Source organism: Neovison vison, chromosome 8, assembly GCF_020171115.1.
Source record: "Neovison vison isolate M4711 chromosome 8, ASM_NN_V1, whole genome shotgun sequence".
Classification (NCBI taxonomy): Eukaryota; Metazoa; Chordata; class Mammalia; order Carnivora; family Mustelidae; genus Neogale; species Neogale vison.
In genome coordinates this window covers 80,849,718-81,426,433 of record NC_058098.1, presented here as the reverse complement: position 1 = coordinate 81,426,433, position 576,716 = coordinate 80,849,718, and the positions used below count along the sequence as shown (strand labels likewise).

The following is a 576,716-nucleotide window of genomic DNA, read 5'->3' as shown; positions in this document are numbered from 1 at the left end:
TTTCTATGATAAATATCAGGAGTGCCAAAGCCGCACTGTTGCTCTGGGCAATTTCTATGAGCTTCTCTTGGGGCACAGGTGCTGAGGGAGGTTCTGAAGTCACAGGAGGTCTCAGCGTGCCCGAAGAAGGGGATGGCGGTGTGTGCTCCAGCCCTCTCAAGCTCCGGCTGCCAACACGCAGTTCCCTGAGCACTCCATCCTCTCTGCATTGCTCATTCTTTGAGATGTGGTCTCACGGAACCCTTTCAGACCTTCTTCATCCTGGTGTGCTAAGAATTTTGAGTTAGACTGTATAAAGAATGGTCGCACATCATTCACGTTAGATATTCAGCGTTACGCTATATGTTATTAAATTTGAATCAGTTTTTAGCCACACACCTTCACATGAGGAATAGAATGTGTAAAAATAATTTGATGTTTATGTTGATTCCTTCTGAGAAATGGACACATGGACATGCCACGGGTGTAAGTGAAATGGACATCCCCGTGGCTAAGGGGGAGCCCATCCAGGTTGGCCTAATGGAAGAATGGAGAAGACAGCTTCTGGGTCATGGAGTTCTGTCGGGAATTCAGAATATTCGCATCCTGCTGCTGACACCCTTCACTGGCCTCTGTGGTGTCTCCGAGGCCAGCAGCCTTGCTGCTATGAGTTGACACATCATCTCCAGGATGGCCCAGATTGAAGGCAAACAGACTACTAGGCAGGGCTCACACACGAAATCAATAACGCTATTCCCTATTATGCAATCAGCTAATAACTTCCAGAGAGAGGGTCGGGGTGAGGGGAACTGCAGGATCTTTTCTGTTATTTATTTTAAAGAGATGTGACATAGATTGAATAGGAATGTGAACTGCAAAGGACTGTTCTAGGAAAGGTCTCTCCAGACCGAGCTGACCAGGAAGGCTCGGGGGTCCTGAGAATGGAGGATGCCCAATCAAACCCACGCACATCTTTCACATACCTCCTAGATGTTCTGGGATCCACTGCATAACGCACAAGCATGGCAGGAGCAGATGTTCGAGGGTCACAGATAAAAATGGCTTAGAAGGAGAGATCTCACTATTCTTGGACCACTTATCATTGTTTTTACTTATTATCAGGATTCTTCTTAAGAACTGTGATTTTTTTTACTCTGTGGCAGAAGAAGAGAACCACAGCTAGCATTTCCCCATTTATATCGCTTTAAGAGCTTTGCCACATTTCTGAGAACTCAACATCTTCCCCCACATGGGTGCTTTCGAGACCACATTTTACCTGTGAAATCTCCACACACACACCCTCCCCAATGCTCTGCTTACAGGCACAGTCTTTGCCCTTGAGGTGCTTCTGGTTTCAAGGAAGAGGAGGCAAGTGGCTAAAATCCCTCCCCATAGCACATGCTACACACAATTCGGGGAGAAGAGCAAACAGATGGCTCACCATTGAGGGAGGATTCTGGGCCCCAGATGGGAGAGACCCAGCCACCAGAGCCACGAGCCATCAATAGGCATCACATGTGTGTCCTGAGGTGGCTCAGGGCTAGTCCTGGGCTTCCCTTCTGAGTGGAGACTACATCTCCTCCCCGGAAGAAGGTCTCCTTTGGTGGGAACACAGACATCAGTCTGGGACCATTGTATGTGGCCACTTGGATCACTGGTGTCCTCTTTTCCAGGCTGGCCCTTTAAAACTTAGGTTCATGATGGCGGGGGGTATGGGGGCGCAGACCCTGGTACAGGGAAACAAAAACAGCTATTGATGTTTAGTTTCAAGGCATTTCTGTACTTTGGCTTTTCTTGTCTTCCTCTCTCCCTATGTTCCCTTTTCCTCTGATGCCCACTTGCAGCCTCCCTGAGGTCTCCCTGGATTTGATCTACTGACCTGGGTGCTGAGGCTGGATTTGAAATCTTCTGAAGGGTCCTTAACATGCCAGAGTTAACAGGCCTGCCTGGGCCAGCTGCTGTCTCCGAGCTGCCACAAACTCCAAGGATTGTTTGGCAATAAAAATCAGCTATAAAAGTGTGAAAAATACCAGAGACCCAAATGCAAGAGGGAGGCAAAGGGGGGAGGGGCGAGGCATGGCTCTTACACCCTTTTAGTGGACATCTGATTTATTTTTTAAGTGGAAAAGCCACTTTTATAGCTACTGTAGTTCAATTATCTCTAATTTTACACATTTTATGCAAATTCTTCCATCTTAATTGCAAATGAGAAGGAAACTTATTTTTTTAAAGCAGAAAAACAAGGTATAGTTTTGTATTTCCTTTTCAATTTTTAATTCCTATTCGTGGTTCAGCACCATTAAACTTTTAAAACTCTTTTTACACAGTTGTTTAAAATTATGTGTAATTTAAAGCACACTCGCATGTTCACAAACACGCATAGCCTTAAACAAGTAGCTAATTTTATTCCCAGACCTCACTCTCCCTCTCCCAGAAGATACTTTGATGTTCTCCTCCCTGTAGTTTCAAAAGACTGAAAAAGGATATATTTTTTTAAAAGGTTTCACAAAGAAATTTAGTGTTGTACAAACCAAGCCCATTGGAACATATTCTAAGTATCAGGAAACCTGGATGCAGGTTTTTTTGCTGAGTTGTCCAGATTTCTACTCTCTCCGGAGGTAACTAACCAAATCTCTCTGATTGGCTGGGGGTGGTCGACAATTTCCATGGTGTAAACACTGCTGTCATGGCCAATTTCAAGCTACTGACGTCAAGTCAATGAACCTGGAGGTGGGAAGAGACGTCTCCACTGGCCCCGCTCCAGGTCAAGACACAGAGTATACCACTGCCTCCAGTACCTCCCACATACCTGGGGGTTTTCAACCGGCTTTACTGGGATTTGGCACCTCCAGAGACCAAAAGCCAGCAAGAAACAAGATTTCCACATTGGAGAGGTATTTGAAAGATGTTACAAATTTCACAGATTGTAACATCTTAGCGTGAGGTTTACCAATCTAGAGTCAGGAGTTTCCTGTCAAGAGTCAGGCAATGAGCAGACACCTAACCTGTGCCCAGTCTTTGCCCCGGAGACCGTCTCCTCATGTCTACACAGAGAATGAAGTTTGCTCTGCTGTAGGCTTATCTTCTTATAGCAGAAGAGCGAGTAGTTGTAGAATCACTTGGTGAATTGAAAGGGATGTGCAAATAAAAGCTAAATACTGTCAGGGTTTATTTGACAATTATTAGTTTAGTAGCCAACCGCATCCCAATGTCACCACGGGAAGCACAGAGACGTGCTCGACAGAGTGCACAGAATTACTCTTCGATAGTTTGTGATTTAGGGTTTTCATGAGGAAATTGCATCCCAGGCATTTGCGGGAAACTTAAATATTTTTCGGAGCCCCAAATCTGGAGAAAAATCAGTCGAGGCATCAGAAAAAGAGGGGAAAAAATCTACTATGACTCTTGGAAAGGATTAAAGCTTAATTTTGATCTGCGCTGGACTTCTCCTTTGGAAAGGACAAAGGGTATGCCGAGGAGGCTAGGGCTGACAGTCTCCTACAGGAATGAGGGTCGTCTACCCAAGGCTTCAGAGATGGTGGTGGCATTCAGGGGGCTCTGAGCCCGGATGGCCTCCCTCCCTGGCTACACACAGTATTGCACTGGAACCTTCCTCCGGTGCCCACATAAATAACTCATGGCCAAGACCCATCCCGGCCAGGTCCTCTCTTCCCTTACCGATCCTATTTCTTCCAGCCTATGGAGCAGAGGGGACACAATCGTTCCCCTCCAACAAAAATCCAGGCCCCCCGAAACCAGAAGCACAGCAGAGGAGACAGGAGGGGGGCGTGCATCTCATTCATTAGACGCTCTGCCTGGTGGCAATCAGGCTCCCTCGGCAACGGCGGGCTCCCGGCAGCTGGGCCCACACTTATTTCTGTGAAGGCAAACGAGGAGCACACACGAGTCCCTGACTTTTACCTCTTCTCTTTTCTCAGTTCCCTTTGTGACTTCATGCTGGTTTGCAATTTCTGTTTCCAACACTGTAGTTAATTCTAAGACACAGTCGATCAACTCATAACCTCCTTAGTAATGGGAATGCGTCTAAATAAAATTGCGTGAAACTCCACACTTCGATGGAGAGGACCCTAACAGCCTGTCCGTCTTGTACTTAGATGGCTACCCTTCGCTGAAGTTACATTTATAGCATAATTAATAAATAAGCTTGTCTTCGGACTTGCCTAAATAGCTATGCCAGGTTGACTTGGAGATTCTCTGCTCATAGAGGAGCCCTGCTACCTGGATGGGCCGAGACCTTCCTACATCACCCCGAGCAGCCAAAATAGTCCACCTTGAGCATGTGACTGAGCTCTGACAGGCTGAAAAATACACAGGCCTCATAATGCATGTCAACAATTTTACTATCTGGTACAAATGGAAACTTGCTGAATTTATTCCCTAAAATGCTTTTTATGCTTTTCTTGGTTCTGGCTTAGTGGTAATGTATTTAAATGTCTGGGAGAAATATTCAAAAGAATGAAACACATAACTTCACTTGAGATGCCTACATTTCAAACCAAATACTGGCAGATCAGTGAGTATCTAGGTTAATACTATCCTTATTTGATTAGGATAATTCACAGAGACACTGGCTCATTCCTTCAGATCCTGCCTTTTAACCAATCAATATTTTTAGGGTTATGGTTTTCAGAAGGCAGGTGATAATTTTGGAGCTAGCATCGCAAGGTGCTGCTGACACTGAGATGCATATTTAATATGTTCTTGGAGTGACAGAGCACAGCGATGTTGCAATCCCGCCCCCCTCAGAAATACACCCCCCTCCCCATGGTGCCATAAACTTTTAAAGTTTTGAAGTTCTAAAATAGATTTAGCAATGGGGCTCTTACTAATGTCCATGAAAATTTGGAAAATTTGAGGGTTGGGCGGTGCAACCTTTTCCTCCGATATGCTTGCTGTCTTTTCAGTGTCCCAGAATCCCTGAGAAGGAGAGAGAAGAAGCAGTCTCCACGTGAAGATCAATAGCGGGGACGAGAAGGAGGAGCTGTAGCCGTGGGCCTGTACTTCACCTAAATGAGCACATGTCACTACCTACATGAGTAGGGGATTACATGAGAACACAGTAAGGGAGGGGAAAATAAAGGGAAAAAAAATAAACTTGGATTTTTTTTTAGAATGTCATTAAAAAATATCTATTTTAATTTCACGTGACTAAAATTATCTGCTTGCTTTGTATTAATTTTGCCTTGACTGAAATTAGTTGTCAGACCTCTGTTTATAGCCTAATTACCTTTTCCCTGAAAAAAAGGAGGTAAAAGAAATAACAATAAATTCGTAATGCAAAAGCTACAAGTTTGTAGTATTAGCACAGATTAGGGATGGTTCCGGGAACAGGGACTGAAAATAATTTAAATGAATCTGGAGGAGGCTTGTATTTCTCAGAAGACTGTTTTGCCCATACTCTCCTCATTGTTCAGGGCCACGGTTATGGCTCGTGGCCACAAACACTTGAGACTGAGCCGTGCCCAGGGGGTGGCTAGTTTAGTGCCATCTATCTTACTTGGCTCTCTTACCAAGCCGGCTAGATCCTCGAGCGTTCACTCAAGATCATGTTTGGCAAACTGTCCTGTCAAGGGCCAAAGCACAAATATTTCAGTCTTTATGGGCCATCCAGTGTCTATCCCCATTACTCAGCGCTCCTGTTGTAGTGCAGAAACAGCCGTGGACAATAGGCGAGCAAGTGAGTGTGACTGTGTTCCAATAAAATTTTATTTACAAAAAGAGGCAGCGGGCCAGACTTGGCTCCCTGGCCGTCATTTGCCAAGGCCTGCTCCGGACAATTCAGCCAATGGAACACGAGGAGAAGCTAATGTGCACATAGCAGGGCAGAGAACAAGTGCTCGACAAGTGTATTTTAAACAAACGGGAGTACCAGTGAAACAAACAAAAATGTACTCAATAGCAGAAATGCAGAATTACCGCCAAGTCAGAATTCATGGGTTCAAAAAAAAAAAAAATCACTGCTTCAGTAACTTGTTGTAATTAATGAAAATAAGTAGCTGATGATTCTGATGGCAACATGGGGAAGAGGTAACCAAGAGCACCCTGTCTACCGCAGCTTTGTGAGAGGAAGTCTACGTTGGATCAGGCCATAGAGAGACACACCATTGTGGTGCCACATCTGGCTGAGGTCTATGACAGGCCTCTCTGCTACTGAATTGGCTGACTCAGGGTGCTGTGAAATGTATTGTTAAAAAAAAAAATAGGCATCAAAATGAGCAGCGTTCAAAAAGTCATCTCCCTTGAAAGGGTGAGTTACAGTAGTCCCATAGATAAGCACTGTATTTGGGAAGGAAAGTTACGGGTCTCCATCTCAACCTGCTTCTCGCCTTGTGGCCAGTTTCCTCATCGGTATTATGACATTGGACCGGATGATCAGTGGTATTCAAACTGTGACTCTAAGTCCCTAGGATGGCAATGCTACTTCAATTATTTGCTTTTTAAGGAGAGGATCCCTAACTCATTCTGCTATGCCTCTTACCTAAGCGTGCTATGTTGAACTGGCTTTTCCTGCACACACACACCTCCCCCCCCTTCCATTCCCTCCCCCATCCCTCCCCAAAGCCCTCACAGGGGAGAGTCTCGTCTGAAATGTGAAGACAGCCCATCTCCCAACAGATAGCCAGGGACCCAGGGCGGTCAGGATGGCAGCTGAAGGACCCTCTCCAGGCCCAGCCTGCAGTCATCTTGGGCACCCTGAGTCTCTCTCAGCTGGAGGGGCTTTCCCCACTCAGTGCCTGGACCATTGCCAAGAAGATCTGTCCAGCTGTAAGCCTGATTTTATATAGTTATTTTCACTTATTTTTTATTTTGCAAGATGTAAACGAATCTGTTTAACTAGGAAATCACGTCCCTTGAAAGTGATTATAACCTAATTTGACATGCAGTATTTGTACACTTATTCTAGTGTTATGATGCATTCACCATGTTTACATAAATAGAGATTTCTGTATAATTACTACAAGATAATGTAAAGAGTTAATCACATGAAATCCCCCAAAATCTCATTTGAGTAAATTTTTTTTTTTTAATTTGAAAGTAAAATTTCCTTTGGAAACAAAGTGGGCCCATTTCCAAAATGTTCTATAAATCATCTTTGAGAGCCTTTCAAAAACATCTACTTTCTTCATCCATTGTTTGCTCATTAATTGATACCGTCAGATAATTTACTATGTACCTAATATGTGCCAGGTACCAACAGAGATAAAATCGACATGTTTCTTGCCTTCAAGAGCATTACATCTAAAGAAGTCTGGAAGCACTTCATGGAGAAAGCGGGAGCTCTGCCTCGATCTGTTGTGCTTATCTTTGATTCTCCACTATGTTTTCTTCATGAAAAATACATTGGAAGAAATATATAAGAATGATTTGCATAGAAAGAAATACCAAGAGGAGAGAGAGAGGCAAAATTAGCATGAAATTCTAGAGGAAGAGCTGCAAATATCTGAAGTGTTCTCTTTTTATATCTTATTAACTAAGAAAGGTATTTTCCCCAAACTGAAGTAGTTTACTAAAATTAAGAAGAAACAATTACATAAAAAATGGTCCGAGAGTTCTACACCACTTTAAGAAAAGCCCATTTGTCTCTCTTCCTGAGGTTAAACACATGCTTCTCTTTGCACTCAGTTGCTTCCATTCATTCTGTTTGTACCATAGGTGTAATTTCATGTTAGCATCTTCAAGGGTTAAAAAGTAGGAAAAAGTCCTGCCAAAGGAGACCGCGCTGTGTGAAGAGCGCAAAGACGGCTTGAAAAACAACTACAGCGGCCTCGGTGTTGGAAAGCTGGAAAGTTGGAAAGGATGTCACTGCGCGTGTACATTTCACAAACACCGTCCTCTCTTGTCACCTTTGCTGGACGCCGCACATTCAGGTGAACCAGGGATGAGAAAGCCCTTTCCTTTCCCCTAGGAGAGCTATTCTTCCGTCATCACATTCCAAGCCTTCTCACAAATCTCTCTTCTTTTTACTGTGTTTTCTAGAAGACAAATGACATTTAGACATAGTTATAAAGTAGTATCTTCAGTGAAATAGGACAATTTTATTATTATTATTAGGTTGAGTTCCACAGACTTCCCATCCAAAAATTATCAGGATCAGAGATGGAGATTGAAGAATGGAGTGTCCCAACACTTCAATGAGATGTTATTCAAATTAATGTCCATGGGTGGGGAGAAGTACCAAGTATGCCTTATTGCTCGTGAGTTCAATTAGGTTACTTCAGAAAGAAAGAATCCAAAGTGTACATCGTTTGGCCACAAGGTCCTACAGAACTAAAACATGCTGTGTATTAGAATGAGCATAGTGTTATACCATTATTTGTTCAACTACATATTCCTCAACTATTTCCAGAACTGACTTATTTCTAAGTCATCAATTAGGCAACCCTTAAAAAATAATACCCTACAGGTTAGCTAATTAATCATGTTCAACCTGTTGGCTATGTAAGTTTTCCATCCAGGTCTGGGTTCCATATTTGTCCTCCCGTTACAGATGCAGCATAGAGTGATCTTTGTGAAGAAGCATAAGAATGTTCTTTGGATCCTACTGCTGTTATTGGTCCCATGGTCCCAGGAGCAAGCTACGCAACCTGCCGGTGCTTTGTTCCACTTTCTGTAAAATGGAAATAACAAATCCCATTGTTGTGGGGATTTAAGAAACTGATCACAGAGGGGACTTAGAGCTTTGGCTCGCACACTGTGAGGGGACAGTAAATGTGTGCTAATTACAGTGGAGTCCGCAGTAATCACACTGGCCTGGGATGGCATTCGGACACACTCGCCGCTATAGTGTCCCTGTCCCTTTTTATTCAGCCTACTCCCTAAATTCTGAGCCCTTGTGAAACATTATTAATGCCAACAGGAGCCTAAGGTAATGAAAAATAATCTATCTGAGTGTATGTATTCTCTCTACTTCTCCAAATCCCCAAGGTATTTTTGCCTTCCATCGATGTGGCTAATTGTGAAGCGACTACATTCATGACCACTTTTTTATTTGCATATTTGATGTTTCTAGTGGAAACACTAGATACTAACAATGACACTATCAGTAATATGGGAGACTTTCTGATTTAAAAACAAAAGTTCCTTTTTATTGTCTGCCTCTCATTTTGGCCTACTTTCCTTTCTGAGTGACCCTACTCACCCAAGCCAGACTACAGAAGATGAACACGCAGGACGTGCACAATTTCCAAGTCTCACCTTCCCTCTCCTTCCACCAATCAGTGCTTATTAAACTCCTCAGGTAAGTTTACTTATTTTTGACAGTTCTTCATTGGCGGTAATCATCTTAGGAAAAGAAACGCTCTCTCCCTCGCATCTGTAGCTTTCTTAGAGAGCCACATCCAAGGAAGTTGATGCAGTCTCGAGGGAATGACAGCAAGTTTCTGAGGAGAATCTTTGTAAGAGCACCACATGCCCCAATTTTGAGGCGAATGCCCCAGTTTTAACATGCTGTCTCCCCTGCGTTCCCAAGAGCAGATCTAATGTTCTCTTCCTCCAGGTCTCTGCTGATTGCCTGAACTGTGATAGTGCTGCTTGAAATGGCGAGGGAATGGGGTAGATTGGAGTTATCCAAATCAAAAACATGTCGGATGAGACTCACAATCCAATAATAGACACTCTGTGAGGCCTCCCTGAGGGTTGTCGGGTTTTTAGCAGAATATTAGCTGGCTACTTAACACAGTCTATTGTCTTCACTTAAAGGCTCTAAATTCAGAAGCTTTGTTTAGTTTTACTAAATAAGCTACCTAGCAAATGGAATCCCTTTTACTCTCAACTGGTAGGATGAGGGGGAAGCATTGCACTGTCTCACTGTTCTTTACATACTGTTAGAAAATGCACTACTGCTAAGATCTGCATCTGGTCTGTTTATTAAAGAATCATTTACTGTAGCTACCCTTCCTTTCATGCTTTTCAATGGAGGGACACGAGAAATAGGGTTTTTGTTTTTAATTTCCTCTAAGCTCAAAAATGCAACATTTTGGATTTAAGAAACCCAAATAATGGACAAAGAGTATCAGCAGTGTATTGTTAAATGTTATATTGGTTTCTAAATAAGCTTAGGAGAGAGCTTTAGCCAAAACAGGATTACGATTTCTCCGGCTCACCTTCTGCAAACATAACTCGCTTCCGCTGTGGCACACCCAAAGGGGGGAAAATGTTAGATGTGAGATTTATAAAATGTGACACAGACAGAAAGAAAAAAACAATGCTTCTAATAAATAATATATTATTATAAGAGAAACAAAGTGATTGAGTAATGTCGCAATAATGACTTCTCTCCAACGGCTGGAACACCTGCTCCAGCATTGTTTTTGTTCAGGTTTGTTTTCTTTGCTTGGTAGAACTACATTCTGGAAGAATAACCTCCATGAAGTCATTTACCAAGGTGACTGAACTACCTCCTGTTAGGATGTCAAACTGTCCCAAATTGGGAGACCGAGTTATAATCGGGATGTTGCAGTGAGCATATACTGTGAAACACCGATGGTTATTCTCGTCCTAACTGCTCACGTGGACCTCAGACTGCCTTTGAGAATCTCACCAAGGCCCAGGGACCACTTTGCTCACTGCCTTTCTAAATTTTACAGTGAAGACAACCCAAACTGGAATGAACCAACGTGTGTAAAGGACTGCGAGGCAGTGCTTGTCTCTCCCTAGATCTCAATGATTGTTACAGAGGTGAATGTTCCGGTCATTCTTCCAGCTCCAAATTGTCACTTGATCTATGGTAAATGTCATCAGTTCCTGGGGTCCTACTTGTTTCTATTATATGGGGGGGGGGAATCCACCTTATTTATCAGAGGGATCAAATATAGGCAAGCGGTATAAATGGGGCTGAAAATTTACAAGTGTCCCGAGATCGATATTAATAACAATTTTTGGTATTATTTGGTTAGAAAAATCATTATTACTAAGTATCTAAGAACAAGCTTGGCTGTTGTAAACACATTTCTTATACAAGATTCCTGATTTATCCACTTGTTATTTATTCTATAGGCCACAAGATATATAGTTATCTTGATGCCATACACCCTCAACGTACTGACATCCGCTATTCTAGAAAAGGCCATTTCACATAGTTTTCTATTATAATAGTTGAACTTGTCTCTTAATGGTATTCAAAGGGGTTTCTAGAGTAGAGGGAAAAATAACAATCACTTTCATTTTTCTATGTCCTCAAAGCTAAGATTTAACAACAATTTCACATTTTTCCCAAAGGAATAGGATCTGAATCGTGTTGTAATAATCAATTGTAATAATCAGTTGTAATAATCTTGCAATGATCTTCTTGAACCTCAGGTCTTTTATGAAGACTATTTAGCATTGGCCTGTATTTATTAAGCAGACCTGAAAAAAACCACAAATTTATTTTCTCGCAATTCTAGAGGCTAGAAGTCCAATATCATATTGTTAGAAGGGTTAGCCACTTCTGAGCCACGAGGAAAGGGTCTGTTCCAGGCCTTTCACTTCAGCTTATAGATGGTCAACTTCGGCGAATAGATGGTCAACTTCTCCCAGTGTCAAAAAAAGTTCTTCCCTCTGTAAGTATCCTAATCTGTTCTTTTAAGAACAAAGTCATATTGGATTAGGGTCCAACCTAGTGATCTCATTTTAACTTTGTCTGTTTAAAGGCTCTATCTCCAAATACAATTACATTCTGAGATGCTGAGAGTTAGGAGTTCAACAAATGAATTTTGGGAGGATACAATTCAACCCATAACAGTAAGGGATATACAAGTCATCCAGCCAATACATGGTAACAAAACCCATTCTGTCTACTTCCCCTTAGTTCCAGTCTTGGGTTAGTGATAATTGCATGGGCTATACGAGTCACACTTTTTCACAAATTAACATCGTTGGGCTTTAACTACCCAATACCACATGCTTGGGAACATAGAGCATATGCATGAGTGTAGAGGAGCATATATCAGTGGACAGAACCCTGGATTGAATAACACTCTTATGATGTCACTTACTTTTTATGGACTGTAGAGCATTGAGCTCTGATGCCCAAGGATCATTCTGGACCTACTACTGTTTTAAACAGTAAAACAGCAACAAACAGGAATGAAAGTAATTTGTCTGAATTGCAAATAAATTAATGTAGTGATTGTTCAGCATCTAACTAGACAACTGCATATGAGAATGTTCATCAAATCTAACTGTATGGTGGGAACCTCCTAACACGAAGGGCAAATCTTCAAATGTGTTCTGTGACATGTTTTCAGAGAAATCAGTGGTGTACTATGACTGACTTGGGACGGATAACTTGGAAACGTTGCACATGTGCAGTTCATTTTAGGCAAAGCACACTTAGCAAGTCGATCAGCAGTCCTGGGCTTTTCAATCAATTGTACTTCATTTCAGGGCCACGGATCACATCAGTGAAGGGTTCTAAGTCCATGCAAATCACTTGGAAAGAAAAATACCCCAAAAGCTTTGGAATGTCTGCTTTATGCTGAGCACTGGTGGGTCTGAGGTGCCTGCCTTCAAGGCTTAGGGACAGGTCAGACACCTACCTGATTCATGATAAGACAATGTGCTGCTGGAGAGAGAGACGCGTTGGCAGGGCCACGATCTGGAGAGGCTGAGAAACGCTTAAATGAGAGCGTAACATTTGACCAGGCTTTAAAACAATGAGATCAACATGTTGGAAAATGGGAAAAGCCATAGACATTGGAAAGTGCATGGCATATTCATTGACCAGCAGCAAGTGGTCATGTGGCTGTGTGAGGTCAGTGAGAGAGAAATGGAAGCTAAGGTTTGAAAGCAGGATAGGGACACTGTGTAAGGGCCTTATATACATAACAAAATGTCCAGACACTGTCTTTCAGACCACAAAGACCAGTATTGAATTTTTTGTATTTATTTTTGATAACTTTATTGAGATGTAATTGAAATTTAACATTGTGTAAGTTTGTTTTACAATGTGTTGATTTGATACATTTAAAAATTATAAAATAATTACCACCATAGCATTAGTCACTCCCTCCATCATGTCCCACAATTTGCATTTTCTTTTGATGGTGAGGACATTTAAGATCTACTCTCTTTGTAACATTCAAGTATATGAGACAGTACTACTAGCTCTACTCACCATGCTGTACATTAGATCCCCAGCCTTAACCTTATAACTCAAAGTTATGACCTATGACTTATATGTCCCCATTTTCCCCAACCCCGGTAACTACTACTCTACTCTTGTTTTTCTGAGTTTGGCTCCTTTATAGTTCACATATAAGTGATATCATAAAGTGTTTGTCTTTCTCTTACCTCACTCAGCTAAATGCCCTTAAGGTCCACCCAAATTGTTGCAAACAGCAGAATTCCCTCTTTCTCGTGGCTGAATAATAGTCCCTTGTATCTCTATACCACATCTTCTGGAGTACCTGAATCTGGCTCCATCATCATTCTAAAGTAAATACTTCTACCATTAATGTGGCAGAAAACCAAGAGGGACACCCTGGAACTACTTGGAGCTTGGAGAGCTATGACAAAGAGCTTGACAAGGGCAATGTCAGCAGACAGAGTGGATGACAAAGTGGACAGAGTTATAGGATGCAGAATGAGCAATGGGTGGTGAGGAGTTGGAGGCAGGGTCTGAAAGAGAGAGAGCAGTTTTCCTTCCTTACCCTGAATTCATGTAGCTTTACTGGTGTCGCAGCACAAGACTTTGCTGAGACTGTTGTGCTACCTCATATATATATTTAAAAAAAAAAAAAAAAGGCAACCAAAACCATGGCTATAAAGATTGCCTATAGATAGAAATACACCACTCTCTTGCCATTGAAAAAATGGCACACCTGTTTATTTGATCTCTGACTTAATAACCTTTTTACATTGGCAAGTTCGACGAAAGTACCATTGCAGAGAGGAGCGCTGGAACTTTCCTCCATCAATGATATTGGCAACTTCTCTGCTGATTAGATAATCGTCTTGAATGTTTTCTCAACTTTTTATGCTGCTCACAGTGTAACAGCTACAAACCCAAGATACCTTTAATCTGTGTTATGGACATTTCCCCCACCGTTTTCATAAGTTTTCAAATCAACAATTTACCAAGCTCTGATGAGCAGTATGTACTCATTTTCAAGGTACAAATGCTCCCACCATGGCTGACTTCAGGCTCCCAACCTGATGCCACTGAGTAGAGAGTGGAAGGGAGATGCCCAGTATCACACTGTCCTGTAGGATTCTGGCACATGATACAACTGACCTAAACACTCAAGAGTACAGTACAGAAAATCCACGAGTTGGATTTTCCTTAAAATCCATTTTCTTGAATTTGGTTAAAAGATTGAAGTTTACGGGGTGCCTGGGTGGCTCAATGGGTTAAGCCTCTGCCTTCGGCTCAGGTCATGATCTCAGGGTCCTGGGATAGAGCCCCGAGTCGGGCTTTCTGTGCAGTGGGGAGCCTGCTTCCCCATCTCTCTCTCTCTCTCTCTCTCTCTCTGCCTGCCTCTCTGCCTGCTTGTGATCCCTCTCTGTCAAATAAATGAATAAAATCTTTTAAAAAAAAAGATTGCAATTTATGACAAGGCTGGTATATGTTTTCTTCCTCATGCTCAGGAATTGGAAATACTGAGTCTACATCATTGTCTCCAAAGACAATGGAGGTGGCCAGAAGGGGTGGGGCATCTGCCATTGGTTGCCATCTGTCTGCTGGGCAAGTGTCAATACTGCCACAGTCACCGTACCACACAGGAAACCAAAGATCTTCTTGTCCAGGCATGCCTGGCTCAGTTGGTAGGGTGTCTGATTCTTGATTTTGGTTCAGGTCATGATCTCAGGGTCATAAGGTCAAACCCCACATTGGGCTCCGTGCTCAGTGAAGAATCTTCTGGAAATTTTCTCTCTCCCTCTCCCTCTGCCCCTCACCATGCCCTCTAAATAAATAAATAAATAAATAAATAAATAAAATCTTAAAAAAAAATCTTCCTGTCCAAACCTGTTCTTTTCATAGTCTTTCTCATCAGTAAATAGAACCACATACAGTCATTCATGTCTGCATCTGGGGACATTTGTTCCTCTAACACTTCAAATCCAATAATCTGACCACTCTTCCTCCAAAACATGACCTGATTCTTCTATTTCTTTCCATCTGCACTTGGAGGACTCTGCTCCAGAGCCATGTCATCTCTCTCCAGGACTACCGGAAGAGCCCCCAATTCCACGACTCTCTTCTTTTCCATCCTTCCTCACTTCAACCTATTTTCCACAGGGCAGCCAGAATAATTTTTAAAATGTCAATCAGATTATGTCATTACACTGCTTAAGTTTATTTCCTATTAAACTTAAAATAAAATCCAAATTTCTTATCTTGCCTGATATAGCCCTATAGACTTTGATCTTGTCTCTTTCTCCAACCACATCCTGTTCCATTTCCCCTTTTGAAGTATTTATGTCACACAAGTGTTTTTGAGCTCCATGGACATATCAGGTCTTGGCCTACACCATCCTACCTGCAGTGCTCCCATTGCTGTCTTCGAGTTCTCAGCTCAAATGTGTCTTCCCTGAAAGATCTTCCTTGATTACCTAACCTAAAAAAAGTCCTCCATAGAGCTTTCTCATAGAACCCACAGTACTGATCACAACTTACTTAAGTTTCTATTTAAATTCCAGTTAGTTAATATACAGTGCTGTATTAGTTTCAGGTGTACAACATATGATTCAACACTTTCGTACATCACCTGGTGCGCACCACAAGTCCACTCCTTAACTCCTATTGCCTTTTCAATCCATCCGCCTGCCCACCACCCTTCTGGTAACCATTTGTTCTCTAAAAAATGTGGAATGCTTCATGAATTTGCCTGTCATCCTTGCACAGGGGCCATGCTTACCTCTGTATCATTCCAATTTTAGTATATGGGCTGCCAAAGTGAGCAGAGAACTGACCACGACTTAAGTTGTGAGTCTGTGTATGTACATGTTCAATGTCCATCTCCCCTACTAGAATGGCAGTTCATGAAAGCAGTATGTTCCATTTGTTCACTGTCATATACCCAGTGCCCATACCCAGTACTACCTGGCATGTAATAAGTCCTCTTGGAGGCCAGGAGGAAACAAGAGAAAGAAATCAATAAAGAAAGAAGGAGAAAAACAGAGAGCAAAGGAGAGAAGGGAGGGAGGAAGGAAAAGAAAAAGATAGTCAAGCTGGTATATTTTTATTTTTACTCTTTTTTTTTTTCACTAATAAGTGTGACCTTAAGTAAAGTCACATAACTGTCTATGTCATTATTCTTGCCTATAAATGTTTGAGCTTCATCATAGACGGGATGTCCTCAATAGTAAAGACACTTGTCTGGATTTGTGGAGGAGGGTGAGGAGGGAAGTTGGAGTAGAAGGGAGGAAGATCTAGTAACAGGTCGGTCCTACTATGGGGTTGGGTCTCTGGGGGTGGGGAGAAGCCAGGGGGACAGAACCTCAGATACCTTTGTTTTCTGAAAGCAAGGAAGACCCAGTCAGGGATATAGCAACTCTGTTAAAAAGATAGTACTGCATGGTCCTTCCAGGCTTATGGGCTGGTGAATCTCCCCACCCCCAGCATGGCACAAGCACCATGATTCTATAGCAGAGGAGGAGAGCATGGCAGCTGGGAGGCCCTGAATGCAGCTTGCCTCAGAGCTGATCTGTGTGGTACGGTGACTGTGGCAGTATTGACACTTGCCCAGCAGACAGATGGCAACCAATGGCAGATGCCCCACCCCTTCTGGCCACCTCCATCATCTTGGTACTATGGAAGGCGCTGGAAACGAGAGACGACCTCAGGGATTTGATGGGAGGAAGTTGGAGAGACTGGGTTGACATGACTGCCTCCTGCAAAACAGGGTCTTGAAATAGAAGGAGGAAAATTCACATAAAAGTGGCTATATTTACTTGCACACCTGAGTCTGTGATTTGAACTCCCACCTGCCACATAATAATTTTGATTAATCTCCTTTGTCTTCCACCTCATTGACCATGTGCTCTTTGTTCCTCTCATCCCTCACTGTTGTCTGATTCTCTGTCTCCCTCTATCTTCTCCCGATTTCTTCCTTTCATTCTTCTCTTCCTCCAGTATCCTCCTCTAGACATCTCCTTTTGTACCTCACACTACCTTCTGGCCTATAGAATCTAGGGCAAGAGGACTCGAACCCCGAAATGGAGGCTCTGTCTGGTCTCTGCCTCCATCGTGGGCCCTCCAAGCTCCACTGCCTGCCGTGTTCTCTGACATTTTCACATGTCTCTCATCTCACCTGCTCCCCCCGTGATTGTCTGCAGTCTCCCTTTTTCTTTCCATGTTGGTCCTTAGGACTCTTACTGTGATTTCATGAATAAAAACTTTTCCATTGGGGCGCCTGGGTGGCTCAGTGGGTTAAGCCACTGCCTTCGGCTCAGGTCATGATCTCAGCGTCCTGGGATCGAGTCCCACATCGGGCTCTCTGCTCAGCAGGGAGCCTGCTTCCCTCTCTCTCTCTCTCTGCCTGCCTCTCTGTCTACTGGTGATCTCTGTCTGTCAAATAAACAAATAAAATCTTTAAAAAAAAAAAAAAAACTTTTCCATTAACCAAAACACCTTAAAAAAGAAAAAGAAAAAGAAAAAGAAAAATCTCTCTGCCTGTGAGATAATGGCCAAAATCCTGCACCTGACTTTCCATACTTCTTCAAAATGGAAGACTCTGCACTCACTGCTCCCACTAGTCTCTTACAGAAACCCTTTCTCCAGATGGACCTGGATCATTACTAAATTCACACACGTCTTAATCTTATCCAATTCACTGATTTTGCACATATTCTTCCCTTACCCAGGTGACCTCCCTCATCCTCTCCACCTGTGTTAATATTATCACATGTCAAGGAACAGCCAGCGGCCTGCTGGGACCCTTCGGGTCCACACTAGTCATGTAACCACTCCCCCACACTCCCAACCCTTGTAGCCTTTATACTTCTCTTGGATTCTTATTATCACTGTCATGTACAGTTATTTATCTTTTTACCATATACATTTTCCCTCCTGGATGGGAGTATTGGCCCTTCACCATTGGGGTCTTACCTTTTCACTCTTATTATTGTTATTTGTTATTATTATTATTAACAATAAACACAGTGTTACATATGTAGCAGGTTCCTCCTTAAAGATGCATCAAATAACACTTACTGAATGAATCAATCACATCAACTTAATATATGTTTATTGCCATGAGACATGGTAAGTACAAAGTAAGATCGTACTGAACAAGTGAAAGCCTGCAATGAAGCCAACAGACTGCCCAGATGTTCTCGCCCATGGGGAGAGTTCCACAGCTCCAAGTCACAGTTGGATGATATTTACAAGGCTTAATACCATCTTTACTGACTAATCTCGAGTTTTCACTGATATCAGAAATAAATGTTTTTGTCATGCAGCCTAATTTAAAATTCTTGGCATATATGAGCATTTTATTCATAATGTGACTATTTATAATCATTGGTTTTAATACAATTAATACAATTTAACTCAGAGTTACTATATAGAGACCATTATACTTTTTTTGATGGCCCAGTAAAGCCAAAGATATTTTAGAAGCAAATCTGGGCCAGAGGCCATTATTTTAGAGATGAGGACATGGGGTACAGAGAGGTTAAATTCTATGTCCCCAAAACACATAGCTAACTGGTGAAAAATCTGGTCTGGAATCCAGATCTCCCAAGTCCCCACGTCGTATTGTTTCCTACATCTTGGTGCCTCCATCAGTAAAGAATGAAAGGACAGTGTGCAGTCTGGACATTCCCACCCCACCCCATGCTTAAACACTATAAAAGATGACAGCATAACATTTACTGTGCTGTGAGCAGGAGATGAAGAATTTCCAGCACGCTGAGCAAGTCTCTGTGGCAGTTCCACTCAACTGGGGCTGGACTGAGACAGGTACACGCATGTGATCCAGGCTCAGACATGCGTGAGATACCCAGACAAGCTGAAGCTAGAGCTGAGACTCAACCATGGAGTGCAGGGGTGGCCAAGAGGAAATGCACCACCCCTGCCCCATGCGTGTGTGGCACTTAGGATCGTCAAGGGCTTCTGCTTACTCCATCCAACTCACCATGACTCGTCGGACTTCAGACTTGACTCAGCTCTGTGTTAGGAGGAGGCCCAATGTACTGGTCCTCCCATGTCCCACTCGTACCTGTTAACAGTGGCCTGTTGGTCACTAGCACAGGTAGGTGATACAGGGGAAAAAACCAAACCAAACCAAACAACTTGGCCAATTAGCCAAGAGACTGGGTTGCAGAGATAACCCTGCTGCTGTCTAACTGTGTGGATTTGAGATGAGCCGCCATTCAGTCTACACACTTGTATCCAAAGGGGGCTGGGGTAGAAAAATGCGTTGCATACTGGATTCAGATGGTTTCACAGAGGTGCAGCAGGGTCTCCTAGGAGGGTCTCTGTGGCTTTATCAGTGGCATCACCACACTGGGCATCCACACCTCCCAACCTGACTGCAACCAGAGCTGTTCTGTCTTCATCTGTGTCAGTATCTTGCATAATGCTTAATGGGAAAAAAATAAATTCTGCCTTAAAAACAATTGGAATAAAAATAAAATTACTTTGGAAATCCACTGGAGTACCTAATCTCTAAGGTGCCTACAAGCTCCTTTTATCTATGAGACATCAGGGGCAGGCAGAGGCTAGGGTGCTATTCAAATCATCCCAAGTCGGTTTGATCCGGCCTGGGATCAGGGTGAGTGTTTAAAGATTCACCACAGAGAATCTTCAAGAAGTACCCCTTCCCCTCAAGGATCCTCCAGTCCATAAGCAATCCGGGATTCTAGCTCAAATTAGGTCATGGATGAGGTAAATTTCTTGCATTTTTTCCCCGGGGCTTAGACCCACTGTGAAGATTTAACACGTTTAATTGAATTCATTTCCCTGAACATCAATTATATGTTATGCATTCGCTTGGTACTGTTATGCTCTGGGGCTGATATTTGTCATTTTATTTTTGTTGTTGTTTATTTTTTTGTTTGTTTTTCCATAGTTAACACAGAAACTGTAACTCCAACCTCTTCATAGAGTAGGAAAACATTTCCCTTACATATTTCCCTTGAATTCTTCCAACCTCTGCTTAACACCAAATGGGTGTCCATTACCAAATGAAGTACAGGGATAAATAGAAGAAAAGTTTAAAGTTTAAAGAACAGGGCTTCTGTCTTCAAGGATTTAGAGTGTGTCTAAGAGAAAGTCATCTGACCAGTAATACCAGCAGGTGACAAAGGCAGAGTGCTAAACCAGCTATCGTCACCTACCAATGGTGAACACTAGATTTGCTCGGCAGAACAGAAATGGTGAGATTGGGGCACGCTAGGGTTTTTAGAGGTTTGACCTGTTTGTTGACAGGCTGATTGGGTTTGGACACAAAGAACGATACTTCTGGGAATGGGGAGAAAGTGGAAGAGAAGCCGCAAGGAGCACTAAGGAGGCTGGCCCTCTTCTGAGCCAAAGCTGGCTGTGTGGGAGCCCAGACATGCAGTCTCTGTCATGCCTCTGTGCAGGTGGCCCCCCAAGTGACTGACCTGCTCCAGATCTCAACCCCTCAGTCCCTCCATGGACATCAGCTCCTGGTCTCTTATTTATCTCAAAGATGCATCTCCATTTCAATGCGTTTAATGCGTGCCACGTGCTTAGAGCTCACTACCTGTGAGAGAGGCATGCATTATTATTACCATAATCATCGTTTACCACCTGCCTGCCCCACTTGAACCCATTACTCATGCCATGCCTCTCCCAGGAGGGGACTTTCGCCATCTCCCAGGGCCATATCCCAGGGTCCTGTCACCTGTTCTTTGGGGGATGCATTTACTAACTGCTAAATTTTAAAGCGGCTACTTCCCAATGCTCGGGGGGGGAACTCGAAAGGGAAAATGGTATTCTATTTGGGTTCCTCCATAAATAAGCTTATTTTTTTCAGAAGCTGAGCGTGGGTCAGTGTCTCTCCAAGGCAGGAAGAGAAAACAGCCTATGTAGTGACAGAGGGAAGATAAGAGCCAAGATCTGGTCCAAAGGAGGGCTCTTTCCACACATGCACCATCTTCCCGCATGATCTCGGTCTCCTAAGCCAGTAATGATAATCTGTGAATAAATTCACATTTTCTAGGGGAGAAATATTGCCAAGCCTGTTAATCTCATGCAGATGTGATGTTACTTTTACTATGTTGTAATATGGCTTCTTAAAAAACAAGTCGGAGGGGGGGGATGCCCACCAAAAAAAACAACAAATATTCGCCAACCCATATGGTCAGTAATTGCTGTTTAATAGTCCTCCTATTACAAACCTGAGAGGCAGCAGTCTGAATTACCAGTAGAGTATTAATAAACAGGAATGAGTTAATAGTGCATAAAGACCTTCTAGTGGAACAGTGGGGGAGTTGAATATTCTTTTCTTCAGTCAGCTGTAAGTAATTACTGCATGGTGTGCTTCTGACTATTACCATAACAGAGCAATTGGACGTGAAGAATGGATAATAGTACAGACATGGAGGTATTTTTAGAATATCAGCAGTGAAGCAGGTAACTGGCCTACTCCAGTAGAAACCTTTAAATAAGTTTAGAAGACTTTTTTTTTTTTTTTCTATCTCTCTCTCTCTCCTTATGACATTTAGCCAGGGTAGAATTTTAAAAAGATCAATCTAATAAATTATTTAAAATAACTTTACAAAGAGGATGCCTGTGATATGTAAATAAGAAGGCAAGAAGGGAGGCAGGAAAAGTCTAAAAAGCCCAGGCGGACGGGAGGCATGGAGCCGACGTTCCTGTAACTACATCATCACAGGTTCCTTCCTGCTCCTTTGAGAGCACAGCCTCGACGCAAGTCTGCTTGGCTGGCTCCCACTGGCTGCTCAGGTGAAAGTGAAAATATTCAAATCAGAGCTGTAACTAGGATTGCTGGAGTTGTGGGTTTTCTAAAATTGAGTTAGTCATCCTCGGTGATTTAATGATGCATATCATTTATTTTAAAATATTATTACAGGGGCATTGGCTGAGCTGCAGCCTTCTTCGCGGGACTGTCCATTACGCGATGCGGTGGGGTATGTCATGGGCGGCGGATGAGATATTGTCTCACGGCACAACATATGTTCTCAGACGAAAACAGCTTGAGACTCTGATTCGGAAAGCGGCAATTTTGCAAATGCACACAAATATCATTTAAGGAATATTTTGAATTTTTTTTTTCCAGGGTATAGGTCCTTCTCCTGCCTCCTGGCTGCACAGGCCGATGCTGATTTTTCAATTTGCAGGTTTGTTAAGCATCATGGAATGTTTTGGTTCTCAATCAAGAATATTCTTCCCAAGTGGTTCCGAAGTCCTCCGCTTGAAAATAAACGTGTGTCCTCTTTGTCTCCTAGCAGCATGTGTTCCAACGTACAATAGCGGTGCAGGACAGAGGAAGGCAATGCCTTTGATTGAACCATCCTATAGGCTTTTAACCTGCCTCTCTCCTGGGCTGGGAGCTTTCTTCAGGCCGGGCGGCATGCTCTCTTCTTTGGGCGGTGCTGGCAGCTGGAGTCCACCGGGGATGCTTAGGAGCCAGGACCCACGTCCTCCTCCTGGCGGGATTCCTGTCCTATCTTGTAGCACAGGAGCTGAACAGAGGACAGGCTGCCTCAGTGCTAACGACCTCAGAGACCCACCTGAAAATGAGGTGCAACCTATGGGACAGGTGGCGAGGCTTCACTGATCTCTGCCCGGTGCTCTGAAGTCTGACAAACAAATGCATGTGAAATAAACACTGTTGCGTTTATTTCTCCTGAAAAACCATGTTATTGTGTCTGAGCTCTGCCAGCCAACATATTCTGATTCATCTACACACGGCCCCTTTCTTGCTAAAAGATGCCGTGGTGAAAATTTACAGCTGTGTATTTCACCTGTTTAGCTGGCCATTCTTAATGGAAGTCAAGGGCACACCTGTGGAGGTGCCATTATAACCCAGGGACAGCGGTAGCTTCTCCCTGTCGCTGGTTTTCATTTACTTTTTTTCATGTATTTGGAAAGAGAATAGTTCTCTTTTCCTCAAGTCTATAGAAAGATGAAGACAAAAGAAAATCTGGTAATTAAACACCAGTTTTTTTAAAAAGATTTTATTTATTTGTCAGAGAGAGAGGGAGAGAGAGCGAGCACAGGCAGACAGAGAGGCAGGCAGAGGCAGAGGGAGAAGCAGGCTCCCTGCCGAGCAAGGAGCCCGATGCGGGACTCGATCCTAGGACGCCAGGATCATGACCTGAGCCGAAGGCAGCTGCTTAACCAACTGAGCCACCCAGGCGTCCCTAAACACCAATTTTTAACAAAAGTCTTCTCACAGCACAAAGACCAACGGATCATTTCTAGAAAGTACTCAAGACCTCATGATTTTGGGCATTTGAAAGTTTAGCATATTCGAGGTTTCATTTAGTGACATTCTGAGATACTTATAACCAACTGGGCACTTAACCCTGCTCTCTGTGGTTGTGAGTATGCCCCCACTGAAGGTCATTCTTTACCCTGATCACTCAGGAACTTCTCAAGGGCATGTGCTGCACCTCCAGGGTTTACATCCCAGATGACCACCCCATCCCGAGTGCCAGCATGTCAATTCCCCAGGTGGAGATGTCCCCAGCAATGGAAGTTGTTGTTATTTTAGATCTAGAAGATCCTCTGGGGAGGAACAGGATAAGAGGTCTTTCCCAAGAGCGAGAGTAAGGGGAAAAAGGAGGCTCCAATGCCTTTATACCTCCATTTAGCGCTAAGAAGCTCAGTGGGGAATAAGTACCTGCAGTGTTAAGAATCCAAGCATGTTCAGAGGCCTCCATTTTCTCTAAGTGTTTTAGCAGGCCCCTCCATGGTCAGGAATCCTTTGTATCTTTAGGGATTCTGATTGAAAAAACTTAGGAGGCTGACACTTTTGTAGCTTATAAAGAACCAGTAAAAGGGCAAATTATTTGGAAGTGATTATACAATTCAATTTGTATAAGAACATCCAGAATGGTTGAACTCATGGGTTATCATGACAACCAGGAAAACTCACAGTTATTTTTCCGCATTTGGTAAATAATCCTCTGAAATGTCCAGAATGATATTGCATGTAACAGTAATTTTAACAGAGGTCTAGATAACCTGGCCTTTACCTGCTTCGTTGATTTCATCACCTACCATCCTCCCCGTGGTCTTATTTCAGTTTCCCCATCACCCTCGGCTCATCCCCGCATCCGGGTCTTTACACCATCTATTGCCTCAGGCTGGAAGACATTCAGCCTCAGTGTAAATGTCATCTCCAAGAACTATTCTTCACAGTTTTCTGGGCATTCTCTAAACATGACTCTGCTTTGTTTTCTTAACAGCCTTTATACTAGTTGATATTTTCTTGTTGGCATGTGTGCTAGACTGAACTGTTCTCAATTCTTGATTCCCATCCTGCTGTGATACACATGCCATGTAACTACAGATAGAAAATGACCCCCACCCAACTGACATTAGGATTAGCCATGTGACTAACTTGCACTGGTTAATTAAATGTTGGCAGACTTGATAAGAACAGAGAGTTTAAACATGTTGTCTGTCTTGCTGGTGTCCTGGTGCTCTTACTATTCCCTAAAAGAAAAGTATGTCATAAGTAGTTATTTTTTGAAGAAGAATGAAGACACTGTTAGAACAAAACTGAATCTACTCAGAAGTTTAGAATCAAACCCCCATGACCTGAAGTAGTGCTATTTCAGTCAACCCATGGGACCATTAACAAGAAAATAAACACTTGTTTGAGCCTCTGATATTTGGGTTTGAGTATGAGGCTTATCATTCATCATTAATGTGGCAGTTGCTAATTAACATAAAAATTATACCAGAAATTGGGTGCCTGGGTGGCTCAGTGGGTTAAGCTTCTGCCTTCGACTCAGGTCATGATCTCAGGGTCCTGGGATCGAGTCCTGAATCAGGCTCTCTGCTTGGCAGGGAGCCTGCTTCCTCCTCTCTCTCTCTCTGCCTACTTGTGATCTCTCTCTGTCAAATAAATAAATAAAATCTTTAAAAAAAAAAAACGGTAAATATTAAAAAAAAAGAAAGAAAGAAAGAAATTATACCAGAAATGGCCTTCTCTGCTGTCAAAAATCTTTTAAAATATGCATCATTTGGTTTGGGATCATGTAGTAAGTAGAGAAGTAATGATAAAAAACTATAAGAAGAAGCTGGGAAAAAAATGACCATCCGTATTGTAATAGTAACAAAACACTTGACAAAACCATTGGCTGCAATAATTTAGTGGGAGTGGTGCTCTGGATGGGGTGGTCATCTGGGATGTAAATCCTGGAGGTGTAGCCCATGCCCTTAAGAAGTTCCTGAGCCATCAGGGTGAAGAATGACCTTCAGTGGGGGCATGCTCACAACCATAGGGAGTGGGGTTATGTGCCAAGTTGGTTATAAGTATCTCAGAATTTCACCAAACAAAACCTCGAAGATGCTAAACAGATTCCCTGCTTAGCGGGGGGTTCGATCCCAGGACCCTGAGATCATGACCTGAGCCAAAGGCAGATGCTTAACCGAATGCGCCACCCAGGGGCCCCAAGAAACTACCAATTTAACACTAACTATTGGAACCCGAGTAGGCTATCTCATTTACTGAAAACTTAAGGTGAAATTGGCAGTGGGCAGAGAAGAATGGTGTACTTATAGGAAAAGAAGCCATTTGGAGTTCTGCACAAGAAAGGACTAGAGATCTCCTCCAGTGGTGTTATGAACATCTGACATAGAGACAGCTGTAGTGATGAGAATAGCTAATTTGGTTGAGAAAAGGGAATTATTATGAGACAATGTCCCAGTTGTCTTTATATCCTCAGTTGTAGCACAAACTGGGCTCCCAATACCTGTATGTTAAAAAGAACCAACTTTCAGAGCTCAGAGAAGCTTCTTATAGTCTGCTTAGTTATGGAAGACGTTAAGATGACATCAGCGAATAATGCAGGCCTGTGCTTAGTTCTTCACTCTGCTGGAAACTCTAACTTGGGAGGAGCTAGATTATGCCTGTGCATCAAGCAAAGTACTTTCTCCTCTTGCCACCAATGAAAAGTGAAGAACTCTGCAGATATGAACAGAACTTGGTTTTTAGCTTTTTATAATCTCCAAATCAACTCATATTACTTTCTTACTCTTCCTTAGCAATCCTTTGCCTTAGCCCAAATATCCCACCCTTCAGTTCATGCCGTAATTCTACTGAACAGTTTAGTTTCCATCTATTGTCATCCAGCCTCTACCATGGACGACATCCTATGCTAAGTCTTGGGGATATATAAGTTAGACACAGTTCTTGCCACCGAGGTGTCTACTGGAGAAGGAAGGCAAATAGTTGGATGATGTTGTTTTAGAGTAAATGCTGCAACTGAACAATATATCATAAGAACACAAAAGTAGGGCATCTCAGTGATACTTAGGGACCAACAGAGAGTGGGACTTGAAACAGAAGAGGAGATACAGCAGGGAGATAATGATGTGAAAGAAATGATCCCAAACATGTTTTTGTTTATGCTTATAGGAAGGGTGGTCCCATATAAGAAAGTAAATACCAGTATACCCCTGAAGGAAAATTATGGGATGACCAGATATACACTTTAGTACTAATGGAAGAGGGGGGAAAAAAAGTTTGCAGAGTCCTAGAAGACTCTCTCCTGGTATATACCATAAATACTTTACCACAATTTCAAGGAACATGAAAAAATGGCAAAGAAACAAAAAAATGGCAAGGAAACAAAAAACAGCAATTATTCTGGGAGAGAGAATAGCAAAAATCTATTGATCGAAGCAGTTTTGTTTACTTGTTGAAAGTGCCTTTATTTATTTATTTTTTCTTGGAATGGCACTGGGAATCTGTAAAGAGAGATTAAAAAGTAAACGAAGAAAGTCTAGAATGTAAAAAGAGGACCAAATTGTATAAAAAAGGAGAAACCAGGATGGAATTTGGTCTGCCAAGATGAGGGTGGGAAGGGACCAGGGATCATCAGAGTCTGGAACACTTCATAGAAACTCAAAAACAATTCTTGTGGGTTGATTGATTAGACAAGATAAGGCGCCCTGAGGCCAAGGGGTCAAGAGTTTATGTAGTCAATTTAAAAGTTTTCTGACTTAGCAGAGGGCATTTTGAAGAGAGCTGGAAAACGTTTGGTTAATTGAATTTGTGAAGTAAATGTATATCCCCCAAAATGTTCGTTTCATGTTTGCTTTCTATTTTTTCATGTTTTATATTTCTCAGAATGAAATTGTGCCAATGACATGGAAGAGTTAGTCTTTTATGATATTTACCTTTCCTTCTCTCTCTGTATTACTCTGCTCTAACTTCTACTCCGACCATCCTGGAAGGCTACACAGATTTATTGTTCTAACAGCAAATCTTATTCTAATACTTTCTGAAAAAAAAAATTGTTTCTCATGTATGTCTATGTCTTTTTCAAAGAAGATATTTTAGTAGGAGAGCATATCCCCCAGAGAGCATGTAATTTCCGAGACAAATTTTCTTTCGAGGGATAACATTAATAGGAAGGAGTTCGACCACATTTCTTTATTAATTGTGATACAAATCAGGGGAAATCCTAGATAATTCCCTCCCAACCACAAATTCTAATGCACAAACTATAAATAATTTTATTATTCTTCTGACAGAAACCAAAGGCAAATCAAAAAATGGTGCAAGCAGGCAGAAGTCATTCTATCCTTTCTTCTTTTTAGTTTTTTATAATCATCAACACATGTCAGAAATTGTTATTTTCCATTGTCTTCCTTTACATATTTTTATCAACATTGCAAAGATACAAAAACTTAACAACATAGAGAGGGGAAAATACCTTGAAAAGAATTTGCCTGGTTGAAAATAGTTTATGTATTTACATGCCTGGTTATATTTGAGCTTCATAACCAATGTGGTAGGAGAGTGTAGGGAAAGGAGGTAGTGCATCAAAGTAGCTAAGAAAATGGTCTTTTAGTCATTAATGCCTAGACACAATCCCACTCATTAGCTATAGGATGTAGGGCAGGTTAGTTAATGTCTCTGAGGCCCAGTTGCCATTGTCTATAAAACAGGTATAATAAAACCTACCTCATAGGTTTGTCGAGAAGATTAAATGAGGGAAAATAAAGGCCATGGTAATAGGATTAAATAAGTAATACTGATTTATAAAGTAAATAAATAAATAAAAGTACCATCGAGGATCAGTATGCCAAAGGTACCATTGTTTTTTCTATCTGACGTACGTGTCCGGAAGTGTGCCTAACCACACTGCTGACCCCATTGAAGGAAAATTTTCACTTCTAGCTTTTAATATTCAGAGGTGACCTGTCCATGTTTAACACTTCTAACAACAACAGCAACAAGAACAAAAACTATTAGGAAAATATGTACTGATGTCATTTTAATGAAGTTATTGAATATCTTTCTAATGAATGTGTCTATCTAGTTAACAATCATTCAAAAATGCAGCAAGTCACCATCTGAGCACTGACAGAGCCCTGAAAAGATCAGGCTCAATCTACAGGGTGGCCCACGGCAGTCTCTCCCCCCATTGCTAGCCAACCCTCATGTTAATGACATAATTAAACGGCTATAAAGTTCCATAATTCTTTCTCCTTTAATTAACCAGAAGAAAACCTCTTATCTTTTCAATGTTGAAGATTCTGCTGTTTCGTTCTGCATAAGTTTCAAAAGGCTACTGTTCAAATTTCATAACAATTACAAAAAGCACTAATTGTTTTTAAAAAGAAAGAAGTGAGAATTTGAGAGGAAATGCAAACTTTCGGCTAAAATTGGTTCTGTATAGAATGCTGTGAGTTTTCACCAAAAGCTGTTCTAGATGACAAACATAAACTTAGCAGAAGCCAAAAACACTGAAGCAGATGATTCCCTTGAAAATGCTTCTGGACTCAGGAGGTGCAGCACTCACACTTCCACAGAGGTTCAAGTTCTTCGGGGGAAAATGGATGAACTTGGGATGAGACACAGAATACACATTGTAAATTTGTCAGAAGTTTCTTAAAACCTCTCCCTTTATTCCTCTCACCTTCCATTAATTTAACAGTTCTAATTCAGGTAGAAGCTGAAATGATCTCAATTAGATGCACAATGTTGATTAGATTAGATGACCACAGCAAAGGAATCCAGTGGTATTGCCTAGGTAGGAGGAGGAAGGCAGAGAATTTACATTCTATAAGCTGTTCCCACTTCCCATGTAGCATGGACAAGACCCAGAAGATTGTTAATATTCTTCAGAGAGAGGACTCAGAGCAGCTTTGTTGAGCACTGTGGGCTGAGCCTCCAGCTCCCTGTGTTGGGGGAGTCTGGTGCCTTCCCAGCAGACACTGGGAGAGGACGTTCCAGGACAGAGGCTGGCTACAGTATATAGCATAGACTCCAAAAGCATCAACCAAAACTGGGGCTCTCCGGGGGTCATCTGGGAGTACTGACCTTCAAACCTGCTATAGACACCCGCAGGGCAAAGAGCAGCCAGTCTGAGGAGAGACCTCGCCATGGAGAGCTGCAGAACCAGACACAGGACAAGGACTCAAGCACCGCTTTCCTCTGCCTCTAATCAAGCCCCTCAGCAGGCATGTACCTGAGGGTCGGGAAAGCTGTGCAGAAACGTGTGCTTCAAAGGTGTCGCCTTGATTGGCAAGCCATGCGCCCTGGGCTGGAGTCAGGAGCTTTTCTGATATCAGTCATCTCAGAAGGGTGGCCTTCTCTGCCTTTTCGTATTTCATTCTAAGCTGAAGACTGTGTTAGCTTTAGCCTTGTTTCTCAGACACCAGGACATCATCTTGAGGAACAGAGGGAGGGGGCAGTCAGAGGAGAATCTGAAAGACTGAGCATTTTCCTCCAGAGACTAAGTCTTTCAAAGAACACTCTATATAAACCATCATAACTTTGAATGGATTGAATGTTAAAATGAAAGGAGACCTACACACCAGAAGTGACTGAAATATTGCTAATGGATAATAAGTTGTTTTTACCATGCAGTGAAGTGGAATTACATGGACCAGATCAGAGTTTTTAGAAATTAAAGAGCGGCCTTTATTTTCTACATATCTGAGCGTAGCATGAAGATGAAGAAAATCCCAACTCCATTGTGTGTGTGTGTGTGTGTGTGTGTGTAATATAAAACTAGAGGATTGTACTCTAAACATAATCATTTTTTATACATAATGAGATTATGATGTTTATATTTTTGATTTTTCACTTTCACATCCTTCAAGTTTTCTGTCATGAGCATGAATTAGCTGTTTAAAATCAAAGATGGATAAATGCTATTTTTAAATAATTTGTTTACATCTTCTAGTTGTTTTTGTCTAAACCGAACTGTTAAAAAAAAAACAAAAACCCAAAAACGTAAAGTGTTTGGTCAGTCTGTTTTATATATCTATATCTATACATAGATGTAGATATATATATTTCTTTCTATATAAATTCTATATAAATTAAATATATATATTTCTTTCTATATAAAATTCTTTCTAACTTTAATTTTGCTCTGTTGTAATCCCTTTATTTCAAAGATCATGTTGTATGTTCTTTTTTCTCTTAAAGTTTCAACATGGCCTTTGGCCAAATGCAATAAAATTTTGCCCTGACCTGACATAAAGAATGGAGTATGTATATGAAAGCACTTTGAAAACTTTAAAGGACTTTAAACATGTATGGTGGTATTGGTGGTGGGAAGCAGGGGAGTCCGGGGGAGGGGGGAGGAGGCACAAGTGGAACTAAGTTGTATCTTTGCGTAAAATAAATTTCAAAGGTCCTTCCTGAATTAGTTTTCAAGCAGAAGTAAATGGAGTCACTGTGTGGCATTCTTGAATGCTCACAATTTCTACAAGTTAATCCCACACCTGTGATAACACGGTACACACCTTCAAACTGGTGTTTTTCTGTCTCATTTGCCGCTAAGAGCAATGGACCTCCTTCAGCAGAGTCCAAAGTATTGGTCTCAGAGCTATTGATCTCCTCATGTGAATCCTGAGGCCATCTATATTGTTAAGAGTGGTCCTAGAACGGAGTCCTGACTCGGACAACTTTGAATCTGGAAACTGTCTCTTGAATTTGGGGTTTTTTATTTAAGAGGGAGGACCTATAGATCCCAGAAAACAAATTCTAAGAATATTCCCCAAATTTGGATGTCCTTAGTTTCCCTCTCTCCCAGATGAAAAGAGGAATAATTTGTTGACGTAGAGTCTATCTTCCCTGTCCAGGTTTTCTGGAGCAAGCATAGGGTGGAGTAAGTATGCTTTCGTGGTGAAGAGGATACGATGCAGAGTCAGACAGCCTCATTCACATCCCAGCTCGGCCACTTGTTAGTTCTACAACCTTGGAGAAATCATTCAAGCTCTTTGCCTTAAACTCCTCATCATACGTGGGGATTATAATAGGACCAGGTTCATAGGGTTCTTGAGAGATTTAAATGCACTGATATATGGGAAGCTGATGTGAACAGCATCTGGCCTTACTAAGGACTCTGTAGGTGTGAACCATTGTTATTAAGAAGGGAATCCTCATGTGTATCCAGACCACCACAAGCCTCTGAGGTCTACAACGTATGCCCCCTCAAGGAAGGTGATCCTGAGATGGTCTGGTGATTCTGAGAAAGAAATACTTCTCATAGTTCTTCACAGCGCAAGCATGTGTGGTGGTGACCAGTGTGCGTGTGAGCAGACGTGGAGGGAGCCTCCTGAGTTCACTTAGGCAGCAGCAGGCCTAGGTTTGTAGTGAGTTGGCCATACTTTCTGGCTTGGTTGTCTCTGGGATGGCTTCAGGGCCCAGGGTGTAGTTTTGTGACCTATGCATCTGGGACAGGATTCAATATACTGGTCTCACCACTCATAGAAAGCAGGCAATGGAAATTTTATAACACAAAAATAATGTTGAGTTCATGGATTTACTATTTGGTCACCAGCCTCTCTGAATACTAACGGCTCTCAAACAGGCTTTGGAATGAATATTATTGAACCTTATAAAAAACCTAGAAAACATGAGGCACAAAGTTGTGCTTTTACCTGGAGAGTCCTTCTTTTTCTTCCCTTTTTTGACAAAAGGAGAAATTATAACTAGAGATATATAACTACATATAACTTGTAGTATATGTTGACATTTTTTAGGAATAAGAGCATTGTTTCTAGAGCACCCTCACCGTACCCTAGAAATGTGACTCGTACATGACTCCTGGTTTTATGGGCTTCAGCCAGCTCTTTAGCAGTCTTAGGTAAATCAATACTCACTAAAATTTTCAATACACACATGAAAATTTTCTGGGTGGTATTAAAAATTGACCAGTGGGCTTACTACCACACCTCATGAGCCTGACCAGAGGGTAAGTCCGTGTCATCAAAACACAGCTGGGAAAAATGCTTTAGTCAGTCCTAAGCCACCCCTGCTCCATTTAAATTCATTCATCAGACAAGTAGTTCCTGGTATCATCCCCTCTGCCCATTCCCTTCTATCCCCGGATCTTCTATTCCCTTTGTTTTCTCCCACGCTGTCAGATTATTAAATATATATATACTTTAATAGGCCCATAGAAAATAAAACCACATCAGATTTGTTTTGGGCAGGAGGGGTCAGCCTGAATTTCAGAGCAGGGCTCAGTCCTCTACCACACACTTCCTCCCACTCCAGGGATTGCATTTCATCTTCTATCCACCCAGCTAAGGAGAACAGAGGCTAATTTAGGAGCCTCTTTATGCCTGTACATATTCAGCCAGAGGGGTCACTGTTGATTGATGCAAGACACTCTGTCCTCCAAGAGCTTGCCAAGTCCCTGCTGGTCCAGAGAGGAGCAACCAACAGTAACTCACCCTTTAGTGCCTCTGCGTTTCTGTGCCTCTAGCTAGAAACCGTCAATAAAAACCAGAGGCAACTTCTGTTGCCTTAGATCACTAATAAACGCCTCACACCACCACCTCAGAGCCCTTTCACAAAAAATGTATTTCTCTACAGATAGATGCCAAGCCCCAGCAGCCAATTACTACAGAAATGCCTCAAAGGCTTGAAGGAGGAGGCAGGGAGAGAGAAGGGGCTCTTTTCAAAGATAAGAGTTATATGCTTCCTCCTAATAAAAATTGCTCCCTTTTGTGGAAGGCTTCCACTGAGCCAGCCACTGGGAGATGGTTTAACCTACATTATTTCATTCATTTCCTACAATTTGGGGACTCCAAAAGCTCCAGCCCATTTTACAGATGAGGACATGAAGGCTCGTGGGGTTTAAGCAGCTTCTGCTTTCTGTTTCTCCACTTCCTTCCCCACCTAGGTAGGCTTGTGGGTGTGTGTTAAAAGCAGCTGGGGAATGCCCAGATGCCAGGCAATTCTGGTTGAGGTCCGGGCTTCAGAACACGGCCACTCCTTCCCTTACAAAGGAAAAAGGCTCAATGGTTCATTTAGTCCACAGACTGCCAGAAACAGACTCCATTGTATTCTGTCCATCATCTAGATGTTGTCAACACTTCCAGGGCCTTCCACTTTATTGGTGAGTGTGGAACATTCCGGTGAATTTCTCTGGTACCACAAAGCACTGGGCACCCACTCTGTATGTGACACTATGATAGGTTCTGCATAGGTTTAAGGGAGTGGAGTGTTAAGGTGTGTGTGTGGGGGGGGGGCCGGCATGGTCACAGTCTCCTACAACTATTTTCAATCACGAAACATAAAAACAAAAACACAAAACAAAAAAACAGCCCCCGGGTTAAATGCTAGGGACGAAGGGAACAAATACGCCTGGACCATAGATTTTATCATTTCTTTTCATCCTTCCTTTGTTCTATCTCTGCTTTCTAAAGGGTTTCACTGTCTCTCTTTATACATACAAGTCTTAGGCAGATTACGTGACAGGATGAAGTACCTGCTTTGACCAAAAATCCAGAAAAGTTAAAGTAGCCACATCCTGGAGAGATCATGCAGCTGGACACAGGTTCTGGCCTGATAGGTTAGAGCTGTCCATGTCTCACGTCATCATGCTTCTCTCCTGCTGGAACTGAACCACAGGCTGTCATGAACTTTTGACTTTTTCTCAACCCTCCCCAAAAACCCACAACACATGAACATTAAATACCCGAGATAATTGCTTATCTGTAATATCTGTGGCATGAAGGACCCGGGGGATGCTGCCTTCCATCCCTCCTAACTGAGCTGTTCTGCAACGTTTCTGTGAAGGGAAGGGGCAGACATAAGCTGTCTCCTCTTTGCAAGAGAGCAGAAGAGCCTCTGCATATGGTAGATCCAGGCCTGATTTTGGGATGAGGATCATCACCCGCTCCTGGCATGGAGAAAAATGACCTACTATTTTGAAGGTAATACTGCTAAGGAGGGTAATATCTTGTACTTCTGCAGTGCTTCCCCATTTCTCAAGCACGCGCACAGCATGGTTTCCTTGGCTCTACGCACCAAACTTCGCATTGCTATAAACATTTCAGTATTTTTCACAATGATAATACACCCCTGTATTTCACTTGATTACCACAATCAGGAAGAGAAATATTGCTGTGCCCAGTTTACTAAAAAAGAAACTGAGGCTTATAAAGCTAGAATTTAAGCCCACATCATTCTTGGCAAAGTCTAGCTCTTCGATAGTCTTCATTCGGTGCATGGGGAAACTGAGGTTTTTCATTAGGGAATCACGGGAGAACGAGATCACATGTGCCTAATCAGCCACGTGCCCCGACCTCACGGACAGGAGTCACAGTGTCAAGTATGGGCCACTGCCAACGAAACCTTGCCCAGAGCCTTTGTGCAGACTGCAAATCCAGTCTACTTCCAAAATCCAGGCTCTAAGAGAGGGGTTTCTGTTGACACTTTCTCTGTATGTTTTGTTATGCTTGTTTTTGTTGGCCTAGAGAACCAGCAGCCAGGGACAGCAGGATGACTTTGAGCCAAGGGGCGGTCTGTTCACACCCTAGGGACAGGAGTGTTTCGCTAAGTTGCTGCTGCTTGAAAGGACAGCCGCCACGCCGTCTTGCTCTCTCCCGGTTTTGTTATCCCTGAGATAATAAATAAAGGCTCATTCTGTTGTGTCCAAAAGACCCTTTTCAGGAGATCTGCTCTTGCTGGAAGTCTCCCGAGCCTCCTCACCTGATTACAGTCAGATGCTGGGCATTTCAAATTAAATTAGAACAAATAACAAAAATGAAAGGAGAGTGGGAAGGAGGAGGCACAAACCAACAAAACTGTATTCATGTAAAGTAGCCAAAGAGGAAAATGGAGCCTGGAAAACTCAACCGATATCGGCAGAGATTGACGTCTGCTGGCTCATCTGAGGCTAAAAAGAGCCACAAGTGAGAATTGTAGGGATGGCAACCCCAGATCAGTTTGTACAGAATATTCTGATGTAGATATGGGCAGGAGAAACAGGAAGATGTTTTAAATCTAGACCTGAATTTCTATGGCTCTCAGAATATGATATGATCTCTATTTGCTTACACGATGATGTACGCAACATACAAGGTACCCATCTTGGAAGGTGGTAAGAATATTTGTTCCATTGTGCCTCTCTTTCCTCTACCAAGTCCTGCCAAGGATGAAGTGTCATTTGAGCTCAAAATTCTGCTCAAGAGGTGCCTAGAGAGACCCACTAGACTGTGGATGGACGGGAAGGCAGATGAATTAGTGTAGTGCCTGCTCCCAATATGCTCCAATGTCGGTAAGATAGTTTAAAATCACATGGGGGCGCCTGGATGCCTCAGTCAGTTAAGCGACTGCCTTGGGCTCAGGTCATGATCTCAGGGTCCTAAGATGGAGTCCCATGTCAGGCTCCTTCCTCAGCAGGGAGCCCGCGTATCACTCTCCCTCTGCCTGCTGCTCCCCCTGCTTGTGCTCACTCTTTCTCTCTCAAATAAATAAGATCCTTAAAAAAAAAAAAAAAAGTTCTTTAAAATCACATGGAAGGATTCAGAGACCAAGAGTACAGTGTGTCCATTACCAGAGTGATTTAAAACAGAATCCTTATAGTTCCATTAAAAACAACTCGGAACCAAGGAGGCTAACGAAGCCTCGGAGGCACTTTGGCCTCCTTGATACCACTTCACCTAAGCTACACCTTCATCACGGTCGCCTGATTTGTGGCTGTCACCTATTTCAGCTCCCCTAAATATTGCTGGATCCTAGAACAGCATCAAGACATTTGATAAGACAATCTAACTTCACCGTCCAGATGCTGAAAGGACATTTACATTTAATGTGCTTTTTCAATCCTATTAGCCCAAGTAATATATTGTACAGTAAAATATATTGTCTTATTCCAGTACTTTCATCATGAAGAAACAATGAGCACCCAGAAACATAATTCATATTATATTGTCTGTCACTAAAGGAGGGCTCTTCAACAAACTCAAACCCAGTTTGGGTAAAATAAGCTATCTGATGCTAGAGAGTTCACTTATCTTATGCCAAAACTAGTTGCATCCACATATGAAAGGCCATTATTAACTAGGCAAAGGGGTTCAAGAGAACAGAACAGATGAGCACCTTCTAAGAGACATTCGTGCACATAGCATTAAAACATGGTCTGGTCATGACTTGCGGCTGTCCCCACAAGTCACTCTTCACTTCGGTTTCCACTAGCCAGGCAGAAGCAAAACTTCTAAGTCTCTGAAGGAGCTGGTGCTACTGGGAGTTACCTCAAAAGTGTGACAATTCCTTATTAAAAAAAAAACAACAACAACAATAGGCATTCGGGGGTGATCAGTGAAAATGTCTCTTAAGGCCATTTATTTTTAGCTGAGCGTTGTTGTGACTGTTTCCATGGTTAAACCATGAACATGTTTTCTGCACAAGCCCGGTCAGCTAGTGGCCTTAATTAACTTCCAAATGGAGAATGCTGTGGTTTACCACTTATTAAATATCCACCACACCAAGTTACAATTTCACCCTTCCACACCTCACTTAGTCAAGACACCTCAGAAAACCCATGCTGAATAACGGGTGATTTAAAAATAGGTACCACGTGTAATTATCAGACTGAACACGCAGGCTGCGAGGAAAGTTTACTAAAAGTTGGGCAGCTTTCATTTCCAGACTGAATGATACAATTTGTAAATGGAGGCAACAGGGTAAGTCACTCAGAAAGAATAGAACAAGCTGTTCTTACTCACCCAAAGGACTTTACCACATATTTATGAAGGGTTTGTTCTGCATTCCAGATAGTGAATGTTTTCTCAGATTCCTCATGTCTATGAAGAGCAGGAGGTGGTAAATGGAGTCCAGGATATGGTGAAGAAGGAAGAGGACACTCTTGGCATCACAATTTTGAAATGCCCCCTAGAGAAGGAAGAGTGCGAAATTACTCATTGAGCTAATCTACTCTTAATACAACATCCAAGTAGACTCACCAGGCTCATTTCACCAACCATTTTATTCATGAGGGAGATGATGCAGTTTGAGATTCAATCGAGATAGAATTAGTTTTTGTGATTAGCTAGGTGAGTGGTTAAAGTATAATAATAATGATATCATTATTCCTTCTCTCCTCTCTCTCATAGAATATTCTGAGACACATCCATACACACAGATGCACACACGCACACACCCAGACACACACACGCGCGCACACGCGCACGCACGAGCCCAGATCTGTTTGGATTTGGCTTGTGAATCTTCAACTAGTGTTGTCTGCATTTCAAGTTGTGTACTCCCAGGGAAAAAAAAAGTGAATTCACCTCTCGTTGAAATTCCACTGTGTATAAAATGGACTTGGAATTTGAAGGAAGGGGAAAAAAAAATCCTTCTACAAAGAGAACATGTGAAAAGGCCAAGGGAGAGCATAACTGAAAAAATATATAAAAATGCAAATTTTCCTAAACTCCAGCTTTGGATGGACTGAAGCATAAGTGAGAACTTCAACAAAGCAATAGAAAAAGATGACAGCTCAGAGTTTCAGAAATTTAAGACAGCAGCAGGATTAGACACTTTGGGTTGTCTTCGCACACATTTCTTATGGGAGTTAATTCCATTTGACATGCAAGACCAAAGCAAGATTACAGAGGCATAGCCCCATGGCGAGGTGTATGCTGTAGCTAAAAGCTGGGATTTGAATAATTGTGCAGGCTTACTCCAAGAATCAGGCGAGAACAGAATGAATGGATTATTACAAGGAACTTTGTACATTTTTAACTGCTGGACTTAATATGTGAGACTAATGTTATGGTCGTCTGCACTCTAGCTGAAGTTTATGGTAGGATCCATCAAAAATGAAGAAAAACAGAAGCTGTTTAAAAAAAAAAAAAAAGAAAGAAAGAAAAGAAAAGAATCTGTAATGAATGACTAGGCTGGGTTGTGCCGGCATGATTTACAGAGGAACAACACGTTTGGAAAACTTGAGATCAACACATTTAAGCCCACACCCCCCAACCCTCAAAGGTAGAGGGAATTCATTTCCTGTGCAAAGAAAGTTGGAGGAAAAGTGGAGAGTAGAGTTCAGGGAAAGTGGGCCACAAAAGGTGGATTTTAACTTCCCTATTTCAGCTCGTTAGGGAGGTCATTTGTTACCGAGAAAAATTACTAACCCACACATCATTTTATATATGTGTATAAATGTGACCTCTTTCGTTGGAATCTGTGGAAGCACTTGTCTGTAAAAGGCAGAAAGAGTAACAGTTCTAAAGACTTCTCACTGCTTAATTAACTGTCCAGTGCGAATTATTAAAATTCTCTATATAATTCTTATTTAGCTCTCATTAAAGTGAAAGATACAAATGCCGGACAATGCAAGGTTCAGAGAAGCTTTAAGAAAGGGGAGTTCGTCTTCTAAGAGCGGAGAATTACGAAAAGCTGCCCATTAGCAGTAGCCAACTAGACCTTTCATTTTAAAAGTCACTGATTCAGATCGGAAATGATTCTATTTGATTCTCTCCCTTACATGAGTCTTCATCACCTCTCTTCGGGAAGCCCACTTCTGACCCTCCAGGAGCCGTTCCCAGCCCAGTGGGGAGAGAAGTCAACCCCAGGAGAGGAGGGACTGCTCTGGGGCCGCCGCACTGGGGCAGTGCGCCCTCTGCTGGGAAGCCGGTCTGCAGTCCCGCTTGGGAAAATCCCCCAAAGAGCCTGTCCCCTGGAAAGCAGAAGAGATGCTTATCTCCAGAAGGGACCCCTCGAAGACGAGCGGCGTCTCTTTCTCATCTCTGCAAGAGAAGATGAGAGAAGGGACAGAAGAGGGGCTGAGTGCTCGATTTAACCAGAACTCCAATGCGGCTCTCCTCACAAAACCTGTCTGCCTACTTCCACCTGCTATACAAAATGGCAGCAGGAATGATGAACACATCACAAATTTGTAGAGCCTAAAATTAAACTCCACCTCATTTATTTCATATTTCAGCATGCTGGGGATGGATGGCATTACAGGCACACATCTTTCCTGATAAGCTCTGCGGTTTCCTTCTTGGCAAAGGGATTTGTGCTCCGTGTGGATGCACTCGGTCTTCTCGAAGCCCCAGTTCTGTGTCGTATATACAGCTAGGAAAGAGGAAGCATGCTACAGCGATCTGCAGAAGAAAGTTGTCGAGAATCGTAGCCCTGGGAGGAAAGCAAATGGATATGTTCCCAAAGGAAGATAAAGAGCTCGTCTCTCCTCCTTTGTCTCTGTGCATCATTTAGATCCTTGCTACTAAGAGTGGTTCATGGACCAGCAGCTTCAGCATCACCTGGGAGCCTGTTGGAAAGGCAGGGGTCCAGGTCCCACCTGGACCTACTGACTCAGAGTCTGCACTTTAACAAGATTCAACAGAAATTAATAATTCGCAGTGATTCAGAAGTACACTGAACTTTGTGACGCACACTGTAAACAGTGGAAGAGCTAAGTCACAAGCAAAACTAGAGCACTGATCTTTATAAGTGGAAGGGAAACCTAGATTCCACTTGCCTCCTTGGATAAGGAAACCAAGGCTCAGAGAAGAACACAGTTCCTCACATATCTGGGAAGGAAGCTTTATATATGTCTGAATCTGGTCTGCTAGGAAAAGCTGGAACACATGAGCTATCACAGGCTTTGGCCGTAGGTCTCATCACACACTATAAAACCAACAGAACGTGGCACCAGCACCACAGTGCTACAGGGGTTCATTCTCATGTGGGAGGGAACTTGCTTCTTCTAATCAGCTCTGCACTACTGAAATGACTTGTCGAAATTCTTCAAGAATTGACATAGAAATGAGATTCTGATATTCCTTCTATTCACATAATGATTGATGAAACACATGGGAAAATAAATTGAATTATGTTATAATCTCCTAGGGAAACATAATTAAGTTGTAAAGCATTCCCATGGAATCCTAAAAGCCTTCTATCATGTAGACAGTGACTTCTACTACATGATCAATAATTATATTAATTAAAGATAATTATTTGATAGGATGGTGTGACTTTGGGGCTCCACTTATTCTTGATCTGATGTATTGATCAAATAGTGAAGACTTGGTCGGAACCAGAGCTAGATATAGAGAATTCTTTGGGGGCTCCAAAAAGCTCTATATTTATGCTAAATTGTACTAATTTGAAATTCCTGACCAGTAATTTGATGCTTATTCATGTAATCCAATAGATAATATGGGCACAAGACCAACAGAACATTCTATTCACTATTCTTAATTCTATACGAACTAAAAGCAAGTGATCATCAACTGGTAACAGATAACATATGAAACGCAAAATCCACTATTCCTCAAACTTTCAGAATTCCAGAACATCCAAAGCATTCTTTGTCTGTGTGTCTGTAAGACTCTTGAGTATGTTCATGGCAACTCTGGGGCAGTGAGCTAAAAGAACTTGAGCTCAAGTTAACAATGCTCAGAAAGTTGCTGTGAGCATGGACCCTTAGACATTCACTAACTTGGGGCACTTGGGTGGCTCAGTGGGTTGGAGCCTCTGCCTTTGGCTCAGGTCATGATCCTGAGGTCCTGGGATTGAGCGCCACATTGGGCTCTCTGCTCAGCAGGGAGCCTGCTTCCTCCTCTCTCTCTGCCTGCCTCTCTGCCTACTTGTGATTGCTTCCCTTCCTCTCTCTCTCTCTCTGCATGCCTCTCTGCCTACTTGTGATCTCTATCAAATGGATAAATAAAATCTTTAAAAAAAAATTTACTAACTTTCTCTGCAAACATCTCATTGTGGAGATCAGCCCTGGAATGCATATCTGGTAGTACACACTTTAAGCACAGGCAGAAACTGGGGCTTCTAGTTGATTCTCTGAGCTTTCCAGACATACCCTTGATGGCTAGGTACCTACTCACCTTCATAAAAGAATCAGGGATCATCCACAAAGTCAAGTGAGACAGAAATGTAAATTCTAAGTAACAGTATAAAGAATCATATCAAAAACACTTCAGATTTGGAAATTTTTTCAAAGGCAACCACCATTATATGTTATTAGCTTCCCAGACTTTTCTACATTATTCAAGATAGAGTGTTGGGTTGTTTAAATATTAAGGGATAATGTAGTTGAAAGTATCACAATTAAGGTATTAGGAATAAAATCAATAACATTACACATTATTTCATCAGAATTTCCTTAAATTATTTGTGAAAGATCTTGCTGATGGGATGCTCACTGTATGAGAAGCTGTAGATTTTTCTCTCAATGAGGTAGAAAATTCAGTATTCAAGAATCAAGACTCAGGAGCCAATGCCACCTGGTTTGAATCTTGGATCTGCCACTTACACCACTGGTGGCTTCAACAAGTAAAACTTCTGTCTATGGCTCAGTTTCTACATCCAGAAGATAGGGATAGTAGTAATACATACTTAAAGGAGTTGAAAAAAATTAGTGACTTAATAAGCTTAAGGCAAGTGCAAAATTCGCAAGATGTACTAAGCACTCAATTTATAGTGGCTATTATCAGCATTGCCTTGATAATTGTGTAGGTTAACTTATTCATGGTCATCATACAATTTATTAAAAAACGTTCTTTAAACCCCTCCCTTTCAAAGTATCTGAAAGCCAACTTTTAGTTTCTAGCTTAAAATCTACTTTTTTTTTTTTTTTAAAGATTATTTATTTATTTATTTGACAGAGAGAGATCCCAAGTAGGCAGAGAGGCAGGCAGAGAGAGAGAGGAGGAAGCAGGCTCCCTGCTGAGCAGAGAGCCCGATGTGGGACTCGATCCCAGGACCCTGAGACCATGACCTGAGCCGAAGGCAGTGGCTTAACCCACTGAGCCACCCAGGTGCCCTAAAATCTACTTTCTTAATAATTATTTTTTTAAAAAGAAGGTATTCATGGGGACTTGAAAACACAAACTTATTTATGTTACAATATGACCACAACTCATGTGTGTGTGTGTGTGTGTGTGTGCGCACACACACAGACATAGAACAGTAACACCTCACAGCCCAATGCCAGAAGTTCCCCCACAGGGGATTTGCTATAAAGGAAGCTAAATGTGATCCAATATTCTAGGGAGAGATCTTACCATTCAGAGCAGAATAACCTGAGAACAAAATAATGCAGAAAGCAGCTCTGAGATTCCTTTGTCTTTCCTCCGGTAAAATCAATTCTGTTATTATCCACAGTTGGGTACAGAAGGGCATACGAACAGCGTGGCTTCAGCCAGCAGTACCTCTCAGAGAGTGGGTTGCATCGGTAATATTCCACACCTTGATTTACTAAGCATTATCAAGAGAGAAAAGGGGAGATCCATCTTAGGTAGGAAAATTTATTCTAAGGAAGCATTAAGACACGAGGAAAGACAAGAGAGAAGAAAAACCAGAGCAAACTCATATAGAATCAAATATGCTCAGCCTCAAACATAGAGTCCAATGGGCAATATTGCCAAGATGAGTATCTTCCTCTCTGCTCTTTTAGAGGGAGACGGTTTAGCCGTATTTCCTGTTCGTGGGAGGGAAATGGACCATGTACATAATGTTGCACGTCAGAGCGAAATAGAAAAAGCTTTCTGAAGAAAGTAAGCAGACATGAGAATGTGGCATTGTGGGCCCCATAAAATAGACCAGCAATGACTGGAAGCAAGAAAATGACTTGGTCTTTCTTAAAACTATAACAATTAGGCAATTAAGCTAACTAATAGGGTCTGAGAAGATATAAATAAAGTTTTGGGGTTTTTTTATTACCAAAGGGAGTGAGGAGACAAATTTCAGCCTGAATGAAAGAAGGTAAATGATTCCTCCCCAAAGGCAGAGTCAAGATTTTTCAAATGCGCTTCCTTTTAAAAGAGATAGAAGTAAAATATATGAAGCAAGATGACATAATGTGCTGTTGCCTAAATGTAGGCAATGATGGTATCCTATTCTACCGACCAAGTTGTGAGTAATTGAATGCAAGATAAAGCAAAAATATAGAAAGGGCCACTCAGTAACAGAAGCATAAAAATGCAGTGTGTGTAACAGTACCGAGAAGGGTACGGTTGTGTAGAACTGATTAATACAGAGAGCGGTGAACAGAACAGAGTGGATTTGCAGAGATTAGGATGTAGCAAGCTTTGTCCAGAAGACTGTATAAAGTTCTTATTGCTCTTGAATCTGAAATAAGGTAAAAAACCTACCTCCCATCACAAAAGACCCCCTGTGAGCTTTTGGTATATCTTAGTCAAGCAACTTATCTTTTCCCATAAGCCATTTAAAAGATATAATTTAAAATCATATTTGTATTCTCCTAGGCAAATCATTCCCTGTAGCCTCCCTCCTTTTGGGAGGGCGTAGGGGGAGGAAGCACATGGTACTGTATTTTTGGTGTTACAACATGACAGAGACCTTAAAGAGAATAAAGCAATTTCATCCATAACAGCTGAACTCTGGGAAAACACAGAGCTTCGTAAAGCCTAAAGGACAGCTTTCAAGCTGAGCAAGAACAAGAGTCAGAGATGTGAAATTGCCAGGTGGGCAGCAAGGACTTCGGCATTTGTGTCTCCAAACTCTGAGGACTCCATCCCAGAGGTTATTCCACTGTCAAGGGCACTGCCGCTTCTCCAGGTTCCAGGCAACAGAAGGTAAGTTTTTGAAGAAGTGAAAGAAAAAAAAAAAAAAAAAATCCAGCCTACAGAGTCCTGAAGAATCCCAAACCAAACGTTTTGAGAAACACTGCAGTCCAGGCGACAATTGCCCATCACGCATGCGTGGGCGCAAGAGAGCACTTCAATCTGTGGGCTCCTCTCGGGCAACAGCGAGGTACCACCACAGACCATTATTGAAGAGGCAATGACAGGTGTAGCCCTTTGAGGCCCTGAGAGCTACGCAGCTGAGGGCCGGTGGTCCCTCCTTTGTTTTAACCGGAGAGTTCTGAGCCCACTTGTCTTGGAAGTGCTCGAACTCTTTCTGTGGACACTCTGAAGCTCTTGATGTCAGGGGAGGTGTTTGTGTCTCTAGTGACGAACAGGAGGGGGAAAAAATAGTTCTTTGACCTTTACCAAGGTAGACATCTATGCGGGGATTCGGAAACAGAAGGTACAGGGGCAGAAAGAAGCCAAAGGCCTCCTGCAGCTGTGTTCATAGATCACTCTCACCCGGTACTCCTGGAAGCAAATGATGACTAATAAGGCGGGAACGGGAGAAAAAATAAATAAAAGACAGAGGAGCTGGTATTTTTAGGAATGCAAATGCAACTCAGAATCAGGCAACCTTAGCCAACGACCATTCTCAAACCTCTCACTTGTTGCAAAAGGGAAGAAGGAAAGATTTGCAAGCAATGCTCCATCCGGCATCGGCTCGGAAGCCGAGGGAGTTGCTGGGGCCTGTGGGAAAAATCACCACGTACCTCTGGGAGCCACAGGCCTGTCTGCTGCTTTCTTTCATTTTGACTTCCTTGGTGCGCTTTTCCCCGTGGCTTTTAGGGAAATTTATAAAAGAAGAAGAAGAAGGAGAAGAAAAAAATACACACAGATACTGACATACACACACGTGTGCATGTTTATTATGTTCTTTTCTATAAATGGAAATAGAGACAAAAGGAGGAAAGTCTATTTTGCAGTTCAGTTTTCCGGCCTCGGTTCTGGCTCACCAATGAATCTTCTTATATACAAAGCTGACTGGAGGGAGGGGGGGATTGAATAACAAATTTATGTGATACAATCACATCATTTACAATCACATAATGGACCATATCCCAATTTTCAAAAGGCATAAAGTATCCTCATTAATACGATAAGTGCAGCAGTCAAATCAGCACTGTGATTTTATCAGGGTTTTTGACTGTACATGAATTAGAATGTAAAATGCATACAGAATTTTTAATGGGAAGGCTTTAACATTCCCTGAATGTATTTCTTACTGTCATTTGCATCACATTAAAGTGAAATTCTACATAAAAGGATAAAGAGAATATGTCCTAAATTACAGTTTTTCCATAGTTGTCATGTCCACACATAGAAAAATCTGATTCATAAGCTTCAACATGATCCTAAATCTGAAAAGGCTGCACCAAGTCCCTATTTGTTTGCGGGTTTTATGCAGCTGTCGGGACTGGGTAGAGCTCTGTAAGGTCAGATTGTCAGGACAAAGCTAATAAAGACCATGGGGGTTGGGGGTGGGGGGAGGCGGGCAGAGAGAGGATGATCGTATTCACTGTCTCTTACTCTAGTATGTTACTAATACGGTGACTGCGTTTGTCATTCCATTCCAGGCCACCTACAAAGTCACTCATGTTCCTTAGAAGTATTTTGTTGCATCACAGAAAGTCTCTGTCTTCCGTCTGATTCCCCTGAATAGAGTTTATGGACCTAGATGGAACGCAGTGTAGGTGCGACTTTGCATATTCCGCCCCGAGTGAGTTATGTCTATACCGCTTATGTATATACACGGCATATAACATGAACGCTAGTTTCATACGAAACCTGGGCGTGTCTGCTTGTGCTGAAATATGACCCAGATGCCAGAAGTTAGTCTCAAGCTAATGGCAGTTGGGAGAGTGTGCTCAGTGGCTTCTACACATGGAGGCAAAGAAAAGAAGAAAAAAGAAAAGAAAAAAGCAACCTGTCATTTCTTATTAACCTCACGTCACACACAGAGAAGTCAACGATTGGTACATAACAATTGATGCATAATCTTAGGAACCTGAGAAAGAGTGTTTGAATTCCTCGAAGAGGCCAAGTTATCACCTGCCCAGCTAGGACAACAGACTAGGACAGGTGAGTACCTGCTGCCAGCATCCTGACCACCTGCTGGGGGCAGGCACACCTGTTCCACGTGTAGGTGTAGGAATTCACACTTGCAATGACAGCTCTGCTACCATTATAGAGTCTGAGGACAGGATGCTACCGGTCACCCAACAAAAAGACATGCAGGGAACTTGAGGTGAAATAGTTGGAACTCACAACAAATCCCGCAAGTGCTTTTTGCTCCTAGCAAAAAAGCATTTTATGCATGCACGGCGCTCCAGCCCACATGGAACAAATGGCTTTCAGGATGGCCAATCTACCCATTTTAATTGTTTTATCTTTAATATTTTGTTCAATCGCTTTATCTTTGATTAAGATCGATGGCTGCATAGAATAGTGTTTGGCACTGATGACCCCATGTTGCAGTTAATTCCGGTTCCTCCTCCTTCAATATATATAGATTATAGATTTTATATACATCATATACTATTGTTAGCAAAATGAAGCAATGTCTTTCCATATCTAAAAACAGTTTTTTGGGTTTTTTGTTGTTTGTTTAAAGATTTTTATTTATTTGCCAGAGAGAAAAAGTACGGACACAAGCAGGGGGAGCAGCAGGCAGAGGGAGAAGCAGGCTCCTCCCTGAGCAAGGAGTCTGATGTGGGACTCGATTCCAGGACTCTGGGATCATGCCCTGAGGCAAAGGTAGACACTTAACCAACTGAGCCGCCCAGGTATCCATTGAAACAGTTTTTAAAACATTTATAATGATGACAAATATTACCTAGGCCCTCTTTTTCTTTTCTCTTTCTTCTTTCTCCCTCCCTCACTTCCCTCCCATCTACCCATCTACCCATCCATCCATCCATCCATCCATCATACTCCTTGCATTAACATGGGAATTAGAGTTTGGACCCCCAAGAGAGATATATTCAGGTATCTTGACCACTTTGAGCCATGATAAAATTATTCTTTGTGATACCTAAAATACTTCAAATGACAAGAAACCTGTGGAGGTGCCATTTACGTATTTATGGATCTTAAGACTTGAAGAAATTTCCTGGTAATACTATTATTCAATGCGATGATTTCTGTCCCCAAATGCATGCAAATTACCATCCTAGACTTCATAATGCCCTTTCAGTGGGCCGTTTACCTGTTGGAATCCTGGTCCTGGCTGTTCACTGGCTGGGAGAATATTAACAAGTCTCTTACCCTCTCTGAGGAATAGTTCACTCATTTATAAAGTGGGATCAATGATAATAATTTACAGGCTCGTGGCTATGTGATAGGATGATGTACACCAGGTACCTAAAGTAGCTCCGGGCATGATGGAAAGAGTTCATACCGTCTGATCTACCACATGTTTTACCTTATTTTTGCCAAAAGCTAGGGCACCCACACCTATTTTAAGGATCAAATTAATGCTATGAAACCTGATTACTATCCAGGATGACTGTATAAATTCAATAAAATTTTCTTTTCTTCAATAAAATTAGGATAAGTATCTTTAACTTTGAGTCCTTACTGACTCCCTTGGAGATATTAGTAAAATTCAGAAATTGAGAGAAGTATATTAGAGCAAAGAGAGACTATGTTCCTTTTTTAGTGTTTGATCTGGTTTAATGCAAGATGTGTATATTTAAGGTGTATAACATAATGATTTGATATGAAATTTGATAGTGAAGTGATGACTATAGTCAAGCTAATTAACATATATCTTCTCCACACATAGTTGTTTTTTGTGTGTGAGAGTAGCCAATTGTACTCTCTTAGCTTATTTCTTGTATTCAATTTTTTATTTCAATTAAGGTCATCATGCTGTACATTAAGCACTATGTTCTTTATTACATATCGGGAATCAGAAAACAAAATCTATTTTAACATCTTCTATCACATCTTTTGTTTGTGTCATGATTTCATCTAAAACACGGTAACAAGTCTGTTTGACCTGGTATTTCTCTGAATTATAAAAAAGCAAGACATAAAGTTTTCTAGTTCTAACCCATCTTCGAACACACCTTTAGCAAAATACAAACACATTTTTTACCTAATATATACTATATATATAATGTATAATATAGATATAAATATAAAGAATATATATATTCTTTCTGTAACCACAGGATGTGTAAATAGTAGCAAAGTGGATTACCATTTCCTCAAACTTGACATTTGTTGTATAACAGAAGGTTATGTCCAAGGCATTGTTTCCTACTTCCAGGTAAAACCAAACTTACAAAAATCTTACAAAAAACTTACAAAAAAAACCTTAAAAATCAAACTTATGCCACTGCCTTTTCCTTCCTTTAAAATGCACGCTATTTGTTTTTACTTTGTTACCCATGCTTCATTCTTTTCACATTACCTGTTCATAAGAATGATTCTAGTATTTTACAGTAGACAGATGTGTTAAAATTATTGGCAAATAATTTTTAAAACTACCTGAACTTTTTACTTTGCATCCTCTTCTTTCCTCCTGCCAGCCCATATGTAGGTATAAACATTCAGTAAACTTACAGGTCAGATGCACTACAGCCTCAAAGATTTTGTCTCAAAAAATGCCCGATTCCATTTAAATCACTGAGACATGATAGTTCAACTTACACTACTCATCATCTTTGTTTCACCTCTTGCTTTATTGGAAAGAATTGCTAAAGTGTAGTATTTGTAATAACTCTAACTAAATCTGCCAAATAAAGTGTCACTAATACTGCTTTCACTTTTCTTTTTTTTTTTTAAGATTTTTAAAAAAAATTATTTGACAGACAGAAATCACAAGTAGGCAGAGAGGCAGGTAGAGAGAGAGGGAGAAGGCAGGCTCCCTGCTGAGCAGAGAGACCGATACAGGGCATGATGGGGGGCTCGATCCCAGGACCCTGAGATCATGACCTGAGCTAAAGGCAGAGGCTTTATCCCACTGAGCCACTCAGGTGCCTCTGCTTTCACTTTTCGTTGAGGCTTTGTCTACAAAAGATGAAGCAAGGAGGCTGATCTAATTTAACTAAACTTGGTTTGTATTTACTCCTTATAATTTAGGTGTTTCCTCGTATTTATATAAGGAGAGAAAGTCATAGGTTTGATCTTGATAGACATGAGGACTTACAGATTTCTGCTAAAGAACTTTAAAACAGAACAGAAACGTTAAAAACAAAAATAGCACAGTCGTTTCATTTATGTATAGCTTTATTTCAATCTCATTGTTTATAGAACATATTTGCATAATGATAAATAATTTGAGCCTCACCGGGTTCATCTATTCTCAGAACTTTGATTTCTCTGACCATGTTTTTAAAAATCGTCTGGGGGTACCTGGGTGGCTCAGTTGGTCAGGTGTCTGCCTTCAGCTCAGGTCATGATCCCAGGATCCTTGGATTGAGCCCCATGTGGGGCTCTCTGCTCGGTGGGGAGCCTGTTTCTCTCTCTCCCTCTGTTGCTCCCATGTTTGTGCTTATGTGCTTTCTCTCTCTCCATCAAATAAATAAATAATCTTTAAAAAAATAAAATAAAAATTATCTGAACATTCTCTAAAAAGCTTTCTAAATATATGTATCCACCTTTCTTTTCCAGGTGATAACTTTTTTTTTTCATTCTCTCCATCTACCAATCTATTAATCTTGACCTACTTTCCTTGGTTTACTATAATGCTTCAGTTGCCCTTTGAGAAATTATTTTTCAGAAGAGGACTTTTTACCCCACACATTGCATTGTCTTTCTTCCCTTACACATCTGGTCTATTCTCCTTCTCCATCCTTTGATACTTGACAGTCTATGCATTATGATAGTAATTGGGCCCATCTATGATATGTCCATCAAAGACTAGGGAGCTAATACAGCCAGGGATGTTCTCTGAAGATTTATGAGCAAAGGTCGATTGTGGCTCACCCCCTGCCAGAAGGCTGGACCCACAACCTTTCCTCACCCAGCACATTCCAGAGGTACTCTGGGATGCCCCCAGGAGCAGGAAGCAAGAAATCAGGCTACATTCATTGCATTTATATAACCGTTTTTTTTTTTTTTTCCCAAACTGCTCACATAATGTTTGCAGATGCTTTAATCGTTAAGAATTTATAGAAACCTTTGCAGATTTCACATGCCCTCCAAGCCCCACACTCCATTCTACAGATGTGGAAATTTCCCCAAAGTATCCAAGCAACCTAGCGTTAAAGAGCTGAATTTAAGCAAAATCTCAAGTTTTCCTATTGTTCTACAACTTCCGTCTTTCTAGACTTTGCTGAAACCCTAGAGCAATAAACTTCTACAGCCTGCTTATTCTGTCCACCAGTCCCCATTTCCAAATGTGAAAAAAGCCAGGGAAATTTGTCCTCTTTTGAATTCTCAGCTTCTCGGGTCATGAAACTGTCTTTCCCCTTATTGTAAGTGGATTTATGTTTTACTCAATTCCGTATCTTACCATCTATCTCATAGTTAAGGTACACCAGGAGGTACAATACCTTGAATGTATTTAAGTGAAAGTGCAGTGTTTTCTTTCTTCCCTGCCCACAAGGGGATATATAGAAGGAAACTATTGTTGTTACTTATTTTTATTCCTCCTACTTCCATCCAAGGACTTTCCCCACAGTCAAGTTGAAACATACATCAGGGCAAAACCGCTACATATTACCTTCTTCCCCCCAGTCCCTTCTTTGATCCCAGGCCCAGTGCACTGACACTGACAGGTGGATGGTCTCCTGGTGAGAATTCTCCTATCACGTTCATTTACATCCTCTTAATTGCGGTTGCTATTGTTTAGTCCGGTAACCTCCAGCGAGGGTGCGATTCACATGAATGCCAGGGAAGCACAACCATTCGATTAGTTCTGCAAAGTAGATTAAAATCTGCTGGCTAATTGGAGACTGTCCATACTGCTGCCTCCCTTTCAGCTCTCCGTGGAACAAATGTCAGGTCTTCAAAGGAGGGCTCTTAGTTGGAACACAGAAAGGTTGACCGGACCCAATAGCATTCTTGGAGCACACCCGTGTCCAGGACACTGTCTGGGCACTGTGCCAACAAGTATGGCCAGTCTGGTCTCTGCCTGCAACCCACAACTAGCCTTTTGATCGGCAGCTTGCCTTCTTCCTCTTCATAAGAAGCACATGCACACTGGAGAAACTCCAACTTGGTATGTGGCTAGGTCATTAGTATCCCAAATTGGTAGAAATTTCATTTTGAAATATAAGCACTAAGAAAACTCCTTATGAAACAAGTTTGTCTAGTTTGGGGAGAAATGAGAATTAAGAATATGATAGTCTCACTTGATCCAAAGCATTATGTTTGACATAGCTATTTTGTGTGTTGGTGTGCTGGCAAACACGCTTTGATAACACTCACCTCTTGCATGGTTGCAAGCAATGAAGTCCCGAAGTTTTCCTTGTCAACACATCACCACCTTGTATACATTAAACTGAAATATTTTAAGATATTTGTGGGGTTTTTTTTTCTTTTCTTTTCTTTTCCTTCTTTTTTTTTTTTTTTTTTGAAGATTTCTTTATTTGACAGACTGAGACAGATCAAGAGAGGGAACACAAGCAGGGGGAGCGGGAGAGGGAGAAGCAAGCTTCGTACTGAGCAGGGAGGGCATTGTGGGGCTTAATCCCAGGACCCTGGGATCATGACCTGAGACGAAGGCAGACACATAATGACTAAGCCACCCAGACGCCCCTTAATTGTGTTTTATCTAAAGAAGATAGGATGATTTCATATCTACTCCAGTAATTCTAAGAAACTGCAGTAGGTCAAGTTTCTTCACCTAATCTAAAATGCCGGTCCCATCACAGTTTCAGTCTACCTCTTCTACACATTTTCTGAATGTACCCTAAACTCCTACCACTAAAAAACAGGAACCCTTCCCAGATTCATTATACTTTTTTTAATGGACTGGGGTCTTGATGTTGCTATTCTGGGGTTTGTTATACGAATTATGAATGCACATAGGAAGAAGTGCTTAGGTTGACCTGAGCAATCAACATTCGGGAGCTGATCTAAACACCTGCTGGTTGCTTTACATCATCCCAACAGACTTGTGGGAAGGATCCTCATATACCTGTTTATAGACAGGTTGGGGCTCTGGAAGTTTGAGTGAACTGTGTGAGGTGACATGGTCAGGAAGTAACAAAGCATTGAATCAAAATCCAGTTCTATATGACTCCAAGTCTACTTCTTCCCTACTTCATCAGAGAGGTGTTCCCTAAGAAGACAGAAATCCTGAGCTGCAACTTAAAGAAGATGAAAGGCTTACAAGATAGAAGCATCATTTCTGGGGAGGAACCCCCCACCAGATGTGGGGTGGTGGGTACATCAAATGTAGCCAACAGCACTGGGAAGTTGATAGAGGAGGATGAGGGAAAAGGGGGATAGACCTTAAGACCACATGATGTCTCTGAGGGACAAATCACAAACTGGCACCTCTGCACCAGCTGGAGAATCTCAAGTAGCTTGTGGAGACAACAAGGAAGACACTAAGACTGACTAGGAATCCAGGGGTTCTGGGACTTTAAGATCATACTGCTGACTGTCTCCTCTGAAGATGCCAAAGAAGAAAGCATTCCGTTGTCTGTGAAGGCTGCAGATGTGGTAATTACCCAGCAAATCATGAAGTACACACCTCAGGACAGAAGGGTTTGGCTGACTCATCAGTGTTAATCTCTCTGACCTCTATTTCATCTTTCCATTGTACATGAAGAAAAGCAACCCGGAGAAAGAAAAACCTATTCAGGATAAAGTCACAAAGTAAGAACGACCCCTAACATTTGAAGGGCCTGGAGGAAGAGCTCAAAGAGAGGTCCTCCCATACTACAATGTTAAAATATCTTAACATTAGAATTCAAGTTAGGAAACTACTGACTAAAATAGATTCTATCTTCTTGTCTTGATTAATATAACAATGTAATGACAATCTGGAAGTCCAGGTGTCAATTCAGAATCTTTGGGCACCTTGGAGTTCTATATTGGAATTGGCAAAAGAGGGAAACCTTCCCCAGCCCATTCTCTCCAACCCTGCACTGTGACATCCACATATGTGTACACATATCTTCCTACATTTCCATGTTCAGTCCACACTCAGCTCTTGGGAGGGTAGAGGCTATTGATAAGGTCTACCTCTAAGAGAAGGGACCAAGGTGAAAGGCCCTAGTGGGCCCTAAAAGTGTGTATGGGGCCATTTGGGTCAGGAATTTTGGGGTCTATTTCACCCAGAGCATGACCTAGATGGGAGCAATGTTCAAGATCCAGTTGGAAAAAGTTTCTGGGTATTCTGGACAAATGACCCATTAGTGAAAACTAAAATGGGACAAAGAAATGAACCCAGGAAGGCACAGGGATCAAGGCAGGGGTAGCTTCTGCCTATATCTAGAACCAGTATTGCAGAGAGAAGTATAAAAAATGTCCTACAACCCATATATCCTGTTTTGGCACCAAAGTTCCTCTTCGTTGTTTCACCATGCTCACAACGTTACACAGCTTCAGGTAGCCCCAATCCCATTGGAGCACATGGAAGCCTTGCATTTGGCATAGTCAGGTTTTCAGTAAGAGTCTTTAAAAAGTGGTTGTGGTTTTGATGCTAATTATTTTAATTTTTCAATCAGCTAAACATCTTGCAAACTCTCATGCAGTCCACATTGTCTGTCCCTACCAGCTCACACATGAAAATTCAATCTGTCGTAAAACAAAGAAAAAATTTTGAGATTCCACTTAATTTCTCCACTGACAACACACACACACACACACACACACACACACACACAGACACACACACACACACAGTTTAATTAGCTATTTAATATTGTCCTAATTAAAAGTTGTATTCGCCAGCAAATTGAGCCTAAGTTCCACCTCTGCCGTAGCCTACTCATTTGGCTACAGAGCTTGCACAACCAGAAAACCCTCAATCAGTTCAAAATGGAGAGCTTCCCTCTGCAAACTCACTCTACAAACTGCATTAGGCTCCACATCACATCTCCCCTCCTTCAGCCCTAGTGGATAGAACAAGTTTCTCTGAGAGGATCATTTCTGTTGACCGAACTTTAAGTTCTTTTCCCAGATCCCTAACATGAGTTGACTGAATTTCTCGAAGCTTTTGTGTGTAAAGGTTGCAGAATGTCAATTCTCCAGTGATGGGATTTGGAAAAAAGAATGAAACCCAGAGCTTTTATTCATAGTTTGTGAGGAACCTCCTTTTATTACTAAGCATTTCATACAATGATATTAGGGCTATTTGCCATGTTTCTTTTATCCAAGGGTTTGATACAATTTCTCTTTGTTCTGAGGACTTGGTCCTAAAGTTATATTAGTAATACTCAGTAGCATTTATTGAGAATCTATGATGTTCTAGACATTGCGCTTGGTATTTTTCATGAGTTGTCTTCTAACCTTCTACCAACCTTATGACATGATTATGGTTCCGATTATTTTTATTATTATCGCTCCTGTTGTTATTATTGATATTAAAATTATAAAGATGAGAAAGATGAGGCTTGGAGAAGCTAAGTAACTTGTCCAAAATCACATAGCTAGTAAGCTACAGAAATGTGCATTAAAACCAGACATTATGACGGACTCCAGAGGCCTTCTACTGCGTGACACAAATGCCTAGTAACATTTGTAAAGCAAATTTCTGGGAGACACAAAGAAGAGGCAGATATTCTTTTGCCTCTTAATTCCTTAATCTGGAGGGAATTTTTTTTTTTAAGATTTTTTTTACTTGAGAGAGAGTGAGTGAATGAGAGAGAGAAAGGAGGAGGAGCAGCAGCAGCAGAGGGAAAAGGAGAAGCAGACTCCCCGCTGAGCAGGAGCTTGACACGGCTCGATCCCAGGACTCCAGGATCATGACCTGAGCCAAAGGCAGAAGCTCAACTGACTGAGCCACCCAAGCACCCCACTCCTTTTTAATAGTTTTACATTTATTAATCTGGAGGAAATTTAAAGGAGCCAGTAACAAGGTGGAGTAACCAGGGCCATATTTACCCTCCCACCGGAAACAGCTGAAAATAAAGAAGAATTTATGAATCTATATATAAAGTTTTCAAGATGCTAGACATTAAGCAACTAATGTGAGTGATATCTGAGAGATGGGAAGCAAATGAAGCAAGTCCCAAAATCGCTCCACCTTACTCTCCTGAGTGAGTTCTTGGGTTATACAATGAGTAAAAACCATTCTACTCCTAGGGATTTACTCAAGAAACATAAAAATGTATGTCCACACAAAGACTTGCACATGATGTTTATAGCAACAGCTGCATTTGTAAGCGCCCCAAACTGGAAACAACACAAATGTGTAAATAAAATTTGATGTATCTCTTCAATGGACTAGCACTCAGTATAAAAAGGAATAACTCTTGTTATAAGCAACAAAGAGATAAATCTCAAAATAATGACACTGAGTAAAAAAAACTAGACAAGGGAACATACCATATGCTTATAATTTATATAAAATTCTATAAAATGCAAATGAATCTAAAGTGACAGAAAAACAAATCAGTGGTTGCTTGAGTGTGGGAAAGGACTGTGATGGTAGATAAAGAAACTATGGGGTGAGGGATATGTTAATTATCTTGACTATAGTGATGGTTTCATAGGTGCATATACACGCCAAAACAGCAACTTTTACAGTTCAAATATGTGCAGGTTATTGTAGATCAAATATGCCTTCATAAAGCCTTTAAAATAAACAGAATAGTTTAAATTAACAAGATGAAAGGTTTCTTTCTTCTTGCTGTATTTGTTTTGGTTTGTTATCATAGACTATACGTGCCATAAGAGCGGATACATAGTTTATCTTACTCATTTTGGATCTCTAGTGGTTACAATTAGGTGTGTTCCAATGATTGCTTCTGAGTATGAAATTACTCCCAAAATCTAGTGGCATAAAATGGCCATGTCATGCTCATGGATTCTGTGCATCAGGAATTAGGGAAGTGGTGATGGCTTCTCTCTGCTCCATGATGTATGGACTCCCAACAGGACTGCTGGGGACTGAGAACACTGAGGGTCTTTTTAATCACCGTGCAGTCCCTTCCTGTGATCTCCTAAGCAGGGAGGCTTTAGGGCAGCAAGACTCCCATCAGTTCTGGGCTCTCAAGGTGTGGCTCCTAGGATAGGGATCCAAAAGAATCTGGACCTAGCTCCAGAAGTCAGGAAGAGTCCCTTCCACCACATGTGGAACACCACCAAGGTTTTTAGTTGAGGCATTTATAAAGATCTGCCCAAGTTTAAGGCAAGAGAACAAAGAGCCCACTTCTTAATGGGGGAATTCTCAACATATTTGTCAACATTTTAAGGAGAGAGTATAAGATGGAATATATATTGGTTCAACTACCTTTGAAAATAAATTAGTCTGCTACACAGCGTTTGTGTCATTAAATGAATACATAAAAAGGGTTAGTCATTTCAACTTTGCTTGCAGTGTTCCATGCTACATAAAATTCAGGCATTCTACAAACAGCTAGGATGCATTTTTCATATTATGTGGATTCAAAGAAGAGTGCTATAAACTATATCTTGGATGAAAAATCTTATATTTTAATAAGATAGATATATGCAAAAAGATAAAGAGAAAAATGGGAATAATGGCAATTTGTCAGAAGGGTTACTAGGTCTCGGGTAATGCATGTAGGACTCTCAGCATTTTCAGAAGGCAGTGGCTCCCAGTAGCTGAAGAAATTAGGAAATCCTACATGAGATGTGTGCTAGAAGTAGGACTCTAAAGATGGGTAAGATTTCTATAGAAAATGCTGGGAGATGTTGGGAGTAAGGAAATAAGCAGAAAAGTTTGATTCAAGTATTTGTCCAAACCTAGCACATTATCTGAAACTCCAAGAACGCTCTTAATGTGACAGATCCCAAACCCCATCTCCAAGATGTTCCAATTTACTAAATGCCTCCCCCGCCCCCAAAATTTGATGACCAGTCAGATTTTGGAACCAATGATAGGTTTACATTGATGCAAATAGAAGTATCTATTTTAAAAGGCTGGCAACAAATCATGGGGGGGCTCCAAATATGAGTCAATTGGTCTGCAAAAGATTATTATTCCACCTGCAGTAATTTATCTCAGTACCACACTCTCCAGCTAAACCCTGAACGGTGGTGACAAATCAACTCAGGAATTAGTAAAACACAAATGACAATCAATAGTAGCATTAAATACTTGAGGAAGCGTAGACAAGCCTATAGCGTAACTTGAAATTATAGTGTTTTAAACATGGAATTTCAGATCCAGGAGAAAGCTTGGCAATCTGTTAAGTCATTTACCTAAGGTCACAGACCTATTTATTTCTTCCTTAAAAGTATATATGAGTTACTGATAGGCACCCTCATATTCTCTGTGGAGGAGACTGTGAAAGCTGGTTTCACAGGGACAGTTTTACTGGAGAAATATTTTGTGATATGGAATGAAAGGTGCCTTATACACATAAGATGTTATGCCTATCATATTGCTGTCATATTATTTATAAAGCATAGGCTCTTTGTATCACTTTTATGCACTAGTAGATTTTGGCAGTTCTGTGGTTTTTTTCTGGTACATGATTTATTGTGTCAACTAATCCTGAGACAAAAAAATCCACAGTAAATAAGTAGATAAACTGAATTTTGTCCAGCAAGATGGTACAGTATGGAATCTATATTTCTTTGCAGAAAATGAAAGCTATATGAGAAATGCAACCGTTGTTTGGCAGTTATGAATAGCTAAGTCTGTCCTTTGCCAAAATTTCTAATTTCTAATTAGGATTATAGGTAATATTTCTGTCTCTTTCTCTGTTTCTCAGAATGACATCTGTGGGTCTCTTTTGATAATGAATACGCCAAGGGACCCAGAGTTAAGTCTAGGTCTCAGAACGAGGAACATTTCCATCAAAGATGTTTTGTTAATAATAAAGTAAGGAGGAAAAAAGCTATTTGCTTCTTTTGTGGCTCTGACCCTCCCTTGGTCCCGCCAGGCCTGCCTGAGCATCAGCAGAGTTCAGTGGTAATTAAAGCAACAGTGTTGTGAAAAAAGTGTGAATTACTTTTACGGGAAGACTTGGATGTTGCTAGTGACTGACAAAGCACAGCGGGGGGCTCTGCTGGATATTAAAGAGTGACGGTAGTCCCTGTGTTGTAAGGTGGCTTTTCAGCACAATACAAAATTGTGACTTTTCACAAGTTGATATCTCTGGAACCATTCGAGTTATCAGCTTAAAATTTAGGTTTTTCTTTCTCTCTTTCTTTCTTTGTTTTTTTTCCCCCCTTCCTTTGGCAAGGTTGTAGAGCAAAACTATGTCACATTTCATGAAATGTGGTAGGGTAGTTGGAATGATGGAGAGCTAAAGTATATTTTCTTTCTTTTCTTCCCCTGGATTTTTGACTCTATTATGGAATTATTTCAACCTTGAAGATTGTTGAAAATAGTGAGGAAAAAAAAGCTATAAAGGATCATATGTTCAACCCTCTCTTGGCAAGTTATTTCAATGTCAACTATCTAAGCTTTCTGTTCTGTCATTTTTAAAGTAGAAAGAAGTACAGACCAGCACTCTGTTGACAATGCCAAGGAATGCCAATTCTGCACTCTCGACAGTGGGGTATAAATATCCGCATGGATGGTGAGCTCATTCCACCAACCCAGCCAGGAAAAGTTCTGATCTTGCTCTTTATCGCTGCAAATCTTGTTAAGCCAACTCCCACACAGGTATGATATAACGTTGATTCTGCTCCTTATCCAGTGAGAAAAAATGTCTTTAGCTAAATCCAATAAACTACATTCTGCAGACTTGAAGCAGGAGAATAAAACAGCTCAATCGGCTATTAATCATTTTTCATTTTATAAGTTATCAGACACATTATCACTATCCCTGAATCAGGTTCCTAGAGCACATATGTGAAATTCTATGTAACAGCATTACCAACAGACTGGGCATCCTGCCTTGGCACAAAATTGGAAAAGATGTAACTGAAAGGCAGTGGGGAATACGTATGTAATGTGAACCTGTATTTGTGGCATATTCCTGGTATAAGTAAGCAAGGAATCATATATGGGGATATATATATGCTCTTTATCGTTTATCACATCCTCTTTAAAGCAGATAGATTGAGATGATAAGCAATACTCCTGCTCTTGGCATATTTTCAGTAACCCGGGCCACACGTGACATCAGGGGACCCTCTAGGGATCAATGACACGGCAGAGCAGAAAAGCACCATAGTATGGTGGGTAACAACACAGACACTGGAGTCCTAATGTCCTCACAGACTGTACAACTACAAGTTCCTCATGTGTAAAAAGGGTTTAATAACCATTCCCACATTACTTTGAAGATGAAGTGAGTTAAAATTTAAAGATTGTTTAGCAAAATGCCACAGGCATGGCATACAGGAAGCAATTGATAAAAGCTGTTACTATCATCATCACCGTCATCATCATCACCATCATCATCATCACCATCACCCTCAAACTCAGTGGTACTATGAAGCAAGGTGAATCTGGGAATTCCCTTTGCTTTTAGATACACGGATTCTGTTTGATTTGCCAGTCAGTGGGGGTAATAGTTTTAAAGTAGAGCAAGGTTATAAAATGGCATTTAGGGGATGAGGCTGTGACATGGCAAACAATAGACTTCTTAAATAGACAACAATGATATAAACAGAATAACTGAGGTGCTCCAAATGACATTCTTTCACCCCACTAGTGCAAAGTTTAATTAGTATGTAAATAGCATACTCATTTACAATTGACACAATGCCACCTCTTTTCATGCCAAGCTGTCAGGGCCTATGAAACTGCAAAATTCCTGACATTAAACATTTGTTGTAAACTGATCCTTCCAAAAGTAACTTAACTAAAGCAGAAAAGGTGGGGAAAGTGATAATTGCTTTAAAAAGCCACTCTTCCACTCTTGCTTTCAAAGAAAGGGGTCCAAGCTGCTTTTGGGGAGAGGTACAGCACATTGTATTAGGCGGAGGGTAGATTCTGTAAAAGAAAAAAAAAAAAAACTAGGAACTACCAAACCCAGAGTGATGAAAAGCAAAACGGTTAAGAAAAAAAAAATACCCTCAATTGACATAGCTATTTTCATCACATCAAATCAGCCATCTGTTCTTGACATAGTTTATTATCATTAGGAAGATTTTCTCAATTCAGACATGGTGATGAGGAAAGATGAAGAATTAACCAGATAAATAGCCAATTTGGAAAATTCAGGCTGAAACCCTTTTCCTCAATTTCCACTCCCTCTTTTCTCTCTGCTCTATCATCACACTCCAATTATTCCAAGAAAAGCTTCAATGACATGATTAGACATGTTTATAGTGTTGTTTTCTCCCACTTGCATTTGGCATAACAAACTGAACACGCTAGGTATCAAATGACACAAAGGTGATCAACATTGTATGAAAAAAATAATAATTTTCTATTGTTAAAAATTACTGCATAAACTTAGAATGACAGGTGGCCACAGTTAAGGGTGAGGGAATTAAATACTCTGAATTGGAGTATAAAATGCTGATGCTTTCCTCCTGGAATTTATTCATTAGAAATCCATCAATTTACCTTGGGGTAAGAGTATTTAGAGAAGAAAATTTTCTTTGAAATCATTGTGGAGCAATTTCAATAGTTCTACGTAGGATAATATAGAAGGAGTAAGTAGATGTTGGAAACATAATAAAATGAAAATATTTAAATTTAATGTTTAATCTCAACTTCATAAAATGAAGTTGGAAATTCATAAAAGTTAGCCTCATAAATTTAGGGGAAAATAGCTAAAAGAAAAATTCTTGACAAATATCAACACAACTACTTGAAAAAATTAGTCAAGCTGGTTGTTTTATCTACATAACGTCAAAAAACAAATTTGACTGATTCTCCCTCAAAGCAGTTCACAAAATCATGATGTTAGATTTATAAAAACCAAATCCACAGATTTGGCACTATAATTAAAATAATATTTTTGACTGAAAACTTAAAAATGGGAAGAGCAGTAACTACTGAAGTTAAACCATGTGAATTCCTTCATAAAATTACTTCCATTCTACCACCCAGGTTATTTTGCATGGAGAGATCCTTTCTTTGATACCATTCTTGTGATCTTTTATTCTTACCATATATACTTCAATATCTGACTTGTTTTACTTGCCAAAAAAAAAAAAAAAAAGTTTTAACAAGAAACTAGATTTCTTCAAAACCTATCAGTCAGTGTTGCTAGTCTTTCCCTTTCGGCACACTCTTTTCTTCATTTTGTCTGGGTCACACAATCTTGACTGTTCTCACGACAATTAGAATTCTCTTGGTTTACTCTGTTGCCGCAACACAGCTAAATATAGATGCACTTTATTCAACACAGCATTCATCAATTCAACAAATATCTTTTGAGAACCTTCAGTAAGCCAGGTGCTGTGCTAGGCACTGTCCATATAGTCATAGGCCAAGTAGACGTGGTCCTTGCCATTACGGAGCTTAAGTCTCTAAACCAGAGGTCAGCCAACTATAAAGTCTGTGGGCCAAATCCAGCCACTCACCTGTTTCTGTAATAGCTTTTGATTGGAACAGAGCCAGGCCAATTTATTTACATATTGCTCCACAATGACATAGTTAAGTAGTTGCAACAGAGGCCTTTGGCCCACAAAGCTTAGAATATTTACTCTCTGGCCCTTTACAGAAAAAGCTGACTGACCATGGTAGACTCTAGATCCACTGTCAACTGTTCTGGCTCTGCATTCTTTCTCTTAGAGTGCATTTTTTGTCTCTTATGGTTTCAGTTACTTCTACAGAAATAACTCCATAATCTCTATCCACAGTTATGACCTGTCCTTTAAACTTCAATCACATACTTCTAACTGCTTGCTTAGCAATCCCCACCTACCCACCCAACAAATATACCACTATTATTTCAAGATAACATAGCTAGGACTGATTTCATCTTTTCCCCAAAGAGGATGGCTTACTACCAACAACGTCCCAATCACTGGGATTTGAAAAGTTGGAGCCTCTCACCTTCGTTCAACATCCAACTAGCAAAAAATAAAAAACAAACATACAGACTCTTTATATCTATCAACTAAGTTGTTTCTATCACTATTACATAGACCTGGATCCTAAAGACTTATACTTAGAATAATGTAATCATAAATCAATCTCCCTAGAGTCAGTCTCTTATTTCTCCAGTGATCTTTCAGTTTCCTTAATATATCTTTATATAGGTCTTCATGATCCTCAGTAGCTCCCTTTAACATGAGTAGGGGTTCTTGACCCGTGGTTGACACTCTCCCTTGGGGGGACGCTGCGCAATGATTTCAAGGGGTCCTCAAATCCCATTGAACACACTAGGAATTGCCTGAGTCTCCCAAATGGATACGCCACTATTTCTATTTTTCAAGTATGCATAGAGGTTGTTCTGATAATTAAAATACAAATTTGCTTATTTTACTTACTTTAAGTTATTTATTTAGTTACTTGTTTAAGTAACTTATTTTAAGTTACTAGTTTCATCTTAAATTTTTTTCATTCTTTATTTTACCAAGTAATTGATTCTAAAAGTGCAATCACCTTAATGTATTTTGTAATAAAAGGGTCTTGCTGGCCATTATGTGCCTACTCTACCCTTAGGGAGAGTCTATTATGGACTCACAGGGACACACAGGAGCCTAGGACCTCAGCTCTTGGAAGGCCAAGTGGAAGGGTAAAAATGTCTGCTGTATCTTTCTCGTCTCCTCCCCTCTCTCCAAAAACTACAGACTTGGAGGACTTCATGCATTACAGAAAGGCCTTTAAAAAGCAGAAGACCACTCAGTCCTAACTCAGTTCTAGACTTCAGGGGAAAGGAATGCAAGGGTCCTGGGTATTTCCACACTATCTGGTTTTGCTGATCAGAGAGTGCGAGCAGATCTGGACAGCATTTAATAAACAGACACATGCTTAGTAAGTGATGCACATGTGGTAGCTTTGTCTTCCCACATTCCTGGGAACATAAAAAAGTGGCAGAAAAGTGGACATGAGTATAGATGGAAGGCAGCAGCAGGAAACCACTAAAAACAAGGTCTACGCTCTTAGCCTTCTAGTATCAGTTGTTTTCAGCCTGGTCCTTGCGCCTGTTTCCAGCTTTGCCTCCCACCCTCTTCCTATGGACCATCTATGGTGGTTCTCCTTCCGCCCTGGGATATTATGTGACTGTTTCTCTGACACCTAGTACAGCGCTATCAACCAGCAAGCCAAGAAGAAGTACAAAACTATTTGTGTTGACAATATCCACTGGCTGCTAAGTAACCCTAAAGCTCTACTTTTTGTTTATATGTTGATTAGTTTGTTGTAGTGAACACTCTGGCTGATTTATGGAAATAATACCTCAAAAACTCTGACATCACAAAACTTAGAGGGAGGTAGACTGGTAAAGTGGGAAGAGATTTGGAGACAGAATTATCATTAAGTAGCTGTGTAATTCTGAGCTGGTTAATTTCTCAGGAATTCAGTCCCCTCTGTAGTTAACTTGGATAACAATTGCTCCTTCATTTTAGTTATAAAGATTAAAGGAGATGAAGTATGTAAGGGTCCATCACAGTCCCTCACACGTGTTGATACCTAACAGGTGTTCCTGGAAGAGAGGAGATGAGGATTTGGGACTAAAACAAAGCCCATTATACATATTCCACGTGGTTTAGTATAGGCTTGAATCATGTTTAGCCTGGGGTTGTATTTCAAGAATAGCCACAGTTAGGCAGGTTGTTCTCATCTAGTCAAAAGAGAATTCTTGGATCTTAGCGTAATGAACCAGGAGCGAATTAACATTTATTAAGTTCCTATGGCACAATCAGCTAGGTTAGCTGGGTGTTTTGAATGTTCTATTTCACATTGACAACTATTCTCTGATATAGATAGTGTTACTTTTCCTGTTTATGACCTTAACAAAAATATGGCCACAATAGGTCCACTAAATTGCTTGTACTCATTCAGTTATTAAACAGCAGAGAGAGGACTTGTAACCAGGTCTAGGCGATTCTAGGGTATCTGTACTCTTTCTAAAGCACCAAGCTCTCTCTCCTGAGGACTCTCCATGAAGGCAGTTTTCATGAAGACTTCCAACTTCCTCGTATATCATTATCCCTTTCTGCATCCCAATAGATTCCTTCATTTCATTCATAAAAGACAGCAAATAGTCACAAAACTCAGGTCTATACATTTGAAATGATAATAATGGAAATTTCCCAAAAAACCAGAGACACCCTGAGAATAAGGGCAATGACTTCCTATAGAGACACTTTGATAGTCTCCTAACTACCTAGAATTAACACTACATGGCTCATGATGGAAGCCATGACTGTGTATAGCTGCCTTTGGTCTGGTTCTTTGAGTCTTTCTAAAAGATAACTTTGATTTCTGGAAAGTCAAATTCCCTTTCCTCACTTGCTGCAGCAAGGAGTTGATGGAAACTGTTTACAGCCAGAACTTGCAAGATGCAGCTCAAAAATGGGCTCATATATAAGTAAATAGTAAGTAAAATAAGGATAAAATGATGACATTGTTCAAGAAACAGCTTTAGGTCCTTGAAAATTATTATTTCTGTTTGCCTGCAACTGTAAAAATGAGTTTCAGGTAATAGCTTTTCTTTTATATGGTAAATGATGAATGACCATTTAAACATTGACTCATCCACCAACCAAGATATAAAAAAACATAAAAACTTACTGGGCTAAAAGGGAATTTGAAGTCTGAAGTCACCTGATTTTTCAACCCGTTGATTACACCATGGGGACATTCATTTATCTTTACTTCAACTCTGGGATTGCATAAAATATATTTTGCCAGCCAAAAAAAATCAAGCCCTTTAGCTCCTACACATTATACTTTTTCCTAACCCTGTATATATGTTTTTCATCCAAGTTAGTATATTCTCTTAGACTTTGAAAACTGTGGTGTCAAGTCAAATTACCCATTAAAGCACCCAGGGAAAGTGAAAATATCCATCTTTGAATGCTTATTTTGCCAAAAGAATATACAAAAATTTTACTCTCTCTCTCTCTCTCTTTTTTAAGATTTTATTTATTTATTTGACAGAGAGAGGGATCACAAGTAGGCAGAGAGGAAGGCAGGGGGTTGGAGGAAGCAGGCTCCCTGCTGAGCAGAGAGCCCGATGCAGGGCTCAATCCCAGGACCCTGGGATCATGACCTGAGCCGAAGGCAGAGGCTCAACCCACTGAGCCAACCAGGTGCCCCCAAATTTTTACTCTCTTATAAGGGTCAGGCTTGGTAGAGCCTTGGCTGGGAAATCACAGTCCATACAGAAAGTAAATAAGAAGAAGAAAAACAAAGCAAAAGAAACACAAGCTCAAGAAGAGATGATATTTTTATAAGCACTTACTGATATTTTCTACCTTTTTCAAAAATAATTTCACAAATATAAAAATCCTATGTTTAGTTTCCAGTTAAACCCAACCACAATAGCAATATAATGCCTTATAGTGAAATGTTTAGAAGAGAGAAAAGGAAAGAGTGAAAATGGGGGAAGGAGAGAATGTATATAATTTTTCTGGAATCAAGGGAAAAGGAGACTCTGACTTTGAAATTTTCAATAAGTACTTGTTTGGCAGATGACAAAATTCTCAAAATTCACCAATTCAGTGTCTTCCTTTGGGAAGAAAATCCTATGGGACAACCATTAGCTTTGGATAAGTGTTAACTATCTCCACCCACCCCCCAGTAACCTCCCATTCCCCCACCCCCTCTAGCCAGAGAAGTATACATACTTCGTCAAATTCATTATTGTCTCCCATGAGTCTAAGCTTTTAAAATGGATTTCCAAAGCATGAAGTAAATGGTATTGGGGAATTAATGCCAACTCCTACTGTTACTCCCTGTTGATTCTACTTCTTCCCTAAGAGTGCAAATATATACTGCCATCTGACTGTTAAAAGATGGTAGAGTTATAAACCCTCAATATCACTCCCAAAGAAAAACTACTTATTTCCCCTTTTAGGTGCATCTTTAACTGTAATAGGACAACATGTGTATGTAAACTTGCAATACAAATTTAAATACAGATTGAAATACATATTGGTTTCCTATTGCTGCTATAACGAACTACCACAAACTCAGTGGCTTAAAGTAGCATAAATGCATTAACTTATAGTTCTATAGAAGTCTCATGAGACCAAAGTCAAGGTGTCAGCCACCTTCCTGTTGTCTCCAGAGAAGAATCCATTTCTTTGCCTATTCCAGCTTCTAGATCCTTGGCTTGTGGCTCCCTTTTTCCATCTTTAAAGCCAGCAAGGGCTAGTTGAGACCTTCTCAGATTGTATTACTCTGATCTTCTGCCTTCCTCTTCCATTTTTAAGGACCTTTGTGATTACAGTAGGCCTGACTAGATAGTCCAAGATAATCTTTCTAATTTATGGTCAACTGATCAGCAGTAACCATAATTCTATCTGCAAACTTGCGTGTATAAAAACATATGTATAGGTCCTGGGGATAAGGACTTAGACATCCATTACTCTGACTACAGAAAATACACACACACACACATAACTTAACTATATGAATTCTAAAAATTATTCTTTATATCACTACTTTTTAAAAATACAGGCTTTTAAACTTAAAAGAAAATGTTACAAAACTACTAGCTATATTTAAATAAAATCAGTAGTCATTATCAATCATTTTTCCATTCTTGAGTTATTTATTTTAATTCTTCTCTTTGTTGTCTGATATTCACCTTATTATGTTTCTTTATTTCAGAATAGGCTCACAGATGTACTTCTTTAGTCCCTGTGCTTAAAAATTTTTATAGTTTTTATATCTAGATGATGAGCATCTTGGGTCATACTTCTTTAACAGCAGGAGATTGTAGACATTTTTCTTTGGTTTTCTGCAACTGAATGTTGCTTGGAGAAGTCTGAGGTTAGCATGATTTTTCTGTATTACAACTTACTTTCTTTTTGTTTGTTTTTTTGTTTTTTTTTTGGTTTTTTTTTTTTTTTTTTTTTTTTGCCTGGATGACTAAAAATATCTTTTTAAGTGATTCAGGGAAGATAGCAGAGTAGGAGAATCCTAATCTCACCTCATCCCATGGTAAAAAGAGAACACCCACATCAGTGTAAATAACCTAGGAAAGAACCTGAAGACTGGCAGAACAGATTCTCTACAGCTAAATATAGAGAAGAGGCCACATCAAAGACAGTAGGAAAGGTGGGAATGGAGTCAGGAGCCAAACAGGACCATCTGTGGGCATGGAGGGGGAAAAGACCAGACTCCACACCAGACACCCAAGGCATAGGAGGACCAACATGGGGAAGATGAATCCCAATAACATATCGCTTTGAAGAACAGAAGGGTCTAACAACCAGTGGAGCTTAACACCTAGAACTTTAAAAATCATCTACTACACTCTACTGTAGGAGAACAGGGAGGGCAGAATCTCCACCCTTACAGCACAACAGATAGCCCTGCTTGGATACAGCACAGAAGTATCAGCTTGAAAAATATCTGAAGCATATGAAAAGGAGACTTATTTACTAATCTCAGAGCATGTGCTGGAGGGGTAGAGATCTTTAGGGAAATTCTCCAAGAACAAAAAACCTGGTGGGAGCCATTTCTCTTCTCCATCCCCCAGTCTGGATACAGGGACACCTATGGGAACTATCATAGTGCCAATACTCACTACCTAACTTACTAACAATACCCTACATTCTCCTGTGGGCCAGGCCTCTCTAGTATGCCTTTGGCCTAGCCCATTCAAAGTGTGTCATAAGTCTGGTAGTGTGCAAGTAGCCCCAACAGGGGTGAGCTCCACTCCAAAGTGACTCTTGCCCCAAGGAGAGGGGAAGATAACCACACATAATAGAGTGACTGTGGCCCCAGCAGTGGGCTGGGCAGACATCTGGTCTGACTACAGGCCCTTACCATCAACTAAAGCTTCTTCTCAGAGGACAACACAGGAAGAGTGCCCTATAGTTCAGTGCAACTGCAGCTCTGGCGCTCACTTGGTCTGACCCAGCTCAAGTTGGGGGCAGCCTCAAACAGGCCCGTTAACAACACAGGAACCAAATCCTGCCCAAAACAGGCAAAGAGAGCCATTGCAGACAACTGGACTGAAGGCAAAAGCAGCTTGGCCACAATAGAAGGGCACACACAACACAAATAAGAGACACCCCTAAAGCACCAGATTCTTATGAACAGGGGACATTGCACTGCTGGGCACTAAGGACTTTTTCTTCATAAAAAAGCAGGAGATGTAGCTGACTTCCCCAACACAGAAATAGACACAGAGAGTTAGACCAAATGAGGAGACAGAGGAATATGTCCCAAATGAAACAATACGACAAAAATCACAGCAAGAGACCTAAACAAAGTGGAGAGAAGCAATACACCTGATAGAAAATTTAAAATAATGATCATAAAGATACTCAGAAAACAGTGGAGGAGCTCAGTGAGACCCTTACAAGAGACAGAAAACATAAAAAAGAAACAATCAGAGATAATGAACTCAATAACTCAAACACTAGATGGAATAAATATTGTACTAGAGGAAGCACAAGAATGGATCAGTGACCTGGAGGACAGTAATGGAAAGCAATCAAGCTGAACAGGGGAGATAAAAAAAAATTAAAAAGGAAGATAGGTTTAAGGAACTCAGATACAACATCAAACATAGTAACATTCACATTATAGGAATCCCAGAAGGAGAAAAGAAAGAAAAAGGGTCAGAACATTTATTTGAAGAAGTAATAGCTGAAACTTCCCAAATATGGGAAAGGAAAAAGAAATCTAGATCCAGGAAGCACAGAGAGCCCCCAAGAAAATCAACTTGAGAAGTTCCACAGCAAGACACATAGTAATTAAAATGACAAAAAGCAGTGCTAAAGAGAATTTTTAAAGCAACAAGAGAAAAGAAAACAGTTATATACAAGGGCAACCCATTAAGCCTATCAGCTGAATTTTTAGCAGAAACTTTGCAGTCTAGAAGAGGATGGCATGACAGATTCAAAATGCCAAAAGAAAAAAAAAAACCTGTGACCAAGAATACTCTAGTAAATAAGGCTATAACTCAGGATAGAATGAGAGACAAAGAATTTTCCAGACAAACAAAAATTAGAAGAATTCATGGCAACTCCAGGACTACAAGAAATGTTAAAAGAGACTCTGCATGGAAAGAAAGGACCATAAGTAAAAGGAAGAAAAGTAGGAAGAAGAAAGGAGTGAAATTAACTATATCTATAAAAATCAGTCAAGGGATTCACAAATATAAAAAAATGTAAAGCATGAAACAATATTCTTTAAATGTAGTGGGGGGAGAAGAGTAAAGAATGGGTTCAAACTTAGGCAACCATTAACAATATAGACTGCTATATGCATAAGATGTTTTTTATAAACCTAATGGTAGCCATAAATTAAAAACCTGTAAAATATATGCAAAAAATAAGGAGAAGGGAATCCAAATATATCTTGAAAGAAAGCAAACCTTGAGAAGAGACAGCAACAGAAGAAAAGAACAGAAGAATTACAAAACCAATCATGAAGCAAGTAACAAACGGCAATAAGTATGTACCTATTAGTAATTACTTTGAATGTAAATGGACTAACTGCCCCAGTGAAGAGATATAGGGTGGTAGAATGGATAAAAAATAAGACTCGTGCATATGCTGCCTTCAAGAGACTCATTTCAGAACTAAAGACACATGCATATTGCAAGTGAAGGGATAGAATAGCATTTTTCTTCAGAGAGGTGAAAAGAAGGCCAAGGTAGCAATACTTATATCAGACACAATAGACTTTTTAAAAGAAAGATTGTAAAAAGAAACAAATGGGGACACTACATAATCATAAAGAGAGTGATCTAACAAAAAGATATAATAATTGTAAATATTTATGCACCTAACTTGGGAGCACCCAAGTACATAAAACAGCTAATAACAAATATAACAGAAGTGATCAATAATAATATTAGTAGGGGACTTTAACACATCACTTAATCATGGATCATACAAACAGAAAATCAATAAGGAGACAGTGGTTTTGAGTGATACATTGAACCAGATGGATCTAACAGATATATTCAGAATATTCCATCCTAAAACAGAAGAAACCACATTCTTTTCAAGTTCCCATGGAACATTCTCCAGAAGAGATCACATGTTAGAACATAAGCCAACACTCAAAAAATTCAAGAAGTTTGAAGTCATACTATGCATATTATTGGACAAGACAGGACTATGAAACTAGAAATCAATCACAAGAAAAAGTCTAGAAAGAACACAAATAGAGAGAGGTTAAATAACATGTTACTAAAGATGAATGGGTCAACCAAGAAATTCAAGGAGGAAATATAAAATACATAGAGACAAATGAAAATGAAAACATAATGGTCCAAAATTGTTGGGATATAGCAAAAGTTGTTCTAAGATGAAAGCTTATAGCAATATAGGCCTACCTCAACAAGGAAGAAAAATCTCAAATAAACACCCTAACTGTACACCTAAAGAAGGTATAAATAGAAGAACAAAACCCAAAACCAGTAGAAGGAAGGAAATCATAAAGATTAGAGCAGAAATAAGTGAAATAGAAACTAAAAAGACTCAATAGAATACATCAAAGAAACCAGGATCTTGTTCTTTGAAAAGGTCAATAAAATTGATAAACTTTTGGCTAGTCTCATCAAAAGAGAAAGAGGGAGAGAGAGAGAGAGAGAACTCAAATAAAATTAGATATGAAAGAGAGGAAATAACTGACACCACATAAATGCAAAGATTAAAAGAAAATATTATGAAAAATTATATGTCAACAAAATGGACAACCTAGAAGAAATGGATAAGTTCCTAGAAACATATAACCTCCCAAAACTGAATCAAGAATAAATAGAAAATTTGAACAAACCAATTATCATCAATGAAATTGAATCAGTAATTTTAAAAACTCCCAACAAACCAAAGTCCAGGCCCAGGTGGCTTCATAGGTAAAATTCTACCAAACATTGAAAGAAAAGTTATTAACTATTCTTCTCCAACTATTCCAAGAATTAGAAGTAGAAGGAAAGCTTCCAAACTCATTCTATGAATCCAGCATTAGCCTTATACCAAAACCAGATAAGGACACTACAAAAAAAGAGAAATACAGACCAATATTTCTGATGAATTTAGATGCCAAAATCCTCAACAAAATATTGGGAAATCAAATACAACAATCCCACCAAAATTGAGTGGGATTTATTCCTGAGATTCAAGGTAGCTCAATATTTGCAAATCAGTCAAAGTGATACATCAAATGACAAGAAAAAGAATAAAAAACATAAATGCAGAAAAAGCATTTGACAAAGTACATGTATAAAGTACATTAAAAACCCTCAAAAAATAGGTTTAGAGGGAACATACCTCAACATAATTAAGGCCATACATGAAAAGCCCACAGCTGATATCATACTTGATGGTGGAAAACTGAGAGCTTTTCCCTTAAAATCAGAAACAAGACAAGGATGTCCACTCTTGCCACTTTTATTCAATGCAGTATGGAAGTCCTAGCTACAGCAATCAGACAAGAAAAAGAAATAAAAGACATCCAAATCAGCAAGGAAGAAGTAAAACTTTCAGTCTCTCAGATTACATGATACTATATCCTAAATACTCCACCAAAAAACTAAAACAAAAGCAAACAAACAAAAAACCACACACAAAAAAAACGAACCAGTAAGACCAATAAATGAATTCAGTAAGTTTTGCAGGACACAAAAATCAATATACAGAAATCTGTTGCATTTTTTTATCATTAATAATGAAGTAGCAGAAAGAAAAATTAAGAAAACAATTTCATTTACAATCGCACCAAAAATAATAAAACACCTAGAAAATGAAAAGCCTGTACCTGAAAACTATGAAACATTGACTGGAGAAAGATGATACAAATGGAAGTATACTTGATGCTCACAGAGTGGGAAAACCAATACTGTTAAAATGTCCATACTTTCCAAAGCAACATACAAATTTAATGCAATCCTTGTCAAAATACCAACAGCATTTTTACAGAACTAGAACAAATAATCTTTAAACTTGTATGGAACCACAAAAGACCTCAACTAGCCAAAGCAATCTTGAAAAAGAACAAAACAGCAAGTATCACAATCCCGATTTCAAGATATACTACAAAGCTGTAGTAATCAAAACAGTACCATACTGGTAAAAAATAGACATATTTAAATCAATGGGACAGAACAGAGAACCCAGAAATGAACCCATGATTATTTGGCCAATTAATTTTTGACAAAGGAGGCAAGAATATGCAACAGGAAAAAAAAGGCAATCTCTTCAATAAATAGCGTTGGGAAAACCGGACAGCTACATGCAAAGACTGAAACTGGACCACTTTCTTACACCACACACAAAAACAAACTCAAAAGGGATTATATGTAAATTTAAGACCCGAAACAATAAAAAAATCCTAGAAGAGAGCAGAGGCAATAATTTCTCTGACATCAACCATAGCAACATTTTTCTAGATATGGCTCCTGAGGCAAGGGAAGGAAAAGCAAAACTAAACTACTGGGATGGCATCAAAATAAAAATCTTTTACACGATAAGGGAAATAACCAACAATCTACTGCATGGAACTGTATTTTCAAATGATAATACAATAAAGGGTTAGTAACCAAAATATGGAAATAACTTACACAATTCAACAACAACAAAAATCCCAAATAATCCAATTAAAAATGGAAAGAAGACATGAATAGACATTTCTCCAAAGAAGACCTGCAGATGGTCAACAGACACATGAAAAGATGCTCAAAATTACTAATCATCAGGGAAATGGAAATCAAAACCACAATGAGATATCATCCCATGCCTGTCAGACTAGTTAGAATAAAAAATACAAGAAACAAGTGTTGGTGAGGATGCAGAGAAAGAGGGGCCCTTATGCACTCTTGGTGAGACTGCGAACTGGTGCAATCACTGTCGAAACAGTATGGAGCCTTCTCAAAAAATTAAAAATAGAATTACCATATGATCCAATAATGGTACCATTGGGTATTTACCCATAGGGTACAAAAACAATAATTTGAAAGGATACATGCACTCTTATATTTACTGCAGCTTTATTTATAAAAGTCAAATTGTGGAAGTAATCTAAGTATCCACTGATAGATGAATGGATAAAGAGGTGATGTGTGTGTGTGTGTGTGTGTATGTGTGTGTGTGTGTACACGCACTATATACATACACATTTGTATGTATATATATACACTGCGATATTAGTCAGCCACAAAAAATAATGAAATCTTGTCATTTGCAACAACACGGGTGGATCTAGAGGGTATAACACTAACTGAAATTAAGTCAGAGAAAGACAAATGCCATATGATTTCACTCGCATGTGGAATTTAAGAAACAAAACAAAGAAAAAATAGACACGTAGGTGAAATAGGTGAATTAAATGTCAACTTATCACTGAGTAATATATAGAATTGTTGAAGCACTATATTGTACACCTGACACTAATATAGCACTGCATGGTAATTATACTGGAATTAAAATTTTTAAAAATTACTTGAGGCTTAATATTTTAGCCAGCCTAAATTTTTATCATTTTTTCCTGAAACATAGTATCTTTAAATGTACTTAATCAGGTCCTCCTTCAATTTCAGGGAAATCTTCTACATTTACATGTGGAATTTTATATACCTTTTTAGGTTTTCTGTTCTAGATGGACATTATAAGTCACATTAAATCATCTTTGTCTTCACTCCTTTATAACACTTTATTTCTAATTGCTTTATTTCTTTTTTCTCCCCCTCTGCACTTACTGTGAATATCTTGACTTCTCTATATCAGGACTTGTAGTACACTTGTGCTTACAAGTCTGCAGGATGGGTTTCTGGAAATGGGGAGGCTAAACTAAGGTGACTGATGATACATGGTAGTTATGGCATAGGACCTGTGAAGTTGTGTTCCCACATCAATGTTGACCATCTAAACTATGTTTAGTTCCTTATAGCTTAAAGAGCAATTTCAGGTATATCATCTCATTTAACCTTTACAGAGTTCTAAGAGGCAGACAGGGAAATATTATTTCCTCATCTAAGATGCGTGTAAATAATCAATTGAATCACTCTCCTATAGTTAGAATATTAATGTCAATATAACATTGTTATTTAGCTGACACAAACTTTTTCTCTGTTGCCCATCTCCACTATAAAGAAAAATACTCATTTTCCCACCTGTCCTTGCAGCTTGGCATGGCCATGTGACATATTTCTGACTGATAAGATGAAAGAAATTCTGCTGCAGGAGCATACTGGGGGAAAGCTTTTACTTTTCTGATAAAGCAACGGATAGTGCTGACATTTCAGTTTCCCTGATTCCTTCTTCCCTTGACAGGAACACAATGCCAAGAGATGGGGCAGTCGTGAGACAATGTACAGGAACAATCCATTTGATATTAGCTCCAATATGGTTAAATCATGGAACCAATGTCATCAGCTGTCTGCCTATCTCTAAACTCCTTATTCCGGGAAAAAAAAAAATCCTCCTTTTACTCTCCCATATTATTTTATATATATAACTTGTGACCAAAGTATTCCTGATACTGTTAACTGGTAATAATGTAAATGCACGAAGGTTATTTAGGCTCAATATCATATACATATTTGCCTTAAACTTAAATAAAAGTTTAAGTCTTATAACCATCTTTGTTTTTGGTCTGATAATTATTAAGATTATGTTATCTCCCATAGGGAACTGGAACCACACCTGGGAAGAAAAATATAGTATTTTAACTCATTGGGCAAGTATTCAAAATAATTGTTCCAAGAAGCAAAGTTAATTTATGCCATTTGACTAGAAAATATTAGTTTAATTCATTGTGTTTCCAAGTAAACCAGAACATTAAGAATGAGTAAGATTCTTTGTGTATAAATCTGAATATTTTTCCTGATTGCCCAAGAGTCTGCTAGACACTGAATGATTATTTTCATTTGCATAGGATAAGCAATCACTTTCTCATACATCTTAAAAGTCTACCTACACAAGAGATAAGAATTATGTTGTTTTATATTAAAATTGATACAATTTCATGAATCATTTTCATTGAGTGATGGTTTATAAACTATTCCCCCTTCTGGAAAACCTTATTATTTTTTTGAAGCCTCTACTACTCTCCAAAAAACATCCCAACTTAATAAGTATCCTACCATGTTGTGCCAATTTACAAGTTATGGGTAATCTGGGCAAATCTTTTAATTGGTTTTGAATTGTGCAGTTTGTCTCAGAACTACATAAACATTAAATAATTCAGAGACTAAATGAAACCTTATAATGTAGCACACTAAAGTTGTTTAAACAAGTTTTTTTTTGATAATCAGATAATTATACATAACTAGTCATCATTACTTCAAACAAATTATGTTTTGTTGAAGCATGAAAGAGGTTTCCTGGCACTCTTTTGAGTTCAACTAATCTTATTGACAATAGGTGTCTGTCAGCAAAACCTGTTTATTGGTGTTATGGCTTGGTTATACAGCATGTGTGGTTGCTGCTCTGTAGTAAGCTTCTCTTAATTATATCATTTTTCAAATAAATATTTGTATCTTTTATTTTGAAAAATCACAGGTTCGGTAAACTTGGCAAATGTGTGTATATTTTGAATACAGAAGGCTTTGTCTTTTATTCACTGTAGATTATCTGTAATAATACACCGCTTCATGAGACAGCGCTAGAGAAGAAAAAAAGGCAAGCACTTGTTTGCTGTGCATTTAAGTACTCAAACGGAGTCACTCTGCTTTCAGACATTCTTGCTTGACTAATTCACTGGAGTCAAATGGTTTAGAGTGCTGTGTCATGCCAATCATGAACATTTGCATCATTTGTGCAGTGGAAAAGCTTGTGTTGAAGGGAGGAGGGATTCTTTGGCTCTGTCTACGCAGATTAAACAAAATGGAAAACTAAGGCATTTATCCAACTAATTCTGACAAAAAGAAAAAAAGTGGGGTCAATTATTCAAGTGGTTATAGATGTAATGGAGTTCATTGGATAAGTACTTCACTATTTTTCCTTTTTTTGTTTTTTTACAACTGGAATTGTTTTTGTGTTTCTGTAGGATGCGGGGCACACTAGGAATAACCTCATGGAGCATCACTTAGGGGACTGTCAAAGATAAAGGGACAGAAAATTCTTTGATCATTGCTTAAAGGATTTAGCACATATGGATAGGATGATGATAAACTACTTCCACATAATAGAGTGTATACCTCGAGGACCGGCATCCTTAAGCCACGTAACTTTCTAAGAATGATAGTTTGAATTTATAAGGTAATTATTGTGACTTTGAATATACTAAGTTATTAGACAATTACTTTTGATTGTAATAAAATTGAGATAAGCTCTACTTAAACCACAGGGACAATAGATGATGCTCCCTTTCTTTGAGTATTAAGAAGTTTTTACTTTCAGGTTTAAAATATTTCAATAACTATATATACTTTCAAAAGTTAAAAAAAATCTATGCCACCAGGGAAAACATATAACAGCAAATTTAACAAATTTAATATAACATATAACAATATGACAAATTTAAAGAAAATATAACGTATTTTAACATATAACATATAACAAATTTAAATAAAATGTAATATATAATGAATAAAACATATAACAAATTTAAAGAAAATGTCATAAGAGAATTATGTACTAATATTAATCATCCAACAAATATTTACTGGACAACTTAGGGCAAAAATTTTCTCTTACTTCATCTTCTAAATTATCTTTCTTTCTAAAAAGAGAAAAGAATTTGAAACATGTACATAGGTCTATTAGATAAAGCTTGAAAACTGTCTTCTGAATAGATATTCTGGTTTTTCTCAGTTAAAGATAAGTATAGTTAAATTGTTCCGATATAATGAATTAATTTACACTTGTCTTAATTTTTGCTTTATGTATTTTTTAAAGATTTTGTTTTATATGTTGTAAGTGACCAGTATTTTAAAATTTTGTATTTTCCATTGCACTGAATCATTCATCATTACCTAGTTATCTCTTTTAATCTCAGGAATTCTTTTCAGCTTAATGTCTAATTTTGTCTGATGATAATCAAACTGCAATAGTCTCCTTTTTCCTTTTAGGTTTTGGATTTTGGTGGTATACATTTTCCTATTCTTGTCAATTCAAGTTATTGGTATTTTTTAAAAACAATTTGCATTTTTATGTGTTACATATGTCTATTTGTTTTTTGTTGGACCATTTAACTCAGATTTATTATATATACTGATTATTTAAGCTTAACTCTATCTTATTTTGAGATAGAAATTTATCTCTCCTTTTCTAGATTCATTTTTGGCGCTTTATTTTCTTCTTTTGAATGTACAGAGTATGGTTTCCCATATTTTTTTCTTTTTACTTAACACCGTGTTTCATTTCTTCTAGTAATAACTAGGAATTATATGTTATTTTTTTAAGGATTATTTATTCATTTATTTATTTATTTGACAGACAGAGATCACAAGTAGGCAGAGAGAGAGGAAGGGAAGCAGGCTCCCTGCCAAGCAGAGAGCCCAATGCGGGGCTTGATCCCAGGACCCTGGGATCATGACCTGAGCCAAAAGTAGAGGCTTTAACTCACTGAGTCACCCAGGCGCCCCAATAACTAGGAATTTTAACATGCACACCAACTTCCCAAATTCTGAAGTTAATCATCAATTCATGCTCCTTTCAAACAAATGTTAGGATACTATTACTCTGACAACTTCTTCCCTTTTCTTTTAGTATTGCTACATGGATTTTTATTTTACCTATTTTTCTCTTTTATAAACACAAAAGTGGTATTGTTTTATATAGTCAGTTTGTTTAGCCTTACCAACATATTAATTACTTTCTTTGATCATCATCCCTCATTCATGTCAGACCTTTCATATGCAAATATCTTTATTTCACCCTCACTCTTGAGATACATTTGTTAAATATGGAATTCTAGGTTCACATTAATTTTTTCGTAGTGCACTAAAGATATTCTATTGTCTCTGGCTTCCATTGTTACTGATGAGAATGCAAATGTTAACTGAATCATTATATTTACTTAGACAATTTATCTTTTTCATTTGATTTTAAGATCATTTCTTTGTCCTCAGTAATATTCAATTTTAGCACTATATGTCTCTCTATATATATCTCTGTATATCTATTTATACATATAGATATAAATATGGATAAATGTGGATTTTTAAAAATTTTTCCTTGGGATTTTGTGAATCTAAGGATGAGTGTTTTTCATTGGTTCTGAAAAACTATTAGTCATTTTATCTTTAAATGTTGCTTCTTTCCATTCTTAATAAAACACTAAATGTTTTATCAGAGTTTTCACTCTATCCTCCATGTCTATTAATAACTCAGTCATGTTTTCTATCTCTTCATTTTATTTTACTACAATCCTGATAATTTCTTCAGATACATCTTCCAGTTTATAAATTCTCTTTTTATCTGTGTCTAATCTAATTTTAGAGGTAAGTGTTGAGTTTTTAACTTCATTTATCACATTTTTCTTTCATTGATCTCTTTGGTTAATTTTATATCTGCTTGGTCATTTTTTTTTTGATAGACTTTGTTCTCTTCATTATTTTTATCCCCTATTTTAATTTATTAAACATGCTGAACGTGCTTAGTCTCTATTATTTTTTAATATATATTTTCAATATATGAAAATTTGGGGTCAGATTCTTTTGGTCATGTTTTCTGCTGATTTCTGTGTTTTGTAATTTTGAAACTGAGTTCACATTCTCTGAAATTTGTTTATGCACATCTGTTGAGGTTTGTATTAAAACAGGCTCCTTTAGAGACAATTTGCTTTTGTTCCTCCTAGGTACTTGGGGTACTTAATCAAGCAACACTCTAATGAAGGTGTGGGTTTGATTTTATTTGCCCATATCCAGGTGCCATGGATCCTGTTTGTAAACCTCACTGGTAAAGATTGGTTTGTGGTATGAATTCCCAAAGAAGAGGTTTTTCCTTTAGTCAAAGTTTAAGACGAGCAATTTCTGTTGCTGATCCCTTGGGAGAAGGTAATGTTTCTACTTATACTGAGACTGTGGCTCTTTGGGGTCCCAACTTTATAAAGAGAGTCACATTTTAGACACCATATCCTTCCCTTGTGAGCAATGCAATCTGTGAAGATGCAAAAAGGACACTTAGTTTCACCTAGGTTGATCAGTGTCCTAACGACACAAATTATAGTAACTGTTTTACTTGCCTCTTGGGTTCTAACTTTCACATAGTTTTTGACCTCTGAGAACTATTTAACTTTCTTGTCATATTACTGGTATACCTACAAATATGTCTTCATATTTAAGTCAGTATTTTTAATTGTTAGCGTGGGAGACTTAACCTCTGCCAAACTGCTAGAAAAACAGTGTCAAGAACTCCCTTATCACCTGTGTCTGAGTTAATAAAACAAATAACTGGAAGAAATATCTCAAAAGTAGAGAATCATGTACCTGGGTTTGTGCTAACCACATTACTCATGACTGGCAGGATGCCAGACAGCCACAGTTGTTCCAGTGGTCAGGGCAAGTTAAGTGTAAACACTCACAATGTTCTCTGAAGGCTCACATGAAACTGAACCAATACCGTATTATCCTGAAAGAAGGCACTACAACTCACCAGGTAGTTCTGAGTATCCTAATCTAAATGGCAACAGTGGTGACTGCAACAATGAAGTTGTTTGGCTGACTCAGTGATGAGAATGGGAGATTGGAGGTTGATGTGAAGTCAGATGCAGTGGGATACAGTTCTGGATTGACTGTTCACAGTTGTGTCCTCTAAACTCACCTCTGCCACCTACAGGGCTGTGTGAGGTTGGGCAAGTTGCCTCTCCTCCCTGGGCTTTGTTCTACTTATCTGTCAAGTGAAGAAGCTGTTGAGCTGTGAGACAAAAACCTGTGGCCTCTTCATCTCTGGGGCCACCATATTTCTTCTGGTAAGATGCCCATTTCTTCAAATGCTTAAAGAGTCTTTAATGAATGATTCTAAAATGTTTCATAAAGTAATGAAATTAAGAGTCAGATAACTCAGATTTTACTGGAATAAAGGAAAAAAGAAACACAGGTTACCCCCATACAAGTGTTGTTTATGAATAGTGGCAGTCAAAAGAGATCTAGGTATAAGATACATCATAAATTATAATCTTTATGACAAACTATTTACCTGTGCTCAAATTCCAGGTAATTTTTTTTTTATTGTTGTAGTTGTTCTAGGATATTCTGTTAGTCCATTATTGGCTACATTATGAAAGTAATGAACCTCAACTTTTAGGGTCCCTCATTTGTACATGCCTCTTCCGAAGAACTCTTTCCTCTATTTTTAAGTAATACTTATTAAATTAAATAACATTCCTCTCAATGAAATAGCATTAACTTTTCTACTTTCTAATTTTTATTTGTAATTTTATCCATTTTTCAAAGCCATGTCACCCAAACTATATAAATTTCAAGGCCCATAAAACCTGAATCTGCCTTATTTATCCCTTTGTTGAATAAAGAATACTTATTTCCTCCTTGTTTTCTTTGACTTACACTTCCTTCAACTTCCACTAAAGAAAACAAACTAACAAACAAGGGATTTTGATTCAGTACATGTTTTAGTATGGCTCAGATCTGTTAAAACCAGAGAGCAATTTTATCATTATACAAAAACTTTTTGATGATTCATTGCCCTCCAAAGCTCAAACTTTCTCTTTTTTTAAGCCCATGTCCTTAGAAGAAATAACCGGTCACTATAGTGTCTGTAACAAATTGTTAAAGTGCTAGTGAGGATAAACATTTTTAACTCATTGTGCAATTTCCAATCCTACCACCATCACAAAGTATCTTATAGTTTCAGAAGCATTTGTGTGCTGTTGAATCGGTAAAGGGAGATTTTTTCAATTGGTTCATGTAGTTTGAAAACTATGATAACATGAGCAATTGTTAACTTCAAAATATTCTATTCTGTTTGTATTGTTTTAACATTAAAATTATACTCTCACATATATACATATTGACTATGGCTGGCCATTTCTAGGAATTTGGGTATTTTTGTTAAAGACAAGCAGCCTATTTTGAGATTTTATTTTACATATTTTATTTTTATTTTGAGGGGAATCCAAATATCTACACCATGAACTTAAATTCCTATAGCTGCCAGAACTGACAGAGAATTAGCAAGGCAGAGCCAAGTTCACGCAAGACTGTCTACGGCGCTCTTATAGCTAAAGACAAACCAAAATATTGACTAGTTCTTCTCAAAACAGCATGTATAAGTTGTGGCTGAAATAAGCCTGATGTAAGAAAGAATACAGATGGCAGTATAATCATAGGCTGGGTCTACATGATGCCAAACAACCCATTCAAAAGTGAAAAACTCAGTCGATCAGTTGGTGGTTTTGTCTACGTGCCACCAAGCAACAGGCTTGACTGATTTCTTCACAAAATTGACTGAGCTTTTGACTAGACTTGAGCAGATGTTTTATCACTATGTATGTTCAGTCTTAGTTGTCAAATCTATAACTCAAATAAGTTCCTCTATGAATGATGAATTTCTTTCCTATATCAAAACAACCTGAAAGTGTTAAGCAAAGATCATCTGCATTTTTTTAATTCATCTTAGAGCCTAGTTTAATTCATGTGCTTGGCTTGCTTTAAAGTATGCCTGATAAGAAATAGGGTCTCCCCACTTACACACTCATCTTTAGTATTTCACTAATTCATTTGGTATCATTGCAACTCAAATACACATTAATAAGTAATCAAAGTTTATTTTACTTTCTTTTCTTTTTTACTCAACAATTTCCCTGGTATATATATAAGCTGTTTGCCATGAACATATCAAATAACTACCAGGATTTACAATGATTGCTTTTGATATTTTTTCCAATTCTTTAAAAAAAAAAAAAAAAGTCCTCTTACTAAAGGATGGATCCCCAAATACTTCAAATATTTCATGATTAAAAATGAAAATCAAAACAGACACTTCTAAAAATAAATTCTGTGTGAGCAGAGATCTCGTGCTTTGGTGTCTGTTGGGCCCCCAGTACCTATTACAGTTTGGGCCTTGATAAATATTTATTCAGTGAGTGATTCAGTGGATTATACTATACTGCTTTTGTAGCCATTGACAACTTGTGGCCTGGTAAGAAAGGAGTGGGAGAATAAATTCTTCTACTTACTCCCCTCTGTTCTATTTTACTCCCCTCTGTTCTGTTTTAGTCAACAGAACAGAAGCCCATGCTTCTGTTGACTAAACCCAACTGGAAACCAGAAGTCAAGGGAATTGTTGAAGACAACTGGGTAGAAAAGGGTGGGCAGTGGACCTAGAACAAGGCAAATATAATATCTGCTATCTGCAAACTGCTGTCCTCTACACAATCACTGGTGATAAAGAGGTTGGCATACATTGTAGTTCTTATCATTTTCATACATACAAACAGGAAAATTATATATATGTGTATGTTACATATTTACATGTAAGTATGTAAATAGATAGACAGATAGATGGGTGAAAAGGCTCAAAACCTGGAGTCAGACTAGTTGATTTCCTCCTAAATCCCTTGAAGATTTAGTACCAAATAATCTTGAAGTTTCTTTCCAACTATATTATTCTCTGACATGGACTAAGGCAAATGTCTTGAAAGACCATTTACTTTTAAAAAACTAAAACCTCTACTTAATTAAAAATGCAAAACTTTTTTAGAGAAGCTAGAAAATATAGAAAATGGAGAGTGAGAAGCACACAAGTTCATAACTGATGCTTCTAAGAATTAGTTTTTCCTTCACCTCCACAAGGCAGTTGTCAGGGAAGAGGATGGTTTTCTGGGTCCATCTCTAATCACTTCCCTTCTTTCTGATTTCTGTCCATCTTCTATTCACTGTTTTTTGTTTTTTGTTTTTTTTTATATGCTGTCAGTTCTCTTCTTTTCAAGCTCAAAGAACAGGCAGGAGGATGAATGGGGAAAAAGCAAAGGACTCCACTCTGGGAAAGCTTCTCTGGAAATGTTTACTGCATCAGCATTAATATCTGCCAAAGAAAAGAGCACCTGCCTGTCTTCTGAGACTGCAGAAGCAACTGCCTGTATTTCAAGTTACCTGGGACATGCTCTGGGGTACATTCTTTACGTGCTTAATGCACAGGTCCTTTACAACGTTAACAGGGGGCTGATGGGGGAAACTATAGTTTTAGCTTTATAAATTTCTGTATTTGATTATGTTTTCAGCTAAGCATTGGATGAAGACTGACTTAATCCAAGGACCTCTTTTATGGAGGGTTTTTTTTTCATTTTTTTTTTTTTAACCTTTACTTTAAAACAAAAGCAAAAACAAAAAAAAAAAGAAAGAAACTTTCTAAACTTCCTCAAAGAATGTGGAAACTTATTTCTCAAAGCTCTGAATTTCCTGAGCTTGACTGTTAAATAAAACCCACCCAAACAGGAGGAATTGAAAGGATTGGGGGCAGGGGTAGAGGTGGTTCTAAAGCATTTGTTTTCAGGTTGGCTAAGAAATTCTATTTGGTTAAACAGAAGCAAATTTCCTATAGCCATTCCCCATGCCCATAGCCCTTTCATTCTGGAAGCATGAATGTTTGCCCTATTAAAAAAAAATTAAATACTCTTTCTATAAGATGTAGATCCTTCTTTTATGTATTATGTTAATAATATACACAGGTCAGGGCTACAAATAAAGAGAACACTCTTACAACTTTCCTGAAATCATTCATTTGAATATCATACTAAAAACAAAATACCATAGGTCTAGAGGAAGAAAATGTTAGGTTCCATTACAACTATCTTATTTATCTACTTATTCAAACTCATCTCATTTAAAAAAAAATTTAAAGCATAGAGTGCAGGGATCCTGCAATCTATCTTCTTTGCTTAATGTGGTAAGGGCCAAATAGAGCTGCTTTAAAATTAAACAGGGGCAATTCTTTCTTTTACTTTCCTAGGACTTTTATTTCCTCAGAGTAAGTTGTTAATAGATACAGAATGCTTCTATTGATTAATTCAGTATGCCAGCTATGATATGATTCACAGAAGGCAAAAGAAATGCCAATGCTTTCATGACACAAGGACACATTATCGAGAATACTGTCTATGGCTCTCTCACAACCGCTAGGCAGTTTTTACAGAAAAAAGAAAAGCCTTTACACCCGAAGTGGAGCTAATGGATAACTTAAGAGAGCTGTAATTGACATATTCCTAACTCTTTTTTTCTGTTCATGTTAGGTAGGATCTTATTTAGTAATACTTCACTACTTGAGAAACTAGGTGAAGATTTTGTGTCAACCAAAGAATTTACTGAGGGACAAACGATTTTAAGTTGGGACAAGAAAATCGTTTATGTTGTACCATGTGTCATGAATATTTTAGCAATATTAATACCGATAAACAAATGGAAACTTGAAGTAATTAGCCTCAAAAGTCAAGAAAATAAAAAGTAAAATGTCCTAATATCCGTTACAGGAATGTTGATGGTTTGTTTGCTTTTATTGGTACATTTGTTTTGTATTTTATTAGTCTCCTTTATTTGAATAATTGCCTTGATTCACTCTTTACCGCTGAGGCAGATAATTAGTCAATAAACTTATAGTAAGCACCTACTCTGTGTCAGGCTTGGAATTATTTGAGTATAGATCCTACTTCTCTTGCAGATCTACAAAGGTGCCAAATAATGAGATTTTAACTGGAAGAGAACAGGTATCACTAAAAATATTTGACAGTCATAGCACTTATAAAGGTTTTATTTTTTAAAATTAAAATTCAAACTCTTGTCTTGTGGGAGAATCACCCGTGATCCAAACGCGGAGTGCACTGAAGAAGTGCGTAACTGGGTCAGGTTTTCGTCCACCTGGAAACTTTGTGAGCCATTTGAAAATTGTGGGTGTGCACCTCGGTAACTTCTTTGTGGTTCCAGGTCTGCAGGCATTCGATGCAGATTCCTTGAGGACTGGGCACCAAGAACCTGGCACAGAGAGCCATCCTAGATTCCTCATTTTCTGTGACTTGCAGAATCCCGTTGACTTCTTCCAAATTCTTCTTTATTTATAATTAATTTTTCCAGCATCAGAAGGAAGTGAGCGTCAAAGGAAGAAACCCAGAAGATGAAGTTGATCATGACTGGGCAGGAAGAGATGCATGCTTGGCCCAGGGGTTTATTCAACTGGCTTTTCTCCTTCTAAGGGAAATGCTGTGTCATAAATAATAAAGGAAAAACAATCTCTGGTCCCTGACAGTAGGAGTAGTATCACATGAACTCAGTTTCTCCAATACTAGCCCATATTTTCCTCAGTTTTCACTACTTTGGATGCCATCTGTATCAAAGTATAATAAGAAGGCAATTCAAGGGAACTATCAGTTTAAAGGGAGAAAAAAAAGTAAGAGGGGAAAAAAAAAAAAAAAAAAAAACCAGGCCTGGAGAGGGGGCACTGCTTGGCATCAGGTCACTGAGTGTATTCATTATTTGTTCCCATTACCATGTTATGTCTTAATTACTCTGGTTTGGCTTCCCACCCGGGGTCACTATGTCACAGCTGGTTTTCTGCCCATCCCTAATTAATAAAGCCTCATTTAGTATCCAAGTTTATTGTAATAAACCTCTGCCGAGGGATGGAGCAGAAATAAAGAGACAAAAAACAAACCAGAAATTATCAGAGTTGCTCTAACAGTAACCTTCTACCATAAAGGGCCTTGGTTCAGGCTTCTCTGGATTACTTTGAACCTGCAAAAGTCGTCCATTTGATTTCATTTGGAATTTCTGGCATAATTGGTCAGTGATCAGATTTTGCCCATAGGAAAAAAGTGACAAAGGTTCTAAACACTGTACATCATTTGGGACTTATTAAAATGGTTATTCGCTCACACTTCCAATGTTTAAATTAAGATTATTTTGCAAAACAAAAAGAAAAACTTCATGTTTTCAAACGGCAATATAAAAAGTAACAGGCAGTCATCAAGTGCCCTTCTTTTGTTTCTGTGGCATTGTTTCCTTTAGATTTTGATACTTCAAGTAAAGACAAATTAAATGAGAGCCTTTTCTAATTTGTTAAATATAATTCCAGCCAACAAAATTTTACAAATTAAAAAAAAAACCTTCAAAATTATCTTTACTACTATGTATGGCTCGTCTCTTTCTGTCTCTGCCCCTCTTTCTTCTCTCTCTCTCTCTCTCTCTCTCCCACACAGACACACCACACACACACACACACACACACACACACACACTATCCAATTCTATTTACTAGAAGCCACACAGCTCTTGAGCAGATAGTTCATCTGCATTTTATCAGGTGTCTCTATAATTAAAGCTTATTGTAAAGTGAGATATTATTGGTGTATTTTATTACTTGTCTATGAGAGGCTGAACAAAGTAAGAGGCATAAATGAATTCAGTTTTACAGTACTTTGTTTTAAACAAATGTCACTACCTACACACACATACCTAATTATCAGTTCTTACACATTCTGCCAAATATCAAACCTATAGTTCATAAGCCACACTCACGACAGGCAGTAAATATATTCCTCCTAATTTAAAATTTTATTGCAAAATATCCTCTGCACTATGTTAACCTACACTAAATCACACCGTACACCCTCAGCTTTACTGGTGTTTACCTACTTCTGATTCAAAAAGGAAAAAAGCACTAACTCCTATTTCTGGAGATCTACAATAATAAAAATGAAACAAGCAGAAAAAAAGAGAGAGAGAGAGAGCGACTATGTAAGGAAGAGATTCAAAACAATGGTACAAGAGGATTGACTTCAAGTGCAGCAAGGAACACATTAAGCCAAGACACTTTGCGTTTTGGTTTGGTTTCTGAAGGTTCTGTGTTCTGAATGTCAGAGTTGCTGTGTGTAGTTTTGTACGTTACAAAGGCTCTCACAGCAGCCACACGAAAAATTAACATAAAGATTAAGGCTCTCGCAGATGAACTGGGCAGTTGGTTTGAATGCATGTAGGCTACTGAAGCGCTATATACGATTTTTCTATTCAAGCACACGGAAGTGAAAACCAGCCCACCCTTTTCACAATGGGGAAATTCACTCCCGGGGAGAACTCCCGAGAGGAGAGGTCGCTTGTGGGGCCTCCTTCTCCTATCTACAGGCAACTGCTTTGCTGTCAACCTAAAGGAACAAGTTCTCAGAGCTCAGCCCCAACAGAGGCTCCATTCCACTTAACCCACGATTCTTCACAGGTGCTTTGTTGTCTTCCAGCAGATATCATTTATTATCATGGCAGACAATGGGATGTGGTGAGGATGGACGCGGCGGTCATGTTCCATTTGCCAGCGTGAATTATCTCCTGATCCTGTCCTCTAGTCCTGGTGGGCTCTGAGTGCCCCATTTTAGAAAAAGAGTCTGAAGCCATTAGAACAAAAAGCACTGGAAGGGCTTGGGCTGTTAAAGGCTACATCTGGGCTCAGCAACATGCATACTAATAACATCATTACGGCCGAGTGGTTTGGAGAGCGTGTTTACTTTGTTGTGGTTGCTGTCACCTTCTAGAGCTGAATTGTTAATATGTGGTTTTAAATTCAAATAGCACACAGGGCTAATTTTCTTGTATTTGCCCAAAAAATTAGGTTACATAGTTCATCTAATTCTCCCTCCACTTTTTCATGTGTGGGTGGTACTCCTTGTAGAGAGTACTTCTTTTCCATGACATTGAACTTGAACCTGACTGACCTTTCTATAATGAGTGAATTGAAAACATCTCCCTTTGGAATGTGGCTTGTAGATACTGGCTACGCCAGTTTTTCTGCATTTGATGAATTAAAGGGGCAGAGTCCTTTTCATAGACCTAGACCAGAAGAGTTATTTAACGGGATAAAAAAGAAAAAGAGAGAAAAGAAAGGAAGAAAAGAAGGAAGGAAGGGAAGGAGAAAAAGAAAAGAAAAGGAAAGGAAAGAAAGAAAGAGAGAAAGAGAAAGAAAAAGGGTTTAAAAGCCTTTTGCAGAGGCACTCTGCTTAATTAGAAACCCTCCATTAATTTAACAAAAAGTGACTAGGTGAAAGCTTGGGTTGCCTTGAATGTGTTGGGTTTCCGCTAGTAGTGGTAATAGTGCCTTTTCTTTCTTTTTCTTTTTTTTCCCACTTAAATATGTAAGGTCTCTGCCACTTTAAAGTTTTATGTCTTTTAACAAATACTTAAATAACAGATTCAGATATTTGTCTCTCTCAATGCAAATATTCTGTCCCTCCTGTTCATTGTTCCTTCTCAAATCAAATCTCCCCCCCCCCAATCAAAGTTAAATGGAGAGACACTCGAGATCAGACCTACTGAATAATCAGCTAGTAGATTTCTTCTCTTATGTGTTCATAGTCCATGGATTCATGCTTCTTCATTTTTCTAAGGGGGGAGATGCAGAATTGATGGAAGACAGCTGAAAACAGTCAGCTGCGTGGAGTCCGGCACTACCAGCATCTGATCTTAATCATAATATATCCTCTGTCTGGTTTGTCAAAATCTATCACTCAAGAACACCTTCAATGGACAGTAATTTGAGGTGTGGCTTATTAGATCACACGATCTTATGAATAATAAAAAGTTATGGAAAATTGCATCCAGGCCTGCTATCCAATTTTCAGTGGTGTCACCCACTTTATAGTAAGGCAGCATGTTTATGCATGATTTCTGTTTCATATGTATTGACTAGATCATTTTCTCTGTTGTCCTGAGAATTGATGACACACACTGTATTAAGAATGATGACCTCCACAAGGGGGATAACACTTCCTCTAGATTACACTATTGTCAAAACATATTGAAATTTTCTTTACACATGTTACTGCTGTATTTTTCTGCCTGAAAGACCCTGTTAAAGTGAAATCTTGTTGTATTTTTTTTTTTTTTGCTAAATAAGATCTGAGGGACAGGTGTCGAATTTTTCTTCCCTCCTAATACTTTTGTGGAATGACCAATGAAAAATAATAGCATCATCCTTCAAAACAATCCCTGTCAGGACTATGTCAACCCTTCGGGGCAATTTTGATAACCTTTTTGGAGGAATTTGCAAGATACCACTTCCTTTTGCACACTTAAAGATAATACCGTGTAGAAGCCAAGAAAGCCCATTATGTGTGGATTCTAATATTTGGATGGATAATAGGCAGCTGAAGGAAATTCGAATAGCAAAAAGCTTCAATGAAGATTGTTTTCTCTCCCAGTTTCCCTGACAGCATCTCACTGAGGGGGACGTTATTATTCCTCACAGCCACCAACCCCCCAAACCCCCCACGCATGCATCTCCTTTTTAGGAATCTACACGGAGCTCAACTTGCAGTGATGTAACACCACTGCTGATTCCACGGGTATGTGAAAATAGTGTGCAATATTACTTTCTCCCTTGCACCGGATCAAAATGGGAATCCAGCTTCTGTGAGAGAATGACCTCTCTGTGGCCAGTGACACCGCACAGCACAGGCTGGAAAGTCTTCGGAGAAAAATAACAAAACAAAACAAAACAACAACAACAACCAAAAAAAAAAAGGAAAAGAATCGTGGGCGGGCCCAAAGAAACTAAGGTTACCGATCCTGGAAAAAATTTCCATATTGTTTTTTCAAACACCCAAAGTCAGGCAATCACAAAAGACTGCAAAACGGAACGGGGCAATTCTGAAACCAAGTAATAAACAGACATTGGGCGAAACCTTTCATGTATAAGTGAACTCCCCTTCCCTCCCTGATCACCTTCCCAAAGGTTCTTGGTGAATTAATTGTCCCATGATGCTGCACGATGCAACATAAAGGGGAAAAGACTGATAGGAAATCAACATCTGAAGTATATACGTTGCGCAGGAAAAAAAAAAAAATAAGTAGCCATATCAAAGACTAAATGTCAAGAGACATTAAGAATAGAAAACAGAGATATGGGAGAGGGAATTTTATGTTTTAATTTAATTTAATATACGTGACTTTTGTATCGGAGCCCACTGAACTGACAGGAAATGAAGATAGTGCCTATCCGGCCTGAGATATGTGAGGCTTGTAATTGAAATTAATTATATGTGCTTTACATTTTCCATTTTCCTTTTAAAGTTGGCCAGGTGGGAATGCTTTAGCTCTTAAGTTACAGAGTCGGGTTCAAGCTCTGTAAATCCTTTACAGTCAACCCTCAGGCTTCCAGAGAGCCCCTCCAGCTCCCCCAGCCAGCTCTGGCCTGCAACATTCCTTCCCAACCTCACCCTGCTTAAAATCAACTGGCCCCATCCCCAGGTCACTCTGGCTGGCTGCCCATCCACACATTTATGTCTGCCTTTTGAGTGTTTTCAGAAGCCCATTAAATTGTGCCTTGGCAGGCCAGACACCTTCACCTTGCCCTGAGACCTAAAGAGAGTGGGTTATCAAATTCCCTCATCAGACAGTCAGAGCCTGAGTTTTTGAGCCCTGCAAAGCAGCTCTGCAGTTGCACAGAGTAAGATGTTAGGACTTGTAAACATGTCATCCAATATTATAATATGCCTGTGGGGTACGGTTAAGTACAAAGGTTGGGCGGGCCAGGGGATACAAAGGCTGGCCTTTCTATGGAGCTGTCTTAATGCACAATATTTTTTGGAGACAGCACAATATTGTATTTACTTGTTAAAAGAACTGACTCTCATTCTTAAAGCAGCTGGCCCCACAGTACTCTTTGAGATGGCTAGAAAGTCAAAAAGGGATGCATAACACCCTCATCTTCTACAGGGAAAAAAGACGGAAGGCTTTGCTCCCACCCACGGAACAGCTCGAACGCTCTCACTTCCACCCCAGTTCTAACACCCTGACACTCTGAGTACATTCAAAAGCCAAAATAATTTGGGTAAAGGACCAAAAGCCTGTCTTGACGTAGCCTCCAAATCTTTAGGCAACCTGAAATAGATCTACCCCAAATTACCGCCTAAATTTTGCTCTGAAGACAACTGAATAGTTCTGTGATTTTGGACAATTATGTCCAGCACTGACCTACTGTTTAAGGTGGAATTAAGATGAAGTAATGGGTTGAGTGGTAAATGCACTTGCATCCACCTTATTTCTCGTCTCAGAGATGAGACGGAAATTGCTGAATTGGAAGACGTAGATTCTATACTGGGGAGAGGCCAAGATTTTGCCTCACAAAACTAAATGCCTCCTCCTCCTTCCTTCCTTCCTTCCTGTGTTCTCCCTCCTTCTCCCTCTTTTCCTTCCTCCCTTCCTTCCTTCCTTCCTTCCTTCTTATTCATCACAGTACGATTTACCTACTACAAGAAATCTGATGGAATTTAATCTATAACATGGTTCTAGACCGGAAGTACAGCTGCACAGCAGAAAGGGGGCAGTGGGGGAGGGGGGCTGATATTTTATAAGCCACAAAACAGTCAGGCCTGCTCTGGACAGAGGATAATGCAAACTAGCTTTGCTGGAAATGAGCTGCAAAATACCTTCATTTTCTACTACAGTGAAACCCTGATAAAATCACAACTGTTAAGGTCATACAGTATATCAGGTGGAATCACAGTCTTTAGAACTCCATTATTAATGCAGACAACCTCACAATCAAAGAGGATGAGAGCACAGTTTCCAGATGCCAATGATTTGATCCTATCTTATTTGGCTGTTTACATTTAAATAATGTGACTGTATAAATTTAAATAATATGAACCACCAACAGATGGATTCCAGTGAAAAACTGCGCCTTCTCTGAGACCCTGAATGTACACTATACAGTGCTTTACAATTTATTTGAGCTGAGCTCATATTAAAAAAAAAAAAAAAAAAATGGGGTGGGGGATAAAAAGAGAGAGAAAGAGAGAGACTCATTTCTTCTTCCATTATGGAAATAAAAGGACTAGCGCTTTAGTTGGTGGCTGACTGTGCCAAGGAAACATGCAGTCCTCTAACCTCCGGTACAATGTACCCATAAGGTACCAAGCATCAAAGCATATTAAAAGATATTAACTGCATATTTGCTTATGAACAAGATAAAAAGCTGTAGGGCCTCCAGGTTCTCAAGCTGTGAGTGGAACAGCTTTGCAATTTGCCTGCAAAACTGCATTTTGATCTTAATGAATATAAAATGGCTGCCATTAAAAGTAAAACAGATTATTTCGGGTCTTCCAGGGCCTATAGCTCTTTGCCGGCCTTGGAGGGCCACTATGATCTTTCATTAAAATCTCACAGCAGGGCTCCCTCACCAGCAAATCAAGCCTTGCAGTCTAGGAGATTGGCTACATTTAAAAGTAATTTTCAGAAATCTACACAGATTTTCAATTTGGTAATGAAAGCCATAAGAGAATGCAGGCGGCATTTTGTCGAATATTGTTACTGATCCAGCGCTCACATCCGTTAGAAATTAAACTGCCCCGTAACTATCACACTGATGGCAGCTTGCCATTTCGGCTGCTCTAATCTCCGTTTGTTAATGAGTAGCATGTGCTAATTGTTGTCATCCTTACCTCGGAGCAGTCCTTCCCTAACAAACATATTTTACCTGCTCAGAGGTGGAACCTTTCACTTCGTCGCCGACCAAGTTGGAACCGAGCACTGGAGCTGAGGCTGCTTTGTAAAGAGAGAGAGGAGAGGCCGGCTGAGCGGCGTTAGAAGACACGAGCGGGAATACAATCTGAAATGGGGTGCCTTGATTTTATCTGGCTTCGTTCGCTTCGTTTTTTTTTTTTTTTTTGGTCTAGCCTGTTTTCTGAAATCCTAGGGGAGGGAAAATGTTCATACTTCCATGTTACCCCCGGGAATGTCTGGGCAAACTCACAAAGTCTGGGGATGACTGTGGTCAAGTCAGTGATAGCAGAAAATGACGGAGCGCATTGTGGTAAGGCGGGGTGGAAGTTGTGCGAAGCGGAAAGGCTCTTGCTTGCTATCCAAAGCCAGAGCGCGCCTACAACCTGAAGTAAAGGCCACTCTGCTACTGGCTTTCCAAAGGAAATTTGAACCTTTACCTTTATTCCTAGGTTCTAAAGTCTGGGAGGTGGGGGCTGTGTTACCCCAAGTGAGCCATAGTAGGGGAAGTATCCATTGGGCCCTAAATAATGCAGCTCCTGGGGAGGGAGAGAGCTGGAGAGGGGGAAAAACTAACAAATCAGCCATCTAGAGGTGTGATGCAGGCAGACGTATAAATCGAGAGAAGCACAGAAAATAATTATAATTGAAAACATGATTAAATAGAAAAAAGTTATATAAAAGGATTCTAAGACTAGTAGGTATTTTTACATTTGCATTTCTTTGTACTAGAACTGAGAAAAGTTAAAAAAAATCGAGACAAGTTATTTTTCTGAGATTCTTAAAAAATATATCAGATTATTCTTCCCTTTTGGAAACACATTCCGTAAATTTTCTTTATTTGCCAATTCTCTCTTCCTGGCACCTTTAGGACAGAGCACCTCCCTGCACTAAAATGTGACGGACACCAAAGTTTGCTCTCCACCTCCTCGCTGGCCGGGCATCAGTTCTTCCTGTCGATAGAGAAAGAGTCTCCCTTTAAAACAGCAAGTCTCCCTGGAAGAGCAGTGGGAGCTGCAGAGCATATATGCATAAGACGAGTTTCTTTCCAGGGGGTGAGAGCAGGCATCTTGTGGTTCAGCGTAAGCAGGCCTGCAGCGCCTCTGAGCATACACCGTGTGCCTTGGAGCACCTGGGCTGGGCTCCCTTGGTTTCCATAGGGTACAATTTTAATTGGGTGTCAGGTCTGTGATTTTAAGGGAGTGACATGGGGCGCCTAATAAGGTGCCACTGCTAAGGTAAAATGCAGGCCATTTCCTTGTGTCTGTGGCCTCAGGAGCCTCATGGGAAGTAGATACAAACGACCTGGTTAGCAGTTTTGAATCTGTTCCACCTGTAGTTGCTACTCTAACTGCAGGAAGCACTTATGTAATATGTTAGGGTTTTAAACTCCCAAGTGACACTATAGGAAACTCTGCTGAATCCTCCTGAACTCAGAAGTCTGAGAGTTCCTTTATTTCACCTGTTGTCAGTTCTTCTAATATTCCTCTAGAGCTTCCAGATACATTTTGACAACTGTATACCGTAAGGTCTCTCTTACCATCATTTTGGCTGTGCTAAATTGTGGGTAGAGTGATGGTGCGTTACCAATTCCAACTCGCAAGTATTAAAACATTACTGATATTAGTATCCCTCTAATTACTGGAATAGGGGGAAAACTGTGCTTTAAGTCATAGAAGTTACTATAATTAGTCTTCACATAATCAAGTTAAATTTTACTGGTTGTAATAAAGTATAATTATTTATTTGCTTTGTTCCAGAAACAATTCTATGGAACAAGTATTGGCCTTGTTTTGTCACTTTGACCGTATTAATTCTGTTGGAGAATACATATCCAAACACACACATGCATTAGGTGGGATTTTATTTAAAAAAATCAAATGAAAGCTAAAGCATCTAAAGCCTTTTTAAGGGGCATCATAAATTTTTTCAAATAATATTTTTATTGCATTATGAACATCCCCCCCACCCCTAAGTTGAAAAATTGCAGACATGGCATTTTCAATTTTCTATTGCAATTAAATTTTAAGCTAAATGTTAAAGCTAAAGCAAAATATTTTTGGAAAGAGAAGCATATTGTTTCAAATAAGTGATCGCTTGAAAGTACCATCTACTATAATCACACTTCTCTTAAAATTTCATTCTTAAGAATAGAGGTCTAAATCAAGGTCTACATAAAGATATATTTTTTAGCTTTTAAAAAATTTTTAGAATTTTACAGATTCTGTGTTGATCAAGTCAAGCTTTTAAATTTTTTTTTGCTTTGACAACATAATACAAATATGTCTTATACTAGATCTAACAACCAGCTTAAAATACAGCATTCTCGTACACACATATACTTTTGTATGTATTTACTCAAATGGACCTTACAGAGTCAGCTTCCAAGTGACAAATGTGTTTAATTCCCAAAGCTAATTGGTAAATAGCTTTAGAATTCGTAATTAATTTTTCCACAGAAACAATACTTAAGTAATAGTTTGGTTCCAAGCCTATCCACAGAAAACAAATTTGTCATCATGTAGCTGAGTTGAAACACAAACTGCCTTGGCCTGTCCTTTGGTTCTAGGAAACAGAAAAGCATAAGATACAAAATGAGGAAAGGATGAGATGAGTTTATAGGGGAAGATGTGGAGAGAGCATTATTTCCTGTTTCCTGTTCAGAGCTTGAGTTGTCCCTCTATAGGCAAAGGACCCTAGACCCAGGCCTAGACCCAGATTATCTACGGCCTTGTACTGTCCCAGACTCTGTACCTCCTGAGCCAAGGCTGTACAAATTCACAGCCTTCACGACTCTAAGACCAATGACCTCTCATTCATCCTCCCAGTGTTCTCATCACATTCCAAAGACTTTTAGCCGAAAGGAAAGAGGAGCAAAGGCAAGAGGGAACCAGTAAAGAATTCACATTTCCAGGTGGGTTCTTCTCCTTCGGGTTTGAACAAGGATGCTCAGTGATGTTGTATTCTATGCAACATGCATCTCGAACCCATGGGGCACCCTGGTTAGTGGCAGCATTACTCAGTACCCCATTTCACCGCCACCACCGCCACATATAATCCTGTAGTAGAAGCCTCACTGTCATGAGGAATAAAAAACAGATGTTTTCTAAGGGGACCTATGACAGGAAGCAATGTGTGTTGATGCCTGGGAATTAGGACCACAGGGGCTCCTGCTGGATACTTCTTTGTTTTTCCTCTGTCCCAAGCCCTCAGTAGTATGCATTCTGTAAGGTAGCATGGACTTCTGTTGTGAAGAATGCCAGCCTATGGTTCCAGCTTATTAAAGAAGATAAAGGTTCTAGAAATATCTTTTAAATGAAATAGAATCCAACAAGAAAGAAGAAAAAAATATTTCTGAGGCATCAGGAAAATCTGAATCTGGTGTGAAGAGGGTAAAAAGAAGAAAGTTTGGACTGGTGGGGTTTCTTAATATATATGGAGCTACTTCCCTGGATAATGAGTGTAGAGTGCTGACTCCCTCCCCTTACACACAGAATGAGGAGAATTCTCAGGACAGCTCCACTGGAAGAGTTTATCAACTTCTCCAAGAGGCAGAGGTGCAGGGGCGGGGAGAGAGCAGTTAGCTCTCTATAAAAGAGTTCAGGAGCTCATGTTTGGACCACATGTGACAAGAATTATTTTCCTGGGTTGTAAATGCAAAAATGTATGTAAAGATCCCACTCTGCTCTGTGATTACATGTGATAATCAGTGCTGTCTCTAAGAGCTATGGTCACTGTTCATCTATGGTTGTGAAGATGTAAGCAAGAAGTTGGAGGACATGGGGACATGGGTATACAGGTGATAGAGGCATCTGTCTCCAATTTTAGTTGAGAACCTCAAGGGATTTGGAGAAATTACTAAGTGGTCCAAAGGAGGATTTCTTTTTCCTATATTTCCTGATGGTAAAAAGAGGGTCTTCTGTACAAGAAGTAGTCCTTTGAGATTGGAGCAATACAATATCATGGCCAAGAAAACTGTGCTAAAATTTGAATCCAAAAGGGCCAAAACTAAATAAAGCTTTAAAACTTTGTATTAAGCTAAATCAAGAGATGTGATTTAAAGACATTAAGTTGTACGTGAGTCCATCAGGATTTTTCAGAAGAAAGCAATAGCAAAGTTGGGCAGATACAATGTATTTGTTCTGTGTATTCATATAAAACAAGAGACTAAGAATATGACACTGAATGTGTAACTTTAATACAAAAAGCTAGGTACGACCCTAGATCTACATCATGTCTTTGTGAGATGTGGGCCTCATGCTTAGGAGGGGCTCCCAGATCATCTAAGGGCCTTCACCAGCTTCTTTCTTTCTAACCTGTTCTAAATCAATACAGTTGTAGAATGCAATAAAAATCAATTACTAGAAAAAGAAAAATTTTAAAAAGACATACAAAATTCAAGCCTTGATTTTTATTAAATTCAACATACATAAAGTTATTTTTGTTAAAATTACTTTAAAAGTTTCAACAGAATTACTTTCCATTCTGTACTTATCTTTTTGCAAACCAATAATAAACAGTTCACAGACTGGCACTGCTTTATGAGCCACATTCTGAATCGGTATAATTGGCCCCCAAAAGAGAGTATGTAACGTGGATGTGCCTTCAGTATTTTCTATTGGGGAAGAATGACCATGAATGGTCTAATGAGGAACAATGATAGAATACATTTCAGTGAGATTAAAAGAAGGGGAAACTCAGAGTCTTTATGATGTCAGAAGTAAATTGACAGTCCCATACCTTCCTAACACAGATTACAAAACTAATACAGAGGTAAGTTAAATTAATGATGGGAAACTTTTCTCCCACAGAGTTGCCAGAAAATTCTTCTAAATGAAGACCTTCTGGTAAGTTTTTGGTTTGCCTTCTGTCAATTGCATCCCTGAGAAAGATGAGAGATCAATCTGGAGAATTTTTATTTTGAATTTATTTTGACCAAGGGAGAAGTTTCATTTGATGAGCTAAAAGTGATGGGGAACTTAGAGGGAAGTAACATGTCAACTTAGAGTCATGGAGCCACGTTCATAGAAAAATATTTCTGGACATAGGTATTTATCTTAGAATTTAGGAAAACAGGGATCAAAATAGAGAAAATGTAGACCTAATTCTATGGCTGCAGCATTTTAAAGGGAAAATAAACCTATTTTCAAAATTCTGACAAAATAATCACTATTATTCCAAAGATTATCCCAAGATAATATAACATGAAAAGAGCATTGTTTTCCCCTCCTTAAAGCTACTGAATGCAGGATATAAAGGGACACAGACCCCAAACGGAAGGCTAAAAACATGAGGAGGAGGCAATAGAAAAAGTACCTTAAGAATGTTGTCAGGAGGGCTAACGCTTGGCTATAGGTTGAAAAACTGCCAAGGACAACAGAAAGCTATTTTCAGCTCTGTTTGTAAAGAAGAACAAAGGGATAGGTACATTGATTGGGGCACACAGCAAAATGTTAACAGATGTCACAGGGAAAACGGAACTATTCAACTCCTATTTTGATTTTGTTGTCTCTATCACGAAGAATGATCTTCAAACTGGAGAGGGCAGAGCAAACAGTTAAGAGTGAACTGGGACGCAAGATAAGTCAAGACACACTAAAATATAGCCTGGTTGCTTCAAATGAGTTCAAGGCTCCAGGCCAGACAAATTATCTCCCAGGTTACTAAAAGAATCTAAAAAAGGGTCCAGATGTGATTAGGAAAACCCAATCACTGGGGGTTTTTTGTTGTTGTTGTTGTTTTTGTTTTAGAATCATGGTCTAATCATAGATGACCAGGCATTAGTGTGGCCGAAATAAGGAAAAACCTAATTAGCAAAAACAGAAAAATGTCCAGAACATATCTCTAGCAAAATTCTAGAACAGATTGTCACAGGCATGAGTTGTTTATGCTTAGAGAAAGAAGTAGCAATAACCTTAAATTGGCAGAAATTCACTCCAGATCACATGAATGTCTTTCTCCCTCCCTCCCTCCCCACCTTCCTCCCTCATCCTTATCAACCTCACTCCCTTTTTTCCTTTCCCTAGTTTTTTTTTTGGGGGGGGGGGTTTCTTTTATGTTTTATAGAATGATTAACCAAATAGATTGGGGGGAATAGCCCTCAGTTTTATCAAGACATTTAACACATTACTGCATAACATATTAGACTGAAAAAAAAAAAAAAGTCCGTGTAATTAGGGTGACTCAAAACTGGTGCAACAAATGTTCTCAAAGAATACTTGCTAATTAATTGGGGGCAACCTGGAGAGTTCTCTAGTGATATGTGCCCTCTGGACTTTATTTTACCCCTTTGTTCTTTCTCTTCTCTTTGTGCATAGCTTTTCTCTAGGACCTGCCATATTCTATGAATATATACGCTATTGTGTTTGTCTCAATTAGATTCCATAAATACATGTTTGGTGCCCATTTTGTATGAATCAGGTGGGCTCTGGCAACATGAGCTGGGTAAGGTCCAATACTTTCCTTTAAGTAGCTTGTAGTTTAATGGGGAAACAGAGGAGTAAGTCAGCAGTTATAATGCAGTGTGATATAGAAAAAAGGATACCCCATCTTTTTTCTAGGCTCTATGCTAATGGCTTTACATTTCATCAAATCTCCTCAGAAATGATATGAGGTAGCTTTGATTTTCCCAGGAATATTGATGAACAAGGCCAAAACCCAGAGAGATCAGTCAACAAGCTCCAAGTCAAACCTCAAGTCACATATGGAGCCAGAATTCAAAGTTGGGTCCACTGGATTCCAAAGCCTGTGCTCTGTTACACCCCACAACAAAAACCATCTAAGTCAAGAAGGTAGGCCCATGTCCAACAAAGGGTAGGTTTCCTGAGTGTTCTAGAGATGAAATGCCATTCAGAAAATCTTCCAGTGAAGGGGAAGCCTAGCCTAAGAGAGAGATACAGATGTTAGCCACAGAGGTTGCCAGACTGTTGAGGGCAAAATCTTAGGCAGGAAGGACATGCAAAATCAATGGGGTTTAGGTGCATGTGCCAAAGTCTGCAGAACTTGGGAGGAGTCAGTTCACAGCGAAATGGAAAGCCAAACACAGAGGTGATAGCAGGCTCCAATTCTCTCTCTCTTGCTCTCTCTCTCTCTCTCTCACACATACACACACACACAGATACCACAATAGGCACAGAATAGGAACTTTATGAATGTGTATTATTAACAAGTCCTAATTACAAAATACGAAGTTTCAGTACCTCATGTTCCCTTACTGCTTTATTTTTCTTATGTGTTCTTATCTGACTTATTCCTAACTTTTAATGTTCTCCTCTTTTCTACTCCAATTTTTCCTCTATACATTCAACAGATGTGCTTCAATTTATGCATGAAATGAGTTCTTGCAAAGTTGTGTGGGTTTTTTTCAGTAAATGAAATATTACATTAAAGATATGAGGGAACTTCCCTTAAAAAGGAACCTTATGCCAAATAGCTTTGTAAAGCAAATAATGACCCTATAACCAATCTTTCTCTAAGTCTAGATTTCCATAGATCAGATTTTACTAAAAAGAGATACATCTGTACTTTATTTTTATATCTATCTGCTAGCAGTACTGTAACATAATAGTATGCCAATTTGAAATACCGTAATTTTTATACTTTTTCAGTTCTCACAATGCAATCTTAGAAAATGTATTATTTTCTATATCATACTCACACGTGCTTTCTTTTCCTTAGTGGAACAGTAGAATTTTCTTCCCCTTGATATCGGGGAGGTTGTCAGTAAACTGCAGAGTTAATCATCACGTATAGGGCAATTATGATATTCTGCACCTAGTACAGAACTACTCTGTATGCATTTTTACGACAGATTTCTAAAATATGAATCATTGCCTTGACCACTTTACAAGTCAACAAACTGAGGCTCAGAAAAGTTGAAGAACTTCTACTGGGGTCCAAGCTGTGCTCTGATCCAAGTTGGCTTGACCTTATAGCCACAAAATAACTATTATTGTATATATCTTCTTATTATTAGAATAATAAATATTAAGAATTATTTTGTTCCTATAGATGGTGACAGCTTTTGCTGATGCTGATGGGGGGGGAACCCAACACAACAGTTTTACAAGAGTTAAAATAAATTCTAGCAATTTCTCTGCTGTCAATTTTGTCTGGTCAAGGCATCTGCTTGTCTGGACAAGGCATTTACTCTTTCAAGCCCCAGTTTTCCCATCTGTGAAATGAAACACCTAAACTCTTCTCTGTCAAGGACATTCCTCTACTATCCTGCTACTAGGAGACAATGCAACACCACACGCATTCCTTCTGTTTTCCATTTGTTTTGCTAGAAAGTGAGTTCAGATGAACATATATATCACAAGGAAACACTTCCATTGGCTGACTAAAAATTCAACAATTTTAAAGAAGGCAATGGAAAGAAAAATGAATTCCTCCTTTTTGGCTGCTGTGGGTCAGGATACTAACAACCCCAGCCACAGCGATCTCAAACCGAAAATCTTTCGTAGCTGAGAAAAATTGAATACATGGTTATAAACTTGATCTAAGAGGGAAGATCTAGATATTTTCTGATTCGGCTACACCACAGCGTTTGAAAAAGCATGAAGAGTTTCCAGATGAAGGTCCCAAGCCTGATCCTGGCTGTTAACTCAGTCACAGGCAGCTCCAGCCTGGCCACACGTACTTGGTCCCCCAGACCTCACAGGCCTTCGCAACTTTGCTATTCAGCAAGAGAAAGAAACTGAGCCTCTTATTACCTTTCTTTTGCCTCTTTTTCTTTATGATCAAGGTGACTTATAAACAGCTGCAATAAAAATGATTTTTTTTTCATAAGCGTCTTCTCAATAATATCTCCGTGAAAGCAGGGAGGCTAAAAGATACGTGACATTCACAGATTTTGCCCCTGAAGCCACAAAATACACACGAGCAATTTCTTCATTTGACCAAAATGAATGGTCATCACAAAAACAAATGTAACTTTGGTATCCCTGATTTGGCTGAGACAGCTTAAGGGCTCAAACTTAATAGACTTCTTCTGACCGATTAGGATCAGCGCGGGTTGCATCATCCTGCTGGAGCCCACAGCCAAGTCCAAACCACAGGCACAGAGCTGCCCTTGATCCATGACCTTAGCATACAAAACAGCGGGCTGGAGAATGTCACAGGACTCCCAGGGAAGGAACTTTGAAGACACTGTTCATTTTGCTTGGTGGTCTTTCACAAAAGACAATTAAGCATTAAGAATAGATTGATGCTTAAATAAAATGCCTGACAGTAAAAGCACATTTCTATATTCCAAAGGCCCGAGAAAAGCTGTGCCTAAGAAGGGATTAGCTACTATCAGATGATATTACGACTGGATTAATGATGTTTCACATTCACTATATTTATAAAAAAAGAGAAGAAAAAAAGAATAGGAATCTTTTAAGGAGCAGATAAGTGATTTCTATAAACCTTAAAAGCTAAAAGAAAATTCATTTTTAAAAGGACAGTAGTTACAATAGTACAGTATTTATTTATAAATCCTTAATTGGGAGTATTTTTTTTTCTGGGAAAAAAAAACAGCCATACATTTCAGGTAGATTGCTGTTAATATAGTCTGTGGACTATAAGGAACGTGTGTGTGTGTGTGTGTGTGAGAGAGAGAGAGAGAGAGAGAGAAAGAGAGAGAAAGAGAGAGGGTCAGAGACAGAGAGACAGAGAGAGACAGAGAGGGAAGGTGGGGGGAGAGAGAGAGAAAGTCTCCTGTATGGATGCTTTATATTCCACCAGGCATTTTAAACCACTCTTATTTTAGGCAATTGTTTTTGTAATAGATACACTAAAGGTGATCATTTTATTTTATTGCTAGTCATTGCTGACTGAAATATTTTGCCAGATGAAAGTAATTACTATGACTATATTACTTCTCTAACCTGTTCTGTGTATTGGATCTCTGGTACTCATAGTATGAAATTCCGTTACCTTGTTTTAAAAAAATGTCATCTGTTGATGTGCTCTGACCTTACTTATATAAAGACATACTAGTTATTCTGGTTTTTTGCTTTCTTTTGTTTTGTTTTACTCTTTGTATCTTTACATCTCCAGAGGTTGCAGGAAAACTCTAACCTTGTGTAGAAATAGAAAGACAAGAAAAATTGAACAATGCAATGGCTAATGCTGGTATTACAAGCAAGGAAACACAACAAATCACTTTAGGTTAATGATAATAAATATAAGAGATCCATACCATAACCAAGAAAGGGAAGAAGGATAGAAGGAAGGAAGGAAGATAAAAGAAAGGAAAGTAGAAAAGAAGGGGAGAAGGAAGAAATGGAGGAAGGCAGGAGAGAGGGAGGGAGGGATCAGCAAAGCAGAGCTGATATCAACAAATTCAATCCCACTAATAAATTGTTGGCCAGCATTACATATAGCTAATATTTACATATTTGAAATCATGTGCTACCTGTCTCCTTTACTCTAGAAATCGGTCATGCAGACAGAACTACACTGAACTTAGGAGCTTTTCTTTGGAAACCTGGTCAAAAGAAAACAGTACCGAAAAAAAAATAATGTCTGTTAGTTTTCTATTCTGACCAACTAGCTAATCATTTAGCAAATTCCATTGGAAGCTTCACGTCCTACTGCTGCAGCCAGCCAGAGTAGCAGCATTAGATCCGGAAGTGCTGATTACAGCAGTAGGCCACGTGAAGTGGTGGCAGTTGAGCTCCCAAAAATGAGCAGAGGAGATAGATCTTCCTGCTCCCTTGATTTTCCTCCACAAACATAATCCTCCCATCCTCCCTCGACACCTGCCACCCCCTAATCCTACCCTGGGTCCATGAGTTTTCCTGGAGAAAGCCATTCGGCTCTCCATGGGGACTTGGTATTGATCCCAGAAGAAGGTTGGAGTCAACTCATTTCAGCTGCCAAGTTCAGAGAAAAGCCATGCTTTCAATGACACATATTAGACATCTGTGGTCCTGACTTGAACTTTTTTTTTGCAGTGATGAAAGACAGCACTAGACAAGGTTATCATCTCTCAGGAGACAGGTGGAACACTGCCACAAAATTTCGTGGGTGTGATGCCACCTGAGAGTCATGATGTGTTGTGATTTTTATGCTCCATTTTTTTTTTTCACTTTTTGATTTTTTTTTTTTTCTTAATTGAAAGCATAGACCATGTTGGCCTGGGTCAAAGTCCTCAAAAACGGCTGGCTTATTGGAGTCCTGCCAACATTACTGCCAAGAGTTCTAAGAGCTGTAATTTGCTGCCAGAGAAAAGGAATATATTAATCCACAAAGCAACTAATAGACACGTCAGCTCAGTCATTCAAAAAGTCCTTAGTGCTGTCAGGGTCCCCTACCTTGCCACACCTCCACGTCCTCAAACCACGCCTGCAAGTGGTAGATGGGAATGGAAGGCTCCTTCCCAACCCCCACAGCCATGAGAAACCATGTTTAGTAGAGGGTTCTAGCACAAGGCTCCGCCATTTCACCACGTCTGCTTCTTTCTACACCAAAGTCACATAAAATGAACAACTTCACAATTGCTTCAGTCTGCAGGAATTAAGATCCTAATTCACCTGCCTCTAAAATAAAGCTTCCTCAAATCTGGTCACTCTGACAGCTACAGTAGCTCCTGTTCACTGAGAGCTCTGCACAGCTGCAGCCAGAATGGTGTTTGTTTATGTTCTTATGAGGGATTGGGGTTGGAGGCTTGAAAGGGAGATGTGGGCGGCGTAAGTAGCAGCGAGGCTATCTTTGAAGCTGCGAGAATGGACACAGCCTCTGAAGGCACCAGGGGGGGAAGAGAGAAGAGCCAGGGGCTCAGGCTGAGCCTGTGGAGCGTTGTCTCCAGCAAGGAGAAGAAGGAAGGGGAACACAAAGCGGGAGTGGGCGGTGACTGGCAGCTCGCTGTGTCAGAGGCCAAGGGTTGCCCACTGCAGACAGTCAAAGGATCACTGGCCACTGTAGACTAACAGATCGGTGTCAGCGGTGTGGCACGCGCAGAAGCGTGAGTGCACGGAGGTTAAGGACAAACCGGATGTGAAAGCATAGGAGTGGCACATCACCTGGTTGAGATGTTGGAAGCGGAAGGAGAAAAGTATAAGGTTACCCAGAAGAGGCAGCAGGGCCAACAGAGGTCAATAATTTAAAGTGCAAATTATTTGCACAGGAAAACATTTAAAAAAAAAAAACACCATATTTCTAACCAGTGTGAGCTTAATTCAAAGTGAAAAATAGTTGCAGAACTATACATTATATATTTTAAATACTCCTAAATGAGAAATATGAAGCCTATGATGGGTAAATTTGGTAAAAGAAGCATAATAAGCAACATTTTTAGCAGGTGCTCTTGAGTTTACATAGTTCTTTCCTATATCCTCTGGAAGTCCAATGAGGCAGATCTTTCTGTTATTCCTAGCTTACAGAAACCAATCTGCCCTGGAATACAATTAGTTAGTTAGTGGTGGAGGTGGGACTTGTATCTTCTGGTGCCCCCCTCTCCCTTTTTTCCTTCCATACCAAATCAATTCTTCAATAGAAGAAAGAATGACTAAAAGGTACTTTTTTTTTTTATGAGACTTTTAATAAGTACAGATTTTTTTTTACATAAACAGATCTTCCTGAAGATAAATCCCACAATCATACACCTCCACTCTATCTCAAGAGTGTTGAACTAGCAGCAATTAGCTTAGACTTACCTTTCTTTATTCCCACAATTCCAGCTGCAAAATTTGTGTCATTCCCTATCTATCTATAGCAATGACAGAGAGAAGAAAGGGCTGCTAATGTATAAACACTGGGTGCCCATCCCAGTACTGCTCTCCCATGTGACATACATAAAGACAATTAATTCTCAAAGATATTTCTCGTCTCTACGCATCTACACATCAAGCTTGACATATGCATTGCTGGTCTGCTGGAATAATCATATCAACTTTTTTAACACCAAAAAAAAAATCTAAAGTAAGATTTTTATAAAGGATAATTAAGCAAGCTAATACAGTAATAAGTGGAACGCACAATAAGAATATGTACTAAAATATCTGCCTTGTGCAATGCAGAACGGGTGTTTTAGGAGATTAACAATTATGATCGCCAGTCCTCTTCTGATTCTATAATACTCCACACAATCTTTTTTAAATTACTTTATTAACCTTTCCTCCTAGCACAGAAGTGCCCGATTATAGATAATATTTCAAAATCATCTGAGGTGTAAGTGTGTTTGATTTGCTCGGTAATTATTTGTCTACTTTATTACATTGGCCGAGCACACAAGCTCCTTGACCAGCTTTATTTCAAGTCCAGTTAAGAATAGGGTCATATCATTTGGTGGCTCACTCCCTTTGGGCCCCGACGTCCATGAAATTTTCATACTGGTGATGGGGACGGTGCATGGAAACAGTACATTTTAAACCTGGAGAAATCATTTTCCCTGCCCTGTCATTAAAGGTTTCGGGCCCTGGGCTTAATGGAAAGAATGTTGTTCACAAGCGAAAGGAAGTTGTTTATTCCCTGCCTGATTAGGACGCAGTGCGTTGAGGGCTGAGCATGCAAATGCCCCTTGATGAAGTCTAAAAGCATATCACTCTCATCCCTCCGGTGGCCTTACCCGGGGTCTTTATAATCTGTCCCTTGTCATTCATGGCACCTAGAACAACACTTCTATTTTGATCTGAATCATGAATGCATTTCCAGCATGTATTTTGACCCACTCAAGGCAGAAAGGAATGAGCGGGGGGCAACCACGAGGGTAGATGGCAAACATTCTCCTTTTAACAGGGGTCCGGAGGAAAGAGTACTGCCTGAAAACCACACGGGGGTTTTGCAGAAGGAAAGTTTGCCTGCTCCAACGTTACAACTCAGGGGCCAGTGAAACTGATACTCACATGTTCTTAAAGATGAAAATGCACTGGGATGAAAGAGGGCTGGTCGGTTTATTCTTGAGGGCCACCACCAGGATAAAAGCACAAAAGCCAGCCGGAGGACTCTGTTTATTGTCCACAATCAACAAATTCTGAAATTTCCATATGGAGCAGGATTCCGGGGCGCTGTCAGCAACACAGGATACGGCTGGTCAGCTCAGTCACCCATGGAATTACAGTGTAGGGTATGGATGCCAGTATTTTAGACCCAAACCGAGCATAAAAAACACAAAGTAAAATTCAGTGTCAGCACAAAGTTGACAGCGAATGATTATAACAGCTTCGAAGCTTGAAAAAGAGTGTAAATAACTAGGATCCCCTGCGGGCTCACTCAGCCTGCATACATAACAACCATGATGGACAGCCTCTGTGGTAAAGTCGGGAAACGAGGCACTGGGAAGATGCAAAAACTCCGCCAGCAAAGAGCCTTAACTGTCACCTTTCTGACTAAATCAGCTACTTTCATACAGGGAGAGAAACAGAGCAGTAGGCTATGCCTTTGGAAGACCAATTGCCCTTTCGCCTAGGAAGCAGGGATGTTAATTATCGGCTCTTCGGTGGTTATCAAGGCACCGCAATCCCCAGCTTTTGCACCGTCGCGAACACTCTTCTCCCTGATCTTTAATCCTTGGCGCTTTTAGTCCACAAAAGATTGTTATTCAGAACAACTCTGCCATTTATAGAATGCAAAAATAAAGGCAGAAAAGAACTGTCGGCCGTCCCAACTCAACTGTTAAGTCACTGGAGCAATTTGGAAATTTAATTTTCATTTCTTTTTGTAAGCTTAGGCAGGCCAACGTGCGCACACAGATACCGGCGTTCCACCAGGAGTGGTTTTCACGTCCTGACAAACGGCAAGCGCATCAGGGCACGCGGCCTCCAGACTGGTGTGACAGATGCCAGCTTTGTGTGTACAGAGCCTCGCCATCACAGGGACTCATCAACTCAAAGGAGAAAAGCAAGCAGCGGGGTCTTCTGCACACACCTAGCTAGCACTCCACAGGTTTGTAATTCATTTACAAGATAATTAATCAATTAGCAAATGATCCCTTTCCCTTTTGTTATTTATGCTGCGTAAGAATTGCATCTCCAAATGAAATGGCAGGCCACTTGTATTGAAACTTTGCCCTTCAAACACATTGGTCTTATTTATCTGAATTGAGCAGATGCTTTGCAACGCTAGCCCATTGTAACTGGACTGTTTGCTATTAGAACCCGAGCAAGATTTAAGCTAAACAGAAGAGCATAAATATGACATCCTATAGACATTCATGATGATCAACTGTGCTGTATCATCACCAGCCATTGCTACTTATTCATATAGGAAAAGAGGGAGAAAATACACTTGACATTGCTAAGAGGGGAACTACAGTCACCGCAAGGAAAGGTGAAGTTGGAATTTACACGGTTATTGGCTCCAGAGTACAACCCTGGGGTCTTCAAAGGCAATTAAATTACTACAGTGTATACATTCTGATTACAGTCTCAACAATTCCCATTTCTTTCTGAGCTTCAGATTACACCCAGGACCTCTTTGGGAAGCAAAGATACCAGGCAGCTTTTGCTTCGGGACTGGGTGTTTTCCAACCGATCTCCCAGATAACCATCACCGAGGAGAAGGTTGAGACAACAACAGTATGACGGTAATTGCACCAGATCCTGCTCTGATCTGAGACTGGTCAAAAGACAGACCTCCCATACAACCTCTTCACCTCTTAGGGTGTCAGGCGCCTCCACTGTAGAAGAAGCAGGTTGAACTATGTGATTTCTTTTTCTTGTTGTTGTTGCTTCTTGCACAGCTACTGTATTAGAATCTCTGCATCCTTCCATATTAACCCTGCCGCCAGGTGGGAAAATAGAAAACACCTTCCCTCTCTAGCCAGGGTAAGGGTCTAAAAATATTTTAAAAGCAAAGAGTCCGCAGAATCATACAAACATTTCAGCAGCCAAATGAGCAGAAAGTCTGTTTCTGTTGCTGTGTTTTTAAGTCAACAATTATGTATTAAATTACTCCTGTACACACAGAACAACAAAGGCATTTTGGGTTCATTTGTACAGGTGAGAAAATGGGTCAGCTATGTAACACTGAACCCCAGGTGTGCACATGGCAGAAAAATTCTGTCATCTATTGCTTTCATGGAGGACTTCTGGGGCAGACTCAGAGCCCCACGTAGTCACTTGCCAAGGCTTTAATAATAGAACAGCTACAAGGAAAACTTCCCTAACCCTTTGCTCCGTTGAGAAAGGACTTAAGAATAAAAAGCATTTGAATGTTTTAAAAGGAACTGTGAAACTTAGTAAATGAAAAAATTAGAGAAGGTCTTTATAATATGAATGAATACCCTTAAAAACAAACAAACTAACTGCAACCTTACTGTTCTTTTTATCTTTCTCAAAAAAAGAATGGTCAAATGCATACAGAAGCAAACTCTACTTGTTAGCCATGCTGAGCAAAGCTGGATTTGTTCACTCACAGGAATAAAAAGCACAACAGTGAATCTTGGAGGCATTATTTCTTAGCAAAATTAGCATAACCCAGCACATCAGACTATTAAAATTTAAAAAGGATTTCAAACTGTCCTCGTATCATCAGCAGAGTCTTGTCACAGATTTTTTTTTATTGGTTCGGCAAGCTAGGTGTAATTGTATCAATATTTTAATGCTTGATGCATATTGCCTGTAATACATTGCTTGCATAAATAAAAAGCACCAATATTCAATTGCCAATGAAATAATCACACACTCTAGATCTTTATTATATCATGCATTATTTAATTACAATAATCAGAGTCCTTTTGAAGGTAAAACAAGATTAAAAAGGTTTTGTTTTATTGGATCTATATATTTGATTTAAACTTTACATGTTAGCTTTACATTAAGAATTTATAAGGCATCGGTTCAAATGGTGCTATTATAAGAGTTTATTTCTTTTATAATTAGTACAGTACTCTTAAAGTACTCCGACTACAAGAGATAATATTTCAGTATTTTAATGAGCTTTTTAAGTGTAATTGATGTAACAATCATTGAATTACACATTTCTACCTGAAGAATAATGAAGGAAACATTTTAATGAGAAATTTAATCATTATTAGCAAATGATCTACTAAACTGCCATTTGCTGACATTTAAAAGCTTAATAGCAGAAAACTGTATTTTCCCACATCTGCATCAACATCAATGGCGATTACTTTTCTGTTACTCTGATTTCCCAGGTTAACTTTCCACCGTCACTAATTTATTTATAAATTTGAGAAAACTTTCTTTAACCCACAGTTGTCAGACCCTTCCAGAAAGTGTGGGGCTTGACACTTAGAGGGATAATTTAAATAAATTAGCCCCTTTTCCAGCTTTCAGCAGTTTTCAGCATAAAAGGGCTCTTTCTTGTGAGTATTCATGCTTGCATCAGCTTGATTTTGATGAATGCCCTGCGAATTCCCTGATAGTACCTCAGACAGAGAGATCTTAGACCGATGTCAACAAGGGGTTTTAAAGCTCCCTCACTTCAAGAACACATCAGCATTCAGAGGGGGGCAGACCTGAGTAAGAGGAGCCTACTATGCAGCTTTGCCAACTTCTGGGGTTGGGATTTACTGCTGAGTTTACAGAACTCCCGGTGCCTCGGGAAGAGAGATTTAGAATGAAGACATCACAGAGGAGTCCGTAACCACGCGTTTAGGGGGCATAAAAAAGGACCACGAGATAATACTAGGTAGGCAGGATTTCTGTCACCTATTGTAGGTTAAGAGAGTTAGAAGAAAAGCTCAGCCTTCCAACTGAAGTGTTGGAGAGGCTCACGACTTTCCGATCTTTACCAGGCGTCCCTGTGCCTTGCTGGTTTCGCAAGGGCCAGTCATTTCCAGGACTCCTCAGTGGAGTGCCTGCTTCTCTCACTGTGTGATTTGTATGATGTGAACAGTCAATCTAGTGGACAGAAAGGAGTTGAGGTAGACACACACTATCCAATGTATCCAATGTATCCAATGCCGAGTGAGATTTCTTTCTTTCTTTTCCTTCCTTCCTTCCTTCCTTCCTTCCTTTCTTTTCTTTTCTTTTCTTTCTAAGTTTCTTTCTTTTAAAGTTTGAGCTCTGATACAGAATCCTGACCATGAGTGGGAAAAAGGGAGGAAGGAGAAAATGTTAGCGTTTGACTCACACCAGTGTCCTGGTGATCACTGAAGTCCCTTTCAGCCCAGGCATGCCAGGTTTCACCCAGCGACTAGCTTTTCCTAACTCGGAATTCCCATAGCATTCAATTTTTTTTTTCCCTGTCTCCTTAAGGAACTTGTTCTTTTTTTTTTTTTTTTTCCTACCTCGTATGCTGTTATGGACTGAATATTTGTGTCCCTCCTCCCTAAATTCATATGTTGAAATCCTACCCCCAAATGTGATGAAATACGGAGCTGGGGCTTTGGGGAGCCCATTTGGTCATGAGGATGGAGTCCTTAAGAATGGAATTTATACCCCTTCTCTAGAAGGCCCCGGAGAGCATAGCCCTTTCTGCCCTGTGAGGACACAATGCAAAAAAGGAAGTCTGCAACCTGGAAGACAGCTCTTTCCAGAACCTGACCAGACTGGCACCCTGATCTGAGATTTCTAGCCTCTGGAACTGTGAGAAATAAATTTCTTTTGTTTATAAGCTCCAAAACCTATGGTAATGTGTTATAGGAGCCCAAACTGACTAGCACACATGCTCTCAAAAGAAATCATTAGAATTTAAAAAAATCATTTTTTATTTCCCTCATAACTGAGGGAGCTAAATTCTATGGCTGACTCTCTAGTGCTTACTGCCAAAGGCTTGGTGAAAGCTCCAGCCCTGACGGTTTGTGCTGGGCACCACACCTGGTCATCCAACATTGGGTCTCTCCACTGCTTATAAATGAGCAGATAATAATAGTGTTAGTAAATGGCCTACAGGGATCAGAGCACTCAAGAAACTATGTATAGAGTATCTTTCAAGTAAAGAGCAGAACTGAGAAACAATATCCCAGCTCTTTTTTTTGTTTGGGTAATCATGATGCAGCAGGTGATTGTCGATATTATTTATTATGGGAGATGTCATTGCCAAAACTCCAAAAGACAAGACTGACGTACTGTATTGGATGACAATTTTGAAGTTTATTCCCATATCAATTCTGATCCTGCAGTGAGAAAACAAAATTACAAAGGACTACTAATAAAGCAGATCTCTTCTGCTAATTACTTTATGATTATAAATCCTAAATATAGTTGCCTATAAAGGTGGTCCATGTGTTATGTCTAGAAAGGATATAGGATAGCATTGACATTTATTTTTTATTAAAAATATTTAACATTTATTTTTTTAAGATTTGGATATCATTTGTTCATAACTAGAATTTGTGTTTTTAGAAATAAATGACAACTTTCACATTATAATTTAGATTTAAATTATAAGCATTTTTTTCCAGATCTCCTATATTAGAGGGAAATAAAAATACAACGTCAAAGAAAACATAAGTGGATGTCTGGCTGGTATTTTCAGAGAAACTGGGTCAGGATTAGTTATTAGAAATTTTTGCCAAAATAATACTAGGATGGTATTATTTAGCTGTGATATCATATACTGAGGCAGCCTGAAACATTCCCATATGAGCTACCAAATTTTTATTAACATATAATTTTTTTTTGTTTACAATCAAATTATAGTGTTATCTATCCAATGGAGCAATTTTAGTCAGCTAGTCTCAGGAAAAGAAAAGTATAACTTGTTCCAAGGTAGTAAGACAGAAAGGAGGGAGGGCAGAGGGAGGAAGTGTAGAATGGAAAGAAGGAAGGAAAGAAGAGCAAGGGAGAGAGAGAAAGAGAAAGAAATGGCACTCAAAAGAGTGCCATTAATGAAAAAGGACCTATAGATGTAAATGGGAGAAAGTGAGAACAAAAATTAATTCAAATGAAAAGTAGTTTTTGAACAATAGCATCAGTATTCTTAAAAGCATTTAATGATTCTTTACCCTAATCACCTCAGTTTTATCACTGTAATGGAACCCCAAAGACTCTAACTCATCCAGTTAGCAAACCAGATATAAACAAATGCTACTTTCTAAGATGCATTTCCCAAAGGATTCCTCCAAAGATTGGGGAACATGAGATGAAAGCCATAAAGAAGGTTAATGATGCCCTCTCAGAGCAGCCTTACGTTGCTGCAACAAAGGTGGTCAGTGACAGTTCTCCCAACAGCTGCTAGGGCCTGCTCCCAATTCAGGAGATTCTACCAATTATGTAAAAGCTTATCAAAGAGGTCAGAAAGCATGTTCAATCAAATGAGCTTCCCCTTCTTTTGCTATCATTTAAGGATTTTTTTTCCTCCTCAAATTATGTAAACCCTCTGTGTAATCCCAAGTAAACATGAGTCCAGTTCAGGCTCTGGATCTACTTCATTGGTACATCGTTCCCAGCTTTGATAAAATATTTGAAATGCATGCATATACATCTACACTTCTCTCTCTCTCTCTCTCTCTCACACACACACACACACACACATACACACACACTCTCTCTCTCTTTCTCTCTCTCACACCCTAGACGCCTATTGATTTGCTTGAGATACATATAACCAATTCTTTTTTTGGGTGAACTCCTGTGTCCATTTATAAGAAAGAAGAATCACAACTCAGACTTTCCTCAGTTTTAGCTTAAATTTTCTTTTCCTCATTATCTGAATTATTATTTCCTCCCTACTCCATCTCTGCCTTCCCATAGCTTTTTTTTTTTTTTTCCTTCAAGTCAAGCCCAGATCCCTGGCTCTCTGAAGGATTGTGGTCATCCACAACTGGAAAGGAACCTCCCTTCTTTAGAAATACCATAGTACATGTTGTCTGAATTGTTCATACATATCACACACAATGTATCATTTATTGTCTTGCATCAATCATTATTTTATAAAGTTAGAAACAACTAGACTATAAACTCCTGAAGGTGAGAGTTATGGCATATATTGCAGCTTTTAAGAGAAAGGAACCCACTGACTCTACTATTGTGTGCCCTGAGTAAATGCCGTGACCTCAGTTTTCTTCTCTGTGCCTGGGAATAATAAAAGTTGTCTCATCAAGTTGTTCTGAGAAATAAGCTAATGCATGTGGCACAATGCCTTGCACATACAAAGATGTTCAACAAGAGTTAGCGGTGATCATTGTTGTTGTTAGTTCTGTCTCTTGGCTCCTCGGTGCCATGCTTTGCACTTTGCACACCACATGCATTCAGTGCTCAGATTTTTGATTGCCTGATGAGAAGGTATCTATGGTTTTGGCCATGCAATATCTAATTTCTCTCTGCCATTCCTCACTCACTAGCTTTTCCTCCATACAGTCTTACCTCATGCAGACTTCATGTGGCCTAGTGGAAGCCCATCATTCCACCAGGGAGAGGAAGTTATGTGATGCCAGGGGTTTGTCTAACAACCAACCTTTCTTTCAAATGTTCTCATCCAGGAGTCATTCTGAGAAACCATTTAAGCATATAAAGCAATCACAGGCCTTTTCTAGACTTGGCAAACCCTAGGTACTAAGAGAATACCCCACTGCCATCCCAGAAGCCCTCATCTCTATGAAAGCTCAGAAATCCTAAGAACTTGTCCAGTGGCCCTCCTATTTGTTGGCTGCACCATTTCACTATTACCAGAAACTCATCAGTTAATCATTCCAAGAGGATGCCTAGTAAATGTTGTGTGAAGAGTAGTAGGAGCTACATTTGAACTTAGCATGTGCAGGTATGTTTAAGAAATAGTGGTACAAGTTTCTTTCCAGTATATTTATTTACCTGAAGAATCAGGTCCTCCTGGGAAAGCACAGAGGTGGCTAGGGCAGTGAGCCCCATCAAAAGAGGGGCTCCTCCACAGAAACGAATGACTGAACCCCAGTACTTTGTGGCTACTGTATCCTACATGGGCTCCAGTCCCATGGGTTTTTATTTTTGTAGTTCCGTGAATTTATCCTGCTTTCTTCTATTTGTCCTCCATGGATTAGCTCTAATGTTACTTCCTTTGAATCCTGGGGTGGGATAACCGGAACAGGAGGGGAGATGAGAACAAAGAATGCTACACAGAACCTCACTGAGTTACTGAGGGTTCAAGAATCAGCAGCAGTGATAACAACAGTCCTTATCCTGAACGACACTCGCCTGGGCAAAGGGTATGGGGAATCCTGGCACAGGTATTGTTTGACATCAGGTCTCCTGGTGGGAGGGAATGCTACAAGAGGTCAGGCCATCCTGCATCATGTCAGGCATGGGGAGGGTGGATACCTTCATCAGTGGTCATGAGAACGGCTCTCTTTACAGGTGCCAGTGAACTGTCATCCTTTCAGTGGTGGCAGGAGGCATAATCATGGGAAACGAGTGGAGGAGAGCAAAACGAAGACATCTTACCCTCAGAGAACTAGTGCGAGAAGCAAAAGATAAGGTGCTCCCTGGAAATTCCTGGCACCAGACTTGGGAGGAAGCCTGAAATGATCATAGAGCATAGAGGGAAGGAATCCAAGAAAACAGTCTTTGGTGATGGTTGCTGTGATTCTGATCTTCCCTTGGATAGTCAAGGCCTATGAGCCTGGAGTGACACAAGTCTGAAAAGAGCAACATGTGGGGTAATGTGGGGAGACATGGCTCTGCTGGCCTGGAAGTGAAAACATTAATTTTGAATTAAAAAAGAAGTGCTCTCTCTCTCTCTTTTTTTTTCCCCCCTTTTTCAAAGCTGACATCCATTTCAATGTTAACAACCTAAAGCTTTTCAAAACATGGTCTGAGGACTTAATGCTGTCTTTTGTAACTGCTGCAACTTTTATTGAAAACGTTTGGTCCTAAGCCTTGAAGATCAGTCATACAAAAGTGAACGACACATTTAAAAGGCAAATGATCCTGTGAAATGTCAGGCCCACAAACAATTTTGGAGCCACAGTTGGTAAAAACTGACAAAAATAAGTACTGCATATAAGCAGTAAGACTTCCCACCAAGTCCTCAAAACTTTAATGATTTCTGGAGCCTCAGATTTATTTGTTTGTCCCCCAGATCAAAGCCATGGGTCTGTTAAGAAAAACCCATGTCTATTTTTAGGGCATGACTTTGGTTTACAGGAGCAGAGTATAGAAATAGTCTATATACAGCTTTGGTCCTAAATGCTATAGAGAATAGCTGGGGTCTGTGGGGGGTTACTGCCATCAGGATAGACTCTCCAGCAGCTTTTCTTGCACACCTCATTTCGGCCAAGGACTACCAACTGCTTATTCCTAGCAAATACACACAGGTCACTGAGGTTGAGAGAGCTTCTGGCCTATCAGTGTTCATAGTTCAAAATAGAAAATTCAGACTCTGGGTCCTGGATCTTTGTCCCCAACAAGAAATGTTAACCTGTCATTGCTTCTGACCAAGATGAAGTAAAAATGACCACATTTAAACTCTGCCTGAAAGCCTAAACAGGCCAGATAATAATAATAGTTTTCTAGATGGTAGATATCAAGGAATGGGCAATGATCCCTAAGCAATGGGAGCAAAGGAGGTGAGCCCCACAATAGCCATTAACATAGGTTTTGACAGAGTATCCAGGCTGTGGTAGAGGGAGGGGGCACCTAGACAGAGCCCTGCCAAATCCCAAGCTGAGGAGACTGAGCTGGGTATGGGGAGACACAGGCAGCAAGAGCTCCTGAGAGTTCACTCCAGACAAGAGAAGGCTGCCAGAGGAAGACTTGGAGATCTGCAGAGAGGCTCTTAAGTATGTAGCAGAGTATTTACCAGCATAGGCCTGAACTGAGGCCAGGGGAAGAAGCAACCAAAAGGATTAGAGAAAACACTGTCTGGTGCCCACACCGAGCTGAGAGAGTGCCTGCTCCCACCAATACCAAAAACCTCATAATTCACAGACCCTTGTGAAGAGTGCACCGAAGTTCCTTGCCTCACTAGTGAGAAATAAGCAGCTCTAGTCGAAGCACTGCTCTAGACTCATTTAAAAATCGTAGAAGTAAGACCTTCCAAAATTCCAATTTCCAGGTAATTCAGCTGCGTCCCAGAACAAAAGATATAAATGTTTATGGGAGCACAAAAATAACTAGCACCCAACAGGATGAAAGATTACCAGATATGCAAAGAATCAGGAAAATGTTACCTTAATGCACAATGAAATCAATAAATTGAAACTAACCAAAAATAGACACAGATGTTAGTATCAAAAGACAAGGACATCAAACAATTATTATGACTGTATTCTATACATTCACAGAGTAAAGAAGAGACATAGTGAGTAAAAAGACCAAAGACTCCTAGAGATGAAACAAATCTAGATGGGATTAATAGCATATTAGTCATTGCAGAAGAAAAGATTAGTGAATTTGAAGACATGGCAATAGAAACCACTGGGAAAAAAAAAAAAAACCAGAGAAAAATAAAATTTTAAAGAATCAGTAAGCTGAGGGACAACTTGAAGTCAAGTTGCCTAGCATACATGTAATTGGAATCCCATAAGGAAAAAAGAGGGATGGGGCAAAAAACTACTCCAAAGCACATCACAACCAAACTTGTCAAAACCAATGATAAAAATACAATATTAAAAGCAGCCAGAAGAAAAAGCCACTTTTCATACAGGGGAACAAAGATGAGAACCCTATCAGATTTCTCTTCAGAAACAAAGGAGAAACCAGTGGAGCAAAGTCTTTAAAGTACTAAAAGGAAAACTGCCCCATAAGCCCAGAATTCTATACCTAGGGAAAATAATTCTCAAAAATGAAGGTGAAATAAATATTTTTTTCAGATGTAAAAATGCTGAAAAATTCAGGACTTGCAGTTCAACATTATAAGAAATGTTGAAGGAAAGCCCATTGGGAAAAAGGAAAATAATATCAGATAAAAAAATTAAAAAGTTGTCTACCAAAGGAACAGAAAGCACTGGAAATGGCAACAAATGAGTAAATACTTGAGAGAGTTTTCTTATTAATTAAATCTTTTTTAAAAGATAACTGACTGCTTCAATAAAAGTAATAGCAATGTAGTGTGGGTCGTATAACACACGTACACGAAGTAAATATGATATCAGTGTCATAAAGACTGAGCCAGAACTGAAAGTCTACTCTTGGAAGATCTGCATATCCTACAGGAAGTGCTATAGTAGCACTTTGTGTTGAATGTGATCACTTAACGCATGTGTACCAGAAACTCTGAAGAAAGCACACACATACAAGAGTTAGCACTATTAAGTCAGCCAAAGAGATAGAAGTGAAACCATAAATAGTAATTAACCTAGAAGAAAGCAAAAGAGGGAGAAAAAGTGAACAAAGAACAGATGAGGCGAACAGAAAACAAACAGAAAGATGACAGACTTAACTCTAACTATATCAACAATCACATTGACTTGAAAATGGTTTGAACACTCCAATTAAAAGGCACAGATTGTCAAATTTAATTAAAAAAAAAAGCATGGCCTATATGTCATTTACAAGAAACACAATTTAAATATAAAGAAACAAATACTTTAAAAGTAAAAGGATGGAAAAAGATATCCTATTCTAATGCTAATTAAAAGAAAGCTGGAGTGACTATATTAATATCAAACAAAGCAGATGCCAGGGTAAGGAATATATTAGCAAGGGTAAAGAATGTCATATCATAATGATAAAAGACTCAGTTCATGAAGAGGACATAAAAATCCTAAATGTTCGTGCACCTAATAACAGAACTTCAAAATACATGAAGCAAAAACTGAGGATTCCTCGGAGAAACAAATACATAAGTATAATCTATGATTTCAATATCCCTCTCTCAATAATTGATAGAACAAGCAGACAGAAAATCAGTAAGGACATAGAGACCTTACAATAGTATCAACCAAATTGACCTTATTGAGATATATATGTATACACGCTCCACCCTATAAACATCAGAATACATATTCTTCAGATACATACCAAGATAAACCATATTCTGGGCCATAAAACATGTCTCAATATATGTAAAAGGATTCAAGTCTTGCAAAATATGTTTTCTAACCACGAGAAAATTAAACAGGAAATCAAAACAAAAAGATTTCTGAAATCAAAACAAAAAGACTTCTTACATTTGGAAATTTAAGCACACTTTCAAATAAACCAAAGATCAAAGAGGAAATCAAAAGAAAAACTAGAAAGTAATCTGAACATATTGAAAATGAAAATACAACATATCATTAATTTGTAGGGTCCAGTAAAGCAGTACTGGGGGCTTGAGAAGGATTAATAACATGAAATGTCTGTATTAGAAAAGAAGAAAAATCTTAAATTAATAAACTCACTTTCCACTATGAGAAATAAAAACACCACCCACACACATAAAAATAGAATAAATTAAACAAAATAAGCAAAAGAAAAGAAATAATAAATATTAGAGAAGATATCAATGAAATGGAAAGCAGAAAAACAGGAGAGAAAAATCAATAAAATCAAAAGCAGGTCCTTAGAAAAAAGTGAAACTGGTAAACTTCCAGCCAGACTAATTACTAAAAAAGAGGGATAGAAGACCAATTTTACCAATTTTAGGAAAGGGAGAAGTTTGAAAGTTTCTGTATGTTAAAAGGATACAGGAATGTCATACCAATTTTATGTTAATAAATTCAAAAACTTAGATAAAACGGGAAATTTCCTTAAAGAAACAAATTACCAGAACTCATCCAAGAAGCAAAAGATAATCTGAATAACCTATGCATTTTTTAAAGATAATAATTTTAACTTTAAACTTTTCCTACAAAGAAATCTCCAAGACAAGATGACTTCACTGTTGAATTCTTCCAAACATGTAAGAATATAGTATCAATTTCATACAAATTCATCCACAACATTGAAAAGGAGGAATCACTTCCCATCTCATTTTATGAAGCCACCATTACCCCAATAACAGAACCAAAAATAGATATTACAAGAAAACTATGGATCAATATTCCTCGTGAACATGATGGAATTTTTTAAATTAGCAAATGGAATTTGCTGGAAAGATTTTGCTAGAGGAACCAAATACATCAAAGCTAGTAAGACCACGCAGAGTAAGGTCTATGATCCTATCGTGTTGTTAACTCCTCCAGCAAAATAAAATTTTATATAACCAAGTTTCTCATTTCCATAGTCTCAAGTCAAAAAAGCGGTGATTCTCTTCATTCACCAAAGTGACTATGGTTTGGATATTGAGGAGGTATGAAGTGGTGTTCAGAGCACAGATTCTGAAGTCAGACTGCCTGGGATTACATTTCAGCTCCACCTCCTACTACCTTTATAACTTGGCAAACATTGCTTAACTTCTCTGTGCATCGAATTCAACAGTCTTAAAATGGAGATGACACTATCTCTTTCTCACAGGGATGTTGTGAGAAAGAAATGACTTAATCCTTATAAAATGTAGGGAACAGTGGAATGAGGCATGGGGAACACAGTAAGGCTTACAAAGTCTAGCAAGGAGCAGTGGTGGAAGATAGGAGTGACTATGTCATGTGCATAGACATGAAAGACACCCACTGAACTGAGTTCTGAAGAATTTTATGCTTGATGTTAACATCAGGAAGAAAGTGAGGGACAAAGACACCACTAACAGGCATCGATGTAAACAAGCATTTAGTACCCAAAAGGTTATCAGTATTTTCTAGAAACTGTGATTAAGATAATGCGGTTGAGTGTAGCATATATCCTAGGGATGTGTAGGGATGGGGAAAAAGAGGAAGTGGTAAGCAATATAAGAGTAAGAGCTGGAAATTGAGATCAGATAATGAGGAGCCTTGTGTTCCATGAGAAAGCAGTACAATGTGATTCTGGTGAAGATAGAAAACCATCAAAGAACTGAATACAGGAGTGTCATAGCCAGATGAAATAGGGTCAAGAGAAGGAAAGAGAAGTTAGGAAAATTTGCTAAGAAGCTGGATTAGTTTCCTTTTGCTGTTTGTAACAAATCACTACAAGTTTAATGAGTTAAGAACATAAATTTTTATCTTTCAGTTCTTGTGTTAGAAGTCTAGCACTGGTCTCACTGGCTGAAATCAAGGGGTTGGCGGGATTTCCTTCCTTCTGGAGGCTCTGGAGTGAATTTACTTCCTGACTCTTCTAGCTCCCAAAGGTCACCTGCTTTCCTTAGTTTGTGGCCCCTTCCTCTGTCTTCAAAGCCAGCAGTGGTGAGCTGAGTCCCTCTCATCACAAATCACTCCGGCCTTTTATGCTCTTTCTTCCACTTTTAAAGATCCCAGAGGTTAAAATGGACTCACTCCTTTAATATAAGATGATCTGCCTATTTTAAGCCTACCTGATTAGCAACCTTAATTCTCGCTTGCCATGTAATGTAGCATAATCACAGGGTCTGGGGGCTGGGGTATGGACACCCTTGGTGGGTGGCAGGAACATTGTTTCTCCTCCTACAGAAGTTCAGAAGCTATTATAAAATCTCAGGTAAGACATGATAAGGTCCTGAACTTAGGTGGTGGTAATAGAAATAGACAGGAGGGAATATATTAAAGAGTACCTTTAGATGCATAATTAAAAGAATCTGGAGGATACAGAAGACATGAGGGAGAAGGGGAAATTAAGGCTATCTCCTAGTTTATTAAGTTTAAAAATTCTGGTGAAAGATGATGTCATTAATTATTGCAAATTTGGTTCCTAATATGTGATTACAAAGTTCTCACTGAATATTAAGAGTGAGATGCCACAAGTTTGCTGGGAACTGGGTCTATAATTCAGGAAAACAGTAATAGAGATGACCAAGATCTGAGCATTGGCATACAATATTTAAAGTTTTAGAGTAGGTGCTGTAAATTACTAAGCATCCTAAAGACAAACACACACACACATACACCCTCACACTCAATATTTAGCAGCTTTCATTCATACTAGCTATTATTTAACATGACACAGTTAAGATCTAAAGAACAAAAAGTAAATGATCTACTATATGTGCAACTGAGTCTATGGCTTATTAACATAATGGTGAACCCTTACAGAAGTGGCATTCCCAAGCCTCCCAAATGTGGAAATGCTAGTAAGGATATGTTCTACTCAAAGAAGCAAAGAATTGTGACACTGGCTGCAGCTAGTGACAGTCCAGAATGTTCTCTTGTTTCATCTCTCGGAGGAATACCTAGGAGGTATTTCTCCCACTGCAAACCATGTTTCTACTTGAGATGTCAGCATTTCCCCATTTTGTGAGAGGCCTCAGCTATACATATCTTTAAAAGACAGTGTTGTATACAGGAAATTTCTGCACCTTCCCTTCAATTTTGCTGTGTACCTAAAGCTGCTCTATGAGGCTCCTGGGCGGCTCAGTCATTAGGCGTCTGCCTTCGGTGCAGGTCATGTTCCTGGGGTCTTGGGATGGAGCCCCACATTGGGCTGCTTGCTTGGCGGGGGGCCTGCTTCTCCTTCTCCCACTCCCCCTGCTAATTAATAAATTAATATCATTAATTATTTTAATTATTAATTTATTAATTAATGATATTAATTTTAATAAATAAGAAACACATTTTAAATAAATAAATAAATAGAACTGCTTTTTTAAAAAAAAAGTCTTGGGGGCACCTGGGTGGCTTAGTCAGTTAAGTGTCTGCCTTCAGCTCAGGTCATGATTCCAGAGTCCTGGGATGGAGCCCCACAATGGGTTCTCTGCTCTCCCTCTCCCTACTGCTCCCCCTGCTTTTACTATCTCTATCTCTCTCTGTCAAATAAATAAATGAAATCTTTAAAAAATAAAGTCTTAAAAAAGTTAGTATCTGAAGCATGATTATATCCCACTTCAGGATATTGCTCCCAATGCCTTGTGATTTTTAACATAACCAATTTCTTTTATAAAAAAAAAAAAAAAAAAAGAAAATACAAGTGGTATGATAATATTAATATATCAACAAGTAAGGGTGATCTTTTAGAATCCTCTCTTATAGAAGAGACCTGAACTATTATACAGATCTGTTAATTCATTGCAATGCAAACAGTGCACAGAACCAACCACGAGTAATAAAACAAAAACTTAAGAGTTCCATATAAATGGCTGGGGGGTGGCTGGGAAGGCAGGGTGGAAATGTCCATTTAAACACAGGACCTTGATTAATTTTCTTCTATAGTGGAATCATAATAACCAAAAATAAGCTCACTGATGTAGCTGTAGTGACATACGAGTTGGAACGCATGGCATGTACAAAGGTGAGTAATAAAAGTGAAGCAAACGAGCAAAAATATATCAAAAATGACTAAAATTATGTGTTTTCATTGTTAAGAAATGTAGTGAAATTCTCATCTGGTGAATTCCAATTCAGCATTTCCTTGATATATCTTTTATAATTTTCACTCTAATTATAATGAAAATCATTTTTCAATGTAATTTTGTAATAAAAATGTTTCTTTATTTCTCATTACATAAGAACATGATCTCGTACAGTTACTGAGCAGGCTTACAATATGCACACTGTATCTTCCCTTTCTTACCATTTAATCTCTTCATAGTCTACAGATGTCAAGAGGTTCAGATTAAGCTTGTTAAAGATCTGCTTCACTCGAACTCACTGATGATTATTTATTTAGCAGTTTTATGTAACCCTGTCATTGATAAGCACTCTATTAATTTGCCGAGGGACAAATCAACACTAGTTATTTTTCTACCGGCTATTAGACTCAGTGCTGCTGTTTGTTACAAACCACTTGCCAGTTAATTATAAATTATGGGTCCTCTTTGCCTATATTAATTGATATCTCCTCTGCCTTTGTAATACTAGACAAATAAATTGAAGGCAAGATTTATTAAGCAGTGTATGTCTTGTGTCTCTTGATTAGTATTCTTTACTTTTTTAACATTTATACTTGTTTATACAGATTTGACAGACCAATGCATTAGAGAAATGATCTTTGAGGTGTTTTGTAGTAAAGAAAGAAAAAAGATTTAATGGGCTTCCCATAAATTTATTTCAAATGACCTACCATTCATTGTATGCAATTCCTAAAATGCCTTTTGACTTTGTGCTATAGACTAGTGATAGCAGCTTCCCAATTATGCAAAAGCTAATATCCAAATAGTTTTAAGTCTACGCATCTATTTGCTATAAGGTAAACAATAGGAAGTGTATATAACTTAAAATCTGTATCACTTTACACATTCAATATGCAATGTCTCTTTCCTTCGCTTTATTGCAGATGTGCATTCTATTACATATGCTTTTGCATACATGTGGAACCCTTTTAAATTTTTCTCATTTAAACAATCTGTAGGTGTAATACATAGTGACAAGACAATAAACTATAGCCATTTTTAATTTTCCGAAGCATGAATTATGGATGGCACTTGCCATAGGACATGCACCTTCCCATTTGCAGCTCACCGAGGAGCTGGAGTCAGAATTTAGGCCAGGTAGGAAGAAAAAAAAAAAAAAAAAAAACATTATACAAAAGAAACTCTTAATTCGTTTGCTCCCTGGACAGTATCAAACATTGAAGAACTGCAAATTTAATGGGAAGGATTACCCCAGAGGGTCATTGGACTATATTCTGATTTCAAAGGGCTTCAGAACCTAGCTATCTGCCAAAAGATTTGGGTCTCTGAAATCCTAATTTTATATATAATTTTTCCACTTAATTGACAATTTTGACCCAAGTTACATTTGTAATACCTTGAATTCCTAATAATTCCCCATCTGATATAAATCTGGCAAATGGACAGTTAGCCCACTGGGGTAGGTGGGTTGTTTTTTCCATTAGTTCTCATGGGAAAGGAGAGATATATTGGTCAAGCAGATCTGTTCCTATTTTCAACTCACACATAATTGAATCCCTTCTCCATCATATTCATGTTTGAAGATTTAAAGACTCCCCAATTAGAATTTAGAGGAAGCCTTTAGAGTAAAATTAGCTAGCTCATTCAGAAAACATGCACTCTGCTAATGTGCTGTGAAACTGACCTTGAGCCACTTTTTAATAATGAGATTTCAAGAATCATCTTCTCCTATATACCATGCTACCTTTTGTTAGCTGTTTCTGGGCACACCTCCCAATGGATGTTATGAGTGATAGAATTTCCTGATAGCCTTGATTCATTTGATTATGCAGAAAATATGCTATTAATCATCCCTCAACAATTTATTATTTTGTCTGTATATCCTCCATGTTACCCTTCCTAGCATTTACCATCTCACTGCTCAAAATCTCTGTCCCCCACAGTCAAACAAGATCTGAGAGAATTAGATTTAAGTTATTAGTTACAACTTGAAATTACTTTGATTAGCAGCGGATTGGGGTTGACACTAACCTCTCAAATAAATCATTTTTGATTATTCACATTTCACATATTCACATCACTTTTGAACCCAATTACATGGTTAATCCATTGTTTGCCGAACTACACTGCACTTTTTTTCTTTTTTAATGCTTTATACTATAGACCCTAACCTAGTGGCTCTCAACTGGAGCAAATTTATTCCCCCATGAACATTTGCAATGTCTGGAGACACCTACGGGTGTCACATACGGAGGAAGGAAAGGGACTGCTACTGGCCTCTAGTGGGTAGAGGACAGAGATAATGCCAAACATCCTCTAATGCAAGAAAAGCCTCCAAAACAAAGCATTACTGGTCTCAAATGCCCACAGTGATGAAGCTAAGAAAACCTACTCTAATCCTTTAAGATAAACCCTAACTGTCTCTCTTGATGGAGCATTATGAACAAGTAGAGCAAGGGTTTTGGAGGAGAAAGTTTAAAAACCTAATATGAACTACATTTTCTTATTTTAGGTGACTCATAGAGGTTGTCTAATTTGGTCATGGATAGGGAGGCAGGTCTGAGGTGCTCAGATGACTCTGGGTTTAAAATGTGCACACTTGGGAATGGAAATAAATCTTCTGTGAAGCTGGCTGTGTGCTACCTCATGAAAATATTATCAGAAATGCATTTGAGGGAAATATTCATATCTACTCAACTCAAGTAGTTGAATTAGGAGCTTTGAATTGGTCAGTGGGAAGAGAGGAAGGACATCCTCTTATATAGATCACTGATGCAATCATTGGGGCAACACGCAGAAGAGGAAGCACATGGATAAAAGGGCATGAAGTGGCTTTAGTGCACTTGGGAAAACAGGAAGATCGACTAACCTGAGATGTGAATGTTTTCATTCAAAAATTATTTACTGACATCCAGTGGGAATAAACTACCATTTACTATAAAGAGTGGTCTTCAAACATTGATTTCTTCACCCCAGAATTATTTTTAGCATCTAAATAAGTAAAATGATATATATGCACAAAATAGGCAAATTCAAATGTTCAATATTAGTAAAACCCAATTTCTCACTTAAAACTAAAAATAGATGCTGTATTATCTAATGTTCTAATATCAAATATGATCTTTCCACAGCCTCAACATGCACACCTCATTTTGAAGACTGCCACACTAGGAGATACAACTTGAATTCTTTGTATTCTAGTGTAAAGAACTCTAGTGCCCCACTAGATGACGATCTTCTTGAGGTTGGTGCTTGTATCTCTTTATTCCGTTGTGCTGCGAGTGCTCACAACAAAACAAAGACTCAGTCCCTGTTTTATTTAAAGACTAAATGCAGTTGGCCTATAAAGAACTGATCCAGCAGGATGCAATATGTTGGGTACACACATAATTATACTATAAGGCAGAATTGTAATGTAGTAGTGACTAGGAAAAAAGCAGATTTGCCTCTGTTGTAGATTTTTCCAAGATATACTTTGAAGGTTGGGCAGGGAACCCACAAATTTTCCTTTGACTATTATTTCTCTTTCTTAGGCAGTCCTTGGGTTATGACCACATTTTCTCGTAGATAAGAAAGCTCGAGAAAGCTTTGTAAGGTCCAGTTAAGCGAATTCCCTATCACATGTATATTTAGTGTGGGACCCCTGGATTCCTAGATTCCCCCCGTATTAAAAAGTAACCATCCAGTGAGGAACCGTATAAACCTGCCTCTTTCCAAAATGAGCTTAATTATTCAAGTCATGCAGGATTCTTTGTCTTCTTTCTTTTTAAACTAGTAACTATTCTAGTCAATCAGTAACCATGCTTGAAGTATCACAGGGCACATTTATTTATTTATTTATTTCTTAAAGATTTTATTTATTTATTTGACAGAGAGAGCGATCACAAGTGGGCAGAGAGGCAGACAGAAAGAGGAGGAAGCAGGCTCCCTGCTGAGCAGAGAGCCCCGTGTGGAGCTCCATCCCAGGACCCAGAGATCATGACCTGAGCTGAAGGCAAAGGTTTTACCCCGCTGAGCCACCCAGGCACCCCATCACAGGGTACATTTATTATGCCAAAATTTTGGGTATCATTTGAAGCTCTCTGGAAAAACTGTGTGTGTCCTTTGGCACTGTTTTGCTGGTTGGAGTTCATAAACAAGTACACCAGGCTGGAAGGTGAGCATGATCCCACTGTGCATGAGCGGGGGATTTTCTGCACAGTGATCAAACAGTCATTACCATTCAACTTCTGCAACAAAATAATTTTACTGACTTATTCTTTGATTTAGCTTTCAAGTACGTTTGTAATATGGAACCTCCATATTTAATATCAATACTCAAGGGAACCTGAGTAATTCTTGAATAATTAGTTCTCTATTCACTGGAAATCAGTTGGAGAAATAATCTTTTACTAATAGAGGCTTTAGCTTTCTCTTACCTTAGAGGACCAAATCTATTATATGCCACATTCCTTCTTTCCCATATTTCCTTTACACTTTTGTGACATTCACTGAGCAATCACTATGTTCTTTAAGTTGAGATTCCATAGATAGATTCTGCCAACCCTGAAGAAAAACACTGCTTTCTAAAGTTGTCTGAACCCACAAGTATTATCCAGCCAACGGCCTTCAGGGAAAGTCTCTCCCTTTGTATAATTTGCTGGCTATGACTATCAATGACAGAATTCTGAAATTGCAGGACAAAAATTAGTTGAGCAAGATCTGCTTATTTACTTATCAACGTTAATGTGGGTTGAATGTCTGGCACACAGCAAACTCTATATAGAAACCCTCTGTGAGAGATACTATTAGTATCTCCATCTTAAAGGCAAAAATACTGAGGAAGGAGAGATTAATTTTCTTGCCAAGAGGCAGAATCTACATTTATTTAGAGGTAAATATAATGCTAAATTCATTATTACATGAAAAACAGGTCCACTTAGAAGCCACTGTGTGTCTGATGGGCCTTTAGAGTTTGATTGCAGAATTTTCTGCAAGGGGGTTGTTTGGGATGTAATTAACATGACAAACAAGGGAAAGACACAAGTTTAGCAAAAAGCTCACTTTGAGTGGATAAATTTCTCTTTTCCCTTTTTTTAAATGAGAAAGCCTGGATAAAAGGCACATGAAATAACTGCTGACTGAGTGGAGCTCTTGAGCTAAGGACTTGTGCTGTGAAAATCCTACTTTGTCTAGCAAACACCATCAGACGGGAACCTTGAAAGAGAAACATTCATTTTTCTCATTCTCTAAACAACAACAACAACATCATCGACCCCAGCTCTGACCCTGTGACCTCTCTGACCATGGTGAAAGCTGCATAGGGTGGGGAGGAATGCAAAAGCAAGGCTTCCCCTCCTTGACTGGGCTCCTTCTCACTCCCAGTGGCAGAGCCTGACTAGGAAAGCTGAAGGGATGCACGGAACATCACTTACTAAGGCACCTTTGGGCGGTAGGTTCAAATGAGTGACCCAAATCCTCGCACATCAATCAATTCCAAACTCCGCCTATGGTGAAGACAGGAATTTCATGTCAATCTCTTGACACCAAGCCAGAGAGAATACATGACTGTATACCAATTCCATCATCTCCCAATCACAGTCACATTCAAGAAATAAAATCAAACACAATGACCAGTACTAATACGATTTGGAGGGAGTTGCAGTTGCTTCAAAGGGGCTATAGCATAGTGACCGAAACACCATGGGCTCTGGAGTACAACAGAACCTTCTTCAAATGGTAGCTGCAATCTACTAGCTGTGTAAGACTGGGTAATTTTCCCTCTCAGAGCAACTGTTTTTCCTCTCGTAAAATAAATGTAATTCTTATCTCTTGGGATTTGAAAAGATTAAATGAGACAACAAGGTAGCACATTAATTTGCATACAGAGAATGATTTTTTAAAAATGTGAATTTTATTATTGCCTTAGTCCAGATCCTCCAAGAAACAGATGCTAAGATTGGATTCAACATATAAGAAATTTATTAGAGGAAATGCCTGTGAAGGAAAATGGGGAGGGAGGCAGGAGAGTCTGGGAGAGCTTTTAGGCCATGATGTGAGTGACCCCAGGTGAAGGAGAGAAGGAAGATTGAGTGGAAGAATCTTAAAGTGTCATGCATTTATTTCTATGGAAAGTCTGGCAAAGTCATCATGCAGTCCTTGAGCCAGATTTGCCCATCGGAGGATCCTGAATCTCCTAGGAATGAGCCTGCCTCCATAACAATCCTGGGCTTCCTCATAGGCTACACCCCCCCACCCCAGGGGAGGCACAGACTCCAAGGGTGATGGATCACCAACACAGCTGTTGGGGCCCTGGGTCAGTTACGTTCCTTGTAGTCACACAGACATGTTCTCATGGTCACCACAAGTATTATTCAATGCAGATCCTTGGGCAAACCATGTTATTCAGAAAAGGCAAAAGGGGGAAAAAAAAGTAGAACAATATTACACACAGAGTAGTTATACCTCAGCACATCTTTAAAGTTTTAAAAATGGGACTGAAGTTGCAGGTATGCAAAAGGGTGCAATTTCAAATTCTAAAATGATTCTTATTGGTATTACAAGCAAGTTATGAAAACAAACAACATTTAAAAACTGATTTCAATCAATCCTTTTCTACTTAGAGCTGACTTTCATGAACCAGAGTGTGGATTTCCTTAAATGTATTATTTTCATTCTTTCCTTTTCCTGTCTTCCTTTTTTTCACTTCAGAGGACATTGGTAAGTGGTTTTTTTTAGCTTCTTTCTGGTCTTACACCCTTTTGAGAATCTGAAGAAAGCCAGTGATCTTCTTTAGCACCCCCAAAATGCACACACATCTGTGTAAAACAAAGGGTACAATTCCAGAGGGTTTGTGGGTCCTGTAACACCTATCAATGACTGGCAGATGCAAGACTTAACTGCACTTAAACAGTGCTTAAATGTATAAAGTTATTAACCTATATGATTTTAAAGATTTTATTTATTTATTTGACAGAGAGAGATTACAAGTAGGCAGAGAGGCAGGCAGAGAGAGAGGAGGAAGCAGGCTCCCCGCTGAGCAGAGAGCCCAATGTGGGACTCAATCCCAGGACCCTGAGATCATGACCGGAGCCGAAGGCAGCGGCTTAACCCACTGAGCCACCCAGGCGCCCCAACCTATATGATTTTAAACTACCTTATAATTCTTGGACTACCTAGTTCTTTGGGTTAAGATAATCCAACCAGGTTTTTTGTCTGTTTTGTTTTGTTGATGATACATTATTTTCTGAGTTCAAAATCTCAATGCACATGAAGGCATTTTTCAACCAAGCTAGACTGAATGGGCACACCCTGTGTGGATATACGTTTAAATATATAAACAAAGTGCTTGACTGAGTGAGGAGTTTTTTCTTACTCCTTTGTTTCTCCACACATGTGTCCAAACTGGGTCGGTCCACGTGCTAGGTAAATTCAACCATGTTTTAAGTTTGTTCATTTTATATATTTTAATTTAGTGTGTCACTACAATTCTAGGTTTGGCATTGTAAGCGTCTGTTACCACATATTTGGCTTTCTTATCCTTAGTTAAATGTTTATGGTGTAGGCCTTCCTCCTCGTCTTTATAGGTGAACTTGTTCCCTCTCGCTTTCCTGTGGCTCATCAGTGCATCAGCCTTTCCAGAAGTAATTATAAATTAGATGGACAAAATGGGGGAAAAGTGGGGGAAGACTAATGAAAATTCAGTCACCACTCTGAATATATGAGAGCCTAGATTCTCAGACAGACGCTGTGTGAAATATAATACTCGTCACATAACTGGTGTTGGACCCACACAATACCTGTGTGTGAGGGGGTGAATTAATTATTTCGTGAGAAACCAACTATTTTTCTAACAGTGGATGCCTCCAATTACTCAGTCTCCAAAGGGCCTGCCCAGCCTTGCCACCTTAACTCTTCATTTTCTTTCTTTTGGGGGTTAGAGCCAACACTTCAACCTGGCTTTTTTTTTTTTTTTTTTTTTTTTTTTCAGCTAAAGAACACAGTAAATGACAGAGGTCTGGAAGAATATATTTCCTCCAAAGCTGGTGACCAATTAGTTGCTTGCCACTGACTGTCATTTCACTGCTATGAGTACTGTGTTCTTGTAGCTTGGTGATAGACACACTGTTTATTTTCCACTTTACAGTCTTTGCCAATACTCCGAGTCCCACACAGCTGCCTTTAATGCTGCTCTTCTAGATAGCTTGTGACAGGGGAAAAGATAAAAGGTATGTGTGAGTGGCAAAATGGCAACTCTGAGCAAACTTATCTAGGGTGTAAAGTAAAGAGAATAGTTATTTTACTACCTCACCTTTTATTTTAATGCTTCTAAATGAAATCGTGGAAAACAGCAAGTCCACGAGGTTAACGCTCAAAGACATAAGCAGTGTGGCTAAAGACTTTGTAGGGTTATTAAGCTGTTGACAATATGAGAATCCGACATATTCGCCACTGGTTCCGTAATTGTCTTTCATCTAGGAGCAACTTCCCCTCTCCCCCCCGACCCAACTTTTTATGATTCATCATATTTATTTTTTGTTTCCTCAAGCAACATCTTTTATTAGTTGCACACCCACTGCAGAAATTTAATTTCTGCAAGAGAACAACAAAGCAGTTGATTATTATTATTGAGAATCTGGTACAACATCGAGTGAAATAAAATCTATAAGGCATTAAAATGACAGATTAGGCAAGAGCTGTATTCATTTACAAGTGTTAGAACATCATGCTAATGCCTCACAAGCACAACATAAAATGAAAATCAACTCTTTCATGCTGCTTTACGAACAACACTGCGAAGCGCCTAGGAACAGAAGCCAGAGTCTCTGTTAAAGAGGCACTGTCCTTTTGTAGTGTGCTCAAAGGTTCATCCTTGACAAAACACAAATAAAAACACTCCTCTCATATGCACAGCCAGAAGCACTCCATGGTTATCCTGTGGTCATCCCAAACTAAACACTGCTAATCCTGGTGAGATTTAAAGCATTCATATGCACCTCATTGTTTTTTAATGGAGAGTAACACTTCACTTATTAGGCAACCTCCATTTTTTATATCCCACCTGGAAACCAAAGAGACAGCAGAGAAAAGTGGCTCCTGGAATCAGCAATTCAGGGTTATTACTCCACACAAAAAAGCTCTGATAATTCATATATTCTCTAATCACTCAGAGCCTATTAACTCTGATTTTAGACATAATATTTATGTTTTTATATCACAGGTTGTAGCTCAAGACGGATAAGAAGCAAATTACAAGGATGCTAGAGAATATTAGGCTGAAATTTCTAAAAACTAGAGTAGTTCTCCTGATAACAGAAGAGACTCAGAAAGATAACAGAATGTCTCAAATAATCTCCAAGGCCACCATATGTGAGGGGATCTTTACAAAAGTACAAAACAAATAAATTCTGTTGGTAATATTGACACAAATCATCCAAAGACAACTAAATGAGTTTCACTCCTTATACTTCCTGAAAGGGAAGGATCTAAAACATCTCATAGTAAATTCCATCAAAATATTTAAATTCTAAAAAGGTAAGTGTTTAAGGAAGCTGAAATTTCACAGATGTAGAATTTATTTTATAACAATATTGAATAAAAAACATGTGGCATATCTATATTACACACATGAATGTGTATATTTGAGAATGAATGTATAATATGCAATGCACTTATTAAAATATGACAGATAACATACTATATTATATATTGTTCATTATATATGTAAACATAGCTATGCCAGATAAACAAATAACACAGTTTTCATAAATGAACTCTTTAGAGATTTATTTCAGATTGATTTAGTAGTTAATTCTAAGAAGGTAACATCTATATCAGAGCTTCCTTTCCTTGAACCACAGATGAAAAATATTGAAAAGTCTGATTTCTTGGATTCTGTCATGAGTGACATTTAAAGGATGAGAATCACTAAGTTGACCCTGTTAAAATATCTCCTCTTAATACAGTGGGCAGCACTAACTAACACAACAGAGGTCTCTCAAACTCTTATCCACAAAATCTCAAACACTGCATGCTACACCCTTTCCCCTGGTTGCACCCATGAGATACTCTGAGGCTCATGTGTCACACACAACTCCCAGTGCCCACGTGATATTTCTACCCCTTCTCCTCTATTCACAAAAGCATACTCGAGGATAAATTCAAGAGAATGGAAATCTGACCTGCAATAATTTATAAAAACATAGAAAGGTAAGTCATGGACAGACTTTATTACTTTTGTTATTAATAACAAATTCCTCATGACACACCTTGGGCATCAAGGTGAAGAACAGCTGACTGGAAGGAGAATGTGGCTAGTGGCAGGAGACTTTCGGTCCTAGCTGTCTGATCTTTCACCTCTGGGGATCGTAGGATCCTGCAAAGGAGGGACTGTGATAGAGTTCTAGGCTTAGACACCTCACAAGGTATTGTGAGAGCTAATCAGGATCATGGGATATAAGAAGGGTTTCATATAAAAGTAAAGCAGTATTAATGTCAAATAATGAACCATGATTTCCCATAGTCCTCATATCAAATTTCTTCCCTTATAGCCTATGATTCCCAGAACTCCAACAACCTGCCCTCACTTTGAAGAAAAGAATAAAATAGAGAATGCTTTGCACTTGTGCATAGGCATACTTGGAAGTAATGATGCAATATACCCTGCCTGATAAGGCAAAGAATGAACTGGCCAAGAATCATTAAATCATTGATTTTAGAGCCTGAATACACATCTGACAAACATGGGCTAAATAAAAAGGCTGGAAATGTGAAGGAACATCAACATGGAAGGTACAAAGAGATCTCAGACTCATGGTTGCACATAAAGATTTAATAAAGAAGCAGCCGTCCCCTGAGGTGGGTGGGAGAAAAGGAAGGAAGAAAGGAAGGAAGGAAGGAAGGAAGGAAGGAAGGGAGGGAGGGAAAGGAAGGATGGATGGAAGGGAGGGAGGGAGGAAGGGATGGGAAGGAAGGAAGGAAAAGAAAGGAAGGAAGGGAGGGAGGGAGGAGGGAAAGGAAGAAAGAAAGAAAAGAAAGAAAGAAAGAAAAAGAAAGAAAGAAAGAAAGAAAGAAAGAAAGAAAAAAAGAGAGAAAGGGAGAGAGAAAGAAAGAACACACATGAATTTGAATGAATTTGAGCTCTGGCCTTCTCCCCACTGACTGGCTGCTAATTTCTTGAACTTCACCCAGGCTGTGTGTCCAACAGACCACATGGTGATTGCTAAATTGCTCAATGACCACAAGCTACAACCATGGGGAAAATATTCATGAAAATTAACATCCCATTTAATACTTACCACATTTCCAGCCAACGCTTTGTGTACCAGAAAGTCCTCGAACTGGCTCCAAAACTTTTCAATTCCTGACAAATGCACTGGCCCCTCTCCAAGGAGCTGGGCAGCAATCTGTGCTTTATGCTGGTGCGTGGTGGCGGCAGCACTGCTGGTGGGAGAGCCAGCGGGTGGAGGCGTTCTTCTCAAGGAAGAAAAATCACAAGAGCAGTGGTCTTGGGGACTCACGGAGGCCCCAAGAACTCTCACTCTTCCTGGCATGGCAAGGGCATGTGACAGGGGCAGGGTCCTGAATGCTTTCACTTTTTTTTGAAGTACATTTTGCAAAATGGATGGCATATAATAAAAAGCTGGGACTTTAAAATAGTAACAAATACCTGATTATGTTTTTCATTAGAGAAGAAGATTCATGTCTGTCTTTATAATACGAGGACATCGTTGGGAGCGACGTTTCTAAAATATGAAACCTTGAGGGTTTTCTTTAACAAATGACCACATTAATAAAATTAGCCTTGTCTTCCTTTAATGAGTTTCTTCATATCCTCTTATTTACTGACCTTTCCTATATTCCTCCTCCCACATATCCTTTCATCACAACTCTATGCCAAGAGCTTCAAACATCCGTCTTTCCCTATTGAAGTTACAACTGGTGTGACCCGTACTTTAGACTGTATGTCCACCTCTCCCTCCCATTCACACGTGCTTACTTCTCTTAGCTATGCTAAGAAAACAGATTGATTTGCATTTCTCAAGGATTTTCAGAATTCCTTTATACACACGTTCTCATGAAAAAGTTGGTTTTCAGGGAAGGCTGAACACATTCAAGATCTATTTGACTCAAGGCCTGATTTTCTTTAGGCTGCATTATGTTCTCTAAAATATGAGGTTTGCATAATGATTCTTCTCAATGGCATGACCACAGAGTAATCTACAGGCTGGCATCTTAAAGTCTTGACATCTTCTCCTGCACCTAGTCAGGGCATTTGCACATACAGCGTATTCACGCCCCATATTTGATGATTATGATGATTTAACAGCCTGTACCATAAAGCCTACCTATGCAGGCTTAGCGGTGTATCTATTTGGAAAGAGAATAGTGTAAGAAGTATCAGAGGTAGAATATTCCAGTCTCCCACCCTCGTTTCCCCTCAAAAGAGGAAATGCAGCATGACATCACCACAGGAAGACTCAGCTGGAAGCAGGAGAACTCTGTTTCACTGTTGCTTCTGGAATTAGCAATGTGACTAAGACTGCCCAAGTCATAGCCTCCCAGGCTCTGACCCAGTAAAGAAGTACTGGGACTCGATAATTTCAAGGTCGCTCTCATCACCACACTCCTGGCTTAAGGTAATCTTTTTATCATCTCAAAGGGAAAAAAAAAAAAAAAATCTCCAGAATGTGTAGGTCACAGCATACCATTTGAGCCACTGGCCAAGCAAGTACTATGGCCTTGTTCATTCGATACTGACATTGAAAATATCTAGATGTTGAATGTTATAGCATTTGGATGATTGAGTTTTCCACTTAAACTTTTTTTTTTTTTTGGATTGTTGGCATTTAGATTGATTCCGAGAATGCCGCCAAGAGTTTCTCAGTCCCTTTAGATTCTTGTACCTTTTTAGAGATATTAAGGGGAAAAAAAGACTTTGAGTGTCCTTGGTGTCATCTCACAGTACCTGCAAACCCAGGAGCAGGAAGTCCTATGGGAGCCTGCAAGCAGCTGCTCACCCTCAAATGTGGGTCTCCAGCACCATGCACCAGGGCCTCAGAAGGCTTCCTGCCAGCAGAACACCATTTTTAAAGAAGGCACATAAGAGAACCATGCTGTTCAGGTAAGTACACCTCCAACATTCTGAGTGTGTAAGATAAGCAACAGAGAGAGTACCTAATCATTGTTAACGTCCTCCTTGAGAAGCACCATAAAATCTACTCTAAACTCCCACCACTGGTTGTTTTAGACATTACCCAAACGTTGGTTTGATATACGTTAGAAAAAATGGATTCATCTGGTGATCAGGCTCTAAGACATGCTGTAAGAAATGGCCAGAGATACAAAAGGGAAATGAATAAGCAATAGATTGTTATCAGATGTTCCGATGAAACTATCAAGTGAATATAAGAGGCTGTCCCAGGAGCAAATAATTAAGTCAAAGATAAATTTAGCTCCGGTCAAGGAGAATGCTAGAATCTGTGGCACCTTTCTTTCCCTTTAATTGGCTTTAATGTACTCTAGACTTTCCATTAATGACCTAAAGCCAGGGAGCCCACTGGCTCAGAGTATATGTGAAGACCTGTGTAGAGAGCTATGCAGAATGGTTAAGAACTTGTACTTTAGAGACAAAAAGGCTCAAGTTCTAATCCTGCCTCCTATTTCTATAACCCTGGGCAACTCATGGAACTCTTCAGTTTTTTCACCTGTAAAAGTTTAAATGATATAAACTTTATTAGACATGGCACTAGGCAGGTAGAAAATGCTTACTAAGTGGTAGTCATTGACATGATTAATAGATAGATAGGCTTCATCTTATAGTTGTCTTTCAGATTAGTGAAGGCCCTGTGGATGGCAGATTTACAAGAGGATGGGGAAAAATTCCTCCCGGAAACATGGCAGATTTAGGTGTGAATGGAAAGAGGTAACTTAGACTTGTGTGTCTGTGGCATTTGTTATCACACGGTAGCTGAGAACATCAAGACAGAGGCCTAGCACTTTGATTCAAAAACTAGCTTTGTCCTGAGAGGGAGTCATCATTTCAAGGATCCCCAGACCTGGTTTCTTTCTTTTTTTATTTGAGTATAGACGATACACAATGGTACATTGGTTTCAGGTACATAAGATAGTGATTCAACCAATCTATATGTCATGCTGTGCTCAGCACAAGTGTGGCCGCCATCTGTCACCATATAACGCTGTTATAAAACCACTGACTGGATTCCCTACGCGGCGCCTTTTATCCCCATGACTTACTCATTCCATACCGGAAGCTCTATCTCCCACTCCCCTTCTCCCATTTGCCCATCCCCCACTCTGGCAGCCATCAGTTTGTTCTCTGTATTTGTAGGTCGGAGTCTGCTTTTTGTTTTTTGTTTATTCATTTGTTTCGTTTTTTAGATTGTACGTATCAGTGAAATAGTGAGGCATTTGTCATTCTCAATCTGATTTATTTCACTGAGGATAACACCCTCTAGGTCCACCCATGTTGTCTCAAATGGCAAGATCGCATCCTATTTTATGGCTGCAAAATATCCGTGTGTGTGTGTGTATGTGTGTGCATCACATCTTTATTCATTCATCTCTCAATGGACACTTGGGTTGCTACCATATCTTGGTTATTGTAAATAATGATAAACATAGGGGTGCATGTATCTTTTTAAGTCTGGTTTCTCAAGTGTAGAAACTACCAACCAAGTGTGTGAGGGAAGCAGAGAAAGGGGAGGGCATGCAACTAGCTGAACTCTGGCACATGGTCAAACCCAGTTCAGACCAGTGGGCATAACACGTCAGTAGGAGGAGCAAAATGTTATTTACAAAAATAAGATGACTGGAACACTTTACAAAAATAAGATGACTTTCTCCTTTCTGGGAAAGCTTGAAATCATCCCATTGGTAGATGGTTCTTTGTTTAACATAGCCATTTAGTGGACCTTTTATTTATGGGAAAGCAGGTATCCACGCAAGGGAGAGAACTGGAAGAAGGGGTGCTCAGTCACTCAGCAGAACAGCTTTACAGGAATTTTCAACACTCCTCAGGGGCTAGGGGAACAAGCAAGGGGGGAGGTTGAAAATCTGAAGGGGAGAAGAGAGGCAGTGAAAGGATTACAGTAGGAAGAACAAACCCCACTTCATGGCCCAAGGCTGAGTCCTAGGGAAGGCCAGGTGGACATGTCTTGCACTAGGATGTTTAAGGCCCTATAAGAACAGAGAAATCACACAGTCAATTTAAAGTTGTTTTCTGTTCCATGCTGTAATCCCTCTTTACTATTGGAAACCATCAATAAATGCATATTATGTGCAGTAACTCATTTTTTGTGGTGCTTGAGGGAACGAAAACAGTGCTCGTAAGTGCAGTTGAGTGTTGCAGAGGGAGTTCAGAGAAAGCAAGAATTCAGAGTTAGAGGTGCCCGGGAAAGCACAGCATTTCCTGCTCCCTTTCAGGTCTCCAGAAACCTTGGGATCATGGGGGTTGGAGCCACTTTGTTTTTATCTCAATGACAAGAGTGAGATAGGAATGCTGGGAGACATTTGTAGATCTCCAAGTTGTCTGTTAGGATGAGGGCAGGAAGAAGTGTACAATTTACTGGGTAGGGTGACTTGATGTGAGGAGACATGGGATCAAGGATAAGAACCCTCAAAAAGGTTCAAGTCCTTAGGAAAGAATGCAGAGAGAGAGAGAGAGAGAGAGAGAGAGAGAAAAAAGAAGAATAAGAGAAGAAAGAGAAAGAAAGAAAAAAAAAAAAAAAAGATCCCCATGATTTCCAAAACAAGCCTGGGGCAGATACATAACAGACCTCATTTTAATATGAATGAGTATCTCAACCATTTCCTGATCACAAATGCATTCCTTTTGCTGAACGTTTGGATCCCTCTAACGTATTTTGAGAAACGGCCCCTTCAAAAGTTAAGTAAAAGAGTGGAGAGGGCATGGGGTTTCAGAGGTGGAGACCTAGATGTGGGTCCTAGCTCTGTCACTTGCTGGCTGCGTAAACTTGGGCTCTCTGGGCTTCAGTTTGCCTACATGTAAAATGGGAAGACAATCTCTATAATGCAGTAATGCACGGTCCAGTTAGATCTGACACAAGGCTTGTGCTAAATGAACATGGTAGCTGGAATGATTTTTCCACAAATGCCATTCCAGCCTTGTCAGTGCACACAGAACTAGCTGCTGAAGAGATGGTCCAAATAAGACATATGCCCCTGGCCTTCAGTCAAGCTTGAGTTAGGGAGCGATCAAAACCCTAGGGTCTTAGAGGGATAAAATCCACCATATTCCCCCGTTTAACAGCTTCTTTTTACTTTGATTTGGATTTCCTATTCTTTTCTAGAGTCCTTTCTAATTCCAGCAAAAGGTAGCCAACAGCACTGTTTGCTATATAATTTTTAAAAATACACCAAAATATTTATCATATCTATCATATAAAAAAAGCTATGAACTTTCATCTGGAAAAACAAGCGAAGTGCAAGGGGAATAAAGCAGTTAAGGGCACACAACATTTAAAAATAAAACTTTAGAAATGACAGCGTAGGAGGGCTTTTTTAAAACGTCATTTTATTTAGTAATTCCTTGAGAAAATTAATGATCCCAACTAGTAGAAATGTTAGCACTTTTTTTGACACTTTCCCATACACGCTCAGAGAATGTGCGCTGTCAAAGCTGGATATTACAACAAGAACATGCTGTGAGAAATAATGCGCCAAATGTGCCTGCTGGAGAGAAGCATGGCCCCTCAGTGTCCTGGACCACTCCGCACACACAGGTGAGGGGCCCCCAAACCGCCTTTGAGAGGGTGAGGGTCAGCGGGGAAGGAGTCACCTTTGCCCCTTGTGGTACAATTACAGACGATGATACTCGTCAGCTCAGGAGAGGACGACAGAGAGCAGAGTGCCTGGTCTCATTTCCCCTGGCTCACCGCCCCCAAATTACTCTTCCCAGTGTAGCCCTGGCAGTTTATTAGAACCAGAGTGAGGGGCTGGGGCTTTTTAGGAAAATGAGCTGCTGTGGCACAATGAGAATCCTGTTGGCCACAGACTCAGAGAGCAGGCCCCAGGGGACCTTGGGAAATGCCAGCCTGCAGGGCTCTGAGAATATGCGCGGACCCCTGAGCAGAGAAGCAAGGCCTGGGATGGCCACGTAAACACCGTGGAGTAACACATACATGAGAGGACATGGGGACTGTGGTTTCAGTAACCGTTGGAGCAACTATCACATTCCATGTGGCTAATGGGGCCCGATTTTGCCTGATGGTTTTTGGAGAATTTTTATGTTAAAGTATAATAAGCTGAAGCAGGAGCCTTTCAGACTGAAACATGGCTCGGATGATGTTGTCAAACACCATTACTGCACTGATGTGCTCATTATCTCCACCGTGGCATATGAGGCATTAGGCTGGACCATATGAAATTGCCATTTCTATAGATCTCGTATGGCCAAATTTCATAGGGCCCATTTCATATTTTTTGGTTTGCTAATGTCTCTCTCCCACCTTAGAATTCCAAGCGCTGAGCGATCAGCGGCTTTGCTATGTTCGCTGCTGTGTTCCTGGACCTTAGAGCAGTGCTGACACATAGTAGGCACTCAAAACCACTGACTGAATGAAGAAGTACATTCTACTGATAGTTAATGAAAATCTATTACATGCCAGGCACCGTGCTAAGAATGAGACATATAGCGATGAAAAAGACAATCTTAAAGAGCTTTGTGTCCTCTTGGGAGAAAGACATTGACATCAGCAGTCGCCAGATAGCAGCTAAACGTGTGATAAAGGGGAATGCAGGACACAAGCAGTAACGGGGTAGCAGCCCAGATCCAGTCAGTAAGGGAGGAAATAAAAGAGGGCTGAGGTTTGGGTTCCCAGTGGAAAATACCAACGTTGACATCCGAAGAGTCAATAAGAATTAGGCAGATGAAAAGAGAATTAGTAAAAGTTGGGAGAACCTAGCTGGATTTCTGACTTCAGACATGTTCACATATGGCTTCACCAATTCCAGGAAAACAGGTATTAGCCATCTATCCGTGAAGGTGACTGTGTATACCAAAGGAAGACTTCTAGTCGTTGCTCTGGGCAGATCATGTAGACCTTCAATCTCGGCAAAACCAGAATAAACCAAAGGCCTGCTTAAGAGAAAAGATTAATTGGGTAAATAGGCAACATAATGGCCTAAATAAATAAAATAAATGCCAAAAAAGGCTGGCGTGTCTTCCTGGAAAGAAGTGTGCTCTCTTTTTTGACCTCTTGTTTACCTTGCACCTGCGTATAACAGGAACTAGTGTTGGACCTGCTGTACATCTATTTGCTGTCTTTACATTTAATAACTCTTCTTGGCTGATTTCTCTTATTCCAAACGCTTTAGGGATATGGAGATTTTCAGGGTTCAATGATAAAATCATCATCGCTACTGAGAGCATTTGTTCTACCAAATGCATTAAACAGGTAGACCCCACCTCTGAGTAGGAGGGGTGTTTACAATCTACTCTGGATCACATAGCTGACACAGTTGAGAAGTATAAGGTAGGAGAAGTCGAGGCTCCAACACTGTAAAGAGAGCACAACCTTATAGGTCCCAAGGTTGCACAAACAGGGCTCTCTAGAATGTGAAACAAAAAAGAGAACGTCACGGAAGAATGAAACGCTTTGCCAAATACAGACTATTTCTCCCCAGACTTCAGGTTTTGCTTGTCTTCCCTTCCCTCCCCTCTTCCAGGCAGATGGGGCAGTGGGGTGGGGGCGGGGGACATATCGTCTCTGGTTTCAAATCCCGAAACTATCTCCTCATCATGGCTCTCCCAGCCTGGCAAGGAAAAGAGCTACTGTCCTCACAACCTTGCGCTGCTTCCAAGCTGGTCCTTCCCTGGAATGGCATCCAACAGTATAAAAAGCAGCTTCTTCACAGAACAGCTTCAGCCCCGACTGAGCCTCTGGGAATGGAATGCTACAAATTGTGGTGCTTCTATTGTATGAGCAATTCAATGGGCATTTCATTTCCAGTCAAAATCCAAACTAGTTAAAGTCAGCCTGTACAAGCTGCCTTGCTGAGAAACAGCAGCTTGCATTAAAATTACAATTATATTGTTTTGCCATGTCAGAAGCAAAGGTTAAAATCATATCTTGGCCGGACATTGTTTCTATAATATTGGCCCTCTGCAAAGCTGCCGTGCAGATGAGCCCAGAAATGATGTGAAATATTTCTAATACAAATTTTATTTTTATGTGAAACTATTCAAATGCTGCTGTACAACATGAACTACCTGAACCAAATCAAATCCTCAGGTCAATTCCTTCTTCCGAGTGCTCCTTAGATAACAAAGTCTTGTTCTGCGAATCTGTTCAATATATTAAAGTTGATTCACTCGGACAGTGTGTAAGATATAATACATTAATCTGGGCCATTTCAATTTCTGAGGCTGGGACTATAAAACTGGTGTGCTGCATATCTAATTTTTTTTGAATACCTGATTTATGCATTCCTCTGATGCCGAGTGTCGATGGTATGGTGGATGCGGCTGCTACATTAACAACGGGCTGCATCAGCACTCAAATCTTATCTTGTTAAATCAGACAAATGTAGCTCAATGAAAAGGAAGGAATAAATGCCTGGGATGGTTGAAAGGAGTGAATTTTAATCCTGTTTGTTAGGGGACTTTCATGGTGTGCACTGGATGACTAAGGTGGGGGGGACCCCCTGAGACTTTGGGTACCATGATTTATATTTATATGTGATGTATATAATGGACACGGAGCACACGTATGAAAATATACACTTTATGCAAATTGGCACACACCCTTACAGCAGACACAGTGCTGCAAGATGCAGTCTCTATATTTTACAGATGCTGTAAAATCTCTATTAGATAGACAATTTGTAAAAATGGGTCCCTTTTTAATATTTCCATTACAAATATAAAAACTGCTCCTTTGTGCATAATTCTCTATATTTTTTCATCAAAAAGAAGTTACCATGAAGGCTAAATACCAGGAGGATGGAACAGCTTATCACAATCATTATAAATATAATGTTTTCAGGAAGTTTTGTGGCACGCTGAATACTGCCAGCATTCTACAGACAGACAGTATTAATTCTCATTGAGGGGAAATGTCCCTGTGTTTGCACAATCAACACCTTTAGAAATTATCCTTGTGCCGTGCAAGAAAAAAGTTTCATCCATGCATTTAGCACAAATGGCCAAGACATTTAATAATAAGTGAAATACACTTTAGAAATAAGTTCTTGTACTACTAAACCCTAATCTAAATCTCCTTCTCTTAAAACGTCCACGTAGTTCAGCTTTAGAAAACAGAAGTCAATCAAAATCCTTTATTTACCCAAGAAAACATGTTTGGAAGCACAAGAGCACCATGGTACAATTGTAAAAATGCATCGCCATTAAAATGCAAGCATCACCAAACAGAAAAATTACAGAAGAGGCCAAGTTGGAGCTAGAATTATTTAATTGGCTCAAAGATGAACTTGCCTGCTTGGTGTCACTTTGGGAACATATTATTTAAACATAAATCAGTTGTGCTTTCATTGGCTTCTCCCCTTCCTTAGTGTTTAATTATAGAAGGCGTATGCATGGAAAGTGGGAGAGGGAGGAAGTCTTGTAAACAATAGATACACTTGCACCCCTCTATCCCTTGCATGTGTTAGAATTCCAAGGTCTCGGTCCCCTGTCTGCAACATTACTATCAGCTACAGTGTTCAGAGGTATAACGCACAAACATTAAGGTCTGCAGTTGATTAGTACCTGTAACCAAATGGACTGCGGCAAAGCTTTCACACCGGTTTTAGAAATACAAAATGCTATTGCTAGGAGGGACCACAGACAGCCTCTTGCCAAATCTGGTCATTTTGCAGATAAAGACTTCAAGGCCAAGAATGAAGAGAGCCTTAGCCAAGTTCAAAGCCAGGACTAGACCCAAGTCATCTCATATTCAGTCCATTGCTTCTTGATTGCACCATACCGCCAAAGCTTTCCACACCTCATGCAGCCCCCAGCCCCCAACAATAGCCTAAAGCCAGAGCCCCTCCCTCTTACACAAATCAATATTCCCTAGACTTCTCATTAGCACTAAAATTTGGAATAGATGTTTCTGAAAATGTCATGAAATCTCAGCTCATGTGAGTTTTATCTTAATAGTAGTAAATTGTGAGTCATGTTTGGGCAAGATTTGGAGAATAAAAACTTGAAACTATTCAGCTCTAAATAGAATGAAGTATCTTCATTATCCTCATTAAAGGACTCCAAACTCAGCTTTAATATGATACGGTGTAGACAGTTTCTTTAAAGGGATCAGTGGAGAGTTCAGTAGCAGGTAATGTCGGTGGAACGGGGTCCAGAAGCGTGAGTGACGGCTCCCAGTTCTGAGAGAGAACAGCTTAAAGACGGAAAACACGAGCCAGAGGTAACATACGGTGCCGCTCCGGCTGAGTGTCAACCAACCTCTCATGTGCACCGAACACGTGATCAAGTGTGTAGAACAAATGGGAACGTGACTTTCAGGCTAGAAAATGAAAATAGCCTCCCAGCTGGTCATTCGAGTTATTTCACCGAAGGGCCCTGCCCAGATCCCCAAGTTGCTGAAAATGAAAAGAAGATGCCAGCATTGCAGACAGACATGTCACCCAGCAAGGACAGCACCAGACCCTGTGAGAGCCGCACTCGGTGGACAGTTGGTGGCACAGTGGGGCGATGCCTTGGCTCTAAGTATAGTCTGGAGCTATGAGAGACCACAGTCATTCCCCAAGCATTGTCCTTTCTGAGAGAAATTTCATGTTCTAGAAATGGACAATGCTTGAGGAAAACGGGGATGGGGAGGAGGCCAAGGGGACACATCAGCTGGGTCATTCTGATCACTAGAAGGATGAAGAGACCTGAAGCTTGAATTAAGCCTTCATTAGCACACGTGGGATGCTCCAGAGGTATTAAGAGCAAATAATGTGAGATCCAGGCCTCACCAGATTCTTGAATTTATGTCAAAGTAGCTCCATTACATATGTGTCCCCCAGGGTCAGACTACATTAGCTGGTTTCCTCATTCCTCATTCCATACGTGGTGAACTAAAGAGTCAATGGAGTGTACTTCAGAAATGTCTCTATAAAACACGTTTTTAGTGTCCACAGAACTTAGGTTCGGTTTAAGTGTGTATTTATGTGTGCACGTTGCACGTGTGTGTGTGTGCCTGTGTGTGACAAGGAGGGGGGAGTAACACATGAAATGTCTCTAAGGTCACAGAACACTGACCTCATTGGCGGGGCTAATTTGATTGTGCGGGAACAATAGCACCGCGCTCCTCTGCCGGCGAAGTGCATGCTAATTATGCGATTTGCCCTTGATAAGACCTTGGTGGGTCATTCAGCAGTTGTGATCTGTCACTGACTTCTAATCATGTATTATCGTCTGGGTGAGGCAGAATGGGACCCTAAGCTTTCTGTCTTTACAGCAATGTGGCACTCTAATTACCTTATGCCAAGTGGATATGCAGCCACTGAATTAAGTGATCAGTGCGATTGCCTTCAAAATCTTCCCTTTCTCCTTTGTGTTGCTTCACGGCAATTTACATTTTAAGATGCCGCAAAGCTTTTGGTGTGACTGAAAATGCCACTCTAAAAAAATAATTATTTTATTTTTAATTTAAGAAGGATAATATTAAATTCAAGCCACACTTGCACCTTACCTCCTTTCTGTGTCAGAAAACCCCCCTGATGCTACAATAAGGCTCCTGTGAGCAAACTTGTTGAAAGCCATCATATTGGGAGCCTGGCTTTTGCTTTAAAAAAATAAACATAATAGAAAGAGGGTGGGAGTCCTTTGGGGTATGAAGAGACTCTGGAGAGTAGAGGACTTTCCAAGCTCCTTAAGTTTTTACTGGATTAATAATTCGCACTTAATAAGCAGACCTTAACATTAACCATTATTTTCTGCTTTTAAACGGTGCTTGGGGTCCACCGAAGGGATATGTACACTATAGAAAAAAAATTAAAACCCCGAGAATAAAATCTTACCACAAAATGTTCATTAGCTAGGGTAATGATAAACTGACCTTGTAAGTGTTTTAAGGTCAGTAACAAATACCTTACATATTGATTAACCTGTTCCATGACAGTGTGAAGGATCAGTGTGATCCTAATTATGGTAATATAGCTTGCATTATTTTCTTGATACTTTAAAATGTTATGAGAAGTAGCATATAATTCCCTATTGTTGCATAGCAACTCTCGAAAACTACAAAGCAATCTGTTATGCTAAACCAGTTGTATCAACATCTGTATTTGCCTAGAGAATGATCTAATGCCTTTTGTAAAGAAAATGCACTGCAACGTTTATAAAATTTGAGAAGATACACTGATGTGGATGATCCTTGAAAATATGAACTCTGAAGTGCTTCTTGAAAGTTGTCATAAAACAGACCAAAAGGGAAAAAAAAAAAAAAAAAAAAACCCCAACCATCACCACAACAACATCATAGAGCAAAAGTTACTGTGCTACTAACAGGAAACAGAAAAGGATTTTCAAAGCATTTCTGCCTTGTGTGTCAACATTGCTGCAGAACTCTTTTATAGTAACTGAAAAATCAAAACCAAAGAGGACAATTGAGAGAAAAATTGCAAGCCTTATTTTCCTTGAATCACATGATGTGGAAGGAACATTATTTGTTGAATCCTTGGTTTGTTTGGGTGGGAGAAGGGAGAGGGAGAGGGGGCGAGATGGTGAAAGAAATGGGGTGGAGGGAGAAGGAGGGGGATTGAGAGAGCCCAGAGGGAGGGAGGGAGGGAGGGAGGGAGGGAAGAAAGAGAAGAAGAGTCGAGAAAGAGAGAAACCTAGACTCAGAATATTCTGCATTCCCTGGGTGGCAAAACAAAAGAGCCCAAGGGGGGGGGGACTGTGGAAAGTTGACACAGTCAAGAATAATGGCTAAATCTATCAAGTTTGATCAGGTCTACTATAATGAAGTGAGGCTTCATATTCCAAGCAGGGACAATGAAGACAGGAGTCAGGCTCTAGAAATGCGCTGCTCACTTTGTGCTTGGAATATGCAGCAGCCAGCAGGGAGCCACCAGATAATTACACAGTATTTGTGCGGTTCCAGGAAGCTTCCTGCGCAGGTTGAATGCCCGTGCTATATTAAAAGGCAGCACAGTGAAATGTTTTTAATGAATATTTTTGTCAGAGAAAGAAAAGGCATTTGAATGATTGTGCGTGAGAGAGAGAGAGAGAGTGTGTGTGTGCACGCGTGTTTACGCTTGCGCATGGGAAAACCAGAGGTGGAATATCACTGTCAAAATACAGGTACCTTTATTTATTTTTATTCCATTATTTACCGTTTCAGGCATCTGACATTCTTTCAGTAATACGAATCACAACATTCGGTTAATGTTATTTAGGGCTAATTGTACATATAATCCCTTAACTAATATTTGCTAATAATATCTTTCAGTAGAATAGTGCCTCAAACAGAGGCTTAAAACAACTTTAAAAAAAATTCCAGTAGTAAATGAAATGTTTAGACACATTGAATCAGGAAATCTAAAGAAGAAGTAACACAGATGTTGATACTTACTAGTCAGTAGCCTTTGGCAGTGATAGCTCTAAAACATAAGAATACATTATTCAGCTCTCTTTAATTCTCACCTAACAGATGTGAATAATCCACTGAATTTTAAACCCACACATCCTATTTACAATGTCCCTTTAAGTTCATTTTTCAGGGCAGGAAAGCCACTGCAGTAAGAGAATTCACTGTAAAAGGTTGTAGGGTTTTTTTTGTTTTGTTTTGTTTTGGTTTTTGTTTTTAAGTCTACTCCCACTCACCTAATGCCACATATATTAGATTTTTTAAAAATGTATTTGATGAGAAAGTATATAATTTCCTTAAATACATTTTCAAGTGTCAGTACTACATACACAGAGGCAGGTTTTTTTAAAAAGCTAAATGACACTCAACAGTTAGCAGTAGACATCACACAATAACTTCTCTACCCAAATTAAATAAATACTGCATTCCGAACTCTTTGGATAACAAAAGCATCTCACAGATATTTTCCACTCGAATCAAAGGTTTTCAGATAATGTAATGACTTATGTACCAAGGTATTAATTTAGCCCCCGAACCTCCCCATTTTAAGAGAGGATATTGTATTTCATATGGCTAAGTACGGATTGTGAACCATTATCACTTTTAACAAGTACATCCTGATGAGGTAACATGGATCTTTATTTGAAGGGAGAGTTCCTGCCACATCGCATGACACAGATGGTAGGGGTTAACAATTAAGAACAGTGAGAGTCACAGGATTTGTTGGTTGAAAGATGGGTCTGATGAGGCAATTTTCTCCTTTTTTCTCCTCCCAAAGAGTAATTTCAAGTAGATTTCTCAGCCAAGAGGCCTGCCACTCCCTGTAGCAACCCACTAAAATTTAATAGCTCTGACCCTCAAAAAAGGAAAAAAACAAAACAACAAAAACCCCAAAACAAAACAAAACTACCACATTCAACAAAAGTAGAGACTGGCCCTAGACTATTGTAAGAGAAAGCAATATCCATTCCAAATTCTCAAGGATTCGTTTCAAGGTTCCTGTCATTGAAATATTTCCTTTTGTATGCTGTATTATTAATAATTGCAAATACCTAAATGGAATCGTTTAAATGAAAACTGGTTTCTTTTATCACAGTGGGGGGAAAAACTGTTTTAATAAATAGATTCCAAATGAGTACATATGAAATACTGAAAAGGGAATTTCAGTAGGCATGTATGGCCAGGTGTATTTAAGGGGAAAGAGAGGTGATTACCTTGGCATGTTTAAATCTGATAATCAATCTGTCCTCGAAGACTTTCAATTCTAAAACATGAACAATGGTCAGATATGTTTCCTTCATTTGAATGATAGCTGCTTACATATAACGCTCTATTGTCATACTATGGAGTAAAAACATAAATAACCCAAGATGCTTTTTTAATCATCCTCTCTACTTTTAGCTTTTAATAAATATATGCTGCTACTTTATTAAGCAGTTTATACTTGTCATAAAATGTATAAAACATATAGGTCAAATGGTCTATCTTTTTAGAAGTGTCTATAAACATAAATTCATTTTAATATCATTTGACCAGAGAGACAGGAAGCTTGGGAGAGTAAAGAATGGGCTTTTCTTCCTTTCCTGGAATTGCTGGAAATACATACACAGGGACAATATTCAATCACAGGCAGAAACAAAGGACTCATGAGAGGTCATCCTTCCATTTTGTTCCTAACATAATTAGTAAACATTCTCTAATCTTGGACCAAAACAGAGAATAATCACATTTAAGTTTTGTTCTATACCTTCTTCCCCTCTCGCTACAGTGAAAATATAAATCTACACATAGTACCATTTTTTAAATGATTTCTTCTACAGATTTTTTCCCGTTTAGGCTCCATCTTTGTTGTCAGTTGTCCTTGCGAATCTTCCCAAATGGGGATTCGGGGACTAGACTTTGATTGATCGGAAGGGGCCAGGCCAAACGCTGGCGTGGGGCAAGGTACAGGGAGAGTTTGGAGGGAAGCAATCTTGGCCTAGGATACCTGCAGTAACACTGCCAAAACTCGCGGTGCCACTTTCCCGGGGCCTGCTCTGCTGTGGCAGCCACCTAGAACTAAACTGGAGCTGCCTCATTTTACATCATTTGCATCGAACCTCCGCACCTGAAGTCTCAGATTTCAAAAGTCTCTTCTGTGAAATGAACAGTGAGGTTTTCATTAATTCCCTTAGCCTGGGTACAGTTGTAAAACATTAATCTGTAAAAATAGATGAAAAGCCAATAATCCTTCCCCAGTAGCATATAAAGCTACTATTCCTCCACCCTAGAAGCCCACAGGTTGTTTCACCTCCACAGACACAGATGCTGGCAGAGTCATAAACAGTATCTTCATATTAAAGGAAGGTTACCCCCAAGCTTAAGTGGTCCTTGGAAATGCCAACGGCTGCTTTCCAGCCCCTCTGCGTGCAAAGAGCTTTGTGCCATAGAAAAAGGTTCCTCTCTACCTTCTAAGCTTCATTTTATTCAATCGGCTCTTTTTCACATTGTTATAGCCAGTGAATGTAGCAAAGTTGGATTCAGAAGAGAACCTTAAGCATTATCATAACGCTTAGAAGAAATGGCTTCACACTGTATAATCTATCAAAGGTGTCAGATTTACAAAATGCAGATTTTCTGTCACATTTGGGCACTCTAAGCACTGTATCTTTTCACTAAGGTGCTGACTGCTGTTTTAATGAGGCCCTTTGGTGGCTGTAAAAAACTGGAAGAAGAGGATTAGAGGGGTTACCCTAGATATTGTCTATTTGTCTTACAAATTTCACACTAACTACCAATTACATCGCCATAAACCTTTTGGCTACTTCAAGCTGTATGCCATATAATACATAAAAAATAGGCTATGTTAACCTCTCCTATATTATACGCATAACTACAGCTACTGATGCAAGTAACATATCTAATGAAGCCAATAATGAGGCTCTTTAAAAGTAGTCTTGTTATAGAAATAATATTAGAGCAGTTCAGTTAGAGGCTAAGGTCCATTATGGAATACTTCCCATATACTCTGGTCCCAGGTCTGGAAAGATGCTGACACACTAATTCAAGCTCAAGAAGGGCATTAATCTTGCAACCTTCTACTTGTCATGCTTAATGGGACATCCTGCCTAGGTGAAATGAACCTGATATATTCAGGTAAACATAATTTAATAGGAAAGATAAAAAGAAATAGACTTTTGGCATGACCCTAGGGAGATGAAAATCTCTGCCATTTCATTTGAGAACCCAACTCACAAGAAGAATCTACATGGTGCTTGGTTGATACAGGGTTGTACATAGTAGGCATGCAAAAACAGGTACTGCATTAAAGAGTAAATTCAAAAATCACGGTTAAAGTTTGGAGATATTGTTGTTTCCCCCCCCCACCCCCAATTTCCTGCAATCTGTATTGTTGGCAGGGAATGATAATACCAGGCATGGAAGGCAATTGCGTTCATCTTGGGGAAGGAGACACATATTAATGTAGGGTTAAGCATCTGAGTGTGAAATCAAGATCTGCAACAATACAGCACGATATTTAAAAAGCAGGCATGAATGTCAGTGAGTAACCGTGCATCCTCTTCCATTTGTAATCACTCTTAAGTCTAATGAGCTTCCAAAAATTGTGTCAGGGTCTCAGATAAGCTTATAAAAGGCAGATGCTGGAGAAAGTAGAAGTCCATCCTACCAAATCAAGCATTACATCAGTGTCTCACACACACACACACACACACACACACACACACGTGTGTGCACCCCGTGCACGCATGCACGCACACACATGTGCACACACACAAGAGGTATGGTGGGGCTCTTTCTCCCTCATTCCATGCCTGGTCTTCTGCTGCTTTGAGAGAGACAAATCTAAAATGGCCCCAGAGAACATTGATTGGCCTTAACATTTAAAGCAGCTCAGTAACATAAAAAAATCGAAATAGTTAATATTCTGGGTGATGAATCAATGCTTCAAGTCACTGAATAGAGTTTGTTATTAGGAAATCTGCCAAGTTCTCTTTGATTCAAGGATAAAATGAACATGGCATTTTTGGTCAAGGTTTAAAAATTAGACAAGTAGGAACTGTGATTCAAAAATTTCTAAAAACACCTGAAAATTGTATCTTCCAACCCTTCTTCCAGCTACTTTCAGATAGGTTAAAATATGGTTAAATGGATGATTTGGATGATAATGTGGTTAAATCCATTGTTGTGAATTTGGATTTATCACATTTCTATATTTAGCTAGCCAGGCACTTGTAAATCTACAAGGTTCATTTTTATGGAATAATCAATGCATTTATCCCCCTTGAATAATATATGTTACTTGGGAAAGTGAGTCTTTTACCTACAATTTATTTCTAACAGGGACAGAGAGAAATGTATGTGAACACTCAACAAATGAGTTAAAAGGATGAAAACCCTTACCAATAAAAAATCTGTTTGGATAGTTCTGAGATGATAGGTCTTCTTCCTCAGCTCTCTACCTCAGTTGTTGGAATATCTGCAGTATGTTAAGCCATTTCTCCTTATCACCAGTACTCGTTTCCTAGATGGGAATGAGTATCCTTAATTCCACTAGACATTATTATCCAAGATGGTAAGAAAGCTGACCATGCCAGAGGAACCTATTTGGCCCGTACTGATTATCAGAAAAGATGTCAAAGAATAATACCAACAGAAGATAAGTCACTCTTTTGGTACAACTGAGTAGACTGGGAATATGCAGAAAATCAGGCATTTGGAGCACCACAGCTAACTTTTTATTCATATTGTTATTTTTGTCCAAATCTCTTAAGTGTCTCATCTGCAAAGTGTTGAGAAGAGTTACTTATTCATTAAGCACTTTGCATAATCTTTATAAGTAGCACCATGGAAACCAAAAGTACTGTACTACTTTGGTCTTCTCCCTGGTTGAACTCAGAGAAAGGAGTTCCTATTCCATAGTGAATAAAGGAGAAAGAAATGAACACAAGAAAGGCGGTTATTATAAATGTTTTCTTAATGATTACAGCCTTGGATTTATACCTATCCATCTCCGATTCTTAAATCAGAGTGGGGATTCGCAAACTCAGTCTTAGAAGTAACCACAAGGACCTTGCTAAATATTCAAGACACACCCACTAACTCACTGCTTAGCGGTTGCCTATATACATCAATGTAGAAGTAGAACTTTTTCGTGGGGTTTTTGCTTTGCTTGTTCGTGATCTTGAACACCAGGCCCTTATTCCTGCCCTTAGATGACAAATAATCCTATCTAGGTAGGTAAGGTGCAAAAGAAAAAAATCTGCCAGTAGTGTACACTAGCGACATTTGGAATCTATGGGCCTGATTCCCAGAAATCTGTATTAAAATAAGATTTGAAAAAAGAAAAAAAAAACTGTTGATGTTTCTAATCATTCTAATAAAGTTATCTACCTTCTGCTGGATCATTTTTTTCCTACCAGGAGCTGTACTCTATTCTATATGGAATAGTCTACGCTAAGCTGGGTAAAAAATGTCACCTTAGGCACCTGAATTAATAGTTCAGTTATGTACTCGGTTAAGTCTTTACTATAGATCAGCATAAGTGTGCTAGACAGACAATTCTTTAGAGCTAACATTTTAAAAAGGTGCCAAAGCCCCTTTGAGATCTGTGTGAATTATCCAGATTCAGGGGGAAAAAAAAAGTTAAATATACAGTGCTTTTTTACCCCCCCTTTCTTAGTTGCACTGAATAAGTAAAATTGCAGCAAAGTTGGCAAGAATAAATACTTCCTCGGTTTTTATAAAGCTGCAATTAATGATAATGAAGCTATACCTTATATGGCAAGAAATACAGTACAAATTGGATAAGTAAGAAAAATGATCAGCCATTGTGCGCCTCCGATATAGTACATCAAGGTATCACCACTGTGAGGCTATCTTTATTTTAAACCATTAAACAAAACAATATAAATCTGCAGGCAGGTGTTTCTTGTTGCAGAAGTATTGAAAGTTGTAATGCAAACAATCTAATTTTAGCATCTATGTAGAGTGTGAAGTAAATTTACTGATCATTGATGCATTGAGCATGGGAAGAAATAGTCAGCAGGAGCTTTCAGCGAGATTATCCTATTAAAGCAGGAAGACTTCATGTGGTTGTTAAGGAAGTAGTCAAAAGCAGGTGATGGAAGTGGGGGTTTGACGACTCGTCAGTGGGCCCAGTGTACATGTTAAGTTGTTGTTTTCTGCTCAGCTAAGCAGCAGAGAATTGATATGTTAGCAATGAAGTGCAATGACAATTAAATTGTAACTGACCTACATGTTACCGTCATTACGCGTTCTCTTTTTTACTGCTTTCCCTCTTATTTAATCACACAGTATGGGGTTTTTATTAGGCTGTAATGTTAAAATCTTCATCCATTTAGCCATAAATGTGTGACTGGATATCTATCAGACTTCCTTGCACTATACAAACAAAGCCATTTTGCTGAATCACTGTTGACTTGTTTGTGGCCTAATTTAATGAGTGTAATAACTTACATTACTATCCAGTTAACATTTAGGAGCCCAGAAAAGACCTGCTAGCACACAGTAAGCTACTGTATACATTCTCTATTCATATCACTCCCCTTTGCAGTAAATTTTATACAATAATATGCACTGCTTACAACACAAGCTCAGCTTCCATCAGCCGAGGGGAGCATTCCAGGAAGTTCACTAAGCTTAGGCTGAAATGCTTCTTACACACAAGAATCAGCCAGTATGCTTTCCTTTTTCTGGATGCCACAGCAGTTGTATCTTAACCCCTCAAAAAACAATAAACACAGGTTACAACCTGCAGACGGAGATAGCTCAGTCCTTCGTATTTTCTTACTGATGTTTTAAGCCTCTTCCCAGCCCTCCTACCCCTCCGCCAAAACTCAGGAATGAAAAATAGTGACTCAAGGAGAGAGAAAGAAAAATCACTGTTTGTTAAACAAAATAAAGTTACAGGATCAAATATAAAAGCAAGAAGGCAACAAATAAAATGAGTAGTCTCTATTTATATTTATGTGATTAAGCTGTCTGTGATCTTGAATTATGTACCATTTTATACTTCCCTATAAGAAAGCTTCCCATCTTCCCCCTCAACCCACACATATCTGTATGTTGTCTTGTTAAATGATTCCTTTACACAAACATACTGTAATTTATTTGTGTTTCCATTACATTACTTAAAATTTTTTTAAAAAAAATATTTGTCACCTCATCTGCCTTAGCTATATAACTAGCATCTGAAAATTCAGTGGATCAATTAAGTCACCAAAAAGTCTCATTATTTTCATACAAATGTTATGCATAAATGACAAAAGTAAAGCTCTTCACTCGCTTGGAATAACCATTACTGAAAAAGCAGCATACACTCACACACACACATATATATGGACTTCACAATTTATAAACAAGTATTTTCACATTGAGAGATTCAGAGCAGATGGATTTCATTTTTTCTTTACCCTTTCAGAGCAATATCTCTGCATTGTTTGTGTCAAGATTGAAGTCTTTAATTACTATCCATTAGGCAATACCTTAGATTGACATTACAATCTTAGAAGTCTCTAACACTGTGGGAAGAAAATCACAGATGGAAGACATACTTTTAAATTTTATTTCTTTCAATGAAATTGACAAAAGCAACCTTCAGACCTCTTATCCCAAGGGAAAATGTATTGCTCTGGACAATTGGGAAATTACTCTGGTTTTAATAAATGATGGGCCAAGTGGAATTTTTGAGTATGCTAATTAGAGCTTCCGTGTCTGGAGTTGTATCTTAACTACCAAAAGAAAAAGCATTTTATTGACAAATTTATGTAAAATAATCCTGGAAATTAGGGCAGAAAAGCAATAATAATATAACTTCCTTTTTCAAATTGACCTCCTACTAAATTTTAGGTGCTGGGAAAAGCCTATTAAAACAAAGAACAGAATCTTTGTTCTCATAGGGCATATATTCTGGTGTTGGGGGGGGTGAACAAAATAACAAGTAAGTAGCATGTTAAAGGGTAATAAATAATGAGGAGATGTAGAAATAAAGTAGGAAAGGATGAGAAGGTGTGATATGAGGAAAGTGGATTTTATTCTGAGTGATTATGATAGACTGAGAAAGTATGTTTGAGCGAAAGACTTCAAGGAGACAATGCAGATACTTATATTAATGTATAATCCAAATACATATTATATGTAAAATTAACATAAAATCTAAATACAAACTATATATAAATTATATGTAAAAAATTAATCTAAATACATTTTATATGTAAAATTAATATAAAATTATACATCCCATGGTATATTAATAGTGTCATGATGAATTAGATTTCAACCAAAGAAAAGTTTAAAATATAAATATATCTGGGATATAAAAATATCCAAAAAATATAAACCATAGGTGGTGTGGAGTCAGGCCACCCAGAAGACTGGCCCTTGCATCCCCTCACAACTTCCCCGTTTTGAATCCATAATCCATTACTTGTCCCTGGAGTAAACCTGTCTTGTCAGAGATCTGGAGTAACAGCAGTTCTAAGCCAGGCTGGGTGAAAGATGTACCCATGTTATCTTGACTACTTCTAGTAGTCATGATAGCACATGGATAATCAGATAACCAAGACCACTTTTTGGCACTTATTTCCAGTCCAGGCACTAACCATTAAACACCCTTGTGAAGCAGGTTATCACTACGCACAAGTCAAAGCTAAAGAGAGTGAGGGTTCTGAGAAAGTAACAAACATGGCAATGTTCAGCCAACTACTAGGTAGAAAAGTGAATTCTCTGACCCCTGTAGCACAGCTCTTTCTATTCTCGTTAGGACAAAATAAAAGCAAACACAAAACCAAGCAAAACAACCTCAAATCAAGAACATCAAATGCATGGGAAGGTTAACAACAACCTGGAGTAGAGGTGGAAAGCACCATTAAATTTGAAGTGAAATGCTACCATTTATGCAAATTATGTAAACAACTGTTACAGTGGTGCTTCTTGATCTAAACTGTGGAGACTAAATCAAACTTTTGATGAGAACTGCCAATTTATTGATGCTTCCTTCTTTCCTGAGGGTGGCTTCTGCTAACCCATATGGCACTTTTGTATGGGTAGAAAAATGGATCCTTTCCTCCAGATGGAGACAGCTCAGTGTTGGGACTAGGCAAGTCAACTGCTAGTAAGATTTTTGTCCTCATCGGGTGTCATTGTGCAAGCACGACCAGCACCAGCAATTCTTGGCCGCCCTACTTTCTAAACTTAAACAGTGGCAACCAAACTAGCGAAAGAAGTTAGAGAAGCTCCATCCTTATTTGAAGTGGTCATTTTCTTCATGCTCTTGTAAGACTCCATCTTATAACATCGACTTTCTTGACTAACATTAAAAAAAAAATTCATGGTGGCAATGGTAATTATTGGGAATTCTAATACAAATCTGTAAGAAAAAAGAAATTAATTTTGGTAATAGGGCAATCTTGGACGAGCATGTCTGAAGCTGCTGAGCACTTTCTGTCCACCTTCTTTGTGTTCATTTCCTTTCCAATCTCTGGAACTAAGCTACCTAAGCAACAACAAGTTGGTATAAAACAAACGTGGTTTTTGAGCAAAAAAAAAAAGTAATTTTGGCTAAATTCCTTCATCTTTCTATGTGAACTTGGTTCTTATTGGCTTAAATGAAATGGGATCATTGCTTTACTTTTTAAGATTGTTTAGGAAAACTATTTACCTAGACTTGTTTCTCCCTTCACTCTGCTGCCTGATATCTAGAGGAAAAGATCCATGTTTCTTGCTCCAAGAACCTCTTTAGTGTCATTGGAGTTCTATCTTTATAATGTCATCTTCAGTTGCTACCATCTTCCATCCCCCCACATGACACATTCCAGTTTTGTTTTGTTTTGTTTCATTTTAAGATTTATTTATTTTAGAGAAAGAGAGAGGGCAAGCATACCTGTGCACACAAGTCAGGGGGAGGGGTAGAGGGAGAGAATCTCAAGCAGACTACCTGCTGAGCTCAGAGCCTGACATGGGGTATGATCTCATGACCCTAAAGATCATGACCTGAGCCCAAATCGAGAGTTGGATGTTCAACCAACTGAGCCACCCAGTTGCCCCTGACATACTCCATTTCTGTAGTGTACTTTATGCTTTCATAATACCAAAATGATTTTAATTCCCACAATCACACCATAATATTTCATGCCTCTATACCTCCCATACTATTCCCTCTGCTTGAAATAGCCACATCTCCCCACAGTCTCTTCGGAAAATTTGGAGTTTATTTGGAAAAATAAACTCCTGACTTGGCTTTCACAAAATTAAATGAAAGAATACATGGTAAGTGCTCAGTTCAGTGACTGGCACATAGGAAGAACTCAGTAAATGTCAGCTTCCTCTTTCCTATGAAAACTCCTTCCATACAATTAAACATACTTCCTACTCTGTGTACCATATGTAGTCTTTTCATACATCCCACTTTTTTGAGGACTGGCAATATGGATGGCATAGTGAAGAAAGCATTGGATTGGTATCATTCTGTCTCCATTCTGATCCCAGCTCTGCCACTTCACTAACTCTGAGCTTTATAAACAGATCGTTTAAGCTCCATGGCTTGTACATCAGGGATAACATTATTTACTTTCATTGATGGTTGTAAGAGCTAGAATTAATGGCTTCATGGTACATAGCCAATGAAAATCAGTTACTATTAGTATTGCTCTACAGTAACACCCATCCACGTCACTCTGCAAGGAGTCCAAAAAATTTAACCTTAAATTATTATGCAGTCAATTCTGAATATAGGTGAGTTTGAAGCCAGTAATGAAGTCCAGTATTCAATCATGTAATATCTGAATTTGTTTTGTTGCAGAATGCATTACTATGGGATTATTTTCATCATTACCATGTATTTCTTTCATGCCTACCTTATTCATTAGACTACTGTTCTTAAACTACAGACCATACATTCTTCCACATAGTGCAGGATTCAGATTAAGAGCTGGACCGCTTGGGTGCCAACCCCAGCTATCACCTAATTCTATGACTCTGGGGATACTATTTAAACTCCCTAAATCTTGGTTTCCTTCTTGTAAAATGGGGACGATGATGATGATACCTGTATTATGGAAGATTGTGAGGAGTAAGATGGTGAGGGCTGATGGACGTAACAGAATCTGGCACTTATTCAGTGCTCCTATCAAAGGCTAGTGATTATCATCATCCCCTTGTTCTTACCATTGTTGTGGTCATTCCTATTATTGACCATAGCACCTCCTGAAGAGCCTGTTCATGTATAAGGCACTCAGTAAGTCTTAGTTGAAAATTCTATTAGATCCTCTTAAAATTTGGAAGTTATCATTGAGGAGAATCAGTCCCCTTGCAGGCATCTCCAGATGGCTGAGTGTGAAAGGATCACTCTCTAATTGGCCCGAATTCCCCCAAGTTAGCCATTTTCTCAGCACCATACTGAGGGCCCGAGGCCCTCTCACCCAGCTACCTCTCCATCCTCCACCTCCTTCCACCAGAACTGGCCAGCCTCGGGGCAGTTGGCTTCTGTCTGCCTCTCCCACCAGCCACTGCCAAGGATGCTAGCCAGTCTTTTATTGGAGCCAGGTGGAGCTGGCAAAGCCAGCTGTTGTCCGCCTTGTGTTGCCTGGACTTGTGGATGCCAATCTTCCTCCTCCCTGGCTCAGGATAAATCTCTGGCATCTTTGCTCTTTTCTGCAAACCCCAGGCATAGGGTCCCAATACTCGAGGTTTTCCTTGTGGGAATAGCACCATTATGAAAGTGGTAATCCTATCATTCGTTTACCTACGTTCACTTGTTTGTTTTACTGAGAGTAGATCAATGTAAATGAGACATGGCATGCTCTGCCCTCTAGAATTCAAAGAAAATAAATATGCAGATTCAATAAAAAGGGGAGGGGGGATACCCAAAATATCTAAACAAACAACTTCTGAATCTAGGTGCCTTACACTGAATCCTCCAACTCTGGGCATCTCTTCTAGGAAGTTTCCATTTGTAATTATGCTGAGCCACAAGCTGATTGATCTCTCTTTAGAGGGGAAGTGGAAAAACAGAACTTAAGTGTTTTCAGCATTCAGCTCTCCTAACTGCTACAGCCACGGCAGGCTTATCTGGTGGGAGCTAGCAGGAAGCCTATAACCGCTTCATCCTCACTCCCCAAACGCTGGCAACAATTAAATGAATTCTTAAGAAGAGAATCAAAAAAGCAGGAGGCAAAATGAATGGCTTATCCAAGTGCTGAGGAAGGAGAGGCTGTGTATTCAAGATGGAAAGAATATAAATACACACACACACATGCATATTATGTTACATAGCTATAAAAATGTGAAATGTTATTTATTTTGAGAATACCCAGTCATTTCCATCTGTAGTAAGAATCCATAATAACATTCTCTGTTTATATAACTCTTTTCACCTCAAGAGATCCCGAATGCATTTCAGACAGCTCTATATACAAACAGAGGCCAGGAGCTCCGCCATCTCTGGAACGGGCGGTGGGAGCCAGGCAGAAAAACGTGTGTGTGGCTGCATGTATCTTGGTGACCGCTGACGAAAGGGGGGCAAGTTGGTCAAGGACAGTGGGGCGACCCCCACATTCTTAAGACAGGTCACAGGGGCCTTCAAAGTCTTGGTGACACCTCAAATTTTGATAGCTAATTAAGAAAAAAAAGGCGGGGGGAAGAGAACTCCATTTATTTACTTCGGAAGGATGAAGGATGATGTGGGGCAGAGCAAGGTTAGCAAAGCAGTGACTCCAGGGAGTAGAAATAAATCTGAGGCATAGATCACAAAGTCTTCCTCTCTAGCTTATATATTCTTATTACACCAAATATACTTAAGATGGGAGTGCACATAAAAGGGTAATATCTGTTGATTCATTTATACCCCCCGTTTTCTGCTTTCCCAGAAAGGATTGACTGGATTACCTGAAACCCTCCTTCTTTTTCCTTTACCAGTTCAGTCCACAACATAGCTGGTCTGCTTCAGAATAATTCTCATTTTTTTGAATGAGAAATCAGAAGGCAGCGATAATTTACAAGCGCTCCCACCTCAGAAATCTAATCTTGGCAGAAAAGTGTATTTCTACATGGCCCTAAGAGTGGATTCCCTAAGCTACTTAAAAGCAACACACTAGAAGCTTCTAAGAATCCAGAATATAAACTGGAAAAGGGCCACTCCCTGTTAAAGAAAATATGACTGACCAAATGTCCAGTTATCAGAATTGTTCTTGGGATCCTTAAATCATGCTTGTCTGATGAAAAACAAAACAAAACAAAATAAAACTTATTCCTGGGTGGGAAGTTGTGATGAAATGATACATCCTACTATGAAGAGAGGTGAGAAGAGATTCTGGTGAAGTGGCCTACTGGTGGCTCTTCAAAACCTTCCTTCCCTGCAGCACTCTTGGGTCCTTTCAGTAACCCCTCTAGCACCTTGGTGTCATGGTCCTTCCACTGAGGTACACCATGCCAAAAAAGTCCAATGCCTGAGCTCAGCCCAATATAATATAGTCCCTAAATACAATATCGTCTCTCCATCTCAGACATTAGTTTTTCTAAGATCTGTGACCTCAGGGACTTCCCACATAAACTCAGCAAAAAAAACAAACAAAAACAAAAACAGAAACAAAAAACCCAGGGAGGGACACAGAGATACTGAATTCCTGTGGGGTTCATTTTGAAGCAGGGAGAGCAGTGACGATTACCTGGTACAGGAAACAAGCTTCACTATCACTCACTGGGGTTATGTCCTGTAAAGGGCTATGGAGGAGGAAATCGCAGGGGTAGAAGGACAACTGGGGCCACTCAAAATATTTCTGGGAAACGTACCCCTTCCTATAAAACATGTCTCTACTTGCCATGCAGCCTGGAAGAACAGTAATAAAAACAACTTAGCACATTCAAAAGGGATATTCCCATACTGAATCTGACCCTCACATTATGTCAGTGAAGATGGTAGAGTGAGAGATTTACAAACCAGGAAAGTGAGGCTTGGACAAATGGCTTTGTCACCTTCAGAGCTAGAGCTAGAAAGTTCTTATTGCAGAATTTCAAGTTCCTTCTATTGTACTTTGCCCAAGTTGGTGGGACATCCATGATTAGCCAGTGCTTTACTTTGACCTTTAGAACCTTCAGCCTTTCTCTCTCCATTAGACTGGATAAAGGCTAGGGAGACAGGAGAGCCTGTCAGTTTTACAGGGAAAAGCAACAGGGATTTTATTTCTACTTTGTATTTCCCATTTAGTTGCTCCTTGTCACTCTATAGACCACCCGAACAAAAATTCAGGCAGAAACAGAAAAGGAGACATTAACTTTGACAAGAAGACATATGCATGTGAATTTATTTTAAAACTACAATATACTAAATATTATTTCAATTTTCATGAATTATTGAAAATGTGTAAAAATTGTTACAAACGGAAAAGACAGCCTTTTGTTGGTAGGACCAGGGAATCAAAGGTTATTCAGTTCAAGCCAGAAAAATGATTAGAGCACTAGAACCAGAGATTATCTCCAGAATTTTGGAAGATGTTATTCAGCACTAACAAAGGGATTATGAACCTGTTTATAAATTAGTCAGTAAACCTTAGAGCTCACTCCCCCCAAGTAAGTCTAGGCTTAGAGATAAAAGTGAAACACTCCAGCAAATCCAAGGAGAATTTGGATACATTCAAGCATGGCAGGAACTCAATGGAAGGTTTGAAGACTACCCATACTTTTCCCCAGCCTTGGATGGCAACTGTGCTCTCCAAGATGTTTCTTGGTACTCCTATCAGAAAAAAAACTCATGGCTATACAACAGATAAAATATCAAACAGGCCCAATGTGACATTATCTTAAATAAAGAGTGGGTCACATTGTCCTTTTCCTGGTCTCAAGGCAGAGTTCACTCTGTTCTGTAGTGTTCTGCAGCTGTTGGCAGAATTGACCACAGGAATGATTAAGAGAGATTTTCTTACAGTTGAGTTGGAAGGGATCTTGTCATATATTTAGAGAACATAAAAGTATGTACTAAATGGAATTTTATCCCAGGAAACAAAAAATGAAGACAAAAGAATGATCTTCAAATGTGAGAACTGCCAAGTGGAAGCAGGGGCACATCAGTCAAGAACTTCAAGGGTTTGGAGGAAGTAAAATTCTGCCACATCCAGAAGGAGAACAAGAAATATCAGTGAACAATTCTAAGAACTTCTAGCAGGATATGTGTTTACTTGACATCATATGCTGAGCCAATATTGCCACGTGCAAAGTACAAGGGGCAGGTACCAGCTTAAGATAAGGAAGAGCTTCCATGTAGTAGAATGAATTGGCCAAAGGAGCAGCAAAGTCTTTTTCACTGGCTATGTTTTGAAAAATGAATAAATAAATAAAGACCAAAAAAAAAAAAATCTACAGAAATCAAGACTGACTATAGGAGCCAGGTAGGTAGCATAATGTGTGAATCATCCAAGAAAAAAATATACATCAAACATATGGAAATAATCTATGGTTCCAGAAAGGCATTTGCTTTTTCTCCCATGTCTTCAGAAATGGAGACTTTCCCATCAACTTTTAAAAGGGACATAAGAATAAGGGGACATTCATTTAATTCAACACAAAACAAAACCATGTAAGAGTAATGCTAGATAGGTAGCTCACACCTGGCCTCAGCCCAGGAGCCAACAGAGTGGAAGGGACAAAGGAAAGTTGGAGAGTATGCCCTGCAGAAAAGGGATACAATGCTAGCTGATTACTGCCATGTAGGAAGGCCGGCCCAATGTGGACAGCTTTTCCATTTTTATTTTTTAAGAAAGGCCAGAAATCTTGATGTGGATATGCAATCGCCCATTTTTAAATGTTTGTGCCATTATTTCCAAAAGATACTCTGTGGGCCAAACAAAACATGATGTAGGCTGAATCTGGCCAAGTGTCCACCAGTTCATGGCTTCTGCTGGATAGAACAATTTTATTATATGTACGGGTAAGGAGGGAAATGGGGAATTGTATGGCCAATAAGATCCTGTTGCAAGCCCAATAAATAGCACCCTTTTCCTGAATTCTGAACCAAGGGAAAAATGAAGATAAAAGAGTGACCCATGGCGGGGCCAGTGCAAATTACAACTTTCCTACTGAATAAAGCAAAGTTGGGGAATATAAGCAAGAGAGCTTCCTAGAGTTGGAGACACTAGACTGCACCAGGTCTTTTTTCCCCTCTCCCCGTCACCTCCACCCCCCCCATGCTATGTGTGTTCTCTGCAGGCAGCCGATTCCCTAAAAAGACGTCAAGCTGAATGGGGGCAGAGTTACCCAGGCTTCGAATCTCTTTCTAGATGCCCCTGTTGGATAAGTCACTCCTTCTCCCACAGTAGAGCTGGGAAAAAAGGGCTTGAGTGAAAGGACTATTAGAACCCAGGAGAGTTTCAGATACACAATAGCCCTAGAGAAGATGAGATCCCCCTCAACAGTTATTTCCAGCCACGGCCACCTTTAGCACACAGTGCATCTTTGTGAGAGTTACAAAAAGGCACTCCACCCTGGCAGATGAATTGCAGAAGGGCCCTTTCCTCCCGGCTGATGCAGCCCCAGGCTGGGGCACACGGCTTGGCAAGCGGTACCAGGGCTAGATTCCAGCCCACACTTGCCTATTCGGCCTAGTGCCAAAGTACAAAAACCCACAACTGCCCATAGCAGTCCTGCCTCAGACTCTAATAATCCTATCAGTTTGATTCCAGATTCTTCAGTCTCCAAAGTAACCACAATGTGAGTAGCACCCACTCTCTGTCCACCTCAGACTGTTGGAATTAATACTGGTCCAGGCTGTGTCAAGCTCGTGAATGGGATGAAGCAGGGGAAAGGCTGGCTTCCTGGCATACTCTCTGCCTTTTTACTATTATTATTATTCTCTCAATTTCCCAATCACTAAGTTGGTACAAATTTCCAAAGAATGAAGAGGCATTTTTTTTTTTTTAGCATGTCAGAATTTAGTGAGGCTATAATCATTTCTTCACAATGTTTTTTAGTAAAGAATATATTAAGGGAGACATTGTTTTAAAAGTTTCCATGTACAACTGTGGCTTGTCCCAAATTCTTTGTATTCAGATGTCAGACTATAATTGTTGGTTAGCAGCAAGGTTACCAGATGGGTTATAAAATGCATCTCAAATGAATATCAAAAGGACTTAAGGAAAATACAATTAACAGCTGGTGTAGTTGAGGCAGGCTACAGTTTCACTGTAAAAAACCACGGAAAAATTAACACCATCCTCATTAGGGCTGAGCACATTTCTGCATCCATGATATAACATCTTAACTTCTAAAGTTCAACCCAACAAAAAAGAAAAACATAGGCTCTAAGTAAATAAAACCCAAAAAGGAATGGAAATGTCTACCTTTCAGAGGTAAGAGACATGCCCAAGAAGGGGAAAGCAACATGAAAAACAAAGAATATTTAGTTCAAGCTGATCTCTAACATATCATAACCAGGGAAATGCAATCAGCACTGTCTCCAGGGAGACCCACATGGCTTATAGACTTCTACATTCTTTCATATTTCTACTCAAGCCAGGTGCTTCAGGAAAAAAAAAAAAAATTAAATGTCTGATACTACTTAGCTGGAAGTGAGTTCTGTCCTCTATCACACTGCCAAAAAACTGAATTCCCATTTTTGCCAGCCTATTTCCAGGTCACTGATGTGTTTTAAGAAAAGAAAGCAGACATGGTAGACTGGAAAATCTACAAAAACCATTCTTTCACTCGACTTACTTGAGACTCACCCATTCATTCACTCTTTTTTTCATTCAACTAATACTTCCCAAGGATCTCTAAGCAGGCATGGTATGACTGCTTCTGCAGCACCTTTTCTTTCCCCTATGAGCATGAACCACACAGCCAAAGTTGTTTTTATGTACAGTTTAAAATCCATGTACTCTTTTCTCCTTGAGATGAGCAAGTGATATGTTTACCCTTTGATAAGTATTTGAAGAAGAAACAAGCAAACAAACCCACTCCATTCTACATGTAATTTCATGTGTGTAAAAAGAAGGGAGAACATATTTTGATTGTGGAGGACATGTATTTGGTATTATCATGGTCACCTTAAGGCACAGAGGGATGTCCAAACTTTGGAGAGCGGTTGAGGTGGGGGACGATGGGGGAAGCAAAAGCAAACACCCCGCCTGTTGGCAGCCTTGGTTGCTCTAATCTCAGGGCAGAAGGCTGTGTCTGAGCCCTCTGCTGTGTGTGCACATGGTTTTCTTCATTTATCTTTCGAACTCCCTCCACCTGAAGACTTGAAAGGTGAAAAGTAGGTCTGCAGATAAATATCCCTAACGTAAGATGCCCATGATGATGAGCTTGCTTTCTCTTCTTCTCTCTTCCCTCAGAAAGATAACAAACAGAGGAGGAAGCATGGCACATGGGGAAGTGGAGTTAAAATGTACTGCACGTTACTAATCCTAACATAACATTGGCAGCTTGCACCATCCCCCTGCCAAACCCAAATTAACACACTGCCTTACTGGAAGGCAAAGGCTGCAGCTATATTTATAGCTCAATTAACAAGTTTCATAACTAAACCTCCAGAAGTCCTAGGCAAACCTGACAAATGCTATGCATCTTAACACCATGGTGACCCTGCCAGAATGCCACCATCTTCTAACAGGGAACAACTCCTGCTATCACCTTGCAAGAACAATGATGATTGGCACTGGCCCATCTGATAAAGGGAAGCTGGCTGGGCAACTCGGCTCTTGTCAGGGGTATGTCTCTTAACAACTCCCAACCAACACACATACGGTTGATTCAAGCAGGCGGCTAATTCTTCTTCCTTTTGCAGATGGATGGAAATGCCTGCTCCTCGGGAGCCAATGGCTGCAGAGAATGACTGCCATCTTATGACTCAGGGGCCTTGGTCCTTTCGGGAACAGTGTCACAGACACACAAGGTACATCACTTGGCAAGAGTTGTAACTTTGAAAGAAGCAGAGAATCTCTTCATAAGCTCTTCTAAGCAGGTTAATTTTACTCGAGGGGGAAAGATTCTTCAGAGGATTATTAGTACAAAGGCAGCATTGTTAGGATGACTAGGGAAGGTGCAATAGTATTTTTAATATAGCACTTGACTTGGGGCAAACTGCCTTCAGCACCCAGGTAGGCTTTCCCTTTATTCAGGAACAACATACATGTTCCCATGGCACAGAGCACTGTGATGATTTGTCTGCACATCTGGCTCCTCTGTGTGAGCCCAAAGAAGGAGGAGGGTTCTACCACATTGTGTCCTCCACAGCACATAGCTCAGAAGTAAGTAATAGTAAGGCTTTAGCACTTCCGAGTGAATGAATGAATGAATGAATGAATAATTTAATAGATAAATTGGATGAATAAATAATTTAACAGATAAACAGTACTATTCTCCCACACACCCTGAGAACTTATAATTCTGCGAACCTCTTGCTTTAATTTTCTGCCTAGAGTACAACACATTTCATGCACCATCCTCACATCTTCTATCAACTATAATCCATCTCTGGCTACCTCTATCACAGACCTCTTCCTCATTAAGAGCTAGCCATTTAGATCACAGAAATTTGGAAAAACACCTACAGTTTACTGGTCAGAGCCTTCAATCTATCTCTACTGTTTGAAATCCTTGGCTGCTAACATGGGGCTGAAGTAGATGGTCAACTGTTCACTCTATTTTAATATATCCCAGGTGTACAACTTTGGGTAAATTACTAATTCCTGAGCTTCAGTTTCCCTGTCTGCAAAAGGAAAGGGTTAATTTAGAGATACCTTAAAATGCCTTTCAACTTTAAAATATTACGAAGTTTATTCTTCTGCCATCCAGTCATACCCATACATACTAATGGCACAATTCTTTATTCTCCTATCCCCCAAAAAGAATGTCTGCAGAAGTTGCTTTTAATACACCTAAGCTTCTGAATCTGGTATGAGGGAGCCCATGCTCTTTTTGCCCCTTGGTGCTCTCACTGCTGGGCTTCTGATCTCCAAGTACAAGAGTATTCTTCCCAAGGAATGCAAGTGGACTATTTGCTCAGGATAACTTTGTGGCTGTTGAAAAAAAAAAAAAAATTAAGCCATAAGCATAGGATAAAGAGGCTAAGAAAAAGTGAGGGGTTGTTATTAAGGTAGATTGGAGTCAAACTAATAAGGATATTCTGCCAGTATTCAAGGATCTACTGCCTCTCCCTGCTTTTTCAAGGAACAAGATCTGGAACAAAGATGCCTCTGCAACACGGAGCACAAAGGGGTAGGCTATGGGCTAAATCTGGCTCCCAAATACATTCAGTGGCTGGGCCATGCATAGCTGCTGTTATAGATGTTTTAATGTGATCTTAAGTAAATTCCCTTGGGTGGGTCATAGGATGCTCAGTTTGTCAATGGCCCTTTCCATTCCTTATGTCTTGTATTTCTTTCTTACCTCTTTCATTCATTCATGATACTGACTCTTTGCCAAACACACTGTTTCTGTCTTCTCCCACTAAAATAGAATGTTATGTCCCATGAGTGTAAGATATTCTTCTGTTTGTTCACTATGTCCAGTGCCTAGAAGAATGCTCGGCTCATAATGTGTATTTTGTACATAACTGTTTAATGAATGAAAGAATAAAAGCCCCTTCTAGTTGCTCCATCTTAGAGCTCCCATTATACTCTGTTCACTCCATCACAATAGCCTTAATGCAACAAACATTGGTTAAGTACTGGACACTGTGCCAGGTACGGTACTAGAGATATTGAGGTAAATGGGACAAAGTTCCTTGTCTCAAAAGCTCAAATTTAAGAGAAGGGAACAGGCACAATGACAAACAAATATACCAAGACAGTACAATAGTTTTGATGTGTTATGAAATGTGCCTCCGTGGTAGTAGAAGTTCATTACCTGGACAAGGGAGAGAGGGCCTTCTACACCGAGAGAATCGACTATACAAAGTCACCAAGTGGTGGAGGTACACATGCTCAGGGTCCAGACTACTCCAGTCTAGGTAGAAGAGAGCACTGGGGTGGGGAGGTGAGAGGTGGCACTGGGAAGGAGCATGTTTGCAGGATTGTGAAGACCTACCTTTACAGCAGAGCTGAGGATGCTATTCTGCAGGGAAGAGATACTATTAAAGTATTTCAAATATGGAGTGCCAGGGAGACAATAGTGTTTCAGAAAACTACTCTGACTTTAACTGTAAGGTATAGGTTGACATGAGAATAAGCTTGGAGGATTCTACGGTAGTCTAGAGAAGAGATGATGGAGACTAAATTAAGGTTGGACAAGTTGTTTCTCTCAGGAGAAACTTATGCAATAAAAATTTTGGAGGTAGAATGATAAAATTGATGAGTGAGAGGAGAAGTGGGGTGAGAGACAAGTAAAGGTTGAGGTTCCTGGCCTGGGTCAAATGGATAGTTGATGTTGCTATGGAGAGGAGGACAAAAGAAGTAGTCAGCAGGGGTATAGTTCCTGAATTGTCAATACCATGGTCAATGGTGACGTTTTTCAAGGCGATTTCAGAAAAATGAGGGGAATAAAAATTAGTGCAGTGGATCAAAGAAGGAGTATGATGTGAAGAAATAAGAGGCTGTTGTGTATTTATTTTTTCAAAACACTTGGTGAAGGGAGTCAGAGGGATGGACAGACAGAGCACAGGAGACTTTTGGGGCAGCGTAACTATTCTGTGTGATATTACAACAGTAGATACCCGTCATTCTATGTTTGCCCAAACACAGAATGTACAACACCAAATGTGCCCTGATGCAAACTGTGGACTTTGTGTGATAATGATGTGTCAATACAGGCTCACTGATTGTAGCAAATGTACCACTATGGTGGAGGGATATGGACAGTGAGAGAGATTGTATATGTGTGGGGACAGGGATATATGGGAGCTTTGTACTTTCTGCTCAATTGTCTTATGAACTTAAAAAAGATCTAAAGAATAATGTTTATTAGTGGAAAAAAATTTGGTGAAGTTTTTAAAGGGAAATAAGATAATATCTTGGGAGGAAAGCAAAATCAGAAAAGATAGTGGTTTTCTTTTTCTCTCTCTTACAGAATGAGAGAGACTTATGTAAGTGTAGTGGTATGTAAGTATTTATAGGTCATGAAGTGGCCTGTGAGGAAAATATTTGAAAGAAAAAACACAGCTATGTAAATAAAAGTTCTTGGGAAGGACTCAGAACAGTGCCTAGTACATAGTAGTTGCTCAATAAAATGTTCAATTGTTACCACTATCATAATATCCATTACGTTCTTCTTTATTGTATAGTAATTTAAATCAGTTCACTATTGACACCCTTAGCTCATATAGAAAAAGGTTATGACTCCTTGGAGTTTCTGTTCCTGATAAACACTTATAATTCCTTGAACAGAACCTCCATTCATCAACTGATTCATTCAAAATAGTTACTGATAAATGGTAGAACTGGAATCTTCTCAGGTGGTCATTTTGGCTTTTGCCTTTATTCTGAGTATATTTTACACATTTTTATCCTTACCTTCGAATACATACCAGATGGTATGTATTAACAAATGGCCCTGGCCCTCTCAGATTACAATGATAAACTTGTCTATGTCAGTTATGAGACCCTCAACCACATGCAACATAATTACAAGTCTAGGAGACTGAGGCTGTAGCTGGGGTAGGATCAGAGATTCCACAATAACGTCGAGAATTGGATTCTATTTTTCTGCTATGTTGGTCTCAGTGTTGGCTTCATTTAAAGGCTGGCTTCCCTCAATGTCACAAGATGCCCACAGTAGTTATAGGTGTCATATATAGATAGAACAACATCCAGAGAACAAGAGACCATTTCTTTCTGGGTACCATTCTTGTAAGAGGGAACCTTTCCAAAAGATCTTCAACAGACTCCTCTTACATCTCAATGCCAGAACTGTATCACAAGAACTTCAAGCCATCTTTAGGTAGTTTTGGGGTACAGGAGAACTAGGATTGCCTTAGACTGATCAGGAGCCACCCCCTTGGGAAGAGAAGCACACAGTACTGCAGAGGAAAGGTGACCCTGGAATGAACTGGATTCTGTTTGGAAGGATAAACTGTGGGGTGGCAAAGAGAGATAGATGTTGGATAGGTAGTCAACAGGGTTTGTTAGACTTGAATCAAAACTATTACAGCATAAGCCAAAAATGACATAAAATGGCTACTCTCCTAACTTGTGCACATAAAGTTTGTTTCTGGAAAGCTCTATGAGCAAACAGATGATGTGACAGTGAAATGATAAACAGGTAAATAGCTACTGAAAGTTTCAACTAGGTGATATGAGAAGGGCCTTATCAAAGTGCTTGGAGACTCACCACATACATCGCATTGCTGTCTCTGTGTAGTTCCCATGATGTACCGACAGAAATTCTTCATTCACTCCACGAGCATTTCAGGGTCTGATACACATCAGACCTAATACCAAAACCTAAAAATAAATATTAATAAAATCAGTTTTCCTCCACTAAATATATATATCCACTACTACTCAATAAATAATTTTAACATGTGTCTTTAGGTCCATGATGAGTATACAAGGCTCAGACTAGCACAAAATGCACAGTGATCAATTTTACTTTGGGGTAGAAGGATTGAATAAAGGAATGTGATGCTTGAACTGGGTCTTAAAAAAATAATTCACTGTTTGTGAGATGAAAAGGGGACTGGGAAAGACATTTTTAAAAAAGAACATATAGCCAAAGGTGTACAAGTGTAAATTAGTATTCTGCCCCTGTGAAACTCCAAGTGGATCTAAGTGGCTAGAGAATAGAGTTCAAGAAGAAAGGCAGATGGGGGTAAGCCTGGAGACTTGGGCAGGAACCAGATGACGGAGGGAGAGCCTTTTTTATCTCATGTATATAAATTGGGATTTTATGTAATAAGTAACACTGAAGACTTGAGAAAGTGAATAGACATCTTAAAATATCTGACAAGCTGGGTCATGGGGAGATTGTGGTGAGAGTAAGTCTAGAGGTGGGGTGTTCAGTAGTTTGAATAGTTGTTGTTGCAGTTGTTTTATTAGTTTAGGAAAATCATGACATTGCTTGAGCCAAGGCAATAACAAGAGGTCAGAAGAAGAGGAAGGGATGAAATATTTGATGGAACTCCGTGAAAATCTGAATGTTGAAAAAGAACTGGGGAAATCTAGAATGACTGAGGAGGTGAAAGTATGGTTAATGAGAAGAGAGGAGGCAAGAGGAAAAAGTAAAAGTAGGGTGATCAGTTTATCTGGGTTTGCCTGGGCTTTCCCAGTTTTAGTGCTAAGAGAGCTACATTCTGGGAAGCCCCTCAGTCCCAGGCATACCAGGGTAATTGGTTATCACATAAGGAAAAGTACATTTAGAGGGAAGTGTGGTAACTTTAATTTGGTAGGTAATGAACTCCAAACCTATCGGACAACAGAACATTCAACTAGCATCTACTTAACCCCCAAACAGCTGGCCAGTTCAGTGAAAATTCAACCAACTAGTGTTCACTAACTATGTATCCCTCTAAAGGATGATTTTCAAATAGTTTCCACATTTCCACTTCACTTGGAAATACCACCCAGCTTTCACAGTTAAGGAAGCAGGCCCTGGCAGAGTAGTTAGATGGTCTTTCTCCACCAGGGTTGGTGGGCTACAGATACAAGGATGAATGATGAGCACCTTCTGAGCCCTTCACGCAGATCACTTAAAAAAATTATCCTTGGGGTGCCTGGGTGGCTCGGCCGGTTAAGCGCTCTGACTCTTGATTTCAGCTCAGGTCATGATCTCTGGGTTTTGAGATCCAGCCTGCTTAGAATTCTCTATCCTACCCCCTCTGCCCCTACCCCTCCTGCTTCTGCGTGATACACATTCTCTTTCTAAAAAAAAAAAAAAAAAAAAAAAAATAGAATCCTTAAAAGAAGTATGTCCTATGGTAACCTATAATCATTTCTATCAAGGGGACTACCCATCTGCTTATTACAAAATTATTATTAATCAGAAAACAGTGTGTTTCTGTCCCTTATCAATCTTTATATCACAGACATACCTGTATTGTACATATATAAGCATTCAATAATTTGTTGCAAGAGTAATTCTTTGAAGCCCATAAAAATTACGTGTTATGCTTATTACATATTCAATTAAAATAGCTATAATCTCTAAATTCCTTTATCCTTTTTTTAAACAAATAAGAATTTGAAAACCAGAAAGTTTTAGGTTTGTATGATAGCTCTGAGATGATTCTAAACATCTAGTTTAGCTCAGTAAAAGCCTAGAAATATCATGGCAAGAAGGTAGTTCCATTTGATACATTTATTTGTACTCGAGACCAATGTTGTTCTACCAATAGCATGCTCTATAAACTGACCCAGTGCTCTGAGAGTCCCCAAATGCCTTATTTAAAACAATGGGGCAGACACTAAGGATGGTGTTCAACTCTTAACTTAGCAATTCCCACTACTGATTTAAACCAGACCTTCAGTGTTATTTTAACATAGGTTTTGGATTTAATTATCTTAAATGTCTAAAAGAATGCATACAATTCCCAAACTGTTTATCTCTTTTATGGTAAAAATCTCTTCCCCTATCCCTGGAAATCTGTTTTAATTATTTAATCAGTTTGGCTGAAACTCACAAAGCATTAAATTGTTAGTTGTTACTTAACATTCCTTATAAATTGCATTTATTAATTTCTGGATAGAGACTTGTCCATTGCTACAGTAATTTAAATTAGTACCACATGGTTACAGACCGCTGCTGAATGATGATTAAATCTTTGGGGCAAATTCAGTCTTTTAAGATTTAAATGGCACTAGAGATAAGCTAACCAAATTTGGGTCCAAGAAGTTACAATTTATCAAAAATGTAATAAACCATGGCCAGAATATTCATCGTAAGCAGCACATAATGTGGTCCATGAAATGACATTTTAGCATCTCTCTCACTGTGGTCACAGGGAAGTGCTGACGGTGCAGACACAGCAATGCTCCATTGATATTTAACAGTTCCCATCTACAAGGTACTTTGCAATATTGTGGCTTTTTATACACTCAAGTCCCCCTGACACTCTATCAGTCATTTTGTTATTCTACACAGTGGCATATTCCTTTCGTGGTGCTTTAATTTCACAGGCACAAACAATCAACATGACACACAACCCTTTGGACTCTCAGCAAGAGGAGGAGGAACTGTGGGACTGTGTGGCATTTCAGAATGATGAATCGTTAGGGGCAAGAGTTCTATAGGGACTACTGACCCTAGCCTACTTAGGTACAGGTGATGAGAAGGAGGGTCTGGAAAAGTTAAGAGATGTCTCCCAGGTCACAAAGGTGAAGAGAAGCTCTAGAATTCCATGCCTTCACTTGCCATCCAAAAACTGCTCCTTCAACACCTACTACCATCACGGACTCCATTCAACGGATACGGCCCTGGATCTCAACATTTACTCAGATTGCTGAAAGGATCTAATCATTTTTTCCCAGGGAACTGACTGGGGAAATCCAGTGATTAAAGGAATGAATCTTCCCATTGCTTCTGAATACTTAAAAAATAATAATAATTTAAGAAGAGGGTAACAGGCAGGGCATAGAGGGAGACCGTAAGTGTCTCCCACCGTAAAGACTGACTGAAACACTCAGGTAAAATAACAAAATCAACTCATAAAATAATAGATTCATCTTCCTGCTGCTAAAGATAAATATTAAATAATCCTAGGTGCTGCTGGCTGAAAATTAATTTCTGTAAGGCAAACAGTATAGTATGTATATGTGTTTCAATTTCTGTTTGGCAAGGTGCCTATTTTGAGCATCCTACACAGACCTTTGAAGTATTTGGGCTTCTCTGATAACGCAGATGCTTAAACAAGAATTGCTTCCTTGGGGCTCCCAAGCACAGTAAAAAGTCTGTTTTGGATTGTCAGGCTCCCAACTAATTCCAGGTATTCAGTCTAAAAACACAACATTTTTTTAATGCATTAATGATACATCGCAAGCGTTCTGAATTGAATTGCGCCGGAAGATGGGAGTGACATTAACTTATTAGAGGAGTCACAAAGTGCTGAACCACTGCAATTTGTGTTCCCCAAATTACAGTCAGGTGCAGCTGCCCGCATGGGGCAGGCTGAAACAGGATACACAGTGAGAAAAAAAAAAGTGTTTCAGACAGAACCCTCTAATGATTAATTTACAATAGAAAAAAGGATAGAGGGCAAATAGAACATTGTATTCTAAATCATGAAACTATTATAGACGTCCCACCTGTCTACTCTTCGACCATCTGAGAGCTAAGCCATTTTATCTCCCAGCCCTAGTCGTTCTGACTGTGCTTCTTTAATATTGGTGTTTGACAAATCACATAAAATGTCCCCAGGAAGCCAAGCACACTCAGGACCACTTCTGTAGAAACCTCAGAAATGTTAAAATGAAAACAACAACCAAAACAGTAAGAAAAATCCGCAATCAGAACTTCCCCAGAAATTCCCTAAAAGCCATAACTTTTTTTTTTTTTAATCACCAACACTTATCCCTGAAAGAATCTTCTGTTAGCAGCAAGGGAGTTAAAGGATGTGGTTTCCTGGACCAAGCAGACGCCATGAGGCAAGGTGAGCTCTTGGTGGTCATGGGAAGAAAAAAATCACTAGGGAGTCAATACATGGAGTAACCCTTACTTCCAAGTTTACTCAAGTTCTTTCTACAGAAGGATTTAGCAGAACATTGGCTCTATAAATGGAACCAGAGAGTGGGATCCCTCACTTTGATATTCTACTAACACTCCATGCCTCTTTCCAGAAGGGACATGCTACCCAGCACAGTGACCAAATTCTAACTTGCGTCACTGCATTCTGTCTCCTCTGAATACCTCCTGGAACTTCATCTGGTCTTCATTCCATGTTGTAAACCAATATGAGCTGTTGGAAAATTGCCCTTGAGGTGGCTGTACTTCAGCACTGGGCAACATGACTCATGAATATTTTTAACAGTCAAGGCCATATGTTCCTCTCCATGGAGGAGAGGAGCCAAATGGAGCTTCTTAAATAACACACAGTGTGGCAGCTACTGCCAGGCACACAAGGCAGAGGCTCAGAGTTGGACGTGTTCTCACAGTCAGAGATGGGAAAGGTCCGTGACTCTGAGACAGAATACCAGCTGACTCAGAGCTAAGAAAATATTGGGAGAATAGAAGAGTTGTTTTCCGTGCTCTGTTTTCAACTTTGTTTCTATGCCTGATTCACTTTACAAATCAGTTAAGGGAAATGCTTCTCAGTCTTCTAGTTAACCCAAGTCCTCCACCCTGCCCCACTCTCTCCCAGCGTGCCATCAGGATTCCAGAGTGCCCAGGAGATGCTGCCCAGAAGCCCACCAACACCCACAACTGTAGCTGAGGGAAAGAAAACTTCCCTTTCTTTATGATATAACAAGGTTTCAAAATGCACAGACACCCATGGACTAGGGTTAAGTGGAGGCAGCTTTTGAAGAGCAGCTTTTGGAGGGGATGGAGCTTTGTGGCAAAGGAGAGGAACGGAAGGGATGAGAATAATAGGAACAGGGTTGCTTGAAAGAGGACAGAGACTGAGAGGGACCAGAATGGAAAAGGAGAAAGGGCACAGAAAGGAGAAACCAGGAAATGCCCGAGGTTCATTTTATTCTTGACAGGCCTGCCAGATCTCCACTTTCTAATGACAACTCTGTAAATTTCCAACATCGTTTTGTTTTTGAATGAGATCTATTTAGAATTATCCAGCTTTCGTTGACCAACTGAATTCATTTTGCAACGCTTCTAGGTGAACTTAATAACCTGATAAATGTTTAAGAGCCCAGCATTGTCAGCCACTGTGTTAGGGACCAGAGATTGGCCACAAATAGGACTGACATGGTCCCTGCCCTTCCAGATCTTAGGGCATGCTACTAGCATTTGATAAGCATTAAGGGAACAGTTCTGTGGGGTTAGGGAAGGGTCCCTGGAGGAAGTAAGAACTAAGCTGAGACTCTCAAGAAATAGTGAAATAAGTCTGATCACCATTGTCAGTCTAACTCACCACTTGAAATATTAGGAGTCTCCTCCCTGCCACTAGTGGGCTCACTGCCCCAGGAGACACCTGAAGGAAACACGGTTGTACATGTGGGGATAAGCAGAGCTTGCTGAAGAGCAGAAAATGTGTTGTGTCACCAATCCTTGGAGGCCAGAAAGATGCCAGTGGAGGGATTCAGCGTTGACTTTGAGTTTCTAAAACGTCACATGAAAAATACATAGCTGTGCCTTCCAGCCCCAAACTACTCCTGCCACCACCTCCCCCTGCCCCTGATTAAATGCCTTCAAAGTAAGCAGATATAAATGGCACGTAATACATTTGATTTTCTCTTGCCCCTTGCTTACTCTGGCATCTTCCTTACCCTGTGTCTTGTTCTATCTGGCGATAAGGTTCCTGCGGCCCTGGTTCTATTACCACGTCCCCATAAGTGGCACCTCGGCACAAGACAAGGTGTGTCAGGACTAAAAGGACTTCAAAAACAAATGCCACCAAACTCTTTACAAATCTGACATTTGTAGTTTAGGATAAACCAACCACCCAACTCTACATGGGTGGGTAAGCTTGCTACAAAACATGCCTGGAATAGCAGGGGACTAATTTGACCTCACACCCTCAGTAAGAGTTATTATTTTTTACTATCTTTGACCGTATTCCCAGGATGCAGAATAGTTTGAAGTGTAAAAAATGCAATCACTCAAGTGCTTAGACTATCCCACACCAAGTATCTGTATGGTTAGAAAAAAATGAGTATTTGCCGTCACGTAGAAAATATCTGGGGGAGAGACTGTTCATTTTTTGTTTAGATAGGTTGCTGTCTGTTATACATGGGTTTAATTATTTCCCCATTTGCTTTCATATGCACTTTCACTCCTGTTGTGACAGGGTTTACTATTATTATTGTTATTATTAATCCCAGAAAAAAAGGAAAAAGATTTAACATGGAGAAGAGGACAAATGCCATAAAATCTACGATAATAACGTGTTCAGTAGGAACCATGGTCATTGCAGGGTAGAGTTGCACACCTACTCATTCTTTTGTGATGATCATGTTTTTACTATTTCAAATTTAATACTTTTTCTAATATATTATATGTTACCTCCCATGTATTTAAGCTGTACTTAAAAGCATGCTAAGAACTGGTAATTCTTTAATGGTTGTTCACTTACAAGCGATTGTGGGTCATTACACAATCATTTAAAGGGCATTAATGAGAACCATTTAATGGTTTTAGTAGAATATCATTGTAAGGGACAGGGGAAAAGTTACTGGCTGTAAATTTTTATGACCATTTCTTACAAAACGTATTACTTTAAAGATTTATGTATGTAACAATGAGTACAATAAAAGCCATGCTAAAAATAATTTGAAATCAAAGTAATGCATATAGATAAGTCTTTGCTCTGCTGCAATTGGGTGGGCACCTTAAAAAAAAATCTTCCTTTGTGCCTTTCCTCCTCCCTTCCCCCTCTCTCTCTCTCTCTGCCTTTCATTCTTCCTTACTTTCTTCTCTGCCTTCTCCCCTACCTTCCACCCTTATCCACAACTTGCAGTTTCTTTCTTAAAAGAGATTTTTAGTACCATTAAAGATTTGGGTTTTAATGAAAACCATTACAGACAGAATCTTAACCAATGTGTTTTTGGTTGGTGAGGGTGGAGAACAGAGGGGTAAATATAGCAGGACAATATTGCACAGACATGCCCCAAATGTAGTGGATCTTTGTTTACAGAACTTTCCCTCATATATCATTATTTTAAACTATTTCCTCTTATATACTATAGGACTAAAATAGAAAATCCAATACTTTCTAGGACATCACTGTCTAAGACAGGACAGGGGACTAAAAAGGGAGAGGAACTAGTCTGGTAGTACACCCACGGAAATCTGTAAAATACATGCAGAAAGGAACCTCACTCATACCCAGAGGAACATGGAGCAACTTGCTCCATGCAGCTTACCTCTTGCAAAAGAAATGGGTATTTGAGAAGTTCACTCTACTGAGGGAGTAACCTTATTAAAGTGCTTTAATAACACAACAGCCATTGTATTATGCCTGGTTTTGTCCACTTGTGATTCTCATGGAATACATAATGAATAAGACAATGCCCCTTTCCCAGGATTCTTGCATAAGCAGGAGGGTATTTCTAATTAAAAAGGCAGAGTTAGCGCAGCACATGAAATGAACAGAACCATATCTCTGGAAATGCCGAGATTTTACTGTTTGCATTAAGTAACGCTTGTATTTCTCTCTGAATCTAGCCCAATACCCATTACCAATAAGATGAAGATTTAAGATAACTTGGTCAAAAGATGGTGAATTACAACTTTTAATTAAAATGTAGAAAATAGTTGCTTTAAAATAAACATGATAATACTTTCATGATCATTAATTTTTTATGGAGAGAACAACAAAAGCAACCTGAATATTTTAGAATGTGACATTATAAAGTCAGGCAAAGGGGATTTTTAGAAAATTATGCATGTCCCAGAGAGAAGATTGCATAGTTGCTACTCTTCATTTCTAGTCCCCATGGAAACCCCGGTAGAATGCAAACCCCACACATCTCGATCCACAGGGATTCCTCTACTTGACCTATTCAGGTAAAGCAAGCAATGACCAAGATGGTGAGAGGGTTAGGCAAGCACTAGCGTTTACAGCTTACAGACACCCAACGGCAATCCAATGAATGATCTCAGGGAAAAGAAGAGAGATGATTTCCCTATGTAGCCTAGATACCTTGATATGAAATTTAAAAAAATAAATTTAATGTGGAGTTAAAATATTATTGGTTCTATGTTTCAGATCCAATGTAGCACAACTGGTGAGAGAGAAAGTGAGAGTGTGTGTGTGCGCGTGCACACGCACGTGTGCACATGCACACTATGGTTCCCTCACCAGAATTAGTTCATAGTGATGCAAACCTAGCTTCATGCCTCTTTCTAACATTATCTCCAACTCCACCTCTGAGTAAATGTCCTGTTAACTCTTCAGCCTTTCCTGGTTTAGTGTGTGTGCACAGTATTCTCTCTGTCACAACATCGTGCTGATTTCTGCCAGGGATCACCTAGACTTCTCTCCACCCACATGCTCTCTGTCATGACCACTCCAGGTCCACCTCCTGAGAGAAGCCTTCCCTGACCTAATGTCTGGTTTCAAAAATCTAAATCTACCACCAAATACCTAGGTAAACCATGGTGAGAGTTATAGGGAAGACAGAACTATGCACCCTCTGATAGGGCTTTTTATTTTTTATTTCTTGGATCAACTGGCTTCTTCATCATTAAAATGAGGAAACAGTCATGTCTGCTTTATAAGGCAGTTGTGATAATTTCATCAAAAACACATTGAAAAAGCATCTGGAACAGCACAGTTTTAAAATAAATGTTCGTCCTTCTATTTCTCCTTGCCTTCCTTCCAATTCAGAGAAATCTGTGTCTAAGCCATTTGGGTGTAACAATTTGTTATACTTACTTTCTTGTGACTTTCGATTTTTTTTTTTTTTTTTTTTTTTGGTGAGTCTTCATTCTCCATCATCTCTCCCCATTAGTTTATACTCCCCCAAAGGAAGGGATCCTTAGTTCTCTATAATCATATTCCCCTCCTCATCTGGCATAGTTCTATACGCACAGTGAGGATCAATAAAATTTTATTAGAAGAGCAAATATTAATTACTTTCTCTAATATTTGGTAAAAAATTAATTTCCATGAAATAAAAGCCATGAATTAGCAATACTGTACTCTATCTTTGAAGCCCTAGTATGTTGTATATGACTGAATTTACGTACAGGGGGAAGGGAGCATCAAACAGTCTGATTTCCGGTTGTTTCCTATCACCTGAGCTGGACAGCTCTGTAAGATAATAGGTGGTTACTAATGAAGGGAGATCATGCATTTAAACCAAATATGGTTATGTTTACTTTATAGAGAGGACTCTGCTGTGCCTTGACACTGTATCTGTGTATTTTCAAGCGAGTGTTAAAAATAAAAATAAAGAATGTTGGGGCACCTGGGTGGCTCAGTGGGTTAAAGCCTCTGCCTTTGACTCAGGTCATGATCCCATGGTCCTGGGATGGAGCCCCACATCGGGCTCTCTGCTCAGCAGGGAGCCTGCTTCCCCCTCTCTTTCTCTGCCTACTTGTGATCTCTGTCTGTCAAACAAATAAATAAAATCTTAAAAAAAAAAAAAAAAAAAAAAGAATGTTCCTGGCCCCAAGGTGGTCTTAGAAAATGAGCAGTGAGGATCAGTGCAAACAAAGGAAAACAAAAATCAAAGCTCATGTACCACTTGTGATGGAAAGATGGCCTTGAGGTCTTGGTAGTCAAGAGATGGTAACATGTTAGCTAACAAATGCTAACATGTTAGCATTTAACATTGAAGGTATTAGCTTCTTCCACTGGTGAAAAGAGAGGTGGTACATGAAGACAGCAGAGAGAGCGTTATGAGTCTGGCCTCTGGTGCCAGATGGTCTGACTGATCTGTCACCTCGTCAAGTTATATAGTCATCCTCTGCCTCAGTTTCCCAACACGTAAAATAGGAGAATAACATTTCCTGCCTCTAGCACAGTCTTGAAGCCTAAAGTGGTAACACGAACACATATAAAGAAAGCCCCTATAACAGGGCCTGGTACAGAGTGAGGGCATGTAACGATTAGGCATTAACCTGGCTAGATCTGCAAAGCCTCTCACTGATTCCGTACATGTGTTTGTTTCTTCAGCTCAGACTCCTGTGCCTTCGTTATTAAGGAGCGGACCCCAAACAGCATGGCAGGAATGCTGAGACTCGCTCCCTGGGTGTTCCTTCCACTCAGTGGAGGAGTAGGAGATGTGTGACAGCAGAAGCACCATGGGCAGTGGATCCCCAAGTCCCATTTGTAACTGCTGATCAACAAACATGTGGGCCCCTTTTCAGTGATGCCCTGTGTTTTGAGGATCTTGGGGCTGGTGCCCTTAAGCAGCACATCAGATACAGAAATACCCAACTACAGACACAAAATAAAGAAACAGCTTTCCAAAGGCAACTTAGCAGATAAAGGAGAAAGGGGGGCACACCACCTACGTACCTTCCTCCCAGAGATCACAATAAAGCAAGAGCCACGAAATGCACGATGATATCCACATCAACAACTTCTAACACAGCTGAGCTCTCAGAACCTAAGGAAAATGTTGGTGGTGCCTTCAGATATTATTCGTCTGACCAGCAGTGGGAAAGTAATGGTTTTTGTGAATTCTGCTAGGAAGCTGCTATAGCCCTAAAGATACGCAGTAGGATGTGTCATCTGATTCTGATGTGATTTCTAGAAAGAGAAAGGTAAGTTAAAAATAGGGATTCTGTTTTAATATGTGTTTACTCCTGCCTTTGTCTGGAGTCCAAAAATGACAACATGCTCTTCCCGTTGACTAGAGTAGCATTATTTTTATGTAAAGTTGGAAACCACGTGCACTGCCGAAGCACCCCTCTGAGAAGGTAAGCCTGATATTCCTATCTACCATGTACCCTTCGGACTCTTTTTTAACTTAAGGGCTTGTGATTTCAGTGGGGAGGAAGATCTACCAAATACCAGCCATGTGGAATTTTATTCCTTCACGCTGTTCGTGACAAACTTCAGGGGACATATTTAACATTCAACAAAACTCGAAATTTCTGGGGCCACCCCAGCAGGAGGATAATACCACAGCTCTTAGAGCAGCACTGAGTTTAAGGACAGGGCCAGGCCGTCCAGGCACAGAATGTGACAATGTATATGATTCCTAGGGGGAGGGGGTGGGAGCTGGGAGGAGGGGAGCTCTGCAACCTTCTTAACCACTTGCTATGAATCTACAGCCCATCTCCCACATTCTTATTATTATCATGATGACAATGATGGCATCATTGTTGTTATTGTTTTTTGTCTTCTTAGGAACTGCCTCTTTGGGGAAGACAGAATCTTCACCTTCTGGCAGGGCAGTCATTCTTTTGGATCACAGAGTATTATTCTGCCAGCTTCTTGGGGTTGCTAAATTGCTGAGAAAACCATGGGGGTTTTGGGCTGCATGCCTAGAAGAGGCACAGCTGGAGATGAGCTGTGGGTGCATGCCTCCACCCTGCTCCTCTGTCCCTTTGGCCCCACTCCCTACAACTGTAAGAAGGAGAAAAGTTGCCAGACCCAGCTCTTTTTTCGAATTCACTTCAACCATCATTTCTAAGGACCAAATCAGACCCAGGTCTGTGCATGGGACTGTCAGAGATAAGGGATTACAAGTTTTGGGGAAAAGTTAAGGTTGAGATACATTAAATTCATACACACACACACACACACACACACACACACTCATGCACACACACACATACACACCATCAGGCCTTAAAGAGCATAGGGTAGAAATATTCTCAAGCTCTCCTGTCCTTAGAAATGAGTTAGAACATCCCTAGCAAAGCCCTAGGGAAAGTGCATTTGCTGGGACATTAACCAAGATATTTGGAGATCTCACTTTTCTGCTGGAAGTAGGAGAGCAAAGACAATGTTAATTGCAAGAAAATGAGCAAAGAAGCAGGTTTTAACTTTCATGCTCTAACAGGGCCAGAGAGGGAGATTACAAGGAAAGCACAAAGGCAAATGCATGAGGCGGTCTCCTGCCTCCCCAGGGAGGGAGATGAGCATCACAGGATTTGCTGTAGAGGCCCACGGCCAGCACAATCTATTAAATAGCTCAAGTTAGTCAATGTGGAAGAAATTTTTAGACACACATGCCCAACCATATGTGCATGGCCAAGATTTAAAATAGAAAAGTGAGAGACTGTTGGATGACTGAGGATTTTTCCCTTGCCAGGAAGTCCTCCTTAAGGATTTCATAGCTTGCAAAAGAGAACTGCTTGCCAGACAAGCCAAGAAAAAGACACAGAAGATTGGGACCTGCTTCCTTAATGATGAAATGTCATACTGCTATGTAAATCAACCCAAAGAAAAGAGGCAGGCATGATTAAGATGGCTTTGCAGAAACAACGGAGGTTTCTTGACATCTCTTCCCTAAACTACTGCAATTCCTCAAACCTCAGGGCTAGAGGCACACACACACACACACACACACACACACACAATGGAACCTTATTGGTGGTGGCACTGGGCAATAAGGGAACCCCTGTGTCATAGGAATTCCATGGCACAGTGAAAAATTACACTGTACGGTCCCCATTCATGAGGGCAAATTCTCTGTTGTCAGGTTGGTGGCAGATCAGCAAGCTACCCTACTAGGTTTCAGTGTTCGTTTGTTTGTTTTGATGTATGTGGAATGACGTGATAAGAACATAGGATGGATCTCATTAGCCAGGAAAGAATCAGCTTTATTAATTTTCAATCATACCAAATAGAGATTTTTTCGTGCTGTTTTACTAGCAAACCCCCATCTCAACAAGCCTACACCTCAGTTCCTCTCTCTCTGCTTCCCCTCAAATTTCTCTTCTCCTTCTCTTCTTCCTGAGACGGCCTGCCATTCTGTAGCATGGTGTAAGAAGCCCTGAGATCCTCTGTGATGGTCAATGTTTTGTTATGTCATCACTCAATAAGTACGGTTGAAAATATTCTTGTCATGTCTGGGGAAAGAGTGGATCGGGTATAGTATAAAAATAAAGCTAGTCTCTCATACCTTGGAAGCTTTGATACTTCAGGGCTCTGACTCTTGGGTCATTTACTGTAATTTATGTGTTCCAGAAGAACTGCAATCACATCTTCTAGAAGTTCCATATCCCAGGAAGCTTCCTCCTAAATTGTACCATCAATTTTCAATTCACTTAGATTCCTGTAATTTTATGACTAGAGGGGGCTTTAGAATTGATTTAATCAAATTCTGTCATTTCACAGAAAAGAAAGGTGAGGCCCTGAAATGTTAAGTGAGTTGTTATATTACAAAAGTACTTGCTAGGTAGGTCAGTGTGAGTTTCGTGGTCCTTTGCCTCCTAGTGTAGTAGTCTTAACAGTACACTCAACTTCAGTGTCATGCTATATAATTAACTCTTCCATGTTCCCAGGAATAATATGGAGCTCCCTACCAAAAATCAGCCTTTATGTTTAAAATTCAGCCTACTGAAGGCAAAAGTGATCTCTGATGAGTGACTGGGGGAAAAAAAAAAAAGAAAGAATTCCTTCCAGAAAAAAATGGGAAATTGCCCTGGAAGGATCTTTCCTTTCAGAAAAAAATGGGAAGATTGCTGCTAATAACAAATCAAACTGGGATTGTCTGAGTTACATTAAATACCAAAGCACATTATTATTCATGCTAGGAACAGTCCTGTATTAGGAAGAAAATATTAATATGATGAAAGACTAGCCCACGAACCACCAGGAGAATATCTGTCAACCGTAAGTGTTCCCACACAGTAGCAGGAATCACTGCCTCATAGGCAGTAGTGTGGCTGCCATGTTCTTCCAGTGGGACCCACCCAAATGATCACCTCCACCACCATCAATAGCTAACTTTGGTGTGTCTTCTCTAGAAAGCAACAAATAAGTGCCAGGAATTGACAGTCTTCATTTATATCCCAGCTATAAAGGCAGCAGAAAGGAGCCCATCTCCATCCACTCTCTTTCCAGAGAGACAGGGGAACAACTTCAAGGAGTATGACTTTACACTAGATGATGATGCCATGGCTCTCGAGGGAAACTCATCCTACAGTCGTCTAATCATGTCATCAATACCTCTAACTTCATCTTTCTTGTCAAAGTCAATTATTCTTTTAGGTTGTGCTTGGGGAAGGCTTCCAGACTCCTAACAAAACGGGGGTTCTATCATTCTTGGGGCATCTCATAATCAAGCCCAACAACATGCTTTTCTATTCCTTTTTAAAAAAATATTCTATTCTGCCTTTCCCAAGTAGTAAAGGGCAATAGAAAAAGGATTAAACTGGAAATCCAGAGACTTGAATTCCAGTTCTGACATCTGAATTAAGTACACAACTTTGAGAGAGCCACGTGATCTCCCAGGCCTTGGTTTCCTCATCTACAAAATGAAAGAACTGAAGAAGTGAATGCAAACGTTGCTGGCAGTTTCAGCATCCTGGGAACTTCTTATAGCACAGGACTATTGCCAGAGAGAGAATGTCAGATTATAAAGCCCCTGGAAGATACAGCTTAAAATTCTCTTAATTACAGTGTCTAACAAATTCTGAGCCCCGAACAAATAATCAAGTGTCAAGGGAAAGAATCCCAGCATTATTTATTACCCCGCAAGTTGCTATGAAATACTAATGTCAAGTACTAGTGATGGTACTTGAATTACTGTATGTACTCAGATAATTACTGTATGTAATTTGCAAATATGCAACAGCATGTACATTGTAATGATAAGGATAACAATACAGTTGATAACAACTTAGGCTTGCATAAGATTATTTTACTTAGAGTTTCAAAGTGTTTCATAAACATTGGCTCGTCTATTTTCTGAATACCAATAATGCAAGGTACAGCTGGGGACAGAGAAGGGGAGGGAGTGAAGTGTATATACACACTTTGGAGATGGGCAATCAGGGCCCTGACAAAAGTACTGATTTCCCCTGGGTGACACAAAACCAGAAACAGACCTGGAAACCTGCACCCAGCTTCCGGGTATGCAGCCTGCTGCTCAGAACACAAGCCCACCCCAGCTCTCCAATTTATAGCACAAAGTTTATGACATGGCATTACCCAGGCACTTTAGGGTGTCAATTTCCTTTACAATTTTATAAAATATCATTTGGAAGGAGGAAGAAATTTATGCTTGTGCACTAAGAGCTCTCCTGTCTGCCCGCCCTCTTGGGATAAGAGTTGGTTTCACCTGAACAGAGCTGCAAATAGGAGGCACACACTCAATGCTGGGAAAGCCATGGGGTTTGTTTTTAATTTAAAGAACGTCTCTGATTTGGCTACACATTTTAAGCAGGCACTGTATAATACAAATCCACTGAATTCACTCAGACAGGAACAAGTTATGCCATCCTAATACTGCCTAGAAACCAGATGTATAGTTACTGTTTTCTTTTTTCTTTTCTTATTTTTTTTTTCTCTTGCTGCACAAAATTAGTTCCTGGGATACCTAGATTCTAGAGGCTCATTGTCTTGCAAAATATTCAGGTGCTTCACGATGATCTACAATAATAAACCTCCAGTGCTATGGCAAAACACAGATAAAAATGTGAAAAAAAAATATATGCATGTATACATAAAATGAAATATAGATGTGGTATGAGTGAATCACAACACAAAGAGAAAGCAGTAGGGCGGGAGGAAGATAGCTTCCCTTCCAATCATGTGAATTGGGAAATAGAATGGATGCTCATTAAAGTAGTTTACCAGGACTCCAATTTGTTCTGTGATTAAGAGGTATTGGTTGGACGAGATTGGTGAGGGAGATCGATATACTTGTCTTCATTCTTAATTCTTTCTTAATGTCTCTGTCTTCGTGGAGCAGCTCAATCAGAGATGTAGAGTCAATCTTTATCCACCAGGGGCTGCACTTCAGAACCCAAAACCCCCAAAACAAAAAGCTAAGTTTGGGCCTATAGCAAGTAAATTAAGTTGACACTCAGCTCCCTCTGTCCCAAATGCCCAACTTCTGTTTAAGTATTATCATGTCTTTCTGTCCAATAGATGTGACAGGGGTGAGACACGGAGGATGGAAGGAGTCATGGAAAAAAGCTACTCATTGATCCTAAAATGAGATGATGGTATAAAGCACCTAACACAGTCTTTTACACTGAAGCACCCCACTGATATTATTCTTCTACATCCTCATCTTTCTCTACAACTCAGGCTAAGGTGGCAGGGGTGGTGGTGAGGGGTAGGGTGAGGGTTCTTACCTAAAGCTCCATGGTGCCATAGTCTGAGACCCACACAGTACCAAGATCCACCTTCCTCTCTCTAGGTCTCCCAGGCTCAACCTCTCTGAAAATGGTTCTTAGTGAGGGGTAATTTTGCCCACCAGAGCACATATACAATGAAGACACTTTTGATTGTCAAAGCTAGGGAGAGGAGAACTATTGGGATATAGTGGATAGAAGCCAGGAATTCTGTTAAACATCTTAAGGTGTGTGGGACAGCCTCCAATAGCAAATAAAGGTGAAGTAACTAACTACCCAGCTCAAAATGCGATTGGTGCGGAGACCCACAAACCCCGCTCTTTGGTGACAGGGATACCTTGATGACATAACTCATTGGACTATGGATCCTTGATCCAGAATTATTTTAACAATCTGAAATGTAGAATTCCTCCTGCTTCACAATGTGTATGTTGCATAGAGCTAAGTGTAGGGTCATTTTCACTGTCACATCTTGTCAAAATGATGAGTCAATTCAAAGGACTGGGAAGGGACTAGGATGGTGGAAAGAAATTATTGTTGTTATAACACTTCTGTGCCTATAAGTTTTTATTTATATGCCACAGGCTGTTATGTGATCATTAAAACCTGTTCCCTTCACTTCCTGGACATGTGGACTATATTTCCCAGGCTCCTTTGCAGTTGAATGGCCACGTGACTGAGTCCTAGCGAATGGGGTGTGAGAGGAAGTACTAGAAGCATTTCTAAGCCAGGCTTATAAAATGTTATTGCACAATCCTTTACCCTCACTCTTTCCTTGACTCCTGTCCATATGCAGAGTTCCAGTAAAAGAATCCAAGGCTGAAAGGGAGAGCAGTCCCACCAGAGAGAAAAAAACCTTGGTTCTTGAAGGATCATACTGAAGACCACTTGTTAACCAGCAGTGTTTCATAAACATTTGCATTGGACTTTATGTGAATAAGAAATAAAATAAGCCTCTAGGAGTTGGGCATTGTTACAACAACTAGCATTTCTTAGACTAAATTAATACAATATGCATGTATTATTTTAACAATTATAATTTAAATATAATTAAAAGATGGTTTTCAAAAGTCTGTTAAAAGCATATTGCTGTGAAGTTTGTTTTAGACTTTCCAAAATGCCACAGAAATTTCTTTTTCTAATGTAAATTGACCCATATCACTTTCTACCTTAAAGCACTTCAGTGGCTTCCTGTTGCACTTCGTATAATATTTTAAAACTCTTTTCACAATTTGCATAGCCCTTCACAATTGCAAAAGAATAGAATGCTTGAGGTATAATAACAGGGGCGAGTTGATGAAAGGATGAGTTTTGTCTCCCACTACAGCTATGAAGAGTTCAGTTACCCCTTTCCACACCTAACATTCCTACTCAAGGTTTTAAATCTTAAGGAAGTAAAACAAAGATACAAGGATAGTTGAGAAATAATTCAGGGTAAAAGTCTTGAGAATGGGACTACATTAGCACCAAATGTCTAAGGCATTAGTGGCAGTGGCATGCATCATTACCCAGACTATTCCTGCAGAACTTTGTGTTGCCCTGCTGCCTAGCCTCACTGAGATCTTGCCCATTTCTGAACGTGAACTTCCTATTGATTCTGTGAATAATTGTGTGTGTGTGTGCGCACGCGCGCACACGCGCTTTAATTAACCAATTTTAAAATGGACTGCTTGCAAGCAAAACCCTTAAGTGATAGACAATCTGCCCTAACCCCAGGAATGTAAGCTCCATGAGGGCAGGAAATGTGTCTGTTTTGTTCAAAACAGCTACCTAGTAGGATCCTGCTACCTAGTAGGATCTAGCACATCATAGAAGCTGATTAAATATTTTTGAACGAAGGAAGATAGCAGAATATCAAGCAAAATGTACACATCAGCATCAGTTCCACCCTTCCACTTCAAAAATCAAGAAGAATAATAAATCAAGAAGAATAAAAAATCAAGAGTAATAAAGTGGGAGGTTAGGAGGGGTTGAAGTGGGGGGAAATTAACACCTGAGTAATGAGAGTAAGTTACCGAGGGAAGGTAATGCTCCCTGAAAACTACGTGGAAACTGGAAAGCCAACTTTAACTCTATTGCCTCCTGCTGGCCAGTAAGAGTAGTGCAATAACCACAGCTCCCACTTAACTGTGGCAATTCGGTTTTCCAGCAAGTAACTGCTTTCCAAAAGATGAAAACTTGTTAGTGTAGACTCATGTTCCCATCCTGAAAAGTGATTCCACCTTTCTAACTCTCAACATCCTGGATCCAACTGCTTCAACTACTTGGCAGATTGGTTTTGAGGATCCAACAAAACAATGTATTTTATAATGCTTTATAAATTAATAGAGCATTATATGAATGTATGGAAAGATCATTACGTGCAAAATTCACCCTAGGAATAGCAACAAAAATTTCAAAGGAACTCCTCTGTTACTCAGGAAAGCTGCATGTCTTTCTACAACATAGGCTGGATTAGCTTACATTCTAATGATACTTTTTCTTCCACAGGTAGAAAAGTAGCCATTCTTATCAGAACTGCTATCCAGGAGTGGAGATATGACGTTTCATGAAGATATCATGAAGGAAATGAGGGTTTGTGTAGAATCGATGCAGAAAGAAATTCAATTTAAAGAAATGAGATTTAAATGGTGGAAAACTTTGTGGAAACCTCAGAGGTTTGCATATACTTGGTGCAATGTGGTATGGCGGAGATGACTGCAGGTTTTCTGGAGGACTTCATGCTCTCTCATGCTCTTTCAGGAGCCCTGAATCTCCTCGTGAGGCACAATAACCACTGCAGACAGAAGCTACTTCTGATTTAAGTTCTCATGGAATATAGGCACTTCAACTAGGTAGCAAATGCTTGTGATGCTTGCTGCAGAAAAGCAGAGGAAGCACCAGGGATGCCTCCACTCAGGGACAAAGCAAGTGGACCCCTATACTTCGAAATTTCAATTTCTGGGAGGATCTTAAAGCTGCCACTGCACCTATGAGCACACAAACTCTCCATCTGATGGCTTATACTTAAGGCTCATTTATAGGGTTTGATAAGTTTTATCAAACATGAAATTAAAGTTTGACTCCCCAAAATTATTTGTGTAGGGTGATATAAAAAGTTTTGTGTAGGTGATATAAAAATACACAGGAAGATGACTCTAGGAAATTTGTTTGTTGTTGTTGTTGTTTTTGTTTTGTTGTTGGGTTTTTTTGTTTTGTTTTTATTTTATTTTATTTTTTTAGGGAACCTGGTTTTTAATGTTGTCTCTGTCAAGAACCTAACTTGGTCAAGGATTATAACCACCCCGGAAGTCATTTCCCTCATTTATAAAATGAGTGTTGGAACAGAACGGGTGAATTTCAAAGACATCCTAGCAGTATACTTCTTTCCTTAATTCAACCTTTAACTCCTCATAAGTGTTCAGTAGATAAAAATGTATAAAAATGGAAGCAATGCTCTGCTAGGAGTGCAGGGCAGGGACTGGGAGGCAGGAAAAGGTTCCATGGAGAGAACTGTGGAAAGCAGAGGACAAGCTAAGCTTTGCACTGAAGTTCACAAAGCTCTAAAATTGAGCACTCGTTTTTTAAAATTTTTAATTGAAGCATAGTTGACATACAATGTTATATTAGCTTCAGGTGTATAACACAGAGAGTCAGCATTTATATACATCACAAAATGCCTACCAACCTAAGTACAGTTGCCATCTGTCACCATACAAAGTTATTAAAATATTATCGACTATATGAACTTGTTTTGTTTGCAGAGTAAGGTGGGTCTGAAGGTAGATGGGATGGAGTACAGCAGAGAGCAAAAGAGGACCAAGGAAAAGTTTGGAAAGTCCTGCTTTGTCTAGTTCACAACTGTACCTAATGGGGTGACTAGCTGTCACTTAAGCAAATGGTGGTCTGGAAACCTGGTCACTCAAGATGGACAAATGATGGCCCATCAGCAAGGACAGAGCAGAAGAGCATCCTGCTTACCGCCTGTAGCTGGCTGAGCAATCGAATAAGAGATTTCTATAACATTTTCAGAGACTCCTAAGTCTCTGTGAGTAATGCACTGCCCACTTTAACCTAACCTTCTGAACTGGCAGCAGGTGCCCACTGGCTGCAGATCAGTGGCTCAGCCAGCTGAGAGTTAATCCTTACGCTCTGCAGACAGAATGGCAGGGAGGGGAGGGGGCAAGGCAGGGAGAATCAAGTTGGATGCAAAGAGCCAGACACTGCCTCTTGCCATAGTCCTACATAAATCCCTCTCAAGGAGCTTCTCTCCCTCCAAAAGATGAGCATACTTATCAAACCATCAATAAAGGGAGAAAAGAAAAAAAAATTAAAGGAAAATCTCCCTTCCTGAAATGTGTGGTAGGTTTGGGAACCCAGATTTAAAACGCTATCTCTGGACTAAGTTCAAATCCAGCCAAACATGATGTTCCCATTCAAAAGTTTCAACCTGCTGTAGAAAGAAGTTCTCACTTCAGAAACTCAAATGCACTGATTAAAAGTGAGCGCCACAAACACACACTCCAATATCATCCAGAGCGAGTCGGAACCCACACCAGAGTTAACAGGAAACTCGGTGGAGGAGAGTCAGAGTCGCCACTGAAACAAAAGCCCTGGCTCTGAATGCCAGCTCAGCAGGCAGCGCTCGCCTTTTCAATGGGACTCGCTCTTTGATGTGTGTTTTTTACCAGCAACTTTCATGTGGTGATGGAAGAAGCTAAGAGCAAGGTGGTAGCATTATGTGAAGACCAATGCTTTCAAATGCCCTTTGCCCTTCAACAGCACCAGGCAGACAAAGAAGAACCACATAGCCCAGAGAAGCCTACCTGTTTTTTAAAGAATATCTGTGCTAGCAGAATCTAAAAGGGTGAGAAGGAGCACGCTCTTCAATGGCAGAAAAAAATTTGGTGGGGTCACTTAGAGAGAGAGATTTGGCTTAAAATAGGAGTTCACTTACAGCTTCACTTGGATCATAACCCAAATTAAAATTATTTGTGTCCAATTAGCTTAAAATAAAATATCCCGGCGTGTGGCAAGTCTTTCACACGTTTATTTTCAGTAGCGGAGGAACGAAGCAGCAGTAGAAGTAACAGGACCCTGAGCCTTGGGAAACTATACAGGTGGGTCTTGTTTTACATAATACATACATCCCTGGGAAAGCTAGGTAGAAATGGAACAATATTTTTATATATAAGGTACATGCTATTTTAAAAGCATGTCACTGAAAACTCGATATTTTGACAGATTAACAGAGTTTTTCATATTCTGGGTTGGTCTAATGAGGCTGATTTACACCAAGGATCTGAGCCCACTGTTTGGGGCCTCCTCACAGCAGCAAGTTCCCACAGGGACCTTTAAAGGCCATTCTCGGTCAGCTTATCAGAAAGGCCACATGAGGAAGGAGCCAGAAATGTACCTAACATCATTAGGTAGGAAAAGCCAACTAGGAACTATTAGCTGCTCCACGGAACGACGTATTACAGGACATTTTCTAGAACTGGGATGGGGGCCGGCTGTTCTCAGGAGCAGTGAGAGAGACAGAAACGGGTAGATACTGGGTCCATACAACAGGATGGGACACTATTCCAACTCCGGTCTGCATAGAGCCCATGTTCCAGTGAAAGCCAAGGGTTCAGAAGGTGATGGTCAAATGTGGTTGCCCTGGCTGGTGTGAGGGAAGCACAGACAGAGCAAAGAGCTTCTCACACCCTCGGGGGACACCAAGGCTAGAAACCATTTGTTCAGGGCTTGGTTGAGAGGAAGATGACGAAGTAGGAAGAAAAGATGAGGAAGAAGAAAAGGAAGAACGAAAGGGGGAGATAAAGAAGCAGGACTCTTCATCATCATATGTAATGATAAAGGCTAAAGGGGAACATGATGAAATTCAAGATTTTTTAAAGGATTGGTTGAATATGAAATCATAACAAAGTCCAGGATGGTATTATCAAGTGTCAGGTCACATACCCCAAACTACACCCCATTCCTTGAAGCTTAATGAATACATTTTCAGATTACATTCATAATACATTTCAGGAAAGAAATGCTACTTTTTACAGAAAGCAGCAAACTGAGCCACCAAGAGGTGGCTAACTGAAAGTTGAAAAATATATTTTTAATATTTTCCCATTTTTAAAAATCATTTCCATTAAGCCATTCTGACATTGGGGCTTTAAGAGACACTCAGCCCACGTCCATTTGTCTGGGGACGACAGCATAATGCTGTCTGAGGCCCTAGGATGGCAGCCATCCCACTGTATTATAGCAGTTTTTACAGTTCTCCCTTGTAGAGTATTGAAGCTGGCTCTTGCCCACCTTCCAGGCCCCTCCTGAGCCCACCAGCTACCCAGAAGGACTGACTAGATGTTCCCCATTCTGTGATGCCCTCTAACTCAGACACCAGCTGCTTTTCACCTCCCTTCAGTCTCTAGGTGACTCTGATGAGCTCCCAGTTCAGCTTTTACCTTCCCCAGGTTACCTTCCCATACTCCCCCTTATAAAGGGCTCTCTCCTGTAATTCCTCAGCACCCAGAATTTATTCTCACCTAGCATCCACCATGAGAATTTGCAAGTGCCTGTTGAGCTGTCCATCCACAGCCAGTCTGTAAGCACTGTGAGGGGAGGGAATGGCCCTTTCTCTATGTGGTTCCAACAGTTGTCACAGTGCCAGGCAGATGCGCACTCACGGCTGCCCAAAACATGCTGCCACCGAGAAGCCAGCAGGTGCTGCTCCACGCGTCCCCTGTTGCCTTATTATCATAGGCACTGTCTGACCCACCCCGGAGGGCTTTTTGGTCTAAAAGCATTAAGACCATGGCAGGACAGGTTTTTTCTGTCTTTGCACATGTTTAATGGGCTGTACCCTAAAGAAGGAAGCCCTGTCATAGAAAACTAGCCACTGTCCACATAAATGAGATGTTGTCATGAGCTTTATATTAAGTGGTGTTACAGACAGCCAGAGAAAGAGTTTGTTGTGGTTTCCATAAGGACAACCAGGGAGAGCTTCATTTTATGTTGAGGACATTTATGTGGAATACTTATTTGGGTTCTCCAAGAAGTAGATGTCAAAATGGAATAGCGCGTGAGAGTTTAGTAGAGGAAATGGTGCAGAAGAAGAAGGGTGGGGAGCTGGAGAAGGCAGGGAGAGCCTTCAGAGCACAGTACAGGTCTGACCTTGGGAAGGGGAAGCGAAGTGGGAAGAGCGAAGACCAAGTAGAAAGTTGCCACTGCAGCACAGTTCCAAGAAAGGCTCATTCAGGCTCATGAGAAGTCTGTCTCTCTCCCTCTACCCTTCCTCTTCTCTTAGTTTGAATCTGCATGTAGAATTTCAGATTGTTTCTGACTTCAGGGAAAGGTGCTTTTATTAAAGCCGTAGAGAAGTACAAACCACCCTGTTTCATGAGTCATCACAAAGGGAATAAATACCCCAATCTACCACAAGCCTCATTCTTGAATCTTAACAGGAACTCACAGAAGATTGACTGAACCACTAACATTTATTGAGTGATTATAGGTGCCATGTTCTCTCCTAAGCCCTGTGGGAACTGATTCATTCAATCCTCACAATAATCCCACAAGTTAAGTATTAAAGTATCTCCATTTAAAGACAAAGAACCTGAACCCCAAGGGCTGTTTAGTTACTTACTCATCACCATAAAACTAGTAAGTGGCAGAAGAAAATTCAAACTTAGCCCATGCTCGTACCAGCCGCATTCAATGGTAGCCCCAGTAACCGGGCCCAAAGTGCTGTGTGTTGCAGACACAAACACTAAAATGTTCTCCTTCTGGTGCTCCTCCACACTCTGGAGCTGCTGCTGGGATGTGGCTTTCTCGGCCACCCTGCCCCTCACATGGCTTGATGAGTAGTATCTGTTACTACTTCAGACTGAGAGGTGATGTGTGCCATTTCTGGACCAGTGCCTTTAAGAAGAGAGTACAGATTCCCCATGTCTCCTTCCTTCTCGAGACTGGATGCCTTGTGACCCTGGAAACCATGTGCTGCCGATAGCAAAGCTGCCATCAGCTGAGGTCTTTGAATGCCTTTGTGGGACACCTGCTACTGACTAGAAACCAACTCAGATTTTTTACCTTACTGTGTTTCAGTCATTGTTATAATCACTTAATAAGGAAAACTAAATGTTATAGCAGTTATCCTTCCTGGTCTAAGAAGATGAGGAGTTATCTGCCTGGAAGGGCATGATGTCATTGGCTTAAAGTCGCAGAGATTGTGACAGCAGAGGTAGGAATCAAATGCAGACGAGGCACTCAGTGAGAAGAGGAGAGCCAACAGAGAAGGGAGACTCAGAAGTCTTGGCAGAGGCCCCCTCAGTTCAACTGTTGTCTCTGGGGAGCTACTGTAGAAGGTAGGACCCAGCAATCCTAGTGTTAAAAGACTCAGAATCAAGTGTTGATGCCGGAACCAGGTACCACTGCAAACGTAAGGCCTGGGATAAAACAGGACGGCATGAACCACTGTGTGGCAGAATGGATTGTTGGGGTCCTCCTAAGTGGGATGGTCTTCTACCCCAGAGAAGTAGGAGAAAAACAGGATTCAAAGGAAGAGGCTGTACAGATTGGGCATTTTTGATTGGCATGAGGAAAAGGGCCACAGTTTGATAATATGCAGTGATCAACTTGTGCTCTGTCAGTCCCCAAACTCACGTCAAGCCCATACGGAAAAGCTACCAAGAAAAAAACGCAGATATTCTCTCTGTTCAATGACCGTCATCTGTCTAAAGGGCACTAAAATGGTGAAAGCCATTGCATTAGCCTGAGGTAGTCAACGCCTTGTGGATAACAAATCTTTAAAATACTGGGCACCTCTGAACATACGTCTCCCTCAGGCCTCTAAGCCTTTTATCCACATCTTTTATGCATGGTCCCAAGGAAACTCTCCATGAAGCATGGAGAATGATCTTTAAGCACTTGGAAATGATAAGGCCTTTCTGTCCTAAGTGTTCAGGGGTCTAAACCTGTCCCTGTCATGGTTCCTATTCCGACACAGCAACTCCATGGAATCACAGGGTAGGTTAAGACAACACAGTATGTTTTTCAGAGGACAAAGGGTGTTAACTATCCAAAAGTACACTGCCTACTCAGGGTACATTGTGCATTCTAAAAACATATAAGTGCTCTTCTGTCTTCACGAAGAAGGTAAAAGCAAGAAAGTGGATTAAATGGACAAACAACAGCCTACTTCAGATCTGGATATTACATTGTCTTCAGTGAAGTGTTTCTAATGTTCTTGAAGCTTGCAAATAATGAAAAGGGTATCCCGCCCACTGAAATCCAAGTAAATATGCTGTAATTGGTTTAGAGTGCCTTTAATACTAGTGTTCTCATGTTTTAAAACTCTTTTTTCCAAGTTTCAATAACATGTTCTTGAAAGATACACTCTCTAAGTAATTCTTTGTCCTCAGGAAGACACTCAAATCACTTTTCTAAACTGATGGTCTGGCATCCTTCCAGAACTGATTTAGAAGTTATGGCTCACACCCCATGTCTGAGTCTTCTAACCTTGGCACATTCCTAAGTCCCATGAATAGGGTTGGCAGTTGGGAAGGATGGCTATAAAAAGAGAGAGAGAGCTGCATGCATCTAACTCTGTTTAGCAAATTTTGCTTTCACGAAAATCCTAGAGAGTCAAGAAGACATTGCCAAGATACCTACAAGATCTCAGAAACCTGTTGGACCATTCCATATGCCATATCACACTAAAAATAACTTCAATTTCTATAGAGCTTTGTAGTTTGCAAACACTTTTATATGCATTATCTCAGTTGATCAATATAATAATCATGGAAAATAGGCAGAGCAAATACTATCCCCATTTGACAGATAACGATACTGAGGCACAGGGGGAGTTGTGTTCAAGGTTACTCAGCTATTATTCCCTTGGCTAAGAAAGAAACTCGGTCTTTAGGCAGGAGCTCTGGTTCCCTTTCCACTACACCACTCCGCCTCCTCAGAAGCCAATCTGAATTTGGGTGTTACAGAACAAGTTTCTAATCTGCTTCTGACAATGGCTCGGCTGCTCTCAGCACTGGTCGTACCAGGCCAAAGAGGAGAGATCGTGGTCACTGGGAGGAATGTGACCTCCACACAGAATTCCAGTAGGCATTGGTGGGGGTATCAATAGAGGAAAAAGCCCCTTGACACACAGCTTCTTAAAACTTCAGCACAAGCACGCATCATTCTCACTAATGTGCAATTTCTCTCGAAGCTCTTTGGAATTAGGGGTTTGCTTTGCCTACTGTGAGAAAGGCATCCACCAAGCTAAATTGGGCCCTCAGGCACGCACCCAGCTTTCTCAGAAGCCAATACTATTTAGATGGAGTTCTTCCATGCACATCTCCCAGGACGGTTTTAGACAGCCTATGAGTATACTTTATTTCCTTTAAAACAAGTAACCTAGAAAATGAAATAACACATATTAGATTAAGCTCTGTCCCATTTGGCTAATTCAGAAGTTAATGGAAGGTCTCTTTCGGTCATTGGTATTGGCAGAGACACATTTAGTGAAACTCTCGTGGGAACCTCACACAGGTACAGTAGCAGCTCTTACCCATAAATTAAGAATGGCACTTAAAGGCAGCTTTTTCCTCTCTAAGAGGGTGCCATTCGGGTTTCTTTTGACAAAGGCCCCTCTTACCAAACTCCCCCCAAAATACAAAGAATCAGAGACATAGGGATGGGGGGGGGAGAGAGAGAGTGAGACAGAGAAGGGGACAGAGAGGGAGGGAAGAAGATGGATCTAGACCTTAGAAATGGGTATGATACAGTGGAAAGAGAAGGAACCAGATCACTAACAAATACAATGAAGGTGCCCACTTCACACGGTGTTTATGGCAATTAAAAATTTCTTTCACCTCTTTGAACCACACACAGTGCCTACCAAATGAACAGTTTATTTTGGAGATTTAATACAGAACACTGATTTATAATTTTTCAGTGAAGTAAATGCTATCTTTGAAAATAGAAGTAATAAAAAATAAAGCTTAATAAAGCTTGACTGTTCCATGACTTTAACCCCAGTCCCTATATTGAAGCAAATATATCCAGAATCAAATCACTTCCTGAAGACACATTCTGTCTCATTGTTTCTGTGATCTTCAATTCTGTCACAGAGTTGATGAAGCTACTCCACCTACCTGCCACTTTCCCAAGACTAAGTCCTCTTCTGATAAAAATAAAAAAAATGAAACGACCTCCTTACCTCCTTCTCAAATGCACACTGAGCCTATCCACCATGATAAGAAGACCACATTCATATTATGACCTGTTGAATTATTTTATGTCATACTTAAGTCATTTTTTATAACTACTTAAGTGGAGGAGATCTGGAGATGCTTTTTATTGTATTATATTTCTATCTTTCTCTATTTTTGGTTCCAGAGTAAAGCTACCATAGTAAAATCAGGTCGTTTTTTATGTTTTCCTATACTTAGGAATAATTTAAAATGAATTGGCTTTTGAAGTTCCCAGGATTTGTTTTAGTATTAATACTTTCAAGACATTAATCACTGAGATTATATTTAGCTGGTTAGTTATTTATTTCATTTTGTCTACTGCCTTAATTATTTCTTTTCAATTATTCTTACATATTTTTGGTAATTTACATTCTTTCAAAATACTTCCATTCCACTGAGGTTTTCAAACTTATTGGACCATAACTTTGCACCACTCTCGTGATTTTTATTGTCCTTGAATCCATTCTAAAGTTCATGCTCCCATTTCTAATTCTGTTTGTGGTTCTGCCCCTTTATTAAAACTGACAAGGTTTTATCAATTAATAAAATCATGCACAAAATAAATTAATAAGTAATATACTGTAATATATAAATATATATGAATTTATAATAAATATAAACATATTTTTCTATAAATAAAATAGTTTTTGCTAATATGTACAGATGATTAATCACTTCTATCATCTTTAAATTTCTGATTCTTTCACTATTTTATCTTTATTACTTACTTCATCATAATTTTATATTTGTTTAATTTCTAGAGTTTTACTTTTAATTCATTTATAATTATCCTTTATTTCCCCAATTTATCCTTTATTTCAAGGCTATTACTTCACCTCTGAGTATAGCTTTGGCCAACTACTACAAGTTTCAGTCTGCAGCATTTCTCATATTTATTGCTTACTGAATCATACGCAATTTTATTTTTTTATGTCCTTTGAGCCATAAGTTCGATTGCCTGAAATATGGAAGTAACCTTTAAAATATACTGTATAATAGCCAGTTGAGAAAATAACTATTTATTTCTAAAAACACTGATTGTAAGTGAAGAATACTTTTTACCATTATCTGTTACTTATTAGCAGCACCTCAGTTTTTAGTCAGGTAGTTTTCAGTTCTTTTTAAATGTACATTGCCACATTAAACTACTGTGATTTTCTGGTAGTTTAGGACTAAGTTCTAGAGTACAGAAAGTTCTAGCATATATGGTTCTAGAGCTCCATGAGGGCAGGGACTATGTTTTGTTGTTACTGTTGTAGTTTTGTAGGTAGCCAAAGGCCTAGCACACGGTAGGTACTTAGTAAATGTTTGCTTCATGTTTATATGATTTAATATCTACCTCATTCCAGAAATTCATAGTGGTCATAAATATTTACTGAATAAATTAATATACCATGCATTTTTAAAAAAGTGTTTCACATAGAATTTTCTATGTATAATGACTTTATTAAAATTACCAATGAAAAGAACAAAAAAATGGACCAAAAATTTTCACCTATTCTTGCAATAGAGAAGGGCGAGGTTGTTGTAAATAGAGGAATGTAGAGAAGAACAACAGAAAAAATTGAAAAATGAAATAAAGGTCTCTTTTACCCCATGGGCAATTTTGTCCAAGGGCTTTAGCATAGCTTCAAAATGAGTTCTTTAAAAATGTGATTTCCTATGTGTTTTTCTTTATTAGTTTCTGCCTCCTTCCTTCCTTTCACTTTCTATCTTCCTTCCTTTTCCTTCCTCTGCCCCTTCCTCCCTTCTTCACTAGTGCTCAGAAACCACTTTCAGTCATGAAGGCTTACATCCTTTACTGGATTTGGGGTCTGATTTATGTAGAAGAATCAGCTATGTCCACCCACATTGCACTCACAATATGCCACTATTCTAGTCATCAGAAATAGAGTCTCCATCATTCTGGATGGAATGGAATATTCCCTTTACTCAGTATAAATTCTCTGTCTTAACTTCACAATCACAATCCAATGGGGAAGCAGGTTATCTCCCTTCCACCTGACTTAGGAATGACTGTAATAAAATATTAAAAGTTAATAGAAAACATTGATACTGCTTAAAAATCTTAGAAGTAATATGAAACCATAAATTAGCAAAAGGAAATGTCTTAATTGCACTATGCCAGGAGTCAGATGCCTCTTAGGTACAAAATAACTGTTGAGGATCAGAACTCCAGTGAAAGCAAAGCAGAAGGTAGGGTGAAAAACAGGAAACTGATCACACCCCATGACTCTTCTACTGGCTGGCACCCAGGAGGGCAGCCTTGCAGGAGAGTAATGAACCCATTTTATAAATGGAGACTATGACCATTAAAGAGATAAAATGACTTTTCCAAAAGTCAGAGCAGTGATTTGTGTTCAGCTCTTCAGATTACAAACAGCCCTGCCACATCACAGATGCACCTGCTGCCTTTTAAGAATCTAACCAGAAAAGATCTATTTCCCAGCCCCTTGTGAGATGGACTTCTCTATCTAGACCTTTGTTCTAACTGCTGCAGTCCCTGGAGTTTTCTCTTTCCCCACTTTGTGCCATGTATCTAAATTCATGTATTCTTCAGGGAGGAGGTCAAGTCTCATCTCTGCCACATTCCCTTGCATATGACTTCAGACTCCTCTACATTTCCTCATTGTGGCGGTGACTTGTCAATGAACCATGCATTTGACTTATGACTATAAGCAGCTTGAAAGCAGGTGCTGTAGAGTTCTTACAGTGTGGATACAGTGATCAATGGAATGGTACAGCACAAATCCCAGATTTTAGTTACTGAAGAAGAGTGAAAAGAGGACACTGAAAATGAGAGAAACCAAGAAGCCAATGACTACGATCTGTCAATAAGAGAGCCCATCATGTAGGTATGCCAGTAAAACTGTTCAGAGGCAAATATTCCAAGATATTATTCCCTTAAGAATGCATATCCATGGGGCACCTGGCTGGCCCGGTTAGCAGAGCATGTGACTCTTGATCTCAGGATTGTGAATTCAAGCCCCACACTAGGTGTAGAGATTACTTAAAAATAAAACTTAAAAAAGTGAATGTACTTCCAATAAATAACTCTCTCTTTAAAACTCCAATACGAACACAAAATGATTACCTAATGTCAACAAAAACTTCCCTAAATGATTATTCCCAAGTATCTCACAGCTTCCTATGAATTAGTTGGATTTTGAAGATTTAACCTTGAAAATTTTATTAGAATATGAAACTTTCTTTCATAAGTTTTTCTTTCCAATGCACTTCAAATTTTCCAATTTCATGTACATATTTAATCAACCTTTTAATATATAATGTTTTAGGAATTGCATCATTTTTCCAACTTTCTCCTATGGGGCAATAACAGTATCTCTTGTACATAATACACAGTAGTTAACATGGGTTATTGAGTTTGCTTCTTTTCTTGTTAAATAAAAGAGAAAAAATTTCCCCAAATTTTTTAAAAAACTGCAATTGCCACATAGGTAAACCAAGTATGTCAAACATCTATACAAAACTAAGAAAGCCTATCCCGTGTTTGCTTCCCCCAGCCAGCCCCACAATTATTCTATTGTTATATGAAACACATTTGTTTTGAGGAATTTCTGACATCTTTTTAGCTTGTATTGTTCTTCTTCCATATCTGTGCCTAGTTAGTAGGCAGGAAATCTAATTCCCTGAGAAGCATATTATCCGAAACCTACGATCTGTATATGCCACAATGTTTAATTTTTTTTTTCTAAATTTCCCCTCATCCTCTTTGTCGATACCTATTTTTAAAAGTCATCATTGCCTTCCAGCTCTCCAAATTTTCTTCTCATTCTTCTCTTAAAAACTGACTTAAAGCAGGAGGTCAGTATCTCAGCCATCATTAATTTTACACCCTCCTCTTCTCATTTATTCACTGGTCTTTTTTCTCTTGAGGATCACTTTTTTCCTTGATACATTTATAAAAGACCTCCTTACTCCATTTAACCTCTTTTACTAGCAATATCTCATTTCCCACTTTTGTGCTTATCTTTCTTTGCTAACTTTAAGTTGTTCTGTCTATTTTTATATAGTTCCTGCCTTCTCCACTCCCAGGGCAATTGTCCTGTTATACACGGATCTCGAGCAGCCATTGGGGATGACAAACTGTATTTTTACTAGAATTCTAGAGGCAGAGGGTACCTGTAGCTCTGTGCTCCATTCAGTTTTCTCGCTGCTACAGTACAACGGATGTTTGTTTTTGTTTTTGCACTTAGACTATACTGTCTTAGGCTACTTCACGCCTATTTACAATTATGAGTTTTAATAACCTCATTGAATCATACATATTAGATTTCCTCCCAATGTGTTACCCAACTAGGAATCATAGCTTGTGGTGTTGTTATCAATGATCACATTTCTAAATAGGCAGTGGAGAGAATGGAAATGATTAAGTCTAGAAGGGTGAGGTCATTTGCATACTGTTAAGTGATTTGCATGCTGGCACAGCCTGGAACTGGTTCAGAGGCTTCCCCACATTTCTCCCTTCATAACAAGGTGTAGCTTATTTTCCTCACTAAAAACCTGTCTTTTATTTTCCTCTCCCATGCCATTCTCTTCCACTAGAGAATAATGTACACAAACACAAGCAAGACATTGCCAGGTAGTCTCTGTCTTCTGAGCTAATGTTCTCCTTGGCATCATTCATCAATCCCTCTGATTTTTCAGGGCTGGTGACAATGGTGACTCCCCTAATATCTGAATGAAGTCCTTCATAAATATTTTGCTGAGTGATTGATATCTCATCTAGTTATTTTCCTCACACCTCTTCCCCTCCATATATAACAGATGGGATTCCATCATCAGAAGCAGATGTTGTGGAGACAGAATCAGGAGCCCAGAAGCCCTCATTCTAGCCCCAGCTCTCCCATTAACTACCTCTGCAGTCTCCGCGAGTCACTTAACCTCTCTGGGCCACCATTTCCATGTCTGTAAATTGAAGTTGAAAATGTCTTCTTCAGAGGTTTAACAAGGTGATCAGAAAAGATGTATATAAATATACCAAAGCTCTTGATACTGGGATTCCTGACCCCTCAGCTAAATCAGGTTAGCTTTTCAAAATCAGATGGAATACAGATTAATTTCTGTTTCACCCATCCCCCTTATTAGCGTCTCATAATAATAAGCACAAATACTTCTAGGAAGATCCGTTACATTTTGAGAAATTACTAATGGTGAACTGTGAGATAATGAACAAAGGATAATTTTAACCCCTCCCACCTCCATCCCCATCCAGGTATCATTAGCAATCGCATTCTCCACCTTTATTTGTGTAACTTAGGAGGGACCCTGCAGGGAGAAGCAAGGCTCTTGTTTGATTTTTGACTGAGCCTCATTCATTGAAGTAAGGTGTCAGGGCTGCCTGTGGATCTGGAAAGCATTTTGGAAGTAAGAAGCAGACAAATGTAAATCTTTTAAACCCCTATGATAAGCAAACTCTCCTCAGTTCAACATATAAATATAAACATTAAATCAAATCAGATGCTTATACATTTTTTAAACCCATCATAAAACATTTTGTTTTGACAGCTTGGTAATGTAAAGTAAAAACACCGACAGCCAAAAGAATCAGCATCTTTGCCTGCCTACTACCTGAAAGTCTTTCCTGTATATAAATAGTAAAAAAGAGAGAGAGAGAGAGAAGTATGTTTATGTAAAGAGAAACACTGATTTACTAGAACTGATTGCTTCATAGTCTAATTACTTTTCAACTGGCTGTTCCAAATTAAGATGTCATTGATGGCTTTTGGTGATATATTTCATTTTAAGCAAATTTATTCTATAATAGAGTACATCATAATGGAAAGCAGAGTTCCTACTCTTCCCTCCTCTTTGTAGCCTGATATCTTGACAAGTAAATTAAATTTAGCAGTTAAAATGCTTCCATTAGTAATTTTATTAAGTTAATTAAAGAATCTCTCTTTCTGAATTTTAACTACCTTCCTTTCAGAACAATGTTGATTTCTTTTTTTCTTTTTTTTAATTTCATGTGTTTAGGGACTGTGATATATTCTAGGACCAATCAACAAGTCTATCAAGATTACATTTCTGTGGGCAAGATCCTACCAAGAAAATCAAGTAAAAAAAAAAAAAAAAAAAAAACAGCTCAGAAGTCTTTGAAAGAGATAGTCTGTTTCATATCACAGAAGAACTAGGGTTTTAATATCTTTTAAAAAGGGAAGAAGAGAGGAGAGGAGAAAAAAAAGTAAACCGAAAACACACTTTTTGGGAAAGGCAAAACTCCTATGAGTGTCCCCAAACTTCAAGCAGAGTGTAGTCTATAGACAGAAAGAGAAGAAGTACTGCTCTTTTCTTCTTATTCAGTAAGTGTGCAAGCAGTACTAAACAAGATCCTGAAGCTGGTAAAGCCCACGTTAAGTGAAATTTTGGGCGCTCTCAAGGATGTGGCATTTTAAACAGAGTCACAAACATTTCTAAGAGATTTAGGGCGAAAGAGTTGTCTCATTGACCATTAGCTGTTTTTTTTGTGGTTGTTGTTCTTAACTGAGGAATTACAGAAATGATTTCTAGAACTGGAAAGGAGCATTTAGAAAATTCTATCTTATCCTCCCATGTTAAAGATGAGGAAACCAAAGACTAGGGATTAGTTACCCTGCCACCCTGATAATAATAATAAGAACTCTAACAATAGTGACTGAAACTGATTGAACTCATCATTGTGAAGCTTCACTACATTCTCTCATTAAAAAGGCCAATGAGGGAGATTCTTCTAATGCCCCAACATTATAAATATGAGAAATAATGTTTAATGAAGATGAAGTAACTTGTGCAAAATCTGTATGACTCCAAAGTCCTATGTTCATAATTAGTGCACACTGTTATGTAGAATGAATGACTAGAGTCCATTCATCTAGTTAGTAGTTCCACCAGGGCTAAAGCTCAGGACACCTGCTTCTCACATTTGCTCTTTACAAACTTGGCCATATTAAGAGAATGGGAAATCTGGTAGTTAAGCTGAGGTTTGGGCACTCAGAAGACGCTATCATTTATTCAAAGAGAAATCCCACTGCCGAAGTGCCCAGTGGAATATTTGCTTTATGAATGAAATGAAAGTTGCAGCCCTTTGTTCAGACCCAAAGTGACAATTTGTCTAAAATTAGGGGATACCCCCCTTTACTCATTCATTAAGGAAACAGAGATCCAAGAATACAGCCCATAGCCATTTCTATTAACATCTCATGCCTTCTCTCTTTTTCTAATACCCTAACCCTCTGGGAGCTCACATGCTCGTTGTTCAATCCCTATCATTCCTCTCAAAATTACTTCCACCACCTCCTCAAATCCTCATGTTACACCCTTGCTCAGTACAGTCCTTCACATGTCCACCTCAGGCCTCCACCCCAACTGTTGCCCCTTTTCTGTGGAGAACTGAATGCCTTTCATAGCTTTGTCCCAAGCTCACCACTTTCCCCATGAGAATAGGGCACCATGGCTTTTTCCCCTTCCATCCTTGCCACATTCTTCAGATTCTGTTTCAAAATAAAAGCCCAAGAAAGAAATCCACCAACTTATAGATGTTTCCTGGCAGGACAGAATAGATGATGCCATTAAACTATTTAATAGGCCAGATGAGAGAAAAAACCAAGACCACATCACACACACACACACACACACACACATACACACACACACATTATCTGTCTATAAACCTATCTATAGCTATATGTTCCTTCACTTTTTCACACCTGGAAAAAATTAAAATGGCAGATGGCAGAGGCCTTCCCTAGATGATTTTTGTATATTCTTGAGAGCCCACTGCACTTTTTCTCCTTTCTTTTTTCCTTCCTTTCTTTTATTTTCTTTCTTTTTTTTTTCTTTCTCCCAACATCAAGGTAAACAAGGTTTAAGAGCTTTATTGCCCTTTGCCCCTAATTTGATCCCTTGTCATCCTGGAGAGAAGTTTTCAAGATGGTGCTCCCCAATTTCCGAAGCACAAGAAATTGGTAAACGTCTTTGGGAGTATTTTTTGTGGAGGACGGTCCCTTTACTAAGCATACTGCTCCTCTAAAATGATGTCCTTAGAAAGAATCTAGCATTATATAATATTTCTATAATTAATAGCTAGATGGGCAGACTCAGAGAAAAAAGAAAATGGATCATCTGGTATTTTTTTTTTTTTAAAGATTTTATTTATTTATTTGACAGAGAGAGCACAAGCAGGCAGAGAGGCAGGCAGAGAGAGAGGAGGAAGCAGGCTCCCTGCTGAGCAGAGAGCCTGATGCGGGGCTCGATCCCAGGACCCTGAGATCATGACCTGAGCCGAAGGCAGCAGCTTAACCACTGAGCCACCCAGGCGCCCTTGTTTTTTTTTTTTTTAATTAGAAATGATCCTCCCTGCCCTGACCCTTAACTGAGAATGCTACCTTCAGCTTAGAAACATAATTTGTATATACCTGACCACATAACAAACATGTTTTTGTTAAAAATTTGCCACTTACCTCCTTGATATCTTGCCATTCACATTCCATCTATTCTTTGGTGAGGACCTTTTTCAATTATTTTGAAGATCTTGTTTTTTATATGGCATTCAAGTCCAGTAATGAAATCTGTTTTGTATTTGTAATCGGTTTTCAGCTCTGGAAGAAGCCCAAATTGGTAAGTCCCTGTGAGTGAAAAAGAAAAAAATACCAGAATTTAGTTATGCAACCTGAGCTTATAAAAGAGGAGGGAAGATAACTCAAAGGAGAAGGACTTGCAAAACCTCCTCTCCTTTAACCTCGGTCATTTTGGCCCAGCTTTTAACCTGGGGAGTGACCAATTAAATGTGCAAAACCAAAAAAGAGCCATTGGGATTGTGAAACTTGTGGCAAAATCCTCATTATTAGTCACATAAAAGGAAGAATGTATGGTTTTAAAATAAAATACCAGAGAAAGATGTAACAAGTTTGCTGCAATAGGTATAGTTGGCCCCAGTTGTAAAAGATTTGATAAGCTTCTTCTTACTTGTCCTTCACCCTGGAGGCTTCTGAAGAGGCCTGAATATCTGGCTTAAAGTGAGTGATGCTACTTGAAATGAAAAGCAAGGAGATTGCAAATCACTCTTCTGCACAAGCTTGGAATAAGCTATGGCATGGCTGATGGACAGATTCAGGTATTTAAGTGAGTGTGATTTCTAAGCAACAATTTCTAAACCCTACATTGTCGTTGACCTCCATCACGCGATTGGACATGTTTACGAAGGCACATGCAGTGGAATGAAATGCACTGGGAAAAATGCTGAAGTCATTTTCCACCGCCACAGCCGTATTACTGCAAAATGAAGCCACATTATCCTGATCAGCAATAGACACCAGCTTCACACCCTTAATAGTCTGAGTCCATTCCAGCAGAGAACTTGTCTTCTTCAGGAGTCCCTCTATGGGTTTGGTTGGAGGAAGGTAATGTAACGTATATGCTTACATAAGGCTAGGAAGGAAAAAAGGATATGAAGAAATGGGATAAGACTATACTTTTGTCTTTTCTATTTCTCCTCTCTTTCCTTCTTAAAGGCAAAGATATTATGAAGATAAAAACTGCCCCCAAAACAAGTTTTTTTTTCCTCTGTGCTTTGATTGATCAAAAAGCAAAAGCAAAGTACCCAAACAGCAGCCTTTTAAACACAATTAACTGTACCTTGAAATATATGGTCTACAATTGTATATTCACAGCTTGCATGGAGCACTGGGTGTGGTGAAAAAATAATGAATACTGTTTTTCTGAAAATAAATAAATTGGAAAAAAAAAAAAAGAAAGGATGAATACCCAACTTTTGTAGCAACATGGACGGGACTGGAAGAGATTATGCTGTATATTCAATTAAATAGCTAAAAGCAATTTGTAAAGGTTGAAAACCTCAATTGCACACTGAAGTTACATAGGTCTGTTCAGATTTCCTGCTTCTTCACAAAGGCCCAAGATAAGTTACTTCTTCAAACATTAAAAGCAGAAATTTTCATTGTCTAGTAGATACTCCTAAAAAGCTTTATTGTCAATTAAATCAAATATTTGCACTAGCCCTTTTCTTGAACCTTGTCAGAGAGAAAAACAAAACACCAGTAAAAAACAAACTGTTCTTCTTGACCACCAGAGCACTGGCTGTCTCTGATACAGCCCCACTTTGTCTCTATTGCCCATTGGAATCATTTTTGTGGACTCCACTTCATCCGTTTCTAAGTTATATTCTGTGACACAGTTCATACATGTAGCAATTTTACCTAGGCTGGTTGAGGCTGTTTCCATTTCAACCAGAGTGTTGATAACAGCCAGAGCACAGCAATCTACAATTATAGCCATTGGAATTGCTTGCAACCTAGTGGTGAAATTTTTCACATTCCACTTATACGTATCTATTAGACTGTAGATACTCCAAGGCAGAGACCATCTTATTCATCTTTAAATCATTACAACATCTGCTATAATATTGGGTATATTGATCTCAAATGGTGAAATAACAGAATGAATGAGTGAATTAATGAATGAAAGAAGCAGGGAATTAATATTTAAATACAGGCAATGATTATTTGTGTTATAGTTGCACTATACTGAGAACTGTCTGGAAGAGTTTTCAGAGTGCGACAGAAAAAGCTTGGCTGACTATTCTTGGAGAACACGTTGACTGTTTGTTGGATGGAGACAGTTCACCAAGAAAGCAGATTTTGACCCTTCAAGAACTTGAATGTGATGATGAGTTTATGACAGTTCTAAAAGCCAACATACGGTCGGTGGCCAGATTGTGGTTCTGGACTGAGAGGCTTCCATTTGGAAGGCAGACAAGCATTTGAATTATGGGTCTAATGAAAGTGTCAATAGCAATCCTGTTACTGGAGGAGCTGTAAAACCCTGCTTAATGAACTAGGCAGGGACACAAAAACACAATGGTCTAAAATGTACTGTATGAGAAAATGATAATTAGCCCAGATTTCATGTACAAGATAAAATGCATAGGGATGATATTACCACTGAGCAATATTATAGCCCTTCAGGGGACTGTTTTGTTAACAGGGTTTGGCTCAGCCTTTTCAATCCTCCTTATATGAGTGGAGATGTACGACACACAATCATGAGCTGTGAGTTGGGGAAAGAATGTCAGATGGTAAAATTCCTATCATAGCTGCTGACAAACGTTAATGACAATAAAAAGGGTTCTGGCCTCATTAAGGGTTCATTGTTATTTAGGAGGCTTATGCGATATGGGACAATCTGCCAAATGGCCTCCTGCACAAGAAAAATCAGGGTGAAAGAGAAAGTCATTCCCCAATCTTGAAGTTTACTTTTCTAGACCAGCAAACATCAACCCGGGAAGTAAGGCAAGATGAGGCCAGACCTATAGGGAACAAGTGGGCAATAAATAGCCTCTTATTTTCAGTGTTAAGAGTGAGAGAGCCACTGAAGCAGCCCTGAGTACAAGAGAACTCTGAACTTGGAACCAGGAGGCTGGGATTCTAGTCTTAGACTATACTAACTCAGTTTGAACTATCTCATCTCTTTAAAAAAAAAAAAAGTGGAAGTGGCTTAGAGTGGCACTTCAAGAACTCTGAATGGCTTAACAAATTACCTAAGGATTCTGTATATGTATATATATATATTCTGATTTTGTTGGTCTGGAGTAGGTCTGAGATTTTGCATTCTTAACAAGCTCCCAAGTTCTGTTGAGGCTACTAGCCTACAGACTACAATATGAGGAATAGGCAACTAGATAACTATTTCTCAAATTGCAAATTCTATGAGTCTACCGAAGTCAGTGATAATCCACTGGCTATTTGTTACTGCACATGGAGAGATGGACCACTACTGTGGCTTTGGTATCATCAGTGCAGTCTTTTTGTGTTGTTTTTTGTTTATCCCCCTCATCTTTTAAGTCTAAATAAGCTGCTCTGACCTAGTTAAAAATTACATGAATATTCTATCTTTTAAAAAAATAAACTGGTCAGGAATCTTTGGTAGTGGATTATTAATATTGTTAAGCTAGCCAACTATTGCTTTTGAATCAATTGTTTTATAACCAAATGGACTGCATGCGGAACTGTGAAAACAGAAAACTGCAACTTATGCGTTAAAATTCTGAATCCACACATAATAAAATAAGAGCAAAGAGGTTCAAAAGATAACAAGTAAGGTATAGTGACTATTGATAAAAATAAGCACAGTAGCCATAGGATCATATGCATGGTATGGCTTATACCTTACACGAACAGCATCCTAGATGTTTAGCCTGTTGAAAGTGACCTAGAAAGCTATAATCCACTGGGCTGTCTCCATACATACTTTCTTCCCTCCTTCCCCAAGCTTAATTTTTAAGAGAGCATATGTATATGGGGGAAGGAGGGAGGAGTACCATATGAATCCATGGCTTTAAAAAGTATTTCACTAATCTGAAGACAGGGATTTTGTATTTAACATTTTCTTGATTGCACTAAGAACAATATCAGACACATATTAGGAGCTTAACTAATGTTTGTTAAAAGGAATGAACTGAAACCAATGAACATTTGATAAAGCTGTAAAACTGAAATTAGGTAGAAGTTCACAGGATCTTCAACAGTTTAAAGCTTCAAGAGTTCGGTGGGGGGCAGTAAGTTGGGGAAATGTATCTTTGGTTATAAAAGAAAAAAGAGTTCTTTCTCTTCCTCCTCTCAAAGAGGAAGATTTGTCCAGAGAAGAATCAATGAATTAATCCTTGAATAAGATTTAATGAGCTCATATTATGTGCTTTATGCTTCATAAAAGCTCCTTTTTTACCTCTTCCAACAACCCTGTGAAGTAATTATTATTATCATCCCCAAGCTGCGCCAGGTGCCACAACTCATAAATGGCAGAACTAGGGGTTCATCCAAGTGCATCAGACTTAGCAGCCTACATTCGTCACTTAACTTGTAATAGAGTTGGGGTGGGGAGGAGGAAGAACGAGATATTTTTAAAACAAGGAAAAAAGAATATATTTCCTGAAATGACAAATTATGGAGACTGTAAGCTGTTGTAAAGAAATCAAGAGAAGAGGGAACTCACTCTGGACTTGGGTCAAGGTTGGTTTCATGGAGAAGGGATGGCAATGGGCCCAGAGTTCATTCATTCACAACATATCTGTATGGCCCATGTAGTTGGAGAGATAGTAGACAGATGAGGTGAAAAGATGAAGGGTCTTGGAGACCGATGCCAGTGATGAGCATTTGTTTTTAAGAATTAAAGGGTCAGAAAGACTTTGTAATGCAGGCCAGGAGAAAGCAACATATGGAAACTGTTTTTTGTTTTTGTTTTTCATTTTTAGCATATACTGAGCACCCAAAATACATACTGCCGACAGGGTTGGGGGAAAGGGAGCGTGTGTTGCTAAGATAACCTAAAGGCAAACTGTGAATAACCTAAAACCTCCAGTTAGACAAAAGCCTATTTGTAAATTACTCCACTTAATTTCCCAGGTCATGATTGCCTCTCTCTGCAAAGCGGTTTATGACATTCTCAATTAAGAGTTTGCTATAAAAATGAATGAATGAAGTATTTCAAAACTGCTATGAGATATTAAAGATGAGTCCCTTTTAAAAAGTGGTTTTGTTTCCTGTGTTCTGGATAATGCATTTGAGAATGTAGTTTCCAGCCTCACCCATCACCCCATTGTGAAATCAAATTGAATGACTCTCTGCTCTTAGAATGATCGCTCATTCAAATGCATTCAATAAATAAAGCCCAAACACAATGAGGCACTTTTCACAGAGCATCCCAGAGAGCTAGGGCCTGGTCTCTCTCACTGTATGAAGCTGAGATTGAAGTAAATAAAGCATTTACCCACACTGACTACATAATACATAGTGACTTATTGTTTACTAAGCTCTTACATATACATTATCTCATTTGATCCTCACAACAACCCTATCATAAAGATGCTGTTGGTTTATCATCCCCATTGAACAGGTATAGAATCTAGAGCTCAGAGTGGTCAGTGATTTCCTCAAAGTCACACAGCAATCCAAGAGGTAATTTAAATCTCATCCCCTCCTCCCACCTCCAAAAGAAAACTTGTCATAAGTACAAAATGATATAATTAATAGAACCACTACAGAGACCAGGAAGAATATTTAAATCATTTGGATGTGCCTCCAGTGATTTTTGTAAATACTGAGGAACTCATTTTCTACCTTCTGCAATTCTGTGAATTTTACCCTGGACTAAAGGTCATCCAGATATGATCCTTGCTCAGAGATATGAAAATGTATGCAGTCTAAAATAAAATGGGCCAAATGCAGAGTAAAAATATCAGTGTAACTCCCAGTGTCATTTACTCTTGCTACCTCAAATCCTTTTTGAAATTAGGCAGACTATAAATCATATAAAATATAAAAACGTAAACCCTTGCCCTAAATTCAATTATCATATATCAGGGGGGTCATGAGTGCAGTAGGTTGGGTAGCTAGTAAAACAAGACTGAAATAGGTATGTATGGTGGGCAAGCCAAAGAATAATAGAAGGGTTTTTTTTTTTGGAAAAGCTTTTCAATTTACATCTACAGAACATACTGAAAAATTATCTAAAAGGCAATATAAAAGACAATTTTCCCCAAATCAACATCTTTTCAGCCTCTATCCCTAGCGAGAGTAATCAGGAGGCAGCTGATTGACCCCTCTTAAGAGCCAATCTGCAGTCAGAGCTGTGCAGAAGAGCACCTTTAGAAGCCTTGTCCTCACGGAGGCAGGGGTTACCATACCGGAATTAGGGATAGCTTCATTTCATCACATTGCCTTGCAAACGCCATTTCTAAAGCAATCAGGGATAGCTCTCTCCTTCTTCATTTAGGCTCTCCTTTGCTTTTATCTTCATTTTGGTTATGGAATCATCTACATAGCACAGACAGGTCTAGAAGCTACAGATCTACCATACTGGCTGGGCTCCCACATTCACCCACATCCATAGTTGAGAGAACTTCTTGGTTCTAAGGGCCTTTTTCCTCAAAATTTCTAATTCATTTCTTGCCAAAGTTATGATGTTTCTATTAGCCTGTATGTAACTGTGAATAGCTACAGTGGTTCTGAAAAAACAAAGTTTCTTTATTGTAGAGGCTTCTGTTTTGTGAGTCATGGAATTGAGGGAACCATAATTGTATCAGTTTGTACAACTGTATCAACTGTACTATTTGAGGCATTACCTTCTTGCATGTGCTTCCAATAACTAGTCCATATTATCAAATCATCCAAAGACACAGAAGGGTCTTTATCCTTCTTCATCACAAACAAGAGATATAAGTCATGATTTCAAAGTTTATTCTTCAAAAGGTAAGTGACTTAGAACCAAGGTTCAATTACCTGGTGTTTTTAAAGTATCGGGAAATACAGTTCCATCAATATTTGTCCACACCTTTGAACCTGATTTAAAAAGCAAAAACAAAAATAATATTGTTCATGACCCAGGCTTTATATTTACTTTGCACTGAAAGCCGTGTTGAGATCTTTAAGCTATTTTAAGTGTTATGACCAGTGGCTTCAGGAATGAGGTTTTATTTAGATAACACAAGACCTTTGTTGTTGATTGAAATCTGGCTTTATGCCTCTATACATATAAATAATTAGAAAAAATACATTTAAATGAGAAGCAGATGCTGTTTCCAGATTTCTATTTTCACTGTACAAAATAAATAGAAGCTTTCATCTCTGCATTTACTCTTCAAATATGCTGCATACCACATAAATCATTATTTAAAACATAGGGCATTCCTTATACAAAGGTGAAGGAAATGGGGGTCTTCTGGAGTACTCGTTCCTTCAAAACACTTTCAGATCCAAGAAAACTAATCAGGATTATTCATTCTCCATTATTCCTTCCTATGCCACCATGCCTGGTACTAAGCCAGTAGATCCAAATAGAATGGGGGAAGGCTGGTGCTGAATGCAAGAATGGCAGGCCCTGCTGGTGATCTGTGGCTTGTAACTGGTAACAGATGACAAACATACTGCAAATGCTCAATGTTCATCTTATCAGATGCAAAACCAATTAAGAAGAAACTATACCCAGGCAAAGAAAAATAAAGAACAGGACGTCACGGGTACCTTTGAGAATGGAGAGTAGTTTTCTTGAGCTTCTTTATCTGTTGCTATGTCAACACTCCAGCAGGTAGAGTATATTTTTGGTTTCTCTTCTCAGCTAGGAAGTTACACACTAGGTTCCTGATCCAATTTTAAATGCTCGAGATGTTTGGATGGAGGAGCTATGTAAACATAGGGCAAGGGCCTGCACAACATCAAAGTAAAGCATGTGTACATGGAACCCACAGATTCCAAACTGGTGGTCTTCTGAGCTGATAGCTACAATAAGACAAGCCAAATTGGCTTATAGGCAATGAAACTGTCATGTAATTTACTGAGATCACTTGTTTACTTGTTCCTTTTCACCATGCCTCATGCCCTATCATTCATTCTTTAAGGCTATTTCACTTGCTTACTATTTCCCTCCAGGTCTAGCAGTGTCTGATACATATAAGTTATCAATTAATCAATATTTGTGGATGGGCACTACGAACAGATATAATTTAAATGTTTATTCAATGCCCTGAAATACATAGCATAGTTTACGAGTTGCATGAATACACACAATAAAAATGGTAGTTGCCACTTACGAATCACTAACATGCAACAAGCATTGTGCTAAGAGCTTTACTTGCATCATATTAATTTTAACACTCAAAGTGATCACAGAAAGGAAGTTCTATTCTCTCCATTTTAAAAATGAGAAACCAGAAGGTCAGACAGGTAAACTGACTTATCTCATGCAAAAGTGAGTGGCAAAACTTTGTAGTCCATCTTATTCCATAGCCCATACTTCTTCCTCACTGCATTATGCCTACCACTGGGTTTCAAAGGTTTTGAAAGCTTGTTCTAATACAATGTGCTATAAATTTAGATTTAACACAGAAAGAAAAAGTAAAAAAGTTCTACCAATTAATTAGCCCTTGGAATATCAGAATCAGGTTGTCCCGGCATATGCAGTGAAGAATCTGTTCTTAGAGGGTAACCAGTGATCCAAATGAACAGTATGATCCTTCAACACAGAGAAGGATCTGAAGGGTTCACCATGTGAATTGTGCTGCTGTGAAATAAGTCAAGGTGAAAAATTGATCCAGAACTTTTGATCTGAACAGACACTGAAGCAATTCTGTCCCATGTATGCACATACAGATCCAGAAGAAAATAATACAATGCTAGAAATGAAGAATATACATATTATCAATAAGGCAGCTGCTGTTGCTGCTACCATTATTAATGATAATGGTTATTACTTGTTATTATTATTAAATTTAAGATACATTGGAGCTTGCTATATAGTCTACTCCAAGCTTTGCGATAAGTGTTTTACAAACATTTTTTTCATTTAATCTTCAAACAACTCCCCAAGGTTAACATAATTAGTATCCCCATTTTCCACATGAAAAATTTGAAGTTAACAAGTAAATAATATGGCCATGGCCAAAGAGCTAGTAGTGGTGGAACCAGGCACAAAACCAGGTGTGTCTGGGCCCAAACAATGATCTTACCAAATACTACATTGTGTTTCAGTGATTCCTATACAATTATTATGACTGAGACCTTAGATTTATAATTTTGTAAAAGCTTTACATGTACCACATATTGGTTCTGCTCCCAACATGAGCTTGGGGATGGTTGAGTATATACTATAGGGTGATCATGGAAAGATAAACAAGTATTAAAATTCAAAGGGTTACCCCCCCCCAATGAGATGTGTTTTCTTTTCTCAAATTAGGAATATTGTGGTTATTTCTTTTTTTCAAAAGTATAGTACAGGGATGAAGATCTTGCTATGAAAACACGTACTAGTATTTGCCAATCCTATGGGCTCATCCTAGACAAATTCAGCATATAGACCATGTTCTCCATTCACTAACTGGTAGTGGTCATGCTTTAGAAAAATTCTGGTATATTTTCTAGATTTATCCTTCTATCAAGACTCTGACTGAATAAAATGGAATGGGGGGGCAGCACTTTGAACCCTTAGCTACTGCATCTGGTTGAAACCTGAAAATACAAGGGATTTCCATTCATGGAAAATGAGATGAAGGATAAAGCTAAGTGACCTTTTGAGAACACTTTAAAATTATATTCTGTTTATTGAGTTCATGTCTTGGTCCAAGGTTCAGAATGATATTCATTTTATATGAATAGGTTTTCTTCTTAAATCATTGTGAAGAAAATTATTAGTATATGAAAGTACTGTATAAAAGGAAAAGATTCATTTGGATGTTTAGGGACTACATGTGCATTTAGGAACAAGGAGATACAATTCTCCCTTCGGATAGCTGTAAGAATTGAGGAAGTCATTTAAATTCTCTGAGCCTCAGTTTTCTTATCATAAAATGTAGGGCTGGATCTAGCTTGTCTCAAAATTACTATGGAATTAGAAATCTATGATTCTTTCAATCTACCTTAGATTGAGCACTTCCGTGTGCATTTACACTGCAAATGATCACATAAGAACTGCAGAGAGCCTCTCAATAAATTCCTAGGAAATAATTTAACAGTGTGACCAAATTATAAATAGCTCTCACACATATAAGAAGGTAACAAGATTTTTCAAGTTGGTGCAGCAGTGATGATTATCTCAGCCTTTTTAGGTTTTTCTCATTGTCCTGAAACAGGTATCAAGGAAATGGGAAGTAGAAATTCTGCGTATTTACTCCTGATGCTGATAACATCTATATTTGACATTCTAGAATAACAACATCTCCAGCAGCAACTAAGATATGCATGTTTCAGAACTGAGAAACTTTTAAAATCCCCCTATAAGCAATGCAGCCACAGAAGACTCTTAATAATTGATTATAATTGATTTTAACCTTGTCCTAACCTGGGCAAAATGGCAAAGCCAATCATCTTTGTCCAGATGGGGTATGAAAAAGAGCCCCCAGTCCACATCTTTAAAAGCTCCAGACATGAGCAGAAGATAAAATATTTAGTCTGCCAAAGCCGTGACCTCCCAATTCCAGCCAGTTTTGAACTTGAATTGATTTCCGACAAGGCATCTGGGAGATGATTACAACAAAATGCACTAAAGCTGGGCAGCCTTTATTTTAACATCCCAGCAGCTTAACCTGTTAATAACAGCAATTGTTTTATATACAATACCAATTGCTGTAACCGACGCAAGAAATGGATAACAGCAGCACAGTCTCCCAGGCAGTGCAACAACAACAACAAAAAAACATAGCCAGTCACAGGAGGTGCTGGCAGTATTTTTCAAAGAAATCTCAGTTTCCAGGGACCCAGGTATCATCAGAGACCCATTTCTACAGTCTTAAAAAAAAAAAAAAAAAAGATTCTTAGCTAAAGAAGCTTGCATGTTGAGAGAGAAATCACTATAAGCTAGGCAATCTGGAATTATATCTGTGTCCCACTGATGAAAGCTGAGATATCCTGGACAAGTCACTTCATGTCTATATGCCTAATTTGCTTTGTTTGAAACAGTGCTGCCCAATAAAGACATAATGTGAACCACAAATGTGAACCCATATGTAATTTTAAATTGTCTAGTAGTCACATTAAAAAAAAAAAGGTTTTAAAATGGAAAATTCATTTTAATATCTTTTAAAAAACGTTTTTTAAAGAGATTTTATTTTGGGGGGGGGCCCTAGTTAGCTCAGTGGGTTAAGGCCTCTGCCTTCAGCTCAGGTCATGATCTCAGGGTCTGGGATCAAGCCCTGCATCGGGCTCTCTTCTCAGCAGGGAGCCTGCTTCCTCCCTGCCTCTCTGCCTACTTTGATCTCTCTCTCTCTCTCTGCAAATAAATAAACAAAATATTAAAAAAAAAAAAGATTTTATTTTTAATCAATCTCTATACCCAGGATGGGGCTCAAACTTACAACTATGAGACCAAGAGTCACGCACTCCATCAACTGAGCCAGCCAGGCTCCCCTTTTAATACCTGTTTAAATAGAATATATAAAATATAATTATTCAATGTGTAATCAATTTAAAATTATTTACATAATATTTTAAATTTATTTTTGTACTAAGTCCTCAAAATCTAGTATATATTTTATACTTATGGTATATTTCAATTCAGATTAGTCACATTCCAATTACTCCGTAGTCACACATAGTGAGTGGCTACCATAACAGCACAAGTTTGAAAAATGAGCAGGTTGGACTAATCATCTCTAGGGTTTTCTCTGTAACATTTCATGATGATTCTAAATGCTGCTTCTGCTACTCTTTATCTTAAATAAGCTACAGGTTGGAAGTGTAGATGTGGCCTGTGGGTGGATGTTAGAGTGACAGCAACTATGGCAATGAGTTTGAGCTTAGCCATCTGTAAGGTCTGTGCTGATGTGTATACATGGCCTTAACTTTATCCCTGATTAGTTGTCTTAGTCCAGCTAGTCATAGTAGTATAGAGCTGGTAGACAGAGTGGGTGGTTGACAATTTTCATGACATAGCCCAGCAGGTTCTGTTAAATGAAATGATAAACAGCATTCTAATCACTCATTGACCACTATTTATGTACCATTCATGTTGCATATACAAAATCATTTAATCATCTCACCATTCCTTGAAGTGGGAATTATTAACTTTATTTTGCATGTGGTGGACTGAGCCTCAAAGACACTAATTAGTCTGCCCAATGTCAGACTCCTAGAAAGCATGGGGTGAGGATTTGAACCTAGATTTTCCAGACCTCGAGACTAGGCTCTTGACTGCCATGATATACTGCTTCATAAACAAATAACAGTTTGGTCTCCTATCTCACTCCTATGAAGGTTCCCCAGTTTATGGAGATAAGAAGAAGCTTAGTAACTGAGAATGTCAGAAACAGTACCGAATAAGATTCTAATAAACATATACTCCTCTCTTCCAGTCAAGCATACCTATAAAATGGGAGAAACAAGGGAGGAAAGATGGAAGAAACAAAGTAAGGAAGAAGGAGGGGAGGGAAGGAGAGAGGGAAAAAGGAAAGGTTCACCAAGCACTGTGATATTTCAGTAGAATCTCAAGGCTCTGGTCAGAGAATCAGGGCAACATTTTTCCTCTTTTACACATATCCATGATTCAAACTCAGACCACAATATACAAATTATGCCTTTTGGCAAATAAATACATCATATCTGGTGAAATGTGGAGGAAGCCTTCTTCACATACCGAGAATGCCTATGCTCACAGACTCATGCTCAAATATAGACTCTACAGTCACCCTGCCACCAAACTGTAATGTTAAGAGGCAAAAAATTAAATACCTCGATTTTCATATATTTTGAAGAATTCTATATACCATATTAATCATTTGACAGTACTTTCTATACTACAGAAATGGTTAGGCATGGGAAATAGGACTGTATGGAGGTATTTCTATTACATTATGTGCTATTTTTCTTTTCAGATTTCTGAGGGTATAGAGACAGGTCAAAGTGGTAACTTGGGAGTAACAGTTTCTTGTGAAAACGTCATGCAGCCTTCAGTGTTAACTTGATTTAAAACTACCTTCCCTATATAGACATTTGGAAAGGGCCCGGTGGCCAGTCTGCAGACAGCTCTCTGCAGCTGGGCCACTATAAGCCCATCATTTGTGAACTAATATAGAATCACAAAGTTTTAACCATTTCTGTTTATTGTGTTTTACTTCATGAGTCACTTATATCATGGCTACAGGGAGATGTTTCCTTAACTTGACCATTCACATGCTAATATTTTATGTACACAAGACGATAACAGTTCATATTTATTGCCTGCTTACTCTATACCAAGCCCCATTTTGAGTACTTTATGTGGATTAGTCCTTGTCAGAAGGTATCCTTTCAATGCCCAGTTTACAGAAGAGGAAAGTGAAGTACCTAAAGCTTATAAACAGTGATAGATAATATGGTTTCCTTTTTTTTTTTTTTTAATCCTGACCTTCTACTACATTTCTCATAGTCTCCTTAGCAACTTCCAACCAGCCATAACCTTGGCTTAATTTATGCCTTAGTTTGTCTATCATTCTCAATCCCACTCATAAAGTTCTGTGTTTATTGGTGGTAGGAGAAGGTTTTATGTACTCTATTATCAGTTATTTGTTACTGCATAACAAACCACTTCAGAAAGTTGTGGTTTAAAATTAAAAACAATTTCATGTGCACTTTGTCACAATTTTAAAAATCAAAAAAGGAAATTTAAGTCAAAATAAAAAAGAAAAAAATTTTGCTTCCTTAGGATGACTCTGTGAGTCAGTAAGTTAGACTGAATTCTGTTAGACAGCTTTTCTGCTAGTCTTACCAGGGGTCATACACATAAGTATAGTCATTTGGTAGCTCAAGGAGGGCTGTATGATCTAAGATAGCCTCAGTCACATGTCTAGGGGCTGATGTCTGTCAGCTCAGCCATGTCTCAAGCAGGCTAGCCACTACTTCTTATTGTGGCAATTATGTTCCAAGTCTCAGTCTTCAAGTAATTTTAAAGCCTCTGCTTGCATCACATTTGCTGCTATTCCCTGGGCCAGAGCAAGTCTCATGGTCAAGCCCAGGATCCAAGTTGGAAAAAATTACACAAGGGTAGGGGTCCATCACATAATAAACCCCTTACATACACTTCTCTTTCAAAATGGCCAAAACAACTCAAGCTTAAGCACAAGACTAAATCAGAGAAGGAAATCCACATGTCCTACTAAGCCACGAATATATCAGATTCTAAATTTGGCCTTAAGTTTGAGCCTCAGATGTAAATGAATACCAAGTCCCATATTTCCATAAAATATATTTCTTTTCATAACATATTTTGGAAAGATGGCCACCAGTTTTGTATTTAAATGAAATACAATATTTCATTTGAGGGCAAAACAACATTAAATATTTTTAACAAGACCCCACTGGATGAGGATAATGGTTAATGCTGTATTTTTGCCATGGGAACTTTTGTTTTACTGAACCACTAAAATTACAATCACATGCACTCATCTTCTGTTGAAGTAATGAACAATGGTATGTCTGAGAGAGATATTCAAAGTGCATCATTTATCTTATCCTATTTTCAATTAGGCCGAATAAAGTATAAAGTTGGTTCCAAACTACATCACAGAAACAGGGTGAGTAAATTTATTATACCACTAGAGTGCTAATCTTAGCAGATGGTAGAAAAAATATTTTTAGCATGAAATATGCTAAAGCAATAAATCTGAACAAGGTGGATCTTATCAACTAATATCTCCCCAGTGTGAGGTAAAACTCCTGTGTGACAACTCAGCATTCTTATGAAGGCTGGTGGATATGGGTAGATATGGTTCTCAGTGAGGGGGGGAAGCATATTGAGGAACAAATAAGACAACAAACGATACACCCCGAGCACTGCATTGAATTTAAAAGAGTGGAATGAAGTGACTGCAATGTTTTAACTGCTATTGCATTTTATTTCTGAAATTATGCCTACCCCAGACTCTTGTCAGTTCTCCGTTCAGAAGTCTCTATTAGGTTAGTTTTGGTGATCACACACAGGTAGACTTTCTTGTTAATAATCACCACTAGCCAAGGCAAGCACCCAATAAGAGAGCCCAGAGTAGGGCTCTTAGAAACTGGGCTCTGGCTCAGTGTACCTGAATGAGAATTCCCAGTTTCATGGATGTCTTTGATTCATGGTTCATCAGTATCCAGCTATGAAGCGTAAGCAGATGGAGTCAGTTGCTCCCCAGAATATGCAGCATGTCATACTCAAGAGTTCTATAAATATGTACCAAGTGGAACAGTAAGAAGTAATAGGGTTAAAGCCATGATGTGTTTGAGAACTCTGTCTGAGAGGTAGTTGAGCTACCTTTTTTAGGGTGACCAAAAACCATGTGCTTTACAGCCACCTTATATCTGATTAATGTTAATGTCCCAAAGAAAAGCTATTTTAGAGTACATCAGAGTGGTGATGTGTCTGGGGTCAGAAAACAATGAATTCATGTTTAAATATGCTGTTAATTTTCCATGTGACCTTGAACTTGTTACATGATTTTTATTTTTTCTGGCCTTTAAATTAATTATCTACAAAATAAGGGACTTGAACTCTGGTGTCATTACATAAAGAATGAGTGTGAGGAAGAAGGAATGAGTCAGAATCATTAGAACAAGTTGCACTCTAGGTGAGCAACAATAAGCAGGACCCAGTGACTCTGGAATCTAGCTATTTCTTTTAATTAATCCTGGCAATATGTCAAATAATTTGAATTATGCCTTGCTCATTCACTTGAATTGAAAACAAAGCTAAAATCATTAAGATGTTGAAGAAGTTTAGTATGGGCAAATTACGGGATGTCATCTTAAGTCCATGGTCTATATTTTTCACAGTAATAGAGGTAGATGTTAGAAATTAAGGATGGAAAGAGTTCAGAATAAACTTTTCTGGTTGGTGATAGTGTGAGGTTGAGGGTAGGAAGGGGAGTGGGTATACAACTACATAGGCTTTTTCTCCAGTGTTACTCCTTTTCAGACTCTCTCACTTGAATCTTTACTGCCTCAGAGTCAGCACAACATTTATAGATATTAATAAACCTCTCGTGGGAATGTGGAATGAGGGTGGACATAAAACATGTGTGTTGCTGTCCATGGTTCTGATCATCCTACTGCTGGTTTTGGCTGTTTTCCCCAACAATGGGAAAGCACTGGTGACCCTTCTCCAGTTTATCCAAAATGGAATAAGAATTTCTGTATCAATTGTGGAAGAGACTAGATCAAAATATGTGAATAAAGGAGAAGATAGAAACAGACAGAAGGAGAGATGCAGGCTCTAAGAGATTATAAGGGAGAAACAAAAATATGTTGATGTTATTTTCAAATAACCGCAGGTATCATAAATAGAACCAAAAATTACCATTGTCAAAATTTGGACTACTGATAGAGGCAGCATTTGTGCTTAAAGCTACATAATCATGGAAAATCTTGATATAAACAAACACATTTAGGCGAAGGGTGAAGAACTTCAATCTGGTTCACTAAACTCATTTGTTGAATTACACCAAAGAGCTTACAGCTTTCTTTGACTTAGTATTTTCCCCTCTTGATGACATTTAGCAATTTTACATTGTTAAAGAACAAATACAATGGTTACTTATTTTGTATTTCATGCAGCTAACTCCATGTATGTTTGGCATTATACCATGTTCTTCAAAGTATTCCTTGGAGATGTAAGGGGTAGGGATTCCCTATATCCCTTCAGCTGTATTCATTTGTCTAAATCAGGGAACTCTCTTGTGAAAGAATGCTATTTATACACTGATATCTGTTCTCCCATTTTTCCATAATAGAATATTAAGCCAGGATCCCACAGAATTAAGATTAAATTTCACAGTCACTCAGCAATAACAAGAGGTCAACTGATGAAGTACCAGTCATTAGACTAAAAGTGGTAATGTCTCTTAAAGAGTCCTGTCTTGAGAGAACTTCTCTCCTTTGTTCTCTTCTACATCCATCCTCCACCTTGCTGCCTGCATTGCCAATGACCCAGGAGACCAAGGGGCTGAGGATTCTAGTCTAGAGGTGGCAGAGTGGGGAACTGAAAGACCCAGGAGGAACAAAGCTTCTATTCAGCCTTGGACTTCATTCCTCCCTGAGCATCTTGTCAGAGAGAAATAAGCAAATGTTTTTTGCCCCTAAACCACTGTCATTTTTTTTTTCTGTTACTAGCAGCTAAACCTAGTCCTAATTAATACACTATTCATCAACATTGGTGAATGTAAAGCAAATACTGACTCATGTACTCAAATCAAAAAAAGGAATCTAGGGGTGCATGGATGGCTCAGTGGGTTAAGCCTCTGCCTTCAGCTCAGGTCATGATCTCAAGGTCCTGGGATCAAGTCCCACATCAGGCTCTCTGCTCGGCAGGAAGCCTTACCCTCTCTGACTGCCTTTCTGACTACCTGTGGTCTATCTCTCTCTGTGTCAAATAAATCAATAAAATCTTAGAAAAATAAAGAAATCTGGGACACCTGGTGGCTCAGTTGGTTGGACGACTGCCTTCGGCTCAGGTCGTGATCCTGGAGTCCCGGGATCGAGTCCCACATCAGGCTCCCAGCTCCATGGGGAGTCTGCTTCGCTCTCTGACCTTCTCCTCGCTCATGCTCTCTCTCACTCTCTCTCTCTCTCAAATAAATAAACAAAATCTTTAAAAAAAAAAAAAGAAATCTAAAGAAAAATAACAAACCAAAGAGCCAAAGAGTTCCATGAGGACCTTTATTTTTTTATTTTTATTTTTGTTAAATATTTTGTTTATTTATTTGACAGATCACAAGTAGGCAGGGAGGCAGGCAGAGAGAGAGAGGAGGAAGCGGGGTCCCTGCCAAGCAGAGAGCCCGATGTGGGACTCTATCCCAGGACCCTGAGATCATGACCTGAGCAGAAGGCAGAGGCTTAACCCACTGAGTGACCCAGGCTCCCATGAGGTCCTTTAAATAGTACATGAAGCAGGAATCCCTAAATATCTCCACTGATGCATTGAAACTAGAGTTCCTTTTCATCAAAATAAATAAATTAAATAGCCTTTCTAAAATAATGTATTTATAACATGATATTTTTTAAGAAACAATTTTTTTTCTCCAAGCACTCTCTTTACTCTCACCCCTTACCCAGGAGAAATACTGTGAGCTTCACAATAAACCTTTTAAGTGGATGATAACAAGAAACTTGAAGCCACCATCCACTGAAAATGAGTTAGCCATCTTAGATTTCTAGGCTCCCCAAAGAGATCAGGACTCTCTTTTTCTGGTGATATAGGTGTGCACTTTAAAATGATTTTTGCACAAAACTTAAGTATTTTCATGCAGCATTAGGAGTGGCCAGAATCCCATTAACTCTGCCTCTTATGGAAATTGCTGTGACCCTTATTTCCAGCATTTGGACCAACTGTCAATTGTCTTTGAATGCGAAAAATGGTGGTGGTCTCTTTGTATGCAGGCAGCCTGCATTTCAAAATGGACAACCAGTTGAGAATACTTTATAGAAAGAACCAGAATTCCTCTTCAGAGCCCCCTCCCTTCCCTCTTCTTATTGCCTGGGAAATGCCAGGAAAGTTTAAAATTAATGGCGACCAATTGAAAAAGAAAAGGAAATCAAAGAAACATTTATTTCCTGAGATTCAGCCCTATTTCTTTCACCTTTACATAAGAGCACAACAGTTTCTGTCAGGTCCTGTTTTTGTGGAGGGAATGGGGTAAAGAAAAGCTCATATGCAAGATAGAAAACATGTTTTTAAGCACCAGCAGAAATGTTCATGGCTTTAAATGGGATAGGAATACAATACAAAGCAGGGCCATAAACTTTTCTTGGATTCTGTTAATGTTACAGACTTTAAACCTGCGTTCTTTAGAATTAAAATCAACACAAAAGACATAAGTGGTAGTATCTTATGCACCAACAACAAAGGATTTGTAATTCTCCATTATGAGGCTATAAATACTTCAATTCCCTCTACCTGGACACAAAACTAGTATTAGTAGCCAAAGGGACTGTAGTCACTGGAAGAGGCAGCCATAAGAGGATCAAGGTGCTTAGTGAGTCCACTAAGACTCAGAACACTAGCCTAATGAGGCTAAGGTATTTATGCTTCAGTCCCCATAAAGCCACTTAATTGATCTATAACTATTGCTCTCCACAATTGGTTATATTTAGCTGAGATTTGATATTGGCTACAATGGGAACTGAGTGAGCATGTGTGGATGATTCAGGGCAAAGAGACTCCCATTTTTAGAAAGATAGGGCACAGCACATGCCCTGCTTATTATAGTAACTTTGTCATCTTCATTCACAAAGGAATCAGAGACAACTTGTTAGTCAGATGACTTTGCTATCTGAGCGGTTTGAGTCCAACCCAACCAGAAAAGAAGAGATGAGAATTCTTCCATTGGCAACATTCTCTTCTTCCAAAAGAGATTATTTTTCTTGATGGGTTAGAAACAGCAAAGTGATGGGAAGGAAGAAGGGAAATGACTCTACCAATGTGGCACAGGGTAAATGCATGCAGTAGAGCTCAAGATCGATATTTTGCTTTTTCAGGATGCCTCTCCACCCCTGTCATGTCTCCCTTCTCCCTCTTGACAATGTTGGATATTAATCTTACTTTGGATCTCCACAGAGGAACAGAGTGAAACACAAATTTACTAAGAAATCTGAGAAATGCTGTGTCAATTCCCTTTCCTCTGGTTTTTTCCCCCTCACTACAGGAGGCTGAAAACTTGGCTGAAAAATATGTGCAGTGACCAGGATTCTGTCACTTCCACTACCAGTGTCTTTAAGTAGTCAGACAATCCTTGTCCCTTACCCAATCTGCATATAGGGAAATGTTAACATTCTCATAATTAAAGTTCCACTTTCAATCCCCAGGCAATGTTACACTATATCATCCATTTAACTTTATTGTGATTGATCTATGTCAACTTTAACTATACTCACAAGGAAGTCAATAAATAAAGATCAATAGTTTTTTATTTCTTCAGCTTTTTTATTAGAAAGAATAGATGGGTTAAATAGCACCAGCAACAGCAGTGGCAAAGAGCCTCCCTCAGTGCTTTCCTTGGTAAAAACTATATTAAAACAAATCAGATTTAAATTCACAAATGGGTTTGCATCATCATCTGATATGTCATTAAGTTGCCTTCAGCAGTTTTAAATGCAAATATTGAAACAAACAGGGCTTGAATGTATCTCTTCTCTTTGAGATGAATTCTCTTCACAATATGCCTAGTCAACCTCTTATTCTTTAAAATTCCTAGCTTTTGCAGTTCTGGTTTAATGTATTAATGATGTGTCAAGACTGAGTGTTACTCTATGGATAAAGAAGGCTCACATTCACATGGACAAATGAGTAATTCCTTATTCTATTTAAGGAATGGACCATGCTTTGTGTGGATCCAAAGGTGTTATGGGCAAGCATCTGGAGATGACCCAGTTGAGTCTCCACCCCCAGCCCCACCCAGAGGTAATAGGGTCCCAGAGGCCTCTACCTTGTCAGGGTTAACACTTTAGTGGCCAGATCCTGAGAAAGTCTGGAAGGATTAGGTTGAGAAGGGAAGGGGCTGGTGGAGAGGAAAGAGGTTCTAAGAGAACGGTTAAAGCTGCCATAGTGGTGGCAAGAGAGCATTTATAGAATAGGGAGTAGAAACAATCTAATATCCAACAGAAAAGGGTTTCAATATTTTGACAACTAGAATGACTGTACATGTATAGGTCAGCTGAATGTCAACTAACTCTACAGAGTACCGAGAATAATATTCACATACCCATATACATACACAACAGACTGGAAGTGTGATCATCACCAATTTGCCTTACATGAGAAAATATGGCTTACAAAATCTGTGATACCTGTAACAAATAATGGGAGGTCAAAAACTTTTGGCCAATGTCCTACCAGTTAATTCCATTTTAGATAGTGTTCCCACATAGAAAATAACTATTTCTCCTATTACCCATGTGTTAACTCATTCCAATTTCAAAATAAAAGCATAGAAATAAATTTAGGAAAGTCTATATCTGTATTCCCAGTTCCAAATTTCTCTAAAGTCAGAATTGCATGCAGCTATCTCCCTGTTATACACTGCCACCCAGATGTCCTGATGATGCCTAAAATAGGTCCTCTCCACACTATGTTCTCCTCCTGTTCCTGATAGAGAAAGGAACCCCCATGCTCCCAGTAACTCAGGTGTGAAATATACTCCTTATTTTTTAATGCTTCTTCTCCTTTGATTCCTACTTACTGAATACATTGTGACAACTCTTTTATTGATCCCTTTAATTCAATTTGATAAAAAAATATTTAAGTATCGATATTAAAAGTACTAATGAAGAGACAAATCACCTATCTTTAAAATATTACTAGGGTCAATAAGCAGGTATATTAAGAACTATGCATGATACAATGCATTACACAGAAGTACCACAGGACAGATACAAATAAAACATGACGACAGCTCAAGAGTGGAGAAGAACACAGTTGAGGGACTCAGGGAAACCAAGGGAAAATGAAGAGCTTGAAGAACAGAGAAAATTTTGTCAGGAAGAGAAAAATGGTGTAATGGAAGAAAAGTCCAAATCCAAATAGTCTTGAGAAAACATTAAGGAATAAGAAAAGACAAATTTGATTTGAGAAACAATGCAATGACTTTTGCTAATGTGAAGAGTTTCTATAGGACATAATATCTATAGGACAGTAATGAGGGAAAATACCTAAATGTTACACTGAATTCATATTATGGAGATTCCTGAATGCCAGGCTGAGGCATTCTATACATAACTGAAAGGGTAAGAAAGTGCCTCAGTGCGTGGTGCCTCTATGGATGTAGGGTATTATACACTGCTGGTGAAAAATGGATTGGTAAGCTTTTGGGGATGATACTCTGTCAGTATAAATTAAAGATAAGCTGACTCTTTATCTCAGGAATTGTTCTTCTGGTCATCTGTCCTGCAGAAACATCAGTCCATAAGGACATAAAGTACAAGCAAATTTTTTTGATAATTGTTTTAAACTGCTAAAAATAATTAAATCAGATATAATCTGAATGCCCTTCAGGGGGCAAAAAACTGAATGACACCATGACATAGAATGTAATTCATAATATCCAGGTCCTAATGACCTGAAGGATACCTATGATAGATTGTTACAGGGCACATTTAGTATATATATGAAATGATATATCACAAACACACACACATACACACACACATATCCATCATACATATCACCCAGGTATTCATATATATACATATATATATTCATATATATATATATATACATGTATGTACATACATATATCCTATTTAATGTAAAAAAAAACACTAATATGATTAAATAAAATGTGCATAGTCAGACAAGTGAAAAGTGACCCATTAGCTATTAAACTTCTGTAGAGGATAGGGGAAAAAAAAAAGGCATGTTCATCACAGATCCTCCAATTCTCCTTATTATAGAAAATTTTGGAAAAAGTAAAATGTTTAGTATTAAGTAATGTTAGTGTTAAAAATTGTTCATGATGTATATTATCAGGAAAAAAAAGATCGGATTGCAAAATAAGTGTAAGCCCATCTGTGTGTGTGTGTGTGTGTGTATGCATATATATATAATTCCATGTACATAGAAAACAGTCCAAGTGGACATATACCAACATTAAAGGTATATATGTGTGCATTTCTTTCTTATTTTACTTCCTTTTTTTTATTCATTTATTCTCTTACTCATTTAATATATTTTTTGGAAGATCAATAGGCTAACATACAGTGTCCTGTCTCCTTTCTTGTTTTGAGTTACTGTTTGAGTTCAAGTCCACTGAATGGTATGATACCTGAGGGCAAATGGCTCTGTTTTCTCATATTCATATTGATCATTGTGGCAAATACATGTTTCAAATGTGATAGGAAATCAATAAATAGCCACTGATTAATTTAATAAATGTATAAATGAACATAAACAACTTGCTCAAGGCTACTCAGCTAATACTGGACTAAACTTGTCCAGTATTTTATAGAGAAGCCCTTCCATTAGGCTATATAACCCCAAAAACTCTGAGAGGATTATTGTGATGCCTTGTCCCCTCAAAAGTGAGCACAGGTGCTGAGGAAATTAAAATCAAATGTCTATAACTAAAATGTCAGGATAATCATTTACCAAGGTATTATGTGTTCTGAGTAATGTGAATCTTCTTTTCTGTTGTTGACTGTCTCTCTTACCTGAGTTTTTAGTTCCCACATATAAATGAAACATCTTCCTGAAAGAGCTTGGATCTATTTGCCAATGGGTTTATGATTCATGTTTATATAGGTTATAAATCCTTTTCAGGAATCACAAAGATACCTTGCTTTGCTTTTCCTAAGCTGTTTGTTTTTGCTATTACTTTACATATTGTTCTGTGTGTCCAAGATAGCAGAGACCTGAACATTTGGCTCAGCAAATGTCCCCTCTACCTTTTCTATATTAATGTTGAATACCAGGGTTCATAAATTGTAACAAAAACCAACATTCCAGTCCATGTGGGTTTTCTCACCAACTAAGAGTTAAGTACTTAACCCTTAACAAATATCCAAAAACTTCCTTGCATACGGTGAAGTACAACCTATTGAAAGATGGGATTTCTGGATACCTAAATTTGGAAAAATAAAATTTTCACAATTCTCTACTATTTAACAGAGTGACAGGAGAGTCAAATGAGTAAGAGACAAAACTGTTTTGTAAAGTTTCAAGCACTGTGCACATACAATGGAGTATTAATTTGATTAGTGTTCTTTGTTTTGGTCTGTTTTCCCATAAATGACAGCTGAAATGAAAGTGATACATACTGGCATCTTTGGGATATGAGTTCATTTAAATGGAGTTCAGATGGTAACAGACATATAATCTGACTGTCCCAGGCCCTCCCATTTTCTGGGGTAGCACCCTCCTTTAAATTTCCTAATGAAATGACTCAGGCCCAGTCCCACAAACACATGGGGAGTATAGTGGAGTTTCAAATACATCTGAGAGTTCCCAGGAAGGGAAGATGTCCTACTTCCCTGTCACCCCACTGATTCCTCTTTACATATGGTCCTGCCTCCTCACACAGCTCCTCTTTCCTTGGTCACTTTACCCATGTACATCATCTCCTCTGTCCTCTTTGCTTCCCCCAAGCACCACCAGTACAAAGCTATCACATATGACGAAGTATAGTTTGGGTAGAATAGAAGAGATCATGGCACAACACAAAATAGGAACAACCTAAGACTGAAAAGCAAATATCATTAATCTTAAAGTCATTTGGCCATCCTTGTCCCACAAAATTTCTCCCCAGTCATTTCTTTTCCTTAAACATCCACAAAAGTCCCCTACCCCTCTCTTTTATTAACTGCCACGGTAAAACTCAAATTTTACGTTTTTTAATTATGCAAAACTATATGACTATTTTCTCTTATTTCTTTCCAGTGATAGATCCAAAGAAGTTTGTCTTTTTCAAGAAAGAGGGCTCCTCAAAGTATTTTCCTGCAAAAAAGTGTCATAAGACTCTACATCTCACCATTCCTAGCATGTTTTTTTATTTTTTGGTAAACTTTCCAAAGTTCAAATTCTTAGGCAGCATGGTAGTGCTGGTGATGGTGTCAAAGGATTCCTAAGAGTCATTTGGGAAGTTTTCAGAGCTTCAGTAAGTCCTGTCATCCGTAAAAGAAACTCAGCAAGAAGGTAAGAGGTGGCAGAGGTATAAGGCTCCTGTGTGGGCCCCTAACACTTCTCACAGATCCTAAATTACATCAAGGAATCACAATACCTGAGGCTGCTCTTAGAATCAGCCTCTTCACTGCAATGTCGACTCACCAAGATACTATGGGTTATGGTCTTCTGAAATTGCACGGTTCTACAGATGGAATATGCAGTGATATAATGAAACCACCTGCCCAGTACAAAAGCCTACGCTTGAAAGTAGCAAAGAGTGTCATTTTAATTTCCATTGATTTGCTTATAATAATGACAGTTGAAATTATTATTTTTTATTTTTTTTAAGATTTTATTTTTATTTATTTGACAGAGAGAGCACAAGTAGACAGAGAGGCAGGCAGAGAGAGAGGGGAAACAGGCTCCCCACCAAGCAGAGAGCCTGATGCAGGGCTCGATCCCAGGACCCTGAGATCACGACCTGAGCCGAAGGCAGAGGTCCAACCCACCGAGCCACACAGGCGCCCCAACAGCTGAAATTTTTGAGTGCATACCACACATGAGACTTTGGACACAGTTTACTTGTAGTCTCTCTGATCCTAAAAGCTGTGCAAGTTACATATTACATATTATCCTTGACTTCAGACACTTGCCTTTTCCCAAGGCCACCGAGCTGGAAAGTGGTAGGATTCCAAAGCTCATTCTCTCCCCTTTCATTATTCTGCTCTTGGTGTGCTTGCTTCTGGGCTGGGACTAGACTGACCACCCATGCCTGTGCTCCCTTCAACTCTGAGTCCTGTTGCTCAAACAGTTCTAAGTAGCAAGGCCCAAGAAGGTACGACTATCCTTCCTGACATCCACCTTAAAGGTTGACTGCATCCCACTTTTTTTTAAAACCATTTATGAATCTGTCATTCATAAATTTGTCCAAACCCTTTTAAAATCCATTTATATTTCCTGCCAGTATCACCTTTTAGGATAATGAGGTCCCTTGTTTTATTACCCACCATGTGAATTAGTGTTATCGTTCAGTTGTCCTTAACTGACCTTCATCAAGTTTCAGAGGGCATCACCTCCTCATTTGCCCCAGGCTAATGGACCCTTAACTATCCTTAGACCGTCCATCTAAGATGTCAGAACATTTAGAAAAGAACATGATTGCATCCAGGAATGACAGCATTCCTTGGCAACAGAATGGTAAATGTTGGGTGGTGTTGGGATAGTCAAAGATGCTTCCTTCCACCGGAAATAAGGTACAGTGTGTCTTAGGAGAATGCTGATCAAACAGCAATGCCCTCAGTAGTCCTGTGCTCGCACATCTCCTAAACCAACCAGCTTTAGAGGCTTTCCACATGAATCTCAACAAACCCCTAAACTGTTGGAATCAGGTTAAACAAAACTCAGGTAAGGGGTAGGGGATCAGACCTCTATTGAGAGTAAAATAGGAAGATGATTGTAAAAGCATTCTGTTGTAGAAAACCGTAATGAGAATGGATTCAGACCCAGGGAAAGGTGACAGCCCATCCCTGGAAACTGGGCACACAGCAGACACATGACTAGGAGGAACCTCCCTACTAGAAGTAGAGCACAAAGTCAAGCAAAACTGATCTCCAGGCAAGGGACTTTTCTTACACTCGCGAGATAATCAATATGTATGTTGGCCTGAAGAAAATATTCTCTGATTGCAGGGAAGGAGAGCAGTAGTCTTCTCATTTTACATGCACTGAATTTATTGGGGAGTTGCTACTCATTACGGTATAAACAAGAAACAGTACAACTTTTTCTAGCACCGGCCTCCACTCTAAGATATTAAGCCCCCTCTCCCCCTGATAAATGGTCCTCTTTATAGCTTGCTCTTTCATAACTCTTCGATCTCTTTTAGTATAGATCTGTCTCATTTAGACTCACTCCTACTTATTTAAAAATTTCAACCTCCAATATGATTCAAAGTTCTCTCCCCAACCCGGACTAGAGCTATCTGTGGCCTCTAACACCTTGAAGTAAGGATAAGGAAACTGACGTAAGAGCATCTTCACATTATATAGCTTCTCTACTCCAGGGCCACTTCACACTGCCAAGCTGGCTGAGCATTGCATGATTCAAGTGATGCCACTTGCAAAGACCAAAAGGTAGGCATCACCCTCTCCACCAAAAATATTCCAACAAAGAGCCCTGTTACTTTAGTGATATTTTTGAAAGTTAAGCAGTGCACAATATATACACCTGTTCATGGTCAACCTGCCAGCTCCCTCAGTTTGTTGGAACAGGGGAGGAAAGACAAGCTAATGGGTCAGTACCTTTTGAATTTACCATGAAATGTTTCAGTTGATTGCTCTGCTTTTCTGGTCTTCTTTGTCTTTTGAGTGTGGAGAGACCATACATGCACCTCCCTCTCCTTCTCTCCTTTTCTCTCATAGGGTATTCATGTGGGCCCTGTGGGGACTGGAGTCAGGAATACATAGAGCATGGTTCTCTACCAGAGACTTAGCTCAGGCTCCACTATTACAACCCTTCCAACCTCAACTTTAGCTTCCTCCAAAAAGTTCCAATCAAGAGTGGGGTCAATATAACAACATTCCTATTTCTTACATCTCTACAGAGCCTTCCCACATACACACACCTCCACCACTACCAAAAAAATAAAAAATAAAAAAGGTTTTGAGTACAGACATTCATATTCTCAATAGATTAAAAAACATAACTTTCAATTTTCCTTGAAAATCATCAGATCCGTCTTCTTACTTTTATTCAGCATTAGACACTCTGCAGTTTATCAACTTAAGATTGAAAAAAAAAAGTGAAGATGAAGTTGTATCCATTTATGTAGGTTGGTAGAAATGCATATTTTGCAAGCATCCGATCAGATGCTTGGTTTCCTTCTCTTGCTATCTGTAATGACATACATAGAGCTATGCTCAAGGTTATAAATCTTTTTCACACGGACTTACTAGAAGTGACTAAAAACTAACTTAACCTGTATTAGATATAGTTCCGGAACTGCAGACACATTTAAGCTCTTTTTAAGCAACAAATTGAAGCCATCACTCTACCTAGAAGTCAAATCTGTTCATTGTCCTCACTGATTAAAATTTAGAAAAATCTGCCTAAAATAAATCATTCATGTAAATTAACCCTCAAGAGGTGCTTTCTTTGAGTCTGGGCACTATTTACATACAGAACAGTTTGCCACAGCCGCCAGTGACATCGAGCAGCATTGAGGATGAACAAGTGCTGAGTCACTTTAAAACTAACAAAGTAATACAGGCAGTTATCACCCAAATGCATTATTTATCACAGGGGCCTCCTGACGCCTGTGCTTACCGAGGAACCCTCCTGTGATATTGAAGGCCAAGGCATCTCCTCTCCTTAACAACAGTGTTGTATCTTTGGCAACTCGAGCAGGAACTCAGAAAATCAATACCACTTCATGAGCCAGGTCTTGGTCTTCTCCTTTTACGAGGATTCTGTCAATGCAAGGGGCCATTACTGTACTTTAAAGGCATGATATAAAATTGCTTCGACAAGATATAAGACACACCGTTTGCAAGAACCTGGTGAGAGTATTTTAGTCCAAGTTAAATAGTTTCATCACGTAATTACTTCAATTGGCAAAGCTCCAGCTGAATGCGCTCTCGGAGGGGCTGTGCCTTCTATTATGGGTGGGGTATTGTGAGGGAGGCCTGTCGATTGGATTCAGGTTGTTCTAAACAAGGTCAAACTGCTGAAATGGAGGCAGAGCCCAGCATCAATGCCATTGGCAATGACACTGCAACAACAGGGTTGACAAGTTGCTCTCCCCCCTTTTTCCCCCCTCCAACTAAGTGGTCTGAAAGTAGGTTTAGTTTTATGGCTATAAAATATTTCATCCTGATTTGCAGTCTGGTAATTCATTTTCTAAGGACTGTTTAGAATTTATTCAGGGGGAAAAGGAAACTCTGTTGGTTTCTCTAACCGATTCCCATTATATGACAAAATTTAACTTTTGTATTTTATGAGGTTTTATGTGTTCCACTAAAACCATTAGCTGGTTGTCTCCTCATGATAAAATTTAATCACTTATATAATACCTTAAAAGCCAATGACAGTTTTGCATGTATTTATGTTTTCTCTCATTTAAAATATGTAGGTGTCATAAAGATAGCTGTTATTGGAGGAAAAAAGGGGCTGGCACTAAAAAACAGAAAATCTGAAGTACTAAGCCATTATGTATCACATAATAAGAATGAAGCACTGTAACCTACAAACTGCATGAAATCTGAGAAAAAGTAAATGCTAATCCATGACCACCATTCATATTTCAATGATTACCTGAGTGCACTGAAGCTCCACATTTAGCATTATTTCCCTATAATGCTACTTGACTGTTATGAAATTTGGCAATTTAACAAAAATTTTAATAATAACAATGACAAACAGACTCAAAGGACATTCATGTACACCTTGCAAATAAGTCTCATAGAAACTAATCACATTAGCTTGCCCTTCATAATCAGAGATGCTCTCACAATTCCACTTCCAAGTAACACTTCCCAAATTTGGATGGTTAACAAGGATAGAAGAAAAGTGATTTTCTCTCCCCCTCATGCCACTTCCACCTACAGAGTTCCAATTATGGCATCACTTAATCACCACACATATTTATTTTAGAGTTATTCAAATGCATTATGAATTTATATGTCTATTATTAGATTTATTGGTGCTAATGATTTGGATTTAAATAGCACTTTTCTTCCTGAGGCTATAACAGTTTTTCCTGAATGACCTAATTCATTCTCTCTGCATGCCTCAAATGGGACAGAGGAGAGGGGCAAAGGTCAATCAACTCATTTCGCTCAGGACAATCTTAACCCACAGATCAGAAAGAATTAAGTTAGGTTCCATATATTCCAGTAGTAATGGATCAAGGAATTGGCTGGATTTTTAACTGCAAGGAATGCAGTCACCATAAAAGTATTGTTGATCATGTCATCTCCAGCAACTAGAGTAGTGTCAGACATAAGGAATATTTGTTTAATAAGTGAATAAATGAATAGATGGATCCATTGAACAACCAGTAACCACTGAGAATTTCTGATGGAAATCTGCAAACTCTCAAAGCTAAGAAGTAAAAGTTGGGGTGTTTGGCAAACTATCCACGCCAACTGCAAGGTGTGTATGATTCTTTTTCGAAAGACACAAATGGCATCACTGGGCTGATGCACAGGTGTGGACTTGTGGGATGCCACCACAGCAGTGGTTTCAGAAGAGGGATCTTCACCAGCCCCCTTCAAAATCGTTCCTACCTTTATAGGAATGAACAAATTTGCATATAAGGGAACAAAGCTTTTCCTTCCATGATGAAACAGAAGGCCTGAGATGGAAACGTTCCTAAGAAATTATATCAGAGTAGGCTGTGCTGTGGGAAGAGGCAGGTTTACTGTGAAGCTAGCAAGCCTTAAGTATCAGGGTCTCTATCTATACAGACCCCAGCAGGGCCCTGGAAGGACCATAGCAATGAGTCTTCATGGTCATATGTCTTGTGAACTTATGAAAGTAAATTATTTTTGTGTTCTGTTTTTATAAAAATACCTATCCTTCAAATCATTTAAGTTTCATATCCCACGAATCCTAGATTTTCCCATGGCTGTGGGGACAAATTTATTCTAAAAGCTCAGTGGTACACTACAAAAAAGTTTTATTGTAGGTTCCTGCTTCATCTTCCACAGGAGCCAGCAGCAGTAGCTCTGCTCCATATGGTCATTCAGGTATCCAGTTGAGAAAGGTTCTCACCATCTCTTGACACTGCTCTCTCAATTGAGGCCTACCAGTACTGCGGGGACAGGGGGGAAAATATGGACAGCTTGTACCACTGCAAGGTATTTTAATCAGAAATGACACTTACTTGCTTATCTTCAAAACCCACTGGACTTAACTAGTATGGGGATCAAAGTGGGTTCCAAGGGAAGCTGGGAAAACTTCCTGTGTGCTAAGGGAGGACAGGATAACTGACTGTGGTGAGCATTATTAATCCCTATCCCCAAAAGTAACCCTCTCTTTTGTTTTACATGAAAGTTATTTAATGTGAATATGTAAGGCACAAGAGCATTAAGACATTTAGCTCCTAAAGAGTGGGAAAGCAGAACTCATCTTCATGCCAATCTCAGAAAAAAAAAGTTATTATTTCAAGCACTCCAAAACTTATCTGGTGTTGCTAGGGCTCATCCACTGCTCAGGATTCCAAGGTATTTGGATACAGTAGTTCCACACAAAATACCCATATTTCTTGTGATGAAATAGCTCGGAATTCCTCCATGTTCTTCCCTTGCCTAAAGCACAGACAAGCTCAGCATTTCCTCTATCTACTTTTTGAATGCACATACTATCCTCCACATTAAATGGGTAGATACCTTTCTCTTATACATCTAATGAACTTGTTATTCAAATGGAAGTTCAAATATCATCTCCCATTGGAAGCATGCCTTCCTCACAGGTCCTAGCTAAGAGATGAAAGTCCAACCATTGTGTTTTATTTCTCTTTGATTTTATTTCAGTTACATCATATATCTTCTTGTTTATAGACATAATCTCTTTCCAGTTAGACCATCAACCTCATCCATGGGGGAGACCAGAGCTTCATTCCAGCACTCAGTTTAAGCCCTTGGCAGATGGTCAGAATTTAATAAATTATTGTTGCATGACTAAGTGAATGAATGATGAAGGAGGGAGCATAGTGACTAAATGAAATCTTAGGATTGTCAATGAGGCTGATACAGGTGATCCCAAAGTTAGAAAGGGGGCAAGAATGACCCTTGTTTTGCTAGGGCAGATACTGCTCACTCAGGGACATGTATCCACATGTCTATGCAGGACCAAGCACTGTAATTTTCAAAGTGCTATTTAGTGCAGGTGTTTCCATAATTGGATGAAGTGAAAAAATTCCATGCTCAGTGGCCCTAAAATTCACCCTTCCACCTGGGTAATGCAATGGTCCAAGCTTTAAAAGACGTATGAATTGCTTTTCCCCAAATGGACCCGAGCAGAGAGGGGATGTACTTTCTAAAACTGCACAGTCATTGACTTTCCACTGTGGAAAATCTGCAAATGTCAAAGCAATGAGTGTTTCGAAAGAGAAAGTTACTGTTTAAAAACAGATGTTTAAAATATAGGACCTTGAGAGCTGCCCTCTCTCAAAACAAGCTTGCTAACAATACTGAGAAAGAAGTACAGACTACAAACATGTATCATCTCCCCCTTTCCTCTCCAAGACTAAATACTGGATGGGTTTTTGCCTTTGTTTACCCAACTTAAAGACTGAAGAGTGAATTCCTAAAATCAAGATGAATCCTGGGACAAGAAAGGGTTAAATGGTACCATGACACTGTGTGTGTGTGTGTCTGTGTGTCTGTGTGTGTGTCTCTGTGTGTGTGCGTGTGCGTGCGTGCATGTGCATGTGCGTATGTGTGTGTGCACGTGTGTGCGTAATAATGCCACGGGCTTATGTAGTGCCTCTGACTCTGCAAAGATCCTCCTCATCACTCTCATTCAGTCCTTAACTAATGTTGGCAGGTCTAAGAGCTGTTTGGATTAGACCTATTTGGCAAGTGGAGAAGTCCACCACCAAGAAGGTTGTGACATTCCAAAATATTGGCAAAAATGGAGGGGTTCTCCCAAAGGTAGAAGAGAAGGAGAAATAACTAGATTGTTCATTTTATTTTGAGGGCATCACATCAGTGGAACTATTACCAAGTTACTACTCTGGGTGCATGAATGATGTGAGGGAGGCTTTACTCATCCAAGAGTGTATCTCTGAATTATTTATTCATTCAACAAACAACTTTGAATATGACTCACATATTAGCATTGTCTAAGGATAGGATCTACAGAAATAAGTAATGGCCCAGCTTTGAGTAAGCCTGTGGAAACAGCCAAGTGATTAGAAAATGATGGGGATGTTCAGGGATGCTGAGGTGGCAAAGAATGTGGAAACGCAAAGGCTCAACCGTACATTCTTGAGGGAAGCTGGGAAGGCCTCCTGGAGGAAGCAGTACTTGAATAGGAATGCAGAGAAATTAATCATGTGAATAGGAGAAGAACACATTTTCTAGGCAAAAGAGACCCATGAACAAAGGTGCAGAACAAGAAATAAAATATGTGGGGCACCTGGGTGGCTCAGTGGGTTGAGCCGCTGCCTTCGGCTCAGGTCATGATCTCAGGGTCCTGGGATTGAGTCCCGCATCGGGCTCTCTGCTCAGCGGGGAGCCTGCTTCCTCCTCTCTCTCTCTCTGCCTGCCTGTCTGCCTGCTTGTGATCTCTCTCTGTCAAATAAATAAATAAAATCTTAAAAAAAAAAAAAAGAAATAAAATATGTGTGCAACGCAAATCATTTGGGTGGGTAGACTGTAGAGGCAGGAAGTGTAGAGAAATGATGGACATAAAGAAATCTTGCAACCCAGGTGTTCCCTCAAGAAATAAAAGTTTCCTCAGAGGCCTGTGGGAGGACTGATGACTGGTTTGGTTGAAAACAAACATTGAGACGTATGTGAAACTGACTCTTCTCCTTCAACCGGTAACTGTCAAAAACGATTTTACACATTGGGGCAAAGGCCTCAGGCCCAGCATAAAAGGCCATAGCAAGAAATTGCTGAAACAAGTCAGGAGGAGTTCTTTCTTCTTGTCTGAGTGCACTCTGGCAGAGGGAGATTCCCACAGAGGGACGGCCTCACACTAGGACAAAGAAGGGGGGATTTCCCTGCTCCTATGGCAAAATGAACTCTCCTGCTTCTGATATGACAAATGTATTTCACAGAGGAAGAGATTTTTTTCATCCCATAATGAGAGGCAGCCATTAAGATGCAAATGCCTTCTGAAGAGGAAACAAGTGAATAAGGGGTAAATGGCTAATAGCAGAGCCACTTCTGAGAGCAGACTGCAAAAGAAGGAGAGGGGCAGGTGTGGGAGGGCTGTGACAGGGAGGGCATGGCTGGCTGTTCTACTGCCCAGAGCTCACCACATCCACACCTCATACCTCCGTCAGGTTTGATAACAGAATTAGGAGGACCACCTTAGGGCAGGAGTCAGACAACTTTTTCTGTGAAGGGCTAGGCAATCAATCTTCTAGGCTTTACTCACCTCTGCCACTGCAGTTTGAAAGTAACCATAGGCATATGTAAATGATGAGCATGGCTGTGTTCCCTTATTTACAAAATTAGTGGGCAACCCTGCTAATAGGCAGAGTTTGCTGACCTCTGTCTTAGAGCAGCAGTTTTCAAAATGTGGTCTCTGGAACAGTGGCATCAGCACCACCAGGGAATTTATTAGAAATGTCAGTTCTCAACCCCACCCCAGACCTTCTGAATCTGAAACTCGGGGTCTAGAGTCCAGTGGTCTGTGTTTTATTTACAGTGTAAGAATCAACCTCACTCCAGGTGGTAGCTTTTGAAGTTAATAGTTTGTTAAAAGACAAGGTATCCAGCCACAACATGGGCATTAACAATCAGAAGGAAATCTTTGTTGTTAAAGAGTGTCATTTTGACTAAATAGAAAGTAAGGTGTGAGAGCATGTGTTATAAAAGCCAAAAGATCCTCTGCAAGCGTCCTCATTCATCTGACAGGCAACTTTCGTAACCCTCAGCAAAAACCAATATGGCAGCAATACATCCTGCCTGGGTTTGAATTGATCATAGAAAGAATTCCAGAAAACACTAAGAGCAGTTCTGGTTAAGGAGAAATTTGTAGATGATGGTCTTGGTTTCCTTAATGGAAAACCAACATGGCTTTCTTCAGCGAACGGTGAACTAAGTATTAAAAAGGCATTAAGCTGCCTCCTTTGTGATGTCAAGCATGCATTCAAATCCAAGACAGCATTTAAAATATTAAAACATCTAGCAATTTTATTACTGGCTCATTTAAAATGGCGACCATGAAAAATTTAATTTAAGCTACCCAATAATGGCTCATGAGACACTTAAAAATACACACACAGATAACTGAATTTTTAAAGTAAGTTCCTTATTAACTTCTTTCCCCTCATCTATTACCATTGCTATTTTCCAGCTGTATAAACAGTCTGGAGAGTATGCCCTGAATGAATTCACCGTTCAGAAAACAACATAATTACAGCCATTCCAGCAAACCGAGTGCCAAAAAAGTTACAAATTAATTGAAGGTTAGCATTGAAAATTAACTCCTAGTCAGCTTGAAGTCATCTTTTAGGCTACTTTCTATAGAATTAAATAGAGAACACACTCCACATCACTCTGGTTGACAGAGTTTTAAAGATCAGGTGGACAAATGGCCTCTTACCCAGCTACCACTTTCCTGTGATCTGATATTGCTAATCCCAAGTGACGCCTGCCAATGGTACCTTCGAACACACTTATGATTTATGCACAAGGCAGAACCACTTCCTCTTCTCCTATAAATACCCAGGCTTAGAAAAATACCAATTTATCTTGCCCCATTCTATTTTGTTAGAAACCACATCATCAAAAAACACTTTTCCCCTTTTCTTTTTATCATTTTATTTTTTTCATACATACAAACCCTTTGCAAAAACAGTACAAAGTACTCCCTATAAACCTCATCCAGACTTCTCAAATGTTAACATAGTTACAATGTTAATTAATGTTAATAGCCGCAGTTCAATTATCAAAATCAGGAAATTAACATAAAGATTCAAAACCATTATCTAATTGGCAGACCTTCAGATGTTACCTATTGTCCCCCTAATGCCCTTTTACTGGTGCAAGATCCAATCCAGGATCACTTGTGGTATTTATTTGTCACGCTTCCTTAATTTTCTTTAATTTGATTATCAGTAAATTTTAAATCCAACAAGCATCCACGGAGTGCCTAAGGTATGCCAAAGTCATGGTAAATTCTGAGGATTCAAAGATGGTTCTGGCCTTTGAAACACTTAACACTTTATTGTGAAAATCAAAATAAAATCAAAGGCTAAATGTGGAAGAATGTACTACAGTATTGCTTCTTTTAGGAAAAAAAATTAAAGGAACACTATTTAGATTTGAGGGGGGGAAAATGAATATCATTAACAAACACCTTGACCCAAAAGGTTCTTGGTCTTTGCTTCCAAAAAATAATCATTCATGGATTAAAGAACATCCAGATAAAATGTATGCAACTGTGAGCTACGAGACTGTCTTTGTGGTCAATGTTTTCATTCTTTGCACCTAAACAAGGCTAGGCAGACAGAAAGTCTCAGTAAAAGTCAAATAACGTGGGGATCTGGGGTCATCTGGGAAACTACCAGAAGATTTGAAACATACAAGTTATCTCTACGTGTCAGCCTAAAAGCCCCTCTTGATAGTGGAGAAATTCATTCAAACTCCAAATTAAATAAAAGTTCAGGGGTTAATTACCATCTGAGGGCCTTTTTCTTTTTGTACTGCTTTGAAACAGGGTGTGTGGAAACATACTGTAAAACACTTGGCAAAAAAAACCCAAAAAACAAAAAACAGATTTTGGCTCAAGTTTTTTTTGCATGCATGCCAACTGGTCTCTCCATTTACTTCATTTCTTTAATATCAAATTTGATCTCTCCATGGCTCATATAAAGCTGTATTTGGGGAGATTTCTAGAATCTTGGGAGTTGAGAGGATATAGAGATTGCTAGTCTAGCACCTTAGGTGATTCATAAGTCCTTTATCATATCTATTATAACACTTGCATCATCTCTGTACTCATTTAGCCCAAGTAGCTTTAGGAGTCTCTTCCTGTTATTGCTACAAAGCCACCATACTCTGTAACACTCACCTCCTTGGTACTGACACTATATAAACGTCCATGAATCACATAGCTTTTCTAGTAGCTGCATCACAGTGTTGACACATGATGGGTTTTCAGAATCAAGTAAGCATCATGTCTTTACAAAAAGTGCTACTACTGTCCAGCTTTGTTTTTCTTTCTTTGTTTTTGCATTATGTACTAAAGCAGAGGGACTTGGAGGCCCTACATATATATTACATTCATCTCTTATGGGTTCCAACTCATATTTAACCCATGGTTGTACCCTTTGAGACCTTGTTGATCATGAAGCAAATGAAAGAGTTACTCTGCCTTTTTTCTGTCAATCAGACAAGTAAACCATCTATGTTATCATCGAAGTCATTGTTAAAAGAATATAACAAAACAGAGGCACACACCTAGTTAACTCCCTAAACATAAACTTTGTTTCTTTAAGTATCACTCTTTGGCGTGTGATTAAATGGTTACAGATGTACTCATCTCTTATCCTACCCATATTTTACCACCTTTGTTTGCAAAAATAAACAAGATTTTACCAAATATGTCACTGAAACCCAAGTTTACTAGATCTTGCCCTGGTCTATCACAAAATGTAAATGACTTAGCCTGATGAGACTTGGTGGCAAGACACGAAGTGAAACGTAAATTAAGTTGGGAATGTTTCACATGCTCTCCTCCGAGATGAATGAAAACTGCATGATAATTAGGTGGCTGACTTCCACCATCACCAAAGATGAGTGCTTTCTTATCCAGCTATGTTACCTATAATTGAAATGCAGCATCCATGTTCTCTTACTAAAAATACTATTTTTATTTCTCTCTCTCTTTTCTTTTTTTTTTTTTTTTTAACTTTTAACAGAACAGCTTATACCATCATTTTCACTGATTTCTTAGAACATTCTCTTGGCATTGTGTCTCCCTTTCTCATGTAATGTATCTTTTCAAACACTGAAATAGCTTTCCCTTACCAGGAACATGTATCATGAATTTTACTCCACTAAGTCTGAGGAATTATGTAAACCTCCTCAATTTAAAATCTCACACTGTCTTTAAAATGTTTTTCATACTCAACTTAATAACACACTAGCATGTATATGAAGCCACACACGTGATTTCTTATGTCCTGCCCAGGTATTTTCTTCTTCAACATAGCGAATATCTATTTCATGTTTCTTTTTTCTATCTTGCAACTCGGTCTACTTTAGTATAACATTTTATATTTTCCGGTGAAACCAAAGTTAGAAGACAAAGTGGTTATGGTGCAAATGCAGATTCTTTGGAAACACAGTGTAACCATTTTTATAAGCCACACAAAGGACAAAAATAAGAAATGCTTTTGCTAATTAACATATGAGGCTGAATTGAACCAAGAATCTGAGGTTATTTCTGCTAATATTGGTAAGATGCTTTTAGATTTTTAACTTAAAAGCACTTTGCCAATGAAAGTATAAGGATTACAAATTTCCTAAGCCATCTGATCCCCTTCATAAAATAATGATTTCAGGAAGTTTAGATAGATGAATGGATATAGATAAATAAGGAATTTATACCTCTGTCTACTATTCATAAAGAAAAATTTCTCTCTTCACAGAGGCCCATTTAAATAGATGTTGTTCCATTTGCAGTTCAGATTGTGGCAAATGAAAAGTACAACCAAATAGCATATACAAATACATAACCTACACTATTTAAAATGTTCACAATGATAAGTTCTGGAAATCTAATGTTTAGCATAGTGATTATACTTAATAATATTGTATTATATGCTTGCAAGTTGCTAAGAGACTAGATCTTAAATATTCTCACCACAAAAAAGGAATGATAATTATGTTACAAAATGAAAGTGTTACCTATGGTGGTAATCATTTTGCAGTATATACATCTATGAAATCAACATCTTGTACCTCTTAAATTTATACAATGTAATATGTCAATTATATCTCAATAGAGCTGGAACAAATATACATATTCACAATCAAAGCTGAGCTGGGGGCTATCTCCTAAAAGAATTCAAGAGCAGGATTTGTCATAGTAATGCCTTCTATTTATTTATTATTTCTTACAGCCAAGTCCATTACATTTATTAACATCTTTAATTTTCAGAACAGTCAGATAAGGCAGGTGTTAGTATCAAATCCCATTTTATAAACATGGAAACTGAGGTTTCCAGAAGTTAAATCTCACCTGATACTTCCAATATCATGACCATAATCCAGGATTGATACCCAGCAGCCCTATTTCATATGTTTTGCTTTCTACCCCTACACCACAGAATGAAAGTTGGCGGGAAATGTAGTGAAATTCGGAAAATGTCTCAAAGAGGAGATATGCAAAATATATTCAATACTGTCGTTGCATTATCCCATTTAACCCTTTCAACCTTCCTATGTGGATAACAATATTATCACCCTCACTTTGCAGACAAGGATGAAAGCAATCAGTAAGAGACGTGTACACATGTTCTGAGATTGAGGAAACTACCTATTGTTAGGCTATCTGTCATCATTGTATCATACAACATTTTACTTAGTTGTTTTATTTAAATTAAAAAAAATGAGTCATGGTTCTCTGTGGGGAAAAAAAAAAAGATTAAACATTAATCACAGAATATCTAATTCCTCTACTTTCTGTGCTCCTCTTTACAGAGGAGAGAATGTAGTTCTCCAGCTACCCTCAAGCAAATCATTTTAAAAAGCGGAAAAGGGGGCGCCTGGGTGGCTCAGTTGGTTAAGCATTCCTATTATTGATTTCAAGTTACATCATGATCTCAGAGTCCTGAGCTCAAGCCCTTTGCCTGGCTCCATGCTCGGCACGGAGTCAGCTTGGGATTCTCTCTCTCCTCTCCCTCTCCTCGCCCCCTCCCTCAGGTGGCTCTCTCTAAAACAAACAAATAATTAAAATCTTTAAAATAATAAAGAAGGAGGGGCGCCTGGGTGGCTCAGTGGGTTAAGCCGCTGCCTTCGGCTCAGGTCAATGATCTCAGAGTCCTGGAATCGAGTCCCGCATCGGGCTCTCTGCTCAGCAGGGAGCCTGCTTCCTCCTCTCTCTCTCTGCCTGCCTCTCTGCCTGCTTGTGATCTCTCTCTGTCAAATAAATAAATAAAATCTTTAAAAAAAATAATAATAATAATAAAGGAGAAGCAGAAGAAGGGGAGGAAGAAGAAGAAGAAATTAGCCCAAACTTTTTTTTTTTTTAAGATTTTATTTATTTATTTGACAGAGAGAGATCACAAGCAGGCAGAGAGGCAGGCAGAGAGAGAGAGGAGGAAGCAGGCTCCCTGCTGAGCAGAGAGCCCGATGCGGGACTCGATTCCAGGACTCTGAGATCATTGACCTGAGCCGAAGGCAGCGGCTTAACCCACTGAGCCACCCAGGCGCCCAGCCCAAACTTTTATAATAGCCAAGAAGTCCATGGAAATCAGCGAAAGAAAATCCATCCCTCAGAGCATTTGTGGGTTGCAGGGAAGCAGGTAGAAGAGAAGACAAAGGATACTCTCCCCAACTCCATTTTAAGCAAATTCTCTTATCTGACATGATTAAATCACAGATCTCACTAAAGGAGTGTTTTCTGACCTTCTTTATCATCCTCTCAGACCCTAATGGTTAAGAAATTCTCTGAACATCTGAGAGGTATCACTCTCCTTAACTGGTACCCTTCCTTTGTTTAGGGAGGAAAAATGCTGTAGAAGTGACAGTAATTCAGTTCTCCAGTGACTTTGCTCCCTGCTGACTGACCTCATAGGTAGGGGACCACAGTATCTCTCACCTCAGATGCTTCCTATTTAATGTAGCATTGGCTCTGCCCTTGGCCTTCAGTAGTTTAAGCAAAGAGCCTCAGGACAGGAGATAGGAGCTTGAGGAGGCAAAAAACATAGTCCACAAAGGGTGGGCCCTTTCTGAATTATCACCAATTCTTCCCCAGCATGGTCCCTGGGTTTTTTGTGTTTTTTTTGGTTTTGTTTTGTTTTTGTGGGTTTTTTTGAAAACATGAAGGATGTGTAAAGGACACATAAAACTTTAGTCAATAGGTCCATTATTATGATTGGCTGAAAACCATAAAATGCATCCATCAAGCCATTGTGTTGCATCTTGTGTTAAATTATGGTGATAAATAGTCCTTTATCTGTGACGTCACCTACTAATCTATTCCAAAAACTATTCACCACTGCCATTATGCATCACTCATGCTCCTGCCAGCTTGCTGAAAAAAAATCTTCTACATGATAAAGCCACACACAATATTGTGCTTGATTCTGCAGATGCAAATATTATCTGTTATTTTCATGTCATACTGTGAAACAATTGCTTCTTCAGTTCCCAAAGTTATCTCAAGTGTGCAGTAATGTCCTCAGCTCTCAGCTCCAGGCATTGTAACTCTTGTACTTTTAATTGTTTATAATTTACATCAGAACTGGACGGAGTCCATTTGCACCCATCTTGCTTTGTAACAATGGGATGACATATTTTTGCCACCTTGCTCTGGATTGAATTTATCCAACCGACAAGCTTTAACATAGAAATTTGGTATGGATCAACTTAATATTCTCAGGAGTTACATAAAAGGATGTATGGCAGCTCTTATTAGGATGTCAGGGATTTGGATCAGATTTTACACAAAATGTTCTCATGAAATTAGACATTTTTTTGTTCTCAGAAAATACTATTTATTACAATGAATCAAAAGTGGAAAGTATGAGTGTATTTCAAATTCCAGTCTTAAGTCTAATAATCTGTTAAACACACACACACACACACACACACACACCAGCATTATGTAGCTTTCTCTTCTTCATCTTGATGCTATAATATTAGGAGGTCCTCCTCTTAAAAAAAAAAAAAAAAAAAGTCCCCCCCGAAACCAACTACTCTGACTCAAACAATAAAAGATGAAATACAGGGTCAAAGAGACCACTCACTGGAATTTAATTCCAAAAGTGGAGCATAATATGCTTAATTTACTTTTAGCTTTAATTCAAAGAATCTGGGGAATTGTCTCTTGCTGAGCAACACAATGGAGGTATCTTAGCTCCTCCTTATTGTTTTAATCACATATGAGATGATTGGCTCACAAAGAAGAAATAAACAACTGCTCAAGCTTAAATGAGTTATATCCCATACCCATCTGCTGTGCTTATTTATGTACTTTATTTTTTTAATTGCTTTTTTGATGGATGCATGGAAAAGGACTCACTAATATGTTATTGGGGAGAAAATAAAACCAGATTTTTTTCCCCTTTATTATTTTAAAAACCCAGTAGAACTGGCATGGCAGCAAAGTATCATTCACCTGAAAGTTTCTATTTAATGCACATTCTATCCAATCAGTCACGGAAAACAATAAAAAGTCACATCACTTCAAAAATAGTGGCTTTCTCCCTTCATTGACCTCCTCCCAATTATCATCACTTACAGAATCCAAAGGAGTCACATATTGCAGGAAAGAAAGAAGTTCTAAAAACTGAACAATCTTCAGCCAGTCTTGACGGAAGTTTGGCTTCAACTCAACACTCAAAGTAAAATACATTCCGTCATCTCCTACTCTCAATGTTCACACTCACGTGTGGTGTCTGTACAAAGAATGTCTCTTGCCTTCTAACAGCAGTGGAGGGGGCCTCATTCAAAGGCCATTGTTCCAGTTTTCTCTCTTTATAAATTTTCTCCCTTCTAGCTCTTTCTCCTATTGCAAAAACTACATTTATTGTTGAGCAGAATCATATTTTAAGGACATCGAAATATCAAAGTTTGCCTATCCTCACTGCTGAAAGCACACACACACACACACACACACACACTCACACACTCACACCATTCTTTCTCACTCTCGCCTCACACCCATATACTGACAAATCCCTGAATCCTCACCATTGTATAGTAACTGCTGTTCTTGCCACCTTTTTGCTTCCTGGTGGGTCTGTAATTGTCATCTCATCCCTGGAGCAACATCAGGATCACTCAATAAATTGATTGTCAGGGGATATTTGAAGAACAGAACAGCTTGAGCTCTAGAAGCCAAGTGCCTTATGGCCTCCAGCCCAGAAAAAGGAAGCAATGAGGATGAACAAACCTCATCCCATTCCATTCCTATAACACATTAATGAGAATTAAGTAAGTGAATTTCATTCCCTATTTCTACTCAGACAGAAAACAACAACATGGAGAAATTAAAGAATGAAATAAAACTATCCCTGACATTTCTTTTCATTTAGAAGAAAATGGGGGAATAAGATAGCCAACTCCTAGTTTTAAAAAAGTTTGCTTCATGTGAACTTCCTCATGTACAAGCAATTTGCCACTTCTTATTTTATTTTTTTTATTTTTTTTTTTTTTTTGCAGTTTTAGCAAGACTTCCCGTTCAAAAATAATGCTGTGGCAGGAACTATTACACTATTGTCCCATACTGGAAACGCTGTTTAAGTGGTGTATTCTGAAGCTTCCAACTCTTAAGATTGTAATATGCATCTCTTTTAGAATCCTGTTATAAAGGTGCCTTCTATGGTAGTGGCCTCTGTTGGAAGCATCTTGTATCTTTTGGTAGGAAAAAGCCTAAAAAGACTAAATCTACATTTCAAGGTAGCCTCTGAGCAGCCACATCTGATTACCCTTAGGGGGAAAAGATCAAGTTTATGCAGAACTTCTGAACTCATACAAACCTTATTTCCTTTAGAAAATCATTGCAACGGTCAATACAAGGAAGTAAGAACAGAGATAGGAAAGTAAGAAGTATCAGTGCAGTGTCCACTCTGTGGTTTAGCCATTAAAACTAATTAAATCATGCAAGATTGACTCTGTTAACCCCATTTTACAGACATGGAAATAGATACTGATAGATATTAAGAAGATGAACAAAGTCAAGCAATTAGACTCCAAAATTTCTATTTTTTCCATCTTCTTATGCTGCTTTTCAGATGTGATGAATCCTTAAATTAGAGCAGAGTTGGTGAAAATGGTGAGGAGAGAATGAAGGTAATACCATTTTGATAAAAATCAGAAGAAAAGATTGAATGTATTAATCTACATATGACCTATCAATGCAAACTCACAATTATACCTTTACTTCAATAATAAAGCAACAAGTATTTATAAAAGGTGCTTTTGTGCCAAGCACTGAACCCATTCTGGAGTTATGGAAGTACATAATACCACTATCTTGGAGCTTACAATCTAGTGTGGAAGACACTTAACAGATCATTTCTAGGTTATAAGTGCAGTTTGCATAAAAGTTAAAAAAAAAAAAGTACCACCAAAGTCGAGTCTGCCGGGGAGTGAGAAGCATGTCAAGTAGAGGAAACAGCAGGCACAAAGTCACTGGGAAGGATTTCTCATGAAGGTTGAATTGTAAAGCTACATAGTCACACACTGGCCATTCTCTCCACTATTAAAATGTACATAAAGAAATAAATAAATAAATGACTAAACAAATATGTGAATAGACAAAATCCAAAGGCATAGCCATGTTTAAATACAAGTCAGACATGTCTGTGACCTAAAAACAAATGAGTATATATATCTTTCAGGCCTTGTCTGGAAGCTATGGGTCTGCTGGAGCTGTGGTTGCCAGCAGAGGAAGCTAGAAATTCATGCTTCTGTGAGCAGACAGAGATTAAGAATGCCTCACATAAGACTAGACCCAGCTGCTGGACTACAAGAAAGCCCAGTGGTTAGTATCCCTTTTCCTGTTCAAGTTCAGAGTCAACTGGGAGAAAATGAAAAAAAGAGGGAGAAGTCACGAAGATAGATTTAAAAATGTATGCTCTATTACAGATAAAAGCTGGATTGGAGAGTATAGCTTAGGTGTATAGCCAATTAGACTTCATAACAGTCCCTCTAACTAGACAGATTTGTCCACCTTGCAATATCAGAATAGAGATTATATCTTGGCCAAGAAAGCAGACCAAAATTTTTCCATCTCTGCCCATTCCTACCTGTAGGCAATTAAAAAAAAAAAAAAAAAAAAGCCTAGAAGAGCAGAAGACACATATGCTCACACCATATCAAAAAGTCTCTAAGCAAATTAAGTCATTTCCTCTGTCCTGGCGAGGAGTGAGCAATAGGATAGGGAAGCAGCTAGAAACATTACTCTAGTGGACTTCTCTATCACAGTCCTTTTTTTCCCAACAATATCCTCTATCTAGGGCTATTATTTACAGAGTTTGGTATGTAAGAGGCTGGAAGCAGCAGACACAACCTCATAGCCCTAACTGACTCAGTGGCAACATCTGTTTTTATCCTTTTCATCTTGAGAAAAAAATGACACAGTGCCCATCAAAGATCTACTTGTGAACTGGAATCTGGGTGAGTGGACACACTTCAAAATAGGGAGGGACATTAGAGAGGGATGAACACAGAGAGACAGAAAGAAAATAAATGCCACTCAAGATCAGCCTGAAGGCTGATTCCAAGCCATATGAGAGATAAAAAGCTAGAAGAGCAATTAAAAAAAAAAAAAACTCAGTAATTAGAAGAACACATCTTGAAAAATGAAAGTAATTGGACAATTTTATTGGACAATAACTAGTTCTAAAATAATTATATTTAATATCCTCAAAGTGATAAAGATATAAATAACATTAAGAACAAATAACAAGGGAAAATAATATTTTAAAGAAGTATAAATAGAAAATAAAGAAGAGTAAATAGAAATGAGAATGTATATCTGTTTGAAAAAAGACAAGAGTTTCAAAAATGTGAAACAGTATTTGAAATCAATAAAAGCAATAAACTGGATAAGCCCTAGACAAACACTAGCTGCAGAAAGAATTGAAGAATTGGAAAATATAAAAGATAAAAATAGGAAAGGACAGCTCTGAGACATTGAGAATTGAGGACCTTTACTAAACACACACATGGACATCCAAGCAAAAGAGAACTGGGGAAGTGACAGACAAGCAGTATTGGGAAATTTGAGAATTTTCCCAAACTGAATAAAGACCATGTCTTCTCAAATTGAAAGTGTGTATCAAAAACAAAGTGAAGGGGTGCCTGGGTGGCTCAGTAGGTAGGTTAAGTGTCTACCTTTGGCTGAGGTCAGGATCCTAGTGTCCTGGGATAGAGCCCTGTATTGGTCTTGCTGATCGGGAGAAGCCTGCTCCTCCCTCTCCCTCTGCTCCTCCCCGATCCCCACCCCTGCTCGTACTCTCTCTTTCTCAAATAAATAAAATCTTTAAAAACGAAAACAAAAAGCCAAGTGAGAAATAGAAAATAAATGTATACCAAAGAACATTACAAAGTTACCAAGGAGAGAGTGCAAGCATGATGATAGACTGAAACATGAGGATTATGGTATTCATAGAGAGACATTGATTGGCAAGATATGAAAGCAGAACCAAGGATTGCATAATGAAGAGTCACAATAGGTAGTATTTCATCCCATACTTGAGAGGTATTGCCAAGAAAACTACACTGAGAGAGGGAAGTCTGGAAGGAATGGTATCAACTGAGTTGGTGAAGAAAAAAAAAAAATGGATGCTAAGGCCTAAACCAGCACAACATGAGGGAGAATAGAGAGGAAAGCATGATTTGAATGTTGTGACAGGATTTCACAAGTTGTTAGAAATGGGGAGTGGGGGGTGGGGAGAAAGTGAGGACATCAAGAATTATTCTCAGGCTCTCATTAAGGGTATTACCATTGGAGGGAGTGAATACACAATATGGAATGCAAAAGACAAAACGGGTTTATGAGAGATGATTAACTCAGTATTATGCATGTGTAGTGTGGGGAATCTGGGGAGAAATTGCTGACAAAATTATCCAGATTATTTTGTTTTGTAAACTAGGGGACAGTTCTAGACTAGAATAAAGTCTTGGCCATCATCAACATAAAGATCTCTCCGATATTGTCTACAAAGGTCATCAATATCCCCAATTTACCAAGAGGATCTTATCAGTGGCAGCTCACTGGCTTGATGTGGAGCCATTTCCAGGCGAGGCAAGAGGTAAGGCGTTGTCTGAGTAGGCTGTGTAAATGATAAGAAACAGATAAAAAGAGAAAAGGGGTTTTGATGACAGTGAACTTCAGCAATAGGACCAGCCGGGCAGCCAGCAGGGCAATGCTGGTTTAAAAAAAGCAAACAGGTAAAAGACTGGAAAACCAAGCCATACTGCAATGATGGATCAGGACTGAAATGAAAATGGCGGTTGAAAAACAGGAGGTATGAAGGAGCTGAAAGAATAAGGTTATAAAAACTAGGAAAGCAGGAAAAAACAATTGTCTCCACATGAGGCAGGCAATTGGAAACACCTGGCGCAGGTGAACTTTGTTTTGGCAGAAGAGCAATAGCTGCTGATAAAGAAAATATTCAAGATAGGTTCCCAGGTTAATTTTGACCATGATAACCTCTTACTGAATGAGCACAAGACTCCATGCAGTCCTTACAAAAGAAGAACTACACTTGCCCACAGAATATAAGTGTATTGCTATTGATTTTGCTACACTATGACAATATGTGAATGAATAATGAAATGAAAGTTGGAATTTTTGAAAGCTAACCAGAATAAATCTTTACTTTCCCAGGATGAATGGCTGAGTGGCTCTTTTCAACACTTGGATAATGGTTTCTAAATGAAGGAATGAATATCAAGAGCTTAGAGTGTTAACTCAAGCTAAGACTTTGAGGAGACCTTTGGAAATATTTAAAAAGATAGATTAGTGAAACAGTGAGGCAGAGATTAAGTGAACATGCTTTCAGATCTGTCATGTGGCATTGCATCTGCCAGGTTATTTATTTTGCAGTGCCTACCTCATGATGAATCAAAATCACCTTTAGGAAAATCCTTATTGAATAACATTAAAAAAAAGTCAGAGATAGTGGTCAGCAATGCAATTTAATTCTTCAAGCAATAAAAATATTTTAATACTTTCTTAGAATTATAATTGCTTAATTACTACTTGATATATTTTTGGGAGATTATTACTTTTTTAGTAAATAAGATTCCTACTGTATATACTTTTTTTTTCTCTTTTGTGCTTATTTCAGAATTCAAAGCCAAGATAAAGATATAGAGGTCTTTTAGAATACATCTTTTGCCTAAAATGATCCTTGAGGTGGAAAGGAGAAATGTACTATTCCCCTAAGCAGTCAACATTTAGACTGGAGAATAAAGGAATTGTTTCAAACAAGGCACAGATTCCAGGGCTGTCATGGACAACTGTGCATACTGTGCACTCCACACCTCTAGGAGGCACCATTCACATGGAGTCTTTGCGAATGGTGCCTCCTGACTTCCTGCATGCACATCAGGTACAAGTACATCTGGTGGCCCTAAGTTTTCCCCTCTTCTGCTACACTGTCTCTTAGATGGATAAGGCTTTATGTGAGGAGAGTAGATACAACCCTAAATTTGGAAGTAAACACATAGGGGTAAAAAAAAACAATTTTAATGTCATGATGGCTTTAGTTGGAAAGTCAGATCTGGGGTTAAGTCTTAACTCTGCTACTTGGTAGCTCTATGAATTTAGACATACTATTTTAATTCTTTGAGGCCATTTCCTCTGTAGAGTAGGGATAATAATCCCTTCTTAATGGGAATTTTGGAAGGGTAAAATATGATTATGCAGCAGATTTCACAGTTTTTTTCTCAGAGTAAGCATGAATAAAATATTAGATGATTATGATGATAATGATGATGATGAGGTCTATAGACCTCTATGTGAGCAGCCTTTGTAGGTTCCTACCTCCATTTCCATTCCATTCCATTCCATTCCATTCCATTCCATTCCATTCCATTCCTTCATCCAACAGATTTGTAGTAAAATTCCATTAGAAGCAAGACCCTTGCAATAAAGAGTATAAAGATGAATCATAGAATGCTACCTGTATGGATAGGCACTCTAACAGGAGTGATCAGACATCATAACTACATGGAGTGGGAAGTCCTCATTGTAATTGAATGGCCACAGAACTGGGAAGCAATAAATCACTTTTGATTGGGATTAACTTAATACAGGGAATTAATTTAAGCTGGGCTTTGAAAGATGAATAAAGTTTTAATACCGAAGACTGGAAAAAGAAGCAGGCATTGTAAGTACAGGAAACAGACACAATATAAAAAAGAGATCACTATCATTTCTTCAGACTTTAGGATAATAACATTCTATCATATATTCAGACCCTAAAATGTCTAACCCAGAGGTTTTTAAATACATCCTATTTCCATGTGTGCTACTAGTGAGTTCTTAAGAGCTGCTCAGGAGTTCCCGGGACAAATGTTTTGGTACTGCATAGTGGTTGGGAGGCTAGTGAGGACCATGGTACCAAAAGCCTATATACTTCCTAGCTGTACAATCTTAGCAGAGTCACGTATCATCTGTGGACTTTAGTGTCTTCATCCACAGAATGAGGATGATGACATTATCTATCTAACTATGCAAAATGAGGTCTCTAGAGAGCTGCAGCACATAGTAAGAGCACATAGTAAGAGCTGCTGCTCTTACTATGCAAAGTGCTCCATAAAAGTTAGCCATTGTTATCGTTTTATTTCTTAAAAACTTGAATTACAGGAACCACATGTAAGTATATAAGACCTCTAACTACCAAATGCATACAGTTCTGAAATTTACATTGTAGGCATTTTCCAATTATTTAAAAAAAAACTTTAATTTTTGTCCTTCTTCTTTTGTCCTTCTAGAGTATCCCTCTAGAAAGTAGAAAAGAGGGCGCCTGGGTGGCTCAGTGGGTTAAGCCGCTGCCTTCAGCTCAGGTCATGATCTCAGGGTCCTGGGATCGAGTCCCGCATCAGGCTCTCTGCTCAGCAGGGAGCCTGCTTCCCTCTCTCTCTCTCTCTCTGCCTGCCTCTCTGTCTACTTGCGATCTCTGTCTGTCAAATAAACAAATAAAATCTTAAAAAAAAAAGAAAGTAGAAAAGATACTATGTTTTTAAAGTTACCACATCACATGGTTTTTGTTGAATTAAATATTCAATATATTATCTTTTCTAGAACTGTATTTACTCTTCTTGAGTGAACTGCTCAATAGATACTGGGATAGTTTGTGAGTGAGTGCAGTTTTGGCATCACCGTCTCCCTCATCCTGACCCTGGTCATTCCCTCACTCTGCTGAATTCTTTGTATGTACTTGAATGTACAGACATGTTTATAGGCAACAGAAAATGAAGTGTGAGTGTCAAAAATAATTTTTACTCTAATAAATACAATGTCTAATAATATTCCATTTTTATTATAAACACAAAAAAATATCCGAAGGGTAAAGGATTTTTTATTTTCCATTACCTCTTTTGACCAAGCATGAAATTCCATCTTTGGGGAAAAAAAAGAAAGATTCTCATAGTAAGAACATGTGCAGCTGACTTTTGTGAAGGGTAACATGGAGACAAAAAGGCTGACATCAATGATTGGCATTTGAGTGGGTACCAACCCCCCCCAAAGCTGATATATGATACAGTCCAATTGGGTAAAGAAGAGCTTGGTAAGGGGTAAAAAGGTAAATGGAATTGCATAAAATGAAGCAGAACACCACACAGAAGTTAATTCACCCTCAAACATATGTTCCAGGCTTGATACCCCAAAGCATTTCCATTGTATTCCACATCACCCCAAATAGCAATATCCACTCTTCATTTGACTGTTCCTAATATTCATACTTAAATGACTCCATAAAACAAGATATTTTTCTTTAACTGGCAAAGGGAATCTCTTACCTTAATAACAATTTGAATTTTAGCAATGGAAAGCCGAGAGAGAGAGAGAGAGAGAAAGAGAGAGAGAGAGAGAAAGGAAAGATAAAAGTTAAGAAGCAAGGAATAAAGTTAAGTATATTTTTAATTAATTTAGTCCAACAAAGAGGAAAATTTGGGAATCAAAACTAACTTAGTTTTATCTGTATCCATATTAAACAAATACTATTTGCTTCCTATTACTTAGATAAAAAATAGCATTTGTGTCTCTTTTTAATAGTTGTGCCCCAAAAAGTACAGAACTGGAAGTCAGGAGTCCTGGGGTTGAGTCGTACTTCAGTCACTATCTGTGCTCCTGGGTATAAATCATGTAATCTCACTAGGTCAGCTTTCTGTCAACGTGAGGTAGTGGAATTGGGCAACTGCTACATGTCCCAGAAATCTAACATCTAATAATGATCTCTTCTGTGTGGATTTATTTCATCTGCCCCTACCTCTTCTTTTTCTCCATAGAGAAAATAATAGCACATCACAGTTAAACCAACAGGAATAAGATATCGTCCTTACCAATGGTACTATATAGGGCTCACAGATGATAGGTCTTAGAAAGGGTTTTTTAAATATGTTTTTATTTTCATTGTATATATACTATAATTATATAAGTAAATGTATATACTGACATGTAATTGATATAGAGCATTATATTAGTTTCAGGTATACAACACAATGATTCCATATATGCATAATATACTGTGAAATAATTACTAATAGATCTAGTTATCATCTATCACCACATATAGTTATAATTTTTCTTGTGTAAAGTAAAAATATATATTCACATTTCCTATACTTATTTAACTATATAAATATACATAACACAACACAGAGAAAAAGATATTTTAAGTGTTGTAATTTTAATTATATATATTTTTTCTTAATAATTTTGTGCTTTTTTGAAAAATTTTATTTATTTATTAGTCAGAAAAAGAGAGGGCACAAGCAGGGGTAGCAGCAGAGGCAGAGGGAGAAGCAGGCTCCCCACTAAGCAGGGAACCTAATAAGGAACTTGATCCCAGAAACCCAGGATCATGACCTGAGCTGAAGGTCATGGTCATATATATATACATACACACACACACACACACACAAAATTTAGATAAATATCCTTTTTTACCTGAATGACCATGATCTATAAAACAGCCACTAGTATTTGTGTCGTTTGTTATATCACTGGGAAAAAGTAAAGGTTCAGAAAACTCTTTTAACGCTGTTGGTAAACATGAATGGCTACCCCATAACTGAAAATTCATAAATGTTAAAAAAAAAAGGCAACAATTGCCCCTTACGTCTTTGTATATTTTTTAAAACAGTCGTATAAGCCAAACTTATAAAAATTCAAATTTGAAAGCTACTATTACACCCATATACTTCAGTTTTTAAAGTTAGTGCTTCTAAACTTGGGGGTCACATTCTTGTATTTGAGAAACACTGGTATATAATATGCATCATATGAACAATAAAAGTGTAATATAAATTTAATATTTCTTCCCATGTAGATTTTTTCTAAAGTATTTCTATTAAATAATTGAGAAAAAATAGTTTTTGTTCTAAACAACTCTGTAAGACTCAAGAAAACCTCTAGGTACCAAAACACAACTTTCACATGAGCTAAACACTGAAAAGTCAACAGAAAAAAAAGAATATGCTCTTTCTATAAAAGGGGGAAAATTGAGTATTATTCTATCAGATATAAAGGCCATGCTACTTTCCCATAAATAAACACTAATTCTAACTTCCTTGTTCTGAGTAACTCAATAGTATGTTTGGGGATCATATTAACAATGTACCTCACAGAATAACAACTGCTTTCATCTGTAATATCATATTCATTTCTGAATATACATGTAACAATAAAGTATGTCCTCTTATAGTTCCCTGACTTCTCTGTTCCTTTCAGGTGTTTCAAAATCTGAATTGCATTGCACAAGTTATCTAATAAACCTGATTCTCTTCCAAATATCCCAGCAGGCTGCCCTTCTCCCATAATGCCATCCAGATGGCCTTCAACCCACATGAAGCTATTAGAAACACAATAATATTCCTAAAGTCCTTGTCCCATCAACTCCCTCTTATGTTCTGTTTTTTTCCTCTGATTATGCTTGATGAATTTTAGATGAGCTACAGGAAAAACTTTGTAAAAGTCACAGGCTTAACGGAAAACCTCTACTATTTTTATGTTGGTGTGTTTCTATGGGCTGCCCTCTCAGAAAAACAATGAAGGAAGAAAAGAGTGATGAGCTGGATTATAAGACATTGCTAACCAATTAGGAAAAACCAGAGGCAACTGGTTTCATGACTGAAACCAAAAAGATGGCTTTATGTCTACCAAATGCCCAGGAACACTGCACATTTAAGTGAGCATCTAGAATTGAGGTTGCCTTGAGATATCTCCCACAGATGAAAAAAGAATTATTTTCCAAAGGTTTATAGTAGTTCTTCATCTTAAAAAGGCAGACAAAAAGAAATAAGCCATAGCACAGTGAAGATTCAACAACGAAAGCTGTCAGCCACTGGAATGATAAAAAAGTGTTTGGGCCAACATTTCTGAGCCAACTAACCTTTCGTCAGGTTAGTCCTAACCAAAATGAGTATAGGTGAACTTTATGACAGCTCAAAATCTCTTCCAGTCCTATATTTCTCTAAGTAAAAGAATGTGTCTGACTGGGCAGATTCATTAAAGGTCAGTACTTAGTGAGTTGTACTTACTAGTAGCTAGAAGTCTCCAGGACTTCTATTTCTTTGCCCAAGGAGTGCTCAAGAAGGAAAAAAGTTCACCTTGAGGTCCCTAGACACCACCTTTATCCTTCTTACCCTGCAGTCACACCCATTAGTGACAAGTGGAAGTAAATTCTAGATAGGTAAATGTATGTAAACATCTAAATATACACAATTATGTAGTACTGCAAGGAAAGTCAATGGAGACAGGTGTAAAACAGGGTCAATAACTTCCTTACAATCGCGGTAACGAAAAATGAAACTGGATCCCAAACCATCATAATGCAGATGGGCTGGCTTTTGTCACTTGTTTTTAAAAATGTTCCTGAGCATAAAAACCAGCAATCAACAATTTCTTACTTTGGCCTAAGTACTGTGGGTGTTTTTCCAGTCCATTTGTTGACATATAGTTTACATGCTAATAATAGCTAATTATTTGGCAAAAACAACTAACAACCTATTTTCCCTCAATCTCACATAATTCAAGTGGCTTAGAAAAGATGATTCTCACACAGCAGTGGTTTACTTATTTCTCTAATGAATTACAGAAATCCAAACCTAGACTATTTAATCAAAATCTGAAGGCATTCTTTTATAGCATTTTAGTCTTCAAATGTTTAAGGAAGATAAATAGCTTGCTTTCTACTTTTCCTTAAAAAAAAAAAAATCAAAGCAGACACAAACTTAAAAACAGAAACACTGGAAGGATACTTTATCTTTAGTGTGTAAGAAAAAAAAACAAAAACAAACAAACAAAACAAAAACCATTTAGGAATTACCTGTCATTTGCCCTGGTAAACAGCTTCAGTTTCTTTTCTTATACCTCCACTTTTTGGGGGGTGGGGGTAGGGTGACTACCAAATATGTCTGTAAAATATTTGACTGAATGAATTATTCTCTTTTTCTTACGTCATAGGAATCTCAAACCTCCTTCCACCGCAAATCAGTCATGAAAAAGAACATTAAAATACAGCAAGGTCTGAAACTAGTAGACAGAGGCTACATAGAAGCAGATGCTGACCCCTGAACCCTACACCCCCTTATGACCTGACACCAGTCTTTTGATTCTCTTCTACCAAATGTCCTTAGTGTCTACTCTGCCCTTTTCCTAATCAGAGTTAATGACCTTTTGCCATTCCAGGATGACCGGCTTTCCCAGAAACTATAATTAATATTGGGCAAAGACTAATACATAGGTATGTTTTTATTTGAATACTGTCAACCTTCTCTGTCATCCAATATTCTCTGCCAGGATTTCCAAACTTTAGCAATTCTTGTCTCACCATCCTGGTTCGTGACATTTCGTGTTACTATCTATACTATTACTATACTATTATTTACTCTATGTTAACTTTCCTAATAATCTTATTCTTAAAGGAAATTTTTCATCACATTAAAAGTGGAAAACCAATATTTCTCTATTACAGTGGCCTCTAAAGTTTTTGGTTTACATATCCTGTAAGTAAAATTTTTGAGCATGTATATCCAGTCATGTACTATTTTATCTATAACAAGGTACCCATGTTACTATACAAATATATGTATATTTATGTATGTACACACACAAATATATATATGTGTATATATGTACACATAAATAATGTATTTGTATATATTTGTACAAACATAATTTGTACATTATGTACAAACACAAATATATACAAATATATTATTAACATTATAATAAACAGAAAAATGTAAAGGATAAGTTAAGAACGGAAAATAGATAGAAGTTCAAATATTATCTTCTTGGGGCGCCTGTGGCTCAGTGGGTTAAGCTGCTGCCTTCAGCTCAGGTCATGATCTCAGAGCCCTGGGATCAAGCCCCACATTGGGCTCTCTGCTCAGTGGGGAGCCTGCTTCCTCCTCTCTCTCTGCCTGCCTCTCTGCCTGCTTGTGATCTCTCTCTGTCAAATAAATAAATAAAATATTAAAAAAAAAAAAAAAATATATATATATATATATATATATATAATCTTCTTGTACCAAAATAGATCATCTTGTATAATTCCTAGAGTTTGCAATGTCAAATTTTGGTGATCATTTTCCTAATACACATTAAAATAAAAACAAACTATTAAAAGTTCTTAAGAACTCTATATACTACCCAAGATCATCTAGAGTACCAGCAGTAGTATGAATATCACACTTTTCTGTTTGCAGCGGAAATCATTAGCATCATAAAGAAACTTTTCATGTTCTTAAAAAGCACATTAGTCTTTTCATTTTCAAATGCTTAGCTTACTGGATGACTCTTTCCAACTTCTGAATGAGAAGATGAGAAGAGTGGTCTTCATGAAGCTACACTGTTCTTCCCATCCTTGCATCTTCCACATAGCCCATGCTGACAGCCACAGACAGAAATGTGATCATTATGCTGGATAAACAAAGGTCTACTTTCAAAAATTGTGTAAAGCAAAGATTCCACTTCCCAAAGGTTATCATTTCCATTGCTTCAACAACCCAAAAAAAGGAAGATACTGATGCTGAGATCCAGAGATGAGCCTACCAAGCCAAGTCTTTCTCAATTTATAGAATGGATAGAATTGACTTAGGCTTTGGGTTTTTGTTTGGTTGGTTTTTATTGGCTTTTTACAGCTTGAAAATCTTAGGAGAGAATACTTCAGAAACAACTAAATATATTGACTACTGATCCAAGAGCCTAGGTTTTTTGTTTTTGTTTTGTTTTTTTCAAATGAGAAAACTAAGGGTCAAATTCGTTATGATTGATCTAAAACCACCTGCTGGAGCCAAGATTCAGAAACCAAGTTTGTTTGTATTCAAAGCCCCAGCTCTGCCAGTATGTAACAGTGTCTCTTTGCTTATTCCCAAATAATGCTACAGACCATTTACAAAAAGTTTCCTTATATCTCATCTAGCTCATTGGTTTACTTCTGAACTTTACATATTGCATGAGCAATGTTATAACAACAACAACAAAGGAATGTTACTCAATAAAAAAACTCACCATATTAAAATTAACATAGCAACTATTTTCGTTTTTCCATATTCTCTCTGTTATCTATACCACAGGCACAAAATTAACTATAAATTTTAATAATTAAAGATAAAGTTCATATTCAGATTTCTTAACATTGCATCACACATGTCTTCCATATTTCTATAACATCTTCAAACTGGCTATTTTAATGCCTGGATAATCTACAGATTTCATGAACTACAATGTCACTCTATCACTAGGCATTTAGATTTTTGCAATATCATTTTGGTACATGAAGCTTTCTTTTAATTATTTCTTCATACTAAAAGCTGAGAAGGAGACTATAACTCTTGCTTGATCTATCATTTTCTAAGTGCAGTACCCATGACACTGCACTGCCTAGCCCACCACAACTTTACCAAATTAGAAACTCTTTCTCCTTCCTCCCTCCCTTCCTCCCTTCCTTCCTTCCTTCCTTCCTTCCTTCCTTCCTTCCTTCCTTCCTTTCTTCCCTTCCTCCCATCCCCCCTCTTCTTTTTCTAATTTAAGAGAAATGAAAGTAAAAGCAAAAGCATTACTTTATTATATGGCATTTCTCTTTTACTAAGGATGAACAAGGTTGTATATATTTACTTCCTAACATGTTTCCTTTTTGTGAATTGTGACTTAATGCTATTTTCCCATTCATCATTTAATAGGATCAAATATTCCTTACTCAGACTATCTATAGTATGTCTGTTAAGCTTTATCACTCATAGATGTATGATCTTGCAAAAGTTATTCAGCTCCTTAATACTGGGTTCTGAATCTAGAAAATGAAATTTTCATCTCATAAAGTTGTTTGAAGAATTAAATGAACCAATACATACCAAATTCATGATCATTTTTTGGTACAAAGTAAATCCTCAATAAACATGACATATTTTGTCTAAAATAGTCAATATATTGTTTCTTTGTAAAGGCATCTCCCCAATCTGTGATGGCTCTCTATTGATTCCTTTATCTTTCTATACATTTATCAATTAATTAATCTTCCAGACAGCAAAATAATTCTGCTTATATTTAATTCTTGGTAGAATTACTCTAATTTAGGGGGCTACTTTATATTGATGGGCCATTTCAGGATTACAGAATTTTTTTTTTTAAAGGATTTTATCTATTCATTTGACAGAGAGAGATCACAAGTAGGCAGAGAGGCAGGCAGAGAGAGAGAGGAGGAAGCAGGCTCCCGGCCGAGCAGAGAGCCTGATGCGGGACTCGATCCCAGGACCTGAGACCATGACCTGAGCCGAAGGCAGCAGCCTAACCCACTGAGCCACCCAGGCGCCCAGGATTACAGAAATTTTAAGTCCATCCACAAGCTGTCAGGATTGTACAGAGACACTTCATGGTTCTACAAGGCCGATCACCCACCCATGAATCTCACTAGGGGCACTGAGGGTTATGGATCAATTTCAAGATGTGGGTTTTTATGCAAGGATCATCCTATTGGGTCCACACACAGGCTATAGAAAGGATGATTATGTGTTATTTTTACAAAACATTTCTTAAACACTTCCTATATATATATATATGTTACTGAGCTATGAAGAGAAAAAAAGGCGAATTATCTGACTTCAGTATTTGTTGAACTAATTCAATAAATGTTTCCTGAGTGCTATGCTTCATAAATATCGACATTCACAATGAGAAATACAGAAGTTGTGCAGGTTTAGAGTTTGGGGGTAAGAAAAAGGTTGAATTCAATTTTAGAAATCTGAGATTCTGGGCCAGATAGACATATTGAGTAAACAGTTGGAAGAATTGGACTGGAGATCAGATAAGGAGTATGGACTAGAACCAGAGACAGCAGTGAAATCACAAGAATGGATGGGATCAAGCAGGGAAGTCTTTAGAAAATTAGAAGACCTCAAATGGAACCCAAGGAAGGCAGACTCATTGAAGAAGTGTCTGCAAAAGAGGTGGAAAAGAAGTGGAGGTAAAAGGAAAAGCAGCAACTAAGTTGCCATGGATTTCAAGGGAGAACATTTTAGAAAGAAACGACCAACAGGATCAAAGCAATGTGAGAGATCAAAGAACATTGTAATTACAATTGGCCTTAAGTTTTATGAACATTGAAAAGAATTTGTGGCTATGACAAAAACATTTTCATCAGAGTGGTGAAAAATTAGAGTAGATCAAGGAACGAATGAGAGGTAAGAGAGTAGATGGAGAGCACTGGTTTTAGAATTTTTGTTTTGAACGGTGAATGATAGAGTAGTAGCTGAAGGAGTCATGAAATGGAAGGAGGGTTTTTGTCTGGTTTCTGTGTGTGTGTGTGTGTGTGTGTGTGTGTGTGTATAAGATGAAAGATACTGTAGCATACTGAAATGCTGATGGGATTCAGTTTAGTTGAGATAAAAATGTGTGTGTATGTGTATTTATAAAGTCTCAATATGTAGCAAACATCTATATCTATATTTGTAAAGACATTAACATCTTATGTTTTTGGAAAGCTCAAAACACTGAAACACAGTAAAAAAAAAGTTAGATAAAAACATATAGGACTCTGATAATCAAAATGGATTTTACAAACTCAAGTATTAAAATTTATAGGCACCAGTATTGAAAAAGAAGGGCTATATTGTCAAATATGCCAATCATAAGTTACTAGCTATGTGATTTGGGATGATTTCCTTCAACCCAGTCAGATTCAACTTATTCATCTCCTTAAAGAGGATAATGTAATTTTTCTAGCACATTTTTTGTGCTAAACAAATAATAATACTGACCACTTACTGTTTACGAACATGAGCCAGTCCTGTTTATGTCAGTGACATTAGTTATCAGAAACACTACAGATATTGTTGGAGGTGTATGTATATAGGATATAAGAATGGAATTTGAATGGGTATTGATCCCAGAAGTGGCCTTAGAACTCATTTTTTGAAATAGCCCAAAACAGCATTTTGTTTTTTGATCATGACCATGACCATAACTGTGTCTAAGTTGGGATCCAGCAAGTAGAGCTAAGGTGAGTCCCTTCAAATTTTTTCTGGACTAATCCTTCCACGTCATGTAAAGAAACTCATTTTATCTTTTACACTTTGCACAAATTTTTATAATACTTTTGTCTTTTGCCTTTTATTAGAAGAAAATTGGAATCCATAATATATAATGGCTTATGAGATAGACCTAGATAGATATTCTTTTATACAATTTATAACTTAGGAATATTACTGCATAGCATCATATAATGACATCTTAGGTCTTCAAAGGTCATGATAGAAGGGTGTGAAGAGTTCAGCAAGTCTTCCACAAACAAGCAAACTAGAGATGCTCGTGCTTGTTTCCATGCTTCCTGTGACGGATCCTGCTTACTCTGATAGTATAGCATAGCTCTAATCTTTGATATCTTCATCCCTGGGTCACTTCTGTATTATCATTTTGCTCACTGTCAACTTTAATAGCCATAACCACTATGGATAGCAATTAAATTTCCATGCTTTTATTCTCTTCTCCCTCTTTCTTTTCTACCATCTACATTTTATTATTATTATTAGTTTTAGAGATAGAGGTCAGTAAATCATCAGTCTTATATAATACCCAGTGCTCATCATGTCATGTGCCCTCTTAATGTCCTTCACCCAGTTACCTCATCCTGCCACCCCCCTCCTCCAGCAACCCTCAGTTTGCCTACTATCTATTTTTAGAGATAAAATGTGGAGCACCACATTTGTCCATTGTTGTGGGAAATGGCTGATCTTCTATAAGCACCTCTATTTACATGAAATATCTCTAGAGTCAGTGGTGTTCCAAAAACTAACAGAGCTGAAATTTTACTATAATAACAGTGCTAATAGCTCTCGTTTATTAAGCATTTACTGTGTGCTCAGCAGTGTTCCAAGAGCTTTATATACATATTAATCTGCACCATAACCTTATGAGTTAGGTGCCATGATCATCTCATGAGGCCACTGAAGTACAGACTGATTAGTTTGATTAGTTAATTTTCTTTGAGGCATCCAGCTAGTAAGTGGTTGAATAGTGTTACGTAGTTCTCATGTGCTTTATTGTTTTGCAGCCACTGATGTGTCATCATTTCTTTGAAGTCTATGATAGTCTCTCTCTTAGCTAAGCAAGCCTCATTATCATCATCTTAACTACTGCTCTTATTAAGTTGGGTGGGCTTCTTTAAAGGTACATGTCATGAGTTCAGAAAACCACCACTGAGCCTGTCCCTGAGATGGCATCCAGATCCATATTTTCAGTCAACCTCTTGAAATTTATCACCATCTGCACCTAGTAGATCATTTTACACATAGTGGATGATTTTGAAGGTATCTGTTAATCAACTGATGGCTCTAGTGTTGGTTTTGAAATAATAAAGTTTATCACTTGCAAAGAAGTTTTTTATACTGTCTCTGAATTAATTGATAACAAAATAATGAACCAACAAAAAGCCATTAAATCTTCTTACACCACACAAAATGAGGGGCCTCATAAGAAAAGCTCAGAAGTTTAAGAACAATTTACTTATTGACGGATGAAAGAGTTTTAGGCATGCTCATAATTTAGCTTTTAATCAAGCCAAATGTTTGTCCAAATTTACTAGTAAAGATTATTAAGTGTTTTTCACTAATTTTAATTAATCACTGATTGACTATGAGAAATGTTTGATCTGGGGAACAGGATAGTTCTCTCACTTGAACTTTTTACCAATGAGCTAATCAACCTTTTGTCTATAATATTATGCTTCCAGGGACAGCCAAAGATACTTTGGCACCCAAAGATACTTTGATGAAAAAAAAAAAAAAAGAAAGAAAGAAAAGAAAAGCTCAGTATTCAGGCAAATAATATAGTATAAGATAAAAACATTAGATTTCTTTTTAAAGATTTACTGTTTCTCCATTAAAAAATTTAAAAAATGATTTTTAGGACATTGGAAATGATAAGGAACAAACATTAAAAATGTCCTAAAATCATATATGTACCTATGTAGTAGGGTTACATCTGTCGATAAAGTAAACCACACATATAAAATACTTGTCATAGTAGCTAACATATTGTAAGGATCAGTAAAGTTTCATTATTTTCTTATTTATTCATTCATTCATTTATTCATTCATTCATTCGTCAGAGAGAGAGCACAGGTAGGCAGAGTGACAGGCAGAGGCAGAGGGAGAAGCAGGCTCCCTGCCGAGCGAAGAATCCTATGTGGGATTCCATCCCAGGATGCTGGGATCATGACCCGAGCCAAAAGCAACCACTTAACCGACTGAGCCAGCCAGGTATCCCAAGTTTCATTATTTTCACTACTTTCATTTGTATCCCTTGTTTAGTGATACTCAAAATTTCTTGGTTTCAAATTGATGTACTTTGCCTATTTTTCTAAAAATGGGTTTATGTTTTGCTTGCTTATTTATTTCAAAATACATAAATACAGTTTCATGATTCAAACACCAAAATTTGTAAAAATGTACTCATCGAAGGTTCTATTTCCCACCTCTATCCTGCATTAGATGAGGATCTTTATCTTTAATTAGGTTATCACTCTTTTTTGTTTCTTTTTTATATTGCCCAAGGATAATAGTATGCACAAGCATGCCAAAACACACACATACACATACAGATACCTATGTGCATGTATGTATTATATATGTGATATGTGTATAAATATATTTTTTCCTTTTCTTTTACACAAATCATATCATATCATACACATTTTTCTATGTCTGTGTAATTCCTGCCCATTGGTCTTTTTTTTCAGAAATTTCCTAGATATTCTTGTTGATTTTCATATGAATTATACAATCAACTTGTCTAGTTTTTGGGAAAAAAGGCTTGGTATTTTTATCAGGATCATGTTAAATTTATAAGTAAACTCAGGAAGGATTAGCATCTTAATGATGTTCAGTCTTTCTATCTAAGAACATGCTATGCTTTTCCATTTGTTCATACAATTTTTGTGGCCTTCAAAAGTATTTTAAATTTTTTTTCATATAAGTCTTATACTTCTTGTTAAGCCCATTCCTATAAATATGACATCTATTATTATGATAAGAAAAGTATTTCTACTCATTTTACCTTCTAATTTGTTGTTTATAAATGTGAAAAATATTGACATCTGTATATTAATTTAGTACCCTGATGCTTGAGTGATTTTATTGTTGTAGTAACTGTAGTTGATTTTCTTGGTTTTCAAAATATTTAATCATATCATTTGCATAATAATATTTTTAATTTCTCATTTCCAATTTTATTCTTTTTATTTCTTTCTCATCCATTTTTCACTGACCGATTTACCTAGTACGATAATAAACATTGATATTGGACATACTTTCATTATTTCTTTTTTCTTTTTAGATTTATTCATTTCTTTTATTTATTTTTTTAAAGATTATTTATTTATTTGACAGAGATCACAAGTAGGCAGAGCGGCAGGCAGAGAGAGAGGGAGGGGGAAGCAGGCTCGCTGGAGAGCGGCGAGCCTAATGTGGGGCTTGATCCCAGGACCCTGGATCATGACCTGAGCTGAAGGCAGAGGCTTTAACCCATTGAACCACCCAGGCACCCCATATATTTATTCATTTATTTTAGAGAGAGGGAGAGAGTGAGCAAGGGGTGGGGCAGAGAGAAAGGGAGAGAATCCTCAAGCAGACTCCCCGCTGAGCATGGGGCCCCATCCCAGCACCATGAGATCATGATCTGGGCGGAAATCTACAATCAGACACTTAATTGACTAAGCCACCCAGGTGCCCCAACCTTTCCTTATTTCTAACAAAACTAGGAATGCTTCTGTGTCCCAGAAAGCATGATGATGGGCTTTGGTTTGAGATGACTATATTCTTTTATTAAGTTTAAAAAAATTAGCAGGAATATTAAATCTTGTAAGATGACATTTTAATGTCTGTGGAAAGTAGTTATATAATTTTTCTTCTCTTAATATGATATTATTAAGATACCCTTATATTGAACCTTCCTCGTCATATGGTATTATTCTTTTAATATTCTGCTGGATTCCAAATGCTAATATTTATCTAGGACTTTTGTGTTGATATCCTAGAAAGATATGGATGTAGAATAGTGATTATTCTATCTAAGTACACATTTCAATGACTAGGGAGCTTTAAAAACAAAAACCTAAACCACAAAGCAATGCTGACCCACCTCCACCATAAACCAACCAATCACATCTGGGGAAGCTGGAGCAAGGCTGGGTTTGGAAACATTGGCATATCATGTCCTTTTTGTATACATTCAAATGTTGTTGCTCCTTAAAAATCAGCGTTATGCTCATTTCTTAAAAATATTTTGGAATTTCTCCTTTCAATCTGTGATCTGAAATAGCTTAAACAGCATTGGAGTCATCTGCTTTTTAGAGATTTGGTGGTAATTCCCCTGTGAAACCATAAGCAGTGGTTGGCTGTTTTTTTCTGGAAGGGAGGATGAGGTGAAGAGGGCAGCATAGAGAACTGAAAATGTTTTCTATTTCTTCTATGAAAAAATATCTGTTTACACATCGTATTTCTTTTGGAGATCACTTAAGTATGTTACTGCACCTGAAATTTTAAATTTATTTGCAAAATAACTAAGTAAGGTAGTTCAGTGGTCTCCTCTACTTTATTTTCCTCAATTACACTACTTTCTTATTTCATGAATTTTATTTTAGCCTCTTTTACCTTTAGTGATTTAGCTGAGAGCTTAGCTATATCATTTTTGTTTCTTGCCATTTTTATAACTCATTGATTTCTGCTGTTTCTTCTAATTTCTTATGTTCATTTTATTGTTCCTTCTTACATCAGATAATTAATTCTTAGAGTCTTTATTATTTATTTTTGTAAGAATTTAGGGTTATGAATTTTCTTTGAACATTGCTTTAGCTATATCCTATCATTTTAGGTACTATAGGGTAATGATTATTATTTTATAAATTTTGAAATTTCAGTTTATATTTTGTTGTGACCCCAGGGTTTGAGACATTTTCCTCCAGGAGTCAGGAAATTTTATTTTCTGATTTTGTTCATAATTTTTGTTTTGCTGTTTTGTGATTAGAAAATGTTCATTTTGCTATTTATACATCTGGAGATACCTGAGGTTTCCTTGGTTGCTTGGGATGTGAGCAGGGTAAGGGTTCATGGTTACTGGAAAAATAACATTCTCCCTCCATTTTTATGGAATAGAACTTAATACACAACACATAAATGTACATTATTATTTTGGTCTTCTGTATACCTACTTTTTTTTTTTTCACTTCATCTAATCATGGACTATACAAGTGAACTATTATTGCGTCTCTTTTTTCTTTGCAGGTACTATATATTTTTATATGTTGAACCTATGGTATTGGTGCATAGAAAATTATAACAATTATATCTTCATTGCAAATTTAATCCTTCATCATTGCAAAGGAACTTTCTTCATCTTGTTTATGTAATGCCTTTGGCTTGAATTCCTTGTTGTCTGATAGTAATATCATGTTGTCCGTCTTTTCTTTTTACATGTGATGGCATGCCTTTGTCTATCCTTTTAATTTTTCTGAATCATTTTCTAAATCATTTAATTTTTCTAAATCAATTTTTCTAAATCATTTTGATATATGTACCTTTTGCTTATTTCTATCATAAATAAATATCATAAAATCTAATGTTTTCTCAAAAAGCATGTGCTGGGCTATATATGTTGGTGGTTCTCAATCAGGGATAATTTGGTATTCATAGGGTTATGTGGCAATGTCTGGGGCACTTCCGGTTGACATAACTGAAGGGGGCATGATGCTACTGGCATCTAGTGGGAATAATCTAGGGATGTTGCTAAACATCCTAAAATACACAGGGCAGTTCCCCGCGCACCCAAAGAATTCTCTAGTCCAAAATGTTAATAGTGATGAGAGAGAGAAACTCTGATATTATGATGGAGCTTGTTTTGAGGTCCAAACTGGAATCATTAAACCGCTAATAGTTCATTTTCACTGACTTACACTATTGCCGTGGTAAATATATTTGCTTTTAGTTTTGTCATATTATTTTATATTTCTTCGTAGTCACTGTTTTTTTAAAATTATTAACTATGTGGTATGTTTCCTTTTGCATGTTTATAGTTGTTTTAATATTTCAGAACATGGTTTTTAATTTCTTTTAGTCATTACCTGTATAGCCTGTATCTTTAATATTTTTGGTCCTCTGAGGTTTTGGACTGTATCAAATAGTTTCCTACTATGAGGAATGAAAAAAATCTCATGTTTTCTCTTCCTTGGCATCCCATCCTATTCCTTCACCACTTGATTTTTGTCAACAGTATTACATTCCTTAGTATTCACCTTTGTACTAAGTGGTTATATTTCTGTAAGTTGATTTATCAGTGATGGATAATATTCACTAATTCACAACTATTATAGATGAACAGATGATCACATATTTTGTTTCCCATCTGCTTTTCCCTCCTATCTATTAATTAATTAATTAATTGATGTTTATAATGAGAGACTTGCTACCCAAAGCATGGTACAGGGACCAGCAGCATCAGTGTCAGTTGGGAGCTGGTTAGAAAGATAGAATCCCAAGCCTCACTGAGAACTACATTTCAGAATTTTAATTTTAACAAGATTCCTAGGTGATTTTTATATACTCTAAATTTGAGAATCACTAGATTTTTGCTTTCTATTACTCTATTTGCCATATTAGATTTAGCCTTAGTTCTGTTAAATAAATGGAATGTTCACAGTCAATCCTTTTGCTCTGTTTCTCCAAGTTATCTTTTATTTTCTTAAAATCCACTTTCTAGTAATTTCCTCGAGAAGAGCTCATTATAAGAAGACACACTGACTTCTTAAATTTCAAAATAGTTGGCTTATAGTTTTTATATTAGAGGGAGAATATGACTAGCTACAAAATACCTCATTCATATTTTCTTTCCTTAAGTATCTTGTAAATTTTAATTGTATTTTCTCTGAGGATTGAAGGTTACACTGCAGAGAAATCTGAGGCCAGGCTGATTTTTAATCTTAAAAATGACTCTTTAAATAATCTTTTTTGCCTGGCTGCTCAAGCCCTATAACTTTGCCATAACATTGTTGGTACTGACTAAAGTGGGCCAATTTTCCTGGCATGCTTGTCCATTCAGTAGATAAATTCATTCTTTCCTTTCAGGAAAATTTTCTCAAATTGTATCTTTAAATAGTGGTTCCATTTCATTAGCACAGTGTTTTCTTTCATAAGGAATCCAAACAAACATACGAGGAGTCTCTTTTCCATGTCTTCTATTTCTACCATTTTCTTTCTGATCTTTTTAAATCTCTTTTTTAATATCTATTTCATTTCATTCACTTGTCCTATTCCTACCCTCTGTGCCTTTGTCATGGCCTCTGCAGGGTCGCTTGGCTTTATGGTACTACTTCTCCCTTTACCTTCCTCTCTGCATCGTCCTTCAACCAAATCCCACACTTTTACTCCTCTTTCTATTAATAATTATGACTCAAGGAAAAAAAATACTCTCTTAATTCCACAGAAGTATAATTTTGAATCTCAGTATTACCCTCTAAAGGAGTTACTGAAGTTAAAAAAAAAATCCTTCTAATCATTTAAATTCCTTTCAAAGATAGAGGAGAAATAAAGAAGTGAGTTGATTATAAAGGAAGAGAGAACTGTGTGAAATACAGATCACGATATGTTAGACAATATAAAACACAACATAATGGACTGCTGCCAAAATAAACACTAACAACAATAAGCACAAACTAATAACAATTAGGAGCAGTGTTATTTCATTGGCCACCCTGGCTTGCTCAGCATTGTGCAGAATTCATACAACACATCATTTTATGCCCCCATAAACATCCAGGAAGTAGGTACCTTTATTAGCTCAGCTATATAAATAAATAAAGTGGAGCTCAGGGAGGCTAAGAACGTGCTTTCAGTTAGCCTGGCATGGAGAGTGGGGAGAAGGATCAAACCCAGGTCTGCCTCATTCTAAAGCCTCTTCGCTTAGCCACTTGCTCATTAGAGGGAATTGTTCAGAGAAGTGGGTATCTCAGGAAAAATCCTGCCCAGAAAAACTGGCTTCAATGTGCAAACAGATCAGTAGTCCATAACTGGATTTTCCAGCTGTTCCCAGAAGCTTAGCACAGGCATACAGTTATCATCAGTCACACAGCTGGCACTGGAAATCTTCTTCTCTTCTCCTTCCCCAGCAGAGTGGACTTGTTATAAAAAGCATGGCCACAATGGCCACTGAGTATGCTGTTATAAGGCTGTACAAGATGGAAGAAGCCAAATCATGTCATTAGGAAGCAGCAGAAGGAGGCAGGCAAGTTAGAGGAGACATCAGTCAGTCAATCATTTGACGTTCAAGAAATAGTTCTTAAGAGCCTACCCTGTGCCAGACACTCTTAAACAGCTTGAGATTCACCAGCAAACAAAAGAGACAAAGATCCCTGTCTTCATGGAGCTTGCACTCAGGTGGGGGGAGACAGACAAAAACAACAAGCAGCAGATTAGGTACTGATTAGAATGTAGTAAATGCTGTGTAGAAAAAAAAACAAAGTAGGGGAGGTTGGAGAGGAGGGGTGAGGGCCAGGTAGAAAGTGTTAGAGGGGATCCCTCCAAAACAGCTTCCACTGTGGAAGATGCATTCAAGTGCCAAGAATTTCAGAAGTGGTAGGAACACTTGCTCTGTTCTCACCTCTTTCCTGTGGCAACTGCTAAAGGCCTTATTGGCATCAGCTATCATGATGATGATCATCAAGATATTGTTATTATTATTATTATTATTATTGACTATCCTTTATTAAGCCATTATAACGTGTCAGGCACTATGATGCAAACCATTTTACAAATATGATTTCATTTAGCATTCATTTCCCATTGCCTTTTCTTTTTATCTTTAATTGGCACTTGTGGATAATCTTGTTTGGCCCATGCCAGTGGCCACTCCAGGCCCCACAGCCTTTTCTTTTGTATTCCTCATGGGGCTGTGCCCAACTCTGGGGCCTCAAGCACAGCATGCACAGAGCATCCACATGCAGAACATATTTGCTGACGACTGAAAAACAAATACACATTCATAGAAAAACAGGACCAAAAATATGGTTGGAGGAATCAAATGGCAGGGGCCTGTGTGCACAATACCAAGAAAGCTGTGGGAAGAAGGGCAGCTAGTGCTCAGCGGGAAAACAAAGGCAGAAGCATCACTGACCACCAGCTCTTTGCACTCCCACTTTCCTCCTGTTGCCATGTTCTTTTCTTTTCCTTCTTTTCCCCTCCCACCCCCTTAGACATTTCACTTGCCAAGGATGCTGCCTGAACTGCTCCCGAGCAGTCTGTGCTCTCTCATAATTGATAAATGAAGGTGTTTTCCAATAACCTTATAAATCACAGCATGTAAATGGTTACAGTCGGGATGGGAAAGAAGAATCTGCTAGGTTCTAGAAGCCATGAGTACCTTGAAAATAAAGAATAACCCCTGCAAAACGACAAAGATAATTTCTTTTAGCATCATTGCCTGGCTAAGTATTAGCCATGAAATTACAGAAAAAGAAGAAGAAAAAAACCACCAAACACCAACAACAGATATTCCTATTTTAAGAGAACAAAAAGGCATGATGTATTCCAAAACAGTTTGTGATCATTAAATTACATAACCTGTTATGTTTTATCCCTAAATGGCTTATTTTTCATTGTGTTTTATCCTGTTTGCCGCCTCGAGTTCTCTCAGAAGTAGGTGGAATAGGAATCTTAAATTAATTTTTTTATTACATAAGAGAAAAAAAATAACATGCCAAAGAGGTCAAAATATAAAATTGCTTGGCTGTTTATCACTCTGCGATATAAAGGCTTAACATTAACTTTTAAAAATATATGACTTCTATAATTGTTGAATCATTATTTTTGATTCAGCATTTAACATTCATAAGAGGCACTTCTTCAATTTTGTGGGAAGCTTTGCTGAGTATTAAATATTTCCAAGATTGTTTACAGCCAAGAATTGTGGATTTTTGTATACAGCATGCTATTGTTATGATTTAACCTAAAGAAAGCCAAATTAAAACTGATTTACTAAATAGGTTAAGGATAGCATACTTATTCACGATTTCAACCCTATTTCATGCTTAGACAGGCAGATCTTAATTATACACAAAAGAATACAAATGTTATTAGCATGATAATAATTATTTAGAAGATGTCCTCTTTTTAAAAAAAATTAAACCAAGATTGTCATTCATGCCGCTACATTTTTCAACAGAATGACAGCTTTGCTAGTCATAGATATGTTCAAAGTACATATACAATATTCAAAGCTGTACAGCAGACATGTTATCTGCATGAGCTCGGATATGCAGTGCCAGCGACGTACTGCACACTAATCATTATGTCCTACCCACGGTACTACATGCAAATACAATCCTTTGTGACATTTTGTCAAATATTTTGAGGATTCTATACTCCTTATCACACCTCCATCCCCGTGTCCTCATCAACAATCAGGCATCCAGAAATCAGTTCCACGGATGGCACAGACTCTAGCCAGTCACAAGCATAACACCATGCCAAATTAATGGAAAGAAAATTAAAGATTTACATGCTAGTGGCTAACAGGCAGGGCACAGGCAAGGCAAACTCAAGTTTACATTTACCGCCTTGCTGAGCTGCGTACGGCAGAGACAGCCCTGGGAAAAGAAACTTCACCCTGTATTTGTGTAGCAAGAGATGTAAACATTACATATAGTACCCAGCATATGACATAATGGATAAATCAATTTAAAGGTCCTGCATTTGGAAAACCTACACCATGGGTCAATACCTATTGTCAATGAGCCCATATACGATCAGCCTGAGAAAATGTAGAAATGTTTCAGGACTAAAGAGTTGGCTACAGTACAAGCAATGCATTTTTGAACATTGATTTGCCAGAAGTGTATCTGTTGTCTGTTGCTCCAGGCTGGCATTTTTAATTATTTCTGGGACAAATGGATCAGTGATACACAGAAAATCTGTAGGGCTTCTTGTCAAATTAATAAAATAATAATGAAAGTAGTCATCTCAGACTGCAAACTGTCAAAAATCCTTCAGAGATCTATAGTAATCTACATGGTTAAACAAACTAAAATGCTCCTGCATGCTATTTCAAATCTGAAGTGCGGTGACATAAAATAGATTGTATAGTGTCCATTGTATACAATGACACCTACTGTGACAAAACCCGACTATGTTTAATGACCTTTTTAAATCTTATACCTAGAGTCCATAAAAGCATTGTAATTCAGTTGTAAAACACACTTTAATAATCAAAATGCAGCTGTTAAAATAGCATTGCTCATAATTCTAACTTGAGGCAATTTTTTTGTTTTTAATGCAGAAGAGCAGACCACAGTTTAAAATTCCTATGAGGTCACTATTGGCCATTACAGTGTTTTTTTGCAACTTAATAATAGATGTTTTAAAGTTTAAGTGCAGCCTCAGGCACTCATAAGCATTTATTACAAATCGCTGGTTGCCTCCCTTATGCAGAGAGGAATAACATTTACATACAGTAGCACGGATTAATAAGATAAAAAATTTGAAAAAGCCGTCAGTCAGGGAGCGAAACTGGTGCTAATAAAGCCCACTATATTCTTCGGAAATATCAAGCCGTCTGTTCCAATATTTTGCCATTCCCCATGAGGTATACAAATCCAAATCAGATAAGTCTCAGGCAATGCCAAAGACATGCTGCTCTGCTCTCCAGTGGCACCCGGCTGAATCTTTTATTTATCTTCAGAGCAATTGTACATTCTAGTATACTAAAGACTGAAATAAACTGAACATCACTCATCAGAAAGTTTCATAAAACGGGGCCCTCTCCTTCCTTGTTTGCTAAACCATGATTAGTGAGAAAAATGCACTGCAAAGTATGTATCATGGTAAGGAAATGTAATAGTAGGCATGGGACCTCTGTAAGCAAGGACTAGTTAAACAGAACCACATCTTGCTGGAGTTTAAAATGATGCTCACGTGAAACCAGACCTAGAAGAGAGAAAATTGCTTGAGGAAAGGGAGTCCACACGCCTTGCTGTCCTCCGTTCTGGAGTGGCTCAAACCCAAAGGTACAGGGAAAAGCGAAAGCAAAAGAGCACACATAATCTCACACGATGATTAAACTGCAAAGATCCTTGTTCTAACAAATCACTGTGCCACTCTCCCAAACTGCAGCCTAACAAAACTGCACATAAAATAATTTCTGCCCCTCGGAACGCTGCTAATTAAAAAGTATAACCGTTAGTGTTCTGATTGGGGATGAGGCTGCCCATTATTTCCAGCCCAAGTGAACATTGATAAAAGAAATTTATTTATTTATACATAATTATTATTGTTACCCTACTGAACAGTGCTGGGGATTTAGAGAAATGAGACGCCACGGTTCTAATTTTTCTTCAAGAAGTCTGCCATATTAACTCCATTGAATAATTACTGAAAAGTAATACACTCGTGTAATATTACCTTATGCAAAATTGCATTAATCAAAAAGTGAGCCTGCTGCAATCAAGTAATTTGGGGGTGGGGAAGGCATACATGCATAGCATATTTTCCTCAGGACTTATTTTCCTTACAGCAGGGCATTAACTAATAGTTTTGTAGCAATGATTCCGTGGAAAAAAGGAACTAAATCAAAGGGGGTGGGGAGGGAAATGCAGCCCTGTTCTTACACAGAGAAGGCCACATAAATGCAAAGGAATGACCAGTTACTATCTTGACAGCTTCCCCCATTGCTCCGACTCCGTACACAATAAAATAAATCCTGCTTGACCTCTCCAAGGAGCCAGACCATTGTTCCCCACACGAAGAAGTAAACGTAGACGCTTAATTACACACAGGCAGCTTTACAGAACATGGGCTTATGATACAAAATGATCAGTTTCCTGTTGTGATAGGTTTCCTTCGGAAATTAAGGAAAAGGAAAAAAAAAATGTATACGTGGGGCAGATCATTCCAGGTGTGCATGAAACGTGGCAAATTAGTAAGGGTTCTTGTGCATACATAATGTCTCATAACTACCGGAGTCCTAAAGCACTAATGCAAGTGCAATCATTTTTATAGCCTTTTGTCTTGTAAGTTTTGCTGAGAAGAGTGGAAGGTGCCTCTCAGATTAGAATCTAGTCCTGTGCCATCACAAGGGATAAAACAGCTTTCATTAGAGATGTGCATTTCTTTATTTTTAAGAGGCTGGGTGGCAGGGAGGCAGGCTTGGCTGCTGGTTGTTTTGTTGTTGTTGTTTGGGTTGTTGCTTTTGTTGTATTTTTCTTAGTGGCTGTGGCTGTGAAGTGTGGTTTCTTCCACCAGCCTCTCCCAGGCTAGCTGTGAATAGTGCCCATTTTGAGATTAGGAGATTAGGTTATTCATCACTTGAGATGCTCCCCGCTGTGCCGCTACTATCAGAGCGCAGCCAAATCAAAACATCTCTGGAAGGCATTTCAGAATAATTGAATGCATCATAATTTCCCTATTAATACATATCTCATATTACAGATTATGCATGAAATGTTCACATTATCTGTTACTTTTTGTTAACGTCTTGCTCCTTGCCAGTAAATTTAATACACAGAGTGAATCAGCATGCTATGATGAAGGGATAGGTTACTGATAGCCATTTTTTTCAGGATTCAGTAGAAAATTAAAGTAAATCGATCATTTTATAGCCCCACTGGAATGGCTACAAGGGCATGTTGCTAAGCAAATGGTAATTTAAAAGTACTGTGTAATTTTTCTATGCAATTTACTGAAGGCAGATTTTATTTCTCAGTTAATATCAGATGCTCTTTATCTGATAGTGCATGATGAATCTGTGATAGACAAATTATTAATCTATGTTTTAATCAAACCCTGAAGCTTGATAATGAGTCATGTAGGCACTATAGGAGTTAACACCTGGAAGAATATGACTATTATTAATACCTAAAAAACCACAGATGATTAATTCAACATTCACTTATATAAAGAACATGCACTAAATTCTAACAAAAAGTAATCCAAGTAAATCCTAATACAATTTAACAAAAATCTCCACATTCCATAACAAAAAGATTTTCAAATTGAGTGTGCACTGGCCATTAAAGATGCCCTTGTTTAATATTTTAAGTTCTTAGTAATATTTTAAATGTAACATGGAGGCATATAACTAAGCACCGTAAAGACAATAAACATTTTAAGATAATATGTTATCCATGGTAAAAACTTGTCTTCTTGGGCAAATTCAAACAGCAAGCAATTTCTTTTTCTTTTTCTTAAAAACAAAATCACTTAACCTGTTATATCAGGGAGGTTTCAATTTTATAACAAATCAAAAGTTCCATATTTTAAGACAAATAAGAATACCCGAAAGAATCTCTGATTGTTTGTGACACCCATCATTTTTGTGAATTTAAAAAGGAAAAAGAAGGAGGGCCCCATTTACCCTTCAGGTTGCCAAAGTAAAGGCAAGATCCTCCTGCTGCTGGTGTACAAAATGTATTATTGTCATTAATGAAAAAGTTAATGGGCCATTTTCTTATATATCAATTTACATTTTACAATTTGAGTATACAAATGATATGTACAGCAGAGAGCTGATTATTTTTGCTCAAGGAAATAGTTTTAATGTGTTTTTATGGACATCAAATGTTGTGAATAATGATGCATCCACAGAATGCAAATAGGATGACAGCTCTTGGGCTGTGATCAACAGTCCTTGGATAAAAGGTCTGCTGGGACAATCATGTTCTGTGGAGGGCCTGAACAGTAAAAAATGGGAAACAAGGAAGACACCGGGATATTTGAAAGGAAGATCAACGGATGGGATTTGGAGTATGTTACTCACATATAGACATCAGATAATATTCTCAGTATTATGGGGAAAATGTATTTAAAAGAGAATGTGTCCATGTAGCAGTGAACCGCAGACAGACATTGCTGATTCTGGGTGATAAAATCAATTTCTGAAATTAGTTATGGCTCACCATATAAAAAATAAATTTTAATAACACATTTATACTACAGGTCAAATACCTTTGGTTTACTAACTTCTTTGTGTAGGGTTCACTTTTCCTTACCACTTAAAGGCAGTCAGTGCTGCAGGCCAAATAGAAATATATCCAGGAATACTACACAACACACTTCTTTGGAAGAAATATGAATAATTTCTTGAATTGACACAAATTGAGTCCCTTTTCTAAGAAGCATGGAATAAAGTCAGGTCTGCTATGAGACCACAAGGACAGTTCCTGAGGAACAGCCATTTCTTTTACTGGCCATTTGAACTTCTAGCCAGGTGCTATCTGTACCTTATAGCCCTATGTTCCATCCCAACACACATGCACCTGTAAAGCAAACAACATATCATGGTGACTAATGGAAGCCACACATGCCCACTCACTCCTACCCCAGAATCAGCCTCACCAATTTCTACCTAAGACTGGAAGGTTGCTACACAGGCCTGGAGACAGACAGACAGACACTCATATGCACATGCGCGCATGCGCGCACGTACACACACATACACACACACAAGCTCTGGCAGCAGAATGCCAAGACATCTGAATAGAAGTGAAAACTTCAGTCAATCATTCATTTCCCCTTTTCAAAAGTTTGTATATTTGGGAAAGGGGACTCACTATTCTCTCATCAGTGAGAATTCTCATTTAAAAAAAAACAAACCACTTTTTTAAGATTTTATTTATTTATTTGACAGAGAGATAGAGAGTACAAGTATGTAGAGTGGCAGGCAGAGGAAGAGGGAGAAGCAGGCTCCCCGCTGAGCAAGGAGCCCGATGTAGGGCTCGATTCCAGGACCCTGGGATCATGACCTGAGCTGAAGGCAGATGCTTAACTGACTGACCAGCCAGGTGCCCGCCAACAAAAAAAAAACCCAACTTTTAAACAAGAAAAAAATAGAAGTGATGCTGAGTTATTTACTTAAACAAACAAACAAACAAAAAACCTCTGGGTAATAGTTTTCTAGGTAGCTAAAATGAGTTAATTTGAAAGAAATGCTTGCTTATAAAACCATATAAACACAAAACAAAATGTTTTACTAACATTTTTAACCTGTTTCTTATGAATCTGAAAGAAAAAGGGACCACAACCAGAAGACAACAATGACCATAAAATAACATCCATGATAAGATAGATCAGGAAAAATTAAATTAAATGGGAACAAAAATCCTATACTAGTTACATTTTTTATTAAGACATGGGGATTTCCCAAACTAACATCAATGCAGCAAGACTGGAAAAGTATATTATGCCTTCAGTATATAATAAGAGACAGCTGAATGTAAAGAAATACTTATCCATACATGAATATAAATAAGAAACATAATGGAGATGGACAAATTGTTCTTCCAGGATGAAATACAGTGATGGAAATGAAAATGTATTGCTCTTGGAACCTGAGATGATTAAATCTTTTTCTTTCTTTCTTTTTTTCTTTCTTCCTTCCTTTCCTTTTCTTTTCCTTTTTTTCTTTCTTTCTTTTTCTTTCTTTCGTTCTTTCTTTTTCTTTCTTTCTTCTTTCCAACACAAGAACTGACAAATTGGCAAAGCTTTTGTTCCAAGGTGACTTTCTTATATCTTTTTTCTTTTTTTTTTACCACTTCCTACTCTGTCACCCAAAAGTATTGCCATTTAGCCAATGGTAAGCAAAATTCCCTGGGTTGCTCACATAAACCCTTCCTAGAAACTGCACAGTGAAAACAACCACAACCACCACAGAAATGAATCCCACCTTCGAAACTTCCTTCGAAACAAATGCTGTTGTAAGTTGCAGGAAATTGGGGGACCCATATGCCTGCATTAAAACCTAGATAACTGGAAATATTTGAAATTTGAAACACTGAGCACAAAAATAATTAAATTTGGAAAGGCTCCTAGAAAATGATTTAAGCTCCCAACATTACTTCAAAGAGAGCGTCCTTCCCACCCACCTCTATCCAAAACAAAGTTACTTCTTTAACTTTTTCCTCTGGTCTGGAAATCAACATGCCTACATCCTCTTATATTTGAATTTATTTTCTCTGCCAAAATCCAGCATCAGTGCCTTTAGGCACACATAGGAAATGAAGTGGGTTGGATATGCTATCTTTAGCTATCCTTCTATGCATGACTAAAAGCTGAAGAGAGTTAACTGACCTCATATGTATATGAACTAATTGTATAATAAAACTACTTTCTCCTAAGAAACTACATATATAATTTCTTTTTATTTTTAAATATATATATATGCATATATATGGTTTTTTAATACTGAAATATAAGCATAGGGTTTTTGAAGTATATCTATTTCATAGCAACAGGTAATTCAGTTAATGGAATTTTACTAAATAGCTTAAACTATATTATTTTTATTATTGTTGAGTATACTATTTTTAGTATAATTTAGAAATTATCAAGTTTATTTCCTCTACCTGATTATCTAAGAAATCAAAAGTGCCAATGGACCCTGAATTTTTTGTCAAAATTGGAAGGATAGCATATATAATTTAAGTTTCAGCAAAAGTTGTGTTTCACCTTTCCAGGGTAGGTCTAAAAATCTCACTCTTTGAATTAGGTATCACTTGAAAAAAAGAAAAAATCAACACTCAAAATATTTTAATTCAGAAAGCCAGAAAATGAGGCACCCAGGCACCTAAAGGAATTACATTTTACAAAAGTATCCAATGCTCATTTTCCCCATAAGCAATATTATAAAATTAACAGAATCAAAATTTTTAAAAAGTCACCTTCTATCCCAATTCCTACAAAATAATCTATAAGATTTTTCCAAGTCTTTCCCTTCCTAAACATACATGTATTTTACATATTATAGATAACACATACATTACACTTTTCCACTTATCACTATGGATTCCTGCTTAGCATACCTGAATGATCTTTTAAGACATTGTCTTTTAAATAAATGAATAATTTCTCAATTGGAAGCAGTACTGTCATTTTGTTTTGAAAGAGGAAGCTTTTACCCCCTTATAGAAAATAAGAAGTCAAAACCAGAAGGATCATTTCTGAAAGCTTAATATCCCCCGCATTGATGTCGGTACCCACGATCGAACAGATTTCCTGTGAATTGAGGGTGCTAGTTTGGAAGCCCAAACTTCCATTTCATTCGTATTGTCAAACTGTAAGAGAACTTAACCAATCAAGAGCACCGAAAGTATAGAGGTTGCAGTCATGCCTGTCCATATCTAAGGGACAGAGCTCCCCGGACAAAAGGTTTCTCCAACAAAAGAACCATCTGCAAATTCCAAACTCCCCTTTTTGGAGCTATTCTCCAGGACACTAAAGTAGTACAGCAGCCAGGACCATTTGTGGGCACATTTTGTAGCCAAATGAAAGACACACAGAAAACATCTCACAAAAATGGACCAAATCAATAAAGCAAATAAACGCTTCTCTTCAGCACTCAGCAGGTACAGACTTATTTTCCCACCATTCTAAAGTAAATCAGCAATCTATCTTGAAAAATAAAAAGAATATTTCACCACAAATTGACTGCATTTAATAAAATGCAAGCTCTCCTGCCCAGACAGAGAAAATTTGAAATCAATAGTCAAATTCCCCATCTTCTTTTAAGTGAGAGAAACTAACATATAACTTCTTGTTGCTCCATGAATTATCCCATGGTTTTTCATGTTGTGGCAAGAATCCTGCCAATTCTTCACTTTTTAGGTAAAGAAGAAAAACAAAGGATGGGAAATAAATCAACAAATGACTGTCTCCTTTGGCAAATGGATGGATTACAAAGAAAAATAATTGTCTTGTTAAGAATATATTCAGGACACCAATATTTGAAACATATTGTTAGAAGCAAATATCATTTTTTAAATGGAGAGAGTTTCCTTTCAAATGGATTTTTTAGCACTTTCTCTTAAAAAGAACAAAAAACAAAAAACAAAACCCAGCATGCAGTATTGAATTAGTTAAAGGGGAAAAAAAGTTTAATGTGGTGCTTCAACTACCATGGTGGAATACTTCCAAACTGGCACCAAGATGGATACTAAGGCAAACACAAACTGTAGGCAATGTTTTATGATTCCAACCACCATGGTAATGCCTCTACTGAGTAAGCCTGGGAAGAAGAATGCACCTGAAGGGCCAGAGTTTCCTGGCCTCCTCTGTGGATGGGAATTTGCACAAGAGAAAGGTCCCAGGGCAAAATCTGTGGCACTTCGGTGCCCCCTTGTGTCCAACTTGGCACCAGCATGAACTATCCTGGGTCTGCGTACAAAGTGGAGCAGAATTCCTTAGATCCCGTAAGAGTGTGGGGTGGGGTGGAGAGGAATTCTAATTTTCTACTTCTGTGTTTGTGGAAAAGTCTGTTGCTGGTGCAATCAGAGATTTCCACGCTGCTGCTTCCTCGGAACACTTCAGATGCCCTCCACCTGAACCCGTTGGCTGAATTTCAACTGAAGGAAAACCAGAAAAAAAAAAAACAGTCTTGCATCCCTGGCTCCCGGAATCCCATAAACAAGGAAAATCATTTTAGATTGAAAAACGTTATGTCCTTATTACCAAGATAGAGAAAAATTGGAGGTAGTGTTTAAAGTCTTTTTGATAGAGTCTTTCTTGGCCTCAAATCTCTCCCAAATTTTGAGACTTGTTAGATTATTTTAAATATTTTCATGACACTAACTATTTCATTCCTTCATCATGATTCTTTTTTTCTACACACAAAGTGACTTTGTAGAAAATTGGGTCACCAATGGATGCAAGAGCATCACGACATTCTCACTCACCTACACACACCTTGGAGCATTAAAAACCAATTCTACATGTAATAAAGCTTGGAAAATTTTCAAATTTAATGTTGGGTTGAAGGCAAAGGACAATTTGCCCCATAAATACAAATTTGTTTCTGATGTTTATCTCTGTAGATGGTTCAACTGCAGATCCAGAATTGGATTGCAGTTCTGTCTGCAAGAATTACCTGGGAAGCATCTCCTCCTTCTCAACACATTTATTCACACAGCTCCAAAGACATTCCAGCGTGGAGGTTATATGCTTTCTTTGACAGAAACGACTGTTGGAGGTTTCAAACTTCATATTGTATCAAAGGACGGGAGGATAAGAGATCCAGTGATAAATCAGAGAAACAAAAGGCAGGGAAAGTAAAGCAGTGAGAAGGCAAGCACATGAATGAAAAAGGGAAAGAGAAGAAAGTGAATCAGGCCACAGATCTCGGTGAGAATGCCTTTTCTGTCTCAAGTGAAATGGAGTACAATTGTGACTCCCTTTTTGCTCTTTCTCTAGAAATCATTAGAAATATAAGTGGGAATTACAAGACTGCACTTATGGCTGTCTTTACACTTTGGTAGCACAGTGGGTCTCATGGACGATGGACATTCGTGTTTAACCTTCAAAGGCAGGTAAATCCCAGGCTGTCCTACCACCACTGCTGTTCAGTGAACCCCTCCTGTGAATTTCCCCTGTATATTTCCAACACGATGAAGAGGAAAAACCCTTTGGGAACTCTTCAGGATAGTAAACTACTGATGAATAGTACTTCCATTGAACATTTTCATTTTTTTTTTAAAAGGCTATGGATTAAGGAAAGAGCAATGATCTTTTTTCTTCAATCTCAGCCTCCTTTACATCTTGGCAACAAACAAGACTGTATGATTTCCATCTTCATCTGATGTCAACAGTGCATTTATTAAAAGGCATGATTTTCGTTTGGTCAAAATGGTTTGTACTTCCCTGCCCCCTGCAACTAATGACATTTATTTAAAAAGACTCACCCTAGGAAGGGCTGTGAATCTCTGGAGTAATAGTTCACTGCCACAAATAGGGATTGAATCTATCAACTTGACCTCTATCATGGTACTTTCAACCCAGGATTTGCTACCTTGTCTTGAAATTCTGCTGTGTCTAGAATACTTATAAGGTCAAAAGTCATGTATTCTACCATTAGTAAAGTACAAAAGTTTGTGAGTGATTTTCTTCACTACATACATAAATGAGAGTATCTGCAAAGTTATCCATGGGTAGAAACACTGTAAAGTGTGGGGCATCTGGGCGGCTCATTAGGTTAAGCATCTGATTCTTGATTTCAACTCAGGTAATGATCTCAGGGGTGTGTGGAGTGCCCTATTGGGCTCAGCACTAACCAAGGAGTCTGCTTGAGATTCACTCTCTCCCTCTGCCCCTCCCTTCATTCCCCCTCCCTGTCTCTCTTTCTCTCTCTCTCTATTTCAAATAAATAAATCTTGGGGCACCTGGGTGACTCAGTCAGTTGAGTGTCCAACTCTTGGTTTCGGCTCAGGTACTGATCTCATGGCTCATGGGATTGAGTTCTGCACACATTTAGTGAGTCTACTTGGATATTTTCTCCCTTTGCCCTTCCCCCGGTTGTTTCCTCTCTCTCTCTCTAAAATAAATAAGTCCTTAAAAAATATAATAAAATAAATCTTTTTAAAAAAGAAAGAAATGTTATAAATTGCACTCTGAGTTTTTGTTTTGGGAGATGAGAGAGAAAGTAGGGAGTTATAGTTGCTGCCTTTGATTATTTACTTGGCCAGAGACATACTTAGGAATAATGACCAGTAGAATATATACCAGAAACGTTAAACCATTTTTCCTAATTAAAAAGAGAGCTTTAGTATGGAATTGGTCTGGGAAAGGGAAGGAATCAGTGACCTATAGCCCAGACAGAGAACACAAGAAATACTCCAAGTGTCTAGGTTTACATATTCTAAGTTGAAGAACATGACAATAGTATCCCCCACTCTGCCTACAAACATCTACCCCCAGAGAGTCACATAAGCTTTTCTCTTACTTCATTGAGATCTCTGCTCAAAAGCTGCCTCACTAGAGAGTCCTTCCTGATTATCCTATCTAAAAAGTCCCAACTCAGACACTCTCGATCCCTAAATTATACTTTATCTTTCTCTATACTCCATTTTGCCCCAGGATATCATACTATACCTGCTTACTGGTTATTTGCCTCAGTGGGACATAAATTCCATGATAGATTTGTCCACTGTCATATCTCTGATGCACAAAAGAACGTCGACACAGTAAGTGCTCAGTAAATATCTGTGGAATGGCCAATTGATTGAACTTTAGGTACATCCAAGTAGTTATTTCCCACATGTAAACATATCTTTAAAAAGAATCTGGAGAATTTATACTCTAAAAAACTATCTTATGCTTCTCCAATTTATGAATGATATACCTGAGAGTTCCACTTCAGAAATGCTCAAAGCCCCAAGGTTAACACAGCACAGTATTTTGATTTATGGCTCTCAAACTTTGTCATGTGTCTGAATCACCTATAGAACATGTTCAAAATCCGAGAGTGAGGTCCCAACCCCAAACTGAGTAAGAGGCTGCCTAATAATCTGAATTTCTAGTAGGTTCCAGATACCATAGATACTGCTGGTTTGGGCACTACATGTGAATATCAGTTTTTCTCTAAAATTCAATTCAATTCAAAAGTCAGGGCAGCAGGGGATGTTTGTTAAGTACTTTAATAAATTAAAACATATACACATTATGGAGTACAATATAAAATGTCCCTGCATTTAGGGGCACCTGGGTGCCTCAGTGGGTTAAAGCCTCTGCCTTCGGCTCAGGTCATGATCCCAGGGTCCTGGGATCGAGCCCCACGTTGGGCTCTCTGCTCAGCAGGGAGCCTGCTTCCTCCTCTCTCTCTGCCTGTCTCTCTGCCTCCTTGTGATCTCTGTCTGTCAAATAAATAAATAAAATCTTAAAAAAAAAAATGTCCCTGCATTTAAAAAAAAAAAAAAAAAAAAAAAAGAACTTTTAAGAAATGCTTGCCTGCTGTGGGCTGACCAGGTATGGATTAAGAGTCGAACTTGCCTATGTCATAAAGGAGACTTGAGTACAAATGGTTGTACAACATGGTTCAACAAATGGTTGAAGAGAACTGGTGGAAGCCATGTAGGAGTCAAGATAGGAGTTTCAGGAGTGCTACAAGTTTTTGGAATATAGTGAATCTCTCAAGATTTGATTCAAAAGGAAATAACAGGAGTCTGGTCTGTGGATGTGGAGGGTGGGAAGGTCCTCTATTAAGCTAACGATGACTTTGAAGTGGTCACAGGAAACACAGTTGAGGCTGGCAGTTGGTGGCGGGCAGCCAGGGGCTTGGGGTTGTCAGAGCTCACCACACAGAGTGGGGCTGTAATGTCAAACTATCAGTTATCTGGGTCAGCCATCTGTGGGGCCTGTTGCTTTTAAATGGTCCTCTTGAAACTTTGGCTTTCATCTTTCTCTTACAACAGGGAAAGAAAAGAATCAAATGTAATTTAACGTCTTATAAAAAGGCCGATCCGAAGTTGTTCACCTGTCCTTGCTCACATCTCATTGCATGACTGTTATGATAGATCCTTACCAAGACTGATACAGGGCAACCTGCCACTAAAATTCAAGGCAAAGAGTCCTCTTCTGATTTCAAACTGTCAAAAAAATAAAATCCAGCCTTTTTGCATCAACTTACTCTGAATACATTTTCCAAATGTAGAGTGTACATGGTAAGGACATAAACTGGATAAAAGCAGCAGGTGAGCAAGGGAAAGAAAATTTCAGTGTTTCTGGTAGGTGTCGGTTCTTTACCAAGTGATAGGCTACTTCAATGTGTACACATAAAATAAAATCTTGGCTCCGTGTATTGGTATAACTCTTTCAAAGGCCGAATATCCTTTACCATTAATGTCTTCTTAAGAGCCATTCCAGAAAATAGTGCCTGGGATCAGTTTGATACTTAGAACAATAAAATCTTTCCCTGGCGAGTCTCCTAAGGCTGGTTTTTCATAGGTGTAGGAACCTATTCTCCACTTCCATTTCCCTACCTTAGTGTACTCTCACCCAAAATAAGAGCAAGGAATGTCTTCCATGGAGAGAGGCACCCATCTGCCCCTCTCTTCCATCTTAAATGTGCTACTTAGATTTATTTGAGGTTTGGTTAGATTTGAAGCTGTCCTCATACATGTGCTATTTTCTACCCAAATCCTTCTAGCAGGAAACCTTCCTCCCATTCTGAAACTTTATTTATTTCTGTTATTCCAGATGTATGTGCCAATCAGTTTAGCTCCTGCCAATTCTTGTTTATTAATAATGCTAACGAAAGAATTGAAATTCTACCAGATTTCAATCTCTTTTTTCATGCCTCAATAATGAGTCCTAAAAGAGATGAATTCTGATATTGTCTCAGCAACTCAAAGGACTAGGTACGATCAGAAATTTGACTGGCTTTGGCCTACCTTGCACAAACTCAGGAGGGCTATTCGTACTGCTAACTGCCCCCGTATATGTGCAGGTAATTTGCATTTTCATTGTTCTTTATTTTATGTTATTAGTTATTCATGAGATGAATATCGCATTCAACAACTAATCTATAAAGCTTTTGCTTTAAATAACAATGTGCCATTTTTGTTGTAGGAGGTGGAATGGAGGATGGACGTCCCATTTAGAAATCTCGTACAAAGAATTGAAAAATGAATGACATGTAGGCTCTTCCTTGCCATATGTAAAATCGGGATCTCAGAGAGAGTGGCATTAGAGTTGGAAGAAACAGACTGTACTACATAGGTTTGTACATATAAGGGCCATATTAGCCAGCTGGACCTACTGAGAAAGGTCCCTCACCAGCCAGCCAAAGGGAAGGAAAGGTCAGGTTTAGCCATACTATGTAATGAACCTGTAAATGACTAATTATTTCTCTCACCAAATAGCACAATCTGCATGTGAGGCGAAAACCAACACAGAAAGCATCTGAACTCATTTTTTTTTTCAGTTGGATATAGTCCAAGTTTCATACACATTGCTTTCTACTTTTCCCAATAAAAGCTCATGTCTATATTAACACAAATTGAAAAGAAAAAAAATGCAAAGATTTCATGCTCTTTCTTGGTTTCAGGAAAGAATACATGAATTCAGTAAAAACCATTCAGATTTGAATGTGAGATCCCAGCTGTGTGGGGGATTTTGTAAGAGTATGCCTACACTGTGTACGTACATTTAGCTGTGCATCCTTACCTATCTTGATATGAATGCTGATATAGATAGCCCCTAGATAAGTTAGTTTGAAAAGCAGATCAATGATTTCATTTACCAAGAGGGGAGCATAGGGCCTTTACTATACTCAAAGGATTTCACCGCAATCCCACTGTGGTTATCTAGGTAGGGGCTGCTTCACCTTCGAGGCAATGAATTGCCAGGTCTTGACTTACTTAGGAAGGAGGTAACTATCTCTCCTAGGGAATAAAAAAAATCCATAAGGAGAACTCCATGATTTTTTTCAATAATACAACTTTGAAACTCAGAAATTCTGATAGTGGTAACAGCAGTAATATGCCTAATATAATAGAGGAAATAAGGAAAAATAGCAATATAAGGTTTAAGATTTTTGAAAAAGAGAGATACATCTTTTTCATCTCTCCCAGTGCTTGGTATTTAGTAAGTGCTGAAGAATACTGATAATCACAATGACATTTACGGAAATTTCTATGTGCCAGGCATGGTTGTAAGTACTTCACAGGTTTCAATTCATGTTGTCCTCAAAAAAGATCCCCTCAGAGAGCTACTGTCATCACCCCTGTTTTACAGATAAGGAAACTTGGGCATGGGGAGATGAGGAAACTTGGGCATGGGGAGTTGAGGAAACTTGACTGAGGTCACACAGCTAGTTAATGGCAGATTGGCTTCACATTCGGTGGGTCTGGTTCCAGAGCTCAACCTTGTAACTTTTATGCTGAACTACCCCTTACTGGACGGCAAAGAATTGTTGGACAGAATTGCCAAATTTAATTGAGAAGCTGAATTCTACTGTTTCAGACTGGAAATGTGAGTCACGAGGAAATTGGAAAATCACAACTAAATTCTAGGAATACTAAAAAATTACACATACACACAGACACACACACACACCAGACACAGGCACAGACACATAGACACACACACACACACACACACACACATTTTCTCTCTCTCTCTCTCCCTGGAATTTATGATGATTTTATGTGTAATTTTTTGGCAGCTATAATAGTTTAACAACAGTTAGTTTAAAATGACTGATATTCCCTGAGAAATTTTAATCCTTCAAAACTTCAGAATCTATTTGGCCAGTAAATTATTTGGCAACATTTCTAGACATTTCTCAATTGCAAACACATAACCAGTTAAGGATAAAAGGTGTGAAAGTGTGGTGTGTTCCTTTGTCTCCCCCCTTGCCCCTTCTTTCAGTACACAGCTCTTCGGTCCTTACCATGCCCAGCTGTCTCATTCTGGCCTGCATTCTCCAGGCAGCACCCTTTATCTTTAATCCTACCATACAAGAGAACTTAACACGTCATGTGTCTCATCCCCAAAACACTCTGAACTTTTGAAGATGATATTTTAGCTCTGGAACATTTTTTTCAAATGAGCTTTAATGGAATGCCTCAAATCTCAAATGAATGAAGAGAAGTACGGGGCACCTGTTATCTCTTTGTTGAGCCCCCTCCCCCTACTTGCCCCTGCAAGCGTCCAAGAACCTGAACAGAACCCATGCCACTTCTCAGTCCCAAACAGATATTTAAAAAAAAAAAAAAAAAAAAAAAAATGGTGGTGGAGATTCATCCACGGCACGTGCATGGTTATTTGAAGCAAGTCCCAAAGAAAAGCATGTACATGGTTGACTCCAACCCAGAAGGTTCAGTCCTGCCTTACCCCTGTTGTCCTGAGCCTCTGCTGGGCTTTTTGCTTTACCCACCAAGGGAACCAAATGAAGAAAATAAGGAACTCTCCACCCCTCAGGACAAGGGCATTATTTTTTTCTTTCTCCTCATTTCTCAGAGCTGAGACCCTTAGCTTCCTTTCCGCTATTCCTGCTGCATCTCAAGCTGTTTGAAATCAACCTTCTGCAAAGCTACCCAGCATCTGGTTGTCATGTTTCCTTTCCAAAGGCCATGCTCCCTCCCTCAAAAAAAGGAAGGGGGGGTGACTCCCATAGAGGTTCTACCGCGTGAGGAGCAGGGAACATTCCAAGCTTCGTCCCATGATGAGCCTACTCCTCCCTGAAGCCCTGTGGAGCCCAAAGGCCCACTGTAGGGCCAGTAAGTAGGAAACCAGAAGGTCCTATCCAGGAGGAATAGGAGACAAAAATATTCCTTTAAAAGGGAAACTCATTCTTTGTTTGGGACATACCTCTTGAAAATTTGTTGATGCTATCTAAATGCTTCAAAAGTTCTAAACTACTCCCCAATTATATACTTAGCTAAAAAACATTACACAATTAGGCATGTCATTGCAATAAAAAATAGAAAATACAGATGAAGAACAAGAAAAAATTGAGCTATAATCCCTCTAGGTATTTTTCCACAGACATATGCTTACAAAGTGTGATAATAGTATTTTATAGATTTCAATTTTATTGTAATCATCTTTCAATATCCATTATGTACATCTAAAGCATCATTTGTAGAGTCTGTAGGATTTTTTTTCCCCTAAACTAATTCCTATTGCCAAGCTTTTATATTGCTTCTGAGCTTCTCTGCTTTAACATCACTGCAATGACTGAGCAATGAGCAGATCGCAGATCAGTGGAGAGGAAGAGCTCTAGGTTCAGACGTGGGTCCAAATCCTAAATAGCCATGCAACATGGACGCTTGGACATATTTTATAAAATCCTCCCGTGCCTTGTTTCACCATCTGTTTCAGGGGAGAGTAACTGTAAGAACATACCTCGTCGGACTGTTCTGAGCCTTAAGCGAAAAAATATCTATGTAAAGCACTGAGCATGGTGCCTGGCTCATCTTGAGCAGCCAGCAGAAGTTGGCTGTAATTAAATAACTCATCATCTGATTACTTCCTTAGAACCTATTCCTAGAAAGGGAACCAAAGGGTCCTAGGACCCACACATCCTTTAGGCTTTTTATCCATATTACTGATTGTCTTCCAATTTCTTCTCCCATCACTGAGTCGGAGTGGAAATGAAAACCTACCTCACCACATTCTCCCTCATTTGGGGACATAGTCCTTTTTTACAGAAGGCAGCATGGGAGAAAGGAAAGGGCCTTGAACTTGGAGACAGAAAATCTGTGGTCTACTCCCAGGTTTTCTATGTATTCGGTAAGCATGTGACCTTAAACTCTCAGTTCTCTTCACCCTCAGTGAAGAGAAGACCCTCAGTGTCTTCACCTATTAAGAAAGGGGGCTGGGAAAACAGGTACCAGTATTCACCCTAAAACACCATATGGGGGGCGCCTGGGTGGCTCAGTGGGTTAAGCCGCTGCCTTCGGCTCAGGTCATGATCTCGGGGTCCTGGGATGGAGTTTCGCATCAGGCTCTCTGCTCAGCAGGGAGCCTGCTTCCCTCTCTCTCTCTCTGCCTGCCTCTCCATCTACTTGTGATTTCTCTCTGTCAAATAAATAAATAAATAAATCTTAAAACACCATATGGTAGAGGTTAATAAAGTAAGTTATGAAGGTACCTTATCAACGATATCAATGACACCTTGTCACCCACATATGAAGTAATTTAGCCCACCCAGGATTTGGCTCTAACTACCACTAGAATCTTTAGAAATAGTAGAGTTCTAATTCATTTTAATTTAATATTTACTGAACATCTATTATGTGTCATATACTGAGCAAAACGCTGAAGCTAGAGACAGAAACAACAATGGAAATAGGTTCCATGTAAAAATGCACTTGAGACAGAATCCTCAGGAATTTAACACACAATTAGATATTTAACACACAATCTTTAAAAAAATACCAGGACAAATTTGAAAACTTTGTTTTATACTTTTTAATCTCATTGAAGTTTTGTTTCTATCCATGTTACCAAACTATCACCCTGAAGATATTGACAGGCAAGAAGTTCAGGGATAAGGAGATATTCCTGTACAATCACAACATCAATCACAAAAAGGAAAAGAAAAGAAATACAAGAAGAGAAATAAACATAAGAGTCTCCGCCTTGTTCTGTGTCTCAGAAAGTATGCCTCTGAGTTCCTCACATCCTCATACTTGATGATGGCATCTGCCCATGGGGATCTGGGGTTCTGTGGCCAGAGAGAATGGCCAGTACAAAAGAAGGATGCCTTGCAGGCCTGGTATGCACATCCCCATCTCCACCAGCCAGGACAGACTAGCCTCACCCCCCAGCTCCTGCCTCATTCTTATTCTCAGTCCTCACAAGCTCCTTTTCTGTCTTAATCAGCTCTGATCTGCTTTTAGCAGACAATAATAGGAATAAAGAGCAGCATAGATTTTGGCATGTGTGTGCTTTTTTTTCCCCCTTAATCTTCTATCCAAAAAAGAAAAAGAAAAAAAAAAAAAGTCCTCTCTCTTTTACAGGCTTCTATTGTTTTAGAAAAGAAAAAAAATTAAGGCAGGAAGAACTGGGACCATAACAGATGACATCTCCTTATAGCAAAGCTGCATATTTCATTATCGGCAGGACCGATCTTAATTTACAGTAGACACTGCTGGTCCTGCATTTTATGTTGAAATAATGGAAATGCTTCTTTGTGAAAGTCGTAACGAAAAACATAAATAGTATATCTTTTAATGATTAACATTGACTAATTCTACTGATACTGAGTAGCATGTGCTGAAGAGATGGATTATCTCTGAAACATAATTTTACTAAGCACTGCTATGTAATTTGTTAAGCATTTAGTAATAAGTATGTCTAATAAAATATGAAAAAAAATATTTAGAAAATGAACCATAATTTTAATATAATTTTAATTAATGGGAGTGCAATTGCAGTGGTTTAAATTACATTCCCAGTGGTAAGAAGCCTTTCAAACCTAATTTGTAAGCCAAGATGGTGGCTCTAATGACTGGCAGCAAAGTTTCTTCAACAGATTTCATGGGGCATGATCCAAAGATAATAGGTTCTCAGCCCAATGACAATCCAATTACAATGCCAATCAAAGCCAACTTCATGCACTCTAATTATCAGATTTAGCTGTCAGCTCAAATACAAACATAACACTTTTATTTAAATAAAAATTTAATTTAGGAAAAAAAAAAAAAGACGACTTCATGTGTGATTTATTGAGACTGCCAGAGCAATCTAACTTATTTCCCTGGTAATATAATAAAATCAGTCTTGTATTTAAAAAAAAAAAAAAAAAAGTGAAAACTTTTTCCTTCCCTACCCATTCTTCTGTATCTGCTATGCTATATTATTTAAGAGTTAATTTAAGCAGCAAAAAAGCATAACCTAACATGGCAGCAGATATTTGCCAACTAGAAGTAGGTTAAATAGAGTAACAAGGTTTCAATGAGACAAAATTCCAAGTGAATAAATGACAAAACCTAATTAGTTTTTACTAGTCATCAGGAGAAATTGTGTTTCAACTAAAATCCATTTATATGGGCCTGAAGCTGAGGACACTGGCTTTCTCTTATTTCTGTACTGAATGCAGAAATAGAAACATGGGCAGGACAGAAAGAAAGGTAAGGCAAACAAGACCCACATTAGAATTATTTTTAAATGCTTGATATTCAAATCACAAACAGTAATAATCTAGAGCATCAGCAATGGGTAGCAAGTGCTCCCCACCACAGCCCAGTCCTGACTCAGCTTTTGTTATAGGTTTCCCTTTAGGCTTAAGAGTGAAAAGATTCTCTTGGAGCAGCACAGCCCAACAGAAATGTTGTGTGATCCATAAATATGAGCCATATGTATAATTTTAATTTTTCCACCAGCTACATTTTACAAACATGAAGAAGAAACAGAAAATTAATTTAATAATATATTTTATGTAACCTAATATATCCAAAAATATTATTTTAACATAAAATCAGTATTTTTTCAATTATGAATGAAAAGTTTCATAATTTTTTTCCTCATGGGAAACTTCCAAAATCGGTATGTATTTTACACTTAAAGCACACCTCAATTCAGCCACGTTCCATGTGGCCAATCTCCATATGTAGTGAGTGGTTTGCACTGGGTAATGAAGTCTTAGAAGTTGTCCCAAAAAGAAGGCAAACAAGCAGTTGCCTCTAAGGTTGAACTGTATGGTTCTAAAGACCACCTAACCCTCTGGCAGTGGGGGGAAATATATATATATATATATTTTTTCTCGTTTTCCAAAGAGCCTAAAAATCTCCTCCAGTATTTTATTTCTTAAGGCTGGATGGATATACTGTACATGTATATGTATATGTATATGTATGTGTGTATATGTAATGAAGAGAGGTATTTAGGTAAATTTTTCTTTCTTAAAACAATTCTGGTGAAGTGTAATATGAAAATATACATTCCTGTTAGAATATATATTTGCATAAAATTAAGACAGGCCCTGAAGATCCTTGGAAGGAAGGCAGGGATGTGATATGATAGCAGTAATGTGGAGGTACAGGGGACCAAGGGTAAGCTTTGCCTTTACTAACTCTAAGGCCCTGTTTATAGACGGAAGTCTCTCAAAACCTTCCTCGGGATCTCCTTTGCTCAATGAGGGGGTGTTCTGGAAGCCCACACTTGGGAACATATTTGCTCATACTGACACTCTCCCAGGCTTCTTTTGACTTCCCACCCTTACTGCTGAAGCCAAGATGGAACCCTGAATGCCCACCTCCATACTTCCTAAATTCCACTGTTAAAAAGGCACTTACATTTCCAAACCTACCACAGTGTTAGACAAGAATCACAGCAGGTTAAAACAAAGAGTTAATTTGTTTCATCTTATATACTTGGAGTTGGGAGTCACTTGAATTTCACATGCAAATAGATGCAAACATATGCAAATCAGGGTTTCTCCAGATAAACTGAGTGGGGAAAAAAAGCCTTATAGTATTAGTAATATTCAGGGATTTTTGTGGTGTTTAAAAGGACATTATTTGTTTCCTCCAATTCCAAATGTGAGTATCTTTGTCAGTCCTGGCTGAATGAAACCAAAAATTACCAGTCTTTAAGGAACAATGATTTTTAAAAACATTGAACCAGATAGATTGAGATCAGGCTACATTTAAGCTTTAATCATTACATATTAAATGCAACTTTCCCAGGAAAAACTAAAACCTTCCTTACTAAAGGACAAAGGAGTTCTCCAAATAAATCTTTGCTCTAGGTCTGACAAAAATATAATTGAAAGTGCTTCTAAGAACAGAAAGCATAATGACATACTTCAGGAATGAGAAGACAACAGGAGAATATACGGTGGTACTGGTTATTATTTTCAGTATCAGCAACCTATATTACAGTACTTGCACATGTATTATCTCACTCTATTTCCATAATCAATACATAGCCCTGTGGTGATTTTGTTCTTATGGCAATGCCATGAGGTAGTATAACTGGTATTACCATCCTCTGTTTGGAGATGACTTTTTTGAGTTCTAGCTCCTAACCTCAGCATGTCCAAAGTCAAGCATAATCATTCCTCCTAAGACTCGTCCTTCAGGAGTAATTTATCTGTCCATGACACTGTCATCTAACTTGGCAAACTGAAACATCAAGTTTCATACTCAAAACCTCTGTCTTCTCTGGTTTTACCCTCAGACTTAAAATACGCACCAAGTTATACTTTTAAAAGGATCAGACCCTAGTCCTTCACAGTTATAGAGAGAATCACCACTAGGGAGAGAAATCTGGAATTTACGGCCTCCTACCCACACCCTGAGATTTACCTTCCCCTTGGGAATTCATGCTTTTACTAATGTCAAGATCACAGAAGGACCTTCACTACATGTTTTAATCCAACATGGAAACATAACTTTTCTTCAGTTCTCCAAAGTCCAGCTCAAACAAAATGGAAACAAGATTCTATGAAGGAAGGATAATGGAACTAGCAAATAAACACAGAAAATAATGAGCAACTAGATAGTCTAATGTATGAAATGCAGTTCAGGATCACCCTTGCCTACCTCTCAAAATGCTGCCAGTGGCAAGTGGTCTTCTAGTACCCGTGAAGAGTGTACAGAACAAAGCTTCAGCACCACTGTTTCCCATAAACAGCTAGTCTGGAAGAATGAGATCAGAGACACAGTTTTCTAGCCTGGCTGAGGTCTTTTCTATGAAGTTCATTTCCCCACACGAGAACCTTAATTTCCCAAAAGACTATTAGGGGGGACCACCCTAGTCCCTATACTCACAGAGGACTGGGATTAACTTACAGCCTCCAAAAGAGCTCAGCAATCCAAAGCTAACTCAATAAATTTAAGGCACATGAAATGTGCACATGTGGTGGCAGAAGGCAATTTCTTCATCCAAGTCCAGTATTTTTAAAATGTCTCTCAACTCTGTCCTCTTTCCTCCACAAAGCACTCCACAGACCTGTAAATCAGGCATTTCCATTTCCTCTCACAATAAGGACTATGAAGCTTTTTAAATGATAAATATAACTCATGTTCGTTTTAAGAAATCTGCAAGCTAATCAGAATTTCAAAGACAAAAAAAAAAAATTATCCATAATACTCTGATCTCTACCATCTCTTACCTGAATACATGAAGTAGTCTATTGATTATTCCAGATTCCAGCCTCTCTCCACGGCAGTGTAGCCACAATATTGCCCCTGCATTGCATTCATTTCACATGGATGACACATAATTTAATTCAGCAAAAATATTTACTGATTAGCTTCAGGATGTTAGAAACTACTGGGGGAAAAAAATATCAAACTGTGTCTTCACACCGATTACAGTCATTTTACTCCCCTGCCTGGAGACCTGTGGCTCCCCACCACCATTGGGATCTACTCCAGACACCTCAAACAACATCTTCACTTCTTTTCAACAGACATTGCTGGATTAATTGCCCACACCCCCATGGTCTTGCACATCCTTACATCTTGTGCTGCCCTCACTGCAATTTTGCCAAACATGCTTCTCCTTTGGTCACCATTATTTCCTCTACCTGGATCCCCATCCCCTACACTCATGACCACCACCACCACCATCCTGGGAAGACAGTGAACCCTCAAAGGATGCATGTTAAATAAAATATGACACTGTGCTGTAATCCAAGAGCCAGAGATTTAAATGTGTTCCAAACACTTATACATTTGATGAGGATAGGGTAAAACTGAAAACATATTTTTAAAAGTTATATTCACAAAAACTCTTTCAATATCAGGTACAACAAAAGGTACTATGTCTGTTAGAAGACGCAGGACAGAAAATATGCCATGGTCTCTTGTTCAGGCTGGAGGAGCAAGTTGGAGGAAGTTCTACAATTCTGCCAGTACATTTTTTCATTTGAAAGAGGTGGGATTTCAGAAACGTGTGGACTAAAGGGAGTGTTTTGGAAGATGGTATTGAGAGGCTATTTCAAGCAAAAATGAAACCATGTGAAAAAGTTGAGGTAAAAGTGGTATTTTGGGTTGAATAGGCAAAGATGCTCATAAAGAAAGGGGAGGGAGGCTGGGGCCTGAAAGGCGCTGGAGAATGTTCTAAGAGCCTGCTGCCACTTTGATGATTTCTGAAGCATGGGAGGAATGTCTTAGATGTCCTGCTAGCGGGGGATAAAAGTTTTCATTCTATGATAAAGTCCTTATTTGCACGACTGTCTTAAACTAATCTAGCACTTCAGCCATGCCGATTTCACTTCTCTGGCTTTGCTCAGATGCTTCACCCCCAGCTTCATTCTTTCCTTTCCATTCACTCCATTCCCCAGCTTTGTGGTCTCCTGGGGCAGCTGACCCTCTCCTTCATCTTCCAACTAGCATCTTATCTCCTTCTTCTAGGTAAACATTCACCAATCAGGATTCTGATACACATGGCTTGGTGTCAGGGCCTTTGGTTTACTCTCCTCCATGGAGTAGTCAAGAGTATAGGTAGGAATTCTGAGGACATTTTCACCCTCGTTATCCAGACGCCTGGAAACAAGCTGATCAGTGGAAAACTTCAGGGATAAGCCTGGAAATCTAAATACCAATATGAAGAATATATATGAGAGAATAAGAGCAGACCTATCATATAAGTATTTTCAAATATGGATTTTATAAAGATATTAATTCTTTTTAGATGGACAATGTCACTGATTTGAGGAGGATGTGTTCTACATTTTTTATAAAGACCTAACCTTTCCCTCCCACCAGACAGGAGGATCTCACTAACTTCACTACGACTGCCTGTCCCATCCATTTGCCTCTTTCCTCCTGGATCTCCACCATATGATTGTCCTTCAGTCCCCATCTTCAGTACTTCTACTATATCCACAAACAGAGAACTACCAGATTCTTCAAAATAAGCAAACAATCCTGTAAACCTGCCTTTTCACTAATACATCTCTTTTCTGTCCACTAAAAACTTAGTGAACAGTAATTAATAATTTCCTTATCCCCTTTTCCATATATCTAAAATGTCATTGCTGCCTTCCCTCAAAATTCTATGGAATATAGACTCACTATCACTTTTCTAAGGGACAGGTCACATTCCCACCTGCATGCCAAAAAGTATGGACTAACTATCCTCTGAAAGTCAGAATATTAAATAATAGTCTTAGCCTTGTCTATTCCCCTTCAATTGTAAATATGATATGTAACCATCCTCCCCTTACAGACTGTGCCATTCATTTCCAAGATGCCTAATGTATCACTTATATTGACACAGTCTAGCCCATTGAAATGACATTAGTTCTATTCCCAGCGTTTCTAACAAGCCCTTGAAAACTGTGGGTTGCCAGACTTGGGCCCTCTCCTGACTCATGTCACCTATATGACCAAACTGCATGAATAGTTTCAGAATAGTGCATCATTTCTGAAGAAGTTTGGGTCCCTTGTATCCTAACTAGCTTTTACTAACTCCTTCCACCTGGGGACTAGACCATCTACCCCATATAAATGGCCACTGAATTCTCCAAAATGATTGTGTGAGATCCCAAGATCTCCACTACCAGGTGTTCACCACACTTCTGCTTCCATGACTGGATTTATTTTAATTCCACATTTGGCCTATTCATGGCAACCATAGATAAAGTCCAGTTAGTTCCACTTCACTGGCCCCTTATCCAATAAGGCCTTGGTTACCTCATTCCGGAGGCCTCATTGATTCCATCTGAACTGTGCTATGTACAAACTATCTCGCTGCATTTTCTTTCCAAACCAAATTGTTCTGATGTCTCTGTCTTTGCTTATAAGAGTCAGCTTTCCCTTCCTTCCCCTCCATATTTGCAATCTGTTTTCTAGTTTACAGGATCTATCACCACATTCCTCCATTATCTTCCTTTCATTCTTACTTTCTCTACTAAAGTTGAGGTCCTCACTCCCTTTCAGAGTATTGAAAGAGAGCCTCTCTAGACACCCAAACCCCAAAACCCCCCAAACCCCACTTCTCCCTGCTGCACTATCGATCTTTCTAAAGCAGAGTCCCCATCATATCTCTCCCATATTCAATGACCTTCAGTGAAAGTACATTCCCACAATTTAGAGAAATATTAATCTGCCGGCATTCAAAGTCCTTCCCAAATAGAAGTTACCTCTGTAGTTCATATCTCACCACTCCAAATCATTTCCAAACTCAACCCAGAGAGTGCAACTAATCATTTCTCCAACATGCTTCATGTTCTCATCTCTGTGCTGTGGTTTGTGCAAGTACCTCTGCCTGGAGCATCTTTTCCTTAACCCCCAGGAAAAAAAAAAAAAATACTGTCCACATTTCAAGATCCTTTTCATGAAACCTCTCTAGATTTTCCTAAGCAAAACTAGTTTTCTTCCTTATTAAAACCCCTATGACATCTGGTTTATCCCTCTCCTATGGCTCTTATAATTCTTCATGCTTTCTTTCTCTATTTTTCTTTGCTTTACCCATCTTAAAGTTCTTTAATCTCCCTTATGGCACGTGTGGAAGGCAAAATTATAAAATGGACCCCCAAAATTCCTGGTCCCTGGTGCATACACACCTTCTCCGAGTTACTCAATAAAGAATAAATCTAATTATTGCTGTGAAAAGATTTTACAACTGGAATTAAGGTCCCAAATCAGTTGACATTAAGATGATAGAAAGATTATCAGGGTGAGCCTGACCTAATCACATTAGCCCTTTAAATAGAGAAATTTTCTCCATCAGAAAGACAAGTCAGAAAATCAAAGTGCAAAGGAGATTTGAAGCATGACAAGTTCTCATTGCAGATTTGAAGAGAGAGGGGGCCACAAGGCAGAGGATGCTGGCAGCTTCTAGGAGTTGTAAGCGGCCTCCAGCAGGAAAGCCATCCAAAAAAATGGGAATCTTAGTCCTACAACCACAAAGAACTGAATTCTGCCAGGAAGGACCTTGGAAGTAGATTCTTCCCAGGACTTCCAGACAGAAACAGCCCAAATGACACCTTGATTTTACCTTAGTGAAACCCTGAGTAGAGAACTTACAGGAGCTAATTAATGGGCATTGATTCAAGCTGATAAATTTGTGGTAGTTTATGAAACATCAATAAAAACTAATACAGTAGGAATACCTTACTCAGGTTATTAGACCCACCAATGCCAAACTGAGTGGCTGGTGTACAGGAGTATATCAAAAAATATTTAACTCCCAACTGCATAAAAAATATTAGATATGTAATCTTGTTAACAAGAACAAAGAGGCAAAATAAAAGGAAGACAGGTTGAAGCTTTTATGTCTTTAGTTAGGGAGAATTTTGAAAATCCTTAATTTATTAACTCTGAATGTGCTAGAATGTGAGTGACCAAGCACATTTTGAAAATCCTGAGTTTAGGTCCCTAGAACAAACTCTGAGAATTTCTGAGAACTTGTTCTGAGAATTTGTTTTATTTTTTAAGAAACCTATTTTAAGAAATACACAATCATAGCCATTTTCTGAAAAACACTCTTGGTAACATCACTGAAGTGGCACCTATTTCTATACCTATGGCTGCAATGACCCAGAACTTCAGCTCTTAAATAAAATGACTGTTTTTTGGTTTTCTTTTCCAACACTACCACTCTTTTCCTGATAATGTTTTTACAGTTTTCTCTTTTCTAGTCTCAAAAGGTAATCAAACTTGAATATTGCTGACATTTGAACATCATATTAGTCCCCTTTTTCTTTGGACTAAATGCTAAACCTAACCTCATCACTGTACACCTACCACAGAGTCTGTGGAGGACAAGGCAGCTGCCCAGAACACGGAGGGAGACCCACCTTCAAGTCACATTCTCCATCTAAAGAGCTCCAAGGACCCGGGTGCGTCCCTTAACATGCTAAGATTCAGCTTTCCTGTTGGCTACAAGCTACCAACATTGACCTCTCAGACTGCTGTCATATACTAATGAAAAATGCAGTACAAAAGGCCTTGAAAAGTATAACGGGTAGAGCATTATAATTATGCAAAAGGAATCCGTAACCCTCCCATTGGCCAGTATACTCTGGTAATTGTTTTCAGTGAAACTATATGGGGAGATCTGTAGGCAGCTAACATGCGCACTGGGCATCCATAACTTTTGCCTTGGTACAGTCAGACTATTATTTACCCAATAAACCATAACTGCAGTGGAGGCCCAACAATTCAGCATCTGAGAGGGATTCACTATGGAAGAAGTTATTATGGTCTATCAGATCAAAAATTCACTTTTAAAGAAGTGTCCAAATACAGATGTACACAATGGGCTCCAATCATTACAGACTATTTTGCCAAATAATACACATTTTGAAAATTACTGTAGCGCCTATCATATACCTCACTGTGTACTTATCCCACACATAGAAGGGACTTTCGTGTTTAAAAAAGAGAGCAAAAAAGAGAAAATAAAAAGAAAAAAAGAGGATATAAGCCACCATTTCAAAATATAAAGATTATATTACAAGTGTAGAGAAACCCAAAAATCTAAAAAGTAGAGACAGTTATTTTCTAATTCACATTGTGTAGGTTTTTATTATTATTATCATTATTATCATCTTCATCATTATTACTATTTTTTACCCCAAGTCCCATCAGCTGAAAAGACACTGTCAGCCTTCACTCTAAATGTTCTGCATGTTGTCTCTTTATGTTATTTTAAAAGGTCTGAACAAAGAGCTTGATGTATTGCAGGCAATTTGGAAAAACACCAAAGTTACAATAGATAGTGAATATCTTTGCTTCTTTCAGTTTTGCTCCACAGAAAGAACCAAGGCATCCTTCTTTGATGTTTGTTTTGTTTTGTTTTTGCAATCACTTGTGTACACAGTGTGTTCATACAGAGTGATAAAGGCTCAGGCTCATGAGAATAATGATAAAATGAAAAGATTCAAAATTCTTAATGTTAAAAGGTTTGATTCGGACAAATAACTAAAATTTCATACACAGATTTAAGGAGCTCAGATTTATCCCAAGTTTATTTGTATTAGTTAATGCTTTCCATTTACAGGTAGGAGAGTATACACTAAAAATAAAATCATTCTATGATCACCAAGCGAACTCTGGAAATGTTCATATGATGGCTTTGTTTGTGTTGTCTTCCTATCCCCTCACCAAGGGGTGAGAGTGTGTGTGTGTGTGTGTGTGTGCACACGTGTGCATGCACGTGTGTTCTCTTCTTTTTCTTTCTTCCCCTCCCTTCTCTCTTTTCTCATCTCTCTCTCAATCACTCCCTCTTTCTCTCAGACACACAAGAAAACATCATATTAACTATAGTGCTCCTAACATTAGTTTGTTTGACTCAAGGGCATTTCATAGCCGATCTCCATCTATTCATCCATTTCAGTATTTTTAAAGGAATTTCATAAAATATTTACTTACTATTCCCCAAAAGTTTAAAAATCAGAACCTGCTTTTTCCACCCTTTCTTTCCCTTTTATCAAGATGAGTATTTTTTTTTTTTCTCCCTGCCTAGAAATGATCCCTTCAAAAAGTCAGCAAAATATTTTGGCTGTCTTCAGCTGCACTTTGGGCTTCTCTGTTACAAATTGTATAAACATTTTCCAGACAGGGGAATTTGAAGGGTTTAAATTATTTTTTTTTAAATGATGTCTGTATTCTAGCACATTCACATTTGCAAGAAGAAGATGGAGGCAAGGAAAGCTACCACAGAACATAATAAGTCTAGAATCAGGGGACTATTGAGCTCTATGCAAATCTGAGAAGGGAAAATATCTTTCTCATACATTATCTGCAGCAAGGATTCTGAGTTTCCCAGGCTGATGAAACAAATGCTCTCTTTGGATGTAGTCTGTCATTCATATTGAGCTCACATATTTTACTTCCTGAAACCAAACAAATACTGATAAACTACTTCAGTGAGCCTTTAATCAAAATTTCGGCAGTACGCAGTTGGCGACAGAAAGATCAGTCTGTGGAGCCTGAAACCCTTTCATCATCAAATATACAGAAATAATAATTATATTTATCTGTTTGGTTCAGGCTGCACACCAAGATTTACCCTTGCCCTAAGGACATAGAAATCATCACGCATTGTCATCTCTCAGGAAAAAAAAATCCTTAATAACTTAGAGGTTAAACGGTTCTCAATAGTTGTGGGGGCTGAGGAAAGGGAAATAAAAATAATACATTACTTTTAGCATTTTTCTCTTATAATGCTATAATAAGCTGTGTTGTATGCTAACCAATTAGCACTTCTGGTAATAGCCCTGAAAGCACTAGTAAGCATCTAGCCTGACCAATAAAAACATTAAAAAAAAAAAAAAAAACATTTTTGAGATGGGAGAGAAGAGATTGTCCCATAATTTTGTTTTCCATCTTTTAGGAGATATGTGTCCAGGTAAACATATTTCAATTTAACTTATTTCCAAAACAGTTGAAAATTAGATTAAATGAACAGAGGAGTTGAGTTTGAAAAATGTTTTACTGTGGAAATAGTGTCTCTTCATGTGGATTCCTACAAAAGCAAAGACAGAGACAAGGACTCTGTGAACCGAGGTTACGGGGAATTGAGTTCAGGAAGCTGGAGTCAAGGAACAGGGAGAGCACATCAGGGAAGAAGGGAAAGCAGGCAAGGGTGGGTTGTGAGGCCATTAACACGGTGGACACCCCAGGCCTACTCCCTCTCGGGGGCTTCGGGAACAGAGAAGAAATGAACCTCAGAACTGTACCACAGCAGGATTAGAAGCCTGGGGCATTTATTCTCTGATCCAGCCCACAACAGAGAATTGCCCTGACCCTGAAGAACTTGAATTCCGATTCCTCAAGGCTACCCCTAATCATGGCTAACCCAGCTAAGGCTTCAGAGAGAGCCCTGAAGTAGAGAAGCTGAGGGACACTTGAGGCCAGAAGACATCAACATGCACAGGGACTACTTAGTGGGGCTGAGGGAGACAAGGGAATGTCCTTAAGGGGATGAATATCATCTACTAGGCATTTCTTGCTCTAGAATACCTTGAGAAGATCATTTTATGTCTCTCTCAAGAAGTAAGTATAAGCTATCAAGCCATGAAAAGACATGGAAGAATCTTAAATGCATATTATTAAGTTTAGGAGGCCAATCTGAAAAAGCTGTGTGATCCCAGGTAGATAACATTCTGGAGAGAGTAAAAAGATAAACATTTGCCAGAGGCTGGGCAGGGGAAGATGAGCAGGTGGAGCACAGAAGATTTTTAGGGCAGTGAAAATACTCTGTATGCTATTACACTGATGGATATATGTCATTATATATTTGTCCAAATCCACAGAATGTACACTGGGAGTGAATCATAATGTAGTATCAATGTGGGTTAGATGACTAGGATGTACCAATGAAGGTTCATCACTTGTAACAAATGCACCACTCTGGTGGAGATATTGGTAGTGGGGGAGGCCGTGCATGTGTGGGGGCAGGGGGCATATGGGATATATGGGTAATTTCTACCTTCTCAATTTTTCTATGAACCTAATATTGCTCTAAAAATAGTCAACGAAAGAAAGTCAATGTAAGAGCACTGAGCGTTGCAATTAACACCACATATTATTTATGTGGAACTACCTTTGCCAAACACACATATATTCAAAGGAACTTCTTTTAATCTTCTTCTCCTCACCCATTTGCCAAATACTGCCACTCTACTCCACTGGTTTTTTTTTAGGTCCTCTCCCCACCCCACAAATTCTGCATTTAAGTTCAATTTAATTAACATAGACTGTATTATCAGTTTCAGAAGTAGAATTTATTGATTGATCAGCTGCATACAACACCCAGTACTCATTACTTCAAGTGCCCTCCTTAATGTCCATCACGCAGTTCCCCCTTCCCTCTATTCCCCTCTCCTCCAGCAACCTTCAGTTTCTTTCCTATAGTTAAGAGTCTCTTATGGTTTGTCTCCCTCTCTGTTTTCATCTTGTTTTATTTTTCTCTTTTAGGTCCTCCTTATCACCTTTTCTTCTCACTCCCTTCAACAGTGAGTTTTCTTCCTCCTCAATTGTCTTTACCTTTCCACAATCCTTAAGAGTAATGGAACATGCTCTATGGCCAATTAAGACATAAAAAGTAGCCCTAAGACTGTCATTAAACAATTTTGGGTCATTTGGCTTGCTAGAATATTAGCTATTAAAATAGCAAGAAGGTCTGTCTTACATGTTACAACAAATACTGGATAAACATCTAAATTAAAATTCTGCTTTGGTCTATTTATGGAGAGAAATAAGGGACAGGGAGGGAAGGAGGGACAAGGAAAAAGAGAAAAAGAGAGAAGTAGGAGGAAAAGGGAGGGAGGATGGGAAGAAGTCTGTGATTTTGATTGAAATGTTTTCTGGTTCATTTATGATGTATCCTACAAGCCCATCGCTTTGGGAAATATTTGCCCGTTTTGACACTTTCCCTGGCCAAACACTGCCACCAGCTTCATTTTAATTACGGAATCTAAGGGTTACTAGGGTCTCCTGTTGGAACTTACTGCAATATCTACAGTTGCCACATCTCTAATTTAAGAGGACACACACCTGCTTTAATTACAGAGCCCTTGAGAGATAACAAGATATAAGTAACATGACCAGATGAGAGTCAATTGCTGAAATTGTTTCCTGATAAAATGTATTTAGCTCCAGAGGCTAAAGCTCACTAACTCTTTCCTATATGGCATCAAGGTGTCAACAGGAACACAGCTACTGGGAATAATTGAAATGCCTCTCTTCATTGAGAAACTGCCCATACAGTAAACAAAGCCCACACAACTCGGCAGTAGATGCAGAGTCATTTCTGGCTTGTTCCGTCATCGGCAAAGAACCCAGACACAAGAAAATCGCATGGAATATCTCCGTGCAGATATTATCCAGCATTTATTTCTCCCCTCAGTGAACATAACCTTATGCATTAAACTACCATCGCTGCGATTTAGTCCTCAGGTTTTTGTTTTTGTTTTTGTATATAATCTTGAGAAAAAAAATGTATTTTACTGATTTTCAGCCCCCAGTCTTCCATTAATGGGTGAGAAGTTGAGTGCAGTGACATTCCACAGGGGCCAGGAACTGCAAGCAGAGCATTCAGGGCATTTCCCAACTCTGTCTAAAGCATCTCATCCCTAGGTTAATATTCCTGCCATTTGGCAGATCTTACTGTTACCAGCTTAACTCACTTCAGGAGTCAGGATAGGACTCAGTGGTTTAGGCCAAAAGAGTCTATTTTGTGCTCACACAAAGGCTGCTGCTCTTCTAAGCACCTCTCCAAAGCAGCTGCCAACATGAAGTAACTCAGAGATACAAGTTGTTTCCATTTTGGGTCCCTGCCACCTCAACCAGGGACCGTCCAGCGTTGCCATCCATAGGTAAGGAAACCTGGAGGGTCATACATGGACAACTAAATGTATTCCTGCAAGCGAACCAGTGTTTGTTCACAGCCCATGGGCCAGAATTAGTCACATGGCACTGCTAATTGTGGAAGGCCGGAAGCATCAGGTGTTCAGGAAGCAGTAACTGGCTTTCCACACGTCTCAGTAACATGCTCTTCACACCCACAACAAACTAACATTCCTCAAACACTATTTTTATCATGTTTCTTCCTCAGTGAAATGCTCAGGAATATTTTCCCAGCACCTGGCATTTTTATGTGACTTAACATTTAGTCACTTTTTTCCCCCAATAATGTGTAAGTCTCCAAGAGGCCATAATTAAGACAATGTTTTTGAAAAGGGTAATATTGTGGTCATGATGAGATTCTGCAAGTTTGGCACAAGGAAAGGGTTCTGGGGAGAAGAGGATCGGAAGGTCAGTGAAGCCAGAGAGTATGCTTGTCTTCTACATCACTGCATTCCCATCATGATCACCTATTATGATATCAGGAAATATTTTTAAAATTTAATTGACCTGCATGATTTTTCCTGTGGCTAGTTCTGTCTTCCGAAGCAAGTCTAAACTCCTTTCCACTAGTGGCGGCCTTGTTAGGGCTCATCTTTTCAAGACTCTTCAAATGCCCCCACATACACATTCATAAGTAATATTTGGATTTACAACTTACAAGGCACTTCCACAAGTATTATTTTTTGAGCCATCAACTCCTCTGTAAGATATGCAAAGTAGGTATAATTATTCCATTTTATAGACGAAGAAGCAGAATGTCAGAAACATTAAATATTTCATATTGCCTCTAGCTTTTAGTCCAGGGCTCTTGTCACCATTCCCACGCTCCCCCTTATGCTGCTCACAGACCTGCTCTACCCATCTGCTCCTCCTACCCTGCCACCAAGTGTTGCCTCCCTGCCCTTCTTCCTAGACCTGCTTCAAATTCTACCTTCTCCAGAATATCTCTTTGACTACTTTGAACCAGAATATTTTCCCCGACCCCCCCACCTCACCCCCTAATTCTGTTTAGATGTATGATCTATAGAAGGATCATCATCCACGTATGCTCTGAGTCTTCTCTCTAGTAGACTGAAAAATCTTATGGGGAGGAATTATATCTTCCAATCATTTTCTATGCCCCTAAGTATCAGGCAGTGTGCTTGGTGCATAGTTGCCAACCATTTCCCTTACACATTGAAGCAAGAAGGAAAACCCAGAGAGTATTACCATGTTTATTGAAGAACCCAAACTTAAATGGCACCTGGATTACCTTTGTTTATAGACCCCCCCAAACTGGTATTATATTGCCATTACAGAATTTAAAGCCATCCTAATTTTAGAGGGATCTTAAAAATGTTTTGCCCTGAATTCGAAGATTCTTATGAAGAATTAAACACCTATTTTTACTCTACAGAACATTCCATAAAGAGAATAAATGGGATAAGAATTATTACCAAATCTCTTAGTAACTAACTGAGAATAGAAAATACAAACTTCAAGACTTAAGCACTTCCACTATCCTCTCTCTCACAATAAATGTGGGGGAGATATTTTATAGGATGAGCAGTGGTCCTCAAGTGGCATCAAACTGGTGAAGCTATTCTGCCTTTATTTTGGGTACTGTATTCTATATAATAACTACTTATTATGTAAAATAACACTTACATTTATTTGTACAAAGACTTCCTATAGTCCAAGCATTCCAAAAATTGTTAAGGTTTAGCTCACCTGTACTTTGGATAATCTGTCTCCTAAAAACCCCTGATATCCAGACTCTGACTTAGTTCTCTAATGCTTGCTCCATTACAACATACTGCAACAGTAAGATATAGACACAGACAAAATACTGTTCCTCTAAGTTGCCTGTGGGATTTTGTGGGTGGTGAGGAAAACACATGACATTCTAGTTAAAGAGGGTAGTTGTAATTCTCTGTGCTTATCATCAACATCTTCAAATCACACACTTCCGAGCCCAGCGTTCTCTTGGCTTACACTCATAATTCTTTTTAACTCTGCAGAATGGGGAAGCTAGTGAGTGGGGAAAGAGATAAAGAAGTGGGTAAGGTTGCTAAGGGGTTGAGTCAGATATGTATTTAGATATGCAGAAAAAGAATTTCACATTAAGATCAAGAAAAGGGTAACATACTGGCTTATTTCCCCCCACCAAAAAGAAAGATCGAATGCTAAGACAAAGTAGACCATAGGGAAGCTTAAGGTGTAGATGTTTTCAAATTATTCAGGACATTTATGCTAACTGAACTGACAAAGAGTCTATGATTATTTTGGTTCCCCTCCTAAGAATATTAAAAGATCTGGGTTGACATAAAGGGGTATGCGTAAAAGTGAAGTTTTATTACAGATGTCAAATTTGTTAAAGTGATTCATGATAGATTACTTTATTGAAGCAAGTTTAATTACAAATCTTTTCAAATCTTTTTTCCTCTTAACTCAATAAAGAAAAGAAAGAAGGTATGGTTTATCTTCAAAGGGAAGGCAAAATGATTCGTGGGAACAATATGGCAAAAACTAATTTAATCCCTAGAAGTTTAAAATTAAAAAAAGGGAGGGGGAAAGGAAAGGATCAGCAAAATATGGCTAAGCTGGTGGTATATGATTACACCCAGCACTTTTTTGTTGAGACAGGATAAAGATTTATGTTCCATGGTAAAAGAATGTGTGTAGTGTGAATGATACTGAAAAGTAACTGAACAGAGGCTGATGTGGAGATAAGGGGGCAAATGCTCATAGAGCCATGTGTTGAGTCAGAGTTATGTGGAGGGAATAATGTTAAATGCTTCTGCACAGGCCCTGGAATGATCACAGATGATCTTCTATTAAGTGTATTCTTCACTTTTCCACTCTACACATCTGTTAGGTTTGTTTTATTTTTTTGTTTTTGTTTTTTTTGTTGTTGTTTTGTTTTGTTTTTGTTTTTGCTTTTGTTTTAAGGTTTTATTTATTTATTTGACAGACAGAGATCACAAGCAGGCAGAGAGAGAAGAGAAAGCAGGCTCCCCTCAGAGCAGAGAGCCCGATGCGGGGCTCGATCCCAGGACCCTGGGATCATGACCTGAGCTGAAGGCAGAGGCTTTAATCCACTGAGCCACCCAGGCACCCCCACATCTGTTAGGTTTTTAAAAATTAAGATACATGTACTTCCAAATTTGTAAACAAATATCCTTGCACTATGAGATTTACTTTTAAAGAAATAAGTTGGGTGAAGGGTATTCACCCCATATCATTAAGGACCATTAGAATAAGTACTGGGTAACAAGTGAGACAGAAGGAATGCCTTGTTAATGTACTCGCAGCTGAGGCATACCCCTCTGTTTCCTGAAACATTTTGTCCAGTTTTTCAGTTGCATTTGATGACGAAGCAGCTGGACTAGAGATGGGTAAAATGTAACAGATAGTGCCCATTGCAACGGAAACTATGTCATCCTTTCTAATTTTCCAAACCAGATGTGTTGGGGTTTTTTTCATCTTTTGGATGTCCCATGTTTGTATTTCTCAAGTTGCATTATAGCATTTTGCACTCATTTTTTTCTGTATCACAACTTTTTCCTCACTTGGGGGTTTCCCATATCTCCATATACAGTGTCTTATGAAAATGAATTAAGCAATCATTAAGTTGGGTTGTTCCCTTCTCCTGCTGTTTTATAGCAAAGGTAAATGGGCTGACAATTAAAAGAAGTATTACTGCTGTCTATTGTGTGCCCAGCTCGATGGAAAATGCAGGCAAAAAAGCCTCCTTACCCTCAACCTGCATACTAGTTGGATAATCAAGACAAAGAAGAAAGACTAAATGAGATTTGATTATGGATGTCAGCTCAGATGCCAAGTATAATGAAGGATCATTTGTGGAGCACAGGAAAATAACTGCAAAAGCAATCTGAGAAGTAACATACAGTGTGAGTCGAATTCATCACAGAAGGCTTCAAGGAGGAGATGGAGCAAAAGTTAGGCTTTGGAAAACAAAACGTGTACAGACAGACAGAAACTAAAAGGTGAAGGTTCACTGAGAACCAATTATGGGCCAAGCTGTACTAAGTCAATGTGATTACACTCATTTCATAATTGAGAGATATGGTACTGAGAGAGATTTACAGAGATTTGTCCTATGTTTCCCAGGGACAAACCTCTACTAAGTGATATTGCTTATAGTGAAATCTAGGCCTGTCTGACCCAATGTTTGAACACTTCATTACATGAAAAAGGAATAGTAGGAGGAAGAAGAAATATAGATGGTGGAAACAGTTAGATGATCTGCTTGGCTGGCAAAGTAAAGCACCCTAGATATCACTCATACCAGTTCCTTTGTTTTACAGTGTCTGTGGACCAAGGACAGTAGAAAACAAGGTTAGAACAGGAGAATCTTGCAAACAGGGCAAAGAAATACAGAATCTTTGGAGATGAGCATGAGGTATTTTAAGATAAATTTGTGTATCACAAGCTGAGCCCTTTTCTGTGCGGTAGGGTTCTTCTAATCCAATTTATGCATAACCATCCCCTCCCTAAGGAGCTCTGAATATTTGGGCCACCAGAATTTCTGAGAGAGGAATAGAAGGCCAAATGATGAGCTGAAAACCTAGGCGCTTCAATAGTTCTGAATGAGGTACTGCTGCTCAAGACCCTTCTCCTTACCAAAAAGAGCTGGCTTCTGGAAGCCCCTCACCAAGAAATTAACCAATGTATTTTTGGGGTATTGGCTCCATGCCCAGCTCTATGCTTGTAAATCTACAAATCCACACTTTTATCATTTAAGAAACTGGCTTATGTAACATAATGTAGGGGTTAAGCACACAGGCTCTAGCGGCAGACTCTCTGGGTTTCATATCTCATCCTCTCACTTACCAGCAATGTGACCTTGGCAATGTACCTCTTGGCCTTCAGTTTCCTGATCTATAAAATGAGGAAAATAATACTACCTACCTCACTGGGTTATTGTGAGGATTAATTTAGATTATCCAAGTAAAGCTCTTAGAAAACACCCGGAAGCTAGTAAGTACCTAATAAACATCAGGACTCAGGAGAAGGGGAGGAGGAGGTCAGGGCCACTGCTGCTGTTTGTTGGCCCTATTGTAACTGGTCCTTTTTAAATGCCTTCTTTGATTGTCTGTAGACTCACAATAAGCCTCTGCAGATGCAAAAATAGATAGCTATTCATGCTGGATCTGATTTATCAGTACAGTTAGTAGTACTGTAGAGAAATGCGTTATAGGTGAGAACATAATCAACTGAAATTCTTCCAGTTCCTTTAATAAACTTTATGCTCTAATGAACCACTGTAACATTCAGAACAGGCTAATATACGCTGTGGTAACAAATAAACCCTGAAATTTCAGTGGCTTAATCTCTCTCCCTCTTTGCGATTTGGACAGTTCTCTCCTGGGCAACTCAGGAACTTGGGCCACTTCTCTCTCGCAATCATCTACCTAATTTACTTCATTTCTAATACACAAATGGAGAGAGCAAGGGAGGGAGAGGGGGAAAGTAAAAGAAAGAAGAAGACAGGCAGGGAGCAAGACACAGAGTAAGGATGTATAAGGCCCACCCATTTTTAACTGCTTTGGACTAGAGGTGACATATCACTTCTACTCACATCCCATCAATAAGAATTAGTTACATATAGACACCTACAAGGACAGAGGCTGGGAAATGAAAAGGAATGTGAATAGTTGTTAACTAACATTATTTTAGGTGTTTCATCTCTAACTGCTAGGTTTGTAGTTAAAAATCCCTGAACTACAAGAAGTGAGGAAACTCATGGCCCACAGAGACCTCAATGTTTGGTCCTACTTATGGTAAATAGATGTCTCTCAATTTAAAAAGTACAGAACTGAAATATTTTCATGGGTTGGTTCTAGGATACAGAAAAGACTTTCAATTAAAAAAAAAAAAAAAAAACCTTTAGTAAAGGACCTCAGCACCTATCTAACAGATGCTATGAGGAGAAAAAAAAAAAGAGTTTTATGAAGATTTTATGAAGTTGGAAGCATTTTATTCTGCTTCGGCATATAGCTGAAGCAAAATGTTGCTATAAGGGAGTATTCATTGAGACACAGTTTTATGGGACCTGAATTTCTGCCTATCTCAACTGGGGAAAGACCCGTCCTGTAAAAGTATCTATATTAGGAATTTCCCTCTAACCGGGAATTTGAATGCTGAAGCAGAGTTTATCCTCATAAATATACCTAGATCATAACCCGCTGGCCAACCATTTCCACTTAACCTAAGAACATGTTTCTTTAAGCTAGGACTCTGGAATCAAGAGATTCATTAAAAAATGATTCCAATTAAAAAAAAAAATTCCAACTTTATTATTTTTTTTTTTTTTGCCAAAAGGACATATTGACTCCTGGTGTCCCCCCCCTTCCCCGACCAAAGATTCTATCAACCAAATTATATTAAACTATGATTAACTTTAAATATTTTGTAAATCAAACACAGACACACACACACACGCACGCACACACACATATATGGGTAAAAGTTCTCTCAATCACTCACAAACCAATTAAGACATGAGGGCAAAATAAAGAATTACTGTGTCTATAAAACTGCATTCTGTGCTTTGGATAAATAGATAAAGTTGAGCTACACCCCACACCACCATCACCACCACCACACACACACACACACACACACACACACATACACAGGTTATAGGACTAGGTTCAAGGAAATCTACCATAGACCAAAAAAGTGAAGGATTCTGCTTTCAAATTTTTTCAGAAGCATCTATAATTTTTCATTCTACTTTGAAGAAATTGGAATTGAAAATCATAAAGGCTAGATCATTGGCTTACTTTTTGCAAGAAAGACTATAAGGAATCTCAATCATTGGACCCATTTTCAAAGTTTTAAGTTAAAATAAAATTTGCCCCATATATAGGTATTATTTTTATGACTCTTGATTCTCTCAACTTTTCCAATAATTTGAACAACGACCAGTCCCAACTGAGTTAGGTAAGAAGACATTTACCATATATGTATGTATCGATATTTGTGTCTTCAGTGTAGAACATCATGACAAAATCAGAGGTACCACATTAAGTTTATTTCATTAAATTCAAAAGCAAGAAATTTGCCATTTTAAGTCTGCCTATGCATCCTTATCACAAGTGAATCTCAAATTTCAATTAAGTTCTTGGAAATATTATAAATAGATCAAGAATCTCCACTATTACTTCTAATGTCCTATAGAATTCTATAGTTTGGCACTAGGGAATTTCCCATTTGGGGTTCTACTAATTTAGCATAACAAATCACTATGGGTAAAACTTGTATAGTTTTATCAAGCAATAAAGATACATTTGTATATTAACACTGTATATATTATACACACATACACACACACACACACATATATATTACACATATACATATATGGTGTGTGTGTGTGTGTGTGTATCTCCTTCCCAGGTATATTTCTCTATTGATCACCTCTTTTTTAAGGGATTAGAAAGAACTTCCATACAGCTGAATAGAAGCAAAACCTCATTCTGGGTGAGCCCCAGGTCCCTTTAAGTTTCCATGTATTTCTCAGGCCTATACTTTTTGGTGATGCACTGGGTCTTAAAGTTAATATCTGATGCCTCCTGGGCCTAAAACAGGGTATTCATTTCACTGGGGAGGTGGTTGTTTTATTCTCCTTCTTTTTGTTTATTTTCCAAATTCAAGCTTGTAATACTTACCCAGCTAAAACGAAGTGACTCTCTGAAAGTAGGACTTAGCTTCATATTTTTTTAAAGTTTCAGGGAATTTTATGTTGTCAGACTCTAAAGATTGGGATTCACAATATCAAGCACACCATCTTGGCTAAATGCTCCCCCTGTGGTCTTGCCTTTTTTTTTTTTTTTCTAAGCTTATTATGTAGATTACTAGGCATTTTTTGCTAGGCACAGGAGCATATATAAAGCAGAATAAGACACACACCCTAATTTTGATAAATTCAAGCAATATTTATAAGTAGATAAACACAATTCCAATACAACATGACTAGTCAAGTAGTAGAAATAGGTATACAATGTTACAGGATAAGAATATAAAGCAATCTATAGAATGGTAGAAGGTATTTGCAAATGACATATCTAATAAAGGGTTAGTATCCAAAATCTACAAAGAAGTTATCAAGCGCCACATACCAAAAATGAATAATCTAATTTAAAAATGGGCAGCTGACATGAATAGACAATTTCAAAAGAAGACATACAAAGGGCCAACAGACACATGAAAAGATGATCAACATCACTCATCATCAGGGAAATGCAAATCAAAACTACACTTGTCAGAATAGTTAAAATCAACAACACAAGAAACAACAGGTATTGGTGAGGATGCAGGGAAAGTTGAACCATCATGCACTATTGGTGGGAATGCAAACTGGGGAAGCCACTCTGGAAAACATTACGGAGGTTCCTCAAAAAATTAAAAACAGAACTACCCTATGATTCAGCAATTACTGTACTAGGTATTTACCCAAAGAATACAAAAATACTAATTCAAAAGGATATATGCATCCCCAGTATTTATAGCAGAATTATCTTCAATATCTATAATAGCCAAATTATGGAAACAGCTCAAGTGTCCATCTACTGATGAATGGGTAAAGGAGAGGTGATATATATATATATGGAATATAATATTCCATTTATATATAGATAGATATGGAATATAATATTCCATTTATATATAGATCTAGATATTTAGATTTAGATCTAGATATCTATATAGATCTAGATATCTATATAGATCTAGATATCTAGATCTAATATATAAATGGAATATTATTGGACCATAAAAGAGAATGAAATCTTGCTATTTGCGACAACCTGGATAGAGCTAGAGAGGATTATGCTAGGTAAAATGAGTCAGTCAAAGAAAGATAAATACCATATGATTTCACTCACATGGGGAATTTAAGAAACAAAACAAATGAGCATCATGAAAAAAGAGAGACAGACCAAGAAAAAGACTCTTAACTACACAGAATGAGCTAATGGTTGTCAAAGGGGAGGTGGGTAGGAGGTGGGTCAAATAAGTGATGGGGATTAAGGAATGTACTTGTGATAAGTATGGAAGTGTTGAATCATTAAAGGTACACCTGAAACTAATATTGTACTGTGTGTTAATTAACTGGAATTTAAATAAAAACTTATAAGAAAAATAAAAGAATATAAACCTGAAAAATATTCTCAGAGGCAGTGATGAAAGTTTACCCCAATGAGCCTCCACTCTCCCCTCTCCACCCACAGTGCTTGGAGATCCTATGATTCCTACCCCAAAAAATTTTGGGGTAAATGTCCACTTTTTTTTAATTTTTAAAGATTTTATTTATTTATTTGACAGACAGAGATCACAAGTAGGCAGAGAGGCAGGCAGAGAGAGCGGAGGAAGCAGGCTCCCCGCTGAGTAGAGAGCCCGACTCGGGGCTTGATCCCAGGACCCTGAGATCATGACCTGTGCTGAAGGCAGAGGCTTTAGCCCATTGAGCCACCCAGGTGCCCTGTAAATGTCCACTTTTGAGGACAAAACAGCCTTAGTGGGAAAAAAACTGTCAACAAGGAGCAAAAGATTCCATTTTTCTCATTATTTTCCCAGTTCCTCTTTTAAAAGAAACAAAAACAAAAACTTACCCTTATGCCACAGCTGCAGGACAAGCAACAAAATCAACCATATTAAACCTACAGAAGCTGTGGCTTACATTAAAAATGCTTAAATCCCAGCAATAAGGATCTTTCCAAAAATTGTAATTAATGGTTAAATTCAGACAAAAATTATTTAACATCTATTATATCTCTAAACTATTTTCTTACCTGTGGCATGGATTAAATAATCATATTAGTTTTAAATCAGAACAGGTACCACAGAGTGGAACAGATAGTGCTTACCATAATAATCTGAAAATAATGTATTTATTTATTTATTTTTAGCGAGAGAGAGAGAGAGAGAGAGAGAGCGCGCGCGCGCGCGCATGAGTGGGGTGAGGGGCAGATGGAAAGAATCCTTGAGCAGCCTCCCTGCTGAGTGTGAAGCCCCACATGGGGCTTGATCCCACCACAGATGAGATCATACCCTAATAGAAACCAAACATTTTTTTAAAAAACAGACCACCTTAAGGTACTGATATTCCATGTAACACTCTTTGAGAAATGCTGATTCAGTCTCATCATCCATCTGATTATCCAGCCTTAACTTGGAAAAGCCCAGGGACATCCAAGCTTACTTAATGTACCTAAAGCACTGATCATTACTGCTGGAAAGCTGCTGTTGTGGGTAATACTGGTTGTATTATTATTATTATTATTATCCAAAATCTGCCATCTTGAATCATCCTTTCCTTTGTCCTAGTTCTGCCTTTTATAGATCCTTGATTAATTAGTAAAAAGAAAAGATTTGGTTATGGAAGGAGTGCCTAAATTAGATTATCTAACACTGTGAAGTAACCAAATATTTTACATACAAATTGAAGAAGGAAAATCAATCTATTGTTTCTCCTTACATTATAACATTCAAACCTGACTTCATTGTAATACATCAGCTATGGCTCTGTAGTGGTGTTCTATGCAAGTGTGGCATGTCTAGGAGCCAGCCACTGTAGCCTGAGAGGTAGGAGTGAGTGAGTTTTCTTTGTCTAGCCATAAAGATCCATCTCTAAGAAACTTGGAGACGTTTTTGGATTTTGTTTCCTGAGAAGAAATCACGGTTTTGGACTCAGTCTTAAAAAAAGACCTTTCTAATAAATATATTAAGATCATTAGAACAAAGCACAAACTGATCTCTTTCCTTGGAGACTTGAACTGAGCTACAGACGTGAAGTTCGTACTAACAGCCTGAGAAATGCAACTTGCAGCTTCCAGTCATCCCTGGTCAAATGGAATTTAATGTGTACTTGATAAGCATCTCAAGGGGGGGACGAAAGCCACCCTCATTTTGCAGTCTTCATCATCAGCATTTGCTCCTGAATTGCCCTGTTTTTTTTCTCCCTTAATAATCAAATAATTCTCTAGCCTTTCATGAGTTTGCTGTACATATCTTTTTGGCTACCTAATTAACACTGTGATTTCTGTTCTACATATGTTGTGTAATAGTTGATTCTGTCCTAGCCTTACAAAACATATTAAGCTTAATAAACATATTTATGAGAATTACTTTGTATAGTCCTTATGCAATCAGCCATGCTGGGTATGATGGCCCAAGACGATGAAAACCCATTGACTTTTTGTAGCAAATTAGTCTACCACCTAATCGGTGAACCCTGCTAAGCTTTTGAATTATGACAAGAACCAGCAGCTCAGTTAGAACACTCAAATGAATTATATCAATTCATAAACTTGTTCATGTCCAGATTTCATTAGCCACACATTAACAGCATTTTATGTTTATTACTGCTCTGACATAATCTATAAATAACTGAAATGCTAATCATAGTGTTCTGCCGGGCATCATCATTTAATCATAAAGAGATACATTATTATAAACTATAATAGATAATAACAAGTCTGGGTCAATGGCTGCATATTAAAAGATCACAATTATATCCTATAAGGGTATGTACCTCATACATTTGGTGACACATAGGTCCATATCTAATCACTTGCAAATGTTTCCCCTCTGACATACTTATGGTACAAGGTGACACAATTAAGAAAATATGCTTATAAAACAGTACAATCCTTGAACATCAAAGTAAACAGAGAACAATTAATAGTGGGAGAAAACATCTTCTTGCCAATGCCGATTCAATTAACTCTTTATTGGTAGGTTTGTTTTTTAGCAGGAAGGGAATTCATGCCCCTAACATACAGGAAAACCAAAAGAAAAAGAAGGGGAAAAAAGATGTGCAGCTTATCAGAATGCAACATAGCAAAGATATTAAATAAAAGCTAAATTCAGTTACAATTGAGTTAAAATTGTAAAACAAAGCCTAACTACTGATTAGATCTTCTCCAACTCCTGTTAATGGTTTATTGCAAACTGTAACACAGTAATCTTATATTACATTATAAAATAATTTCATGTAAGAATATTCACACTTCCTTGCAAGAGGTAATAACTTTCAAAGTCAGCAAAGCTACCAATTTCGAATGGCCCTGTTATTGTTGTTCAGGCCATGACGCTGTTGTCACTGTCATGTTTTGACTACTTGATGACAGAGCACTGATCAAGTTTGGGTATGGATTTAACAAGATGATGGGGTCATTACCTTTGTAGCTTACGTGATTCTCATGTTTTTGCTTCAGGAAAATATCCTGATGAAATACCAGCTGCTCCACAAATAATTTCTAAAACAGATTATCAGTGGAAAGAGTTTGAATGAGAAAAGAGGATGACCCAGAGTCCAAGAATTAATGACAGATTATTAAACTAAAGTATTTTATACCGAGAATTAGCCACTAATTTAAAGCCTTAGTTGAACAGAACGCTGAGATAGAGTCTGTCATTGCAAGCACTTGCACCTCAGAGCTCAGGGTGAATCGAGGGAGATAAAGAAAGGAATGTAAAACACTATGGAAACCAACCTCTGGAGACTTAATATTCTGATCAGCTCACCTCCGAACATCTGGCTCTTAAATGTTCAAGCACAAAAACAAGAGAGCTAATGAAAGCAGCACATATTATCTCTCCCATCAATGTACCTCACAAACACCTGCTAAAATTAAAACAAATTGAATCTTGATTGCTGATTAAGTACCCCTTCTTTAGCTAGATATTCTGTCATTATTTGCCCTGGCGCACAATGTATAAACTGATGAATGGCGAGTGGTGAGCTGCAGCAGCAAAGGTGGATAAAAGGCGATTCAAAGTAGATGAATATAAATAGTAGCAGATTAACTTTGTGTACTCTAACCCAGCAAAAAAGTGAGTCTTCACCCCCCCAACCCCCACCCAAGAATTAAAGTGATAAAACTGCATTTAAAATAGAAAGGTAAGTCTGTGCATTTTAATACACCCCTTCCAAATGCAAAGTTCATTGTCGGGCAGACCTTGCTGCCTTTAATTTACTCACCACAGCCTGGTGACTGAGCTCAAGGACTCTTGACCTGTGTTACTAACTGCTTTTATTCAGTTTCTTAGCTGCTGCAAAAGCTTTATTTTTATTTATTTTTAATTTTTCTATTTTTTTGGGTTTGCAGAAAACCTTTTCAGACATAGGCTGGTAATATCAAAAACAGAACCTTCTAAAACACAGTTGGTTTGTCCATATCTGAAACAAATACTTGAACTGTGGTTAAAAAAAAAAAAAAAGTTACACAATTTACTGCCAATAAACCAAGAGACTATTCAGCGTGCATACTTCAGTTAGAATAAAAATACCCATTTGAGTTTTCATCACACATATATAAATACCTTCCTATGTGAACACTGATGACAGATGTGTGGCTAATCTACCATGTTAACTTCATTTGAGAAATTGTGGTTTTGTTCAAACTTTATTAGCTGAACTCGAATTGATCCTGTTAAGTTTTAACTCAATATTTTACTTGGTTCAAGTATATTTCCAGAATTCATACAACTCAACAGCTTCCCTTTATTTGCAATACATTCACATAAATTTCCTGTTAAAATAATCAACTTCTATTTATTTCAATGTCTTTTGATTAAAACAAACCAAAAAAGTGGGGTGAGAGAGAAATAACAGTGTGTAAATCCTTCTTAACACCAAAACCTACACAACCTGGATTTATTTATTTATTTATTTATTTATTATCTGACACAATAAGGTCACAACAGCACATATGTTTGGCATATGCATTTCATCATTGATGTTTATGCTCTATCCAAAAAGTAGCCTCAATATGACAGGTTACTCCAGAATCTCCTATAGGACATTAAAACAAAAGGAAATAAGTGTCCATGAATCACTTATTGTTCCTTGATTTTTTTTTTCTTTTGCATTCTAAATTATTTAAATATACTATTAGGCATCATATTGGAAAAAAACAGATGTTTTCTAATTATGAACTGATTTTACAGTGTGATGGTGTCACATATTTAAATTACAAATACACATTTTTAGCATTCCAGCTGTGCTTTACAAGAGTTTAATTTGCTTCTTCTGATATGTCACATTGCACCTGCCTTTTTAAAACTCCTATAAATGTAAAACATTGCTCAAACACAATTATTAAGACATGTTGAAGAATTCTAAAGATTCTGAATAGCTTATAGAAGATGAATTTTATATAAAGATTCAATAATGAATTTACCAAATGTGTATTTGGAGTAACATTTACAAATATTTTTAGAGGAATATGAATTTGTACTGATGATTTGTGTGTGTGTGTGTATATATATATATATATATATATATGAATGAAAAGTAGTATATAGAATTTGATTTTATTTTTTATAGAACCTTTTATATTAATGATATCTTCAAGCACAACTATACAAACTTACATTTAAAATACCTATTGTGTATTATACCATGAAAACAAAAATTCAGCATCTATTTAAAACCTATTAAAAAGGTGATTTTTATTGGATGAAAGAAGGCACTGTGCCCAGAGCTTGAGCATTAGTTAAATGCTTGAGCATTCCTTCTCTTCTTAAGGACAACTCTATGACATAACCAGATTGATCAATCACTTCAGAAAAAAAAGACTAAAAATTACAAGTTAACATTAATTTAAATCGTCCTAAAAAATCAGTGACCAAAGAGTCCACAGTAATGGGCCCATTTTTGCTAGATCATCTTTATTTCCTTGCAAGGTAGGGTTTGTTAGAAACAGTTGAGTTCTGTGGGAAACAGTTTACCAACATAAAGTTCAATGACAAATATAGGGTTAAATTGTCATGCAGTGAATGTTAAATAAATTCACCTACATACATGAAAAAAGATATTCCCCTAAACAAGAGCACCAATAACTAAACAGATCTCAATGTAAGGTGTTATAAAAAAGAGGAAGTGGACTATATTTATTCCTGGAATCTACAGCAATTTATTAAGCTTTAAAATAAATAAATTCAGAGAAATCTATATATGAAATCTACATATAAAAATCTATATAGAAGGATTATTTCTTCTACATTTATTAAACATATTCAAGGGATATTTATTTCTTGATTTTTTCCTCTAAAAATATTTTTTCATAAATGTATATTCATATTAAAAGTGACTGAGAGAAAAATCTCAAAAAGAAATACACCATAAGTAACTTATTCACCCAATCTTGTTGTTTCAATATAAGAAAAGAAGCTTTGCCTCTGCACTATTTTGAAGAATTGACATGTTTAAATGATAGTGTGGGGTGTTTTTCCCCCCTTTTCTATTTTCACAATAATGGCTGAAAATAAAGCATTTATAACCCTTTCAAATCTTAATATGGCTAAATGATTTATTTCTGTAAAAACTGATTTCACTGTCCTCAGAATAAAATATTCAAGACAAAGCCAACAAGAATGTATACACTGTGAAACTGGACCCCCCCACACACACTTCAATGTGAGTAGCTAACATAATGGCGAATTGACTTTTTTTAAAGAGAAGTCTGAAGATTAAATGAGGATGGTAAAAGTATTACGGTAATAAATTTTACTAGCAAACAAATAAAATCACATTGTAAAACCTTTCCAAAAAAAGAGGCTTTAACTGCAATGCATAATCATATATAAAAACCTAAAATGGAAATTTTTATCCATTAAAGTGTGAACAAGCTAATTCAGAATAAATGGGAGGGCATTTGGAACGATAAAGTGTTCAGCCAGCTTTCTTAGTGAACAAAGACCTTATTTTAATCATAAGGTTATTGACTGCAAAGCAAAGTGTTTCTGCTAAATACAGAACTTACAAAAGGACTCATCTGTAAGTCTTATTTTTCACAGGATTTAATAGTCTGCCACAGCCTGAAACAGCCTATCTTGACCAGATTTCTCCTCTTAAGTGTCCTGGGCCACCCATCCTGCTCTCCCGACTCAGCCTTCTGGGTGAATACTAAGCAGTCCTTTTAGCCTTTCATGTCCTTCTTCAACTACAAATCAGCCCCTGAGTTCCAGGAAGCCACCTGTATGAAGACACGTAAAATGAGATGATGTACACCTTGGCTCTTCCGTTCTGGTTACCAACCCTTATTTATTTAACCCTAGTATTTCCCCAAATACTCATCCTGGCTCTAGATTTAGCTTCATGTTTCTCCCACTGAAGTGTAGCTATCTCAAGGTTGGAGGATATTAAAGTACCTCTGGATTTCTACCAAGTTCAAGAAATAAAAGGACAGAGACTCAGAGCAGTGGCCCCAATCATGCTTGGAAAAGGAGCCCTAGACTAAAGATGTACAACAGCAGGCAATATTTAATTCTTTCTGAAACTGACAACCGACACTACATTCAGTCTGCCATAAAATGACAGTGACAGACCTCAATCTAAGTCAGAAAGTCTCTTGCAGTTGCAGAAGCAGCTGCTCTATTCTGAATGGGGACAAGAATGTGAATTCAAAAGCTGCGTGCGTGAATGAGAGGTATCTTTAAAAATGACTCCCTCGGGATGCTCAAAGCTTCAGAGTCTAAAGATGGTTTTCCTGAAATGCTATTCTCAACACACAGCTGAGACCTCAAAGAACTGATTATTTAATTTAGGGAATAAACAGAATTGCAGGTTAATAAACAGAATTGCAAATATCTTCTAAATATCATCAGCTGACCCAAACTCCCAGATCCTCAGCTTCTTAACAGTCCCTGCCAATTCCCTTCCACATTTCCCTCCATCCATTATCATGATAAGTCCTCTTGATTCTCTGATGTGAACACAATATTTGTATCCCATATTCTCACATGAATGATGGCAAGGTGACTGCCTTTGGATCCTCAGAAAGGCCTTAGTTCTGACACTCTATTAACTATATAGAAGGTGTATTGGGGGCTCACTTTTTACCTTCAGCTTCTGGGATGCTTTTCTTTATGGATCATGCCATGCTCTGTGTTAGGATTGGGGTTCCTCAGAGGCATCTAATGCATCCTTCCCTTCATAGACTTGAAATGCCAGAGTGAAAAGGGTAAGTTGCCATAGCAGTGGAAACTTGATACACTAATAAATAACATGAAATATTCCAGGAGAAATCAAATCTCAAATCTCAAAGGGTGGACAGAGCCCTGAAATAAGACAAGGGGGTTAAAGGAAATGAAAGCTGGGGATTTTTAGTCACCTCTATTGCGTACCTCTTTCTACAACATGGTGGCTTTGCTGGTCATAAAAGCAGGAACTGAGTAGAGGCTGCTTTATGAGATAACCAGAGCTAGCTCATATTCACTATGCCACCCCATCCCCAACCCATGTCAGTCCCTCCTTTTCTATGTTCTTTTATCAACCTCAGTTTTAGTAAGGCACCATATAAAAGGTGGAATGGGCAGTAACATACTGAACCTGAAACAAAAGTGAATTAAGAAGAACTGCAGAAGAGATGCTACTTAGAGATTTTATGTATTACTTCTGGAATGAGAAAATCTGAATGATGCTTAAAAACATTCAAATTAAGAGGATCAAAACAGAACAGAAAATTCCTCCCTGTTCAAAGGATATCACAAGAAAGATGACTGCTTGCCAATGGATATTTGACCATCAGCTTAAGATCTGGGCGGAATTCTCATAACAAGGAAAACAGTGAGGTGTTCTAAGATCCATCTACCTACCCAGCAAGGTATATTTACAAGCCTGGCCTGGATAGATTATACCTCATTCCTGGATAAGCAAACCAACAAAAAACTGTTTAGCAGAAGATTCTCCAATATAAAATCAGAGGACAATAGCACAGAAGAAAAAGAGAAAAAGCATACACACAAAAAGGCTTTTCTTTAACTAAAGGAAAAAAAAAAACAAAACCAAAAACCATCTCCTTAGTGTCCTCAATAAGATTTATGAAAACGTATCTTCAAAAGTAAGAGATGAATGGTAAAGTGATCCAGAAACAGACTTGTTTGAAAAGTTAGTTGAGATGCATGTGGAGGTAATAAAGAAGCTGAATGAATTAAGAAAAGATTGAAAGGGATCCAGAATTGTCATTACAAGTGAATCTACATTAAAGAAGCAATGCACAAAATGTGCAGAAGAAAATTTGTTCACTGACACTGAAGACAATACAAGGTACATTTCCAGAGCATAGAGAAAAAAGACAACAAAAAAATGAGTCATGAACCAAGGCTATAGAAGAAGAATAGAGAGCCCTCCTAAGGACTAATGTAAAAAAAAGGGAGCGGGGAGTATAAAAAATAAAACAATATCTTATTTGTACCTGAAAAAAATATATAAATTATTTATAAAGAAGTAAAAAAGGAGTCCAGCTGGTTTTACACTTCCATTGGGCTTCATTAAATACTGACTGACATGAAACAATATCTACACAATTTTGTGGGGAAAAGTTTATGACCCAAGAATTCTATATACAAACAATTTGTGGTACATCTACAAAGGTAATGAAAAGATGTTCTCAGATACACAAGGGCTCAGAAAGAATATGATCCATATACCATTAAGAAATACTCAAAAAATATATTTAAGCTAGGAGATAATATAGAAAAAAATTATATGAAAGTAACAAAATATTAATATAAAATAAATGGTGATAAATATTAAATCTAAAATTTTAAAAATGTAATAATTTAGATGAATGAATAGTTTTAGAAATGGCTCTTGTGAGAGAAGAAGCACAATGTTTAAAAAAAAACATTATTTAACATTTATTATTCAGATTTACCACCCCAGTTGATACTAACACAAACTGGGAATTGATTTAAAGAAAAGAAAGTAGTAAAGGAGGTAATTTCCTCATCTTACATAGTGGTTAATCAAAAGCAGCTTTCTGTCTATGCTGGTAATTAGAGAAATATGGCCTAAAAAGTTTTATTTTAATATAAAGGTAGTTACCAGTGTTAGAAACAAATGTATACATTATAAGTAACTGTAGGGAGAAAAAAGCAAACAGAAAGAAGGAAGGAATGAGGGGAACTGGAAGAAGGAAGAAAAAAACAATCTATAAAGCAACAGGGTAAAAAAAAGAAACAAGAAGCATAAAGACGGTTTCAAACAAATTTGAGAAATATCAAATAGCAATTATAACACAAAATATTAGCAGGTACAACTATTTTTTAAAGCAAACAAAATATTTAAGATGAGGTGAATCATTTTGTTGGACATTGCTGCTAATGGAAACACAGCTAACACAAAAGACAAAGACAGATTAAAAAGAAAAGAGTATTTGTCAATATCACACACAATAAAAAGAAAGCTGGGGTCACAACTATCATATTAGACCTAGAAGAATTAAAATTAAAAACTTATATGGAACAAAAAAGAATCAAAATATAGTAAGTAAAATCTGCCATGCAGTTATAATAATAACAAAAATAAAATTCTATGCTCTGAGTAACATAGTATCTAAGTTAACAAAGAAAAATCTGTTAATTGTGGTGGGAGACATTAGGCTAAATTGAAATAAGTAAATGATTTAAAGAACTTAAGGAAATGGTAATAACAATCTATGATTTACTGAATGCTTATTATGTGAGAAGCATTGTGCTAAATTCTTTAATACGTAGCTCATTAGCTGTTAATAACTCCATAAGGTCAGTTTATGGTCCTGTTCACACACTGAGAGACCAAGACCAAGACTTGCGTAATTTGTCAACTTTACATTATTGGTGGTGCCAAAGAAATACTTCAAACTATGTCTGTCTCATATAAGAACTGAAAAAGTTCCAGAAAATGGCCAAATATAAAGTAAATATATAACAACAAATCATTTTCTTCTGTACAATAACAGGATAAGAAAAAAAAATGTTATTCAAAGTATAACAAAACCATGAAGTTCTCCCCAGAGAGAAACCAAAAAAAAAAAAAAAAAGTACTCCAGAAAAATACACAGATTTTCACTGAAAATCATAAAAGAATACATAAACAGACCTTTTGTGTCTCAGATATAGAAGACTAAATTTAGTAAGAATGTCAATTCCCCTCTACTTCATGGGCTTGGTGTTATCACAATTAAAATCTTTGCTTTTTTTTTTTTTAACTTGCCAAAGTGGTTTTAGAGTTCAGTTTAAAAAGAAATATAAGAATTCTCTAGACTTATGCTATGTGTCTGGTGAGAACAGAGAACATATCCATCTTGCCTAGCATCCCTAGCCCAGAGGAAGAACTCCATAAATATTTATTGAATGAAAAATAGCTAAGAAATTTTTGAAAAATATTCTAATTAATGCTTCTAACTAAATGAAACAAATGTTTCTAGCATTCTAATTAAAAATGTGGCTCAATAAAGGTTAATACCTTAGATATAGGAAAAAAATCTGAATTGATAAGAGGAATGTAGAAAGTATTTGATGGTTCCAAGGAAACAAGGAGAAACAAAAACAATTTGTTTATGGGAATATTCATTCAAGAATTACTAATAATAATACAAATTTTACCCCTTCCTAATGGTACTAGAACAGCAAAATTAATTATATAATGTTCTATATAAAGAATAATGTATTGGGCGCCTGGGTGGCTCAGTGGGTTAAGCCGCTGCCTTCGGCTCAGGTCATGATCTCAGAGTCCTGGGATCGAGTCCCGCATCGGGCTCTCTGCTCAGCAGGGAGCCTGTTTCCCTCTCTCTCTCTCTGCCTGCCTCTCCATCTACTTGTGATTTCTCTCTGTCAAATAAATAAATAAAATATTTAAAAAAAAAAAAAAAAAAAAAAAGAATAATGTATAGCCTTTTAATGTACTATTGAATATTTAATGAGTTTTATTCATTTATTCTTTCTACAAATGTTCATACTGTAATGGTAAAAGAAAAACCAAAATGCAAACATATAAACAGATCATGGCTTGATTTTTTTTTTAAAATATATTGATTTAAGAAGCACTGAAAAAAAAAGGGGGGGGTGGAAGAAATATATTAAAACATCAACAGTAATTATATCTGGGTTGTGGAATTACCCATTATATTTTATTTTCTTATTTAGATATTTCTAAAATTTCCATATTTTCTATACTGAGTTTACTAAACTCTTAGAATGAGAAAAAATGGTTCTCTAAAGACTAGTTTATTCAAGGTAATAGAGCCAGATTACTAAAAGTGAAAATAAATCTGGCCTTACTTTCTATTTTGGTGTCTCCAAATTTCAAGGGATGTCAATTTCCATATGCTGTAAAAATCCTGGAAAAATCTGATTTTCAATCTGTGGAACCAAAATAGGAACTTTCCTCCAAAGTAATGTTTTCTACAGTCTCTCTTACACTCTTCACCTGAGACTCAAAACACCAAATTGAAAATATGTGTTTTTAAAAAAAGGAGAGTAATTTAAGATAATTTTTTAAAACATCCGTTTTCCTCTCAATGCTTGTGCAGTAAATATAAGAAAGATTTTATTGATTCAAAAAGGAGGGGAAAATGTCCATGAAGCACACAGACACATTAAGGGACATTAAAAAAAATAGATCAAACTTCTCAATAGCAGGGTTAGTAAAATGATGAAAACATAAATAAGCAATACATACAATGCCTGGAAAGGTATTTCTTAATGCCTTTGATGCCACTTAATAGAAAACAAAACAAAATACAAAGATATCCAAGAATTAAGTAAAGGCTCCTTATGGGTGTTTATTAACTGGAACATCATAGCTTGCCATTGAGAAGTGAACTGAAGATCACTGCACCAATTACATGGAGTCATCTTTGGAAAGTATCAGTGTTTGAGGAGAGAAACTAACAGTAACTATTCACTTGTTTCTGGAGTTTCTAGAAGATAATAAATAATTTGGATTACATATTCTAAATTCCTAGAAGAAATGAGAAACATGTGAAAATAGTTCCAATAAAGGATTAGTAACCTTTTAATGAAACTTTGCTCATCTATGTATAACCATGTCCTTATTTCAACACTTGTAGATAAGTCTTGATGCTGATGAGTTCATTTTAGGAATATATAACTTAACAACTTGTCAGGTTTAAAATAGGAACATGAATCTTACTCATGAGTCTTTTCATTTTTAATGGATAAGAGATGTAGTGGCTTTTGAAGCTTCCGGATAAGGAAGCCTGGACCAATTGAAGCTTTTAGGGACTGACTCTGTATGCACTCACATGCACAGAATTACCCTGACAACCACCCCAGTGGGAGAGTCTACGATGGGAAATCTAATTTTCACTCAGCAGAGCTCTACAGATGTGGAAACCCCTAAATAACTCAAAGTCAGTATTAACAACAATACTTTAAAAAATAACATCTTAAGTTATATGGTACACTTATAGTTTGCTATTACTGGATTTGCTGTGATTGTCATGGCAGCTGAGACAGAAGCAGGAAAGTCATTATTCCTACTTTGCAGGTGAAGTCACCAGAGCTCAGAGGAATGAGCAGTTTACAAGATCATACAGCTCAAACCATAGGTGGGACTAGAACCTGGGTCTTGGGAAGCCTTTTCTAGTATTCTTTCCACTAAATCATGTGGGTTTTCAAGGAAACAAGTTTCCAAATAAGGTCCCTCCTACTCTCCCTTGGGTAACTTTAATAAACTCAGTGTAAAACAAACAACAAATTGGCTGTTCCCAAGCAGATGGTGCTGCTCAGCTGCGGTTAAGCAAGGAGCCCTCCAACACGCCAAACTTTCACAAACATTACTTACTTACTATTTTATCATGCTGGTGAAAACAGGCAATTCTCATTCAGCGTCCCTGTTACAATAGCATAGGCCACAGTCCGGTGACTGCCCTGCTCCGATGGGGCCAGCTCTCTGTGTAAGAGGAAGGTGTGGCATGCAGCTAGGGACAGTGTTGCCAGCAAGTTTTGCCCCAGAGGCAAAATCCCGAATCTAGACAGAATGGAAAAAAGCAATGGGGGGGGGCAACATCCATTGGTATGCAGCAAATAAGTTACAGCTGTGCCATGAGCTAACAATGGCAATAGAATTTTGTAAAAATACAAAATTTATATTTAGAACTTTTATGAAAATTCAAAGTTTAATGTTTTCCCTGACATTTGGCCTTCTTTTTCTTACTAGACTTAAACATAAAAAAAATGTAATTACTTTTTTAACCAAATAGCATATAGACACCTCCAAGTCCCTTCCAATATACCCCGATACCATGCAAATATTATTACTTTTTCTGTACCCTAAGGTAAAAAAAAAAAAAAAAAAGGGAAAACACTGGCATATTTATACACCTTTATAGAATACCTTCTATGTGGCAGGCATAATCCCAAATGCTGAGATGCAGTAAAGAAAAAACCAAAATCTGTAATCTCATGGCATTTGCCTTCTGAATAAGGGAACTAGGGCAGTGAAAACATACACAAGAAATGCAGGGTAGTGATTTAGACCAAGAATGAAACTATAGCAGTAATTTCTCAAAAGTAAGAGTGACCACCAGGGGCGCTATTTGAGGGAGGGCAATGGGGAAAGACTCCCTAAAGGGAGGACACTGGCAGGAAGAGGGTGCAGGCAGTGGTAGCAGAAAACTCATAGTCCCTGAAAGGGTAGGTTTCTTGGTGGTTAAAAAATGGCAAGGAATCCATGGTAGTTGGAGGGGAGAGAATAAGGGAGAACGTGTAGAGGATAAAATATAGGAGTATATTTTAGAATATATATATTCTCCTATATATTCAGAATATAGGAGATCCAAGAAGGCAGTTGGAGTCAAAAGAGGCTGTAATAAGGCCCTAAGAGTTAGCTAAGCCAGACACTTCTGGACAGAAATCCTAGTAAAATGTGAGCATCCCTGCACCCTTACTTAGACAGGCCTTTGTCTCTCCTCCCAACCATGCCAGGGTTTCCCAATTAGCCCTTCTCAGTCCCTTCATCACCCATTCAGCCACATCCACCTGGGTGACTGCCACAGTTTCAGTGGCTCCCCAAAGACCTGCATGAGAGAATGAAATCCCCTCATCACTGTTGAAGCCACCCCCATGCTCTGCACCCACTCTACTCCATTCTTACATATGCTAACTCTAAAGACACTGGTTTATTTGCAATTTCCAAGTACGCTATGCTCTCTCAAGCTTTCAGATACATGGTTCCCTGTGCTGTGGTGCCCTCTCTCCACCGACCCTGAACCCTGCTCATGGCTGTCTGCTGACTTCCTAATCACTCTTCAAGCCCCACTTACATAACAGTGCTCCAGGAAGCTGCCACCAACCACTTCTGAAACATTAGCCCCTCTTACCATAGCACTTACCTACTCACCCACTTCTATTCTATTCTCCTCCTCTAACCTTTATAGATGACCAAGTATGTGTCAGAGTCCTGGAATGAAGGTATGAAGATGAATAAAAGAGAGTCATGTTCTGGAAGGATTTGTGCTCTTGTCAGAGAAAAATCAAAATATTTTTATATTATGTTATTATTATAAAAAATACTGTGACATGAAGTGCTCTGGGAAAATGAACTTTTTCTTTCCTGCTAGGGAGGAGCAGGTTTCAGGAAAAGGAGCACAGAAGGGGCAGAGATCCTGAAGGATGCATAGAAATTTACCACTTGAAGGAGAAAGGGCAGGACACACTTCAGGAAGAGGCAGTAAGAGCACAGACTGGAGATGTGAGAGACTCTGGCATCTGGGAGGAAAAGTGAGCAGTACACGGTGACTAAGCTCTGGTAAGGGCAGCTCCAGAAGTGTCAGAAAAGGCAGGTGGCAACAGATTCTGACAGGCCACAAGTTACTAGGTAATGACAGTTGTCAGAGGTTTAAAACCAGAAGTGACACCATTGGATGAAGGTTTTAGAGGGGAAAAAAAAAAAAAAAAAAAAGTACTTCTGGCAATGTGCAGGACGAGGTCAAGGAAAAGGAAGGCTACTGCAGCACTTACTTACACAAACTATTCTGAAACTGAGCTTTGAATGCTTTTTGTATTTCATTTTGTTTTGTTTGCTTCTGGTAGAATTCTCAAGAGCCATGATAGTGTTTCTGTGTACACAACAGTCACCCAATGTTTGTCATATGAAGTGAGCAAGTGAGTGTGTGAGTGAATGAGTGAATGAATGAATGAATGAATACATATATAACATGGGGAACTTTTTCTTTAATTTGAGAAAAATCTAATCTGGAGTCAAGTTTCCTGAAAGTGTGATGTCAGGATTATGTTGAAATACTTAATCTTGCCTCATTGTGGTATGAGGTCTTCCATATAACTAGTTTTTCAAATAATTCAAATATTTGCTTCCTAACACCAAAAAGTATTTTTTTTTATGTCAGTGAAATTCTTTTAAGACAAATTGCTGTTTTGCTTCCTTAAGTAGAACCATGGAAAGTAATGTTTTCTTGGAGGACTGAGGGTGACAGACATCTACTACAGCACAACGAGGCAGTGTGGAACAACAGAATGACATCACAGTTTGGGATTCACGCAAACCTGGAGAAAACTCTGGTATTGCCACCTACTAGCTGTGATGGTTTGGATCATTTAGAATCTCAGCTTGAATTTGCTCATCTATAAAATGGGAACAAAGATAACCTAATTTGTGGAGTAAAGTTAGATGATGTATGGAAAAGCACCTGACATATAGTAGATGCTCTAGAGACTACATTTATTGATATTAATACAATTATTACTCCTTCAGTTTTGTATTTTCCAAAAACATCAGGCTACCAGCTGTCATTTCAGATATCATTTGTCTACACCTCACAGACCTTCTTTTCGCAATCTTCCTTCTAAAAGCTATTTTCTAATCTTCAGTTATTACCAGACAATATATGTTGCTTAGTAAGCATGAATAAAGCAACAAGTGTCTAAATGAAGGAAAGCCCAGGAAGATCACAGGAAGGCTTTGTGAAAGCCAACTGGAATGCTCAGAAATCTACCTTGCTTATGTTCCAATTCCAAATTGTATTCTAAATTGTTAAAAAAACCAAAAGATTGTCTTCTTCAGACTATCAGTAATGCGGTTATGTGGAAAGTACAAAGGCACAAAGCTAGATTGTTTGGAACAAATTATCTGTTGATAAAGGTACAAAGAGTTTGAGACAAAGAAAATAACATTAACAATTTAAAATGAAATATAAAACCTATGGTGAGGAAAAATGACATGAGAAACTAGAGGAAAGAACAAAGCCCCTAAACTATGATGAAAGACTTCACTTACTGGGTAGGTAAAGGAAAAATAGAGTTTATTGGAAGTAATTTAGTGACTACTTATGGAATTACAATAAAGGTGACAAAAATCCCAGAATTTGTAAGGCAAATGTAAATATAAATATAAATCAATTACTGGCTTATTATTTCATTAAATTGAAGATGGAAAGGACCAATTCTTGAGTCACAGCATTTGCCTCCTGGGGTCCTAGATAGCTTTCCCTGTCAAATTAAAATAAAAAAGATAAATAAACATGAGAAATTAAGAATGTCGAAGTGTATGAAGGGAAAAGGAAAGAAGGGGGAAAATAATGTTTCACAATTATTATCCAGGCTAAGAGAAACAAAATTACTTGATCATAAATTCAAGATAATCTGGTTTTCTTTATGAGTTCCCATTTTATTAATGAAAGGAAGGTAACACCTTATTGTACCCGGGTGAATTAAAATGCCTATTTGAAGAAGCAATCCTCCATAGGGGTCTTTAATAGAATCTGTGAATGGTTCTAGAGCCAGATAATTTAGCTGTAAAAAGGCAATATTAATATTAACCTCTCCATGTGCACAGACCTACCTTGAGGGGCATAGGACAGGGAAATGTTAACAGAATGAACCAGGCACATCATTTCTTTAAAAAAAAAATATCTGAACTATTTCAGGGGCAAAAATTGGATAAAGCTCTTCTACAAAATTGCTTGCAATGTGCACTATTACCCCTTTATGCCTCTTGCTCCTAACAACACTGACCAGCAATTCAGCACCTCCACTGCTGTTCATATTATTTTCTGACTATGTATTCAGGGCATATGACTCGTAAGAAGTCTAATAGCAAAGGATTTAATCGAAATAAACGGAATAGAAAAAGAATTTCCAAATGCAGAACAGCCTCTACAGGAGCCATGACAACACATTTCCAAATTAGAGGCAGGTGCTCACTAGGGTCCCTGGAGACTATGACTTAATAAAATAAAAACAGGTAATTTGAGGTAAGAGGCAATTGTATTTTACTTGAGCAACTAGTCAGCTGATGAGAAATACAGATATAATAACAAATGGCTTTTCTCTTTGCTGTGAGCTTTTTTATGGAAATGCCAGTACATTTCTCTCTGCCCCTTTTTAATTCCCATCACCAGTCCCATCTCTGTCCTCATCACCATCTTCCAGATGACTGCAAACCTCCTACCACTGCTGTCTTCAAACCCTATCAAGCCATTCTAGGTAGCAGCCGGATTCCTCTTCCTGATGCCCTGTTCTGTCCACATCAGAGGATACCTTCAACTGTTCACCATGACTTTCAGATCTCCTAGATAAAGTTCCTTTAGCTGCCACATATGACCTTTTACCAAAAGGACTTAATCTACACTTTCAGCTTTCTAACTCATTAATCCTCAAACTTGGATTCCTCTCAATGGTATGGTTTGCTATTACCCAAATATCTCCATGCTCTTCATACTCCAGTTATATTTTTCCAACATCTAGGTTTCCTTCTTTATCCCCATCTCCATATATTAAAATCCTACCAGTTCTTCAAGTCCTTATTCAAATGCCACCACTTCCATGAAGCTTCCCTCTAATTATTCCATAAAGAAGTAGGCTTCTACTCCTGAAATCAGCAGTATACTGTATGTTAACTAACTTGATTTCTTTTTTTTTTTTAAGTAGGCTCTCCTAACTCCCAGCCTTTGGATACTTAACAAATTTCACCTTACACTACAATTATTTATAAATATATCTCATTTCATTCCCTACTTTCCAACAAGACAAGTTCTTGGAAGAAGCAGTTTAGCCTAGCTGGGAAAAAACCAAACCAAACCAAAACAGCTTTTTAGCCAGCAAAGCAAAGTTTGATACTAAGATCTTTTACCAATTAGTTATACAAACTCAAGCAAGGAATCAGCTTTTTAAAATTGTTTGCGTAGTTGTAAACAGGATAATAATTACACATGCCTTCATTCATGCTATAAAGATAAATAACATTGTATGTACTGTTACCACAATGCCAGGAATGTACTAAGTGCTCAATAAATGATAGCTATTATTACTACTGGAAGACACAGTTTATTATTAATCTATATGCTTGACAGCATAAATAATAATTAGCATGACTTACATGCGCTGGGTATTCAACAAATGTCGTTTGAATGAAAGAATTAATGAATTAGTGAATGTCTCAAAGATTGTTTCTGATCCTGATCCCATTGAATACTCTCAAAAGTTAGCAAATGGTTAAATCCTGACCAGAGGAGGAACATAGTCACCAGATTCCTTTCCTTTGAAAATACCACTATTACTACCATCTTTAACCCTATTCAGCAACTTGTCCAATGGAGTAAAGTTGAGGTCCTGAATAATCCAGAACAATCCACTCCAAAAAATTTACATTTGATGTTATAATGTGGCTTTGATATTTGTATTTAATTTAGGAATGTTTATTATTATTTTATTAAATATTTATAATATTTATTATTTTATAGAATTCACAAACCATCAAATTAAATTGTTTACAGATGACTCTGCTTGTAACTATTTTCTCTTCCATTTACCCCAAGAGAAATACCTCTCACCCCCATAAGTCGAAACAAGCCACCTGCCTAATAGGAGTTACTTTTTAGTTTGGATGTTTCGTTGGCAGTATATGTTTTGTACCTTCTCAATATTGAGGGGGAGGTAATTGTGACAGATTGCATTTTCCAGAAATGAACACAGCAATATTCAAAGTCCTACATCCTCTTTCAGAATCTTTTCACTCCCCATGAAGAACTGGAGTCTATTTCCCCTTTCCCTTGAACATGTCAGGCTTAGAACTGCTCAGACCAAGAGAGAGCACAGATGTGATATAAATGACTGTCCAACTCAGAAGGCTACAGCTTCTGCCCAGGTCTCTCTTAGCATGCTAGCAGGAAGTTAAGATCACTTGGAAAGGTCACAGGAAGGTGTTCTGGTCAGCAATCCCAGCTCACCTACAGTCTAAAGTCTGCGTCAACTGCCGGAAATGTGAGTGAGCAAACTTCAAATGATTCCCAGCTTTCCAGTCTTCCAGTTGCAGCCCTACCCGTTTTGGAATAGAGATAAGCTGTCTCCAGAAATTCCTGACTGGAATTTCTGACCCACAGAATCAATAAGCCCAATAAATAATTGTTTTATGCTGGCAAATTTGGGGATAATTTGTTATGCAGCCATAGTAACTAGAACAGTAATTAGGTATCTTGTTGTTTTTTAAGTGTCCAGCTGGACTGTAGGTTTCATAAGTGGGGGAAAAATGAAAGGAAACAACAGATGAGTTGAACAAGTTATTTTAAACCCTTAGTACAATTGATTAGCATGTCAAAAATGTGGCAAAGCCATCCTGGAACAGTTAAAAGATAGCTGTATAATAATAAAAATATATATATAAGGTTTTGCTATATATACTATTTACTAGGAAGCCAGAAATAGACAAATGGACAATAACCAACCCAATAAACTAGCAACATGCAGAGTTCATCCAGCACCCACAATCATTTAGCAACTGTCTGAAAAAGTCCGTTCTGTCTTTCTGGGAGTTTTGTAATGCTTTTTGAAACAAAGTTGGGAAACCATTAGGGCTTTCCCCCACTTTTTTCTAATTTTATTGTCCAGCATGAAGCCTCATTTTATTACAACAACATGAGAAATCTTGACCCTTAGTTACAATCTGAGAATATTACTGGAACGCTCATATCATAAAAACTGCACACACATCTGGAAGGAACAATAAAGTCTTGTCTTTTTGCAATTTCTATTTTCTGGTTGATAAAATATTATTTCCATTACATAGATCAGACAAGTGAAGGCCAGAGGAATTCTTTATCTTACCAGCTTATTTAAGCTTCTGGAAAAGAGGACTAAAATTCAAGTCCTCTTTCTTTCTTTCTTTCTTTCTTTCTTTCTTTCTTTCTTTCTTTTTAACTGCAGTATCTTTCTCTAATGACACTACTTCTCGATAGAAGGATGAATGGTAGTTATACTACATAAACAAGAATGTGAAATTCTTCATTTTTCTATAAAGGAGTCAAATACTATGAAGAAGTCAATAGGAGCCCTTTCCTCTTCTCAAGATCTGTAGGCTGTTACTTCCAACCTACCAATTCCAGCCAAAAGGCAAAGGGAGGTTGCTATTACTTTACAAAAAGGCTAAAAGAAGTTAACCCTCTTTGTTTCCCATTCCCACAGGAAAACCAACAGAAAAGGAGCCATTGCTGTACAGTTTGCAGAATAGGATTGCAATTAGTGAGGACTTCTTCTTTTTTTTCCCCCAGTTTTCGTTTTGTGGGTTTTTTTTGTTTCTTTTTTGTTTTTTTGTTTTGTTTTGTTTTGTTTTGTTTTGTCATCTGTCTACCTATGTCAGTTATGTCTCTCCACCTTGTTGCCCTGACTAGTTAAACCAGAATCTTCTTTTTAGGCCCTGATATATCCAATATTTTATGTGGTTTCTTGCATTCAAAAAAGAAAGAGAAGAGAAAGTCATCTGTGGTCTCTTGTTTTCCCAAAGACTAATGAAATTCATTAAGCACCCCTGACATTCTCATTTACTTTTAGAGCATATTGCTCCTTGCCTGGAAAGGGGAATACTTGCTGGCCTACTACAGGTTGAATATATACCTAAAATCTGTAAATCACAAAGTATCTAAATACTTGCTACAGTTTCTCAGTGCTCTAGCCTTGAATAGAGAGAACGCTTTAATGGAAAGAGGGAAAAGAAACCACCATCTCAAGCAAATTAAAAGCAATCTCCAGGCAAAGGACTATACCTGCAAAATAACTTTTCTTCTAGTATGAAATTTAGAATAGAGGAACAGAAGGAGCCCATTTCCAAAAGTAGCGGCTCCCAATTCGTTCATTTAGTTCACTCGCTAAAATTCAAAAGTCAGTTCATTGTCAAATCCAGTCATTTCATCATAATATTGGGCTTTAACAAATTGAGATTTCTTTTATGTATTTGTTCCTCTGTGCTGGATAAAAATAGCACTGAGTGAAAAAGCCACTCAAAAACTTAGGGGTAGACAGAATTGCCAAGAAACACAAGCTTAGATTCTGATGATACAAATGTATTTCAAGAAACTTCATTTCCACACAAAATCTATTTAACAATTTCTTAACAATTGAGCAATTACTGAAGTCCTCATACTCTGGATGTGCACCAAGTAAGTGAAAGTTGATTAAGCTGAAATTTGTGGCAGGTCTCCTGGTATGAAGAGAGGACATACTGATGCCCTTGTTAATTAGAAGACCCACTGTGGAAAGAGCAATATGGTGCCAAAGCTGTGTGCTAAACTTACAGCTTTATTATTAACTCACTGCATGTTCCTCAGACCCAAATAACACACAGGGAAGACAAGCTAGAGTTCGTGCTTCCTTATGCCTTTTAGACTAAAGGTCCATTATAAAACTTCAAAAGCCCCCAAAAGTCTTTGGGGGCCATAGTTAGGATGCTGGATGAGAATGAAGCTAAGCAGAAACCATAGAGCTATGGTCTCTAAATGGCTCACTCTGCAACAGCCTCTTGTAGATTCTGACAGGAACATTTTCAAAATTCCCTAATGTGTACAAAAAGCACAATGAAGCAGTAAGAGACATTCTTCCTGCTTCCTTAGACAAGGTCAAAACAGCCTGGAAATGCTCAGGTGATGGTTTGGAATATACCATGAAAACCTTTTCTTACTAGTCAGATAACCTGTCAGCCATAGTAACAACATAGGCAACTGATTAACTCACTTTCTGGAAGGCAGACGGGATTTTCTTTTTCTCTTAACCAAATAAATGATTTAAGTGGTTCAAACACATTTGACCAACAAATAATGAGATTATGTAATACTTTTGGTTAAAGAAATTCCACTCCCTAAATTTAGCATTGTACTTTTATTATCAAGGAAAGGAGACATCGGAGGGAGGGGGGTGCTGGGGCGGCAGGGAGGGAAGAAGCCTCTGAGGAAATACTTCAAGAAAGAAAAAAAATTCTGTATGCATTTCCCTTAAGTCTTGGGCTAAAAGAATCTTCCTGTGGGAGAAGGGGTCAGTGTGGAGGCACTCTTCTGCTCATAGGTTCCCACCATGATGACAGGGACTCAATATGCACAAGCTCTTCCAGGGAGACCTGGATTCACTGCTGAGTGGAGATGGGCAAAGGAAGTGTACAGCCTTTTGCTTCTCTAAGGAGTGGAATGCTATCTGACCCCTTTGGGTGGCAAGATAGTTTTCTTATGAAAATGACCTCCATGATGCCACTATAGGGAATTATTATCAACCCACTTAAAAGTGACATGGGAACTACCCAATACTTCTTTGCTAACAAGTCTAGTGATAACAGCAGTGTCTAGATGAAGAAATGAGGAAGTAAAAGAGTAAAAGAGGAAATGAGGAAGTAAAAGAGTTAACTCCTTACAAGAGTTACGTGACTAAGTGGCTGGAATACAAACCTACCATCCCTGGGTTCCTGACTCAATCCTCTCTGCTAGATAATTTGGCATATTTTCCTTTCTGGACTTTTATTTTTTATTTATTTTTATTTTTAATAACACCTCCAGCAATCTGAAAAGAGGCTCATTGTAACCTTAGTATGTCAACTAATCCTGGTAAGAGAAAAAACTGAAGTAAACAGTAACATGATGGTTAGTGGATTCTGTCTGAATTTCATTTATCAGTATCCTTGATTAGCATAGACAGCAGAGAATTGTAGAAGGAATTCTTCATTGATTTAATTTAATTTGACGAACAAAGGTTGTTGTGTTCCAAGGACCTTAGAGCTCAATAAAATAGGAACATACCATCCACCATATCCTGTTCTAGAATAGCTATTTTTGATAAGCAATTTGGGTATTACATTTTTTTTAAAAAGCAGCAAGTCCTCAGCTGGAAATTGTGACTGAACATTATTCCTGTGGAAGCCAAGAGAAACACAAAACAAAAAACATGAAGATTTCATCACTGTTGTTCTGAGTATGCATCGTGAATACTCCAAGCACCAACAAACATTTGTGGTGGACGTAGGTGACAGACAGCAAGTCACTTCTCTATGCTCCATTTTCACCTAAAAATTGCTGCACTTCTCAGAGCCTTAAAGCCACCTCCTCCTCAGAATTAGCCTGAACCATGCTGGTTAAAGAGGCCTATTCCTTCTCTTCCCCTTCTGAATTGTCATTAACAGTCATGTAACATTCATTCCACTGCAACTTGTGTGGTATTTATGTGTGCATGTTTATCTGTCTTATCATCCCAAATGGGAAAAAACAAAAAACAAAAAACAAAGGAAAAAAAATGAAAACTGGAAAAACAACAACAGCAACAAAAAACCCCATGGATCTTGAAGTAAGGCACTCCAGATCTTAGGGGTAGCTTGCCATTGCGTGTTCTTAAGCAAGCTGCCTAACTTCTCCATGCCTCAGTTTCCTCACTTGAGTAACTGGGGTGTCACTCATGTCCGGTGTGTATAGGGAATCGACAGTGTATACATGCAGCAAGTGCTGAGTAGGGGCACCGACACCGGGGAGACTGTCAGTGAGTACTGGTTTCTTTCCCTTTCTCATAACAAGATTATCAACTCCCAGACTGGGATCACATCTTACATGTCAGCACAGCCTTGAAAGAGGCAGTCACTTCAAATATTTGTGGAATTTATATTTTGAATAATAATGAGAGAAGTATGAAGAGGTAGACGGCCAAAATACAAGTGCAACTGAAAGAAACTGATATTTGGACATATGATAGTCTTGTTTACTTCGGAAGCTGTAAGTAAATGATCCCTGGCAGCTGCTGGAGGAGAAGAGGAAAATAACAGTTCTATGTGAATAGGGATGATAGCACAACCATTTGACATGGAGACTGGATGAAGTAGAAGGACGAGAGAGAAAACGGCAGAAAGATATGCATGGAGAAAGAATGGGTGACGTGGTAATAGATGCTAGTGTTTGAAGGTGATAAAAAGTTAAAAAACCCATCTCTATTGTGTTTCTTTGAAAAAGAGACTATAATTTGTTATAAAAAATTTTAAACAGCATGTGGTGCCAAAAAACCATGGAAAAAAATTTTTAACGACTTACCACCTTCCTGACCAGATGATATCTTCCAAACTGAAAATACAAAGAACTTCATTCAACCCCACAATTTGGCTAGGGAAGATTCTGAATAACTGAAAATCAAAATACACTAATCATACTGTATCTCACCTAGCAGATTAGTGGTGCTGGATTAAGAATTGTTTCCAGCCCCAAGGAAAAACAAATATAAAACTTAAAAGATGCATCTCCTTGTAATCCTTTTAAATTTGTAAAAGGGAAAAAGAGCCAAAGAGCTTGGAGATACTTAATCTCACGAAATATGTAAGTGACAAAACCCAATAAAAACTATTATCTCATATCTGGACTCCACCTTAGAAATGTACTATTGAAACATTTTAGTGTTTTTCTGGACTCTTCCATAATGACACCCTCCACAGATTACGTTTTGTACCCACCACTTCCCTTGTTTAAAAAAAAAAAAAAAATCACACTGATAAGCACCCATTCAATTCACTCCTAAGCATCCCGCATGTTAATTTCTCAACAACACAAATTTAATTCCTCTCAGCATTATTCTCCTGTGGTGCGTACCCCTCCATATAAACAAAATGGGGATTCGTTGTCATGACAACAGAGTGTGACTTTGATCAGCTTCAATGATCATTGGCAGTCACATGCCTTTGATAGATACCAAATTGTGAGTTAGGTTTGATTATCCAATTTTTCAATCTCTGATTCTACAAGAGGCTACTCCCATTTGCCAGGAGGAGTTGAGGGGGGAAAAAAAAGAAACAAAAAACTGTGAGATAGCTGTACTTTTGAAACAACAGAGTGAAGTGCTTGGAGAATGTAAAATCAGTGAGGTAGTGAGTACCTTGAGAATGACTTTTATTCACCTTCTACATAATTTGGTGCATGTGCCCTGCCCAGCCACCAGGAAAGAGAGGCTGTTTCCCTTTTCCTTTCATGGCAGATGTAGGTGATATTTAAGGTTGTGTGTGCAGGTGTTTTGGGGGTTGATTTGTGTGGGAAGAGGAGAGGTGGTAGCCTGTAGCTTGACAGAAGAGGAGGAAAAAAAATCTGAACAATGTGTTGAAAAAGACTACAGTCTGAGCTGCACAGGACCAGCTGTTTTTGCTAATTAGAATAACAAAAATAGCACATGCTAAAATGTTTTTCTTTTTTTTCTCAAAAGCAATGAATGCTCTAGGAACTATAAGGAATGAGCTTTAAAATCCATTTAAATGGAGGAACATTTCAGGAACCATATGGGGAAGGAACTGAAAGGGAGAAGGAGAGTAGGGAAATAACATTTGATTTCAGCTGAATTTTTTTCTGAAGGATGATAAATTGGGGCTATTTTTCCTTTTTCTTAACATTTAATAGGAAATGTTTTCATCATATCTAGATTTCACAAAATGCCAGTGCTTCTGTATCTTAGGGGAATGATGTATGTAAGCACCATACCCATTCCTAACCAAGGGAGGGCAGGCACTGAAAAGAGTTGCATATGCTCTATCATCCATCCTGCATGTCTCATCTCCTCCCTCACGTTTTCTTCGAAGCCGTAAAGAGTAATTCAAAAACTTTGAATATAGGAATAACATTTGTGACAATGACAACATTCTGGACATCTGCACTGTTAGAGTACTTATAATAAAGTCACATGGCCATGGGGAAATTTCACAGAATTACAATCACAGTAATTTGCCAAGGTGTATAACTAGTTTGTTTTCAGCTGTTCTTCTCATGAATAATTATCAAGCAGGAATATCCTAAAGCTAGCACAAGCTGTCACTTAACCAAAATATTCAATATTTAACATCAAATTTAGAATTTCATAAATGAAAATAATTACTGTAAAAGCAAAATAATATACAGTGTGTATATTTGCATGCCTAAATGCACACAGCTACATGTTAGAATTCAGATTCCAAAGCATCCTTATCAAATGAAAGCATGTCTTCAAAGTTGAGGAGGAATAGAAAAGATGTAAGCACAAGTAAATCTCAGCCATTTTCAAGTACAGCTTGGTCTTCAGTACTTTAAGGACTGCCTCTCAATGCAAAGTGGAAAATGAAAACCAGCCTCTGCATATTGATGGTAGCTGATTACATTGTGTCAGAATCTTTATTAGAGTTTTTAAATATTTGAAAACAAATACTATACAATGGGTAATGAGTTATGTTTCTATATTAATACAAGTGCATCACTAAACATGTCTGCATTCATTTTTTTGAAATGAGTATCAAGATTCAAGCTCAAGTATTTTCTAAAACTCTTTACCCCTGTAGTCAGAATGTGAGAAGAATGTCACATCACCACATTATTAAACCCAGTAACATATGTATTTCTTTGTATTTATGTATATAAAATGTATTTTATTTCTATTTTTCAACTCTAGTGTTAACGTAAAAATTACTGAGTAGAGCAAATGAAGATTTCTTTCTCAATATCAGAAACCTATAAATGTATTATGAGTTTACAAAATGAGTACTTTAAGTCATTCAAACAATTCTTGTGCACATTAAGAATTTTTATTTTGGGGCACCTGGGTAGCTCATTCAGTTGATTACAACTCAGGGCTCAAGTAATGATCTCAGGGTCCTGGAACTCACCCCACCTCAGGCTCTGCGCTCTGTGCCAAGTCTACTTGTCCCTCTCCTTCTGCTCTTCCACCTCCCCACTCTTTCTCCCTCTCTCTGTCAAATAAATAAATAAAAATAAAATTTTAAAAAAATAAAAGACTTTTTTGTTTTACTGTTTACTTTCCCATTAGCGGAAAACTTCTCAGTAATAGAGCTTAAGAATTTTTTCATTTAAGGGCGCCTGGGTGGCTCAGTTGGTTGGACGACTGCTTTCAGCTCAGGTCATGATCCTGGAGTCCCGGGATTGAGTCCCGCATCGGGCTCCCAGCTCTATGGGGAGTCTGCTTCTTCCTCTGACCTTCTCCTTGCTCATGCTCTCTCTCACTCTCTCTCTCTCAAGTAAATAAATAAAATCTTTAAAAAAAAAAAAAAAGAATTTTTTCATTTAAAATAAAGATAAATTATTTTGGGAAAGAAACTCAGACATGAGAAGCATATCTAACTGAATTGTGGGTAATAGGTAGAAATTCCTTTGGGTGATAAATAATATTTTCACTTGGATAACACCATTTGGTTTTCTGAATAGAATATTAGTTTTCCCAAAACTTTAGGGAAATAATTCTACTTTGTCTCTCTTATGATTTATTTTAATCACACCTATATGAAATAGATAAGAGAAATATATTACTTTGAACTAGGACTTGCTGCAAGTATAACAAAGGTACAAAATGGCTTCCATTTTAAGTCACAAATTATCATGAACTTTCAGATAGTTACATGACTGTCTTAAGCATGAAAGCAGATAATTCTAGTGAAAGGTGTGTTTGTCTGAAAATCAAAATTAGGATAATTTACCAAACTAGACCTATCAGATATTCCTATTTGGATTTATGCCAAATCTGATTTATGCTTTAGTTTTTTCATCACTAGAAATGTGATTATTTGTCACCATAAGAAAGATATTAGTACTACTGTAAACGTGTGTTAAAATAAGCAGATATAGGGGCACCTGGATGGCTCAGATGGTTAAGTGTCTGCCTTTGATTCAGGTCATGCTCTCCGGGTCCTGGGATTGAGCCCCATGTCTGACTCTCTGCTCAGCAGGAAGTCCGCATCTCTCTTGACTCCTGCCTCTCCCCCTGCTTATACTCTCTCTGTCTCTCTGTCTCTCTCTCTCTCAAATGAATAAATAAAATCCTTAAAAAAGAAGAAGTAGATATATTGATCACAACCCAAACACATGAGTGATAACCTAAGGCAGGCAAAAGACTGATCTGCAAATGATGAAAACAGAAATGGTTTATTTTTACATATCAGTTACTCTGATCATTGTATCAGACATGTGCCTGTACATAATTGGCAGATCCGAAGAATCAGTCTTCAATTACACACTCCTCCTTCCTCATCTATCTCTGCACTTAAGACTTCTAACCTGCCATTTTCCCTCCATCCGTGCTGATGCTGTTTGACTTTATTCTTCCATCTTTACTTGTCTAGCTGATATTAGAGCTAATTGCTCTAATATCAATCTTTCTGCCATCCATCTTTCCTCATTCCATTCCACCATCCACACAAATGGGGTTCTCATAAACCGCGTTAGCTTACTCACCTGCACTGTATCACCATATCCTGATCTCTTGCTACTCTTATGTCTCTGGGCTTTTCCTTCTGCCTACCCCTGACCTCTCTACCTAGCCTCTGAATATCTATTTATACCTCAAGAGTCACTTCTTTGTATCTGTTTTCTCTGTATCTATTTTTCTCTCTATTACTCTTTCCTATTTCCCAAGGAGAAAAGTGGTTAGGACTCTATTGAACCATTGATCTTCAACTTAGCTCTGTAGTTCCAATCATAATACTCTGAAGCCAAAGCCATTTTTCTCATTCTACTAAATATGGCATATATTTTTTAAATGCACATAGTAGGTGTTGAATTAATTAATTCCTAAGAAAATGGGTCCTTGTATTTGTTGGAATGAACAAGTGAAAGTACTCCCAAATGCACTCATTATTTATAACCATTAAATGTAGATAATAGAAGACTTCTGGTGTAAAATGGCATCTGGCCACCATCCCCTGGCACTGCCTCTCCCAATCGTCAATAACATACATATGAAAATGGAAAACTCTAACACAGAAAACGAAGACTGACAGGAAACTCAGTGCCAGAAATCTGGGAAAAATTTAGAGTGATTATAAGGCTGATGCATCAAGAGTGAGAAAACAGTCAGTAGCCGATCCAAGCATCACCTCATAAAACAGAATAATCTACCTCCTTGAAAGAGCAGTAGGTTCTATCACTCTCTCTTTTTTTTTCCCCCTGCTCCCATTGTCTGTGGCACAGCTCAGCTCAGAGATTTGGACCCGTTAATAAACAGGAAACAGAGCCGCCTTTCTGTTCAAAATGGGTGCTGATTCTGGAGCAGACATAATACCATACTCTCTTCCTGTCCACTCATATTTCTATACTTTTCAGATAGAAAAACCCTCAAAAAATAATGACTGAGGAAAAGAAAGGTAGGAGGATAGTTAGAGCACATTGCATCCTGGGAGATATTACACCTACAAATGAAGTGTAGAAAGAAGAACTGGAGGAGTACTGCTCTCAATGAATCCTGCAGGTTATAATTTCAAGTAATTCCATTATTTTGGTTAGGTGGTGGGCAGTAGTAGAGGATTCCATCCAGTTAGAATCCTACTACATGAATGCCCCTGGTCATTGGAAATTAGGACGGAAAATGAACACATTCAGCTATAGTATGTGTAGAATGGTGGAAGAAGAAAAAATGGAAAATAATACATCTGGAAAAAAGTTCTCATTTGAGTGATGGTAAGAGAAATAAAATAACAAGGGACCTGTTGTTAAACATGATAAATTAAGCAAAAAAAAAAAAAATTAAAAATTAAAAAATTAAGAAAATTCAGAAGTTTTATATATTTCTTGCTCTTATAGAAACCAGGAACAAGATTTAGAAGATTGTTTGCCATCCTCAATATATGATTAAAAAGAAGAAGAAGAAGAATGATCTGAGCTAAGCAGAAAATAGATTGGGATGAAAAGACTGCTAAGACTTGAATTAAAACGAAAAATTTCATGAATAGGAAAGCTAGGACATAAACCCTTGTGATGAGCCCTAATTTAAGTAATTAAACAGAAGTGTTAGCCCTAAATAGCTGTTGCAAATATATTTTCAAATCTGAATCCAAATGTCAAAAATAATTCTTATAAAATAATAGATCTGAAGTAGAAATAATTTAATAATATCAGTCTAAGTCTAGTACCCCTTTGAGATGAACAAGTGGGAAATAGGGGATGGGGAAGGGAATATAAAAGCATTCCATGTGGATAAAAAAATATTATTTCTTTCTTCACTTTAATATTTGGAAAAACAGAAGTTGGATATTTTGAAAAATGAGTAGAATTCTATGTCTACCTTCCTAATCACTAGAGAAGATGAAAGCATATTCCATTAAAACAATAAGAAACACAAAAAGGTAACAAAAATTATAAAAACTCAAAAACTGAAGGAATGAGAGAAAACATAAAAAGGAAGATAACCATAAGAAAAAAAGACCCCATTTGTCAGTTTTGGAAAAAATCAGAAGTAGCTGGAAAACTAACAGACTGAGTCAAAAAATACACTCTATGGGCTGTTACCATGATACCTCTAATGTGGAAGTACATATAAATGTCAAAAATAAGTAGAGATTTCTCAAGCAAATATAAATTAAATGGCCATAGAGATGGCAATGTTAACTTTGGACAATGTAGATTTTAAGGCAGAAACCATAAAATGAGATAAAAGAAAGATGTTTTATATTGATAGAAGTTATGATAATGAAAATACAGCAGTGAAAACTCTTAATGTGTCCAACAATATAGCATTCAAATACATTAAGCTAGAACTGGCAGGCAAAGATTAAGTGGAAAGTAGAAACAAAGTTGTCATGATAGATTTTAATACACCTAGGACAAATCATGAAGAATTTGATTTCATGAAGAATTGGAGGATTATAATTAAAATAAAGCTAACATGAAAAATTGGACTAATATAGCTAATAAGATATGTATTGAGCCACCTACTCTAAAAAAAATAGAGTTTATTTGCTTTTGAAGAATCTATGTAGGACATATTTAAAAATTGATGATATTAACTCATGGGGGAGGGGAAGCTCAATAAATTATCAAAAGAAACAGAAATAATAGAGATCAAATAATCTGACTACGTGTCTTGAAACTGCAAATATTTTAATCAAGCCCAAGAGATTCCCCAATTACTTAAAATGCGTGAGTGTGCATATATACATACATGCTTGCACACACACATATAGATATTCACATAAATATCTACACACATATATATCCTAAAATATACTATTACTGCATTTCTAGGATTTGATTTAAAATATTGGAAGAGAAAAAAGTTGGGGACACAGGTGAAACAAGTGTGGCAAAATGCTGATAATTGTTGAAGCCTGATGATATGTACATAGAAGTTGACAGAACTATTCTTTTTACATTGCATATGTGTGAAATTCCATATCAGATAAATACCCTTAAAAGTACCACATATCATAACTTATGGATTGCTTAGAAAGCTAAAAATTGGAGGTAAATTTATAATCCTAAAGCTATTACCACCACCACCAAAACCCTTAAAAAAATTAAAAAGAAGAAAATATTACAGATAAAAGTAGAAATGAGTAAAAATGTTAAAAAGCCAAAAATATCTTAAAATTAATAATTATAAGAGCCAATGTTTGTAAATGTTATTAAACAGTCAACAATTCCATCAAGAAAGAAGATGCAAGTACCCAACACTTAAATAAGTAATGATAATAATGGGAAAGACATTTTAACATTAAAAAGAAAGGAAACTATAATAATGTTAATAATTGGGCACCTGGGTGGCTCAGTGGGTTAAAGCCTCTGTCTTTAGCTCAGGTCAAGATCCCAGGGTCCTGGGATCCAGCCCCACATAGGCTCTCTACTCAGCAGGGAGCCTGCTTTCTCCTCTCTCTCTGCCTGCCTCTCTGCCTACTTCTGATCTCTGTCTGTCAAATAAATAATAAATAAAATCTTTAAAAAAAAACAATGTTAATTAATTGCTAAAGAAAAAAGAAACCATCATAATCTAGAGGAAAGCCTATATGAATATTTAACATTTCATGGTACACAGTATTCTCTAAGGTTAAAACAACAGATAGAATTAAAAAATAAAAAATAATTGAGTAATATATTTAATGATAACTTTATACCTATACATAAAAATTATCAAACATAAAATTAAAATTTAGATGGCAAATTGAGGGCCTGAATTAGCAGTGATAATAAAGAGAGAAAAGATGTAAGAAATATATTAAAATACATAAACATAGAGAAAGGTTTTTTTTTATTTGATAATAATGATGCCACAACTAACAGAGATGATACAGGGGAATAGAGGAAAGATGACAAGTTCAAATTCACACTTGTGATTTCAAGATTTATCTAAACAACCAGTTGGCAAGCCATTGGATTTAGAATTTTAAAGCTCAAGGAAGAATTTTGGAGCTAGCAAGATGTATGAGCAGTCATCAACATGTAGTGATAGTAAGCATCTAGGAAGAATGAGTAAAACAAAAAGAGTAAAAGGTGGAAGTTTTAAAACTGGAGAAAACTATCTCTTAATGTTAGAACTATTTCCACAAAGGAAAGCAAGAATGAAAGATGAAATAAGAACAAGGAGAAAAGAGTATTGTAGAATTCAAAGGAGTTGAAGAGCAAATGGGAAGTCAGGAAGCCTACTGGGAAGAAATAGACATCTGCCAGTCCCAGGAGTTTGGAACATCACTTAGTGGCAGCTGCAAGACTTCCCGGACCTGGCTGCCCAGGATACCTTTACTCTAGTCCTGGTCTAGAGCCAGAAATGAATTATTCTAGCCTTATACTAGCCAATGGAATTAGACTCTTAGGACAACCAAAAATCCTGTCATTTTAAATTACCAAATATTTGCTGTGGAGAACCAATGACTTCATATTGCCCTAGTACAAATTTCCGGGCTTGCTACCTATCTTCTAATCTGACTATGGGTTGGTTAAGCACAACCTGACTGTGGCACACAGCTCATCTGAGATAATGACACGATGGCTGCAAGTTGCACAGGCGTCCAATGAAATCACAATGCCATCTACGGACAATGGTAGAACAGAGGGATGGATCATCACTTATACCCAAGGGGCTATATTCTCTTCAGTCAGATACCTATTTTCTTCTATGCAAATAATTTTCAAAAAGGGAGCAATTCTCTGCACAAAGTTAGGGCCAGTCAAAAAAGTAGGTTTTAGAGTAAATATTTCAAGATACTGTCCAGCAAGGGGCACGGCTTAGCAGTTAGGGTATGCCCAGCAGTTAGAAATAAGGTTCAAGCCGAATTACTTAATGAGGTTCAAACTCACTGCTTAATGAGGTGGAGAGGCATTAAAACAAATTCCAAAAGCCAAACTTCAGTGATGTAGTTTGAAAAGTTCATAGTTTATAGCTAAGCTCAATAAAATGGACGTGGTGGTGATCACTCTAAGGATCACCTTCCTATAACAATGACTACTCTAATTGTGCCATCTTTGAATAATAATAATAATCACAATTAATCATGATATTAGCCAAGACATATTGAGGATTTACTAGGTCCCAGGGACCAGTCTAACCAATAAGATAAGCAGCCAAAATTCAAATCGGGTGATCAGGCTTCAAAGCCAACATGTTCAGCTCCAAGTTTCCAATGCCTCCCTGCCACTCCTACATTGAAGAGAGAAGATTTGACCTGAGGTAACAGTTTAAATCTGGTCTCTGCCACATACAAACTGCAAGGGCCTGGCCAATTTCTCTACAAATCCCTCAGACCCTTTATCATTACAAATTGGTAATGCCTATTTGTAGGTAATTCCAGAAAGGTGCTGTTAAGAACGGGATGAGAACATACACAAGGCACTTAACAGATGGATAGTAAGCCCTCCACAAAGGTGATAATAATGAGGAGGAGGAATAGGAAAAGGGAGTGAAGGAGAATAATCACTATCCTTACCACCACTGGAACTATTTCTTTGTTTTATGGTTGTGATTATATTAGTTTTCTACTGATCTTATAACAAATGACCATAAACTTTGTAGCTTAAAACAACAAAAAGGTATCTCATTACAATTCTGTAAGTGGCAAGTCTATTACAAGTCTCATTGGGTCTAAATCAAGGTGCTTGGAGGGCTCTATTCCTTTCTGTTGTGCTTCTAGGGGGAGAGTCTGTTTTCTTGCCTTCTCCAGCTTCTACAGGCTGCCCACACCCCTTGACTCGTGGCTTCCTTCTGTCTTCAAAGCCAGCAATGGTGAGTGGAGTCCTCCTCACATTGTTACCACTCCAATCTCCTTTCCCTCTTCTACTTTTAAAGATCCCTGTAAATACACTGGGCCCATCCATGCAGATAGTCCAGAATAATCTCCTATTTTCAGATCAACTGACAGCCCTGATTCATCATCTACTTTACTTCTTTTTTGCCATATAAACTAATACATTCACAGGTTTTAGAGATCTGAACATGCATATCTTTAGGCGGCCATTATTCTGCCTACCACAGGGGCATTTTCAAGAAATTCTTTAGCTACTTGAGGCCTATACAGGGCCAAACTGAGCTAACTAAACCCCCTAAACACCATCTGTAAAGCATATTAAGGATGAGGCATTCTACCACCCCATTAATGTGCAACCACCCCTAGGCTTTATTTATTTATTTCTAAAAGAAATCTGCATATGGGAGGTGACCGTATTCCTACCGATTGGTGCAGTTAAAAAGATGAACTGCTGAAAAGCTGAGTCTGAATTTTTCCACTGCCTATTTCTGGCAAATTCAAGAAGAAAGGGAAATGACCAAAATAAAAATAATAAAATAAATAATAAAAATATTCAGTGAAACTTTCACATCAAAGCACACCTGAAATAGAAAGGTTATCTGCTCAACTAAGGTTCATCAACACACATATATTTCATTTTATATTATTTTCACAAAAAACGTATTTCTGTATAATCTTCATTACACTACTTCATTCCTATCACTTTCTTAATCAAAAGGCACCTATGGTTTTCCATTATATATGGAAAAGAACTAAACATTCTCAGTTCATCATTTAACAGCCTTACCACTAGATAAGCCCACCCTCCCCCCCCCAATCTCTAAGCAAATTTCTAATTACTATGTGCCAGAGAGAAATAACCTTGGGCTACACCCTTGTGCCTACTAGAGTGCCCCACCACACACTGTTACCTAATTATCTGAATTCTTCCTATTCCTCAAGACCCATTTAAATATATTCTGTGATGCTTGTCCTGATAGGTCCACTAACCCTTGCTCCCTTGCTCCTCTAAAATTTCAGTAACAATAAATGCTGGTACTTTCCTCTGTCATTTGTCATTGACAAATGTCTATGGACAAGATCTAATGTACACACACTTTCAAAATATTTGAAATGATTGGCTGATTGATCTATTTAACTTTGGGATTTGGAATATCCCACAATATTATCTCTGCAAAATTTTCTAAACCAGTTCTGAGTTTTGAGGTTTTTTCCAACACATCCTCTAAAAGTGCATTTCTAAAAAGTATTATGCAATTTCACAGACCCAGATGAACATTTAAAATGGGATAAATTACAATAAAATAGTGCAGTACTTTCCTGCCACCAGATCGCAGGGATACTATTATACTAATAAATAAAAATGGATATGATAAACTGTTTTCAATTATGCACTATTTGGAACTATATTAAGTATTCTAATAAGAGGAGAAAATGGCAATATAAAAATGCTTATGGAGAAATGCAACAAAATAAACATTTAATGAAAGGTTCAGAGGGGAGAAATGTATCCTCTTCTATTCTTTTTCTGAGAAACAAAGCTTCTCAATACAAGAGACCAGTTCAAATGCAGAATGGGGACGGAGAAGGAGCACAGAATAAGGAAAGTCAACCACTAAAGAGGTGAGGACTCCTGAACAAGTCATACAACATCTCTGTGTCTTCCTTCACACACCTATAAAGCAGAGAACATTGAGCTATATAGTTTCCAAGACTAATTCATCCTCAGAAATTCTAAGATAATTTGATGTAAGGAATCATCATCTAGGTAAACCCCATAGTTTATAACTAATTTCAAATAACCTTTGTCTTTTTCACAAAACATCAACACATTAGAGTTATTCAGAGTTTAAAAAAATTATCTTTAAGTTCATTAAAATTAAATCATAATATAATTTTACTTTTTACCTAAAGGAACAAAATAAAGCAATTGTTCTTAAAAATACCACACAGCCTTAATTTTGAAGTAGATGTTCTGAGTTTATTTTATCATATTAAATAAACATTATTGAAATTCTCCATTTTAATTTCCATGAGACTATTGTATAACGCTGAATGGACCCCTGCTTTCATAAAACAACATATTTCCATGTAATTCTCCCCATGTGATCTTTCTATTTGTGAATTCAAACACTTGCTTATAAGCATGAGCATTTTTGCTGCCTTCCCTATTTATTCAAATAGGTTTGTTGACCACATATTATTTGAAGGTTTTGTCAACCACATATTACAAACATACCAAAGAATCTCTTTTTTTGTACCACAAGGTGGCATCTTCTTATTTTCATATAAACCTCTGAATAATTAACATAATTTGAATAATTTTATACACCTGAACTATTTTTTAAAATTTTGAGACAACAATTTAACAGCTGTGCAAATATATGGCAATTTTGTTAGCTAATACAAGTAGGACTTATGGATATTTATGTTCCTGGAATCTTCAGAATATTGAATCTTTAACAGAATGATGAGCTGTTCACAGCAAAAATTCAATAAACATTGTCCTCTAAATGTTAAGTTCATAAAAATTAGTAATACAAAGCATATACTGTAAAATATATGTATTTAAATGGAAACTTCCTTAGAAATGGACACGAATGCAGAACAGACCAAATACAGACCAATTTACTAATTGCTTTAATTCCAAGATTAAATAAGTAATGCACATTTATGCAGTGCCTACCCTGTGGCTACCACAAGTCAGGCACTTTAACCTACCTTTTCATAAAGTTTCATGAAAAATCTTCTCACATATATTAATTCTATACCCAGAAACAGTAGTCCAGTACTTCTTAAACATTCATTGACTATATAAATCTAGGGAGCTTGATAAAATATAAAATTCCAAGCCCAATTCAGAGAAACTTTAAGTCTAAAACAGGACAATACATGATAAAAACCTGTAAGTATTAATAAGGACTTCTACCACATTAAATTAAACTGTAAAATAGGGGCACCTGGGTGGCTTAGTAGGTTAAAGCCTCTGCCTTCAGCTCAGGTCATGATCTCAGGGTCCTGGGATCAAGCCCCGCATCGGGCTCTCTGCTCAGCAGGGAGCCTGCTTCCTCCTCTCTCTCTGCCTGCCTCTCTGCCTACTTGTGATCTCTGTCTGTCAAATAAATAAATAAAATCTTTAAAAAAATAAAAATAAAAATAAAATAAACTGTAAAATAATCCCTAGAAAAGTAATCTCAAATAGAGAGACTACTAATCTAAAATAAATAGGTGAATATATGAAACATATTGATAAAATCCTAGGCTTGCTTCTGAAAATCATGATTCTTAATATGGCTCCCTTGAAATTTCACATCACTATTTCCTGTCCCACATCTAGTGATGAAATATTGAAGATGGTAGTAATTAGTTTTTTTAAGATGGGAAAACAGGAGACTATCCAGGGTAAGACTTATGTCAGTCACTACAGGGTCTTGTAGCCAGGTTACACAATAACTTATAATTTTGTAAAGAATAAGTGGAAGACACATCCTATGAGGACACAAAAATCACAGTGACAATTACATTAAGGCCACAGAAGAGCACTGTGTTAGGGAGTGGTCATCAACTTTCTGCCTCAGATTATGTGCTCATTGTAAGATCTGGTCATTGACAGCTTCTTATCCATGGACATATGCTGCCCTAGCTCATAAATACCTCTGCAGTTAAAACACTGTAGTGTGATCACTTACTAAGGATGCAAGCATTGTCTGTGAAGAAAAATGTCCAAATCTATGAAAACATTGCTAGTAAGATCATAGATCTGTACTGGAAAGAGTTCCCAGAACCATAATTGCCATCCCACAGGCATGCTCCCTTGTATACCCCTATACATACACATTCATATACATGAAAGCCTCAGATAACTGCTGTTACATTTAACTCTGCTTTTTGATAGAAAACCAAATAATGTTGACGATCCACTGTGATGTATACTGGGCCTACCAGATGTAAAATGTGTAAGTTCTTCCTTCCCAGCCTTTTCAGTCTTTTGCATGTCATTTCCCCATGTTTAGAAGGATAGAAAAGTTCCATTTTAAACAAAATTGTGAACTAAAAAGTAATCCCTGCCTCACACCATACATCAAATTTAATTTCAAAGCTTAAAAAAAACAAAAACAGAAACAGAATTGTAATGGTAACAGAAGACATAATCCCAGGGTAGGAAAATTATAATATATGAAACCAAAAGCATGGCATAACAAAATATTAATGAATTTGGTTACTTAAAAATAAAAACAAAAACTTCAATATATCCAAAAAATTATATACAAAATCAAAAGGCAATTAATAAATTAGAGGAAACATTTGCAAAATATAGGATAACCAAAGTGATTACATCTGTTGTATATAGTTTTTATAGTAGGAATATGGCAAGCATCTTGGGAGAAATTGAATGGACAATCCGCAAAGAAATACAAATGTCACTAAACTTAAGGATTTCATTCAACATCACTAAAAATCAAGGAAATTCAGATTACAGCAATAAAAGATTTTCTGAATCTTCTGATAGGATTTTTTTTTATTCTAACACCTAATACTAAAAAGAAGAAGGAAAACAAGTCTCTGAAATATTGCCATTGGGAATGTAAACTGGCACAATATTTCTGGAAGGCAATCTAGCAATGCATGTAAAAAGTTTTTAATGTGCACATTTTTAACTAGTAAATGCATGTGTAGTAATGTATTCAAAGGATAAATGTGAAAAGATATAATATCCTTCTAAAATTGAAAACCTAAGAGTCCAACAATTCCTTCAATTGGTTATACTGCAGCTATTAAATATGAGTTGCAGAAGAAATCATTTTAATAAAGTGAGATGATGTTTATACTCTTAAGAGAATAATGAGTTAGGAGATAAACACTGTATTCTCAATTTCGGAAGAAGAAAAGATATATAAATATAAGAGGAAGACTCTAGGGATAAACATTGAAATGTTAGCAGAGATCACTTGCAGGTGCTTGATTACAAGTGCTTTTTAAATATTCCTTTTCAGTTTATTTTTATTTTCTAAAATTTCCTCAATGAATGTGATGGTTAATTTTACATGTCAACATAGCTAAGGTATGGTGCCCAGTTGTTTGGTCAAGCACCAGTCTAGATGTTACTGCAAAGGCATCTTTTAGATGTGTTAACATTTACTATCAGTAGACTTTAAGGAAAGCAGATTACCCCTGTTGGGCCTCATCCAAACAGATGAAGACCTTAAAAGCAAAGACTTAGGTTTCCCACAGAAGAAAGAATCCTGTCTCAAGACTGCAACATCAACTCCTGCCTGAGTTTCCAGTCTGCCAGCCCAACCTACAAGTTTCAGATTTGTCATCCCCCTCCAACAATCATGTGAGTCAATTCCTCAAAATAAAGCTGAGTCTCTTACTGTATATGTATGTGTATATACTGTACACACACACACACACACACACACACATTCTGTTTCTCTGGAGAACACTGACTAATGCTATGAGCATGTACTAGTTCTCTGGCTAAGAAAAAAATGAGCAGGCAGATCTTTAAAAATTAAAGAATGAATTAGAAATGAGAAAAAAATACTAAATTCTCTTTGAGACAAAGCAATATACCCAAGAAAAAAAAAGATCGTGTTTCTCTACTTATTATTTAAGGGTCACTGTCTATCATGCACAGGTTGGACAAAGATGTGAAGAAAAACGTTATTTTTGCCTGGCCTAATCACATCTCTACCATCTCTATTATGTGAGATGACGAAATTTGTCACTTGTCTACTATTTACAGGTGAAATTTTAATAATTTATACTGTATAACCATTTGCTGATAAGATAAACTACAGTCCTGAAGGTATTTTACTTGAAAAATAAGAAACATTTTCTATGTTGTTGTCTTTTCATATTAATATCTGCTAGTCTATCATGCTAATTAATAAATGTAGCAGGCATTGTAAGTCTCATGGTTTTTTTCTAATTTTGTTTAATTTATCAAATGGAAAATAATCTAGCAAAGAGTCATTAATTTAATTTCTTCTGAGAGGGAATCATTACTAGATATGTTAAATTTTCAACAATGTAGCTTCAAAACAGCTGTAGCCATGGAAAATTTTTATAGTTTTAATTGAACATCTGTGCATTTTAATTGATTAATTTGAAGAAAATACAAGAAAAAAGAAAGAACAGTAGGTAATACGAATTTAACAAACCACTTTTTGTTTTCTCTGCTACTCAGTTAACAATTTTCCAATATAAACAAAACAGATTATCAAACAACGTTAAATAATTCCCATGGCTATCAATATATTTATACCAACTTAGAAGATAAGACAAGAATTTAAAAGAGGATGGTTTTCAATCAAAAACATGAACAGGGATACATACATGAACATATATTGTGCTTATTAGGGTCTCTGTGTCTATGGAAAATGTTGGGCTAAGTCACTCAGGATAACATCCAAGTAATGTAAAAATTCTTCAACACCCCCACCACTGCTGCCGCTACTAGGCACATAACGATGAACAGAACCAAAGATATTTCATTACTTTTTCCAACACCCAAAGATCATCCTTCTCAGTATTTCTTTTCTTTTTTTACATGTATTGCTTTCTTACTAACTCACATTTTCTTATACCTAACCTATTTTACTTTCAAAACTTAATTATCACAGGTATGGCAATTGTCCCAGATTTCTCATCTTTTGCCAGTACTTGGAGACAATGTGGCTCTGGAACTTTTACTGTGATTATCATTGCTATTAACTGGTAAGCACACTGTAGTAAGATCTAAAGATATTTTTATCAACATCATTCAGAAACTGAGGGAAAGGATAGACACAAAGAGAAAAAAGAAAAAAGCATTGCCATAGGAGGAAACAAAAGTGAATGTCTCTTTTAGTTTAAAGGGAAGAGTTCCAATAACTTTGCATAACCCTGCACCAAAATAATCATCATAGTAGTAAGATTTAATGATATATGTGTATTAGTTCAGAAATTAGTCCAATTGAAAAAGATGTTAGTCTTTGTCACTTCTGTGCTAGAAGAATATGTAGAGAATAATACACTCATATTAGAAACTGATCTATTTCCTAGCCACTTTTGTTTTGTTCTTTTTTTTTAGATTTTATTTATTTATTTTACAGAGAGAGATCACAGTAGGCAGAGAGGCAGGCAGAGAGAGAGAGGAAGGGAAGCAGGCCCCCCTCTGAGCAGAGAGCCGGACACGGGACTTGATCCCAGGACCCTGAGATCATGACCTGAGCCGAAGGCAGCGGCTTAACCCACTGAGCCACCCAGGCGCCCCTCCTACCACTTTTGAAACCACATGACCAGCCATGCTGGGCAGCCCACTGTTTGAGTTATAGTAGTTGCTCATTTAACGTTTGAACATATTTTGAGCGCTTTCCATTTACAAAGTGAGTATGCCAATTACAGATTAGTCTAATGTATCCATTCATGAAAGTAACAAAGGATAGATACCTGGCAATGAATTTTTAGCTACTGATTCTCTACTTAGGTGAGTGTAATACAGGAGTGTTTCACAACAGTTTATCACAACCTAAGCTGCAAGCAAGTTATTGTCTTTTATCAAGCTGGCATCCCTGTCATTATACCTATGTAAAAATCTCCCCCTCTTGGACAACAATTCACATTCCAAGCATTTTTGTAATTTAAATATATACAGGTGACCCTTGGACAACATGAGTTTGAACTGTGGGTTTTTACAGTTACAGTACTTAAATATGTTTTCTCTTTCTTATGATTTTCTTAATATTTTCTTTTTTCTAGCTTACTTTATTATAAGAATAGAGTGTATAGGAAGCCTGGCTCAGTCGTTAAGCGTCTGCCTTTGGCTCAGGTCATGATCCCAGGGTCCTGGGATGGAGCCCCACATCAGGCTCCCTGCTCAGCAGGAAGCCTGCTTCTCCCTCTCCCACTCCCCCTGCTTGTGTTCTCTCTCTCACTCTCTTTATCAAATAAATAAATAAAAACTTTACAAGAAAAAAAAAAAGGATAGAGTATTTAATACATATACAAAAATATGTGTTAATTGAATGTTTATGTTATTGGTAAGGTTTTGGTCAACAGTAGGCTATTAGTAGTTAAGTTTCAGGGAGGTCAAAAGTCATATTTTCAACTGTGCAGAAGGTAGGCACCACTAACCCTCATGTTATTCAAGGGTCAACTGTATTACCAATTCTTAACTTCAAATATGAAAGATACTCAAATTAGTAGGTCATCTATTTCAAACTGGTAGTGTTGTACAGTGAATGTAGGTAGATATTTAGTATATTTTTAAAGATAATTATTATCTGTCTAGAAAAACTATTCACCGGAAATTTCTTTCAGGTTGAGCACAACCTTGGTTGAAAGTAACTCTCTAATAAAATTAAAACAAAACTTAAACACAGGGATGACACTGCATGTGAATGGAAATTTTCTTAATGAAATGCTTCCACCTCAAGTGAAAGGGGTGGGCACAGAGTATAGAAAAGAAATTATCAAAAGACCCTATAGGCTGCATAATATCATACCTTCTCCTCTGTCACTCCTGTACCTTCCCCACAACACAAATACACATGTATGCATAAATTTAAGAAGATTGTGTGTGTGTGTAAACCAATGAAGGTTGTGTGTGTGTGTGTGTGTGTGTGTGTGTGTAAACCAATGAAGCACTGGGTTTGGGGTCCCAATTTTTCTATGCAGCATGAGAAAATGACTTAGATTCAGGAGCATGAAAAGTCAGAGGAAATGAGATAAAGGAACCCACCAAAGGTTGAAAAAGGATATTTATTATTCCAGAAAGTAGAGTTGGTCTTCTTGAGTCAGGAGACCTTACGTCACTGGGTTACATAGCTATAGAACAAAAGCTGAATTCCAGACTTGAAAAGTACTTGGCAGGAATATTGTAGATGGGATTTAAGTTTCAAAAAAAGAATTTTTTTTAAGACCTTTCCAAAATGGGAATCCTATGTTTCTATGATTATATCTCTAGTTAAGAGAAATGATTAGCATATTAGCCTTCTAATTATACTTCAGTACTATAAACTAATACAGAAGCTTAGATCAAGGCGGATTTACATAAAGGTACTCCATTGTTTTACCTTGTGGTTTTAGAACAAAATCTCATAAAATGGAAACCCTTTCTGTTTTTCATAGGCACAACTATTAGAATTCCAGCTATGATATATGTCACAATTACAAAATATCTGGAAGTAGAGAGGTCCAAATTTCCAAGAAAATTTTGGAATAAGGACATCTAGCTTACATTTTAAGGTCCAGAAAGCCACAGTGCAGTGGGCCCAAATATTTATGTAAGCAAAGACTACTTTGGGGGTGCCTGGGTGGTTCAGTCAGTTAAGTGTCTAACTCTTCATTTTGGCTCAGGTCATGATCTCAGGGTCCTGAGACTGAGCCCCACACTGGGTGTGGAGCTTGCTTAAGATTTTCCCTTTCCCTCTCCCTCTGCCCCTACCCACTCCATTGTTCATGCAGTGAGCACATGTGAAGACTACTTTTATTTTGTTTTTCCCTGTGGTTCTGTGTTTATTTTTTATAAAATGTGGATTCTTTAGCATAAAAATGTATGGACAGGGCAATGGAACATACTATAGTATAAATAAGAGGTTAGTAATTCAATAAGGCAACATTTACAAATTATTAGGATAAATTATTAAATAAAAATATTATAAAATATAAAATATAAAATATATATTTATAAGACAAATTTATAAAATATATTTATAAGAAATGAATTTCTTATAAAATACAATTTTCCAGAAGTGACACAGAAGAAATAGAAAACTTGCATAGCCCCATATCAACTAAATAAATTTAAATTCTTATTGAAATCTTTCCCCAAGGATAATGCCAGACCCATCTGGTTTCACTGGTGAATCCTATCAAGTATTTTTTAAAAGTAATTGCAACTATGTTACACAAACTTTTACCAAAAATAAGGGAAGGGGGGTCACCTTCGAAATCATTTTATGAGCCAACATAAACTCTGGCATAAACTCTGCCATCAAAACCTAATAAAGATATTCTCAGGAAAATAAAAACAAAATACTACAAACTGATACTTCTCATGAATAAACACAGAAGAATCCCTTACAAAATATTAGCAAACTGAGTCCAATAATACATTAAAAGATAATACATCATAATCAAGTAATTATGATAATAATTCATATCTAATACACTTAAGGCTGTTTTCATGTTTGAACATAAATCAATGAAATTCATTATGTCAACCGAATAAAATGAAAAAAGCAGGAGATAGATGCAGGAGGGAAAAAAAAGACAAAATATAACATTCATTCATGATAAAAACTCTGAAAACTAGAAAGGAAGGGAACCACCTCAGTCAGTGTGATAGAGGGTATCAGCTAAAAACCCACAACTAATATCAGATTTAATGGTTATGTATTGAATACTTTCTTTCTAAGACTGGAAGGTAAAGGTTTCTGCTCTCACCACTTGATTTTACTGGAGGTCCTACATAGTGTAATAAGACAAGAGAAAGAAATAAAAGACCTAAAATTGGAAAGGAATAGGTAAAATGGTCTTTATTCAGACAATATAATTATATACATAGAAAACTCTACCAAGAAAAGCTACTAAGTCTAATAAGGTTTTAGGATACAATTTTAAAAATCAATTGAAGTTCTATATATATGCAACAAACACTGAAAAAAATCAATTTCAAAAAAGCAATGTAGTAAACAATAGCAATATAAGCGATCTCCCTGGGATTACTTCCCAAATAAACTGGCTCCCATCGCCTTTGTTTCAGGCTCACATAGACAGCTAATATCAAACAAAATACATGTGCTAATATACAGACAAATCCTGAAGTGTGAGTATATATAAAAAATCAGAAGTTGCAGATTGTTTTTATTTTTTTATTTTACTTAATCATATTATCTAATTTTCCCAAATAATTTTTACATGTGTATAATAAGAGAAAATAGTTATCAACCTTTAAAGCTCTATTAAGAAAAATAGTCAAGCAATTTTACCATTTATGATGAGTGATCTAATTTGCCCAATATTATTGACTAAGGTATTAAGATTTAATATATCAACTTTAAGAAATTTAAATGACAACGTAATTATTAATAATAGGCCATTTGGCTAAACATTATAAATATTTTAAATACTCTTCTGAAGTAAAAAAATTATAATATCTTTTCATAAATTAGTATTAAAATAGATAACATTCAGAAATATTCATCAACAAAACGCAAAAATATTATGCATTTTTTCATGTTATTCAACATGTATTTATTGACTATCAACTGTATGAAAGTACTATTCTAAGTGAGTTATAAAACACAAAAACTATTGAGTGCCAGAGTTGTCATAAATATTTCACATGTATCATATCCTTTCCCCGTAATAACAGTAATGAGCAGACACTAACATGGTCTCTATTTCATGTGGGAAAACTGAACCACACAGAATGAAGCAACCGGTGTGAAATGACACAACTGTGGGTGTTCGTGACAGCATCCAGACTGGTGAATCTAATCCCAGAGTCTGCAGTCTTTTTTTTTTTTTTTTAAAGATTTTATTTATTTGACAAAGAGAGATCACAAGTGGACAGAGAGGCAAGCAGAGAGAGTGGAGGAAGCAGGCTCCCTGCGAAGTAGAGAGCCCGATGTGGGACTCTATCCCAGGACCCTGAGATCATGACCTGAGCTGAAGGCAGAGGCTTAACCCACTGAGCCACCCAGGCGCCCCCAGAGTCTGCAGTATTAACCAACATGCTGAACACAATGCTCAGGGGTAAGCACTGCAAAAAAAGGTTCATGTTTTCATGAAGCTCACATGTTAGCAGTGAATACAGGAAACAGACAAATAAATAAAGGAAATAATCAGACAATTATAAGCTCTGAAGGAAATAAAATATAAGCAACAGCAGGGGATGCATGTTGGGTAAGGCTAAGGGAGGCAGCATCCAAACTGAGATCTGAATGACACGAAAGAGCCAGTCCCATATAAATCTTTGAAAAGAGTGTTTCAGGCAGACAAAACATCTATGCAAAGGCCCTAAGCAAAAGTAGCGTTGATATGCCTGAAATGAAAGGATGAAGGTAAGGAAGAGAAGACTTGAGAAAAGCAGGCTCTCTCAAACAGTGAGAAAAATTTTAGCTTTTATCCTCAGTCTTATGGAAAGCCACTGGAAGGATTTAGGAAGAAGTCAGCACCATGATATTACTTGTGTTTTTAAAATACAGTTTTATGGAGCACAGATGATAAGGGAAGCATGAAGGGAGACAGATAGACCAGGAGGCTATTGCAGTGGGATAAGGGAGAGATAGGCGGGTGGTTTAGGCATAGTGGCTAAGGTGGGGAAAGAAAAGGTAGACAGAAGCAGACCAGATCCAATACGTTCCAGAGACAGACCCAGCCAGACTTTCTAAGTGGATAGGTACGGCGGGTGAAGGCAGAGCAGAAGCAAGGATGACAACTAAGTTTTTGGCTTGAGAAACTTCAGATGGTGGGAATACTTACTGAAATAAGAATGGAGAATGAGAGAGCCTGAGGATGGAGAACAATAGATTTTAGATGATTATTTACATCTAAAGTGAGATGTCGAATACGCAGTTGGAAAAGTAAAATGAAGTGCGTGAGAAGGGCCAAAGAGGAGATGGGAATTTGGCAGCTACCAGCAAAGAGATGGTTGTTAAAGCCTCTGGATTGGGAGAAGTCACAAGGGGGAGTGTGTAGGTGGAGTGGCCAGGAGCCCAAAGGCAAGCCCCAGGCACTATAACAAACAAGGGACTGACAGGCAGGAGTCAGTCTGCGTAGGAGCAGCCCCTCAGGCCACAGGAAACTGAGTTTCCTCACAAGAAACAAAAGATAAGCAATAATCCTAGAGATCCAGGATAGAGGGCTCATCTGGATCAAACTCTGTCTCAAGTTTCAATGAAGGAGAATAGGATCTTACTATAGACCAACAATAAGCTCTTGCAAAACCTATATCAATTTAAATCACTCATTTTTACAGAAAACTCTGAAATCATGCCTCCAAAGAACACTCATATGGAGAACTTTACAAAGTTAAACATCTTTTATGAATGAAGAGTACATCTCTTATATAATCAAATGAGTAAACCAAGAGTCTCATATATCAGCTTGCTTAAAACAGGATCTAACTTATAGTACACCAAATTATGCGTGAGATCACCTTACAGTTTGGATTCAATTACAGATTGAGAAATTGAGGCTGAGGTAACTTTTCCAACGTCAGCTAGAATCTTAGCCTGGTCATAACTAGAGACCAGTTCTTACTCTGGTGACACAGTAAATGCCTCATGGTTCTGTCCCTAAAGCCTCATGGTAAAGTTTATTCTCTCTCTTCACTCTATTATCCATTTACTTAATACATCCATCCTGCCAATAAAAGACAAGAAAAACAAGATAAAGTCACAAGAAAAGAATGAAGGAGAAATAGAAGAAGAGATCATCACAGCTCAAAACTTAGCGTAAAGGGATGCCTGCGTGGCTCAGTTGGTTAAGCAGCTGCCTTCGGCTCAGGTCATGATCCCAGCATCCTGGGATCGAGTCCCAAGGAGCCTGCTTCTCCCTCTGCCTCTGCCTGCCATTCTGTCTGCCTGTGCTCGCTCTCTCCCCCCCTCTCTCTCTGATAAATAAATAAAATCTTAAAAAAAAAAAAAAAAAAACTTAGTTTAAAAAAGTGAGTATAAATTTTTAAGAAACTAAACAAAGGAGCATAGACAAAAAGAGAGAGAGGGGTTGAGAAAGAGGCAAACCAAGAAACAGATTAATTACAGAGAACAAACTGATGGTTACCAGAGGAAAGGTGGGTAGGGAGATGGGTTAAATAGGAGATGGGACTAAGGAGTGCACTTGTGATGAGTACTGGGTGTCATATGGAAGTACTAAATCATTAAACTGTACACCTGAAACTAATATCACATTGTATGTTAACTAACTGGAATCTAAATAAAAACTTCAAAAAAAAAAGTTAGTATGAATGACTTTTGAGTTTCCTAGCAGCACAGGCAAAAAGGAATTCACCATGGGTTACAAAATCTCTGTTATCTAAAAAAGGAACACACCAGATAGGCAAGAGACATTTCTTCTCTCGATCCTTAAATCCAACAGTATTTCTTACAGGTGTTCATTTTAGGGAAACTCAACCACATAATGATCAGAGAGCAATTCCTCCAATGGTAAAGAAATATTCATCTGGTCGCACTTAGGGTTTTCATTTAAAATGTGGTCAACAGCTCAGTGTTCCCTGGTATGAGACTGTTATACAGTTCACGGTCATCTCAGCTTTTTTAAACAACTGTAAGAGTTGGCCAATGACTTGAGAACCATGACAGGAACTTTTACGAGTGTCACATAAGCTCAAGAGAAATAAGACCTACTGTATACTCTGTACAAATGACCTATATTACATCTCTCTTAGATGCAGAACATCTACATGAAATAAAATCTTGGCAAAAATTTCAACACATTGCTTGCCCCGCAGCACTAATTTTTGTCCCTTCACAAGCAAATTGCCCTGGATTTTAACTAATGAAAAAGCAGTTTGTTTTTAGAAAACATACTCATTATCAGCTAATATAACAGAAATGACCAGGAAGAGCCACGATTTAATATGGATTAAATGTGAATACAACTTAGAAGCTTTCTTCATGTTGAATTAGATAATCAAAACTATTAAACAGTATTTCAAAATGCTTTTCATAATCCCAGGACCATTAATGTCATGTTCAAATCACTGTGGATTTTTGTTGTTGTTGTTGCTTTTACTATTCATAGGGATACAATGAGTCATTGGCACATTTCCAGTGCAAGATGCATTTGAATAATACATGACATGCCCTTTAGCTAGCATCATGATGCCAGATTTAAAACAAGGTAAGAAGTTTCCTCCATGTACACTTGCAGTGTTCAGCTGTTCATAATCTATAGCGTTAACAATTTATCATCAAACCCAGCGACTTGCTGCCAACTTATCAAAGTGGCCACTGGATGCATATGATCAAGTCTGAGCATCTGGCTCTCCTCTGTTCCTGACATTAGCACAGACAACAGAATCAGTGGACTATTGAATGCAATTACAGTAAGCGAGACAGACAATAAAGATTGATAGCGCCTTCTCTTTTTATCACACACAAAACTAGTGGGGGTTAAAGCTTTGCCTTGAGCTGCCTTCATTTAACAATGATTGAAAATATGCAATTGTGTTGGTAAAACACTGTAGCCTGTACCACTTCATTTACTGGACACATTATCAAATTAAATGAAAAGTGAACTGCCAAAAGCAACAGTTATTATATATTAATGATGAATATTTACTTAGCATTGTTCACAAATCATACAGAGAACAGAATCCTTCTTGTTATCTTCTTTGCAGGTTACAGCTGAGTAGGCTTAACATTTCTATGTTTACGTTAAGTCTTCTGTCTACAAACCTCTAAATACAGACTTGCACGATTGGTTTTGTGACTATCCATGTGATTACAATGTGTAATTAATAAAATGCTTTAGTTGTAGATGAATCCTAATTATTGAAGAGCTCCCCCCACCTTTCTAACAGTTCCCATTCTTGTAGCTTTCTTTGTAGCAAGAGACACTTAGCCAGGAGTAGATGCTGTAACCAGAAGGTTAGGAACTCCAGCATCACTAAGATTCCAAAATATGGAATGTGAAGAAGACCTTCAAGATACAAACCACAAATATATATTTTGTATTTTTCTCCAAAGATTTTTGTTTTAGTACCCACGGAGGCTATAACAGTTCACCCATAATCAGACCTCCAAAATAAGATATGCACAAGGGGCAGAAGGCAAAATGGATCAGTTTAGAAGGAACTATTGAGCAGACAAGGGAAAATGGATCCTGTCTCTCAGTTCATATGGGAGGAAATTGCATTCTAAGCTAATACCAGTAAATCTGGGAACACAAAAGTAAGTGTCTTATTGTTAAGTAGACAAACATTTGGTGTGCATACTGGTGTGTCAGAAAGACTTGACGGCAGGCAGACATGTTGTTCAAAGTTATGTAGATTAATTCAAGGTTCTTTTAAACACACACACACACATCTGGCCCTTCCTTTCCAACAACAGGTACAGGAAAAGAAGGAGCTCATATATGAAATGTAATCAGATCTTTTTCTAAGACTGCAATAGCCTGAAAAATTCTGCAACATATCTCAAACAAAAAGAAAAGAAGAGGTAAAAGAAGAGGTGGAAAACCAGTCATGGGCTTTCTAAAACCACCCCACTGCTTATTCTGTAAACAATTAAATACATACTCAGAAGTGTTGACTTTGGAATTAGAGCATCGACCATATGCAGTTAATAGAAATAGCAGCATGAAGTATAGGATATTCAGCAAGTGTGGAAAACTCACCAAAGTAATAGCATCACCACAGTGGATTAAGAATCTGGAAGCCAAAAAGGAGCACTGAATCAGTATTCATGAATGTAAAGGAAACAATTAAGTTCTCTAGAATTTACCTTCAAGCAAAATTTAACTGAAATCACTCTTTCTAGGCATATTAAAATTGTAAGGTTCTCGTAGCCTTTAAATCCTTTGGAGATGAGAAGCCTTTGGCAGTTACTCTCAAACCCAACTAACTGCCAGACTTATCTCAGGAGCTTCATAAAATGCTAACCCCTGGATCTTAATCTTTGGGAGTTTCTTTTCAATACATTTTGGGTGGAGCAATAGTACACACTATCGAATATCAGGCCAATAATATATGGAAAGCAGAAGGAAAACCTATCTCCTATAAAGACACTGTCTGTGGTCTGTCTTTCTATCCATTCATATATTTTTATCAATATAAAAGTCAATCATATTTTCTAAAATCAATAATATTTTCAATCACTGAGGGGAGGCACATAATAAAAACTTAAATGAAAAAGAAATATATGTTGATGACTAAAAATCAACACACTCCGTACAATACAAATAAGGACATAAAATAATGCTCTTGCTAGGCCCTCAACAGCTGCCCCTCACAGAGTTAATTACTATTAAATATAGATGTGTCTTTACAGTCTCTTTATATATTCACTTATAATTTATTTGTGCATGCATTTTTCATAATCAAAATTGGACTGCACATACTGTTCTATAAATTAACTTTTTCACTTCATGTTATTCTGATTTATATCTAGATCTATCTAAAATTATCTATTTTTCAGGGCGCCTGGGTGGCACAGTTAGTTAAGCGACAGATTCTTAGTTTTAGCTCAGGCCATGATCTCAGGATCGTGGGATCGAGCCCTGCATTGGGCTCTATGCTCAGCATGGAATCTGCTGGAGATTCTCCTTCTACCTCTGACCATCCTGTTCGTACTATCTCTAAATAAAATCTTTAGAAATAAAAAAATAAAATTATCAATTTTTCTCATTATTTTTAATGGCTATATAATAGTCCATAGTATAAATAATCATAAATATTTTAGACTTGACCTTGCTTTCACTATTGTCCTAATGTATTAGTTGGTTTTAATTGTGCAAAAAAAAAAATGCTCTACGAACATCCTTATATTCTATCTTCATTTGCATGTTTTTTTGCAGTATAGAAATGGAATTTTTGCATAAAAGCTAAGAGAATTAAAAATTTTAATAGATACTGAAAATGCCCTTCCAAAGAGCTATATCATTTTCTACTCTTATAAAAAGTACAAAAAGGACTATTTCTTCACAACTCATGGATGCTAAATATTTTTCATAATTAAAAATTTTGCCAATTTAACATATTAAAAAGAGTATCTTAGGTCAGCTTGGTGATTCAGTAAATTGGGCCTCTGTCTTCAGCTCAGGTCATGATCCCAGGGTTCTGGATTAAGGCCCAAGTTGGGCTTCCTGCTCAGTGAGGAGAGCCTGCTTCTCCCTCTCCCTCTGCTGTACCCCCTGCTTGTGTTCTCTCTCTCTCTGTCAAATAAATAAATAAAATATTTTTCAAATAAGAGTATCTCACCTTTAATTTTTATTTTCAGCTCATTTCATAGGTTTATTAGTCATTCTCATTTCTTCCATGAACTAACTTCCTATTTCTATCCTATACCTATTTTTTTATTGTGTGATTGATCTTTTTCTTACTACTTTCTAAAAGTTTTTAACTTTGTATGTAATTTAAATCAGAGATTTTGTTTGTTCCTGAGAAGGGTCTTTCCCAATTGACAATTATAAAAATAATCTCTTGTGTTATATTTTCATATTTTTACAGTTATATACAGTATTAAAATATATATTTAAAAAATACTTCAGGTGATTCTTTTCATCATCCAGATACAGCAATTACTACACTGATTGCAATGAAGCAATCATTATTTATCTGTTAGCTTGAGATAATATACCCACCTCCTAGGATTATGGAGAGAAGTAAATAAGATAAAAAATATAAAGAGCCTAGCATGGGGTCTCCCATAGAGAAAATGCTCAATAAACATCCTATTAGTATCCTTGGTGTTATTATTTTAACATAGCTCCAACTCCTTGTTTTTGTATCCAATTCAAAGTGCCTACTTCCCAAGCTTCTCTCAAAAACTAAGGGCTATGTCTTGAAGTAGATTTTCACATGGGACAATTCCCTTTATGAAGCCAACAGCTCATTAAGGAAATGCAACCTAAAACAATAGGTAACAATAGATATTTCCTTAGTTAGAGGACTATTTCTAAAGTAGTTGAACCCTGAGGACCTTAAGAATAAAGTGCTGGCTGATGCAAGTTGATTACAGTACGGCATATTGAGTACTGCTGGCAACACCTGACCTAATCCCGAGAACTTGTTTGGGACTTAACTATACATTTCACAAAGACTTATGGATACCCTCTGTCTGATAGCCTGGTGCTGAATGTCCTGTGGCCCCTGCTGTGTCTGGGACTCCCAGACTCAGGTTGAGCCTCTGTCCAGTGGACAGGGAGAGAGTCTGGTGGCTTGTCTCACTCAGAGATCAGAGGGACACACACCTGGTATGTGCCACTCTTGCTTCAGAGACTGAGCTTCTCCAGAGGAAAACAAGTCAGGCTCCTGGGGACACTCAGGCTGCCAGAAGACCCCATGCCCTCTTTTCCAATGTCCCTCTGACTCATTAATTTTTGACCAAGGATCTTTGGATCTTTGGAGGACAGGAGATAACATTAAAGCCTGCTTTTGTTTTATCTAGGCTTTGTGAATCCAACTCTCTATCAAAGTCCACCTGAACTAACAGAAAAAGAACTTGCTCCTAGCTCCATCTCTAACAATCGATAATCAGAAGAAATTCAGGAAGAGTTTTTGTCCGGCACCAGTGGACAGTATAGCTTTCTGTAAGTGTTTGTGGCTTTTGTTGTTGTTGTTGGGTCAATTATTATTATTGAGCAATCTCTTAGGTTTGCTAGGGTTGCTATAACAATGTATCATAGACTGGGTGGTTTGATCGACAGAAATTTATTTCTCCTAGTTCTGGAGCCTGGGGAAGTCCAAGATCAAGGTGTGGGCAGAGTCAGTGTCTGGTGATGGCTCACTTTCCAGCTTGTAGATAGCTGCCTTTTGGCTGTATCACTTTTCCTTGGTGGTGCTCCTGAAGAGACAAAAATCTCTCTTTCTCTCATCTTTTTTTTTTTTTTTTTCTCTTTCTCTCGTCTTGTAAGGGCTCTAAGCCTAGCATGAGAGTCCCACCCTCATGATCTAATCTAAACCTTATTACTTCCCCAAAGGTCCTGCCTCCAAATACCATCACACTGGGGTTAGGACTTTATCATAAGAATTTGAGAAGCACATAAACATTCAGACCATAATTAGCATTTACTGTGAGTTCGGTGCCACGCTATGCATTTCACACATATCATCTCCATTAATCCTCCCAGCAACTCTTTGAAACAGTTCTACTTACTATTCACAATATACAGAGGCAGACCCAATCAAGGGAATAGTGTGGCTGAGCAACTTGCTCAAAGTCAGAGTTAGTATGTGTGGCACTGACTTGAAAACCTGCTTTCTTGGCCCCGGTGATAAAACCATGCCCTGCTGCCATGCTAGCCTAGTTGGAGAAAGAGATGACCTTCTCTTTTAAAAAAAATTCAGGCAAGATTTTTTTTTTTTCCTTAAATAAGTTTTTTTTTCTCTTTCCCCAACCCTCACTTCTTAAAACAACAAAACACAACCACCTACATTAATTGTAATAAATTACCTTCAATCAGTTCTAAATAAACATGCAAAAGAGAATGAAGCTTAGGGGAATGAATCTCTAAGTAAGAGAGTGGAAATGAATGGAAAAATATCATTCTACCAAATATTTTGGAAGCCTAGTTGTTAGAGGATGAACTGTGTGCTCCCAAGTTCTTATGTTAAAGCCCTAACCCTCTCAGAATGTAATCATATTTGGAGATAATGTCTTTAAAGAAATTATTAAGTTAAAACCAGGACTTTAGGGTTAGCCCTAATCCAATATGACTGGTGTCCTTACAGGAAGAGGAAATTTGGACACAAAGAGACACCAGACACATGCACAGGCAGAGGGACAACTGTGTGAGGACACAGGGAGAAGATGGACATTTTGCAAGCCAAGGAGAGAGGCCTCAGAAGAAATCAACCCTGCTGACCAACCTGAATCTCGGACTTCCAGCCTCTAAAATTGTGAGAAAATAAGTCTCTGTTACTCAAGCCATCTGGTGTGGCATTTTGTTATGGCAGTCCTAGAAAAATAATACACCAGTATTTCTGTCAAAGAAATGGGGTGATAGCGGGGGCGGGGGGGTATCCAGAATGCAGGAGTCACCAGGAATTTTGCCCTAAATCATGGTTTCTATACAGGCTACTATTAAGTTGCAAGGATTCTTTTATGGGATTAAAGTGGGGGTCTAAAGGGTACAAAGATAATATTAGCCCTGAGGAAAGTTAACTATTTGCTCTTGAAAATACCTCTAACCAGGACTTTGGAAATTCCATATATATAAATAGTCAGGTACCTTCTCCCTCTGTGGCTCTCCCTCTTCCTCTAAACATTTCATTCACCATCCCTATTGTGATTGTGATTGGCCTGTGGACTGCACAGGACAGGTGTGCTGATTACATATGAATACATTGACTACAGAGAAATGAGTGCAATAGAAACACGGCATGAGCTACTAACATCCAGTTTGGATTACATATTGGTTTAGTAGGACAAGTAGCAAGAATCAACTAATTTCTGCTACATGTGGTTTACCCACTCACATTACCTCATCACAGCCATGTCTCCTCTTTGCCATCAGTCAATGGGCTGGGAGCAAAACCAAACCCTGAACTGAACTGAAATGCACTCCCGATCACAGTCATGCTCCCCTAGGAACTGTGGGATAACTGGCTTTATACCAGGAGAAGTAAGCATTCCCTTATTTCTGCTCACTAACAACTTTTCCTTTCTTTTGATTGGATCTTAATGACCTAAGCCCTTTGCAAGAGGTTCATCTCTTTCATTGGGGGGCGACATGAACCCCCAAATGGCAGATAACACAGAGAAATAAATAAAATTTAGATGCAAAATAAAATCTATCTACTAACGTGTGTATACATGAATGTGTATCTCACTGGTATGCACCAGATTGGACTAAATGGCAGGAATTTCCCAAGGGAAGATAACCTCCAGATACTGCTACAAAGACTTTATTCCCCACACTCCACAAATTATTTAATTTAAACACTGCTTGATATGACTCTCTGAGGAGAAGGGTGTTTTCCCAGATCCATTTTTAATTTGTTGGTGTCTATAGACGCGTGTGTGCCTATAGAATTGACCTGACAAACGCACTTACTCCTTCAGAGTGTCTAAGCACAAGCTTCTGATTGCACAATCAGGGACTTCAAGTTGCTGTCTAAAAGTAGAAAAATGATGAGATTTATGTGTAATTTCTTCTCCTTTTTTGGTGAGAAAAAGGCAGAGATTCAGTTGTTTATCGGCTAAGGTTCCCACTCTGGACATTTTCCATTTTCTTGGGAGACACAACTAAATATTTTTTAAAAATCTTAGTGTGTGTGTGTGTGTGTGTGTGTGTGTGTGTGTATGTACCTCCACCACGATTAATTTCTCACATAGAAAATGGTCACATTCATTGATGCATTTTACTAAGGGAGGAGAAGCAATGCAAAGATTAAAGAATCGGTTTTCATCAGCATTGGGTAGTGCAGTATCATGGGCCACAGAGATAATTCATAGCATTCTTTTAATCTTTCTGTTCCTTCCACTAGCCTACCTTCTACCGCTTTTCTACTACATATTAATAAGGGAAGGATACCCAGTGAAACAAAACCCTGAGTGTCCTATTATGTATTTGCCAAACTTCATCATGAAAAATCTTGCTTTTTTAAAGAGTTTATAGGTCCCATTAAAGGATTCAAATTAATTTCTCCCCCAGACAGAATTTCTTTACATAAGGTTCCACAGAAGGGCTAACCCTGCCGCGAATGCAAACCTGGGCACATAGGGTCCACACTGGAGAGTCTTGTTATCTTGGCTAAATCAATTTAAGAGCAAATAAGCATTAGGCAATAATTTCAATATTAACTTACTCTTCTTACTTCTTCATCACAGCAAGCTAAAGTTATGTGAACTCCCTTTCACCCTTCACCTAGGCTTCCTCTATTCTCTCCCTATGTGGTGCCCTTCACACAAGTAAAGTGACCTCCTTCCTCCTACCAGCCTAGTTATTTATTGACATAAGCTTGCATTCTGGGGCATTATCAGCTTAATGCATAATTCAAAATCTCTCAGTTGTGGCCTGCACTTTTGCCTTATCCCCTGCATTCTGAATGAAAGATAAGGGGAAGTATTTCCAAAGTGGGCACACAAAAGCACTCCTGAACATTAACATTGCCTCCTTCCCCTCCCTTGTATGTCAGCCCACCCCCAGCCCTCAGAAAAATGTGCACCTTGCAGCTCACACACAACATACTCACAAAGGTACCATACTAAGAAGAAAACAATCCCAGAGATGGTCTTAAAGCTTACACTGAGTGGGGATCCAAGAACCTTTGGGATGAAGGGTCTCTAAAGTGGAAAAACTACAGTTATTACCTTAACAGTCACATTCTAGACTGGCAGCCAGATGTTTTCAGCAAAGCAATAGTTTCAAATCTCTGTAATTCAAAAAAAAGAAACACCAGCTTTAGAATTTTTTTTTTCCAGTGGGGCAGTGGAAGCTGTGTGTGTGGTGAGTGGGAGAGAAGAGGGTGAATGGGAAGAGAGAGCAGATGGAAAAGGCTTCTTAACATGTTGGAGGAAAGGGGAAAAGAAGCCAAAGGAAGAGGGAGGGGAGAGCAGGGCAAAAGGGAAAGAGAGAGGATGAAGGGTTAGAGTACAAACTGACTGGGGGCAGGAGAGGTAGAGAGACAAAAGTCTGTGAGGGTTTCAAGATCAGCTTTCTTAGGTTAATGTAGATAAGAATCAATTCAGTAAAAGCGGCTCAAGTGATTTTTTTTCCCATAGTGAATTGACTGCTTCTGGCTGAATTGATTAAATTAACTAGTTGTTGTTGTGGTTGTTGTTGCTTTTAATGATGTGTGAAGAGAGAAAATGAGTGCATAAGCCCACCTACAAATACACAGAACCAGGTAGCCTGTATGCTTGATTTGGACACATTAACAACTTTACCAAAATAAAAAACATACACACACTCATATATATGTATGCATATGTGTGTGTGTGGAAATGTTGAATTTTGTCAAAATTGCCATTGCTGTCCCCCAGAATATTCATAAGCATATACAATATACATACATAAATATTCTGAGTTGCATTCCTCCTATGGTCCAAAAATTTTTTGTCTTTTTGGAAAGCAGTTTATCCTTGACAAAGTAGGTATGCTGTATAAATGCATCCCGTACAATGTATCAGTACCATTTTTAAAAGTAAGGTTCACCTCCCCTAATGCACTTTTGTCAAAGTCAGAATATGATACTAAAAATCATAAAGTCGCCAATATCACTGGACTTATTACAAAATATGGGCTTCTAGTAGATGCTTTTTACATGCATTTCGAGTCCACCAAGTAATAATTCCTCCTTTTTTATAAACATAAAGACATGAATTATTAAAAAATTAAAGACATTTAGAATAATGGTCCTTTATACGCAAAGTATTTATTTCAACTTTCATCATTCATGTTTATTGCATTGATTTTTTTTTCATCAGTTTACTTAGTATTAGGCTTCCACTGAACTCATCAATAAGAAATGAATTTTGGTAACTTTCAAATCCACTATATTACTTTTCCTTTTATTTGTAGTGAATTTTTCTTCTCTCCATGGTATTACTGCAATAAGTCAGTCATTATTTCTTTATGTTTTCCCTTCTTTCTTTAGTATTTCATTTCCCTTTACAGCACATCTTGTGATCACAAAGAAAACAGAGACACTTATTTCTTTTAACAGTTGAAATTGCTGCAAGTGATTTAGCTGTCATTTAATTTGATTCCTCTCTTCTGTCTGTGGAGAAATATGTTTAATGTACTGGAAATTATGTTAATAAGAAAAAGCATTATCTCATTTAATGAAACAAATATACAAATATTTCAAAATAAAATAAAGAGGCAATCTTCACTGAGAAAAATGTCTCTTATGGTTTGCATAAAATAAACAAATGAGAAAAAATCACGAATACATTGAAACACTGACAAAAATTATGCCTACATTCAAAAGGGGACAGGAAGCTTGGTAACCGAATTACCCACAATTTAACCAAATTATTTTTTTAAAAAAAATTTGGGCACAGATTAAGGATCAAATTATTAATTTTATATTTCCATTACTTAAAGGAAGATTATTTTATTTTCCTAGAATGGACACTAGGTTTTTGAGAAGTTTTCTTTGTATTTTTTCTCTTCTATTCCAATTGGTCTTTCAATGATTGCTATTGCTTGCATTAATAATTATCAGCAATCTCATTGAAAATATGACCCAACCCGTGTAACTATAAGAAAGGTTAGAATTCCTTTGATTTTGCTAATCAAAACAGAGTCAATGAACTCGTTCCAAAGCTTTTATATATTAAAATTTATCTAATGCACAAAAAGGTTAAATAAATATTGTTAGTGATTTGAGCAAAACTTGAAGCAATTATGTAATAAAAGCATGACCACAGTAACAGAAACACATAATTAGCAATTTAATTACTGGCATGAAGACAAGCTAAAGATGTCAATAAAAAAAAATCTTTAGTGACAAGCCGATTTTATTCTCTTTACTACAATTTGTAAGAAATATTCACCACCTGATGGGCAAAACCATTTCTATACAAAATACCTACCCCTCCACACAGTACAATACCCAATTTAAAATATTTCTGATTTCCTATCATTGCATAGTGAATTATTACATTTTCTCCCATTTAGATTAGTACTTTTTTTTTCCTTTGAAAATACAGTATTTCCAGTCAGCAAGTAAAGAACATTATGTTTTTTTTTAAATGAGTTAAAATAGCAGGTGTTCTTTGTTTCAATTTCTTTATTTTTTCCAGCTTCAATAATATGCTTGACAGAAATGCTCCCCTGTATATGACATTCCAAATATCCTATCTTTTCTCATCTTCTAAGTTTCAGCTGAGAAGCACATATAAACCATGGACTGTTTTAAAAAGAGAGAAATTACAACTATAGTAGAAGTAGTCAAGCTAATTGGACATTCCTCCTGGTCTTTCACAATTTCTTTTTCTCCCTCGTATCTGTATTTAGAGTTTTAAGGTGGGAGGTAAAGGAGTGATACGATCCACCTTTACTTTTTCATCATGATTCCAACTTTCTGATTTTTAAACGGTCCCAAACTACTTATTTTAAAGCATTCAATGGATACTTACTACCTTATATGTCACTGGTATTTAACCAGTAGCAGAAAACAGATATCTCAAGATAGAACCATCCTGAAAGAAGCTTCATCTTATGATAAAAAGTGAATCATCTTGGCTGGTGTTCAACAGCCACTTGCACAAGCCGAGTGCATGGAGTGAAATCAGGAAAGCCAGACTTGCTAAGAAGTTTGGTCTATAAATACCCTTGGGGCATGATGGAATACGCTTGAAAAATAAACTCCGGACTCCGGCCACTAAGAACATAACAAATACTAATTCTTAATAACACTGCCTATTTTTATAATTAACCTACTGACTCTAATCATTTTGACACATAGTTCTAATCAGATATGCTAATTAAATATTCAATTCTTGACAGAAGAGTATATAATACTCAAAGTTTCTAAGGAAATTGAAAACGTTTTTATTTTATTTTTTCTTTTTTTTTTTTTTTAAAGATTTTATTTATTTATTTGACAGAGAGAGATCACAAGCAGGCAGAGAGGCAGGCAGAGAGAGAGGAGGAAGCAGGCTCCCCGCCGAGCAGAGAGCCCGATGTGGAGCTCGATCCCAGGACCCTGAGATCATGACCTGAGCCGAAGGCAGCAGCTTAACCACTGAGCCACCCAGGCGCCCCTTGAAAACGTTTTTAAAAAGTGTGTTTTACTTAGCTGTAACTTTATAAATGCAGAGAAAGCAAATAATTGGGAGATAACTTTTGGAACCTCTTGGCTAACGTACTGGTTACTACAACCATTCATTTCTTACATATATTTGGATTAAAGGTCCCTTGTTTCCATGAAAATTTCACTTTTCCAGGGAGCTTTTGATCACTGTACCTTAAATTATTTATCACCACCAGCTTCTAAGTTTCTGCTTTAACCATAAATCTAAACTTACCTGGATTTTTTTAATTGCCATCATCCAGGTTTGAAACTCTCCTTCCTTCTACAGGTAAGAGGTATCATGAATAGGTATGTTAATTTACAAACGTCCATGGAAGACCACCAACATTAGCCATTATGGAAGATATTTAGGCAGTGGTACCTGCCTTTGTGAAGCTTACAGTCTAGTTAGGAAGATGGTGTGCCCAAAGGTAATGCTGCCTCATAATTCAAATGTAGTTATAATAAATAGCCACACAGCTGATAAAATAAATACAAGAAGGTTCATAGAATAAAGGCAGCACAGTGCCTCTGTGGGCAGGCCCCCTTTATAAGTAAGTACCAGGGAGAGAATTTTATAAAGCTTTAAAATGCATATCTCATTTGAGCTAAGAGCTAAACAGCACCTCATAGAGGTGAAGAAACTGGCACTCAAAGAAGTTAATAATTTACCCAAGCAACCATGCATTCAAATGGGAACTCAATCATAGTTCTGTTGACTCTAAGTTCAAGGCATGAGGAAGAACACATCTGAGATGAAGGAATGATCGAAGAAGCATGTCAGGCAGAGGGGAATGGAAGAGATTTGTGAAACATGTGCAGGACAAAGGTGGTTTGCTTGCCTACAGAGAGCAATAGGAACAATGAGTGAAAGATTGGAAATAAAAAAGTTGAGAGCAACAGAAAATTGGGAATGTGTTCTCTAGACAGTGAGGAGACTTTGGTAGTTTCTGAACAGAATGATGGCATGATGAATGCAGAATGAAGTATGAACTGAAAAGATGAGAGAAAAGACAAAAAGTGAATGCTGTTGATTCTCCACTCAGAGCCCTTTACCAGAGGGCAGCCATCCCCCAGCTGCTGGTAGTGTTGACTGCTAAAGCCCTTGGCAGCCCCCTTTCCTACAGAATTGTTCCCAGCCTTGAGGATCCACTTTACCAGAGAGGTTAAAAGACCCTTAACTACCAACCCATACAAGGACTGCCCGAAATGGGAGATATAAAAGCCAGCTCCTTCAGCTTAAGGGGCATCAATTTTGCAGGCAAGCTGAAACTAGACTCTAGCTTATAGCACATGCCCTACCCTACTTTCTCATTCCCTTTCCTCCCCGCAATCCATCCTTGTGTCAGACTCTGCTGCTAGGGAACCTGACCAGAGAGGAGGTAGTGAGAGCCTGAACTATCTTCCTCTCTCTTGGGATGGGGAGGAAGACTCACATGATGTTAACAGGAGAGTGACAGCAGCTTTATTTACCCAGAAAATAACCAGTGCACAAGAAAAGCAACCAGGGCAAACATGAAGATGCGTTTTTTACTTTTCTGGTCTCCTTGTCTTTTTTTAATTGCTCAAAGAATGAAATTTGATGGTGTTGCTGGGGAAAAGTTTATAACTCAACCACTCTAGTCTGCATGGGAGATACAATGAAGCCTTCACTTTGAGTGGATATGGGGGGAAAAGGGAATATTATTTTATGATAGCAACCCACTAGAAACTTTGGTTTTCCCTGTCCAAATCCCAACTGAGTATTGCACAGCTCAGTAAATCATTAACTTCCATTTCTCACAAAATGGGAAACATTCCGGCTGTCTACAAAAAATACACTCTAAATTTAAATCTCTCCAAACTGTGGAATCAAAAAAGAAAAAGTAATATTTTATAATACTAGGAAACAAAAAAATTTTAAGTTTTTTCTTTAAATATAATAATCAGATTTCTCTTGCACCCAACATAAATACCACAGTACCTTGTATTCTTATATGATGCACTGATACTCTCCATTACACCATTTAGGGATATTAAATATTATTTATGTCTAGGGGAACTTTCCTATTCTCCTCTAAATGAAAACAAAAACAAACAAACAAACAAAAACCCACCCTGGTGCTATTTAGGATGATTATTTGCCACAAAAAGAAATGAACTCTCAGAGCATAAATTCTAGAATACCTCACAACAGTTCTATAATGAGGGAGGGAAGCACAGAGGGAAAGGGAGAGAGGAAAGAGAGGGACAGGAATGACCCAGGGGAGAATATGAACATGTTGTGCCTAAACCACAAAACTTCATGAGCTAATATAGCTTGAATTTCCTTTTCTCCTTAATGAGAATCCTTCAGTTTTCATGAGAGATTTCTTTAAAACAATTAGGATCTAATCAACATTTCTCCCTCTTTTCCTATATTGATAACTATCTGATGGCCAATCTTTTTTTCCTATCATGGAGTCTGGTAACAAATGTACACCCAGAACAAATGTCCTATCTATGCAGTGGGATCAGATGATTATTTGTAAAACTTAATAGAGATGTCAAAGAGAATGCTAAAACTCAACAACAGTGTTCTCAAACTTGAGCAAGCTTAACCTGGGAAGCCTGTGAAAATACAGATTCACACTCTGCCACACTTTCACCATCTTGGATTCAGTAGATCTGAGGACTGGGCAGATATCTCTGTTTAGTAGGCACTGTGTGTCATTCTGGTACAGATGCCTGCAGAACAGACCTTAAAAGCCACTCCTATAGTGATCCCATACTAGTCTTTGAACTTTATGTGTAGTTCATAATTTCCCTTCTACAAAACCTCTTCTCTAGGCTAGATGAGTGTGTTATGGTGATGACACTAAAGGAGACACAGAATCTAAAAAGGGAAACTGAATTGTTTTGGTAGGGGAAGGGGGAATGGAGATAATGAATTTGAGATTGGAAGGGTATAGTTTTAGGTACTGTATGTTTGACTGCTCCTAAGTCACAAAATTCCTTGCTTTAAACAATGACAGGTATCTTGAAATGTACTCCCACATGGAGGGAGAACATCCCCAGTCAACAGAATAAAAGACAACCCCTGAACATTGATATTGCCCTTGAAATACAGCTACCAACTTCCCCTAAACAAATAGTGGTCCTTAAATTATATTATACTGTTTGGAGATTGAACTTAGTTCTCAGATAAGTTTTGAGAATGGACTCTAATTATTTACAGTGATGCATTTTAAAATTGAGTAACCTTTGCCTAAATGCACAATTAGCTAAGCGTAAACAATACATTTGTTGCTGACTTGTTTTCCCTCAAAAAGAAATACTCAGAAAAACATATTTCACTTTCCTTTGGGATAAGGTAATCCCTCCTTAGCATTATGTAGGACACATAATTGTGCAACAACAGGGATACACGGTTCCTCTTATTTCTGGCAGTTTCTTAAAATAAACATTAAGGTCCACTAAAATGAACCCCAATGGTAATGGCAATGATGAAAATAAAAGAGGCAAACCTTAATACATTTAAATGTAAAGACAAATTAATAGTAAATGCTTTCTCAAAACACTATCTCTGGGGCAAGTATAATGAAGCTGAAATTCAAAGGGCTAGCATACTGTGGGTTGCGTGGAAAGAGGTGCCATGGAGAAAGGTACTTTTTTTTTTCTTTATTGAATGTAATCCAACAAAGATTTGGCAGACTACATATTTAAAAGGTTGGGAATGCTTGCAGAAATTGATTCATTCACACTGTTGTGAATCATTTAGCACACACTTCAGAGAGAGTTTAGCATCTTAGTCTCTGCCTCCCACTTCCTAAGAAAGGCTGTTAATCAAAATGGAAGACTCGTAGAGGTAGCCTTGGGAATGGGACAAAAGGATGAGAAGGAAGGCACACCATGTGGCATGATTTTCTCCTCTAAGGGCAGTTTGGTCTTTTTTGTTTTCCTTTGAGGGTGGAATGTTTAGTGCACCTAAATTAATACATAGATTCTCAGACTGGGGTCATGCTTTTGAATGAGCCTGAGTCAAAAAGTATACTGCCTATTTCACTTAAACGTAGCTCTTCTCCAAACTGTAAGATTATGAAGTAAAAAAAGAGCATAATTACAAAATATCTAAATTAAATGATTAAAAATCCTCTATATTTGCCAAAATCTTGTCATGATTACGAAATAGAATTAAGTATTTTTCTTTAAAGAAAAAAATTTATATGCCATCTTAACACATTTTTAAAAAAATAATGAATCTACTAATCCAGTGGTGGACTTTAGACTAGGACATTAGAAACAGACCATGTAAAAGCTGAAGTTCATACATATGCAAATACATGAAACTAACAATTTAATAAGGTCGATAAAATTTGCTATATTTCTTTTATTTTCAAAATGCCAGTAAATTTACTAGTACTTTAAAAATAAAAGATGATAAATTACCAGTTACATAAAATGTACAAGTGAAAAATTGCTAATGGTTAGGGTTGATAAATGATGTTTTCAAATAATTAAACAAAAAAAATCATAGTAAAGTAATCATAGTAAAGAAAAAATACAGAGATGTATTTACTTTCAGAAAGATGGACAAAAACAAATGTCAGCATTTATAAAGCCAAAGTAAGATGAGCAATAGCACTGGATGGAACCTGGAAGTGCACTCACCGCACCTTTTACATTGAATTCCTCATCCACTCTACCATGGCCACTATTCACAAGGTTACACTTCTGGATATGCGCCCTAGCCCCAGAAGGTCTTGTCTCACGACTACAGCAATATAAGAAAGCTGAACATATATTAAAGATGAACATCACATTCATCTAGGAAAAAATAGTAATAGGAAGGGAAAAGTGAAGAGGAGGAATTTATTTTTTAAGTATCTGCAAAGAACACACAAGTAATTCAAATAACAGCTCATTTAAAGGTCACTTACATTTGGTTTTAAGATGCATAATATACCTACTGATAATCCATTTTAATCTATTCCTTTGGTAGACAGAAAGAAAAGAAAAAAAATGAGAGACAAATTTACTGCTTTGTCATTTGGCCCAAAGCAGCAACTGTGATCCTTAATTCTTAAAACACTTCTTTCATGCCTTCAATACATGAAATCTGTTAAGTTCTTTACTCTCATAACCACCCTATTCCTATCACCATTTTAAAGATGAGGATGAGTGGGAAGAGTGGGTGAGCCACTCCTCAGGCTTTGCACATTCAACGCCCTGTCTTCACCAGTTCTTGCTCTAAATCAAAGGCAGGGAGAAGACACGCAGGGCAGCATCGTTTTCATATTCAACTTGGTCAAAGCTTCTGTTCTCAAGCCTCGGTCAAGTGCCTCATTCTCAGTGTAAGTAGGTTACAAAATTGAATTTCATACCATAGATTCTCCTTCCCTCCATGTATATAATTAATTTTCATTTGTGTAAGAGTAGCAATCTGTGACTAAAAATGTGGAGGCTGAAAAAGTGATTCCTGTAAGACTGAGGATGAACTTGTATGTTGTTTCATTTTAAATAGTGGTTCTCAACCTGGCTGCACAATTAGAATTACCTGGAGAGCTTTTAAAAAAAAAAATCCTTGCCCAGGCCCTATCCCCAGAGAAGCTGACTTAATGGGCTAGGGTGGGGCCCAGGCACTGATTTATTTATTTATTTATTTCCCCTCAAAAGCTCCCCAGGTGACTCTAATGTGCAGCCAGGGTTGAGACCCACTGATTTTACAGCCCGAGTACTACAGCCAATGTAGAACTACATTTCTAACTTATGTTATACAATAGATTTATGCTGGTAAGCAAGTGCATCTTAGTTTACAAGCAATAAAATGGGAATAATGATAAGTATTACATACCAAAGCTATCCCTTTCAGATGTCCGTTTACCTGAAGCTCCAGGCACGCATTTTGATATCTTAGAGGAGAGGAAGTAAAACATGAGTATAAAAATAAAAGAATATTATTAGCACCAGTTCTTGGAAAAAAATGTTCTCCAATTAGACATGGGGAACAAATGTATTTGATAAATATATGTTAAAAGCTAACTTAGAATTGTTTTTAAATTGCATTTTTTCAACATCTCATTTCAAGTTCACATTTACTTTCATACAATTTAAGATCCTTTGAGGCAATGAGGTATTGTTATAAGATGGATGGATTCACCTTCCAACATATTAGGATAATGACACTGCCCGTATTCAGGCTTCAACCTTTACCTGAGAAATCTCTGCTAGGAAAAATTCCAGCCCTGAGAGATATGTGTCAAAACTTAATTGTTCAACTTCTCAAGTAAAAAGTTACAAAAATATGATAGCAGACCACCATTTTCTCTTAATTTTTAAGGAAAAGTATTCCAAATATTAACAACGTTCAAATGTATTCTCGCTTCACTGATGTTTTTTAGGATCCCAGTTATAGCATGGTGTTAATAGCAGCACGGTGAATGCCTTAAAGTAAAATCAGCAGGGCAGGTATTTCATTAAACAGATGCCTTTTTAACTCTAGTGGTAGGACTGGATGACATGATAATTATGTTATATAGAGATTTATTACATTTTGATATCAGGCAACATCCCTTGGCCTATATTTGTATCTGTGATATACCTGAGGTTTTCACAGAATGCAAGACGAGTACAAGAGTGATGAGGAGCTCAAACACAATGCTTGACCTAAATACATTATGTAGCACTGGGTATCTGTTAAATAGGTCAGCCTGGGCTCTTAAAAGTTATGCAAAACTTATTTCTGCCACACAAGAGATATGTCACTAGTCAAGCTGTATAAAAATCAGCTTTCTAGGCAGGAAGAAAATGCTCCTCTTCATTGGTGGGAAAAAAACTCTTTTACCATACATAAAATGTCTTAAATACTATACTATCCTTGTCATATGTCTCTAGGCCACAGAAAGTAATAAAAGCAATGAGCCTGATGAAATGCTAACAATTCCAGGATTCCTTTAAGTGGATGGGAGTTCTGTGAGCAGTGCTACAGAAATTCTTATTCTTCCAGCAAAAGCAAATGGGATTTTGAAGGTGCACAAGGTTTAGCTAACTAAACCAAAGTGATGCCTATTGTCACAGGATGCAGACCTGACTGATGGCTTTTTAGTAGTGACGAAACATGGAAAGTTCGCTCATCAGGGCTAAGACGGTTCCACCTGCACCTCCATTCCTACTTTCGTCAAAGCTGTCTTATTCTTGCTCACTGTGGCTCCACTACCTACCTTAGGTGTACACGCCATTATTTTTAAAACATCAAATAAATCGAAGACTCACAAAACTCTTCCCCTGCTCAAATAAATGATACATGATGGTTCTAAGGTCTCTGCCTGACCACTAGGCACTAAAAACAGAACCAGTAGTTCTCAAAGGTAGTACCAGGGATCAGCAGCATCAATACCAACTGAGAAATTGTTAAAAATGCAAATTAAAACCTACCCTCCACCCCTCCCACCCCCGGAGATCCATGAATTAGAAACTCTGGAGTTGGGGTGAGGTGATCAGTGCTTTAATGGGCCTTCCAGTTTGAGAATCCCTGAACTGAACCATCAGTAACTTAGCTTGAGAGTAGACATAACAGTTTCAAATTAACAAAATAATTCTTAATCATCCTTACAATTAGGGACAAAAATCAAGGTACAGAATATTTTCCATCCTCATATTAGCCAACATCAACCTCTTTCTCCAAATGAACTTTTTATAAACAGTAAACAAGTCCAATGTTTCTAAGAAGTCCAAAAACATTTTCAACTTGAACTTAAAAACTCAGGCTTTTCTGCTTCTGGAAATATGAATTATGGCAGTGCACTTGTTCAGAAGAAATAATGTGGAAAAATAACAGCAAACTGTTCAAATTGCTCAGTAATCATACAGCTGAACCCTTAGGGATTAAAAAAATTCAACAGAAGTTAATAAGAATGGTAATTCATAGTAAGATGCCATTTGTGGGCATTAAAAAAAACCAACCAACAAACAAAAACACTTTCTTGAAGAGTGACCCTTCACAGGTAGGCACTCAGAATATAAATTCCCCAAATCCACGTAGATTAGTGAGCATAATAATACACACTGTTTGAATGTTTGGTCCTGATCAGTAGCTCGTATATGCTAACATAAATCCTTCTCAAAGAAGTACTGAGATTTTACCTCTCAGCTTATTACCTTCCACACACTCTTCGTTGGTTTAGTTTAATGTATTTGAGTTCCATTTCTGAGAACACAAACTCTTATGATTTTTGCACGATTGAAAGACGTTCATTAAAAAGACAGGAAATGAAGTATATGCAAATTTGAAGCAAGCTAATAAAATAAATTTCTTTAAAGAAAAAAAAAAAAAACTATCTGTTCCCGGCAACACACTGAAAACAAAACTCTGAGCAAAACAGATCGCAGCTGCTCAACTAAACTGCAATACGCTCTGGGAAATGGCATCCACCTTATCCCATACACCTGTTTGCCGACAGTGAGGCAGCAGCAAAATCTGCATGAGGAAATTCAAAGGCAAAAAGTAAACAAGCTTCTTCATTCTGCATTATCACACTAGACTCTAAAACAGGTTTTTACTACTAGCTTCTTGCTGATATGCTGAACTTCACGGAGGTTAGTCACATACTGCAGGTAGCTTCTGAGTCAAATTCAGTTCCTCTGGGACAAGTGATTATTTTCTTCTCTCTCTGACCTAGTGAATGCAGCAATGCTCCACACATACAGTATTTCTGCCCTAAAGGCATTTATGTCCCACCACCTTACCCCCTAATGCTTATAATAATGCTAGGCAAAGTGACAAAAATAAGTCTGCCGTTAGTTTGCATATCGAAAAACAAAATACATACAATGCTGCTGCTGTTTTTATTGCTTTGTTATTTCATCATTATTCACCACAGTTCTTGCCTTCATTTGCAGAGTTTGGATTTTAATGTAATGGCCATTCAATAAAAATGTTGCTTTTAAAGGGTTTGCATATCATCCCATTTTCTCTTCAACCCTTCAGCAACCATATGGCAAGCAATCAGGTCTGCAATCACTAGGTCCATATTATGTAGAGCATGATTTCAGCATTATGCTATTACCCATCTGTTTCTGTAGAAAAAGACATGAACCCGTGTATAAGAGGTCAGTGGTTTCATTGCACACCGTATTCCAGAAATCTATCTCTGTTCACTTGAGATCACTTTTGTGATTTACTCTAGTCTCCAGGCCAGACTTTCTCTCCCTCTCTCCTTTTTTTTTTTTTAAAGAAATACAGACTATCAGCACAATTTGTCTGTCTGCCTATTGTATAAAATTATTTGTAACTGTCAGAGTAGGCACTTAAACTTTCTTACTTAAGGATATTTATCCAGAGATTCTGCACTTAAAAAAAAAAAATGTGGGCGGTGGAGAGAAGAGAAATCAATCTCACCTGATTTTACATTTTTAACTGTCTACATAATAAAGATGACAGAATTTTCAGGCAGAAGCAGACACAGAAGAGAAAGTTCAGGCTTCTGCCTCCAATTTGAAGGCTCCTGGCACCAGCCTAGACTAACCAATTCTTCTGGGCTCAAGGAACGATTCCCACATATGTATATATGTATATTTTATATCTGTATATATGTCTGCCCTGTGGGTTCACATACATAATTTTTGAATGGTAGACCTAATTTGAGTGTTCAGTGTTAATTCAGTGGAATGTGTACTTCGGTATTTCATAGTTGGAGCACTATAATGAACTTCAGTTGCAATCAGTTATGCCTATGAAAAGACTCAAAAGTTTGAAATTCCTTATATTGTAATAAGTCAATGACTTTGTTAAGTAAAACTTGCTACAAAATACTTCCACTGTCTTTTATACTGGCTCAAGCTATTACTGGCTTGAAATTGATTTAGGAAGCAGGACAGGAACACGCCAAATGGGTATGAAGCCCCAGGCACAGAATCTTTTTCTAAATCAATTTTGAGGCCGTCAGGAGTGACTCAGAGCAGATATGCTTTTCTGCCCTATCCAGTGGTTCTAAACCTGGCTGCATATTGCAATCAGCTGGAGATTTTTAAGAATTCTGACTCCTGGGTCCAAAGATGCTAACTTAATTAATCTGGGTACAGCATGGACAGCCAGATTTTTAAAAGCTCCCCAAGTATTTTTATTGTACAGCCCAGCTTCAGACCCTCTGGTCCAATAAGACATAACTAAACAAAGATCATCTTACCTCATTTCACTATTCAAAAAAATCTAGTAACTGGGTAGGGTGTAAATACTATAAAAAATAATGCAAACTGTAAAATGTTCAAGGTATAAGGAGGTAAAAAAAATTACAGGCTGACAATCATCAGTTGTAAAATAAATGCTATTCAGTGGTAGAAAGAACAGAGGCAAGACTTCTATATAAGTTTGGCCTACAGTTTTATCTATAACTTTTAAGAAACTTGAATGCCATAAAACATGCATAAACAATGTTAATGCTGGAACTTTATTAAGATGCTGTCAAATTTAACTAAAATTCTATAATTAATAAAGTTGATTACAATGTAATAGTTGAAAAAAACTAAAGCCAAATTGCTCAGTGTTTATTATATACATAGGAATAATTATTCACTTAAAAATTATACAGAAAAGGGGCACCTGGGTGGCTCAGTGGGTTAAGCCACTGCCTTTGGCTCAGGTCATATTCTCAGGGTCCTGGGATTGAGCCCTGCATCGGGCTCTCTGCTCAGCGGGGAGCCTGCTTCCTCCTCTCTCTCTTCCTGCCTCTCTGCCTGCTTGTGATCTCGTTCTGTCAAATAAATAAATAAAATCTTTTAAAAAAATTATACAGAAAAAGGCTACACGTCCCTTTCACAGATAACTTCTATGACCATAAACTCTTAAAGTTTTGATACATGTTGTATTTTGAAATTAACATTCTTAAGGGCAAATACTTTGGAAAACAAAACTGAATTATTCACTGGTTTTTAAAAGATAAAGTTTCAATTACATTAATGTTTAACACAATTGGCTACAAGCAAGAAAGTCTAGAATTAAGGCTGATGCCCAGAACCTAATTAACTCACAGAACTGAACCAGATACATGGATACACAGCAAGTTGGTTTATACCGAGGCTGTTGGGATTCTTTCCGGAAAATACCCTGCCCACCCCAACAACCAGTTCACAAACAAATGAATGAATAATAGATAAATAAGAAAAACCTACCAAACCTTCCTGATCAGGAAAAGCAGAAAGGATCAATGAGAAAATTATAGTTTCTCCTTCTCCGTCTTCCAACACAACTTCCTTCACTGCTGTGCTTTTTTACCCAAGGTTTATGCTTTCACACCTCTCAACCCCTCTCCACACATCAAAATCTATCACAATTCATCCAAAGAGTAAATGCAGGAAAAGAATTACAATGTAATGTCACTCAGATGATCTCTATATAATCAAGACCCAAAGGCTTACGTGGCTGGAACTTGAATAGCAGTGCTGAAGTACCAATGTGAGCGGAACTGTACCAGGGCATGGAGAAAACACACCCCTAGGTAGACTAACTCCATCTTCCTGTGGCCATGGTCACAGCCACCCACAAAAACACATCTTTAGGCAGAAGATGCAGTTGGCAGGACTCTCATCTTACAGCGATGTGCCCCTATTTGCACTGAGAATGACAAACTCAGTTATCTCACTTCTGTGGGATGACACCGGCTCGAGGGAAGCTGATCCATAGATTCTAGTGGGGCACTGTAAACAACTACATGTTACTCCCATCTTTCCTTTAGGTATAGCTTTCAATGTTACTATTCCTTAATCATTTACTCCCTATTTACTCCCATTCACCCTCTACTGGGCATGCCCCCAAAGGCAGGAACCAGCTGAATCAGTTTGGTTAAGAGGAAATGAGCAATCCACTCTTCTTAGTGGTACAAAAAGGTCTATATTCATCCTTTCCAATGTCACTCAGAATGGAAACAAAATGTGTTGATTGATTATATGTTGATATAACAGTCATTACTCATTATAAGAAATCATTTCCAAAAGTGATTTGAACTGGGTTACAATATAGAACATACATACAATAAGATTAAATCATTTTAAGTATTCACAGAGAGAAAAGGAAATATTTCAGTTGTGAAGGTCAAAATAGTTGTCAAAAAAATTGGGCCCTGTGCTTCCTAACAGGAAAAGAGGTGAAAAGAGAGAAACACTGGTAATTTATATAAGCTGTATTATCATAAAAACAGGAGCACAACAGTTCTTCAAGTTAGAAGATTTTTTCTGGCATTGAATTTTAGAAAGCTGCCTCATGGGAATATTATAAAGGTGGCATTGACAAGCATAATGGGCACTGTCCTCAACAATCTCTTTTACTGCAAAAGAAGACACAGCTACTAGATGTCTGTGCATGGATTTTCTGTACCTTCTTCTCCTTCGGCTTCTGCTTCTTATTCATATTTTCTCTTCACCTTTATTTCCAACATATTATGTTAGTTTCCTTAATTATTATTACCTTTAAAGTATTGTATTACATATATTTTATAAGCCACCTTTAACTTTTTTATTGTAACAATGCAGATGATAGAAAGTAAGTAACTATAGTTTTAAAGAGTTAATGAAGAAGTCCATCAGGTTTGTGACGCGACACTTAGCTAGAACTCTTGCAATTCATTTTGGGATATCTGGATAATCGTGTATTGTCATAATCTAGGGGTCATCACAGAAACATAACGGTCAAGAGTCTAAGCATCAGACTCCAACGCACTGCTTTTCAAACTTTAATGTGCTTGTGAGTCACCTGCTAAAGACAAAAATTCTGATTGAGTAGCTAGTTCTGGGTTTAGCTCTGAGATTTTCCATTTGTAACAAGCTCCAAGGTAATGTCATGAATACTGCTAGTGTACAGACAATATTTTGAATAGCAAGAATAGACAGACAATGATGGGTTGCACTTTCTAATCAGGGCACAAGTATTCTACATTGCTAACTAGAATTCACAAGCCTGGGAAAATAAGTGAACAGGTAGTAGAGTTTCATTTGATTGAGAAAGCCTAGCCATATAGACTCTGCATGCAAGTAAACTATCCATCTGTGAGTGCTCTTGGCTATATGTGAAAAAAGCTCCTGTCTCAAATTTCACACATCATTTGTCTGCCTAATTGCTAATAGGTGTTAGTTGTTTACAAATTTTGTCTTCAGCCAACTGAGATAGTAAGCATCTTGAGGACAAATACTATGTTTATACATCTCTGTTATCCCCCACTCCTCCCAATCAATAGTAATTACAGGTGTTTCACAAATAAGTGCTGGTTATAATGGAATAGCCAGTCAATAACCAAAATATAATGCTATGGCTCTACCCCAGGTAAGTCACAAACAGTATTCGAGTTTGAAAATCATTAAAATCTCAATCTTAAAAGTGTCAAAACATTTTAAGGACAGAGAATGAGTAAAACTGGGAGTCTTTAGCTGACAAAGATCACATTGAATTTCATGATCTATAGATCTGCTCAAAAAGCCGTTCATTCATTCATGAATTCATTAAAATATTTAGTGAGCATCTCATTGCTTACAGACTGTTGAAACTGATTGAAATAAGGTTGACGAATAATTAAAATTCCAAAAGAATAAAAAGAAACTAAAGTACTGTGTTAGTCTGGGTCTTCTGAGAAGCAGATCCCAAAATGTGATTTTAGGAGAGGCAAGGAGAGCCCTTAGAACATGATGCAGTTTGAACATGAGGGAAGAAGGGATGGACGGAAGCTTCCTAGACTGCTCTGCTAAGAAGGTTCAGCAAGCCATGGGGAGTCCTTGTGGCAAAGTCAGCTGTCAAAGCTGATTCAAATGTCCCAGGAACTGCCCTGACTTGGTACACCACCCAAGTTCAGTGGTGAGCCACGTAGGAGGCATGGCCTTGGAGCAAACTCAGAAGTGGATTTCAGAGCAGTAAAGCTGGGGTCCTCAGTCAGTTGCACTCCCAGGAGTTGCAGATATATCCTCATGGCTGCCACAGGCACTGCACAGATGTTGATACACATACAAAGCTACTAATGGACTTTTGACACATTCAGAGGTAGGAAGAGATATAAAGAACGTTCTAATTTGATACCAACGCACAAAACAAAGTGAGACTGCGGACGTGGTATACTCAAATGTATGTGTATCAGTTAATACACTCAATAAAACCATAGGTGGCTCACTATAATGAAAAAATATTAGTACTATATGCTTTAACAGATTCCTCTGTTCAGATTGTATCATTTGAGATTCCTGAGCCATGTAAGATACTACAGGGATCCAGCAAAAGAAAATAACACACATACAGAACTTAAACCATGTTAAATACTTAGCTCCAAATCTTTGTTCTACTTGATTTATTTTTTAGACTCTATGGTCACTTATAATCCTTCTGTTTATCTTATAGAAATGGTATTTTACTTATATTTGTAGTAAATTTAAAATTGTTCGATGTAATTTTTGTATGCTATTCAAAACAGACTCAAAGCTGGAAGAATTTAAGATGGGTTTTTATTCACTATTTTTAAAATAGCATAGTTGTTTATTATTTTCTTTATATATTATCTACCAGTCGCCAATTGAGTTGGGATGAATTTGAGAGTATTATATACTTAATACTTTCCAAATAAGCCTGTATTATATTGGTTATCAAGTCTATTTTTTGATATCTAGTAAAAAAAATCTATTTTTCTAGTTCTTCTAAAAGTCTTTTGTATCTGAGACCAATATTTTATTTTTTGGCAAAAATAATGTATAATTCCACACTCTCTGATCACAATTTCCCAGTTCAGTATTAAATGCACTAGGGTACATTTTAACTTCGATTTGTTATACCAATCAAATTTTATAATCCATTTCATTTGGTTGCCTGCATTGCCATTCTGTGGCCAGCTATGAATCAGTTTCCCCTGGGTATAGATATGATTGCCCAGTTTGATGTTCAAAAGAGTCTGGATGAGCACATTTTTGGTCCCTTGGATTGTCCATTCTCATGCCCAAAGAGGTACACGGCAGGTTAGGAGGGCACTGTCATAGCTAAACTGTTTGATCCCTGCTGCTGTTTCCCAAAGATATAGAAATAAAAGATGCCTGTGGCTCCTCTATTATTCCATTTTGTCTTGTTTTAAATGTGATGGCCTAACCTTTCACACAAGCAGCAGGGAACTTTGAACTTTTCAGAATTCATTTAAAAATATTCAGCTCAGTATTTGTTAATGATATAAAATTATATCGCCACACAATTTACCATGGACCTTGAAAATATGAAATAATTTACAAGTCTAAAGGAATCTTTTTCCTTCCAAACCTGGGAATAAAACTTCAAGAGAATAAAATCTCTCAAATAAGATCTCAAGATATTACAGTCAGAAATGGAGAGAGCGTATGTCAAAACCCAATTCTTATGGGAAGAGGTCAAACTCCAGAGCTAGGAGAAATCTGACACGTTTTTCTGTGATTAGGTCATATGAGAATGCTTGGGGTAAGAGAGACAGAAGAAAGTCATGTGGAGTGTTATATCCTTGTCATCAACGAATGTTTGCCACATTTATACACACACACCATACATACATACGCATGTATATGTATGTATATTTCATAACAAACACATTGGAATGAGGTCTTTTCCAACATTCTGTGCTTATCCCAATTAAACATTTGAGGGGGTGGACTCAAAAGCCAAACAGTCTTAGCAACAAGATTATAAAGCCTTCCTATTTGGATACACCGAATGCAAACCAGCGCTTGAAATAACAAGAGAAAAAGAAAAACAAAAAGAAGAAAACAAAAGAAGGCAATACTTAGTGTGAGAGCCCCAAAACGGGTTATTGTTTCTTGGAGGAGAGGTTCACGTTTAATTAGCTGTACTATGTTTTTATAACTCACATTAAAACAAAAAAAATTTTTTAAAGTCAAACTGAAGAGATTCTCAATTACTAATCAATGTGGTTATAAATCTGTACATCAAATTTTACTGTTCCATCCTCATGTAAATTTGCCACATCAGAATTCTGCACAAAAAAAGTAAAATATATTTATTTAAGGGATCATCAAGTTATAACCATGTAATTCCATGACTATGCTCTTAAACTTTTGAAAATAACTCCTTGGGACTTTTTAAAATTGATACGGAATGATTAAAAAATGATAATAACGACAACATAACAACAACAATTGTACATCAGCAGCAACAAAACATCCCTCTTAAGAAAAATCTCTGACTTTGACCACTTAGATATCAAAGAACGGCAAACATGTGGCATGTCTGTTGTCACTCCACTCTCCTATCACCACGGCATACATTGATAATCAATATAAGGAGGCTCTTGCAACTAATCTCAGACTTATCTCAGAAGCCTCAATATAGCACCAGAAGCAGCCACTGCCAATCAATAGGATTTGGCAGGTGATTTTAAACCTCTTTGCCATTGCAAACTTAAAGCATGTATTTTTTTGGAATGCCCAGTTTAGCATATATAGATAGATAGATAGATAGACACACACCATGGTATTATTCTGTGTGTGTGTGTGTGTGTGTGTGAAGAGACAAAAAAAGTCTCATATGCCTTAAAGTCATTATAAATTCTACAGAGACAAAGAACATGCTTCTATTCCTCTAGCAACCCCTTGGGCACCTAGCACAGTGCTTGGCTCGTATTTGTTAATTAATAAATATTTGTTGACTTTTCATTAAAAACAAAACAAAACATTGGGTCTCCCAGTAAGGTTCTTGTTATATTTGTCACAGTTTGCTTGCTTGATTACAGCAATATATAATGACCCAACTGAAATAAAAATTAAAACTATGACACCCAAAAATAACTGGAATGTTTGAGTGAGTATAGAAATACTGGTCTACAATCTCCCATCTGCAACTCTGAAAACAAAAAGCTCTGAAAGGTTTTTCATAACTCATGTGGCAGCAAAACCAGACCTGAACTAATTTCAAGGAGATTATTTCCAGTCTCTATTCATCCCACTCAGTGTGAATATTCATACATTGCAATGCAGAAATATGAATGTGTTTGATTATAGGGTGCTGCCCCAGACCCAGCTGGAGGTATTGCGTAATCTGTGGTACATGCACCATATTACCTTTCTAAAATAGAAAATTTCGGAGCGCAAAAATACATCTGCCCCAGGGGCTTTGGGTAAGGGACTACAGACCTGTGTTTATGAACTTCCTGCAACTCAATCCCTAACCTATTTCGCAAATGAGGTACATCACTTAGTCTCATTAAACAATTTTTAAAGAAGAGATATTTGAAAGAGACAATGTTAAACAAATCAACTTTTATGCCACATCTGCTCATTTCCTACTACATAGTGTTGAAGAGATGATGAATCTAAATTGGGGATCCCTATACACTGGGAACTTATTTCCCATCATTTCTGCTTAAAGGTATTTGCAATCTATGTACAGCCACTGGGAATTTCACACTCCCTCTACTGGATTTTCAGAATAAATCCCATGTGAAAGACCGGTTAAATCATAGTAGAATTTCATTTAAACATATATAACAATATATATACAAACACATATAACAATATAATTAAAATATATAACAATGCGTGATAGCTTAATAGGTTTCCCTCATCAATGTTCCCTTGATGACCTGGCTTCATTGAAAATACTAATATGTACATGTGAAAGAAATAAATCTTTGTAAATTATTTTTAATGTCTTAAATATAAAAAGAAACTTATTTGAACCATACAAAATGAAAAGGAACAAAAAGAATCAAAAACGTGATTTTCAGTTTTTAAAACCAGAAGTTCTATGCAAATAACATACAAAGGCATTTAACAGGGTCCCTTAAAGCTTGCAGCATTATTCATTCAGCCTTTGCCAAATGCTTCCCTTTTTGCCACCTCCCAGCAACGCAGTTTATTGTTGTGTGTGATGGGAAACAGACCTGTTTGTGCTGTCACAATGGCCAATAAAACTGAGCTGGAGACTCTTCATTTTAAACCTAAAATAAATAACTAGATTTCATTTAAACCTCCCTGTGTGAAGCACCACAATCTTCCCATTGTCCTCACTTTAGCTGCTTTTAATGTCCAACTACTTAGGAATCAGGAGAGTGTTGGAGTGTTTAGTGACTCTGATCCTCCCATCAGTAAACTGATCTGGTGATAAAATGGAAAGGGCCTTGTAGTATTTGCATTTTTACTCAGTTTAGTCACAGATCACAAAATAAATTAGTAAATTGAGCAACGAGGCTTCCCGCTTGTGAAACCCCAATGTTTTCAAAGTAATCATCTATGCTTAAATTCACAAATTCCTAAAAATGTAATAATTTCCCTATAAATGAATGAAAATAACAGTGCCACAGTATCCATTTAGAATGCCCTCCATGCCAAAGGCCCAGGCTGTGTTTGAATTTGGAATTAAAAAAAAAAAAAATATATATATATATATATATATATATATATATATATAAAATAAATGTATAGGTTCTATGGGTGAATTTTCCTGCCATCTTATCTTTCCCTCCTGCAAATATTTAGAATGCATAATGGTGGTAAGGGAGAAATAGAGAGGGGACATCTAGTGCTCGCTTCGGCAGCACATATACTAAAATTGGAGAGGGGACATCTAATAACCCAGCAGATTAATCAGCAGTCAAGTTCACTCAAATTTAAATGGCCACAGAATAATGTCACAGGTAAGGTCTCTCAAGCCATGAGAGGATCTGGCTTAGAACCCTCAGCCAATGTGACAGCCCAAAACAGGTTTGCTCCTTATCACCTCAGGCAAAAAACTCGATTGCTTAGAGATAGCAAGATCATGACAAACGCTATAAAAATTTCAAACTCAAAATATCATTGCTTTCCAAAAGATGCTGAAGTGACTCACAAGGACACCACTAACATTTTCAGTTCAGAGTAGAAAACTTGGTCAAGGACTTTGGAGGAAAGACTATATTATTGAGAGATATGCAAGAGTTTTCCTGTCTACACAGTGCTTTAGGCAAGGTCTCATCTCACAGTGGCCTTCCCCCAGGTAATATTTAGCTTCTCTGTCTTAAGGAGAGATAAAGAAGATGTCACCACCAGTGAGATTTTAACTGGCATCCTGGGAAATTTAGGTTTGCAAATCCCGAAACCAAAGCCCCCCAGACTTCGGTCCTTTCTGAAAGGGAACGCTCTTGTGTGGAATTAAATCCAGACATCTGTGGTAAGAAAGCCCAAGCCAAGCCTTCGGACCACCTAAGCTGAGTTAATTAAAATATACAGTAGCAACAAGTACAAAAGCCCTGGGTTTGCCCCCAGGCTATGCAATATCTTTATCAACATCATGGCAAAATGAAATGCACAACTTGGAGTCTTTTTAACAATGGTTTCAGGTAACCATAAAAAGTAATGGAAAAGGCAAGCTAAGCAAAAGAGGGGGAAATGCCAATACCCAAACTCTTCGACTTTGGAATGTCCAAGCTATTCTTTTTCAACCAGAATCACTGAACACTAGAAGCAAGTAAAAAATGAGCTTCATCAACTGAAATCCAAATTATCAGGCAGAAATTCTTTGTTTTTATTGTGCTTGGTTTGTACTAATGGTTGTGAATTATCAAACATGCCACAAGGAATAAGGTACATGACCTAATATGATACAAAAGCTGCCATGAGCACAAATGACTCTGAATAGCTGATGGTTTTATTGATAACTACTGTGCTTTATAATAATCACAGGTTAAAATATAATTTACTGTTGATTTTTTGAAAAAGAGCACATAGAGGTAAAATTAAATAAATAAATCATAACAGCAATGTAACTCTAGGAATATATTCTTTTCTGGTGAGGTACTTTCTTTATGTGTCATAAAAATAAAGATGAAAAACTACCATTCCTTGAGTTTGAAACACATTGTTTCTGAAAATGTAATATGATTCCACATTACTTCTAGCAAAGGGTGCCAAAAAGAAAAAAACCTGAACAACACAAAAATCCCTATCTGATTTATCATAATACATTCCTTCCTGATGCTAATCTCATTTCTTCACTGTGATACTCCTCGATAATAGTGGTCATCTAAGTACTGTTAATCCTTTTAGCAAGCACTAATAATTATGCATTAGTACAAATAACATTAAAGCCTTCTTTCAAATAATTACATATATAATGGATGTGTCTTTTAAAAGTTGTTTACAGCTAATTAACCAATGAATAATTGTTTTCTCCTCCTGAAACAGGGAAAGCTTATCTTAGAGTCACAGTTAAAAATGCTTCTTTCCCAATTTTACAGATGTTGTTAGCAATTAAAACTGTTAAAACACTATTAAAAAGAAATTCTTGTATTAAAGGGCTCACTCATTCCAGTTGTTGCAGTTTCTTAGCTACTGAATCTTTTAAAAATCATTTCCAGTTTGAAAGGGCACTGGTGGCCCAAACACAGCAGACCCCTCTCTAGATAGTTCAGACCCTTTAGTATCGCAACACCGTGTGCTTGTTGCTATATGACTAGTTTAATTGTGGGCTATAATAAAGGTCATAATTAATATCCCAACACAGACACTAACAAACAATTTTAAATTGCCAGCATAATCAAATGATGCAAACATCTATGAGCTACAAAAGTTCATTGCCGCAACTGACAATTTCTTAATTGTATTCAGTCATTCATGGAAATTTTATTAACATCGAACTGATGTATCCTGCCCTTACTCTGTCACAACACCAGGGATCTAATTTCATTATTTTCCACAAGATTTGCTTGACTACTGCCATGATTCTAATATTGCTTTAGTCCAGATGTTTATGCTATTTAAATTAGGAAGAAAAGGCTTTTGGGTAAACACAATTAAAGAAGTTTTTTTTCAAATTTAGTTTAACAAACTTCTTTTAATTAATGCATATAGCTGCAATGTTGAGGTTTTTTCACTGGTTTTATGTTCATTTCCTACTGTGTGCAACATACATTGTGTGTACAGCTATAGCTAAATATAACCACCTTCTAATTTTTCACTTACATCTGAGTACTCATTAACACGAAAAATATAAGCACACCACCGTACTTGCAACTTTAATCAATTTCCTGCGTGTATGTGTGTGCACAACTTGCAGAGATACACACATACACTCACAAATAGAAAGAAACCCCCATACATAGAAAAAGACTCTAGACAAATCTCTCTGATACTTGGTCATCTTAAAAATCCCTTTTTTGCAAAATAACCCCACAGAAATATGTATCATTCAATAGCCCCCACCCTCCCAATATTCTTTAAAATTGAATGAAATTTTCAATGCACTGAGAAGCATTTAAACAACAACAAAAACTGTTAATGGATTACTTGGGGCAGTTCACCTGCATGGGATGGGGGAAGCTTCTGGAACTCACATCCATCTCATAGGAGCTGAGCTCTAACAAGATCTTTGTTCTCTTAGGCAACCATTGTCGTTTTTGGCTTCTTCATTTAAGTTATTATAATGAGTCAAAAATAATGGCATGTTGTTTAATGCCAGAAAGCTAATAAATTTATGTCACTTTTGGAAAAAGTGCTATGAGTCAAAATCCCAATGTATAGCTAATGGATATTGTATATCAACTCTTAGAATAACATTATTTATAAATATTGGGTAAATTACCAAATTTATTTCCAAGGAATGTTTTCTATTTAATAGTGTATGCAGATATTACAGTATGCATCATGAAAGACTCAGCCCCTTCAATATTTTTTAAACCAAAGAATTAGTCTTAAATTCAGGCAATCTGAAGAAACTACAGTGTTTTCATGCAAAACAGAACTTCAGAGATACTTTAAAATCAACTGTGAGAATGCCAGTGACAAGAATTTCAGGCTTACCTTGTTTTAATATCTTATTTCAATTCTGATATCACCACAATCAATTATACAACTTCAACTGACTGATGAAACTCCCCCAAGTATATCTGAGCAAAACCAATAAAATTTCCTCTAAGATCCAGGCTTGAAATGCCTCAATATTTCACAAGCGTAGGGATATTTACAAACAACTGCAACATCTGCTATCACTCTGAAATCATGCCTGCTTTCATTTATCTGGAAGAGGTTAGAATTTTCTCAATCCATAAAATCTTTTCCCCACCAGGAGTTTGGAAGAAGCATAATAACACTTTATTGATGGGTTTCTTTTACTGTTATTATTTCTCTGTAACTGCATTGATTAGAACTGGCTACTTCTTGGACATCTCATATTACCTGAAAAATCCTCCTACTAAGAAATAAGAAACACACATTGTGTCAAACATTTCCCTTCATTTTAATAACTTCATAATGAAATGGATCCTGGCCTCCTCCCTGGCCCATACAGAATTCAGGTGACTGCAAGTTTACACTTGCTTAAGGGTTGTTCTGCTTAGGGGTTGTTCTTGGGTTTATTTTATTATACTGTTACTATTACCAAGAAGGGAGGAATAAGAGTCAAGCATCTGGTTATTCTTATTCTTATAAAATAATCAAAGAAAGAAAGAAAGGAAGGAAGGAAGAGAAAGAGAGGGAGAGAGGGAGGGATGGAAGATGGGAGAGGGAAGGAAGGAGGGAAGAAAAAACTTGGCTTCTTTAATTTTAAAAGGCTTCCATAAAAAACTTAATATGAGGTTTTTGCATGGTGTTTGTTTCTATGTGTGTGTAAGAGAGAGACAGAGAAATCGAGAGAGAGAAATAGTTCATGACAGGCATAATTCATCTGGATTACTGAAAAAATTTGCCTTGGGTGGGTTCTATACCTTTAAATGTTAGTCTATTTCCCTCTTGAGTTCTCTGTTTTAGAGAGCCACGTTTGGCAAAGTTTCCAAGTATACCGTGTCAATTTTATAAAAACTAAAAATATTGTTGAAAAAATATTATCCCAAGAACATACGTAAAATTATAAATATTCAGCACATCAAGCTTTTGATATACTTTAGTGCACATGAACTGAGTAGCTGTCAAAATTACAACAGGCAACTCAAGTAATTATGCAGATTTATGCAAAACATTAACAAGAAGAATTAAATGCACAAATGAGGTGGCTACACTTGAATTGTTAAGATTATGAATAATTACCATGAATCTTTTTGCTCTTAATATAACTTGTTTTTGATAAACAAAGCCTTAATTATCAGAATACTTTTGAGAATTTTGGTGACCTTCATTAATCTTACAAAACAAGTCTCTTGTGTTCTGCATTGTAAAAGGCACATGCTCAGAATAAGTACACGAAACCTTGGGAAAAGCATATGTTAATGGCTACTACAAACTGGTGAAGGATACCTCTGGTTTTAGGTACACGGCATTCTGCACACGTAGCCAAAATAACACTGAGCACTAGAAGGTACTCTGAGTTTAAAGAAAAAAAAAAAGAAAAGAAAAAGAAGAAAAGAAAAACAAAACAAAAAACAAAAAGCCCTGTGACAGAACTGTGAAGGCAGGATAAATAGAAAAAACTCTGAAAAAGTATTTCAATTTTGTAAAATATTGGGTTAATTTTGAAACAGAAGGAAAATAGCAAGCTATTAATTCTTCCTTTCTAAGATGCAATGAGTTCAATAAATCATTTCTAAAATAACAAAGTACTGAAAACATTCAGTCATAACTCTTTTACATGTATCTTTCAGCCACCAGTTTTCCTTAGGCAAATGCTTCTCCCAAAGACTATGGAAATTGCACCAGCCACCTTGATTACTAGGCACGATTTTCTGAATGTGTTCCTCACTCAGCTCCACTGGTAATTTTTACCCTACCCTCCTTCTCTCAGATAAGCAGTGGGACCTCTTCATGTCCCCTCAGTTAATTTCAGAATTAATTTGCAACGCTGTCATCAACACTGTAACAATTCACTGATCAACAGTTGCAATTCTTCATAACACTGTCAAACTCCCAGCTGCCACCGTGGCAAGCTGCATTGCCCCGGCTCCAGACACACTGCATTGGGACTGGTGGTAGAAAAGGACTTTGGAAGCATTAAGGCTTTAAAGCTACCCACAATATCTCTTCCCAGGAGAGCAAGCTGTCAGATCAACGGTGGTTTTGTCATTAAAAAAAAAAAAAAATACTCTCCAAGAGACTTGAATTTGTTTGGGTAAATGTCAAATAGCTTTGATGCATAAAAATTAACTTAAAGAGGTCACACTCCGACAGGGTACAAGCTTGCACTTTAAGAATGGCTGTATCTTTATATATCATTACATGACAAAATAGACCAGGCCAGGAAGGTCTAAATATCCCAGGGACAGTACAGATTGTGCAATGACTCAGAGGAACAGACAGTAAATACTGCTAAATTATGCCCAGACGAGTTAATAATTCTCAAGCATATTTCTGAAGACCATCCTGGCTAAAACACATTACCAGCACATTGCCAAGTCCCTGCCTGCTGTCCCAGAAACTTTAAAGATTTAAAGAGAAGAACTTATTTTAAATAATTTTTTCCCCTAGGATTGTGTCCAAGTCAGCAGAAAAGTAGCCGCCTGGGACAATCTGCTCCCATGTCTGTCCCTCATCTCATCACATGTGTGACTGTGCTACTGGAGTCAGATTGGTGGCTCAACACCGCAGAAACACAGAGGGGTTGACCAACAAAAAAAAAGGGGGGGGGTGGGGGAGGAAAGGAAAACCCTTTTCAAACTGAGAACAAAAGAGACTTTAGTTTTTTAAAAAAATGGGAGAAATCTATGTAAGAACTTGGCCTGGATCAGTCAAGTCATAACGAGATCATTTCTTCATTCACAAAAACAAAAAAACTGAAAGCTGAACTTGCCATCTACAACAAGAAAGATTTCTTTTCCTATTCACCTATAATTCATTAGCAACCTTTCTCATCAATTCTCACTACTTGTGACAGACAGAATTCAGTGGTGTCCTTTTCCCTTCCTGATAACCACACCCATTATACACACACACACACACACACACACACACACCCTTCTGACTTTGGTTTGGTGTCCACTAGTCTTAATGAGGTGAAAAGACAGGTAGAGCTCAGTATCATGGCTACTACAGCTGACCCTTGTACAACACAGGTTTGAACTGCTCAGGTCCACCTTTATATGGATTGGGGTTTTTTGATTATTTGTTTTTATAAATACAATACCATACTCTAAAGGTATTTTCTCTTCCTTATGATTTTCTTAATAACATTTTCTTTTATCTAGCTTATATTATAAGAATACAGCGTGTAAAACATATACAAAATGTGTTTCAACTGTTATTGATAAGGCTTCCTGTCAACAGTAGACTATTGGTTAAGTTAAGTTTTGGGGAAGTTAAAATTTTTATGGATTTTTGACTGTGTGGGTGATTAGTGCCTCTAAACCCCTGATTGTTCAAGGGTCAACTGTATTTCCCTAAATGGGGCTCAATGAAACAGACTCAATATAGGAAGCATACCCAGACTTCTAGTTGGGAAATCCACACACATATCCACAAATGGTTATTTCCTCTGGATGCTCTAGACCAAAATTCGATCATCGTTTTCTTTTCCATCTGTGATATGAAAATATACAACCTTTGGGCGCCTGGGTGGCTCAGTGGGTTAAGCCGCTGCCTTTGGCTCAGGTCATGATCTCGTGGTCCTGGGATCGAGTCCCGCATCGGGCTCTCTGATCAGCAGGGAGCCTGCTTCCTCCTCCTTCTCTCTCTACCTGTCTCTCTGCCTACTTGTCATATCTCTCTGTCAAATAAATAAATAAACTCTTTAAAAAATATATATATATACAACCTTCTATCCAGTGAAATGCCACTTTTTTGTTGTTGTTTTCAAAATTATTACTTAATATCTAAAGGTAGAGAAATCTTCTGAAGTTTATGATACATAAGTCAAACAATATGGAAGAAAATGGTTAAATGTACCATCTTAAAATTTCAGTTTTTTGAAGAGAGGAACACAGAGGGACATAAAAAGACCTGTTATCAATGAACTATAGCTATTGAGGAAAGAAACCAGGAAGTTGTTAGATATCCCATATCTACATAGTAGGTCACAAATTACTCCATCCCTCCCCTTAGGGGATCAGTTTTTCCTTCTCTTCTGTTGGTGACTCTGACTAGAAGTATCCTGAGGAAAGATTGAAAGAATGCAGGGGGAATTTTCAGTTTCCTATCTTCACAGGAAATTTCAACTGAACTCTATTAATAATTAAGAGAGTAGATGTCCAACTAACTAGAAATGATAACCAATTACAATGCCTGAACTTGAAGGATGATTCCAAGAACAATCTACTCATCCATCAAACATTCATTCAAAATTATATATTAAGTACCTGCTTACTCAGGTACTCAGTACCTCACTACTGACATGTCAGTTCCAGAAACCCATGTTTACATAGTATGTTTGGTGTTTCTGTTTGATAGTGTTCCTGAACTCTCTATCATGGCCAATCATGAAAAGATTTGGCAAGAGGGAGGCAGAGTCATTTGGTCTTGACCTCAAATTTACGAAAGGCCTCAAATTTAGACCAACTTTATACAAAGAGAGGAATATTGGCAGGATTCAAAGATGATGTTCATCACAGAACATTAAACAACTATCCCATTACTGGATTACGGTACAGATAATGTTCATCATATTTGTTTCTCCTTCCAGGAACCCAGAAAACTCACTTCTTGGCAACCTTGCAGTTAGGCAAAAGCCATATCACTAGGTCTAAAGGATAAAAAGTGTGGGGCACCTAGGAAACTCAGTCATTTAAACGTCCAGCTCTTGGTTTTGGCTCAGGTCGTGGTCGTGATCTATCTCATGGGTCAAGGGATTGAGCTCCACATAGAGCCTGCAGCAGGCTCCACACTCAGCAGGAGTCTGCTTGAGATTCTCTCCCTCTGCCCTTCACCCCACACACATGAATTATTTATTTAGCATGCACTCTAAATAAATAAAATCCTTTTTTAAAAAATAAAAAAATAAATAAAGGATAAAATGTGAGCTAAAATGATCTTCTCTATTATACCTCTCTGTCCCTCTTAATAGAAGGAGGCCCTGTGTCCCTGACAGTGTAGTTATGGGAAAGGGGAGCATTAGTCAGTATAGGCTGCTGAAGCACCAGGTCTCTCTGGAGAATCATCAAGAGCTATAGTGGGCTTTGCATGAAAGATAAAGCCAAAACTTTGATTGTATGCAACCACTGAAATCTTAGGACTGTTCATTGCTTCAGCATAGTTCAGCCATTCCTAACATACTGACCTTAGTATTTGGTGTTTTAAATAAATGCGGTTAGTGGGATTTGCACAGTAATACAGCATTGTGGGGCTGCTAAATATACTTGCTGTGCATGTGTCCTGGGAGTGGGAGAGCTGGCTGTAAAACAGGTTAACAGTTTACTTGTAAACACTTAAAATGTGCATTTTCAAATGTAATATTTGACCACTATTATTTAGGAGCTCTGTTTTTGTATGCTTTTCCTTTTTTAATAATTCTTCTCAAAATACACAAGGATCTTAGGCCTTCCTCCATCTCTGAGAAGCTCAGCTTCTGACTGAATGACCTGCAAACATTAAAAAAAAAAAAAGACGCACTACAAAACCAATGTTTTAAATCATTGAACTGGTGGTTACATATCACAGTGCCCAGACTTAACTTTGAATAAAGGTTGTTAATCTCTTTGGCTACAGATTCTTTATGTATATGCTAAAGACAAGAGCAATCTGTGCCATTAGATCCACTAAGGTCAAAGATTCAAAGAATATTTACAAAATAATATTCCAAAGTAGGTTCCAACTCTTCAGATCCAGAATTGAAGAGAATGGCTGTCAATTCCATGAGTAAGATAATAAAAATATGTTGTAATTCAGTAGGCTGGTTTTCAGCACTTGATCCAGAGTAGAGATCCAACACAGGTTTCATAAGATACCTTTGAACTAGGAAATAAACTGTATCAAGTTCTAGGAGAAAGACATGCCAGAAAGAATGAGCTGTCCACTTAATATTCACTCTACCCTTTTCTTATTGTAATACTCTTACATTCATTTAGGGAGGCACTCTACTCAGGTAATAGATTCAATTTCCCAGCCTCCTCTTTGTATCTGCATATGATTATGTGACTATGTTTTTTTTGTTTTTCTGTTTCTTTGTTTTGGTTTGGTTTTGGGGTTTCTTGGTCAATGAGAAGTTAACAGAGAAGGCTCTTTGATAAGTTGATGGACAGCTGGAAACCATTTTTTTCCTTCCCATTTCTTTCTTCCTTCCTGGCTATGACAGCTGGAGATTCAGTCACCATCCTTCTACTGACTGGCACTAAGGATGGTGGAACATAAACATAAAAGAACTCAGGCTCCTGAGACCCCTGGGAAGTCCACCTGCGTGGCCTGCCTGCCCTTTCACAGGCTTCCTTCATATGAGAGGAAAACTTCTAACTTATTAGGCCCCAGACTTTCCCGTCTCTGTTACTATCAGCAGAACACAGTTCATAACTGATAGAGCAGTGTCACAGGGCAGGCCCAAGGGTTAGAGCTGTAGGAGTCTGAAGCCAAGATAACCACTTGACGCTGTCAAGTTCCCACAAGCTTCTCCCAGAGGAGTTTCTAGACAATTCTCTGTTCCGAGCACAGGCTTGAATCAAGACACAATGTAACATTAGTGGTTAAGAGTATGGTCTTTGGAATGTGACCATCTCTGGGTTGAATTCCAGCTCTGCCTATCTACTTATCTGTTGTCTTTCCAAGTTAGAGAATAACTCTGAACCACAGATTTCTCATATATAAAGTGAGAAGAAGAAGAATTTTTCTCTTTAATCTGAGAATTAATTGAAATAATGAGAAATGAGATGAGCACATTGCCTGGCACACAGAAAACCATAAAGGGGTCTTCTCAATTAATCCCATACTCTAGACAGAATTCTGGTTATTCAATTAGCCTTACAGGTTTACTTTTAGTTTCTTTGAGAGTGCCATAGATGTGTGGCATCTTATAACCCAATGACAAGCTCAACAGAGCAGACTATACAAGTCCTAGAGGATCTTGAACAACTAAGTGGGCTCCCTATCCACGTGGACCAAGAAGCAGGGCATAGACCCAGGTTAGACTTTTACATTAACTAGAGAGTCCAGGGACTGAGAAGGAAAGAGATATATTCATCTTGGTTAAAAAGAGAGTAATGTTATCCTGAGTATTCAGGTTCTGAAAGTTCACTGTATGGATTACTCAAGAATCCAAAATAGTCATTACCTTTATCTTCATCATTATGAAAGTAGAAATATAAGAGAAACAAAAACGTAAATATGAATGCTTCCATTTCTCTATATAGCATTCTATAAGATTTAGTTACTTTTAAAATAAATAAATTCAACTTTTCTATAATTTTGAAATCACATCAAAATAAAAAATTTTAAAGAGGTTTAGCCCTCCTGATCTCCTGCACAAGAATCACTTCAAGTCCTGCTTCTGTGATAAAGCTGTCGAATACAAAGCTCTCTCTGTACTTCCAACTCTCATGGTCCTGGATCTTACTAGTCTAACCTCACACAGGGTCAGTGCACAATAAATACATTTCGAAAGAATAAACATGTAAATGTAATGGACCCCTAACTAGCCTTCCTGTTCCCTATATCTCTTTTACTCACCTCTGGGATGACCATGTTGCCCCTCTGTTTAAACTCTATCAGGATCTCCCCTTTGTCCACTGCTGTGGCCTTCATTTTTTAAAAAAGGGTCCAGAACAATTCTTTCAAAAATCTGACTCAAAGCTCAGTAGAAAAAAAAAAGAAAAAAGAAAAAAAAAAAAAAAACAAAAACAAAGAAAAAAGGAGGAGCTGTGCCGGGGGCAGTAGGGGCAAGAGGCCTAAAGCACTGCAGATCAGACCATGTTGCACAGCCCCACCCTATAGTCTCTATGGGGTTGCAGAGGCACAAATGGAAAACCATTGGTTTAAACACTCAATTTTTAAATCCCTGCTTTTCAGCACTCACCTCTAGCCCCTGCCCCAAATATAACAAAGCAAATACTCTGGCATCCAGCATTGCCCAGTTTCCTGTGCTTTTGCATTTGCTTGTTTTATTCCCTTTATGGAGAGTTCTGTTCTCCATCTTACTGTCTGGTAAAAGCCAATCCATGGTTGAGACTCTTGCCCTTCTTCTGCAAAGTTTTCTCCAGGGGGTACAAACCATGTTGGTCTCCTCTTCCTTTGGATTCTCATAGTGCTTTGCATGTGCATTTCTGTTAGCTTTCACTGTGCCATATTGTAATCATATGCATTCCTCATTCCCATCCCTCCCATCAGGGGACATTCCTCAAGGAAAAGCCCTATATCTTGTTTATCTTGGTGTCTCAGGTGTCTACTGAAGAGTCTGTATGTAGTAGATGCACAGTAAGTCAGTTAAATGAATGGCTAAACAAACATATATTATCACACTGATTATTTCATATTGTTTGCTATTTGTTTTGTCACTCTGCCTTTTCCTCATAAGCATATACTAAGTAATTTGAAGACAGGGACCAAGTCTTACATTTTTCTTAGTTTTAACTTAACATAATTCTAGGAACATGAATACTAATAAAATACTTTCTAATTGAAATAAATTACATTTGAAATAGTTGGCATTGTGTCAACCTATACATATAGTCATTTAGCGCACAGCAAGTCATACTAACATCCAACAAACATGCAATGGAAATAAAACATTTGTATTCTATCCCAGAGACAAGACAAATATATTTTTGGCAGCAAAAAATCAATTTTGAAAATAAATGTGGCATTTAAATGTCATAAAAATGTAAAAACTTAGAGTTTGGGGACATCAGATTTTTTAAAGTGACCGCGTTATTTCAAAGTTCAAGAAGTCAAAATAAGAAAGAGCTGAGCAAAGTTATATTGGTACCACAGACTTTGGAAAAGGTGATTTTAAAGTGTCACATGGAAAGATAACCAAGAACTCGGGCCAGTGACTCATAACAGCAAAAGCTGCTCAAGACAATAAGGACATTTTCAAAAAATGAGAGTCTGACAATATAGATGGGAGAGGTATCCAACCAGGTCATATGGCAGCCCAGACAGCAACCTGATGACTGCAGATTCTGCAAACAGGGTAAAGGGGGTATAGGACCAATGCTGAAGAAAGTATCCTCCAAGGGAAGAATGGTGTCATTTAAATAGAAAGCCCAAAGTGAGTGGAAATTGTGAGAGGCCCTAATGACAATACAAAGTCTTTTAAAGCTATACCTAAGACAAAAGGAAGGTGAAAAGCATCAGAGATCTACTTGGGCAGAAGGTATAAATAACTGATAACAGAGAGAAAGTAAAGCCATTTAACTCTTGTTTGATTTCTCTGTCAAAAAGAATAATTTTTTAAAAGATTTATTTATTTGTTTAAGAGAAATAGCACACACATGCCTGTGAGTGGGGGGAGGGGCAGAGGAAGAGAATCTCAAGTAGACACCCTGCTGAGCATGAAGCCCGACACGGGGGTCAATCGCAGGACCCTGAGATAGTGAGCCAAGATTCAGAGTTGGATGCTTAACCAACTGAGAACCGAGGTGCCCCAAGGAGAATAATTTTTTATACAAAAGAGCAAACCTATTAAGGGTGACACAGGTAGTCCAGAGTAAGTGGAAAGATGGGTGGCAGGAGAGTTAGCAGTACCCAGAGGTTGTCAATAACTTTGTGGCTCATGAGAGTAATCTTGCCCAAGACACTGAGAGAACCCGCAGTTGATATCTTGGCCGATTCTTAGAAAAGTGCTGATGAATCTGCAGAGGAAAAAATTTTTCAACATGAAAGAGGTTCCACAGTGGTGGACCATAGAACTCTTCCCTTAGCTTTGTCCAGCATCACTACTTTGATTCAATATGTAGCTGCCATGTTTACTGAATGCTTCAAAGCTGAGAAAACTAATACATCATATGATGACACAATGGGGGTCTGGAAAATAACCCAGCATGTTGTAATAATATGTTGAATCAAGTAAGATTCAATTTAATAAGAAATAAAAACAGAATTCTTAGAGATTTGGAAATCTTTGTGATAAAAGATTTGGAAGATGTGGTCCATAAGGAATGGCTTGCCTGAAAAGGATTTAAGAAACTTTGTTAGCTGTAAGCTCCATGTGCATCGAAAATTATGACACGCTTCCAAAAATGTTAATTCAATCTTAAGTGGTATGAATACTAGCAAAGTTCCAATAATAAAAATAATGGTCCCATTTTACTATTAAAAGTATGACCTCTAATGTTTTGTTCATTTTTGAGAGCTATATTTAAGATGATACATCACTCACAGAAATACTTTAAAAAAGAGCTACCGAGGGGTGCCTGGGTGGCTCAGTTGGTTAAGTGTTTGACTTTATTTCTGCTCAGGTCATGCTCTCAGGGTCATAAGTTCAAGCCCCATGCTTAAGATTCTTTCACTTCCTCTCCCTCTGCCCCCATTTTTCTCTCTCTCCCCCCTACTCTAAAAGAAAAAAAAAGTGATCAAATAGTGTGGAAACTCAAAATCATATGCTATGTATAAAGACTAAAGGAACTGACAGCCCTTTATCTGTAGAAAGGACACTCAGTGAGATTAGTATGTTGTTTTCAAGCAGTTGGAAGGTTCTCAGACACAAATCTGTACTGAACATATCCTACATAAGTCCAAGTTCCATGAGCAAAGGTTAGAGGGAAAACAGTCTTTGACCTGGCATGCAGATCCCAAACTTTTTGATGTCAGGACCTCGCTACACTCAAAAAATACTGAGGATACCTATAAGCTTTCATTTATGTAGGTTGCATCTGTTTTAATTACTGTATTTGAAATTTTAAAATGCAAAACTGAAAAGATCTATATTCAGCTTATTTTAAAATAAAATAAATCCATTACAGGTAAACCTAGATAACATTTTGGATGAAAAATATCTATTTCCTAAGACAAAAATAAGCTTATAGAAATAATGGCATTATTTGTCATTTTTTTTTTCAAATCTCTTGAATGTCTGGTTCAATAGAAGGCATCTGGATTCTCTTATGTGCTTCTGCATTCAATCCAGTATGATGTCACGTGTCATGTAGCCACTGAGAAACTCTGCTGTACTCTTGTTGGGCAATGAAAATAAAAAAGGCAAATAATGTCAGTATTACTATGAAAATAACTTTTGACTATAAGGACCCCCTGAAAAGGGTCTAAGGAACCCTTGGAGAACTGCTGGCATAGTATAAGGAAAAATTATTAATTATTAGAGTTATACAAAATTGAGGTGGACCACCTCACACATGTTCTAAGTTCCTGGAGCTACTGGAGGAAAGGCTGAACAATCACTTACCAAGATTTTCATAGTTGAGGAAGAGAGTGCACTAAGCCAATCTCCCTTCTAATTGGCAATGTTAGAAATCACTCTTTCATAGACACCTGTTTCTAAAGAAAGTATCATTTTAAAAATACTCATGTCTATCAAGTAGGTATAGTCTTAGAGTTGCTGGGGAAAGTTGAGGTCTGTGGTTCAACTCTTCACATAGTGCACAATTCCCCATGCAATATTTCTGAGACATTATCTAACCTCAGAGGCATAAACCCTTTGGTGATAAACATCTGTTTCAGGGAACTCAACCATTTCTATTCTCTAAATGTTACAAATTCTTTTGTTTTCCTGGAAATCTCTCTCTCTTCTGCCATTTAAGTTGCCCACTAGAACAATCTAGAATAATACTTCTCCCTTTTCTACCTAACAGGACTTCAAATATTTGAAGACAGTGATTTAGATACCTTTTTAATAAACAGGTTACATATTTTTTGAGATAAATATGATTTTGTTGGTAGTTTAAGTTGTAATCTTCAAACAAGTAGGCCAAAATCTGTTCCCCAAAAAAGCATTTTTAATGAAAAAAATGACATATTACTAGGAAGTTATAGAACCTTTCTATCAACAAAAGCTTATTTTTGGTTGTTTTTTTTTGTTTTGTTGGGTTTTTTGTTTGTTTGTTTGTTTGTTTGTTTTTAAGATAGGTCCTTTATAATACTATGCTGTGTTTCAAAAGAACTCTATAAATCACCCAGGTCCCCCCTTACATAAACAATTAATTTACTGGTCTGAAGTTGACTTGTTGAAGGTATTTTTAAATCTATATCAAAATGGAGTTTTCAGCCTGATTTATAGTAGATTAATCAAGGCAGAATACAAAGTGATTCTGTGTTTTGTGAAGTTACATTATATGAAAACTGATTCAGGTTACTGAACTGATTATTAATGAAAGAAATATGTATTATGTATCATAACCTGGAGTCAAAATCTGTTTATGTTTGAGCTGACCCATCAGTCACAAATGAACTTCTCCACCCACTTCCCACCCTAATAATAACAGAACATACAGATCAACAACAGCCTCGGTGCTCAGAAAATATACAATCTAGCAGAGCTATGCTAATCAGCATTCACTTTCAGGAGCACTCAGTTCACACACATTAAAACCTAGGGCTCTGCATCCACTTTCAAAAATGCATGAGGAAGGGGTAAATGATTAGTCCCTGTGGTTGCCTGTGTTTGGAACCACATCTCAATTACTAGCTACTCTCCAGCATTCAAACCTCCATCCTCTTGTTTCGTCTAACAAATTCCTCATCTTCTTCAGTGTTAAGTATTGAAACTGAATTCGGGGTACCACTTGGGGGCTTTTGTAATAACAATACAGAACCAACCCAGTCTTTCAGACTAGGAATATCTCCTATTTTCCAAACTTGAGGAGGTGCTTGTGTTATTAGATGTTCTGAAATCATGAAGACTCATATAACATGAGGAAGATTTAATTTTTGTTTTGTTTGTTTTTTTTTGTTTGTTTGTTTGTTTTCTATCAGCATGAAGGGCAGAGTAAAATGACTATGGACTGATGTTTTGTCTAAACTTAGAACACTCTCTACTTGAGAACTAAGTGAATTCATCTCTTCCAATCATTGCTGTAAATAATATCTCCTTTCCTGCCCTTAACCACTAACATCCTATTGTTTTCTATAAGGTAGGCCCTTAATCCTTCCATTGTCAACTTTTCCACTTACCATAAAAGCCTCCCCACCACATTCTTTTTTTTTTAATTGAGGGAAAATTTACACATGGTTAAATGCACAGATCTTAAGAGTACAATTAGATTTGTTTGGATAAATACACACATCCATATAACTACTACCCCAATCAAGCTATAGATCATTTTCATCACCCAAGAATGTTCTCTCATGTCTCCTTTAATCAATCATCATTCACTCACAGTTTTGCCTGTTCTTCAACTTCATATAAAAGAACGTATGTTATCATATCAGGCTTCCTTCACTCAACACAATGGTTTTGAGTTTTATCCATGTTGTTGAATGAATCAGTATGTCTTTTTATCGTTGGTTAGTATTTCACTGAATGAATATACCACAATTACCTATTCTCCTATTCATAGGCATTTTGATTGCTTCAGTTTGGGGCTATTATGAATAAAACTGCTATAGAACTTTCCTATCAAATCTTTTATTGTAGATCTAAGTTTTCATTTCTTTTGGGTAAATATCTAGGAGTGGTATTGCTGGGCCATAGGACAGGTCTAAATTTAACTTCAGAGGAAACCAGTTTGCATGAGAATTTCCATTGTTCTGTAATTTCACCAAGCTTTGGTTAGGGGAAGCTTCCATCCACCCTCCCTTATTTTGGCTTAGCACCAATTAAGTCAAGTTTCTTACACTAAGTCAATCTGACATCTTTAAACAGCAGGACTCATATAAAAAAATGGTTTGACTTTCCCACCAGCTTCCCAAAAGAGGGTTTTAAAGATTCCAGAAATATATATATAAGAATATTGCCTATGTGCAATGGGATCATTCCCACCTACCCTGCCACACATGGTTTTTTAGGATTGTTCTCAATTAGATCAGATTTCTTGCATTATGTCCCTTAAAATTTTTAATCAGCTTTTATGATCTAAAGAAATGTCAAATAAAATATTCCCAAACGAGAATAAATTATGATTCATGCTAGAGATAGAATTTTAAAACTGGTTCTTCAATATAATCTGTTTAAAGCCTAAGTTTTACAGAACAGGAACCTGAGACAAAGAATTTAAAGAACTTTCTAAAGAAGACACACCTAATAGGGGACAGAGACAAAATTAGAACCTTCTCTTCACCCTGTCTGACAACTTAATGACAATTTCACACTGACTTGTTTTGGTTCAAAGCATTCTATTTTAAGAGGCAAATTTTAGTCCAAATTATCTTTATATGACTTTCTTCTCTGAAAGCTAATATCAAGTGGTTTATTGTAATCATGCTATTAACAACATCTTGTATTATTCAATAGCATATTAAAATATTTAAAAAAAAATTTTTTTTTGAGAGATCGAGGGTTGGCAGGTGGGGTTGGGGGACGGTGGCGATGGAAGGCTGAGGGAAAGAGAAAATCTTCAACAGCCTCCACACCCAGCACGGAGCCCAACACAGGCTGGATCTCACAACCCTGAGATCATGACCTGAAATCAAGAGCTGGATGCTTAACCCATGGAGCCACCCAAGTGCCCCAAAAGTATTTTCTGAGATAGAAGTGTATCTTTGATCAATCTTATTAAGTAGGGAAGAAGAATTGCTCCATATTTTTATAAAGGGCAAATAAAGAACAAAGAATTAAATAATGCCCAAGATCAGTGAGACAAAACTCAGGCTCCCTAACTTGGAAGCTTTCACCAAAGCAGATCATTCTTTTTTGCACAGAATTCACTAAATGTTCACTATTTTTATGTGTATTGTGGTGTTTGGTTTTTGAAAATGTAAAACTGACCCAACTTTTTAGCATAGCACATTTATTCCTGGAGAGCTTTCGCATGGAATGGTTATTAGTGTGAAGGAGACAATGGTACAAATTGCTTTTTAATCGCACAGCTCCGGATGCCCAAGCAAAGCACACCTGCCCTGAGCGCTCCCCTCTCCACATCTCTGTAAGGATGACCTCACCTCAGGCTTTTTTTGTGTATGGTTTTTTTTTTCTTGTGGTGTATTTTCTTACACATTTATGTCAAAATCAATCATTTTTAAAAGTTGAAAAATCAGTTTTTAAAATCTTCTGTAACATAAAAAACACTTGATTTGCTATAGATCAAAGAGTTTAACACATTTCAGATGTATTGGGTCTACAGAAAAATGGAAGAAATAAGGAAAGTTAACATTTTCTAATAGTAATCCCGAAGAGCCTTTTGGAGCTAGTAGACAGGATTTATTTTTATGTTATGGAAAACCGGTGGTTTGAAAACACAGTTTGTTGCATTATATCATTTTTCTAATGCTGTCTTTTCACATGCATTTTCCTCTAACATCAAACATTTTTTTTTTTTTAACACCACTATTTGGGGCAGTTTTTATAAACAATTACATTTATCTTGGAAAAACACAAATGTCTTTTATCTGAGGTATTCAAGCCACTTTCTGAAACTTCTATCAACAGAAACTAAAAATCTATCATTTGGTTTAGTTAATATTTGAGTTTGCAGGAGTAAAACCATCAGCCGACAGCAGCTGTGCACTGTGTTAAACCTAGAGCTGGCATTAGTCTATCAGATATGCAAATATTTATATCCTCCTTGGTTAAGTAAACTGTTCGGTTCTGCAGAAATGATAGGTTTGTTTTGGAATACTATAAGTGACTCCCTTTTCTAATAATGGCTTTTCTTGTGCTGAAATTCACACTTCTAGTTCGAGTTTGCCTAAAATTTGCATCACGAAAACTAGCAGAAATCCTTATATACCTCAAGAAAAAGAAATTAGATAAGTAGTTACCAGAGGATACAAAAACGGGCATGCCAGATACAGGGGGAAAAAAATTACAAATTTGACCTTCAGTTTTCAAATTTACAAATGAAGGAATCCTTAAAAAAACCACAATTTTCATTTTAAAAACTTTAAAAAGCAACATATTAGGTATGTTTAAAGGTATTAAAAAGCAAACATAATAGGGCATGTTAATGTTAATATGTAAGTCTTCACTCTTGTGAATGTGCCATATGCAATTTAAATAATCCCTTGTTTTTGGAAATTCAGGGCTTGTTTTCTTAATTTTATATAAGTAAGCCCATGATAAATATGCAAATACATACATCTTTGGGTACACCCTTGATTTTGTTTCTTTAAGATGGAATTGTTGAGTCAAAAGACACCGATAGTTTTAAAATTTTTTATGCTTATTAACAATTATTAGGCAAATTTTTAAATCTATTTGAACACCAGTGTCTTAAATTGTGAAATGAAAATAAGACGTACAGGGCAAGATTGTTAAGAGGGCTAGAAGCAAAAGACTTCAAAAATAATTACATAAAGATTATTCTAAATTTTCTAATTTTTCTAAAGATTTTCTAATTTTTCCAAAAGTGTGGGTTTATTTTCCAGGGAGAATAATTATCAATATCCTGGGTGAATTATATTCTTCCCATTTCTAAATAAGATAATTGTCATCTATCAATGATGAAAACCATCTATAAATTGGATACTACGGTCAGGGTAGAAATATTTACAACCACCAACATCGCCAGGCTCTTTACACATATTTTCTCCTGTATCTCCACCGGTAATGGCTCATGTAACTTTATGAGGCAGCACTGATATCATAACATATAGATAAAGAAATCAAGGATCAAATGAGAGAGTAACCCACCCTAAGTCTCCCAGCTAAAAGGCAGCTCTAGGGGCCCCTGGGTGGCTCAGTGGGTTAAGCCACTGCCTTTGGCTCAGGACATGATTTCAGGGTCCTGGGATCGAGTCCTATATCGGGCTCTCTGCTCAGCAGGGAACCTGCTTCCCCCTCTCTCTGTGCCTGCCTCTCTGCCTACTTGTGATCTCTCTCTGTCAAATAAATAAATAAAATCATAAAAAAAATTAAAAAATAAAAGGCAGCTCTACCCCACTTGAAACCCATGTTTTTCCACGTGCTAAGACATTAGTCATGCACTGTGTAATGGGAAAGAGATTGTTCAAATAGGTCATAATAGGGTTCATCTTAAAAACGGCATCTGAATTAAGTTAAGCCAAGAAGAGGAAGAAAAGCCAACGGAGAATAAACAGCAAGAACTGAAACCATAGAACAGAAAATGACATTGATTCACTGAATAGCTATCTTGTGCCAACCACTGTCCCAGGAGATAAAAAGTCTCTATCAGCAAGAAGTTCATAAGCAGTTAAGACATACAAATAAGCAAAATTACTGTGTTAATGTAATAACTTTTATGTTTGAGATATGCCTAGGATGTCATAAGAAAAAGGACAGATACCTAACCCAGAGTAAGAGAAAAGGGCCACCTAGGTTGAAGTTTGCAGGACGAGTAACTATAAGCTAAGCAGAAAAGCATTCAAGTGAGAGCATTTTATGCAGAGAAACCAGTATACACAAAGTTGTGAGGTGAAAGAGACTGCAACGCATCCTCCAAAGTGCTGGAAGTTCAGAATTTCTGGAGCACAGATGGGTTTACGAAGATAGCATGAAATGATCCTAGAATACTGGCAAAGCCAAACCACAATGGTTCTTCTGTGCTATGACAGGGACTTGAACTTTATCCTAAAAATGACTTGTTCCTTTACAGATATCACTAAATCCTTTGTTATAATTACTGTCACAACAATGGTGACAATAATGGTAACTAATGCCTAACATTTATGTTTTATACCAATAATCTAATTTAACTCTTAAAACAATGTTAGGAGGTAAATACCATTATTACTATGTGCCAATCATTGTGTTGGTCTCTACTGATAGAAGAGTAAACAGGAATGTCATGGATATTAAATAAAAAAGGGTTCAAATAAAAAAAGGTTGAAATGCAAATTCAGATTTGCATTTTCAGTGATCATTCTAGCAGGGATTTAGAGGATGAGATTGAAAAGGCTGGCTGGCAAGATGAACTGGTTATAAAATATCTACCATATCCGGACAAGATATTATGAAGACTCAATTTAAGGCAGAAGTGGTAGGACTTGAAAGGAGGAACAGCTACGAGAGCTACTTAAGGGCAAACCACAGTTACCAATTAGATATGGAGGATCAGGTGACAGGAAGAATCTGGGATGTCAACCATGTTCTGGCTTTAGCTTCTGGGTGGAGGTAATCCTGTTCTCTGAAATACACAAAACAAAAGGAAGAACAGATCTTATGCAGGAAGGTAATCTCTTTAGACTAGAAATGAAGATTTCAGAGTCATAGTTTAGAGCCAGTATCTCCTCAGACATGGGTATGTAGGAAGTCATAAAATAGGCAGAGCAAGAGAAGAAGAGGGATGATAATGAACTCTAACAATAGTTTAACTAAGAGGCTACTTATCAGTTATTGGGAGTACTAATATATGCATGGCAGGGATCTAAAGCTGAGGGAAAACAATGTATATTTGGAGCTATACACATATAAGTGGAAACTGAACCTATAAATGAAAATAAACTACCTAAAACAAAGATTATCATTTGAGGATGGGGGTGGGTGAAGATGGAGATGAAATCAAGAAATGTATCTACAAATGCTCTATATCTGTAAAAAAGACCATTCTAATGAAGATATGATAAAGTCTTCCAAAATATAAGATAAAAAGAACATTTTGAAGAGGAGAATATGGCTTTGTGTTGATCCAATTATCTTCTCCGCCTCCCCTATTTCCTTTTAGATCACATCACTCAAAAGCAAGAGAGTCAACTCTAGCCATGTGCCACAACCTTGACCTTGTAAGAGAGTGAAAATAATTGATGGGCATGAAGAATCAAACTCCCGGAGTTCTAACCAAAATTCACTAATCAACTATCCCCTTTCTAGGATCATCCATATTTCTAGCCTGAATACCCATTTCTTTCTATTCCTTTTGATATGCAAAGTGATTAGTTAAAGATTTTAATTGACATTTTCAAGAACAAGTCATTGAATCTCACTTGAAGTCTTCAAATTGAACTGATATGTGGAAAATTAATCCCGTGGAAACTAGAAAAGCTGTTTTACATGTGACATGGAGAAAAGACAATCTCAGCTTCACTTAGGCTGAGGGGAAAAAAATAAAAAAACTTTTTCTATCATAAGTTTCTCTTTTTTAAGGAGAGATAATGGATTGGAAACCATTTCCACAATTGCTTCTAATGCTATTACTGCCTGAGAAATAATATACCAAGTCACTCCTGGCTGATCTGTTTAGATATGCTTTCTTAATATAATATTCTACCAAGGTGAAAATGTTTAGGGTTCTTCAATTCATAAAGAAATAAACTTCTAATTTGTGGATGGTGAAACCAAATATACATTTCATATATATATATATATATATATATATATATTTGGTTATATACATATATACACATATATATAAACAATACTTATGATGCTGTATAAACAATCTTTTTTCTACTTTAGAGCAGAAGTACTGTATGGAGATAGTAATCAACTGTAATTATTGCTTTTGAAAACTCAAGCTTTAAAACCCACAAAATACTTTAAAAATAAATGCAGGAAGCTTCATAAAATACATTTTCTCAATTCAACAAAGAAAAAAAATCAAACCAGTTAGGACACTCAAGTGTTATTTGCAGCAATCATGATAAGTCAATTTTGGCTTAAACCATGATTGTTATAAACACTCACAAAACATATTATTTACCAGATGGCAATCTTACTCAAGCAAACATATAAAACTTATGTTTCATTATTATCAAATAAGGATGAACTTGCCACTGGGATAACCTCCAGTAGTTAAACAAACACATCTCCACAAAATGAGTGCCATGGTTCCTATCATTGGATAAGTATACAGAGTAAAGTAACCATCTTAATATTTAGCAGCACTAGCTTATATTCAAGAACCAAAGCTTACAGCAGAAAACACACACGTGCAAAATGGCATATTCTTGTCTGTGCTTACAGTTGTGTTTCCACTTTCTTAGTAAAAAAACCAAAACCAAAAACAAAAAACTACTGCATTCTAGTATTCCAGGAAGGAACAGTCTGAAACTATGATCTAAGCCATAACACCTGTATTAGACAATTATAAATTGATATTATGAAATGTATAAAGCAACCCTCAGATTTTCTTGTTACTGCCCCCTCTACCAAATACAAACAGAATTTATCAGACTATCACTGGTGGAATGTACACTCTAAGAGTTGTACCTGATGAGTTATACGATTACAGACTAATGACAGGATACTAAAGGTCTATTTGTGATGAATACCAGATTATTATATCCGTGTGTGTGTGTGTGTGTGTGTGTGTGTTAGTCTGATGGAAAGTAACCCTTTTTTATAACTGAAAATCATAAAATTTTAAAATAGTTTTAAAATTAGTTTTTTATTCTACTACAATAATTAAAACAAAATGAGGATTAAGAGCTTCTTTTGCTTATTTGTTTCCTGGCCACAAGCAATCCTCTCAAAACAAGCTGTTACTGAGAAACTCTATGGCAATATGAGGCCGACACTCCTTGAACTTGTACAAGCATTGTGAAAGTTCAGAGGTATTACAAATAGAGACCATGGACAGAAATATCAGGACTTTGACACAAAAGTGATGTACCTTTCATCACCTCATCAGGTCCTTCAAGGCCAACACCCAGGCACTATGGAATGACATACTATAGAGCACTTATGACCAATGGGACAATTCAAAACTCCAGGTTGTCTTTCTCTATACTACCTCACTGGTTGTGATACTTTGTGCTAAAAAAAATCCCGAGTTTCTCTTTACCCCTGAATTAGTGGCTATGGCAGATGTTGGTAAACTGATAGCATTCTGAATGCAAACACAGTTCTTCCACATGAAGACAGCAGAAGTAAAGAAACAAATTCTGGGTTTTGACAAGTTAAATGCTATATTAAATTAGAAAAGTACTCTGAAGACTTTCCTCTTCCCCACATTGTTCTCTAAAACTAAGAGTTAAGGGCAGGGACTCCTCCTCAGATAGCACCAAGGTGAAAGACAATCTCTCTCCACAGAGAAGTAAGCAGGCACTTCACTTGGCAGAACATTGCATCACTGAAGGACAGATTGCCTTTCGATTGCAACTTCCTTGAGGGTTGAGTCTCTTTCTCTATTACTTCCTGAATTGCAACGAAAACACTGAGGACTTTCAATGAGTATTGGTTTGTGACAGACAAAATGGATCACTTACACTGTACATCAGTACCAAAAACTTTAATGCACTCAAGCAAAGTTATTTCATTGTTACCAAGGAGCCAAAGAAAAGAAAACTATAGAGAGAGAACCTTTATGACAGTTGTTCCTTTACGAGTGCTCTACTAACATGGATCAAGATTGAACTATGATTCCAGAAAGAACAGTAACAAAAGCATATGATGTGCTCACAACCTGTAATACCCTGATAAATTTACTTGGGGTGTATTTTTCTTTATAAGGTCTATTATACTTATTTCTAGCTGCTTAAAAAATAAATAAATAAATGACCCAGATAGGACACTTGGCATCACAACCAAAGATCACTTTTTTTTTAAGTGACCACTTTATGCATATATATAATTGAAATATGTTCTACTATTAGTCTTTCTTCTTTCCCCTCAATTTAAATGCTGGTGGAAATATTTATAAAACTGATAACACAACTGTAGCATCTAATAAAGACTTCTATTATTCATTGGAATTATAAACATATTTCCTTTATATAATTAGTGTAGCTTCATTACTAAATCATTTGGAAAACTATCTCCCATAATTCCTCCACCCTAATAGAGCTCTTCTCGGTTATTTTCTCTTTCTGCAAGGGATAAATACGTTACATGAGAGAACAGTATTTACCCCTCACTTACCAGCCTACTGCCAGTCACAGAGCCGCATCCTTCCAGCAACAGGGCAACAGAAAATTTTCTTTGAGATAAACACCAGCTTTGTTTTTAAATGAGCCATCTTCATATAATTGCCCAATGAATGTAATCATTTCAATAATTCTAACTGAATTCTCAAGATTGCAAAGATTGATATTTCTTATCAAAATGGAAAAAAATCATTTTATGGCTACAGAGAAGAAGAAATTAAACTTCTTTCCCTACACCCTTTACTCCCTCATGGACAGAAGGGATATAGTGAACCGTGTTTCTTACTGTTAATGTGGTTTGAAATTCTGCAGTACATTCAAATAGGCTCTCTCCAGAAAACCACCGGGATATATCATCTATACACATTTGTGCCACAGTTCTCATATACACCGCTCAGTGCCCCTGGTTAATAATGTGATATTTCCCTAAATAATGAAAGGCATAGAACCATGACCCTTTTAAGTAGAAGGATAGCTCGACAGTGTAAGTGCTGATCTACCATGAAGGTAGGATACGGTAGATTTTCCTCTGCAGCTACTTCAAGTGTGTAGGTGGCTATAGAGGCCTCTGTTAATCAGAATCTCAATGCCATCTCCAAACTTTGCCAGGTGATTCTCTGTTGGTGTTAAAACTGTCAGTGCAGGGCGCCTGGGTGGCTCAGTGGGTTAAGCCGCTGCCTTCGGCTCAGGTCATGATCTCAGGGTCCTGGGATCAAGTCCTGCATCAGGTCTCTGCTCAGCAGGGAGCCTGCTTCCCTTCCTCTCTCTCTGTCTGCCTCTTGCCTACTTGTGATCTCTCTCTGTCAAATAAATAAATAAAATATTAAAAAAAAAATACAGAAACTGTCAGTACTATTAAGAGTCTGAGTGTGAGGGATTCTTTGATTTTTTCCTCCCTCCACCAGCAAAAGGGGAATCACACTTGGGAATAAGAGTACAAGGATCCAAACTCTAACTTCATGGCAGGCCACCTTCTCTTGCCAAATCTCACCTATCTGAGCAATGGTGGGAGAATACTAAGTGCTCATTTTGTGAGGTTGTCATGGGAATCTCAGACAATTTAGTCTTAAGTATTGCATAAATTCTTGAGAATATTGTACATTTCTATTATTGAGAATATAATTATGATTTATTAATGTTAGCACACTAGGTTAGGGCTATTGTTTTCTTGGCATGTTTGGAGCTAGAAAAATCAGAAAATAATTCCTATTGATCTCATAACAAGCATAGAAATATAAAGCTGAAAAACAGCCACTTGTAATTAAGCAGCTCTGTTCTCTCTAATTTTTAGAGTACAATACAATATTGTAACTCTTTACTTTTATTAACTGCCAAAATCAATCTCAGAACCCATTTTCCCAATACCCTGAAATAAAAAGGACAGGATTTTTTCCCTCAGACGCACAGATGCAGTTTCATCTACATGCATGCATTTCAGAGGCATTATTTAAGCCATAGTGCATATAATGAACAAACTGTAATCATATCTTTGTCCCAACTCAATTACAAAATGAACTCATAACTTAGAGCCCTGCAATAAATATCTATTTCCAATTTTAGGCTGATCATTAAATATGGTTCACACTAGGAATCTGTTAAATGAAAGAATGTAAAAATTCACTTACATCACTTAGAGCATATTGATTCTGATGACTATTAATCCACATAAAACAAGTGGCACATCAACAAAGACAACAGCATTTCAGGAAAATTCTGCTCAGCTCTCATACATTTCTGGCTATGTTCCCTTTAGTTCCATACATTCTTCCTCTCCCTCTCTCTCCATCCCGTCAACCTTTTGTCAGTGATACCCCTTCTATTCCTCTCAGACACTGGTGTTCACTTCCTTTCATCAATCTCCTACCTACCAAGTCTAACTCTCAAGAAAGAAGTAGAATTAATTATTCTTATTCAGGTATACTTAATAATAAGTCTTCAAAAATAATAAGCACCAGGTATAACTGCATTTTTAATAAGCAGTGTTTATCAGTCTAGTGAAATTATCCTTTACCTAGGAAATCCTCAAAAAAAAAAATACACCTGTTTTGAGATGAAAGAACTCTTATTTTAAACAACTGAGTCATTCATTCTTTAGAACTCTTCTTCTCTATCTGTGAAATAAGAGTGAACTATATGGAATTTTTAAGATTCAAACACCTTTTAATTTTTTTTAAAAAATGACAATTTCATATGACTCAACTCAGTAGATTTGAAGTTATCAACATAAATACTTTGATAGGCTGGGTGGGTTACCTAAATGTGCCAAGAAGTTAGCTATAAAACACTGGCAGTATTGGGGTCTACAGGAACCTGAAGAACACATGCCTCATTTGTTTTCAGACTGAAAACAAACAAAAATCACTATACCAGTCAAACTAAATAATGCCAAGGTGAAGGGGGGTAAGCACCAGTTTGTGAATGCCGAACTACATGATTATGGAGATTCCCTCCAGCCCCAACTTGCTGTGATTTCATGAAGTGCATTGGCTAAGGAAGAGGAGTTCTTAAAAATACTAACTTTTCTCTTCTACAACCATTGAGATGTCACTGAGCAGCTATGTTATAATAATTTCAACAAACATTCTGCTATTGCCCCTGTAAAGACAAGCTCTCAAACAGGAGTTAACATGATTGGGAAAGTTAGAAAGGAAGAAAATGACAAGTCAACATGAATAAAAAAGGAAAGTCAATAAACTGCCAAATTTTCGCTGTGACAAATACAGACCTTGTGGAACTCTGCTTTACCTTCTCCATTCTAGAAAACAACATACTTCTCATCAGTGGTCATAAAAAAAAAGTGAGGCGACTCTGAAATGCATTACATACGATCATGCCCCAGGACAACACAGTAAGTTAGTAGGGTGAATTTTAAAAATAGGAAGAAAACAAACCAAAGGTCTTCCTCCACTATTGCCTTATATATATTGCCCAAGAAGAGCTCCATTTCCCCATTCTTAGCATTTGCTAGACAACAGACAGAAAATCCAAGCCACACAAAAATGCAAAATCCACCATGTGAGTTTGGTTAGGTTAAATGCATACTCATAATGGGTTATAAGTTAAAAAAATCAATTTTACCCACTTGAGTCCATTGTGGAAGTCTTAATATTGACCACCTTTACTCAACTGTCTGCCACATATATCTTGTAGCTATTTCAGGACTTATTTATAAATGATATGTATATAATACCCTGTCATTTTTTTTAAAAAGGTGATTTTAAAAATCTTGTTTTCTCTTCTCTTTAATGGGGAAATGTCATCAGATGAAACTGTGTGTGTGTGTGTGTGTGTGTGTGTGTATACACACACATATATATAGTATGTAGATCTTTATGAGAACATCTACTGACTACAGGTAGAACAACTACTGTAAGCAGTACAGAGGAATATTAGAGGTGTAAGGTTCTTACAACAAAAATATAATGTATCTCAAATTTTACAAAAGTAAAGAGAAACACTTTTCTTCTCCTTTTATTTCCTGAGATTTACTGGATTTAACTGTGTTTACAGATTTAACTGTGTTTGAGATCTGATTCCATTTCAAAACCTGTATCAATCTGGTAATTTTATTCTAAGCACTTGAGCACTAAAATTATACACCACTGATAAAGTGTGGTAAATTTTTAACATTTCTGCTAATGAAATAGACAAAGGTGATGCTATTGAGGTGCATGGTAAAGTTAAAAAAAAAAAAGAGTTCGTTTCCAATTCCTTGGTTACATTTGTAAGTATACTCAAAATCAAATGTTCAAACAAAATATATTTGTTTGGGTCTTCCTGCTGTTAAGCATAGGTACTTATAAAATATGGATGTCTAGAATCTATATACATTCTGCAGAAATTAGTGCAATCTGGTTTAAAACATTCCTGGAAGGTTTATAATAAGACTTATGATAGTGATTAATTACCACCTTATAATTTCAAGCACCATGCTTTATGAACAAAAGCATGAATCTACTCATAAAGAAATAATAATGGTACTTTACAAAATAACTATTTTTATGAGCAAAACAGTGGATTGATCCAATAGATACAGGATTATAGTATGAAGTATCTTTGACATAACTAACTTAAAATCATTATAGAACCTTAGTGGTTTATACTCTGTATAAACCCTTATACTTCCCTTGGATCTTCTCACAACTCTCTCAAACAGCCATAAAAACAAATGAAATCTTGCCATTTGCAACAACATGGATGGATCTAGAGGGTATAATGCTAAATGAAAAAAGTCAGAGAAAGACAAATACCATATGATCTCACTCATATGTTGCATTTAAGAAAAAAACAATGAACAAAGAAAAAAGATATAATTTTAAAAAAAAAAGATTCTTAAATACAGAGAACAAACTGATGGTTGTCAGAGGGAAGGTAGGTGAGGGGATGGGTAAAATAGGTGAAGGGGATTAAGACTACACTCATCATGATGAGCACTTAGTAATGAACAGAATGTATAGAATTTTTGAACACCTGAAACTAATTTAACATTCTATGTTAATTATGCTGGAATTAAGTAAATAAATAATTTTTTAAAAACATGGAATAGTTTAACCATGAGTTATCAGTTAATCATACCATACTCAAAATATATAATATATGAAATGAAAAGATAATATTGAAATTTTCATAGATTCAGAAAAATCTCAGGATAGAAAAACCCATATGTGGGTGAAAACTCCAGTGCTTACAGAGAACAGGAAAGTAATGAGATTGTGAGAAGTGGACTGTGTTGGTTTTTGGCAAAGAGGCCTATGTGCCATCTCAAGGGACAGTAGCTACTTCCCTCTGGCAGGTTTGTCATTTATAAAGGTTAGTATACCATTGTCAGTTCTAGTTTTTCAAGAAAAGCTGGAAATCCAAATCTTGTGTAGTCTCCCAACTTATAAGTGTTGGCAACTAGTTCAAAATTATAAAACTCAAAAGGGACAGATAAAACCTATCTGGAGACCAAGGCCTGCTTCTGGGTTACCAGGTTAACAAGCTGTGTATAGGGGCACCTGGGTGGCTCAGTGGGTTAAGCCGCTGCCTTAGGCTCAGGGTCCTGGGATCAAGTCCCACATCGGGCTCTCCGCTTGGCGGGGAGCCTGCTTCCCTCCCTCTCTCTCTGCCTACTTGTGATCTTTCTCTGTCAAATAAATAAATAAAATATTTTAAAAAACAAAACAAAAACAAGCTGTGTATAAGCTCCTGAATCCAGGCTTTCTGACTTTTATCTCTTATTACCACCTTCCTGTCAGGGTACTTCTCCTCGGTTTAAATACTAACTATGAAGAATTCAGTAGTCCTCAAGCCAGAGTCTGTATTTTGGACAGCTCTTCCTTACTCTGCCTCAGAATTTAGTTGTCATCATTGTTTCAAGAGCTGTCCCTGAGCACCACAGAAACCTCCTTCAACATGAAAATCTTACAAATACTTGAAGATATAACCATACAGTATATATTTGGATGAATCAATAAATTTAAACTTCCCAAATATAAAAATACATGTATGACTCTCACTATTTAGGGATGTCTTTTTAGACATCAGAACAATTTTCTTTCATGTAATTTAATAACAAAATCAAAACAAAAAACAAAAACATGGGGCGCCTGGGTGGCTCAGTGGGTTAAGCCGCTGCCTTCGGCTCAGGTCATGATCTCAGGGTCCTGGGATCGAGTCCCGCATTGGGCTCTCTGCTTGGCGGGGAGCCTGCTTCCCTCTCTCTCTCTCTGCCTGCCTCTCTGCCTACTTGTGATTTCTCTCTGTCAAATAAATAAATAAAATCTTAAAAAAAAAAAAAAAACAGGAATAACATCAGACCAGGTGTTGGAAAATATGAAGCATATTATTAAGGGAGCTCTTGCCAGTGGCTAAGAAAAAAAGAGAAGAGAAGGACCTTGTCGGAGGCTGACACAATCAATACTCTACGCCTTCCCAATCCCGGACCATGATGAGCTCATTTCTGTACTCAGGTCAGCACGTCAATGCTTGTGGACAATGGTCCTGTCCATTTCCTCACATGTATAATTTGAAATACTACATCCCACTCGCTTATCCTCAATCAATTCCTCTCACATGTACATCCAATTCAACATTCCACTTCTGGTTTCCAATCCTCCATGGGCCTGCAGCTGCCTACCCCACATCCTTTCTCTCTTGCTGATCTCTTCAAACCACTTTCCCTTCCTGCTTTTTCCACAGAAACTTGTTCCTTTCCTTGCTTATCTTTTGAATAGCCTTCCAATAAGTCTCCGCCCTGGCAATTCTCCATTTATTACTATTTCTCAGTTGCCCATCCCCCAAATATCGTTCCACACAAAAGACCGCCAGTGATAATTATTGGATATGTTTTAGAAAATAGTTGTGTAATACTATTCATTTGCCACCTGTATTTAGCTGTTGAGAAATCCACGTTGAAAATGAACAGCATTGCGCTTTCTTTCTTTTTATTTTTTTCTCAGACATGTGAAAATGTGATTTTGTGACAGTTTTGTTAGGGGTGAGAATTTTGCCTTCCTTTCCCCTTCATGCAATGGTCTCCAGTGTCAACATTGCCTATGAAGTGCGTAAGGGCTCTTGAATTACAACAGTCATATCACTTCTTTTTTAATCAAGGGAAGGAGGATAAGATGAAATCTCCCTCAAGTGCTAAAAAGATAGCAGTTTGTTTAAAGAAAGTATTTACACTCCTCATTAATTACTTAGGTGTGTCACACTGATACCAGTGCAGAAATTTACATCCTTCAACCATCTTCAATATATCATTAAATTAAACTCATAAAGAAATGTGAGTTTAAATCAGAAACATGCTTTAGCAATTGGGAATATAATATCTTTCAATTTTCTCACTTTTTAAAAATAGAAATTAAAAAAAAAAAAGCAAAATAAAACAACTCATCCTTAGAGGCAAAGAGCCTTTCTACAACTGGACATATATTCTCAACATAAATATAGCATGACTGCCCTCATCTGATTGAAGTTTTGTAGCAGAACAAGTATCCCATTATCCACCTACTTTACCAGGAAAAAAAAAATAATTTTACTAAAAGAAAAATATAGACTGGCCAGTTTAAAGAAAGAACCTTTAGGGTGCCTGGGTAGCTCAATCAGTTAAGCATCTTCCTTTGACTCTGGTCATAATCTTGGGGTCCCAGAATCGAGCCCAAGTGCCATGTCAGGCTCCCTGCTTAGTGGGGAGTCTGCTTCTCCCTCTCCCTCCACTCCCCCACCCCCGCTTGTGTTCACTATCTCTCACTTGTTCACTCTCTCTCGCAAATAAATAAGATCTTTTCTTAAAAAAGAAGAAAAAGAAGAAGGAAGAAAAAGAAAGAATTTTTATCCTTTCCAGGTTTAGTAATAGAATATTTTCTTGTCCAGATTCCTTTCTAAATTTTCCATATCCCCAAAGGAATTCCCTCTCTTTTTTTTCTCTTTCTTTCTTTGAACAAATATTTACTGAATGCCCTCTATGTGTAAAAACCTCTACCAGACACAGGGGGAAAGCAGAAATCAATATAAACAGGACTCTACTTTCATGGATATTACCACCCCATTGGGATAGTAAAATATTATATGACTATTACTTCAGTTAACTACTTAGTTACACTTGATATGCTAGACAAAGAAGGATAGTAGAGTATAATAAGGGCATATAGCAGAAGGATCTAGAAGGTCCTCAAATGCCTTCTTAGGAAGTGTAAAGCAGCAATTATTTTTTTATCATGTAGAGGAGGATGGGGATTTCCAGGGTAAGGCACAGAGTATGTGAAGGTTCTCAGCCAGGAAGGAACATGGGTACTAAAGAATCTAGAAGTCACAGAGTGAACAGGAGAGGGGTTTAAGCTGGTAGCACAGGCATGTTCCCCATCATTTAGAGCTTGAGACTGTGTTAAGGATTTTGATTTTTAGTTTCAGAGTCTAAAGGGAAGTCTATGCCAGAAATATACACTTAATAAGTCATCACTGTAGTGATTCTATAACACAGAACATACTTAAAACCATTGGCATAAATAAAATTTCCTGAGGGAGTAACAGATTACAAAGAGAAGAGGGACAAGAACAAAGCTTTGAAAGTCTCAAACATTTAAAGATTAAGAAGAAAAGAGCATGCTGATAAAGGCAATTGAGTGGAGTAGCCAGAGGTAGTAGAAGAAAAACCAGAAGTTTGATGTCATAAACTAAGGGAAGAGCATGTTTATTCATTTAGCAGAAAAATGTCAGATGCTGCTGATGGGTCACAAAAGTAAAGACTAAGAACACATATAGGTTATTGTCAACCTGTCTGAAAGCAGCATTGGCTCAATGATGGAAACCCAAGTAGAGTGTGTTGAGGTGTAAGGAAAAAAAGACAGCATAGAAAAAATTTTAGAAACTTGACTAACCTTCGTATAATATCTTGGCCATATCTGGGATTGTCCTAAGATTGAATACTCAAGGAAAAATAAAACTACCATGTCACACACTGTCATAGCCATACAGTTTCCCAATTCCCATCTGCCCCTTCCATTAGCTCTACCACTCAGCAGAAAATGCCTTTTCCAGTCACCCCTGCCAATCTTGTGCCCACTCACTTCTCTCTCCTACCCATAACTCCTTAGACTTCAAACACCCTCAGCAAGCACAGACCCAGTTGGCAACTTGTAGGCAGGGGACACTTTATAATACACTTGTTCAGACATATTCCAGAGACACATTTAACTCATGAGTCTCAGAGTTCAAAAGACTGATGGCTGATAATTTCTTAAGAAAAGACAGAAGGACTTGATTTTTTAATGTAATAGGGAGTTAAATAAAAAATGTCACTGTTCACTTGTGCTACCTCAACCATAACTGTACTGCATTGAAATTGTCCTTATCTATTCAATAACTAACTGTATCTTGTCATGTAAAAGCTCTGACATGACAATTAACATCTCTGTTATTCTGCAAGTAAAATTAAATCGCTCACTAGTAAAATAGAATAAAGACAACCGGAAAAGGCAGATATGCCACCTATCTTCCAACCCCATTCAAACCCCGTATGCCTTTTTCTCTATAACTTACAGAGAAAGGGGGAAGAAAAAGACATTTGTCCCACAATGTAATAGAGGATTCACTCACCAAATTAAGTGTCAAAGCAGATTCCGACCTGTAAAGTGACCTGGTGTATTGGAAGGAGACAAGTATAGGCAAACGTTATACACCAAACCTGGCACAATTCACCTTGCCAAAAATCCCTCCTGTATCCTTCCCAGGATGCCTGCAAGAATCAACTGAGGTGATGACAACACTGAAGTTACTATCATGTGTTCAGGACCTACCTGTGCCAGGCACTGTAACAGACGTATCATGCACATTCTCTCCACAGGTGATCAGCTGGTATTTCCGTTCTCATTTTTTAGATATGGCTAAACTAGAGAAGTTAAACAATCTGCCCAGGTCGGCCAACCATGAAGCAGATAATGACTAAAAGTGAAGGTCTTTCCACTACATCATGCTGTCTTCCTAAATGAAAGTGATTTTCAAACTGAAGAACTCAATCAATGAGAATTATGAAATTACATATATATTAGAAGCCATGAGAGAGTTGTAGAGCATCAGGGTTAAGAAAATGGACTCAGAGCCATTCCTTGGGTTCAAACCCCAGCATTGTTTCTTACTAGGTATGTGACTGCATGACCCTGACAATTGGGTGAGTTATTCAACCTCTTTGTGCCTCAATTTCTTCATCTGTAAAATGGTGATAGCACTGTGCCAAACTTACAGTTCTTGTGAGGATTAAAGGAACATAAATATATAGAGAGAACTCTAATTAGTAGTAGGTACACCCAGTTTCATTGGTCATCGTTAACATTCCTATAAGGATTAATTAGCTTTGCAAAAAGAAAAAAGAAAAAAAAAAAACCAAAAACCTCTCCATTCATTCTATGCAGTTAAAATAACTATGTGGACCAGTAATTTCTAACTCCCACAGTGCATCCAAATCACTTCCAAAGCTAGGAATGCTGGCCCTAACTCTGAAATATCTGACTGAGTTGATCTAGGGTGAGGCTTTGGGATGTGAATTTTAGCACTCTCCACCTGCTGCACCACCATGGCTGAGAACTGCTGATGTAACATCAAAAGATATCCACTTTCACTGCAATGTGAAAAAAATCAGATTAAAATAGCATGTTCCTTTTTTTCCTTAAAAAATTCAAGAATGTTATCCACTTAAATGTTAACAGCATTTATCTCTGGGTGGTAGATACATGGGTAATATTTACTTTCATTTTATTTTTTATGAAGTCTTTAAATTTTTACAATTCATTGATATATTCCTTCCACATATCTGCTGTGTGGTACCATGTCCTCGACACTATTTTAGGCACTGAAGATATGATCCAGTACAAAACAAAGTCTCTGTGCATGTGGGCTTACAATGTTATGGGGAAGGCAAGGGATAAACAAAAATAGAATATGAGGTCAGCAAGTGGCATATGCAATGAAGGAAATTAAAAGTACACAAAGATGACTGAGAGCAACTACTGAGCTATCATATTTAGGAAGGTCAAAGAAGACCTCACCCAGGGTGATAGTCAAGCTAAGACTTGAATGAAACAAAGGACCCAGCCATAGGCATCACAGAGAGAAGAGAATTCTAGGCAGAGACTACAACAATGCCACAGCCCTGAGTGTTGTAAACATATATTTCATTTAGAGTCAGGTTAAAAAAAAAAAAAAAAATCTTTTCATTTGAGAAAAAAAAAAAAAAAACCTGTCAAGGCCATACAGTATTCCCTGGTCCCAGACCTCCATCATCAGACTGGCCTCTCTGACAATTTGAATAGCAACTACGAAATGAGGATGGAACTGAGCTTCCACCCTTGATTTTATGGCAGTAGCCTCAAAAACAAATTACACAAAAAATAGGTGGGTCTCCTTTTTTCATGTACATCTAGGAGGGAAGCATGAGTCAGCATCACTACCTCTTCATACCAAGGAATAACTGCCGGACGTTGGCATTTTGCCCAATAACTGAGTGATACAGGGAGTGTAAGAGAAGCATGAAACATATCACTAGCTATTGTTGCAGCAACATCAACAAAAACACTACATGTCTGGAACAATACAGAAAGCCATTAAGGCCCAAACTGTTATGTGCTGTAGATGATGAGGACAGAAAGGGAGCTAAGAGTGGGTTTCAGAGATCACTGTGGCATTTATTAAGAAAATAATGACAGTCATTGTTCAGATGGATCCCCTTCACACCCCTTCATCTAAATACATTGTTTCATTGAGTCCAGAAAAAGCCAATACAAGTTCCATGGTCAGGCAAAGCCCTACAGGGACAAGTTCAGGGCATTTTGATTGCTAGGGACAGAGACCCTCTGAAGCTATGAAAGAAGAGCTATAAGAATGCAATGAGGTCAGGGACATCAGGACACCTGAGGACAGGAAACACAGTAGATTTGGACCATACTGGGAAACCAGGATGCAGAAATTGAAACCACCCTCCATCCTTTAGGGCCTATGGAGTTTCATCTTTCCTTCTCTCTGCACATTTGATCCATCCCCCTTGCTTAATTACTTCCTCAGGTTTTCACTACGCAGCCCTTTATGACTTAGTGTGTGTGTTATATTAGGACAGCAGTCCTGGCACTAATACTATCCAACCTCGACCCTTCATCTCAAAGGTCTTTGAAAGACTACAAATTCCTCTTATTCCTGCTTCCAATTCTCTAAAGGAAAAAATCTGATTGACTCAGCCAGGACTTGTTGTAGGCCACCGGGCAGCCCCAGGGTCAGGGGCCATCAGTGTTCTAATCAGCTGTGGCACAGTGTGGGCCCTGAGAGGAGCATACAGGCATAGCAGTCAAAGAATCCTGCCTAGTTCTGACTAGAACAGGATCGTGGTTCTCAGAATATGTGAAAAGATGCACCAGGTCTACCAGATATTTCTAAGAAAGGTAATAAGTGCACAGTTCATGCTGTCAGTCACAATCTCACCTGGTATAAAGGGGTATTAATTTGCTGGCAAAGGGTTTTAACGAACAGACTTTAGAGATTCAAGGGACTTCTATGGAAAAGTTAAAAAAAACAATCTCAGAGTACTAAAAAGTTCCCTTACCAGAGTTTAAACCAAATTTCCTCTATCCAGATGGCTTCCAAGGCCAAGAGGGAAGGAAGTCCTGCTGCCTTTTTATGTTGGTCTTGATTGTTGTTAATGATCCCCAGCTGTAAGGCTCCCACATCTCTTTAACCTCTCTCTGGTTGGCCTCACATCTCTGCATCTCTTGCAGGGAAAACAGAACACTAAACGCAGCACCCATTCCCCAGCAGAGCATGTGCTGCACAACACAGGGAGGTCAGCCTCTAAATGGACCCCAAGTCTTGCTCAGTTAGCATTGCCAGAACCCTTCATTCATCCTGGAAGAAGCTGGCTTCAGCATTCTCATTCCTGGAGGCAACATGGAGCCATGCCAACTGCCAGCAGGAGAACTGGGGCATGCAATCACCTGTGGCCCATGATAAGAGGTTTCTTCTTCTGGATGCATAGGAATCACTGCCAGGTAATGGCATAATTTTCAGGGATGAGATATGCATTAGGAATTCTGCTTCTAAAATGGGACTCTATACCACAAAAATTTCCTTACCAGGATTATGCAGCTGCAATAGCAATGAGATGTTCAAGACAGTTTCTCCAGTATTCTCTTATTGATTCCTTCAAAAAACTTTTCTTGGGCTAGCTACGAATTGCCAACACCACAGAAGCCAGGAGCACAGAGCTAAAACAAGTCTCTGTGACGAAAGAGCTCAGAGTCTGGTCAGGAATGTAGCATTTGCCCTCACTGCACTCTGTGGAAGGTATGCCTAGGTGCATGCACAGGAAGAGGAACACTCTGCTTAAGCTAAGGGCAGTGGGGCAGGGACAGTGGGTGGGGAGCAGTTCTCTGGACTGCTTCCTGGAAGACGTGGCAGGTAAAATACACTTTGAAAGATATGTAGGATTCAAGCAAGTTACATATGAAAGAACAAGGGAACAAATGAAAGGAGAGAGGAGACTTCCAGCCAGAAGAAGCACATATACTAAGATGCAGAGGCCTGAGAGAATAGGCTACACGAGAGGAACTGCAATTATTTCTTAGATTAAATATGAGGACCGGATAAGATGAGTCAAGAAATGCAGCCAGGCACTCTGTCTTATTGGCCATACTAGGGAGTACCTCTTTATCCTGGTGTGAAATCCACTCCCAGGATCCCCCTCCTGGCTACTCTAGTAAGTGTTGATCATTGACCTTTCAGACCACCCCCATATCACAGACTACTTATTGACATTTACAGGCTAGTTAATTATTGCCTAAATTTATAGGCTAGTTAATTATTGCCTCTGTGTTTGTTTTTTTATCTGTTTCCTGTGTATGTTAGCTCTGCCTAATCATAATACCAGATCCTAGGAGAGAAGGAAGCCCTTTGCTCTTCTTGTCCTGCATGTAGCAGGCAATCGACAAATACTTGGTGAAATGAATTGAAAGTGTCCCTGAAAGGAGACTGCTGCCTCACTAGCTATGATTAGCAGAAGTTTTAACCTTCTTTATTGAAAATATATCCCTAATCCTTCCCCCAAATACACACTCCATAACACATCCACCAAGTCTGCACAGTGGTGTTCCAACTGCCTACCCTAAGGTCTTAAGCCACGTCCAAATGAAATGCCCCCAAGTCCAGGTGAATCTCCTACTCCAGGATTTTAAAAATGGACCCAATAAAGAAAATTCAATTTGCAGCATGGAATCAAGTTTCCTTTGTTCTTTCATCTTATTCTAGGCCAGAGGGAGCAAGACCTTCCTGGTACCTTTATTATAGTTCTAAAAAGGAAGAAAAGGAGAGATTTGAATCTTAACCCTGAAAACCCCAGTCAAAAGAGAACAGCCATAGTGGCATCCAGACCATGGAAAAGAAAGGCAGGCTTGTGAGCAGGCAGTGGTGTTTTATAAGTACAACAGAGGGCCCACAATGCTTACCAAACCCTCACTCACTGGCCTTGGTCTCTATTCCCAACCCAATACCTTGGTTCTTCTCCCCCAATTTTCTCCCTAGTGATATCTCCCCAATATTCTGTTCTGTTTAACAGGGTTCTTCTATCTTTTGTTAGTGCCATAAATATTACCTTTACGTGCAAACACAATAGAGAAACAGGAAATCACCGCTTGTAGATACTTGCATGGTAATATTACTAAAATATTTTAAGGTGCTGTGTCAAGGCTCTTGTTTTACTTGAGCCCTCTATAAAAAGAAGAATGGGTTTAATGTCTATCTGATTCCATTGCTCTTATTCTTCCTCCCTTATCTCACAGAAAATTCAAAAGAAAGGCCATAAGATTCATATAAATGCTGTACTGAGTTTGCTCTACATTTCTAGCATATCTAGCATTTAGACCAAAAGAAGCAACCAAAGCATGAAAGGAAATGAGCCTATTTCAAAAACTTAATACACACCAGCATCTTACATATGCTAATTCACTTATTTCTAACATCTCTGGGAGGAAATTCTTCCTATACCCATGATAAAAATGAGGAAAGTGAGATCAAATCAGTAAGTGACACTCTAGATTGAGGCCCAGACCTGTCTGACTTCCAGAGCCTGTTCCTTTTCCCATATCACACAGCAAATAAAAGGCACCTCCTACTCCCATATAAACATGTACCTCCTTCCAGAAGATATTTACTATATCCCTATTGTGCCAGCCATTATTCTAAAGGCCACAGATACAAAGTGGGGTAAGACAAGGAAGAAAGTGAAAAAGTGCCTATTTCCAGTCCTCAGGAAACAAGACCATTTGTATACAAAAGCTGGGGCATATAAAATAAAATAGGTGTACTGTTTCAAGTCACGCATCAGCCCTGCCAAATGGACAGTTATAAAAATTCTGTCCAGAGAGCTGTTGAGATTTTCCTCAAATGCCAAAAGTCAGTCTGTTAAAAAATCACACCCATGGGAGAGACCTACAATCCCTCACTGACTCCATGTCATGTTTCCTCAGTTTACTTCCAGTCAAAATGCACATTTTTCCCTCTGCTCCCAAGCCTGAGGGTCAGCCTAGCTAATGAAAATCAAGCTGTCTTTTTTTTTTCTTCCCCTGCCATCAACAATGGTCAGATAACAAAATGCAGGTTCTGATCCTGGCATGTTTATTGTTGGTGATGATGTATAAACTGATGGCCGACAGCTTCATTTTCTCTAAGCTGGAAAGGCCCTGCTGGGAGAATTGGGGAGGAAAAGAACTTCTGATTTTGACTAGTGGTAAAACAGTTGGATAAACATGACATGACATGGATGTCAGAGTGCATAATGCAACCGCGTGCACCCAGATGGGACTGGAGAATATACAGACATGGACAGAATACATGTAGCTGAAAGTCAGGTGCAGATTCACAACACTTGGTATTCTTATGATGTTGTGAAATATTAGAATAGAGTTTTGACTAAAAGGCTAAAGTGGGAAAGGTCTTGGGGCACCTGGGTGGCTCAATGGCTTAAGCCTCTGCCTTCGGCTCAATTCATGATCTCAGGGTTCTCGGATCAAGTCCTGCATCAGGCCCTCTGTTCAGCAGGGGGTCTGCTCTCTCCCCACCCGCCTACCTCTCTGCCTACTTGTGCTCTCTCTGTCAAATAAATAAATAAAGTATTTAAAAAAAAAAATGGGAAAAGTCTTGAAAATGGAGAACAATCTTCTGAGATTTATTATGTTTTGTAAAATAAAGCAAGGGGCAAAAAACCAGAAATCGCTAAGTAATTTTAGTTCTAAGGGCTTATGCCAAAGGCACGTAACACTTAGGGTCATTATGGAAAGGTGTGGAGTCAAATAAGAAAACTGGGCTAGAGTATGTTTTTGAAATGGGACAACTGAATTAGAACATTAATTAGATGCAAATAAATGTATAGTAGAATAAGAGAGAGGAGTCCTAGGTTTTCATTCTAGCTCTGTCAGAATGCACTGCGGGGGGGGGGTTGTTAAACCATGGTAGGCCTGAGTTTCCTTCTGATATAAATACTCCCTCCTCATCCTCATCTCTTGACCACTCCTTTACTCAGATGTTTCATCCCAGGCAAGCAAACCAGTGTCAGTCTTAGTTCTTGCCACTGGAGGAGCTGGGTCTGTCCCATCTTCTCCTTAATTTACTATGAAGCATTTTCTGATCAAGTCTGAAGTATAAGATCATGCACCAGGTATCACCAGGATAGAGCCCAAATTTCCTTTTCTCTACAGCACCTTAGTAGTCTTTTTATCTAGCCTTTTACAGACTGCAAACAACTTTTATGTCAGAAGAAGAAGGAGGAGGAGGAGGAGGAGGAGGGAGGATGGAGGACAGAGGAGGCAGAAGTAGAGAAGAAGGGGCAGAGGGAGGAAGAGGAGGATAAGGAGAACAAGAAGATAATGAAACTTTTTCCAAAAGAGGAATGAAAGCTCATATATGTGAATGCCACATAGAATTTCAGGAGGTTCAAGGATTCCTGGAAACTAAGGGAGTTCACGAATCCCAAACCTAGAGAAGCATGAAACATGTCATAAACATACACATAAACATAAAAATTGACGGGGTTTCATGGGTACCAGGTGTTAATAGCTTCCTCTAAGCCACACATTCCAGTCTCTGAATTCACTTTGATTTTCTACACAGCCACCCTGGCTTTAGCTGTTGCTTTGCACCTCTAATAAACATAGAAAGAGAAAGGCTCCTTTACTCCTCCTGCTCTGGAGCTCTTGTGCATCTGTTATCTGAGGCCTTTTACTCCATGGGGAATGATACATGTAATGAGAAGTTTCAAATATTCTCAAATCCACAGGTGACTATTTTCCTGTTTGTTCCCTTCTGCTCTCCACCAATCCTGTTTTTCATTCTCTAACCAGACATCCTAGTCCCAATTGCTGGCTTCATCTAACTCTATCCACCTTAATCAGTGTCCATCTTAACCTACCTCTCTTATGTGGCAATTCCAACCCACTGGCCAGCAGCATCAATGAAGATGGAGACAAAAGAGGAAAGAGGGCCCAGCCCCTGGGCAGGAGGGTGAGGCTGTTCCTCAGAAATCTGTGAAACTGCGGCCACTAGAATTGCTTGAGACCAATTAAATCAATGTTGCCTTGGCTCCAAGACAGCCTTTATTGCTGGGAGGAACTGTCAGCTTAATCTATGGATGAGATCAGCTGGCTCATGGCCAGAAATACTAACTTCCCAAATAGAGTTAATATGGAAAGGGGTTGAAATTAAACCCCATTGCTGGGTGGTTTTCCTGCAGTTGTGGCTCAGGGTTCAGGATGTGCTGAACCTTTCATTCAGGAATGAAGTCTGACCTTTCAAGGCTGGTTAGATCAATAATGAGGTTTAGTACTCATTAATGGAAATAAGTAGGACACATGCTACAACAGACAGTTTTCTAACTGGAATCTGAACAATCCTAGATTCCTCATGATCTTCTACTCAAGGATAGGCACAGTCTATCTTCAGGCATACACTTCAATGAGTTCCTCTTGGATCCCTGCTCTTCCAAGTGTGGCCAGGGGACTGTAGTTTGTTAGAAATGCAGAATCCTGGGCTCCACACCAGATCTACTGGATCAGAATCTGCATTTTGAAAAAGATGTCAGATAATTCATATGCACTTTGAAAGTTAAGAAGTACTTCAAAGAACCCAAAGAAGAGAAGACTCTGTTTTCAGAGAACTCAAGCAATCCAGAATAAGTCACTTTCTCTTTGGAGGGATGAAAATAAATTTAATTGGTTTGCTTCAGTGGTAAGATATGGCTTTCATATTATAGCCTCAAGAAATGTGATACCTTGATGTTTCTTCTAAGCACCAAAGAGGATATACCGGGCTACATGGTGTGGAATGTGGAGCAAACTTCATCTCAGCAGCACAGAGAAGGCAAGAAGGCTCTGAGCTGCCAACAGAAAAAAACCATAGCAGAGCACTCTGCAGAAGCAATTTGGATGGAAGTTTGTTGGGAGATTGTGATTTAATTACTTAGGCTTTTCATCCCACTTTAGGCCTCATCTAATTAGTGTCTGTGCAGTATTTCCAGGTGTGATCAGTGGTGATGGAGCTCTTGATAGAGCACCCCTCTCTCCATTCATCACAGGGCCATAGATTACAGCATATCTAATAGAGTCAGGCATGGTATGTTGTCCACGGAACTGTTACCCGTGCTAAATGAATTACACAAGTCTTGAATTTTGGGGGGGACTGCTGCGAAGTGTCAGATCAAACTAAGCCATCAAAAACTTAAAGAAAGGGACAAAAAGAGATACTTTAAGCACTGCCCAGTCACTGCTACAGTGCCAATATATGAAGCAAAAAATTCCTGATTGTCAAGTTACCACATTTATATTAGAAAAATACTGTAAAATATGGATTCCAATTACAAAAATTCTTCTGAAAAGCCCTTCATTGACCACATGGTATCAGTTATAAGAATCAATGAAATCTTCAACATCCCTAGCATTCTTGATGCTTCTCTAGGACATTTCGTAATTTACAGCACAGTATGCATGGGAGCACCTCTAAGACAGATGCATCTTTACTCATAGTTACAAGCCAAAGGTCAGAGGGCAAAAGAAACAAGCGGCAAACAAACTACTCATCAGACACTGGTTTTCAAAGCCACAGATAACCTTAGGGAGGGCTACATAAGATATAGAATGGACACGATATAATGAATGTGAACCTCAAATAAAAGAAAAGCACCAGGGGTGCCTGGGTGGCTCAATGGGTTAAAGTCTCTGCCTTCAGCTAAGGTCATGATCTCAGGGTCCTGGGATCAAGTGCCGTATGGGGCTCTCTGAACAGCGGGGAGCCTGCTTCCCCCCTCTCTGCCTGCCTCTCTGCCTACTTGTGATCTGTCAAATAAATAAATAAAATCTAAAAAAAAAAAAAAAGAGTCCATAGTCTCTCATGGTTCACCTCTGAGGGGTCTGAAGTGGCGGGGGGGTGGGAGGTTGGGGTACCAGGTGGTGGGTATTATAGAGGGCACAGCTTGCATGGAGCACTGGGTGTGGTGAAAAAATAATGAATACTGTTTTTCTGAAAATAAATAAATTGGAAAAAAAAAACTGATATTGAAAAAAAAAAAAAAAAGAAAGAAAGAAAAAGAAAAAAGAAAAGAAAAGAAAAGAAAAACACCAGGCTAAATGGCAGCTTGAGACTCACAATTGGGCATTACTGAAAAGGACAGAGTTGGGTTAAATGCCAGCTACTGAAGCTATCCAAGGTTTCCATACTCAGTGGTCTCTCGTGCAGCTCTCTCAGGGCATTGTGTATATACATGAGCAGAAACACAAAGTATAGGCTGCTTCCCTAATACTGTTTCACTATATGTGTTCTGAAGGCCTAAACACTTTATAATTCATTTATTATTGTTATTATTTCAATGAACCAGGATACTAAGGTTGATTTAAATACTTAGGGGCCAAGTATCTAAGATAACACTATAACTAGAGTTCCTCCTTAAAGTCTGGGGTATATCATCGATTCTCCTTTATTATTTTTATTCTTAAATACTTTATAGTAACTGATGCATGAAATATGTTCAGAGGAGCTTTTGCCCAATGAAGATGTATTTTGAAGGCCTGCTCATATCTTACCTGCTTGCTGATTCACTTACATTAAATTTTCTAGAGTCAAAGTTAAGATATACTTTAAAAAACAAAGTGGCTGCCAACATTTATGTAAACAATTAACACAGCCTTCACCCTAGGTCTTTAAGAGTGAAGGTCTTTAAAATGGATGCAATGAGACATGATGAAGTGTTTGTCGACAGTCTTCCAGCTCTCTAAGATTCCGATGCTAAGCAATATCATTTCTCCTTGAAGCTAACTGAAGAGAATGTTAAAAAAAAGCAGAATATGCTCCTGATGCTTCATTAAACAAAAATACATACTGTAAGAAGATATAATGATGATGATGTTCCAACTGATCCTGCTTCACTCAATATTGAGATTTTTGGTAAGTTTGAAGAACTATTAAAACAGCACTTGAATGCCCCTTATCCAATGGTATATCCAGGAAATAGCTATAGAATCCAATGGGCTCCACCACTGTTAATAGTGGGGCCCAGTCATAAGAAAAGACACTATGAGACCAGGATACTGGGAATAAAGAACTCATGAAACACCCAGATCCAATACTAGGATTTTCCACTCTCTTTCTATTCTTGCTGGGGAAGGTCATAGCAAAATCTTGCCATTTCTAAGCCAAATGTTCCTTGTTAATGATGGATGCTAATACAGTAACCACCCATTGAGATATAATTAAATTAATTCCTTTGTTAGGATTTCGGTTTCTGTTCTCCATCAACTAGACTTAGAAATGTTGCCTTCCTGGATTGTAGGGGTGGTAGCTTAACACGACTTTAACTTAAATCTGATAATGTATAGACTACAACAGAAACTGTGTCTTCGTAAATCAGAAAATTTAAAGAAAATTAAAAATTTTAAATGTGAAATTTGGAACTTCTACTACCATATCAGAGATGCTGTTAGTTACTCAGTGCAGGTTGAAATGGCAAGTCACCAACTGATGACTTCCAAATTCAGAACAAGAAATTCCAGAATAATTTTACTATATCTTTCTTCTATAAAAGCTATTGATTCTATGCTACTTCACTGGCCTCTAGAACAAAATGTTCTATAAGACTTGGAATCACTGGACACTTTCTGGATTGTACTCATTTATTCAATAAACATTTGTTGAAGGATATAATGGGTACATAACAAAGGAATTAGTAAGTGATAATTTGGACTTTTATGAGTTTATATGTGAGAAAAGGAGCTGTCTCACCTGCACACCATAAAGTAGATTCTAGGCAATAAAACTTGCACTGAAACACAGAAACATCAAACAAGTCAATCATTTCAAAGTGGCAGTTTTGGATGAGTAAAACATATATTAAACAAAAACAAAAAAAAAGGAAAGGGAAGTGAAATGTGTATAAGAAGGCAAGTTAGTTTTTACATTGCTAGAACAAAAATGAAAATAGGCACTGCTCAGATTTACAACTCTTTCTTATTCTAGCTCATGAATGCAGCAGGATTTCCTCCACTCCCAATTAAAACTTTTACAAATTTTTTTTATTGCATTCTGCCTTTAGAGATCATGGGATAGATAAAGATAATTTTGGTGATGCCCATTAGGGCTGTATATGTGTATGTGTATTCATATATATATGAATTATAAGTCTAGTTCATATATTCAGATATGTATTAATTATAAGCCTAGTTTGAAGCTAATAGATAATCTATTGAGAATATCAAAAGTGCAATACATACTGGGTATGAAGGTGGTCTAGTCAGCCTGGCATTCCGCTTCTAGAATCAGCCTGGCAAGTGTCTATGCAAAATGCCCTTCTTTATTCTTTTCCCCCTGCCTGCAGCCACTAGGCTACTCAACCTCCCATCGAAGAAGACCCCTAATCCTGAAGATGGTGGTTGCTGACTTCATAGGATCTAAAATCCATAGAATTAGTTCAAAACTTCTTTAAGTGAGTTCAAAAATAAACTATCTTTTAGAATAAAGTTACATCATTTTAATAGCTATTGTACAAGAAATATCTCAAATCATCTTCCCCTAAATTTCTTCTTTTCAAGTTTTGAAAACACTCTTGAGGTTAAATTCTGGACTTTGTTGAGAAGTTCACTTTCAAGAATCCTGTTATGAAGTCCCTTCACCTCCTTACTCATTCTGGTCACCTCCACTATACCTTGTTAGTTGCAGAAATGTAATGACATGGGATGTGAGTAGAAACCAAAAATACAGTCAAGTTTTCACCTTCTTTGATCATATACCTAACAGTTACTATACTGTCAAACCTGAGTTCTTTCTCACCTATAAACACACACATGTACAAAACAAACAAACAAACAAAACCACCTTCAAGAGACAGACTGGCTAAAGAAGGAAAGGAAATTAGCAAGTTGGGGGAATGCAAAATGGTAAGTTCTAAAATGTATGAATGATATGTGATCCTAGAAGCTGCCATTTCTTGAAACTTTACTATATGCCAGTAATGTGTTAAGCACTTACCAAATATTGCTTCACAAAACACTCATAGTAACCCTATGAACAAGTTCTTTTTATCCTCATTTTTCAGAAAAGGAACAAAGCTCAGTGCTATTAAGCAACTGACTGAAGGCACACAGTAGATAAGTGACACATTAGCAGATTTGTCTGATTTCAAAGACTGTGTGCATAACCTTTACACCAAGACCTTGGGCTCCAGGACACCCAACATCTCAGCAATACTATTATAGCAGAAGCAGGATTCCATATCCCATAAATTTTGTGGATGCTACTATTTGTGACAAAGAATGTTCATCATCACCCACCCTTATAGGTATATGATGGGATCATACAAAGAACAGTTAACAACCATTTATTAGGAAGTATGACAATAATTGCCTTGCAGAGAAGTGGCTCAGGGAAGAAACTGCTCTGCATCGCCCATTCTCCCATAGTGCAGAAAGGTTTGATACTTTGAGTTCTAAGAAAAGAAAATGATAATTCCCTCCTTTTAGAAAGTGATTTTAATATACCTAGGTTTCTGTTATTTTACATGAATTAACTCATTTTGTTAAGCACGCTGTGTCTCCTTAACTGGATGGTATGACCTCCTCTGGCCCTCCTTATGGACATCCAGACGACTCATAGATCCTTAGGAGACAGAACTGACACTAAGAATCAAACCTATGCTTTGCAAAACTCAACAAAGATACCAAGGAGTCTCATGTAGGTCAGAAGTTGGCAAATCCGTACCAAACTCTTCCTTTAGAAAGACCATGGAACTTCCATGATTTTTTTTTCAGCAACAGCAATACTGTACTTTCAGTTAGTTCCATGGGGTTGCTATAACAAGTATATTAGTTATTACTCCTGCCCGTTCTACATTATCTGCCTCATTGTCTACTCTATACACTATTACCTGTCTACCTCAATCATCCCATCCATAAAATGGGGTTAATAATATTGGTCCTTGACTACCTTGAACAAATACTACTGGAAAAAATGAGAATATAAATTAAGTTGCTTGCTGCTTTTTGGAAGAAAGTTGCCTTAGAAACACAGGCTTATTATTTCTCCATAGAAGAAGCAAAATATATTAGGGTTTGCACAATGTTGCTAACTGTGATTTTGCTCTTTTTTTAACCCTAGGCAGAAGGACTACATTAATTCCAGTCCCTAGGTGAACCTTTTATTCCATTTTCCACTGGAGGAAAAAAAAAAAGTTACTTTGCAAAGAAAAGAAAGAAAGAAAAAAATGTAGTATTCCCAAACCTCATTTACGGAACATTCTGTTCTCCAAATTACAGCACAGCAAGCAGGCAAGTGGGAACTTTTAGAATCCTGCATCCAAGCCGGTTCCACACAGCACCCACTAATACAAAATGGCTTTAATTACTTTAATATAAATCCTGGAAATGTGCAGATGGATTGTAATAATTATGCAAAACTGCGATGGTCCTTTATAGAAACACAGATCTTGCTAGCTTAAAAGAGAATGAAAGGAACACAAGTTCAACACAATATGTCAGGAAGCATATCTCCTAAGAAGTCCTGTATTTCAAATGCCAAGCTGTACGTTTCATCGGATGTGGCAGTTGTTATGGAAACTATGCTTTTTGATTGAACAGCAGAATAAATACCTACCTAAAATCAGCATGATGGGCTAGTGCATAAATTAAGAACTCCCCAAGACAACAATTACTTGGAGTTCTTCCTTGAGATAAATTTGAAATATATATATATATATATATATATATATATGTATGTGTGTGTATATATATACATATATATATGTGTGTGTGTGTGATCTATTATGAGTTTAAATTTTTCTGAACTAAATACTCTTCCTTACCTAGAACAGTCAAATCTTCTTCACTGTGTGTATGAATATGACTATGTGTTTATCCCCAAACACATACCTCACTCACACCCTGTACACTTAAGACTTACTGAATGAAAAATCTGATGCTTTGCCAAAAAGGCAAATTTTTTTAAATCACACTTCTTTACTTTCCTTCTGAATTACTACAGGATAAGTCCTGGGAAACAAATGTTGAGTTATTATCATTGTCATTTTCAAATCAAGTGGGTCATATATAATGTGGAAAAATCCCTTGGCATGAGAAAAAGGTCAGTTAAACATGGTTTTCATATTTTCATGAGTCTGATATTAGACTGTTGCTGATTCCTATTGATATTAACAACCTTTCATAAATCATAATACAAATACTTCTATCTTTCCATGTAGATATAATTTGCTCATTTGCTCACTTAATTAAAGGCTCACTGTATAAAGTATGAAATAAAACATCCTGAGGTTTGTTTTCTTCTTTCACATTTTACATGGAATGATATGCCAAGGGAAAAGTGTGAGTGCAACAGGCACCCATATCACAAACTTCTCCATAATGGGCATGCATTCGCCCATTGGATCAACATCTTTCAATTTATTAGCATGACAAAGGACACAATTATTTTGGATATGCCTGAATGCAATTTTCATTAACTTTGCAATGATTTATTAACAAAAGTGTCAGGAATGTAATAAAAGCAGCAGGACTCCTCAAAATGCCAAAATAAAAAAAAATGAAGAATACAGCAGAATTTCCCAACACGCCTTACGGCATCAGGTCAATAAGGTTGCCTGATTCCATCAAAAGCATCACCATGGTGAGTGAACTCTGCAATTAACAAAGAGTAAGCACAAAAAATGCTAATATCTCATTTGAATGTAATTATGCACAGATTACTGTTCACTGGAACAAGAAAAAGGATTTTAATTGTCATCCAAAGTTACATGCAAACCCTGGATTCTAGTTAACTTCTTCTTCTTTTTTTTTTTTTTTTTTTGGTTGAGGGGTTCATGTGAGAATAAAGCTTACAGTTCACAAATTCTTGTGTTCAGGGACATTGTAAAAGGCACTGCCTTTGTTTAAGGGATACAACTTGCAAAGTTTTAAAATAACATCATTCCATGTATGTTGGCAAGGTTAGTTTGTAATAAGTTTCACCATCGTTTGCATTTTAATACTATTTGATCTCATTTACATGTTTAAATTTGTTCCTGTAATAAAATTCATTAGTATGTTTATCATAACCACATAATGAATATAGCCCTTATGTAAAATAAAAAATTGAAAGTACATTAGAGACATTACAAGCTGTTTGAAATTACTGTGCTTTGCATATTATACCTTATTAATTAAATTATAAATTATTTATTTATGTATTTCTTTAATCAGGGGCAAGCACTAGAACAATATTATATTAGTATAAGAAACACAATACAACTCAAAGCTAATTCACACGTGGAGCAATTTCACGTAAACGCATGCAGATCCATTTTGCCACGGGTGGTGAATGCCACTCCCCCTGCTGAGCATCAGGGGATGTGAAACTCCTGTTTAAAGGAGAGTGGAGGGCAGAGGGATTAGCAGTGTTTCTTGTGCAAGTTAAAAATGCACTTGTTGGCATAATATCTCCCTTTGCCTTCTCATTTTATTAGTATAATTAGGTCAGATATGCAGATAGAAGCAAAGATTGCATCATCAAAGGAGCTGATACCATGTCCATTTTATTTGGAGTCAATGGTAAAGGAAAAAGTAATCTGTTCTTTCTTCCTTTCCTTTGTCAGCAGTGATAGACAATATGGATGAGAGAGAGAGAAAAGGAGAAGAAACACTATATTGAAAAATAAACTCAAATTTAGGGAAACGAGCACTAAGTACACTTGTCTCATTCATTTTTTAATCATTTTTTTAAAAAACCATATGCATTGGGGCACCCGGATGGCTCAGTTGCTTAAAGGACTGCCTTCGGCTCAGGTCATGATCCTAGAGTCCCAGGATTGAGTCCTACATGGGGCTCCCAGCTCAGCAGGGAGCCTGCTTCTCCCTCTGACCTTCCCCTCTCGTGCTCTCTCTCTCATGCTCTCTCTCTCTCATGCTCTCTCTCAAATAAATAAAAATAAAATCTTTTAAAAAATTAAAAAAATAAAAACCATATGCAGAACATCTGTGATCTCTTTCTTCTTATGTTCACATCTCTCTTTAAGTTAGTTTCCTAATCCCTGGTTTGAGTGCACTGGTCTGATTACAGGCTCAGCCTATGTCTATACATACAACAGATTTGACTGTTTTGATAAGCAATTATTTCTGTCTACGTGGTCAAACATGATGAGCTTCGCATAGTGCCGTCAGCCCTTAAAGAAGCCTGCGGAGTCAGGGTCGGAGAGGGAAGGGCACGTCAATTGCATGGTGTGGAGAGTGCCTGGATTTTAGAGTCAAAGTAGTCTGGATTTTTTTTTTTTTTTTTAAGATTTTATTTATTTGACACAGAGAAAGCAGGGGGGTGGGAAAGGGAGAAACAAGCTTCCCGCTGAGGGAGTAGCTTTCTCCATGTGTGGCTCCATCCCAGGAACCTGGGATCTTGACCTGAGCTGAAGGCAGACACTTAACCACTGAGCCACCCATGTGCCCTGAAGAGGTCTGGATTTTCATCAAAGCAGTCTCTTCTCCTTCCAAATAAGGATAATCCTAACTCACAGAGTTGTTCTGATGATTAAATGACATTAATTCTTTTAAGTGGTTTAGCATGGCTACATAGTAGGTGTTCAATAAATGTTCATTCCAGAACTGTTTCTTGCAGGAACACAATCGAACAACACACCAGAATCTCCTCATAATTGCACAAGCCTGCATGGCATCCTGGAGCTCATTTTTAATAGCTGTCAGCTTCTGATACAGGAAAAAGCAAGCTAAATACTGAGAAGGGTAATGTTCAAAGCAAATGACAAAAGAGACTAATACAAGTTAGTTCTAAATATTTTTCTAAATCATAAAAATAACTTTATTTTCTTCATGGGTTTTAAGTTTAGTGTACAATTCCCTCCCATCTCAGTTTCCACAATTTGGTAAACACCAGAAGAGAAGAGTGGGTGGGGAAAGCAGTAGCATCAAGAGATGCTGCAAGATGAGGAGAAGCCCACTACTGTGAGTGTGTTTGGTTGCTAACTTAACAGGGTCTTTGGCAGATTGCTAAAACCAAGACATATCTGTATTCACTTTTTCTTGGCACCCAGCTAAACCTTTTTTTCTGAGCTATTCTGCAGTTAGACGAAGCCATGTAACTGAGTTCTGGCTAGATAGATAGATAACTGGATAGATTGAAGTGATACATGCTATTTCTAGACCTGGTCTCTAAAAACTCCTACCAATCTGCCATGCTATTTCTTTGTCCTCTACCCTCTCTGAGGGATAGAAATGTACCAGCCAAGGACACAAAGTCTTCTGGAGACAGGGTGGGGAGGGCCACTGCATGGAAAGAACCTGGGTTCCTAAATGACTGTGTGAGGCATAGCAACCCCCATCCTAATCAGACTGTATCAAGAAGAAAAAGAAAACTTTGTTGTGTTCTACCACTGAGAATTTAGACTTTCTGTTACAAGTGTTAGCCCATCCTGACTAGAACTTGGTCGTCATGAAAGGTGGGTAGTTTTTGATTTTCTGAAAAACTTCCTCTTCCTGAAAATATAAGTCTAGATACAATTAATTTAATTTATGTCAGGAAAAAAGAGATACCCTCAAATTATTTTTAGATTTTAAATGAAATTTGACTAAGATAATACAATTCTTTCTACAAAAGAATTTTCTCTGGTATGATTCTCTTTAATACATGGTTTTTATTTTTAAATTATTTTTCATTAAAAGATAGTTGGCATATAATAATTGTGTAAGTTTAAGGTGTATAATGTGTTGCCTTGATACATGTATCTATTACAATATGATCATCTCCATAGCATTAACTAAAACCTAGTTACTATAGGTATTTTCTAAAATAATAAATCTTCACTTAAACACGTAAGTATATACTCTGTTCTCAAGTAGTGTCCTATATGTAACTACAGGACAAGTAAATTAACCCTTGAGAAAGGGATAAACCAATATACATAGATGTTCATTATAGAGAAATTAGATTCACTGAACAAAAGGTTTCATCAAAACACATGTTTCTAATCAGTGTGCTCTGCTTTCCTGAGGGCAAATTTCCAGCCAAAATGCTTCATTAGCAAATAATCAAGACACCCTTACCTTTGTACTACTTTTGATCAGGGAGCTGTCAGTGGGCTACATATAAAGGATGGATAAACCAAAAACACTGAACCATCAACTCTAAAATCAATAAATGAAATAGAAGCATAAGTATGTTATGGACCCACTAAGTCAGAGAACAAACAATGTGGGATGCCACATGGGAAAGCAATGTCAATAGAAAGGAGAAACAAAACTGAATTTTATTATATTTCTTATAATTCAGTAGGTAAGGAATCTCCAGATGGTCTAATATTCTATCAGTTGCTATTTTGATTAGCACATTAAAAAATCTTAAAATATCATTTGCACCTGTCAATATTGGGTATAATATACAACATCTTTTATAGTCTGTGTGCATTTTCTCTATGTTTTTTAAAAGCACCTAAATAGCCTTTATTGGTTATGGTCTATTAGCATGAGGTTAAGTGTTCTTCCAGAGTAAGAGCCTAAAGGTCCATTCAAAATTTCGTTCAACTTACTTTACATGGTAGCACCTCACAATTCAGATGTTTATTAATAAATACCTGTGAAGATAAATATTATGGTGTACTCACAAGAAAGAAGGGACAAAGACATATGGCTTAGTTCAAATGAAGGTAAGCATTACAAGTAATTTAAACCAAGAAGCTGAGCCTATAGGCAAGAGATACAGAGTGACATACCTAAATAATTGAAGAAAACATAAAACAACATGCATAGAACAAATAACTTGCCACCTCGACTCTTTATATCTAATTATATGTAAAAATGGTATGAGATAGTCAGAAGGTCAAAGAAAAATAAAAGTAGGGCAACTTGTGTTTGTTGAGCACCTACTATGTAACAAGTGCTCTCATTCCCGTGCCCCCACAGAAAGATGTCTTTTCAAGGGTACCAGTGACCTCTCCTAGTTTTCCATATCCTGCCTGGACTTCTGCTGCACTGAACCCCAGACGAATGTGTTTGCCCAACTCCCAACTCATAGCTTCCCTGGGAGGTCCTAAAAGCTTCTCAGATTTTAAGACTGTTGACTGGGGATCTTCCTGCCTTCCCTCTGTTCCTGCCACAGACTGCTTCACCTTAGCCAATAACAACTCTCTCTTTCCAGATCCTCAGGCCGAAACAGTTGGTCCTTCTTGACTCCCATCCTTCCCCACATCCATTCCAGCAACAAACCTGTAGAGTATATGCAGAATCTAACTGCTCCCACTTCCACGGACACCAGACTTCAGAGGGAGTTCTCCTTTTAGAAAGAGATAAGTGATGTCATTCCCCTGCTCAAAACCTCCAGTCACACCCGGGGTAAAAACCAGGGTCTTGACAATAACCCACCAGGCCCTGTGTGATCTGGCCTCCAGCTCTCTCCCTGACTAGATCTTCCACCTTTCCCCACATACTCACTCCTCTCCAGCTATACCAGGCTCCTTGCAGTTTCTTCGTACACTGTAGGAACACTCCTACCTTAGGGCTCCACACCTGCTGTTAAACCTACTTAGAACATTCTTGTCAGTGAGACTTTTATTCAAATCTCATCTTTTCTGATGACCTTATTTAAAATTGCTATCTTTCTACTTCTTGCCCTAGCATCCTATATCCCCTTCTTTTCTGACCTATTTTTATGCATAGCACATATTACATGTCACTTATTTTCTTTATTGTCTGACCTCCCCCTCTAGAGTGTAAGCTCTATGAGGGATATTTTTTTCCTCTATTTTGTTTTCTGCTTTATTTTCAGAATCAACCCAAGAAACCCAAAATGCTTGGGAGAACTATGTTATCTTATTTAATTCAAATGGATTTTTTTTTAAAGATTTTATTTATTTATTTGATGGACAGAGATCACAAGCAGGCAGAGAAACAGGCAGAGAGGCAGGCGGGGGGGGGGGCGGGGGGAGGGAAGCAGGCTTCCCGCTGAGCAGAAAGCCCGATATGGGGCTCCATCCCATGACCCAAGCCGAAGGCAGAGGCTTTAACCCAGTGAGCCACCCAGGCACCCTTCAAATGGATCTTCTGAGTGAGGAATTATCAGCATTCTCATATACTAGTTGAAAAAACTGAAGCTTAGAAAAAATAAGTAACATTCCAAGTAGCAAAGGGGGGAAAAGTCTTGGTCTGGACAAAAATGGACAAAAGACTTGGCCTGCCTTTTGAGACATCTTGTTGTCTCCATCACAGTACCTGCCTTCACATAAAAGAAATTATACCTTATTTACTTGCCCACTTGGGTGCTAAAGTCTAAGATCAGTCAATTATTTTGTTGTTTTATTGTTCCCCTTCCCTAATTCATTTTGTTGAGTTTCTTGGGCTTACCTGAATTTTAAAAACTATTTTATCTAAAAATTAAAATAGTATTACATCAAATTTTTAAAAATATTTTCTTCAAAGTTTACACAAAATCTAATCAGGAATAGAATTATGATGTGAACCAACTTCCTAGAATATGTCTGAAATTTATAAAATGTTTCCTTTGATTTCATGCTATAAGAAAAAAAAGTCTGAAAAATAAATTTCATGGACTGCTCATAATTTGGATTTTTTCCCCAGTCTCCCTGCACTGATAATTTATTTTTCATCTAATAGACACATAAAAAGAAAAAAAAAGAAGGGACAAGAATAGAGGAAGGAATGGAGGGAGAGAGAAAAGCAATGTTCTACTTCATAAATGGGTAATAGTCATTCTTACTCAAATCTGTATTCCAAAATTTAGAGAAAATTTAAAGAGTTCTTCAAATAGATTTGGGGACCTTTACAAACTATAATTCACTTGAGAGAACAATTTGCACGTGTGCACACACACGCTGCACACATTTATTTTAAGCCATGTTGAACATTTACAGATTTCCACTGTTCTTTGTGATTCTGAAATTGGCATCTCTTATTATTAATGTATTGGATATTATTCCATGAAAAGAATACTAAATTTAGAGATGAAGATTAATTCCTCAATCTTAGATGTTTAAACAAAGTTAAATATAATTTTAATATAAAAAATAACATACCTTCTGCTAACTTCTAAATATTAAGTTTAATATATGAAAACATACTCTGATGAGTAAGTTTAAGTCAGGATGGTGAATTTGAAACCACATATATGCCTCTTACAAAAGCCAATTGCTTCTAAAGGGATCAAACATAGATGCTAACACTTAACAATAAATAAATAAATAAATAAGCAATACCTTAGCAAAGTCTCAAGTCAAAGTAACAACCGGCATTATTACTTCTAAATCTGGGAATGATTTTTCAATCCTCAAAAAGGGCTAGATGAAAAGATATTAATTCTGATTCATCCCCTGTTTGCCTCCTAGTCATTTTAGTGCTCTCGCTACACAGTGAAAAGCCTGGACCAGCTGCATCTGTTTCACCTGGGAACTTAGGAGCAATGCAGCATCTCGAAGCCATCCCAAAGCTACTGAGCCAGATTCTTCATTGTAGCAGGGTCCCCAAGAGATGCATAAGCACATTAAAATTCGAGGAGCATTTATGTACACTATTGAGCAAAATATATTTGCTTAGTTATAAGAATTAAACTACCTTGGGGCACCTGGGTGGCTCAGTCGACTGAGCATCTGAGTCTTGATTTCAGCTCGGGTCATGATCTCAGTGGGATTGAGCTGGGCTCAGGCTCCATGCTCTGTGTGGACTATGCTTGTCCCTCTCCCCTCTGCTTCTCCAACCTGCTCCATCTTCACGTGCACCCTCTGAGATAAATAAATAAAATCTTTTTTTAAAAAAATCAAACTACCTTTGCACACACACACACACAAAAAAAAAAAAAAAAAATGGGTGTAGGAATCAGCCACCACAGCAGTGATCTATTCAGAGAAAGAGAAGAGACTATCTTGAGGACCCTATTTATTTGCTTCTCATTTTGTATAAAGAGTAAATGCTAATGGGGAACCTATATCAGCAATTACGGCTTCTTGAACATTGACTCAACTAACCTGAAAGCAGTTTTGAGCTCTGCCAAGAAGACCACCATTATCACTGAATAAAAATAATTTCATTCTCAAGTCTAACATTTAAATGATATAAGATTCCAATTTAATTAGGACAACAATGTGAAGCCAGCTCAAATAAAATGCAGGGACAATTTTCTAATGGATTTAAATTACAAGCTTGTGACAGACTATGACAGATGACATATTTACTTTTCATACGAGCTAAACGAATACCTTAGATAAAATGTGCTAAAAACACAGCAAACTTGGAATTAATGAAACCGTTGATAATATATTTTTAAAGAACACTTTCTCTTGTAAAGGAAAATAAATCTGCAAAGCCAAACAGTTAGTTAAAATGGCAAAATCCAATACATTATTGGAGCTTAGTAATGAGTTGGGAATTTGACCTTTCTTCAGAAATTGAAGATGCTCTAATCAGAATTAGCCAGGTGCACACTGGGGTCAAGCACCATCCAGAAGTTTCGCTAAATAGCTTCTATCTTGCCTCTGATCATAAATGCTTCAGATCCCAGGCTTTGACATCTCAGTGACTTCAGTATTGTGGTTAGGCAGCTGCCACTTATTTCATTTTCAATGCACCAAGTTTTGCATGCCTTAACTAGGGGCCTTTTGGCAAAATATTTAGTCTAATAAATTCATGATCTAGCATTTTATCTTCCTTATCATGGCCTTCATCTCTTTAAGAAAGAGAGAATTCAAATACGACTGCAGAAACTGAGTGGAAAATGAGAATATAAGTGTACACATGCTTGAAGACATCACAGTGAACTAATGACTAATTACTGTGCAATTGAATACTAATGGAGAGACTCATGAAATCAACATGAACAGGAAATGAACTCAATATGACCAATGGTTCCACAATTAAAATCAAATAAATGCCTAGTAATAGAAAGACTTAAAAGATATTACTACAACCAGTCAATTATTCTTCGGGTTATACTCTACTAAAATAAGCATAATGCCAGGTAGAAGTAGCTAGCTGGATATCTTTTGAAAAGTTAATGTGCATCTGAAATATGAATTATAGTACTATAATTATCTTCAAATTAAAGTATGTAAAACTAGTTCAATAGCAAGTCACTTATTAAAGCAAATCAGATAAACATGCATTTCAGGAAAGAAACTTGAGAGGTTAACTTTCTAGGACCTCTTAATTAATTAATTGTCACTCCAAATGTTTAACTCTTTAATCCTGGGCAGTCCAGTCAGAAAACTGTCAATACGAAGCAAGCTTGGGCATTGGGGAAAAGGCAACACACAAATAAAACAAACAAATTTAAAGAGCCTCTACCTCCAATGCCTAAAGGGGTAATAGCAATTATAAAAATTGATTAATAAACTTGTCACCACTTTTAAGCAAATTGCATGCATATTTCCTTTAGTTCTATTTCATTTACTTCTTTTCCACGACCCAATGGCTGAATAACACAGATTAAAATAAACTGCAATATTTTCTCTTGAAAAGTCTACTCACTTATCAGCTGTGAATCTAATCAAGGACCTAATAAGTCCATAATGGTACATTTGCTTCCCAGGAGAAACCACTGTTTCTCATCATTCCAGAAAATACCCCCTTGCAAGGTGCAACCAAGAGCCGCAGACTCACTGCAACAGTCTAATAATTTGATTGGGGGCCCTTAGGCAGGGATAACTTAAATTACAATTAGAGAGCCTTCACACTGCTAACATCTGTGTACTGAACCACTGTATACTGATTAAAGGTTTTTAAAAGAGAACTACGTACTTCCCACATTAGAGACGAGTCTAATTCTAATGGCCCTCATCCTTGGTATGTAATACTTCAACATTCCCTGCTGAGATTCCTGCTCATGAATCCAAAGAATGCATACCCTCGGTGATAACTGTCTTTGGAATGTCCAACAAATGCTCAGGCATAAATGGGCAGAAGGGCAGAGCCCAGGGAAGGAAAAGAAAGCACTGTTCATTTCATCAGTCTTCCTGTGTCTACTTCCCCCTGACTTTGTGGCTGCGTAGTTGAGGTGTTTTTGTTTTTGTTTTTCTGTTAAAAGAGTAATTCTAAGGAGAGGGTCAGAACTCAGAGAAATTGCCATGGGGGCACCAATTAATGAAAGTTGACATGAATGAGGACACGCACACTGCATCCCTCAGCGTCCTCCTGCCTTGTTATTAAATGAATCGTGCATGCAAGGAGAACGGAGCAAGAAGAAAGCAGAGCCACAGAGCTCTCCCCCAACACCCTAGCCACTCTGCTCCTTCTCCTCTGTTCATTAGGGACTTTTTCAAGCACATGGCTGCAGCAGATGTCCCTGAGAGAACATTTTGTCCCCCTGCATCCAGGCTCAAACACCTGGGCTCTGACATGACGTCCGGTGGAGGCTATTTTCTTTTTCCTTTTTTAAACTTTCCTTTTATTTGGTTTGCATACAAGGCTAATAATGAGGTTTAAAAAACTATACACAATCAGTATACAATTACACTCATCGGGAGCCTGACATGTAATTTCTGATAAACCCGTATAACTATGAGCAGCAAAAGGAACCACGGAGCGCACACAATGTGTGGGGTCATCAGAACACAATGCCAACACAATCTCTGCGTCATGTCTTGTTGCATAGTATTAATCAGTGCAAACATTGTTTGGGAAATGAGAGGGGAGAGAAAGAGCAGTTTCCCAGCTGCTACTGCTTTGCCATCAAATCCGATAGTTCCATCTAGTATAAGAGACTTCAGTAATAAAGCGCAGAACCAACTAATGACTCTTGAGGAGTCTACTTAAACTGTTCAAAATAAAACGAAATAACCCATCCTTATATATAATCCCAACTCTCCCAATAATTTCACATTAGACATTTCTTTAGCAATTTGTTTATTTTCATAAGTTTAGGAAATGTATTAGCATCTTTAACAGGTACAATAGGTGGGTATTGAGTATCCACATTATCTAAATGATCAGTGTTCTAGGCTAATCACTACAATTTTGATTTATTTCAAATTTTCGAATCCTACACATTGCAACATAATTATTCTTCTGTTGATTGTTACAGGGAAAGGATACAATAAGGTTTCATTATGAAAGAATTACCCAGGACCGTAAGATGACAGCCCAGGTCACTGGGGAGCACAATGCAATACTATTGTCAATACTATTGATATGTCTTAGGAAAAGTGAGTCTGGGAAATGCAGAAATGTCACAAGCTTTGTTTTGCCTTCATTTTAATAGAGCACAGAATGACCTGTATGGGAGGGGTTGACTACTTCAATTAGGTTTATGCTATTTTCAATAGGCGCTTCCAATCAGTGCATTTAGCTGGAAAGCAATTCCTGACTTTATTATTACTGTTGTCATCCTTAAAATGCATTCTATTTATTTTTTTAATTCGCCAGGAGGGGCGAAGAGAAGACGGGAGCAATAAAGAAAAGGAGCCAGTAACATGCCCTTAGGGACCAATAGTGAAGGGAGAAGAATCACAGGAGAAGAGAAATAGGAGATGAAAATGAAAGACGTATCTTATTAAACCATCATAATTAAGAAGTAATAGCTATTCATAAAGAGACCCATGCCCAAAGGCCTGAAGATGTCTACAACAGCAAGGGCAAATGTTTTTTAATAGGTAATAATCAACAAATAATCTACATTAAAAAACAAAAAGACCGCACAAGAATGAGAAGGCAGAGTTCTATCTTCTCACAGGCCTCCTGCCTCCCGTCTGGTTTAGGGTGGACAAACCAAAACTGAAACTAACTAAAGAGAAGAAAAATTGGTGACTGCTTTTCAAGTACACATAAATTTTGGCAAATACAGAGATAAAGAGCATTTGATAATAGAGCACCTTGTTCCATATCACCTGTAGCTTATATTAGGAAATGGTCCCTGCCTCTGAACCCTGAGATTACAATTGCCGCTAGAGATCCAAGGGAATCGGGGCCTGATGATGAAACTGACCCCATATTATTCATTTCGGCACAAGAGTAGAATTAATTGAATAGATTTTTCCCTTAGCTCCTGGACTTTAAGTTAGCTGGACCTAGGAGTACTGACGAGACAAATCTGAAGGGAAGGAGAAACACATTTAGTCCTTGGACACCCCCTAGTGTCTATGCGAGCATGAAACCATTACACAGGTATCCCTCCCTTTCCTGCTACATGGAAGGACTATCAGGTCTAGCTCCTAAAGATGAGGACCCAGGACTCCAGCCCTGTGAGGTATCTGCTGTCCTCTCAGGCCAGGAATCAAGATGTCAGACTCAAAAGCCCTCTCAGATACTTCTAAAATTTCGGCTTCTCGTTAACTTCGTCTCAACGTGGCAGACTTTGTCTCAGGAAAATGTGGAAAATTATGGGTGGAGCCAGGAGGGGTCTATAATTCGCACCTCCCCCAAAAAAGATGAATTTCACAGTTAATATACAGGATGCAAAATGAAAAAGAGAAGTGGAGGGAAAATCTATTTCAGAGAATATATGGTAGTTTGTCTTTATATAGATAACTTGTGAGTGTTTGAATAAGTTCTGTGATGTATTTATGTTTACCGATGTGATTGGATGTGAATACTGAATAAAGTCTGGGAAAAACTGCTTGCTACTTCTCTCAGTCAGCGGTTCTTTAAGCAGTATTTCATTTGTGTGATGAAGATATAATTTAAAAGTGGTGTGGAAAAGCTTCAGTGTAAGCACCTTTGAAAGTTCCCACACAAATTGTATGTGATTTCCTTTCCATCTAGGTAAATTAATTTTTGTGTGTGTGTCCCAGAGTTATCTATGGACTAGGCTTTCTCTATTAAAACGTTGTTAAAATTATGAAATGTTACCATGAGTTTCATCCATGGTCATCTCAAAAGTATAAATGTGCCAGAATGTCATTACTATATTTGCCTATTGTAAATACCCAAATTTGCCCCAGTGTGCACAATTCTAGGAAAAGCATCCTTCCATATGACTTACTGGAACTCCAAGAGACACTTCTTCATATTTTCCTAGTTTTTCTAGCATAATGCTTTCCCACCAACTGTTTTGGGGAAGCAGTCTGCCATCCTATTCAACTTTGAAGGCTATATTACAGAGCACTTTTTCCTGCTGCACCTGGGTAAGCTGCACCCTCCATGAGATCTGACTCTTTACAGATTCACAGAATTTTAAAGGGCAAGACTCCTCAGAAACCCCCTGATTCATACCCTTATTAAGAAATGGGGGGGAGGGGTCACCTGGTGGCTCAGTGGGTTAAGCCCCTGCCTTCGGCTCAGGTCATGGTCCCAGTGTCCCAAGATAGAGTCCCATATCACGCTCTCTGCTCCCTCGGCGGGAAGCCTGCTTCTCCCTCTCCCACTCCCCCTGCTTGTATTCCCTCTCTCGCTGTGTCTCTCTCTGTCAAATAAATAAAATCTTTAAAAAAAAAGAAAAAAGAAATGGGGAGGTCAGAGTGATTACATGACTTGCTCAGAGCCACATGGCAAGGTTGTGAGAAGGCTAGAACAAGAACCCTGAAGTCCTACACCCAGCCATTTTTGGTTACTGATGCTTCTAAGTGTAAGAATGCATCCTGGGAACTTTGTAAATGTGAATTTAGCACCTGTGTCAGGAAAAGAGAAGCCTGATTCCAATATTTGTACCCTCCACATAGGGGAAATATTCCCTAAAAGGTGAAGATGTCTGGCCAGCTCCTGTGGCACATATCCAAGAAGATCATGACAGTGAACTCAACAGCTCTCCCTCCCTTGACTTTTCATCTGCAACTCTGATGACTATAGAAAGAGAGAAAGGAACCAAGGGGAGGAATGTCAGAAACATCGTGCCCCCTCTGACTACCACTAGCACCACAAGCAAGCATGTGAATGAAACAGTTTTGTTCCTTCCCCAGCAGGAAATGCTACTGTTTTAAATACCAAACAAAGATAGCTCTTGCTTCTGGTTACAGCCCACACAAAATAAACTTATTTTTAAAAAGGAATCTTGGCATATGGTAACAAAACCTATATAATTCTCTTGATCTTTAATCTCTATGCCAATGTCTTTTTTACAGATTATGGCCTCAACCCCTGACAAATCTGCTTAGTGAATTTTTGGCTGACAAATCTGGCAACACAAACGCTGTCTGAAATACATTCCAAAGGCTAAACATTTTCATAATAGCTACTTTACATAGCCTAGTAGGTTTCCCTTTAGGACACCAATTAGATTTTTTTTTAAAGTGACAGTGTTAATTTTTATGATTACACACAGAACTGAGATTTTTATTTAATACACTGGGCCTTCTTTTAAAGCTTTTCAAGGGTATCAACCACTTTGCCAACAGACGGGTGTTACAGCAGGGGTGATTATAGTAATTTTTCATGTAATTGGAAGTCACCATTTGGTTGCTATCTTTCACATGCTTGTTGACTCATCATATAATCCTTTATAATGGAGGTTTGTTGTATGTCACAAGGAACGTGCCAAGCAGCCGGGAAATAACAAACAGAGGAACCCCCTAGCTGGTAGGGACCACAAAAGTCTTTAACATCTGCCCAGCTCTTTAGACTGCAGTAAATTTTACTTAATAGCAGTGACCGAGCACTGAGAGAAAGGTTTCAGAGGATCTGGGGAAAATCTGTGTTTTCTCTCAAAAGGAGATGTCTCAAAAAAAAAGATTCTATTACACACCATGAAAGCACAGTTTTAAAAAGATAAGAAGGTATAAGTACTCATTAGAATTATCAAAGTCCCTTCCCATAAATTCAAGAATTTAAGACCGAAGTAAATGTAGCATGTTGTCTCTCAGCTTCACTTACCACAACTTCACTTTTCATCACATCTTTTGAATCCCCATAGTTAGTAAAGTGGTTTAATGGAAGAAACACACGAACGGGTCACACGTGCATATTAGATGGGTCAGAGCTGGAAGTGGGGACGCCTGAATTCTTAACCCAGTTTTGTCATCCTGGGAGAGACATGTGAATATAACGAAGCCTCCAATTCCCTTAATATTGTAAGTGAAGAGGAGCACTACATGATTCCCGAGTCTCCCTGAGGAAGTGGTCAAAATAAGTAAGAGGAAATTGGAAATATTGTCTGTTAAAGCATTAAATACTAGGCCTTAACATTTGACTTGTGATGACGGTTTCTGTTAACATTTTGCCTTCTTTGAACCAGTAAAGTTAGCACAGCCGTCTATAATGTGCATTCCGTCTGATGCTATGTGCATATTTCCTTTGGAATTTTCCAACAGAATTAGAACTAAGCTGCTCACTTTTATAAAAAGTGTTTCTTCACCATTTACTTCTGTTGGGTTCAGAAGAATGACTTATCAGTGGCTGTTTTTCCTTTCATAAAAGGCCCATGACTATTGACAGCCAAGTAGCTTGAAAAGCATTTCAGCTGGACTCAACTCCTGTGTATTGATTTGACAAAGAACCTGCATTTGTGTTTTAATTTAGTTATCTAAGTACTATTTTATAACTCAAGTACAATATTAAATATGCCCCATCTTACTTAGTTCCTAAGATCTGAGATAAAGGTCATTTGCCTCACTAACCATGTGTTACAAATTAGTCATAATATGAGTTAGCCCTAGGTTAAATATCTTCAACAAATCCAATGCAATTGTATATTATACTTTAAATAAGTAAATATAAGATACAACTAAAAACAAAAACCTAGGGGCGCCTGGGTGGCTCGGTGGTTTAGGCCTCTGCCTTCGGCTCGGGTCATGATCTCAGGGTCCTGGGATCGAGCCCCACATCGGGCTCTCTGCTCAGCGGGGACCCTGCTTCTCCCCCTCTCTCTCTGCCTGCCTTCTGCCTACTTGTGATCTCTGTCTATCAAATAAATAAATAAAAATCTTTAAAAAAAAAAAAACAAAAAACCTAACAATTCAAATAAACAGTTTATTTAACCAATTTTAGCTCTTATGACACCAAAAACAAATATGAAGTAAGATTATCTTAGAGATTAGAAATGACTATGTGACCATGTGTCATGTATGTTAGACTGCTGCTTAACTGTAATTATTTCCAGCATTTAATATCACATACTCAGTGCCTTCAAAAGGCCATCAGTGACCAGGCTTCTCACAGAAGTTAGCTGAGGGGTGCCTGCCTGGCTAGGTTGGTAGAGTATGCAACTCTTGATCTCAGGGTGGTGAGTTCAAGGCCCACATTGGGCTAAGTGCTCACTTAAAAAAAATTTTTTTAAAAAGCAGCAGCAGCAGCTTGTTGAATAGCAGACCATCAAAGAAACCAGTTGGTAAAATTCAAGTCTATTTTGATGCAATAGTTATCTCAGATAAGAAAGAGTAAAGGCAGGATCAGGAGACAACCCCCTCTGTGATAACCAAATCTGTAAATAATCAACCAGACAACTTAAGGCTCTCTAGGAATACATAATCACTAAGACACTTTAATTACTAAGTATTTGTATCTGTCCAGTGCCACAGGAATTAATAAGTAAACTGCTGTTGAGTAAGTAAACAAGGTTTCAGAATCAGGATTAGAAGTTCATTTCATAAATTACAATCACCTTTTAATTTACACAAAAGGAATAAAATTCCTTTGTGAAGTTCAGTTCTACTATTTCAATCAGGAAGACATTGCACACTGATAATGACTTTGATTATGCTTCTAAAGTTCATGACTACAAAATCCACAACATAAAAAACTATAAAACTAGCTTATAGGTGATGGGCCATTCTTTTCTCCAACAGGAAAATATTTTCTCAACAGAATTATATTTAGAAATACTAAAGAAAAGTTTCCTTTCCTTTCCATTCCTTTCCTTTCCTTTCCTTTCATGGCTTCCTTTTGTTGAGTATGCATATTCCCTTCTGATGAACTATTTGTATCCAGCTAAATGACACTGATCAAATTATGGAGAAAAAAAAAATACACTGTTTGTCATATTCCTTTATGACAGAGCTAACAACTTATTTACTTCCCTTAATAAATTTGGTTTGGTAATGGTTTTTATCATTTTCCTCTTTGCTTTTTTAAACTTAGAAAAAGAGGGAGGTACATGAAGACAAGGGCATATTAGGATTGATGTGGATTCTAGTTTTCCTCTTGAGTTTAAAATCATCAACTATTCACTAATATGAATTCTAAGGAGCAGCCTGTCAGATCCATTGTGATAATTAATATAATGGCATACTGTAAATGCCACTGCTGTTAAGGCTGTTATCTTGGTGATTGTTGTTGTTTCTGACAATGCTATTAATAACATTATGGTGTTGATAATGATACTAACAAACAATGTTAAATACAAACAACACAATGCACTTTGTGCTTTACATGAAAACTGGAATACTAGAGTAAGTGCATTTCCTGGGTAGAAGCTGATCATCTAAATTGTAAGGGACACCCACAGTACTTGTCTTCAGAGCATCTATATATTGGATGTGAGTGGGTGAGATTTTGCAAGAAAGGGCTGGGAAGCCAGTTTTACATAATAGCTCTTCAGAGCACAGATTGAAAGTTGAAGGACTGTATGAAGATTTGAAGAACAGAAATCTTTGGTAAGATGAAACCAATGAGAGAATTGAGAAGTTAGTGCAAAGTTAAGATTTAGAATGTTAATGGATCAAAGTAGTATATATATTACATCAGTGACAAAGCAACAACTAGACAACTTTATTTTCCTAATCTTTTTCTGATGACAAATTCAATACACTTGATTATGAAAAAAAATGTGGATGACACAGAATAATACAAAAGAGAAACATCAGAAGCATGTGTAATATTATCACATTAGTACTATTTTGAGTCATTTATTTTGTAATGGAGAGAACCCTAATTAGATCAAGAGTTTAGTGCTTTTCTTTTCTTTTTTTTTTTAAAGATTTTATTTATTTATTTGACAGAGAGAGAGCACAAGTAGGCAGAGAGGCAGGCAGAGGGGGGGGGGAGCAGGCTCCCCGCCGAGCAGAGAGCCCGATGTGGGGCTCGATCCCAGAACCCTGGATCATGACCCGAGCCGAAAGCAGAGGCCTCAACCCACTGAGCCACCCAGGCGCCCCTAGTGCTTTTCTAATATTGCTTCACAACCTGCCAGTGGAAGATACAATCAGCTTCTTGGTTTACAATCAGCATCCTTTCTTTTTAATAATGGACTAAAAGTTTTTGCAGTAGAATTGACTTTTTTTGTGAAACTTTTATTCATATATTCAATGTACACAGGCCTGGGTCATGATGTAAATGAATTTCTACATATGGGTCACAAACACTGAAACTAATTGCTTAAAAGCTTTCAATTGTCCTGACTTTATTTGAAAAAGGAGAAGGAATTGGTATGGAGTTCTAAAAAGCAATGAAACATTTCATAATAAATTTAATCTTGGTAAGAAATATCTTAAAAACACTACTTTATTACGACACTGATGGAGATACCAATTGCCTTCACCTGGTTATACTCACATATACCGTATGCCATGGAGTAAAAACAGACACTGTCGTTAACCTTACGGAGCTCACAAACTAGATATTAATCAAATAACCAAGCAAATACTTGTACAATTTCAGCTGTGATAAATGCCATGGTGCTTAGAGGGTCCAAAACAAGGCACTGTAATCAAATTTAACCCACAGGAAAATTCAAGGAAGGCTGCCCTGAAAAGGTACCATTACTGCATTCTGAAGGGTAAATATAAGGGGAAGAGGAGACATTCTAGATAGAGAGTACAGCATATTCAAATGCCTGGATCTAGGGGTCCCTGGGAGTACAAAGCCCACATGGTCACTCACTTCAGATGTGCTTTCAAGGAGATTGTCACAGGGGCTCTATGACCTGGACTTAGCATATTTGCATACCCAGTGGGGAGAGACATTGTCCTTCCTTGAAAAAAGAGCCCAACTGCTTCAAAAAGTTTAGGTGATTATTTGCTTGCAATATAAGTATGGGTAGGTTAGATAATCTTTTGTGTAGCCTTCCAATCCTGCTTTTTATTTCATTTTTGTTTTTTCAAGAGTGTGGATAGTTCACTTGCAGATCACATAACTCCCAAAAGGGCTTAAAATGTAAATGGACAACTTGATCCTTGCTTTTATTCAGGCACAAGTGAATATGCATATACCGCTGGTAATAATTTCTTCATAACACACTGGTACATGGGGTGCCTGGGTGGCTCAGTAGGTTAAGCTTCTGCCTTCTGCTCAGGTCATGATTCCAGGGTCCTGGGATTGAGCCCCACATTGGGCTCTCTGCTCAGCCCTCTCTCTCTCTGCCTGCCTCTCTGCCTACTTGTGATTTCTCTCTCTGTCAAATAAATAAATAAAATCTTTAAAAAAAAACACACACACCAGTACATCTCTCCTAATAAGCCCATTAATATTTCTCCTTAGAGGAAAAGGAACCAGGAAACTTCTAAATACATCTTCCACATCTTAAAAGACACAAATACAGACCAATCAGCTATAATTTTGAATTCTAAAAACTGTAGGCACATTTTGGGCTCTTAGTTTCTTCTACTCTAAAATCATTTGGCAGCTTGCTAGGTATTTAACATTAGGAAACTTTAATTTAAAGAAAGCCAAGGATTCCAAAAAACAAACAAATTTAATTTAAGTAGACAGTTCTGGAAAGCTCAGTCTCAGAGTATAAATGGATAACAGAGAGAAAAAAATTAAAATAGGTAAATTTCATTTTGTCAGTAGAACTATGTAGTAATAATTTTTCAGAGCCATTTTAGGAGGTAATTCTTTCTTCAGTTTGGCTACCAAAAAATAATTTGTCTTTAAATCATTATCCCACATTTGGTCTAAAAATTCATTTACTCATTCATTCAACTAACAGTAATTAGACACAAGTAGTTATAACATATATAATTCTAAATTTTATTTACTGAAATTACCTAGATATGAAAGAAATCCCTCCAATTTGTTTCCTACATGGCACCAGAAATGATATTATAAATCTTATGGCATCCTTTCCTTCAGTAGTATTTCTCTGCATGTGAGGTAAAAATCTAAATCCATAGTACAGGTTTTTATAAAGCTCTACAAAAACCTTTCCTGCCTATTTTCCAGTCTTATCTAATCACCCCTCAGTTACTATGCTCTGGTCACAATGACCAGCTCTCAGTTCCCACCTAGGGACTTAACATAGACCGATTCCTCACAGAAGAGAACTGCCTCCGTTCTTCATTCATATGATATTAACTCACTTTTAGGTCTCCACTTACATGTCCCAATGGAAACACCAATGAAAATTATGCCCCCTTGTGAGAACACCCTGCACTTTTTCTTCATAAGATTTATCACAATTTATAGGCATGTATTTTTTTTTATTTATTTTTTAAATACAGGTTTCCTCTACTAGCCTCTGGGCACCAGAAGGGCAAAGATCATGTCTGGTTTCTTTGCTACTATATTCTAGAGCTCAGCTCCATAAGTATCTATAGAGTACTTTGTTTTAATCCTAGATCCACCACTAATTACTTAGCCTGTCAAAGTCATCTAACCTTTCTAAAGCCAATCTTACCATCTAAGAATGATTACAATACTACCTTCCTTTCATATTATATTTAGATTGTTTTAATTGACATTGCCTAGAACAGAGTTGGGCTTAATAAATGAATAAACGTCTTTCCCCACTTCCTCTCCTTCACCTCCATGCACATCTAAAAATTCTTCAACACTCTGTCCAAAATAAAGCAATGATTCACAAGTCTGGCATTTACCAGCCACTAGTTTACTTTTCCCTTCCTACTCCCCAATTAAGAGAAAGCTCATTTTGAGGTTTAATGGAGAGTGTCACAGGTTCATCAGAGTTCAATTCAGCAGTCTGGAGTGAATCTGTAATAATCCATGACCACAGACCAGTTTGTATTTTTCCACTAATAAAACTCAAGAATGGCTATGTTTAAATGGAATTTTGCAGGTCATTAATCCATTCTAAGGACTGACTCTTTTGGCTGTTTAATTGGGAAATAGTGGTGGTAGGAGCAGATTAAGAATCCAGATTTACCTAAAATATAATGTGGTAGAGTGCTTATATTTTATTAATTTATACTTCAAAAGAATTTCTGAGTGACTTAAATTGAAAAATTCAAAAAGCCACTGTCATTTTCCTAAATCAGACAGGATTTAGATAAGATTTGCAATGATTCCAGAAAATGCTAAACCCTGGTCGGGCAGAAAGGTTCCTTCTTATTGATACTGAAGAAAGAAGCTGTAGTAGACTGTCTTTTCTTGTTTTGAACTGACCTCCCTGTTCTGAACTACAGTCCTCTGTTTTGCTGCCTCAGAAAAAGACTCATGCATCTTGTAATTGACTGAAACACAGGCCAAGTGCTGTAGCTCTGGCCAATGAAACATGAGGGGATGAGTAGAGGAGGCAGTTTCTAGCAGAGCTTTTTCCCCCTTTAAATGATACATAAAACTGAGACATTCCCCTTTTTATGCCTCTGGATGTTATAAACTCTAAGATGGCTGGTCTACAGCAGCTGTTTGGGAATGGCAGCTCGGTATACGTGGGATAAGAAATATTATTATCCGCATTAAGAGAAGAAAAGAACTCAAGTGTATAAATGTAGAGTGACTGGACAGAGTCATGATACAGACTGTCTCAGTTGCTATAAATTATTTGGTAATTCTCTACTGCCCCTTTCCTTTGCTCTGCTCCCCACCTCAACCATATTCCAACCAGTCCTGAAAGTTTAAATCCTGGCAAATGCCTACATCAATGCCCCATCACCCCCCAAATACTATATATATTATTATAAGTATATAAAGTATATATATTTTTTTAATTCTAAAGTAGTAATTGGAAGAAAGTCCATTTATTAATCACATATTTCGAAAGGCGATATATGGGTAAATGTGTGGATGGATGGATGGATGGATGGAAGGAAGGACAGACAGGTATCTCATGTATACATATTTAACATACATCAAATATATATATATTAACATATGTCACATATATTTACTATATATACTTCTTTTTTTAGAGAGGGGGAGGGAAGGAGAAGCAGAGGGAGAGAAAGAATCTTAAGCAGGCTCCACGCCCAGCACAGAGCCCAATGTGGGGCTCAATCTCACAACCCTGAAATCATAACCTGAGCCCAAATCAAGAGTAGAATGCTTAACCAACTGTGTCACCCAGGCACCCTAACATATATACTTTTAACAAATACATTTCACATGCATTTTTACATACATACATTTTCATATATATCGTACATATGTGTAGCATGTGTAATGTATGTATACAAAAAGAGAGAGAGATTGGGAGAGAGAATAGGTTAATGGTTTATGGAAATCCAAAACAAGATGGAAACAATCTTCAAACCCCAGAAATTCATGGATTCAGTTTTTATGTGAATGAATAGCATTGTCCTTTTACCAGCATGTTAGTAAGGAAAATTTATGAAAGCAATGTCGGTAAGTAGTTTCCTTATCTCTACAGAGGTTTTAATGACTCACTGCCATTCCTCTGCTTTATTTATCTATTTTCTTTGGAATTTTAATGACTCACTCTAAAGATGATGACTAAATGTCTAGAGTGATTTAATGCTGTCACCTACAGTAAAGACAAAGCTAGAAACTGTCAATTATTTGGCTAATCAGGAAATATGGATTTCTACAATAATAGAAAACAAGTAATCATCACTATAAATGTTTAGTTGAAGTTCAAAGTAGATGCATATGAAGTTAAAAACAAACATGTAGTCACTAACAGAGTCATTCCAGAACAATCACCAGCCTGTCTCCATTTTCTTCATGTTGCAAAGATGCACTTGAACCTTACCTTAAAAAGTTGAAATTTGGAACAGAATGCTCGATTTTGTTTTTCTACTTTTGTTGGGAAAGTTGATATCTTGACTCTAAGTGTAATATTCCTAATCTCAGAATCTAGTATCACACCTATACACAATCCTGCTTTTGTGCTTATAAGAGGTCAGGCAGTGGGACTTAGAAAACCAAGAATTTGGCCTGAAAGGAGCTATTTTGTTTTGTTTTGTTTTGTTTTGCTTTTAAGTATGATTACAGGTATTTCTCTTTAATTTATAAATTATGTGCTTTCTCTTCCATCTCTAAACCATTAAACCCAAACCAATGATGGAGCTTTCTTATTACTAAAAGTAAAATAACTTCTTTTTTGTCTGCTAGCATATCCTTCAGGACCCCCTACATCTATTTTCCCTACACTGATCAGTGAGCCAGGAAGAAGTACATGGTAAGTTTTAGTGTTTAACAAACATTATGGCATACCACAAACTTCATAAAAAACGATAACAAATATATATCGTCTGTCATAGGAAAGACATTAAAATAGAATGTCTGAAATGTAAGACTATTATATTGCCAAAATACGCCAAGAACCCAGGATTGTATATGTGCAAAATCCTGCTTCAAGAAAAATATGGATTTAAAAATTACAACCTATGAAACTCCATTTTAAGATGACATAACAGAGGGTATATTAGTCAATGTTTCTCACAAATGAATCCACCCATTGCATAATTACAATCACATTTAATCATTACAGCAAAGTACAGGGAGCAGCATAATCCTTTTTTTCTGTTGGACAATTCATCTTACACTGGAATTAGCGTGAAAGTAAATTTATTGAGGGTTACTTGTCTGGTTTTACCTGACCATTAAATATAAATTAATTTTTAAAAACTCTAGGTTTGAACAAAAACATGGTTTTGTAAAATAAATGTAGTTTTTTTTTAATGCAATCACTCAGTGTTTGTTTAAAGCTTGATTCACTCAATAGCAATTCCTCCCTTAAGCATTTGTGAAGTAGTTTGTGGACATGCTTGCAGTAGTATACTTGTGTGCAAAAATCAAACATAAAAACTGATCACATGCTCACAGCTGGAAACCGTGTCAGGCTTTATTCAGTAAGGTATCAGGCATTATCATTTAGCGCTCCCACAGCGGGAGGAAAAATGGTGGCACAGAGGAGAACGATCACATCAGACACACTCCAGGGGTTTCCTTTCCCTACATTGTTCCTCTCCCAAATGTAACTCTTTAAATTTTAAATAGGAAAAGAACACACAGAATCATTGCTCAGAACAAGAAAGGGAGGGGGGTAAGTAGATATGGAGGAGGAAGGTAGTGGCAAAACAAGAAGGAAAACATTTCTCACTAAATAAGGTGAATACTAGAAAGCTCAACATACACTTTAATACGTCCTTAAGACCCAAAGAAGCACACACATCAAAGAAGTTCTGAAGATCTACTGTAGTTCAGACAGAGCAGTATTATATTGTGCTCTATTTTACTATTGTTGATTATGAACAAGTTACTTCTTCGTAATCAAATGCAAATGAATTCAAGAACAGATAATTGATGAGGTTTTGTCTTACACTCCTATACTTACCAGATACAATATATATTAATACATATTAAGCTAACTGAAAGAGTTGAAGACACATGAACTGGAGCACATTTTATTTTTCCTTTTCCAGACAAGAAATCCTCTTCCAACCTGGTTATCTAATTCTATTTCTTCAAAGAAAATTCTAATTTAGGAATTAATTTTAACCTCTGAAAGTCACAATTCTCACGAGTCCATGTTTAACAGGAATACCATCATTATTTTAGAAAAAAATCATTACAATAGTAGGTTTATTTTAAAGTAAAATTAACGAGAGGCTTAGTTTCAGCAAGTGGAAGAATTTCTAAACAAGTAACGACTGCTATTTCATATCAACGGTAATCCACGCCAATGCCTTCAATAGCCATATAACCAGCTGCTGAAGGTCCATGGATGGATGGTCTATTCAGTGTTTCTCTTTCATGTATTCTGCTGCACCTACTGCTCTTGTTGACACCGCAGCATTCTTTGCATACTTTGCAGTGCAGACTGAAGAGTGGCCCTATGAACCCCAGACACTTGGCTATCTGCTTTGCTTTTGGAATGACTGGAGAAAGAAATTTTTATCAGCATGCAATAGCAAAGTAAAGGTACAAAACAGATCTTGGTCCATCCGCCCATGTCCAAATATTAATTTTTTTAAAGTAATCTCTACCTTCTACATGGGGCTCAAAGTCACAACCCCAAGACCAAGAGCTTATGTGCTCCACCAACTGAGCCAGCCAGGTTCCCCATCTTCTAGGATTAGAATCATCTGTACCCTTAGATTTCATTCTGAAATATTATAAAATTTTAATGTGTCTTTCTTGTAACTCTGCCGCAAATACAAAATCTAAGCCATACACGTTTAGATTAAAATAAATCTTAAATAAAGTTTAGCTGTGACCTCTAGCCTCCTAACTGCAAAGCTGTACTTTCTATAAGCTCCTATCGGACACATATGCGTATTTATGTATACATATGTGAATATGTACAGTATATATACATGTGAATATACACACACATACACATATATCTATACCCATATATCCATATACACACACATCCTTTTAAACATTTAGTCTTTTTCAAAGAGGAGAAAAATATAAAAGATAGATCCTTAGGCAGAAATAAGGAGAAACAACTGAATATGGGCATTTTCTTTTTAAACAGGGAATCAAATCAGCCTAACAAGATGTTTCCCTGAAATATTGGCCTCAAATGAGTCCATTCAGCCATGGCAAGGAGAGGTTTCCAGCCAAAACATTTAATTAGTGCCCAATTAAGACAGCCGGAATGATGTGAAGTCCGGGCTCTGGCCGCATGCACGCCTCAGGATGGGTAAGCAGCTTAAGTGAGTCTAGTCTGACTAAAAGCTGTCAACTGTCAAACTGTCAGTGGGCCATATGGGTCAGGCAGCATCTCTCTGAAGAATTCGGCTTGTCCACTCATCAGGGGAAAAACACCTCCAACACCATTGGGTTGACAAATACCCAGCAAGTTCCTCAAAGCAGGAAGGAACTGAAGTTATGATCAGATGAAAGGAAGAGTCAGGTCATGTCCTGTTTAAACTTTCCTGGCACCACATCAGCTATAGGAAAAGGTCCAAACTCCTTAAAATGGCAGACAACACCCTGCCTAATTATCTGGCCTCATCTCTCATCCTCCCTGCTTTATCCCTGAGCAACTTTAAACTGCTTGACATTCCCTCCATATGTATGTGCACTTTCTGAACTCCAAAGCTTTGCTAATACTGTACTCTCTGCCAATAATACCATTCTCTCCTCTCCCACCACCTCAATTCATTCATCTCTTTCACTCAAATTCATTGTTTTACATTAAACTTAGGAGTCAGCTGCTACAAGGATTCCCTACCTATCCCCTCTACCATTAACCTCAAGCAGGGTTACACATCCCTTTCCCATGCTCTCATAAGCCCGTGGGTGTCTAGCACTGACTTTAATGCACAAGATTCTCACCATCTCTTTTAGGGCCCATTTTCCTCTCTTCACTTGAGTATGCAACCTGATGGCAGGAGTGTAACTCCTTTGTCTTCTAGCACCAGGGCCACTGAATGTTCCTAATGATTGTTACTGGTAAGAATCAACAAATTAATCAGGAAATAATCAAGTTAAAACCAATCTTACCCCATGTTTATTTCCTCCCTTTGTTTTAAAATGTGCCTTTTAGGCAAGCAAATATCACCATGCAACTTGATTGATTTGCCTATATATACATAATATGTCAATACATAAGCTGGTCGCTGCAACCTTGTTGCCTTTCTCATGCTAAGGTCAGAGGGTATGCTCTTCTAAGAGGACATGTAGAGGGCAGAGAAGCCTGCAATTAAAACTGATTAAGGTATTAGGCTGAGTGATATCAAATGGAGGAGTATACTGGCAATCAAAATCAAATGATCTTTAAAATGAATTATTTTAGCTTTGGTATTTTATCAAAACTGGAATAAAACGGGATGTAGACGACTTTGGAGCAAAAGAGGAAACCTTGGTTTGTAGAAGCACCCTAATCTCTTCTAGTCTCTTCCTCAAAAGAAATGTTTTTACATGAATATTAGGTAGAAGAAACTCACAAGCAAACTTGAAAAGCAGAGAATATGAGAAGAGATGCTACCAGATTTGTCTATAGCTTGAAGACTGTGTGTGTGTGTATGTGTATGTGTGCTGGGGGGTGAGGTACTAATTCCCCAGAACCTATTCCATAAATACCAAAAATCGAGATCTTTACATTCATCTGTCTATTACCATTTTTAGTAAATGTGTTGCATTAACTCTCTCCAAGGCAAGCCCATCTCTGCCCCATAACAACCCCAGGACCAAAGGGTGTTGGCTCCCTAAGAGTTCTATAAGGAAATGTAAAATCTTCTCTTTTTTAAAAATTTTATATAAAGAATTAGCTTGCTCTGTATCTTTAGAGCATCTATCCTAAAATAAGATCAAAGATTAGAAATACTAAGTCAACCCCAAATGTCACATAATAATTACATTTAATTAAGAATTTTTTTTGGAAGAATCCATGAAACAAGACGGGATAGGGAGGGAGACAAACCATAAGTGACTCTTAATCTCACGAAACAAACTGTGGGTTGCTGGGGGGAGGGGGGTTGGGAGAAGGGGGGTAGGGTTATGGACATTGGGGAGGGTATGTGCTTTTGGGTAAATTGGAAGGGGAGGTGAACCATGAGAGACTATGGACTCTGAAAAACAATCTCAGGGGTTTGAAGTGGCGGGGGGGGGGGGGAGGTTGGGGTACCAGGTGGTGAGTATTATAGAGGGCACGGCTTGCATGGAGCACTGGGTGTGGTGAAAAAATAATGAATACTGTTTTTCTGAAAATAAATAAATTGGAAAAAAAATAGTTATAAAAAAAGAGAATTATTTTTGGATCTTTGATTAAAAAAACATGCATTAGAAAACAATAAATTTTCTCAAGGTGTCTGGGTAGCTCAGTTGGTTAAGTGTCTGCCTTCGGCTAAGGTTATGATCTCAGGGTCCTGAGATAGAGCTAGGATTGAGTCCCGCATCAGGCTCCCTGCTTAATGAGGAGTCTGCTTCTCCTTCTTCTTCTGCCCCTCCCCACTGATCATGCTCTCTCTCTCTCTCTCTCTCTCATGCTAACAAATAAATGAAATCTTTAAAAAAGAGAGCAATAAACATCCTCAAACTTAGTACTTCCTAAGTTCAAAACAAAGATAGAACTAGTGAACAAATCATTTGACAAAGGTCCTGAAAATGGGCATATGTAAATGATAACCATTTTGCAAATACCAACTATGGGTCATACTTCCCAGTACAGATAATTCAAGCTCGTGGTTATTGCCAGAAAAAGTTAAAACGTAAATTATTTTAATACATCAATGAACCACTCTCAACGGTAATACTCACAACCCCGGAAAACCACTTTCTCGGGCTCTAAGGAAAAGGACCCCAAAGCTCTGCACTGAGTAAGAACAGAGATATGTGAAAAGTCTTGTGCTTCAATAGTAGTGAGGTCTGTTGTGTGGCTAAGCAACAGACAGAAAGAGTCTTATCCCAAAATGGACATGTGCACTAGACAAAAAAAAGTAAAAGGATTAGAATGTAACTATGACTTTCTACCTAAAGCACCAAATGTCTCACCCCAAAAATGTAATCTTTTCTTCATTCACAAAGGAGAAACGCTAGTCTTTTTTCTACCTTTGCAAAAAGGACACATGTCTGTCAGGTCAGAGAATCCAGGAGTCCATTAAGGTCTCTCCAGGGTGCCTACAAACTGGCAGGAGGCAACCTGTCACAAGCCATGGTGGTGACTGAGCTAGCTGCTGATTCCCCTCTACACTACAGTCAAATCACATCAGCTGATGGCACCCACTTCGCCCTTCCCACAACCAGAGGTACCAAGACCTCCTGGCCTCCCTATCAGCTGCAGGGAAAAGTTTCTGAGCCTTTTCAAAGAGACACTAAGAATACTCATGCAGCACCTGCTACAGTCATCCAGCTAACTATATTAAGGGGGAAAATCAAGGAACATATTGACTAGGAAACAGAACTCTGGAGAGAAGAAGGAACATAAACAAACAAACACCACCACCAACAAAAAGACTCCAGGCAGAAAAAGGGAAGGGAAAAAGAGCCCCCTGGTGTTTATCTGGATTTGCCTATATTCTTTACCATCTAATGGTTAAGACTTATTTCTTTCCTGATAGTGGACCGCTTACTACTCACAGGCAAAACTTAGGTGTTGCCCTTAGAAACAGGGCCCTGAAAACTTTCTTGGTCCCTCCTGGAGAGAATGTGGGAAGAGATGCAGAAAGGGGCCTCCCTTTCCCTTTTCAGGGAGCATTCCTTCCTTAGGTCAGGAAAAAAGTGAACTGTATTGCAGGGTATCCTTACTTACTTACTTGTCTTGCAATGCACCATTAGGTCAGAAAAGGAATGAGAATCAGACTGTTTACATGGATAAATTAAGGTCCTAGATATGGAGAATGTAAGGGACGTACCCAGCTTCTAGGAGCTGAGTCTGTATAGTGGGTTAATCATAGTTAGGGAAGAAGCTAAGGTCACAGGTATCAAATCAAGCCCTTACTCAAAACAACCATAGTGGTTAGCATCAGGGCAGAATTTGGGAAAAACATTTAGAATAAAGGAAGTTATGCCAGAATCAGACAACGGAACCAAGATTTTTTAAAATGTCAGACATAAGAACAAAGCTAGCAAACTCATGCAGGTACTATAGTAAGACACCTTACATATTTTGTAAAGATATACCACAGTACAAAGAAGGTAACAAATTCTACAAGCTTGTGAAAGTAAAAACAAGCTTTGTGCTCATAACAGAGGATTATAATTGGACATTAATGGATATATCCTAAATAGAAGAAATAAAGCACTGAACTTGCTACTGACATATAAATGTTGAATTAGAAAAAAAACAGCCAATTCCCTCAACTTGGATTAACAGAGACAAAAGGTCTAGTAAAGCAAAGTGAATGAGAACCCTCTAGATGATAACAATCATAAGGTCTACAGACTGTGTCTAGAAAGAAAGAGACAAAAAAAAAAAAAAAACAGCTAAAAAATGTCTACCGTAGTGAAACCCTGAAATCAAATGGTGACTGTCAAAGTATAGAAAACATTGAAAATTGAAATTAAGTTATATAAAAATTATTCCAGGTTACCTAAAAGTGACAGTGCTCTCTATAATAACGCCAGAGACTGTGCTCAATAAATATACGCATATAAGTAAAAATATCAAAAAAAACACTAATATTAAAAGGAATGAAAGAACTTGAACCCTTCTCTTCTAAGGTATTAAAATAGGCATACAAAAATATAAAAACAATGAAATATTTAAAAGTCAGTATTTCTAGGGGTGCCTGGCTGGCACAGCCGGGAAAGTATGCAACTCTTAATTTTGAGGTCATGAGTTCAGGCACGACCTTGAACATAGACCTTATTTAAAAAAATAACATAAGTAAATAAATAAAAATCAGTATTTCTATTACATAAAGTCCAAAATGTAAGAAGGAATAAGCATTTTAATAAATTGTCAGCCAGCTAGAAGGAGGCATGAGGGGGTGCTTCTAGGATTCTTCTTTTGTTTAGTTTCTTGATCTGGGTATGTTCAATTTATAACAATTCACTAAGCTGTACAATTATGATTTGTCCATTTTTTAAACAAGTTTACTTATTTATTTGACAGAATAAGAGAGATCACAAGCGGGCTGAGAGATAGGCAGAGAGAGAGGGGAAGCAGGCTCCATGCTGAGCAGAGAGCCTGAGGTGGGACTCGACCCCAGGACCCTGAGATCATGACCTAAGCCAAAGGTAGAGACTTAACCCACTGAGCCACCCAGGTGCCCTAATTTGTCCATTTTTTGAATGAATGCTACTGTTCAATAAAGGTTTTCTTTTTTTTTTTTTTTTAATAAAAATTTTCTGAAGACAAAGAAGTAATCAGTCATACTCAATGGTCCTAAAACCTTGAGTTTATCCTTGCTAAGGGTATTCAAGAATGAGGCTCAGGATAAAACCCAATAATGATATCCTAGATTGTAAAAAAAAAAAAAAAAAAAAAAAATAGTGCAATTCTCTACAAGGCTTGAGAGCAACTCACACTTGGTCATTAGGTCAAATCTTGAAAGGCATCTTAAGAGATAACTTTGAATCCTAAGAAAATGGGCAATGGAGAGAAGCAGGGAATCCGACTCTGCAATGTGTGAAGCTGAGTCTGCAAAACTTGAGTGAACTGATTTCAGAAGTAAAAATGTTCTGCTTGTCCAAGTTCCTTCCGACCAAGTTTAATGACCAAAAAAAAGTAGCATTTCTTCTGGTCCCTGGTGACACGGCATGTGTCCAGTCACAAAACCAGAATTCCCATATTCAAGTCCCAATTCCACCACTTCTAAACCGCCGCTCTTTGGGCAAAACATTTGACACCCCTGAGTCTACATAGCATGGCATGGTCTATTTACCTTCTGGGGTTATTTCCAGTCTTACACAAGAAAATGTTAGTGAAAGTGCTCTGAAAGCTGTAATTAAAAAACAAACAAACAAAAACTATAACAATGTGTCAAATTAATTGAACAAGGAGGTCCTTAGATGGAGGTAGCTCTGATACCTTGATAGCTGATGTCAGCAACCCAAAACTTAAGCCTGTAATGCCTCAAGGTTCAAAAATCGGAAACCACACTGAGGAAATGCCAGCTTGGCTTTCCCAAATAAGGCAATCGCTTAAGTTACAGCCAATCAAAAACCGTCCTTGCCTCACAGCCAATCAAAAACCACGCTTGCCTCGCACCGCATTTTTCTCCATGGAAGTCTTTCTTCGGGTTTCTGTCAGCGCAGCGCTCCTAGCCGCTTCCGGTTTGGCGCTGCCACAATCAAAAAATAATTTTTATTCAACTTAACTCTCGAAATGTGTGATATACCTTAGTTTATCTCTTTACCAAACGTGAAGCCATTTGCCTCTGTTGGTTGGCAGCCTCAGGAGTTCCCCGGGTGAAATCGGAGGCTGGCTCCTCCCCGGAGGCGGGCCAGCCCCCAGCTTGACTGGAAAGCGGCGGTTTTAATGGTCGAGGGAACTTACTCAAAAGGTTTCTCTTCCTGGGAGTGGGCTCAGGAGGAGTAGATCTCCGCACGGGCCGCCAGAATCCTGAAGTTTATGAGGAAACCTTAACAGGGCTCAGTGACGTGTACCACCCACACGGTCCACACAGCACGTTGCTCTCTCAGGGTTGCCCCCTTGAAAGGGCTCCGGCTGCCGGAAAGGTGAGCGGAACTATAGTCCAAGGTCCGGGGGGGGGGGGGAGATGGGAACCCTCTAGTTATTGGGTCCAGCTGGTGTAGGTCCCCGGCATCACGTGCTCTTAGGAGTTCCTCCGACGTATTCGCGGTGTAACTTAGTGGGTCTGACTGGTACCATTTGTTCTCTTTCATCTACCTGGTATAATCTTAGCCACTTTCGTCGTCTTAAAAACACATTCTTATTATTGTGTGTTCTTGGTTCATGCCTCCAGCAGCCCCCTTCTGTCGGCAGCCTCAAACCCTTGATAATAAAGTCCTAGCCTTCGTTAGATCTCTCATCTCCTGCGATGCCCCATTTGGAGCCCAAGGCCACAGGTTTCCAAGTCGTCCCTGTGCTTTCCCATCTCTGCATATCTGTGCCTGTCATAGCCTTCCCTCATTGTGTATTTTCCTACTCGCTTTCTTTTCATATTCAGTCTGTCCTTTAAGGGTTAATCACATCCTTCCTTTTCAATAAAGCTCTCCCCCATTCACTCTAGTTTATTGATCTGTTTATTACCCCTCAATTTCTGTGGGTATTATCTTCTGCATCCAAACTCACAATTTGGTTATATGTTTCTCTAAACATCTATGTGCATTGACTCCTGTTCTCCCTAAATTGTAAAATCTCTTTAGAAGGGGGATCATCATTTAAAAAGGGAGGGGAGGGGCATATCCTTTATTTCTTTTCCCTTTTCCCAATAACTTGCAGTGTTGAGCAAATGACAATGAAACTAAGGTACATTAAAAATTGGGGTTCTTAATTCATGGAAATGAATTAAGTTAGTAATTCCTAAGGGGACATGGGACAGTTACATTGATGTCTATGTGTCAAAGGCATTATTTCTCTTATTCATTTCAAATAAACTTTCTAAGAAGTGCCTTGAGAAACTGTAGACAAATGTGATCCTATATTAAAAGGAACCTATGTCACCAGAGAACCAACCTTCATCACTGTTCCTGATGTATAAGACTCAAACAAATTTTTAAAAATCCATACACAGGACTTAGATAAATAAAGTCAATCCAAAACAAATAAATACAAAAGATTAATAATTCAAAACACGGCTGTGCATAATAAATGCTTAAGTTGTGCTTGAATTTTGACAAAGGAAGTTCTGACAAGTTCTACCAGGACTCAACCAACCAGGTTCTAAGGATGAGGGAGAAAAATGGGCAACTGGTCCAAAATTCAGCTGCTTTGGCCATTAAGTGCATGGAATTAAACTCCTGCCATTGGCCATTAAGTGCATGGAATTAAACTCCAGCAGAGAGGTCTGATGATAGGTGGGTAGTGGTGCTGAGGTTTGTAGGGTGCATAATATGGAAGGAAGAATGAAGAAGGAGGGGGAGGCTAGTGAGGAAATGGAGGGAAAAATACTTAGAGACCATTCTAGTTGGCTAACCTTTGTGGTTCTGATATTCGGCTCTTTTGAGGGTTTTGAGGGTTTTTTTGTTTTGTTTTGTTTTGTTTTGTACTTTTTTTTCCCCTTCCGTTTTGTACTCATGCCCAGATTCAAAGTGATGGCTTCATAATAATAAATAAATAATTAAGGAACCAAGAAAAGATCCAAATGACATGCCAAGAAGGGTTACAGGCTTGGCTCCAGATCTCGCTGTAGTGAGAGACAGAAAGTAGGTTTGGAATTGCTCTGCCTGGGTGGCTGAAAGGCAGTGACAGACATCCAATTATGAAGCTCAGGGGACATTTTCTCTTGTCACTGGTAGATGCCCAGGCTGCCTGGCATTCACATTTTAAAACATTTCTTTAAGGGATAGTGATTTTTTCTCCCTTCTAGATGGTTTGTTTAATTGTGCACATGACTTCTCCTAGACCTTTCTTTAGCTTCAGGAATGAGCTGGGTTTGAGGAATACCTAGATTTCTAGGCCCTGGAGAACTGTGGCTCTGACAGTCCCAGCTGAGGCTGCTTGCTCGCCTTTCAGCACTTGCTGCAAGCCTTCAAATAGGCCCAGTGAACAAGGAGGTGGAGGGAAGAATAGCTTTATAGGAAGGTGAGGATTTAGAAAGAGACCAATAACTTAAGTGCATGGACTTTTTCTGTTTTTGTTTTGTTTTGTTTTGTTTTATATTTTCACAACCATCATCTCATTTGATCCTCTTACAACCCTGTGAAGCCAGCAGAGGACAAATGACCATCTAAAGGCAGAAGCTCTGGGGTATCTCCTGCTCAACTCTTGTCACAGAGCTGGTGCACCAGTCCAGTGGGACTGGAATCACTCCAGGTGTGCCCAAATAGTCACAGGTTCCAGAAACAGAGGAGTGGTTGAATGGCCCAAAAGTATCCACCGATTTCATATAAAAGTCTGTTCTCCCAACTCTTGGTCCCATGCTCTCTTCCACCCACCATGGCATTTCCTTCCATTTAGCCTAGTTCAGACAAAAAACCTCAAGAAATTGGAGAGACAGCTTTGGAACCAATTATCCTGATAAAATAAACTGGAGGTCTGAACAAATACCTAGAGAACAAATACCTAGAGACTAGAACTAGAACCTAGAGCCTAGAACTGCAAATAGATTCACTATAGTTAAAAGACTCCTTATAAAATAGGAAAAGCTGAGAAGCCGGCTGAGAGGTAAGGAAAAACACCAGATCTAGAAATATATAGGTCCTTATTTACCTCCTAGCCCCGCCCTCCCTACAGAAGGATTCTGGAGGCCTAAAAGAGTCGGTTTCTTCATTTGTAGTACCCTGTGAGAACAATGTGAACTTCATTGGGTTGGTTCAGAGTATGTAATGAAATAACGGGTATGAAAGTTCGTCACAAATGATAATAAGGCATTTTCATCCTTACTGCTGTGGTTTGTTTTCCTAATTACCTAGCTAATTTTCCTTCCTTTCACTTGATTTTTGTTTTTGTTTGCATGGCCAGGGTTAGCTGCCTAGTGTGAGGATGAAGAGGCATGGCGTAGTCACTCCCTGATTAGACTTTAAAATTGTCCTTTTCCACCCACTTGCCTTAAACAAGATAGTGAATACATGGGTACCTGGATGTGGACCCAAGATCACCTAGGGATGATTTTAAAACAATGCCTGATTAATAAGTTTAGCTATAGTGGACTAAAAGTCACAGAAGAGATTGTTCAGTGATGTATGATGAAGAAAATTTGGGTGTATCCAGATTTTAGAGGAATGTGGATATTACTAATAGAGCTAAAACTGAACAGGAAAAAAAAAAAAAAAAAAAGCACTCGCAAATCAAGAGTTTTTCAGGATGTTTCCAGCCCTGTCCAGGGTATAGGATACTTAAAATTCTGGGTTCCAAGAGTAGAGCCAAATGCACAAGGCTTTGTGGATACTAGCTCTTAAGAGCCAGATAAATCCACTGGTTCTGAGGCCTTGCTCACCAACAAAGACCAGTATTTAAATATTTGCTTTTTTAACAAGACCTGCCCTCAGGGAAGGAACATGCTGACCAGTTGACACAATACTCAAGTCTTAAGTAAATATGGTTAATAATAATTATTTTATAATAATATAGTTATAACTATTATATAATAAAATAGTTATTATATTAGTTTCACATGAGCTTGGATTACAAATGGTTGGTCCTCCTGACCTTGGTTATGCTGGGAACAGAGAGGAAAGGAAACTGCAAGGGCTCACCCGTTTATAGGTGTCTGTTATGAGGATACTACAAATAGCAAGTTATAGACCTGAGGGAATTCTCATGTTACTCAAAAGGACCACCCCATCCCTGTTTTCTATGTTCATAATCATGAGATAATCAGCTCAACCAGAAAATATGCTAACTCGATTTCCTTTTGAAAATAATTTTGGAAAAAGAAGTAAAAGATATGTCAACAACCCCAACCACTCTTTAAGATAGCTTATGCTCTAGGTTAGGTACAAATTTAGCCTAACTCTTCCTTCTTTTTAAGGCATTTTTGAAAATGCTTGAGACAATAAATGATGAATTACATAAAAGCACATGATATTTTATATACTCTATTGCTTAAGTTAAACAGGAAACAAATGTATCAGTAAAAAAAAAAAAATTCAATTACAGTAGCTGGAGTTAAAAGAGTTATATGACCTTTTGATTAGCTAGAAAACAACCCAGGTCACTTATTCACTTTGCTTTTCAGTTAATGACGATTTTGGAAAATTTAACAATCATTATACATCAGAGTTTGTCATGAAGATAATATCCACTTGTTATAGTATATATTGTGCAGAGAATTTCTTTCACTTGTTATTGTATTGAGTGTTTTTTTTGTTTTTTGTTTTTTGTTTTTTTTTTTTTCAGAAGTAATCTGGAGTTAAAGAGGGGTGACATTCTAGTGATTAATCTTAAATCCTTTCAGGATGGGAACATGGCCCTGGGCCAGCAATATGAAAAAGATGCACCACAATAAAAAAAAAAATCGGCATTTCCCTCCTCAGACTTCCTAATCCAAGTGGCCAATTGCTGGTTGTCATTGCATTAATCTAATTATAACTCTTTCCTATTGAATTGTAAAATACATGAAATGACTGGGAAAAATAGCAACTTGTAAAAAGCAAAGGGCTCCACAGTGAATGTTACATTCAAAGGTAATTACTTAACACACGCAAAGCTGAACTGCACAACCTACAATTCTGCAACTTTCTATAGGCTCTTTTGCTTCTACTTTAAATAAAAGAAATTCCTTTCATTTTGTCAAGAAAACTTTTCTCTACCTCACTACTGCCTGACAAGGGAACAGATGGCAATTTAAGGGGAGAATTTATGAGAGCCACAATCTTAATGTTGCATAAAGGAAAGAAAAAGACTCGCATCAAAACCACTGACAAATGTACTTGCTAATATTAATGCACTCCCCATTCATCCAATATGCTTCCTAATTGCTTTTCTGTACATAATAATGTGGCACCTGCTGCTCAACATTGCAAACGCATCAGGATTTCTCCAAAGTCAAACAGCTCTGCAACTGGCCCTCTCCCAGTGATAAATGTAGAGCACTGTATCACGCACAGTTCCTGTCAGTGGCATAATTAAAATTTTATACTTACAGAAAAAGATAGTAAACAATCAGTTCTTAAATGGATTCACAAGAGGAACTCTTGTTACAGCCAACTTTATAATTAGTATGCATCATGTACTGCTAATATATCCATGACAAGAAAATAGGAAAAAAATTAGAAACTTGAGTTGTTCCCTTTAATGCTATGTTAAACTACTGAAAGAAAGAAAGAAAGAAAGGCAGAAAGAAAGAAAGCGAGAAAGAAAATATCTACTGTTACTGTAATAATTGTATTACGACCCTTCTTTTATGTTAGCATAACTCTTTTATCCCTATAACTTGTCTGTGGTTTCTCAAGTGGCAATGAGAGTAAAATTAGAGATTAGAATGGAGAAAACTTTTGCATGTGCACACACCAACGAAAGCTCTACCCGAAATTCCATGTATTGTATAGTGTAGGGGTCAGAAAACTACAGCCTCCTGACCAAATCTAGCCCACAGGCCATTTTTGTAAGGCCTATGAATTGAGGATCATTTTTACATTTTTAAATTTTGGAATCAAAATCAAGACAAAAATAACATTTTGTGATATATGAAATTATGTCAAATTCAAATTTCAGTGCCCATAAAGAAAGTTGTGGTAACATAGCCAAGTTCATTCATTTATGTATCTTTCATGGCCACTTTCCTACTATAAGAACAGAGTTCAGACGTTCTCACAGAGACTGGCTTGCAAAGCCTAGAATATTTCCTATCTGGCTGTGTTCAGACAGATTGCTGACCCCTGATTTAAGGCATTGGTACTCTATAATGCAATTGAAGTGTGTAGTTACATATATGTGTGTGCACACATAAACAAAAATTAATGATCAGCAAGACTGAAGTAGGGTTACAGCAAGCTTATATCTGTATGTGTGCACATGTGTATGTGTGTGAAAGGTTAAAAATTATAATTCTAGGTATAATTAAAAATTAATGTCTGAGTTGTGATAAAAATCAAATTATATTAATTATCTATCTTGGCTTTTCTTCTGGTTGTAATACTTTGCAAAATCTAGCATTTCACTTTTGAATCTCAACATTTTATGTTCCTATGTCTGTGAAGAGTCCACTTATCAAACAAAAAAGCAACCAAAGCAACAACAACAAGAAAAAGATCTACTTTTGGCTACCATTTAATGTTAAAATAGTAGAAGATTAGTAAAATACCATCACTTGTTCAAGTCACTTAGCTATCTTTTTACAAAGTTATGACTAAGCTAAAAAAAAGTCATTTGATAAAATTGCTTAGAACTACACACACACACACACACACACACAAATACACAAATGAAATACATGTAAAAACTGAGTGAGGTCTATGGATGGGATCAATCTCAGTTTCCTGGTGTTGATACTGTACTATAATTACATCAGATTCCACCGGTTGGGGGGAACAGGGGATCTCTCTGTATCAGTTTCGCAACTTCTGTGAATCAGTAATTATTTCAGTTAAGGTTTGAAAAAAAAAAGAAAGAAAACTATTTGAGAACAAAGATCTTCTCTGGGCAATGTATAGCTCCTCTACCTGACATGAAATTTTCGTGTATCCAGATTTTTAAAAAATTGACAGGGAAAAGGGAAATAATGATAAATAGATATAAACAAGTAGATCTAAGGATTAACACATTCTCCATTTATATATACACACACGCACAAACACACACATATATATATGGAATGAGGCTGAAACAAATAGATCAGCTTAATTTTCTCTAGTAAATACATTGGGAGGTGGGAGAGGGGGCAGGGAACCAGCCAAGCGGATTATTTGGACAAAGTTGACTAGCTGACCATTTTGCTTCACGTGGGTTGTCAAGGGCCTGGTGACAATTTCTTTGCTCTTCTTTTCACATCCCTCAGGCACATTCCTATTGGCCAGAACCTTTCCCTTATTGTACAATTACCATCTTTTCCATCTAGATGAAAATCCTTTTCTTCACAGCTGAAAGCTGAAAGAGAAGGGAATTTGAATGTAGAGGGTTTTAACTTGCTTTGCTTCACTAGAAAAGCATGCCCCATTCGATATAGTACCTTTTAAAAACTGCTGTTCCTTTGAGCAAATAGTATTAATTCCAACACTTTTTAAAGGAGGAGGAGAACTACCTGTGAATATAAATAAAGTGACAAATTCCACAACTAAAGATCTCCAGGAGATTAAGGTCTAAAGCACAGATGCAGACAAAATAAATTGTATCATGAATGAAAATGTTACACACTAAACTCCTAGAAAAACAAAACCTTTTTTGAAGATAAACCTGCATAAAAAGTGCTGATGTGAGTGAGGAAATAAAGTATGTTTTTAGTTGTCATGGCAGGAAGAAGATGAGATTCATTTTTACAGCAGCTCCACAAAGGCTTTGCTAGCAACCTGCTTAGAATACAATAGACGAGATTTAAATTTTCTTTTCCTTTACGTGGTTTGCTCATTTGCATGCTAGGCCCCAGAATGGTCTTCTCTCTCTCTGCCATTTCACAGAAACACTGGGATCTGAACGCTGGGAGCAAACTGAAAGGTTCAAGGGTGCTTGTGAGTTCAGCATAAAGCTCTTTTATCAATGTATTTGCAAGGGAAAAATGTAGTCCTTTCCCCACTTCATTGGGCAACTTTTCCTTTGAGGGATGGCTTCAAAAATCTCCCTGGAACACCTTTCAGCCCAGAAAGTGCTCTGGATTCCTCAAAACACAGAAGAAGCTCACCATGGGGACTGCTAATGAACAAAGGCAAAATTAGTGTTGGTTTAGAAGGATTTTTAGAAAAAGGATCACTCTACCCATCCCGGTGTCAGTTTCTCAAATTTCTTCATTTAAAATATTACACAGGGCTGTTATTCAGGCTTCCAACAAAGTCCAAGGGGGGCAAGACACTGAAGGGAAAGAACAGCCGACCTTCTTTTCTAATCCATTTAAGGATAATTAAAGTGTACACAGATGTCACAACTATCCAACCCAGTGGCTAATAATTGAAAAGAAGAGAAGGAAATAAACACAAGTCACTTAGGAGCTCAAATAGGAAATATCAATCCAATCCTATGATTGTCGTCAGTTTTTCAAGCCTGAAAAGCACATTCTCATCCTAAAAAGACATACTGTACATGAAGAGAAATGCTCCCTCATTGCAATATAAATATCTCAGATGTGATGCCCAATGAAATAATAAAAAGACTATATTCATCAACAGACTTAAAACTGCACTGCACGTTATTCTGTTACAGACAGACAACTGTTCACAGGAGCTGAAAGAGGTAGAGATGGTATTCCTATGTAAATAAGGGAGTGGTGCTGGAGTGTTGTTTTTTGCAGCATTGCTGGAGCCCTCACAGCAGGAAGTGTTTTATTGTAATGCAAATGTATTTGATTTCCTCCAAAATCCCCTTTCACTGTCTTTCCTGTCTGAATGTATCATCACACCATATTTGCAATTCTATTAAGCACCATTTTATATTAGCCTAATTTACGTAACCTGCCTAATAGGAATCGGAAATGTTACAGTTATTTTACTGGATCCAATTAGTATTTCATTGTTTTAGCCTGAGCACAATATTGTACAATAGTCCTCAATACTCAGCTAAATGGAATAGGATGTACTCCACGTAATACGATAAATGGAAGCATATGTTTTAAGCTAATTAAAACGCAGTTAAAACCTGCCTGAACTGAAACCAATTGCATCCTTTAATATCTGGTGAGTGACTATTTAAAAAAAAAAAAAATCTAATAATGAAATGTCATATCATGGTGAACTTAAGGAAAAAACACAAAAGTTAAGTACTGAAAATAGCTGGACTAAATTACTAGTGGATTGTTTCCTGGAAACGCATTTTCTCTTTTTATGTGTCACACAGTGAAGAAGAGTGAGTTTTCCCAAGTTAAATACACAAATTCACAAAATGTGTAAAATTATTGGCTTAAATATATCAGTTAACAAGAGGGAGAAGGAATATTTTTAAGTATTCCTAGAATTAAAAATACAGTATGTTATCCTATTTCTTATTTTAACATCTGTTCAATTTTAAGAACTACACGATATATTGCCTTTTGTGCATAAGTGAAATACTATGTTTAGAAAAATAAAGCTACATGATCTCAAGAAAATTTTGCAACAATGATCAATTTTACAATTGTACCAAAGGTAATGCAAATCTATCAATAGATCTATCAATATCATATAAAGATGTGATGCTGTAGACTGTAATGACAATCAAGATTGTGAAAATAATAATAGTAATCACTGTAGCTAACAACAGTATAAATATCTTAATATATATATATAAATTCCTTATAATACAAGAAAATCTTTTTCACTAATTTTAGAATCTTGGTGCTGAATTCATATTTAGTTGTTACGCTGTTTTTATCTTGATACGGTTCCCCTAAGAAACACAGACTCTATTAACATATAAGTAGGAAATAATCAACTTATATCCAGGAGGAAAAAACACTGAGTGGCACATAACCCAATTAAAAGCCTATTTGCTTCTTAGTTTTACACAGACACCTCTCAAACTCCATTCCAATGAAGAGAAAATAGGTTTTTAAATTGCGGCTTTGCCAAAAATAACTTTAAGAAAAAGAAAATAGGTACAGGAGGTTTTTCATACATTAAAGAGAGGCAAAAAGTTTAATGTTTAGCAAAATATCAAATGCGATGCTTGGTGAAAAAAATCTTATTTTTCACTATGACAATATGAGAAACAATACTAAAGTAAACACCCGGGCTGAGTGGTGATTTTTTAATGGTAATATTATGATGGTTGCACTAAATAGGAGAGTGTGTTTTATGTTATTTCTTTCGACTTTGCCATTAACTCCATAACAGCTGGCATCAAATATACTAAATTGTGATATAATGAGCTTGTATATTGCTAGCAATTACAGAGTTAAGTTAAATAAATCCTTAGAGTACAGAATAAGTGTGCTTTCCACCTGACAATAAATTAAAGGTGACACTTGCCTTAATTCAAAATTGCCTAGGATCATATATAAAAATCAACAAAAATACTGTGATTGAAACCACATCTCAAAATTTGCCAGGTTTGACTATATCCATTCCATATATGTTTATGACATCTGTCATCTCGATCTATTATTTAAACACTTTTTATGTATAGCTGAGTTGTGAGGTATGTTTGTGATCACTATATTTCTGAATCTGAAAGCCTAGATTGTGAACACTATCTATCTTGGTTTTCTTGTCAATATATATATTTAAACAGAAACTAGATAACCATACCATAATATTCTTTTAAAGTATGATACCAAAGGATCTGAGCAGTACAGTTAAATGTCTTAGGACTAGATATTGTTTGGATGCTGCTGGTTATCACATACCATCAGTTCTTCAGTAAAACTCATACCTGTCATGAAATTAATTTTTCTTTAACTCATCTTGGAAAAAATATATTTTATAAGACCATAATTTGGACCATAGATTAGTGGACTGTGTCCAAAAGGAATTCAGATGACAGCTGCAGTTAGAGACTCAGACAGGGGCTTGTTTTTGATCTGTCAACATAAACACACTCTATGCAAAATAGAAGGATGAGGCAGGCACCAGTATAGGACACACCTTTGCACACTTACACACAAACACAGAGCAAACATTGAAAATTCAGTAAGAGTCATGGAGTCTTATGGATTACATGGAGCTGGAAGTGATTTGAAGTAGTGATTAGAGGCAGCCTTTTGGTATCTAGGAGGGAAATAAAACTATCCCAACTGACAGTTATATTTTTCCCTTCTGAATATTTTCAGAGATGGAAACAATATATTTTAAGAGGTAGCGCCTTTTCTAAAAATCTGGCATCTTCCCATCTTGAACACTCGAATGAATCTATTATGCACCCTAAAATCTTTTGGTGATCTGGAAGGTACAAGGCCCTCTTAAAAAAAATAAAACAAACCTTCATATTTCCATCCCAACAAAGCAGGCTGCCTGCTTGGGACCATTGACTTAACCTCATCATTTCCTAGAGAATCAATTTTGTATTATTGGGTATGAAAGTACAGATTGACCTACATCCAAACTACTGAAATCAGATCAGCCCTAAAAGAAACTAAGCTTGTGTGCAGGTCAGAATTTAAAGTAAGGTGGAAATTCCAAAACACAACAATTAACAATTATTTTCTTAATTGCCTAGTTCTCAGACCTTGAGCAGGGTGAAGCAAAGGTGAAAATCTTAGGTCTAAAAAAATTTTTCCCAGCCATTTCTAGATCAAAGGGCAAAATCAAATGCAAGACCCTCAATTCAGAATTCTCAAGTTTTTCTCCGTTAGCTGTGCAAAATTGATGGCACAGATGGCCGAAAGGACCACAAAGACAGATTTAGGGATATTTATCTGCAGAGACTTTACTGATAGACTTGTTCACAGGTATATACATTTCGCAACCTCAAGTTGACTAAGACAGGATCTATGGACAAAAAAACAAACCGAGGGAGGGGGTGCTCATAGTGAGAATTGCTTTTTTATGAAATGGTCTCTTCACCTGTTGACTATTACAGAGAATTTTTTGAACAACCTAAACTCTTGCATGCCCTGAACATCTCAGAATTACTTCTCAGAATGTATATCACTCCATTGTGTTACTCTGCAAATTTGTGATACTACAGTGTTAAAAAAAAAGAAGAAAAAAAAAAAAAGTCTTGGTCTTCCTCTTCCTCCTCAACAACAGCAAAAACAATATTCTAGAGGAAAAAGAAAAGACTAATTGATTTGGAAACAAGAGGTTAGTGCTGGAATCTGAACTTATAAAAAGTGTACCAAGATAATGTCTTCATGTGATTAAATACTTTGTTGATCAACATGCCCATTAATCTCTTGATTCTAAATAACATATGAGTTTCTCTTTTACTCCTAACTCATAAAATCATAAGAAACCCCATAGACTGTCATTCCTTCTTTCAGTGACCAAAGCTTCCAACAGACAGACCACTTTACTTTTGTCCTAGGTGGGATGTGGATTTGTGGGCAGATGACAAGGTGCTAATGAGGAGCTAATGTCCCTGCAGCTGGCAAAGTGCCAGCCTCAGGATGGGTGGATTAGAGCATTTGTCTGCATTAGCCCAGGACAAAGGAGGGAGGGGCTGGGGGAAAGCCAACTCCAGGTTGAATAACTTGACTCACATTGGATTCTGTGTCCCATTCCTAAGGTAAGGGGCTATTTCAGGATAATTATGCACTTTTCCTAGGTGGCATGGCAAGTTCTCATGTGGATACACTTGACTTGGTTCTCATTCTGGAATAAATTAGTGAGAATAGGCAAGTTCAGAACCTGTCCCACCTCATCACCAACTCAGGATATAATCATATTAATGAGGCACCAGGTGAAACTTCTTGTCCACGTTATATTCATTTATCATGAATGTAAAGTTAGTTTATACAAGTGTCTAGCCAGATCACTTCTTGAATTCAAAATTTATTTTTAAAAGAGAAGGGCACTTTATTTTCTAATTTTGCCATCAAAAATTCACATCATGTGTTTCTAAGCCAGGCGGCTGATTGGAAAAAAACCCCAGAGAGACTTGAAATTTCAATAGAATCATACTGCCTGAGCAGAATACAGCTGAGCTGCTTCCACCTGGGCCATTTTCACCCAGGTCTCCCCAACATTCATTTCAATAACAACTATCCCTGTTAAATTTTAAAATCTCACCTTTATGCTTATTAATGTGGATCTTCACGTACATAAAGAAAACAAGGAAGGTTTTCAATGGAAATAGAGGGTTGGTGGGACAAAATAAATACTTTCTTTTCCTGGAAATGGTTTTTAAAAACATGAAAGTAAATATTATTAACACACTAAATCATAATCCTAAACTGCATGTATGTTACGTTAGATCATATAATTTTAATTTTAAAACATTTCATCCATTATAAAAAGTCATAAATTTGTGTTCATAATATTTATATTAGATGTATATTCTATATAACCTCATCTCTTCATTTGCAGTGGTACAGATTTTGACTTCCCTGCATGATTTACCAATGATCATGCCATGTATGTGCTCCTGGCCACCCCTGACCCCAACACACACATGCATGACCATGTCATAGGTACTCCTGCTGTAAAAAGAAACCATGGGAAGAACTTCATCAGCCTTCTAACTGTAAACCTGAACTCTACCCTTGCCCACTTATTCTCCACACAACAGCCAGTTGGACCCTTCTGAAGCAGACCAGAAATCAGATCCCACCTCTGCCTTTAAGGTCTGTCCCTGGTCTAGTCCCCATTCCCTTTATCCCTCCCAGTCTCCACCCTGTGAACCAAGCTTCCAGTCCCCTTGGGATCTTCTCAACAGGACCCACAGTTTCCACATCAGGACTTTAGGAGTCCTATGCCCTGTGCCTGGAACGCTTCCCTTCAGAGTCAGCCCAGTGGCTTCCTTTTCAATCTTCAAATCTAAGCTTATTTGTCCTTCAAAGAGTTACCCATCTGCTCTGATCACTCTGTCAATAGGGTATTTCTCCTTGTACTTCTCTAGATCAATACTTACTTTTCTCACTCTCACACTTGAACACAATGTTTATTCCTTTCACGGTTATTTTATTTGCTTGTATTTGCCTATTTTCTTCCCTATGTGAGCTTTCCTCGCTGATGTATCCCCAGGGCCTGCCCAGTACCTGTACTCAGTAGATACCCGGTAACTCTTTGTTCAATTAATGAGTAAATGTAAGACATTGAATAAGGTCTAAAATATCTTGGGATGCAAGTTTTAAGCCTATTATCCATAAAGACAAACAATTTTATTTCAGATGTTGGAAAATAGTTGAGTTTTAGATTAAAAAAAAAAATAACTTTGTTTAGAGTTACTTCATACTTGATGATGCCACTTTATTGCTAAACTGGCATCCAGTATCCTACTGAGGACTCTTTTTTAGCTTCTAAGACATAACTGTGAAATAATAATAGGTAATATTAACTGAGTACCTTTCAAAGCACTTGTATTAATTCATTTAACACCTCCTCCCCTGCCTTGAAGATAACCAAATGGAAGCACTGGGCAGATGAGTTACCTGCCCAGGGACATAGAGCCAGGAAGTGGCAAAGCTGGGCTTGAATGCTGCACTCTAGCTGCAGAGACCATGCTCGGAAACATCCCAATGGCCTTATCTCCCATATTATCCTGTGCAGGAGATCGTCCAATGGTCATGGGCCCTCATTCCATGTACATATATGGAATGAATGGGAGAAAAAAAATTAAAAAGGAGAAAGACTTACAGACTCATGGCTCAGCTCCACTTTGGGGTGGTTGGTTCACCAATTACCTTTTTTCAGATGGATCTGAATTACCAGCTCCTTCTTACCCTCTCACCACAACTGCGTAAAATTTTGCTTTGTTTGTAATATGTAGTCCAGCTTCTGGCTCTCCTCATCATGTCTGACTTCCTCTGGCTCTGGCTATACCTGAGCACTCACAGCTCTCTATTTCTCTGGAAGATTCTTAGCAGCAAAAAGTCAGCTAATATTGGTTAGGTTGCTTCCTTTGACCATATGCAAGGAAACATTAAGTATATACTAGATCAAGGAAATACAACAGAACAACTGCCTACAGGGCCACACAGACATGTTCATGTGCGGATGTATGTGTTTGGGTCTGCGTGACCTTCAGAACATGGCTAATACAAGTGGAAGAAATAGCCTTAAGAAACACAAACAAGGAAGAAACTTTTAACAAATATCTGAGGGTCAACAATGTTTGTGGTAAATAACACTTCACTTCTTGAAGACAAAGACAAAGGTATGATCCTACATGAAGACTGCAATGGGGTTCAGGGCAGGCCACCCCAGCACCCACAGTGCTACTGTGGCATATGGACTACTAGCAGCTGAGGACAAGTAAGGCCCAGCAGATTCAAAAAGAGTTTTTTACCTTTCCTTAACTGTGTAAAAGGATTTAGATAGGGGGCCTATAACAGGAAGAAAGCTGTTATCAGAGATAGTGAGTTGTTTTTTTTTTCCTCAGAAGGACTTATCTGTGGCATAACACACATTTTTTTACTGCAACATTTGCTCTTCCCATCTTCCTATGAACTGTCTTCCTCCCCTTTGATGTCCCAGACACCTACCCTCTTCTCCTTAGCTCAGATAGCATATATGCCTCAATTGAATGACTGTCTGAGACCTCTCATGTTTTTGTGGGGCTCCTATACATAAAAAAGAATTTTTTTCCCCTCTGGCTAATCAATTTTATGTCAACTTAATTATTAAGCCAACCAAAGCACCTAGAAGGTAAGAAGGAAAAAAATTTCCTCCCCTATAGCTGCAAAATATCAACCAGATTACCAGTCGAAGCACATGAACTGGATCCACAGGAATTTTGTAAAGGCAGAGAGAGACTTGCTCCATTATGATGGTGAAAACTGGTATGATAAAGGAATGAGGGAAAGCAGCCATACTCCAGAGAAGATTTTTGTTGTTGTTGTTTTCCAATGTGGTTGCTGGCTATACTGCTTTTGCTTTTCTCACTCATGTATGGGATCTGGTGAACACTGAATATAGACTGCAAAAATAACAAACTGAGTGAGTGTGGATAATATTTGAGCTAACTGATTCTAATGGGTGGCTAATTTCATATACCATTTAGACTGTAATAGTACTACCTTTCACCTCTAGGCTGACCCTTTGCTTGTGTCAGTAAACTTTTCCTTAAAAGGTGAGATAGTAAATATTTTAGGCTTTGCAGACCATATGATCTCTGTCACAACTACTAACCGCTGCCATTGAGATGCACAGCAGCTGTAATGCAGTAAAACAGACAACAAAAAAGAGCAGATAATATAGAAATGAATGAGTATGGCTGTGTTCCAATAAAACTTTATTTTTGGATACTGAAATTTGAATCTCATAGCATTTCCATGTGTCATGAAATAATCTTATTTTGACTTTGTTTCAACCATTTAAAAATGTAAAAACAATTTTTAACTCAGAGACAATAGAAAAACAGGTGGAGAACCAGTTTTGACCCAGAGGACCCTAGTTTGCTGACCTCTGTCTTCTATTATTACAGAAAAACAAATAGAGAAAAAACTCGAGGAGGAATTTTTTCAAGAAGGTGAGTCTCTTGGAATATCAGATTTTTAAAAACAAATTAACCATATTTCTTATATCGGAATGTCATTTTTAAGCTTTTTATCCAAGCAAATAAATACAGAAAAGTGTACAATTGATGAATATTCACAGACCAAACACCATTGTGTAACCAGCATGCAGATCAAGAAACAGAACTTTCTCAGCATCCGGAACTTTCCCTCAAGCTCTTCACCTTTCAGCCACCACCACCCCATCCAAGGGAGCCACTACTCTGGCTTCTAAACACCTAGGTTAATATGCTGTGGGGTCTTTTTCTTTCTCTCTCTTTTTTTTTTCTTTTTTTTTTTTTTTTGCTTTGGGTATCATAGTTTACTTTTCAAAAATAACTAAAACAATGTTGTAGGATAAAGTATGGTTGTACAATAAAAAAGACAATAAGCTGCTACAACTGAAATTTATAATTTTGAAACCATATAATCATAGACTCTAGAAATGTAAGAGATTTTACAGAACATCCTCATGTATACCCTCATATTACACCAGATTCTCAGAGTAACAGAGCTAATATATTTATAATTCAATTGTCTATCCAAATATTAGTTAGATAAGCATTATGCACATGTGCATGTGGTCAAAATCTATACATCAATAATAATATTGACAGTTAGGAAAATAATAAATTAAATTTCTGGTTGCACTATTATTGTCAAAGCTAATATCTCCCTCATTTTCATTTCATAATTGACAAAGCATTGAGTTTTTTTACACTGAACATCTAGGACTAGCCAATACTTTCAACTGTTGGCACTGCTAATGAAGATGAAGTTCCTTACAACTCACAAATGATTAGCCTTCATGATAAGGTGAAACTAAATAATACTTAATGATTTTATTAACTATTTTCTTTAGCTATATATATCAGATATGTCCTCATTTTAGCTGTAATAGCCACTAAATGTAAAATAACACTTTGCTAATTTTAATTAAGTTAGAACAAAACTTTTTAAAATAGCCATATACCAAAATTGGGCATTGTTACAGTCTTAGAGCAGAAATCTAAAAACTATGTGTTGTATTTCTGAACTAAGATACAAATACAGGAGCAAAGTTAGACAAAAGGTAAGATCTGGAGCAGTTTTCTTTTTTTTTTTCAAATATTGATTTATTTGAGAGAGTGAGAAAGAGAGAGAGAGAGCACAGGGCAGAGGAGGCAGAGGCACAGGGTAAAACAGACTCCCCACTGAGCAGGGAGACCAATGCCGGACTTGATCCTGGAACTTCAGAATCATGACCTGAGCCCAAGGCAGTCGCTTAACCTACTGAGCCATCCAGGCATCCCTGAAAATGTTTGTTTCATGAAGAAAAATTAAAACATGTTATTATTTAAGTGTAAACAGCAATGCATATTATATCCTAATATAACCCATTAGTGTTTCTAAGTATAAAAATCATCTAATTCTGAAGATTTAAATGGGATTGGGTCATCCTAAACTTGACTGTTCTATCTTCACTTTGTGACAAAGCTCTTGCTCTTGACCATAGTAAATTATCTTGAACCTCAGTTTCCTCACCCAAATTATGATTTTGTGAACTTTCTTTCCAGTTCTAAAAATATAATTATTCTAAGAACAAGAAAGTAATTAATGCCCAAGCAAAAGAATGTCTTCTTTCCTGAAATGCCTGAATATAGCATAGTTAGGAAAGAATTAAAGTTTGAAAACAATTTTCCTGAAATGTTATGAATTTCTCTAATAGTTCAGAGGCTAAATATTAAAACACTTCAGCATTAAGAATTGAATGTTTTAAATAGTAAAAATACTTTCTCCACGTAGGCAGTTAAACTTTCCAACTGGGAGCCAAAAAATTTTATCAAGTCCACATCTTTTAAAACTGCAACTTGTGTGGATGGCCCCTACTGCTCCGTATAAATTCAACCCAATTTAAAGCCCCGTAACAATGTGGGAAGTCTCAGACTATTACTTTCAATGGGATTGAGTCCCTAAGGATGGCAATGACTGAGTCCCATTGAAAGTAATGGAGTAAGCAATCACATGCCATTACTTTCAAGGAGACACAGTCTCTACCACCCATAATACCTTGATAATATAAATCTGCACTGACTCATCAGCATGAAGAATGAAAATGTAAAAGAATTTTAAAGCTGTAAATGTGCACCCTGAGACAAAAAAAAAAAAAGAAGAAGAAGAAAAGAAAAGAAAGGAAATCCTTTCTCTTTTGTACCCATAATTAATTGAAGTTAAAATGTATTGTAGTAGAGTGTAGTGGGAAGGTCCAGGACCCCAGGGTAAGGCAGCATGGATCCTAGGAACAGGATCTCGACCTTCGCTCACTTCCCTTTGAGCAACTATTGACATGCTATTAAGTGTTGTCCAGAATAACAAGACTGTTTTGTGCTCTTCTCATTCCCACTTTTAAGCATTGGTAGTTTAAGAGAAGAATGGTTTTTACCCTTAGAACCACAACTGGTTAAATTAACTATAAATGAGCTCTTTCTTTCTGTCTTAATACATATGTGTTGATTTCCCCAATAGGTGAAAAAATGCAATCTTGCTTTCTTTCTATGTGACATTCAGGTAAAATTTCAAGGAACCCTGTATCCTAGAAATAAGAGAGTTTGCCAAGATTTCCTCCTAGACCTAGTTTTTTTTTTTTTTTTAAACAGTTTTTTGCTCTTTAAATTTTCTTTTTCTTTCTTTTTTTTTTTTTTAAGATTTTATTTATTTATTTGACAGACAGAGATCACAAGCCGGTAGAGAGAGAGGAGGAAGCAGGCTCCCTGCTGAGCAGAGATCCTGATGCGGGGCTCGATCCCAGGACCCTGGGATCATGACCTGAGCCGAAGGCAGAGGCTTTAACCCACTGAGCCACCGCTAGACCTAGTTTTGAGCAAGGTGTTGGCTCTTCCATTCCTCCCCTCAATCCTAATCTCTCAACCAAGGAAAACAATATGAACAAGTGATTGGAGCTACTTAGATTAAGTTTAGCTGAGGTTCCTTTTATCAAAGGAATGAGCAAGAGAATCAGAATTAAATAAACACTTAAAAGCTGTATCTAGAGGCATGTTAGTAAATACTTAATAGCTAGTTCTCCAGGAAGAAAATAATGGTTCTGACTGTAGCATTGGCCAATTTTCCTGGTGTAAATACTTCCACCATAGTCAATTTCATGTTACCAACATGACAATCCTAAATGGAGAGCTTGGGAAAAAATGTGCAGTAGCACATCATTATATATAGTAATTTCACCACAAAGATACAACAGATGTAAATAGGCTCAAGACTATAGACAATCGTAAAAGTTATAAAGCAATTAAAAAGTGATGAGTCTCAAGTACTTAATACTTTTATGTTAAATATAATTAATATGACTTTAAGTGTAATAATTTAATTTTAAATAATGGCTGTGTTAAACAACAGACTTAAAAAATTCCTGACAATCTAAAAATTGGCTCTTGGGAGCCAGTACCAGCATCCAGCATATCCACTAGGTGCTTTTCGTTTTAACTTAGGACAGTCAAGTTGATGTTATGGCAAGGATCACAAGTAGGACAGTTAAGTTGATATTATGTCAAGGATCACAGGGGACTTGTAAATCAGTGAAGATTTACCCAGACTATCCTCAGTCCAGTGAGATCTGTCCTAAGTAAATATCCGAGTGTACCGAAAATTCTGAAAAGCCCTATGCAGCTTCTTGTTACATGACTCCACCTGCGTGGTGCAAATGAATTAAGGTTTTTATCTAAAAATTTTGATGTGGGAAAGGCATTTGAAACAGACAAACCCAGGTTTATCTCAGCTGCCCTTTGCTACTTGTGTGCTATTTGTGTGCCCTTGGTTTATTTGTTTTAACTTTGTTATGCTTAGTTACCCCATTTATAAATGAGGCTAATAATAGATTATGTATGGACAATTATGAGGGCTATAACCAGAGTCTTTCTCAAAACCTTAAATTTCCAAATACCACAGTAGTATATAATTTCCCTCATGAAATGCAACAATGTGAGTGAAAAATAATTAGGCAACTCCCTTGGACCCCTAATGATCTTATAAGTACAGGTTTTAAGTCATTTATGAAGCTATTAAAATAAATTCTACCATCTGTAATTTTCACAAGTTTCCTCTTTTATTTAAAGAACAACTTTGACTGTTTGAAACAGTTTCATGAGTCACTTTTTCTTCTGCCTTCTTAACGCCTATAGTGGCTTCTTCAGTTACAGCTTTGAACCACAGCCAAAGGCAGCATTGTATTCTTAAATATATCCAGAACTTCTAAGAGACAGCATTTTCCTAGACTTCTTCAATTCTACCGCTAGCCCCTGACTTTCTCTAGGAATCTTTTTTCCCACACACCCAAAAGTAAACAGAAGTATTTAAATTACAAAATGTTTTCCTCGATGAGAAAATAAAGACATGTGAAGGCATGGAGGTTATAAGATTTGTCAGGTGCATTCACTATCTAGGATCTACCCCTGAATATTAGCCTCACAGAGCAATTTAGACTCTTTTCTCAGGATACTTAAAAATCCTACATGCAGCAGACATTTTGGTGACTCATGAAGAGTCAGAACTGTTGAGTGTTTCACTTACAAAACCGAAGTTCCATTTACTGGAGCTACCTGGCATGCTTTTGTGAGTGTTGAATAAGATGGTATATGTGACATACTGGGAAAAATTCTTGGGTCTTAAATATACCAGGCGCCTCCCCTTTGAGACTCCTCTGACAGTATAAAGATTAAAGATGCCCCAGAAGAAGACAAAACATCAAGAGAAAGTTCTAGATTGCTTCCCATGGCAACTTTGGACTCTTCGTGTTGCAGGACACCAGCATGTCCATCACTCCTTAACACTCAGTTAAATGACCACTCTAAAGGAAGGAGAAACAAACGTGTCCTCCTCAGGGAGCCTGTACATGTCTCCATTAACTCATTTCTGAGCTTCTCCTTGGCTTTTGCTAGGTTGGTCCTCCATATCCCCCAATGTTTGTTCCCGTTTGCAAACATTTCTTGCCGCTCCCTCCCTCCCTTCCTTCATTGTATTCTCACATGGCTCCATTACATATACTACCAGAACTTTCAATGTTCATGTCTCCACTGAATTTATTTCTCACAGCTCTAGAGGCTGGAAAGTCTGAGATCAGAGTGCCAGCAAGTTTGAGTCCTGGTGAGAACCCTCATCCTGATTCACAGATGGTCATCTTCTTACTTTGTCTTCACATGGCAGAGACAGACAGACGGAGAGGCAGAGGGAAAAGGAGAGAGAGAAAGAGCTGGAAGGAGAAGGCAAGCTCTTCTGTGTCTTCTTATAAGGATGCTATTCCACCATAAGCACTCCACCTTCATGATTTAATTACCTCTCAAAGATCCTACTTCTTAATACTATCCCACTGGGGGTTAGGTCTTGACCTACAAATCTGGGGAGGACACAAATATTTAGTCCATAATACCTATCTCCTACCCCTATTCTACTGGATCCCTTTGAAGTTCCCAGCTTGAGTACCGTAAGGTTTGCTTGAGTATGCCTTACACTGTCCCTGTGCTGGTCAAATTCCAAGCTCTCTCTGGCAATGCCACATAGCTCAAAAGCCTAAAAAGTAAGCCAGTGTCTCAAAAAGGGACAGTCTTATGAGAAAAGTTAAAATGAAAATATTTTTTATTAACAAATTAATTTAGCATATATGAAGTGGGGAAAGAATTGGTTTTCCATTTTAGTGTAGAAACCCTTGGTTGTTTTTCAAAGGATGCCAGTATTCTGCCAAACAGAGGGATCGCCATGACTTCACCTTCAAAAGAACATACATGGTTTTCAAGGAAAGCACACCAAAGAGTACATTTCTATAAATTAAAGGCATACTATCAGGGGCACCTGGCTCACTCAGTTGGAAGATCATGTGACTCTCAATCTCAGGGTCATGAGTTCCCATGCTGGGTGTAGAGACTAAATAAATTATAAAAAAAACAGAACTTAAAAAAAATGAATGTAGGGGCGCCTGGGTGGGTGGCTCAGTGGGTTAAAGCCTTAGGCTCAGGTCATGATCTCAGCATCCTGGCATCGGGCTCTCTGCTCAGGAGGGAGCCTGCTTCCCTTCCTCTCTCTCTCTGCCTGCCTCTCTGCCTACTTGTGATCCCTGTCTGCCAAATAAATAAATAAAATCTTTTAAAAAAAATGAATGTATAAAATCAGAACTTAGATGCTTTAAACAAAGTATTTCCTGGGTTAGATGCCTATACTTAATAGGTGTTTGTTGATGTACAGTATTAAATCACTTTACAACATACAGAATATTCTGAAATTAAGGAATTTCTCCTAATGTAGATAATTTTAGAAATGTTAAGGCTACATATCACAAAATTAAGAACCCCAGGAAAGAATGTGAAAGTTAAACATTCCTTTCATCATAAAAAGAAAGCTTAAAAAAGAAAAAAAAAAAACCTTTAATGTATTTTTATTAAAACAAAGTCTTATTCTAAACAAAGATCATGGGGCGCCTGGGTGGCTCAGTGGGTTAAAGCCTCTGCTTTCAGCTCAGGTCATGATCCCAGGGTCCTGGGATCGAGCCCCGCATTGGGCTCTCTGCTTGGCAGGGAGCCTGCTTCCTCCTCTCTCTCTGCCTGCCTCTCTGCCTACTTGTGATCTCTCTCTGTCAAATAAATAAATAAGATCTTACAAAATAAATAAATAAATAAAATAAACAAAGATCATTTAGTTGCTAGTCAAGAAAAAAAATCCCTATCCTTTCCCACCTAAATGAATCTCAGACTTTCTTCTACCACCAAAAATAGTTCTCTTTTGGTCACATGTTAAACTTGCAAGAAATATTTTGGACGTGCTTTCTGACATTAATCTATCCTTAACATTTATGTGTTTCAAAGAAGTCCAAAGAATACAGCTGAATAATGGGGAGTAATTTAAGTGGTGCATGCAAATTGTCATGAAGAAATGAAGAGGGAATTATGTCAAAACAGAATGTTAACAGTATAATAAAAGAGAAAGGAATAGTTTTCAATGCCTACTGACTTCTTGAAAAATATTTTTATCCCACCAGACTGAACTTTGAAGATGTCACCACTGCTTGTGAAAACTCTTAAAGCAGAGAAAATATCTTACCTAGTGCTTGAAAATAGAGAAATACATTCTTTTGAGGAATATCATGAACATTTTTTTAGAAACTATTTTTGCCTATAGCTACTATAAGCAATCGTTCTGGCAAGAGAGGCATTTGTTATTCATTTTTGTATTCCCCATAGAACCCTAGAATTTTGCCCTGTTGTCATTCTTTAAAACAGGCTCTGGACTACAGACAATTTTCACCATGGAAGTACCAGCTAGGTGATAATATCATCATCAACTAAGCACAGATAGGTTTAAACAAACTTGTTATAGCATTTCCATCTTTAGACAAGTCTCTTTTTATTATTAATTTTTTTTCTTTTCCTCATTTGCTTCCATCTACAGAGGCTTCCATTTTTTCTATGCTGTATGAACCTCTTGTTTTCTTTTCTTTCTTTTCTTTTTTTTTTAATTTGTCAGTGAAGTCAGTCATTTCCTAAAGTGTTCCAAACAGTAAAATCAAAAGGAAATGGTAACAATAATTTTGGATGGTCGAAATTTTTCTTGTATCTCTTTTAAAAGTTGTTTTTATCTTACTAATGTTGGTCATAAGACAAAATCCTGTTTGGTTAGTAGTCAGTTTTCAATGTTTTTTTTTTTTCCTTACAAGTATACCCATTTAACATCTATGAATTCAAGAAAGAAGGGCAAAGGAATAAAGATGAAACAAGAGAGTAAGAGATTAGGGGATTGGTTATAATGTTTTACCAACTAAAAAAAAAATGTTTTTTTTTTAAAGAGATTGGTTATAATGGGATTTTAATTCAGTTCTTACTGAGTACACATGAACCAAACAAAAAAGAGTGAAAAGTAGCAGTAAAATCTTGTTTTATGAGGATTACTATGGAGAGTTGCTGATCTCATGGGCAAATCCAGGACACTGGTACAGAATAACCACACAAAAAAGTTTGTTCCTCAGATGAATGGTAATCTTACACCAAACCATATTTATATTTGGTAGGGAAGTGCCAGAGTTTTGTTGAATGATGAGGGGAAGCTGATTTAAATATGGAAATCTAGCAAACAGCAATTAACATGCAGAAACTCTGATCTTTCAGAAAATTTGAAAGTTTAAAATAGCTACTTATCACTAAGTGGGATTTCCGAGGTAGGGATAAATGATAGTATAATATATAGTATAAAATTGGGAGAAAATATTTAAATCCCGTGTTCTTTCCTAGAGGGAGCTTCTGTTTTGTTTGTTTTGTTTTGTTTTATGGCACATTTCCGTTGCAATCAGCTTTCGTAGCCTCCGGCAGGAGCCAGGCTTTCCTCAAGAAGTTTTAAGTGAGTTTTCTGTGGTAGTTGAATATTATTTAGAAGGCTCTGTCCTGTTGCTCTTAGAGAAGAATCGGAGGATTGTCTTGGAGGATTCCGGAAAGAGAAGACCAGGAAATCACAGGGCAGGTTGTCACAGAACACAAGGGCATGGTCATTTAGTTAGAGTTGGTCATTTACCCTGACACATTTACCCAGAAGTAAGTAGAGGAGCAGACCCCACGCTAATAAAGCAGCAGCTACATTCCTTTCAAAATGACCACAGTTCTTCTCTTGTGAATTCATTTCACAAATTATACAGACAAGTTTAACGTGGTCTGCAAATGGAAACAGAATGTTGAGGCTCTAAAACCGTTTCTCACATGATACGCATAAAAAAACTGACTCTTAAATGCACTTGAATCCTGTTCTTGGTGTCTGCAGACTACCCTTCCTTTGAAGATTCAGGATTCTTTCATTTGGTACCTCTGAAAACCAAAATAGTCATAAGGTTTATTTTCTCTGATTTGCATATTTTAGAGGAAAAAATGGTAAATAAATCATTCATACATTAAGAATGATCACTAGCATGTAAAGTGGAATACAAAATCACCTTAGATATATTACACACAGTGCTTTTCGGGACGGCAGCTAATTTCCAGCAGAAAGGTCATGCAAAAAATAATGTGATTAGAAGAGGTTGAAGGAAAAAAAATAGCCACATATTTGGACATAGACCAAATTCCCTTTTTGCCACTGTAACTGAAAACCATTGCTTCAATATTTAATGAAACGCTTATGCTGCAGCACCTGGTCACGTTGTCAGCACTGCCTAACCACTGCCTCCCCCGTGGGTCATTACTGCCGCCATCTGAAAGGGGGCAAACTGTTCATCGATGACAATAATGCCAGTCTTTAAGAATCTACAGCTACAAAACAGCAGGAGACAGAGTTACTTTGGCTTTGATCTTGGGAAAAATGGCTGGGGGCAAAATGCTGTTTCCTACCATCAGAGACTATACAGTTAGCAATAATTCTGTAAGTCAAAGCCATTCACAGGACTCAACTTGGCTGCCCTGCTTTGCTTTCTCTCTCCCCTTGCAGAAAGCTCGCAGCTCCTGGTGAGAGATCCTTGTCAACAGGAAAACACTAGTTCACGCTACCCTGCTAATGATCCAATGCATCAATACCTCAAACAATCACACCAAGCAGATGTCCTAAGTTAATATAGACTTCCCTGGGATTTTCCTGGTGAAACACGGCTTTAAAAGGCATTAGTCTTTTGTCCTCACTAGAGAACGGCTAAATCCTGGCACCGATTCCTTGGGTATGTGAACCTCAGCCTAATGGAATTTAATTACTTTAGTGGTATTAATCATCTGTACAGTAGAGCAAAGAGTATTTTATTACCACTTTTAAGGGTTATCGGCACATTTATTTCAAATGAACTGTCAAACTGCATTACGTGTAAGGCATGCCAGGTTTGAGTTCTGCAGCTCAGGTGAAAATAAATTTACAGTTTAAAACTCTTCCCCTATCATCAGCATCCCACCCATTAATAGTTGCCGCACATATGTAAGACTCTCAAAATTAAAAGAAATTAAGTGTTGAATTAGCTATTCATTTTTTACTCTCTGGTTTTATTCCTTATTCCAACCATTTGGGCTCCTCATTTGCAAAGGTTGCTTTATACCAGGGACCCAGGAACACCAATTGGCATCAAATAGGCTGTGACACCATTACAGGCTTAGTTACAGAAAAGTGACGCTAATCTTTTCCATTATCAGGCAACAAGCACCAGCTCAATAATATGATTCCTCCAATTCACACCATGGAGCAAATGCTTTTGTTTTTGTTCATATTCAGGGAAAATGAATGTGTACTTCTCTCTCCTCTTGGTTGTTTTTAGCCCTATTTGAATTGTTCTATAAAGAACTCTAAGAAACTCTTGCATCATTTATAAAGCTCTCCTCCTGTGCTAAATAGATCCAAGAGTGGATTGCAAGATGCCAAACTCAGGTTAATTCTGTAGACTTCAGTAAACTTTCTGTTTGTCATAAAGCTTCCTGCAGAATTCAGGGGCAACTACCTAGGAGGGTGGGAGTGGGGAAAATGCAGGACAAGGGTCCGAATACAAAGATGGCCAGAGAACTCTTGGGGGCTCTGGAAACAGATTATCTGGCTTCAGTCCCCTGAGTATTAGTCACAATACTGTGGGACAACAGGCAATATATTTTGTCTTCTGTGGCACAGAGACAAAATGGCACAAAGCTCTTGGCACAAAGCTCCTCAAACTCTTGGAAACTCTTGGAATTTCTATAGCAGTAGGAGTGGTTTTGTTTATTTGTTTGTTTGTTTTATTGTTTACAAGGAGCTCTTTTTGATCTTATGCTACCAAGGCAACTTTAGGGTGGCCTCTGAGTAGCCCCAGGATGAGGCTTGTGACCAGGAAGACCAAGTACTTAGAGGGATGGAACTTCCAGCCCTATCCAAGGACCTCCGGAAGGGTAAGGGAAGAGAAGGGGCTGCAGAAGAAACTATATAAACTCGTAAGCAACAAGATTCGATGCGCTTTCAGGTTTGTGAACCGGTTGGGGGCGCTGAGAGAGTCGCTCACCTGAGGAGGCGTGGGAGCTCTGCCCTCTTCTCACATACCTTCCCTGTTCCTCCGGCTGCTCCTGAGATAGATCCTTTTATATTAAACTGATACTCTAGTAAGCAGACTGTCTCTCTGAGTTCTGTGAGCTGCTCTAGCGAATGAATCAAACCCAGGGAGAGGGTCATGGGAACCCCTGATCTATAGTTCGGAGGGCTTCAGCACAGGCGACAGGCGTCTGAAGTGAGGAGGCAGGGAAGTCCTGTAGGACGGAGCCCTTCAGGAGTGGAATCGGATGTTATCACCGGCCGGTGTCAGAATTAGTTCATGGCTCAGTGGTATGGGGGAAAACACACATGTTAGAGATAACCTTCGATAGATTATTCAACCTCCTCGGTTTCCTCCTCTATAAATTGAGAATATAACCATAAGCTAATTTTAAGGTTCAAAGACAATGTGTATAAATAAAATACTCTTAGCAGAATGCCTGGTATACAATGGGCTCTGTTACGTCATTGTTATGACTATAAGGAAGACATATAATTCTTGAAAAGTCATATATTCCACCTTATCACGTGGTTCAATATCATGTTGAATGAGTTCCCTATGAATTCTAGTCACTTCTAAGACACCTTCCTTTTTTCTTCCTCGACCCACCCCTCCCCACCAAAGTCCCCCAACCTGTTCCACCTCCACCTGTTTAAGGCATTTCCACTCATCACATTTCAGAGACATTCTGCAATGCGAAGCAAATGAGAGCAATTTGTGACATAAGATACCGCATGTGCAAAAGACACGTAATTAGTGTCAAAATGGATGCATTTGCTTTTTAAAGTCTATTTGTCCTGCGATTTCAAATGAATCAAGCTGCTGTATCTCTCTCAACAGCTTCATACTACTCCATAATGAATTAAATGGCTCCTTTGAAAAAAAAAAAAGTGTAAGCTTTATGAATAAAATGTCTTTTCAAATGTTGGATAAGAAGAACTTAAAAAGACTCTTATGTCTAGTACCCCTTCGTTTAAAGATCTTCTCCAAACTCAGTATCTTTGAAAGAAAAGCATTCTCTAAGACAAAAAGAGGGAGAGAGAGAGGAAGAGAGAGGAAGAAAAAGACCCTCCCTCCTCACCCCCATCTTCCCCAACATTATACTTAGCAGTGGGGGCTAGGGAAAAAAGCTACAGTATTCAGCAAAGGCAGAATAGGGCCCTGAATTTCCCTACCCCTGCTTCATATATACTCTGTCGTCCTAAACATGCAATCGAGGCCCCAAATCCTTTTCAAAGACACTTCGTAAGAGAAGAAAGAGAAGTGAGAGCTGTAAACTGTTTAGATTCTGCTGTTTAGTTCCTCTCTTTCCACTCTATTTCCATCCTTCTCTCTTTCTCCCTGAATATTCCTGTTTGGTATTGAAATAATATACCCTCAGAGCACTTCCTCTTAACTCTACTTTTGAAATAACCTTGGTTTCTCCAAATTTCCCAAACTTCGGTCTCTTCTCTTTTGGTTCCTCAAAAGCAGAACAAAGAATTTTTGAACCTGACAGTAACCTGTGGAAAAGGCAGAAGATCCTTTGCACTTTGGCAAAGCCAGAGCTACAGATGATTAAAGGTAAGAGTGTTAATAAATAACTTAACTGGGGGCGCCTGGGTGGCTCAGTGGATTGGGCCGCTGCCTTCGGCTCAGGTCATGATCTCAGTCCTGGGATGGAGCCCCACATCGGGCTCTTTGCTCAGCAGGGAGCCTGCTTCTCTCTCTCTCTGCCTGACTCTCTGCCTACTTGTGATCTCTCTGTCAAATAAATAAATAAAATCTTTTAAAAAATAAATAAATAAATAACTTAACTGAAAGAAAGCAGTTAGAGATTCAAGAAAACAATCTGTACCGATCCGGCCAGATATATATACACCCAGATCATATATAAGTCCAATTTTCTAGTAACGGCGCATGCTTCGTATTTTGGAAGAAAGTTAAAATTAGCTATAGATTTATGGGTCTAATTTTTTCCTATTTGAACAAGCAGAAAATAAATAAAAGACATCTCAGATTCCATCCAGTGGTCCACGGGGATCAGGTTACCTCATCGTTGTCACTGGCATTATAAAAATTAACACCATTGTAAAGACTATAAACGAAGCTCATAGTGAAGGGCTTAGGATTTAATCCTAGTTCCCTTTTATTCTTCCTACCATAAACCCTGTTTCTTCACTGTGAAATGAAGATAGTGTTAATCATTTTAACAAGCACATGAGGTTAAATGACATAAAATTTATATACCAAGTTAAACTACATAAATCGAACATGTTATAAAATGACCAACTATATTAAAGGAAAAATAAAATAACATCATTTCTTCTTAGAGGAAGCCCCCAGCTTCACAATAGTGAGCTCTAGTTATTTTTAGTTCATGGTAATAAAAGGACAAAGTATCCTTTGTAGTGAAAAAGACTTTCATTTAATCTATACTTTCCAAGCCTCGAATCCTTTGGCATAATTTCTCTGTCCGTCCGGTATTTGCCTCCAGAGTTGGCCATGACCACTATTTGAAGATAAGCCCTGTTGGCTGCTATCAGAAACGATAGACAAAGTGCCCAGTTGCATATGAAACTGGGCTACTGGAGTTATCATACAGACCCAATGGATGTTTATACTCTAGAGGACAAACGCAAAAGTGATGTGAATGCATGTAACTAGCAATAAACATAGGTGGAAAAATAGCTAGTGAGAGCTATTATTTCTTACAACTTGTGTGATCATTAAGTTCATCGTTTTATTAAACGTTTCCTATTCATTAATCACTTGATTGGTACTCAGAGTACAAAAATTGTCAATATCAGGATGATCGGTGTTACAGAAACAATTGCATAAATCCTGGTACATCTATTGATACACTATTCTGGTATCAAAATTATCACTGAGAGCTTATAGTAATGGAGGGATGGTTTCAGCCAAATGAAAATAAATGGAAAACATTCATATCCATGGCATGTTTACAACAATATAAAATAAAGCACTACATATAGATAAGAAGTTGGAAGAAAATACATCAGACTAGGAACTGTGATTGGTTTTGGTTGATCACAGCAAGATTTTCTTTCTTCTTTCTAGTTTTCCCAAATTTACTCATTTTTTTTTTACGTTCTTTTTCTATGCTAGGAAAACACACATGCAACTAATTTTGTTAATTGGGAAAAAAGAGAAGAGACCTCATTTTATACTTTTTTGTCACTGCAAAAGGGTGTAAACCTACAACTGATGTTGTACCTCGGTTAGGGACAAAGGTTAAGTACACAACTGAAAGAATAAGGCCCCTAGCATAGAAGTTCTGTTTCCACCACTGATGCTCCTATTTAGTTCTTTGTAATCAGCAATCCCTCTCTAATCCCAGACTACTGGCTCTAAGTATTTTTCCACCTTTCAGACAATACTATGGATTTTCATTAACTGTTGAGGTTTATTTATTGCTGCTGCTTATTTTATCATAAGCATCAATTACCCAATTACCAAAATGTCCTTTCTTGCTGTTTGTGAAAACAAGTGACTTCCCACTTAACAAAACTTATTTTTTAGAAATAAATTATCTTTACATGAATCATCCCCAACTTGCTCATTTTTCTCCATTCCTGTGGATATTTTCATTCTCTGCTTGACATGTCTTAAGGTGCATTGACTGAAATTAGACTTGGTATTCTAGATGAAAGTGTATCATTATTTGATAGAACATCAACTTAATATTTCTATATTATTTCCTCCCTCTTTTAATGCACCCTGGAGTCCTATTTGCCTTCCTAACTGCCTATGTGTGATGGGGAGACTTCTTCCTAGATCTGTCCATGATGACTCCTAACTCACTTAAACAGCACACACTGTTTTAATCATATCTGTTTTCACAGATACCACATCTTTTTATGAGCTGGGCTCTTTTTTGGCTAACTTAGCTTTTCTTTTTTGTGAAATGTTCTAGGTTAGATAAGTAACACGGTATTCAAAGATATAATGATAAAAAGTAATGTTAGCTCAGCGGCAAAAAAAATATGCTTCAAACGCAATGTTAATCATTTCTACAAATATAAGAGAATTACATTAAAAGATTTTTATGAGTGAATATTGAAATATTTAACACTTATGGAAGAGATTTATGTGCCTGTCTTGTTTTTCATAAACGTCTTTGCCATTTTACTAATTAACCAAAGATATCTTTGTTTAGACAAATTTTGTCTCCATCACAGCCTATGCTCTTTCTACATTACTTTTTCCTGCAGTAAAATTAAAGCACTCAGTTTTACACACTAATCATCCTCTAGGTAACAGATTGCAATATTTTGAATACAAAAGTATGAGACAGGAAGATGGGACTTTTGGGCGCTCATCCCGGATCTTTCGCCCAATGTGTGCTGTGCTCTGGAAATGTACTGCTTTCTCCTTTGCCTCAGTTAACTTTTCAAAGAATGGATGTAGCGATTTTAACTACCTTATAAGATGTTGCAATTTTTGTGGTTTAAAAAAAAATGTGATTCCCGATTATTTTTCCTCAGATTACATTTGAGTGTTCTTCATTACCTCTTTATATACCTTCCTAGAAATATAACCTGTGAGAACGTGCCGTGTGCTTAGTCTGACTTTAGTTTTGTGGCTGAACATCATTGCTAAAGGATTTCAGGTTCTTTCCAGCCAGTCTCGGTTTTTAAAGCATATACTTACTACAAAATTACGAGAAGGTATTTCCTCCCGTACTTATAATTGTCATGATCCCAAAGCCTTCCCTTTTAAACTTAGTCAATATTTATTTGGAGAGAAATACCACTTTGTCAATTTGAAGCAAAACTTTAATCTTATCCTAGCTTTCTTTGCCCTTCCAGTAGGTCTTTCATCCATTTTCAGATGAAGTCTGGTAGGACATAAAAAACCAGTATTTATATTAGTGGTCTTAGTAGAAATAAAATATAGTTAGTGAAATAAGCTTTATATAAAATACATATTTGCAAATATTTATATTAGATTAATAGATTAAATAAATATATAAGATTTGAATTTGTATTACATACCTCTTTCAAATAGTTGCTCTGTTCTTTTGAATCATCTTAATTGCATATTAATTTGGTTACTGGTAGAAAAACCTGGTGACTCATTTTTATATAGGGAGATAAAACAGAAAAGAGACTGGATACAGGAATTAAAACATGAATAACACACTACAGTTACCTCATAAGTATTGCTGACTCCTTTATTAATTTCATTCTATATGTATTTATTGAGTATTGATTATGGACCAAGCACTGGTCTATGAGCTGGGTCTATAAGAGTGAACAAAACAGAAAAAATCTCTTCTATCATAGAGCTTACAAATAAAAAGAAGTATGAATTGGCCCAAACTCTATGCACTGACAGTATTTGTAGGATACAAGTGGTCATTATTTAGAATTCCAGGTGGTTCCGGCCAAATAATAAGTCAAATGATGAGAAGTCGCATGAAGAACAATGAAGCAGGGGTACAGGAGAAACCAAGTCTATACGGGATATTATTCTTTTAAATAGGGTAGTTGGAAAAGGAATGGACCTTAAGTAAGCAAGGGAACAAGATAAGGTAGCTATCTCTGGAAAGAGCCTCCAAAGCATGAATGAAGCAGAATTGGATTTACTTACTTATAAACAGTATGGGCACCAGGGTGGCTGGACCAGAATGGGCAAGGGGAAGAGTGGAAGACAGTGAGATCAGCAAGGAAGAGATGGGGCTTGGGGGCACCAAGGTCATGCAGGGCCATGTAGCCACAGTAAGGAATTTTGTTTTACTCTAATACAGTTGGAGGCTTTTGGAGGGCTTTGAGCGAAGAAGTAACATGATGCAACTTTTCAATGGAACTATCCTGGTTGTTGGGTTGAGAACATCATCTGAGAGGGCAAAGAGAGGGGCAGAAGCAAGGAGGCATACTGGGAAGCCCTTATAACAATCCAAGCAAGAAATGATGGTGGCTTGGGCCAGGTGGGCAGAAGTAAGGTGGGGAGAAGCAGTCATATTCAGGGTGTAAACTGGAGGTAGAGTGGATAGGTCTTACTTATAGATTAGATCTAGACTGAGAGTATGGGGTGGGTGAGAGGGATCAAGATGGCTGCAGCCTGCATAGTGCAACATAGAGTGCCTACATGACTTTGACCTAAGAATTATTTTGGTGAAAGAATGGAAACAAAAGCCTGATTGGAATAGGTCCAAGAGAGAATGCTGGAAGAAAATGATTAGAGACAACATTTCCCCCCCGGGGGGTATTCCTACTAAAATAGAGCAATGGGGTGGTAGGGAGCAGAGCATTTGTAGGTAAGAGAGTTTTTTTTTAATTCACATGATATGACAGCATGTTAATTTTGCCGGCGGGAGTGATCCAGTAGGAACAAATGATGATACAGGAGAGAGAAAAGAGAATTGCTGGAATAATCTCCTCAAATGGGAAGAGATAAAATGCAGTGTAGGAGCTGGCCTTGGGAAAGGCACAGTTTATCCATAGTCAGATCCATGAAAAAAGGCAGAACATGAGAATACTCTTCTAAGAGAATATGAAAGCGACTGGAGTGGGGAAATGTACTGTGATTTCCAGGTCGCAATAAAGGTCCAGTTCAGGTAGTGGTAAAGATTACCAGCAATATTGTAAGCTTTCCTCCAGTCAGCCATGAGTGAATGGTTGCATTTGTCCCGGTTAAGATGACAAGAGAGGGAACACGACACAATGATTCTAATCATGGACTAGATCTAATTAGGATAGGAGTAACAAGGACACTGAGTGATGACGAGAAAAAGTAAAAATGATTGATGGATCCTAGGGGGAAGTTGAGATACTAGAAGGGGAGAGCTGGAAAGATAAAAATGGTGACTGGAGAGCAGGAAGCTTGAAACTGAGGTAATATAACGGGTTGAGTTATTGGTACTGGCAAGGTCTAGGGCAGAGGCTCTCAGAATCACCTGGAAGACTTGGTCAAGGAACTGTTGACTTTTACTCAGAGTTTCTGATTCAGTAGGTTTGGGACTGAGCCCCCAAATTTGCACTTCTAATAAGTCCAGGTGATGCTGTGTCTGCTGGTCTGGGGAACCACAGTTTGAGAATCACCGGTCTGGAGTGTAATGGTGGGGAAGGTGGGGTGGAAAACAAGATTGCTGTGGGAGAGGAGTTCAAGGACCTTGGAGGCTGGGGTGTTAGAAGGATTGTTCATGTGACTAATACATGGACAGAGCTATTCAATCCACATGTAGATTTTATTCAGCCACCAATTGTGAGTCCCGGCTGTGTCCAATGTGAGGTCTCAGACAGAATTAAAACACAAAAACAAACAAATCAAGAAACACCTTCACTACTGCGAGACTCACATCTCCAAATTAAGTCTGTCTCATGGAAAGAGGAAGTACATTTATGGGATTATTTATTCCACTGCAAAGTGTAGAATTCTCGGTGTACTTTGTCTAGAGCAAAGAACATGCTTCTGACAAGTGACAGGTAAACGGAATAATTTCAAATGTGGAAGAGAGCTCATTAAATAAAACCCTACCTAATTGTTTTATAAAGTGAACACCTCATTTGTAAATTCACACAATTTTACATATTGAGTAGTTTATGTAGGCGTTAATGTTGTACTTTTTCCCCCTCAAGGGGAAAAAGGGCCCCAAACACACAAAATTATTCATGTAATTTCAGGGAGTTTAAGGACCCTATGAAGCCCATCCACGGTGAGTGTTGTCAGTCTAGCTGAAAATCAATCAAAGGTAGAACTGCAGAAAAAAATGCTTTTGTATCTTACCTTCACCTATACCACACACAGCCCTTTTTATGAAAAGTAGCCTCTTTTGCAAAAACAAAACAAACATATTTTCTAAGCACGCACAGTTTTACAAATATCTCTTTGGACATGAAAATCATATCAACAAAAACTGAACTAATCATATATTTTCATGGGTCCTGAGCACTGTGAAGCATCTAAAGAGACAGATAAAAGATCGTGGTTTTGGAACTCAAAACCGCATCTCAAAACCACACTATATTCTATACTACAGTTTTATACTATGATAGGGAATATAAAGCACACACACATGAAATGTACCTGAAAATACATGGGTTCAACTAAGGATTCCAAAAGGCAAAAGGAGAGATGTCACAACATCGCTAATAAATTTGCTGTCAAAATAAGAATTCAAATATTAAGTACCCCCAAGGCAATGGCCCTTCATGTCAGAATGGTAAAGAATAGGCTTTCTGAAAGAAATCAGCCTGGAATTGGCCCTTGTAGAAGGAGGCAAAACAAATGTAATCAACATGTAGAAAGGATGTCTCAGAGACAGGGTTGGCTGGCTACCTGTTGGTCTGAAATCTGACATGTATGGCAAGTTCTCCATCAAAATGCACCAGACCTGTCATTAGACAGTGAAATGGGCCAAACAATGTGCAAGATCTCAGCAGAGCAGATGAGCAGATTCAAATTAATGCAGAAGCTAACGTACTCAAGTCTCCTCCAGGAAAGCTGCTCCCCGGGTTCCCAGTCACTGCTTAGAGACTATTCAACTGTCAGCCTTGTTCCAAACCCCCACCGTTAACCATTGTCTCGTCATTCCATATCTGTGAGCAGTTTATCCGTTACAAAGGGGTTTCATATACACGGCCTCATTTCTTGCTGTTAATAGCACTCGTATTGACCTTTCATTAGCCAACTTCAGGGAGATAAACAAGGAAAAAATGGACACAATTTTTTGATCTATGTAAAAATCTCATTCCATTAAAAAAAAAAAAAAGTCTTTAAGAAGTGACACAGATTGACCCATGCACCGAAGGAGGAATGCAGCCAGTATCCTTGCTATTGTCCCCCATGGTATTGTAATCCGCATGGCAGGTTGAGTTTCTTGAGTCAAAAGAAGAGGAACATAAAAAAAAAAAAGAAAAAGGTATCCTTATCTGATTTTCATACGTTGTTGAAACAATACATTTTGCTCTGGTTTGTTTCTTTTACTGAATTCTCCAAATTAAGTAAAGGAAATATTATTATGATATCATATGGAAATATTGAAGGTATTTGATTAGAAATGTTGGAAATATTCAAGATAATTGATTAATAAGCTTTGGGGTTAACTTGGGTATTGTAAAGTAAGCATATTTTAATATTTTTTCAGAATTAGCAATCTTGAAAGGTCTTCTGATCATCAGTGGCCTGGGGTAGCAGAGGGATGATGAGATCGAGTTGAACAACCTTACACTAAGGAAGGAAGGCCAGTGCTAAAAAGCAAATCCACTTAATTAACGGTTCTTGTGAGTTAGGATCCAGATTATTAGAATCTTAAATAAAATTAAAATGTAAAACTTTGCATTTCATTTAACTATCCGTTTTACCTCCTAGATGTGGCCTCTCTAGCCATAATGCTTTATTTTATGCCTTTAGAATATGCTTTATTGAAAAAGTTGAAGGGTGCCTGCATGGCTCAGTTGCTTAAATGTCTGACTCTTGGTTTCGCCTCAGGTCATGATCTCAGGGTCCTGAGATCGAGCCCCAATACTAGCTTCACACTGAGCGCGGAGTCTGCTCGTCCCTCTTCCTTTGCTCCCCCTCCTGCTTTCACTCATAAATAAATAAAACCTTTAAAAATAAATAAAGTAATTAATTAAAAAGTTGATGGGTCACCTGGGTGGCTCAGTGGGTTAAGCATCTGCCTTCAGCTCAGGTAATGATCCCAGGGTCCTGGGATTGAGCCCCACATTGCATCGGGCTCCCTGCTTCACAGGGAGTCTGCTTCTCCCTTCCCCCTCTCCCTGCTTGTGTTCTCTCTCTCAAATCAATAAAATCTTTTAAAAAATTAAAAAGTTGAGAAGTTGCCCATATCTTGAAAATAGATCCAAAAGATCTTTTGGAATACTCAAAGTGTTCTATTACTCAGAACTTTTTGCAGTTTTCTGGAGTAAACATAACAGAGCTGACGGCAAGCCACCACGCATATGTGCCAGTCAGGCCCTGGAAAATCCCGAAACATTTTCTGACTCCTCAAAGGACAACATACAGTTAAACTTGGTTTCGGTTTTAGGCAAGTTGGCTCTGATTACAAGGAAATTAATCAGCTACAAATTTTATATGGAATATGTGTGCAAATATTTGATTAAACAAAGCATTTTATTTTACAATAATTCCAGATAACAAAGTGCAGCTTAATTTTTATTCAGAATTGAATTTCCTCTCTGCAGCTATCATGATGTACTTGAAAAAAATGACTAAATTTCGTTTTGGTCATGAAAAACTGCATACACTAGCATGGAATCAAAAGATCTAGGAAGAAAACCCAAATAAATCTAGAACCAAGCAAAAAAGCACAAGGTATCCAATTTCACTCAGCAGTGATTAAAATCTCCAAATCACATGTAAAATTCTGCTGACTGGTTTCAGCCAGAAGTGAAGTAAAGGAAGCAAAAGTTTTTCTATACAGTTAAAAAAAAAAAAAAGGGTAATCATAAACTCCACTCCACCAGGAAAAAATAACAAGATTTAAAATTGTTGTAATAAGGCAGTGGTTAAGAACACAACTACATTATGCTAATTATCATAGTTATACCATTAGCCAATGTAAATTACTACACTTATTAAAGGAACAAAAATGGCTTTGTGCTTAGAAGATACAGATAAGTTATAGTAAGGTTTATAGGCTGAGAGTAAAATTATGCCTCTTTGGCAATAAAAATAATGGTTTTAAATAGAAAATAATAAATAACATGAGTGAACATGCAAGTGTATAATAATTAGTTTAACTTTTATAGAGGGCAGGACCTCAGTTTTATTATCACTAGTGTATCATACTCACTTCAGCCCTGTACAACTGTAACCTTCTGTAGTTAAAGCAAATGTTTGGTGTGTCATTGTGGCTCTAATTCCTACAAAAGCACGTTCATTTTTTTTTTCCTTTTATACCAGCGAAGAAAGGACCAAAACAATTTAAGACCCTTCAATTCAATGTTATTTTAAGTTCACATAATCTTTCCCCCAAGCCCAAATTGAATCACTTACCAAGACGTGTGAATCCTCTTTCCTAATGCTCCTCCAGTTCCCTTCTCTCCATCTCTACCAATATCCCAGTCCAAGTGACCCCCACTTCTCACCTCACTTCTATCAAATGGGCTTTTAACTGCTTTCTCTCCTTATGCCGTACTGTGAAGCCATCAGAGTGTTCCAATAGAACCATGTCTTTCTGGAGCTTCTCACTGCTGTGGAGATAACTTCCAAAACCTTTACTTGGACCTACAAGCCTTGCAGAATCTTGCCCCAACTCACTCTTTGACCTTATTTCTATCCAACGTTACTATTCATATCCCCACCTTTCCCACATTTTGTCAGATCCTTCAATGTTCTATTCTCCTTCCTGCCTTCAGGCTTTCCCTCCTTTTCAATGCTTTCCCCCATCTATGGTATATTCAGCCTAATAATCACTTGCTTACAAAAGTTCACTTTGCTATCCACCTAGTCAGGTCAAATACGTGTATCATCATATATCAGTCTGCTCTATAATGGTCACAATTCTAATTATTTGGTTATCTGCCTATTATCCCTGCCTCCCCAGCTCGACACGCTCCTCATTCCCCAAACACAGTATGTACATAGACTTTGTTAGGCAGGGACCATGGAGGTCTTGTTCTCTACTGGATCTCTAGCTCCAAGAACAGTTCATACTACATAGTATAAATACGCACCAAACTGGTGAATAGCTCCACTCCTGGGAGAAAAAAAAATATTCCATAGCCTTGGTGCTCGGAGCCAAAGATGGCTCCACCAAAAGTTAAACCTGGATAAGGAACAGCAGGCACAAAACAATCTTCTCCGAAAGGAACCTGATCTTGTTCATCCTAAACACCTTCTTTTGAGCATCAGTAAAATCAGGGTACAAATAGCTACTAGACACTGTTCATAATCTTAGGGATATTCTAATAAAACAGTTTTGAAGAGCACACTTGCTAAACTATAAAGAGCTATGCTATACAAATGTAAGTTATTACTGGGATATGTGTGTATATGTGTGTATAAATGTTGATTTGAAGATGTATTTAGATATAATTATAAATATTTATATTTTCCCAACTGTGCTGTGATTTTTCAAGGGTAGAGATTGTGTCTTCTTTTAGGGAAGTAAAAATTCTGTTTGTTTTTCAAAGCTGAAACAAGTAATGTCTTCTTTTCTAGGTCTTACCCAGTAATGGGTACACAATGGTGCCTACAAATACTTTATGAATGAAGAGTTCAATGATCTTTAGTAATCAAGGAGCAAAAAACCATGCATAGTGACAGGCTCTGCGAGGAATCGCTAATAAGCAGACTACACATAGCTTTTCCCAGGGAAGCTTGTGCATCACTTTGTACTTGCTTCCAAACACACTCACAGATGAGTGTAATGGTCCCAGATCCGAGTACGAAACACTTGTGATTTATGGGTCCTCATGGGAAGGGGCTTATCTTTGTATTTTCCCTAAGAAGAAACTCAGTCAAGTAGCAGTCTTTTCTTGCTAATCAGTATTAAAATGTATAGATTTAGCAAAAGAAATATGAGGAAATTACCTAATCATCTATTTCAGAATGAATTCTTAAGTATATTGTTTTTAAGTTTCAAAATTGATAAAAAGAAATTTTTCTTGTCTTTGAGCAAAAAAATTTGGTACATTAACTTAAACTGAGCAGAAAAAATGTAGCAGGGAAAGAAAATTGTGAGCAACACAAACCATTGTAATCAAAACAGTATGGTATCAGGGGCTCCTGGGTGGATCAGTCAGTTAAGTGTCCAATTCTTGATTTTCACTCAGGTCATGATCTCAGGGTCGGGAGATGGAGCCCCACATCCAGCTCCGCGTTCAGTGGAGAGTCCAAGATTTGCCCTCTCAATCTCCTTCTGCCTCTCTCATTGCTCTCCACTCTCTCTCTCTCTTTCTCTAAAATAAATAAATCTTTTTAAAAAACAGTATGATATCAGAATAGGAACAGTCAGAGAGATCAGGGGAACACACTAGAGAAACCACAAAAAAGCCAATAATAGGAATTGAATATACAGAAAGATGCAATGTTAATCTCGTGAAGAAAGGAGAATTTATTTGAAAATAACAACGATGCCAGTAGTTATACCTCTGAGAAAGGAAAAATCATGTGCTAAAATTCAAGTTTGCTTAAAAACTTAAATGTAAACCTAAACCAATAAAGATATTAGAAGAAATTTAGAGACTAAATTTCCAACCCAGACATTAAAGAAGAGCTAGATATATCCAAATGTGTAAAAATTTTTGAACAACAAATGATTCTATAAACAAAATTGATTGGCAGGTAATATATTAAGATTTTGCAATCCAGGTGATATGGAAGTTTAAAAATCTAGAGTCTACAAATAGCTTTTCAAATTGATAACAAAAGGATCTACACCCACCTGATGTACCTTGAAAACATTATGCCATGTGAAAGAAGCCAGACACAAGAGGTCACATATTGTGTGATTCCATTCATAGGAACTATCCAGAATAGTTAAATCCATACTGACAGAAAGCAGATTGGTGGCTGCCAGAGACTGGAGAGGAGGAGAAATGAGGAATAACTGCTTAATAGATAAGGGGCCTGGGGGAGCAATGGAGATGTTTTGGAACTAGAGAGAGGTGGGCCTGCAAAACATTGGGAATATACTAAATGCCACTGACTTGTTCACTTTTAAATAGTTAGTTCTAGGTTATGTGAATTTCACCTCAATTAAAAAAAAAATGATATACCATCCAATTGATGTACAAAGCACTTGAACAGAAAATTTTGCAGAAGAGTAAATCCCAATGATCCATAGATTTATAAAATATAGTCATCCCCCTGCAGACAGGAAAATGTAAATTCCATGAGATAGTTCATGTCCATCAGATTTGCAAAATTTATACATAGAAGTAACACCTACTTCTGATGAGGATTCAGAAAAAAATGGTTTCATTTAACAACGAAAGCTGTAAATGTGGATTGCTCCCGAACTTTTTTGAAAATAATCCAGGCAGATCTGTAAAAATTAAAATTATATATACCCTAGTTCCAGTAATCCTATTTCTGGGGATGAAGCTCAAAAAGAAAAGCATCAGTAGGTAACAAGTATGTTTACTGAAACATGAAGAATTGGAAACAATGCCTTCAACAGGGCAATGGTTATGCTGAAGATCAACCAAAGAGAAGGGGTATTCTTCCCCAATATCATGTGAAAACATGCAGAGACTTCCATATACTATAATCCCATTTTTGTAAAGCAAAGGGAACAGATATGTTTATATATGATTATATGAACATGAAGAAAGTCACAGAAGCATGCACATAGGTTATTATTAGTGTTAGTGACACTATGGGGAGAGGGAGAGGCAGATGGTCTGAGGAGAAAAAAGGGGAGAGAGAGAAAGAGAGAGAGGGAAAAACAACAACAGTTACAACAAAACTTGTAATATGTATAGTCTGTAAGCGAGTAGGAAAAAAACTCAGCAATAAAAGCCTTGAAACAAGGAGAACCCCATCTGGGTGGAACCAGTCCAATCCGGGCCACCTGGAAAGGCTCCTACAGTTTATCAAAACTCCTCCCTTGGCCACAGTGATTAAGGATTTAAGGTGTTTTGGTTTGGTTGGTTTGCTGGAAAAAGAGCAATGTGTGTGGGGAGGGGGAGCGTGGGGGGTTTGGAGTGGGCAGAGGGAGAAGGAGCGAGAGAATCCTATGCAGGCTCCACACCCAGCACAGAGCCCAATGTAGGGCTCCATCTCACAACCCTGAGATCACGACCTGAGCCAAAATCAGGAGTTGGATGCTTAACAGACTGAGCCACCCAGGTGCCCTAGTATTCAAGGGTTTTCACCTATGTTACAAGAAATACTGTGAGATTGGTATCAAAAGCCACAATACATCTGATATGCTTGAGTAAGGACTCCATCTATTTTGGCAGTAGGACTCTGGCCAAGCTATTTAAATGACTGAACCCAAATGTCACATATACTTCTATACATTTAGAATAATAGCCACTGAATATCTAGTGAGACAAGGCATAGGAAAGGCTTATCACAATGGCTGGCACTCTGAGCTTTCACTAAATGGGAACTAGTAGAAGTGAGGCAAGAACCCAAAACTATAGAAAATTCCAATCCAATACTTTCCCTACTACCTATGCTGATCTTCCATTACTGGAATTTGAAGAGACTTTCCTAATTAAAAATCAACCAAATAGAGGTGGTAGGCAAACGTATCCCGCCATCTGCCCTGCGGTATTTGCACTTGCCTTGGCCTCTGCCTATAATGCTCTTCTCTGAATGTTCATATGGCTCTTTCTTCCATTTCTTCCAGGCCTCTATGTCAAAGTCACCCGCTTATTCCCTAACTTTCCTACCTAAAATTTCAACAAAACAAAACTAAAAAAACTCTGACATTTCATATCCTCCTTTTTTGCTTTATTTTACCTATTTATCTTATTTACTACCTGTCTTCCCCTCTCAAATATAAGTTATTATTCATATTCTCCACCACAATATAAGTCAGGGATTTTGGTCTATTCATTTTTCTTCTGTATGTCTAGTACCTAGATAAGTGGTACATTGTAGGCACTTCATAAATATTTGTTTAATGAATGAGAAACATTATTTAAATTTTTATTGAGATAATAGATACTACAAGCATACATATATTCACATAACATACATACATACATAGAAACACATATATACATATAGTCATTAATAACAAATGTAAAATGTGAAGAACATGACAACTTTAAAAGGAAAATATTTTTAAAGATTTTTATACAAGTTTATTGAATTAAAATCAAGCTCCTCTTTTCAGACTTGAAGTGAACATATCCAAGATTTTAAATATCTGTTTTACATAAAATTAATGAGTCAACCGGGAGAGTTGAAAATATTGTCTTCATATTGTTGACGTCTCACAAAAGGGAATTGATATTTGTAGAATCTAAGTGTTTTGGGGGATTGAGCTTTAAGAAAAGTAAGAGCACCTGATCCAAGAGGAGTCCTTAATAAATCAAGTCTATCTCTAATTAAATAACACAAATGAAACAAGATATCAAGAGCAAAAGATGTCTTCTTAATCATGAACCTCGGACTTTTCTGTAGAAACACTTTCCTGAGAATAACTAATGTTGCCCCATAGGTACCACTTAGGGAACTTGGGGTCATGACCCTAGGAGACATGGCAAGATCCACAGATGGCACTGCCACACTGGTGTAAGACAGAAGTTAATTCCCAAAGAGACTTAAAATCTTGCCTGCAATAAAAACATATCCATTAAAAAAGGAAGGAAATTTATACTGTTAGGAATTGATTTTTTCATAGGTTTGAAGTGAGACATTTCCATTACCATCAGATGTAAGAATACAAAAGATCTTTCGAGAACACTTTTAAAAGCAAGACTATGTCTAGAAATTGAGGAAATATCAATTAAAATATGCTTTCTCAGGCCAAGCCAATCAGTTAATTTCTGACTATTCACACAGTTGCCCCCCCATTGCCCAGCCTTTCCTGAGCTCTCTAAAGGACACAAAAGAAACTCATGACATAGGGCGCATGGGTGGCTCAGTGGGTTAAGCTGCTGCCTTCGGCTCAGGTCATGATCTCAGGGTCCTGGGATCGAGTCCCGCATCGGGCTCTATGCTCAGCAGGGAGCCTGCTTCTCTCTCTCTCTCTGCCTGCCTCTCTGTCTACTTGTGATCTCTGTCTGTCAAATAAACAAATAAAATCTTTAAAAAAAAAAAAAAAGAAAAAAAGAAACTCATGACACGATCTTCCTTTCGGAGGCTTGCAATCTGTGGGCTGGGAAGATCAACCTGGCATCCAGGACATAAGCTGAGACAATGTTTCAGCTTTGTCAGTATAGTTAAAGGAGAGCCCATGTCCTCACCTCCAAGAAGATGGGTTCTAACTACGTCATAAGAGATGGGTGTGGCAGGAGAGGCTGAGGGAGCCACGAAGAGTCGCTGCTGGGGGCAGTGAGCACAGCCCACCGACAGGGCAACAGGCCGGGAAGAAGGCAGGACAAGTTAATGAAGTGAAATTGGGCAGGACATGAATATCCAGATGGAGGAATTTGGGTTGCACACCCACATGAAACATGAAGGTTGGAATTTGACCCTTCGCCTTCCTGCTCCACAGTCACTTCTCTTCATAAGGCACGGATCTCGAATTTCTTCGGTTTGAGATGAGAGCTATGTGGCTTTTGCAAATCCTCTGAAAAGTGCCCAGAGAGGCCATTTTGCTAAGTGTCTTGCTACAACCAAAACTTATTTCTTCAAAGCACTGTTTATATTTGTGCATGTTTTAATTCTCTTAACTGCTGCCCTTTCCACCTCACACAATCGACAGTAATACAAATTGTCTGTGCCATCAGGACTGCCGCATTTGAACCAATCCTGACTCAGCCATAGGTCATTGAAGCCTCAATCCCTCTCTGAGATCAGGGGCCGTTAATGTGCTCCCTATGGTATACAGCCTATTTCCCAGAACGGGTGATTTTTGTTCAAATTATATGACTATCTTTCTGCTTCAGTTTCCAGGAGGTATTCTAGCTCGTTGGTATTCACTCTTTTCTTCACTGGGGCTGAAGCCTTATCCTGAACTTCAACTTACCTGCTTGGGGCCTGGACTTCGTACTCTAACTAGTATTTTGCTCCCAGTGCCTGGACTCTTTTTCTATACTGATAGTCCCTCCTTCAGCATAGTTAGATCTTTCTGGAATAATATTCATTGCATATGTTGGTATTAATCTGACTCACACCAGAGATTCTTGCTGTCATGGCCTCCCAGCCAATAGATTGGATCCCATGGGTATCCTGCTAGCCCGGATTTTTGGATTCCAGTTGGACCAATGACCTGACCTGTGTGGTGAATACCATGATGTGCCCTCCAGACCACCTTTAATAAAAAAAAAAAAGTTGTCTTGGCTGCCAGCTGTGCTGTCAGCAGTCTTTAGCTGTCAACACTTTCTGGGATCTCCCAACTCCCAGACTGTGGCCTTAAGTCCACTGCCCTTCTTGGAGCAGTGCACATACTGATCACTGGGACACATCCTGGTCCAACACTGAGAGGTCATCCTACCTTTAGAGCTCTCTATTAGGTCATCCTAGGTAGACATGAAGTCTGTATCAGAGTTGGAACTCCCCTTCTACTCAGTTCTCATGACATAGGTGTTGATCCCCAGGGCATTTCATTATGAACACGCCATCCACAAAACCCTGTCTCAGAGTCTGCATCCTGGAGAGCCCAACTTATATCCCACTATGACTGTGTTACTCTCCCAGCACAAAGCACAAACCCTGTACATTTTGTCTTATTGTCCTTTTCACTTCAGTTCACCTCTGAAGGCACATGCCTTCAAGGCACATCTTTGGTTGAGATTATGACAATTTCTTAGCAAAATTTGGTGGGGGGCTTTTTTAGTACAATTTCCCAATAATACTTTTTCTCCTAAAAACTACAAATCTAGAAATGGTCATATTCTCATTAGAAGATCCGTTATAATTTCAAGTACCTTAAAGTCTAAAATATAGCTTTTGACAAAGATCATATTTTATATTTGTATGATTATAGCCTATTTACTTACTGTAACAGAACCCAAAAGACTCAATGATACTTAGTTTGGAGTAGGACCACTTATCTCTCTCGTTCATAGAATAGTAGTACTCCTGGTAATCATGTGCTTATCAATGGAAAGCCCTAGGAGTCACTTTGGAAAACATGGGAACATTTTTGGTAGTCACAGTGATGGAGAGGATCCTTTCAGCATTCAGTGGGTGGAGGCCAGAATGCTAAGTATCTTACAATAAGTGAGTCAATATCATACGTAACAAAAAACCAACCTACATCCTGAATACTTTTCTATTGTCTTGCAACACATTCCTATAGTTGAAAACCCTATTTATAATGATCGAAGTCTGGGATCTAACTCCATTTTACACATCAACGCAAAGCATTTCTGCCACAAATTTAATGTGAACTGAATTTTCTGGCAATGCAATGCCCATGTCATCAAGCTGAGATTGCACACTATTTTGTTCACAACCTGACCAAGAGTTATTCATCATCTGGTAAAACCACTGATGGCAATGCCACTCCTGTGTCCGAATAGCCAATACATTATAGCTCTACCAGCCGTCTTGGCCAACTTTGCTCCGTCTCCTGGTGCAGTTCTCCCAATCATTCACATCCTGAGATACATATTACTTTATTTTATAAATCCATACTCCCTTTCCTTTATTCACAATTAGTGAATATGTTGATTTTTAAAACAATTTATGTGTACAACAGGTTATATTAAACACGAATTTCATCTTAAAATAGTAAGGGGAGTTACAACATATTTATAGTAGAAAGACTAATGACTCAGATAAGGTTGAGAAACAGCCATGCGGGCTATTTTGTCAGTTGCCAAAGGAGTGAATTTATCTCTCTCTTTTTTTTTTCCAACATACAAAAGCTATACATATTTAATGTATACAATTTGATGAGTTAAGATATAAGTATACATCACCACAATCTATGCTATAAACATAGGCATCACCTCCAAAAGTTTCCCACTGCACGCACTCTTTATTATTTTTTTTTGTAGTGATAAAAACACTTAACAAAGGATCTACCCTCTTTGCATCGTTTTAATAAAACTTTATAGGCAGAGAAAACATAAAGCTGTAATCATGAAATACTGGCCTTAAAATATACCCACAATCACCATTCATATTCTAATTCATGTTAATTAAAACATGACAATAAGCTGCTCAAGTTAAACAAAAATAAAAGGATCTAAAAATTATAAAATAGTTTTCTTTGCCATATTTCTCTTTTGTCCACATATCCTAAGGGAGGAGGCAAAGATATTTCCCCGTAGAGTCAATGTTTTATTTCTCGAGCCTTTTTTATTTGCATTGTTTTATTTATCTACTTATTTTTTTTTTAGTTTTTATTTATTTGACAGAGAGGGACACACAAGAGAGGAAACACAAGCAGGGGGAATGGGAGGGGGAGAAGCAAGGAGAGGGAGAAGCAACCTTTCTGCTGAGCAGGGAGTCCGATGCAGGGCTCAAACCCAGGACCCCAGGATCATGACCTGAGCCAAAGACAGATGCCTAACAACTGAGCCACGCAGGCAACCCTCAAACCCAGGACCCCAGGATCATGACCTGAGCCAAAGACAGATGCCTAACAACTGAGCCACGCAGGCAACCCTCAAACCCAGGACCCCAGGATCATGACCTGAGCCAAAGACAGATGCCAAACAACTGAGCCACGCAGGCAACCCTTATTTGCATTATTCTATAAGTAATCTCTACACCTAACATGGGGCTCAAACTCGTGACCCCAAGATCAAGAGTCACATGCTCTAACGACTCAACCAGCCAGGTGCCCCAAGCCTTTTTAATTAGAAATTCATAATATATAAAATGTTTATTAAAAGTCATTAGTAACATAAGACTTATGCTGTGCCATCAGACCAATGACTTTTATCTGAAAAGTATTTGATAAGACAAAGTACCAAAGGAAATGTAAATACCACATATAGTTACTAAGGCCTCGAAAGGAGCTGAATCCTAAATATTTCCCTACCATATTACTATATTTATGCTATTAATAAAAAGTCACTAAGAATGATATATAATTAAAAGTTGCATGCTTGTGGCACTTGGGTGGCTTAAGTCCATTAAGCATCTGTTTATTTTGGTTCCAGTTCTCAGGGTCTTGGGATGAGCTACCGGTCGGTCTCCACACTCAACAGGGAGGCCGCTTGAGATTCTCCCTCTCTCCCTCAAACTCTGCTCCTCCACCCACTTTCTCTAAGATTTTACTTATTTATTTGACAGACAGAAAGAGAGAGAGAGCACAAGCAGGGGGAGTAGTAGGCAGATGGAGGAAGAGAAGCAGGCTCCCTGCTGATCAGGGAGCCAGATGCTGGGCTCAGTCTCAGGACCCTGGGATCATGACCTTGAGCTGAAGGCAGATGCTTAACTGACTGAGCCACCCAGGCGCCCTAAATAAATAAGTCTTTTTTAAAAAGTTGCATGCTTGCTCTTATTGTACCATAAAAAGGCCTTTGTTGTAAAATAAAACAGTTTTTTCTATGCTATCAATTTCAGTAAAATATAATGATCACTTAAACATAATTTTAAACAATAGTTATACTGTTATTTAAAGTAATTATTTTTGAGAGTTTAAAATATTTCCTTCTTTTAAAATCCTACAAAGTTTTTATTGCAAGTTTATGAATGATGCCAAGAAGGCTGCCTGGTCCTTCCAAACAAAGCCAAACAAGAACAAAAACAAAAAGGTAGAAACAGAGACCATATGGGGCCTGTACATCGAACTTAGTTGATTTGTTCTCATTACAACTCCCCAAAATGAGAAATATTGTACCTAAAGAATATTCGCATTTTTACATGAAATTCAAAAAGAAAGAAATATTAATGGGGGATGAAAAACTATATAAAAAATGGTGCAAAATTAGTAGAAAAAGATTAATTTCATTCCCCTGAAAGCTTCTTGTATTCCTAACAAACCACTTTTAACCTCAGAATAAACCAGGGTTGCAGTACTACCCAGTAATGTGTATCTGTTTATTTAATATCTTCTTCCTCACACGTAATTTTTACTTTAAGAAGTGAAAAAAAATCTGCCCAGTATATTAAAGTAATTAGAAATTATGGCATTTAAAAATATTCTATAGACAGATGCAAGTTAATCTTTGTTGGAAAACATTTGATAATTATCTGCCTAATCATCATGCTTTATAGTTGAATGTCAACTGCCACGATTCTATAGGCTAAAGAGAGAAAAAAGAAAGAGCAAGAAAATCTGAAAATAGGCATGTAAATTGCATGAACTGAATTGAGGAGTACGCACTTAAGTACATTATGCACACGCATTTTATATTAATCATGTAATTAAAGAAAATTATTAACTTTAACAAAAAACTTATAATTCCACATTAAAAATACAACGGAAATGTATAAAACTCAAAATTTCATACACTTATTTGCTAATACTCTCTACCCAGAACAGATAGCAAATTTGGAATCTCAAGGTTTAAACCCATGAAGTTTCCTTAAGTTCTCAATGTTAACCACTTTCATCTTTATCTAGACCAGAGCCGTTTATAGAATCGCAAAGAAACAGACTATTTGTTGAGTAAATTAATGAGCTTTCTCAAATGTTGAATATACAATAAAGCAGTCTAGGTAACTTATAAATACTCTGCCTGTTTATCATAACTGCCATCAATAGTAAGTTGGAGGATAAAAGCAATGCACAAATGTTTGCCTTTTCTCTGCCTTTAAGCATATCGGGAATCCACATTTTAGAAGGGAAGGAGGGAAGCTCAGTTTCATTCTACTATTGATCTATCAGACAAGAACTTAATCAATCTTCTTTATAAGCTATTAAAGCTGAGCTCGAGAAATGAACTCACCTGACGCATGCAACATTGATTGCCTCTTTCTAAGAACTGAATATGTCAGTCTTATCTGCAGCTGTGATTCAATTTTTCAGGGACAAGATTTTTCCTTCATTAGCTTCCCCCAAATGCTCCAATTAAGAAAGAGCATTTTTGATAGTGGTCCAGAGTCAATGACTAAAACAAAATGAGGACCATAACCCTCAATTTCAATCACAGTCTCCAGAGAAAACGAGAGACCAAAAGCCTATGTTCATCAAAGGAAATTCAGCACTAGTCCCGAGATCCTGCTCTTGCGTGAATTCTGAAGAATGCTCTAGCTGCATAAACTAACGTTGAGACCTTAAGCTCAGATAAATCTTGGAAATTCAAAGGGAAACTCAAGGCAGCTGTAAATCTGTCTTTACTGCATATACATTTCAGCCAGGGGCTTCTAGATGTAGTATTAGGTTATGCGACATCCCATTCAGCATCTAACTACCTCATAAATATAGGCAGAGAGGTCATTTAACATTTACAGGGCACCCCCAAAGTGCTAGATACTATACGCTGGAGGTGGGAGGAGGGGGAGGACTCTCCATTTCCAGTTTATTAGGAAAGGTTAATAGCACAAATCCTCAATGACCAAAGAGAGTTCCTTTGGCTCAGCTTTCTGGTTTCCATTTCCTTTTTCTAGATCCCTTAACAGTCAAAAAATTAAATACTGGGAGAAACAGCAATAAAAGGTTGTCTCCACAGTGTTCCGGGACTCTGGAGGGCATTTGCCCACTTCGGCATGGAAATATTGCCAACTCCCTAATATAATAGGAAGAACGTTTTCTCTAGATTTGTTGTTAGCTTATTTTCCTATGGGTAGATAAGAGGGGAGAAAATATCTAGTCCCTCCTACTACCCCCCTTCACCCTCTTCCTCCCCTTTATTTCTCAGTATTCTTGGCAAATAGAACACAACCCGATCATAGCCTGTTGGGTTTCTTTGACAAGATCTGATTTTCACAATTCTCCGACCGCGGGTACCTGGATTCATATCATTCTTAATGAAGTCACCCAAGAGCAGGGACTGTAGCAAAGTACAGAGAGAAACAAAAGCCCTAGGGCACCATTCCATATCAGAACTGTCCGCAGCACGCAACTGCCCAGCTATCTTCTGGAAACTTCTCTAAAGCAGATTAGGAAGACATTAGATTGAGCCACACAGACAGAGGCAACAAAGAGACTTTGGCTAGCTGAGCTCCGCTCACTGAACGGTCGTCTAGCCCCAGTGCCCTGGAACCTCACATCCCAACAAAAGAAATCAGTCTCTCTGCTATTAAAGGTGCTACTGTCTGTGTGAATTCCCTTAGAAATCCAAGGAGTTAATGGCCTCAATGTTTCCAGAATACTTAATACATTCAGGAAGATGGGATGCAGTATGGGGTCTAATGTTTATTTATTGCAAAAGTCAAGAATAGCTGGAAGTCCATTAAGAGGATGTTCAGCAGATTATATTAATTTGTAATTAATTTTCAGTGGTATTTATGAGAGAACCCTTTAATCAGCATAATTCAGACTTTGAAAATTATAATATTAACTAATATTAATTAAATAATAATTTATAAATTTCAATAGTTTTAATTATCTTTTGATTAAATTACCTGTTAGTCAATTCCACACTGCTTTTGATATTAATTAGCTAACTTAAACATGATCTACTGAAACTACTCCCCTGTGGATTAAGGCGTATTGTCTAAACAGGTCAACACTGAGATACTTAAGTGTGACAATTTAGATTGCATGATTAGCAAAATTAATTGTTTAAGGCACTGGCTTTTTCATTCTCAATTTGCCAGCGGGTAAGGTCTTTAAAATATGCCCTGGGTTTCCCTGGGCCCAAATCTGAGACATCCCACATTCTATTATTCCCCCTCCTAAGTGACCCCCCCCCACCGAGCCCCCTCCTTCTCTATCCTGTTACAGAACATTCTAGTCTTCTGAGACCTAAATTAGTGTCAGCTTATTAATCAGCCAACAAAATATGTCAGAGGAAAATGAAGTTGCAAGCCCACCTCCCTCTACAGACAGACTGCCTCGCCCTCTCTCAGTGCAGTGTCTGCCAGCGGAGCTGGGACCTCAGGGCCACAGCCCAATTTAGGCCTCCTCTGTGTAGTGACAACCAGCCCAGACCTCATTTTTTTGAATGTTAATATTTAATTTAAAGCCACCTACCCTCAAGTTCTCAAAAATAAGCGTGTTGTTGACTCCACGGAAGTCTCCTTTGCGTTGGCTGGAGCTACAGGGCTCCTCAACCTCTCCCCCAACCCCCAGCCCACTTCAGCATGGAATTATCACCAACTCCCTAATAATAATAAAAATATGAGGAGTGTTTTTTTTTTTTCTTCTGGATTTGTTGCTAGCTTGTTTTCCTGTAGTAGAGAAGAGGGGAGAAAATATCAGCATCACACTTCAGAAGTGGACATCTTTTTAAATGAGTCTCCTGAAACCAGCTGTCAGCACACAGTTCCTGTTACTCCTTAACATCATCAAGGGAAGCAGGATATGCACTAAAGAAGTCAAGCAAGAGAGGGATTTTATTTTTTGCCATGTGAAACATAAAAAAAGCCCACCAGTTTCCAGGAACTCTGACCACCTTCTTTTAGAAAATGCCATGGGATTATTGAAGCTCTACACCAGCGAATGTGACATAACTTTCTTTACTGATAATTCTTATTTGGAGGCCAAAATCCTCACTAAGAAGATGTTACATTTTACCAAGGAAAGTCTCAAGCGGCCATTTTCGGTTATTCATATTATCACATATATTACACGCCAAACATTTTCTTCCTGGAACCCCCTATGTACAGTGATTAATGAGGGTAAATTATATTTCCAAGCCCTGGACCTTCCTCAGGACAATATCTGATATGGGCGTCTGTCACTAGAGCAGAGAAGATTTTAGTAAATGCACATGACAAGCAATGGCGATACACAAAGTAAAAGAAACATTTGTTAAGTCCTGAAATTTTGCAAATAAACAGAATTTGCAATGTTATTTCTGGCTTACGTAACATATTTCTGCCAATTACATAAACTAAGATGATAAAATATACGTATGATACAAGAAGGTTTATTTTTTGTGGATCTGGATTATTTTTGTTCCTATGATATTTTCTACTTCCAATTATTATATTTTCTATTTCAAGATCTTGTGATTTTCTTTTGACTTTACCTTTTATTTCATTGTTTAGACTATTCTTTTAAAAAGGAACGAGTGTTTCCTTGCCACAAACAATATAGAAAATTCCATCTACATGCTTGAAAAAGAAAATAGTTCTTTTTTTCCTTCATAAGCTAATTTCAAGTGATTTGTAACTATTCGAATGGTGTGAAACTAATCTTCATGGTTTATTTCTGGATGGATGATTGATAAAATGTTCGATTGACAAGCAACTTTTGTATAAATGCAAATAACAAATTCTCTTAGTTATTTTGATAAAGGGAATAGGCAGTGGCAGAGATAGGGACAAATACCATAATGTGAAAATTTTAGAAGCTTATGATTTCATATTTATTAAATTCATAAACAACAAAACCATGAGTTATGAAAAAAATGAATTCTCTGTTGGAAAATACTTGACTCAAATCTTCAGTTGTACAGCACAAAGAGAAAGCGAACTACCAGGTAGGACTCACCGGGAGACTATCACTTAAAATAAAGCTAAGTCTCAATTGGAAAGCATTTCCACATAATATGTGAAATACAAAATACTTGAGAATAACCCTAATGAGAAATGTGCAGAAATGAAGAAAACAACGAAGTTTTATTGAGCCATTAAAAAAAAAAAGACTTGAATAAATGGAGAGACATATTTCTCTAGGATTGGAAGACCCATCACTGTAAAAAATGCAAAATATGCATAGTTAACGAATTCACAGCCATGCATAATTCAGAGTCATACAGAATTCCATTTAAAATCCAACTTTCATGAATGGGTCATTCTAATGATCATCTGTCAAAACTAACTAAGAAGAATGGGCAAGAATAAGAACTTGGAAAGAGGGTTGGAAAAGGAATGGATACTGTCAGTTATCAAAACACATCACAAAACTACAATGGTTAAAGCAGTATGATACTGGCTCCAAAAGTGAGAGATGCAGGAGGAATTCCCACAAACACAAGCAAATGTGTATTCAATGTTTAAGCAGGGAGAGGAGCAAGGTTCTGGAATCACTGGTAAATCATTTGGGGGAAAAATATGTGGGATATTTATGTCACATTATATTAAAAAGAAAATTCATGGGGCACCTGGGTGCTTCAGTTAGTTAACTGTCTGCCTTCGGCTCAGGTCATGATCCCAGAGTCCTGTGATGGAGCCTCACATGGGGCTTCCTGCTCAGCGGGGAGCCTGCTTCTTCCTCTCTCTCTGCTGCTCCCCCTGCTTGTGCTCGCCCTCTGTCAAATAAGTAAATAATATGTTTTTTTAAAAATTCATTCCTCAAATGACTTTTCAACAAATTTTTCTTAAAGTACTCCTATATTCTAGGCACTAGTTCCACTTCCCAGGTATAGACTAGTTGAAGAAGAAGAAAAAGAAAAAGGAGGAAGGAGGAGGAGGAGTGGAGGGGGAAAGAAGGGAGGGACAGAAAGAGGGAGGAGGGAAAGTCTTTGACTCATGTGAGTTCATACTCTGGGGCAGACATTTTGGACAAACCAGACAATTAACCAAGATTATTTTAGATTGCAGTAAGTGCTGAGGAAAGCTAACGTAGAGTAACAGAGAGAATTAGACCTACTTGAGATGGGATGGTCAGAGGAGGCTTTTCTGAGGAACTGATTTTTTTTTTTTTAAAGATTTTATTTATTTATTTGACAGAGAGAGATCACAGTAGTCAGAGAGGCAGGCAGAGAGAGCGGAAGGGAAGCAAGCCCCCTGCTGAGCAGAGAGCCCCATGCGGGACTCCATCCCAGGACCCTGAGATCATGACCTGAGCCGAAGGCAGCGGCTTAACCCACTGAGCCACCAAGGCGCCCTGAGGAACTGATTTTTATGTGAAAACCTAGAACCTGCCAGGTAGAGGTGACTACAACAGCAAAGGCCCTGAGGAGAGAGCTTGCTTGTGTGTCCAACAGCTGCAATGGGGCTGGTGTATTTGGAAGACAGAAGAGGGGAGGGAAATGGGGAAGCCCGGAGCCAGATCATTCATGGCCTGTAGGTCATGGTGAGAACTTAGTATTTTGTTCTAAATGTGATGGAGCAGGGGTATGATGTGATCTCATTTGAATTCTGAAAGAATTACTGTTTTGTGAGAAGTAGACTATCAGAGGCCAGAGTAAAAGCAAAGAGAGACCTATCAGGAACTCTTGCTGGAGTCTAGGTGAGAGGTGTGGTGACTTGGAGATAAAAGATAAATGGCTGGATTCAGGACACATCTTGAAGGTAGAGCCAACAGGATTTGCTTATATATTGTATGCAGGATCCAAAACAAATGAACTGAGTGGTGCAAGAAAAAAATAACCAAAATAGTACCGTCGCATTCACAATATTTCAGCCAAAATGAAAATCTTGGATAGACTACAAAATAAAGAAAGGCTTTTTGAGGAATAGAAGAAATGGTTCTTTCACTGGTGAAAGAACAGTGGAGGATTATTCTATAAATCAGGTATTCAGACTCTGAGAGGTAGGTAGACAATGACTTTATGGTTCTTTGGTAGGTACCATTATGCATTTAACTTGTCCCCTCTTCTGATCTTTGTCTCCAATAGTAGAAGCTACTTGATGCATTAGGATGGAATTCATACTAGAAAGAAAAAATTAAATCCACAGTCCCCAAACCTCATTTCAATTTTTTTTCAACCTCAGGAACCATGAGCTGCCTTGCTGGGGTAGTTGATTAGGTCACACAATTGATGATTTAAATCACCACTCGTCTTTCCCCTGCTCATTTACCAGAGAAAGAGTTATGTATTATGAATTGGCCAAATATCAAGCACCCAATAAAAAACAAAGATGAGCTGTTGGCACATATTCATGTGATAAATAATTATATATTTTTTAGAACAATCAAAGTCAATCTTCTAATTATAATGCCAAAGTTTTGTCACATATTCCTAGAAATCTTTAAAGGAATTTTGATACATAACCCATGATAACAGAATGTAAATTTGGGGTTTTTTTCAGTTTATTGACACAATTATTTTTATTTGGTTGTGTAAAATTGATATGTAACATTATTGTATACAGTCTGACTTACCAAACTGCTATTAAAGAGAAAGAAATAAAAATTGATCTTGAAAACTGAGCTTAATATATTGAATTTGAATAAGTATTCTTTATTTTCATACATATGCCTACAACCACATTCTCCCATATTTCAAAATTTCCCATAATATCTAATTATCAGATGTGTGATACACAGATTTATTTCCTTTTGAGCTTTTATCTGAGGTTTTACATAGCTTGTAATAATATGTCAACAAAATTGGTGATTGTACCTTGACTTGTAAAATAAAACTCATTTTAAGAGCACCATAAATCTAACAGAGCATGTCTGGTGTTCTGATTGGTAGAAAATTGGATGTTAAACACTAGGGACAAACTGATCTAATTCTGGTACTTGAGTAAGTACTAAAAGGAAAAAGAAGGAGAGAAAAAAATCATTACCTGGAGTTGATAGTTTAACTGATCATGATCAATTTGAAGTGCTTATTGCTTAAGTAAATGACCTTTGGGGTGATTTCATTAGCTCCACATACTGCAAAAGGTTATATCTGAATTCAATTTTATGATTGAGTCTAAGCATATAAAATCTCAAAATAGTTTGAATGGATAACAAAAAAATAAAATAAAATAAACCAAACCAGATTCTTTCTGAGATAAAGGTCGGACTGTGAAACCTCTGCTTGGTGCTGCCTCTCTCTAATTGTTGGCTTTATGTGGGAGTAAATATTTGAGAGAGGAAAGGCAATGCACTGATATCATCATCACATTGATGTCTGTGGTCAGGAAATGACTTTAAAATTAGCTACCAGTTCCAGCTTTGTAGTAAATAAGACTTGGTCCTCCTGGATCTACTTTGTTTGATGAAATCTCTTTACCTTTATAGGGCTGCAATGCCCTTTAATGGTTTGGTTTGGGTTTTACCTTCCTTTCCCTCCTAAAAGTGCTATAAGGCATGTGCTTATTATTTTATTAAATTGGGGTATGTCTTAAATGCTTGTGGAAAGAATTTAATTGTTCTTTTTTAGTTTTTATTTATTGATTATTTTGAGAGAGAGAGAGAGAGAGCGAGAGAGAGCACAAGCTGGGGAGAGGAGCAGGGGCAGAAGGACAAGCAGACTCCATGCTGAGTGAGGAGCCCAACGCAGAGCTCAATCCCAGGACTGACTCTGAGATCATGAACTGAGCTGAAATCAAGAGTCAGAGGCCTAACCAAATGAACCACCCAGGCACCTCTGGAAAGAATTTTACACACTTCCTTGAGACATGCCAGGCAGAAAAACCAAGGAAGGATGTTTGAAGAACAGATTAGGTATAGATACCTTTCCTCTTCATAAGTTATTGGTAGATGAAATAGGGCTAAGTGTTATCTCTAAGTACCCTTAAATCGAGAACAATGGGGCTAGAGAAAAAAATGTGAACATTTATTAAGAGGAATGAAACTATATTTTTATCCAAATGACCTTGAAACCAATACAATGATTCATTTTTTTGACATGTTCTCTTTAGTCATCATTTCTCTGTCAAAGACACTAAGGTAGTCCCTGGATGGGGTATTAGCCTGTTTCATAATAAATCTCTTACTTGAAAGTTCAGGACCACTTTCGTATTCCTTTCTATTCTTTTATTTTCTATTCTTTTAATTTCTCTTCCATCTTCTTCTCTCCTCCTACCACAGCACAATTGGGGGTGGGGGGAAGGGGGAGCACTTCCCCAGACCTCGGTCTCAACCTCTTCCCGAGTCTTCCCTGGCGGTCAAGGACAGCATCTGTGGCCACAGTGGTCAGAGACGAAGGATGGAAGAAATGACAGGACCCCACGGGGGTCCCTCTTTTCTCTCATCCTCCACTCACTCTGGAATCCACATAAAGGACTTCAAACCAGACTCTACTACCCGCTGGATATGTGACTGAATGTCATCACCTTGCATCTTTGAACTTCAGCTTTTTCACCAAATGAGACTCAAAACTCCTGTTCTACCTACCTTACCGGGCTCCTAAGAAGTCTTCTGAATTAAAAGAGCCTAGTGAACTATTTGTTACTTTGAAAAGTTAAAAGATGGCTATTAAACATTTCATTTTAAAAGCAGCGGAAGGATCAAGTGGAAAGGGTGAGGCACAGAGACCTGGCTTTGAGTCTCCACAGTGCTACTTCCTGGTTGTGTGCTCCTGGGTACTTCACCCAACCTCTTCGCAAGAGGAGTAATAATGGTATTAGCTCATCTCTTACCTGTAAGAGGGGGTAAGCATAATGTTTACCTCCATTTCATCACAAGCCTTGAGAAAACAATTTCAAAAGTTCTTTGTGAAATACAAACTGAGTATAATCATCATCAACCTGCTCTAGAGAAACCTGGTTTAATAGGTACTGTCCTAGCTCCTGTTACATGAAATATAGGACATTTTTCCTTAGCAAACAGCAATTATTCTTTAGAAACAAACAGTATAACCCTTTCCCTCAAACACTGGTGGCTTTTCATGATTACATTTATAAACTCAGCATTGTATAGTATGATTATGTGATTGTTAAATTAGTAAGTCAATGGATTAATGGTAGAGAGTAAGATAAGTGTTAGGATTTGTGGTTTGATGTATATTTGATGATATAAAAAAGAGAGTTAAAAATAAAACTGACATAAGGATAGTGGCTCCCTTAGGGGAAAAGTATGAGCTGTGATTGGGGTGCTAGGTAGGGAAAGGGCATTTCTAGGGTGTTGGGAATAGGCCTTGCTTGGCCAGAATGAGAACTGCATGAATTTCACTTGGAAATAGTTATTAAAGCTGTGCTTTATGTTTTGCATGCTTTTACTAATTGTGTGATCTAATTTGAAATTTAAGCATTTTAAAAATTGAAAAAGAAAATGTAACTGGCAATTTTGACAATGTTCCAAATTTATAGTGCTCCATGGAAAACAGGTAGTCTTTTATACGTGGAAAAAACAGTAGTCTTTTATACTTTTTCACTTATTTTAAAGGCAAAAAAAAAATTATTCACACTGAATGGTCCCATATCTTGAAGGACCTACAAATGAAAAAAACACGGCCCTGCACGTCAGTGTCATCATGATGCACAGTAAGTGGTGATCCACTTACTGTATTTGTACAGATCATCTTGCACTAACCCATTCCTCAGAGCTGACCCTGAACAATGGAACATACAGGATATGGGATCATTAAGCCCCACATATTTTGATGATGTGGGAAGATCAGTAAATATTTGGCCACACCCTAGAATTCTGGACATTCTACTTTTACTTTTTTTCCTTTAGAACACGCTATCTTCTTTCTGCTTTCACTCGCATCCCAGGAGAACCTTTTAACACAAATGTTAAAACTATGCTTTCCAGTTTATAATGTAATAGGTATGATTTAGATACTGGTCTGCATTCAAATCTCATGTGCCTTTTTTATTCGTTACATGAATTTGTACAACCATGCCTCAGTTTCTGCATCTGATAAATGGGTTTAGTAGTAGTACCTATGTCATAGGGATGTTGTGATTTAATACACGCAAAGCATCCATGACAGTGCCTCACACAAACATAGTAAGTGCTTAAGCAGTACACCAGAAATGAAATCTTCCTTTTAGGTCTGGCTTTGCTCTTCTGAATTTCTTCTGATTTAATCAAGTTTCTCATGCCCTTCTCTGAGCCATTTGCCTACTTAGGACTAGACACTAAGTATTTTTTCTTTTGTTGCATTTTGTCTGGTCACTCGCTATCTAAAGCAGACCTTACAATGTATTTTCCTTCCATGACATAAAACCTAAAACACTTTTTGGTGGCTGGCTCATTAAAATACCATTTATTATCTGACTTTGAAAGAACAGAGGCTTCTCAATCATCATCCTGTTCCCACCATTCCTCCTTCTCTGGCAGCATGACCCCCCATTAAGTTATAAGGTTCTTTTTCACTGGGGTGCCTGGGTGGCTCAGTGGGTTAAATATCAGAGTCTGGATTTTGGCTCAGGTCATGATCTCAGGTCCCTGATCTCAAGGTCACGAGACTGAGCCCTGCATCAGGCCCTGTGCTCAGCAAGGAGTCTGCTTGAGATTCTCTCCCCCTCTCCCTCCACCCCTCCCCCTGCTCTCAAGTGCATGGGTGTGCATTCTCTCCCTTCCTCTCTCTAAAATAAATTAATAAATCTTTAAAAAGAAATAAAGCTCATGACACATAGATAAGTGCTTTTTAAACCATATAGAGAATATTAGCAGGTGATGTGTGCATTTTTTGGTAGAAATGGACAAAGGGGAGAAAGGTGAGGTGATTAAGTATCTTAAAGTACCCCAGAATTTAATCATCACTACAGTGTTGGTTCAGAGGACACACATCACACCATTGCTAGGAGGAACTGAGGGAGTTAGACAAGCCCTCTGTTAGAGATAAGGACACTGAGTTTCAGACAGGCCACTCTTACCCAAAGCAGTCAGGAATAAATATAGAATAGCACCGGGTTTCATGCCTCTGGGCCAGCATTCTTTCTTTCTTCTATCTCATGACATCTTTCAGCCAAAGCGTCTATGCTGTGATATCTCAGAGGAAAAGTAATTAATGAATAACTAGGCACACAGCTGAACAACAAAGGTAAATGGCTTTTATACATCAAGGCGAAATCTGGTAGAAATACCACTTCCATCTTCAGCTGTGCAGATAATTAATATTTCCAGAGTGCTTAAAGCATAATCACATACATTTAATAATTCCAACAACCCTATGAGAAAACTTACTTTCTCTTGCCCAAAGTCACAGAGCAAGTAAGTAGTTAACCCCCAGGCTCAAGCTCAAGTCTTCTTTTAAACACTGACTTACATTCTTAAGCAAACCACTCAGCGATCACCAGGGCAGTAGGAACGGCTCCGTGTAGGAAGGACAGAGATAAAAGAGCTCAAGTCAGGTAAAACTGCTACACAAAATTAAGGCAGATGCAGTGACAGAGGTGTGCATGGGATGCAGCGAAAGCCCAGAGAAGAGAGCCACAGAACTTTTTTGGAATATGCAATATGAGCTAAGTTTGAAAGAAAGAGAAAATATTAATGAGACCAGGCTGTAGGAGAATGGCAGTAGAGGGACAAAAGAATGTGTGGGAAGAGTAAGAGCCACTTTATATTGAGCGCTTGCTGTTCTCTGTGCCTCACTGATCCCCATTATCATAGATAGCAGATACTTTTCTATTTCCCTTTGTAGTTGAGTAAAGCAAGGATCAGAGAGTGGAAGCGATTCACCCAATGTTGCACAGCCTAAATTTCAACTTGGGCTCAGGATGCTTAATAACCTCCACACACCAAATGTGCATGAAGAGTGGTAACCCATAAAGGCTAGCAGAGTGGGCAGGAATCAGATCTGAGTCTGTATTCTTGCCAGGCTACCGTGCTTGATGCTTGCTATTTAGCTCTGCCCTGACAGTGATGGAAAGCAGGCCACTAGAAAATATTTACCACGGAGGAGGCATAATCCGTTCTATGATTAGAAGGATCCTCCTGGAGAAACACAAAGGTGGAAATGGAGACAAGGAGACCACTTGAGGTCTCTTATAATAACCCAGACAAGAAATCGTAAGGGATGGTATCGAACATGGAGAAGAGAAGGTAGATTTCACGGATATTGAGGATATAATATATATACGAGATGTGGCATTTGAAGGAAGAATCCCAATCCACATTCAAGATTTTAATTTTGTGAAAGGTGAATGGCAGTGTTATCCACTTGGATATCAAATCCAGAAGGGGGTGTGGATTCGGGGAACTGTGTGGAAATTAATTCAGCTTTGGACATGATGATTTTGTGGTAGTTTTGGTAAGAGGGACCAGAGAATTATCTGACAGTCCAGTATATCGGTTTGGTGCTAAAAGAGCCATGTGGTTCAAGTTGGTATGTGGTGAGGAGGGTCATGGATACATATGAGAGCAGCTGGGCCACGGTTTTAGAGTTAGAGGAGAAGCAGATTCAAGAGGGAGCCCCAAGAAATGGTCATGTATGGAGCTAGTAGAAGAAGGCTGCTTGAGAGAGAGGAAGAGATCCAGGAAATCCTGGTGTCTCTGAAGTCTAAGGGAGAAGGAGCTTTGAGGAGAGAGAATTGGTCCATAGTAACAATCGCTACAAAAAGGAAAAAACAAGACCAAAGCAATCTGGAGATACTTCTTGACTTCATACTCGCCCTCACATTTCTTCAAGCTATTTGAGAGCCAAACACCATCCAGTAAAAAAGCAAATGGCTCCCTTGATTATTCGATTGTTTCTATGTGGAATCTCAGCAGTGTACATAATTATTTACGGCTCCTTGATGTGCAAGAGAAATTTAGGAGGAATGAGAACAAAATGCCTCTTCTGATGTATTTGCCATGCTATAGACAATTAGAAAACAACGTCAGCAAACGAGCTGAATATGTAATAGAGCTGTGGGAAATCATGCTATGGAGAAAGAGAGAGAGGTAAACCTAAGTTCTGAAAGATGGACATTGTATAACGGGTATTTAAGATGTGTATTGTCTGATAGGGCCTTACCAAGTGGTCCCTAGCATCTCAGGAAGAGATGTACTAACAAATGAATCCACCAATGCATCTTTATTACACACCTTCTAGGCTCACATTGCCAGAGGCACAGTGGCTGCTGCCCCGGGTGTCACGTAGGATCTTGGATAAGGAGACGGGCAATACTGACACAGAGGCTAAAGCGGGGGTCCGCAAACACATGGATAAGAACAAGGGCTTCTGACTAGAGACAGAGTTCCCGGCCCCACCCTTATTAACCTGGACGCAAGTGAGGTAACCACTACAATTACTGTAAGCTTCAGTTTTATCAGTTTATAACTACTGTAAGCTTCAGTTTTAATGATAGATAATATTCTATTGTTTCCTGCTAATATCATAAGGAAATAATAGCCCACATGTATTGTGTATTTATTACATGCAATATAACATGACTGTTCTATCTGATTTATTTATCACATCTATCCTATTCAGTTTGTCACTACTTTTATCCACCTTTTCCAGATGAAGATACCAAGGCACAGATGGGTTCAGAAACTTGTTCAGGAACACACAGACAGTAAGTGGTAGATTTTTAACCTAAAAAGTCTTAGCCTGGAGGACATGCTTCTATAGACCATACTCTCCTGCTTCTCAATAAGCATCATAGGGGTTCTAGTGAATACAAACGCCTGTTTCATGGAGGCAGAGGGATGCAACTGTGTGATGATAGGATTTGGACAGGCAGAGGGCATTCCTAACAAGCTGTCCACCAAGCCCTTCCCAACGCCAGCATATTAAAATGCCTATGGATATATATACTATAGACCATATACACATGCCTGCGTGTACACACATGCACGCACGCACGCACACACACATTCACTTAAGTACTTCTATTTTTATATAGGTGTGTAAAATAGAGCAGGATTCTAAGAGAAAATAGACCTGAGCGACTGTGGTGATGCCTTCCCCTGCTAAAGTCAAAGCCATGCTGGTGGGAGCCAAGTTTAAACTCTCAGCCCTTTCCCCTGCTCGAAAGCGGACAACCTGTCAATCAGCACGGAGACACCTTACCCAAGAGTGGAAAGGCAGTCACCTAACTGCTCCCTACCAATTTAGTTAGGGATTCGCTCTAACTCTTATTTGAAGTGCCTAGAAATTAATGTAATATTTCCTGTACTCATTTGCATTGCCTGCGGGCTGGAAACGCCCCCTGTGAGGGCCACCGAGTTAGGCAGGGAGCTGTATCCAGGGCAACTCAGCACCAAGTTAAAGCAGGAGGAGCCCTTGTAGAGTGGCGCTGACACTGGGATTAGGATCTGTTCTATGAGACCGTGCCAGGCTGATAGATTGAAGTGGCAATTTGGGATTTCACCAGATAGAGAAGTAAATGTATTAGAATGAGGAAAATCCAAGGAGAGCAAAGACTGGGGGAAACCATACAAGTTGGCGAGTGAGGTTTTGTTTTGTTTTGATTTTTTAAATTCAAGTCTCTCCTTTTGGCTTTGCATTTGAATCCTGAATTTGAGCATCTCTTCTGCTACTGCAAATATATTAGCAACGTGGATTGCCTTTGTTAGTCTAAATTGCCATGTGTTTGCAAATACGTTTCAAGAGAATGCCACTCAAGAGAAGGCTTCTCTTGGACCCAAATCACAGTGTCTATAAGTAACTCTTGACCTTGATGCATCTGTGCCCTGCGTGCAATGAAAGTAGGCGCAGAGGCCGTTGAAATCTTCCCAAACTATTCATCTCTTATTGATTCACTTGTTCTATTGTGAACAGACACCTACACACTAGTTTAAAATTAGGAGCTCCCAAGACTGTGATGAATGAAGGCGACATGGGATTCGGAAGTACAGAATTTTCTCAGCCAGGGATGGCTGGGAACCTTATTATCCTGGCACATCCTAAACACATTCATTAATTTATTTCTTTAGCCTACAGATCCTCAAACATTTCCAGGATCACTATTTTTTCTTAAGCTTAATTACTTGGCAATTCTTCTAAGTGCTATATAACTTTTAAGTGAATAAAAATAAATTTTGAGAATTCACATTGATTGGGGAATACTACGAAATGTTGGCAGGGGTGGGGTGGGGAGGAAGGCAATTGGAATTCCTTTCACTACATTAGAAACCAGTAACCTACAATGATGTTGTTGTGTACACACCGGGGAAAAACCAATCCGTGCCCATAAAAAGTTTATGAAAGAAGCTCGGACCCCTTTAAACATGTAGATTTGTCCTCTATTGCCACTGAAAATATTTCTCTTATTTCCAATACTTTTACAACTTAGGTAAAATAAACACAGGCTCCGCCATGCTCACGGGAAATCTGTTACCTCACTTTCAGAGCCAGGGTTTATTTTTAAGCCGCTTTTTCCACCTAAAAGTTAGTTAACATTTGGAAAAACCCAGACAACTCATCGGTTCCTAAATCCTAAGAAAGGCCCATATGGCAGGGAAAAGCTGCAGGGGTAGGGTGAAGCGTGTGGGCATGGGTTTTGATTCTCATTGTAGTGATGGTGGTAGGATGGTCTCCGTATTTTATATCCTCTTCACCTCTGTGTAATTCCTCTGCCTGGAGTAGTGACAGTGGATTCAACTGTCTTCTTTGGTCTTTGCTCTTCTCTGAATCCATGCATACATTTCAAGCCCTGCTCCTTTGTTCATATTGATTCGTCCATTCAGAAGACCTTCCCAGAGGCACATAAGCAGGAAACGTTTGCATGGGCCACTTACAAAATTCTTTACCCAATTTTGCATTTGTAATTTGCACTATTTATCTTAAAAAGGGACTCAACAGTGTATACACTTCAGGTTTCGTAAACCTGGATCTTTCCCAGGCCTGTCTTATCCTCTCTCCACGTGTTCACGTCCCTGTTCATCTCCTAAAACACTGGTCAGGACCTTCTTTCCTCACCTCGCTGACCTTGTTAGTACCTGAAAGCCTTGTTACAAAGTAAGGAAAAATGGGAAAACAAGCCTGGACTGCAAAAACATCAGACTGTTCTTTTATTAACCTTGGTCTCCTCTGAAAAATATAAGACATGTCAATAATGAGAATCATTTCCATTTGCATTTTTTGAGAATATTATAGAAACACAGGGCAAAGTTAATGTTTACTTTAAAGTCTAGTATCACGGGTCTGTGTTTCACTGAGGTAAATGTTTTTTCAACAGAGGTCATTTGCTTACATACAAATACATTATTGATTTCAGATTGCTTTCATATATCGCTAAAATTTTAAATACAAAATTAATTCCCTTTAGAGCTTTTCAACACTATAATCTCGAAAAGTTAGCTGAAACCTATAAACCTTTACAGAAAACCTGTAAAACCAAAACTAAGACAAATTCTGAAAACCTTTGCCTTCCAAACAAAGGAGGATTCTTTTTTTTTTTTCTTAAGATTTTATTTATTTATTTGACAGACAGAGATCACAAGTAGGAAGAGAGGTAGGCAGAGAGAGAAGGGGGAGCAGACTCCCTGCTGAGCAGAGAGCCCGATGCGGGGCTCGGTCCCAGGACCCTGAGATCATGACCTGAGCCTAAAGGCAGAGGCTTAACCCACTGAACCACCCAGGTGCCCCAACAAAGGAGAATTCTTAACATCATGAATAATGTGTCTATGATACAATATATTACTTCATTTTTTTTTAGTAAAACAGCACTTTATATGCTTCTCATACCTGGCATATAGAGAACAATTTTTTAAGGTACAGCATTTTACAACCTTGGGGGAGAGATTTCTTTATAAACGTATCTCATGTGTCTGAGAAATAACTTGTAGAAGCTAAAAGCCACCTCCACTTCTTCAGAAAGCCAAATCTTGACAGTTTGTTACTTAAAGACATTTTTGCATTAGGGGAAAAAAAAAATTGATGGGGGCACCTGGGTGACTCAGCCAGTTAAGGGTCCAAATCTTAATTTTGGCTCAGGTCATGGTCTCAGGGTTGTGAGACTGAGACCCACACCAACCTCTGCTTAAGATTCTCTCTCCCTCTCCTCTCTACACGCCACCACTCCCACCCCCGCCCTGGCCCACGGCCACTGCCTCATTCACGCTCTCTTGCTCTTTCTCTCGAAACAAAGAAAGAAAGGAAGAAAGAGAAAAAAGATGAAAGCATGGATGGAAGAAGAGCAAACAAAATCTCACTGTCCTTACTTTCGATCGGGAGCAGTGCTTCTTGAACATGATGCACGTACAGAGCAGACAGGGGTCATGCAGATTCAGGCTGGTCTGGCCTGGAGCTAGAGTCCACCTTCCTCAAATGCTGCCTAGTGATCCTCAAGCTCCTGGCCCCTGGACTATGCTGCTCAGCAAGGGTCTAGTAGAAATCTTTATTCTTTCTTCCACCCTCTCCAACTTACTATTTGTTTATTTATTTTTGAAACATAGTCTGAAAACCTATGACATTCACGCCTCATTAGTGACTTAGAAGAGCTAGAAATTTCCTTGTTAAGAGCTCGCGTTTTCAATGGTTTGAAAAATAACTAGTATGTGGATAGGAAGAGAGGGCTAAGGAGAAGATCGGATTGATGCCTAGGCTGGAAGTAAAAAAGACTGAATTTTCACCGGTGGAGCTAAGACGAATAACAGTGTGATCCTGGACGAGTCATTGGGTCTTTCTAAGCCTCTGTCTCTTCATGTTTAAAACCGGGATGCTGGCCTTGTGGAGGCCTCCCTCTGGTTTCTAGATTCTGTAATGTTGGCCATGTGTTTGCCCATGTCACAAAGGACAGCACATAACTAATCTGTTTACGTGGGCTATTTTAATAATCAGTACAGACTGCCAACCAACAGATCTGCATAATCAATATAAGGATATTGGGACTTAACATCAATTAGGAAGATTGCCAGAAATAATAAATACTTTGTTTCTTTCTTTCTTTGTTCATTTATTGCCAACTCTAGACTCTGCTTTTGTGCTTTACTTCAGTAGAAGGTAGTTCCCAAAATGAGAGCCAGGAGAAGTGAATCAAGACTTGTCTGTACCATAATCCACGTATATACATCAAACCCACAAGCAATGGGGCTTTGGATGAATCACCCAAATTCTCTGCAAATGGGCATTTTAGTCCCCATCTTAGAAAACTAACGCCTGGCCCTACTAACTCACAAGACCATTAAGAATCCAGAGTGGGACACAATATACACATGCTGCTTTAGAAAGTTTTAAAAAGTGCCTTGCAAATGCAGGTTATATTTTTATCATTCCCCACATCTTTTCTGAATAATTTATCAACTAGCAAACAAAAATACACTTTGCATTTTGTTAGGCAGGCATTTTCTTTTCATCTATTTATTGACTAAAATAAACACAAAGAGGCAGGAAAAACAGAAAGAGATGAGTAAATGAAAGAAAACATTCTCCGACAACATGCAGAAATCTATGGAAATAGATTTTCTCTGAAGAAAAGAATCTATTAGAATATTCTTAATGATCTAATAAAAAAGGGAAACGACTCAAAAGTTTCATAAATCATTTTGCACTTATTTTGTTATTAGGAGAAGAGGGAATTGTGTGGCAATACGTAAATTATGAACAGAAGAAATTATAAAGTGCACATCTGCAAAGGAAATAGATGTGTACTTCAATGGGAATACAGTTAATAACTGTGCCCATTCCATTTTACATTGTAATGGAGTAACTACCAAACTATTATGGAAACGAAAAATTTCCTCGACAAAGTTGCATTTTTAATAGACCCATAATATGTAGTGTTGTTCTATTTTTCTTCTTACTGGGTGAGTACAATGATCATCATGCTAAATGTGATCTAAATTCCATCTCTTCTCCCTGCTCCTCTAATGCTTGAAGTTTATGTAACACATTAAAATATGAAGTAGGCGCTAACCCATCAAAGAAACTAGAGAAATAGTTGTAAGCATTTGTTTGGATTCTTTTAAATCCCAAGACAAGCAGAAACGCACATCACTACTGAAAATCTGAAATATATTTAGTCACCTTGCAGTCTGGCAAATCTAGCTTTGCTTGCCTGGCCTTAAAAGTGAGACAGTTTGGGTGCCTGGGTGGCTCAGTGGGTTGGGCCGCTGCCTTCGGCTCAGGTCATGATCTCGGGGTCCTGGGATCAAGTCCCGCATTGGGCTCTCCGCTCAGCGGGGAGCCTGCTTTCTCCTCTCTCTCTCTGCCTGCCTCTCTGCCTACTTGTGATCTCTCTCTGTCAAGTGAATAAATGAAATCTTTAAAAAAAAAAAAAAGTGAGACAATTCTTAAGTCCCTCTAATGTAAGTCTTAGTCACATAATTGAATAAAGGTAGAATTTCCATCATACCTTCTTCCTGACTGAAAACAAACAAACAGATGTGAGAGCCTCTGGATTCTTGAAGCCTGGTTAATGGAAGTTTCTGCACAACTAAAAAACAGTATTCTTTTAAAGCCTTATTCTTTTAGCCCTAGTTGGAAGTGTTTTTTAGATCTGTCCTAGAAAATGCAGTATGCTGTGCATAATGAATTCTTACTTTCATAATTAAGGATTTTGCACTACCTCCAGATCACCACTTTAAACATTATTTCTCAGTGTCCAGGACTGTTCACATGAAAGTTTAAGGTGACTACTGTTCCCAGGGGATCTATCCCTGGAACTCCTTGTTTTAGCACACAACATTATTTTCTTAAGGCTCCTAAAATTCAAGAAGAATTTTGAAAATATCCAATAGGCTTTCATCTTTTCCTATTGCAGCAGCTGCCATCATTGGAACCCTCACCATCTTGTACCCAAGCCCCTGTGCCTCCTAAATAGCCTCCCAGCTTCTGCCCCTCCCCTTTCCACCCTCTATCTATAGGCACAGTCATCTTTCTAAAGCCCAGTTCTCTCAGGTCAGCCCTTGACCTTGATTCCACCTTGCAAACCAAGCATTCATGGCGACCTCCCCTTCCTTTCCAAGTCCTGCTGAAAAGGCATAAGAGATTTGGTTTTGTTTCCCAGAGAATAAAACCCTAAGAGTTCTGGTAAATAAGAAAGCAAGCCAGAAGCAACCGGATAAGGTTGGAGGAAACGAATCCAAAGCAAATGGAAGTAGATGGAAGGCCAGAAAGGCCAGAAGGAGAACTGCAGCCCAACCCATCCCAGGAAAGATCAGCCCAAGTTGAGTCAACAAGTTCAAAGAGTTGAAACAGCTGCTGGCAAGGAGGGACTGGAAAACACAGACGCACCTCTGAGAACTTCTCTCCCTCTCCAGGGTGTAAAATGAACATTAGCAAACCAGAGTTTTTCCCCAAGAAAAAAACCCAAGATTGCCTTTCTAAACAAAGTGGGTGATCGGCTGGTAAGTAAGCCCAGTGAGGAAATTGGATGTAATATTACACCTTCTCGCCAGTAATAAAGGAGAAAATAGAGATCAGAGTGCTCCAAGGCCACAATAAAGCCTCCTTCTCCGCCAGTTGTGGGAGTCCTGGGAGGGCGAGCCTCCTCCGCACCCACACCTCCTCCAGACAAACCTGACCAACACACGGTGCTCCCATCCGAAGTTGGAGGGAGGGTGTCTGTCGGAAACCTCCACGCTGCGGAGCAAACGCGTGTGGATGATCACCTTATTTTAGGGATGGCAACAGTACAAACGTAAGCGGGACCGGGAAGAACTTGTGGAACAGATGAGTTAATGAAGAGAAGATACTGCTTGGCCAACAACAGGAAACGAAGTATTATCATCTTCACTTTAAAGTTGGGGCAACATTACTAAATAAAGGTTCACTCAATCATCCTGAGTCATGCAACTGGTCTGTGGGACGAGTCTGTCCAACAACATCTGCTTGACTCCAAAGTCTGTCTTTCCACGAAAGCACATTCTGTGCGGGGTGAGCAGGTCACCTTTGGAAGCGAGGATGATGTGTGAGATTGGGGCTGTAAGGATTTGTAGAAACGGAGCAGGTGGAAAGGAGAAAGGGAGGGTGGAAGGGAATCCTAACCCGGGGAAGAGTGTGAGTAAAGCGTGCAAGGCGTGTTTGGAAACACTCTACGTCGAAGGTGTGTCCTGGGGAAGTGTAAGACAAGCGAGAAAAGCCAGGGTGAAGACGGATGTCCCAGTTCTAAATGTCCAGGAGTAGAGTTTCAGTTCTTCCCTCGAGCGCAGTGGAGAACCGGGGAGAACCTTGAAGCAGAGGGGAAGCTCCGAGCTGTGGCGACAACATCTTCCTGAGAGGTACGCAGATTGTGTTGGGGAGGGAAAAAGACGGAGCAGCCGCGGTAGGAGGACATCTGGGGGCTCCGGGTAGGACTCCGTCTCAGAGACTGAGCCCTTCCAAGAAGCGCTGCCATCCCTTTAAACTTGGCACATGCATGCTCTGCCTCTATTAGAACTCTAGTTTCGTTTTCATTTATCTTTCTACTTTTACTAAAAGAAAAACATATGTTCAAATTGAGCCCTCGTTCTAAGCAGTACATTTCAGATCGCTGGTGTTAATGGGTCAAGCCCCTGGAGGGCTCCACATTTAGAATAGGCTGTTCGCACAGGCATTCCGGGCTCATACGTTTTGTCCATGCCCCTGAAACAATTGATGTACTCCAGTATATGGTGTATGTTTTTTATAATTACACCAGAAGAAAGCATTCTTTATGGAAATAAATGTGCTTTTTAAAAACACATTTCTGAAAAGCAGCAGGCAAAGCATTAATAACAAAGTGAAATGATAAACCGAATGGAAGTCTGAGAAAAATTCTATATTTGTATTATACAGGCATTGTTTTCATTCCTGGCACCTTATTTTTCATGTACATAAAGAGAACGCAAGCTACAGCAGGGTGAGACAAAGATCAATGCTGAATGTATTACTTGGCACTGGTCAGACGCAGTTTAATAAGAAAAAAATTGATCCATTAAGCTAAACCTAATTTTTGGCCGAAAATGGTTGAAATCTCTTCTTTATATTGCTAGCTTCATAAAGACCTATAATATTTGGAAGAAACAACTCAAGACTGAGTTTAATAGGATTAAATGTATTGCAAATATACTTAACAAGAATCTATCAAGTTGTTAATGATTGCTATTAATATCAAACAATTTTTGTATAGAATTTTTTATTAGAGCAATTGTAAAATACAGCCGTAAGAAATGTAATATAAAAAGGTTTTCAGGTAATTTGTAACAGCTACAATTGCAGAACTCAAATCCTAACCTACAAGATACAGTAATTTATTTTATCATTCAGTTTCTAACACAAGTGCAATTCAATTTGTAAAGTATTTAAGTGCTGGTCTTAGGCCTGTGTGGCCAAGTTCAGAAGGACCACATCTCCAGCTGGTAGTAGTGTTCTTGCCTGTCCAGAGATTGTAAAGCAGAGGATTTGGTGTTATCAGATTTTGAAATGTTTTTGAAGGTGCAATACTAACTTTGAAAATATTATTTTAAAGCAGCCTCATCTCAGATCATTAAGAAAGCAGAAGTTTTAGTCTCAAATGTCACAGAACCCTGGAACTTGAAAGAGTATGGAATTCAGTGACTGTCTGGTTCAATCTGCCCATCTATAGATACAGAAACTAAAGCTACAGAACTGATTCTGTAAAATAATCTGCCAAGTGTGCATACACTGGAGGAAAGCTGAATGTTTTTATTCACGAGATGAAAAATGCTGTAATGAAAACGGAGGCTACAGAAAAGTGAAATAGACACTTGTAGCCATAACCACAATATATCAACCTGAAAAACACATGCACAATAAGTGCCTTTTTACCTAAATGATAAAGATTTTGGTTCAAATGCTCTTAATTCTTTATTTCCCTTTCCTTATAGGAATAGTCACTATGATGTAACAATAAATCCAGAAATACACACCTGCACACACATACACAAACACTCACCTATAAACATTTTGCTCCGAACTTAAAGAATCAATATTTTAAATGGATCCATGAAAATTAGAATGTTTTAAAGATCATGATTTATATAAGCAACTATACTAACAACATATTTTTTAAATGACTGTATTCTCAAAAATTGGGAAAGAAAAATCATGTTCTTGTACTTGTTTAAAAAAAATATATATCTCCTACAGCTTGGGTCCTGGGTGATGAGTTATGCCCTTTTACCTTCAGGGTACCAATTTAAATCCCATGCACATCAGGAAGGAGGAAATATTGTTTCCATTTTAATGGCTGTCCAGCATTCTATGCAAAATGGATAGGAGGTTTCAGTTCAGTTCTTAGTAGATAGATGCTTACATTATAGAATTGTCACCCAGGAGAAAGAACAAGAGCTGAAAGATTATGGGGGAGAGGCACCCTCTCACCTACATTCATTGGGACATCTAGGGTGCCTAAGAAAAATGCCTTTCAGTTTGCAGGGGTTGATTAAGTATTCCTCATAATTACTGGATTGATTATAGGTGGTAAAATCTGAATGTTTGCCTGTGCATAGGTTTTTACAGATAGGAACAGTGCTGGTAGCCAAATAATGTCTGTGACCATTAGATCATGGGAAGCTGAGACTACCTTTCTCTGAATTACAACTCCTGAATATTTTCACTGCAAAGTATGATGTAAAAGCTCTGTTAATGATTAATTTGTATTTTAAGCATATAAATCACTTCTTGGTTGCCATGCTAATACTGATTTAGAAAAATACACACTTCAGTTTATATTGATCTGTTTTTCTAATTCTTCATCAGAAGGGTCTAATATGGTTGCTTTCGCAATTTACTTTCGAAGTTATCCTTTTAGGAGATGAAGTAACCAAAAGATATTGAAAATCCGAAGTAAATTACATCGTACCAGTTAGACTTCCCTGAAGAAATGGATACACCTCTGTAATCCGCTCAGCTCACAACTAATAGGCAGGGGATTCAGCTCTGTCTTCATCTTTACTAAACTATGACTCTATTTGAAGCACACAACATTTGTCTTCAGAACACCTATCAAATAGTTAGTATCTCATCTAACACAATTAAATTTCCTACGAAATTACAATCTACATTATGAATCGGAGCTTTAAGATGTATATAAAATCCACAACTATATTGTGATACTTACTAGAGCACACCAAAATGGGATGCTTTGAAAAATATTATGTCTTAGTTTCAAAGCTCCAAACATGTAATTTAATAATTTTTTTAAAAAATCCCAGTTTTCTTGAAACAGGTTTGCTTACAAAAGTTGGGTTTTTATGTAATTTGCTAATGGGGAAAGGGCCTAAATAAACATACACTGGGGAGAAAAAATAAACCTTAATCTTCTAAATGAAAGTAGAACTTGAATATTGCCATAAGAGAGCACACAACAGATGTCATCCAAAGCAAAGAAAGAGAAACCGAATTATATCTATCTATGCATATATGTATGCAGACAGAATAGATACGTGTGTATGCATGAAGACAGATGATCAGACAGACATACATTTGAAGAATTTCATACTATAAAACAAAAACTAGGGAAGGGGATATCAGGTGATAAGGACTATTACAAATTTTCAAATGAACTATATTTAACTAAATGCAGTCTCTCAAGTAAAAATAATGACAGAATGGGAAAACCTTGCTGGGTCTCCTATCCTTCAATGTCATCTAGAGGAAAAAAAAATTGCACGCAAAACTGTAAACAGTGAACAGAGTATCTAGAAGTAATCGATGTTTCAGAATTCATTAAGCTGTGGAAAGGAAATTAATATAAGAAATCTCAACACTAACAAAAAACACAATCACAGGAGAAGAGATCTAAAGGAATCAAAGATAGTGAAGGAACTTTAAAAGGGAAGTAAGTTTTAGAAATTGCTGTAAAGATATAGGCTATATGAAGGAACTCATAAGGCAGCTAAATCACAGTCTAGTGCATGGCACAACAAGAAAAAAATGTCAGAGAGGAGGACAAAAATGAAAATTGCTAACCATGTCATAAGATAACTTCCTTCTTTTCCACTAATACAAACACTAAAAATGTTTCCCAGGCTTAAACCAATGATTAGTTCTACGTGGAGTCCTGATTCTATTTCCTAGAAATATTTTTGTTAGAATGGCTGGCTATCAAACAACATGTCTCTGTATTCCTTTAAAAACTTGTAACAAACCTACAGAATACATCTATAACTGCATATCATCAGATATTTACTACTGTTGGTGTAAAATTGTTTTTATTAATTCACATGATGTCCAAGTCCTGAAGCTAAAATGGAATCCAGGTCTTTTGATTTTTGGTTTACCTTTGAAAATAATCTTAAACGCTGCTTTTCCATGAAGTTTCCTAATAATATGTAGTAGGTTCCAGCTAATCAGGATAATGGAGAGATGGAGGTCATAGATCACCAAAATCATGATTAAGACAAAGCTAATAAAAAGATGTCTTAAATGGAGTCAATGTTAACTGAGTTAAAATTACATCCAATTGGCTAATTTAATTATGATGCATTTAGACAATGGAATACATGCAACTACCTTTTTAAAAAAAGATGAGGTTAATATGTTACTATGTTTATATATAATATATAAACATATACTATACTGAAACACAGAAATGAAATACATTGTTATTCATGTGAAAAGAGGGAGTATGTATGTGCATAAAACTTTGACTTTATGGATGTATTTTAACATCTGAAATGCTGTACACCAAATCAGAGTGATTGCCCCCCAAAATATGTCAATATGAGGATAATCTAATTTGTTCTTGTTTTTACTAGCCAGTCCCTCCTGCAGATCATGGCTCTTATTTCTTCCTCTCAAAACACTCTTATTTCAGTATCACAAGCTCTAGCTCCAACACATCAACTTATTCTTATCAAGTTGTTAACATGAATCCCATGGTGGTGTTTGAATCAGGCTAGCCAACTAGAACCTTTATCAAAGTTACCTTCCATTCTGAAATCATTAGGGCATTATCTCTTTGTTTTTCAATCTACTGAAGAACTTAACCAACACTCAGAAAATTCAATTTTTAGTTTTATTTTTAAATTAAAAGAGAAAATCTCTTCCTCCATTTAAACTATAATGCAAGTTGAACAGTTCTTTTTCTAACTGTTCAACAATTTCAAGATTTTTTTCGAATGTTAAGCATTTTCCTTTTTACATTAGGTTCACAACATGTCAAGTACATGGCTACTCCTCTGATAGGTAGGTAGCATAGATTTTTTGCATGTAGCAGGAAACACTGCATGGCATTTATTAATACATATTTCCAAACAGTAGATGTCTTCTGATATCTAGGGTGTTTGTTTTGAGTAGATTTATAGTGGTTCTATTTCTCTTTTAACCACAGTAAATTTGCAGATTGATTAAATTATAATTAATTATATTTATTTTCTGATGACTGCCTCTCTTGCACCACTAGCTAGTATAGTGTCATATAACTAAATCGAATAGGCAGATATACAAACACACAAGGGGAGGCATTTAATGTGGTGTCACAAATCTTTCAGTTTGTATAGTTATCATCCCACCCCTTCAATCCTTTCTGCTTCTTCCCTACTGAGAAAATGAGAAACAGAGAGAGACATTTTTATATTCTTTGCCTTGGGTATATATTCTCTTCATCTAGGACATTTATTAAGCTGCTCAGAATATTTGCAAAAGATATATATTATTTTATTTAACATTAGCCTTTCCCTCCATCACTGAAAACAGATTTATGGAATTTCAATGATAAAAAATAGAGATAGGATACTGGAAATACTAAGTATAGACAAAGTCTTAGCAGTGATTCTTCCAAGTCTGTAAATGCATATAGGGTGTTTTCATAGTTATTTACCTGTGTTGACCCAACACTTTTGGGAGAAGTCTAATTAAAGTCATCAAATGTTACTATAATTAGTCCCTAAAATTAACTATAATTAAAATGACCAAGAATAAATGTATATTAACAACTATGTGTGTTTAGTCAGTAATACCATTCAATCTGATCATTTTAATAGATTATATATAAATGTATATTGTTGAATACACATGATGAATATAGTTGTTAAAGCACATAGCTATCCTAGGCTTATAGGATTTTACACACACACAAATACACATATATATGTATATCTGGAGTATTGTGAGCACCTACAAAATTGTTTTTAAAGTATGTATTATCTTACTTTTCATAGCCATATATCATGTGGCCTATGTTAAATAAAAAAAAAAAAAAGAAAGAAAGAAAGTTAAAAAGCCCTGAATTGAATTTCCAAGTGGAATAGAGAGTACACAAAAGAAAAAAAGAACATGGTAGCCATAGGATAGATGTTTGAGGACCCCATAGAATGAAAATTAAGTGAAATAAAATAAACAAAGAGACTGAGTGGGAAAAGCAAGGGGAAGAAAGGAAACTAGGTTATACATTCCTCCAGAGAATTATCCTTATTTTCTAGTCCTTTTGTATCTACCCTCAACACTTACATTGTTGTTTAACATATGGTGGGCTCTCAGTAAATGTCATTGACTTGTTGGAAAGATAGAGCAGTAAGCATATTGGCTAAGGAGAGAGGAAATGAATGTGTGGGCAATTTGCAAAGTTGACACTGCTCATTCTCCGTATTACCTCATGGATATTTTTCACTTCCTGTATCATTGATGGCATTGGTTTCACTTTTTTATAGCCCCAAATTAATAACTCAATGATTAAGAGAGGTGCATTTTCTTTAGCATGTAGGTGACTGAAGTTTCCAAAAGAAAACTTTCTCAGGATCCTATCCGAAAACAAACAAACAAATAAACAAACAAACAAAACTATAATACAAAGAGAAAGTACTAGAATGTTATGGCCTTAAAAACAAAGCTCATTTACTGATCATGGGAAAGATTCCTATAGTCTACAGATTGAAACAGAAAAGGTCCAATTCTCAAAATACTAAAAAGAGCTCTGCCCTCATTCTTTTTTCTATCCGTAATTAGAATTGTAGAATTCTCACTGAAGAAATTAATGGTATTTTTTCCAGCCTTAAAAATAGGGGGATACTGTTTTCTTAAAGAGAACACACATATCAAAGCTGAGGCTCAAGTATTCAGCCAACAAAGAAATTATTCACCAGAATATTTGGCCTGAAAGATGCTTAAAAACATGCATTCCTTCTTTCCAAGGTGGTTACTTGTTGTTCTTAAAGGAAGGTAGAAGAGAGAATCTGTCAACTGTTTGGCAACCAAAGACCATAAGAAAAATTATCCTTCAGGAAGATAGCCCCAATACATTTTTAAAAAGTTAATCATAGCAGCAATGGCCACAGTTGCCAAACTGTGGAAAGAACCAAGATGCCCTTCAACGGACAAATGGATAAAGAAGATATGGTCCATATATACAATGGGGTATTATGCCTCCATCAGAAAGGATGAATACACAACTTTTGTATCAACATGGATGGGACTGGAGGAGATGATGCTGAGTGAAATAAGTCAAGCAGAGACAGTCAATTATCATATGGTTTTACTTACTAATGGAGCATAAGGAATAACACGGAGGGCATTGGGAGATGGAGAGGAGAAGTGAGTTGGGGGGAATCAGAGGGCGAGACAAACCATAGACTGTGGACTCTGAGAAACAAACTGAGGGTTTTGGAGGGGAGGGGAGTGGGGGGTTGGGTGAGCTTGGTGGTGGGTATTAAGGAGGGCACGTATTGCATGGAGCCCTGGGTGTGGTGCATAAACAAGGAATCTTGGAACACTGAAAAAAATTAAATTTTTTAAAAAAGCTAATCAACTGCAAGAGTCTGAACTGCAAAATGTTCTGAGTTCAGGGAAACATGAAAATTTCAACTCAAAGAAGTAAACTTGTGGTTATTTCATTACCATGGAGAGCATACCATTTCAGATATGGCACCGCCATTACCAACAGGTACGATAGAAAGATTTGCAAAAGCATGGAAAAAGAAATGCTTTTTGAAAGTCATGAAAAAGGAACATAATTATATATGATTAAGAGTCAAGATCATTTAGGGGATGGTGGAGTCCAGTACAATAAGGGTATGGGTTTGAGTCTCACCTGTGCCATTTTCTAGTTATGTGATCATGACCAAGTCACACCATTTTTCTGAAACACAATTCAGTAAAATGGATTAATTTTACATGCAAAGATATAGTTACCGAGAGTTTCCATCTCAGATCCATTCAGGGTAGGAAGTTAGTCCTTGGGATTCAAGTTACTTCTTAGCCCAATGCTATAAATATTCTTAAAGGAGAAATATATGCAGGGAGTTTCAAAGAACAAGTATCAAGTACTTTTGGTGCATAAGATAAGACCATGTCTCTGTGTGTATGAATATGTTAAATATACATTAAAAATTTCCCAAAGTCTACATATGAAATGATTGGTTGTATTTCTTCCTGGGAAGTGAGACTGGGAGTTTTAAGAGGGGGAAGAGCTCAGGCAAGGAAATTTTAACTTTCATTTTATTCTCTTCTGTAATGTTTAAGTCTTAAACAATGTCATATATATTATATGATTCAAAAAATAGTTTGGAAGACTAATGAATTATCTCAAATGTCAGCATGAGGTCATATATCTTTTTCAGTATATGAAAGTAATTAATCTCTGCTCCTTTTCTTACAAAGAGTAAATGATCTATGAAACGTAAAGTATAAAAAAATTACCAAAAATAATTTATTTTGAATAGGGGATTAAGATGGAAATAAATGACTTTTTTAAAGAATGCTTTGTAATATATGATACCTTTGGGTTAATTACTAACATTTATGTAGTAAATAGAACAAAATGTTCTCAACATTTGGTCCTTAAGACATAAACAGCTAGCACTATCACTACCATCATGATGAAGACTGTAAACATCTGAGACAAAATGTAAACACTTTTAGGGTAGGAAACAGAACCATTCTTATTCATCTTCTTATCTCCCTGGCATACCACAACGCCTGGTACATGACAGATCTTCAATAATCAATTGTTGAATAAATGCACAAATAAGAAAAATGAAAATAAATGAATGGATGACACAGAAGTACATCCGCTCAGTACTTGCCCCAAACTGTTAGTGACTGTGTTGAAGATGCCCACCTTTTCATCCTCAGCTCCACCCTGCTTAGAGATCCTGCCCTAACCCCTTCGAGTACATCTTCCTTGCTAACTGACGAGCGGCTCCTTCCTCTGGTCTAAGTTGATTGGACCAGCAGTGGAGAGTGACATAAATTAAGTTAATAGATTCCCTTATTTGTAATAAGCTTCTCTCTGTTGGACACTTGAACAGGGAAGCTGAATATGAGCCAAGTGAAAATAGAAGAAAGAGAGTAAGTCCTGAGAGGTAGAAAAGAATATTTCCAAAACTCAAGAAAGGAAAGAGGATTCCTGTCATGAGGCTCAACTGCAATTAGTCCCATTGGGTTTTCTGAGCTACCACTATAGTCTTCCAAAATTTTGCTATTTTTTTACTTTATTTTAAGTGGGTTTCTGTTCCATGCAAACAAGCACAGAGACAACAGACAAGCACCACAAGAATCTACAAAGTCTTCACTATATGCCCTGGCTTTCCCCACTATTAATATAGATGAACTATATATATATACTTATATCTAAAGCCAATCCCTCTACTTGTGCATCAGATCACATTCCTTCTCACTTACTCTGGAAAATTTGATCTAGCAGTTCACTCCTCTCTTGACTACATGAGCAATTTCTAGCTATCCACTGGATTAGCCCCTTCAGAATATACAAAGTACCTATTATTTTTCATCCTAAAACAAAGCAAAATTTCTGTTGACCCAGTGGTGTGCTAGGGTTGGTTCATGCCAGCTTTCAAGAGTCATCTCTTTTCAACTCAATGAAATTAGTCAAGATGGGGGTATTTACACTATTGAAATTGGCAAAAGCTACAAATCAGAACTGCCTTATTTATTTATTTATTTATTTATTTATTTATTTATTTTTGCCCCAGGGAACCAGTGGTTAAATACTTAGCAGCCTATCACTTTTTTTGACCTCACTATCCTCACCAATTTTCATCCCATTTTTTTGCTACCCTTTCCACCAAAATATGTAAAAGGAGTAATGCATATTTTCTTCATTTCTTTTCACTTGACCCCATTATAGTCAAATTTCTGTACCACCCCCCACCACCAAAACTCTTCTCAAGGTCTCTAGTGGCAACCACATTGCTAAATCTAGTGGTCAATGCCCAGTCATCATATTACTTCATCTACCAGCAATGTTTCTCCCAGCTGACCATTTTTCTCTCCCCTCACTAGTCATTTCTTCTCAGTCTCTTTCTCTGGTTCATGCTCTTTCCTCAGACCTCCTAATGTTGGAGTACTCCAGAGTTCAGTCATTAGCCCTGTTCTTTTCTCCATCTACACTCATTCCCTTGATGACTACCTTCAGACATGGCTTCAAAGACCACTGAGAACCTCTATGTTGCCAGCCCAGACTTGTCTCCTGAATTCCAGTCTTAGTCCAACTGATTACATCTCCACTTGGCTATCTAAAAGATATCTCAAATTCAACAAGCTCAAAACCAAACTTCCCATCTTTCTTTCCAAACCTGTTTACCAGTAATCATATATCTAAGACGATGGCAACAACATATTTTAAGTTCCTCAAGCAAAAAACCTGGCAGCCACCTTTGATTACCTTCTCACTCTCACACTTCACACCCAACCCATTAGGAAAGCCTGTTGGTTCTCCCTTCAAACTAGTTCCAAAGCATGATGTTTCTCACCATATTGCAGTGTTACTGGCCTGGTTCAAATCTATAGTCTGGATTATTCTAAGAGACTCTAATAAGCCCCTGTACTGTACTGTACTGTTATCATAGTCTTCTCCATATTGTTTTTTCTCAACACAAAAGCCAGAATGACCCTTTGAAAAGTAAAGTCAGATCATGTCACTTCTTTGCTCAAAACAGTAGAAGTGAATCCTAGTTTGTTCAGAGTAATAGTCAAACTTCAGATAATGACCTACAGGCCCTTCATGAACCAGCCTCCTGTTAACTTTCTGACCCCATCTCCTGGGTCTCTCCCTCTCACCCATTCTCTTCCAGCCACACCGTGGCTGCATCTTGAATATGCTAGACCTGCTTCTCCCTTTGGGCCCAAGCTCCAACTGTTTGCCTGGAACCACCTTCTCCTATCTACAAATCCAACTGACCCCCTTACTACCTTCCTAGGCTTTTCTTCCATCTTCCCCTACTTAATATATTGCAACGTATCTACCAACCTCCTACACTCCTTACCCTCTTGTTCTTTTCCATTTTTAAATTGTACTTTCCACCTGTCAATTTACTTGATAATTTACTCATGTGTTATATTTGCTGTTGCCTTTCCTCACAGAATGTAAACATCATGATGGCAAGGATTATCATCTGGCTTGCTGATGACCCAGTATTTCAGGTAGTCTGGCTCCTAGTAAACTCCTAACACATACTGGTTGAAAAAATTAATAAACAACCAACAGAGACCATAAATGGCAGAGACCTTAATGAATTTATAACAGAGGAGCAAATCTGTGGTTATAAAAATTTGAAGTTTTAGAACTGTTTCTGTAATGAAATTTTCGCTTCCACAGTTTCCTGGTTAAAATTTAAAATTTACAGAAGAAATGTAGCAGAATTCCCACAACTGTACCTAAACCTCTCTCATATCTGGGACTCAAATCCTGGCTCTTATAAGAGCTCAGAGCTCCTATAGGAGTTGTGCATTTATCAGTGGTGACACAAATGAGCCCGTGCAGTATTTTGTACATATGGTGTTAACTTTTATGCTTTAATATATATGTGCAATATGTCTGAATTATACTTGCTCTAGGAACCATCACTTTTATTTTACTGACTTTTGTGTATTTAAAACCTCAGGCATAATACAGTATTGAATTAAAGTTTTTTTGGTTGTTTAATTTCCATAGAAGTAAGGAAAATAAAAGAAAAAGAACAATTCTTTTAACATTCAAATTTCTTCACGGCCTATACAATGCAAAATTCTTCCAAATCTAGGAAGTACCCTAAATATTAGAACTAAATACAGAACTAAATAAAGAACTAAATATTAGAAAATGGATGTGAGGTCCCCAAACATCTCTGCATTGATTTCAGTTAGGTTTTGAACACATGCTTGTTAGGCCTAATTCATTGAAAATATGTTAAGTAAAGGAATCATGTATGGAACTTATGAAAATACTGATGAAATATACTCATTTAAACACAAATTTAGACCTTATTGTAGTCATAGGTTACAGTTGTTTCAAAGTGAATCTCATTTTATCCTCTTCAATTTAATCTGATTATAATGGAAGAAAATGTCTTAAAAAAGAGGGCTTAATTAATTTAAAATGTCATATGTTCATTTAAACAACAACAAAGAATGATCACAAATGTAATGAGGCTAAAGGACTGAATTTGAAAGGGAACATAGTAGTCCCCAACACAAAAGAATAAAAATTAAGAGTATTGTGAATACATCATGATCAATTATGATTAACTAAATGAATAACTAGATGGAATAACATTTCAGAACCTTATAAAACTCTTATGTGAGTATCATATAAACCCATAGATATAACTAAGAAAGATTGAAAAAGTTTACAAATAGACCAAGGTGAAACATAATGCTACAAAATAGGGAAATTAAATAAAACATTTTTAACTGCTGTTTGGAGTGAATCATATTCAAGCTTACTTTTGTCTATATATATATCAGAAATTTGATTGTAGTTGAACTGTAGCCCATCCTTGGCTGCAGTTTCTATGCCCGCAGACATGAAGTTATGCCCAGGCTATAACCGACAATAAGCATTATAGTCTTTGTAGTGGCATGGCCCAGATTTTCTAAAATAGTTTCAATTTTGAATATTTTCTCCCCACTTTTTGTATGAACCAATGTGTTGTTCAAATAATTAGTTTAAAAATTCTCTTTGCCTCCTGTAATTCTAAACTTATAAAAATTAAGAAATGCCTTGGATTAACACACATCAACCCTTAAAGTAAGATTATAGGGAAAACATATACATTGATCTCCTTAATTCAACATAATTTTTTTTTAGTCCTTTGGCATCATCATTTGTATGAAAACAATATACTAATAACAACCAATTCTTTTCTCCTTAAACTGGCAAGATCTCTCCTTGAAAACTATTATTAGCTGCAAGTTTTTGTGAGTGAAAATGAGTTCCATTTTATAAAAAAAATTCACAGTTCATTTTCACTAACTCAGACTGGCCCCTCCACCAATCCCTCACATTAGTTTAAATTAAATAAAGATTGGTTTTAAAAATGTAGACAGTTACTTAACCAAATAAATACCTGAGCAGGCTGCTTGAAATCATGTTCACTGATAAACTCACAGTCAGATCCAATGACCATAGACTCATCTACTTTTGCACAGATAAAGGACTCCCCAAGGAAGTAATAGTTTTTCTAGAACTTATCAAGGTCCACTTGATAATGTTTATAGTTCTCCTTTGAGAATTTCCTAATAGCAAATAAACACAAAGAATAAGCGAAACATTAGGGAAAGACTGACCCTAAAGGTATGACTGTTCTAGTTGTTCTGATTTACTTGTACCCTGGGGGGGGGGGTGCAAAACCAAAAGAATGTATTATAAGTACTTGTCCATCAGCTCAGAACCCAGCCCAGGAAGAAGGTGAGAAAACTGCAAGTGAAGTGGGAATAAGGGGGAGACCAGCTGGGGGTCCAGGAATCTCTTTTGTGGTTGTTGGAACACAGATGCTTGGGCAGCTCACCCCTGTCCTGCCATCTTGCTTTCATTTCTCACTTTTTTTTTTTTTTAAACCTCTATGATTCTCTGTTAACTTCCTGTTAACATCCATCAGAAACCTAGCTCCAGTTCTGACCAGCCTAAGGGCAATAGGTTGAACTGGGTCATGGAAAATATGAAATAACTGATCTAGTTTCCACATGGACTGAATGGAAATTATTCAGAAGGCACTAGAGGAAATAAATACTCATATTCTGTCTTTCTGTCTGTATTTCTATCCTTTGTGGTCTTTTTGTATTTGGTTTGATGGGAATTTGTGTCTCTAAGGAAACTTTCTTCTTAAACTGCAGACAGTATCTGAATTATCTTGAACTAATGATCATATGCCAGGCAGAGGGTACGAATGGGATGAGATTTATAATTTCCAGTGAATATTTTCAAAGTGTCTCTGGATCATATATACTGTTTTCTGATTAATATAACTTTTTAAAAAGTCACCTTCAATAGGGCATGTAGTATGGTTGCAATATAACAATATGAGGAAAGTGGAAAAAGAGAAAACAAGGGAGGTAAGAAAATGAATCAGATCAGGCTTGGAGTGCCTAGGTGGCTGAGTCAATTAAGTGGTCCACTCTTGGTTTCAGGTGGGTTTGTGATCTCAGGGTTAGGGGTTCTAGCCGCACATTAGGCTCCATGCTCAGCCTGGAGTCTGCTTGAGATTCTCTCTCTCCCTCTCCCTCTGTTCCTCCCCACCCACTCTCTAATAAATAAATAAATAAATAAATCTTTAAAAAATAAATAAGATCAGTCTTAACAAATAATTTATATTTACTCAACTACTATTCATTTGCTCAATAAATTACTGAGTACCTACCATGTGCTGGGAACAGAGAAATAAACAAGTTAAGTTACTATAGCCTGTAAGGTGACGTGTTGGAAGCAGGAAAACCAGGTGGGCTAATGCAGGCAGAGAGCCAGGAGATGGTGGTGACTAGGACTAGAGTGGAAGGCAGAGAGCAGGCAGAAGGGGCAGCTTAGGGGAGCTGCTTGGCAGTAGGAGTCTGCAGAAATTGTCATTAGGGTTGGATGTGCAGTCTGAAAGAAAAGCAGGAGTCGAGGAGAAAGGAGGGATTTAGGGAACTGAGCAACCCACAAGTGTTAGGTGTTGCTGTTGACAGAGATGAAGAACACAGCGGGAGGTTGGCTGAGGTGAGGCTCAATGGAAACCAAGTGTTCTGTGTTAAGCATGTTAATTTTGAGTTGCCTATTAGGTGACGGTGCACACTTGGAGCTGAGGAGAGAGGTAGGTGCTAGAGATAAACATTCGGGGTCGTTGGCATGCAAATGGGATCTGAGCTGTGGGTGCCAAGGCAATTGCTTCATGAGTGAGTGATGATCCAGACAACAGATGAATGAAGACTGAGCCTCAGAACACACAGATACTTTGAGGCGCCAACAAGAAAGGGGGATCCGGCAAAGAAAGCTTGGAGACGCAATGAGGTAGGAGGGTACCGGAGGTGGGATGTCCAGGAATTCTAGCTAAAAAAGTGTTTCAAGTGTATCAGATGCTGCTGAGATATCACAGATGAGCACTGGCAATTTTAGTGACAAACTCTAAAAGCTTGGCCGGAGTGCAGTCAAGAAAGACCAAGAGGTGAGTGTCCAAAGAGAACCAGCACCATAGCAATAGTCTCTTGCCAGAGGAGCAAAGCAGCGCTTGGACTTGTAGTTCACATTCTTCTTTAGTTCTTTTGACTTAATTTTCAGCATGGCCTCCAGTCATTTTAGTATTGAACTTGTGAGTTCAGTGTTTAGTGTTGCAGTAAAAGCTTCGTTTTGAGCAGTTTAAGTAAGGAACAAAAGAAGGCAGAAACCATGCCGACGTTTCAATTTAGGAGTCTTCTCTAAACTAAACTATGTTGTTAGCATTATATTACACTAGTTAATCATCTGAAGTTAATATCTATGTAGCTTTTTTCCCTCTAAATCTGTCAAAGAGAAAAAGTTAAACAGCAAAACATCCAAATGACAAAATATTTTTAAAGCATATGTTGTATTTAATGAATGTTTAGTTAAGAAGTAAGCTTTGAGGACATCAGGTCTCTGAGATCATTTTGAAATGGAAAGAGGAAAATGATAGACTTAATGTGTTTGTTGCAATGATTTTTTCCTTTATTTTTCCTTTTGGTCTGGAGAGATTAGATCTCAAGGTGAAATAAGCCATGACCCAGGTGAAAAGTATACTCTCACACCAAAAAGAACCTTACAGTAGTTTCCATATTTCTACATGTACTTTATTTTCTTCAATGTGACTCTTAATGACTTTAACAGCAGTATTATGATAAGAATTACCAGACAATATTAAAACAATGAGTAAGAGCATTTTACCTAAATGTATTTACACATGCATCCAAATTTTACTCCTCTATCGAGATTCTGCTCCAATAAACCTTCAGTGAAACCTTTCTGATCCCTTCCTCTTAGAATGAATCTCTTTCACCTATAAATAATACACTATCTGTAAATCCTATTCATTTTTTTCATTTATTCAACTAACAGTCACTGAATGCTTATTATGGGCTGGCACTCCCCTAGGTGCTTCAGAGGCATTAGTGAACAGAGTAAAGATCCCTGTTTTCTGGAGCTGAGATTCTAATAAGGGACAGACCCCCAACCCATAAACATCATGAACAAACACCCAGTATTTAGAAGGGGATTGATTCTTTGGTAAAACGAAACGTACAACAGAGGGAGGGGGTGTAGAGGATTCCAATGATTAAAGTAGAGGTTAAGGTGGGGCTTACTAAGAAGGCAAAATCCGGGCAAACTTGAGGACTTGGAGGGGAGGAATTAGCGAAGCTGGTTGTGATTGGGGGGCGAGGGAGAGCACTCCAAGCAGCAGGAGGAGCCAATAGAAAGAATTAGAAGATACACACCTGAACTTTTTAGGACCAGAGAGACCAGAGAGGCTTGAGGGATGTGAAGGCGGGGAAGAGTAGTAGGAGATGGGGTCAGAAGCTGAGGGTGTGGAGCCTGAGGAGACAGATTATGACCCTAAAATGGGGGCCATTGCAGAGTTTTGAGCTGAGGAGTGACACGATCTGACTTCCTGTTCAAAAGGATCCTCTTGCTGCTGAGAATAGTTTGAAGGGGTCAGACAGGAGTAGGAAAAGCAATTAGTAGACTCTGGCAGCTACCTAACCAGGAGATGGTGACTCAGATTCCCGACCGACAGTGGAGCTGGTAAGAAGTACTCGGATCCCTTTAACACAGCAACTTTTAAATTCAGTTATATTTATGTATATATCTTCTCACCATTTCTAGACTATACGCTCCTTGAAGCCAGGGTTTGCATTCGTGCTTCCATATGCTCAGTGATATTTTTAATGACTAAATAAATGGTTATTAGACAAAGAATCTAGCTTATCAATATCTCCCGCACAGACCCTATATTTGGAGGCATGTTCATGAATGGACAATAGCACCACCAAGAGCATCAACTTTGAATAAGAAGAGGGAAAAAATCTACATACTGCTCAACTGACAGGCAGAATAACGTAAAGAAAAGAGGTCCTTCATATGTATGAGTTTTATTTAATTGCTTACAGGTTTGTAGAAGTAGTCTACTGCTTCCCCATTTTCTCTGCTTTCTCCTTGAAGTAAAATGGTAGCCAAAGGAAAGAGAGATTTCTGGAGAATTCAGGTTCAGAGTAGGTTTTGTCACAGAAATATTTATTATCACAAGAGCCAGTTGAATGACATTCTATAATGCTAACCCTTACTGTAGTTAACACTGCAGGGAAGAAATCTATCTCTGTCTTCAATTCCACTATAATAAAAAGAAAACAAATGCATATAAATAAAATAACTTCTCCGATACATACATATTTGGCATTACAATATCCGAGTGAGGCAATCATTTGCTACTAAGTCACAGATTTCTGAAACTTCAATTTAGCAAGAGGGAAATTCCTTCAGGAAAAAAAGTCCCCACCATGATATCCACTCCTAACTATAGAATACAGCTAAAGAAGTTGTCTTTTTAAATAAAGCGATTCGGGGTTTTAAAATGCAGCATCCAATTTGGGTACAGAGTTCAAGAAAGCTGCTCCCTGTCATGTGGAAATAATTTCTGGTGTACATAAAAAAATCCAGGATGGGAACAGATTTCAGTCACTCAAAAAAATGTGTCAGAGTCTGGGTTCTAGGTTGATGCAGTTCCTAAATGAATCTGTAATCTGGAGGGAAAATTCCATCGCTAAGAAGTGACTCCTATTTCCTGCGTCTCGTAGTTCTGATTTCTTTAGTTGCCATTGAAAGATGAAACTCCATTTATAAATCGAATAGAAAAATACTAGCCTGCATTGGGCATTCCTATCTGAGACCGTGGTTCTTCCAACGAATCATATCATGGGTATTTCTTGAGCTCGTCATATTTCTTGATAAAGAGAGAATAGTCTTTGTGTTCTGAGAAATTAAAATTTTATAAGGAAGAGAGACAAACATGCAGGAGAACAGTTTGATCGCGCAAAGATGGAGCCAGGCCCAAGGTGCAACGGCCACCCCCGGCTGGACAAGCTCTGACCACAGCCGCGGCGCTGGGGCAGCTCTGCTACTGTGTTTGGAAGGATGGACAAAGCTGGCCAGAGAAAGCAAAGGGAAGGGGAACCATCAGCAAAGGCCACGCGTGATTAGGGTCTGATTTTTAAAATGACTGTCCTGGCAGCAGTGTCAAAGATGAAGCGAGAGAGGTGGTCTGGAGGCCAGAAGATCCTTCCAGAGGCTTAAGGGAACTGCGATAGCAAATAATGAGGGTCTGAACATAGAAAATGGCCATGGGGATGGAAAGGAAGGGAAAGTTCGAAATCTCTTTAGGAAATAGACCACTGAAAGATCCCCCGGGGCTCCAAGCACCCCGGAATGGACCCCTTCTCAGGAGGAGACCCCCGGACCCAAAAACCAAGCCGAGTCCACTGATCAGATGCAAACAGCACGAGGTTTATTGAGTTGACACAGGTACCTGCGGGCGATCAAGTCTTAGGAAGACTCGGGCGCCAGCCCTTTGTTCAGGGCCTTTTTATGAGGTTTGGGGAAGCGAAAGCATACGTACAGAAGCAGAAACATAGTTACAAGGTTCTTATTGGCTGGTTTGAATGTAAGGCATACTCGGTGTTTGTAGATTGGCTTTGAAGGACCCCGGCGCGCGAAGAGAAAGGTGGGGAGGGTGAGTGAGGAGGGGGAGTGGACCTTATTACTAGCAGAGAAACATCCTGCCTACGTGACTAGGTCCACATACTTAGGCGACCCCCCCCTTGCCCACGTGACTATCTGCGCGTTACAAGCCGCGCGTGGCAAGCCTACCTATCTCCCCCGCAACATGCCGTTGCCCCTCCTAGCTCCAGGGCTGTGCTGAGATAAGGGAGGATTGTCCAAGTAGGGGGAAGGGAAGAGGGGTCTCTTCACATAAAAGACATGGTCTTGAGTGATCAGGAAGAAGGAGGAAGGAGAGTGAGAGGCTAAGGACAACTGCAATTTCTCCAGTCTGAGAGGGTGGGGGGGCGGAGGGCTGTATGCTAAAGAATGCAGGAGAAAATAAGGCATGGAGATTTGTTTGAAAAAATCAGAATAAGCCATCTGACATGATTCATATTTGAGGTTGTGACAGAATTTGCAAATATATTTTTGTGATCTGAAGGTCTTCACCTATTGAGCTTATCCAAAAATCACGAAAATTAGATCATTAAGGAATACGAACCCAAATTTCCTTCATTCTCCTTTCTCTAATGTAAATTATCTACAAGGTAGAGACCAGTAGATGGTGTCAATTTTATTTTATTTTATTTTTATTTTATTCTTTTTTTTTTTTTTAAGATTTTATTTGACAGACAGAGATCACAAGTAGGCAGAGAGGTAGGCAGAGGGAGAGGGAGAAGCAGGCTCCCTGATGAGCAGAGAGCCCAATGAGGGGCTCGATCCCAGGACCCTGAGATCACGACTCGAGCCAAAGGCAGATGCTTAACCCACTGACCGCCCAGGTGCCCCTAGTATCAATTTTAGATATTTATGTCTGGTGAAAATTTCCCCATTTTATATCTTCCGTTACATAATCAAAAGCATGGCTTCTTCTTGCACACTTCTTTCTTCTCTATATTCCACAACACAATCTGAGCATACTGTATTTTAGAGATTATTGACCTAGAAGGAGAATAAAATAATAATTTGCTAAATACTTAACTTCATTTACCAATTAATGGTGGTGAGTTTTTAATTCGGGATCCTAATTTCAAATTCACTAATTAGAATTCTGATATATTTAAATACATTAGGAAATGTCTTTTTTTTTTTTTTTAAGATTTTATTTACTTGACAGAGACAGAGATACCTAGGGAGGGAACACAAGCAGGGGGAGTGGGGAGGGAGAAGCAGGCTTCCTGCTGAGCAGGGAGCCTTATGCAGGGCTGGATCTCATGACTAAGCCACCCAGGCTCCCCAGGAAATTTCATTAGCGAAAGACTTCCTTACCATAAAAAGATGAAAATCTCTCTGATCCTTTGTCACAGTTGAAGTATTTCCTTCTGTGCTTCCAAATCTTCACTGGGACCATCAACAATGCCCCCAAGGTGCACTTGAGTGGCTCAGTTATTTAAACTTCTGACTCTTGGTCAGGTCATGATCTTGAGGTTGTGAGATCAAGCCCTGCACTGGGTTCCATGCTCAGTGAGAAATTGGCTTGAGATTTTCTCCCTCTCCTCCTGCCTCCCCCCAACTTATGCATGCATGTGTGTGCGCACGCTTTCTCTCTCTCTCTTATTCTCACTTTAAAAGAAATGAATAAAATCTTGAAAGAAAAACCAAAAACAATGCCCACAAAATGAATCCCTTCTCAAGCAGGACATTCTGAGGCAGAAATCTGTTGTGTCTTTCTCCCATTAAATAATTTCTATAGTTTCGGTAATAACTCTTGAATAATGTACTCTAGGATGCTCTATTTCCAGACCTTTAACCTTAGAGACATAGATGAGAAAACTTCATGTCTTTATTATATATTTCTACATTCATGAATAATGAGTTAACTTCCATTAGACTACGCTGTAATCCACAAATAGAATGTTTCCAGTCCAAATATAACCAGATTTTACCTACCTATTATAAGGTAAGGAAGCCATGTGTGCCCTAGCAATAAAAAAGCATTGCCTGAATCTGTGTTTTTCAAATTGCAGGTCGTGACCCACCTGTGGATCATGAAATCAATTTGGTGAGTCACAATTAGCATTTTTATAAAATAATATAGAAAACAGTGGAGTAGATAATATGAGAGTGCATTACATTTGTTAAGGGTGTGTGTGGTTTTGTGAAGGTTTTGTATGTACATACTAAGCCCTAATATAAATTATATCTGACCAAGAGTCGCATTCAAAGAAATTTGAAAGCCACTGGCTTAATGGATGGATGTTGCTGAGAAATGTCAGGAGTTTGTAGCTCAAATATGAAGTGAAAATAAATTTTATGAAATGCGAAGACTTATTTTTGTACAACAGCTCTCTGAAAATCCAAGCACTCACTTATTTCAAGCTGTCAAATATCTTACAGAATAATACCTAACAAATAGAATCAAAGGTTTCTCCCATACTGTGTTTTATTACTGAGAATATATAGTCCAACAGCATTAAATGACAGATTCTCACTGGATTGATTTAGCCTTGCTATTTAGTAGTAATTATGGACAGAAGTCTCATTTAGTTGCATTGATCTTGTATTTAACTTAAGAATAATTTCAGAAGTTGAGATTTAAAATGCACTGTATGAGTCCTTAATCCGTGAAAAGGACTTAAAAGATAAGAAAGCAATTGAAAACATACAAAAGCATATGTTGTCATTATGTATAACCTATGTACATACTCCCAAATATCATATTAATATGTACAAACTAAAGGATATTCTATATCTAAAGAATAAATGAATACCATAAATATGAATCTAATGGTTTTGCTTCACTGTAATTTTATGAGAAGCCTAACTTACAAAACATAATTGATTAATTAAATAAATAAAACACAATTTTATGTTAGTTTATTTATGCAACCAAGATTAAGTTCTATCCATGGAAATAGTGGAAAAGTTTGACCTAAAATCACACTACCTAGTTATTTCTCGTTCTGGGATGCCTAACTTATATTTTGCCAAATAAATTTTAAGTCTGTAGTTATCACTGAAAGTACCAGTCATGAGTTTTACCTGAACTTGAAATATTCCTCTTTTGAGAGAGCTATAGTAAGTGTGAGTTTATATTTTATTTCATTTCTATCATTTCATTCCTTAGGTTCTTTATGGTGTTTTTAAAAATCCATAATATAATTCTATGAGAGTTAACATAATAGACTGTAACAGCTGTTATGGTCTATTGTGTAAATAAGTAATTACAGAATTTACAGACTATCATGTAAATATGTAATTATGGACTTTTTAAAATGTGCATTATTTACTCGATAGTCTATCGTTTACATATGTAATTATGGACTTTAAAACATGTATTATTTACTCAGTCTGTAACAGCTCCTTGGGACAGAGTCGTTCTGGCCTATCGGGTAAACATGTAATTACAGAAAATTTTTAAATATGTATTATTTATCTGATAGTGCTGCTACAGATTATCACATCCATACGTAATCACGGATTTTTTTAAAATGGTTATTATTACTTTGTATAATGCTTCCACAAGTCAACTTGGAGATTTTCGGTTCGTGGATCAGTTTTCGAAAACCATACACTGATTCCATCGTATTCGATGTTTGCAAAGAATAATGGTTATCTGCAAGTCACCTAAGTGAATTTTCAAGATTCCCAAAGAAGTTAAAGAACTGACCTCAAAAGGAACAAGTCACTTTAAGAGAAAGGATGCTTTTATGACAGTCTCTAGCTTAAGGTTCTAGATTTCATTTTTCCATAGTTAGTGACATTACCATAATATTTATTATAAAAAGCCAGAACTTTGTAATATATTTGGTTTCTTTAAAGCAGCATATCTGACGTGCATTTTATGTTGTTGTCCTCCTTCATATTTAATTATGCACAACTCCTTAGATGACAATTTAAACTACTTGCCAATTTCTGTGGTGTAAATACTCCCACCAACACTGATTTCAAGCCACCAGAGAGATATGACTTAACATGGACTCTCACTTCATTACCAAACCATAATGGCAGATAGGAAACTATTTCAGCCTTTTAGGCCATTTCAAATTTCAGTTATTGACTTGTGGTATCCGAACCTTATCTGTAGTAGCTGCTGAACAAGTCAGACACAAAAGCCCAATGCTAAAGGCACACATCAAGTATTTAAAACAATAAGTCAATAAGAGACTCTGCTGTGACCTATTCCCTGGTTCAGAAAATGCTACAATCCTGAGTGTGTTACTCAGCATTTTGAGGATGGGGGGACATTGTTTGGGATGTTGAATAGGAAACTAATCTTGGGGTGACTCATTAAAGTAGAAGTGCACCTATGAGAAATCAGTTTGGCAAGAATTTTCTAGAAGCAGTTAAAGTACAGATGGGTGATTGGGCTGGAGAACTTTAAGATCTATTCTAATCCTATGATGCTATGTTTTGTGATTTAATATATAAGTAAAGGTTAAATATATCCCATTTCAAGAAGCCATTCAGAGTTCCACAGTTGTGTACTAAATGCCATTTTTAACTGAGTAACAAGTTGTAAGCTCAGCTGGGCAACTCTGGAAGATCAAACCTTGAGAGGAATGCTGTGAAAATGAACTTCAGATACTGAAAATACCAAAACTAGGATGTTACAGAATGTCTTTTACTTTTGAGTTGTTCTTTATTTTAGTAACAGACTTAATCATTGTTCTGCATTGAAATTTATTGATTTTTTAAAAGATTTATTCATTCGAGACAGCATGCACCTGGGCACACAATTGGGGGGAGGGGCAGAGGGAGAGCATAAGAAAGAATCCTCAAGCAGACTCTGCACCTAGCAGAGAGCCAGGAGAGGGGTTCAATCCCAGGAACTTAGATCATGACCTGAGCAGAAACCAAGAGTTGGCGGCTTAACCAACTAAGCCACCCTTGGACCCCCTGAATTTAAATTTAAATTTAAATTTGCCTTACTTGTTCCAGTTTTTTTTTTTTTAATCTAATTGAATACCTATAGAGAAATCCTAAAGATGGGCAGTTTATCCAGTGGTTACTAATTATTTTAAATGCCCCTAATTTCAAATTTAGGGGAGAATATACTGATCCCTTTATAGAGCTCAGATCGGTGCCCATATACATGATAAATTCTCTACACAACAGGTAATCTATACTGTGTGGTCAGTTTAATAGACTGCCAGAGAGAGAGAGAGTTCAAGTAATTCCATCCAAAGGGAATGAGCCCTTCTATACATTTGCCGAAGACTCTGGTAAGATTTTGTGTCATTTCACCACTCAAAACACCCTGCGGAAGGCAGGACCTTCCATACACACTAAATTTTAGTTGTGTGGAGGCTTTATCAAGACCTGACGCCACGGGTTGCATACCTTCAGGGAGAGATCATGTTCCCAAATGTTTAAATCCCCATGTAGCACAAAACACAAAATATACATTACATTAGAGTATCACATGGCCAACGACTGACTGGAGCATGCCCGGAAGAGGGCAGGTGCTGCCTGCCAGAGGCTGCAATTTAATATCCTGCTATAAAAGCAATAGGAGGCTCCTGTTCATCTGAAACCTAGAACCTATAATAAAAACAGTGAACAATTCAAAATTGGCACGTTAGTCCCACTGGCTGTTTTTGTGCCAGGATTTTTTTTTTTTTTTTTTTTTCCTTTTAACCAGGCCAAAGCCTCAAACTATGTATGGTACCCTGAAACAACCAAGCTCTTCTTATGTGGAAGGTGGCATTATGGGTAGTGAGGGATTTACTATCTAGAAAATTCTGTTTTCTTTGTTTTAAGGAAGGAAGTATAATATGTGTCCCAATGGCTATTTCGGGAAATCCCTTATTCTGGGTCTATTAAAAGGCTGAACTACATAATTTTGTATAAAGTGTAGACTTGCAAGAGTACCAGTATGAGGCACAGGAATGGGAAAGGTGAGCCAGACTTTATACATGTCCGTTTCATCCAGGTGCTCCTCACTTTAAACAACAAATGCATCCCGAGAGTGAAGTGAAAATAAAATACTTGTAAATTGAATCATATTTTAAATTAACCAGGGATATGGCTACTTAAAGGAGGCTTCGGCTGGTTCCTTAGTAATGTGGATGACCGATTTGTAATTTATCAGTTTATGAAATATGAATTTTCAGATGTCACATTTTAAAGCGGAGTACATACATACATATATTTATATGTGGGTATATATACTTACAACGATATGTCCTTATAAATATTCTAAAAGTCACACAGTTAAAATCGAAATACAGCAAAGACATGAATGTTTAGCTTGATCCATATGGATTTTCTGGGTTTAAAGGAACATATAAAATATTTGCTTGAATAAGGCTGTGTTAGAAAATGAAAAACAAAGGTTTCCAGAATTGGAGTTAGTTATCTGTGAAGTGGGAGTGCCGCGCAGTAAAACTCCGTGTCCACTTGGCTGCAACAATTAATATGGAGCTATTTTCAAGGTGGGATTATGGGCAATGGAACCTCTAGGGATGGGCTGTTTTGCCCATGCGTTAAATCCTCATTTTGTGTGAACTTAATGAAAAGATTGCAATATGTTCTGTCAATGGTTCCTAGAGCATGGAGATGTCTCTTTCTTTTTCCCCTGAGTAAACGGAGTGAGATTTGTGCTGCATTTTATGGATGGAAATGTAAAGAAAGTGTGTGCTTTTTTACTTTGTTTAGAAGTCCTGAAGATAGACTTAAAATCATGTAGGGAAATGCAGTTGGTCTAAGGATGTAATATTGACTGGATGCACAATCAGTGGATTTGTAAACTTTGCTGTGTTTGGGGAAAACCTCTAACATTATAAAATATCGAGAAGAAAGAGTTGAGTTTTTCTATAGCATTTTAAATTAGGCATAGCTATTTTCAACAGAAGCTTGTTGGTTTGCTCTAAAAAAGTTTTTATTTATTATTCTAACTAATTTGAATTCACAAGTGTGGTGTGCTATAGCCAGAATAAAGACTTGCTTTGCACAGAAATGTTCAGATGCTGTAATACAGTTAAGCATAAGCTTATCTTCTTTCGATAAAAGAGAGACTACTTGAGGATAGCAAATGCACAGTATGGATCATCACAAAAAGCCCAGGGTAGAGTGGAAAGGAACAGAGACCAACAGGTGAGGCATTATTGGGTGTACACACCATAAGGTGCCGAGTCAGCCTTCAGGCGACCCTGGCACAGCCCGTGTGTTGTAGGTCCGTCAATGAGGAGGGTCTCACTAGAGCTAAACTATGTGTGGACATCTGCCTGAAGCCTAAGGCCACCCAGGGGCATGAATGTAGTCAGAGTCCTCCCCTCTTTCACCCCTTCCCAGCCCACGGCTTAGACGGGACCAAGCTTGTTTTTCCTCAGTTTTGCCAAAAAACAAATCACCTTGAGATTCCTGCAACCACAGAATATCCAGGGCCTAGCAAACAACTCAGAGGCTCTTCATCATTTGCACCAGTGATCCAGTGATTTCTGTCCTTATGGGGGATCGAGACTCTGAAACTTTGGAATTAAGCAGCTCTTGATTAAGTAGACCAGAGTTCATTTTTGTTTTTAACACCATGGAATTCTTTGGGTAGAAGGAGATCTTAGAGATAAGTCAAATCCCTTCACTTTAGGGTTGAGAAAGCCAGGGCCCACAAAACTGACCTGATTTGGCAGACTGTTGGCAGGTGGCCCAGCCGTTGGCAGACCTTCATTCCAAGAGGAAGGAAACAACACAATTAAGCTAAATGTTAGGTGCCATACACGTGTTACCTCATTTCATCCTTGCAAAACCCCTAAGAGGTGCTTATCCTTATCATTCCCATTTAGAATAAAGTGAGTGAGATATAGAATAGTTGACTGACTAGTCCCAAATCCTGTATCTTTAGGACAGTTTGCTGAAAAATCTATTCACTGAAATGGCCAGTTTACCCAATGAATTCGAAGAATGGTCAAATTGTTGAATTTACCAAGAACTTATTTCTTTAAACTATTATTTTTACAGTAATTACAATTATCCTTAGTGGTTGAAGGTTTAGTCAACGGTTGGCTTTTACTTTGTCTTCATGGCAACATTTGTTTGGAATTTAAATTTGTATTAGTTACTGATATAGATAAGATGTGAGGTCCTAACTCCATGATCTGTTATAAAATCCCTTCTGGGAATTTGCTCTTCCTTTCTCCTGCTTTTAATGGTATCTGCTTTCACCTTGCATCTTCCTGAAAACTAGGATTGAGTCAACATAGCGAAGGGACAAACTTTGTGCATTTGATGACATTTCTAGCAAACTGAGTTGCATGGGATGGTTCAACAGCCCATGATGACATTTCTAAGATTTCATTTTGTTTAGTCTTAGTTTTAGTTTAGGATTATTAGTTTACAACAGCCATTCATGCACTGCAGTCCCACAGCTCATTCGTCAGCCAGACTAGCCAAATGTCTGTTCCTGTTTGTTTCACATCTTTAGCACTTTAAATAAGTAATCCATTTAATTTATCCAGGTAGCAAATCTGTGAATCAAACAGGGGTGAAAGGCAATGGATCCAATTAAATGAGTTGGATGACAGAAACTCATCTTATCCTTATGCCTCATAGAAGTTCTTGAATTTAGAACAAGCACAATATTATGAAGTGAAAATGACTTTAATTCCTCAAAGTCAGGGACCAATATTTAAGAAAACGTGGAGTACACTAAACTTTCAGAGCCTACCAATGACTGTAAAATGGCTGTGGCAGAAAATAAAAATTAGGAGTTCAAACCAAAACTTTGAATTGGCCTCTCAAGCTGCCATGGTTGCCTCATTCAGTGGGATCTGTGATAAACTTTAGAGAAGCTTCATCCAAGGAAAGTGTTGGCAAATCCATGATTTGGTTAATTGGTCATTCCAGGAACTATCTGTCCGGGGAATTGGATTTTGGTGAAGAGATGGTTTTTGGAGAAATAGCAATTCAAGGAATTAGTCTTTCAAAAGGTTGGGTTTTTTTGGCACACTGATAGGCTTCTGATCACTGGATGGTAA

General features: G+C 38.1%; 1 long non-coding RNA gene and 1 other non-coding gene across 2 annotated transcripts; both read right to left on the bottom strand.

Annotated features, from left to right (window-relative positions):
- Positions 1 to 15,781: 15,781 nt before the first annotated feature.
- On the bottom strand, positions 15,782 to 15,885 carry LOC122916632. The gene has a single exon (XR_006386259.1). It is a non-coding gene; the product is annotated as a U6 spliceosomal RNA (small nuclear RNA).
- A 190,746-nt stretch (positions 15,886 to 206,631) lies between these two features.
- LOC122915706 lies at positions 206,632 to 452,301 on the bottom strand. The gene is made up of 3 exons (XR_006386079.1): positions 452,272 to 452,301; positions 369,166 to 369,199; positions 206,632 to 206,667 (listed from the first exon to the last, which is right to left on the bottom strand). It is a non-coding gene; the product is annotated as an uncharacterized LOC122915706 (long non-coding RNA).
- Positions 452,302 to 576,716: the final 124,415 nt, after the last annotated feature.